Source organism: Oncorhynchus kisutch, linkage group LG15 (assembly GCF_002021735.2).
Source record: "Oncorhynchus kisutch isolate 150728-3 linkage group LG15, Okis_V2, whole genome shotgun sequence".
Taxonomy (NCBI): Eukaryota; Metazoa; Chordata; class Actinopteri; order Salmoniformes; family Salmonidae; genus Oncorhynchus; species Oncorhynchus kisutch.
This window is the reverse complement of record NC_034188.2, coordinates 30100562-30633061: the sequence shown is the minus strand read 5'-3', so window position 1 is coordinate 30633061 and position 532500 is coordinate 30100562. Positions and strand designations below refer to the sequence as shown.

The 532500-nt window shown below is 44.8% G+C and overlaps 5 protein-coding genes and 1 long non-coding RNA gene across 17 annotated transcripts; 4 read left to right on the top strand and 2 right to left on the bottom strand.

The window, feature by feature from the left end:
* Positions 1-19525: 19525 nt before the first annotated feature.
* On the top strand, positions 19526-21251 carry LOC109905142 (transcription factor Sox-3-like). Its single transcript, XM_020502351.2, has one exon. It carries the CDS (start codon positions 19735-19737, stop codon positions 20626-20628), a length of 894 nt encoding a protein of 297 aa, XP_020357940.1. The 5' UTR covers positions 19526-19734; the 3' UTR covers positions 20629-21251.
* A 119166-nt stretch (positions 21252-140417) lies between these two features.
* On the top strand, positions 140418-211706 carry LOC109905141 (phospholipid-transporting ATPase IG). 6 transcript variants are annotated; one of them, XR_004203021.1, is made up of 30 exons: positions 140419-140964; positions 154182-154301; positions 156151-156240; positions 179771-179851; positions 180969-181076; positions 183373-183501; positions 184526-184614; positions 185582-185632; positions 186028-186092; positions 186242-186323; positions 186552-186702; positions 189260-189457; positions 190396-190566; positions 190965-191176; positions 191306-191377; positions 191485-191558; positions 191650-191753; positions 191997-192178; positions 194020-194286; positions 194533-194710; positions 194977-195079; positions 195186-195331; positions 197383-197442; positions 198168-198295; positions 198454-198655; positions 198740-198843; positions 201651-201807; positions 204368-205535; positions 207039-207070; positions 207415-207650. XR_004203021.1 is itself a non-coding variant. In XM_020502348.2 (30 exons), the coding sequence occupies exons 1-28, from the start codon at positions 140938-140940 to the stop codon at positions 205529-205531; spliced, it is 3459 nt and encodes a 1152-aa protein (XP_020357937.1). In that variant the 5' UTR covers positions 140419-140937; the 3' UTR covers positions 205532-205535; positions 207039-207070; positions 207415-211706. The 6 variants fall into 6 exon arrangements, 5 of the variants coding, with proteins under 5 accessions (XP_031645940.1, XP_020357937.1, XP_031645941.1 ...); XM_020502348.2 differs by having other exon boundaries at positions 205424-205535; positions 207415-211706; XM_031790080.1 differs by lacking the exon at positions 204368-205535 and having other exon boundaries at positions 140418-140964; positions 207223-207650.
* Positions 211707-212640: 934 nt separating this feature from the next.
* Positions 212641-242978, top strand: mcf2a (MCF.2 cell line derived transforming sequence a). The gene is made up of 30 exons (XM_031790076.1): positions 212641-213383; positions 225533-225601; positions 225860-225974; positions 226434-226524; positions 228020-228139; positions 228240-228356; positions 228561-228710; positions 228861-228976; positions 229068-229182; positions 229357-229476; positions 229734-229925; positions 230208-230399; positions 230674-230845; positions 231996-232075; positions 232336-232421; positions 232523-232589; positions 232674-232789; positions 234331-234400; positions 234531-234623; positions 234794-234886; positions 235352-235480; positions 235667-235888; positions 236233-236325; positions 236675-236753; positions 236848-236911; positions 238120-238220; positions 239386-239498; positions 239733-239845; positions 240626-240729; positions 240858-242978. Exons 1-30 carry the CDS (start codon positions 213275-213277, stop codon positions 240896-240898), a joined length of 3342 nt encoding a protein of 1113 aa, XP_031645936.1. The 5' UTR covers positions 212641-213274; the 3' UTR covers positions 240899-242978.
* On the bottom strand, positions 239998-247926 carry f9a (coagulation factor IXa). The gene is made up of 8 exons (XM_020502347.2): positions 247797-247926; positions 247509-247678; positions 247372-247396; positions 246911-247024; positions 246282-246416; positions 245900-246111; positions 244077-244203; positions 239998-243885 (listed from the first exon to the last, which is right to left on the bottom strand). Exons 1-8 carry the CDS (start codon positions 247861-247863, stop codon positions 243305-243307), a joined length of 1431 nt encoding a protein of 476 aa, XP_020357936.1. The 5' UTR covers positions 247864-247926; the 3' UTR covers positions 239998-243304.
* Positions 247927-260145: 12219 nt separating this feature from the next.
* LOC109905137 (fibroblast growth factor 13) lies at positions 260146-441686 on the top strand. Of its 7 annotated transcripts, none has more exons than XM_020502342.2 (7): positions 260146-260621; positions 263011-263179; positions 370556-370726; positions 408151-408261; positions 417179-417282; positions 435014-435212; positions 439848-441686. In XM_020502342.2, exons 2-7 carry the CDS (start codon positions 263131-263133, stop codon positions 439982-439984), a joined length of 771 nt encoding a protein of 256 aa, XP_020357931.1. In that variant the 5' UTR covers positions 260146-260621; positions 263011-263130; the 3' UTR covers positions 439985-441686. The 7 variants fall into 7 exon arrangements, with proteins under 7 accessions (XP_020357931.1, XP_031645932.1, XP_031645934.1 ...); XM_031790072.1 differs by lacking the exon at positions 260146-260621 and adding an exon at positions 261411-261652; XM_020502344.2 differs by lacking the exon at positions 260146-260621 and adding an exon at positions 262169-262716.
* Positions 441687-474257: 32571 nt separating this feature from the next.
* On the bottom strand, positions 474258-475113 carry LOC116353686 (uncharacterized). The gene is made up of 2 exons (XR_004203229.1): positions 474958-475113; positions 474258-474857 (listed from the first exon to the last, which is right to left on the bottom strand). It is a non-coding gene; the product is annotated as an uncharacterized LOC116353686 (long non-coding RNA).
* Between the last annotated feature and the right edge of the window lie 57387 nt (positions 475114-532500).

Here is a 532500-nt window from a genome sequence, read left to right as displayed (position 1 = left end):
CAAGACATCAGTCAGGAAGTTAAATCTTGGTCGCAAATGGGTCTTCCAAATGGACTATGACCCCAAGCATACTTACAAAGTTGTGGCAAAATGGCTTAATGACAAAAAAGTCAAGGTTTTGGGTGGCCATCACAAAGCCCTGACCTCAATCCTATAGAACATTTGTGGGCAGAACTGAAAAAGCGTGTGTAAGCAAGGAGGCCTACAAACCTGACTCCAGCTCTGTGGGAACTTTGTGGAAGGCAACCTGAAATGTTTGACCCAAGTTAAACAATTTAAAGGCAATGCTACCAAATACTAATTGAGTGTATGTAAACTTCTGACCCACTGGGAATGTGATGAAAGAAATAAAAGCTGAAATAAATCATTCTCTCTGCTATTATTCATAAAATAAAGTGGTGATCCCAACTGACCTAAGACAGGGAATTCTTACTAGGATTAAATGTCAGGAATTGTCACACAATCACACAAACATACATCATTACCGAGTGTAACATTGACTGCCTTATCGATTGCTGCCTCCCTTCATAGCACGTTAGCATAGCTCCTTCTCAGAGCTTCATTGGGCCCTCATGCTCTGACAGATGGGAGGTTAAAGGCTTCTTAAATGTCTATATCAATCTGCAGGGTTGTCACGGTGACAGAACACCATTAGCTGTCAGGATGCGTCAAGGGGGATCATCAGAACAACATCCCAGAAGTGGATGGATGGCCCTCACTGTCATTATCTCTATGGACATTAGGGCTAGATCAGCCTCTAATGGCATTGCTGTAAATACCGAAAATGGTTTTGTAGTTTTAACTCCAATAATCACTAATATGCTTGTATTAAGTTAACCTGCTCAGATGACTTCTGAGGATATTATGAAGTCTAGAATTGCAACATCCTGTATTACAGTGAATCTGATAACACAGACTGCATTGTTATATTTGTATTAATACGATCTGTTGAATACTAATATGGTTCTGACCCGGTAAGGTTATTGTCCTTTCAACGCCACACAACAAGCATTGTAGTCCATTCCCCTGGGATAGGAGACGTTTTGTTTGTGTCCTCTTTTCACACCAGCACTCCTTTTTGACACAGAGACTCCTCTCTCTTCTCTCCCGCTGCACTGTAGCCCTTTTCAAAATGAGAAGCTCCAGGTCAGTTTCCCTTTCCAAGTTTTATGGCCTGCCATGTTGTCTATTCTGCTCAGCTATTTAAAAAATGTTGAATATCAACAATGGCTTTCACTGGTGCATTGTCAACTTTTGTATGAAGCAATCTTGGCTGAATGAGATGGGTCCCAGAGCAGGGAGGGCTCGGCTGTAGCGTGCACAGAGACACCACAGACGCCTGCTTGGTTCTCCCTCTCTTGCTCTGCTGCAGGTGGGATTGAGGAGGCAGGAGCAGCCGCCCCTCTCGTCCCTGTCTTAGCCCAGACGGTTGCGTCTGCATGGGGCTGGGCATTCCACCCACTCGTCAGTCCTCGCCGCGAGCCCTTCCTCATCCCAAGGCCCCATCCCACTGGACCTGTCGTCTGGAGCCACTGAACGTGTGACACCTCACCCAGGGATCGGAGAGCCGGAGCCCGGGAGGCCAGTCAGAGCTGGGTGAGTGTCTGAGTGTGAGATGGTGGTGGTTGGGAGTTGTGAGGGAGGAAAGTGGGAGGGTGGTGTAGAGAGAGATGGCATGTTCTCTGTAGCTCTATGCAGCTCCAAGACAGCAGAAAATCTAACGGCAAAAAGTTTGCGGTCCATCTGAGTCATAGGGTTTTAATTTACAAAGTTGTTGGGTAGGAATGCATTCACTGTAAGATAAATCATGGAAACATTTTCATGTCCAGTCTGGCAAAAATATCAAATGACTACAAATGATACAGATACAGACATTTTCTGTAAATGCCATGATTGTATATTGTGTGTGTGTTGAGGGGCAAGTTAGTAAAAATTATCAGGCAAAATGTCAAGACACAAGGTGGACAGGGCCACCAGAAGAGATCATGTGATTAAAGTTACTTTCAAAGCAGGTATGTCACTTTAGATCAGAGCTCAAACTCAAACTAATGGCAATTTGGTGGTTTTCAAAATAAATGTGATGGTTTGACAGACCCAATACAGCGTTTTGACTGTAATGTATTGACATGTTAACCTAGTGCACAGGGATGTAATACATCTAAAGCAAACTTCAAAGACAAAGCTGGTAACAGTTTATGTAATGCATGGCACGATTCACTACTCCCTTCATACGCTTGAATGCTTCCATGTGTTTACGCGGCTGATCGTGTGTTTGTACAAGCACATGCATCCGCGTTTGCGCAAGTGAGTGAGTGAGTGAGTGAGTGAGTGAGTGAGTGAGTGAGGGAGGGAGGGAGGGAGGGAGGGAGGGAGGGAGGGAGGGAGGGAGGGAGGGAGGGAGGGAGGGAGGGAGGGAGGGAGGGAGGGAGGGAGGGAAAGACAAGAGGGAAAGATCAATGAGAGTGAGAGAGCTCCAGCTGGAGGTAGCTTAGTGTCACTGTGTTACTGTCAGTGAGGAGTGCAGTGAGTCTGTGAGACATCTCATCTCCTTTCCTCTCAGCAGCAGCTTGTATCTTCCATTGACACGTCAGTCTCCGGGGCATTGAGCTGTCCTCTTCAGCTGCACTGATCTCACCCCTGTTGTGGTACTGTGTTTGTCTGTGGGCATTACGATTCAACTCAGTACCGTCATATGCACAAAATAAACTATATATACAAAATATATAAAGTACCAGTCAAAAGTTTGGACAAACCTACTCATTCAAAGGTTTTTCTTTGTTTGACTATTTTCTACTTCGGAGAATAAGACATCAAAACTATGAAATAACACATATGGGATCATGTAGGAACCAAAAAGTATTAAACAACGTCAAATCAAATGAAATCAAAATGTATTTGTCACATACACATGGTTAGCAGATGTTAATGGTCACATACACATGGTTAGCAGATGTTAATGGTCACATACACATGTTTAGCAGATGTTAATGGTCACATACACATGGTTAGCAGATGTTAATGGTCACATACACATGGTTAGCAGATGTTAATGGTCACATACACATGGTTAGCAGATGTTATTGGTCACATACACATGGTTAGCAGATGTTAATGGTCACATACACATGGTTAGCAGATGTTAATGGTCACATACACATGGTTAGCAGATGTTAATGGTCACATACACATGGTTAGCAGATGTTAATGGTCACATACACATGGTTAGCAGATGTTAATGGTCACATACACATGGTTAGCAGATGTTATTGGTCACATACACATGGTTAGCAGATGTTAATGGTCACATACACATGGTTAGCAGATGTTATTGGTCACATACACATGGTTAGCAAATGTTAATGGTCACATACACATGGTTAGCAGATGTTAATGGTCACATACACATGGTTAGCAGATGTTAATGGTCACATACACATGGTTAGCAGATGTTAATGCGAGTGTAGCGAAATGCTTGTGCTTCTAGTTCCGACAATGCAGTAACAACCAACGAGTAATCTAACCTAACAATTCCACAACTACTACCTTATACACACAAGTGTAAAGGGATAAAGAATATGTACATAAAGATATATGAATGAGTGATGGTACAGAACGGCATAGGCAAGATGCAGTAGATGGTATAGAGTACAGTATATACATATGAGATGAGTAATGTAGGGTATATAAACATAAAGTGGCATAGTTTAAAGTGGCTAGTGATACATATATTACATAAAGATGGCAAGATGCAGTAGATGATATAGAGTACAGTATATACATATGAGATGAGTAATGTAGAGTATGTAAACATTATAAATCAAATCAAATCAAATTTTATTTGTCACATACACATGGTTAGCAGATGTTAATGCGAGTGTAGCGAAATGCTTGTGCTTCTAGTTCCGACAATGCAGTAATAACGAACAAGTAATCTAACTAACAATTCCAAAAAACTACTGTCTTATACACAGTGTAAGGGGATAAAGAATATGTACATAAGGATATATGAATGAGTGATGGTACAGAGCAGCATAGGCAAGATACAGTAGATGATATCGAGTATAGTATAACATATGAGATGAGTATGTAAACAAAGTGGCATAGTTAAAGTGGCTAGTGATACATGTATTACATAAGGATGCAGTCGATGATATAGAGTACAGTATATACGTATGCATATGAGATGAATAATGTAGGGTAAGTAACATTATATAAGGTAGCATTGTTTAAAGTGGCTAGTGATATATTTACATCATTTCCCATCAATTCCCATTATTAAAGTGGCTGGAGTTGAGTCAGTGTCATTGACAGTGTGTTGGCAGCAGCCACTCAATGTTAGTGGTGGCTGTTTAACAGTCTGATGGCCTTGAGATAGAAGCTGTTTTTCAGTCTCTCGGTCCCAGCTTTGATGCACCTGTACTGACCTCGCCTTCTGGATGACAGTGGGGTGAACAGGCAGTGGCTCGGGTGGTTGATGTCCTTGATGATCTTTATGGCCTTCCTGTAGCATCGGGTGGTGTAGGTGTCCTGGAGGGCAGGTAGTTTGCCCCCGGTGATGCGTTGTGCAGACCTCACTACCCTCTGGAGAGCCTTACGGTTGAGGGCGGTGCAGTTGCCATACCAGGCGGTGATACAGCCCGCCAGGATGCTCTCGATTGTGCATCTGTAGAAGTTTGTGAGTGCTTTTGGTGACAAGCCGAATTTCTTCAGCCTCCTGAGGTTGAAGAGGCGCTGCTGCGCCTTCTTCACGATGCTGTCTGTGTGGGTGGACCAATTCAGTTTGTCTGTGATGTGTACGCTGAGGAACTTAAAACTTACTACCCTCTCCACTACTGTTCCATCGATGTGGATAGGGGGGTGTTCCCTCTGCTGTTTCCTGAAGTCCACAATCATCTCCTTAGTTTTGTTGACGTTGAGTGTGAGGTTATTTTCCTGACACCACACTCCGAGGGCCCTCACCTCCTCCCTGTAGGCCGTCTCGTCGTTGTTGGTCATCAAGCCTACCACTGTTGTGTCGTCCGCAAACTTGATGATTGAGTTGGAGGCGTGCGTGGCCACGCAGTCGTGGGTGAACAGGGAGTACAGGAGAGGGCTCAGAATGCACCCTTGTGGGGCCCCAGTGTTGAGGATCAGCGGGGTGGAGATGTTGTTGCCTACCCTCACCACCTGGGGGCGGCCCGTCAGGAAGTCCAGTACCCAGTTGCACAGGGCGGGGTCGAGACCCAGGGTCTCGAGCTTGATGACGAGCTTGGAGGGTACTATGGTGTTGAATGCCGAGCTGTAGTCGATGAACAGCATTCTCACATAGGTATTCCTCTTGTCCAGATGGGTTAGGGCAGTGTGCAGTGTGGTTGAGATTGCATCGTCTGTGGACCTATTTGGGCGGTAAGCAAATTGGAGTGGGTCTAGGGTGTCAGGTAGGGTGGAGGTGATATGGTCCTTGACTAGTCTCTCAAAGCACTTCATGATGACGGATGTGAGTGCTACGGGGCGGTAGTCGTTTAGCTCAGTTACCTTAGCTTTCTTGGGAACAGGAACAATGGTGGCCCTCTTGAAGCATGTGGGAACAGCAGACTGGTATAGGGATTGATTGAATATGTCCGTAAACACACCGGCCAGCTGGTCTGCGCATGCTCTGAGGGCGCGGCTGGGGATGCCGTCTGGGCCTGCAGCCTTGCGAGGGTTAACACGTTTAAATGTCTTACTCACCTCGGCTGCAGTGAAGGAGAGACCGCATGTTTTCGTTGCAGGCCGTGTCAGTGGCACAGTATTGTCCTCAAAGCGGGCAAAAAAGTTATTTAGTCTGCCTGGGAGCAAGACATCCTGGTCCGTGACTGGGCTGGATTTCTTCCTGTAGTCCGTGATTGACTGTAGACCCTGCCACATACCTCTTGTGTCTGAGCCGTTGAATTGAGATTCTACTTTGTCTCTGTACTGGCGCTTAGCTTGTTTGATAGCCTTGCGGAGGGAATAGCTGCACTGTTTGTATTCGGTCATGTTACCAGACACCTTGCCCTGATTAAAAGCAGTGGTTCGCGCTTTCAGTTTCACACGAATGCTGCCATCAATCCACGGTTTCTGGTTAGGGAATGTTTTAATCATTGCTATGGGAACGACATCTTCAACGCACGTTCTAATGAACTCGCACACCGAATCAGCGTATTCGTCAATGTTGTTATCTGACGCAATACGAAACATCTCCTAGTCCACGTGATGGAAGCAGTCTTGGAGTGTGGAGTCAGCTTGGTCGGACCAGCGTTGGACAGACCTCAGCGTGGGAGCCTCTTGTTTTAGTTTCTGTCTGCAGGCAGGGATCAACAAAATGGAGTCGTGGTCAGCTTTTCCGAAAGGGGGGCGGGGCAGGGCCTTATATGCGTCGCGGAAGTTAGAGTAACAATGATCCAAGGTCTTTCCACCCCTGGTTGCGCAATCGATATGCTGATAAAATTTAGGGAGTCTTGTTTTCATATTAGCCTTGTTAAAATCCCCAGCTACAATGAATGCAGCCTCCGGATAAATCGTTTCCAGTTTGCAGAGAGTTAAATAAAGTTCGTTCAGAGCCATCGATGTGTCTGCTTGGGGGGGGATATATACGGCTGTGATTATAATCGAAGAGAATTCTCTTGGTAGATAATGCGGTCTACATTTGATTGTGAGGAATTCTAAATCAGGTGAACAGAAGGATTTGAGTTCCTGTATGTTTCTTTCATCACACCATGTCACGTTGGCCATAAGGCATACGCCCCCGCCCCTCTTCTTACCAGAAAGATGTTTGTTTCTGTCGGCGCGATGCGTGGAGAAACCCGTTGGCTGCACCACTTCGGATAGCGTCTCTCCGGTTAGCCATGTTTCCGTGAAGCAAAGAACGTTACAGTCTCTGATGTCCCTCTGGAATGCTACCCTTGCTCGGATTTCATCAACCTTCTGTCAAGAGACTGGACAGTGGCAAGAAGAATGCTAGGGAGTGGTGCACGGTGAAGTGGCTAGTGATACATTTTTTACATCAATTTCCATTATTAAAGTGGCTGGAGTTGAGTCAGTATGTTGGCAGCAGCCACTCAAAGTTAGTGGCGGCTGTTTAACAGTCTGATGGCCTTGTGATAGAAGCTGTTTTTCAGTCTCTCGGCCCCTGCTTTGATGCACCTGTACTGACCTCGCCTTCTGGATAATAGCGGGGTGAACTGGCAGTGGCTCGGGTGGTTGTTGTCCTTGATGATCTTTATCGCCTTCCTGTGACATCGGGTGGTGTAGGTGTCCTGGAGGGCAGGTAGTTTGCCCCCGGTGATGCGTTGTGCAGACCTCACTACCCTCTGGAGAGCCTTATGGTTGTGGGCAGAGCAGTTGCCGTACCAGGCGGTGATACAGCCCGACAGGATGCTCTCGATTGTGCATCTGTAGAAGTTTGTGAGTGCTTTTGGTGACATGACAAATTTCTTCAGCCTCCTGAGGTTGCTGTGCCTTCTTCACAACGCTGTCTGTGTGGGTGGGCCAATTCACTTTGTCCGTGATGTGTAAGCCGAGGAACTTGAAACTTACTACCCTCTCCACTACTGTCCCGTCGATGTGGATAGGGGGGTGCTCCCTCTGCTGTTTCCTGAAGACCACAATCATCTCCTTTGTTTTGTTGACGTTGAGTGTGAGGTTATTTTCCTGACACCACACTCCGAGGGCACTCACCTCCTCACTGTAGGCTGTCTCATCATTGTTGGTAATCAGGCGTAATACTGTTGTGTCGTCTGCAAACTTGATGATTGAGTTGGAGGCGTGCGTGGCCATGCAGTCATGGTGAACAATGACTACAGGAGGGGGCTGAGCACACACCCTTGTGGGGCCCCTGTGTTGAGGATCAGTGTAGTGGAGGTGTTGTTTCCTACCTTCGGGAAAGTCCAGGACCCAGTAGCACAGGGTGGGGTTCAGTCCCACGGCCCCAAGCTTAATGATGAGCTTGGAGGGTACTATGGTGTTGAAGGCTGAGATATAGTCAATGCACATCATTCTTACATAGGTATTCCTCTTGTCCAGATGGGATAGGGCAGTGTGCAGTGCGATGGTGATTGCATCATCTGTGGATCGATTGGGGCGGTATGCAAATCGAAGTGAGTCTAGGTTGTAAGGTAAGGTGGAGGTGATATGATCCTTAACTAGCCTCTCAAAGCACTTCATGATGACAGAAGTGAGTGCTACGGGGCGATAGTCATTTAGTTCAGTTATCTTTGCCTTCTTGGGTATAGGAACAATGGTGGACATCTTGAAGGAAGTGGGGACAGTGGACTGGGATAGGGAGAGTTTGAATATGTCCGTAAACACTCCAGCCAACTGGTCTGCGCATGCTCTGAGGACGCGGCTAGGGATGCCATCTGGGCCGGCAGCCTTGCTGGTGTTAACACGCTTAAATGTCCTACTCACGTCGGGCACGGAGAACAAGATCCAACAGTCCTTGGGAGTGGGTTGCGTCGGTTTTCCTCAAAGCGGGTGAAGAAGGTGTTTAGCTTGTCGAGGAGCAATACGTCAGTGTCTGCAACGTGGCTGGTTTTCCTTTTGTACCCCGTGATTGTCTGCAGACCCTGCCACATACATCTCATGTCTGAGCCATTTTTGCCTGTTTGATTGCCTTACGGTGGGAATAACTACACTGTTTGAATTCAACCATATTAACAATTACCTTGCTGTGGGTAAATGCGGTGGTTCGCACTTTCAGTTTTTAGCTAATGCTGCCATATATCCAAGTTTTTTTGGTTTGGGTATACACTTCCTGATGAACTGATGTCTGTGTATATGTCAATGTTATTCTCAGAGGCAACCCCGTAACATATCCCAGTCCGTGTGATCAAAACAATCTTGAAGCATGGATCTGGCAGTCCGACTGACATATTTGGGTTTGCCAGATGGTAGGAGAACACTACCTGCCCCAATGCATAGCGCCAACTGTAAGGTTTGATGGAGGAGGACTAATGGTCTGGGGCTCTTTTTCATGGTTTGGGCTAGGCCCCTTAGTTCCAGTGAAGGGCAATCTTAACACTACAGCATACAATGACATTCTAGACTTTTCTGTGCTTCCAACTTTGTGGTATCCGTTTGGGGAAGGCCCTTTCCTGTTTACGCATGACAATGCCCCCATGCACAAAGCGAGGTCCATACAGAAATAGTTTGTTGAGATCGGTCTGGAAGAACTTGACTGGCTTGCACAGAGCCCTGACCTCAACCACATCGAACACCTTTGGGATTAATTGGAATGCCGACTGCGAGCCAGGCCTAATTGCCCAACATCAGTTCCCAACCTCACTAATGCTCTTGTGGCTGAAGTCCCCGCAGCAATGTTCCAACCTCTAGTGGAAAGCCTTCCCAGAAGAGTGGAGGCTGTTATAGCTGCAAAGGGGGGGGACGAACTCCATATTAATGCCCATGATTTTGGAATGAGATGTTCGATGAGCAGGTCTACCTTTGGTCATATAGTGTATGTGCCCTTCTGACTGAGATCCTCTTCATTCAATCCCCTGTACAAGTGAAAGACACTGGCTCTGAACGTAGTGTCACAAAGCACACCAGGGCAAACCATCAGGATTATAGCACCCAGTACTGGACCATAGATACATTAGTAAGTCTATTCCTAGACATTGATAGTACTCCTAAAAGCCTGTTTCCTCCATTCAATGTTCTCTGTCAGTAATATACAGAACCTAATGTCCCGTAAGTGTGATTTGATCCTGTCTGTTTCAGTGGAGGATGCTGAGGGGAGGACGGCTCATAATAATATCTGGAACGGAGCAAATGGAATGGGACCAAACCCATAGAAACCATGTGTTTGATATATTTTGTGCCATTCCAACGATTCCACTCCAGCCATTACCACGATCCTGTCCTCCCCAAATGAAGGTGCCACCAGCCTCCTGTGGTCTGTTTATTTTCCAGAATGGTGTCAGTCCTGATGTAATGGGCATGTGGTGGGAAGTGTGTTTTTGAGGGGGTAGCTGTATTTTCTAATGTTCCGTGTTAAAACTCCCCAAAAAGATTTCTCCCCATTCGAGACGTTCCTTACTGCTTATGTAGACTTTGCCCATGTTCAATTGCTTTTCACACATTTGGTTACGTTACAGGCTTGTTCTAAAATGGATCAAATTCATTGTTTTCCTAATAAATCTACACACAATACCCTATAATGACAAAGCAAAAACAGGTTTTTAGACATTTTTGGCAAAGGTTCTGAATAGTTATGTAAATGTGTTTTTTTCTGTTTTTCATACATTTGCCCAAATTTCAAAAAACCTGTTTTTGCTTGTCATTATGGGGAATTGTGTGTAGATTGATGAAAAACTATTTAATACATTTTAGAATAAGGATGTAATGTAACAACATTTTGAAAAAGTAAAGGGGTCTGAATACTTTCCAATGCGCTGCATGTTTATAGACCCTGGTAAGGCAGTGAGTGAGTTGATGTCTTGCTACCTCTGGAGATCCAGCTGGCAGCACAGTCCTCTGTCTCACCTCTCAAAGTGAGCTCAGCTCACTCCTCGTTACCTCAGGAAAGGTGCCACCAGCAGCACACTCCTTTCAGACTCAGGCCAGGCCATCCATTATCCTGTCAACACTCCTACTTCCCCACCTTAGTTTGGGCTCAATTTAGAACACTGTCTGTAATGAAACCACCAGTAATCACCCAAACGCATCTCGTCACGCTCAAGGTAATTAATATATTTGGAGGGCGATGGCTAACTCTTAATTAAATTATGCCTCTTTTAATGAGACCGTGACTGAGACTAAATGTATGGCCACTATCTCCATTATCAAGTGCTTGGTGCGCAACAGAGATTTGTCATTTTCCTCCAAATCACTCGCAGATTAGGTTTAATGACGCTCGTGATTAATCTATCAATTTATACTTGTTTGTTTCTCTCTTAAACATATAATAAATTACATTTTGTAATTACCTCAACCAGCTTTGGCTACTGTAAAAGCCTCCGTTTCTGCAATTAATGCACAAAGTATTCCTATTATATACAGATAACTTCATGGTATTAATCATATTACAAAATTGGATGTTTTTAATTAATTCAAGATACACTCTGAAAATTAATTGCGCATTCTCACAATACTATCTTAAACTAATGAAGGCTCGACAAAGAGACTGCTTAATTTTTTTTAAAGGGGCCAGATTAGTGGGATCTCAATTATGTCTAAAACAAAAGCCAGCCGCTTGCTAGGGCAGGGCGCAAAGAAAGAAAATGATGCTTCAGCACTTTCTCCCAAACAAAAAAAGGAGAACGTTTCTATTGTTTTTGGGGAACTGTAGAACATGGCAATGATTCAAAAGATACACGAGAAATAATGAGTGCTGTAATTAGCCATGCAGTAGGCAATAACAGTCTTTAAAATGATAATGTAGCATAGACAGAGGTGGTTCATAAAAGGTGATTTACAAGCGTCAACGTCACTAAACAGGATGGCATCATCAGCCTGCAGACAGACAGGGTATTGTGTTATGAACTCAGCAGCCTGGGGTTGAACAATGACATTAAGCATACTTTACACTCTTAGAAGTTAAGGTGTCTTGAAGAACCTTTTGGGTTGCCACAACCTCTCTGAAAATGGTCTTTCAAGATCCCTTTCTGAAAGCGTATTCGACGAACCCCTGTGTAAAGGTTCTAACCAGAATTGAAGCTACAAAACTGTCAGCGTTCAACATGAACATATACAGCCGAACAGATTAACAGAAATAACATTTATGTTAATATCTATCTTAAAGCCACGCCCCTACTAAGCCTTGCCTCCACTCCAGGATTTCTCCAAGGAACCCTTTGCTCCATTGAACCATTAAAAATGTCCTCCAAGAACCTCTCAAAAAAACAAAGGTGCAAATATGATTGACTGGCAATCCAAGAAGTTACAGACCACCACATATACAGGGCTACAGGTAATACAGAAAGGAGATGGATGGAGGTGATTGGCCCATTGGGTCAATTGAGATGATAGAGATTACAACACATTTTAATACGAGGGCCTTTTCAGTTGAGGAAGTTCTCAGCAACCGAATCTCCTCTCATGCAAACATAGAAGTAGTCATGTTACATCCTCATTTCAAAACAATGAATTGTTATAACAGCCAGCTTGACTCAGTGGCTCAGTAGAAAAAAACATATGACATTTTCTGCTTAATTAAAACTGAATCCAAATTTGCTTTGAATGGGCATGATCTAATAATTCTGGGTATTTCACTATTCTTTTAATTTTTAATTTAACGCACCATATACCAAATGTGCTGTTATGGATGTTTTTTTAATTGTCCATACTAAAAGTAAGGGATTATTGTTTTAAAATGTGCCCCAGGGAGCAAATTGAAAGCGTATATTCATTTAAAATGCTTCTTTTCTAATGCCCTTTTTATGTGACATACGTTCATTAAAGCTTTGAGGTACATTGGCCAATAACCCTTATATAAAATGCACATTTTACTGAAGGAGTCCGTCAGGCATCACAAAATGATTGCCTATCATTGCCTTGACTAAGTCTATTCAACATATTCACACATTAAGTGTGTGTTATCTATTCTAAAAAGACAAGTAAACAACCCATTATGTTTTAGTGTTCACCATAGTCATTTAAAATAACCTCTTCTAGCGAGGAAGCAGCTATTGCTGCAGCCTGACTAAATTTAGGCCTGTGCCCAGGAGGTTGGTGGCATCTTAATTGGGGAGGACGGGCTCGTGGTAATGGCTGGAGCAGAATCAGTGGAATGGAATCAAATACATCAAACACATGTTTTGATGCCCTTCCCTTACGCCGTTCCAGACATTATTATGAACCGTCCTCCCCTAGGCAGCCTCCACTGGGCCTGAGAGTTGTAGCTCAAAAGTGACTGCATCTTGTGTCTGTAAGGTGAGCTGCTGTCTTCTCAGTGAGTGTGTGGATGTGTATCGGTGAGTAGGCGAGTCGGTGGGTGTGCTTGAGAAAAAGTGTTTATGGATGCGACCACGAGTACGACACCAAGCAAGAGCTATAAATCCCAAGGTGGCGAGCCTCAGGACACTCTCTTTGGCTAAGTGAGATGGAGCAGAGAGAGTGCTGGGTGGTCACGCCTTGTCTGCTGATGACAGTGACGGGTTAAAGAGATTACACCGGGGTCTCTGTGTGTCAGCAGCCGTGGCCCGGCCCTCCTCACACTGGAACACAATGAGCAACGACATGCTTGGGCTGCTGGGGGTGGGGGTGGGGGGGGGGCTCCGTTTCAGGCATTCCTCACAAACAGCTACAGGGGGGAAATAACATGTGGCATGTTGTCTTTGCTTCTCAGCTCAATTGAGACGCTTACATTCCAGCGGGCTCAACAAGGTGGCCAGTTGGCTGGTGGTGGTGAGTGCGGACGTAATATAACGTCTCAGAGCTGAGCTGAGCCTCATCGGTGCAATGACAACACACCAAATGACTCATCTGAAGCAGTGGCAAGACCTTTTCATTAGCCCTGGTGGACAGACGACACAACACTAAAGCTCGTTGGCTGCCTGTGAAAAAGGGAAATGAGTTCTGTTCTGAATGCTTGTTTTACTTCTCTTTGAAGGTATGAAGGACAGGCCCTCTGTCTTAATGACTGACTGACTCACGGACATGGCTTTCAACAACATGGTCGGTCCTAGAGGAAGAAATTATGCTCTAACAGTCACACAACCCAACACACAGTGAGTTGAATAGACCCCCCTTCTCCATTCCCCATCTCTCTCGATTCATTAGGCCAGACTACATGGCAATAGGTTTGCTATGAAGGAACCATGAGTTTAAGTGTGGGTGCAGAGACAGTTAGCGGTGAAGGACACATCCTCTGCCATTGCAGCATTCTCTGGTTCACACTCACTCAGCTTGTCATGAAAACCACTTCCCCCAGCCCTCCTTTACACCCACTATGAGGATGCACTGAGAGCAGTGATGCTATACACACAAGCCCCTCTTCCACCATTAGCGTGGAATTACCTAATGTTTAGGAGTTGTTACATAGTCTGTTCTCTGCCATGTGTTCATAGAGAGAGAGAGGGGGGGGGGGGGGGGGTAGGCAATCTCTTGTGTTTTATTTTGAAATCAAATTATTTCGTTTTTCTTTTATGGAGCTAACATATTCCTAAATATGTATTTATAGCTGGCTTACACTCCTTGTCATAGACTGTTTTTCGAAATGGTGCTAACGTAATGGATAAATGTTAAATTAACCGTGAACAAATGAATCACTGCTAATAGTGCACTGTCCAACTACTTGATGTGCTACAGGGATGTATGTACAAGTTGCTGCATGATGTGAACTAGTGTGATATATATCGTTAGGATTACTAAACAGTCAATAATTCGCAAGTGATGATGTTGTTCATCGTTAGCAATAAACCGCAACATATTAGTATCTTGTAGTCTGTCACTGACACTTAACCTTTGGTGTTCCATAGGCTAGTACGCAAGGCACGTTATTGTCTTAATAACAGTCTATAAACAGCCGATTGAAAATATACTGTACAAAAATATGAATAAGAATAATAAATATAAATTAACAATATTTGATCAATGAATGAACAACAATGTATGCCCTTTAGTTTTATTCATAGACATAGAACATGTGTTTTTATTATATATTCATGATTATTTAACTTTGCAAAATCATTAATTTGGGTGATTCAAAGCTATGGTCATTTTGTCAATGTAATTAGCACATTATGTAATCTCTGGTGAAATGTGATTAGAAGCTAAAATGATTCCACAGTCAGTAATGACCTTCCATTACATACAGACATTAAACACATTAAAATATATATGCAGCAAGGCATGCGGTTAATAACATTAAATATCTACAGGAGCATGAGTTCGTTCAAATGTTACGACTTTTATAACAAATGAGGGTAGTAACCCCGCTCTACTGCCCTTCCTTGAAGTGACCCGTGCATATTATTTTACCTGTGGTAAAACGAGGGAAGACGCAACCATTTACACTGACACAATGGGAACAGCAGACCGTGTATAAATTGCATCTTCATTTGCATTCCTGGTCCAAAAATCATGCAAATCTTAATGAGACAGTCTCTATTGTGGCTGTAATTGAAAACCCATTCTTTGTTAATTACTGTTTCGCAAAGGCCTTGTCCGCAGTCACTGAGCTGAAACAAAAAAGTTATTGATTCCAGAGGCCGTGGGGTTTAAATGGACATCTAACGCAATGGTTTATAGTCTGTTTGAGGGGATATCCATATTTTCCCAGGCCAAAATGATAGTTTTCCCCCTTGGATTAAATAAAGAACGGTGGGGATCCGTTTCGCATTTCTAACCGCACGTGTTGTCTTTAAATGTATGTCAACAAAGCCTATAGCCAGCAACCAAACCACTGTTATTTAGGAATCAGTCTATTGATAAGGCTAGTTAAATACCACAGATAACTCTCTCTATTCATATTGGGGGATTTAAATCAGTATATAGTCTTTATTCAAATTATAAAACAAATACACTGCCATGTCTAATAGATTTCTTTCAGTGGGGATATTATAGAATATTAAGTTTACCATGCGCCTTCCAACACATTGTCCGTTCTGAATTAAATTTCTCTGACCAAAAGCCCTATTCAGTAAGCTTGCATAGGGACATTGTGCAGACTAACTGCATGCCCTTTCAATGGGGGAATTAATGCATCTTTTGTGTCAATTAGACCGAATTAGAATTCATTTTAATTCGCCTGAAGCCCTGCGCAAATAACGTTGTTCATTATATACTTTTTAGTAGGCTATATCCTCTTATCATATTGTGCGGATATGCGATAGCGGGCCTTTCTGTAATTTCCATATTGTTTATTTACTGCTCATTAATACGATTCAGATCAGGAGTGAAATAGAGATTATTCAACATGATGGGTCATAAATGTATTAGTCTTTCATTTGAGGAATACGTTTTTATTCAATAATTTTTATTTAAAAAAATTGTATACTTTGGACTATAAAATAAAAATTACTTGATGGGTTGCCCAAGCTTGTTCCTGTCAATGAATGGGAGCTCTTGGCCAATTGTTGCTGAGAGGCCTTCTGTGGGGGCTGATGCAGTTAATCGAAAGAGGCTTTAGTGTGTCTTGGTGTATACTTTATAAGACTTGATTAAAAATATAGTATTTTCATTTGTCACTCAATTGCTGCATCCCTTGGTGTTGCATGACAACTTAATCAAATTAAAATAAAGGGCTTGTTCAGAAATACGCTAATATCAGATATGGTAACTCAACTGGCATTGTTTGCATGCTGGTTGCACATTACTCTGCATACATGAACATACACACATTTCCTCCAAACACTTTCAACAGTGTGTTTCTGCAAGCCGTGACGCTGCAGGCCATGGGGCCCGAGGGGCATGGAGCTCGCTGAGGCCGAACACTGGCAGGCTTTGCTGGTGGTCCTCCTCGCCCTCCGCTTTCGTTAATTAGGAAATGAGGTGCACAGAGGCCCTCATTACCGTACCCCGGGTAACTTCGAGTTTTCCCTTTCCCGCTGTCTGGTCGATTTCCATAAGAAGATTACAAGCGGATAAGTTTGTGAATCTTGACAGATAAACAAATAACTGCTTTCTGAATTAAATGGGTTAACCCAAGCACTAATTAGAGGTTAACGACAAGTCCTGTGCTCTGTTGATGGCGGATCAATCAACAAAGCTTTTCAATTGATTAACGTCTAGGTAAATCAATATGTTGTTATATGAGCTGGATAGCAAGTGTTGAACTGTTTCTATGGTATTGATTTACATTAATACTGTGTCTTCAACTTCAATGTAGGCTACTCTTTCTCTGACAGACATGTTTTGAAAGTGAATTCCATTCGTTAAATGCATTAAAGGTCCAATGCAGCCGTTTGTATCTCAATATGAAATCATTTCTGGGTAACAATTTAGTACTTTACACTGTGATTGTTTTTAATGAAAATTGTGAAAAATAAACTACAATTGCTTCTTAGCAAACAGCAATTTCTCAGTCATTTTGCTAGGACTGTCTGGGAGTGGCCTGAGTGGGGAGGGGAAAACTGAAAACTAGCTGTTATTGACAGAGGCTTGGAACTCTCTTTCTTATTGGTCTATTAACTAATCTACCACCCAGGGAAGTCACCAAGCAGGCCAAAACTCCATCCCACCAAAACAGGCTGAAATTTCAGGTGGTCTTTGCAAACAGCTCTTACACTAAAAGGGTATTATCATACTTTTGACAATTTCCCAGTATTATTCCAACCTCATAGTGTGGAAACATATATAAAACATGGGGAAATCACGTTTTTGACTGCACTTGGCTTTTAAATAAAATGCAATATCCCCCTATATTTCAACATCATCAGCTTGGGTGTGGCGGCAGGTAGCCTAGTGGTTAGAGCGTTGGACTAGTAACCGAATGTTTGTTAGATTGAATCCCTGAGCTGACAAAGTACAAATATGTTGTTCTGCCCCTGAACAAGGCAGTTAACCCACTGTTCCTAGGCCGTAATTGAACATAAGTATTTGGCAAGTTAAATAAAGGGAGAAAATAAATGTAGGCTTGTTTATTACATCATATTGTTATGGGTACATGGACTATAGATTATATTATTTAATGTCAAGCCTGTGTATTTTCAAGCCTTGATAATTATTTTGTTGTAAATCGTATGCTATTCTGTTGAAAAGAGGTGACAATAGGCTATTTAACGTTTTGATATCAAATAATCTCCCCTTTCGATTTTGAAATCCAATTCACATGCAAAAATATTCTTACCCATGATTTCAATAAATTAGATGGGTTCCTGAAATAAGATTTAATAGTGAAGTCATTAGTGTGCAGAATTCCTTTTCGTTAATATTTAAAATCCTCAATCGCTCCCAGATCTGTGGTGCTCAAAATTGAGTGGCGGAGGTGTTCATTTAGGACGTTTTTGATGGACGAAGCGCGTGTAGTCATTAGCAGGTGTCAAGTTTTCCCGAGGGCTGGGAAAAAATCTCACTTCTGTTTCAACTGCTAAACAGGAACCGTGTGTTTTGGGTCTTTGCGGTGGCCATATTAATAACCATTAGCACTGCAGAGTGAAAACGTTTTACGCACAAGAGCTGTCGAATTTCACGACGAAGTAGCGTAAATATATATGAACTTTCTCAGAGCACCAATCAACCCTTACTTCAAAACAAAGTCTTGAGAGGTAGGCTGTAAGCAGTTTTCTCCACAAGAGGTCGTTGATGTATCACGTTTTTATCTTTCGCCGCTGTACCATTCCCAATGTTGGCTGTTTTGAGAATTGGCAACTGAGATGAACAAACATTTGTCGAGAAATAGAAAGTGAATCCGCATTTGCAAACATCGATGAACATGGTAAACAAAACATTTAATCCAATATTGAACCAATTACGCACACTTGCTGTAACCCACATTTAAATTTAAAACATCTTCTGTGTCATGCTGTTTTGATTAATCAGACTTTTTGTCAATATGTTAATTTAATACATACATTCTAACTCAATTCATGATAAATTCCCATTTGAAAATGACAAGCACACACATTTTCAATATATTAACAAATTGTTTGTTGTCTGACATTGGCTGCAATTTAAATGGTATTTACAAAAACCCTTCATACAGGAACCTCAAGTTATATATAGATGCCCATCTACAATTCTAAGATATCATCTTGATATTTAAAGAGGGACTTTTCTGCCTCTATATTTGCCTTGCACTCATAGGTCTATCTATACAGGCATTGGGACCCCGCCTCCAGTCACCACTTGAATGGGATTATTTGATTTCCACCGTTTTCTTTACCAAGACCGTTTACAAATGATGAAGTTACGTCTGTAATGACATGATTTGCTAGAGTTTTCTAAATGGTTTATTTATGATCAGTCATGTCTACAGCACCTACAAACTCAAACCTATATATTTAACTATTAGGATAATATATTTGATGTTCAAGGTGACTTGAATTGTCGACTTGATCCGTTCCATCAAACTTATTCGTTTCATTTTAAAACCCTATATAGGCTATGATTCCGTTTGTTCAGTAAGATTTCAGCCATTTTCTAAAATGTTTCCTGCATGTGATGTAACTTACATTTTAACATCTCAATATACATATATATATGTATAGTTTGTTTGAATTACTTCAGATGAACTATAATTAAGCAATAAGGCCAGAGGAGGTGTGGTATATGGCCAATATACCACGGCTACGGGCTGTTCTTATGCATGACGCAACAAACCCAGAGGTGCCTTATTGATATTATTAACTGGTTACCAACATAATTAGACAATAAAATAAATGTTTTGTCATACGCATGCTATACGGTATGATATACGACGGCTGTCAGCCAATCAGCATTCCGGGATCGAACCACCTAGTTTTTTATAATATGTTCTTTATGTATAAAGTTGAATCTATCCCTTTCCTTCTACAACTCCAACCAGAGCACTGTCCAACTCAATTCGGTAGACGAAGACGTGCTGTGATTGGTCGGGAGCAACGCATTGTTTCGCTGTCAATCCAAATCACATGACCCGGGAACTAATAACAGCTGAGGTTGGCGGACAAGTTTGCAGAGTTCTGTTTCAGAGCGAACTGATGAGCACTGAGAAATTGGAAGCACCTGACAAACTAACATTGCCTGAGCTTCTTTTGACAACTTTTTTTTCCCTCACATGAGACTGGTCAGTACTATTTCTATCTCTCTTGTCTTTGATGGTATTTTTGTTGAACTTTATCCACGCCTGAGAGTGAACATTTCAAAGCCGTTCGAATGTATAACATGATGGAAACCGAGATCAAGAGCCCACTCCCGCAGTCCAATTCGGGTTCAGCGGCGGGCAACAAGAACAACAGTGCCAACGACCAGGACCGGGTGAAGCGGCCTATGAATGCTTTCATGGTATGGTCCCGTGGACAGCGGAGAAAGATGGCACAAGAGAACCCTAAAATGCACAACTCTGAGATTAGCAAGCGGCTCGGTGCAGACTGGAAACTTTTGACCGACGCGGAGAAGAGACCCTTCATCGACGAGGCCAAGCGTCTGCGCGCCATGCACATGAAGGAGCATCCGGATTACAAATACCGTCCCCGCAGGAAGACCAAGACCCTGCTCAAGAAAGACAAGTATTCTTTGCCTGGAGGACTTCTGGCGCCAGGTGCCAACGCTGTCAACAACGGCGTCTCGGTGGGACAGCGGATGGACAGTTATGCTCACATGAATGGCTGGACCAACAGTGCGTACTCCCTCATGCAGGACCAGTTGGCCTACCCTCAGCATCACAGCCCACAGATTCAGCAGATGCACCGGTATGAGATGGCAGGGCTCCAGTACCCCATGATGTCCTCGGCGCAGACCTACATGAACGCAGCATCCACGTACAGCATGTCCCCCGCATACACGCAGCAAACCTCCAGTGCCATGGGCTTGGGTTCCATGGCCTCCGTGTGCAAGACCGAGCCGAGTTCACCACCTCCGGCGATTACTTCTCACTCCCAGAGAGCGTGTTTGGGGGACCTGAGGGATATGATCAGCATGTACCTGCCTCCCGGTGGCGACAGCGCGGATCACCCGTCCCTGCAGACCAGTCGGTTACACAGTGTACATCCGCACTATCAGACCGCGGGGACTGGCGTGAACGGAACGCTACCCCTAACCCACATTTGAAAAAATGACTATAAACTTAAGTACTTCGTATACTTGAACATTTTGATTGCTAAAATAATCGCCGTTCAGTAGTTAAAAAAACAATAATGCATTTGATTTTTTTATTTCATTGAGTTGTCCATTTTTAAAGCATTTTAAAACTACATATCCTGGACTGAAACTGAATGTTCAGTCCACCAGAGTAAATTGCATTGCAAATAGGCTTTTATCATGATTTATAAGCAATCAACTTCTGTAGAAGAATTGGACTTCTATTTTAATAATGCCATCATATTTTCTCTGAAAAAGGCATCTGGCCTCGTGAAGAGGCGTTGTATTTCAGAAAAGCTGGATTGAGAGTTGGTTCATACGTGTTTACACTTAATTTGTAGAATGTCAGTGTCGGCTGTGTCCAAATCTTTGTAGTCTTTTTCTTCATGACCTAGGTTTTAATGAAATGTAAGACTGTGGGGTGCAAGTTTTTATTTATAGTACTTTTTTTTTATGTTCCATTTTTGTTTGACTTTTTTTTTAGTCAGGTTAACTCATCATGGGCCAGGAGGTTTTATTTAAAACTGACGTTTCTACTTATTTTAAGACCATCCTCTATTCTTAAATGATGAATAAATTTGTACGAAACAAGATTACTGAGTCCGTGTGTTTTGGTGATTGTGTGGGGTATGAGCCACCTGATGAGTACTTGTCCATAGTGGATGTGACGTGAGTTTGATGAGTGAAATCTGTCAGGTATCATGGGAGATGCCGCTTCACAGAATGAAATGAGTGGAACATTGAAAAGCAAAGTGATTTATCTTAGGCGATGGGTCTAACGAAGTGTGACTAATGAGAACTCAAACATGACGGATGAACACGGTCTTGTATAACTCAAGTTTTCACAATCTCTTCCATTTAAAATAGGCCTACTGCAAACACTAATTTTAGTAAATAAAATGTACGTTCATTTAGATTTTGTATAGTGTTGCATAGCCCAATTATTGTTTTGTATAATTCTGTTAACTGGAAGATATTATGCTGATCATTAAAGTTATCGAAATACAGGATTTTTCTTCCCTCCTAACTTTGGTTGTGGTGAATTTATTCATTTTTTCCCATGACTATTTAGGCTTAACTAAATACACCGGTATCTGACTAGTTACTCACTTATGCAATTTTGTTGAATAGCTGGGACATGGAGAAATACGGCAGCACCTAAAATATGTAAAAGCCAATGGGCCTATAAAGTGTAGGTCTAACGTTTCCTTTTATTGCTGACTTGAAGATTTTAATTCTGAAAAGCGAAATTGTTTTAATTTACTCATCTGAATTTAACGTACTGATTTGCTTGTAAGGCCCATTGGGCTTAACCAAACCACCAAACCATGACATACAATTTAGGCTACTCAATATAGTGTATTTCGAAATGGAATGTTTGTCGATTTGGGTATATTTACTGTAGTCTGGTTGATTCTATGGAATGTGTTCACTGAATGGTTCAGCCATAAATGATGAACTATGAAGGCTGCGTTGACTCAATCTAATCGTTAACAACGCTCCTTTTCACAGTGTGGAGTTCAGCAAAGTCTTTACAATATTGACTTTGGATCCTTTATACATCGTCATATCAGATGGCATCTAGGTAGGCCTACCTGTAAATCCACTCCTTTATTGTGCACAGTTTAACGCCAACATGTTCAACGGGGTGACAGTGTGACGATTCATATTTGATTTTTTTTTGTTGTGTTTATTTTATTAGGATCCTCAATAGCGACGGCTAGTCTTCCAGGTGTCCAGTCTTACTAGGGTCAGACACAAGCAAAAAGACATCACAGGTAAAATACTTTACAATTTACATACATTAAAACAGTGTATACATCTCTGTTATATTTGCACACAAAAAGTAGGTCACATTGGGGAGAAGCGTTTCGCAGTGAGATGTTTATTTGTTTTTGGAACCAGGTTTTCTGTCCACTTGCGCTATATGAAATGGGAGTTTCACACAATCCTGGCTCTGTATACTTTAATTCCTTGAATTTGTTCTGGATTTGGGGACTGTGAAAAGACCCCTTGTAGCGTGTGTGTAAGTTGACTGCAAACAATTAGGAATTTTGAACAATGTTTCTAATAAAAACAAGAATCTCTTGGCCAAGCGAGACTGGCATGCATTATTGTCGTGTCTATTATAGCCCTTGGTTGAAGCTCGGTGTTACATTCAAATGTCCCTGCCAATATGACGCCAATATTTATGACAATTCGCAAATCAATTTGATTGTAGGTTATGAACACTCCCTGCCTCGCATCATGAGCCATTCGTCCGTTACCGAGAACCACAGAGCAGATTTTTAACAAGGTCGTTAGCATTAGGGCGCAAGGTATCCTAGTGGCTAGAGCGTTAGGCCAGTAACCCGAAAGGTTGCGAGATCGATCCCCAAGCTGACGAGGTAAAAATATTTTCTTAACTGACTTGCCTAGATAAATAAAATTAGGGCTGTCAGACAATTGTTTTGGATGACATGGGTCCCATTATGCCTGGCGAAAACCAAACATTGCATTACACAGTAAGAACCTTATACCAATGGTCAAGCATGATGGTGGTAGTGTGATGGTTTCCTTTCAAGGGAGTTTTTCCTAGCCACCATGCTTCTACGCATGCATTGTTTGGGGTTTTAGGCTGGGTTTCTGTGCAGCACTTTGAGATATGATATGGGGAGGTAGGGTAGCCTAGTGGTTAGAGCGTTGGACTAGTAACCGGAAGGTTGCAAGTTCAAACCCCTGAGCTGACAAGGTACAAATCTGTCGTTCTGCCCCTGAACAGGCGGTTAACCCACTGTTCCTAGGCTGTCATTGATAATAAGAAATTGTTCTTAACTGACTTGCCTAGTTAAATAAAGGTAAACATTTATTTTATTTTAAATCAGCTGATGTAAGAAGGGCTAATTTAAATCAATTTGATTTGATGGTTTGGGGATGCTTTTCTGTCTCAAGACCTGGAAGACTTGCCTTAATAGAAGGAACCATGAATTCTGCATCAGAATTCTACAGGAGAATGTCAGGCCATCTGTCTGTGCAGCAAGACAATGACCCAAAACATCAAGTCTACATGGAAATGGTTAAGGAACAAATTTGAAGTTTTGGAATGACCTAGTCAAAGTTCAGACCTAATCCCAATTGAGATGTTGTGGCAGGACTTGCTTGAAAATTCACATGTCACTGAGTTAAAGCAGTTCTGCATGCAAGAGTGGGCCAACATTCCTCCACAGCGATATGAGCGACTGATCAACAACTACAGGAAGCGTTTGATTGCAGCTAAAGGTGGCACTACCAGTTGAGTGTAAGAGGGCAATTACTTTTTCACACAGGGGAATTGGGTGTTGCATAACTTTGTTAATAAAAAGTATTTGAACTCCGGTTCCATTTGATCTAATATTAGATTGTTGAAGACCTGATCACATTCAGTATAAAAAATAGAGAATCAAAGAGGGCAAATACTTTTTCACAGCTCTGTATATGCGGTTCATAACTAGCTTACTGTTTATTCAAAGCCATTTGTTTTCTCAGCTGTGGTTTGTGGTCTGGATTGTTCTTAGTTGAGGAAATGTAGTGTAGATAACTCGTGTTTTTCTTGTCTAAAATCGGGCTACCTTGTCTTACTGTCGCTTGGTCTGTGCAATGCAAATTAACATGAACAGCGTGGCAGTTTCCCAAAGTTTGGTGGTTGTAAACTTAACATTAACTAGCTATGTCTTGTGTAAGAAAGTATGATATATTGTGGCGAATGAACTTGCCATACACGTTATCTAACATTAGTTTTAAGTTGGCTAAAGTTACCTAGCTAGTTAACGTTAACTGGCTATCATAGCAGCCAAGGATGTTCTCAATCATGTTTGTGCTACGATTACACTCAAGTGTCTAGATGAGCATTTTACACATGATGACTTTAGCCTTATATGAAAAACCTTAGCTAGATGACTCTACTGGTCATCTATGAACGTTTGAACATCTTGAACGATCTAGCCTTCATTTCCATGTACTTAGTCTTCACATGGCACAGCCCGAAGAGGACGGGCCACCCCTCTGAGCCTGGTTTCTTCCTAGGTTCCTGCCTTTCTAGGGAGTTTTTCCTAGCCACCTTGCTTCTATATCTGCATTGCTTTCTGTTTGGGGTTTTAGGCTGGGTTTCTGTATAAGCACTTTGGGACATCTGCTGATGTAAAAAAGGGCTTTATAAATTTCATACTTGTCAAAATATAGCCATCTAGCATTCCTTGTTTGCTGGTTAGCTACTTAGCCAACATTAGCTCATCTGATTGGTATAACATTACGTTAGATAACTAGTTAGCTAGCTAATCAAAATAAAAACACTTATTGGCTAGCTACCTTCTCATTTGCCTGTTTGTTATCTAGCTAGCTTTCAGCTGACTGGTGTTAGCTAGCTAGAGAGGCTAGCTGCTGGACTTTGCAAGCTAACGTTAGCTAGGTAGCATTAACTAGTTAGCTACCTAGCTAATCAAAATAACTGCTTGCATTTTATTGATTAACCTCATTGAATACCATCATATAGTTAGCTATATACAGAAGCCTAAGTTTGTTCGCATACACTTCTAATGACTGGTAGCATGGTGCAAGCAGCTGTGTTGCAGAGCAAATAACCACCGGGCATTAGAACTCAGATTAGCCTGAAAACCTATTAGCATTGTCAGAAATGCTGCAAAAAGGTAGCACATTGTTTGTTCTTAACGGACAAAAATGAGCGCGTGAGAGCGATTAGAAATTAATCAAAACTGTTGCCCCTGGGGCACATAGCTACAGTGCTATGGAAGTATTTTCCCCTTTTCTAATTTTCTCTACTTTTGCATATTTTGTTTTACACGGAACGGTATCAGATTTTCAACCAAAACTTAACATAGGAAAAAGGGAACCTGAGTGAACCAATAACACAACCATTACATACTTATTTCATAAACAAAATTACACCCAATGCCCCTGTGTGAACAAGTAATTGCCCCCTTACACTCAATAGGTGGTTGTGCCAGCTCAATATCTAGGCATCGTATAAGAACTAGACAACGGAGTACATAAAGTGACAATTAGACTTGCCACCTTTTCAGACTGAATAAGTTTGTAGGGCCTAGATTTAAAAAAATGTAGCCCCAATTCCGCTCTTGTCTCTAACTCCCCAACAGGCTTGGGAGGCGAAGGTCGAGTCATACGCCCCCAGAAACATGACACGCCTAACCACACACCTTAACGCCCGCCCGCTTAACCCGGAAGCCAGCCACACCAATGTGTCAGAGGAAACACGTTCAACTGACGACCAAGGTCAGCCTGAAGGCGCCTGGCCCGCCACAAGGAGTCACTAGAGCGCAAAGGGCCAAGTAAAGCTACCTGGCCAAATGATGCTTGAACCCCAAAACGCACATGTGAACATGAGCCTGTGTTGCGCTGCCAGTGTCCAGAATAGCTGTTTCAAACATGGAGAATACAGTCCAGCTCCCTTTCCTGCCTAGTCATTATAATCCACATTTGTGCTGACTGATTAAGTGTTGTGTTACTTTTCAGTGTGTTCCCAGAAAATCTGAAGTTGCCATCAACAAGTTAAAAAAGTAGTCGGAGGGTGTGGGTCCTGCACATGGTGCATCCAGGTAAAACAACATCAGAATCATTGAGGGGGTTTGATCAATCGATTTGGAACCGGGGCCAACCTCCTGGACTTGAGCCAGGTGCCCACTCAGTCCGAAGTCAGCTCAGCAAAAGTGTCGTAATTAAGCACGGGTACTGACCAAGACGAGATTGAGAACACACATTAGACTTATTGTAAAAATAATTTGTTCTTAACGGATTTGCCTAGGTTAAATAAAGATTAAATATAAATAGAATAAGTTATGTAGCCAGTAGGTCCTCTGACACTAGCCTTTTAATTGTCCCAAAGCCTAGGACTAAGAGGCATGGAGAGGCAGCCTTCTGTTATTATTCCCCCAGCCTCTGGAATAGACTGCTGGGGGGAAATATTGTGAACATGTTTCCCCCAGCCTCTGGAATAGACTGCTGGGGGGAAATATTGTGAACATGTTTCCCCCAGCCTCTGGAATAGACTGCTGGGGGGAAATATTGTGAACATGTTTCCCCCAGCCTCTGGAATAGACTGCTGGGGGGAAATATTGTGAACATGTTTCCCCCAGCCTCTGGAATAGACTGCTGGGGGGAAATATTGTGAACATGTTTCCCCCAGCCTCTGGAATAGACTGCTGGGGGGAAATATTGTGAACATGTTTCCCCCAGCCTCTGGAATAGACTGCTGGGGGGAAATATTGTGAACATGTTTCCCCCAGCCTCTGGAATAGACTGCTGGGGGGAAATATTGTGAACATGTTTCCCCCAGCCTCTGGAATAGACTGCTGGGGGGAAATATTGTGAACATGTTTCCCCCAGCCTCTGGAATAGACTGCTGGGGGGAAATATTGTGAACATGTTTCCCCCAGCCTCTGGAATAGACTGCTGGGGGGAAATATTGTGAACATGTTTCCCCCAGCCTCTGGAATAGACTGCTGGGGGGAAATATTGTTTTAATATATGTTTCTAAATATCTCTTTAGCTTTGCTTTTCCTTAGGGTGCTTTTTAATTGATCAGTTTGTCTTTGTTTTATCTTATGTTTGTGTAGTAAATATTTCAGATTTTATTTATTTATTTTCATGTCTGAAATGTGCTGTATAAAGCTTGATTTGACTTAACACATGTAGGATTCTGTATTTTGACATGCAAAAGTGATTGCCTTTGATAAAGCGTTTTAATCTGCCTTCCCTCCCCGATGATGTGATGGGCCATAGTCCAGTGTAGCCAAGGACAGATGAATCAAACCCCCTCTGCTTGCTTAAATTGTGTGCCATGCTGTGCGCAGTCAAAATAATGACATGCTTGCTTACTTGGCAAGCTACGTGATTAATGAGTCTGTTTTCCACAAATCAACTTTTTTTAGCATGATGTTTTGACCAAGCAAGCAAAATTAACAAACAAAATTGTTTTTGAAGTAACGCTTCAAGACTGTCCATATATAAATGGTCTGTCAAATCAAAGTTTTTAGAACGGGGTTCGTAGTGTAATGACTAGAGGTCCTGTATATTTTAAGATTGTGGGTTTTCCTCCCAGAGGATACATTTTGACAATTGAGTTTATAGTTTTGACAGCTCCTTACCGACACACATTTTCATTTATTAGGTGGCTTTTAAAAGAGCCTTTGGTTTAGTGGAGTGGCAGTGAATGTGGTGGTGTATACAATTGTGTTCGTCCTGCTAGAACGGCGAAGAGACCAGCTTTGAGACTCACCAGGAGTCTGAAAGCTACGCCTTATCGATTTGTGGTTATTATGGATGACTGTTCACACATCTAAATGTATATTTGAACCAAATGGTTGAGTTCAAGAAGTGTAAGCTGCTTATCAATACTTCAAGTTCTCCCACATGTTTTCATATTTATACTTCCATTTATGACATGTGCTCTTACTGGAGTTGGACAGTCAAATGTTTGGACACGTACTCATTCACGGGTCTTTCTCTTTACTATTTTCTGCATTGTATAGTAGTGAAGACATCAAAACTATGAAATAACACATGGAATCATGTCGCAACCAAAAAAGTGTTAAACAAATCATTGTTTTATATTTGAGACTCATGAAAGTAGCCACCCTTTGCCTTGAATTCTAAATAAATCACTGACTGTGACACCACCAAAGCACCATCACACCTCCTCCTCCATGCTTCATGGTGGGAACCACACATGCAGATATAATCCGATCACCTACTCTGCGTCTCACAAAGACACGATGGTTGGAAGCAAAAATCTCAAATTTGGACTCATCAGACCAAAGGACAGATTTCCACCGGTCTAATGTCCATTGTTCATGTTTCTTGGCCCAAGTACGTCTTAATCTTATTTAGTAGTGGTTTCTTTTGCAGCAATTGGACCATGAAGGCCTGATTCACGCAGTCTCCTCTGAACAGTTGGTGTTGATGTGTCTGTTACTTGAACTCTGTGAAGCAATTATTTGGGCTGCAATTTCTGAGGCTGGTAACTCTGATGAACTTATCCTCTGCAGCAGAGGTAACTCTGGGTCTTCCTTTCCTGTGGCGGTCCTCCTGAGTGGCAGTTTTTCATCATAGCGCTTGATGGTTTTTACGACTGCACATGAAGAAACTATCAAAGGTATTAATGTTCAGTATAGACTGACCTTTGTCTTTAAAGTAATGGACTGTTGTTTCTCTTTGCTTATTTGAGCTGTTTTTGCCATGATATGAACTTAGCCCTATTTGGTAAAATACCATCTTCTGTATGCCACCGCTACCTTGTCACAGCACAACTGATTGATTGGCTCAAATGCATTAAGAAGGAAAGATTATCCACAAATGAACTTTTAACAAGGCACACCTGTTATTGAAATGCATTCCAAAGGAATACCTCATGAAGCAGTTTGAGAGAGTGCCAAGAGTGTGCAAAGCTGTCATCAAGGCAAAGGGTGGCTACTTTGAAGAGTCTCAAATATAGCATATATTTTGATTTGTTTAACACTTTTTTTGCTCACTACATGATTCCATAGGTGTTATTTCATAGTTTTGATGTCTTCACTATTATTCTACAATGTAGAAAATAGTAAAAATAAAGAAAAAGCCTTGAATGAGTAGGTGTGTCAACTTTTTGATTGGTACTGTATGTTTCTTCAGTTTTGCACTTGTCTAATTACTTTTGTATCTGACAAGTGTTTCCCATTCCTTAGTGTCTATAGCAGGAAATATCAAAATTGCTCTTGATTAGCCACAGAGTTATGCAGGTTTTTTAAAATTCAAGCCCAGTGCTACCACACCTGATTCTACTACTCAGCTGTTTATCGAGACGTCAGATGTTTATCGAGACCATGAATAAAAAGCCTGCATAAACATGTGGCTTGTCAAGAGCAGTTGTGGCCATCCCTGAATTGTATTTATAAAGTTGACTATATCTGATGAGTGTACATTTGGTTGTAAATGTTATTTAGTGAAAAACAAGGTGAATTTTGGGTAATGTAGTACTAGGCCTTCAGTGAACTTGAAGGTATATTTTCATGTAAATAGTTCATGGGTACTTGTTGATTTATTTGTGTGTTTTCCAGAAGCTTGCTCAATTGTCTTAAGAGAGATCAGGGATTTTTTTCTACAGTTTTCTCCGTATTGGCATAAGTGGGTTTCTGTTTTTTTCCTTCCATCTGGAAAATCAGCTGTTAATATTAAATAAATATGAACCACATTGTCTGTCATTGTTTACTTTACTTTTATTGCTGTGTTACGCTGTATTATAAACTGGGTTGTTGTTCCCTGAACGACGATGATGATTGGCTGAAAGCCATGGTATATCAGACCGTATACCACAATATTTATTTTTACTTCTATATACATGTAATTACGTTGGTAATCTGTTTTATAATAGCAATAAGGCACTTCAGGGTTTCGTGGTATATGGCCAATAGCGCTGTATCCAGGTATTAGGCGTGCATTGGGCATATACCAAACCCCCTCGTACCTTATTGCTTAATTATAATGTTGCATAATCACCTTCCGGTGTAAAAACCATGGAAATGAAAAACAAACTGTTTTAACTGAGAATAAGCGTTGGTCTGAAGCGGAAAAAGAAAGGAAATTCACAAGACCACCACAATTCCTATTCCACCCATGCTCTACCAAGGTTTGACATACTACAATAGCTTTGTTGGTGTTGTACTTCAAACTGTGTGTAGACAGGTGGCTTACACGGAACCCAAACCGGCTGTGCGCGTGCGCCATCGTGCATACATTTATTTTGTCCCCCCACACCAAACGCAATCACGACACGCAGGTTAAAATATCATTGAGTTATTTTACCTGAAATGCTCAAGGTCCTCTACTCTGCCAATTAATCCACACACAAAATCTTTGAAATTGTTGCATGCTGCGTTTTATATTTTTGTAGAGTGTATTTTTAGATATAATCCTATTGTAAATGTGCATTATTGTGGCATTACCATCTTTATTGCAACAATTAATTCAAGGAGCTACAACTGTAAGTTGACAGAAGCAATGAGCTACCCACTGATCAGCACAGCAATTTGATAAAACAGGACCAAATCAAATTTATTTATATAGCCCTTCGTACATCAGCTGATATCTCAAAGTGCTGTACAGAAACCCAGCCTAAAACCCCAAACAGCAAGCAATGCAGGTGTAGAAGCACGTTCGAAACAAGGGGTTCTGAGTCAATATTACACAGGTAAGCTATAACAGCTACAGAAATCAGGAATGCAGACGGGCTCCATCTGAGATACTATGTCCAACACACCACTACCTGTTATGTTGGACACCTACTGACCAATAAAGAATCTGATTATGGAGCTTTCTTTATGACCTGTTTTGTTCAAATAAAGGATTAGGGAATACATGCATGTACCACATTATTACAAGACAAAACAGCTCAATTAAGCCTGATGGTCTTGTAAGTATAAAAGCAAAGCTTTCTTTCATTTAATAAAATAGAAAAACGTAAAGGTAGTGGAATGGGATAATGTCTTAGTGTGGTGTGGGAATAGTTCAATACCTTGTATGTGGTACAAATCCCATTATTGTGGAAGCACCTCTAAAAGTATGAATTAGGCTGTTTTGAGAAGGTTTGAATCCAAAGCAACGTACGTACATATAGTTCCAAGTACAATACCAACATAGCTACTGCAGTAGGTCAAAGCTGTGTGCTGGAAAACCTTGGTAGAGCATTGTAGAATAGGCATTGTGGTGCTCGTGAATTTCCTCTCGGCTTCAGACCAATGCTTATTCTCACTTAAAACTTAGTTTTTAGATTTTAATAGTATTGATATTATCCCTCTGATTACAATGAAGAGCAAAACATGCCGCTCTGTTCTGGGCCAGCTGTAGTTCTTCAAGCTCCTTCTTTATAGCACTTGACCATATGACTGGACAATGATCAAGATGAGATAAAACTAGAGACTGCAGGACTTGACCATATGACTGGACAATGATCAAGATGAGATAAAACTAGAGACTGCAGGACTTGACCATATGACTGGACAATAATCAAGATGAGATAAAACTAGAGACTGCAGGACTTGACCATATGACTGGACAATAATCAAGATGAGATAAAACTAGAGACTGCAGGACTTGACCATATGACTGGACAATAATCAAGATAAGATAAAACTAGAGACTGCAGGACTTGACATATCATATAGACTTAGTCTATACTTTGACTAAATTAATGAACAAGAAAGAATTCCAATTTATTTGGGAATTCATAGGCCTATAGTAACTAGATTCATTCAGTTTTTTGAAATCTTTAATTTCCAGACAATTATTTTACGAGGCATGTTTTGTCAGAATATTAAAAAGCAGAATATTATTAGATTAAATAATTGAATCATTGTTGTCTGAATGTGGCTCTTAATATACTTGCATTAGTCATATCCTTGTTTTGAATGTGACTTGACAAACAGAATAAAACGCTTGAATTTGAAACCGTTTCCTAAAGGTTTCCTTCAGGTTTCTGCTAAGTTCTGCTGCTATTAGGAAGAAAGAGAGACTCAATTCCTTCTATTTGGATGTGCAGTGCCTTCGCCAAGTATTTGGACTCCTCGACTTTTCCCACATTTTATATTACAGCCTTAATCTAAAATGGATTAAATAAGTAAAATCCTCAGCAATCTACACACAATACCGCATAATGACAAAGTGCAAACAGGTTTTTAAATATTGTTTGCAAATGTATTAAAAATAAACATACCTTATTAACATAGGTATTCAGACCCTTTGTTATGAGACTCGTAATTGAGCTCAGGTGCATCCTGTTTACATTGATCATCCTTGAGATGTTTCTACAACTTGATTGGAGTCCAACTGTGGTAAATTCAATTGATTGGACATGATTTGGAAAGGCACACACCTGTCTATACGGTACCACAGTTGACAGTGCATATAAGATCAAAAACCAAGCCGTGAGGTCAAAGGAATTGTCTTTAGAGCTCCGTGACAGGATTGTGTCGAGGCACAGATTGGAGGAAGGATACCAAAACATTTCTGCAGCATTGAAGGTCCCCAAGAACACAGTGGCCTCCATCATCCTTAAATGGAAGTTTGGTACCACCAACACTCTTCCTAGAGCTGGCCGCCCCGGCCAAACTGATGGGCCTTGGTCAGGGAGGTGACCAAGAACCCGATGGTCACTCTGACAGAGCTCCAGAGTTTCTCTGTGGTGATGGGAGAATCTTCCACCAATCACTCCACCAATCAGACTTTCATGGTAAAGTGGCCAGACAGAAGCCACTCCTCAGTAAATGACACATGACAGCCTGCTTGGAGTTTGCCGAAAGGCACCTAAAGACTCTGATGAAACCAAGATTTGTCTTTGCCCTGAATGCCAAGCGTTATGTCTGGAGGAAACCTGGCACAATCCCCACGGTGAAGCATGGTGGTGGCAGCATCATGCTGTGGGGATGTTCATCAGGAGCAGGGACTGGGAGACTAGTCAGGATTGAGGGAAAGATGAACGGAGCAAAGTAAAGGGATCCTTGATGAAAACCTGCTCCAGAGCTCAGACTGGGGCAACGGTTCACATTCCAACAGGACAACAACCCAAAGCATATAGCCAAAACAACACAGGAGTGGCTTATGGACAAGTCTCTGAATGCCCTTGAGTGGCCCAGCCAGATCCCGGACTTGAACCCAATCGAAAATATATGGAGAGACCTGAAAAAAGCTGTGCAGCAACACTCCCCATCCAAACCGACAAAGCTCGAGAGGATCTGTTGAGAAGAATGGGAGAAACTCCCCAAATACCAGTGTGTCAAGCTTGTTTTTCATACCCAAGAAAACAGTAATTGCTGTAATTGTAATTGCTGTAATTGTAATTGCTGTAATTGCTGCCAAAGATACTTCAAAGTACTGAGTCACTTATTTTTGTATGTTATTTTTTTAAACCTTTTTTTACAAGGCAAGTCAGTTAAGAACAAATTATTATTTACAATGACGGCCTACCACGGCTAAACACCAACCCGGATGATGCTGGGTCAATTGTGCTCCGCCCTATGGGACTCCCAATCATGGCCGGTTGTGATACAGCCTGGAATCGAACCAGGGTCTGTAGTGACGCCTCTAGCACTGCAATGCAGTATCTTAGACCGCTGCGTCACTCGAGAATAAAATGTCTGAATACTTATGTAAATGTGATATTTCCATTCGATTTTTAAAAATATATTAGCAAAAATGTCAACTGTTTTTGCTTTGTCACAAGGGTTTATTGTGTGTAGATTGATGGGAGAAAAACCAATTTCATACATTTTAGTAAAAGGCTGTAACCTAACAAATTGTGGAAAAAAGTCAAGGGGTCTGAATACTTTACGAAGGCACTGTAATTCATAAATCCCTTTGAAACACACACATACTCACACACAAACGCTAACTTTCTTCTTGTCTTTGATGCCTAGATAAGCAGCGGTGGGACACAGTTCTTTACTATGACTGCTGGGTCTCTGCTGGGTCTACATGATGAGTTCACTATTAAATCACTAACCCAGAAACCTATATTGCTTATCGTTGGCTTCATTGCAGTCTGTTACGCAAAACCATTCCAGTCAGTTTCATGAGTTTTTCTGAGACCCTGCTTCTTGGCATCCCAGCTCACTCCCTCTATCCAACGTCCTTACAGTAGAGCTATGGAGCAAGCAGACACAATAAGGTCTGACTGCGACCCGCGTCCAGGGAAACTCCAGGGAAGATCTGCCTAAGGAAGAACCGCCCAAGGTTCTTGTTGACATAGCATGTTAGGAGAACTAACGCAGCACGTGAGGAAAGCTAACGCAGCAGGTGAGGATAACTAACGCAGCACGTGAGGAAAGCTAACGCAGCAGGTGAGGATAACTAACGCAGCACGTGAGGAAAGCTAACGCAGCACATGAGGAAAGCTAACGCAGCACGCGAGGAAAGCTAACGCAGCACGCGGGGAGAACTAACGCAGCACGCGGGGAGAACTAACGCAGCAGTTGAGGAGAACTAACGTAGCAGGTTGAGAATGAGGTTAAGGTTAGGAAAAGGGTTAGGCTTAGATACAATGCTATAGTCTACCCATAGAACGAGGAAGTAGCCAGGAGCCAATAGAATGAGAAGCAAGAGGGGGCTTGTTTAACCTGGGCGGTTCTTCCCTGAGCGGTTCTTCCCTGGGGTTTCCCTGGATGCGGGTTGCAGTCAGACCCTTCTCAGCAGGTATGCCTATACTGCTGCAAAGCACCCTGGGATAGGCTACCCCGGCCACGAAGAGGGCCAGAGCATTGGCAGTCCCCGCTGGCCTTCCCACACTCCCTGTGTAGGATTTGATCCAGAGCTCAGCACAGCGGCCTGGATTAGCCCCATGCACCTTTGTGGAGGGAAAGATTATCCGGACCTCCCTGCATTCACTGACAGGGTCTTATGTCAATCTAGTACGATAGCGGCTGTCTATCAGCTAATCACCCTCTCCAAGTCATTTTTTTGCAATTAAGCAGCTTTTCCCTTCCCGGTTGGCCATGTCAGAGGTGTTTGCACTGGGTCAGAGTCAGAGAGAGAGTCACGGTTCTGTGCCATCTGTCAAAATGTGCTAGATCAGTCAATTGGTATGTGATGCCCGAGCAGAGCGGCCTCCAGGCTCAGCCCTCATAGTTTGTAGGGTTCAGTTCTGTGGTACTTTTCCATTAGGATAGCAAGGCCCTACAGGAAATATGATGCAACAGTTATCAAAGTCTTACTGCTGCACTAAGTCTTAAGCTTTGTTTTCCAATGTATGTAACTTCCTAGATCCCACTTCCTATGATCTGTATTGCTTCTTCTGAGGACACTTAAAACATGGCTAAAACCGTGTAACTCAGTAGCTAAACCCTCAGTAGCTAACCCCCCCCCCCCCACACAACCTTCCTCTCCGCCCTCTCGCTGAGCAGCACCCAGAGGGCCTCTCTCAGGGCCTGTCATGTGGAGCACTGTGCCCACTGAGCGAGTGCGGGCATATCCCCACTTCCATCTGCCTATGACCTCACTGGGCCTGTTTGTTTAACCTTCTCCAAAAATGAACTTAATTACAACCCTGTAGAACACGAATTCAGTGGATTCCCAGAGGCTTCTATCTGCTTCTGTGTGGTGCTTGTGATTGTGGGTTTAAATGCTCAGTTTGAGTTCAATTACATTTCACTTCCAGTCAATTAAGAAAGTACAGTGAAATTCCAATTCTCTTCCAATGCTATTCAATTTGGAAAATTTGGAATTGTGTGTACTTTATGACTTGACTGGAATTTAAATGTAATTGACCCCAACCCTGGTAAATGATTGTTTCCCTATGTGTGTGTGTATTCACAGAGCTTCTGTCTCATACTTTTTTTCCCGGAGCATTTTTTTAATGCTCTTCCACTTACATACAGTGGGAGAACAAGTATTTGATACACTGCCGATTTTGCAGGTTTTCCTACTTACAAAGCATGTAGAGGTCTGTAATTTTTATCATAGGTACACTTCAACTGTGAGAGATGGAATCTAAAATCACATTGTATGATTAAGTAATTCATTTGCATTTTATTGCACGACATAAGTATTTGATACATCAGAAAAGCAGAACGACCCATCTTCAATGCTCTTACTGAGGGAAGGAGGTTGTTGGCCAAGATCTCACGATACATGGCCCCATCCATCCTCCCCTCAATACGGTGCAGTCGTCCTGTCGCCTTTGCAGAAAAGCATCCCAAAAGAATGACGTTTCCATCTCCATGCTTCACGGTTGGGATGGTGTTCTTGAGGTTGTACTCATCCTTCTTCTTCCTCCAAACACGGCGAGTGGAGTTTAGACCAAAAAGCTCTATTTTTGTCTCATCAGACCACATGACCTTCTCCCATTCCTCCTCTGGATCATCCAGATAGTCATTGGCAAACTTCAGACGGGCCTGGACATGCGCTGGCTTGAGCAGGGGGACCTTGCGTGCGCTGCAGTATTTTAATCCATGACGGCGTAGTGTGTTACTAATGGTTTTATTTGAGACTGTGGTCCCAGGCCTCTTCAGGTCATTGACCAGGTCCTGCCGTGTAGTTCTTTGCTGATCCCTCACCTTCCTCATGATCATTGATGCCCTACGAGGTGAGATCTTGCATGGAGCCCCAGACCGAGGGTGATTGACCGTCATCTTGAACTTCTTCCATTTTCTAACAATTGCGCCAACAGTTGTTGCCTTCTCACCAAGCTGCTTGCCTATTGTCCTGTATCCCATCCCAGCCTTGTGCAGGTCTACAATTTTATCCCTGATGTCCTTACACAGCTCTCTGGTCTTGGCCATTGTGGAGCGGTTGGAGTCTGTTTGATTGAGTGTGTGGACAGGTGTCTTTTATACAGGTAACGAGTTCAAACAGGTGCAGTTAATACAGGTAATGAGTGGAGAACAAGAGGGCTTCTTAAAGAAAAACGAACAGGTCTGTGAGAGCCGGAATTCTTACTGGTTGGTCGGTGATCAAATACTTATGCCATGCAATAAAATGCAAATTAAGTTACTTAAAAATATACAATGTGATTTTCTGGATTTTTGTTTTAGATTCCGTCTCTCACAGTTGAAGTGTACCTATGATAAAAATTACAGACCTCTACATGCTTTGTAAGTATCAAATACTTGTTCTCTGTGTGTGTTACAGCGCTTCAGTGTCATACTTACATTGATATACTGTGTGTTTTTTCTCTCGTTATAACAAGTTACATGGGTGTCCCAGTATGTGAACTAGGTGGTGTGATGGAATATGAGTGGGTGTTTTAGAAGGTTCTGTCCACGTCATTGTGATGTGTGGAAAAGTCGTTGTCAAAATCTGTGCCAGACAGACTGACTGATGTTGAGACATCTCACGCCTTCTCGGTCTCTGTGGACACCTATCAGGACACACCTCTTTCCAAAAATGAACCCACATAGTTAGAAGTAAATCTGGTTAGTTTTGTGCCGTATACAGTAGGTGACTGTTGCAGTGAGACTGAAACTCCGATGAGATGTTCAATTCAGTCTGTCTGTCAGGCTGCAATCCAGACCAGAAGCAGGCACAGGCTGTATTGGTATTGATCTGCTGTGGCTGGGCTCTCCAGGAGGCCCTCCCCTCTGAGCTCAGTTGGCTTGACCTGGAGCACCCTGTATGTCCAGCTTGAGGCAGGCCTGTCCGAAGTGGTGACACTCGTGCGGGACCGTCAAGACTCACAGCCAGCAGAGAGGGGTGTGTGTCAAGTCAGTCAGTGTGTGTATGTGTGGAGGTGTGGTGGTTGGGGCGGTGTGGTGGGGGTTAATCTCCCTGAACTGGGGCAGATGTTGTTAACAAGCTACTCTCAGGTCGGCTCCCTGCGTGGGAAAATGGCATCAAATCCTCCTGGGGTCAGGGCTTTGGTGTTGACCCACTGAGAGCCCTCCATCCCGCCCTCTCTCTCTTTTCCTCTTCAGCCAGGCCTCATCCACTCACACTGACCCTAACTGACTGATAGAGAGGACTCAGTCAATACACTGACCCTAACTGACTGATAGAGAGGCCTCAGTCAATACACTGACCCTAACTGACTGATAGAGAGGCCTCAGTCAATACACTGACCCTAACTGACTGATAGAGAGTCCTCAGTCAATACACTGACCCTAACTGACTGATAGAGATGCCTCAGTCAATACACTGACCCTAACTGACTGATAGAGAGGCCTCAGTCAATACACTGACCCTAACTGACTGATAGAGAGACCTCAGTCAATACACTGACCCTAACTGATTGATAGAGAGACCTCAGTCAATACACTGACCCTAACTGACTGATAGAGAGACCTCAGTCAATACACTGACCCTAACTGACTGATAGAGAGGCCTCAGTCAATACACTGACCCTAACTGACTGATAGAGAGGCCTCAGTCAATACACTGACCCTAACTGACTGATAGAGAGACCTCAGTCAATACACTGACCCTAACTGATTGATAGAGAGACCTCAGTCAATACACTGACCCTAACTGACTGATAGAGAGACCTCAGTCAATACACTGACCCTAACTGACTGATAGAGAGGCCTCAGTCAATACACTGACCCTAACTGACTGATAGAGAGGCCTCAGTCAATACACTGACCCTAACTGACTGATAGAGAGACCTCAGTCAATACACTGACCCTAACTGACTGATAGAGAGGCCTCAGTCAATACACTGACCCTAACTGACTGATAGAGAGGCCTCAGTCAATACACTGACCCTAACTGAATGATAGAGAGGCCTCAGTCAATACACTGACCCTAACTGACTGATAGAGAGACCTCAGTCAATACAGTGACCCTAACTGATTGATAGAGAGACCTCAGTCAATACACTGACTCTAACTGACTGATAGAGGCTCAGCCAATACACTGCTATTTTCCCTCTCTTTTCTCATCCAATTTGTTTTTTTCACCAACTCAATACTCCTCTGCCTGAGAGGAAATCAGCACCGATCCGCCAAACAGACATGCTCCATTAAAGTCTCTTGTTAATTACAGCTTATGGTTGTATCACCATGCGTTGCACAACCACAAAGAATGCAGAGTGGGAGACGCTTCAAAGCCACCGCCACTTCCAAATCAGAGCAGGGCCTTAGGACCAAATGACTTCCATTGATGTCAGTAGGAAGGTACATTATTAGAATGAAAGGTTTATAGACGTTGGACAGGTTTTTAGGTATAAATGTGAAGACGTGTGTTAGGAAAGGGTTCCTTCTAAGAATTCAAGTTAAAAATAAATAATTGTACTTGTTTTTCAATTAAACATACACACTGTGTTATCTGTCCAGGCCTGCACCACTTTCTATCTGTGGCATTCTCTTTCATTAACAGGGAGAAACCATTGGCAGTCTTGTAGAATGGCAATCTTGTGTAATCGAGGATTGTTGTCCAACAACGTTTGATTGAGACGCTGATATTGTTAGTCTTCACCTGATAAGGCGTGTGGAATCCATATCCACTCACTCAGGGTTGGGGTGAATGTCAATTCTATTCAGGAAGTAGATGAAAGAAAACAGAAATGGAAATCGGCTAACTTTATTTATGAATTTAATATAGATTTATAACTTCAATTGACATGCTATACTCAACATACCCTTTTAAACCTGCCCACTCAGAAATAGTATGAAAGCAGGCCTGACCAGAGTATCTCCTCTCCATATTACCCACTGTCATTGTGTGTTTTTACATGCCTCACCTATGACTCAGCAGTGTGGGGGCGTGCCAGGCTGCCAGCCAGGTGACCTTAGGTGCCACACTAGAGTTACCTTTCCTCGACAACACCCAGCACCTAGCCTGTTCCCATCCCCGTCCCTATCCCCTGAGTCTAGCGTACGTACGTCAACAGAACCCAAGCACCCACGGCCTGGTTTACCCAGACTTAGTCCCTAATGGTCGGCTCATCCATTAAGGTGTCTGAATCCCCAGCACTGTTTGTTTTAGCACAGCAGGTGCGTGTGAATAGGAGACAGGTTTTACAGTTCCTTTGTCCCCAAAGAAAACACACAGATCCCACGCAGGGCTAGAAATGTAGTATTCGCTGGTGCTGGTGGTTGTTGTTCTAGCGAAGGGATGTTTGTAAAGGCTTCTCCCTACAGGGATTCTTTTGGGTCTCGTGTTCCATGAAGCCCTGTTGTTGAGGTTCACTTGAACTTTTGGGAATATGACTGCATGTGATTGGTGGATGACACATACATACAGCCGAGAGGGATACCTGTATGGAGAAATGACATAGCATACCGACGGTTAATACCTGTATGGAGAAATGACATAGCATACCGACGGTTAATACCTGTATGGAGAAATGACATAGCATACCGACGGTTAATACCTGTATGGAGAAATGACATAGCATACCGACGGTTAATACCTGTATGGAGAAATGACATAGCATACCGACGGTTAATACCTGTATGCAGAAATGACATAGCATACCGACGGTTTATACCTGTATGGAGAAATGACATAGCATACCGACGGTTAATACCTGTATGCAGAAATGACATAGCATACCGACGGTTAATACCTGTATGGAGAAATGACATAGCATACCGACGGTTAATACCTGTATGCAGAAATGACATAGCATACCGACGGTTAATACCTGTATGAAGAAATGACATAGCACACCGACGGTTAATACCTGTATGGAGAAATGACATAGCATGCCGACGGTTAATACCTGTATGGAGAAATGACATAGCATGCCGACGGTTAATACCTGTATGGAGAAATGACATAGCATACCGACGGTTAATACCTGTATGGAGAAATGACATAGCATACCGACGGTTAATACCTGTATGCAGAAATGACATAGCATACCGACGGTTAATACCTGTATGGAGAAATGACATAGCATACCGACGGTTAATACCTGTATGCAGAAATGACATAGCATACCGACGGTTAATACCTGTATGGAGAAATGACATAGCATACCGACGGTTAATACCTGTATGGAGAAATGACATAGCATACCGACGGTTAATACCTGTATGCAGAAATGACATAGCATACCGACGGTTAATACCTGTATGCAGAAATGACATAGCATACCGACGGTTAATACCTGTATGGAGAAATGACATAGCATACCGACGGTTATGTGTCATGTACGTCAGTGATAATAACAGAGGTGTTGAGGGCAACCTCTCCAGTGTGAAATCCGACCCTGAAGATGGTCCAAGTTCTATAAGCCATATTCATTTGTTGTCATATTTCACATTGTCTACCAACACTAAAGCGTGTAGTGGGCTTTCACCTTACTCACCAAGAGCAGGAAGTAATCCTTTGACCCTACTTGACCCGTCTTGAGAGCCTAGAAAACGGGTCCACACTTGAGGTACATATGTCATATGTCCAGTGACAACTATCTGAGAATGGTACTGTATAGGGACAATGCAGTGATTGGGGCGCAGGGGTTAATGGAGGTAGGAGGGAGGCGATGCGGGGGGCAGACTCTCCTCTAGGCTACAGATATTGATTAGTGTTGGTTGGGGGACAGTGAGAAGGAACACAGATTGACAGACACACAATGGCCGCGTGGCGACTTAGCCCCATAAGATGGCTCCTGATCATATTCTTATTGTCAGGATCAGTGTTCATTAAGCTGCTGGCTGTAACCTGTCTCAAACTCAATACCCATGCCGCCCCTCCATTCAACAACCTCCCACAAACACGTGTGCGAAACATACATACAAAGCCCCCCTTCAAAACCCATAAACACACAAAGCCCCCCCCCCTGCCCCACCTCACACACATATCACACATACACCCTCCTCCACAGACACCTGACCCCCACACTAAGTCCTGTGCAGCGGGGTTCAGAGGGGGATAAAGTTCCCTCCCTGATCTGATCTGCGAGGTGTTTATGGGAGACACCGCCTGCCTTGTCCTGCCGGGTGGGGAGCGTTGGTTACCCTGGGAACGTAGGGGAGGTGGGACACGTTCAGTTCTGACTGACTCTGTCACTTATTGATTAATTGTCATGGTGAGTTAGTCAGTGCTCTCTCCCTCCCTCCCGACCAGCTGGAGGTGTGTCCTGGAGGCCAGGCAGGGCTGCCCAGATTAGCCTGCCCACAATTTGTCTGGAGAGGGCTGTGACCTATCTCACTCTCTCCATCTTCTCCTTTTGGTCTTGTCTCAGTTGTTTCTAGGACCGCGTCATTAAGCAAGTGGCTTTCCCAAAGCTGAATCAGCCACAGTTAATCTGCTCCGGAGCCCTATCTCCTCCATCTTGGTGACAATATGCATACAGCCAGTCTCATGGGGTCATGACATGGATTGTACATAAATGGTCTCTAGTTATTGAGCTGTGAAGTCCTGCGGCTCCGCTGGGTTGATATCTTGTATGATCCAGCTTCAATTATCTCTGTACTGTTCTTGTTATGGTCATAAGTGGGGTCGTACGTTTTTCATGACTATGCCAACTAACCAGGAACACTCTGGGCCACAGGTTTAGGCGATGACTATGATCCAGATCATTTTTTTGCTGGCCAGGTAATTTGAGGTCAGAGAAAATTCTTGTTCCTGGTCATGAGGTCAGAGACAAAAGGTATTGTAGACTCATTTTGAATGAGAGGGACCCTGCAGTGCCACGATTTCACCTGCAGTAGCAAACAGCCCTGTTGGAGCCCAGAGGCCACAGTCCACCAAGTGAAGGGAGGCTTGTTATGGACCTCAGCCAGGGCCTCATGTGGATAGCAGGAGACATGGGACATGAAGGAAGACGGAGAGCAGAAGATAGAAAATGAGGAAAGTCAAAGCACAGCTCAGTTGCTATGGAGGGTTAGAGTGCGTTAGATCTTCCCAAAACCTTTCATGGCTCCTCTTTTTTCAAGGCTGTCATGCGTTTGTTAATGTGGGCTTGGCCTGGAGTTCTCACCTGTCAAAGCAGTGAGGTGTAGTCTGCTTTATTTCCATTTTAGGAAAAAGTGAGGGGGGTTTAAGTCTTGGGCAGTTCTTCAAGAAATGCAAACTTTTCTCTATGTAGTAGCTGTGCACACTTCGGCTCTTCAAATTTGATGACAGGTCCTTCCCCGCCCCCTGTCCTCCCCAATATCACACCTCGGATGCATAAATATGCCCCACATCACCCCACCCAGGGGGCCTGCATGACTTTAGTGCCTGAGATGTGACACCAATCAGGGGAGAGGGTGGGTTCTTTTGTCATGCTAACACAAATCGTCTCTTGTCTCATATTCAAATAACCCCTCTCTTTCTCCACTCCCTCACTCCCCCCCTTCCTCCCCTCTCTTTCTCCTATCCCTCACTCTCACCCCCTTTCCTCCCCTCTCTTTCTCCTCTCCCTCACTCCCCCCCTCTTTCTCCTATCCCTCACTCTCGCACCCCTTTCCTCCCCTCTTTCTCCTATCCCTCACTCTCGCACCCCTTTCCTCCCCTCTTTCTCCTATCCCTCACTCTCGACCCCCTTTCCTCCACTCTCTTTCCCCTATCACTCACTCTCGCCCCCCTTTCTTCCCCTCTTTCTCCAATCCCTCCCTCCCCTCTCTTTCTCCTATCCCTCGCTCTCACCCCCTTTCCTCCCCTCTCTTTCTCCTATCCCTCACTCTCACCCCCCTTTCCTCCCCTCTTTCTCCTATCCCTCACTCTCACCCCCCTTTCCTCCCCTCTTTCTCCTATCCCTCACTCTCACACCTCTTTCCTCCCCTCTTTCTCCTATCCCTCACTCTCGCCCCACTTTCCCCCCTATCTTTCTCCTCTCCCTCACTCCCCCCTTCCTCCCCTCTCTTTCTCCTATTCCTCACTCTCGCCCCCCTTTCCTCCCCTCTCTTTCCCCTATCCCTCACTCTCGCCCCCCTTTCTTCCCCTCTCTTTCTCTACTCCCTCACTCCCCCCTTCCATAACAAAGCCATCACCTACAGAGAGATGAACCTGGAGAAGAGTCCCCTAAGCAATCTGGTCCTGGGGCTCTGTTCACAAACACAAGCAGACCACACAGAGCCCCAGAACAGCAACACAATTAGACCCAACCAAATCATGAGAATAGTCAAATATAATTACTTAACACATTGGAAAGAATTAATTAACCAAGAAACTGATCAAACTAGAATACTACTTGGCCCTAAACAGAGAGTACACAGTGGCCAAATACCTGACCACTGTGACTGACCCAAAATTAAGGAAAGCTTTGACTATGTGCAGACTCAGTGAGCATGTATCCTTGCTGTTGAGAAAGGCCACCGTAGGCAGACCTGGCTCTCAAGAGAAGACAGGCTATGTGCTCACTGTCCACAAAATGAGGTGGAAACTGAGCTGCACTTCCAAACCTCCTGCCAAATGTATGACCATATTAGAGAGACATATTTCCCTCAGATTACACAGACCCACAAAGAATTTGAAAACAAATCCAACTTTGATAAACTCCCATATCTACTGGGTGAAATACCATAGTGTGTCATCACAGCAGCAAGATGTGTGACCTGTTGGCACAAGAAAAGGGAAACCAATGAAGAACAAACACCATTGTAAATACAACCTATATTTATGTTTATCTTCCCTTTTTTTTCACTATTTGAACTTTGTTACAACACCGTAACTTGTTAGATATTGGTGCACTGTCGGAGCTAGAACCACAAGCATTTTGCTACACTCACATTAACACCTGCTAAACAAGTGTATGTGACCAATACAATTTGATTTGATTTGTAATATGACATTTGAAATGTCTTTATTCTTTTGGAATGTAATGTTTTTTATTTTTTATTATTTATTTATCTTTTGTTTACTATCTATTTCACTTGCTTTGGCAATGTAAGCATATGTTTCCCATGCCAATAAAGCCCCTTGAATTGAATTAAATTGAGATAGAGAGTTGCTGTGCCCGGGGCTGCTGAGCTGATCTGAACGGCGGGAGCCCCTCTTTCCTGGGGGTCAGCCTATGTCTCAGGAGTCTCAGAGCAGGGGGCTGTTTCCATGCCTGACGGATGGAGGCCATTTCATATTCAAATGCTACAATCAGGCCTGTGACCCGTGAGGGGCTCTTTATGGCCCAGGCCCCAGGTCAGGGGTCAAGAAGGGGATTTAATAGCACAGGCTAAAGAAGGGAAAGAGCAGGGAAGCAGAGTGATTTAGGGGCTGAATGAGTAATAAAAAAACAGTTTTACTAAGTTGTCATGTAAATTGGAATCTCTCTCTCATTGTTTTCCTACTCCTCTCTTGTATAACTCTTCTGTGCTCAGCACAGGACTTTTCTTTGAAAGAGACTACTTTCGCCAGTCAAGCTGGCATTCCCCCTGACTTGTCCGACCTGTAAACAGTAGCTGTGGAGCAGGAGAAGGTGCTGGTGAGATGGCAGGGGATTAGAGATGGAGATAAGGAGATGTTGGTTAGTCAGGCCCTTTTGACACACCTTTGCTCTTGTGTGGTGCCACTGTGTCCGGCGAGCTGCTGCTGCTGGAGTGGCCTGTTATTCCTGTCCCTTGGGTGTGTTCTCTTCTCCTCTGCACTTGGGGAAGCTCTAGTGACACAGGACAGTGTGTGTGTGTGTGTCGTAATGGTTAAAACAGGTGACTAATACAGTTTTTCTGGCCGAGTTCAAGAGTTGCAGTAACTAAGCCACTTCAGTTGTCCTTCCACTATGCAGCTAAATATATATTTTTTACCCTCTGTGTTACTGTTACCTCTTCTGTGGCACTATGCTACTGTCTAAGCGAGTGTGTGTGACTCACACCCCAGCTAGCACATTTGGTTCCTTGGAAGTTGTGAGAACGTATGTTTTTGGTTTCACCAGAAGTGAACATTTAGCCTTTTCTGTGAGCGTTTATTTTGAGGTTGCAGGGAGGTTTACTCTGGTTCCGTGAAAGTTTCCCTGGGAGGTTTTATTAACGCTCTGAGAACAGAAATGATATGTCGTTTGGAGGTTTTTGAATAACTTCCTTAACTTTCACTTAATGTTTCAATATGACTTTTAATAACACAAATGAATTTCCTTAGACATCAATCATACAAAAACATATATTTTTTATTGTTACACAGCATCAGTGAGATTTGAACCAATAATCTTCTGTTCCATATCTATGGAATAAGTCCACTGAGCCACCAGTATGGCACTAGCATGTCATGTTTTTTTCTGCATACAAAGCTGTTCATTTTAGTCTATTCAATCAAATCAAGTTATATTGGTCACATACACATGGTTAGCAGATGTTAATGAGAGTGGAGCAAAATAATTGTGCTTCTAGTTCCGACAGTGCAGTAACATCTAACAAGTAATCTAACAATTCCCCAACAACTACCTAATACACACAAACCTTAAGGGGTGAATGAGAATATGTGCATATAAGTATATGGATGAGCGATGGCCGAGCAGCATAGGCAAGGTGCAATAGATTATTTAAAATACAGTATATACATGTGATATGAGTAATGTAAGATATGTAAACATAATTAAAGTGCAATTGTTTAAAGTGACCAGTGATCCATTTATTAAAGTGTCCAGTGATTGGGTCTCAATGTAGGCAGCAGCCTCTCTGAGTTAGTGATTGCTGTTTAGCAGTCTGATGTCCTTAAGATTGAAAAACAGCTTCTATCTCTCTGTCCCAGCTTTGATGCACCTGTACTGACCTCGCCTTCTGGATGATAGCGGTGTGAACAGGCAGTGGCTCAGGTGGTTGTTGTTCTTGATGATATTTTTGGCCTTCCTGTGATATCGGGTGCTGTAGGTGTCATAGAGGGCAGGTAGTTTGCCCCCGGTGATGCGCTGTGATACAGACTGACAGAATGCTCTCGATTGTTCCGTTTTAGGACCACTATTGTTTTCACTATATATTTTACTTCTTGGGGATGTCATTCGAAAACATAATGTTAACTTTCACTGCTATGTGGATGACACACAGCTGTACATTTCAATGAAACATGGTGGAGCCCCAAAATTTCCCTCGCTAGAAGCCTGTGTTTCAGACATAAGGAAGTGGATGCCTGCAAACTTTCTACTTGTAAACTCAGACAAAACAGAGATGCTTGTTCTAGGTCCCAAGAAACAAAGAAATATTCTGTTGAATCTGACAATTAATCTTAATGGTTGTACAGTCGTCTCAAATAAAACTGTGAAGGACCTCGGCGTTACTCTGGACCCTGATCTCTCTTTTGAAGAACATATCAAGACTGTTTCAAGGACAGCTTTTTTCCATCTAAGTAACATTGCAAAAATCAGAAACTTTCTGTCCAAAAATGATGCAGAAAAATTAATCCATGCTTTTGTTACTTCTAGGTTAGACTACTGCAATGCTCTACTTTCCGGCTACCCGGATAAAGCACTAAATAAACTTCAGTTAGTGCTAAATACGGCTGCTAGAATCCTGACTAGAACGAAAACATTTGATCATATTACTCCAGTGCTAGCCTCCCTACACTGGCTTGCTGTCAAGGCAAGGGCTGATTTCAAGGTTTTAATGCTAACCTACAAAGGATTACATGGGCTTGCTCCTACCTATCTCTCTGATTTGGTCCTGCCGTACATACCTACACGTACGCTACGGTCACAAGACGCAGGCCTCCTTATTGTCCCTAGAATTTCTAAGCAAACAGCTGGAGGCAGGGCTTTCTCCTATAGAGTTCCATTTTTATGGAATGGTCTGCCTACCCATGTGAGAGACGCACACTTGGTCTCAACCTTTAAGTCTTTACTGAAGACTCATCTCTTCAGTGGGTCATATGATTGAGTGTAGTCTGGCCCATGAGTGTGAAGGTGAACGGAAAGGCTCTGGAGCAACGAACCGCCCTTGCTGTCTCTGCCTGGCCGTTTCCCCTCTTTCCACTGGGATTCTCTGCCTCAAACCCTATCTTTCATGCCGTCCCTAGGAGGGGTGCGTCACTTGAGTGGGTTGAGTCACTGATGTGATCTTCCTGTCTGGGTTGGCGCCCCCCCTTGAGTTGTGCCGTGGCAGAGATCTTTGTGGGCTATACTCGGCCTTGTCTCAGGATGGTAAGTTGGTGGTTGAATATATCAAATCAAATCAAATTTGATTTGTCACATACACATGGTTAGCAGATGTTAGTGCGAGTGTAGCGAAATGCTTGTGCTTCTAGTTCCGACAATGCAGTAATAACCAACAAGTAATCTAGCTAACAATTCCATTGGATGGGGGTATCATTGGATGGGGCCACAGTGTCTCGTGACCCCTCCTGTCTCAGCCTCCAGTATTTATGCTACAGTAGTTTGTGTCGGGGGGCTAGGGTCAGTTTGTTATATCTGGAGTACTTCTCCTGTCTTATCTGGTGTCCTGTGTGAATTTAAGTATGCTCCTTCTAATTCTCTCTTTCTCTCTTTCTTTCTCTCTCTCGGAGGACCTGAGCCCTAGGACCATGCCTCAGGACTATCTTGCATGATGACTCCTTGCTGTCCCCAGTCCACCTGGCTGTGCTGCTGCTCCAGTTTCAACTGTTCTGCCTGCGGGTATGGAATCCTGACCTGTTCACCGGATGTGCTACCTGTCCCAGACCTGCTCTCTAGAGACAGCAGGAGTGGTAGAGATACTGTTAATGATCAGCTATGAAAAGCCAACTGACATTTACTCCTGAGGTTCTGACTTGCTGCACCCTCGACAACTACTGTGATTATTATTATTTGACCATGCTGGTCATTTATGAACATTTGAACATCTTGGCCATGTTCTGTTATAATCTCCACCCGGCACAGCCAGAAGAGGACTGGCCACCCCTCATAGCCTGGTTCCTCTCTAGGTTTCTTCCTAGGTTTTGGCCTTTCTAGGGAGTTTTTCCTAGCCACCATGCTTCTACACCTGCATTGCTTGCTGTTTGGGGTTTTAAGCTGGGTTTCTGTACAGCACTTTGAGATATCAGCTGATGTACGAAGGGCTATATAAATACATTTGATTTGATTTGATTGTGTATCTGTAAAAGTTTGTCAGAGTTTTGGGTGACAAGCCAAATTTCATCAGCCTCCTGATGTAGAAGAGGCGCTGCTGCTGTTGCGCCTTCTTCACCACACTATGTGATGTGTACGCCAAGGAACTTACCACTTTCCACCTTCTCCACTGCTGTCCCTTTGATGTGGATAGGGGGGTGCTCCCTCTGCTGTTTCCTGAAGTCCACAATCATCTCCTTTGTTTTGTTGACGTTGAGTGAGAGTTCTTTTTTTTGACACCACACTCCGAGTGCCCTCACCTCCTACCTGTAGGCTGTCTCGTCGTTGTTGGTGATCTAGCCCACTACTGTTGTCGTCTGCAAACTTGATGTTTGAGTTGAAGGCGTGCATGGCCACGCCGTTGTGGGTGAACAGAGAGTACAGGAGATGGCTGAGCACGCACCCTTGTGGGGCCAGCAAAGTGGAGATGTTGTTTCCTGGGTGCGACACTTCAGAAAGTCCAGGACCCAACCAGTTCCCATTTCAGAGGAAACAAGCAAGATTAAGATCAGGTGTGGCCAATTAGTGGGCGCTGCCAACATACTTAACAAGATAGAGGACAGAGAGAGTTTTGTTGATGCTGAGAACTGAATGTACATGCTTTTAAATAACATTATTACAACATTCTCTGGACGTTATTCAAGTTTTCGTCACATTCTGAGAATGGGATGTATGTTTTTAAAAATACGTTCTTAGAATGTTCTCTGAACTTTACTAAAGTATTCTTGTGTTTTTTATGGAAATTTTTATTAATGTTCTTGGAACAATTTCCGAACATGACTTTAAATAGAACCATGAGGAAACCTGTAGGAAACGTTTGACTTCTCCCATGTCAAACCAGTTGGAGAATGTTCCTAGAACATTACCAAAATTGAAATTTAATGTAAGCATGTTAGAACTTTTAGGAAACGTTCCGTTAAATGAATGAAATACCAAGAAAATGTTTTTTTTGGTCAAGTTACTTAAACCTCTTAAGTGTAAAGTCCCCACATTTGTGGACCCTATTAGATTTGATTTTATTTTATTCAGTCTGGTATGAGAACGGTAGCCCCTATCTGCAAAAGCACGGTGTTTCCGGAAAGCTGAGAGTCTTGGCTATTGATTGGTGCCTTCAGATCTTTCGTGTGTCTTATATATGGGCATACGTATGTATAAGGGCAGGCCAAGCCGATGACCTCATTTCAAGATGTCTGCTACCTACATTCCAGTTAGTGTTGTGAAGCATAAAGGTAATAAACACATCATACACAATACATTGACACACACCGAAAGCCGGGACGCCACAGATCATGAGGATATCTTATTTGTCTGCCTGTGACCTACCTTTATTGATCACCAGCTCCGAGAGTCAAAATGTTTATTTTACACAATATTTTCATTAAACAGCAAACATCTTACAAGGTAAGCTTCAATTTGGTCTGTGTTTGAGCTCCAGCTACATTTGGGGTATCAAATTAAACCTTAGGTGGGTAGGAACAAATCTAGCACATCGCTTAGTGACTTTTCCCATCAAAAATATATGATGTTGCCTGCTTACACGCTGTAGGCATCCATTTCACAGGGGATTGGCTACTATGCACCTTGACAGTCTTGTAGCCAATGAGATATGCTTTCCAGGGATATGCAGTTGACCTGGGTGGGACAAAGCAAGGCCTAGGACCTTTTATGCATGATGTGAACTTTTGCTTCCTCGCTCAGAGACTTGGAAACGTTTAGTGACCACACCTGACACCACTTACTAAAACATCTGGCCATTTCTAGTTGTTAGGTCTATCAATCCCATTTTTTCAATAATATTGTTCACATGTTGTGGAAGCCATCTGATGTGTTTCCACCCCTAGTCAACAATAATTCACGTATACCTTGTCAATGAAAGATGACTTTCAAAAAACAAAACAAAACCGGTTATTTTGTGAGTGCTTGATCTTGTGTATTCTGAACTATGTAACTCCTATCTTCTGATCATTTCCTCACAATTTCCCAGATGTCGTCTTCCAAATGTACCACGTTTTTGTAATTCCACATGAATAGCAGTTACTTTTGGGTATGTATATTTAGGCAGAAATCTACATATTGCCATTACATTTAAGAGGTTAAATGTACTATGAATGTTCCAAAGCCAAGTAACTAACCCTCACCATTCCCAGAAAGTTGTGGCAAGGTTGTATGCAAAATGACCATAGGACAACCAAGCTCTAAGAAACATATGGTTCTCAGAACATGATGTGCTAGCTGGGTCTTTTGGGTCTGTGGAGAAGGCAATGATGTCTGCCTTTTGGATGATGTATTTTGTGCTTGCAAATATTTTTGGCCTTTTCGTGTCCCTAGTCTGTTCACAGGTAGCCATGTAAACCCCATTGGAGGTGTAGGTTTGAAGAGAAGCAGAGGAAATCCTCCACCCAACCCAGAGAAGCCCTCTCCAGGTCAGCAGCAACATTGGAGTACCCTACTACCTGACAGGTGGGTTTAGAGGCCCACTCAGGCTTTGACAAGGGCTTTGGTCTACTTCCCTTTCTCCCTCCCATACCAAATCTATGGTTGAGTCCATCTAAATTCCTGACAATCCAAAAACAGACTTACTCTCCTATGAAGAAATTCCATGTCCAATGGATTTGACCCCAACTCTATCTGACAGCATGATCCTATCATGGTGGTTAGTGGCTAGGGGAGCGCACGGTGGTTGAGTGGTGTTTGTGAGGCAGGACCAGGAGTAGGGGAGTTAGTTTTGGGAGTGTGGTGAGGTGCAGAGGCCAACACAGGCCTCAGCGAGCACAGCTGCAGTCCCACTGTCATTACTGCTCCTCTGGTGGCTGGGAAGAAAGGGGCTCCTTGCCGCATGGCTGCCCTCCCCCTGCTTGCCTGCCCACCCTGCGCCCAGGAAGGGTTGGTAGCGCCAGGCGGCACCATTCACAGTTCACACTCTCTCTCTCGTGTGGCAGCAGGGAGGTATAGAGCGAGGGGGGTTAAAGGGAGAGAGTAAAGGAGGAGGGAAGGGGTGTAGGGGTGTGTTCCCTCTCATCTCCCCTCTTCCCCTCTGACCATTCAGTTTCACACCCTTCACCCCTCTCTCTCTCCTCAATCCTCTCCACTCTCTTCTTTTTAGCCCATGCACCTGCAGACCTTAAGTCCAGGCCATAGAGCTGAGGGATTGGGGTCTTCTGAGGGTTAGAGGGGGACTCTATTAAACAGCACATTTCTCTAAGTACTGCCTTTTGATATGGGGAGGTGTTATTAAATCAAATGTAATACGTCACATGCGCCGAATACAACAGGTGTAGCCCTTACAGTGAAATGCTTACTTACAAGCCCTTAAACAACAGTGCAGTTTTAAGGGATTTTTTTTTAAAATATAACAGATAATTAAGGAGCAAAAATACAATAATAGTAGCGCAGCTGTATACGGGGGGTTCGGGTACAGAGTCAATGTCAATTTTTCTTCCCCAAGATGGCATAGCAGTCAGACGTCCTTTGTCCTCGTCTTTTCGTGTCCCGTTCATATATATATATTGACATCTTTTCTTCGCATCTTTTTAAATATATTTTTTCTAAAAATCTCAACTTCAAAACACTCTCCTGCAACCCGCCTCACCAATAAAAATAAAAAATATTATTCACCTCAAATCTGAAATCCACAGTAGAAGCTAGCCAGAAGCTAGCCAGAAGCTAGCCAGAAGCTAGCCAGAAGCTAGCCAGAAGCTAGCCAGAAGCTAGCCAGTTTACTGGCTAACGTTAGTATTCAGCTAACCACGGTTGGTGGTCATCAGCTATCCTTTAGCTCGAAAAGCTATTGCCAGTTTTGTACAATGCGACCCAGACCAGAGCATACCGGACCTATTTTCTCTCCATATCCCCGGATTTCTACCGCAAGCTCTGGACATTTACAACTGGATCTTGCAGCTAGCTAGCTGCTATCCGAGTGACTATTGGCTTACGTCGGTCCCGGAGCAAACATCAGCTGAAGAGTTCCATCAGCCACTCCTGGGCTACAATCACCTATCCGGACCAATTTTACGGCTTACGTGGAGGCCCTCTGCCCGGGGGTCTTATCCAACTGGCCCCTCCGTCGCGACATTACCTGAATGCCAATCTGCAGCCCGCTAATCATTAGCTGTCTTATCGGCTGCTATTTGAATAGGTCTATCGGACAATTTTATTGAGCCATTATAACTATATCTATTTTGCCAATTGGATTGGTCCCCTCTACCACACGGAACTCCACTAATCTACCGACGGAAACATACGAGGTGGCTAAAAACAGACCTCCATCCTCTGCCAGCTTGCTACCGATGGCCCGGCTAGCTGTCTGAATCGCCGTGACCCCAACCAACCTCACTACTCACTGGACCCTTATGATCACTCGACTAAGCATGCCTCTCCTTAATGTCAATATGCCTTGTCCACTGCTATTCTGGTTAGAGTTTATTGGCTTATTTCACTGTAGAGCCTCTAGCCCTGCTCATTATACCTTATCCAACCCTTCAGTTCCACCACCCACACATGTGATGACATCACCTGGTTTCAATGATGTTTCTAGAGACAATATCTCTTTCATCATCACTCAATGCCTAGGTTTACCTCCACTGAATTCACATCCTACCATACCTTTGTCTGTACATTACACCTTGAAACTATTTTATCGCCCCCAGAAACCTTCTTTTACTCTCTGTTCCGGACGTCCTAGACAACCAATTCTCATAGCTTTTAGCCGTACCGTTGTCCTACTCCTCCTCTGTTCCTCTGGTGATGTAGAGGTGAATCCAGGCCCTGTAGTGCCTAGCTCCACTCCTATTCCCCAGGCTCTCTCTTTTGATGACTTCTGTAACCGTAATAGCCTTGGTTTCATCCATGTTAACATTAAAAGCCTCCTCCCTAAGTTTGTTTTATTCACTGCTTTAGCACACTCTGCCAACCTGGATGTCCTAGCCGTGTCTGAATCCTGGTTTAGGAAGACCACCAAAAACTCTGAAATTTCCATTCCTAACTACAACATTTTCAGACAAGATAGAACGGCCAAAGGGGGCGGTGTTGCAATCTACTGCAGAGATAGCCTGCAGAGATCTGTCCTATTATCCAGGTCTGTACCCAAACAATTTGAACTTCTACTTTTAAAAATCCAACTCTCTAAAAACAAGTCTCTGACCGTTGCCGCCTGCTATAGACCACCGTCTGCACCCAGCTGTGCTCTGGACACCATATGGGAACTGATTGCCCCCCCAACTATCTTCAGAGCTCGTGCTGCTAGGTGACCTAAACTGGAACATGCTTAACACCCCAGCCACCCTACAATCTAAGCTTGTTGCCCTAAATCTCACACAAATTATCAATGAACCTACCAGGTACCACCCCAAAGCAGTAAACACAGGCACCCTCATAGATATCATCCTAACCAACTTGCCCTCCAAATACACCTCTGCTGTTTTCAACCAAGATCTCAGCGATCACTGCCTTATTGCCTGCATCCGTAATGGGTCAGCGGTCAAGCGACCTCCACTCATCACTGTCAAACGCTCCCTGAAACACTTCGGCGAGCAGGCCTTTCTAATCGACCTGGCCCGGGTATGCGGGAAGGATATTGACCTCATCCCGTCAGTTGATGATGCCTGGTTTTTAAAAATGCCAACCTCACCATCTTAAATAAGCATTAAATAAGCATCAAGAAATTTTGAACCGGGAACAGATATAGCCCTTGGTTCTCTCCAGACCTGACTTCCCTTAACCAACACAAAAACATCCTATAGCGTTCTGCATTAGCATCGAACAGCCCCCGGGATATGCAACTTTTCAGGGAAGTTAGAAACCAAATACACAGGCAGTTAGAAAAGCCAAGGCTTCAAGCAGAAATTTGTTCCTGCAACACAAACTCAAAAAAGTTCTGGGACACTGTAAAGTCCATGGAGAATAAGAACACCTCCTCCCAGCTGCCCACTTCACTGAGGATAGGAACTCTGTCACCACCGATAAATCCACTATAATTGAGAATTTCAATAAGCGTTTTTCTACGGCTGGCCATGCTTTCCACCTGGCTACCCCTACCCCGGTCAACAGCACTGCACCCCCCACAGCAACTCGCCCAAGCCTTCCCCATTTATCCTTCTCCCAAATCCAGTCATCTGATGTTCTGAATGAGCTGCATAATCTGGACTCATACAAATCAGTCGGGCTAGAAAATCTGGACACTTTCTTTCTAAAATTATCTGCTGAAATTGTTGCAACCCCTATTACTAGCCCGTTCAACCTCTCTTTCGTGTCGTCTGAGATTCCCAAAGATTGGAAAGCAGCTGCGGTCATCCCCCTCTTCAAAGGGGGGGACACTCTTGACCCAAACTGCTACAGATGTATATCTATCCTACCGTGCCTTTCTAAAGTCTTCGAAAGCCAAGTCAACAAACAGATTACCGAACATTTCGAATCCCACCGCACCTTCTCCGCTATGCAATCTGGTTTCAGAGCTGGTCATGGGTGCACCTCAGCCACGCTCAAGGTCCTAAACAATATCTTAACCGCCATCGATAAGAAACAATACTGTGCAGCCGTATTCATTGACCTGGCCAAGGCTTTCGACTCTGTCAATCACCAGAACCTCATCGGCAGACTCGATAGCCTTGGTTTCTCAAATGATTACCTCGCCTGGTTCTCCAACTACTTCTCTGATTGAGTTCAGTGTGTCAAATCGGAGGGCCTGTTGTCCGGGCCTCTGGCAGTCTCTATGGGAGTGCCACGGGGTTCAACTCTTGGGCCGACTCTCTTCTCTGTATACATCAATGATGTCGCTCTCGCTGCTGGTGAGTCTCTGATCCACCTCTATGCAGAAGACACCATTCTGTATACTTCTGGCCCTTCTTTGGACACTGTGTTAACAACCCTCCAGATGAGCTTCAATGCCATACAACTCTCCTTCCGTGGCCAACTGCTCTTAAATACAAGTAAAACTAAATGCATGCTTTTCAACCGATCGCTGCCTGCACCAGTCCGCCCATCCAGCATCACTGCTCTGGACGGTTCTGACTTAGAATATGTGGACAACTACAAATACCTTGGTGTCTGGTTAGACTATGAACTCTTCTTCCAGACACACATCAAACATCTCCAATCCAAAGTTAAATCTAGAATTGGCTTCCTATTTTGCAACAAAGCATCCTTCACCCATCCTACCGATCCTCGACTTCGGCGATGTCATTTACAAAATAGCCTCCAATACCCTACTCAATAAATTGGATGCAGTCTATCACAGTGCCATCTGTTTTGTCACCAAAGCCCCATATACTACCCACCACTGCGACCTGTATGTTCTCGTTGACTGGCCCTCGCTTCATACTCGTCGCCAAACCCACTGGCTCCAGGTAATCAAATCAAATCAAATGTATTTATATAGCCCTTCATACATCAGCTGATATCTCAAAGTGCTGTACAGAAACCCAGCCTAAAACCCCAAACAGCAAGCAATGCAGGTGTAGAAGCACGGTGGCTAGGAAAAACTCCCTAGAAAGGCCAAAACCTAGGAAGAAACCTAGAGAGGAACCAGGCTATGTGGGGTGGCCAGTCCTCTTCTGGCTGTGCCGGGTGGAGATTATAACAGAACATGGCTAAGATGTTCAAATGTTCATAAATGATCAGCATGTTCGAATAATAAGAAGGCAGAACAGTTGAAACTGGAGCAGCAGCACGGCCAGGTGGACTGGGGACAGCAAGGAGTCATTGTGTCAGGTAATCCTGGGGAATGGTCCTAGGGCTCAGGTCCTCCGAGAGAGAGAAGGAGAGAATTAGAGAACGCACACTTAGATTCACACAGGACACCGAATAGGACAGGAGAAGTACTCCAGATAAAACAAACTGACCCCAGCCCCCGACACATAAACTACTGCAGCATAAATACTGGAGGCTGAGACAGGAGGGGTCAGGAGACACTGTGGACCCATCCGAGGACACCCCCGGACAGGGCCAAACAGGAAGGATATAACCCCACCCACTTTGCCAAAGCACAGCCCCCACACCACTAGAGGGATATCTTCAACCACCAACTTACCATCCTGAGACAGGGCCGAGTATAGCCCACAAAGATCTCCGCCATGGCACAACCCAAGGGGGGGGGCGCCAAACCCAGACAGAATGACCACATCAGTGAATCAACCCACTCAGGTGACGCACCCCTTCCAGGGACGGCATGAGAGAGCCCCAGTAAGCCAGTGACTCAGCCCCTGTAATAGGGTTAGAGGCAGAGAATCCCAGTGGAAAGAGGGGAACCGGCCAGGCAGAGACAGCAAGGGCGGTTCGTTGCTCCAGAGCCTTTCCGTTCACCTTCCCACTCCTGGGCCAGACTACACTCAATCATATGACCCACTGAAGAGATGAGTCTTCAGTAAAGACTTAAAGGTTGAGACCGAGTTTGCGTCTCTGACATGGGTAGGCAGACCGTTCCATAAAAATGGAGCTCTATAGGAGAAAGTAAAGTAAAGTCCCCCCTTATCTCAGCTCGCTGGTCACCATAGCAGCACCCATCTGTAGCACGCGCTCCAGCAGGTATTTCTCTCTGGTCACCCCCAAAACCAATTCTTCCTTTGGTCGCCTTTCCTTCCAGTTCTCTGCTGCCAATGACTGGAACGAACTACAAAAATCTCTGATACTGGAAACACTTATCTCCCTCACTAGCTTTAAGCACCTGCTGTCACAGCAGCTCACAGATTACTGCACCTGTACATTGCCCATCTATAATTTAGTCCAAACAACTACCTCTTCCCCTACTGAATTTATTTATTTATTTAGCTCCTTTGCACCCCATTATTTCTATTTCTACTTTGCACATTCTTCCACTGCAAATCTACCATTCCAGTGTTTTACTTGCCATATTGTATTTACTTCGCCACCATCGCCTTTTCTTCTCTTTACCTCCCTTATCTCACCTCATTGGCTCACATCGTATATAGACTTGTTTCTACTGTATTATTGACTGTATGTTTGTTTTACTCCATGTGTAACTCTGTGTTGTTGTACAGTGGGGCAAAAAAGTATTTAGTCAGCCACCAATTGTGCAAGTTCTCCCACTTAAAAATATGAGAGAGGCCTGTAATTTTCATCATAGGTACACTTCAACTATGACAGACAAATTTAGAAAAAAAATCCTGAAAATCACATTATAGGATTTTTAATGAATTTATTTGCAAATTATGGTGGAAAATAAGTATTGTATTTGACTTAGACTTGGCACTCTGGTACTGCTTGCTTTGCGGTAGCAGAGAGAACAGTCTATGACTAGTGTGGCTGGAGTCCTTGGCAATTTTTTGGGCCTTCCTCTGACACCGCCTGGTATGGAGGTCATGGATGGCCGGAAGCTTAGCCCCATTGATGTACTGGGCCTTACGCACTGCGGTGATGCAACCAATCAGGATGCTCTCGATGGTGCAGCTGTAGAGGACCCATGCCAAATCTTTTCAGTCTTTTGAGGGGGAATAGGTTTTGTCGTGCCCTCTTGACGACTGTCTTGGTGTGTTTGGACCATGATAGTTTGTTGGTGATGTGGACACCAAGGAACTTGAAGCTCTCAACCTGCTCCACTGGGCATGCTCGATCCTCCTTTTTCTGTAGTCCACAATCATCTCCTTTGTCTTGATCACGTTGATGGTGAGGTTGTTATCCTGTCACCACACTGCCAGGTCTCTGACTTCTTCACTATAGGCTTTCTCATTGTTCAGGCCTACCAGTGATCAGGCCTACCACTCTTGTGTCGTCGGAAATCGTAATGATGGTGTTGGAGTTGTGCCTAGCCATGCAGTCATGGGTGAACAAGGAATACAGGAAGGGCAGATATGTTGTTACTAGAGGTCGACCGATTTTGATTTTTCAACTCCGATACCGATTATTGGAGCACAAGATTTCATATACCTTTGACTATTGGATGTTCTTATAGGCACTTTAGTATTGCCAGTGTAACAGTATAGCTTCCGCCAACCTCCTCGCTCCTCCCTGGGCTCGAACCAGCAACACAACGACAACAGCCACCCTCGAAGCAGCGTTACCCATGCAGAGCAAGGGAAACAACTACTCCAAGTCTCAGAGCGAGTGACGTTTGAAACGCTATTAGCGCGCACCCCGTTAACTAGCCAGCCATTTCACATCACATCGTTACACCAGCCTAATCTCGGGAGTTGATAGGCTTGAAGTGAAACAGCAGAGCTGCTGGCAAAACACACAAAAGTGCCGTTTAAATGAATGCTTATGAGCCTGCTGGTGCCTACCATCGCTCAGTCAGACTGCTCTATCAAATCATAGACTTAATTCTAACATGATAACACGCAGAAATGTGAGCCTTAGGTCATTAATATGGTTGGATCCAGAAACTATAATCTCGAAAACAAGATGTTTATTCTTTCCGTGAAATACAGAACCGTTCTGTATTTTAACTAACGGGTGGCATCCTTCAGTCTAAATATTCCTGTTACATTGCACAACCTTCAATGTTATGTCACAATTACGTAAAATTCTGGCAAATTAGTTTGCAATGAGCCCGGCGGCCCAAACTGTTGCATATACCCTGACTCTGCGTGCAATGAACGCAAGAGAAGTGACACAATTTAACCTGGTTAATATTGCCTGCTAACCTGGAATTCTTTTCATTAAATATGCAGGTTTAAAAAGATATACTTCTGTCTTGATTTTAAGAAATGCATTGGTGTTTATGGTTAGGTACACATTGGAGCAACGACAGTCCTTTTTCGTGAATGTGCACTGCATCGATTATATACAACGCAGGACACGCTAGATAAACTAGCAATATCATCAACCATGTGTAGTTATGATTGATTAAGTTTAATGCTAGCTAACAACTTACCTTGGCTTCTTACTGCATTCGAGTAACAGACGTGCTCCTCGTGAGGCAGGTGGTTAGAGCGTTGGACTAGTTAACCGTACGGTTGCAAGATTGAATCCCTGAGCTGACAAGGTAAAAATCTGTCGTTCTGCCCCTGAACAAGGAAGTTAACCCAGCGTTCCTAGGCCGTCATTGAAAATAAGAATGTGTTCTTAACTAACTTGCCTAGTTAAATAAAGATTAAATAAAGGTGTAAATATATATATGTAAATATATATATATATGGTTGGAGTCTGTTTGAGTGTGTGGACAGGTGTCTTTTATACAGGTAACGAGTTCAAACAGGTGCAGTTAATACAGGTAATGAGTGGAGAACAGGAGGGCTTCTTAATAAAGAAAAACTAACAGGTCTGTGAGAGCCGGAATTCTTACTGGTTGTCATGCAATAAAATGCTAATGAATTACTTAAAAATCATACAATGTGATTTTCTGGATTTTTGTTTTAGATTCCGTCTCTCACAGTTGAAGTGTACCAATGATAAAAAAATTACAGACCTCTACATGCTTTGTAAGTAGCAATTCCTGCAAAATCGGCAGTGTAACAAATACTTGTTCTCCCCACTGTAGGTGTTTGTTTTGTCCATGTGGGAAAGGACAGTGTGGAGTGCAATAGATATTGCATCATCTGTGGATCTGTTGGGGCGGTTTGCAAATTGGAGTGGGTCTAGGGTTTCTGGGATAATGGTTTTGATGTGAGCCAAGACCAGCCTTTCAAAGCACTTCATGGCTACAGACATGAGCGCTATGAGTCGGTAGTCATTTAGGCAGGTTATCTTAGTGTTCTTGGGCACAGGGATTATGGTGGTCTGCTTGAAACATGTTGCTATTACAGACTCAGTCAGGGATAGGTTGAAAATGTCAGTGTAGACACTTGCCAGTTGGTCACTGCGTGCTCTGAGTATACATACTAGTAATCCATCTGGCCCTGCTTAAAGGTCTTACTCACATTGGCTACGGAGTATGTGTGATCCCACAGTCGTCCAGAACAGCTGATGCTCTCATGCATGCTTCAGTGTTGCTTTCCTCAACGCAAGCATAGAAGTTATTTAGCTCGTCTGGTGGACTCGTGTCACTGGGCAGCGGCTGTGCTTCACTTTAGTCCATAGTAGTTTGCAAGCCCTGCCACATCTGACGAGCGTCGGAGCTGGTGTAGTATGACTCGATCTTAGTCCTGTATTGACGCTTTGCCTGTTGGATGGTTCGTTGGAGGACCTAGCGGGATTTCTTGTCTGGGTTAGAGTCCCACTCCTTGAAGGCGGCAGCTCTACCCTTTAGCTCAGTGCGGATGTTGCCTGTAATCCATGGCTTCTGGTTGGGGTATGTACGTACGGTCACTGTGGGGACGACATCATCATTGCGCTTATTGATGAAGCCAGTGACTGATGTGGTGTACTCCTTAATGCCATCAAAAGAATCCCGGAACATATTCCAGTCTGTATTAGAAAAACAATCCTGTAGTTTAGCATCTGCGTTCTCTGACCACTTCCTTATTGAGTGAGTCACTGGTACTACCTGCTTTAGTTTTTGCTTGTAAGCAGGAATCAGGAGGATAGAGTTATGGTCAGATTTGCCAAATGGAGGGCTTCCTTAATAATAGATTTCATGCACCAGCTGTTATTTACAAATATACATAGACCGCCACCCCTTGTCTTACCGGAGGCAGCTGTTCTATTTTGCCGATGGACCGAAAACCCCCGCTAACTGTATGTAATCCATGTCATAGTTCAGCCACGACTCGGGTGAAACACAAGATATTACCGTTTTTAATGTCCCATTGGTACATTAAAAACAGCGGCCTGTGGTTATATCACATTATGTAGACGGGATGTAATGTCCTTTGACAGAGAGGGAAGGAGTTTAGAGGATTTATACGGCAGGTCTTTAAAGCTGTCCCATAACGTAACCTTTCTAGGTTTGTGTCAATACTAATCTATATGAAGGGACAGCTAACAACCGATTAACCTTAAACATGCCTGTCCTCTAAACAATCTGGTCTTTCAGCTCAGCTTAGTGAATGTAACCTACAGTAACATCATCAGATATGTAGGTAGAACAGGTATGTAGAACAGAGGATAGTACTGAAACACTCCGTATTGTTGAGCAAACAGCCACAGGGTAATCTAATCTACGTGGATCATATACGTTGTGTTTTGTTTCCTTAAGAAACCTTTTGTTTTGGAGGTCAGCCTCACAACTTCAACACATGTAGATCGTATCAAGCCATGATGTTCCCTAAAATCGTTGTAGCGGCGTCACTCTACGTCTATTCCCCACCTGTTGTAACGTTATGTTCAGTCTTGTAGAACTGCTCGCTCACTCCCCATGCACGCCAGACCCCCCACACTACAATACAGCTATTTGGAAGAAGGAGAAAAAAAAGATTCTCTTTGAAAGAAAAAAACACAAAGGCTGATGAAATCACTCTGTACGGCCTTAATTCTACCATTAGGCGATCGGCAATGAGCGACAGCGAGAGGCAGTGCTAAGGCAATTGGCTGGGCCTCTGCTCTATATTCACAGGCCCAGGTTGAGGCTGGGGGACCTGCTGAGAAAATAGTGTCGTAATCAGGAGCCACATGTTCTGCCTGATCAGGTACGCTGGCCCCCACTCCTCTCTCTCCCTCTCTCCCCTCCTCCTCCCTTCCTCTCCTCCCCGCCCGTGACTCCCTTCCCTCTCCCTGGCCAGTAAGGAGATCCTAATGAGAGTTTGGATGTACTGAGCTCCTCATATGTGAGGAACTTGGCAGGAGGGAGGAGAGACGAGGCCTGAGGTGGGGGTGGGAACGAGAGGTAGAGAGTTGGGGAGGGGCTGTTTTTTTTTGTTCAGACATTTCATTATTCAGGTTGGCTGAACTAAATTCTAAACCCATAAAATTCTTATCCCCTCTGGTGACCATTTGCATATATTTTGCCACCCCCCCCTGGCCTCCCAATTCCCCTTTTTTCCTCAGAAAGTGAAAGAGAGGGCGAAGCAACCAGGCCCGTCTAGGCTTTAAGATGTCACCATGGTGTGAAATATGGATGAACAAGCAGGGGCTTTGAAACTCCAACTGACCCCCCTTTTTACACACTCACACTCACACCTCTATACCCCTGTCCTACCTATACCAGAGAAGCCACTCTTTGTAATGCTAATTTTGCAACTTTTTCTCAAACTTACAAATGCTCATTTACAACGTTCAACAGTTATATGGTTTGTAGTTTTTCCACAATGACATATGCTGAAGAATATTTGTTTAAATCACAATTGAACAAGTGTTTGTGATAGGGAAACAGTAACTGACTTGACATAACATCGAGTTAAACCTACACTAACAATATTCCAGGGAAATATTTGATAAAAATGTCTAAAGTCCATTTTAATTGTCCCAATTTTAGACTCACATTGGTGAAAGTTGGGGATTAATTTTCAGACAGAAATGTTTGAAGCCAGGTTCTAATATTCAATTTGGGATGTGTGTCCAATAGCTTATATATGATGAAGAGAACACACAGGTAGATGGGGGGTGGGCACATGTTTTGTCTGAGAAGCTAGTTGGTTATAACAACTACAACTACAACAACATACACCCATGCAGATAGCCAGCCATAGGAGACACCTGTTTGTTTGACCAGCTGAGTTGAGCTTTTTGTTTTGAACTGTGCCGTGCTCTGGTTCAATGGCACTTGTTTTATGGCCCATATGTGTGGAACTGTGGATGGGGCATGGGGGCTGAAGTTGGATGGTGATGGTGAGGAGGGGGCATTTAGTCACATGGGATTTGCTTCTGCTGTCACCCCCCGCCTCCCCTGCAGGAGCCCCTCTGCCTCCCACACGCCTCCCTTGGCCCGCTCCCCGGTGCTCAGGCAGAATGCAGCGTCAGGAGGCTGAGCACTGAGCGGCCATTGTGTGTGCTAACCAAAGCGGAATGGCCGGGTGACAAAAGGGGGAGGAGTGGACTCAGGGCGCACAAAGCCAGGGGGAGGAGAGGAGAGGGGTGGTAGAGGAATAGGAGGAGGGGTGGAGAGATGGGGTGCGTATGGCTGGGGGCTAAATAGATCCAGTTAGCCCTAAATACTCCATGCACCCCTAAAACTCCCTACAACCCCTCTCCCCCTCTGTACCCCTCTCTTCCCACTCTGTCCTCCTGGGATGTATGTGGGCTGGGGGGAAATACAACAACTGAAACGGCAAACTCATTGTTGTTTTTACTTTCATGCATCTGTCTTCAAACTGGCCAAAATACGTAGATAGTATGTATCAGTAGTCACCATTGACCTAAATTCCTATCAAACTGGCCTGTGAGCATTCTGTCTCTCTGTCTAACTAACAGGTGTTGCTGACATCCTAAAATAGACACAAAATACTTGCGGCTCAGTTCACAAACTTTCAACATATACTGTACGTTTGGAATGAAACGGTGGGACAGATAATCTCATTCATATTTGAGATCCAATTTGACATCTGACATTGACATTTTATTTGAGGAACTTGTTCTATATCCTCCTTTTTCAACTTCCCCAATACAGTCATGTCAGTGATTGATTGCTGAGGGCCCTGTGGTGTTTGAGAGAGAGAGGGAGAAAGAGAGAGAGAGAAATAGAATTTGTATAGCATTACCACTCTAAACCAACCACTAACCCTTCATAGAGAAGACCTGAGTGAAGAGACCACTCTAAACCAACCACTAAACCTTCATAACCCTTCATTATCACAGTGCCATCCGTTTTGTTAGTAAAGCACCTTATACCACCCACCACTGCGACCTGTATGCTCTAGTCGCCTGGCCCTCGCTACATGTTCGTCGCCAGACCCACTGGCTCCAGGTCATCTACAAGTCTATGCTAGGTAAAGCTCCGCCTTATCTCAGTTCACTGGTCACGATGGCAACACCCACCCGTAGCACGAGCTCCAGCAGGTGTATCTCACTGATCATCCTTAAAGCCAAAACCTAATTTGGCCGCCTTTCCATCCAGTTCTCTGCTGCCTGCGACTGGAACCAATTGCAAAAATCTCTGAAGTTGGAGACTTTTATCTCCCTCACCAATTTCAAACATCTGCTATCTGAGCAGCTAACCGATCGCTGCAGCTGTACATAGTCCATCGGTATATAGCCCACCCAATTTACCTACCTCAGCCCCATACTGTTTTTATTTGATTTACTTTTCTGCTCTTTTGCACACCAGTATCTCTACCTGCACATGTTCATCTGATCATTTATCACTGCTAAATTGTAATTATTCACTCCTATGGCCTATTTATTGCCTACCTCCTCATGCCTTTAGCACACAATGTATATAGATTCTTTTTTTTCCTACTATGTTATTGACTTGTTTATTGTTTACTCCATGTGTAACTCTGTGTTGTTGTCTGTTCACACTGCTATGCTTTATCTTGGCCAGGTCGCAGTTGCAAATGAGAACTTGTTCTCAACTAGCCTACCTGGTTAAATAAAGGTGAAATAAAATAAAAAAATAAATAGAGATGACCTGAGTGAAGAGACCACTCTAAACCAACCACTAACTCTTCATAGAGAAGACCTGAGTGAAGAGACCACTCTAAACCAACCACTAACTCTTCATAGAGAAGACCTGAGTGAAGAGACCACTCTAAACCAACCACTAACTCTTCATAGAGAAGACCTGAGTGAAGAGACCACTCTAAACCAACCACTAACTCTTCATAGAGAAGACCTGAGTGAAGAGACCACTCTAAACCAACCACTAACCCTTCATAGAGAAGACCTGAGTGAAGAGACCACTCTAAACCAACTACTAACGCTTCATAGAGAAGACCTGATGAAGAGACCACTCTAAACCAACCACTAACCCTTCATAGAGAAGACCTGAGTGAAGAGACCACTCTAAACCATCCACTAACCCTTCATAGAGAAGACCTGAGTGAAGAGACCACTCTAAACCATCCACTAACCCTTCATAGAGAAGACCTGAGTGAAGAGACCACTCTAAACCATCCACTAATCAGTGACTTGGTATCAATACATCAAACACATGGCTTCCATTTGCTCCGTTCCAGCCATTATTATGAGCTGTCCTCCCCTCAGCAGCCTCCTGTAAACAACAGCCGGTGCACGATATCTAAGGAAGTCTCGAGCTACTGCTCGCCTGAGGTCGAGTTCTCATAATAAGCTGCAGACCACATTACCTACCGAGAGAGTTTTCATCTATATTCTTTGTAGCTGTTTACATACCAACACAGTCAGAGGCTGGCACTAAGACAGCATTGAATGAGCTGTATACCGCCATAAGCAAACAAGAAAACACTCACCCAGAGGCGATGCTCCTAGTAGCCGGGGACTTTAATGCAGGGAAACTTAAATCAGTTTTACCTACTTTCTATTTTTTTTCTTTTTTTTCACCTTTATTTAACCAGGTAGGCTAGTTGAGAACAAGTTCTCATTTGCAACTGCGACCTGGCCAAGATAAAGCGTAGCAATTCGACACATACAACAACACAGAGTTACACATGAAATAAACAAAACATACAGTCAATAATACAGTAGAACAAAAGAAAACCAAAAGTCTATATACAGTGAGTGCAAATGAGGTAAGTTACGGAAATAAATAGGCCATGGTGGCGAAGTAATTACAATATAGCAATTAAACACTGGAATGGTAGATTGGCAGAAGATGAATGTGCAGGTAGAGATACTGGGGTGCAAAGGAGCAAAATAAATAAATACCAGTATGGGGATGAGGTAGGTAGATAGATGGGCTGTTTACAGATGGGCTATGTACAGGTGCAGTGATCTGTAAGCTGCTCTGACAGCTGGTGCTTAAAGCTAGTGAGGGAGATGTGAGTCTCCAGCTTCAGAGATTTTTGCAATTTGTTCCAGTCATGGGCAGCAGAGAACTGGAAGGAAAGACGACCAAAGGAGGAATTGGCTATCAACATGTTAAATGTGCAACCAGAGGGAAAAGAACTCTGGATCACCTATACTCCACACACAGAGATGCATACAAAGCTCATCCTCCATTTGGCAAATCTGACCATAATTATATCCTCCTGATTCCTGCTTACAAGCAAAAATTAAAGCAGGAAGCACCCGTGACTAGATCAATAAAAAAGTGGTCAGATGAAGCAGATGCTAAACTACAGGACTGCTTTGCTAGTACAGACTGGAACATGTTCTGGGATTCTTCCGATGGGATTGAGGAGTACACCACATATGTCATTGGCTTCATCAATAAGTGCATCAATGACGTCGTCCCCACAGTGACCGTATGTGCATACCCCAACCAGAAACCATGGATTACAGGCAGCATCCGCACTGAGCTAAATGCTAGAGCTGCCGCGTTCAAGGAGTGGGACTCTAACCCGGAAGCTTATAAGAAATCCTGCTATGCCCTCCGACGAACCATCAAACAGGCAAAGCATCAATACAGGACTAAGATCGAGTCGTACTACACGGCTATGATGCTCGTCGGATGTGGCAGGGCCAGTAAACCATTACAGTCTACAAAGGGAAGCATAGCCGAGAGCTGCCCAGTGACACGAGCCTACCAGATGAGCTAAACTACCTCTATGCTCGCTTCGAGGCAAATAACACTGAAACATGCATGAGAGCACCAGCTGTACCAGAGACTGTGTGATCACGCTCTCCGCAGCCAATGTGAGTAATACCTTTAGACAGTTCAACATTCACAATTCCGCAGGGCCAGACGGATTACCAGGACGTGTACTGCGAGCATGTGCTGACCAACTGGCAAGTGTCTTCACTGACATTTTCAACCTCTCCCTGTCCAAGTCTGTAATACCAACATGTTTCAAGCAGACCACCATGTGCCGGTGCCCAAGAACACTAAGGTAACATGCCTAAGTGACTACTGACCTGTAGCACTCACGTCTGTAGCCATGAAGTGCTTTGAAAGGCTGGTAATGGCACACATCAACACCATCATCCCAGAAACCCTAGGCCCACTCCAATTTGCATGCCGCCCCAACAGATCCACAGATGATGCAGCCTCTATTGCACTCCACACTGCCCTTTCCCACCTGGACAAAAGGAACACCTATGTGAGAATGCTATTTATTGACTACAGCTCAGCACCATAACCATAGTGTCCTCAAAGCTCATCAATAAGCTAAGGACCCTGGGACTAAACACCTCCCTCTGCAACTGGATCCTGGACTTCCTGACGGGCCGCCCCCAGGTGGTAAGGGTAGGTAACAACACATCTGCCACGCTGATCCTCAACACGGTGGCCCCTCAGTGGTGCGTGCTCAGCCCCCCTCCTGCACTCCCTGTTCACTCATGACTGCACGCCAGGCACGACTCCAACACCATCATTAATTTTGCCGATGACACAACTTTGGTAGGCCTGATCACTGACAACAACAAGACAGCCTATAGGGAGGAGGTCAGAGACCTGGCCGTGTGGTGCCAGGACAACAACCTCTCCCTCAACGTGATCAAGACAAAGGAGATGATCGTGGACTACAGGAAAAAGAGGACCGAGCACGCCCCCATTCTCATCGACGGGGCTGTAGTGGAGCAGGTTGAGAGCTTCAAGTTCCTTGGTGTCCACACCAACAAACTAACATGGTCCAAGAACATGACAGTCGTGAAGAGTGCACGACAACACCTATTCCCCCTCAGGAGACTGAAAAGATTTGGCATGGGTCCTCAGATCCTCAAAAGGTTCAACATCGGCCTCCCGGGTGGCGCAGTGGTTAAGGGCGCTGTACTGCAGCGCTAGCTGTGCCATCAGAGACAGTGGGGCGACGCACAATTGGCCTAGCGTCGTCCGGGTTAGGGAGGGTTTGGCCGGTAGGGATATCCTTCTCTCATCGCGCACCAGCAACTCCTGTGGCGGGCCGGGCGCAGTGCACGCTGACCAAGTGTTTCCTCCAACATATTGGTGCGGCTGGCTTCCGGGTTGGATGCGCGCTGTGTTAAGAAGCAGTGTGGCTTGTGTATCGGAGGACGCATGACTTTCAACCTTTGTCTCAACGGGAGTTGTAGCGAGGAGACAAGATAGTAGCTACTAAAAACAATTGGATACCACGAAATTGGGGAGAAAAAGAGGTGAAAAAAAGAAGAATACATTTTTAAAAAAAAGGTTCAACATCTGCACCATCGAAAGCATCCTGACTGGTTGCATCACTGCCTGGCATAGCAACTGCTCGGCCTCTGACCGCAGAGGGTATTGCGAACGGCCCAGTACATCACTGGGGCCAATCTTCCTGCCATCCAGGACCTCTATACCAGGCAGAGAAAGGCCCTCCACGATCTCTATACGTGTCAGAGAAAAGCACTAAAATTGTCAAAGACTCTTGCCACCCTATCCATAGACTGTTCTTTCTGCTACCGCACGGCAAGAGGTACCGGAGCGCCAAGTCTAGGTCCAAGAGGCTTCTAAACAGCTTCTACCCCCAACCCAGACTATTCACATTGCCCCCCCCCCCAACACACCACTTCCACTCTCTGTTATTATCTATGCATAGTCACTTTAATTAACTCTACCTACATGTACATACTACCTCAACTAACCGGGGCCCCCGCACATTGACTCTGTACCGGCACCCCCCTGTATTTTTTACTGCTCCTCTTTAATTACTTGTTACTTTTTAATATCTTATTCTTATCCATATTCTTTGAAACTGCATTGTTGGTTAAGGGCTCGTAAGTAAGCATTTCACTGTAAGATCTACACCTGTTGTATTCGGCACATGTGACAAATACAATTTCATTTGATTTGTGGAGCACATCCACTCCAAACAGAATTCTAGTAGTAGTATCACTCTGGTCTATGCCAATGGGACTTGGGTTCAACTAGATACTGGATCTCTCCTTCTGTCCCAAACTGACTGTGGGGACAGCCAGCCAGTGAGATGTCTGCATTAGATACATGTCTCAGTGTTTCCATGGAGATAACCTCCAGATGGCCTCCAGTCATGGATGTCCCCTGGCCCACCCCTTGGCTGGTCACCAAAACCACAAAGGGCCACAGGGCCATTTTGAAGAGGCCTCTCTTGCTCGTCGGGCCCTTCCTCACCCCCTCTAATGCAAGGTGGACTCAGGAACATCAAAGGGATGCTCTATAGAAACTCCCCTCTCGATCCTGACCCCCCCTCCCCTCCCCCCTCCTCCCTCTCACCTCCCCTCATATACACACTTACCATTTGAAAACCCTCTTCATTCCTGCGGACCTCACCCTTTTCACATCTATTTACAAACCCCACTGTAGGGCCCAATGGCAGTGTCCCTTTTGTCTGGTTGTTAGCAACCGGGTTAGGAAGTAGCTTGCTGGGTTGTTTTACGTTATCTTTTGTGATGTTGAACTAGAGGGTCAAACTCATCGAAAGCCCTCAGGGCCACGCATAGGTCATATAACAGTAGTGAACTGTTAGGGTCAACCCAGGAAATCCACATCACACTTTCTTTACCATCACTCCTACAAGGTGTGTTTTGCCCAGAGCTCGTACATTTGTGTCTCTGGACAGTACAGGTTGTCTTGGCTCTACCTCACCTCCAGTAGTGCAGTCAGAGCCCTCTCCATCAGAACCATGTCCCTGCCAGCCATTATCCATGCAGCCTGTAAATCGGCCCGCAATCAGGGCCCCATGGCTCCTGGAGCCCTCACCTCACCACTCCAGATGATTCCCCTGGCTGATTGGGCTAACTGGACTCCTGTCTGTGGAGGCATTAGCATGGATTGTTTTCTGGATGGCACACTGATGGAGCTGTATTAGCATTCACACCTCACCTCACCTCTGCTGAGACCCTGGGCTTCAGGAGGGGAGTCCTCACAAGTGTCTCCAGACTAGCGGGTTGGTCTACTGGAGACTGGTCCGTCTGGGTTTAGATTTCTTTAGATAAGAGACATTTCTGTTGTTTACAATTGTGTCTTGTGGGTTGTGACTGAACACAGTATGAAGCTCACTCCCCAACTCTGTGTCTCACCCATGAGGGCTCCATAGGTACTCTGCAGCAATCAGAGACTGACCCATGGCTGGTGTCTTACCGTGATGCCTACGGAGAAGGTCTGATGTGCTCTGTGTCTGTGGTTTTAGATAGGTAGGGATGAGAAAATGGGTTTGTGAGTGGCGATATCATCAAGCTTTCATATGAGTGAGTGAATTGAGGTGGTTTCCATTTGTGAGACTGTGAATCTGTGAGACAGAGAAAGAATTAGAGAGTGGGCGGTTGAGTGAGTATGTTTGGCTTGTAATTAGCAGCCCCCCCCCCCCCCTACATACACACCCAAACGCTCGCACATACACACACAACCATACACACACATCTCAACCTCTCTCTCTCTGGCTGAGTTATGCCCGGAGACAGCCATTGTCTAGAGCCTTGTGGAATCCTGGTGACATCACAGTTGCCCAGGCTCTAGTGCGCTTAGTGACCACTCAGCTCTGGACAGGCCTCATGTCTGGCTCCACACAGAGAGAGAGAAGAGAGAGAGAGAGAGAGAGCGAGATGAAAGAGTTGGGTCAGTGGAGAGAGAGGGGGTACGAGGGGGAGGACAGAGAGGGGGTTGAGTGAGAGCTGTTGGGGAGGGGGGAGAGAGAGGGATAGGGAGAGATTTGGGGTATTGGGGGGAGAGAGGGGAGAGTCAGGGGGAGGGGGGGGGGGTCATGTGGAGTGTTTTGGGTTCTTATAGTTAGCCAAATCAACCCACAATGTACAAACATCCAGCAGACCCGTCTCCCACTTGGGAAACACCAAAAGCTGTACATAGGGCAGAACGAAAAAAGTGCCAAACTTCCTATATTTAGAACAACATTATCTCATTCAGACTAGGGGGTAGATTCAATCTGTAGCGCTGAAGATCTGCCCTATAACCCATTATAAATGCATAGGTCATTTCCGATTGAGCTGACATATGCAGCCTTTACTGTGAATGCTGTAAAGGCTGCATTAAATTGCGCTTGAATAATTGAATAAACCAAATTTTATACTATGTAGAAATATCTAATGCTATAAGACATATCTGGTTCATCAGTGATGGGAAACCAGAAAGGAAGCTGGTCGCATTGGCAACCTGACCCTAGAAACAGAGGAGATACTCAATGAATATAATTTACTGTCAGATATAGGAATCAGACACAGGTCCTCTCTAGGAATTACTGTGTGTGTGTGTGTGTGAGAGAGAGACGGAGAGAGAGGCGGAGTGAGAGTGAGAGAATGAGAGACAGAGACAGAAAGAGATGGAGCGAGAGAGAGCAGAAATGGGCCTCCGGTGGAATCTTGCGCTATGTGTCTGAGCTGGTCTTTCTTTCCGCTTCTTAGGACTGTCTCTGTTAGTAATCATGATCAAGTTTACTGTCTGTCTCTACGTGTCACAGAGTTGTAGAGAGGGTCAGAATGTTCAGCAAAAGAGTGGAACATGTTAATCATTTTGTGGTTATCATTTATAGTGAGGTTATGTGGCAGCTGCTGTATTTGTATGTGCGAGTGAGCAGTGTGTGGGTATCTGTGTGTGTGCATGTGTGTATGTGTGTGTAGGCGTGTGTTTATTTCAATGTGTGTGTATGCTTTTTGCTGTATGTGTGTTTATTTTGCTGTGTGTATGTGTTTTGCTGTGTGCGTCAGATTGTGTGTGTGTATTGTGGGCCAGGGGGCGGTGGTGGTGGGATGCCAGCTCCCAGGAAGCTCAGGGCTATAGAAACCTGAGCCAGCAACTCCTGAGACAATGAGAGAAACACGTGAGGTTCTGGCACATGGTGGCTTGGATTACCTACCTGTCCTGCCTCACTGGGCCCCACTCTGCCTGCCTGCCTGCCTGCCCTCCTCGCTCACTGAACTGTTGGCCCTGGGAGCATAGTTGCCCCCCTCCCTGTTAACTCCCTGAACCGCTCTCTCTCCCTCCCTCTTTCCTTCTCTCCCTCTCTCATTTACTCCCTCTATTTTCATACTTTCCTTCATTACATCCCTCTATTATCTCCCCAACTCTTCCTCTACCCTGTCATTTCCCTTTTTTAAATTTTTTTATATCTGCCCATCTTGTTTCCTCTCATTCTCTCACTCGTTTTCCATCTTCCACTCTCTTACACCAGCCCATCTCTCTGTCTGTCTCTCTCTCTCTGTTTTTCTCTCTGTCCTCCCCTCTCTCGCTCTCTGTCTCTCTCTGTCTCTCTCAATCCTGCTCCTCAGGCTGACTGATGCTCCAGACAAAGGGTGTCCCCTACCATCCATCCACAGGTGAGCTCTCTTATACTGGGCAAACCAGACTTTCAAGTCTCCCATACTAACATACACATATGTATTGGGCCGGGCTCCTCTTACCTGTGCAAATAGAATTGACTAGGGTAAGAGAGAGCGAGAAGGTGAGAAAAAAAAGAGAGGTGGGTGACAGACAGAGAGAGGGACAAGAGAGAGAGAAGGAAAGAAAAAGATAGTCAAATGAAGAAGTCTACCTGCCATGTTACTCAGAATAGCACATAGCTGAGCAAACACCCAGCACCACAACACCTCACCTGGGTTCTCCTCCACCTTTCACTCCTTTGTTTTCGCTCTTAACCAACTATCCCTCTCTTTCTAATGCTGGCCGTACAGCCATGGGGGTATAGGTTCCACAGTTGAAATGAAGAATATCAACTAGAAAAGGACAAAAGGAAGGCAGAAATAGTGAAAACGTCACATCTGCCTTTGTCTCTCTCTAGTGCTCTCGCTCTCTCTCTCTTGTGCTCTCGCTCTCTCTCTCGTGCTCTCGCTCTCTCTCTCGTGCTCTCGCTCTCTCTCTGGTGCTCTCGCTCTCTCTCTAGTGCTCTCTCTCTCTCGTGCTCTCTCTCATGCTCTCTCTCTCTCTCGTGCTCTCGCTTTCTCTCTCGTGCTCTCGCTTTCTCTCTCGTGCTCTCGCTCTCTCTCGTGCTCTCTCGCTCTCTCTCTTCCTCTGCCTGTCTGCCTGTCTGCCTGTCTGTCTGTCTGTGTTTCTGTCTGTCTCTGTCTTTCTCTCTGTCTCTGTCTTTCCCTCTCTGTCTGTCTTTCTCTCTCTGTCTGTCTGTCTCTCTCTCTCTCTCTCTCTGTCTGCAGGTTGAGACCTGAAAGACGTGCCAGACCCTCTGCCAAACGTCGTCCTCCACCTCGCCCTGCAGACATTGGTATACACACACGCAAAACACACACACGCACATGAAACACACACACAACATGAAACATACTAAACTTACTCATAAACATGTATAGTTTCACAATTACACCCATCTATGCATGCATGCAAACACACACATACACACACTATTTCGACATCATTCCCTCATTCACATCCACACACATGTAAACACCTTCACTCCTTCACAGTCAATCTCCCTCACACACACAAACAAACAGTTTTTCATGGTTTGGGATAGACCCCTTAGTTCCAGTAAGGGGAAATCTTAACACTACAGCACACAATGACATTCTAGACTATTCTGTGCTTCCAAATTTGTTGCAACAGTTTGGGAAGGCTCTTTCCTGTTTCAGCATGACAATGCCTCCGTGAACAAAGCGAGGTCCATAGAGAAATGGTTTGTAGAGATCTGTGTGGAAGAACTTGACTGGCCGGCACAGAGCCCTGACCTCAACCCTATCGAACACCTTTGGGATGAATTTGAATGCCGACCAGGCCTAATTGCCCAAGGCCTAATTGCCCAAAATCAGTGCCCTACCTCACTAATGCTCTTGTAGCTGAATGGAAGCAAGTCCCTGCAGCAATGTTCCAACGTCTAGTGGAAAACCTTCCCAGAAGAGTGGAGGCTGTTATAGCAGAAAAGCAGGGACCAACTCCATATTAATGCCATGATTTTAGAATGAGATGTTCGACAAGCAGGTGTCAGCATATCTTTGGTCATGTAGTGTGTATAAAAATCATTAGGCTGTATGTATTTTTAGAAATTGGCCAATTGTAATGGTATTTTATTGTAATCAAATCAAATATTGTTGATCACATACACATGGTTAGAAGATGTTAATGAGAGTGTAGCAAAATGCTTGTGCTTCTAGTTCCGACAGTGCAGTAATATCTAAAAAGTAATCAAACAATTCCCCAACAATTACCGAATACACACAAACCTAAAGGGGTGAATGAGAATATGTACATACAAGTGTATGGATGAATGATGGCTGAGCGGCATAGGCAAGATAGATGGTGCAGTAGATGGTATAAATTACAGTGTATATACATGTGATATGAGTAATGTAAGTTTAATTAAAGTGCCATTATTTAAAGTGCCAGTGTTTTAAAGTGACTAGTGATCAATGTATTAAAGTTGCCAGTGATTGGGTCTCAATGTAGGCAGCAGTTAGTGATTGCTGTTTAGCAGTCTGGTGACCTTGAGAAAGAAGCTGTTTTTCAGTCTCTCAGTCCCAGCTTTGATGCACCTGTACTCACCTTCTGGATGGTAACGGTCTGGACAGGCAGTGGCTTGGGTGGTTGTTGTCCTTGATTATATTTTTGGCCTTCCTGTGACATCAGGTGCTGTAGGTGTCATGGATGGCAAGTAGTTTGCCCCCGGTGATGCGTTGTGCAGACCACACCACCCTCTGGAGAGCCTTACGGTTGAGGGTGGAGCAGTTGTCGTACCAGGCTGTGATACAGCCCCACAGGTTGCTCTCGATTGTGCATCTATAAAAGTTTATCAGGGTTTTGGGTGACAAGCCAAATTTCTTCAGCCTCCTGAGGTTGAAGAGTCGCTTCTTCACCACAGTATCTGTGTGGGTGGACCATTTCAGTTTGTCTGGGATGTGTACGCTGAGGAACTTACCACTTTCCACCTTCTCCACTGCTGTCCCTTCGATGTGGATAGGGGGTGCTACCTCTGCTGTTTCCTGAAGTCCACGATCATCTCCTTTGTTTTAATGAAGTTGAGTGAGAGGTTGACTTCCTGACACCACACACCGAGTGCCCTCATCTCCTCCCTGTAGGCTGTCTCGTTGTTGTTGGTAATCAAGCCTACTACTGTTGTGTCGTCTGCAAACTTGATGATTGAGTTGGAGGCGTGCATGGCCATGCAATCATGGGTGAACAAGGAGTACAGGAGGGGGCTGTGCACGCACTCTTGTGGGGCCCCAGTGTTGAGGATCAGCGAAGTGGAGATGTTGTTTCCTACCTGGGGGCGGCCCATCAGAAAGTCCAGGACCCAATTGCACATGGCAGGGTTGAGACCCAGGGCCTCCAGCTTGATGATGAGCTTGGAGGGTACTAGGGTGTTGAATACTGAGCTGTAGTCATAGGTTCTTACATAGGTTTTCCTCTTGTCCCGATGGGATAGGGCAGTGTGCAATGTGATGGCAATTGTGGCATCTATGGACCTATTGGGGCGGTAAGCAAACTGAAGTGGGTCTAGGGTGTCAGGTAGGGTGGAGGTGATATGAGTCTTGACTAGTCTCTCAAAGCACTTCATGATGACCGAAGTGAGTGCTACGGGGCAGTAATCGTTTAGTTCAGTTATCTTTGCCTTCTTGGGTACAGGAACAATGGTAGCCACCTTTAAGCATGTGGGGACAACAGACTGGGATAGGGAGCCATTGAATATGTCTGTTAACACACCAGCCAGCTGGTTTACGCATGCTCTGAGGACAAGGCTAGGTGATGCCGTTTGGGCCAGCGGCTTTGCGAGGGTTAACACGTTTAAATGTTTTATCGACATTGGCCACAGAGAAGGAGAGTGGGGGGGCGGGGTTCTTGTTAGTGGGCCGCGATGGTGGCACTGTATTATCCTCAAAGCGGGCAAAGAATGTGTTTTAATTTGTCTGGAAGCGTGACGTCGGTGTGCGTGATGTGGCTGGTTTTCTTTTTGTAGTCCGTGACTTCCTGTAGACCATGCCACATACAGTGGCTTGCGAAAGTATTCACCCACTTGGCATTTTTCCTATTTTGTTGCCTTACAACCTGAAATTAAAATGGATTTTGCGGGGGGGATGGTCTTTTGATTTACACAACATGCCTACCACTTTCGAAGATAGAAGATATATTTTATTGTGAAACAGACAAGAAATACGACAAAAAAACAGAAAACCCCCAAATTCAATACTTTGTAGAGCCACGTTTTGCAGCAGCAATCTTCAAGTCATACTACATATTCTCAATTGGATTGAGGACTGGGCTTTGACTAGGCCATTCCAAGACATTTAAATGTTCCCCTTAAACCACTCTAGTGTTGCTTTAGCAGTATGCTTAGGGTCACGACCGTAGCATACTCCTGAGCTACAATACCCGGGCCCACGACCGGTCTATCGATGTCACCGCATGAAGAGGAATAAACAGGCTCACCCCATCGCGACGTCCCCCAAAGGCTAACTCTCTAGCCCTCGCTATCTCCCTGCTTGCTAATTCGGCCTGCTAACTGCTAGCTTGTCCAGCTCCGGTCCGCTAACTGCTACCTTGTCTAGCCCGGGCCTACAAACTGTTAGCTTGTTAGCACAGGCCTGCTAACCGCCTGAATCGCCGCGTCCCAAACGCTCACCGGACCCATATTTACTTTCTATCTCTTTTGACTTTTAATTTGTTTATACCTTCCGGAAACCTGCCTCACCCAATGTGATACGGAATCGCTATTACTTTTTTTATTTTTTAGAACACACTCAAGAACATCCAGAAGCTAACCAGCTAACTAGCTACAAGCTATTTAGTCATTGTTAGTTTTTTTTAACCTGGATAACACTCGCCAGTCCAGCTTCCCTGCCCCATCCACCGCTGCCCCCTGGACACTGATCTCTTGGCTACATAGCTGATGCACGCTGGACTGTCCATTAATGACGGTACTCCATTTTGCTTGTTTGTTTTATCTGTTGGCCCCGTTGCCTAGTCTACGCCATTTTACCTGCTGTTGTTGTGCTAGCTGATTAGCTGTTGTCTCACCTACTGTTTTAGCTAGCTTTCCCAATTCAACACCTGTGATTACTGTATGCCTCGCTGTATGTCTCTCTCAAATGTCAATATGCCTTGTATACTGTTGTTCAGGTTAGTTATCATTGTTTTAGTTCACAATGGAGCCCCTAGTTCCACTCTTCATACCCCTGATAACTCCTTTGTCCCACCTCCCACACATGCGGTGACCTCACCCATTACTACCAGCATGTCCAGAGATACAACCTCTCTCATCATCACCCAGTGCCTGGGCTTACCTCCGCTGTACCCGCACCCCACCATACCCCTGTCTGCGCATTATGCCCTGAATATATTCTACCATGCCCAGAAACCTGCTCCTCTTATTCTCTGTCCCCAACGCTCTAGGCGACCAGTTTTGATAGCCTTTAGCCGCACCCTCATACTACCCCTTCTCTGTTCCGCGGGTGATGTGGAGGTAAACCCAGGCCCTGCATGTCCCCAGGCACCCTCATTTGTTGACTTCTGTGATCGAAAAAGCCTTGGTTTCATGCATGTCAACATCAGAAGCCTCCTCCCTAAGTTTGTTTTACTCACTGCTTTAGCACACTCTGCTAACCCTGATGTCCTTGCTGTGTCTGAATCCTGGCTCAGGAAGGCCACCAAAAATTCAGAGATTTCCATACCCAACTATAACATCTTCCGTCAAGATAGAACTGCCAAAGGGGGAGGAGTTGCAGTTTACTGCAGAGATAGCCTGCAAAGTAATGTCATACTTTCCAGGTCCATACCCAAACAGTTCGAACTACTAATTTTGAAAATTACTCTCTCCAGAAATAAGTCTCTCACGGTTGCCGCCTGCTACCGACCCCCCCCAGCTCCCAGCTGTGCCCTGGACACCATTTGTGAATTGATCGCCCCCCATCTAGCTTCAGAGTTTGTTCTGTTAGGTGACCTAAACTGGGATATGCTTAACACCCCGCCAGTCCTACAATCTAAGCTAGATGCCCTCAATCTCACACAAATCATCAAGGAACCCACCAGTTACAACCCTAACTCTGTAAACAAGGGCACCCTCATAGACGTCATCCTGACCAACTGGCCCTCCAAATACACCTCCGCTGTCTTCAACCAGGATCTCAGCGATCACTGCCTCATTGCCTGTATCCGCTACGGAGCCGCAGTCAAACGACCACCCCTCATCACTGTCAAACGCTCCCTAAAACACTTCTGTGAGCAGGCCTTTCTAATCGACCTGGCCCGGGTATCCTGGAAGGACATTGACCTCATCCCGTCAGTTGAGGATGCCTGGTCATTCTTTAAAAGTAACTTCCTCACCATTTTAGATAAACATGCTCCGTTCAAAAAATGCAGAACTAAGAACAGATACAGCCCTTGGTTCACCCCAGACCTGACTGACCTCGACCAGCACAAAAACATCCTGTGGCGGACTGCAATAGCATCGAATAGTCCCCGTGATATGCAACTGTTCAGGGAAGTCCGGAACCAATACACGCAGTCAGTCAGGAAAGCTGAGGCCAGCTTCTTCAGGCAGAAGTTTGCATCCTGTAGCTCCAACTCCAAAAAGTTCTGGGACACTGTGAAGTCCATGGAGAACAAGAGCACCTCCTCCCAGCTGCCCACTGCACTGAGGCTAGGTAACACGGTCACCACTGATAAATCCATGATTATCGAAAACTTCAATAAGCATTTCTCAACGGCTGGCCATGCCTTCCGCCTGGCTACTTCAACCTCGGCCAACAGCTCCGCCCCCCCGCAGCTCCTCGCCCAAGCCTCTCCAGGTTCTCCTTCACCCAAATCCAGATAGCAGATGTTCTGAAAGAGCTGCAAAACCTGGACCCGTACAAATCAGCTGGGCTTGACAATCTGGACCCTCTATTTCTGAAACTATCTGCCACCATTGTCGCAACCCCTATTACCAGCCTGTTCAACCTCTCTTTCATATCGTCTAAGATCCCCAAGGATTGGAAAGCTGCCGCAGTCATCCCCCTCTTCAAAGGGGGAGACACCCTGGACCCAAACTGTTACAGACCTATATCCATCCTGCCCTGCCTATCTAAGGTCTTCGAAAGCCAAGTCAACAAACATCTCGAATCCCACCGTACCTTCTCCGCTGTGCAATCTGGTTTCCGAGCCGGTCATGGGTGCACCTCAGCCACACTCAAGGTACTAAACGATATCATAACTGCCATCGATAAAAGACAGTACTGTGCAGCCGTCTTCATCGACCTTGCCAAGGCTTTCGACTCTGTCAATCACCATATTCTTATCGGCAGACTCAGGAGCCTCGGTTTTTCGGATGACTGCCTTGCCTGGTTCACCAATTACTTTGCAGACAGAGTTCAGTGTGTCAAATCGGTGGGCATGCTGTCCGGTCCTCTGGCAGTCTCTATGGGGGTGCCACAGGGTTCAATTCTCGGGCCGACTCTTTTCTCTTTGTATATCAATGATGTTGCTCTTGCTGCGGGGGATTCCCTGATCCACCTCTACGCAGACGACACCATTCTATATACTTTCGGCCCGTCTTTGGACACTGTGCTATCTAACCTCCAAACAAGCTTCAATGCCATACAACACTCCTTCCGTGGCCTCCAACTGCTCTTAAACGCTAGTAAAACCAAATGCATGCTTTTCAACCGGTCGCTGCCTGCACCCGCATGCCCGACTAGCATCACCACCCTGGATGGTTCCGACCTAGAATATGTGGACGTCTATAAGTACCTAGGTGTCTGGCTAGACTGCAAACTCTCCTTCCAGACTCATATCAAACATCTCCAATCGAAAATCAAATCAAGAGTCGGCTTTCTATTCTGCAACAAAGCCTTCTTCACTCACGCCGCCAAGCTTACCCTAGTAAAACTGACTATCCTACCGATCCTCGACTTCGGCGATGTCATCTACAAAATGGCTTCCAACACTCTACTCAGCAAACTGGATGCAGTCTATCACAGTGCCATCCGTTTTGTCACTAAAGCACCTTATACCACCCACCACTGCGACTTGTATGCTCTAGTCGGCTGGCCCTCGCTACATATTCGTCGCCAGACCCACTGGCTCCAGGTCATCTACAAGTCCATGCTAGGTAAAGCTCCGCCTTATCTCAGCTCACTGGTCACGATGGCAACACCCATCCGTAGCACGCGCTCCAGCAGGTGTATCTCACTGATCATCCCTAAAGCCAACACCTCATTTGGCCGCCTTTCGTTCCAGTACTCTGCTGCCTGTGACTGGAACGAATTGCAAAAATCGCTGAAGTTGGAGACTTTTATCTCCCTCACCAACTTCGAACATCAGCTATCTGGGCAGCTAACCGATCACTGCAGCTGTACATAGTCTATTGGTAAATAGCCCACCCTTTTTAACCTACCTCATCCCCATACTGTTTTTATTTATTTACTTTTCTGCTCTTTTGCACACCAATATCTCTACCTGTACATGACCATCTGATCATTCATCACTCCAGTGTTAATCTGCAAAATTGTAATTATTTGCCTACCTCCTCATGCCTTTTGCACACATTGTATATAGACTCCCCCTTTGTTTTCTACTGTGTTATTGACTTGTTAATTGTTTACTCCATGTGTAACTCTTTGTTGTCTGCTCACACTGCTATGCTTTATCTTGGCCAGGTCGCAGTTGCAAATGAGAACTTGTTCTCAACTAGCCTACCTGGTTAAATAAAGGTGAAATAAAATTTAAAAAAAATTAAAAAAATTGTCCTGCTGGAAGGTGAACCTCCGTCGCAGTCTCAAATCTCTGGAAGACTGAAACAGGTTTCCCTCAAGAATTTCCCTGTATTTAGCGCCATCCATCATTACTTCAATTCTGACCAGTTGCCCAGTCCCTGCCGATGAAAAAAAATGTTGCTACCACCACCATGCTTCATGGGACGAAATTCTTGGGGTGATGAGAGGTGTTGTGTTTGCGCCAAACATAGCATTTTCTTGATGGCCTTATAGCTCAATTTTAGTCTCATCTGACAAGAGTACCTTATTCCATATGTTTGGGGAGTCTCCCACATGCTTTTTGGCGAACACCAAATGTGTTTGCTTATTTTCTTCTTGAAACAATGTTTTTTTTTCTTGCCAGCTCTGTGGAGTGTACGGCTTAAAGTGGTCCTATGGACAGATACTCCAATCTCCGCTGTGGAGCTTTGCAGCTCCTTCAGGGTTATCTTTGGTCTCTTTATTTCTTTGACTAATGCCCTCCTTGCCTGGTCTGTAAGTTTCGGTGGGCGGCCCTCTCTTGGCAGGTTTGTTGTGGTGCCATTTTCTTTTCATTTTTAATCATGGATTTAATGGTGGGATGTTCAAAGTTTCAGATATTTTTTTATCACCCTACCCTGATCTGTACTTCTCCACAACTTTGTCCCTGACCTGTTTGGAGAGCTCCTTGGTCTTCATGGTGCTGCTTGCTTGGTGGTGCCACATTCTTAGTGGTGTTGCAGACTCTGGGGCCTTTCAGAACAGGTATTGACAGGTATAAATTGAGATCATGTGACACTTAGATTGCACACAGGTGGACTTTATTTAACTAATTATGTGACTTCTGAAGGTAATTGGTTGCACAAGATCTTATTTAGGGGCTTCATAGCAAAGGGGGTGAATACATATGGGGGGGTGAATACATATGGGGGGGTGAATACATATGGGGGGGTGAATACATATGCACGCACCACTTTTCCTTTAAAAAAAAAGAATTTCATAAATTTTTTCATTTGACTTCACCAATTTGGACTATTTTATGTATGTCCATTACATGAAATCCAAATAAAAATCAATTTAAATTACAGGTTGTAATGAAACAAAATAGGAAAAACGCCTAGGGGGGTGAATACTTTTGCAAGGCACTGTACGTCTCGTGTCTGAGCCGTTGAATTGCGACTCCACCTTGTCCTTGTACCGGCACTTCACTTGTTTGATTGCCTTGCGGAGGGAATAATATTACACTGTTTATATTGTCATATTCCCAGACCTCTTTCCATGGTTAAATGTGGTGGTTCACACTTTCAGTTTTGTGCGAATGCCGCCATCCATCCACGGTTTCTGGTTAGGGTAGGTTTTAATAGTCGCAGTGGGTACAACATCTCCAATGCACTTATTTTTAAACTCACTCACCGAGTCAGCGTATAGGTCGATGTTGTTCTCTGAGGCTGACCGGAACATATTCCAGTCCACGGGATCAAAACAATCTTGATGCGTGGCTTGCGATTGTTCAGACCAGCGTTGAATGGTTCTCGTCACTTGTACATCCTGTTTGAGTTTCTGCCTATAAGACGGTAGGAGCAAGATGGCGTCGTGGTCGGATTTGCCACAGGGAGGGCGGGGGAGGGCTTTGTATGCATTGCAGAAGTTAGAGTAGCTGTGATCAAGTGTATTACCCCTGCACATAGTGCAATCAATATGCTGATAGAATTTAGGTAGCCTTGTTAAAATCCCCAGCTACAATAAATGCAGCCTCAGGTTATATGGTTTCCAGTTTACATAGAGTCCAGTGAAGTTCCTTGAGGGCCATCTTGGTGTCTGCTTGAGGGGAAATGTACACAGCTGTGACTATAAATGATGAGAATTCTCTTGGTAGGTCAATTCTAGGTCGGTGAGCAAAAGGACATGAGTTCCTGAATGTTGTTTTGATTACACCATGAGTCGTTAATCACGAAGCATCCACCCCATCCCTTCCTCTTCTCAGAGAGGTGTTTATCTCTGTCGGCGCGATCCATTGAGAAGCCTGGTGGCTGGACCGATTCCAACAACATATCCTGAGAGAGCCATGTTTCTGTGAAACAGAATGTTACAATCTCTGATGTCTCTCTGGAAGGCAACACTTGCTCGAATTTTGTCTACCTTGTTGTCAAGAGACTGGACATTGGCGAGTAGTATACTCGGGAGCGGTGGGTGAAGTGCACGTCTATGGAGCCTGACCAGGAGGCCGCTCCATCTGCCCGTTCTTCGGCGCAGTTGTTTTGGCTCAGCTACCGGGATTAGATCCATTGTCCAGGGTGGTGGTCCGAACAGAGGATCCGCTTCGGGAAAGTCGTATTACTGGTCGTAATGTTGGTAAATTGACATTGCTCTTAGCAAAAAACTAAACATCCCTTTTTCAGGACCCTGTCTTTCAAAGATAATTAGTAAAAATCCAAATAACTTCACAGATCACAGATTCATTGTAAAGGGTTTAAACTCTGTTTCCCATGCCTATTCAATGAACCATGAACAATTAATGAACATTCACCTGTGGAACGGTCGTTAAGACACTAACAGCTTACAGATGGTAGACAATTAAGGTCACAGTTATGAAAACTTAGGACACTAAAGAGGCCTTTCTACCGACTCCAAAGGAAAGATGCCCATGGTCCCTGCTCATCTGCGTGAACGTGCCTTAGGAATGCTGCAAGGAGGCATGAGGACTGCAGATGTGACCAAGGCAATAAATTGCAATGTCCGTACTGTGCGACACCTAAGACAGTGCTACAGGTAGACAGGACGGACAGCTGATCATCCTCGCAGTGGCAGACCACGTGTAACAACACCTGCACCGTGCTTCTACACCTGCATTGCTTGCTGTTTGGGGTTTTAGGCTGGGTTTCTGTACAGCACTTTGAGATATCAGCTGATGTACGAAGGGCTATATAAATACATTTGATTTGATTTGATTTTGATTTGCACAGAATTGGTACATCCGAACATCACATCTGCGGGACAGGTACAGGATGGCAACAACAACTGCCCGAGTTACACCAGGAATGTACAATCCCTCCATCAGTGCTCAGACTGTCCACAATAGGCTGAGAGTGGCTGGATTGAGGGCTTGTAGGCCTGTTGTAAGGCAGGTCCTCACCAGACATCACCGGCAACAACGTTGCCTATGGGCACAAACCCACCGACGCTGAACCAGACAGAACTGGCAAAAAGTGCTCTTCGCTGACTAGTCGCGGTTTTGTCTCACCAGGGGGTGATGGTCTGATTTGCGTTTATTGACGAAGGAATGAGCGTTACACCAAGGCCTGTACTCTGGAGCGGGATGATTTGGAGGTGGAGGGTCCGTCATGGTCTGGGGCGGTGTCTCACAGCATCATCGGACTGAGCTTGTTGTCATTACAGGCAATCTCAATGCTGTGCGTTACAGGGAAGACATCCTCCTCCCTCATGTGGTACTCTTCCTGCAGGCTCATACTGACATGACCCTCCAGCATGACAATGCCACCAGCCATACTGCTCGTTCTGTGAGTGATTTCCTGCAAGACGGGAATGTCAGTGTTCTGCCATGGCCAGCAAAGATCCCGGATCTCAATACCATTGAGCACGTCTGGGACCTGTTGGATCGGAGGGTGAGGGTTAGGGCAATTCCCCCCAAAACTGTCCGGGAACTTACAGATGCCTTGGTGGAAGTGTAGGGTAACATCTCACAGCAAGAACTGGCAAATCTGGTGCGGTCCATGAGGAGGAGATGCACTGCAGTACTTAATGCAGCTGGTGGCCACACCAGATACTGACTGTTACTTTTGTTCAGGGACACATTATTCCATTTCTGTTAGTCACATGTCTGTGGAACTTGTTCAGTTTATGTCTCAGTTGTTATGTTCATACAAATATTTACACATGTTAAGTTTGCTGAAAATAAACGCAGTTGACAGTGAGAGGACCTTTTCTTTTTTTGCTGAGTTTATATCCAATAGTTCTTCCCGGCTGTATGTAATAAGACTTAAGATTTCCTAGGGTAACACTGTAAGAAATCATATTAAAAAATAAATAAATACTGCATCGTTTCCTAAGAACTCGAAGCGAGTCGACCATCTCTGTCGGCACCATCTTGTGACACCATGTTTATTACAAAAAGAAATACAAAAACACACAACTTAATATACATATCCATTTGACAGAGGTAATGAACTACCCTTTGATCAGCACAGAAATGGATTAAACAGGACCATGTTTGCCAAACAAGTAGATCTGAGTTGAAGGCAATATTACACAGGTAAGCTAACAGTTACAGAAATCAGGAATACAAACTAGCTCATTATACAGGTATGCTTGACTGTGTCCAGCATACCACCTGTTGTTATGTTGGGCACCTACTGACCCCAAAAATTATGTTTTTTTCTCAATGATATGTATTGCCATGATGTAGATGAAGGAAACACAAGCAGGCACCACATTACTACAAGACATAACAACTCACTCCTTCAGGCCTGATGGTCTCATAAATATGAAAGCAGAGCTTGGTTTCAAAACGTGAAAAGGTAGTGGAATGGGATAATGTCTTAGTGTGGTGCGTGAAGAATCCAATACTTTACCTTGTATGTGGCACCTTCCCGAAAAGTATGAATTAGGCTGTTTGAGAAGGTTTGAGTACTTAGCAACTTGCCCTACACATTGTTTGAAGTACAATAGACCACCATACTGTAGCTACTGTAGTAGGTGTGTCCTGGAAAACCTTGGTAGAGTATGGGTGGAATAGGCATGTGAATTTCCTTTCCTTTTTGGCTTCAGACCAATGCCTACTTCTCACTTAAAACTTAGTTTTTAATAGAGTTGTGTTTTAGATTGTTACAAAAGTACTGATATAAGTCGACGCACGTGGCATTCGGCAACTTGAAAAACAACTTACTTCACACGTGTATCTATCTGCCTTCTCATTGGCTACAATGGTCCCACCTGATCTCGTCTCGTCCCGCCTGCCTTCCATCTTTTGAGGACATGTGTTTTCATTGTTAGAGCGGTTACTTGAACATCCTGATCATCTTTGCTATCACTAGCTAACAAAAGGGAACAAATCCAGGGTAGAGACAGTAGAGAAAGCGAGACACCCCATTTTTTTCAGATCAGCGCAGGCCCACTCTGGTCTGCTTTTTGTTCACACCCTGTGGAGGGGGTGCCCCAAAGCGAAACATCTACCTTTGGTTCCAGGTAGAACTCTTTTGGAAAGGGTTCTACGTGGAACCCAAAAGGGTTCTACCTGGAAACAAAAATGGTTAATCAAAGGGTTCTCCTATGGGGACAGCAAAAAGAAATGTTTAGGTTCTAGATAACCTATCTCTTTTTCTAAAATTGTAGGCTACTTTCTGTCCCTAACGCTCAAACTAATACTCTAACTAAATAATATAAAGACCAAATATACAGTGCCTTGCGAAAGTATTCGGCCCCCTTGAACTTTGCGACCTTTTGCCACATTTCAGGCTTCAAACATAAAGATATAAAACTGTATTTTTTTGTGAAGAATCAACAACAAGTGGGACACAATCATGAAGTGGTACGACATTTATAGGATATTTCAAACTTTTTTAACAAAGCAAAAACTGAAAAATTGGGCGTGCAAAATTATTCAGCCCCCTTAAGTTAATACTTTGTAGCGCCACCTTTTGCTGCGATTACAGCTGTAAGTCGCTTGGGGTATGTCTCTATCAGTTTTGCACATCGAGAGACTGCCTTTTTTTCCCATTCCTCCTTGCAAAACAGCTCGAGCTCAGTGAGGTTGGATGGAGAGCATTTGTGAACAGCAGTTTTCAGTTCTTTCCACAGATTCTCGATTGGATTCAGGTCTGGACTTTGACTTGGCCATTCTAACACCTGGATATGTTTATTTTTTAACCATTCCATTGTAGATTTTGCTTTATGTTTTGGATCATTGTCTTGTTGGAAGACAAATCTCCGTCCCAGTCTCAGGTCTTTTGCAGACTCCATCAGGTTTTCTTCCAGAATGGTCCTGTATTTTGCTCCATCCATCTTCCCATCAATTTTAACCATCTTCCCTGTCCCTGCTGAAGAAAAGCAGGCCCAAACCATGATGCTGCCACCACCATGTTTGACAGTGGGGATGGTGTGTTCAGGGTGATGAGCTGTGTTGCTTTTACGCCAAACATAACGTTTTGCATTGTTGCCAAAAAGTTCAATTTTGGTTTCATCTGACCAGAGCACCTTCTTCCACATGTTTGGTGTGTCTCCCAGGTGGCTTGTGGCAAACTTTAAACTACACTTTTTATGGATATCTTTAAGAAATGTCTTTCTTCTTGCCACTCTTCCATAAAGGCCAGATTTGTGAAATATACGACTGATTGTTGTCCTATGGACAGAGTCTCCCACCTCAGCTGTAGATCTCTGCAGTTCATCCAGAGGGATCATGGGCCTCTTGGCTGCATCTCTGATCAGTCTTCTCCTTGTATGAGCTGAAAGTTTAGAGGGACGGCCAGGTCTTGGTAGATTTGCAGTGGTCTGATACTCCTTCCATTTCAATAGTATCGCTTGCACAGTGCTCCTTGGGTTGTTAAAAGCTTGGGAAATCTTTTTGTATCCAAATCCGGCTTTAAACTTCTTCACAACAGTATCTCGGACCTGCCTGGTGTGTTCCTTGTTCTTCATGATGCTCTCTGCGCTTTTAACGGACCTCTGAGACTATCACAGTGCAGGTGCATTTATACGGAGACTTGATTACACACAGGTGGATTGTATTTATCATCATTAGTCATTTAGGTCAACATTGGATCATTCAGAGATCCGCACTGAACTTCTGGAGAGAGTTTGCTGCACTGAAAGTAAAGGGGCTGAATAATTTTGCACGCCCAATTTTTCAGTTTTTGATTTGTGATTGTGTTCCACTTGTTGTTGATTCTTCACAAAAAAATACAGTTTTATATCTTTATGTTTGAAGCCTGAAATGTGGCAAAAGGTCGCAAAGTTCAAGGGGGCCGAATACTTTCGCAAGGCACGGTACATATTTTTGTACCAAATTGTAACTAAATAAAAACTAGTAAATCAAATCTGAAAACTAACTGAAACAAATAAAGAGATAAAGCTCTAAAAATGAGTAGAAATAAAAACAAATCGTAAATTACAAAGGTTTAAGAACCTTGCGCAGCAGCCCGTTTCTTAGTCCTAGTCTCTCCTAGCCTACACTCACCATGCGTTCTCTCACACCTAGAAAAACACCCAACTCAGAATGAGTCAGCTGATGCTAGTGGTCTCTCCTAGCCTACACTCACCATGCGTTCTCTCACACCTAGAAAAACACCCAACTCAGAATGAGTCAGCTGATGCTAGTGGTCTCTCTTTAAAGCGGTTGGTGCTGCCACCCCCACAGTTAAATAGCAGACAACGCCATCATTAGTACATGCTCCGAGCTAGCGTGGTACAAGTACTTACATGGTACATACCTGTACTGGGTGTAAGCCCATCCACAGAGCATAAAATAACCTTGCTGGAAGAGATCCTCATTATCAGTGTATATTAATGTACACTTCTACCCCTACCCACTGTGTTACCTCAACTACCACGTACCCCTGCACATGAACTCGTTACCGTTACTCCTTGTATATAGCCTTGTTGTTGTTTTTTAGTATGTTACTATTTACTTTTTCTTATTTACCTAATATTTCTTGTACTTTTTAACTCTGCAGTGTTGGGAATGGGCTCGCAAGTAAGCAAGTCTACACCTGTTCAATTCGGGTACAGCTGAGTGTCGTTACTGGAGGAGAGGGTGGCCCCTAATCTGTCCGTCATTATCATTGTATATCAATGTTCATCTCAACATATACCTCCCCCAGGTCCTCTATAGAGAATGGTCATGTCATACACATGCCCATAGGGATCTTACTGATAGGCTGTTAAGATAACTAATGGATCCTGTCTAATGAATGTAAGTGAAAATGATTAGAGTGGCATGTTGCTGTGAGACGTAAAGTGTCAAGCCCTCTGAAGCATGCCTAGTGTGTCTGTTTGTGTTGGTATAGCAGACTTGGTGTAGTGATGCCGCTTGTTTTGACAGTACTCAAGCGTGTTGAGGATAGAAGTTGAATGAATGGGTCTCTCTGAGTGTGGTTATGGGTGCAGGACCGGAGGTAAATGGTATCAGCCGCGGTTGTGTAGTGGTTATGAGATGGCAATAAAGTGGCTGTGAGGTGGTGGTTGTGTTTCCACGGCCTCTGGGTCTTCCTGTGTGACAGTAACGTGAGGTAAACCCCAGTAAATCTCTCCTCGTCCTCCTTCCTCGTCTCTAATTCCTCATTACCTCACAGTAGGCTGTGTCTCAGCAGAGATTTAGAACGCCTCCGGGGCTCCCTCTTTGTGTGTGCGGGCGACTGTGTTGTTGTAAGTGTGTATTAAGCCATGCGGTGAGCGTGTTGGACCACAGGGGCTCACTGCAGGAGGGAGTTAGCCAGCAGCCAGGTGTATGACCATTGACCACAAGGGTCATGCAGGTGACCCACACTCTGGGTTCTTCTGAATGTGTGTGTGTCTCTGTCCTGACTACTCTATATAGAAAGAGACTCTCTGAAGAACCTCAGCCAGACTTTAGCATGCTCACCAATCAAGCCTTATGATAAGGTCAGATGCAGATAAGTTAGTCTTAGGTCTTATCCACACTGATAATCTTTGTTAAATGTTTAGAGAGGAACAATAGAGGTGTGAGCGGAGACACACTTGTATGCTCTGTTGATTGTTGATTTGATATTGGTGCATTTGTCTGGGGACTCGTGGGTTTGCTCATCCTTTCAGCTTTTATCAGTGTAACTGAACACCCAGCCTCGTCAATCTACCCTCTCTACTTGTCTACCTGACTGTCTGTGTCTTAACCTTTGTCAACCTTTTGTCTTTGAACAAACCCATAAAATCACTATTGGTTCCCAACACTGTTCAAACAAGGCTAGGAAAAGCCAGTGGGGACGACAGAAGAATCTTGTATCCTCTCACCTGTTTACTAGCCCCCACCAGTGGAAGGTAGAAGTACTGCAAGCTGGCTGTTTTGATATTTTAATGGATATATAACACCTTAAAGTGTTTATACTTTTTAAAATCTTTGATCTTTTTATGATGAAACATTATTTGTGACTACATATTCAAGCATTTCCCCATTTGAAGGTGCTGAAATACATTCTGAGTCTTATATTTCAAAATGTATTCGAACAGCCAGTACTATCAAAAAGATGGTTCCCGTTCTCTTATGAAAAGTCTGCTCTGTAATGTCTTTTCAATGATTTCCCTGTAGTCTTGACAGAGCCAACCACGCTGTGCAGGCAACCAGGAATGAACTAGCGCTGTTGAATTGAAGCCGTTTGTGATATGTGTGATTTCTCCTCTGGCATTGTGTCTGCTACGACAGTGTTTAATGATAATTGAGTAATTAGGTGTAAAATATAGCACTCCCATGGTTCAGTACAGCTAATCTTACCTGCCCGGTTCCACTGCAGATCAGGTTTTATCACAGCAGGGGCTAAACACTACAGTTTAGCAGCAGCACCACTAGCTTTCTCAAGTGTGTGTGTGTGTGTGTGTGTGTGTGTGTGTGTGTGTGTGTGTGTGTGTGTGTGTGTTAGCAGCTTTAAAAATGCTTAACTATCCTATGCGCTAAACTGGCCTAAACTGGCAATCAACAAGAAAAGGTTTAGAACTAATTTTACCCTGAGAAGAGCTGATCGTCAGCTTCACAATTGCACCAAAAAGGAAGATGACAATTTTACAGTCCTTTGGGGGTTTCACATTCGCACCGCTAGCAGCCTCAGCCTCGTTGGAAAGACAAACAGCAATGTGTGCTCTTGGCCACAGTCATGCACACACACACACACACACACACACACACACACACACACACACACACACACACACAAAAAGTGGTCTTTCTGTTTGAGTTATAGCGGCCATTGAGGTAGTGAAAGTAGTTCCACATAATGTATCATTAGAGTGTAAGAGAAGAAGTCACCCTATTCCCCCACTTGCTTTCCTTAGGCTCTCAGTCGAAGGTCTAACACACACACACACACACCCCTTTACCAAACAGATGTCCATCAGTCTCTCTCACACCTTATGTTGCAGCTTCACTGCACTCAACCAGCCTACTTTCTCTTCCTCTTTACCAAATACCAAACTCCAAACTGGGCCTCCAACCAGAAACGAGCAGTGGCAGCCAGAATATTTGGTTACGGATGTATTTCCATTCGATTGTCCTTAAAGGGGCCAAGAAGAAGTAAGCGATATGACTACGGGGATCATATTAATGTAACGCACAAACACAATAATCCCACAGGACTTCCTTCCCATTCCCATTAGAAGCCACACCCAGGGGGAGAAGTAACAGGAGAACACCTTTCACAGAGTCAGATTGGAAGAGGTGGGAAAGCAGTGAGGTGCTCAAAGAATAGTTTCACCTCTCCATACCTGCTATCCTCTCTCGCTCTCTGTCTCTGTCTCTCTCTCTATCTCTCACCTTAGGGCTGCTGCAACACATCTGATCCATTTTAATATTTGTATCTGCTGCTAATTTGAAGCGTCTCATGCATGCCCAAAGCCCATTGGCCACTCTGTAGTGGTCACCCCTAGTGTTTGCCTAAGAGTTGGCTCCTCTCAAAGGGGACAGTAATATCCACTGATGTAATGTGTGAGATAGGAATCTTTTGTGCACGGCGTTATAAATTGTCACTGTAATGTGAGTGAGTGGAGAGAGAGAGAGAGAGAGAGAGAGGGGAGGATGAAGCAGTACGGCTGGAATCCACAGTGTTGTGAGAGCCCATACCTTTCAGCTTCATTAAACCAATTTCACGCCGAGGTGAGCTAAGAGAGGAAGCTCTGAGTCTCAGCGGCAGCAACAATGGCGCATTGAAGGGACGAGGCAAAAGTAAATTAGGTACCACTTCAGAGTCGGCAAATTAAAATCTGAAAGTTGGAAAGGAAAAGTTGAGGGGAGATGATTATGTCTTTATTGTAGCCACCCCCCCAACCTGGAGAAAAAAATCTGATCTATTTCTTGTCTGGTAATTGGTTTTGAAGATGCCCCCACTCAAAGCCTTAGCAAACCTTAAATAGCAAGCTGCTTGTGGACCTCCTTTCAGCCACTTAATTTGCTTGAGCGTATCAGTAACGTTTCATATCCAGGAAAATCATATAAATTGAACTTTAATGTGCTGCTTATTTCTGTGCAATCATTAACCTAATGTAGCAGGTGTAAAAGAAACGCCTGAGCGGGGTCGGAAGAAACCGGAAGCATTTTCAGGCTTCGCCTCTTCTCTGCTTTTCCCCCTTGAAAAAAACGGATTCTTCCAGATGCTTCCGTTTTCTCCGAACCCGCTGAAGATGTGTAATCCTTGACTTCCCGCTGCCATTGGCCTGCTGTATTGAGTCAGGGGGCTGGCTGTTTGTCAGTCAAATGGGTGCAGGTTTCATCAAGACCACCTCTGCTTAAGGAGTTAGTATTACTATCTACCAAGGCATTAAATGTCAGATGTGGATTTCATACTTTTATGCCACAGATGTTGATGTGCAGCTTATATCCCATTGACTGAAATCTCATCTGTGATGTTAGGGGAAACACTAGGGGGATCACTGTTTTTCACCGAGGTGTGGAGGCAGGATTTTATTCTTATTTCATTTAATTGTTGGACATAAAGACTGTGAAAACACCAGCAAATCAGCTCCATGTGATTTGTTTACAGTATTCCCACGAATATCATCAAGTCATCACATTTCTATTGGTCATGTGCACATATTTCCCAGATGTTATTGCGGTGTAGCGAAATGTTCCTAGCTCCAACAGTGTAGTAGTGTGCAGTAGTGCAGCATATCTGAGAGATCTATGTAAACATATACAAATGTTTGAAGGTTTGAAATGATTATGTTTTAGTCAAATGTCTGTTTGGGTTTCTTGCGGTCAATTTGCAGTCTACAAATGACTAGTAATTAAGTTCCGGCCCCCTGACCATCTGCTCAAAAGAAATTGGCCTGTGGCTGAATCTAGTTGATCCCAGGTAGTTTGTGTGTGTGTGTGTGTGTGTGTGTGTGTGTGTGTGTGTGTGTGTGTGTGTGTGTGTGTGTGTGTGTGTGTGTGTGTGTGTGTGTGTGTGTGTGTGAACGAGTGAACATGTTTGTGCGTGTACATGTTTTTGTGTATGTATGGGGAGGCGGGTGCTGAGAGGGTCTCTCTCTCTCTGGCTGACTGGGTCACCACAATGCCCTGGCAGCAGTGTGGGCTTTACTGGGCTTCTACAGCGCTCTGCTGGGCCGCCGGCTTTACGAGAGACAGAGAGGCAGACGGATAGATCCCCTCGTCTTGTGCCATAAAGCCATCAGTGGGGAACAAAGAGGCCAGGTGCGAGGGGAGGCATTGGGAGCTCACCTGCACCCAGCAGGGAACAGCTTCTATCCATCCAAGCCAAGAGGCCCTCCACATCCACATTCAGCCTCCACTCACTAACAGCACTAATGGGGAGCAGGGACACTGTCAAAGAAGAGAATCCCTCCCTGTTTGGGATGGCCTGGGATCGTTATTAGCTGTTAGTGCTAGAACACAGCTTTAATGGTGAAGAGTTCAGTCAACACAGACGCTGACAGTGTAGTACAGAGCAGGCTGCAACAGGTTGCTGCCAACAGCTGTAATTATGATCAGGAGACTCTAGTTTCTGTGAGAGTGGTGGGATGTTTGTGAACATTTGAATGTATTTTTAAGAGGCACTTGCTGGAGGGAGAACATGGTTAGGTAACAGGTTGTATCAGTTATCTGACTGGGAACGGGGTGGATAGAGTGACGGAGTCATGAAGGGAGGCTAACAGAATGACAGGCAGAGAGGCAGGCTGAGCGACAGACCGACACAGAGACAGGTAGGCATGGAGTCATGGAGCCAGGCTGTCGGCGGGGGCAGACCCACCATGGGTAGCTGCTTCCCTCCCTGTTGGAGTGGCAGATGTGTGGTGAATCTTTAACACTCCTAACAGCTCCTCACTCCCACTGTCACCGCATCTGTCCCCGGCAATGTCCCCTCCTCAGTCCCCCTTGGCTCAGCCCCCTCCTGTGTGAATGCAGGACAACCAAAAGGAGCTATCAGTGGACTTATTGATTAGTCCAGCCTGCCCTGGCTAGCTTCATTTAATGACCTCTGGGACTCATTATTGACAAGGCTTTGTCTTTGTGATTAGTTCATTCTTTCACTGGGCATATGGTAATCCTGTGTCTCACTCAGTGGGAAAATTGAATCAGAACGTCTGTAGCCTAATGGATCAATGCAAAAAAAATGTACTTGTTGATCTATGTAGAATTATGAACATATTTGAGTATGTTGACATGGATCAAGCGGAAACAGACATTTGAACAATGATAAGTGGGTCATGTTAGCGGGACAACAACAACAGAATCTAAGAGGCCAATACGCTCTCAACCGAACAGCATCCCGTCTCATTGTCTGCCTTAAACCCCACTGCAAGAAAACATATCCCTGCCACAGCCGTAATACATGATAAGCAGCATTTTATCCTCCTCCGTATGATCAGCCTAATCTTCTCAGACGCCCCAGCATTAGACTCGCCGTCCCCTGTCTCTCTCTCGCACTCAGCTCAGCTCGGCTCAGCCTGGCCCGGGCCCTGGCGAGAGCTGGTTTATTTTAATTGAAAATTAGCAAAACAAAACAAGGGCAAGAGGATCCCTGAATGGGGCCCCTTTCTCTGGGAGCTCCTGTGCCGTTGAATAATGCATATGGGAGAAAGTAAACAGCAGCCGCGGGCCCAGCCCAGGGAACAATGAGCCGCACACAGCCCAACCACGGAGCCTGATTTTATTACGGCCCTGTCAGTCCCCCACCTCCCTCCATCCATCCCTCCACTACCTCCTCTAGCCTGGGAATCGTGGGACCCAGGCCAGGCAGCAGCTGCTGACCGCTCCACACTGACCCAACACACTCTGCGACCTGCAGGATAACTCCGCACACACACCCACCCAGCACACACCACCGCCGAATACCTCCACTGTCACAGACTGCCTGCTTTCCTGCCTGCCTACCACCACTGCAGTGTATACATATACACAGTCACACAAGGCAGCAACTGGTTGGTTACATCCGCATTCCGCAGATGCTGTGCGTGCTGAATGTTAGAAAAGATTACATTTATGTTGAAGTTTTTCTCTTGACCAACTCCAACCCCCATTTCTGAGATCTTGGCTTGGACAGTGAAGGGTCACTGTGGCCACTTGTGAACTTTTCTCTCCACAAGAACATTCTGTGTGTTCTCTGTCCCCGACCAGGCAGGCATTAAGATTCCAGTCTTGCCTCTGGCTTCAGCTTGGGCCGGTTGCCATGCCGACAGGCAAATTGGCTAGCAGGATGAGTAATGATGTGATGTGGCTCTAAAGTCCCAACGAAGACCTTATTACAGACCAAGCTTTTCATAACACGCTATTGTTGTCAAGTGCTCCTGATATTAACCTACATTCACTGGCACTTCCTCCTCCTGCTGCTCTAGACGTGTGTGTGTGTGTGTGTGGAAAAGGGTTGTGTGTGTATGTGCATCCACACTTGTGGTTGGACACCAGAAGTCATACTAAAGCTTATCTACAGTCACAACGACAGTAGATTAATACTGAATAGAATACGGAAGGATTTTCCTATTCTTTTAGATAGGTAATGTTTTAGCAGGTTTGTTTACATGATGTTGCTCTCTCTCTCTCTCTTTCTGTCTCCTTCTCTCTCTTGTCTCTCATCTCTCTCTCATACTGTTGTAGTCCAGGTCTATGTGTTTAGTCTGGCTTGACCATGAAACCTCCACACTCCCCACCTCACCTCAGCAAACATCCCTGGGCCCTAGGCCTGAGAAGAGTCCACAGCAGCCTGGCCTTATAGACTGAGTGTGAAGGGCAATAAAAGAGAGGTGGGGGGGAGGGAGGGGGGGCGTGTCCCTGTAGCCGGAGCACGTGACACCAGGTGGCTGCAGGATGTTTGAGTTGGTTTATCTACATCCTCTGACAGAGATGAGACACCATGGAGATGAGGGAACAGATAGGACTCAGGCATGGGGAGGCAGGGTAGCCTAGTGGTTAGAGCGTTGGACTAGTAACCGGAAGGTTGCAAGTTCAAACCCCTGAGATGAATTTGTTCTTAACTGACTTAATTAAGACAGTAAGACATTACTAGTTAAATAAAGGTAAAATAAAAAAATACAAATGATACTGGTCTTCACCTCTAAGCCATTGTTCCCCAATCCCCGCTACTACTTTGTCTATCTGAGGAGGGGTAGAGGGAGGAGAAGAGGGAAGATAGGGGCATGCCATACTAATAATGAAGAAACACCAATTAAGATTACTGCTTGATTAGTGTGGACACACGCGGACACTCACATTTCAATGCACAGTTGCATCTCTCAATTAAATTTCAATTTATTAAGGGATTTATTGGCATGGGAAACATATGTTTCTAAAGTAAGTGAAGTAGATAATTAATAAAAGTGAAATAAACAATAACATCACTCACTCACATTTCAATGCACTGTTGTCTCTCTCAATTCAATTTAGGGGGCTTTAGCTTTATTGGCAAAGCAAGTGAAATAGATAATAAACAAAACAAATATTGTAAACATTACACTTCCAAAAGAATAAAGACATTTCAAATGTCACGTTGTGTCTATATATGGTGTTGTAATGATGTGCAAATAGTTAAAGTACAAAAGAGAAAATAAAAAGAGAAAATAAATAAACATAAATATAGGCTGTGGTGCTTCTCTCCCTCTGTCTCTGTCTGTCTGTCTGTCTGCGTCTCTCTCTCGCTCTCTCTCTCTCAATTCAATTTCAATGTAAGGGCTTTATTGGCATGGGAAACATATGTTAGCATTGCCAAAGTAAATTAACTAGATAATAAACAAATGTGAAATAAACAATCAAAATTAAACTGTAAACATTACACTCACAAAAGTTCCAAATTAATTAAGACATTCCAAATGTCATATTATGTGCAAATAGTTAAAGTACAAAAGGTAAAAATTAAGAGATATATGGGTTGTATTTACAATGGTGTTCTTCACTGGTTTCCCATTTCTTGTGGCCACAGGTCACAAATATCTCTCACTCACACACATTTCAATGCACAGTTGCCTCTCTCTCTCACACACGCACGTGCACGTACGCGCACGCACTGCTGCAGCAGCCAGTAGTCGACACGGTGGTATGGGTCAGTGGTCAGCTAAGCTAGGACGGTGTTGAGTCAGCCAGTCGTTGGATGTTCCACTCCTTTACACATCAAAACAACATGGAGACATCACTTGGCAAATACCCCAGCCTTGGCAGAGAAAACCTCAGATTTAAATGAAACACAGGATTTATCCATCTGAAAACCCAAGGAAATACGATCGCTGACATCTATGTCAAGCAGTAAGCGTGTGTTATTTGCTGTGTGCAGGAGCTCTTAATTGGATTGTAGGGACGGAGCGCCCTTTGTCTCAGGCTGATGAGGCGTACACACAGGTGTGTGACACGGCCAGGATGTTTTGTCTTGTGTTTCTCTCACCCCGTCCTGGCGGTCAGGAGAGAGGTGCTCCATGGGGGTTATCAGCCCGCAATCGCCAACACACTCCAGAATCTGACGCGGGGGTTGTCGTGGGAAACCTCATCCATCAAATAAAGTTAGGCATTTACCTGTGTGGCTCAGGTGACAGTGGGGATGGGGGGTAAATGGGGTGGAGGCCCAGGGGTGAGAACCAGAGAGGTTAGCCAGCCCAGCGGAGGGAGGGGGAGGGTGGCCTCGGCCCCATGGCCTGGCCCCTCTGTCCTGCAGGCAGACTGAGACTGTGGGAATGTTCCCTCTCTAACGGGGCCAGCTGGTCCCAGGAGAGCTCTCCCCCTTCCGGAAGTGGGAGCAGCAGCTCTCCCACCCTCCTCACCTCACTACAACAGCACAGGGCTGGAAGTGCCAGTTCAATCACTATCCAGATCATGCAGTGGCATTTGTTCATGGCATTTTGAAAAACATTTACTTAAAAGGATTTGGGTAAATCTTCTCATTCTAAATGAAGTAATATGGTAGCTTTAAAATACTTCAATTACTTTTATATTTGTTTTACCATTACAATAACATTGTGCCACCAGTAGGTGCAGCAACACCAATGAACAAATGGAGGCCACAGATGCTCAAATATCAGATCATTAACTCTTTAAAAATAATTAGATTGATTGTTCATTGTGCTCACAATTAACTGTCCCTTCATTTAAGTTGATTAACATTATTTACACTTTTCATTTAGACACCAAAATATCAATGGAATCGTCAAATGTATGACATACTACAAGGGTGTGATAAGCGAATCATTTTCTTCAATATAGACCCTTTCTCCGATCACAGTTTGCCACCGGAGGTCCTTGTATATCTTTGTGATGAATGATTGTCAATGCGGCAAAGTTAATGACATAAAACGTATGGATGCATATTTGATTTGTAATTAAATTTTTTAAAAGTATTTGAATAGCCGTCTTTGTTTTTAATGACTATACAATACCTTAAATAATTTTGTTTACTTTCTAGCATTCAAAATAATAGATGCAGTTGAAGTCAGAAGTTTACATACACCGTAGCCAAATATATTTAACTTAGTTTTTCACAATTCCTGACATTTAATCCCAGTAAAAGTTCCCGCTCTTAGGTCAGTTAGGATCACCACTTTATATTAAAGATGTGAAATGTTAGAATAGTAGTAGAGAGAATTATTTATTTCAGCTTTCATTTCTTTCATCACATTCCCAGTGGGTCAGAAATTTACATACACTCAATTAGTATTTGGTAGCATTGCCTTTAAATGGTTTAACTTGGGTCAAACATTTCGGGTAGCTTTCAACAAGCTTCCCACAATAAGTTGGGTGAATGTTGGCCCATTCCTCCTGACAGAGCTGGTGTAACTGAGTCAGGTTTATATGCCTCCTTCCTGGCATGCGCTTTTTCAGTTCTGCCCTCACATTTTCTATAGAATTGAGGTCGGGGCTATATGATGGCCACTCCAATACCTTGACTTTGTTGTCCTTAAGCCATTTTGCCACAACTTTGGAAGTATGCTTAGGGGTCATTGTCCATTTGAGACCAAGCTTTAACTTCCTGACTGATGTCTTGAGATGTTGCTTCAATATATCCACATTGTTTTTCTCCCTCATGATGCCATCTATTTTGTGAAGTGTACCAGCCCCTCCTGTAGCAAAGCACACCCACAACAGGATGCTGCCACCCCTATGCTTCACAGTTGGGATGGTGTTCTTCGACTTGCAAACATCCCCCTTTTTCCTTCAAAAATAATGATGGTCGTTATGGGCAAACAGTTCTATTTGTGTTTCATCAGACCAGAGGACATTTCTCCAAAAAGTACGATCTTTGTCCCCATGTGCAGTTGCAAACCGTAGTCTGGCTTTTTAGGGCGGTTTTGGAGCAGTGGCTTCTTCCTCGCTGAGCGGCCTTTCAGGTTATGTCGATATAAGACTTTTTTTACTGTGGAAATAGATACTTTTGTACCTGTTTCCTCCAGCATCTTCACAAGGTCCTTTGCTGTTGTTCTCGGACTTGTTTTACTGTGGAAATAGATACTTTTGTACCTGTTTCCTCCAGCATCTTCACAAGGTCCTTTGCTGTTGTTCTCGGATTGATTTGCACTTTTCGCACCAAGGTTCATTGATCTCTAGGACAGAACGTGTCTCCTTTCTGAGCGGTATGCCTGCTCCGTGGTCCCATGGTGTTTATACTTGCGTACTATTGTTTGTACAGATGAATGTTGTACCTTCAGGCATTTGGAAATTGCTCCCAAGGATGTACCAGACTTGTGGAGGTCTACAATTGTCTTTCTGAGGTCTTGGCTGATTTATTCAGATTTTCCCATGATGACAAGCAAAGAGGCACTGAGTTTGAAGGTAGGCCTTAAAATACATCCACAGGTACACCTCCAATTGACACAAATTATGTCAATTAGCCTATCAGAAGATTCTAAAGCCATGACATCACTTTTGGGAATTTTCCAAGCTGTTTAAAGGCACAACCAACTTACTGTATGTAAACTTCTGACCCACCGGAATTGTGATACAGTGAATTATAAGTGGAAAACTCTGTCTGTAAACAATTGTTGGAAAAATTACTTGTGTCATGCACAAAGTAGATGTCTTAACTGACTTGCCAAAACTATAGTTTGTTAACAAGAAATTTGTGGAGTGGTTGAAAAATGAGATTTAATGACTCCAACCTAAGTGTATGTAAACTTCCGACTTCAACTGTATCTACACACAATACCTAAGCAAAAACAGGTTTTAAAAAATGTTTGCAAATCTATTAAAAATAAATAACTGAAAATGATATTTTATTAAGTATTCAGACCCTTTACTCAGTACCTTGTTGAAGCACCTTTGGCAGCAATTACAGCCTCGATCGAGTCTTGTTGGGTATGACGCTACAAGCTTGGTATACCTGTATTTGAGGAGTTTCTCCCACTCTTCTCTGCAGATCTTCTCAAGCTCTGTCAGGTTGGATGGGGAGTGTCGCTGACATCTATTTTCAGGTCTCTGCACAGATGTTCAATCGGGTTCAAGTCCAGGCTTTGGCTGGGCCACTCAACGACATTCAGAGATTTGTCCCGAAGCCACTCCTGCATTGTCTTGGCTGTGTGATTAGGGTTGTTGTCCTGTTGGAAGGTGAACCTTCACCCCAGTCTGAGGTCCTGAGCGCTCTGGAGCAGGTTTTCATCAAGGATCTCTCCGTACTTTGCTCCGTTGATCTTTCCCTCCACCCTGACTAGTCTCCCAGTCCCTGTCGCTGAAAAAAATCCCCACAGCATGATGCTGTCACCACCATGCTTCACCATAGGGATTGTGCCAGGTTTCCTCCAGACGTGACGTTTGGCATTCAGGCCAAAGAGTTTAATCTTGGTTTCATCAGTCCAGAGAATCTTGTTTTTCATGGTCTGAGAGTCCTTTAGATGCTTTTTGGCAAACTCCAAGCTGGCTGTCATATGCCTTTTACTGAGGAGTGGCTTCCGTCTGGCCACTCTACCATAAAGGACTGATTGGTGAAGTGCTGCAGAGATGGTTGTCCTTTTGGAAGGTTCTCCCATGTCCACAGAGGGGCTCTGGAGCTCTGTCAGAGTGACCATCGGGTTTTTGATCACTTCCCTGACCAAAGGCCCTTCTCCCCCGATTGCTCAGTTTGGCTAGGCGGCCAGCTCTAGGAATAGTCTTGGTGGTTCCAAACTCCTTCCATTTAATTCCAGTTTTTCTACAAATTAAAAAGGGATATTTTGCATTCACGCCTCCATTTCAACCAAAAATCTAGTTAAAGAATAGCACTAAGTCAAACTTTATTTAGTCATATTCTTCAACTTAGATTTTGGTTTGAGATGGAGACAACCAAACATAATTCAATTTCACGTTTGAAATGCAGGAAATAGCCTTAACTTTAGGCGATCTTACCAACTAATGTAACATTCAACCATAAAATGAGTAACACATCCATGGCCATATTTTGAGGTTACTGTAAATATACATGTCTTTTATGTAATCATATAAAGTGTGCATGTTCAAGATAGCATGCAGAGGTTGTCGCAGGTCTGTGGAGATCTTCACAATTGCTGTAATAGTCTGTGCAGAATCTCGAATGGCATTGATCAGTTGCACCATGTACTTTTAATGTAATCTCAACTGCAGTCCAGGTCATTTGGTTCTGCTATTAGATGAAGCACAGTGATAACACATTCATCTGTTGTTAAGTAAACAAAATATCTGTATTACCGTTTCAACTTTTTTGCGCTTTTAAATGGTTGAAAGCGCAGTGATGGACACCAAAAATCCAACATTGTTTTTCCATTGGAAGCATAGTGATAACACATTGAAAATTCAAGTAACTTTTGCCTGTATTTTTGAGTGGGTGAATATTGGTTGCAAACTCATTGATCACCATCTCAACCAAATATTACCCAATTATCCATGTTGAAATGACGTAGTGTTCCTTGAGAGTGGTCACTGAAGGTTTGATGAGCATGAAAACAATGTAAGCCATAAGCCATGTCTCAGTCACCAGATCTCAACCAAATAGAACACTTGTGGGAGATTATGGAGCGTCGCCTGAGACAGCGATGTCCATCACCAACAACAAAACACCAAATTATGGAATTTCTCACGGAGAAATGTACATTTAGAGAAGCCATGCAATATGTAAGGTTCGCTATCACCGTCCTTTACACCAACATACTAATACCTGTGCCCCTATCTGAGTCCTGTTGTAACGATCGTTGTCCTCCTCGGATGAGGAATAGGAAGGATCAGACCAAAACGCAGCATGGTAAGTGTCCATGTTAATTTTAATAAATAAACGGAACACTGCAATAACCAAAAACCAACAAAGAGAGCGAGTGAATGAAACGAAACAGTTCTGTAAGGTGAAGACACACAAAACAGAAAACAACTACCCACAAACACAGGTGGGAACAGGCTACCTAAGTATGGTTCTCAATCAGAGACAACGATAGACAGCTGCCTCTGATTGGGAACCATACCAGGCCAAACACAGAAATACAAAACATAGAACTAAAACATAGAATGTCCTTTATACTGTAAAATACTGCAAAACATTTTTTTTTTCATTGTTTCAACTTTAAAGTACTTGATAGTAAAGTAGAATTGTAGTGATATGTTTGGGGGATTGAGCCTTCGGCATTTTGTTACGTTACAGCCTTATTCTAAAATGAATTAAATAAATACAAATCCTCAGCAATCTACACACAATACCCCATAATGACGAAGCGAAAACAGGTTTATATTTATAGCACATTTTTAGCACATTTATAAAATTAAAAAAAATGAAATATCTTATTTACCTAAGTATTCAGACCCTTTGCTATGAGACTTGAAATTGAGCTCAGGTGCATCCTGTTTCCATTGATCATCTTTGAGATGTTTCTACAACTTGATTGGAGTCGACTTGTCGTAAATTAAATTGATTGTACGTGATTGGAAAGTCACACATCTGTCTATATAAGGTCCCACAGTTGACAGTGCACGTCAGAGCAAAAACCAAGCCATGAGGTCGAAGGAAATGTCCGTAGAGCTCTGAGACAGGATTGTGTCGAGGCACAGACCTGGGGAAGGCTACCAAAAATGTACACAGCATTGAAGGTCCCCAAGAACAGAGTGGCCTCCATCATTCTTTTAAATCCAGACTACGTCAGTGACACAGATGGAACTATCCAAGCAGAAGATACATCTTGGTTGTGTTGACAACCAAACACAATTGAATATAACTAAATATCATTCCATTTGAAATCAACCAGAGCTTTAAACCCTAGGCCTATTCTATTGTCTATTCTTAGTTGAATTCTGGTTTGAATTTAAATAATTGCTGTTGATGACTTTACACATTTCATTTGCTCTGTTAAAACCTACCCTTTGGAATGACTTCGATAGCAACAGTGAATCTATTTTGTTTTTAAGTGGAGATCTTTCAACAATCATTATCATGATAGCACGTTGGTATTAGTCAGTGACATGTCATAGCTAAGCAGGGCTTGGTTAAAACCTTGAATGGGAGACCAAGGGATAGCTGTAGATAAATCAACTATCCAGTAGAAGGTGCTGCCCAGACTGTTTTGTACATTTTTCTGATCGTGGATATAACGTTGAAAATCGAATGCTGTTTTAAAAGTAGAAATTCAACATATTTTATACAAGGTTTGTTTATGTCGAAATGTGTTTGCCGTGATGACACAATCCCGTGATAGACATGTCATCCTTAAAACAACAATTGATTACTTTTTTCAAATCCGATGTATTTTCTACGTAGATTCCATGTCACAATACGTTGACAAATTACAGTTTGTCATCCACTTCCATCAGGATAAAAATGATTCATAATAGGTTGAAGCTGATTACTCAGAATGGCTGTCTATTTACTGGTGTTAACCCTGTCCTCGAAAGGCCAGAGGGGACAGAAACCATGTCAGGAAAAAGCTCCACACACCATAACAGGGCCGACAGAACCCTCATTTACACAAGTGTTTCCATTATTTTAGCTGTTACCTGTATGTGCAGGTGTACTGTTGTGGCTGATCACAATGAACTCATCAGGAGTGTGTTTGTGGTTGTTTCTGTTGAAATATCTCTGGGTTGATTCCCAATCTCCCCTCCACCTCTAAAGGGGAAGTCTCACTCTCGTGTCACTGGTGTGTATCTCCCCTCATGAGATGAGAGACGGACATGGCATCACTCAGTTCCCCCTCTGACTGGACAACAGGTTGTCATATGTAGAGGAGCAGAGTGGTAGTGTGTGTGTGTGTGTGTGTGTGTGTGTGTGTGTGTGTGTGTGTGTGTGTGTGTGTGTGTGTGTGTGTGTGTGTGTGTGTGTGTGTGTGTGTGTGTGTGTGTGTGTGTGTGAGTGTGTGTGTGTGTGCGAGTGTGCGAGTGTGCGAGTGTACATGGTGGGGGTAGGAGGTTTGTAAACTGATCAGGCTGTGTGATGTTGTTTTGGGATTATCAACTGTGTCTTATTTGAGAGAGAGCGAGAACTCCTGTATTACTAATCTGTAGGAAATAATTCATATAATGTATGAATCACCACCCCCACATTTATTATCCACATCAGGATAGATTATGAAGAATGAATTACATTCTAAAGCCATTAAACGTAGGACTGAACAGTTCTGTATTTTAATAATCATCATCATCATCCTTGAAAAAAAATCAAATTTGAATTGATTTAGTTTTCATTACATTAGTGCAGGACTACTTTTCTATAAAAAAAATACTTCCAATTTTGTATTATTTCTGTCAGACAAGACTCCCATATATCATTGCGGTGACAATGTAAAACAGAGCTGAAGACACTGCGGCTTGATTAGCAGGATATACGGTTACACCTGCTGATACGTAGATACGATTACATTTGAGACCGAGAGATGAGGGGTGGAGGTGTAGGAGGAGGGTAAGGAATGGTGGGTGGGGCTCCTCAGTGATGCATAAAGAACAACATCCAGGGTAGGGTTGGGGCCGGGCGGATGGCCGAGGGGTCGTGTTTACCTGTGTCAGGTATTTCCTCTGGGACCTGATAAGACCAATGGAGGGGAAGTGCTGTGTTCCAGGTGAGTGCAGAGAGACCTGCAAAATGACACCAAACACAACCAACCAACCTCCAACCTATACCTACCCCTCAGACTCCACCTCAAACACACACACATTACGCACACAAAATCACATTAAAATTGAAATCACAAGTAAAATGACTGATTATAAGGACATTCAAAAAGTTGTGTTGATAAATTTGCATAGGTATGGGTGACGTTTTACTGTATATCTCTCAGTCCTGTGGAAAAGAGAGAAGGTGGGTACTTTGGGTGGATCGGCCTGACACTAACCCTTGACAGGCGGGTAACCAGCCTCCGGGGGAGGGGCAGAGTTTCTCTCTTCGCTCAGTGAAGTCAGAGCATCCTTGTATCCAGGATACCATTAATGATATCTTATAACAAAGGTATGATAGCTTAAAACTGCACTGAAAAAATCTGCACAATTCACAGTCTAATTCTCTTAATTGAATAAAACAAGTAGAACTAAATGCTGAATTCTTCCACACTGCAGGAGTGTCATAGGATCAGGAAGCTGTGACATTGAGTTCCTCTTAGTTGGTTATGATTCTGTCTTCCCCTTCCTCACCTGGCCCAGCTCTGAGGCCCTCCCCCCCCCCAGGGTGCTGAGAGGAGTCAATGAGCTAGAACATGTTAACAAGGGAAGCCTAAACCACTGTACTGACAGACATACGCATATGGCAGGGAGGGGGGAAAGGTCCACCATGAGAAAGCATAACGCAAGAAATGACAGGATTGCTGCTGCTCTTTTTTGTGTACTAGATGGAAACAACAAAGCAGTGTTGTAGTACTCAAGTCTCAAGACCACATATTGAGTGTCTTGGTCTTGTCTCTGTGTCGGATACATTTGTATTTGGTCTTGACTCGGTTTAGGGCAGTGAGGACTTTTAATTTCTTCCTGAAACCAGCCGAGACCAGCGAAGTAAAAAACGAACAATTATCAGCTTCCAATGAAACATGAATATCTAAACAGCCTATATCTATTGTATACATGTTAATGCAGTGGTGAACCTCTAGGCCTTCAGTGTGACCGGTTAGTACAGTGGGGAACCTCTAGGGCTTCAGTGTGACAGGTTAGTACAGTGGTGAACCTCTAGGCCTTCAGTGTGACAGGTTAGTACAGTGGTGAACCTCTAGGCCTTCAGTGTGACAGGTTAGTACAGTGGTGAACCTCTAGGCCTTCAATGTGACAGGTTAGTACAGTGGGGAACCTCTAGGCCTTCAGTGTGACAGGTTAGTACAGTGGTGAACCTCTAGGCCTTCAGTGTGACATGTTAGTACAGTGGTGAACCTCTAGGCCTTCAGTGTGACAGGTTAGTACAGTGGTGAACCTCTAGGCCTTCAGTGTGACAGGTTAGTACAGTGGTGAACCTCTAGGCCTTCAGTGTGACAGGTTAGTACAGTGGTGAACCTCTAGGCCTTCAGTTTGACAGGTTAGTACAGTGGTGAACCTCTAGGCCTTCAGTGTGACAGGTTAGTACAGTGGTGAACCTCTAGGCCTTCAGTGTGACAGGTTAGTACAGTGGGGAACCTCTAGGCCTTCAGTGTGACAGGTTAGTACAGTGGTGAACCTCTAGGCCTTCAGTGTGACAGGTTAGTACAGTGGTGAACCTATAGGCCTTCAGTGTGACAGGTTAGTACAGTGGTGAACCTCTAGGCCTTCAGTGTGACAGGTTAGTACAGTGGTGAATCTCTAGGCCTTCAGTGTGACAGGTTAGTACAGTGGTGAATCTCTAGGCCTTCAGTGTGACAGGTTAGTACAGTAGGGAACCTCTAGGCCTTCAGTGTGACAGGTTTGTGAATCTGAAAGGACACTAATCGTAATACCACTTTTTGTAAAACACAAAGGGTCAGTAGTGTATAGTGTATAGTGGAGGGTATAGAGTATAGTGTATAGTGGAGGGTATAGTGTATAGTGGAGGGTATAGTGTATAGTGCATAGTGGAGGGTATAGTGTATACTGTATTGTGGAGGGTATAGTGTATAGTGGAGGGTATAGTGTATAGTGTATAGTGGAGGGTATAGTGGAGGGTATAGTGTATAGTGCATAGTGGAGGGTATAGCGTATTGTGTATAGTGGAGTGTATAGTGTATAGTGGAGGGTATAGTGCATAGTGGAGGGTATAGTGTATTGTGTATAGTGGAGTGTATAGTGTATAGTGGAGGGTATAGTGTATAGTGGAGTGTATAGTGTATAGTGGAGGGTATAGTGTATAGTGGAGGGTATAGTGTATAGTGTATAGTGGAGGGTATAGTGTATAGTGCATAGTGGAGGGTATAGTGTATTGTGTATAGTGGAGTGTATAGTGTATAGTGGAGGGTATAGTGTATAGTGGAGGGTATAGTGTATAGTGGAGGGTATAGTGTATAGTGCATAGTGGAGGGTATAGTGTATTGTGTATAGTGGTGTCACGCCTTGGTCATAGTGTTTTGTGTTTTCGTTATATATTTTGGTCAGGCCAGGGTGTGACATGGGTTTATGTTATTGTATTTCGTATTGGGGTTTGTAGTATTTGGGATCGCGGCTGATTAGGGGTGTTGTATAGGCTTGGCTGCCTGAGGCGGTTCTCAATCAGCAGTCAGGTGATTCTCGTTACCTCTGATTGGGAACCGTATTTAGGTAGCCTGAGTTTCGCTTTGTCTTTCGTGGGTGATTGTTCCTGTCTCTGTGTAGTTTCACCAGATAGGCTGTAATTAGGTTTCATGTTCCGTTTGTTGTTTTTGTATTTATAAGTTATTTCATGTATCGCCGTTTTCTTCATTAAAGATCATGTTTAACCACCACGCTGCATTTCGGTCCGACTCTCTTTCGACAAACGAAGAACGCCGTTACAGAATCACCCACCACACACGGACCGAGCGGCGTGGTTACAGGCAGCGACCGCAGGAAAAGCGAAAGGAGGAATGGACATGGGAAGACGTATTGGATGGCAAAGGTTGTTACACTTGGGAGGAGATACTGGCTGGAAGAGATCGCCTCCCATGGGAACAGGTGGAGGCACTGAGGAGAGCAGAGGCAGCCGGAGATAAAAGCCGACGATACGAGGGAACACGGTTGGCAAGGAAACCCGAAAAGCAGACCCAACAATTTATTGGGGGGGGGGGGGGGGCTCAGGGAGAGAGTGGCAGAGTCAGGAGTCAGACCTGAGCTAACTCTCCCTGTTAATCGTGAGGAGCAGCGATATAAGGACTTCTGGTCTTGGGAGATGATATTAGACGGAAGAGGACCCTGGGCTCAGCCTGGTGAATATCGCCGCCCCAAGGAGGAAGCAGAGGCAGCAGGAGATAGGAGCCGACGATACGAGGGAACACGGTTGGCAAGGAAGCCCGAGAAGCAACCCCAAAAAATTATTGGGGGGGGGCTTACTGGGAGTATGGCTATGCCAGGTAGGAGACCTGCGCAAACTCCCTGTGCTTTCCGGTGGGCTAAAGAGACCGGGCAGGCACCGTGTTATGCTAGTGAGCGCACGGTGTCTCCAGTGCGGGTGCATAGCCCGGTACGGTTCATACCAGCCCTTCGTATTGGCCGTGCTAGAGTGGGCATCGAGCCAGGTAAGCTTGGGCAGGCTCGGTGCTCCAGAGCTCCAGTGCGCCTGCACGGTCCGGTCTATCCAGAGCCACCTCCACACACCAGTCCTCCGGTAGCAGCTCCCCGCACCAGGCTTCCTGTGCGCGTCCTCGCTCCAGTATCACCAGTGCCCGCACCACGCATCAGGCCTACAGTGCGCCTCGCCTCTCCTGCGCTGTCGGAGTCTCCCGCCTGTTCAGCACAGCCAGAGCCTTCCTTCCCTCCTGCGCTGTCTCGGAGTCTCCCGCCTGTTCAGCGCAGCCAGCGTTTTCCTCCTCTCCTGCGCTGTCGGAGTCTCCCGCCTGTTCAGCGCTATCAGAGCCTTCTTTCTCTACAGCGCTGCCGGAGCCTCCTGCCTGTTTGAAGCAGCCTGAGCTGCCAGTCTGCAGGGTGCTGTCAGTCTGCAAGGAGCTGCCAGTCTGCAGGGAGCTGTCAGTCTGCAAGGAGCTGCCAGTCTGCAGGGTGCTGTCAGCCTGCATGGAGCAGTCAGAGCTGTCAGTCTGCATGAAGCAGCCAGAGATGCCAGTCTGCAAAGAGCTGCCAGTCTGCAGGGAGCTGTCAGTCTGCATGGAGCTGTCAGTCTGCATGGAGCTGTCAATCTGCAAGGAGCTGCCAGTCTGCAAGGAGCTGCCAGTCTGCAAGGAGCTGTCAGCCTGCATGGAGCAGTCAGAGCTGTCAGTCTGCAAGGAGCTGCCAGTCTGCAGGGAGCTGTCAGTCTGCAAGGAGCTGTCAGTCTGCAAGGAGCTGCCAGTCTGCAGGGAGCTGCCAGTCTGCAGGGAGCTGTCAGTCTGCAAAGAGCTGCCAGTCTGCAAGGAGCTGTCAGTCTGCAAGGAGCTGTCAGCCTGCATGGAGCAGTCAGAGCTGTCAGTCTGCAAGGAGCTGCCAGTCTGCAAGGAGCTGTCAGTCTGTAAGGAGCTGCCAGTCTGCAGGGTGCTGTCAGCCTGCATGGAGCAGTCAGAGCTGTCAGTCTGCATGAAACAGCCAGAGCTGCCAGTCTGCAAGGAGCTGTCAGCCTGCATGGAGCAGTCAGAGCTGTCAGTTTGCATAGAGCAGCTAGATCTGCCAGTCAGCCATGATCTTCTAGATCTGCCAGTCAACCAGATTCTTCCAGATCAGCCTGTCAACCAGATTCTTCCAGATCAGCCTGTCAACCAGATTCTTCCAGATCAGCCTGTCAACCAGAATCTTCCAGATCTGCTAGTCAACCAGAATCTTCCAGATCTGCTAGTCAACCAGAATCTTCCAGATCTGATAGTCAACTTGAATCTTCCAGATCCGCCAGCCAGCCAGGATCTACCGGAGCCTACTACCTACCTGAGCTTCATCTCAGTACTGGGCTTCCTCTCAGTACTGGGCTTCCTCTCAGTACTGGGCTGCCCCTCAGTTCCGGGCTGCCCCTCAGTCCCGAGCTGCCTCAGTCCCGAGTTGCCCCTCAGTCCCGAGCTGCCCCTCAGTCCCGAGCTGCCCCTCAGTCCCGAGCTGTCCCTCAGTCCCGAGATGCCCCTCAGTCACGAGCTGCTCCTCAGTTCTGTGGGGTTCTGGGTGAGGACTATTAGGCCATGGTCGGCGGCGAGGGTGGATTATCCCAGGACGCGAAGGGGAGGAACTAGGACATTAATGAAGTGGGGTCCACTTCCCGAGCCGGAGCCGCCACCAAGGACAGACGCCCACCCGGACCCTCCCTATGGTTTTGAGGTGCGTCCGGGAGTCCGCACCTTGGGGGGGGGGGGGTTCTGTCACGCCTTGGTCATAGTGTTTTGTGTTTTCGTTATATATTTTGGTCAGGCCAGGGTGTGACATGGGTTTATGTTATTGTATTTCGTATTGGGGTTTGTAGTATTTGGGATCGCGGCTGATTAGGGGTGTTGTATAGGCTTGGCTGCCTGAGGCGGTTCTCAATCAGCAGTCAGGTGATTCTCGTTACCTCTGATTGGGAACCGTATTTAGGTAGCCTGAGTTTCGCTTTGTCTTTCGTGGGTGATTGTTCCTGTCTCTGTGTAGTTTCACCAGATAGGCTGTAATTAGGTTTCACATTCCGTTTGTTGTTTTTGTATTTATAAGTTATTTCATGTATCGCCGTTTTCTTCATTAAAGATCATGATTAACCACAACGCTGCATTTCGGTCCGACTCTCTTTCGACAAACGAAGAACGCCGTTACAAGTGGAGGGTATAGTGTATAGTGTATAGTGGAGGGTATAGTGTATCGTGTATAGTGGAGGGTATAGTGTATAGTGGAGGGTATAGTGTATAGTGGAGGGTATAGTGTATAGTGTATAGTGGAGGGTATAGTGTATAGTGCATAGTGTATAGTGTATAGTGGAGGGTATAGTGTATAGTGTATAGTGGAGGGTATAGTGTATAGTGTATAGTCGAGGGTATAGTGTATAGAGTATAGTGGAGGGTATAGTGTATCGTGTATAGTGGAGGGTATAGTGTATAGTGGAGGGTATAGTGTATAGTGGAGGGTATAGTGTATAGTGGAGGGTATAGTGTATAGTGTATAGTGGAGGGTATAGTGTATCGTGTATAGTGGAGGGTATAGTGTATAGTGGAGGGTATAGTGTATAGTGGATGGTATAGTGTATAGTAGAGGGTATAGTGTATAGTGCATAGTGGAGGGTATAGTGTATTGTGTATAGTGTATAGTGGAGGGTATAGTGTATAGTGCATAGTGGAGGGTATAGTGTATAGTGTATAGTGGAGGGTATAGTGTATAGTGTATAGTGGAGGGTATAGTGTATAGTGTATAGTGTATAGTGGAGGGTATAGTGTATAGTGTATAGTGGAGGGTATAGTGTATAGTGGAGGGTATAGTGTATAGTGCATAGTGGAGGGTATAGTGTATCGTGTATAGTGGAGGGTATAGAGTATGCAAGTACTCTATACCCTCCAGGGTATAAAGTATGCGTATCAAATTAGTATAGTGGAGGTATACGATTTTTAAATTTTTTAGTACAATAGAGAAACCATGAACAAAGTAGCCTACACAATCGCAAAGCAAGCAATGAGCAACTCACAGAAGAATGACATCGGTAGCTGGTAGGGTAGGAAAGACGTTTCAACTTATGATCTATACCAGTGAATGCTAACTAAGGCAACAATGGGTATGCGAATCAGGTATTTAAAAAGTTTAGTACAAAGTGTTGATTAGTCGGCTATTTGTGATGGGCAATTGTCATCCTGCTCTGTTTGCATCAGGGGAGAAGACATGGATGGGGTGGACAGAGGCCCACCCATTGGGGGAGCCAGGCCCTGATAGGGCCACCCAATCAGATTGGTGTGTTTTAAGCATCGTTGTGGACTTAGACAATCCATTTTTCATTTATTTTGCCTGTAAAAAAAGAGTGAATGTTTAGCACACAAAGTACATTAAGCAGTGACTCAAAGTTTAAAGTGGAACTGAAAGCGTTTGAACTACTTTGCAGATATGAAACAAACAGACAATCGTAGTAACCTAAAAAATATCAAATTCCCAGTTCATGCTACAAAACCAACTTTATAAGAGGTTTTAAAAATAAGTTATATTTGACTCAACGTTCAATGACGTACTATAAGGCATTGTTGGCAAAATATATGGTTGAAGCACAATGCATGATTAATATAATTCACCAATACATTTCTTGGTAGTCCCAAACATATTGCTATCAGGTTGTAAATCACAACCTGGTACAATGTTTGCTGCCTCCATTCGGGATGCACTGTTTCAGTTTCAATGACTCAATATTCTGGACAAAAACTGACAAATGGAACTAAGGCTGGGAATGTCAATACAATCAAACTAGCAAGGGCAATGAGCACAAGTCAGTCATAATGTGGCTAATAGCGTATCTATTAGTATCTATCTATTATTTCAGTAGCCAGCTAAAAACACGGAGCCTAATGTTAGCTAGATAGCTAGCTAGCTGTTAGGAGGATGTCATGCCATTGGAGGAGTGGGTGAGGGACTGACTTTTTCCCCTCATATCATTTTTTGGTGGCTATACACAGCTAGAGATGCAGGTGTCATTTGGTTAGCTAGCAAGAACTTGAAACTGTTATACAGTTAGCATGTCTCTTGCTTGATTTCTCAAATTCACTCTGGCTATCTACTCCGATTTCAGAGCACCCTCGTCTGAGTGTGCTAGAGCACGCAACACCTGCTGAATATGACCGGTGTCAGTAAACGTAAGCAAACAAAGTTATAGTTAGTCAAGAATGCTCTAGATAACACCCTAGCCAGCTCTGCTATGGCGAGTAAAATGGTCAGAGTGAGCTTTTCTCTCATTTGTGTCTGGAAGTAGCTAGCTAGCAAGCTAGGCAACTTTAGCCAGTTAGCTTGGGTGCTTGGTTGGGACAAGCATGCATTGGCAGGCAAGCTGCAGAAGGACGAAGAGGCTACAATTACCCATTGTTTATCAGCGCAATTTTGATGGCCAACTAATGATCGTTCTAATGATCTAAAATTGCATTGTTGCAACTGCCTCTAAACACACAGTCTAGTTCAAAGCAAATGATGACAGGCCCATGTGGCAATTGGCTTGTTTGTATAAAGGTCTACTGTAGCTCTGGTCTGCGTAGACTCTGGTCTACTGTAGCTCTGGTCTGCGTAGACTCTGGTCCTGGACAAGACACATGTTTTTATTCGGTTTTATTTACTGCAGTGTCTATTAATTGTCCAAATGCACGGTCACTTTCCAACTCTATATTGCTATAGAATTTTCACAAATGCATTACTATACGTAATTCCCAAACATTCTAAGAATTATGAAAACGTGAAAATTACCATATCTACGTGGTTGCTTGTCAGATTTTTAAAAATAAGTGTCATATTGCTCCTGGGTGTAACGACTTCCTCCGAAGTCGGTTCCTCTCCTTGTTCTGGTGGCGTTCGGCGATCGACGTCACAGGCTTTCTAGCCTTTGCCGCTCCATTTTTCATATCCATTTGTCCTGTTTTCGTACACACCTGGTTTTCATTTCATTAAACATTGTATAGTGTTTAATACTGGTGTTATCTTGTACTAAATACCTTGTCCACACATCTCAGCTCTCCTGTGCCTGACTCCTTTCACCAGTTACCCACAGCCTTTACACCTAGCCAATGGCTGACCTAGCAACCTGTCACGCCTTGGTCTTAGTATTTTGTGTTTTCTTTAATTATTTGGTCAGGCCAGGGTGTGACATGGGTTATTGTGGTGTGTTTTTGTCTTAGGGGTTTTGTGGAGTGTCTACGTAGTCTATGGCTGCCTGAGGCGGTTCTCAATCAGAGTCAGGTGATTATCGTTGTCTCTGATTGGGAACCATATTTAGGCAGCCATATTCTGTGAGTGTTTTTGTGGGTGATTGTTCCTGTCTTTGTGTTTGCACCAGATAGGGCTGTTTCGGTTTTCATTATTTCATTTCGTTAGTTTTGTAGTTTCTGTATGTATAGGTTTTCCTTCATTAAAATATATCATGAATCATCATCACGCTGCATTTTGGTCCGATCCTTGTTCTACCTCTTCGTCAGAGGAGGAGATAGAAGAGAGCCGTTACAGAATCACCCACCACACCCGGACCGAGTGGGGTGGTAACAGGCAACAGCGACAGCAGAAGCAGCGAAAGGAGGAACGGACATGGGAGGATGAATTGTTCGGAGAAGGACCCTGGGATCACCCTGGAGAATATCGCCGCCCCAAAGAAGAACTGGAGGCGGTGAGAGCTGAGGGGCGCTGGTATGAGGAGAAGCAACAGCGGCAGCAGGAGCAACAATATCGGGACTACACTACTTGGGAGGAAATAGACAGGTGGGCGGTCGACCCAGAGAGAGTGCCGGAGCCCGCCTGGGATTCGCTGGAGCAGTGCGAAGCAGGTTATAGGAGAATGGAGTTGGAGAGACAAGCACGGCGGCGCAGAAGGAAACCCGAGAGTCAGCCCCAAAAATGTATTGGGGGGGGGGCTCAGGGAGAGAGTGGCAGAGTCAGGAGTCAGACCTGAGCCAACTCTCCCTGTTTATCGTGAGGAGCCAAGGAAGAGACCAGAACCAGAGCCGGTGTTAGAGGTGAGCGAAGCAGAAACTGTGAAGGAGTTAATGGGGAAAGTGGAGGAGAGAGTAATGAGGGAGTTGCTAGTTTGGTGCTTAGGTATGATATTCGTCCGACGGAGCGTGTCGGGGATTTGATGGCACCTGGGTCAGCGCTCCATACTCGTCCTGAGGTGCGTGTTAGTCAGCTGGTGAAAATTGTGCCAGCCTCACGCACTAGGCCTCCTGTGTACCTACCTAGCCTTGCACGTCCTGTGCCAGTCCTGCTCTCAGGCTCTCCAGTACACCTTCACGGTCCGGTCCATCCTGTGCCACCTTTACACACCAGTCCTCAGGTGGCAGCTCCCCGCACCAGGCTTCCTGTGCGTGTCCTCGGTCCAGTACCACCAGTTCCAGCACCACGCAGCAGGCCTTCAGTGCGCCTCGCCTGTGCAGCGCAGCCAGAGCCTTTCTCCTCTCCAGTGCTGTCGGAGTCTCCCACCTGTTTAGCGCTGCTGGAGCCTCCCGCCTGTTCAGCGCAGCCAGCGCTTTCCTCCTCTCCTGCGCTGCTGGAGTCTCCCGCCTGTTTAGCGCAGCCAGAGCCTTCCTCCTCTCCTGCGCTGCCGGAGTCTCCCGCCTGTTCAGCGCAGCCGGAGCCTCTCTCCTCTCCTGCGCTGCCGGAGTCTCCTGCCTGTTCAGCGCAGCCAGAGCTGCCAGTCTGCATGGAGCTGTCAGACTGCATGGAGCAGCCAGAGCTGTCAGACTGCATGGAGCAGCCAGAGCTGTCAGACTGCATGGAGCAGCCAGAGCTGCCAGTCTGCATGGAGCAGCCAGAGCTGCCAGTCTGCATGGAGCAGCCAGAGCTGTCAGTCTGCATGGAGCAGCCAGAGCTGCCAGGTTGCATGGAGCAGCCAGAGCTGCCAGTCTGCATAGAGCTGCCTGTCTGCATAGAGCAGCCAGAGCTGCCAGTCTGCATGGAGCTGCCAGTCTGCATAGTGCAGCCAGAGCTGCCAGTCTGCATGGAGCTGCCAGTCTGCATAGAGCAGCCAGAGCTGTCAGTCTGCATGGAGCAGCCAGAGCTGCCAGTCTGCATGGAACAGCCAGAGCTGCCAGTCTGCATGGAGCAGCCAGAGCTGCCGGTCTGCATGGAGCAGCCAGAGCAGCTAGATCCGCCAGTCAACCAGACTCTTCCAGATCTGCCAGTCAACCAGACTCTTCCAGATCTGCCAGTCAACCAGACTCTTCCAGATCCGCCAGCCAGCCAGGATCTGCCAAAGCCAACTACCTGCCTGAGCTTCCTCTCAGTGCTGAGCTTCCTCTCAGTGCTGAGCTTCCCCTCAGTGCTGGGCTTCCCCTCAGTGCTGGGCTTCCCCTCAGTGCTGAGCTGCCCCTCAGTCCCGAGCTTCCCCTCAGTCCCGTGCTTCCCTTCAGTCCCGAGCTACCCCTCAGTCCCGAGCTGCCCCTCAGTCCCGAGCTGCCCCTCAGTCACGAGCTGCCCCTCAGTCCAGTGGGGTTCTGGGTGAGGACTATTAGGCCATGGTCGGCGGCGAGGGTGGATTATCCCAGGATGCGAGGGGGAGGAACTATGACATTTATGGAGTGGGGTCCACGTCCCGAGCCGGAGCCGCCACCATGGACAGACGCCCACCCGGACCCTCCCTATGGTTTTGAGGTGCGTCCGGGAGTCCGCACCTTAGGGGGGGGGGGGGGGTTCTGTCACGCCTTGGTCTTAGTATTTTGTGTTTTCTTTAATTATTTGGTCAGGCCAGGGTGTGACATGGGTTATTGTGGTGTGTTTTTGTCTTAGGGGTTTTGTGGGGTGTCTACGTAGTCTATGGCTGCCTGAGGCGGTTCTCAATCAGAGTCAGGTGATTATCGGTGTCTCTGATTGGGAACCATATTTAGGCAGCCATATTCTGTGAGTGTTTTCGTGGGTGATTGTTCCTGTCTTTGTGTTTGCACCAGATAGGGCTGTTTCGGTTTTCATTATTTCATTTAGTTCGTTTTGTAGTTTCTGTATGTATAGGTTTTCCTTCATTAAAATATATCATGAATCATCATCACGCTGCATTTTGGTCCGATCCTTGTTCTACCTCTTCGTCAGAGGAGGAGATAGAAGAGAGCCGTTACACAACCTAGATTTATCTCCCCAAAGACCAGCAAAAAAACAAAAAAACAAAAACATTTTCTCTTCAGTGTTAACCATTTCCTTTCCAACAAAAACTAAAGAGATGAAATCCGAACAATGTTGAAAAAAGTTATAACATTATCATTATCATTATTATAATCATTATTTTATAAATCCTGAGCCCTTCTCTGAAGGCGTAGAAGGCCCATTGTTGCCCATTGTGTTTGGGCTAGTAATCATTTGTAGAGTGGCTCTATTTTACCTCAGCATGGATTTTTCACTATTCTGAAGAATCCATATGTTGTTCTGAAATATGAACACAGAAATACTGGACATTTCAAACTCTTATTATGGGGGTCATTTTACAAAATTACAATCAAGGTCTTCATTTGGACTCACATTATTCTGGTTATGGTCTTGACTCGGTCTCAGAACCCTTGTCCCCATTCTGGTCTCGATCTTGCACCCCCCCCCCCCTTCGCTTTTTGTGGTCTCAAACAGTAATGGCGGCCTGCTGTTTGTTTGTTCAGAGCTTGTTGACAGGGTTAAAAGCTCAGGTTCCCACAAGCAGCCGTCCTGCCCGGGTAGGACTAAACTTGACTACATTTAATATCCTTGTACTACTTCATCTACTAACTACACTATTCATTATGATACATAGTCCTGAGAAATATGTTTTAAACTCTGATTACAGCTGCTACCATATCGAGATTTTTGTACACCCATGTGTTTTGTAATTAATTTATTTTCTAAATGGATTTGTGGAGGTGTTGTGTGAGCTTATACGCGAGTGTGCATGTTATTGTGTGTGTCAGAGTAGCGTGGCTCTTGTCTGCTAAGGAGGTGAGAGCAGTGTGTGAGGTAGGTGTGTAGTGGCACCCCCACTCCTCTCCTCTCCTCCTCTCCTCATCCTGCTCTGCAGAAAGCCTCATTACTGTTAAGGAGCTGCTGAGGTAGCACACGGCTGCCATTGTAGCCAATCCAAACACAGGGCCCTATCCATCCCTCTCCATCCTCCAGGCCCCCCACTTCAGATCAGCCCCCCGGACCAAATCCCATTTTCAGGCTCCGCAGCTGCCCCTGCTCCGCCAGAGCACTTAGCCATGTCATTCAATCTGGCCCTCCAGGCCTGGGCGGGGAGGAAACAGGCTTGTTTTGTTGCTTCACTGTCTCTGATATGACTCCAGAAATGGAAATGAAGCAATGGATCTTCATTAGGAGAGGCAGGTGTCCACATGAAGCCGGCCCAGGTGAAGAAAGAGCAGAGATGGCGAGGAGGAGGGAGGCATGTGTGTGTGTGGATGGGGGGTCCTTAGACCAACAGGCGACCCCCCCCATACCCGGCCTCCGTAATGTACCCCCGCCCCCACTGCACTAATGTACCGCCCCACCACTACCGCACCTCTACCACCCTACCACCCCAAGCCAGCACTTAATTGCCCATGTAATGAGCTGGAGTGAATGGGATTACTTGTGTGGAGGCACTTGAGGAGCCTGTGCATTGGGGCACCTCCTGCAGGCCCTTCATCTCCAGGGAATACATTGAGGAGGTGGATGCTGTGTGTGTGTGTGTGTGTGTGTGTGTGTGTGTGTGTGTGTGTGTGTGTGTGTGTGTGTGTGTGTGTGTGTGTGTGTGTGTGGATGGATGGACCACAGGGCTAAAAGCTTACCTCCTCCTCTGCATCTGGCCTGTTAGCCTTGGCTTGCCTCTCCTCTCCTTTCCTCCCCCATGAGCCTTTGTTTCCTAATTATTCATCCAAGAGAGATGGCCTTCGTTTGAAACCTGTGGAGGCGGATGATGAGGCTTGTTGCTGACCCACGAATCACACAGGAGCATCCTAGAGCCTGAGAAGCCCCTTTGTGACAGGACACCTGTTCTTTCACCATCTCGGCCCTCTTGTCTTTCTCCAGACCTTGCCAAATCTTATTACCAACAGGACATATAGCACATTACCAAAAGTATGTGGACACCTGCTCGTCGACCATCTCATTCCAAAATCATGGGCATCACAGGAGGTTGGTGGAACCTTAATTGGGGAGAACAGGCTCATGGTAATGGCTGGAGCAGAATAAGTGGAATGGTATCAAATACATCAACATGTTTTCCATGTGTTTGGTGCCATTCCATTCGCTCTGTTCCAGCCATTATTATTTGCCGTTCTGCCCTCAGCAGCCTCCACTGATGGGCATTAATATGGAGTTGATCCCCCCTTTGCTGCTATAACAGCCTCCACTCTTCTGGGAAGGCTTTCCACTAGATGCTGGAATATTGCTGCAGCGACATGCTTCCATTCAGTCACAAGAGCATTAGTGAGGTCAGTCACTGATGTTGGGAGATTAGGCCTGGCTCGCAGTCAGTGTTCCAATTCATCCCAAAGGTGGTCGATGGGGTTGAGGTGAGGGCTCAGTGCAGACCAGTCAAGTTCTTCCACACCGATCTCGACAAACCATTTCTATATGGACATCGCTTTGTGCATTGTCATGCTGAAACAGGAATGGACCTTCCCCAAACTGCTGCCACACAGTTGGAAGCACAGAATCATCTAGAATGTCATTGTATGCTGTGGTGTTAAGATGTCCCTTCACTGGAACTAAGGGGCTTAGCCCGAACTATGAAAAAAAGCCCCGACCATTATTCCTCCTCCCCCAAACTTTACAGTTGGCACTGTACATTTGGACAGGTAGCCTTCTCCTGGCATCCACCAACCCCAGATTCGTCTGTTGATCTATCAGATGGTGAAGCATGATTCATCATTCCAGAAAATGCATTTCCACTGCTCCAGAGTCCAACTGCGGCGAGCTTTACACCACTCCAGATGATGCTTGTTATTGTGCATGGTGATCTTATGCTTGTGTGCGGCTGCTCGGCCATGGAAATCAATTTAATGAAGCTCCCGACAAACAGGACTTGTTTGTCGGACATTGCTTCCAGAGGCAATTTGGAACTCAGTGGTGAGTGTTGCAATGGAGGACAGATGATTTTAGGCGCCAAGTGTGAGCTTGTGTGGTCTACCAATTACATCAGCGGCTGAGCCGTTGTTGCTCCTAGACGTTTACACTTCACAATAACAGCACTTACAGTTGACCGGGATAGCTCTAGCACGGCAGAAATTTGATGAACTGACTTGTTGGAAAGGTGGCATCCTATGACGTTGCCACATTTAAAGTCACTGAGCTCTTCAATATGGGCCATTCTACTGCCAATGTTTGTCTATGGAGATTTTATGGCTGTGCACTTGATTTTATACACCTGTCAGCAACGGATGTGGCTGAACTAGCCGAATCCACTAATATGAAGGGGTGTCCACATACTTTTGGCCATGTAGTGTGTCAGGGTTCCGAGTTTCATTTACCCCCTTGTGTCCATAGTTATATAAAATATGAACTGAGTATTTTTAAAATTTCTTATAGAACTTGACTTGAATTAATGCTTGCTAGCAGTTGAATAGAGACAACTTAATTGCCGTTTTTCAAGATGGAGGTCTTTTGTGGAGGTGTGGGGGTGTTTATGTGTAGGTCCCATAAATTATGATGCCATTCCGCTAATGATGTGAGTAAACTATGGTAAACCTCTCCTCCCTCCATCATACTCTCCTCTCTCCATCATCCCTCTCTCGTTTGCATGGCGCCCCTGCCAGCTCCTCTTCTCACGCTGTTTGGTGGTAAAACATTAGCCCCCGGAGCAGGGCGGCTGACAAATAGAGGGCCGTTGTCCCCCTTCTCTCTCAAGGTTTGGGGTTAATGATTGTTGTTCTGGGGGGTTAGAGCCTGGTGATAGGCCCTTTCTCCTGCACCCCAACAGATGTTGCTGGGACTTTAATGTGGTTATCAAATCGGAGTGCCCTCTGATCCCTAAGAACCCATTGTGTGCTGGTCGCATTCCGGGGCCTTGCCGTAGCAACAGGGCATCCTGGGGGCCAAGCGGGACTCCCGCTGAGTCTTCCAGCAGCCTTCAGCTCTGACAGGCAGGGCAGCCCATCTACCCTTCTGTGTAAAGCCCCACTCATCTACCCTCTCCCACACTAGCCCCTCTCTGTCATGGTAGTGATGAGTTCTTCTCACAAACGGGCCCACTCACTGACACTCACAGCCCCCTCACACACATACACCCCATTCCTCAAATCGTTCACACCCAAACACATTTCTACAATTCTACAGCACATTTACCAAATTCACACTTTTTTACACTACCTAAACATGTTCAGATACTCTCACAGCTTCACACTCCCCCATTTTCATAGTATGCTGCCAAACAAATAATCAATAAACCCTTTGTTAGTACCCAACCCATATATAATATGACCTCACATCTACCAAGATTACTACTGTACTAACAACCACTTGACTACCAGCCCTACTTCAGATAACAAAGACATTTTTATGAAAGGAAAATTATTTGACAATCTACCCCTAAAAATGTAGAAAGTGTGAATACAATATGCTATAATCTTGGGGGAACAAAACTTCAGGCCTCTCCGGTTATAGGACCTCTCCTCTACCTGATGCTGCTGTTGTTAATGTGACATTTCCATCTCCAAGGCCTATCACCTCTTAAGGAAGTGTCCGTTACAACCGCAAATAGCAGATTTGGGGCAGGTGGGAGTTTACATTGTCGCTAAGGCTGACAAGGGCTGTATACCCTCGGCACTTAGCCGTCCTATAAAGTCTCCAGGGATTTTTGCATAATGAAATAAACATTTATCCAACACTCTATGTCAACAATGAGCACACTCTGTTGCCAGTGTGTGACAGTTAGTTTGAAATTGTAAACAGGTTCAATGCTCTGAGGTGTCACAGATACCTCACTGTGATGAATAGAGGCATGGCACCCATCTCACAGGCGATACTGGGGCCCTGGAGGGCGACCTGAGCTTTCACGCTCCTGCTCTGCATCTACAGTATCAATGCCAGCAGCTGTGGGAGTGTTTGTACACAGATGTGGGAGTGCTTGATGATAATTGCCTCGCAGCTGCACTCCGGGCCTGGAGTTCGCTGGTTTTTTTCACCCAGGCTCAGGCTCGTATTGTGTTTGGAGGCATCCTCGCTCCGGAGCAGGAATGTGGGAACCTGCCGTAATTAAAGTATTCTCTAACCCAATTAAGGGTGCTGCCCTCCAGCACCACAGTCTCAGCCCTAGTCACAGCCCTACCTAGCTAGCCCCGGCGATAGTGACTCGATCCTGGGAGAGCATGGCGACTTAACCCTCTTTATGGTCTCCCGACCACTCTCTTAGCCCAGGGCCTAAAGTGTTTAACTGGACTGGTTACTCTGAGAAGGGGGGGATTTGGGGGAGAGTGTAAAGGTATAAGGGTTTTGAGGTGGAGAGAAAGGAGGACAGTGACATGGAATACATGGGAATAGTTGCTCTGTGGTGCAGGGCTGTCCACCAGGCTCCCAGTCTGAGGTGACACTCATTAGACCTAATGATTTCTTTGTCACACAGTTTTATCGCGTCACAGTGCACAGAAGATGGATGGCTGACTATTACTTAGATGAAAAACTCACATGCCCTCGTCATTGGAAGGAAAAGAGTAGTTTCACAGTGTAAAATTGCATCAACAATTTCAAACACCCAAATTTAGATTTGAGTTTCTGAATTTGCTATTTTGGAGGAAAAATCTTTTGGAGTTAGATTTTGAAATGTGGCTACATGTATTTGTTGTTTAACAATATAAATGTTTGTTTTGGCTGTTTAACAATATAAATGTTTATTTTGGCTGTTTAAAAATATAAATGTTTGTTTTGGCTGTTTAACAATATAGATGTTTGTTTTGGTCGTTTATTTCAGAGAATGAGAACAGGAAACAAAACTTGTATCTTTTGTCCAAACTCACCCAAAGACTTGGGCCAGTTGCTGGGTAGTGTATCTGAGCACCGTTAACAATGACAGGCTAAAATAGAGGTGCTCAATTAACTGTAGATCACTGCCATCAATTAAGACCTCAATTACTAAATTGATTGATGAGGCTAAATGATCCGATTCATTTTCTCCATCCAGTGTAACAATTGGAAGCACCAATATGGGGAAATTAGTTGATGAATGTATTTAAGAAGCCGATATGAACAGCTTTTGAACCCAGGGGACGGTAATATACACTGAATGTTTCTCTCTATTTTCTCAGCTCACAGTTCTGTTGGAAACGTGTTCTTGATAAAACACAATTTACAGATAATTTCAGTATATTTGTCCTGCTATATGTGTTCTATTTCTCACAATACGTTGTTTGTTTCACAGTCAGTGTTGTGTTTTTGTTTCGATGTTTTGGCATAATATTTGCTGAAGTACACCAGGATTTTGTCTTTTAAATTAACTTTAAAATATATATATTATACAAAAATCGTTGAACACAAATCAAACACAATGACAAAGGATCTACAAGCAAGTGTGTGTGACTAACTGAAAAAGTAAGCACCTCAAATTCTCCTCTGCATTCATGTTGCTCAGTTCTGTAACAATGCTGCTCAGTTCTGTAACAATGTTGCTCAGTTCTGTAACAATGTTGCTCTGTTCTGTAACAATGTTGCTCTGTTCTGTAACAATGTTGCTCTGTTCTGTAACAATGTTGCTCTGTTCTGTAACAATGTTGCTCTGTTCTGTAACAATGTTGCTCAGGTCTGTAACAATGTTGCTCAGGTCTGTAACATTGTTGCTTAGGTCTGTAACAATGTTGCTCAGGTCTGTAACAATGTTGCTCTGTTCTGTAACAATGTTGCTCTGTTCTGTAACAATGTTGCTCTGTTCTGTAACAATGTTGCTCTGTTCTGTAACAATGTTGCTCTGTTCTGTAACAATGTTGCTCTGTTCTGTAACAATGTTGCTCAGGTCTGTAACAATGTTGCTCAGGTCTGTAACATTGTTGCTTAGGTCTGTAACAATGTTGCTCAGGTCTGTAACAATGTTGCTCAGGTCTGTAACAATGTTGCTCAGTTCTGTAACAATGTTTCTCAGTTCTGTAACAATGTTGCTCAGGTCTGTAACAATGTTGCTCAGGTCTGTAACAATGGTTGTTATAACAAAGAAGAGAGGTCTTGGGAGCAGCTTGGACTGTGGCTTGTGTTTTATTCTCTCCATGTTGTCGGTGTTTAGAGGGATAATTGAACCGGGCTGCCACTATAGGATCTTTTTATCGCCAGCATAATTCTGTCTGTATTCAGGCATTATCATGGTGTCAGGGACGGGACAATAGCACAATAAGGTCAATATAATGAAACCCCAAAATAATATGGTGTCATTCCTTTAATTAAAAAAGTTTGACACTCCCAATTCTTCTGTCTTATTACAGACAGTGATATACGGAGTGTCTTTCAAAAAATAATCACAAATAGTTACCGTCTGTTGTTAATAGTCTCCGTATATGCTGTGAGCTCTTTATTCATTAGGAATATTTCCTAAAACATCTACATTTTGGTTAGAACCGATTAAATGGAATCTCATCAAGTTTGATTTAAAAAGTAAATCCTTGTGTTGAATGTGTATAGTACATTTTACATTCTCAAAACAGGTATCCTGCAGTTTTCAAATGAATGTTTGCAGACTTGTAATGAATCATGTGACTTAAAACAAATATAGCTAATGACATCAACATAACATCACAATAACCTAAAATGTTTATGAAATCAGTTTATCTTGGTAAGGCTCCCGAGTGGCGCAGTGGTCTAAGGCACTGCGTCTCCGCGCAAGAGGCATCAATACAGACCCTGGCGGCGCACAATTGGCCCAGCGTTGTCCGGGTTAGCGGCGGGTTTGGCCAGGGTTGGTTGTCATTGTAAAATAAGAATTTGTTCTTAACTGACTTGCCGAGTTAAATTGGAAAAAATAGCCATAATTGTATTTCTTTTCAGTAGTATTTGGTTATTCCATCCCAGACATAATCATTCAATTTGCTGGGATGATTGATGCGTTATTTTCAATTTGCTGTTATTCTCACTACCAAACTGTACCCAAATGACATCAGTTATTTTATTTTTTCCCCGTTAGCAATTTGACAAATACTCTCTTTGTAACACCTCCATATCATTCCGTTTGACTTTCCCCAGGGCCTGAATTCAGTTATTGATTGCCTGTTCAGTTTCACTTGGAAAAGGTGGATAAAAGGAGGTTTTCACTTTCTCTATTGGATCTGACAGCTCCCTAACAGGAACAATGGAAAGCTCCCATTCACAGGCAAATCAAGCTAATTCAGCGTGCCCCTTCATTCTCAATGGAGAAGTCACAGTCCTTCCCAGGCCCATTCCATCACAAGCCTTCTCTCTTCACAAACCTTCAAAGTTCGAGCTACTCATCCAACAGACAACATTGCTCTTTCTTAGCCTCTCTACCCCCACCATCAAATGGATAAATAGGTCGATTAATATATACAAAGTCAAAAAGGAAACAAAATAGCAGCATAAAATCGGTTCGTTTTTATGTGTAATCTACTCCCACCGATCCAGCCTGCTCTTTCTGTTCGTTTTTATGTGTAATCTACTCCCACCGATCCAGCCTGCTCTTTCTGTTCGTTTTTATGTGTAATCTACTCCCACCGATCCAGCCTGCTCTTTCTGTTCGTTTTTATGTGTAATCTACTCCCACCGATCCAGCCTGCTCTTTCTGTTCGTTTTTATGTGTAATCTACTCCCACCGATCCAGCCTGCTCTTTCTGTTCGTTTTTATGTGTAATCTACTCCCACCGATCCAGCCTGCTCTTTCTGTTCGTTTTTATGTGTAATCTACTCCCACCGATCCAGCCTGCTCTTTCTGTTCGTTTTTATGTGTAATCTACTCCCACCGATCCAGCCTGCTCTTTCTGTTCGTTTTTATGTGTAATCTACTCCCACCGATCCAGCCTGCTCTTTCTGTTCGTTTTTATGTGTAATCTACTCCCACCGATCCAGCCTGCTCTTTCTGTTCGTTTTTATGTGTAATCTACTCCCACCGATCCAGCCTGCTCTTTCTGTTCGTTTTTATGTGTAATCTACTCCCACCGATCCAGCCTGCTCTTTCTGTTCGTTTTTATGTGTAATCTACTCCCACCGATCCAGCCTGCTCTTTCTGTTCGTTTTTATGTGTAATCTACTCCCACCGATCCAGCCTGCTCTTTCTGTTCGTTTTTATGTGTAATCTACTCCCACCGATCCAGCCTGCTCTTTCTGTTCGTTTTTATGTGTAATCTACTCCCACCGATCCAGCCTGCTCTTTCTGTTCGTTTTTATGTGTAATCTACTCCCACTGATCCAGCCTGCTCTTTCTGTTCGTTTTTATGTGTAATCTACTCCCACCGATCCAGCCTGCTCTTTCTGTTCGTTTTTAACGTTTAATGTCATTTTCACTCTTAGTGTGAACATTTTATTTCGCAAAAATACAAAAACTGTGATTATATTGAGGTAAACTAAAAGCAATGCAATTGCATCAAATGAGGTTCACTTTATAAAACACAATTTTACCAGAAAATATGATGTCTCATTTGAGCTGCATGATAGACAGACATCTACATCTACTGATGTGAGATGGAGGTTAATCTAGGCCCATTGCTCTTCTTCAGTGTAATAAGCAGAGGCTTCCCCACTAATCTCTCTGTATGGTTTCCAGGTGACAGGTGTGTACGGAAGCACGTGAGTGTCTTTGTATACACATGAGCGTATTTGTGTGAGTATGTCTGTGTGTGTGTGTGTCTGTGTGTCTGTGTCTGTGTGTGAGTTTATATGCTCGCGTGTGGTGCCTAAAGCAACAAGGAAAGGTGAATCCTAACCCCAGACAGACCCTGACATAGTCCATATTGGGAGAAGCTGAACGGTATCACATGGTACCATGGTTAAACTCTAAGGTCATAGGTTACCTCTGAGCTCCACACAGCGGCAGCTCTGGGTGGTACCCTGCAGCATCCGCCTGCCAGGAGGACAGGGTCAGGAACAAGAAATGGAAAAGCCAGAAACTGAAATGATGTTGAACTGTACATTTAAATCAATTTAAATTATTTATTGAATCATCTACTGATTGATGTTTATTTCAATACATTTTCAGAGGGATAGTGGTCAGTGCCAACATGGCGACTTGACAAGGACACCCAAATCATTCAAGACAGAAAAGTGGACATAAGATTACCCAATGACTTTGTGAAACCTCAATGAAGAAGAGGACAGGAAGTGGATCAGGTTCACACCCATTCTACCTTAAATGAGCGAAAGAGGAGATTAACATGATTTAACTTTGTCCAACACATACAGACTGTGATTTATCTGCCAGAATCCATCAAAAAACAACCCGAAAGCTTCCACGTCCAGCTCTGAATGCGCACTTGTCCCTGCTCTCAATTCGCCTTTCAGCCCCCACTAAAGAGACAAGTCCCAATCACAATATTGTCAAGGCTCTGTTGGTTTTCTGGTTCAAATCCTTGTTCACGCTGTTTGCTGAGTACTCATCTGCTGTGACAGCCTTCAGACAAACAGAGAGTCCTGAAAGAGGTCTTCCACAACCAGATCTATCCTGCTGGGCAGTGGCTGAAACAGCCCTTTTCTTTCTCCATCAAGTGGAACCCGGCCTTTTGAGTTGGCCCCTGGGATCCCTCCATTGAGGCGGGATATGGGCCAGTGGTTCGCCCCTCCATCCCCCGGGCCACCCTCACTCTCCCAGGACACCTGTACCCCTCAACCCCCTCGTGGGAACCTCCATCTCAGCCGGTTCCACCTGAGCTTGGACTGGAAGACAGTGCCGGTTAAATGTGGCAATGATAACTGTTAATTAAGTTTATCACAGAGAGTTTAGAGATGGGCAGTGTGATATTTGAAGTTGAGGTTGTTTTTTTTTATTTCAAAGAAGTAGTACTTACAGTACTTTGCAGGAAAATGACTTCTGAAACTCAGAAGTAGGGTAGTCCTACTTAGACAGTGAGCATCCAAGACAACAACAACCTAACACCCTGAACAGCCAACACTCTCCCCCTCCCACACACCCTCCCCAGTCCCCATCCCTCTAAATCTCCATGGCACACTGCAGAAAAATGGCATCAATTAATCAGCATTCATGAACCGTTTACTTGAGCTCTCCTTTGTGTGCTGCACCCAGGCAGGGTCTAATCCAGACAGAGACAGGGCTGTTCTGCAGCTCTGTAGACAGCACCACTCCACTCTTTGTGGGACAGAGAGACCCATCAACTGGTGTTCAGGGAAATGTCTCCCCCCACCGAGAGTGTAAACTTCCCCTTCTTCTCTTCCCTTCTTTCCTCCTCTCCTCTTTCACCCTCTCCTTCCTGTGCCCTCTCATCACTCAGGAAGCACCATCTCCTGGAGGAGAGCTCCATCCTTCCGTCTTGGTCTCACCCCCGCCGTAACCCCCCGCATCACATGTACTGTATGAAGACATCTGTCCATATTTAAAGCAGATTTTCCATTTTGGTGCAAATGATCCCATCCGTCACCCCTTAACTCTGAAGGAGGCAGCTTTTAAAACGTGGCAATACTTTTCGTCATAGTTCCCTGCCAATTCTTTGCCTGGCAGAAGAAGCACGTTTAATTGGGAGATGCATTTAGACAGCTATTCTACAATTACACAACTAGAGCCGAGATGCTTTTCTGCATGTTGCTCTGTTTGTCCCAATTTTCTGCACTGTTCAGTTTACCTCTACTTTCCTATTCTTAAGGTGCGTTGCCTCACTCAGCTCCAAATGCAGCTTAATTGCTCATAGCGAAGCGTACACCTTTCAAAGAGAGGTTCCTGCCAGTTAGCGCACATTAAATCATAGGAGAACAAAAATCTAAAATTCTCACGTGGCAGCTGTGCCATTTGGTGGTAAGAGCAAGGAAATGGGTGATGAAATGGATGCTGAACATTCTTACCGTATAACAACCACTCGAGCCTGGGTTAGTCACTGTATTTTGGAGTTACTTGGAGGCCAAACACATACTCTTACTCTATGCCTATAGCTTTACAGATACTAAGACTTCATGCTTTTAAAAGTCATTTCTTAATACATAGTTTGAACGTACATTAATAAATATTTCAAAGATGAATATAAACAAATCTTCTATTTTTGACATTTTAATTTTGTGGACCTTTAGTGTTGTTAAACCTTGACAAAGTGTTCAATTAAATGCAGGCTAATTAGTTTAAATATGGCCCCATTATCTTTGTTTGTAAAACAAAACGAAGTGGTGTGTCTCCCTGACATCTGATCATGGTCAAAGTGTTTCCCACTCCTTCCCTTCTTTTATACCCTTTACCCTGGAAAGTTCTAGAACAACTCATTATCTACCAGCCCCTCAGTGTCTGAAGTGGAGGCCTGTACCCACAACAAACAATGGCTTACAAGATACTGTTTTAATTCATATCCGTTCTCCCTTTCTTAAAGGGGGACACACAACAAACCGCTGACCCACTGTTACACATTAGAAGTGATGCGGCAGTTAAGGCTACAAGCAGCTCTGTTGAACAGTCTGTCTTTGACCCTTCACCACTGAATAAATATAATGCTCCGAATGAGAGTAAGACACTGAGAGAGCAGAGAAAGCCAGGGGGAGATTTCAAGCCACAGATAAGAAGTTAAAGACCTTTATAGACTATAACACCATTATTCCTGCTGAATAAAAATAGGATTTAGTGTTTTTTCCACTTAATTTCAATCAAAAGAGTCTCCACCTTACATATTGCACTGGTAATGTAATGGAGAGAGAGCCACAAAAAAGGCTTTGTGGCTCTGACACCTCCTATAGTGGGACTGTGTTGTCCTGGAACCAAAAGAGAGAGAAAGGGTTTTCTTCTGCGCCTTGCTATCTGCTGCTAACACATTCTAATTGATGCTGCTGCATTCCTGCACTGGATGCATTCAGTGAATAACGAGGCCTGGACTGCCTATGAATTGGTACCCTCTAAGCAAAGCAGTAATCCCCCCCCATCCATTAATCCCTCCCCACCACAACCACCACCACGACCAACCACCACCTCCCCTCAATCGTTCCCCAAAGCTCTACTCTAGCTTTACCGCCCATTAAAGCACCACCATTGTGTGGAGACGCAGCCCACAAAAGCTGTCAATCTCGCAGGGTCCTCTAAAGCTTGGACTCACACAGACTGGAGTGACAGACCACCAACCCCCCCCCCCGCACCCCTAACCCTCTCCCCCAAAACTTCTCAGCTAGCTAAGTACACTACCTCCCAATACCCTTCACACACACACACACACACACACACACACTCTCTTGCCTCAACGCACAAAGCATCAATCTGTCTTCAGGCCCAGCACCCTTGGCCCTTTGTCCCATCTGCAGGTGCCTGTGAAAGCACCCATGGTCGCCCCAGCCTCCGCGTACACCACGCCTAGTCCAGGGACAGGAGCTGCTGACAAAGGCCCAGTGTGGGAATGAGGGATGCGTGGAGGGAGGGGGGCATCACTAGGACAGATGGCTGGGGAAGTTTCCCAACTCCACCAAGCCAAGGCTCCTCCATGGGGACTGTCAGTTTGGATTCACAAGACTGATACACACAGGGGAAGAGGCAGTGGAGGAATGCCTTCTAAACTGTGGAGGGAAGGGGGGCGCTATAGTCACCACTGTACTTCCCACTGGGCACAGACATTATTTCAACATCTACAGTGCCTTGCGAAAGTATTCGGCCCCCTTGAACTTTGCGACCTTTTGCCACATTTCAGGCTTCAAACATAAAGATATAAAACTGTATTTTTTTGTGAAGAATCAACAACAAGTGGGACACAATCACAAATCAAAAACTGAAAAATTGGGTGTGCAAAATTATTCAGCCCCTTTACTTTCAGTGCAGCAAACTCTCTCCAGAAGTTCAATGAGGATCTCTGAATGATCCAATGACTGAGACTATCACAGTGCAGGTGCATTTATATGGAGACTTGATTACACACAGGTGGATTGTATTTATCATCATTAGTCATTTAGGTCAACATTGGATCATTCAGAGATCCTCACTGAACTCCTGGAAAGAGTTTGCTGCACTGAAAGTAAAGGGGCTGAATAATTTTGCACGCCCAATTTTTCTGTTTTTGATTTGTTAAAAAAGTTTGAAATATCCAATAAATGTCGTTCCACTTCATGATTGTGTCCCACTTGTTGCTGATTCTTCACAAAAAAATACAGTTTTATATCGTTATGTTTGAAGCCTGAAATGTGGCAAAAGGTCAGAAAAGTTCAAGGGGGCCGAATAATTTCGCAAGGCACTGTAGTTGTCATTTTGTCAGCTAACATCAATTCAACTTAAAATTCACCATGTCATTGGATTTAGTTTAAAAGTTAGATGAAAAAAATACAAAATTCCCACTTTTTGCAAGTCCGATCAGTTTTCAACGTTGATACAACGTCATCACATATACAGTACCAGTCAAAAGTTTGGACACACCTACTCATTCAAGGGTTTTTATTTATTTACTATTTTCTACATTGTAGAACAATAGTGAAGACATCGAAACTATGAAATAACACATATGGAATCATGTAGTAACCAAAAAAGTGTTAAACAAATCTAAATATATTTAAGTAGCCACCCTTTGCCTTGATGACAGCTTTACACACTCTTGGCATTCTCTCAACCAGCTTTATGAGTAATGCTTTTCCAACAGTCTTGAAGGAATTATATATTCTGAGCACTTGTTGGCTGCTTTTCCTTCACTCTGCGGTCCAACTCCTGCCAAACCATCTTAATTGGGTTGAGGTCGGGTGATTGTGGAGGCCAGGTCATCTGATGCAGCACTCCATCATGCTCCTTCTTGGTCAAATAGCCCTTACACAGCCTGGAGGTGTGTTGGGTCATTGTCCTGTTGAAAAACAAATGATAGTCCCACTAAGCAAAACCAGATGGGATGGCATATTGCTGCAGAATGCTCTTGTAGCCATGCTGGTTAAGTGTGCCTTGAATTCTAAATGAATCACTGACAGTGTCGCCAGTAAAGCACCCCCACACCAACACACCTCCTCCTCCATGCTTCACGGTGGGAACCACACATGTGGAGATCATCCGTTCACCTAATCTGCGTCTCCAAGACATCAGTTGGAACCAAAAATCTGTAAATTTGGACTCATCAGTCCAAAGGACAGATTTCCACCGGTCTAATGTCCATTGCTCGTGTTTCCTGGCCCAATCAAGTCTCTTCTCATTATTGGTGTCCTTTAGAAGTGGTTTCTTTGTATCAATTTTACCATGAAGGCCTGATTCACACAGTCTCCTCTGAACAGTTGATGTTGAGATGTGTCGGTTACTTGAACTCTGTGAAGCATTTATTTTGGCTGCAATTTCTGAGGCTGGTAACTCCAATGAACTTATCCTCTGCAGAAGAGGTAACTCTGGGTCTTCCTTTCCTATGGCAGTCCTCATGAGAAGCAGTTTCATCATAGCGCTTGATGGTTTTTGCGACTGCACTTGAAGAAACTGTCAAGAAAGTTCTTGAAATTTTCCAGATTTGGTTTTTCTTTGCTTATTTGAGATGTTTTTGCCATAATATGGACTTCAGACCCTATTTACCCTAATGTGGACCCTATTTTACCAAATAGGGCTATCTTCTGTATACCACCCCTACCTTGTCACAACACAACTGATTGGCTCAAATACATTAAGAAGGAAAGAAATTCCACACATTAACTTTTAACAATTAACAACCTGTTAATTGGAATGCATTCCAGGTGACTACCTCATGAAGTTGGTTGAGAGATTGCCAAGAGTGTGCAAAGCTGTCAGCAAGGCAAAGGGTGGCTATTTAAAGAATCTCAAATATAAAATATATTTTCATTTGTTTAACACTTTTTTGGTTACTACATGATGTTATTTCATAGTTCTGACGTCTTCACTATTATCCTAGAATGTGGAAAGTAGTAAAAAATCAAGAAAAACCCTTGAATGAGTAGGTGTGTCCAAACTTCTGACTGGTACTGTATGTCTTTTTTCAACGTGGAAACAACGTTGATTCAATCAGTTATTGCCAAGTGGGTTCCCTTTAGGGATTACATATGAGGAGTAGGGCAGTGCTTTAAATGTCACAGCCATTCCTCTTTTATAACTCGTTTCATTACAATACTACATTTCTCAACATTACAAAAGTGTTATTTGGATCCATACCATGTATCACAAGTAGCCTACAGGTCATGTTAAAATGGTAGCAGAGGAACAGACATTGCTGTAGCCCTTTCCTGCATTCAAATGACCTAATGGCCTCATGCGTGGAATGTTATTCATATTTTTCATAATTTCATCATCAATAAACAAAAGCAAAAATTAAACTGCAAAATATCTGGTGTTTCTATGTCAAACCGTTTTGTTATATTTCAGTCTTCTGTGATGTATATAAAGTGTAATATTGGGATGCAAACTCAAAATGTAATACATTTCAACTCTATATCTGACATGGTACAGGTGTCTTCTTTTTTTAAAGCCCATAACCATGTGTGTGAGGTGTATACTGTTGTTTCAAAGTAGATTTGTTTAAGACTAGTAAGAAACACTCTGTGTGACCCTGATTTAGCCTATTTCAGTAAAAGGTTAAATGCTATAAAAAAATCTACAAGCACTACTACATCCCAAAGACTAAGCCTGGTCACACTAATATTTCATATGTACACATACACTACATGACCAAAAGTATGTGGACACCTGCTCGTTGAACATCTCATTCCAATATCATGGGCATTAATGTTGAGTTGGTTCCTCCTTTGCTGCTATAACAACCTCCCATCTTCTGGGAAGGCTTTCCACTAGATGCTGGAACATTGCAGCAGGGACTTGCTTCCATTCAGCCACAAGAGTGTTAGTGAGGTCGGGAACTGATGTTGGGAGATTAGGCCTGGCTTGCAGTCGGTGTTCCAATTCATCCCAAAGGTGTTTGTTGGAGTTGAAGCCGGGGCTCTGTGCAGGCAAGTCAAGGTGCTCCACACCTATCTCAACAAACAATTTCTGTACGGACCTTGCTTTGATCACGGGGGCATTGTTATGCTGAAACAGGAAAGTGCCTTCCCCAAACTGTTACTGCTTCCAGAGGCAGTTTGGAACTCGGTAGTGTTGCAATCGCGGACAGATGATTTTTACGCGATACCAGTTCAGCACTCGGGTGGACCGTTCTGTGAGCTTGTGTGGCGTCGTTGTTGCCGGGGCAGCTCTAGCAGGGCAGAACTTTGACGAACTGACTTGTAAAAGTGGCATCCTATGACGGTGCCACATTAAAAGTCACTGAGCTCTTCAATAAGGCCATTCTACTGCCAATGTTAAACTATGGAGATTGCATGGCTGTGTGCTCAATTTTATACATCTGTCAGCAACTGGTGTGGCTGAAATAGCCAATTCCACTAATTTGAAGGACATGCTTTTGTATATATATAGTGTGTGTTGGAGAAATTGCAACATAAATTAGCACCCCCTCTTTATTGTTAGAGCATTATGAAAGTAAAATATTCAAAAGTAATGTTTAAGTAACAGATTAAACAATACCCGGGTAAGTAACATTTGTAGAATAAGAAACCAATTTAGGCTTCTGGGTTGTTTTAATGTGCAACCTGATACACTACACACAACAATCAACTGCTGTTCAACCTGATACACTACACACAACAATCAACTGCTGTTCAACCTGATACACTACACACAACAATCAACTGTTGTGCAACCTGATACACTACACACAACAATCAACTGCTGTTCAACCTGATACACTACACACAACAATCAACTGCTGTTCAACCTGATACACTACACACAACAATCAACTGTTGTGCAACCTGATACACTACACACAACAATCAACTGCTGTGCAACCTGATACACTACACACAACAATCAACTGCTGTGCAACCTGATAACACACATAATCTAGGTTACAGCCATACACCACATGGAACACAGTGTGAAGAGACAAAACATTATTTGCTACTTTTTCTCAAGCTCTTCTAGTTTGATAGCTAGTTTGACAGCAGAGTACATTATTAGTTAGGCTACTTATTCAGTTCCATGGAGACAATAATGTGAGGCCACGGAAATATAGCCGTGCCTGCCGCCTGCAAGTAGCCGTTTCATTGGCTTTACTGCGCTGCCGTCGTGTGGAGATATTCGGAATGACCGAAACTCCATTTGATATTTTAGGCCCCAAAATGATGTTGACACCTACATACAACTTGTTGATTTGTGTGCTCTAAAACCATTGCGGTTGTGATTCTATTAGATTGACCTAATGGTGTAGTGTTTGATCTAGGAAATATGAGATTGAACCCTTTGGAATAATTTGACCACTATTGAATAAATGTATCTCACGAAAATATACATTGTTGAATAAATGTGTTGATGCATAATGGAATATTTGGCAAAGAGGTAAGTTGAATAGCCTAGAAGTTGAATACATTCATCCATATGCCTATTATTTTTGTTATACAGAAATATTATTCAATGATTTAAAGTTTTAAAATTGCAATTGATTTAAAGTTGCAGCACAAAAATGAACTCACTACTGCAGCGTTTCCCAAACTCGGTCCTCAAGTCCCAAAGGGGTGCACATTTTGTTTTTCGTCCTAGCACTACACAGCTGATTCAAATAACCAACTAATCATCAAGCGTTGATCATTTGAATCAGCTCTGTAGTGTTAGGGCAAAAATCTAAATGTGCACCTTTCGGGGTCCTGGGGACCGAGTTTGGGAAACGCTGCACTACTGTAAATTGCTCTGGATAAGAGTGTCTGCTAAATGAATAAAATGTATGTGTGAAATGTTTGCTTTTGGCTGGGCTCCCTGCTTGTGCCATCAAACCCCTGCAACTTATCCAGAATGCTGCATCCTGCCTGGTGTTCAACCGTCTCAAGTTCTCCCATGTCACCCTGCTCCTCCCCTCTCTACCATCAGGCTACGCTCAAACCCTACAGCCCAAACCGTGTACTCTGTTCTGCATCTTCTGGTCTCTTGGCCCTCACACCACTAAGGGAGAGCAGCTCCTGCTCTGCTCAGCCCAGTCAAAGGTCTTCTCTGTCCTGGCACCCCAGTGGTGGAACCAGCTTCCCCATGAAGCAAGGACAGCAGAGTCCTTGCCCATCTTCTGAAAACATCTGAAACCCTGTCTTTTCAACAAATATCTCACCCCCATGTAAAAATAAAAGCCTTTCGTGAACTGACACTTCCAGTTGACTTTTTCCCCCTTATTTTTTAAATGCCTGTTTGAGATACAAGTTTGATGTGTTTGTACAAATACGAGATTCGGATGAGTCAACAACATTATTTGTCTTTATTAAGAGAATATTAACTTTGAAAAGTGAGGTTCACTGGACTGTTACTTTAATTGACAAGAAACTTTATTAATTAACATGTTAAAAGAATCTTCCTTTGTACACACATGGATGAATTTGATGCTTACTCAACTTCCACTAACTCTATAGGCCTAGATCAGACGATGAGAAGCAAACATTAGACAGTACATGAATTGCAGTTCCACACAGGGAGATAAAGTCAAGCACACAGAACTCACCATGATGATCAGCCCACAGTTAGGGAGGTGGGACCAGAATTCGAATTCTAGTTCTATGGGTGTGACAAAGTATGATTTATGTATATAATGTGGAAATATCCACAAATTGACATGTGTGCCTCAGAAGAACAGAAGTTGTCTGTCATTTAATCAAGTATCTACATGGGTAGCAGTAGCCTAGAACTACTGCCATAGCAGGCTGTTCTGTGATAATCACCTCCTGGGTTAGATGACAGAACATACTCATGAGATCATAACAGCCATGGTGAATGTAAGTTACTGTAAATATATATATATATATATATATTCAGACTTTTCAACCCTTGATGCCACTTCAGTGAACTTCATCATGTGGTGCTGTTGGCATGGTAACAGTGGAAACTCAACACTCTAAACACAGACAGACACTGTCAGAATCTTCTACACCTGGAGGAAATTACTTCAGATGAACTTCTAGACTAACTGTGGATGACTTGGAAATGTAACATGAATGGAGTATGTTACCTGACCCTACTCACCAAGTCGATCAAGCAAGTCTTGCTTTTGTTAGTGTACAAAATGTTAGTGTACAAAATGATAAGAGGAGGAATTAAAAAGGGATTTGTAAATTGAGATATTAGAGAAGAGTACCAATTATGTAAATACACTCAAGCTAACAATACGATTACTAATTTGTTTAAATCTCAAGTCAGTTCAAGAGATCAGGGAGAGAGGACAGGCAGAGAGGTCGGGGAGAGTTGTCGGGGAGAGAGGTCGGGGTGAGTTGTCGGGGAGAGTGAGTCACTGGCTTACTGGGGCCCTCTCATGCCGTCCCTGGAAGGGGTGCGTCACCTGAGTGGGTTGATTCACTGATGTGGTCATCCTGTCTGGGTTGGCGCCCCCCCTTGGGTTGTGCCATGGCGGAGATCTTTGTGGGCTATACTCGGCCCTGTCTCAGGATGGTAAGTTGGTGGTTGAAGATATCCCTCTAGTGGTGTGGGGGCTGTGCTTTGGCAAAGTGGGTGGGGTTATATCCTTCCTGTTTGGCCCTGTCCGGGGGTGTCCTCGGATGGGTCCACAGTGTCTCCTGACCCCTCCTGTCTCAGCCTCCAGTATTTATGCTGCAGTAGTTTATGTGTCAGGGGGCTAGGGTCAGTTTGTTATATCTGGAGTACTTCTCCTGTCCTATTCGGTGTCCTATGTGAATCTAAGTGTGCGTTCTCTAATTCTCTCCTTCTCTCTCTCGGAGGACCTGAGCCCTAGGACCATGCCCCAGGATTACCTGACATGATGACTCCTTGCTGTCCCCAGTCCACCTGGCCGTGCTGCTGCTCCAGTTTCAACTGTTCTGCCTTCTTATTATTCGAACATGCTGATCATTTATGAACATTTGAACATCTTGGCCATGTTCTGTTTTAATCTCCACCCGGCACAGCCAGAAGAGGACAGGCCACCCCACATATGCTCTCTCTAATTCTCTCTTTTTTTCTCTCTCTCTCTCTCGGAGGACCTGAGCCCTAGGACCATGCCCCAGGACTACCTGACATGATGACTCCTTGCTGTCCCCAGTCCATCTGACTGTGCTGCTGCTCCAGTTTCAACTGTTATGCCTTATTATTATACGACCATGCTGGTCATTTATGAACATTTGAACAGAGTGGACGTAGAGCTGCAACTTACTGCAACTTACATGGATAAGTTGCAGCTATTTTAACAGAGTGGACGTAGAGCAGTACATGGACTACTTGAGGTATGTAAATGCCATACCTGGAGGACCCACATTAGGCCTACCTGACCTGTGGCCCACCCCTAAAGGGCCAAAGGTGTCCAGGAAGAGGACCAGGGATTCCAGCTCTGTGAGATGCCAGGATAGCTCCCTTTTTTTCAACCTCTAGGCCTGAGAGGATGATGAGATGAGGGAAGAAAACTGATCAATGGATCCTATACTTAGGCCTATGTGTTAAATAGAAAATAAACATCACATTTATGGAAGCTACCTACTTTATTATCCTTATGTTTCATTGTGATCACTTGCGATTAAATTTAAATACATTTCTCTTCCATTGTAGATGTACTATGTTGATATTGAAGATAGGAAATAAGCTTTTTCTGTTTTCAATTGTTTCAATAAACACTTTCAAGTTTTTGAGAAAAACTGTTTGCAGTTCACTATAAAGCCACATGGAGGAGATAGAGTCAAGCATATGGATCTCAACATCAGTGGTGGAAAAAGTACCCAATTTTCATACTTCAGTAAAAGTATAGATACCGTAATAGAAAGTTACTCAAGTAAAAGTGAGTCAGTCAGTAAAATACAACTTGAGTAAAAGACTAAAAGTATTTGGTTTAAAATATACTTAAGTATCAAGTAAATGTAATTGCTCAAATATACTAAAGCATGAAAAGTAAAACTATAAATAATTGAAAATTCCTGATATTAAGCAAAGCAGAAGGCACAATTTTCTTATTTTTAAAAAATGTATGTATAGCCAGGGGCAAACTCCAACACTCAGACATTAAAAGATGCATTTGTTTTTAGTGAGTCTGCCAGGCCAGAGTCAAAATATGACAATTCTCCTGTCCTGCTAAGCTTTCAAAATGTAAAGAGTACTTTTGGTTGTCAGGGAAAATGTATGGAGTAAAATACACAGTATTTTCTTTAGGAATATAGTGAAGTAAAAGTAAAAGTTGTCAAAAATATAAATAGTAAAGTAAAGTACAGATACTCCAAAAATCTACTTAAGTAGTACTTCAAAAGTATTTTTACTTAAGTACTTTACACCACTGCTCACCATCATGATCTGCTCATCAACAGCAGCCCACAAGTACATTAGGTATAGCAGTCTACACAAATGGCCAGCGGTGGACAAAGTACTCAATTGTCATATTTGAGTAAAAGTAAAGATACCTTAATAGAAAATGACTGAAGTAAACGTTAGTCACACAGTAAAATACTACTTGAGTAAAAGTCTAAAAGTATCTGGTATTAAATATACTTAAGTATCAAAAGTAAATGTAATTGCTAAAATAAAAAAACGTAAAAGTATAAATAATTTCTTATTCATTCAAGCAAACCAGAAGTCACCATTTCTTATTTATTTATGGATAGCCAGGGGCCCACTCCAATACTCAGACATGAATTACAAATAAAGCATTTGTGTTTAATGAGTCCGCCAGATCAGAGGCAGTGGAGATGACCAGGGATGATCTTTTGATAACTGAGTGAATTGGACCATTTCCCTGTGCTGCTTAGCATTCAAAATATAATGAGTACTTTCAGGTGTCAGGGGAAATGTATGAGTTAAAAGTACATTATTTTCTTTAGGAATGTAGTGAAGTAAAATTATACGTTGTCTAAAATATAAACAGTAAAGTAAAGTACAGATACTAAAAAAACCGACGGATTTTTTTTCACAGTCTACAATACTTTGCGGGGTAAGCATCATAGCTCATATTCTGTATATAACGTCTTGAACTCAACTTTTTGCTTTGTGCTGGGACTACTGAACTGATTATTGGATATTATATTTGGGTAATCTTTACTGTTGACACTGATACAGGATAGATAAGACTTTATGAAAAGGAAATAGCTAAAGTTGTTCACCAATAGACTTATGACTACAAATCCCAGCACACCCCCTCACCGTCGTACCTTCAATGGGCAGGGCTTATGGCTGCGTTCATATACTAGTAGGAACTAGGAAACTCTGATATTTCCGACTTGCTTATTCGTTGAACGCGGCACGTGTATAACTACAACCAGTTTGGAAGTCGGACATTTCCAAGTTTCCTATTTCAGACTAGCACTTGAACCCGGCCTTAAAACGTGGGATGGTTGTGGGGGTTGTAAAAAAAAGAATGTTTGACAGGGTTTGGCTAAAAGAAGACAAGGGGGCGGTAGTAAGCGAGTCCGACGTGTGTACGAATCAACATTGAACTTACTTTTTGTATGTCGGCCACACCGCGCGGCGAGTTGATTTGTATGCGACGATTCATTTGGGGAAGACAGCAACAGCGCATAGTACTACAGGATGTCGCGGATCATTTCAACGTTTTGCACCGGGAAGCACGACTAGCACAGTAACACCGCAACGCGATTCATATTTAAAAGGTATAATGCGAATGGTTAGAAGAGCTCGAATTCAAACAAAATGGAAACAATTTAGAATCGCTGCGGCATTCCATGTAGCCAGAAGGACTACTAGGGTAGAACATAGCTGGATAGAGAGCTAGTTATTAACTAATATACATGCGAAGTTACATATCAGAAAAGCTCAAACAGAGCCTATAGTAAGTTGGTTGAAACTATTAGTTCGTTGGTGTCCCCAGTCACCAAAGAAGACTGAAGAAAATACTGAAATATGCTACGGAGAAGACTGAACCGTTTGGTATGTATGGCAGCAATACACATGGCTAGGCAGCCACCCGGCACTCAAGTTTATGCGGCATGTTTGGTAGGTAGCTATAGCCAGCTAACGTTAGCCGAATATAGCTAATCGAGAATATAGCTAGCCAACCGCCTCTTGCTATTCTGTCAAGCAATTATCAGGATAATATACTCTGTCAGCAGAGTGATGCTTCTTGCTACCAATGAAAGTATGCTGGCTAGTTTTACCAAAGGTTAACGGTAGCTTATTGGCTACCATATTACTACGAAGTTTCCTCATTTACATGGATCTTTTTGACAGAGAGTAGACAGTAATTCAACCCTAGGGGAGAACGTTACAAGCTATCAACTTTGATAACGCCGTCTCCTCAGATGGTCATGTTTAAACAACTGGTCTCAGAGCAGGTTGTCATTACCTTTCCACTTGAATGTGATGTTAAATGATAATTTTCAGTGGTGAAATGACTGTTACCCTGTTTCATATGGTCCTGTATTTTAAAGAAGCCTCGTAAAATCATAATTGGTTTCTGTTGAACTAAAAGTTACTCAGTATCAGTCTGGGTTGAATTTCACTGTTGTCAGCAAATTTAAACCATACGTTTAATTCTGCTCAATACAAGTTTTATAGTCTTTAAATCATTGGTGGTTGATGGTCATCAAAGAAGGGAGCATGGATCAAGCCCTTTATTCACGTGCAGTCACAAGTCCCTGTTAAAGAACGCTCTACTTCCTTTTTATAGTCCTCCAATAACCTGTTGTCACTATTAGATTTTATCCCCAGAGTCAATGTGAGCTGCTTAGAGACTGGTGGTGGAGGAGGAAAAGCAATATAATAATTATGCAGCCTGACCCTTTTCCAGCTTCCCTTTAAGTGTTGCCAGGTCAGCGTATAATTCTGCCTCCTGAGCTGTTTGCTCCTGTAATTTATTTTTTGTGTGAGCTGTAAATAACATTTTGTGTGTAGCAGCCAGCCACACTTTCATTGATGCGCAATTGTGCTCTAATCTCGAGCTCTGGCTTTCTGCCTTGTAATTCACACCACCCTCGCATTTGCTCAGAGGGGGAGGGAGGTGGGTCGTGGTACTTTACAGGAGGGAGGGAGATACGGAGGGAGACTCAATCTGAGCAGGAATCGGGAGCTTCACTTGACTTGCCTCTATGATGCGCTAAAGCCCAGAGTGTCTTCACAAATTAATTAAAGATGGCTGTGGGAACAGAACGAGTGGTGCTGTGCTTTACGTCAGGCAGAAGCTCCAGAGGTTGTAATGCTCTGACAGGAATGCAGAATCCCAGAGCTGCCTTTCATGTTCTCTCAAGCCATTGAAGGTAGCAGCTAGATCTGTGAAGAGGTGAAGCCTGGCGGAAATGTGATAGTATTCAATTTGGAAACCCCTTTCTTGCCTCAAAGGGAAGAGCACGGACACATCAAGGCATTCCATCGCCCAGTCTCTGTTCCCTAGTACTATAGCTACCTTTCCTGTTCCTTGGTAGCCAGTCCTCCTAACCTCCTCCTGGGTAACTGGAGTGGACAATGCTAATGTTTCTTTCTGCATTCTGTCCATGCAGTCCGGTCACTCAGTTCAAGTACATGGCTTACATGAGGACATTTGTTTTGCTGTTTATCTGTACAAGCACTTCAAAGGACAGCACATGAGAAGTGAGTTCAGGATAATGTGCAGGTTTAAGATCCAGCTGTTTTGTCTCAATGGTGCATTCTAAAGCCATTATCCTTCCTGCGTTCTGTCTCATTTCAGTTTATACTCATTAAACACACATTTCTAGCAATTAGCCTATGAAATTAAGTGCCTTTTTTATTCTGGAGAGAATCTGCATTATTTGAACTTGTAATACTTTCTGCCCTAGATACAGTATGATGATTTTCAATATTTTGTCAAAATAGAAAATGGCGACAACTTTGGCTTTGACACACCAGTAGAGTTTGCTGGCTGAGAGTACTTGGCACCTCTGAACATAATTTGCGAACTGAGTTTGTACCAATTTTACATGTAGGATCGCATATCAGACGTCTTCAACCGGTGGCCCTTGAAACACAGCATGCTGAACGATCAGCAGACGAACACTACATCTGCGTTCAGTGCAATGTGTGCATGCCTTAAGGGATCATGATGGTGACGCAGTCAGTCGTTTGAAGTCCATCCCCGGACAGATCTAAAGGTGGACACTGTGGGGCTCACTGTGGGGCTCACTGTGGGGCTCACTGTGGGGCTCACTGTGGGGCTCACTGTGGGGCTCACTGTGGGGCTCACTGTGGGGCTCACTGTGGGGCTCACTGTGGGGCTCACTGTGGGGCTCACTGTGGGGCTCACTGTGGGGCTCACTGTGGGGCTCACTGTGGGGCTCACTGTGGGGCTCACTGTGGGGCTCACTGTGGGGCTCACTGTGGGGCTCACTGTGGGGCTCACTGTGGGGCTCACTGTGGGGCTCACTGTGGGGCTCACTGTGGGGCTCACTGTGGGGCTCACTGTGGGGCTCACTGTGGGGCTCACTGTGGGGCTCACTGTGGGGCTCACTGTGGGGCTCACTGTGGGGCTCACTGTGGGGCTCACTGTGGGGCTCACTGTGGGGCTCACTGTGGGGCTCACTGTGGGGCTCACTGTGGGGTGGGGCTCACTGTGGGGCTCACTGTGGGGCTCACTGTGGGGCTCACTGTGGGGCTCACTGTGGGGCTCACTGTGGGGCTCACTGTGGGGCTCACTGTGGGGCTCACTGTGGGGCTCACTGTGGGGCTCACTGTGGGGCTCACTGTGGGGCTCACTGTGGGGCTCACTGTGGGGCTCACTGTGGGGCTCACTGTGGGGCTCACTGTGGGGCTCACTGTGGGGCTCACTGTGGGGCTCACTGTGGGGCTCACTGTGGGGCTCACTGTGGGGCTCACTGTGGGGCTCACTGTGGGGCTCACTGTGGGGCTCACTGTGGGGCTCACTGTGGGGCTCACTGTGGGGCTCACTGTGGGGCTCACTGTGGGGCTCACTGTGGGGCTGTGTTAACTAACAGTGGCTCTGATCAAAAAAGGACCGCAAATGTTTGAGGGGCTGAGCATTTCAGGATTGTTGTTCTCCCTGCCTCTCCTCTCTCTATTTCTCTGTTGTGATGTGAGGTCCATCTAATTGAATAAGCTGCTGCAGTCTTGGGTGTTTTCAGCAGGGTCGGCTGCACCCTCTGAGGGCGTTCAAGTTGTAATGTCACATGCACAAGTACAGTGAAATGTCTTTCTTGCAAGATCTAACCAAACTAAAGTAATCGATAACAATGTAATACTGAAAATAACAAGCAGGCCCTTGCCTGGCAGGGGATGTTGTCTCGTATCAGGGCTTTGCAGGCTTCAAAAAAGACAACATGTGGACTAAGGTAAATAATTTTTTTAATTCACTGAAACATTTTGTATTAATTCAATATATCGCCTAGCCTCTACTCTGCTGTGACCTCAGCGCTAATAAGCAGGCCCTTGCCTGGCGGGGGATGTTGTCTCGTATCAGGGCTTTGCAGGTGTGCATGTTAAACAGTTCTGGATTCTCGAGACGCTGTGAACCTGATTCTCAGGTCGATCTAGAGAGAAGAGCCTCGCGCCGCGGCAGTCCACAGTCAGCACACACAAGGATTCTCTCCTGATCCATAGCGATGGTGTTTTGTTTCAGCTGGACCATAGCTTCTCAGTTCTGCTTCTTCTGATAGCGATGGTGTTTTGTTTCAGCTGGTGCGTTCATTGGTTGTTTTGAAGTATCACATTCTACACTGTGACTAACCATAGAGAGGCCCAGGATCCTTACTTATGATCCTAAACACCTATTGGGGAAGAGATGGGGGTAGTTTGTCAAGTGATGAGTGAGACCTGGCTGTACAGACTGGGGGGCTCCTTGTAGGTTTTTTGGGTTGAGTTCTCTGAGAGGGTAAGCGTGCATAGAGGCCACAGTCCTTACAAGGTCTGGGTGGCCATTTTCAATCAGGAGAGCTGCGTATTGATTAGAGCTGTGCTCCGTTTTGCCGCCATCAGTCTTGCGCCTGGCTGGCGGACAGAAATGCTTACTCTGGACTTTTCTCTTTTCTCCACGCTCCCCTCTCCACCCAATAATGGGAACTCAGCCGCTGGAGCTCATCTGCACCACACAGCAGGACAATAAATACATTTAGCATGGGGAGGCGGGGGATAAACGGTAGCAGGGTTTTGGACAGGCTGATGGAGCACAGAGCCTGGCCCTGCGTGACTGAACCTGAGGATATAGAGGGGCATACAGTAGGTTTACCTGTTGTAACCCCTGCACTCCTCCTCTCACTGCACCTAATGGACAGGCTTTCAGGGGCTGAGGGCGAAGGGGAGAGGTGATCTGGTGTTAAATAAGGGTGCACCGTTGCTTTTTGTGGCGGTGTTCCATCTCCCGTCTTAAAGCGAGGTTGAATTCTCAGTTTGTACTTCTAAATAATTCAATCCACTTGATTTATTTTAAATTCTCACAACGCTCCTCCTCTTCTGGCCTGCGTATCGTTGCTTCGGTAGCAGCACTTAAAATGCGTTCTCGTCATCCATATATTTATCAAGAACAACCAGAGAATCCCTGTTGCGCTCCATCGCCGGCATTACCCAAAGAGCCTTCGCAGTGAGCTTTGAAGAGAATGTTGAAGTGTGGTTATGTTTTTGTCTGAGTCAGAGAGATGGAGGGTGAGCGGGGAGGGTAATCAAAGAACCAATGTTTTGCCATCCCAGTTTTGAACCATAGTCACTGACACGAGAGAAACGGCAACCTCTTCACATGGGTTTGAGTGTCGGTTGACACACATTGTTGGAAATGCGCGCTCGCTTCTACCCGGCAACGGGTAGAAAAACGAGACTCTTAACCCGGGTCACGAATGACTGGGAGGGAAGGAAGGAGCGGCCCCATTCACACCAATCATTGCCTGCAGCCTCATAGATGTTTTAATGGCAGTTAGTCAGTATCTTGAATTATGAAAGAGGACATCAGAAGTGCTGCAGCGGAGATGCAGATTATTAGATTAAAAATATATAAAAAAAATTGAAGCTCCTCCCGCCATATCGGATGGCTCCCTGCGCCTGACGTGGCGACGGGATGAAAGCCAGTGTGTAGCATGCTAAGTCCAGATTAGTTTAGTCACAGCCATACAGTACACGTATGCAAACAAGAAGGGATCTACGTACAGCAGCAGTAATACAGGCACCTGAACCAGTCGTTGTTTTGGTGCTGCTCGAACCACCCCCCCGCCACTCTGTGTCTATTGTTCTGAATGTTTGGTATACTTAATTTAAAAAAAACAGACACAGGGCTGCCTGCAGGTTGAGACTTGAGGCTTGTACATGTTCTTGAGATGCACACCTTTCCATAGAGGGGGTCATATTAGTGTGTAGCTCAAACTGTTCGGATGCTACAGTCAGAAGTTGGCAGATCGGCGGTACCGACATCAGACGTGTCCTGTGACACTTGTGGGGATCGTAGATCAAAACCACCCACATGTTCGTGAGACTCTAAAATAAAATAAGGCATTGCTTCTTATGCTGGGTATCGTTCACAAGTGGTTATATATAAGTGATAGGCTAATCTTGTCTTTACATACACAAAATAATCGAATTCCCCTTTATCAGGGCAGCAGGAACAATATACATCTATGCACTTAAATAGCAAATGGAGGACGCTTTTTTCCGTGGTTCATTTTCATGCCAGGTTATACTCTTGTTGTAAAGATAAGCAATGTGCTTAATATTAGGAAAGTTGAGAAATAAATATAGTAGGCCTAGCCTATAGAATGCTGATGTTATGCTCTTTTTAGTAGAGGCCATCACTCTGTTTTATCCCGCAATTGCATAGCCTATAGAAATGGGCTCTCATGAAGTGTTTGATTAGATTTTCGACGGCATTTTCATTGCGTGATTAGAGGAACAATAGAGTGCTGAGTACCAGGCAGTTAGCAGCTTTGGTAGGCTACTAATGACCACCAGCAGCAGCATCAGAGCTTGGAGAAGCTTAATTAGTGACTAAACGGTCACATGGAATTTGACTGCCATCATGACTCGTGACCGGCGGTGATACGGTCCCCGCAACAGCCCTAGGTGAGTCACCTTTCCATAGGGTGGTCATATTAGTGTTGTAGGCCAAACCATTCGGATGCTACAGACATCTTTGTGAGAAGCCTGGTCTGACAAACACCGTTGTGGTCTCTGCCACCTTTCACCACAGATGCGGAAGGCTGCCATTTGGCGGATGAGGTGGATTGAGACGCAGCCCATGCAACAACAAAAAAACATCCATCTTAAACAGACAGATTTAGTTTTTTTGTTTATTATGCAAATTCGATTTCCATGGAGCCCTAGATATTGACTCAAGGATTGACTCAATGCATTCACTGTGCTAAAATGCAAAACCAAGACTTGGTGTATTGTAAGCTTTCCCACTTTCACCAACAGTGTGTTTGTCTTTGGTAAGTGGCTATATGTTCCTTGTTCTACGTGCTGTGACACTCTTGGACATGTTTTTGAGGAACAATAAGTCCCATTGCAGACTGGACGACCACAGGCTTTGGTCAGCATTGTTAAAAAAACACTTATGTATTTCCTGTTTTTTTTAAAACATTTGAACATCTTACCACAGTTTTTCTGCAAGTTGTAAACATTTTCACAACCCTCAGCGTGCAGTTTTATCATGACGTGCTCATCTTAGGCGATGCCCGAGGCAGGAGACTGCATTGCTTTTACACAGTGGCACTTGAATTACGCAGCGTCTCATTTGTATTCATACCCTGTATGGACAGTGAATGATGAATAAATCAAGAAAAAGCATTTCTTTAGTATGGACACCTGTTAGGGCCTTCACCTCACAACGCGGACACCTGTTAGGGCCTTCACCTCTCAACGCGGACACCTGTAAGGGCCTTCACCTCTCAACGCGGACACCTGTTAGGGCCTTCACCTCTCAACGCGGACACCTGTTAGGGCCTTCACCTCTCAACGCGGACACCTGTTAGGGCCTTCACCTCTCAACGCGGACACCTGTTAGGGCCTTCACCTCTCAACGCGGACACCTGTTAGGGCCTTCACCTCTCAACGCGGACACCTGTTAGGGCCTTCACCTCTCAACGCGGACACCTGTTAGGGCCTTCACCTCTCAACGCGGACACCTGTTAGGGCCTTCACCTCTCAACGCGGACACCTGTTAGGGCCTTCACCTCTCAACGCGGACACCTGTTAGGGCCTTCACCTCTCAACGCGGACGTCTCTGTTCTTGGAAAAACATTCCCAAAATCGTCACTTAGCACTTCTGTCAATAGCTTGCTTTACTAGCCTACTGTATTCAGCTCCAGATGGATCCCAAAGTAACAAGCTGTCTCCGCCTCCCAAGTGTAATGCAGGCCAGTCCACAGTACACGAATGGTACGGACCACTGTCTGCTACTGGAACAATGGGCCTTTCCCATTCAACAGTAGCTCCTTAGAACTAACCAGTCCTCAATTCAAGTTGCTGTTGTCCTATTAATAAACTATGGTGCTACTCGGCACGGTCTGTGAATGGCAGTCAGGAGCGCTTTGAGAACTACAATGGGTCTTTGTGTGTGAACCAGTGATAGAGGTGCCACCATACTGTCATGATGGTACGATGTCTCTTAAAGTCACGACAGTCTGAACTGTTGGCTAATTTTAGATGTGAAGTTTGAAGTTGACTGCAGTCACTGGTGGGAACCATTGACTACAGCTGGTAGGTTCTGTGACTAGGTGAATGTGAGATTGTAACTGTGTTAATAAGAGCGCAAGAGGCAAGCAGACAAGATGGAGGGAGAGAGGAGAGTGCCAGCACTGCAGTGACTAACAGCATTGGTGTTTTGTATGTGGTCTGTTTTGCGCTCACTGTTAACTAGCAGATTAGCAGTTTTCGCTGTTGGTCATCCTGATTTTCTTGATGAATGTCTGTTGGCATCACATCTGGAGCATTGAAATCGATAAGCTACTTGTGTTCCCAAAATCTATTGTTGACGAACACAGTTCAGTCCGTTTGTGTGCTCTTGGCTGTTTTTGGTTGGTCCCTTGATGTGTGCTCATTGCATCGTTTCCATCTGGTTCCAACTGGGGTTTCCCTGTGTGCTCCTGTGGCTGAGGCCAAGTAAGTATCGTGATAATATCGTATCATGAGGTCCCTGACAATTCACAGCCGCCCCCCCCACCCCCACACAAACAGGCCTACGTGTTTGTTGATATTGCCTGTTGTGTTATCAGTGGAGCTACTGTACTGGAGCTTACGGCTGTCCTCCAGTTCCCCTTTATGGGGAAGTTGGCCCTTTAATCTACTTAATTTTCCTTTCTGCCTGGAGAACTATTTGAAACGGATTCTCTGATTTGAAATAATAACATGGCCCTGCGTTGCTACATTTGCCCTCAGAGTAGTCAAAATCAGGTGTCGTTGACTCTTTGGGGCACGTGCAGGGCGGTCAAAAGCGGGTGTCGTTGGGGCACGTGCAGGGCATGAAGAGGTACTGTAGTCTCCAGTGTCCCCTCTCTCCATGCCCTGCACTTCACACCTCATGAAACCAGTAAGTAGGAGATTTCCTTATGAGGCTCATACAGCAACAAGCTTAGGACTTCATTTTACAAGGGAGGACCAGCTGTAATATGTCTCCTTTTGAATTTCTTCCAACAGACCCACAACTCGCATCCACACTGCTTTGCTCATTTGACTGCAAAATCAGATTCGCCGTGTCCAGGCATGTGGTATGCAAACACAAATTCAGAGATGCCCTCTGTTCCCACAGAATATGCTTTGACCGAGCTGACCTCGACAGCACCTGCAGTCACAGGCATTTATTTTGTTAGCGTACATCATGATATCAGGGCCCACTCTGCCCCGAGCTCCACAAGCCACTTGTCGTGTTCACTCACTCACAGATACCAAGTGACAACAGCCAGTATCCCCTTTGAGATTATGTTCAGGTGCTCATTGCTTCTGCTTCCTCTATTCAGTTGAGCAACCCAGCACCCACCAACCAGCCTTGTCTGTCAATTTCACTTGGAGATTCAGGCCTCGAAAGCAGCAAGCCCCTTTTTTTCTCTGGCCAGTTGATGTATAATTTAAAGTATCTCCTCCAGTGCTAATTATTTTTTTGTGTGAGGGTAACTATGCCTGTATTGTTTTTGTGTATCCGGGTAACTGTGTGCCTGTGTATATTTTTGTGCGAGGGTAACTGTGTGCCTGTGTATTGTTTTTGTGTGTGTTGTCAGTTTGGCTCGAAGAGGGCTTGCCTGCCCCTTCACCTGGACACCCAGGTTGCTGTTGGCTTTGTGGATTGCAGTATGGCTGTGATATGCACCATGCCACTGTTGTCTGCTGGTTCTCCAGGAGTAGCTCATCCCTGTGTGTTTTGCATTGTGCTGGTGGCCGGCTGCCAAGCAGAGATGGGTTTTCAGGAAGGGAGGGGGGAGGGTGTTGCTGCAGATGATGGGGAGGTGTCTTTAGAGAATGTACTGTATTGTACACCTATATTGTAATCGGCATTATAAAGGTGAACAAAATTCCAACCAGACATGATGGGAGCTATTCTAATTTAATTTTGTAATGGTTGCACCATCCTGATGGCACCATCCTGTTGCCAGTTCATGATTTGAGAGAAACCAGAACTCTGTACTCGTCAGTTCCTAGATGTCAGTTCCTAGATGTTTTGCCCGTTCTAGGTCTCGGAAAAGAGACAGGACATGGTGTCGTCAGACTGTGATGTCTTCGTCCTTGGTTTAGCAATGGCTGAATGCAGCATTGTGTTGCCTCCACCTTGAATACCATGCGTTTTCCCTCTCCGTACCAGCCTCTTCCTGTTTAACAATGTGTGCCTAATTTCCTTTAAAGCATAATCTAATAATGTAAAGTTGGGAGCTCTAGTCAATCCTCTAATGCACTGTTTATTTCCCAGCAGTTGGGTCTCGGCTCAATTGAGTGTTCCATGTTTGTTTTATTGATCCGCATCTCTCTGTTGTAGCTAATGCATTTTCATCGAGCAGGAATCCACTGTCAAACTTTGACGTCCTGGCACTTTCTCTATAATTTTGCTTTTGCGGCCTTCCATTATTGGCTTTGAGCTGCCTAGTTTGTCCTTTGACTAAGAGGCAAAGATAATTCCATCAATTTGACTTTTCCCTTACATTAGCCTTTCCTTATATTGCTTGGCCTCGGCTGCACTGTTTTTGGAGATGATTATTGCGGTCACGTAACGGTGCAAAAATGAATTTGGCCCTATGGTCTGACCCTCATTATTTTACACTAACATTCCCTCCTAAATCGATGACCATTCAACACAGCTGTTCTTATCTATTGGACCCCAGGGAGTTTTCATTGGACCTCTTCCTCTTTTTAATATGCAGTTTAATTTAAGGCATGATTTGTATCCTCTGAAGTGTCTTGTGTTTCTGTTGAAAACGGTCCCAAATGTCCGCTTCCATGAAATCTAGTTTGTGGCTGGTTGTTCAATAACTTCTTCATTTGTTTAAAATCCCCAGTAAGTGTTTGCTTACTGTGGCTCTAACCTTGAGGCAGCATTGCAATGTCGTCGCTCTCGCGGTTAATGACTCCCATAGAGAGAGACTGTCTCAGATGAAAAGTAGGGTAGCAATGGGTAATAACTAACCCACAGTGGTCTGAATGGGGAAACGGGTCTACAGTCGAAGCCAAAGGCACTGAGAATATTTGTATTCTCTGCTTCAAGGCTCATTTTTGTAAATTGTTCCTTTATTTGCAGTGTGAAATTTGCATTGTCCAGGGAGGGTAGTTGTGTGTGTGTGTGTGATCACTTAGTTTCTGTGCTGCCTGCTTTTACCTAACGTTCTGTCATTAGGGATGCATTATGTGTTGTCTTGTTCACAGCTTTCTCAATCTCTAATGGTCTTATTATGACGGAAGCAGGCATTTTTGAAGTGTACTTCACTGAGTACCTGGGGAGAAAATGATCCGAGTGGAGGGTCCCTCAGAGGGAGAACGGTTGAGAATAAATAAGATGCACTTCTTTTGGCGGTCCCACTCCGTAGTGTGGGCTACATAAGGTTACGAGACCTATTTTCTGTTTTGAAATAGAAAAACCTGTGTTTTTGTCCTTGGAACTGGTTGTGCTTCCTCTCCCTCACTCTCTCCCTTCATCGCCCTGGCACGCCGCCCTCACTCTCTCCCCTCATCTCCCTGCCACGCCGGTCCATCCGGTCTGTCCGGTTGGAGGAGCGCTATGCTGTGCCTGGTGGGCTGTGCATTAGGTTTGACAGCTACACTGAGGTGTGAACAACGCTTCCTCTCTCTCATGCCTGACGGAGCATTATGCAATCACTTGGCTCTTCCCAGACTGGGAGACAACAGGACTGTCTGCATCTCAATTTCTGCACAGGGAGACATTTTGCCTTTTGAAATCTCACTCCGCCTTTAACGAGAAGCATGTTGTTCCTCATGCATAGCTAATGAGGCACCCTAGACTCAAGTCTGTGCTTTGATCTAAGCTGTCCCCAGTACAGTCGGTGGACACCTCAGTGTCTAGCTTGCTTTTGTTCACACTTCACAGGCACTGTGGCGTTTGGTCCAGATCAGATCAGCTGTCTGTCGGTGGCGTCTCTGACCGACGACTGTCAACGCCACACATGGCCCCAGTGCATTAGGTTTACAGATAATTTAGCTGGAGAACCTTGATAATTCACTTCCTCCGTAATGGCTGTGGTGCTTGTGCTTTTAACCAGGCAGAAGCACCTCATATAGGCTCTGTGGCTTGGGGGGGGGCTGGTGTTGAGTGAAGGTGCATAAGAGAGAGTAGTTCTGAAATCATGGGTTTCCTTTCCAGTTAAGGGATGGGGGGGGGGGGGGGTGTATTAGTGCGTCTTCACTCCCTGTCTCATCTGTTCTCTTGAGGAGAAGGTGGTGCCCAAGACCACTGGAGAGCGAGAGAGGGAGAAAATGGCCTTGATACATTTGATACTCCCACTTGTCAGGATACAGGAAAGATATTGACTCAGTCTATCAGTGTTCTTCTGGAACCTAGAGATGGGCCTCAGCTGTGGGGGAGAAAGTCATCCTTACACTCAAGCTCTTACCCTGTGTGTCACCCAGATTGCCATTTTAAGGAAGATGAAAGAATTGTGCTTTGAGTACAGGCGACCTTGTGCTGGGGGAAACCGGGAGTCTGGTTCTGCCTGCTGACCCTGTCTACCAAGGTCTCCCATCCTTGCTCTGTCTTCTCTCTGGTCATGTGAGAGTTCATAGGGCCTTGGTCAGCTGAGCACAGTGCATTGAAGTGACTTGGCCTTGCCTGCGCTGCCTCCTCAGTCTACATCTGAACAAGCGATAACTGAGCTCATAAATCTGGTGTTAGCAGCCTCTTCTCCCCAGAGGCAGCGCTTTATAACTGACTAATCATCGACTGTCCACCTTGGAGGGAAGAAATGAAACTCATTACTGAACTGGTCCACCCTCCATTTTGGTCCATTGACCCATGTAATACTTTCCTTTGTCCCCCGTGAAACCTTAGCTTGCGTTCAACAGATTTTTTTGGTGCGCCGTTGCTTTTGAAGTTTGCAAAGAGCTTTTTGTAATTATTTTCTGCACCTCCAACTGGATGGTATTATATTATGGTTCATGGCCTTGATTTGAATTTATATTATGGACCTGAAAGACTTAGGACTTCGAAGTTAAAGAAAGGAAAATGGTTTTCCACGACCTGATTTGCGCTGTCGTAGAGGTGAGAGCAGTATCGTTGTTTCACTGATTTTTGCACTGTGGTAGAGGTGAACGGTATCGTTGATTTGTTTCGCTCCCCATGCGTTAATGTGGACTACATCTTCATTTACTGACCTTGGGAGTTATGCACAAGCCATCTTTGCAGTGGACATGAATAACATTTCCCCCCTAGCCGACTAAACTCTGCGTCTATTATGGGCGGACTGGAGCGCCATCGCATAGGTATTTAAAAAATACAGATTTTAGCAACCAAAGAGTAGCCCAAAGTAATACAGAACAATGTCTTAATTTTATGTGACGTCAGAGCTCCAGTCCTCCCACACTAGTCGCCGCTCGTATCGTATAATTTCCCCCAGGGTTTAGTCTGCTGGTTTACGGCATTAGGCTACTGTTTACATTTCTAGTGTCCTGAGGTGTTCCGGTGTTGTCTAAATGTCAGCTAAAGCCATATATTTACACCTTGTATACATGGCTCTGAATGTCTTCTAATTCTGTCTGTTCATCTCTCTCTACAGTTTGGTAGGGACGAGAGGAAGGTAGACAGCAGGACCATCTACGTAGGCCACCGGCCCTGTCCCGCCACCGAAGCTTTAATCCCCCCCAAGTTCTGTGACAACAGGATTGTCTCTTCCAAGGTAAGATATACTGCCATGTTTTACACCGTCGACCTGTGGTCTGCTCAACACCGTAAAACGAGTGGATGTTTGGTACCATGCCTGTATATTTTCATGCTCCTCCCCAATGGAAGGCCACGTTTGCTTGTGGGGCCCATCCTCTGCGCTCTCCACCACTCTGCGCTCTCCACCACTCTGCGCTCTCCACCACTCTGCGCTCTCCACCACTCTGCGCTCTCCACCACTCTGCGCTCTCCACCACTCTGCGCTCTCCACCACTCTGCGCTCTCCACCACTCTGCGCTCTCCACCACTCTGCGCTCTCCACCACTCTGCGCTCTCTACCACTCTGCGCTCTCCACCACTCTGCGCTCTCCACCACTCTGCGCTCTCCACCACTCTGCGCTCTCCACCACTCTGCGCTCTCCCCCACTCTGCGCTTACACAGTGAGTCATCTTGGTGGACGACCCTCTCTCCCTCCACCTCTTGAATTCTAACTGTCCTCTTCTCTAGCACGTTCTCTTTTCCCCTCCCACTGCCTCCCCGCATGCTCGTCTTCCTCCCACTGCCTCCCCGCATGCTCGTCTGCCTCCCCGCATGCTCGTCTGCCTCCCCGCATGCTCGTCTGCCTCCCCGCATGCTCGTCTGCCTCCCCGCATGCTCGTCTGCCTCCCCGCATGCTCGTCTGCCTCCCCAATGGAAGGCCATTATTTGTCTGTCAGGAGAGCTCCGTCTGTGGTGGTAAAATACACTGCTACTATTGATGTACCAGCAGGCAGGGGTGGCGATTCAAGCTGCCCCTTTGGTTCTCTGAGCCCCCCTAAATCTCTCCCCCTGTCAGGGCTAAGGGTGTGGGTCTGAGAAGGAGGGCTGGCTGGGGGTTTAGATTCATGTATATGAGGATGAAGGGGATTTTTATAGTGGTGCAGAGGGTCCCACTGGGAATGGGCCAATCAATGTCTCTCGTCCTCCAGTGTGACCATGTAAACAGTCGTTAATTACCCTGGCTGTGGTGTTTACACTTCTACCATGCACCTGCACCTGCTTCCCATTATCCTGTTCCTTACAACTCCCTCGCAGTTCCTTCTCTCCCTGAAATATCTTCCCTCACTCTCTCCTCCCTCATTCCCCTTCCTCATTCTCTCCTCACTCTCTCCTCCCTCATTCCCCTTCCTCATTCTCTCCTCACTCTCTCCTCCCTCATTCCCCTTCCTCATTCTCTCCTCACTCTCTCCTGCCCTCCCCCCTCACGCTCCTCTTATTACTACTCTCTTCTCTCTGGCAAAATGAAATGGTCCCTTTCTGCTACTGTTTGCATTTCAGCACTCTCTCTCTCTGTCTCCATGCAAATACGTTCCTCTCCACTCCTCTCTCAACAGTGGTGTGTGTCACTGTTTTCCTCCACCTGTATTAGCCTGTTGTGTGGTTTAAGTTCAGTTGTTGGGCTGTCTCGTTCAGCTACTGTGTGGCGTATCCGCAGTCATGCCCACTTAAAAGAAAGAGCGAAAAAAGTAGGATCTGCCTCCAACTTAAGGTAATCGGCTCTCCTTTCAGGGCTGGGCAAATTTTAAGGAGAGACGTCGCTAATTCGAATCATTGGAATATTTGCCCCCCAGGGACTGAGAGGGAAGACTGGCTCCCTGGGTCTCAGGTGGTTCAGAGGGCAGCACCAACTCACTGGGAAAACACACGCACAGAGGATGGAAATGATTTAATATGTCCTCCTAGTCCTCTACTGTAAAGACGTTGAGAAACAGGGATGTCAGAGAACTGTAAAATAGTGGTTTACAGAGACCCAGGATCCAGTGGGTAGGCTTAGATTTTTTTTCTCATAGGATTTCATTGGTGCCTTCTCTCTTTGTCTTTCCAGTACACGGTGTGGAACTTTCTGCCAAAGAATCTGTTTGAGCAGTTCAGAAGAATCGCCAATTTCTACTTCCTCATTATCTTTTTGGTGCAGGTGAGTTGTGTTTATGCGTCTGACTCGTTTGTATGTTGAATATGCGTTAATGTTAAAATAGCTTGTTTGGGTTTTGTAAAGAGAAACAGAAGACCCATACGTGTTCCTGGGAGTCTAATCTTTCAGTGATGGGGTCATAGTATGAAGCTTAGACCGTTCAAAAGATGCAATATTTGTAGGAAGAAAACAGAAACCACTTAGTTTATTGCAACCACATCTAGCGGCTAGCAGAGGTTACTGGCAACCCTGGTTCTGTGAACCAACTCTTCTTTTTTTTCTTTCAGTATCTGTCCCCTAGTTTAAACGCTGCTATAGCTTGTTCTCCATCTTTTGTAATAGTGAGCCAACATGTTTTCAGCACTTTTTTATTTCCCTGATTGATTTTAAAATGACATTTCTCATACTCTTTCGTCTCTCTGCAGCAGGCATGTAGTAAGTAATATGTTTGGAACGTCTCAAATCTCAATCATATCACAGTATTGAATCGCAATACATATAGAATTGTGAGCATCATCATGCATAGCATATCGGCACCGAAGTATGGTGCTATTTCGTTTTGTGAGGTCCCTGGCAATTCCAAGCCCTGTTATGTTAGCCAAACCCAGCCCTGATATGTATTTAATATTTTTATACCAAAAAGTATTTCACACACAGTTGAAGTCGGAAGTTTACCAAGTACATTTAGCCAAGTACATTTAAACTCAGTTTTTCACAGTTCTTGACATTTAATCCTAGTAAAAATTCCCTCTCTTAGGTCAGTTAGGAACACCACTTTATTTTAAGAATGTGAAATGTCAGAATAATAGTAGTGATTTATTTCAGCTTTTATTTCTTTCATCACATTCCCAGTTGGTCAGAAGGTTACATACACTCAATTAGTATTTGGTATTATTGCCTTTTAAATAGTTTAACTTGGGTCAAATGTTTCAGGTAGCCTTCCACAAGCTTCCCACAATAAGTTGGGTGAATGTTGGCCCATTCCTCCTGACAGAGCTGGTGTAACTGAGTCAGGTTTGAAGGCCTCCTTGCTCGCACACAGTTTTTCAGTTCTGCCCACACATTTTCTATAGGATTGAGTTCAGTACTTTAACTTCGTTGTCTTTAGGCCATTTTGCCACAACTTTGGAAGTATGCTTGGGGTCATTGTCCATTTGGAAGACCCATTTGCGACCAAGCTTTAACTTCCTGACTGATGTCTTGAGATGTTGCTTCAATATATCCACATTGTTTTTCTGCCTCATGATGCCATCTATTTTGTGAAGTGCACTAGCCCCTCCTGCAGCAAAGCACCCCCACAACATGATTCTGCCACCCCAGTGCTTCACGGCTGGGATGGTGTTCTTTGGCTTGCAAGCCTCCCCCTTTTTCCTCCAAACATAAAAATTTTCATTATGGCCAAAGTTTTCTATTTTTGTTTCATCAGACCATAGGACATTTCTCCAAAAAGTACGATCTTTGTCCCGGTGTGCAGTTGTAAACCGTAGTCTGGCTTTTTTATGGTGGTTTTGGAGCAATGGCTTCTTCCGTGCTGAGCGGCCTTTCAGGTTATGTTGATATAGGACTGGTTTTACCGTGGATATAGATACTTTTGTACCTGTTTCCTCCAGCATCTCCACAAGGTCCTTTGCTGTTTTTCTGGGATTGATTTGCACTTTTCGCACCAAGTACATTCATCTCTAAGAGACAGAACGCTTCTCCTTCCTGAGCGGTATGACGGCTGCGTGGTCCCATGGTGTTTATACTTGCGTGCTATTGTTTGTACAGATGAATGTGGTACCTTCAGGTGTTTGGAAATTGCTCTCAAGGATGAACCATACTTGTGGAGGTCTACCATTTTTTTCTAAAGTCTTTGCTGATATCTTCTGATTTTCCCATGATTTCAAGCAAAGAGGCACTGAGTTTGAAGGTAGGCCTTGAAATACATCTACACCTCCAATGATTTTAATTAGCCCATAAGAAGCTTCTAAAGCCATGACATAATTTTCCGGAATTTTCCTAGCTGTTTAAAGGCACAAAGTATTCAGACCCCTTGACTTTTTCCACATTTTGTTACGTTACAGCCTTATTTTAAAATGTGTGTGTTACAGCCTTATTTTAAAATGTTTGTGTAATTTTTGTGGGGTATAGCTATGTATTTGTCACTGAATGTGTGTTTGTAGCACGTGTGAAACAGTCAATTTGACTTGCTGTGGTCAGGCCTGTGTGTATTTGCATGTCATTTTTATTTTTTATTTATTTCACCTTTATTTAACCAGGTAGGCTAGTTGAGAACAAGTTCTCATTTGCAACTGCGACCTGGCCAAGATAAAGCATAGCAGTGTGAGCATACAACAAAGAGTTACACATGGAGTAAACAATTAACAAGTCAATAACACAGTAGAAAACGAAGGGGGGGGGTCTATATACAATGTGTGCAAAAGGCATGAGGAGGTAGGCAAATAATTACAATTTTGCAGATTAACACTGGAGTGATAAAAGATCAGATGGTCATGTACAGGTAGAGATATTGGTGTGCAGAAGAGCAGAAAAGTAAATAAATAAAAACAGTACGGGGATGAGGTAGGTGAAAAGGGTGGGCTATTTACCAATAGACTATGTACAGCTGCAGCGATCGGTTAGCTGCTCAGATAGCTGATGTTTGAAGTTGGTGAGGGAGATGAAAGTCTCCAACTTCAGCGATTTTTGCAATTCGTTCCAGTCACAGGCAGCAGAGTACTGGAACGAAAGGCGGCCAAATGAGGTGTTGGCTTTAGGGATGATCAGTGAGATACACCTGCTGGAGCGCGTGCTACGGATGGGTGTTGCCATCGTGACCAGTGTGCTGAGATAAGGCGGAGCTTTACCTAGCATAGACTTGTAGATGACCTGGAGCCAGTGGGTCTGGCGACGAATATGTAGCGAGGGCCAGCCGACTAGAGCATACAAGTCGCAGTGGTGGGTAGTATAAGGTGCTTTAGTGACAAAACGGATGGCACTGTGATAGACTGCATCCAGTTTGCTGAGTAGAGTGTTGGAAGCCATTTTGTAGATGACATCGCCGAAGTCGAGGATCGGTAGGATAGTCAGTTTTACTAGGGTAAGCTTGGCGGCTTGAGTGAAGGAGGCTTTGTTGCGGAATAGAAAGCCGACTCTTGATTTGATTTTCGATTGGAGATGTTTGATATGAGTCTGGAAGGAGAGTTTGCAGTCTAGCCAGACACCTAGGTACTTATAGACGTCCACATATTCTAGGTCGGAACCATCCAGGGTGGTGATGCTAGTCGGGCATGCAGGTGCAGGCAGCGACCGGTTGAAAAGCATGCATTTGGTTTTACTAGCGTTTAAGAGCAGTTGGAGGCCACGGAAGGAGTGTTGTATGGCATTGAAGCTTGTTTGGAGGTTAGATAGCACAGTGTCCAAAGACGGGCCGAAAGTATATAGAATGGTGTCGTCTGCGTAGAGGTGGATCAGGGAATCGCCCGCAGCAAGAGCAACATCATTGATATACACAGAGAAAAGAGTCGGCCCGAGAATTGAACCCTGTGGCACCCCCATAGAGACTGCCAGAGGACCGGACAGCATGCCCTCCGATTTGACACACTGAACTCTGTCTGCAAAGTAATTGGTGAACCAGGCAAGGCAGTCATCCGAAAAACCGAGGCTACTGAGTCTGCCGATAAGAATATGGTGATTGACAGAGTCGAAAGCCTTGGCGAGGTCGATGAAGACGGCTGCACAGTACTGTCTTTTATCGATGGCGGTTATGATGTCGTTTAGTACCTTGAGTGTGGCTGAGGTGCACCCATGACCGGCTCGGAAACCAGATTGCACAGCGGAGAAGGTACGGTGGGATTCGAGATGGTCAGTGACCTGTTTGTTGACTTGGCTTAGATAGGCAGGGCAGGGCAGGATGGATATAGGTCTGTAACAGTTTGGGTCCAGGGTGTCTCCCCCTTTGAAGAGGGGGATGACTGCGGCAGCTTTCCAATCCTTGTGGATCTCAGACGAGATGAAAGAGAGGTTGAACAGGCTGGTAATAGGGGTTGCGACAATGGTGGCAGATAGTTTCAGAAATAGAGGGTCCAGATTGTCAAGCCCAGCTGATTTGTACGGGTCCAGGTTTTGCAGCTCTTTCAGAACATCTGCTATCTGGATTTGGGTAAAGGAGAACCTGGAGAGGCTTGGGCGAGGAGCTGCGGGGGGGGCGGAGCTGTTGGCCGAGGTTGAAGTAGCCAGGCGGAAGGCATGGCCAGCCGTTGAGAAATGCTTATTGAAGTTTTCGATAATCATGGATTTATCAGTGGTGACCGTGTTACCTAGCCTCAGTGCAGTGGGCAGCTGGGAGGAGGTGCTCTTGTTCTCCATGGACTTCACAGTGTCCCAGAACTTTTTGGAGTTGGAGCTACAGGATGCAAACTTCTGCCTGAAGAAGCTGGCCTTAGCTTTCCTGACTGACTGCGTGTATTGGTTCCGGACTTCCCTGAACAGTTGCATATCACGGGGACTATTCGATGCTATTGCAGTCCGCCACAGGATGTTTTTGTGCTGGTCGAGGGCAGTCAGGTCTGGGGTGAACCAAGGGCTGTATCTGTTCTTAGTTCTGCATTTTTTGAACGGAGCATGCTTATCTAAAATGGTGAGGAAGTTACTTTTAAAGAATGACCAGGCATCCTCAACTGACGGGATGAGGTCAATGTCCTTCCAGGATACCCGGGCCAGGTCGATTAGAAAGGCCTGCTCACAGAAGTGTTTTAGGGAGCGTTTGACAGTGATGAGGGGTGGTCGTTTGACTGCGGCTCCGTAGCGGATACAGGCAATGAGGCAGTGATCGCTGAGATCCTGGTTGAAGACAGCGGAGGTGTATTTGGAGGGCCAGTTGGTCAGGATGACGTCTATGAGGGTGCCCTTGTTTAGAGTTAGGGTTGTACCTGGTGGGTTCCTTGATGATTTGTGTGAGATTGAGGGCATCTAGCTTAGATTGTAGGACTGGCGGGGTGTTAAGCATATCCCAGTTTAGGTCACCTAACAGAACAAACTCTGAAGCTAGATGGGGGGCGATCAATTCACAAATGGTGTCCAGGGCACAGCTGGGAGCTGAGGGGGGTCGGTAGCAGGCGGCAACCGTGAGATACTTATTTCTGGAGAGAGTAATTTTCAAAATTAGTAGTTCGAACTGTTTGGGTATGGACCTGGAAAGTATGACATTACTTTGCAGGCCATCTCTGCAGTAAACTGCAACTCCTCCCCCTTTGGCAGTTCTATCTTGACGGAAGATGTTATAGTTGGGTATTGAAATCTCTGAATTTTTGGTGGCCTTCCTGAGCCAGGATTCAGACACAGCAAGGACATCAGGGTTAGCAGAGTGTGCTAAAGCAGTGAGTAAGACAAACTTAGGGAGGAGGCTTCTGATGTTGACATGCATGAAACCAAGGCTTTTTCGAACACAGAAGTCAACAAATGAGGGTGCCTGGGGACATGCAGGGCCTGGGTTTACCTCCACATCACCCGCGGAACAGAGAAGGAGTAGTATGAGGGTGCGGCTAAAGGCTATCAAAACTGGTCGCCTAGAGCATTGGGGACAGAGAATAAGAGGAGCAGGTTTCTGGGCATGGTAGAATATATTCAGGGCATAATGCGCAGACAGGGGTATGGTGGGGTGCGGGTACAGCGGAGGTAAGCCCAGGCACTGGGTGATGATGAGAGAGGTTGTATCTCTGGACATGCTGGTAGTAATGGGTGAGGTCACCGCATGTGTGGGAGGTGGGACAAAGGAGTTATCAGGGGTATGAAGAGTGGAACTAGGGGCTCCATTGTGAACTAAAACAATGATAACTAACCTGAACAACAGTATACAAGGCATATTGACATTTGAGAGAGACATACAGTGAGGCATACAGTAATCACAGGTGTTGAATTGGGAAAGCTAGCTAAAACAGTAGGTGAGACAACAGCTAATCAGCTAGCACAACAACAGCAGGTAAAATGGCGTAGACTATGCAACGGGGCCAACAGATAAAACAAACAAGCAGAATGGAGTACCGTGATTTATGGACAGTCCAGCGTGCATCAGCTATGTAGCCAAGAGATCAGTGTCCAGGGGGCAGCGGTGGATGGGGAAGGGAAGCTGGACTGGCGAGTGTTATCCAGGTTAAAAAAACGAACAATGACTAAATAGCTTGTAGCTAGTTAGCTGGTTAGCTTCTGGAGGTTCTTGAGTGTGTTCTAAAAATAAATAAAAAATAATAGAGATTCCGTATCACATTGGGTGAGGCAGGTTTCCGGAAGGTATAAACAAATTAAAAGTCAAAAGAGATAGAAAGTAAATATGGGTCCGGTGGGCGTTTGGGACGCGGCGATTCAGGCGGTTAGCAGGCCTGTGCTAACAAGCTAACAGTTTGTAGGCCCGGGCTAGACAAGGTAGCAGTTAGCGGACCGGAGCTGGACAAGCTAGCAGTTAGCAGGCCGAATTAGCAAGCAGGGAGATAGCGAGGGCTAGAGAGTTAGCCTTTGGGGGACGTCGCGATGGGGTGAGTCTGTTTATTCCTCTTCATGCGGTGACATCGATAGACCGGTCGTGGGCCCGGGTATTGTAGCTCAGGAGTATGCTACGGTGGTAGCGCAGGCCGGGCTAGCTTCAAGCTAAGTGGGTGGAAACGCTAGCCAGGGGTAATCATCCAGGGTTGCAGTTTAGCTAGATAGCTAGTTGTGAAGATCCAGCGTATTTGGAAGCTTAGGTTTAGCAAAATGTTTTTAAAGGGATAGCTATGTAAAAAACGAAAAATAAACAAAATATAAACAAAATATACAGGGACACGACAGGGGACACGACACGACAGGACGACTTACTGCTACGCCATCTTGGATAATCCCAAGATGTATGTATGCGTTTTGCGAGTTTAACCTATTTATGGCAGTTGTGAAACTGGGTGTGTGTGTGGGTAAGCCTCTCCTCCACTGCTCAGTGGAAAGTGTGAGTGGGCTGAGAGAGTGAGGGCTGAGCCAGAGTCAAAGCACATGTTTATCCGTCGGGTCAGTGCTCACAGCTGAACCACACCATTCCCACCCTGTATGGGGCATCAAACGGATGCATCCGGTTTTCAGGGGAAATGGAAAGAGCCTGAGCAACTTCCGATTTTGTCAGAAGTGAACCTTAACAGAAAGAAAAAGGCAGCTCAGAAGTTTCACCTCTGCTGCGTTAGGTCCCTTTCTCTACCTCTCTTCCACATCTCTTCTATAAGGCCAAAAGATCTGCCCAGCGATGATTTAACAAAAATCTACAATTTCTCTGTCTCCCTCGTCGCTCTCCCTCTAACCCAAGGAGATGGAAACTAACCACCTCTCTCTATAACAACTGTAACCTAAACTAAAGGTCTAAACAGCCTGTCCCCAGTGTAATCTGGCCCAGTGTATTGAGCGTCAGGGAGATTCTTCTGGGAGATGAATAGCTGGATGGATAACATTCTGAGAGGATAAGATCATGGAGTGGCTGGCTGGTATAAATAGAGTAGCCTACCAGTAGTCATCATGCTCGCGTCAGAGAACTAGTCTAGAAACCTCATGGTAGGGCTGTGCGATATCGATTTTATTTCAATGTTATGTTTTTGCACTTTCAAATGCCTGTATCGCAAGAATCAAGGATTTTTTTCCCCCCCTGCCTTTATGAGTGTTTGTCTGCTTGTTCTCATGGTTTTTTAAAATATCTTCAGTGCCTTGTTTACCTTCCCATTTTAAACTAGAGATCAGTATATAATGATGAAGTGCTAATTTCTCCCCCCTAACATTGGGACTCCTTGTACCAAAGGCGGGAAAGCAAGCGACAAGCTTAGGTCCAAAATAAGTCCATAGAAAGGCTTTGTCAAAAGAGTGAAACCTCTCGCTTCGCCGCCTCCTCTCTGTTTACACACACACACACACACCAAACCCTCCCCGTACACAACAACGATAGATCACTTCTTCCTCTCTGACAAGTGGTTTCAACTCGCTATTTGCATTTGAGGTTTTGTCCAACAGAATTGGTCACAGGGACACCGAAACACATTGACAGGATTTTTACTGGAATTGAGAACTTTCTAACAATGTTTCTCAACTTCTCAAGTTACGGCTCCTGAGTGGCACAGCACTTTAAGGCACTGCTTCACAGTGCTTGAGGTGTCCCTTCAGCCCCGGGTTCTCTCACAACCGGCCGTGGCCGTTGAGCGAGACAATTGGCCCAATGTCGTCCGGTTTAGGTGAGGGTTTGGCTGGTCGGGATGTCCTTGTCCCATCACGCTCTGGCGACTCCTTGTGGCGGGCCGGTTGTACGCTGTTTCCTCTGACACATTGGTGCGGTTGGCTTCCGGGTTAAGCGATCAGTGTGTCAAGAAGCAGTGCGGCTTGGCAGGGTCGTGTTTCGGAGGACGTATGGCTCTCGACCTTTGTCTCTTCCGAGTCCGTACGGGAGTTGCAGTGATGGGACACGACTAACTACCAATTGGATATCACGAAAAAGGGGTAAAAGTACCAACAAAAAATGGTACCATCAATGAACATTAATTCTTGTAAATTAAAGGGAAACTTCACCACTACACTCTTTGGGTGTTTTTCCGGTCTCTCTGCTTAATATTGAGTGATGAGGTGTTTCAGACATTATAGACTATAGCTGTAGTTTTTTTTTTTTTTTTCATACCGGGAGACCTCAACCACTGACGTCATTGGTTGATTAAGCCTGTTGTGATTTAAAAATTAACGGAGACGTTTGTAGCTATTATTGTGGCCTTTTGTGTTTCGCCAATTGCACGATCACATGAGTAAATATGGTTGTGTTAGTAAAATAGAGCCGTTGGACTTGTCTCAACGATATTCCTATCTTCCGGGATGTTGCAGGATCTCAAGGCTGACTCATTTTCCCTGGCTTTGTAAGACTACAGCCAGACAGGAGCCATCATTTCTTTCTTCGTCTCACCCTTGAAGGCAGTCTTTTCAAAACAGTGGCGGTACTAGTTTACAGGTTTCACTGGAGCTATGTTAACCCTGCACTGTATCTGAGACTGCTAAATAATTAGCTACAATGGCTGCTTCCGCTTTCCAAGAAGAGCTGGATGGCGAAACCATTGTTTGATGTTCTTTTACGTATAGACCTATGTATTTGAGCCGGAATACACTGAAGACGTGTTGACTGTGAGAGAAATGATTTCCAGACCAGCTGGACCAGGACTCAGGAGGGTAAATAACAAACAACTAAGTTTTTCTGTCGGGAGCTAGCTAACTATAACCTCTCTTTTAACTGAGACAGTGTTGTTCAGCACAGTACAATATGGTGATAGTTTCGGACATAACATGGCATGGTGATGAAAAACCCCCACACGTATTCCCAAACAAATGAAAGAAAAAACAAATGTATATGAATAGCTAGGCTTATGCTATCTAGCTGTGTTTGTTACACTAAAGAAGTACATTTTAGGTATAACGTTATAGCTCTCTAACTAGCTTAGCTAGCCTCAGTGCCTCTCATTATGAGCAAAACTGGCTAAATGTTTTGACTCATATTAGTCTTGGCGCAACTATACCTGTGTTGTAGCTAGCTAGCTAACGTGTGTCTGCGATGTCTCATATTCTACACTATGCTGCTACAGTAGGAATACAGACAGTACACAATGATTGCCCATGAATGTGTAATGTCGTTTGCCTTTTTCTCTCAGACAAAACTGCTTGGATACAAAGAGGTTGAATCTCAAGAGTTATGGGACCTTTCACATATCTCCCCTTGCATCAAAGTGACTCCGAACACTTCACTGCATCATACCCAAGTATTCCCTTTGTAGAACTCTAGTATTTATTATAAGCGTTATTGGCATATTTTTATTCTACTGTATATGTCCATACATTGCCATAACTGTTCCTCCGTACTGCTGTGTAAACTCACCTCGGTCTTCAAAGCAATTAAACGTTGTCTTGAATACAAGCCATGTCTATTTATTTGCTATATTGACAGACTAACCTACTGTTTTATTGAAACATGTTTACTTGGCAACCAATTAGTTTAAATGATACACAAACTCCCTGCATCATTTGTTTTAGCACTAAGATTGAAGCGAGTTTATCCAAATACATTTAATGAATATCACAATGAATTGATCAATAAGTTGAAATCAACACTTTATAGGTTTCTGATAAAGCTGGAATCATTTAGCCACTTGTCAGTACTAGTAAAAAAAAAGTTATTTAAAACACTTGTATACATATGTACGACAGCTAGCAATATCTGGACCACAATGCAGTTGTGAGCATACTTGGCATTCAATATTATACTACAACATCAGTCTAACTGAATATGGATGTTGGTTGAATGTTCTTCATCTGGTGAACTTCTTGTGTTGGGGAATGGCAGCTGGTTTAGCAGGCTTTGGTGATGTTGGGTTTAGGGAACTGTGGCTCTGGCTCCTTGTAGACCACCGTCTGGCCCTTTCTGAACTCCACAGCCAGCTGGACAAGCCTCTTGTCCACTTTCTTCACCACCCACTGTTTCAACCTCTTGGAGAAGATTTCATGGAATGACATGTTGACTGGTCATGAAGATGTGTAACCATACAATGAATTAAAAAGGGTACTGTGGAATGGTGTTTTGTTACACTCTGAGTCAATGGGGCTTTTAGCAAATAGTGTAAAAGTTTGAGCAGCACTTGTCTTGTGGACAGTTTAGTGTTATTGGTGATTTTAGTTTTCTCAACCGGGTAGTCTGTTTTCATTAATACATTTGGCTGTCCTGGCTTGTTTAAAGTCCAATGTTGAGCTTGAGCTTTTTCCAGGCTGAAACCTTTCATCCAATGGGTTTACAGGCTCTGTACTACTGAAGCATATGTCAAGGTCAGCAGCAGCAGCATGGTTAGTCTGTAGGACACGTAGTCAGTGCTTTAGCCAACATTTTACACTTTGCCCCCATCAATACACACTCGAACAACAACTTTGTCCACCCAGCGCCCTCATGGCAATGGATCATGCATACTAACCTTCACACAGAATACTTTTTCCCAACAGACACTAACAATCAACTTGCATCCTAATAACTACAGTAGGTGTAGCCTACTTATAAACACACCAACCATGACCACAAGACAGTGAAAAGGGATAACTAGTCAGTTACACAACCAAAATGTGTCTTCTGCATTTAACCCAACCTTTCTGAATAAGAGAGGTGCAGGTTGCTGCCTTAATTGATGCCCAGGGAGGAGGAGTTGTTGAGGGTTAACTGCTTTGCTCAAGGGCAGATTGACAGATTTTTCCACCGTGCCGGCTCCGGGATTCGAACCAACAACTTTCGACCCTCAGCTCTTAACTGGTAGGCTACCTGCCGCGGACCGTGTGCATGCCTAGCTCCAGTATATATTTTTGCCCGTCATGGAAAGTTTGAATAGATTTCAGGTGACTTACGCTAGTTCCTGGTGCTGAGCTTGATGTTCGTGCCTCTGCAGTTATTGATTAGACTCTAAATAGAACAGTCACGTTGGCATCTGCGGTAACTAGCTAGCCTAACTTTTAGCTAAACGTAACCTAATGAAAACATTAGCTTGAGAAGTTACAAATCACATCGTCAGACAGCAGCTGCCTAATTATAATGAACAATAATATAACACAACCGGCAACAATGTCAAAGATTTAAGTTAAGGCCGTCCCCGACTAAAATAAATCTTGTTTGACCGAAAGTGGTCTGTTCTGTCGACCAATTGATTGGTAGAAATTTGAAACGTGAGTTTTTCAATATACTCACCCATGTATTTTAATAAAATCAACTATATGCTTGGTTGATGCTGTTTGATTTAAATAAGACCATTGACTCAAGAGGGAGCCAAAGATCAAGATAACCAGAAGAGGAGAACCTGCCCTGACCATCCTCCTCCTGGCTTTACCAGATTCTGCTATTACTCTCCTGAAGTTGTCGGCAATTGGCTACACGAGGAGTCTGCGACCTTTCATGTGGAATGCCAATTTATCTGACTATTTCGTGCCAGTTATGGTTTTAAAATGGACATTTTGTGTAACAGTTTCATTTAATTTATGTAAAAGTAGCCTACATAAAGCCAACAAATAAAACATTGCAGCCTGCAGGTAGAACATACCCTGAAAAATAAATATCCTATAAATCACATTGGTTACGCATGGCTTGTCTGCAAATTAACTTCAAACGTATAAAATATTCTGGGCCCCTCAGTTTCCCGGTGCCAGTGAGCGAGCCAGACACGCTGTAGGCTATTTGTCCAAGGGTTAAGAGATCATCAGCCAGACTTATTTTATGTTTCCACTGGATCAGGGCATGACATTTTTCCCATTCACACGGAGTGGTTATCAAAAGGGAGAGAGCTGGAAAGATTTTAAAAATACATTGAACTACTGTCCTCAATGGATGTAAAAATATACTTTGTTTGAGGGGAAGAACATGTTACTTTGAGAAGCTCCAGAACATTATGGTGGTGCGTTAAGCCAATCTGAAATACTATCATATTCTCAAATGGACACATTTTTATATGCCCACATTTGCACACAGACCAAGTAGCCTATAGGCCTACTTCGATCTGTTATCCGGTGCGCATCCTTACTCCACAATGACTGTAGCGCTCCAAACAAAAGACAATGACCTAAATTGACAGTTCATTAATAGAATGAAATAAACTAACTTGTTTATCACAAGTGTAGCATAGATTGTGCGCACTGCAAACTACGTGTCTACTTTGACAATGGTAAATGACTGGAATAATATATTGAATGCATAACCAAACATTGTAGATTAGGAATTAAAGGTAAATGTAGGGTACTGCTGGTGATGTATGTAATGGGGAATTGATATATGCAAACAATTCACACAATGAATGTGCACAAATTGGCCAGAGAGCACATTCTGAAGAGAGATGTGCATTTTGGCCACCCTCCCCTTCTTGGACTGTGCCATCCACGTGACCTCCACAATGGATTACTCTCATCGTCTGCAATGGATTAGTTCACTGAGATGGGCGCAAATCAGACAGGTGTCTCGTGTGCCATAAAGAAATAAATATATATTTGCTGTTGCTCAACCTAAAGAAAATTTTGGGTGACCAACCGTTTATGGCCCAAACAATCAACCAGTCGACTAATTGGGGTCAGCCTTAGTTACAGTTCAAATGAGAATCGGTCCAACTGAAATAAATTAATTAGCACCTAATCTATGGATTTAAAAAAATGCCTTAAAAAATTTGCCTCAATAGTCCCCAGGATCTAGTCACGATATTTCCGTGCATTCAAATTGCATTGATAAAATGCTTGTTGTCCGTAGCTTGTTCCTGCCCATACCATAACCCAACCACCACCATGGGGCACTCCACACAACGCCATTCACGTGTTCTGCATTTGAGGCGAATTGGACGTACTGCCAAATTCTCTAAAATAATGCTTGGCGGGGCTTATGGTAGAGAAAATAATATTAAATTGTCTGGCAACAGCTCTGGGGGACTTTACAGTCAGCATGCCAATTGCACCCTCCCTCAACTTACGACATCTGTGGTATTGTGTTGTGACAAAACAGCACATTTTAGAACGGCCATTTACTGTCCCCATCACAAGGGGCACCTGTGTCCCTGTTGTTTAATCAGCTTCTTGATATGCTACACCTGTCAGGTGGATTGATTTATCTTGGCAAAGGAGAAATGCTCACTAACTGGGATGTAAGCAAATGTATTTTATTTTTTGTGTGGAACATTTCGGGGATTTTTTTTAATTTCAGCTTTTTTTTTAAATTTCAGCTCATGAAACATGGGAACACTTTACATGTTCCATTTATATGTTTGATGTGCTTCGGAATTTCTAGCGAGCATATTCTGAAAACCAGCTAGATTTTGGTTTAGGATAAACAAATGTAGTTTGCTTGCTAGGTAACTTTAGCTACGTTATCTCGGCTTGACTTTTCTGCTGCTTTTCTTCCTCTTTGAAGTGAAGGGGAACATTTTTTGATAGCATCCCTTAACGTTCAACGACATGGCAACCCTATCAGTTGAGACTTCAGTTCCGTTTCTAAATCCTCTGGCTGAAACTACTGGCTAGACTTTTTAATATTTTTCACCTCCACAGGGCGCTCCATGTGCTGAAATCGTTATGCATTTGTGGTTTGCTGATAGGCATGGCAATGTAGCTGCCCATTTCTACCGGTGAGATGCATAAATGCTCGTATTTGCATATAGTGAGGAAATCTCACTATGAACTATATGTTCATAGCTTATTAATGCAAATACAGTGCATTCGTAAATTATTCAGACCCCTTCCCTTTTTCTTCCATTTTGTTACTTTACAGCCTTATTCCAAAATTGATTAAATAAAATTCTACACACAATACCCCATATTGGCAAAGTGAAAATAGGTATTTTAGAATTTTTTGCAAATGTATAAAACAGATATACCTTATTTGCATAAGTATTCAGACCCTTTGCTATGACACTGAAAATTGAGCTCAGGTGCATCCTGTTTCCATGAATCATCCTTGACGCTTCTACAACTTTATTGGAGTCCACCTGTGGTAAATTCCCTTGATTGGACATGATTTGAAAAGCTACACACCTGTCTATTTTAAGGTCCCACAGAAAAAATAAACAAACCACGAGGTTGAAGGAATTGTTCGTAAAGCTCAGAGACAGGATTATGTTCAGGCACAGAGCTGGGAAAGGGTGGCAAAAAAAAGCTGCACCATTTGAAGGTCCCCAAGAACACAGTGGCCTCCATTCTTAAGTGGAAGAAGTTTAGAACCACCAAGCCTCTGGCCGGGCAGCTAACTCAAGGAAAACTGATCGGGGAGAAGGGCCTTGGTCAGGGAGGGGACCAAGAACCCGATGGTCACTCTGACATAGATCCAGAGTTTCTGTTTGGAGATGGTTGTCCTTCTGGAAGATTCTCCCATCTCTGCAGCACTCCACCAATCAGGCCTTTATGCTAGTGGCCAGATGGATGCCACTCCTCAGTACAAGGCACATGAAAGCCTGCTTGGAGTTTGGCAAAAGGAACCTAAATACACTCAGACCATGAGAAACCAGATTCTCTGGTCTGATGAAACTAAGATTAAACTCTTTGGCCTGAATGCCAAACTTCTGGAGGAAAACTGACACCATCCTTACGGTGAAACGTGGTGGCAGCATCATGCTGCAGGGACCGGGGGACTAGTCAGGGTCAAGGGAAATATGAATGGAGCAAACTACAGAGATCCTTGTTGAAAACTTGCTCAGGACCTGACTGGTTCACCTTCCAACAGGACAGCAACCCTAAACACACAGCCAAGATAACAGAGAGGCTTTGGGACAAGTCTCTGAATGTCCTTGTGGCCCAGCCAGAGCCCAGACTTGAACCCAATCAAACATCTCTGCAGAGACCTGAAAATAGCTGTGCAGCTACGCTTCCCATCCAGCCTGACAGAGCTTGAAAGGATCTGCAGAGAAGAATGGGAGGAGTTCCCCAAATTCAAGTGTGCCAAGCTTGTAGCGTACCCAAGAAGTCATACCCAAGAAGACTCGAGGCTGTAATTGCTATCAAATGTGCTTCAAAGTACTGAGTACTTGTGATTATTTTTAAATGTGCAATTACTAAAAACCTGTTTTTGCTTTGTCGTTATGGGGTATTGTGTGTAGATTGAGGGGGGGGGGGGGGGACTAATAAATTTTAGAATAAGGCTATAATGTGAAAAAAGTAAAGGTCTGAATACTTTCCGAATTGACTATATGCGGTGAAATTTCCTTTTAATGCTCAGTCTATTGTTCGGCGTTGCGGTATGACTTGTGTGTCAAATTTTCTCACTCATTATTCATTCAGGATGTGTAATCATGGTAACATTCCCATTAATGTAGAAGTGTTTAGAAGTATTCTATTATTTCCAATAAAAGTTACTCAAATGACACCCTAGATTATTTAGTGTTAACTTCTATTGGGCACACAATCTGAAACAGCAAATGTATCCAACATTTGTAGTCACAAGCTTGATAGTCATTGCGTGCTATGAATATAGGACCAAATACTTAACTTTTTATGACTTTACTATATACATAATTGCATTTGTCACAGTACTTTAGGTCCACTAAAATAAGGGGGAGTTGGGGCTGGGCAATGTGCCCAACATATTAGATCACTTTTTATTTTTTTTATTGATATTTTGTTTTTTAATAATAAAAGTTGTACATTTTCTTTGAGTCATGCGTGACCCCAGGGTGGCAACACATACATTCTAAGTGATTTCAATGGGTCTTTCTCCTTTCTGATTTTGTTTTATATTGTTCAATTCAACTTCAACCCCCAAAAAGTCCATTTTCAGCCATTTCTGCATTTGAGATCGTTTCTACCCTGCCATGTAGGGCTGCACGATATGGGCAAGTAATCTGGGCCTTATTTTTAACAATGTTGCAATTTGACTTGTGATTTAGAGCAAAACACTTGGAATCATGGGACTATAATGTATATTCTAATTATGTAGTTAGAATATAATAGTGGGCATTTTTTAATAGTGTTTGACATGACAACTGTATTAAAAAAGTTATTGTTATTGCGACAGGGTAGGAACTAATGTGTTGATATGCGTTTCCTATAATCTTTGGCTACGTTGAATGTATTCTCTTAGCTACTTCATGTAGCTAACATTATTCATGCTTTGCGTTTACAACTTTAATTTAGAAGAAACTGTTGCACAAACATGATGATTTAGGTCGACACAATCACTGGTATTATCAGGCTAATTACGCTTGCCCTTACTCAGTACGTGTATTAGCTAGCTAGCTAGTGATTAGCAGCTAACAAGATTTAGGCCCAACTTGCTAAGAAAAGACAAACTAGCTGTTTGCAGATGTAAGAAACACAAGCTAATAGTGTCATTATAGAATGCTAGTATTTATATTAAGATGCAAAGTGACAACTACAGTGTTGCATATGCTGCATTGACCATGATGCAAGTGTCTCGTGGTTGAGGAACATCAAATGCGCTCCATTAGTGACGGGGCTTAGCTAGGTCTGTGTGGAAAGCGGCATAGAGGGAGTGGAGAGGGATGACTCAAGTAGCGAAGTAAACTATAAAGATGGACGCTACACACTGCGTATCACATTTAACAAACCAAACATTCAAATACCGGTATAGAAGATAAAAACCAAAACCGGTCCGTTCATCAATACCGGTATATCGCAAAACACGTATACTGCCCAGCAGTAGGGGGAGTATGCACAAAAAGTGTGTATGGAATGGATGGAAATACCCTCAAATTAAAGCTGACAATCTGCCATTTAACCTCAGTCATTGCATAATTTCACATTCAAAGTGCTGGATTACAGAGCCAAAACATGTCACTGTTGGAGCTCGTGAATCGCCCATTTGTTTTAATTTTTTGCCATTTCGTCCAGCCCTACCCCAACAAGGTTGAAGAGATGCGTTGGTCTTGAACTCTGTTCATTGGTTATTTGATGTCCCCAGCCAACAGCACAGCCTCCTCCATCAGTGTTCTTTACCTGTTTTGATTGTCTATCAGTGGGTTCATCTTAGTGTATTGTGTGTGCAGTACATGTACTGGAGTGTGCAGTTAACGAAATGTGCATCGTGTGTTTGATTTAAGATGAAAGGTTTAAGTGCAGTGTAAACGTGAGTCATGATTTTGTAATCGTGTGTGTCTTGTGTGTGGGTGTGTTTTGGGGTGGTATGGGCTGTGCTCACATGTTTACCCAGCCTGGCGTGTGGCATGCCATTTCTCCACTAATCCAACCTCTCTGGAAGAGAGCCTAACTGTCCAGTTCCCCCCACGCAGCCTACCATTATATCACACGGTGTAGCACACACAACCTGCATTCACATCACAGCCAAAAATAAACCCTTTCAATTACCAAAACTCACACAACCCCCCCCCCCCTCCTTCCCCCTCTTTCTCAGTTAGTGAGTCTCCGTTCAATGTCTTGCTCTCTTAGTCTCTTGTTGAGCTTTTCTTTTTCTCTCCATCTCTCTGTTAACAAGTCTCCCTCTCTCTCCCTTTCCCTCTCCATTAGCAGGTATCTCTCCATTCATCCATCCCAGTTAGTGATGGTCTCCATCAGGTTTCTCTCTCCCCGTTTAGTGATGGTCTCTTTCTCTCAGCAGGTCTCTCCCCGTTTAGTGATGGTCTCTATCTCTCTGTTGGTGAGTCTCGCTCTCTGCAGCGAAAGCTGCACCGCTGACGTCAGCAGCCAGGGAGCCCGCTGTACTTCTGAGAGCCTCAAATAGACTCTGGCTGCCTTTTTTATAAGAAAAGCACCACTCGCCTATAAATAGCCCTGCATGCCTTTTGCTGCCTGACTCCTGATCGAATGGGAGCAGATCAGGGGCAGGAGATGGAGGGAGAGAGGGAGGTTGAGAGGGCCATTTCCTCCCCTGCCCTGGGATGTGAGTCACTCACTCTGACACACTTCTTCCCTGTTTTTCAGTGTCAGATCTCACATCAGTTCTGTGGAGTTGTCTTCTTGACTGACTAGGTCTGAGTGTTTTTGGTGCAGTGTGGAGGAGGCGAGTTTGAGGAATGGGCCTGGTGTTTTGTGGATATTCGGGTGGGATACGGTCTAGTTGTGATTCATGTGACATTACCTCTCCTTCCCTCGTACATTTTCTAGACTCCACCAAACTAATGAGGCTGAGGGAAAATGGCCTGCCCCACCTAGGTAATGCTAAGGAGAACATTGGAGTTGTGCTCACTTAATGTATTGTACTAAGTGCATGGGTGTGGAATGTTTGTGTGATATAGTGCCCTCTGTAGTGGCCACTCTCTCTGCAGTATTGTGTTCCAAAACTAAATCAGGCCTGGCGGTCGGGTGGGACTGACCGTGTACCGGTCGGGGACAATACTGTCCTCAGCACTTTCAGATGCAGCTAGCCTGGACTGGCTGCATCTAGCCCCTCTCCCTACTGGCTTTTATCAATTTATTAGATCGAAAAACAATGTGCTCCTCCGCCCGCTCCCACCCAACATCCATCACCTATGGGGCCGGGAGGCAGCATTAGTTACAGCTGCTTTCTGCTGAATAGACCTGAATAGACTTTTACTGAGTGTGGTGAGGGTCAGGGCATGGCCGGGATAGGAGAGTGGATCGGTGGGAGATATTCAATAAAACTTCATCAGATGGAACTGGCGGGTCCACTGAGGAGTCTTTAACACCTGGTTCCACACAGCTCCACATATTCTATTGAAGTGTTTTCTCTTTCTGTCTGGAAACACCTGGAGCTGTAGAAGAGGCAAGGGTGGTTTCACTGTTTCTCTCTTCTTTTGAGTCCCAGGGAGAGAAACAATGCAGAGTCTGTTCCCTGTTTTTCCTGATTCTGCATTCTGGCTGAAGGTTCAATGTGCCCCAGTCCATCTCTGCCTTTTTATAATAGATTTCTTAACTGTAATCACAGCAGTCTCAGATGCTTTAGCGCTTAGCCTGGTGGTGTGTGTACGTTAATCTCAATAAATAGACCCATTTTGCTCTAACGATAAATGAATAAAAATGTTATGCACAGTTGCATTACATTAGCGGCAGGGCTCTAGACTGACTCTCCAGTGCCAAGTAAGACATTTAAATAAGTTAGCTATTTCATCAAGCATATTCAGGGAATGCATGATAAATATTTTGATGTGCAACATATCAGTCAAAATAGGATCATGTATGATCAGATTTATTTAGAAATTAATTTGCCTGCATGTTTTGTGTGGATATTAATTAGCCTAGCCTATATGCTACATAATTTATAACCTGAGGAAGTGGGAACTCAAAACACGTTAGCTAGATTGTCAACTGTAATATGATATTGTTGCTAGATGACTACAGTGCATTCGGAAAGTATGCAGGCCCCTTTTCCACATTCTGTTACGTTACAGCCTTATTCAAAAAAAAATATATATATTTTTATGATTCAATCTACACACAATACCCCATAATAAGAACGTGAAGAATGTCTATAAACAGTGTTGTAGTGATGTGCACATAAATATGGGTTGTATTTACAATAGTGTTTGTTCTTCACTGGTTGCCCGTGTGATCATCCTTGATGTTTCTACAACGTGATTGGAGTCCACCTGTGGTAAAATTGATTGGACATGATTTGGAAAGGCTGAGCAAACTGAGCAATCGGGGAGACATAGATCCATAGAACCTTCCAGAAGGACAACCATCTCTGCAGCACTCCACCTATCTGCCCTTTTATAGTAGAGTGGCCAGATGGAAGCCACACCTCAGTAAAAGGCACATGTAGTCTATTCACTGAAACTACCTACCTAAGCAAACTTGCTTCGTAAGAGGGCAATATCGGTGTCAGTCTTTCGGTTTATTGTCCCAGCTCTGTTGTACGTACAGTATCAGTCAAAGGTTTGAACACACCTAGTCATTGAAGGGTTTTTCTTTTTTACTATTTTCTACATTGTATAATAATAGTGAAGACTAACTCCTAACCCCTAGCCTAGCTAATGTTAGCGTGCTAGCTAGAATTGGTAAAATGTCATGTCTAGCAAATTGGTAAAATATTGTACTTTTTGCAAATTCGTAACAGGTAATATGAATTGTAAGATATCATACGAAATGGGTGATGGACATTCCCAGATGAATACAGATCATATGAAACGTGAAATATGCTACTAAATGGAGTGTCTTGGATTTACGTGCATAAGGTGTCATCGTATCCCCACAGATCAAATTAATTTCAACAGTACAGTCCACTAGCATGCTGCACTAGTGTAAAATGTCACTATTGTATATGATTTGTATATTAACATATCTGGGCCATTTATACTTTAATTTTTATTTTATTTTTTACATTTATTTATTGAATATTCGAAATATGCAATATACTAGCAGTGAAGCCGCTCAATAACTACATCATACCAGTCATCCAACAGATTCCCATTCAGAGCTACACACAATCATCCAGGGTCAATGCCCTGCTCAAGGGCATGTTGACCGATCTACCACCAGGCCAAAAAACGTGAACCCGAACCCTCCAGGAGGGCCCTATTACATGTGTGTTCTTGCATGTGTTTATTTGAATGAGAGTGTGTGTATATGCATGTGTACAAACACCTGCACGGCATCAGCCTCAGGCAAACTGGCATTAGTTGTAAAAACACTGCCACTTAGTGTCATTCAAATATACTTATTATGATTTATTTAGACATACATTTTTTTTTATGTTAGCACGATGGTCGCACAGCAACTCCACTCCCACTTGTCTCCAATTCTACATATCAACCCTCAGCTTCCCTCAGCCCATCGCGTCTATGTCTGCTGGCCACCCATATCGGGTTTCTACGCAACACATCTTTCAACTATACTGTGTGATGTTTAACATATACAATTTCAATCTATCTAATCGAATAGAATCCACAAATTGCGAGTTGAAGATAAATACTTTTACTAAGAGTATTAGTAATTGACTGACCCGGTCTCTCCAGATCTCCTAACAGTACTATTTCTAGGGTCAATTTTAGATCAATGCTATGCATTTTCAGCCATTCCTGAACCTGTGACCGGAAACAGGCTACCTGAGGGCAATACCAACATAAATGGTCTTAATTCTGTATCCTCACAACAAAATCTGCAGAGCTTTGATGATTTTATGCCCCAAATATTCAACATTGTGTTGGTGGCAAGAATTCGATAATATATTGCATATCATATTTTTGGCATTTAACTCTGATTTATCTTATGGCATGCATCTAATCTGGTTTCGGCATTAGAAAATTAGTGAAGTCCCAAATTCCTGTGAGATACTGCGAGAATTTGAGAATTCAATGTACTTCGGGGGAAGCTTAGGTTATGGACACGCCGCCTATCTCTGTAGTGCATTTGATGGAGTTTTCAAAACAAATGGCCACTGGATTTATGCAAATAATCATGATTCTGCCAGGTAGGCATAGGCTACTTTGTAGTTACCTTTTAATTGCCTTTCCATCTACCTGAAGACAGTTAGGCTATCATTAGCATCTCTAACGGCTATACAAAGTGGTACTGTAGACATATATATTCCCTGCGCGCACACACACACACAGGGGCATTCACAGTAATGTGAATTAATCACCATAATAAAAAAGCTAATTGTGAACCAATAACGAACATGCCCCGGTCAAAAAAATGGCACTGTTACCCTTGCATCAATGTTAGTTAATGTTACCAACACCGGATAGGTTCAGTGAAAGGTGTGGTTTTACACGGTAGACCATAGTAGTACATGGCCCCTGGAGCAAACTGGAGTTAAGTGCCTTGCTCAAGGGCACACTGACAGATTTTCCACTTTGTCGCCTCAGGTATTCGAAGCCGCGACCTTTCGGTTACTGGCCCAACGCTTTAACCTCTAGACTAACTGCTGCCCTGCGTATGTGAGCGGAAGAGCGAGGCTGTGTTAGTGGGGAAGCAGCATGTTCCTCATTGTCAGTCCTCTCACAGGAAAGCAGGAGAACACCAGACCGAGAGGGCTCACAACATGTCTCCTGCTCCTGCCTCAGAGGATGCCTATCTGACAGCGTGTACAGCTCATGCTCCGAATGACAAATAAGAGCCACTCTGTGCGCACTGTTGTGTTCGTGTATGTGTACGTGTGTGTGTTCCGTAACACAGGCCACTTGCTCAGTGGAAGCCCCGGTGGTGAGAGCCTTTTGCGTGCTGCAGGATCAGGGGAGAGGGGGTAAAATCTGTCTTGTGACAGCATTAAGAGGCTACACAGCACATTCTCTCTCACACACACAATTACACAATCGTTGCATGTTGTTGGGGGCTGTTTTTGCTGGTAAGCTTTTGGCTCGTAGCTTCAGTCAGGCGCTGTTCCTGAGCCACTGGTTGTTTGGGATTACCTGATTGGCCCTGTGCAGGCATGCTCTTTAGGATCATTAGTGGTTCAGGTTCCTGTATGTACACACACACACCAGATTCCTGTACAGCCCCCGGCCTGCGGTGGAGGACTGCTCTCAGCAGCCCAGCAGGAGAGGAGAGCTTGCTCAGTGGTCTGCGACGTTGGCACCAGGCAGGCGGCAGGCACCAGCCCCTGTGTGTGCAGATTAAATACCACAGTGGCCCTGGCCCTCTTGATTAGATGTCCTGCAGGTCCAAGCTGCTTGGGCTCTCCTCCCACTCTGTCTCGGTATGAAATGTCTCATGCCCCTCTGTTGGACCGGAGAGATTAGGCGGGTGCACACACACACACACACACACACACACACACACACACACACACACACACACAATACAACCTGTATTGATGTGGGAGTGCTTGCTGAACCTTAACCACATTGCATCATGTAATTGAGGAATCTGTCATAACTTGTCCAACTTTATTTTCCCATTCAGTGTATTTTTATTTTAGAAATGGTCTTGGAAATTACTCCTCTACTGAACAACTCCCGAGACGGAGTTGTCTGCATTCCCTACGTTGTAGTCGAGATAGGACTTATGACCTAGTCACAGTGTTAATGACTATCTACATTTTAGTGTATAGGCTACCATTACAATTAGTCGACTAGTTATTAGAGCTAGTAGTACATTTTATCATACGACTTCATGAACGGGATTGTATAGTCCGTAAAGTTTCTGGTGTTCTCTCCTACAGGTGATCGTAGACACCCCCACCAGCCCAGTCACTAGTGGCCTACCTCTGTTCTTTGTCATCACTGTCACAGCCATCAAACAGGTAAGAAACGGCAGCACTGTCCCCTTTGACATAGAATTACTAGAACCAGCATCCCCATTCTGAGGGGCCTTTCACATTCTAGTGACTCTATTTCTGTGGCTCTCCATGCGTCTCCACCACCTCTTCCATGTTAAACATTTGTTTTCCCTTTCTGTAAAAGTTTATTTTTGGGTGTGTAAAGTATGGAATCCTTGTCTATGGTTTTGTCATAGCCAAAGTAATGCTGGCTATGCGATGGTGATTTTTTTTTAAAGAGTAGGGGAACGTTGTCTTGGAACATGACCAAACGGTACTATAGTCGCTAGTATAGAAAAAATTATCAGAGGAGTCTCTTTTCTGTTGAAGCGTGTCCAAGCTTTTAGATGTATTGTTTTAGGAATTGGCTTTTCTGGTGGCCTGCTGTTAGGGCTTTTTGAAATGCACAATGGAGGGTGGACTTCCTTCCAAAAATATATATGGGACACACTGATAGCGGCTAGCGATGCTGCTGCTGCATTTAGCCAGGCTTTGAAGTGGGACACAAGGGGCGGCTCTGTAGACTGGGTTAGGTGAACCCTGCAGTCAGTCCCTTATTAAAAGGACTTTATAGCTCCCTCTCTCTGTCCATCCACCTACCACCCACTCTTTCCTCCTCCTGTTTCATCCCTGCATCATCCCGAGCTCCCGAGTGGCGCAGCGGTCTAAGGCACTCCATCTCAGTTCTCGGGGTGTAACTACAGACCCTGGTTTGTTTCCAGGCTGTATCACAACTGGCCGTGATTGGGGAGTCCCATAGCGCGGCGCACAATTGGCCCAGTGTCGTTAGGGTTTGGCCGGGGTAGGCCGTCATTGTAAATAAGAATTTGTTCTTAACTGACTTGATAAAATCCCTCCCTCCCTCTGGCATCTTTCTTCCTCTATCCCTCTTATCCCTGTTACCCTGACCTCTGACACTGACTATCTATTGGCCCTCTCTTCATGTCCCGTTTCACTCTCGCTTACCCTCTTCCCTCCCTCTCCATCTACTGCTCTCTCTTCTCCCCATCTTTCTTTCTCCCTCCTTACTTCCCTCTCTCTCTCTCCCACCCTCTCTCCTCCCCTCCTCTCACCTCCCCTCTTCTCCCGCCATCGCTCTCAGGGCTATGAGGACTGGCTGCGGCACAAGGCAGATAATGAGGTGAATAAGTACCTGGTGACAGTGCTGGAGGACGGCCGGAGAGCATGCAAGGAGAGCGAGAAGATCAAGGTACCTTTTAGCAAGCTGCACCTCGGTCAAGTTCCCCGGAAATAAATATCCCCTTAGGGACATGGGGGTCGGGAGGGAGAGGTAATTGGCATCTTGGCATGTTCTTGTATGGCTCTATGGTATGGTAATCCCAAGTAGGTGATGCAGAATGGAGGAAGATGATACATTTCAGTCAAAACATTGAGGACACCTGCTCTTTCCGTGACAGAGGTGAATCCCGGTGAAAGCTATGATCCCTTATTGAGGTCACTTGTTAAATCCACTTCAATCAGTCTAGATGAAGTGGAGGAGACTGATTTTAAAGAAGGCTTTTTAAGCCTTGAGACATGGATTGTGTGTATGCCATTCAGTGGGTGAATGGGCAAGATACAGTTGAAGTTGGAAGTTTACGTTCACTTAGGTTGGAGTCATTTAAAACTAGTTTTTCAGCCACTCCACAAATTTCTTGTAAACAAGCTATAGTTTTGGCAAGTCATTTAGGACATCTACTTCGTGCATGACACAAGTTAGTTTTCCAACAATTGTTTACAGACAGATTATTTCACTTATAATTCACTGTATCACAATTCCAGTGGGTCAGAAGTTTACATACACTGTGCCAGTTGACTGTGTCTTTAAACAGCTTGAAATCTGCCAGGACCTCAGATAAAACATTGTAGACCTCCACAAGTCTGGTTCATCCTTGGGAGCAATTTCCAAATTCCTGAAGGTACCACGTCCATCTGTACAAACAATAGTACGCAAGTATAAACACCAAAGGGACCACGCAGTCGTCATACCGCTCAGGAAGTAGACGTGTTCTGTCTCCTAGAGATGAATGTACTTTGGTGCGAAAAGTGCAAATCAATACCAGAACAACAGCAAAGGACCTTGTGAAGATGCTGGAGGAAACGGGTACAAAAGTATCTATATCCACAGTAAAATTAGTCCTATATCGACATAACCTGAACGGCCGCTCAGAAAGGAAGAAGCCACTGCTCCAAAACCGCCATAAAAAAGCCAGACTACGGTTTGCAACTGCACATGGGGACAAAGATCATACTTTTTGGAGAAATGTTCTCTGGTCTGATGAAACAAAAATAGAACTGTTTGGCCATAATGACCATTGTTATGTTTGGAGGAAAAAGGGGAAGGTTTGCAAGCCCAAGAACACCATCCCAACCGTGAAGCACGGGGGTGGCAGCCTCATGTTGTGGGGGTGCTTTGCTGCGGGAGGGACTGGTGCACTTCACAAAATAGATGGCATCATGAGGTTGGAAAATTGTGGATATATTGAAGCAACATCTCAAGACATCTGTCAGGAAAGCTTGGTTGCAATGACCCCAAGCATACTTTCAAAGTTGTGCCAAAATGGCTTTAGAACAGCAAGGTCTAGGTATTAGTGGCCATCACAAAGCCCTGACCTCAATTCTATAGAAGATTTGTGTACAGAACTGAAAAACATGTGCGAGCAAGGAGGCCTTCAAACCTGACTCAGTTATACCAGCTCTGTAAGGAGGAATGGGCCAAAATTCACCCAACTTATTGTGGGAAGCTTGTGAGAGGCTACCTGAAATGTTTGACCCAACAATTTAAAGGCAATGCTACCAAATACTAATTTAGTGTATGTAAACTTCTGACCCACTGGGAATGTGATGAAAGAAATAAAAGCTGAAATAAATCATTCTCTCTACTATTATTCTGACATTTCACATTCTTAAAATAAAGTGGTGATCCTAACTGAACCAAGACAGGGAATTTGAACCAAGACAGGTGTATGTGAGCTTCCGGCTTCAACTGTAAAAATTAAAGGGGGTGCAACCCAATATTACGAAGGTGTTCTTAATGTTTTGTACACTGAGTGTAGCTTCACAGACCCAAATCAACCCCTAAAGCTGAAATAAATCATTCTCTCTACTATTATTCTGACATTTCACATTCTTAAAATAAAGTGGTGATCCTAACTGAACCAAGACAGGGAATTTGAACCAAGACAGGTGTATGTGAGCTTCCGGCTTCAACTGTAAAAATTAAAGGGGGTGCAACCCAATATTACGAAGGTGTTCTTAATGTTTTGTACACTGAGTGTAGCTTCACAGACCCAAATCAACCCCTAGACCTCCCTAGGCACTTTTGTAGATCTGAGAAGATATGACAGGTTTAAGCAACTTGGTTACAGCTCCAACGTGCCCTCTGATAGGCTAGGATGGTGGAAGTGTCACCATTTGTTTATACCAAACAAATCCACAAGGGCCTAGGGATTATGGGTGGAAGGGCATGGTCCTCTGTATGGACCTGATGTATTCTGTTCCTCTAGGTTGGGGATGTGGTGGAGGTGGTTGAGGATGAGACCTTTCCCTGTGACCTCATCCTGCTACAGTCCAGCCGGGAGGACGAGACCTGCTTTGTCACCACGGCCAGTCTGGACGGGGAGTCCAACCATAAGGTGGAGTGCTGCTACAGTAACGCTAGAATCACTGTGTCATTGAGACGTATCATCATGGCAGACGTGGGGGGGCTTTGCCATCACTCCCTTCCTCTCCATCACCCTTCGCTCAAATCCATCGACGGTGTGTGTGCCTGCTCGTGTGTGTGCCTGCTCGTGTGTGTGCCTGCTCGTGTGTGTGCCTGCTCGTGTGTGTGCCTGCTCGTGTGTGTGCCTGCTCGTGTGTGTGCCTGCTCGTGTGTGTGCCTGCTCGTGTGTGTGCCTGCTCGTGTGTGTGCCTGCTCGTGTGTGTGCCTGCTCGTGTGTGTGCCTGCTCGTGTGTGTGCCTGCTCGTGTGTGTGCCTGCTCGTGTGTGTGCCTGCTCGTGTGTGTGCCTGCTCGTGTGTGTGCCTGCTCGTGTGTGTGCCTGCTCGTGTGTGTGCCTGCTCGTGTGTGCTCGTGTGTGCTCGTGTGTGCTCGTGTGTGCTCGTGTGTGTGCCTGCTCGTGTGTGTGCCTGCTCGTGTGTGTGCCTGCTCGTGTGTGTGCCTGCTCGTGTGTGTGCCTGCTCGTGTGTGTGCCTGCTCGTGTGTGTGCCTGCTCGTGTGTGTGCCTGCTCGTGTGTGTGCCTGCTCGTGTGTGTGCCTGCTCGTGTGTGTGCCTGCTCGTGTGTGTGCCTGCTCGTGTGTGTGCCTGCTCGTGTGTGTGCGCCTGCTCGTGCGTGTGCGCCTGCTCGTGCGTGTGCGCCTGCTCGTGCGTGTGCGCCTGCTCGTGCGTGTGCGCCTGCTCGTGCGTGTGCGCCTGCTCGTGCGTGTGCGCCTGCTCGTGCGTGTGCGCCTGCTCGTGCGTGTGCGCCTGCTCGTGCGTGTGCGCCTGCTCGTGCGTGTGCGCCTGCTCGTGCGTGTGCGCCTGCTCGTGCGTGTGCGCCTGCTCGCGTGCGTGTGTGCCTGCTCGTGTGTGTGTCTGCCATTATGGGGGGGTGTTTTTAGAGAGCTGCAGTGATGACCTGAAATATTTGGCACTCACTCTCTCCTGGATCTTTCTCAGACACACTACACAGTGCCAGACACGGAGAGGAACCTGGAGTCTCTCAGCGCCACCATCGAGTGCGAGCAGCCGCAGCCTGACCTCTACAAGTAGGCTATGAATCCTTGTTGCACGTTCCCCCCCGTCCATACAAAAAAAAGCTACAACTGATCGTTGACCGATCGTTTGTGAATCTGCTCCCTGGACCGTAAAAGCACACTGGTTTTACTTTAGGGGTTTGCAGTTTAATCAACTGTCAATTAGGATGCCATTTTGATAGCTGCAGTGTCATTACGTTGAGTGTTGGCAGGCTATACGCTAGATCTATCTCTCTGACATATTGTTATGAAAGATGTTAGACTGTTAGTAAACCTGATTTGTGGATGAGACTGGCCAGGAATTGAAGGGAAAGTTCAGTTAGATTTGGCCCAAGCTGAGGAACAGACCCAGTTGTTTGCACAGCTGTATCCTATCCATAAACCTAGTGGTTTGGCGCCACCTATGGCCAAGGAGCTGCCATTACAGGACAGTTGGGCGCCAGACATCAATGACGTTTCAGACGTCCTAAGGAGCTGAAGATGCCAGATGCTGCTCCTTTTCACAATCAATAAAACAGAGTGGTGGTGCCAGCGTGCGTTCGGACAAACCACCAGTCATTAGCTCTTCATTGGTACAGTCCCTGCAAAGTCCTGGTGGTCAGCATATGGGGTTGTGATTAGTTTGACGTCTAACTAGTTCCTGTGCTTCCTGGTGGTATTAGTCATCACTGTGTGTTTTTAATATCAGAAAGTATTTTTCTAGCCCATTCCACAGTTAATTCAATTCATGTCCACTGTGAGATGTACATCACAGGAGGTTGGTGGCACCTTAATTGGGGAGGATAGGCTCATGGTAATGACTGGAGCGGAATAGGGGGAATGGTATCAAATACATCAACATGGTTTCCAGGTATTTGGTGCCATGTCATTCGCTCTGTTCCAGACATTATGAGCCGCCTCCTCTCAGCAGCCTCCTGTGATGTACATGTATGTTACTGCTATTTGGTGGGGCAGTGCACTCATGAGTGTCTGTGTCTAGATTTGTGGGGCGTATGCACATCTACAGGAACAACCAGGAACCCGCTGTGAGGTAAGTACTCACCACTCCCCCTATTGGTTCCTCTCAGCCCTACCTCCCCCTCCTCCCGTACATCAGTGTAAAAAAACAACTCAAAACAGTCTCTTAAGCACTCTGTCTTTTCCCTTTGCATTACCATCAAATCATTATTTCATTGATCCATAACGCCAAATGGGCATTAAAGTAAAGCCGAACCTGGCACAGACTCCGGGCAGTGCTTCGAAAGCGCTCTCGGAAGCATTTGTCACCGGGCCGGTTTGTAATGGTCTTTATAAAAAATGTTTTGTGTCCTGTCCGATAAGGGTAGTAGTCATTTTAGAGAGTGCTAGTGTGCCACTAAAAGAACGGAACGGTCTTGGTGTTTTTAGTTTTGTGACCGTATTTTCTCAATGTGTGGTGTTCTTTAGGTCTTTGGGTCCAGAGAATCTCCTCCTGAAAGGTGCTACCTTGAAGAACACTCAGAAGATATATGGTGAGTTACAGGACATTGTTTAATGCAATTAAGGGTTTGAATGACCCTCAGTGCTGGTGTCAGACTATCCTGACCGCTCTGTCTCTCTCTCTCTGCTGTCTCTCTCTCTCTCTGCTGTCTGTCTCTCTCTCTGCTGTCTGTTTCTCTAGGTGTGGCAGTTTACTCAGGCATGGAGACCAAGATGGCTCTGAACTACCAGGGGAAGTCCCAGAAGCGCTCTGCGGTGGAGAAGTAAGGAGAGTCAAAGAGAATTACACAAAAGGAGAAGCAGATCATTGAAGGAGGGGCTATATTTTCAGTTTAGCCACAGGGGAACAATGATCAATTGTATGATGCTGGGGTAGTTAAAGTCCATTCACATTGATATCAGGGGGATATTGAGATGGATATATAGTAACTGTTTCTGTGGATGTATATTCTGTGTTGCTCATGGAAGATTGGTTATGACTCCTGTTTCAGGTCTATCAATGCCTTCCTGCTGGTGTACCTGTGCATCCTGGTGAGCAAGGCCCTGGTGTGCACCACGCTCAAGTATGTGTGGCAGAACCGACCAGGCCAGGACGAGCCCTGGTACAACCAGAAGACGCAAAAGGAGAAAGATACCAACCTGGTGAGGCCTTCTCTCTGCTAGTCAGACTTTACGCAGACACTCAAATATAGTTTAGCAGCTTGTAACGCACACTCAAATACAATGCATGAGGGCACCAGCTGTTCCATACTTCTGTGTGATCACGCTTTCCGTAGCCGATGTGAGCGAGACCTTTAAACTGGTCAATATTCACAAGGCCGCGGGGCCAGACGGATTACCAGGATGTGTACGCCGAGCATGCGCTGACCAACTGGCAAGTGTCTTCACTGACATTTTTGACATCTCTGTCCGAGTCTGTAATACTAACATATTTCAGGCAGACCGCCATAGTCCCTGTGCCCAAGAACACGAAGGTAACCTGCCTAAATGACTACCGACCGATAGCACTCACGTCTGTAACCATGAAGTGCTTTAAATGGCTCACATCAACACCATTATCCCAGAAACGCTAGACCCACTCCAATTCACATTCCGCCCCAACAGATCCACAGATGATGCAATCACACTCCACACTGCCCTTTCCCACCTGGACAAGAGGAACACCTATGTGAGAATGCTGTTCATTGACAACAGCTCAGTGTTCAACATCATAGTACCCACAAAGCTCATCACTAAGCGAAGGACACTGGGACTAAACACCTCCCTCTGCAACTGGATCCTGGACTTCCTGACGGCCCGCCCCCAGGTGGTAAGGGTAGGTAACAACACATCTGCCACGCTGATCCTCAACACTGTGGCCCCTCGGGTGCATGCTTAGTCCCTTTTTGTACTCCCTGTTCACCCACGACTGCGTGGCCAAACACGACTCCAACACCATCATTAAGTTTGCTGACGACACAACATTGGTAGGCCTGATCAGAGACGGGGCAGTGTGGTGCCTGGACAACATCCTCTACCTCAGTGTGAGCAAGACAAAGGAGCTGATTGTGGACTACAGGAAAAGGAGGGCCAAACAGGCCCCCATCAACATCGACGGGGCTGCAGTGAAGCGGGTCGAGAGTTTCAAGTTCCTTGATGTCCACATCACCATCAAACTGTCATGGTCCAAACACACCAAGACAGTTGAGCAGGGGGCACGACAACACCTTTTCCCCTTCAGGAGACTGAAAAGATTTGGCATGGGTCCTCAGATCCTCAAAAGGTTCTACAGCTGCACCATCGAGAGCTTCCTGACCGGTTGCATCAACGCCTGGTATGGCAACTGCTCGGCATCTGACCGTAAGGCGCTTCACAGGGTAGTGCGAACAGCCCAGTACATCACTGGGACCAAGCTCCCTGCCAACCAGGACCTCAAAAATAAGAGGTTTCAGAGGAAGACCGAAATAATTGTCAAAGACTCCAGTCACCCAAGTCATAGACTGTTCTCTCTGCTACCGCACGGCAAGCGGTACTGGAGTGCCACGTCTAGGTCCAAAAGGCTCCTTAACAGCTTATACCCCCAAGCCATAAGACTGCTGAACAATTAATCAAATGGCCACCCAGACAATTTATTGTCCTCCAAAAGCTCAACTCGTCGTGTTTGGAGGACAAAGAATGCTGAGTTGCATCCTAAGAACACCATACCTACTGTGAAGCATGGGGGTGGAAACATCATGCTTTGGGGCTGTTTTTCTGCAAAGGGACCAGGACGACTGATCTGTGTAAAGGAAAGAATGAATGGGGCCATGTGTCGTGAGATTTTGAGTGAAAACCTCCTTCCATCAGCAAGGGCATTGAAGATGAAACGTGGCTGGGTCTTTCAGCATGACAATGATCCCAAACACACCGCCCGGGCAACGAAGGAGTGGCTTCGTAAGAAGCATTTCAAGGTCCTGGAGTGGCCTAGCCAGTCTCCAGATCTCAACCCCGTAGAAAATCTTTGGAGGGAGTTGAAAGTCCGTGTTGCCCAGCAACAGCCCCAAAACATCACTGCTCTAGAGGAGATCTGCATGGAGGAATGGGCCAAAATACCAGCAACAGTGTGTGAAAGCCTTGTGAAGACTTACAGAAAACATTTGACCTCTGTCATTGCCAACAAAGGGTATATAACAAAGTATTGATAAACTTTTGTTATTGACCAAATACTTATTTTCCACCATAATTTGCAAATAAATTCAATAAAAATGCTACAATGTGATTTTCAGATTTTTTTTTCAGATTTTGTCTGTCATAGTTGAAGTGTACCTATGATGAAAATTACAGGCCTCTCTTATCTTTTTAAGTGGGAGAACTTGCACAATTGGTGGCTGACTAAGTACTTTCTTGCCCCACTGTATGCTCGTTATTGTCATTTTGTGTTACTTTATTATTTTTTACTTTGTTTATTTAAATATTTTCTTAACTCTAGTTATTGAACCGTGTTGTTGGTTAAGTGCTTGTTAGCAAGCATTTCACGGTAAAGTCTACAACTGTTGTATTTGGCACATGTGACAAATATCAATTGTTTTAAACCTAACACCTTATGAGCCTAGTTCATTGACCAAGAGTCATAATACACCAATGGCATTCAGCACAGCATTAAGTGTGAGCCTGTTTTTTTCTCAAAGGTCTGTGGAAGTGTTTTAACCCAAGGTTCCATGTGTTCCCTCTCTCCCCCCAGTACCTGAAGATGTTTACTGACTTCCTGTCGTTCATGGTTCTGTTCAACTTCATCATCCCCGTGTCCATGTACGTGACGGTGGAGATGCAGAAGTTCCTGGGCTCCTTCTTCATCTCCTGGGACAAGGACTTCTTTGACCCCGAGATCCAGGAAGGGGCTCTGGTCAACACATCCGACCTCAATGAGGAGCTGGGACAGGTCAGGGGTTAAGCATGTGTTGATAAGACCATAACCACATCCCCGAAGGAGCGGTCTTTGGTCATGGTTACCCTAGTTTACATGCCAGACTCCCACTTAAGTGTTACATACATTTGGCCAGATATCCACCCTGTATGAATACTTTGAAAAGGCATCCTATGTAATGTACTGTAATGTATCAGTTACCCAGTCATGTTAGATCAGTGATTACCTCAAGGGGAAGAGGTACAAACAAGGCCGTAGGTGTTGATGGGCTACGTTTACACAGGCAGCACAATTCTGATCTTTTGCCCAATTATTGGCAAGAAAATATAATCAGATTGGTTAAAAGACCAATTAGTCAGGGGGGGGGAAATCTGGTCTTTTAACCAATCTGATTTCATTTTCTTGCCAATAATTGAGCAAAAGATCAGAATTGTTGCCGGTGTAAATGCTGCTATAGTGGTCCAGGGCTTCTTTGCTCTTAGCCTCTGTCTTTGGTGGCATGAGATGACCCTAAACCCAAATGAGCAACACCTCAAATTTCACAATATGAAATGGTCTAACTGTGCCTGATAGGACTTGACTGACTGCCTTCCCGACGTCTTTTTACTGAACCGCCAAACAGTGGCGTCGTAGATCAGTCACGTTCGGCTTGCCAGATGATTACTTCAATTAAAGGTGGTGATTCGTTAAACTAGATTTACGCGGTGTAACTGTCAGGGATTAATTGCCCATTGTTATTGTTCGCAGCCATTAATTGCAGCAAGTGTTTGTTTTTTTACGACCCTGGAAGAGAGTCTCATGCTTGATTCTCACTACAGGGCCAGACCCGTACTGTAGTGAGTCGTACTGTGCTGGCTAAGATGTCTTCTATTCCAGCATGGTTCCACCGTCATGGCTCAGTAGTGTGAGCCAGGTATTAGTCTGACCCTGCAGTTTCACCTTGTCTCCCCTAGGTGGAGTACGTGTTCACGGACAAGACGGGCACGCTGACTCAGAACAACATGGAGTTCATCGAGTGCTGCATCGACGGCTTCCAGTACAAGTACGCCGACTCAGGCACCGAGCTGGACGGCTTCTGTGTCACAGATGGACCCGGGAACATTCTGCAGCAGAAGGCTGGCAGGGTGGGTGACTGTCACGAACTGGTTGTCTGCACCCTCAGTTATTCCAGTCAGGCAGGCCAACATGTACGCGTATCAGATGGCCCAGAGTGCTGGTGGAACCACGGAGAACACGCCGTGTTGACATGATAACAAGCGCCACACGTGTGTACTCTGGCCTGATAACACGTTGTGGATGCTACCCAACCTGTTCCAGAACCAGTGTGATTTAATGGGTCCGGCAGTTTGTACTGTCTGCTACCGGTGTTATTATTGTAATTACCAGTGGTGTACTATTTATTATATTCATTGAAAAACGTTTTGCAACTGCGAAAAGTTAAGGGAGGTCCATCCCTGTTTCAGCCTGTTTGCAATTGGTTCTTAATGAACACACCCCTGGTAAGTATGTCTGTGTTTTTCAGGAGAAGGAGGAGCTGTTCCTGCGGGCTCTGTGTCTGTGCCACACGGTGCAGGTGAAGGAGGCTACGGGTCAGGGGGATGGAGTAGCAGACTGTGTAGAGGACCAGGTGGATGGCGTCATGGGGCTGGATGGAGAGACGGTCGGGCCTGCTGACCTCGGCGGCTTCATTGCCTCCTCACCCGACGAGGTGGCACTGGTCAAGGGAGCCATGAAGTAAGGGGCAGGGCCTGAGCAATCAAATCAACTTTTATGAATTAGTCAATCCATCAAATAAGGCAATCAACTTTTATAAGGTGACTTGGTTTGTTGAATCAGAACGTCTCACTTTGTCGCCATCTACAGGTACGGTTTCAAATTCCTTGGTATGGAGAGTAAGAACATGAGAGTGATGAACAGAAACAACGATGTTGAAACGTAAGTCATCGTATGACAAGTTGTTAAATACGTGAGTTTTACTAGTCTTTTTTTGTCATATAGAAAGTTCTCATTTGTTGGCTTCACATTGGCCTCTGAACTTGCAGGTACGAACTGCTTCACGTGTTGAACTTTGACCCGGTGCGAAGGCGTATGAGTGTGATAGTCCGAACCAAATCAGGTAAGGCTGCAATTACCTCCCACGTCGCTTCCTTGTCTCTGCCCTGTGTTGACTCCTGCCCCTAACCTGCCTGGCTGTGTTGGTTGCTCAGGGGACACCATGCTGTTCTGTAAGGGGGCCGACTCTTCTATCTTCCCCCGTGTCAGGCAGGAGGAGGTGGACAAGATACGCATGCACGTGGAACGCAACGCTACGGTGGGTCACAGCCACCCCATCTGTTTCACTAACTTGTGTTCATACAATGTCAATAGTCTGTGTATGTCCGCACGCTTATGTCTCACAGTACCCAGGGAGGCTGCCGTTTTGTGTTCATATCAGGTTCATGTTCCCGTTTATTTGCAATAGGCACATTGAAAATGTATTCTCACGTTCAGAAATCACTTTATCAATGGCGAGTGTGTGTGTTAACGTACTATGTGTGTTTGTGCTACGCGTCAGGAGGGCTACCGGACGCTGTGTGTGGCCTACAAGCTGCTGAGCAGGGAGGAGTATGACCAGGCAGACACGGGGCTGAGGGAAGCCAAGCTGGCCCTGCAGGACCGAGAGGAGAAACTCATGGCTGTGTACAACCAGGTGGAGACCGGGATGAGCCTGATCGGAGCTACCGCTGTGGAGGACAGGTGGGCGGACACGGTCACGTCAGGGTTAACTCATTCTGCTTCCAAATGGCACCCTATTACTCATAGTGCACTAACCCCAAGGGCTCTGGTCTAAAGTAGTGGACTGAATAGGAGGCCAATTGGGGGCACAGCCTTTAGAAGTGAAGCCATAATGTGTTGAGGTGAAAACCCTGCGTGTGCGGTATATTTTTTCTACAATATGAGCTGTCATACAGGCGCATGCGCCCACCCGACTGTCATGGAGCGCATGACACTGAAACAAATGATTGGTTGAAGAAAGACTCTCAATTGTATTTCTTCAATGTAAAGTCAAGAGTCCTGAAACCAAAGAGAATGTAGGAAATGTAGGATTGAGTAGCGCATTCCGTTTTGACATAAGTTGAGTGTTTTATTGCGCACGCCAGTTACATTGTTTTAGTAACTTGTTACCAACTTTTCTACCATGTATAAAGCTGCCCATTTAAAAGTACATGCTCTAGCAATGTGAAATATATTATGAGACAACGATCAAAGTATTGGTAGAGTATAATCATATCATGTAACCTACCTCTGTCTGAAGTGCCGCGCTGTTTCCTTGTTGAAGTGCCTGTGTGCATTACGCAGGAGGCAAATTAGTCTACATCTCATCGAGGAATTGATTGGATGAGTGGAATAACCAGAGTCATTAATCATCGCAGGGGTGAATTATTTCATGAATGTGTATTGTGACTTAAAGTAGAAGTTATGGCACAAGTTATTGAAGTGTGTGTGTTTATGTAAAACTGTTTGGGATAAACAGTACTGTTCAAAAGTTTGGGGTTAATTAGAATGTCCTTTATTTTTGAAAGAAAAGCACTTTTTTTTTTTGGTCCATTTTAAAATAACATCAAATTGATCCGAAATAAAGTGTAGACATTGTTAATGTTGTAAATTACTAATGTAGCTTGAAACGGCAGATTTTTGATGGAATATCTACATAGGCGTACAGAGGCCCATTATCAGCAACCATCACTCCTGTATTCCAATGCCACGTTGTGTTAGCTAATCCAAGTTTATCATTTTAAAAGGCTAATTGATCATTAGAAAACACTTTTGAAATTATGTTAACACAGCTGAAACTGTTGTCCTGATTTAAAGAAGCAATGAAACTGACCTTCTTTAGACTAGTTGAGTATCTGGAGCGTCAGCATTTGTGGGTTTGATTTATTCAAGTCTTTGTCAACGTCCTGTTTTCTGTACAAAGTTTATTGGCCAATTAGTCCTGTACCTGTTAATATTGTAAATGAAAGCCTCTCTTAGAGGTGAGCACCAGAACATCCTGTCTCCTCACTGTCTGATCCACCACTTCGGTTACTGCTTCACCGACTGTCTCACACACACACACACACCGACTGTCTCACACACACACACACACACACCGACTGTCTCACACACACACACACACACACACACACACCGACTGTCTCACACACACACACACACACACACACCGACTGTCTCACACACACACACACACACACACACCGACTGTCTCACACACACACACACACCGACTGTCACACACACACACACACACACACCGACTGTCTCACACACACACACACACACCGACTGTCTCACACACACACACACACACCGACTGTCTCACACACACACACACACACACACCGACTGTCTCACACACACACACACACACACACCGACTGTCTCACACACACACACACACACACACACCGACTGTCTCACACACACACACACACACACACACCGACTGTCTCACACACACACACACACACACACCGACTGTCTCACACACACACACACACACGGTTTGTCTTACTTCCTCATCACTCTTACGCCAGGTTGCAGGAGGAGGCAGCCGAGACCATGGAGGCCCTGCAGGGAGCAGGCATGAAGGTGTGGGTGCTGACGGGGGACAAGATGGAGACGGCCAAGTCCACGTGCTACGCCTGCCGGCTGTTCCAGAGGAGCACAGAGCTGCTGGAGCTGACGGTGCGAACCCTGGTGGACCTGGGGAGGAAGAGAGAGGAGCGCCTGCACGAGCTGCTGCTAGACTACCACAAGAGGGCAGTACAGGACGCCCCGCCGATCAAGGCTGGGGTCACCAGGTCAGTACTGAGTCCAGGGTTGGAGGTTGAAAGGAGTTTGTTGCCACTCCTGCTAGTTGTCAATTGATAACAATTGGTAGTAAATGATGTTTTGAATGCGAAGGTCAGACCTACTCCTCTCCCAGAATTCTAATTGATGACGTGAACACAGCTGTGTACCTGGACTGGATTTGCGGTCTGGTTTTGCTCTAGTTCGTGTTCTTGGGTCAAATCTAAACCCGTCTCTGCATTCTCTGTCCCTCCCAGGAGCTGGTCTTCAGCGAACCAGGACTACGGCTTCATCATAGACGGAGCCACTCTGTCCTTGGTGCTTAACTCTTCTCCTGACTCCAACTCCAGCTGCTACAAGAGTCTCTTCCTCCAAATCTGTCAGAACTGTACCACTGTGCTGTGCTGCCGCATGGCTCCCCTACAGAAGGCCCAGGTGAGTGACGTCATAGGCGCTTGCTGTTAGATCAAGTAGATTAACTGCATATGGCTATTGTAGTTAAAGGCTAACCAGTGTGACAGTTAAGGTCTCACGCAAAGGTTATCACGTCCTCAAAAACCACTCTGTAATTCAACACATTACACCTGGTAATAATATGACAAATATCTGCATCTGTGAACTGTGCATTTTAGTTTTGAATGCAGAACCGAGTGGGATTTAATTCAAACTCTGTCATTCCTTTTCCGCTCTCTCTCCTATAGATAGTAAAGATGGTGAAGAACTGTAAAGGCAGCCCCATCACCCTCTCCATCGGAGATGGGGCCAACGATGTCAGTATGATCCTGGAGGCACACGTTGGCATCGGTAAGACTCAGGACCTCGGTAGACCACCAAAGGCATTAGGCAGTGCCTTTTCTATGTAACATCCCATATTACATTGTAATATTTTCCCTCGTCCTCCCTGTCTAAGGTATAAAGGGTAGGGAGGGTCGCCAGGCAGTGAGGAACAGTGACTATGCCATCCCTAAGCTCAAGCACCTGAAAAAACTGTTACTGGGACACGGGCACCTCTACTACGTTCGTATTGCCCACCTGGTGCAATACTTCTTCTACAAGGTAGGGGGCAGCACCGATATTTGAGCGCCATAACAGTACTCTGCTGATTACTGAGGATCATGATGAGGGCATGGTTTGGAGCTGTAACACGGAAGCCTGTGTTGCTGCCAACCAAAGAGCAGTAGATATGCGGGAGTGAGGTGTACAATACATTTTACTCCGTTTTTCACAATTCCTGACATTTAATCCTAGTATAAATTCCCTGTCTTAGGTCAGATAGGATCACCACTTTATTTAAAGAATGTGAAATGTCAGAATAATAGTAGAGTGATTTTATTTCAGCTTTTATTTCTTTCATCGCATTCCCAGTGGGTCAGAAGTTTACATACACTCAATTAGTATTTGGTAGCATTGCCTTTTAAATTGTTTAACTTGGGTCAAATATTTCAGGTAGCCTTCCACAAGCTTCCCACAATAAGTTGGGTGAATTTTGGCCCATTCCTCCTGACAGAGCTGTTGTAACTGAGTCAGGTTTGTAGGCCTCCTTGCTCGCACGCACTTTTTCAGTTCTGCCCTCACATGTTCTATAGAATGGATTTCAGGGCTTTGTGATGGCCACTCCAATACCTTGACTTTGTTGTCCTTAAGCCATTTTGCCACAACTTTGGAAGTATGCTTGGGGTCATTGTCCATTTGGAAGACCCATTTGCGACCAAGCTTTACCTTCCTGACTGATTTCTTGAGATGTTGCTTCAATATATCCACATAATTTTCCATCCTCATGATGCCATCTATTTTGTGAAGTGTACCAGTCCCTCCTGCAGCAAAGCACCCCCACAACATGAAGCTGCCACCTCTGTGCTTCACAGTTGGGATGGTGTTCTTTGGCTTGCAAACCTTCCCCTTTTTCCTCCAAACATAACAATGGTCATTATGGCCAAACAGTTATATTTTTGTTTCATCAGACCAGAGGACATATCTACAAAAAGTACAATCTTTGTCCCCATGTGCAGTTGCAAACTGTAGTCTGGCTTTTTTATGGAGGTTTTGGAGCAGTGGCTTCTTCCTTGCTGAGCGGCCTTTCAGGTTATGTCGATATAGGACTCGTTTTACTGTGGATATAGATACTTTTGTACCTGTTTTCTCCAGCACCTTCAAGGTCCTTTTCTGTTCTGGGATTGATTTGCACTTTTCGCACCAAGTACGTTCATCTCTAAGAGACAGAACGCGTCTCCTTCCTGAGCGGTATGACGGCTGCGTGGTCCCACGGTGTTTATACTTGCGTACTATTGTTTGTACAGATGAACCTTCAGGAATTTGGAAATTGCTCCCAAGGATGAACCAGACTTGTTGAGGTCTACAATGTTTTATCTGAGGTCTTGGCTGATTTCTTCTGATTTTCCCATAATGTTAAGCAAAGAGGCAGTGAGTTTGAAGGTAGGCCTTGAAATACATCCACAGGTACACCTCCAATTGACTAAAATGATGTCAATTAGTCTATCAGAAGCTTCTAAAGCCATGATATCATTTTCTGGAATTTTCCAAGCTTTGGCGCAGTCAGCTTAGTATATGTAAACCTCTGACCCACTGGAATTGTGATACAGTGAAATAATCTGTCTATAAACAATTGTTGGAAAACTAACTTGTGTCAGGCACAAAGTAGATGTCCTAACCGACTTGCCATAACTTTAGTTTGTTAACAAGAAATTTGTGGAGTGGTTGAAAAACAAGTTTTAATGACTCCAACCTAAGTGTATGTAAATTTCCGACTACATCTGTACACAGCCAAGTCTTCTGATGTTGATAAAGGACTGTGATCAAGCTCATGTGATTTAGCTGACACCTGGACACCAAAGCTCTTCACCAAAGGTCAAATCTGTCAGTGGAGGCTGCTGAGGAGAGGACGGCTCATAAAAATGACCAGAATGGAGTCAAGGGAATAGTATCAAACACACGGTTTTCATGTGTTTGATATCATTCCATCCGCTCCGTTACACTCCATTCCAGCCACTTATGAGCCGTCCTCCATTCAGCTCCCTCCATTGATGTCAGTTGCCTTTTGATGTCCATTGCCTAACCTCGGGCTCTTTCTCCCACACTCTTGTTTACAGAACCTCTGCTTCATCTTACCTCAGTTCTTGTACCAGTTTTTCTGTGGATACTCCCAGCAAGTGAGTATTGGTCTGGGCCCTGCTGGGGCTCCCCCTCTCTGAAGTTCAAAGATGCTCTAAACATGAAACGGCAGAGTATCCCATTGAACCGCAGCACCTTCTCCAGTCTACGCCCATACTCTTCCCCTCTGGTTGGAATGACCCCCACCCCCCCCTCTCCTCGATCTCCTGGAGTGGCTGCAGTATGATATATATATAAATATATAGTACATATCAAATTGTATTGGTCACATACACATATTTAGCCGATCTTATTACAGGTGTAGCGAAATGCTTGTGTTCCTAGCTCCAACAGTGCAGTAGTATCTAACAATTCACAATAATACTCACACATCTAAAAGTAAAAGAATGGAATTAAGAAATGTTTAAATATTAAGACGCGCATTGACTAAAATAGTATATACATATGAAATTCACATTATATACAGTGTAACTAGTACATTGCCTTGGATACACCAAGTAATTCTTGGCCGTATTAGCCAATGTGCCAAATGATTTATTAATTTGGCACATGTTTAACTCTAGCAGGAGGTGATCCACATTTTCACTATATATATATATATATATAAAGGATGGGTTGTTGCATGTGGCCACACGGCAACGGGCTTGAGGCTATAGAGCCCTCTTGCTGTGTAGCTAGTGTGTGTGCGCTCTCCTCTCCGTGTAATTAACCCCTTGGTTCCCAATCCCCCCACTCCCTTCCCCCTCCCTCCCGTCCTCCCCAGCCTCTCTACGACGCAGCCTATCTGACGATGTACAACATCTGTTTCACCTCAATGCCTATCCTGGCCAACAGCCTCTTGGAGCAGCACATCTGTATGGAGGTCCTGATGGACAACGCCGCCCTCTACAGGTAGGACCGGGAACTAAACTATTCATTCTGCATCTACGTAGAGAATGCACAGGCTTCTCGTGTGATTATGACTAGCCAGGTAAGTGGTTTAAAAGTCTTTGTATTCTTACGGTCTCCCCATCCTCCCTTCCTTCCCTCTTTTCTCCCTCTCTCCTTAGGGACGTAGCAAAGAATGCCATGTTGGGTTGGGGGCCCTTCCTGTACTGGACACTACTGGGGGTCTACCAGGGCCTCTTATTCTTCTTCGGGGTCCGCTTTCTCTTTAGTAACCCCGCCCTGCAGGATAATGGCCAGGTGTTTGGGAATTGGTCGTACGGAACGATTGTTTTTACTGTCCTCGTTTTCACTGTGACGCTGAAGGTAAAGCATGTTATAACTCAATTGTGTTATTTGAAGTACATTTTTAGACCAATGATAACACTTGTCTTCTCTTTGTGGTTCTAGCTGGCTATGGACACTCGCCATTGGACGTGGATCAATCACTTTGTCATCTGGGGCTCGCTGGCCTTCTACATGTTCTTCAGCTTCTTCTGGGGTGGGATCATATGGTGAGTACTGGATTTTCTGGTGCGTACTTCAATTAGGGCTGACCCCATTTAGTCGACTGGTCGATAGGCTGTTGGTCGTCTGAGATTTCTTTAGTCGAGCAGTCGCAAAAAATAAAAATGATCAGCATGGTGTACAAGACAGCTGTCTGATTCGCGCCGAGTGGACTGATCCATTGCGGGGATGGCACAGTCCATTCTAAGACGTGCTACTGAAATTGTATGTGGTTATATTTAAAAACAATGGTGTAACACAGATGTTGGTGTTGAGAACAATGTGGCGGAAGCAGCAGTGGCGTTAGGAGATGAGGAAACAGCATTCACCTTAATTGTCTAAAAAGTGAGGAGAGCAGAAACCACAACTTAATTAGGTCTATAATCAATAGCCTAACTGTTAAATGTGCCTGGCTTTATACATCACCCACATACACTACCGGTTAAAAGTTTTAGAACACCTACTCATTTTGCTTTATTTTTACAATTTTCTACATTGTAGAATAATAGTGAGGACATAAACTATGAAATAACACACGTGGAATAATTTAGTAACCAAAAAAGTGTTTAAAAAATCCAAAATATTTATTTCATCGTTGAGGTTCTTCAAATGGCCACCCTTTGCCTTGATGACAGCTTTGCGTTTAACTGTTCCAAATTGTCCGAATTTGTATATTGAAAATAATAATAGTAACCTTCCTTGATCTCGTCGTTATTGTTGTTATTATCATTGTTATATTAAGTAATGTCATTGTCATTAGTGGTCTTAGTATAGCAGCCTTGCATAAACACCACCCAGCTGTAGGCCTAAGAGCGAATCCTATTTAGTCAATACCGTAACTTACTTAGGCCTATATTTCAATACTTAGTGCCTTCTGAAAGTTTTCAGACCCCTTGACATTTTCCACATTTTACGTTACAGCTTTAATCTAAACTTGACTTTTTTCAAGTATATTTCCTCAGCAATCTACACACAATAACCCATAATGACAAAGCAAAAACATGTTTTTAGAGAGATTTGCAAAAAAAGAGATGCCTTACTTACATAAGTATTTAGACCATTTGCTTTGAGACTCGAAATTGAGCTCAGGTGCATCCTGTTTCTATTGATCATCCTTGATGTTTCTACAACTTGATTGGAGTCCATTTGAGGTCAATTCAATTGATTAGACATGATTTGGAAAGGCCCACACCTGTCTATATAAGGTACCACAGTTGACAGTGCATGTCAGAGCAAAAACCAAGCCATGAGGTTTAAGGAATTGTCCGTAGAGCTCCGAGACAGGATTGTGTCCTCAGACTGGTGCGAAGCTTCACCTTCCAACAGGAGAAAGACCCTAAGCACACAGCCAAGACAATGCAGGAGTGGCTTCGGGACAAGTCTCAATGTTCTTGAATGTCCCAGCCAGAGCCCGTAGAACCCAAGAAGACTCGAGGCTGTAATCGCTGCCAAAGGTGTTTCAACAAAGTACTGAGTAAAGGGTCTGGATACTTAAGTAAATGTGATATTTCATAAAAATAAATGTGTATATATATTCATATTTATTTTATATATATTAGTAAACATTTCTAAACACTTGTTTTTGCTTCGTCATTATGGGTTGTTGTGTGTAGATTGATGAGGGGGAAAAACGATTTAATCAATTTTAGAATAAGGCTGTAACCTAACAATGTGGAGAAAGTCAAGGGGTCAGAATACTTTCCGAATGCACTGTATATAGGCTACTGTATCAATCGTTTATTCGTTGTCATCACAGCATTCAAGTCATTCATGATTTGAAATGCAATCAATCATTTTAGTTTTAAAATAAAGTGACATGCATAATCAACGTAAACAATAAATCGGCCTAAATGAATGTATCTGTTTTTAGTCTTTGCTGTAATAAAGGCTTTACGAATTTGTTTTTCAACCGACTCGTTTATAATTTGTTGTTTACATTGTTCCAAACTGTCAGAAAAAGTTATTGTAATGTAGCACCATCTGTTTGGCACACATAATATGCATGCAGCATTTGCTCCTTACCTTATTTTTCTTGATCTTCAGTATTTTGTAGACAAATTTATTCTACTAATCTGACTTCCCCTTTACCTCCTGAGCAACCAGTAAACATTCCCCCTGTTTCGAATTTGTCACTTTTTTTGCTGTGACTTTGTTCAGAGTTTCTAACCAATTTATTGACGTGATTATGATATGTTGTAGGTCAGGCCCTATTGGTCATGTGCATGTGGTGCATACGTGTGACGTAACAAGAGCAAGGGTTGAGGCAAAGCGAATAGGGAATGTTTTTCCTAAACAAATTAAGGACTTCGATAACAACTTTTCAGTCAGAAATGGCTTTAATTGTTGCAGCTTCAGCAACACAGACAGCACCATAAACATCTTTTGATGTTCTGTGGTGGTCGCTGTAGCAGGGAGGAGAGTGAGACAATGGGTGCTAGTCAGTCACTCTTTATTTGTTTGGTGACAGCGCAGCGAGTGAGGCAGGCGCAGCACAATCAAATCAATCAGTCGGACTCCCTCTAGTCGTTTCTTAATTATTTCATCAGTGCTCTTAAAGCTTCAGACAAGCTCAGTGCATATAGTTGATTTGATTAAAACACATAGGATGTGTCTATATATGGAAACATACACGTTTTGAAATTGAGACCAATCGATTGGTCGAAAGAACAGATGGCTCTTGGTCGGCCAATATATTTTTGGAGGTTAGTGATGGGCTGGAGCAAAAGCCAGCACGCCATGTAGCACCATGTGACTGAATTTGGACTGACCTTGGGCTAACCTATGTGAATGTTGTAAACCCTCTCCCTCCCGTCAGGCCTTTCCTTCGGCAGCAGCGTCTCTACTTTGTGTTTGCTAATATGCTGAGCTCTGTGTCAGCCTGGCTGATCATCATCCTGCTCATCCTGCTCAGCCTGTTGCCTGAGATCCTGCTGCTGGTCCTCCGAAAGCCCCGCGGGCCCCACTCACGACAGGTACTGTCCACATACAGTGATACCATATCGTTTAAATATTTAAAAGGGGTAACAACTCTTCAAAACACTTCATAGTAGTTTTCCTGTATTCGTATCTTTCATCATTTCTATGGGCTATGACTTGTCCTTTATGCGTCAGTGGAATGAGGAGACGTTCAGACGTCCCTGTATTTCTGTTTATACATAATTCTAAATTTAAACAAAGATGGTTAACATTTTGTCCTTGAAAGTATCCATTCGTGTCTCCAAGAAGACTTGGTCATGCTTGATGGAGCCCATCGCTCTAAACACTGCCCATTTTTTTCAAATTTTCATCTAAAATGACATGCACACATCTAACTGCCTGTAGCTCAGGACCTGAAGCAAGGATATGCATATTATTGATACCATTTGAAAGGGAACACTTTGAAGTTTGTGGAAATGTGAAATAAATGTAGGAGAATATAATACATTAGATCTAGTATAAGATGATACAAAGAAAAAAACATTTTTTTCAGCTGTCATCTTTGAAATGCAAGAGGCCATTCTGAATTATTCTAGCCCAGGCACATACACAAGCAGTGTATGTGCAAAGTTTTAGACTGATCCAATGAACTATTGCATATCTATTCAAAATGTTGTATCAAGACTGCCCAAATGTGCCTTTTGTTTATTTATACATTTTCAAGTTCATAATTCTGTACTCTCCTCAAACAATAGCATGGTATTCTTTCACTCTAATAGCTACTGTAAAATGGACAGTGCAGTTAGCTTAAATTCTTGTTAATCTTTCTGCCCATATCATTTATCATTTGTTTTTTTTCTTTCAACCTCATGCTAATCACATTAGCCTGCGTTAGCTCAACCGTCCTGAGGTCGGGACATGGATCCTGTAGAGGTTAAAGAGCTCCTCCATAGCGGTCTGATTTGTGTCGTTGATATGGATGGAGATCACAGGAATAATCAAATTTGCCCCAGTCTCCCTTCTGAGGCCAGTATCCCCTGGTATTGTCTGTCACTCAATTAATTCCCCATGAGTCAAATTAGTTTTCCTTCAAAGTATTAGGTATGGTTATTCATTTCAAGTTATTAGATTTTTTTTGTGTGGGTGTGTATGGCTGATAAATGTAAATGTTTAACAACCTCATATTGATTTTCAGAATTTTCATGAGATCAGATTAAAAGGTGTCGGGGACACTGGGTGGGCAGCTATTTGTGCACCATAGAACTCATTGTCAATCAGTTCTGTGGTACCAAATACATTTAATTAAATGTAATTTATATTTAGGTTGTTTTTGCTCTCAGGTAACCTCAAAAAAGGGTTTGATATAACATTAATTGAGAACTGATTTATTTTGATTTCCCTTGATGTTAAGCAAAGAGGCACTGAGTTTGAAGGTAGGCCTTGAAATACATCCACAGGTACACCTCCAATTGACTCAAATGATGTCAATTAGCCTATCAGAAGCTTCTAAAGCCATTATATTATTTTGGAATTTTCCAAGCTCTTCAAAGGCACAGTCAACTTAGTGCATGTAAACTTCTGACCCACTGGAATTGTGATACAGTGAATTATAAGTTAAATAATGTCTGTAAACAATTGTTGGAAAAATTACTTGTCATGCACAAAGTAGATGTCCTAACCGACTTGCCAGAACTTTAGTTTGTTAACAAGAAATTTGTGGAGTGGTTGAAAAACGTGTTTTAATGACTCCAACCTAAGTGTATGTAAACGTCCGACTTCAACTGTACGTGCATGCATACAAAAGTATCTGCCCACCCCTTCAAATTAGTGTATTTGGCTATTTCAGCCTCACCGGTCGCTGAGAGGTGTATGAAATCAAGCACACAGCCATGCAATCTCCATAGACAAACATTGGCACTAGAATGGCCTTACTGAAGAGATCAGTGACTTTCAATGTGGCACCGTCATTGGATGCCACCTTTCCGCCCTGCTAGATCTGTCCTCTCTTGCAACACTCACTACCGAGTTCCAAACTGCCTCTGGAAGCAACGTCAGCAACAAGAACTGTTTGTCGGGAGCTTCAAGAAATGGGTTTCTGAGGCCTAGCAGCCGCACACAAGCCTAAGATCACCATGTGTTCTCTGGAGTGATGAATCACGCTTCACCATCTGGCATTCCGACGGATGAATCTGGAGTGTTAATGTATTCATAGTTTGGGGAATGCTTATATTTGTCCTGTTACACACTTGTGCGTTTCTTGTGTATCCCACCTCCTCTTGAGACACCCGCTGGGAGTGGGGTCACTGCCAGGGTTACCATTGCACGGCGCCCCTGGAGAAATTAGGGTTTAAGTGCCTTGTTCAAGTGCACAGGGAGTTTTCACCTTACCGGCTCCGGTATTCAAACCAGCGACCTTTCGGTTACTGGCCGAACGCTCTAACCTTGAGGCTATCTTGCCGCACCCTATATAAGACTCTGCCCCATCCTAACTAAATGCTATCTCTCTAACTCTGCTGCTTTGTGTTAATACATTCTCTACAGTCTCTCTCCCCTTCTCTCACTTCCCCTTATTGCCTCTTCTGTTTCTTCCTTTCTGTCCTGCCTGCTTTGCTGCAGATCAAGCAACGGCTTCCTTCGTCGGGGACGTCCACTATCTTCATGCTGTCACAGACCGCCAGTACTCACAGCTTCTCCTGGAGTGACTGAGGTCTCTCTCTTTCCCTTTACTGCCTCTCCTTTTCTCTCCTCCTTGTTCCCCCACCCACTCTCCTCCTTGTTCCCCCACCCACTCTCCTCCTTGTTCCCCCATCCACTCTACTCCTTGTTCCCCCACCCACTCTCCTCCTCGCTCCCCCGCTCTCCTCCCATCTGTCCTGTCCTGCTTGTCAGATTCGTCCCCTCCTTCCTTTAACATCCAGTTGGCCTTGATTGACCATTCTAGAGGTTCCCTGTTCAGGTCATGGTGAGGTTAAAGAGAAGCTACCTTTCTAACCACTGTCTAGACTGGGTGGTAAATTTTTTTGTTATTTCAGGATCATTTGAGAATGCTTATGTAAATGCTGGGTTGCCCAATGCCCAGCCATCTCACTTCCCCAGCAATTGTGGTTTTTCGTTTGTTGCTGCAGCGTTGGTCCTATGTCTAATTCAGTATGTCTGAGTGCATCAGTCAGTGTGTCTTTCCTGCCCGTGCTGCCACTGTGCCTGCTGTCTCTGCATGCCTGTCCAGGTGAATGCAGCACGCAAACAAATGAGATTGACCTGCATGCCAGCGTGCTCCAGACTCCAGCCAACCCTGGACCCCACCACAACCGCAGTGGGCCACTACAGACATTTCTGGGTGGTTGTGTGTTGCTATGAATGTGTCTTTTTAATCATAACTTTCTAGTTAAAGTCACTCAAATGCCCCAAAGGATATTTGAAGTATTGTGAAAGCTGTACCAATAATGTGTATTAGTCTATTAAGATGGCTTTGTGTTGACCTTAAATAATGCGACATTAAGAACGACGCAAGCTTTCTAAAACATTGACCCTCCTGGGTAGAGGAGAGAGAATTCACCAAGGAGAGTGTGTGTGTTTTAAACTACATTACATTATCCAACTTCTGTCTCAAGTGTGTAAGTGTCTGTCTGTCAGCACGAGGTGCCATTAGTGTCTCTTGCTTCACCCTTCCAGAAGAAGCCGGTGGTTCAGTCTGGCGAGGGGGAAACCCAGTCTCCCCGGTCTTCAGCCAGGCCCCTGCTCATGAAAACCTTTTCAGACGAGTCCAATACTATCCTATGAACAGGTACCGACCCCCAACTCTGCCCCTTAGTTAAAACAATCAAATACCCCCCAAAAGAAACCCTTTAGCTGTCTAGATCTGCCGAGACCCAGTGCTCTTTAACTGTAACCAGAATCCTGCTTCCCGTGCCTTCAACATCTTCTTTTAAGAAGTTGGTTCAGTCCTCTCATGGCTACTGTAACCCATACTTCCTGTGTGTTGAGCCCTGACTGGTTGGCTGAAAAGTGTATTGTTCATAATGGCTGCGTCATATTTTTGCTTGTGAAATATGTACATTCATTCTTATGGACAAAGATTTGGATAAACATTTAACTGTGTCCGAATGTATAAATTGATGTCAGAAGGGGAGCCTTTTCCAATATGATCCACTAAGCCAGGACAGTCTATGCTCTTTTCAGCCTCCCAGTAGACGACCGGCTCATTGTGGCCTTGCATGTGGTCTTTAAGGATTTCCAGTTACCTTTTTGACTAAGTATGGACTCCGTTGAGGATCGGGGATTCATCTGTCTCATCAGTGTGTGAATGTGTCTGTTTTTCTTTTTCCTCTTTATTCCTAATGAAATATTGCGGACCTCGTAATCTGCCTTTTTCATTTCTCCCCTTATGGAGTTGTCATTTATATGGTGGTTGTGGTGTCCCTCCTGGTTGCATGTGCAATGTACTACTTGTGTGTTACTGGCGTCTTGTATTTTCCATTTGCAAGTACTACATTCTGTTACCCCTTTCCTTTGCCTGATTGTATGTTGCTCTTCCTACATCAAAATGAACTGACCGTTGCCTGGAGTGAATGTGTCAAATAAAATAAAATTGTATTGGTCCAATATTTTTGCTGTGTGACCTGACGTTTTAATTTGGGAGCACCAGTGCGACTACAAACATATCTGCCAGATTATAATTGTTTTAATGATTAAGGGAGGGGCTGCCTTAATCGACGTCCACGTCATTGGCGCCGGGGAGCAGTTCTTGTGGGGGGGGGGTTAACTGCCTTTCTCAAGGGCAGAACGATTTTACACCTCAAACGGAGAGACGACCTGCCGCCCCTTCGCTGTTTCCGAGTACCCTAGATAAGAAAGTGAGTGCAGATTCCTGACCGTGGTGGTTGCACCATTACTACAGAGAGAACCGCCCGTCTGTAGCCAGAACCGTTGGACAGTTGTGACCATGTTACCGGCGCTACGGTTTTGCTGGATGCATCTCCATTGGTGGAGATAATAAACAAATGTCTTAACAGTGTTAGATATTACTTTCTAGGATACAAAATGTGCTTCAAAAGTACATACAATTCATATAGTCTGTATATCTCAATCGATTTTAAAATGACATTTCCTGGTGCTCCTAAATGTTATGTGGTGCTCCTAACTTTAAAATAATTTGGGTGCAACAGTGCTACCAATGTAAAATGCTAATTGGGAGCCCTGGTTCTGTTTATTGGCAAGTCTGGGTTAACACCAGGCTTTACGCTCCCATCTATCGCCTGTATTTAACCTGCTTCTCTATTCTTCCCAGCCTTCAGAGGACTCCCTCCTAAAAACATCCAGGTAAAACGAGGGCTAATCTCACATGTCTTAATCCTCGGCTATCGCCTCATGGTCTTCTTGGGTTCCATACACTTCTAGAATCATCAGGGATGATCACATGATATCAGAGCAGTAGATATTCTATGATTTGATTTGAGTTTATCTGTTTTCAGGGGAGGTGTGTCCAATCAATTTTATTTGGGGTTATGTGGTCAATTCTATTTGATTTTTGTGGTCAACATTTAATGGTGTCTGTCATGGTGTTGCTCTTTGTTGCCACCTTCCAGTGGTTGGCATTTGGCAGGAGCAGGATTCTGTCTATGGTGGTGGACTGACTTCTGTCTCTGTGTGTTTGTCCTCTCCAGATCGCTGCTGTCACGCCCTTGTCCTACAAGCACCTGATCGGGCAGGAGTGAAGGTCAGAAAGGAGGGTTAACTATACTGCGGCCAGTGTCTTTCAGGCCCCCATGGCAGTCAAGCTGGCTGCCAGCACTTTTGCCTGATCTAAAAAGAAAATGGAAATTGACAAAAAGAAAATAGAAAAGATGCTAGAAGAGCCAGGGATGGACTCCTGTCACCCTCTTCCTGTTTCCCTCTGCATGTCTGCAGAGTACTGCACCACTGGCCCACGCAGCACAGGCTGTTTTTTACAACGGCTTTACTGCACTATTCAGACAGGAGGCATGAGTTTCGGCAGTTTCTTTTTCTTTCTTAAAAAATCGAAATGAATGCGTACACGGCTACCTTGTCAGTAGTACTACTATGATCTGCTGTGTTCTAACATGCAGCCACACCTCCACGGACCCAGAATGATTCATCTGCATGAAACGAAGGAGGCTCCATGAATGCCACATTCCACTTGTTATTACTTGTGTGTTTAGGTCAAGGTTTGTTCAAACAAAAATATTACTTAACTTTCTGAAACAGATTCCACAGTTCCAGGCCCAAATAGTTTGTACAGTACCAGTCAAGTTTTAGAACACCTTCTCATTCAAGGGTTTTTCTTTTCTTTTTATTATTTTCTACGTTGTACAATAATTGTGAAGATGTCAAAATTACGAAATAACACGTATGGAATCATGTAGTAACCAAAAAACTGTTAAGAAATCAAGATGTATTTGAGATTCTTCAAAGTAGCCACCCTTTGCCTTGATGACAGCTTTGTACACTCTTGGCATTCTCTCAACCAGCTTTGTAAGGAATGCTTTTCCCAAAATCTTGAATGAGTTCCTACATATGCTGAGCACTTGTTGGTTGCTTTTCCTTCACTCTGCGTGTGGTCCAATACGTCCCAAACTGCCTCAATTGGTTTGAGGTTGAGTGATTGTGGAGGCCAGGTCATCTGATGCAGCACTCCATCACTGTCCTTGGTCAAATAGCCCTTACACAGTCTGGAGGTTGAAAAACCAATGATAGTCCCAATATACGCAAACCAGGTGGGATGGTGTATCGCTGCATAATTCTGTGGTAGCCATGCTGGTTAAGTGTGCCTTGAATTCTAAATAAATCACAGAAAATTTCACCAGCAAAGCACCATCACACCTCTTCCAAGCTTCATGGTGGCAACCACACATGTGGAGATCATCCATTCACCTAGGTTGGAACCAAAAATCTCAAATTTGGACTCATCAGACCAAAGGACAGATTTCTGCTGTCTAATGTCCATTGCTCGTGTTTCTTGGCCCAAGCAGGTCTCTTCTTATTGGTGTCCTTTAGTAGTGGTTTCTTTGCAGCAATTCGACCATGAAGGCCTGATTCACGCAATCTCCTCTGAACAGTTGATGTTGATCTGTCTTACTTGAACCCTGAAGCATTTATTTGGGCTCATTTGAGGTGCAGTTAACTCTAGTGAACGTATCCTCTGCAGCAGAAGTGAATCTGGGTCTTCTTTCCTGTGGTGGTCCTCATGACAGCCACTTTCATCATAGCTCTTGATGGTTCTTGCGACTGCACTTGAAGAAACGTTCCAAGTTCTTGACATTTTCTGGATTGACTTACCTTCATGTCTTAAAGTGATGATGGACTGTTGTTTCTCTTTGCTTATTTGAGCTGTTCTTGCCATAATATAGACTTGGTCTTTTACCAAATAGGGTTATCTTCTGTTTCCAACACCTACCTTGTCACGACACAACTGATTGGCTCAAACACATTAAGAAGGAAAGGAAATAAATTAACTTTTAACAAGGCACAGATTGTTAATTGAAATGCATTCCAGGTGACTACTGATGATGGCAAAGGGTGGCTACTTTGAAGAATATAAAATATATCAAATTCATTTTGATGTAACTTTTTTTGGTTACTACGTTATTTCATGTCTTATTTCATAGTTTTGATGTCTTCACTATTATTCTAGAAAATAGTAAGAAATAAACACCCTTGAATGAGTAGGTGTCTAAACTTTTGACTGGTACTGTAAGTTACATGATTCCAGTCCAGGGATCAAGAAAGCATGTTCGCTCAATACAGACGACACTGCACACGAGTTACTGAATATCTTTAGAGGCACAGCCCCCTACTGGGTTAAGGGAGGGTTTAGAGGCACAGCCCCCTACTGGGTTAAGGGAGGGTTTAGAGGCACAGCCCCCTACTGGGTTAAGGGAGGGTTTAGAGGCACAGCCCCCTACTGGGTTACGGGAGGGTTTAGAGGCACATCCCCAGTACTGGTTTAATTCTCCATTTTCCCATCTTCCCAAAAAGTGTATGTGAGTTAATCAAAATGACCGGTAATGACTTGTGCTTGCCAACGTTTCTACCTGGTTCCGTGTCTGGAGCGTGACATGTATCTTCCAAGCAGAAGGCCGGTGATAATATAAGAAAATCCCAATTGGATTGTGTAAATTATTACATGTGCTGTAGCTATAGATCTGAACCTGTTTGAATGCCTAGTGCTTGAAGCCAAAAATGTATCTGACCTGGGGAGATGCATGTCATGCCCAGCACCGTCCAAATATTGCAAAATATGTTGCAGTGTGAGCAAGTTGTTTGTGTGAATGTGTTTCTCATACATCGGTTACCCAGCTGTACTGGATGGGATCGATGGCCTAAAAAGCAACCTGTGTGTTTCATTGAGACACGTACAGTGTTTTCATAGGAATACCTGTAGCTTCCCTGTAGATTAGCACGTGGTTGTCATGACCTGTCCTCTAAAGGACATCAGGAGTTCTGAGGATTTTCCTTTGGGCATGCGGTCAGAAAGGCACATTTTGTCATATTCCGAAACACACGCATAATGCGCACACACCTACGCATTCACTAATACGCACATGCACTAAAGGCCTAAAATGAGGTATCTATGTCCCATTACCACTTAGTGTTTGTCAAAGGTAACGATCCCAACTCCAGACTTGCTCATCAGGTAATGTGACCACCTGCTGACCTTACATCAACATCCATATCTATTTAGGATATCTGAGAAGGGTTTCTTACTGACCTCTGGTGTTAGTGCTTCATACATTCCGTTTCTACATACCATGATTTGAATCACTTTTAGATACTACGGGGGGATTTTTCTTTTGGAACGTGTAAGAATCTATTTGACATATTTATTGTTCTGTGTAATTTTACCCACAAATGTTATATTTTTATTACGTATTTGTTTTATTGTGTAATTTCAGTATGCCTGCGTTACTTCAGACGAGATGTGTGCCCCTGTGCCAACCCATATGTCCTACCTTACACCATATCCTGTTCCCTCCACCGTTCTGGTCGCAGGTCAGATTACAGAGCACTGGTTAGAGGTCAGTCAAGCCATATCTAGGCTTTGAATGGAGCTTCTGGTATTTCTGGCACAGAGGGGTATGTCTTGTCCTTAAAAAAAAATGCCATAACTATCAAATATTTTATAATGATGGCTGTAGTTCCTAAGTTCAGTAGCTTTAGTTCAGATGGACTTCATTCCAGATCCTTAGTGGTTGGAGATACTGTAACATCTACATGCTGGCTGTACATGATACTGAGCATATGCAACCTGGTGTCCCCTCCATGCCAAATGTGATTTTCCATCCTTTCATATGGGTGAAATGTATATATTTTTCTTGATTTCAAGGGTGTGGAGTGCCCAGAGGGTTGTGTACACCAGATGGAGATATTACAGAGGACTCTATGTAACGTTTCCTTTTGAAACACTAAAGCTATCAGGGGGCTGAGTATGGGCTGTGCTCAGACTAGCGTGGAGATACCACTGGACTCTGACCTGCCTGGGCTGCGTGCTAGGTCGGGGTAGGAGTAGGACTTACTATATGAGGGGGGGGGGTGCATTACAGATGCTGTTTTCAAAAGCTTACAAAATGTATTGGTTTCTCGTGTTTTGCCTGACCAAAAAAAAAAAAAAGTGATTGTATTTTTAATGCAACCCTTTTTCCAGCCATTTTTGTAAGAATAACCGAAACGTCCCAAAAAAAAAAGCACGAGCGGCTGGATGAATGTGGAGAATGGCCCTGTCCCACGGGTGACCGCTGGGGTGGGGTGCCGTGGGGTGACGGGCACAAAATGGGCACCTCACCCTGGCCCCAGGACCACCACACGTCTGGCCCCAGGACCACCCCACATCTGGCCCCTCGGGCTCCAGCCTCGGCACTCTGAACCTCCGACCTGAATGTAGCACTTTAAGACCAGTTTGTTCAACACAGTTTTCTGTAATAAATCACAATATTATGAATGTCTTGTTTTTATTTATGAACTTGTGGTATGCTTGAGTGAACTTGTGTATCAGCAAGCATACTTGTCTTGTGCTTAGCATGATCTGTTAGTGTGGGCTTTGCAGGACTGCACGTGTGTGTACCACAGGAGGCTGCTGATAGGAGGATGGTTCATTAAAATTGCTGGGGTGGAGTGAATGAAATGGTATCAGACTCAGGGAAACTGTGTTTTGATGTATTTGGTACCATTTATTATGTTGCAGCAATTACAATGAGCCCATCCTCCCCAATTAAGGCACCACCAGCCGCCTGTGGACTGTGCGTGTACGCCTGGCCACACCAAGCAGATGCGCTACGGTAATGAGGTGGCTGAGAGGCTTATCTGGATCAACGGGGCTGCTGAAGGCTAGAGCTCCACAGCAGAGTTCAGACGTACCGCTGGCCGAGTGGCCCTGTAGCACGCCACTCAACCTGCCACCACAGCACCACCCGACACTGTGTGTGTATTAATGTATGTTCATATCCTTCTGTTACTCTACTCCTTCTGTGGATTCACGTGTGTCTGAGTCCTGGTCGGTTGAGGGGAGACGTAGGCAGAGTAACTGGGGGAGTGGAGATGAGTGAAGCTGTGTCTATTTTGTACAATGACACCCGTTCATGTTCCTGTGCCTTCGTTTGAATGTGTCCGTTGTGTATTAATGTGTGTGCACTTGCATGGGCAGAACAATTTGTTGGCTTAGACAAGAACGGCAGAATAATGTACCGTTTACAATGGCTCTATTGACACTTAAATGTGTAGCACACGGTTCTCTGTGTGTGTCCCAGAATATTGAGTAGGAGGAAGCAGTAACACTCGTGTCAGATAGCCCAGCAGTGCTGTATGCGGTAGGTCAGCCAGGCAGCGCTGTGTGGAATCAGCCCACAATCTGCTACAGGAATAGAGTGACCACTAAGACGGAGGAAAGCGGAGAGAAGGAGGAGTCTTAAAAGTTGGGAGGGAGTTGGCAGTGTGTCAGGATGGGAGCCACTGTGCCTCAGCAGCGGCAGAGCTGACGCACTAAAATCCAGACTGAGGGCAAGAGGGGGATAAAGGGAGGGCACAGAGGAAAAAGAGTGTGGCCAGATGGAGGGTGCAGTGTTTGTTTTGAAGTGGCAGACTGGTGTTCATTAAGGGTTAGTGGCTGTAGCTGAGAACAAGATAGTCCCTCACTGGACTGAATATTAGTGAGTGTGTGAGGGAGAAGTGCATCGTTGATTCTGGACTGTCTTGGCCACAGCAGCCGGAAAACCTACCATTGATTTTCTGTGTGGACTGCACACTTCCTCCTCTGCTGTACTGGGTTCTTCTGTGCATGCGGCTCAAGGTGACTCAGGATCCGATCCATCCCCTGGGAGCCTCCTGACTGGGTCCCTGGATCTACAGGGAAAAGTGGGTTGAAGCTTCCTCTCTACCCCCCTGGAAGTGGAGTCCGACTGGGGATAGGACCGTAGGATAATAAGGATGTGAGGCCTTGACACCAGCCATTACCCACTACCGGGCCTGCTTGTGTTCTGTCCAGCCCTGTGGAGGTGGATAAGGGGGAAGGGAATGGGCCCAGCTTCACTGCAGGAGGAGACCGAGCAGGAGCCAGGGGGAGAAATGGAGTGCTATCACAGCCTTCTGCAGGCTGGCTCTCAGCTAGAGAACACACTGCAGCGTAAGTACCTCTCCTGTACTGCCCCATCACTGGCATATGGGGACATAACTGTCTTAAATATCATGGTAGCCTACAATGGGAAATATTGTGCAATGTTAAATATTCTGTATGGAGACGTAACACCGTCATAATACATGGACAATATTAAAACTCACAGGGTAGCTTTAGGTCTATTGATGGGATGGTTGCTGCTGTACTCCAACAGTGGTCATGACGTAGCCATGCAGGGATTAATGTGCTATTTCTAAACCCTGTGGGGATGGTTTTTATCCATAGCGATCATGTGTAGAGGAGATATTTGTAAGTACACGCCACATCTGGGTGTGTTTGGAGAAAGGCCGAACAAAGCATTCCGTCAGTGAAATTAATGAACTATAGATTTATTATACATTTTGTGACACTGAATTGATTAGAACTTTCCCGGGGAAACTATCCAGGTCCAGTTCTGAATGGTTGCTCGCAGCGTTTTCAAGTTGAATGATAAAAAAAAAAAATGATCCTCTATTGGGGGAGGATTAGGAATCTGGTAAGAGCATCCAGTTGGGCAGATCTGACAATTAAATGATGAAGAGGAGTAGTGCTGCATCCCTGCCATGGTCCAGATGCTACAGATGACATGATACAGTGCCCAAGAAACCATATCCCCTACACATTCTCCTCTGTCCTTTAATATCTATTGGATTCAAATACAAATCCAATGAAGAGGAACTGGCCCATTCTTCATCAGTGTTTTTTCATTTACAAATCCAATGAAGAAGAAAGGGCTAGTTTCTCATCAGTGTTTCATTTACAAATCCAATGAAGAAGAAAGGGCTAGTTTCTCATCAGTGTTGATTCATTTCCAACTGTGATGACAGTTTGTTGGACTTCAGTTACAGTACAGCTCCTGGTGGTTTGTACCTCTAGTACAGTGGTTCCCAAATGTTTTATTGTCCCGTACTCCTTCAAACATTCAACCTCCAGCTGCGTACCCCCTCTAGCACCAGGGTCAGCGCACTCTCAAATGTTATTTTTTGCCATCATTGTAAGCCTGCCACACACATACGATACATTTTATTAAACATAAGAATGAGTGAGTTTTTGTCACAACCTGAATCGTGGGAAGTGACAGAGCACAAATAATAAATAATTTAGCTCTTTATTTAACCATCTTACATGACTGGTGAATAACTCACCACAGGTTAATGAGAAGGGTGTGCTGAAAGGATGCACATAAATCTGCAATGTTGGGTTGTTATGGAGAAAGTCTGTCTTAAATCCTTTTCCACACAGTCTGTGACTGTATTTAGTTTTCATGCTAGTGAGGGCCGAGAATCCACTCTCACATAGGTACGTGGTTGCAAAGGGCATCAGTGTCTTAACAGTGCGATTTGACAAGGCAGAATACTCTGAGTGCAGGCCAATCCAGAAATCTGTCAGTGGCTTCTGATTAAATTCAATTTTCACAGAACCGCTTGTTGCAATTTCGATGAGGCTCTCTTGTTCACATATCGGCAAGTGGACTGGAGGCAGGGCATGAAAGGGATAACGAATCCAGTTTGTCATCCGTTTCGGAAAAGTACCTGCATAATTGAGCACCCAACTCACTCAGGTGCTTCGCTATATCACATTTGACATTGTCCGTAAGCTTGAGTTCATTTGCGCACAAAAAAAATCATACAATGATGGAAAGACCTGTGTTGTCCTTGTTAATGCAGACATAGAAGAGCTCTAACTTCTTGATCATAGCCTCAATTTTGTCCCGCACATTGAATATAATTGCGGAGAGTCACTGTAATTCTAGATTCCAATCGTTTAGACGAGAAAAAATGTCACCCAGATAGGCCAGTCGTGTGAGAAACTCGTCATCATGCAAGCTGTCAGATAAGAGAAAATTATGGTCAGTAAAGAACTTTAAACTTGTCTCTCAATTAAAAAAAACATGTCAATACTTTGCACCTTGATAACCAGCACACTTCTGTATGTTGTAAAAGCGTTACATGGTCGCTGCCCATATCATTGCATAGTGCAGAAAATACACGAGTTCAGGGGCCTTGCTTTAACTAAGTTAACCATTTTCACTGTAGTGTCCAAAACGTCTTTCAAGCTGTCAGACATTCCTTTGGCAGCAAGAGCCTCTTGGTGGATGCTGCAGTGTACCCAAGTGGCGTCGGAAGCAACTGCTTGCAGGCGTGTTATCACTCCACTATGTCTCCCTGTCATGGCTTTTGCACCATCAGTACAGATACCAACACATCTTGACCAACAAAGTCCATTTGATGTCACAAAGCTGTCACGTACTTTAAAAATATAATATCCTGTTGTCCTGGTTTCTAGTGGTTTACAGAAGAGGATGTCTTCAAAACATCTCCTTCCATGTCATTGATGCATCGTTAAACAGTGTTGTTTGATGAAGATGTTGTCTGTATAGTTTTTTTTTGGCCTCTTCCCCCTGCATTGTCCCATCCATATCCGCAGCAGCAGGGAGAATTAAGTCCTCCACAATAGTATGGGGCTTGGCTGTCCTAGCCACTCGGTAGCTCACCATATAAGACGCTTCTAGCCCCTTCTTATTAATGGTATCCGTTGCTTTTATACATGTCTTAATACTCGAAAGTCGTCTTAATTCTCGCTCAAAACTCCCCTGGCTTATTTTTCAAATTGTTAAGTTTTGTTTCTAAATATCTGCGTAAGAGTGAAGGTTTCAGAGTTGTGAGACTACTTTTGCACATATAACACACTGACTGAGGAACGGCACTACTCCCAATATAAGTGAACCCCAAATCAATGTAGTTCTCATCATATTTGCGCCTCTTCGATCGTCCAACATCCCCGTCTGTTGTTCGGTGCTTTCCCGGGTAAGGGGGCAGTAGCTCTTTGGCTGCATCAGATTCACAGCTGTCAGTGTTCATGCTAGCTGGGCTAACAACAAATGTAGAATTACTGATGCTAGCATTGGATGTGCTTTTGGAAGCAGAACTACTTGTTGTCAACAGGTGCAGGTGTAGTACTGCTGGTAGTAGCAGTACTACCAGTAGAGCTGGTATGTGTCTCTATGGACACGAGCCTTACTTTTTTGAACCATTTATCCATTTTTGAGCAAACGGAATGAGCAGCAGCTACATACGGACCGTTGGTGGAATTCCCGCGAGAGAGTAACTGTTAATGTGAGTGCATGTTAATTATTTGACTAGGCTGCCTGTTTATGACATTGTGTTCTTATTTCGCTATTTTTGGCAGTGAAAAGAGGCTACTCAGGCGAGAAAAAAACCTCATCCAAATCTACAGCTCCGTTGGAAAAATCGCACGAACTGTTAGTAAATGTGAAGGAAAAAAATGTTTTATTTTAAAAAATGTGATCACATATTTATTTGGCGTACTCCCGACGGCATTGATACCCCAGTTTGGGAATACCTGCTCTAGTATAGTTCATTCTCTTCTCTATAGAGGACTAACATGATTGTGTTGGTGACCTTTGGCACTGCTTTGTTGTTGTTGTTCCGTTGTCACCTTGGTTACTGACCTGTGCCCCTGTACTTCCCCTCTGTGTGGGTGTTGTCCCTGTCCACAGGCTGGCCTGTGTGTGAAGGTAATGGGGACATTGGGGAAAAGGCCCTGCCCCAGACTTTCTATTTTTACCAGGCGGAGTTGGTTCAGTGTAATAATGTGTGTGTAATGTGAGCTACGTTCCGTGGGTTGGGCTGAATCTGCCAAGAGAACAAGTAGACACTGCAGTATATGGAAAAACCTTCATACACACACACACACACACACACACACACACACACACACACACACACACACACACACACTACAGATCAGTTACCTGTAAGTCTTCACCTGCCTCCACCTGGTTGTATTTTGACCTGTCAATATCATTTACCTCTGTGTGTGAAGAAACATGGCAGACAGGGTTTAACAAACTGCTATCCTATGAGTTGTGTGAAGAATGGGTCATTTTGAAGCCCCATCACGCTTCCTGCAGTTAATCCTGAACTTACACACAGCCTACACCACTGGCGGTCGGTGCCGTTTTAACATGAGTGAGGATAATATATAATATATGGCCTTGTTTCTATTACAGAATATTGGGTGACTGTCATTCATATTCCATTCACCCAGTTCAATGTAACAGTGATAGTTTTAGGCTACTACATTATACTCTAATTTCCTTATACCCATCATGAGGTTGCTGCAACCTAGCCTATGAATGAAAATTTACAACGTAGGTGCACAGTTTGAGAGAATTTTGAGTAATACCGCCTTGTACGCTCTTGTCTGCATCTAGCTGATATAGGCTGTAATCATTAGTCCAACAGTTGCAAATGAGAGTTTCTATTGGATGAATTCAGGTATGTTTATCCTTGTTTCATTCCATTTGCTTCTGTTTAAGAAACCTTTTCATACCTTCATATCATAACCGCTAACCGCTACACAGCCTACATTATCACATCCTAGTCAACATAGCTACTAAAACTAACGTGTTAGTAAACCCTCTGCAATCATGCAGTACAGTCAGCAAGCAGTTTAGCAGTTACACCGGCGGGCCCCGATGGCAATAAATTAATCAATCCAAAAGCCTTGACTTGAAAGAGTTCCAGTGTTGGTTCACCATAGCCAGCTAGCTAACGTAGCATTCCTCTCTGTTTGAGGCAGGTGTTTGAGTAGGCTGAACTAGCTAGCTGCATTCACTAGCTAAGTTTATTTTATATCTTTTTTTAAATACAATTAAGTATAGCTCTCTCTATTGCTTCTCCTTATTTTGGAATAAATATTTTTTTCAAAACTGTTCAACTATTATCTTTCTCTTTCTTGGAGTCAATTACTCACCAAATGTAATTTCACTGCAGTGCTAGCTAGCTGTAGCTTATGCTTTAATTATGTACTGGATATATTTAATTGATTGGGTGGACAACATGTCAATTTATGCTGCAAGAGCTCTGATAGGTTAGAGAACTTCCCCTGGAAGTTGTCATAATTACTGGGTAAGTATATGGAAGGGGTGTTCTATTGAAGTCGATGTACTCAGAGGAGGACAGAAGCTAGCTGTCCTCCAGCTACACCATGGTGCTACTCTAGAGTGCTACTGAGGCTACTGTATTGCAAAACAGTGTGTTTTAATAAATGATTTACATGTGAATATATTTAACATAGTTTTAGCTAAAAAGGATAACTTTAATATTTCACTTTTTATGAAATTCACTGAGGATGGTCCTCCCCTGGCCTACACAGTAAATGATTTGGCCCGGCCCACCCAATGAGTTGCTAGAGCGTGATGAGCCAAGGAAGAGCCCCCCTGCCAAACCCTACCCTAATCCGGACCGACGCTGGGCCAATTGTAAGCCTCCCTATGGGACACCCTATCCCTGCTGGCTGTGATACAGCCTGGGATCAAACCCCAGTCTGTAGTGACGCTACAACACTGGGATACACTGCCTTAGACCTCTGCGCCACACAATAGGCAGGCAGCTGAATTCTGATATTCATTCCACTAATTCGTCTTTCCACCAATCACATCAGGTCTTTTCATATCAGATATTTTTCAGAGCTAATCTGATTGGTCAAAAGACCAATGAGTGAAAAAACAAATTGAATTGGGCTTTCTGTCTAAACGTAGCCTAAAGACCCCATAACAAACCTCTTCAGTTAAACCTGTCAACCCCTGACAAACAGACTCCAATTACTAAGAGGTGTTTTTCATAGAAATAGTTGTCTGTGCAGATGTTGCGGTATACACATTCATTATCTGTCCCACTTCACAACAGAATATCACAAAAAAATGTATTCGCTTTGCTGCACATTGATGCTACTCAAAAGAAGCAGCTTGAAACATCCCAAATTCTAAATCAGGTAAACAAGTCACGGCACATGAGCCTAGATGTGTGACATTTCCTCCAACACTTTGCCTCTACCAAGCCCACCACTATAATCTCCTTAGCACTGAAATCCCTGTTTGGTAAAAATATCTGCTGACCTCAAAACAGTCTAAGCCATGGCTCTTTGTGTAATGTGTGTAGGTAAACTTGAGGGACTGCATGTGTGTGATTATTGCATGTCTGTGCTGGTCTCTTTCTGTCTCAAGAGGTTTGTCCATGTGCAGTATATTACTCTCCCTCTTCACACAATGTAACTTCTATGAGACATCACAGTGACTGTTGGCTGAAGAAGTTTCTACCCTCCTCAGCCCGCCCAGTAGGCCCACAGCCTGCCATCATGGCAGTGCCAGTCATGTGTGATATCACTGAAGTTGAGTGGCACCCTTCTTGGTATGGTCTTATCTAGTAAAATGTGTGCTGTTCGCCCCCAAATGACACAATCCCGTTGCTGAAGGAGTGCCCTGGGCACAGCTGCACTCTGGGAAGTAGGAGCGCTGCAGCACCCCCTGACAAATCACAATTAAAGAATAATAAATATACACATATACATTTTTTTACCAATTTAGAGCACCTGGCCTTTATTACTCCTGTATGAGCGCATCAAAAGAACTTGTCAGCAGAGCAGAGAGAAATCCCCCATCAGTTTAGTCTCCTCAACTTACTCAATCACCACATTATTCAGTAATAGATCTAGATATGGTTTAGGATTGAGTGAGCGATTTGTCCCAAAAACAATGCTGTTAATTTTGGAGATAATTAGCACCAGCCTATTTTTTTTATTTATTTTTTATTTATTTAAGCCAAGCCAGTTATGAACAAATTCATATTTACAATGACTGACTGCCGACCCCGGACAAACCCTAACCCGGACAACGCTGGGCCAATTGTGCTCCGCCCTATGGGACTTCCAATCATGGCCAGTTGTGATATAGCCTGGAATCAAACCACACTCAACCAAATTTGCATTAGAGAGGCTTCCATTAAAGACAACCCTCTGTGTTCTATTAGATGGAGAACTCCTAATCCATTATAAAACAGAGGATGTATACACACAACACTTTTATTCCAGCAATAAGGTAAGATCTGTGAGGCTTCTGAAGCCATGTAGTAAAATAACCAGAGTCTTGTTGGAAGACTATTGCATGCATTTGAGCCAGTTTCAACCGGTTGGCTAATGATGATATTGAGCAAAAAACACATGGCTGCCTCACTTCGGCTTTAATCCACCAGGACTCCTATCACCCTGCCCAGTAAACAGACGCTATCACAGATCACCTGCTAAAGCCAGCCCTGCTTTACCCTGGGCCTTTAATCTGTCTGGCTGCCTGGGAGTCTATCTCAGGACCCAGCCATGCTTAGCAAACACTACTCAGTGAAGTCACCTGACTAGGCTTTGGTGCTTGGATGCTTTGACGAATTGAGTCAGCGGGAATAATTGTTTCCTAGCTGTAGGGCTGCCAAGTAGAAAGCATGATTTGGAGGTCCAGTGTGTTGTGCATCTTGTTTAGCAGGCCAGGCAGAGACGGAGTGATTTACGTCATGTGATGAGTGGTACAGAATGCAGATTCTAATCGGAGAGGAGCCTTGGTGGAGACTTCCTGGGATCACAGACTGGCACGCATTTCCAAAACACTTCAGCCTGCCTGCAGCACAAGCATTCTCCCTCTGATCTAACACTATACTGTCTGAAGTTATGCAGGACAGGCAACTGTAGTGTGTTTGCTGTTATGTTTATCTGTATTGTTTCGATTGCTTGTCATCATATCTAGATGACGGATATTGCCCCTTTTCTCATTAAATTAAATCAAATCAAATGTATTTATAAAACCCTTTTTTTTTTACATCAGCAGAGGTCACAAAGTACTTATATAGAAACCCAGCCTAAAACCCCAAACAGCAGATGTAGAAGCACAGTTGCTAGGAAACACTCCCTAGAAAGGCAGGAACCGAGGAAGAAACCTAGAGAGGAATCAGGCTCTTAGGGGTGGCCAGTCCTCTTCTGGCTGTGCCGGGTGGAGATAGTTCTTCAAGATGTTAAAACATTCATAGATGACCAGCAGGGTCAAATAATCACAGTGGTTGTAGAGGGTGCCGCAGGTCAGTACCTCAGGAGTAAATGTCAGTTGAATTTTCATAGCCGATCATTCAGAGGACGAGACAGCAGGTGCGGTAGAGAGGAAGAGGGAGGATAGAAACTAGAGTCTGGGGAGTGACTCTGTGGCCCTGTCCGACGATACCCCTGGACAGGGCCAACAAGCCAGGATATAATCCCACCCACTTTACCAAAGCACAGCCCCCACACCACTAGAGGGATGTCAACAGACCACCAACTTACTGCCCTGAGACAAGGCTGAGTATAGCTCACAAAGATGTCCTCCACCGCACAAGCCCGAGGGGGTCGCAAAACAGGACAAGATCACATCGGTACTCAACACACTCAAGTCAGGTAAGGTGAAAAATCTTGGTACGATGTGATGCACCCCTCCTAGGGACAGCATGGAAGAGCACCAGTAAGCCAGTGACTCAGCCGCCGTAATATGGTCAGAGGCAGAGAATCCCAGGGGAAAGAGGGGAGCTGGCCAGGCAGAGACGTCAAGGACGGTTCGTTGCTCCAGTGCCCTGCCATTCACCTTCATACTCCTGTGCCAGACTACACTCAATTATAGTTCCTACTGAAGAGATGAGTCTTCAATAAATACTTAAAGGTCTCAGAGTCTGCGTCTCTCACATGGGTAGGCAGACCATTCCATAAAAATCGAGCTCTATAGGAGAAAGCCCTGCTTACTTAGAAATTCTAGGAACAATAAGGAGGCCTGCGTCTTGTGACCGTAGCATACATGTAGGTATGTATGGTAGGACCAAATAGGAGAGATATGTAGGAGCAAGTCCATGTAATGCTTTGTAGGTTAGCAGAAAAACCTTAATCATCCCTAGTCTTAACAGGAAGCCAGGCTAGCGCTGGAGTAATATTGTCAAGTGTTTTGGTGCTAGTCAGTTTTCTAGTAGCCGTGTTTAGCACTAACTGAAGTGTATTTATTGCATTTTCCGGGAAGCCAGAGACGAGAGCATTGCAGTAGTCTAATCTAGAAGTGACAAAATTATGGATTATCTTTTCTGCATCATTTTTGGACAAAAGGTTTCAGAGTTTTGCAACGTTCTGAAAAAAAGCTACCCTTTTCAAAATTAGATTGTCTCTTCATTACAGTTCCAATTTGATATGAATAAATTGTATCTTGTGTCAACATGAATAGTTGAGAGATGACAATGTGAATGATTATAAAGGCTGTATCGCATCCGGCCGTGATTGGCAGTCCCATAGGGCGGCACATAATTGGCCCAGAGTCGTCCAGGTAGGCAGTAATTGTAAATAAGAATTTGTTCTTAACTGACTTGCCTAGTTAAACAAAGGTAAAAGTACATAGCCTAGTAGTTGTTGTTGATGTAGGCTGTACAGGAGCTACAATTTATACAGAAGTACACACTATGAACCCCTTATCAATAATTTATAAACTGCTTATACATACCACATGTGGCCTTTCCAAGCTCTCCATAACATTCAAGCCATGGAAACATTAATTATTACACAGCCAGTCCAGGATATCCATTTTGAACCTGACACTAACCAGTACCTGACTGTAACCCTACTCGATGGCTGTGTGTGAATGGCCCAGCCTGGCTTGGCCCAGCCCATGTCTCTGTGTGTGAATGGCCCAGCCTGGCTTGGCCCAGCCCATGTCTCTGTGTGTGAATGGCCCAGCCCAGCCTGGTTTAGCCTAGCCTGGCTTGGCCCATCCCATGTCTCTGTGTGTGGGAATGGCCTATCCCAGCCTGGCTTGGCCCAGCCCATGTCTCTGTGTGTGGGAATGGCCCAGCCCAGCCTGGCTTGGCCCAGCCCATGTCTCTGTGTGTGGGAATGGCCCAGCCCAGCCTGGCTTAGCCCAGCCTGGCTTGGCCCAGCCCATGTCTCTGTGTGTGGGAATGGCCCAGCCCAGCCTGGCTTGGCCCAGCCCATGTCTCTGTGTGTGGGAATGGCCCAGCCCAGCCTGGCTTGGCCCAGCCCATGTCTCTGTGTGTGGGAATGGCCCAGCCCAGCCTGGCTTAGCCCAGCCTGGCTTGGCCCAGCCCATGTCTCTGTGTGTGGGAATGGCCCAGCCCAGCCTGGCTTGGCCCAGCCCATGTCTCTGTGTGTGTGTGAATGGCCCAGCCAGCTTTGCTTGGTCCAGCCAATGTCTCTGTGTGTGTCAGTAACACTCATGAAATATTGACAAGAGATCAGCGGAACTCATTACTGCTACCCACGCCGACTCCCTGCCTGACACGGTTACCCCCGACGACAACGTGGAAAAGGACACTGTAGCCTGTCTTCTCTTGAGAGGTCTGTCTACGGTGGCCTTTCTCAATAGCAAGGATATGCTCATTGAGTCTGTACATAGTCAAATCTTTCCTTAAGTTGGGTCAGTCACAGGGATCAGGTATTCTGCCACTGTGTACTCTCTGTTTAGGGCCAAATAGCATTCTAGTTTGCTTTGTTTTTTGTTAATACTTTCCAATCTGTCAAGTAATTATCTTTTTGTTTTCTCAGGATTTTGTTGGGTCTAATTGTGCTGTTTGAACAGAGCCCCAGGACCAGCTTGTTTAGGGGACTCTTCTCCAGGTTCATCTCTCTGTAGGTGATGGCTTTGTTATGGAATGTTTGGGAATCGCTTCATTTCAGGTGGTTGTAGAATTTAATGGCTTTTTTCTGGATCTTGATAATTAGCGGGTATCGGCCTAATTCTGCTGTTCGTGCATTATTTGGTGTTTTACGTTGTACACAGAGGATATTGTTACAGAATTCTGCATGCAGAGTCTCAATTTGGTGTTTGTCCCATTTTGTGATTTCCTGGTTGGTGAACGGACCCCCAGACATCACAACCATGAAGAGCAATGGGTTATATAACTGATTCAAGTATATTTAGCCAGATTCTAATGGGTATATTGAATTTCATGTTCCTTTTGATGGCATAGAAGGCCCTTCTTGGCTTGTCTCTCAAATCATTCACAGCTTTGTGGAAGTTACCTGTGGTCAGAGGTATGTATATTTTTTTGTGTGCTCTAGGGAAAAGGTGTCTAGATGGAGTTTGTATTTGTGATCCTGCCAACTGGTCATTTTTTTTAACACCATTATTTTTGTCTTACTGATATTTACTCTCAGGAACCAGGTCTGACAGAATCTGTGCAGAAGATCTAGGTGCTGCTGTAGGCCCTCCTTGGTTGGGGAACTAAGCACCAGATCATCATCAGCAGACATTTGACTTCAGATTCCAGTAGGGTGAGGCCGGGTTCTGCAGACTGTTCTAGTGTCCTCGCCAATTTACCAACTACCGTTCAGAATTTTGGGGTCACTTAGAAATGTCCTTGTTTTTGAAAGAAAAGCACGTTTTGATCGGTTGCATGAACTTGTCAACAGCAGAGAATTATATATGACTATAAATGACTTTTAACATGTCTACTTTAGGGCTATGTAATGCTCGTTACTCGAGGTTGTCACGGATCCCTCTGGAACTTTCATTACGCACACCTGTCCGTGCCACTTGTATTGCGCAGATAATTACAGGTCTCGTCCCATGTGCTATCATTGTGCGTGTGTGTTATTTATTCAAGGTAGTTCTCAATCTTTTGTTTAGGTTTCAACCCTGTGTTTTGTATAGTGTTCGTCCCTGTGCCTTTACACTGCACGCCATAATTTGTGTACAATAAAAAAAACTATTATGCATTCCTGTGTCTGTCTCTCGATCCTTCATGCCAACGTGACAGAGGTGAACTCAGTCTTCACTGTGGCTTCACTCATACCACTATTTGATTGTATATGTACAGTATATTACGGGCAGTGTTTTAGTCCTGTCAACTGTGTTGAATGTGTAATGTTATGAGAGGAGAGAGTAATGCTGCCTGCCACCACAGCGGGCTGGACACAGTATATGACTCCATGCTGCCTCTCCCCTGGTGACAGGAGAAGGGAGTGGAGAGGTATAATGACGGCCTCCTGCTGTGCTAGCCTGGATGTCACAGTGGAAAGATGTGGTCCAGACCCGCCTCCGAATGATTGACTGACTTGAACCAGACAGCTGAGAGTCTGATACCTTCCTTATCACTAATGTTGATGTTGTTTTACATACGACCACTGGGTGGCAGTAAATCCCTCTGTTAAATCATAATGTTATGTAAGATCACCATGGGTTGACACTTTCAAAGAGGCCTCTGACCCCATTGTTCTAATATCTCCCTCTTTCTATCGCTCTCTCCTTCCCACAGAGGTGTCAGTCCCTATGAGTATGAAGGAGGTGGACGGCTACATTGAAAAGCAGGTGGCCTACCTGTCAGGTGGGAGGTCTTTACTCAGGAATATCTATTTTGGGTTCATAACCTCTGACCTGTGTTAACATTGGCTGTGTAGATTCAGTCAGTGTCTACGACCTGTAAAAGTAGGAGTGACATGTAGAAACTAACACTGACAAAGCTGTTCTCAGTTCATCCAACATTTTATAGACTACTTAAATGAGGGGTCAGCAAAGAACATAATATAATCGTTTAGTACACTGTTGAGTGGGATAGTTCATATGAAACTGTTTTTCTTTCCAGGTGGGCGTGGTGAGGACTCCAGCGTGATTATCACCCTCCCAGAATACTCTGCTTTCAGCGACATACCAGAGGAGTCTTTAGCTAAAGTCTTAACATACCTCACCCTCATACCTCGGTGGGTGAACCAACATAATACACGACCTCCTACTACTCATCTCTCTAGCCCTCCCTCTCTCACCTCATAACTTTCTCTGCAATGCAGTGTGTGCCTGCTTTAGTCCAGAGTTAGTATTCTTTGCAGATATGGCACTAGATGCTCTCTGTCCCTCATCTATTTTGATGTCCTCTGTGCCAGCTCAGAGCAGGTATATCCTAGGGAGGAGGGATCGTATCATTGGACGTGGACCAAAAGGGGAGTTTGAGTTCAGGTCAACAGAGTCGATGAACATCCCTGTAAACAGATCTAATGTATTCACTGCAGGCTTTCTTTCTGCACCAAAAAATACAATTTGTCTTTGGCTGCAGTTAGCTGTCAAATCAACTTAGCATATTATATTTGACTAGTAAAAGTAAAACATTTGTTAAGTGAAAAGTACATGTGTTCAAATAATCCTTTTATTGCTTGTGTTTGCAGAGCACGACAACCAGGTGTAAAATTCATCATCATTTTAGACAGACGACTGGATACTTGGACCTCAATCAAAACAGCACTTGCCAGAATTGCGGTGAGCGAGTTATAGTCTTGAACATATGATTTGCTGCTATGCAAAAAACAAAAATCCAGTTCAGAATTTCAGCACTAGACAGACTGGACGTCAGAGTGGGGAGCTGTCCATGGTGCTGAATTGCCCAGCGCTCAGTTCCTGCTGTTTTGTGATGGTCTCGTCTCTCGGTCTTAAGTTCATTAAAATACTTCGTCGTGACTATATCTGTCAAATACTGCAGTTGCTTTGTCACTGTTTATTATTGCTCATGCATAGTTTTCAAATAAAATGTTCTGTACTCACGGTATGAAACTTGAGTACCGTGGCAAGGGAATGAAGATGCATTAGCCAGCACTCAATTACGTGGATATTAGCTGATGACGCTATATTTCGGCGCACGATGAGAGGAAGAGATTGCAGACAGCGCTGCCACCCTCATCGTCGCAGCAGCGTTGATGCTGCGGCTGTGGCCCCGCAGCCAAGTAAAGGGAACCAGTAGCCGGCATTGGCACCGATTTATAAGCTTCGGGACGGCGACATTTAGAATGATAGCATGATCGTATAAATGGCTGTAAACACAATGGCTGTGAGTTACCAGCGCCGAGGATTGCCCAGGATACGGAGGAGCCCGGTAACACGCTTTTTAAATAGTTTGATTTATTGATTAAAGAGTTGTGGTCAAGTTTGGGTGGGCAGGGTGAATGCGGCATCGCTCACTGGCTGCAGCTTAAGCATAAGCACTGCGGTGCAGAGCCTGATTTTAGCCTCGTCATGCAATTGATGCAGCAAGACAGAGAACGATGGCTTGCTTATGTGAATACAAACCCGACTGCAATATTTAGCATGTTGAGCTTGAAGGGCAGTGTGCATGTTTGAAGTAACCTAAAGCTAGATTTAGATGGCGACGTCAAATTAATATCCAAGCTCTTTGTGGAATAATCAACATTTCCCACTGTTTTATGTCGATGTCCTATCCATATTTAAGTTTTAACGGCTGGCATCTTGAATTATACCAAACCCATATGTTAGTAAGGCTAGACCTGCATCACCACAGTCATGTGATAAAAATGGGTGTGAATTATTTTTCCAATTGAGCTAATAAGATTGTCATCCTAAATGCTCTACTTGTGATGTCTGCTGCTGAAAATCGCTCTGAAGTTAAATCAAAGCCTCATCCCTAAATAGAATTCAGCCTACCTACTGTCTCCTCTTGGTTAGTGAAGCCATTTTCTATTGAAGACAACTTCAATACACCTGTGATAGGCAGGATAGGTCCAGCTTTCCTCCTTTAATTGACAGTGGGTCAGACTGAGAGGCTTTGTCTGCCTGAGCCTGATTGCTTGTTAGTGCTGTCAATATGTCCATTCAGGGTGAACAGATGATGGCTATGCATCCAGAAGTCCCTTCCTTTCATAGTGAACAGATTGGCCTGGTTTTGGGTAAAAGGCATGGTCCAGGGTTTGTCAGGGCTCACTGTCCATCAGTGATGGTGTCCCTCTTCCCCCCCTGTTTCCAGGCCTCCTTCCCTGGGAACCTCCACCTGGTGCTGGTGCTGAGACCCACCAGCTTCTTCCAGCGCACCGTCACAGACCTGGGCTTCCGCTTCAGCCAGGAGGACTTCATGCTCAAGATGCCAGTAAGGCAGATCATTTACCAGATCCAACACTTCACCACACATGTACATATTACTAAACACAGTCAATAATGTGTCCATTATTATATCTCTCCTCTATTAGGTGGTGATGCTGAGCTCTGTGACAGACCTACTGAGATACATTGATGAGAATCAATTGACCTCAGAGTTTGGTGGAACACTGGATTACTGCCACAGTGACTGGATCGTCCTGAGAACAGTACATACATACTTTAAACTTACATACCATCAATCATGCAGCGACTCAGAACCCCAGCACAAATTTTACAACATGTCTGATGTGGCGAGACACATTCAAACTTGGCCTGTATGTCTGCACCGTTCTGAGTGATGACGTCAGAGTATAAATGTAGAAACACTGTGATGACGTCCCTGTGTTGTGTGCTCTCTGGCTCCCCTCCAGGCCATAGAGAGCTTTGCGGTGACAGTTAAGGACATAGCTCAGATGCTGCAGGCGTTTGGCACAAAGCTGGCAGAGACAGAGCTGCCAGATGAGGGCACCGCCATCGTACACCTCCTCTCAACCCACACTGACAAATACAGGAAACTCAAGGTATAACTGCAGCACTCCGTTTCACACACCTTTTACGCTAGGCTCTATGATAATGTGTGACAGTCTCGTATCAGCGGCAGACTAACTGAAATCTAGTCTACATTGACCCACTGATGTTTTATAGCCATTTTTCTTGTCTGTCTTGTACAGGAGGCGATATGGTCTGTATCAAAGGAGGGTCGCCACCTGCTGGCTAGCCTGGAGGCCTCTGGGAGAGAGGAGGATTCACTATGGGATATCAGGCTGGACTGGGAGACTGTGCAGAGGTAGATAACCTCAGAGGGATAATCATACTACCGTCTGCCTAAATGTTATAGGTTGTAATATATGGCCACTCTATCTCTCGCTGGTCTTCAGGCTACTAGCCCAGCTGAGGGACATGGAGTCAGCCTTTGACGGCTTCTTTGAGAAGCATCATCTGAAGCTCCAACAGTACCTCCAGCTGCTCAGATACGAACACAGCTTCCAGGAGGTGAGACCGACCGTTTACGTCATGGATGGATTGTTGATTAATTGGCCTATGCCGAGAGGCAACTCTTGACGATACCCATGGGGTGTACAGCTCGATTGGATATTGGATGAGGTGTTTTGAAGTTGGGAGGTGCATATCTATGGAACTAATGTCTCTCTCTCCTCTTGTGGTCAGATGGAGTTGTCTCTGGAGCGTCTGGCGACCCAGGAGAGGGAGGTGTCGTTGTCAGGGGAGACGCTGACTCAGACAGAACAGACACTCAGGGACCTGGACAGCCTGGAGGCTCACGCACAGGTCAGTATTTACCTTTTACACACTCCCTCATCAGATCAAGGACACCAAGACTACACTTAGTGTATACTTAAGCCTCAAAACCTGACCTACAAATGGTGGTTGGCAAAGATCGTCTTCTCTGGGTCTCACGTGCTTTTGGTAACAGCATTGGCTGTGGAGCTAGGATTGAATTGTATTTGCTATGGTGATACTGTATGTGTGTAGACCTCCTGCATGTTATTGTATGTAATTGACAGTGGTGTCCTGGGTGTTGCTAGGAGGAGATGGCCCGTGCCCAGACCATCATCCTCCATGGTCATCAGCTGGCAGCCTGTCACCACTACGCCATGGCCCTGATCGTGCAGCGCTGCAACGAGCTACGTCACCGCTGTGACACGCTCAGTAAGGCTCTGAGGGCCAAACACACACACCTCTCCCAGGCCTACCAGCTGATGCTACGCTTGGATCAGGTAGAGGACACACACATACACACATTTATTTACACTAATACACACAGGTGAGCACAAACACAAACAAGCATTTCGCTACACCCGCAATAACATCTGCTAAACACGTGAATGTGACCAAATACCATTTGATTTGAGTATTTAGCTGTTGATCTGCGTAGATGAAGTGCTGGCACAAAACCATGCACTGAAATATATATGGTTACCTTTATTCTCTGTCAAGTTCTAACGTATATCCGATTGTGATTGGTCAGTGTGCATGACATTGTCTCGTCCCCACCATAGGCCCAGAGTTGGTGTGACGACGGGGCCTACTTGTTGGCCCAGCAGCTGGTGGAAAAGTTCCAGTCTAAGGAGGGGGCCCAGGCTGCTCTGAAGGACATAGACAGATTCCTGGAGGGGGCTCCGTCTCTCCTCAGCTCAGGACATGACCTCCTGGCCGTGGAGTTTGAGTCTGTCCTCACCGCAGAGATACAGGTTAAACACCAACCAGTGTCTCTCATTCACAAACAGCTCTATGGTTTAAAGAGAAAAGCCCTCTGTAATGCTTCTCATGAACCATCAGTGTATAATCCATCACAAGGCTTTCTATATACATAATACATTACATAACTATAAAAGCCTATTTAGCGAAAACTGTTCCACTAACACTGTTTTGCTGACACACTGCAGGTTCTGGCTCCATATAACTCCTCTAAGCCCCCCCCCCCCCCCTCCCCCCCTCCTCCCCTTCTTTCTTCGTCCTCCACAGGTCCAGATAGGGAAGACATTTGAGAAGCACACAGCGGTGCAGGAGATGATCCACAACAGACAGGTCTGTCTGAGGAAGCTGGCTGATAAACACGTCCGTCCCATCCAACTGGTGGCCCCCCGGCCGGAGAACCCACCCCGTTCCAAGTCCCCACTATTCTCCCCCAAACATGGTAAGAGGAGGTAGGGGACACACACGCACTTGATGATTCAGGACATTTGTCACAGTAGATTAAACAGCATCAGACTGTATAGCTGACTGCTTCGGGCTAGAGAGGTTTACAGTACATGTTTCATCATCCAGCTGTCTACAGCCCAGGGCTTCACACACGTCCCTCCAGCCCTGCAGTGAAGTAGTCAAAGCAGCCAACTACAGGATCCAGTAATGAGGAAGCCCACAGTGTTTGTGCTCGACCTGAGTTAAAGATCTACCTGTTTTGGCCCAGCAGTATAATCAGTCCTTAGGGGATACTGGGGCGGCAGGTAGCCTCGTGGTTAGAGCGTTGGGCCAGTAACCGAAAGGTTGCTAGATTGAATCCCCGAGCTGACAAGGTAAAAAAATCTGTTGTTCTGCCCTGAACAAGGCAGTGCACCCACTGTTCATAGGCCGTCATTGTAAATAAGAATTTGTTCTTAACTGACTTAACTGACTTGCCTAGTTAAGTAAAGGTTAAATAAAAAAATTAAAAGTGTGGATAGGACATCCAGGTCCCACAGGACCTATCAAACCACTACATTGTACAACTGCTCTTTGTAGTGATGGCGCTATTGGGTAATGTAGTGTTAGGTAGTGTCAACCGCTGTATCGTCATGGCTTCATCAAAGCACATATATACATATACTATACTCATTATTAACATGTTATCCAGACAGGTCTTGTGTTTTATCACCATTATTAACATGTTATCCAGACAGGTCTTGTGTTTTATCACCATTATTAACATGTTATCCAGACAGGTCTTGTGTTTTATCACCATTATTAACATGTTATCCAGACAGGTCTTGTGTTTTATCACCATTATTAACATGTTATCCAGACAGGTCTTGTGTTTTATCACCATTATTAACATGTTATCCAGACAGGTCTTGTGTTTTATCACCATTATTAACATGTTATCCAGACAGGTCTTGTGTTTTATCACCATTATTAACATGTTATCCAGACAGGTCTTGTGTTTTATCACCATTATTAACATGTTATCCAGACAGGTCTTGTGTTTTATCACCATTATTAACATGTTATCCAGACAGGTCTTGTGTTTTATCAAAACACATAGAAACGTACATCATTATCAACTTCAGCTGAGAGGTCATCTTTTGCAGGGGTCGACGGTTTGAAGTTCTCCTTCGATCTATCACTTCCTGGGAAGAGGACGTCACGGAAAAGCCCCGGCTCCAGAAAGGTGAGATGGAGGAAAGGATGACGTAAACGTGGAGAAATTAAAGAAAGTGAATAACCACAGTGGAGAAAGGACTTTAAACACTGCCGCAGTTCACACACCTCACTATGAATGTCACCGTGGCAACAGTACAGCTGTGATGTTTACATTACAGTTGGTAATCTTTCGGTAGTCATAAAGGCTTGAGGTGGATTTCCTTCTTTATTCTGTGTTATCTGAGGATGTTAATCCTGGTTGTCTCTGTTTTGACCCGTCTGTCTCAGATTGAGGTCATGCATGACTACCAGGAGAATAGGAGCTCCCTGCTCTCCAGCTTGGAGGGAGAGGACAGCCCAGACCTTCTCAAACGGTCTGTCTACTCATCCTCTTTATTATCCCTCTGCAGTCTTCCTGATTCCTTATGTTCAGACATAATACTAATGAGGCCCTCTGGCCCTGTCACCTCCACAGTCACGTGATGAGGGAGCTAATCGAGACAGAGAGAGTCTATGTGGAGGAGCTGCTGTCAGTGCTGCTGGTGAGAAGATACCCAGCAGCGTTTCACCATTTCTGGATTACTCCAGAGTTCTCTATGCTGATGTGTGTGTATATATGTGTGTAGGGATACAGGGGAGAGATGGAGAATCCAGGCCTTTCAGGGCTCCTGCCCCCCATCCTGCAAAGTAAGAAAGACATCCTGTTTGGAAACATGCCTGAGATCTACAACTTCCACAGCAGGCAAGGACACGCACGCACACATGTATCCTGTGGTTTAGAGGAAGAATCCTCACTGTCATTAATGTTGTTTGATTCAATCTCACAGTTCATTGAGACTCCAATCATTACATCCACATAGCCTCTATGAACTAATGCTTCATCTTAAAATCAACCATGTCTCCTGTACACTAGCTACACTGAGCAAAAATATCAACGCAACATGTAAGTGTTGGTCCCATGTTTCATGAGCTGAAATTAAAAACAATCCCAGAAACGTTCCATTCACACAAGAAAAGCGTATTTCTCTCAAATGTTGTGCACAAATTGGTTTACATCCCTGTTAGTGAGCATTTCTCCTTTGCCAAAATAATCCATCCACTTAACAGGTGTGGCATATCAAGAAGCTGATTAAACAGCATGATCATTACACAAGTGCAGTTTTGTCACACAACACAATGCCACAGATTTCTAACATCTTGAGGGAGGTTGCAATTGGCATGCTGACTGCAGGAATGTCCACCAGAGGTGCTGCCAGAGACTTTTATGTTAATTTCTCTACCATAAGCCGCCACCAACTTCGTTTTAGAGAATTTGGCAGTCCGTACAACCGGCCTCTCAACCGCGGACCATGTGCATGACGTCGTGTGGGCGAGCGGTTTGTTGATGTGAACAGAGTGGTGGCTGTAGGGTTATGATATGGGCAGGCATAAACTACAGACAACGAACACAATTGCATTTTATCAATGGCAATTGAAATGCACAGAAATACCGTGATGGAATTGTGAGGCCCATTGTGAGGCCCATTTCTCTTAAAGTATCTGTGACCAACAGATGCAAACTGTATGTGTTTTCCCAGTCATGTGAAATCCATAGATTAGAGCCTAATTTATTTATTTAACTTGACTGATTTCCTTATATGAACTGTAACTCAGTAAAATCTTTGAAATTGTTGCATGGTGTGTTTATATTTGTTCAGTATACAAGCCAGTTTTCTCTATCCAGCTGTGTGAGTTAGTTCAAGTGTTTATTGGTGGCTCTGTCTGTATCACAGGAGGTTGGTGGCACCTTAATTGGGGAGGATGGGCTAGTGGTAATAACGGGAGTAGAATTAGTGGAATGGTATCAGACATCAGACATATGGTTTCCATGTGTTTGATGCCATTCCATTCGCTCCGTTACGGACATTATTATTATGAGCCGCCTCCTGTGATCTGCATTCTCTATATCCTGCCTGCTGGGCCTGCTCCCCTGCTGGGCTGAATGGCTTAATTGAATGACTGCACGAGGCCCTAAGCCAATTAGAGCCTCTCTAACTGGTGTTAAATATGAGTTGCTCAAACAAGCATTTGATTATGCAAACGAGAGAGGAAACTTGCAGACACAGGGGGCTCAGTGGCACAGCTGTGTGGGTGACCCCAGTCATTAACTATGGATGAGGGCAGGACATGGGGCCTACTGTGAGGCTGACTGTGTGGTGATGGTTGCTGCTGTGTGTGGTTAGGGTATGACCTATTGACTCAACATGTCTGTGACCTCTGACTCATGATCTCTTCCTTCGACAGGGTGTTCCTGCAGGACCTGGAGGGCTGCCTGGAGACCCCAGAGGGAGTAGGGGCCTGCTTTCTGGAGCGGGTGAGGAAAGTCTATAGTGTGTGTGTGTACATGTCTGTGGTTGTTTCTGAGCAATGTCTTTACCTACAGTATATGTGTGTTTGTCTTGCATGGATGGTGGGTCATTGGAAATGCTTGTGTGTATTTCCAGAAGGAGAATTTCCAGGTGTATGAGTGTTACTGTCAGAATAAGTCTCGCTCAGAGTCCTTGTGGAGGCAATTCTCCGACTGTGCCTTTTTCCAGGTGAAGCCTGTTTCTGTCTGTCAGCCCACTACTGTTCCCTATTGATACTTAGCCATAATATTCATTTTTTTAATGGCACAAAATGACATATTACTTTAAATAGATTCACGGTTGTGGTAAAGCAGTATTAAAGCCTTCCCAATCGTGTCCCTCCTCGACATATTCCACAGGAGTGTCAGAAGAAGCTGGAGCACAAACTGGGCCTGGATTCTTACCTGCTGAAACCAGTACAACGCCTTACCAAGTACCAGCTACTACTGAAGGTATGACACACACACCTCTACCCAGCACACCATGCCACTATTGCAGTGTCTCTATAGTAGATAAAACCATGTGGAACCTTTATCATAATTCAATGTCCCAAAATCCTGTAAATGGTAACAGCACTCTTACATAACCTAGCTCTACAGAGGGACATTCGTTTCAATGAATTGAATGCATGACATTAGGGATTACAGATTAAATTGCAGAGAAATCCCATCTGGTTAATGGGGACTGCTACCAATTTTCTTTCCTGTGTTAGTCCCTGTTAAATGACAAAATAAGGAAAATCTTACATGCAACTATTATTTTATAGTACAGCTGGAGAATTTGGGATTTCAACTTTTATCTGTTATTGATGTGTACCAGACATTGATTTGTGTGTGTGTGTGTGTTTGTTTGGTGTGTGTGTGTTTGGTGTGTGTGTGTTTGGTCTGTGTGGGTGTGTGTGTGCGTGCGTGCGCTAGGAGCTACTGAAGTACAGTCCAGGAGGCTGTGAGGGGACCTCGGAGCTACAGGGGGCGCTTGCAGCCATGCTGGACCTCCTCAAGTCAGTCAATGACTCCATGCATCAGATCGCCATCACGGGCTACCAGGTGGGGCCTCCTGGTGCTGCTGACACTGTAAAGAAAAGTGGTTGAATCTGATCATAGCATACAGTATATTGGCAATTTATACAATTCTGTCAGTATGTGTAGCATTAGATTAACTAACTAAACCAGTCCCTGTGTTGAATTGTGTATGAGCCAGTCTCTGACCCTGTCTGTGTATTGTTCACCCAGGGAGAGTTGTCTGACCTGGGCCGGGTGCTGATGCAGGGCTCCTTCAGTGTGTGGATCAGCCATAAAAAAGGCCCCACCCGTATGAAGGAGCTGGCCCGCTTCAAGCCCATGCAGAGACACCTGTTCCTGTATGAGAGAGCCCTGCTCTTCTGCAAGCGCAGGGAGGAGCATGGAGAGGGTGCAGACAAGACCCCCTCCTACAGCTTCAAGCACTGTCTCAAGGTGTGTGTGTATGTGAAGGCGGTACTTTCTGACACGTGCTGCCTTTCGGAACTGTCTCCAGTGGGATGTTTGTTTTGGTTTGTGTGTCAAGGTGAGTGTGTGTGTTAATATGCACAGGGCATGGCGGATGGTGTCACACCACCTGATGTTCTCCTCTTGATTTATTATTGAGCCCCTGAGCTTCCTGCGATCACACAGAGGTGTTTGGGCCAGCGGGCCAGCCGTGTAGCGTGTAGCTGACGTGTGGGTGATGTGTGACGCATGACGTGTGCTTGTAGGCCCCAGGCTCAATCAGTATGTGTGTGTGTAACAGTCAGTGTGTGTGTGTGTGTGTGTCCTGACAGATGAGTGCGGTGGGGATTACAGAGAACGTCAAGGGAGATGTGAAAAAGTTTGAGATCTGGTACAGTGGCAGGGAGGAGGTGTACTTAGTTCAGGTAAGGACTACCTCTACTCTGTGAAGTGACTGTTGAAGTTATTCATGCCACCCAGAAGCAGCGTATGTTCACCACACAAGCACTCTAGACAATAACCACCACCCACTGACTTGTTTGTCATCTGCGTGTTGTTCTGTTCTTTGTTGTGCCTTCTTTGTCAACTTCATGCCATGTTATGATTTGTTATGTATTGTTACAGTGAAACATGTGTTATGTTACTGTGGTGCCATTTTGAAATCATGCCTGTAAGATGCAAATAAAATGTCTTCACAAAAAAATAAGTATTCTGTCCATCTTGTCATTGTGTTTTGTTACCATACATTGATTGTATTCTATTCTTATCTCCCAGGCCCCCACAGTGGAGGTTAAGATGGCTTGGCTCAATGATCTGCGAAGGATCCTCACCAACCAGCAGAAACTCCTTAAAGGTTTTGGATGTCACTCACATCACTCTCCAAAGCACACCCGACAAAGAGTTGGTTTAATTCACCTCAGACATCTCTGGTTGTCTTTTTCTCTCAGATGAGCATTGTGTCAACAACCAGATGCCAGAACACATTCCACTGTCTCCGCCCTTGTCTGAGAGGTATGTTGGGTGTAAAAGACACAGCAGCTTCCCACTGATGGTGTGAGTGTGGCAGGCAGTTATGTGACCTGTTGAGACGGTTATGATATGTGGTGTTGGGGAGCATATCAACAAGCAGGTATAAAGCTGGGAAATAGAAACCGAGGGGAAGAAGGTTAAGGAGCTGATGTTTGACGAGAAGATGTGTGTGAATGCTCCCCTCTCTCCTTTGCTGTCTGGTTGCTGTCCCCCCCCCCCCCCCCCCTGCAGGGGTGTGCGGCCGTCCGGAGGGGCTCCTAAGGGCTGTCTGCCGGGGCTGGACTTTGTCTCGCTGTCCGCCAATGTCTTTCAGTGTCTGCGCTCCCGGAGTCCACACCCTCGAAGCCCCCGGCAACGCCCCCGGCCCCGCCCCCCTAACCGACCCCGCCCCCAGCGCCACTGACCCGCCCTGACGCTTAGTGGTAAACTCAGCCCAGCTCTGCATGCCTCGGCCAGGCTCGGCATGGCCCAGATTGGGGACCTAAACCACCCACAGGGCTGCTGTGTTTGCATACTGACCGTCATCTGCAACCCATTTAATAGCAGACTCCATTCGGCTCATAAATCGCCAGATGTGGTTTTCATGTCTTGAGAGACCAATGTCCCAACAGGCCTTCCATCTCAGACATCTTACCCCAAATGACTGCACCCATCTTTGCATGGGATTTTCAATTTAGCATGGAATGCAAATAAACAAAAAAAGTATTGATTTCCTCATGTTTCCTGCACCAGAACTGCTTCTAAGATGGGGTTTGCTTTTTGAGATTGAATATAATTGAAATGTCGCTAAATTATAGTAGTTATTTCAAACCCAAGAAAAATAGACCTCCTAATACACTGATGAACTAGGATCTTGTTAAATGGAGACCAGATCTTTCCATGCGCCTGCATGTGTCTCAGTGTGAACTTGGTTGCACTTGGTCACATGGTTGCTATATGCTGTACTCTGTTTTGCTGCTCTGTGGGCTGTTTGGCTGGCGGCTGAAAGGTCATCATGGTGGTGTGAGATAAGAAGTTGTCCTTAACCACAGATCAAGGATCAGATGTTCCTCTGAAATGAGTAAAGGTTAGATCTGTGGCTAAGGGCAGCTTCTACCTGGACCATGAGTTCGCTCATTGATTAAGTCTAGTTAAATAAAGGTTCAATAAAATGTATACAAATTGATTGTGTCGTGTTGTCTCTCCCACAGCAAACAGCAGAGGGCGTCGATCAGCTCCGAGGACACTGAGTCAGGGAGGAGCAGTCCAGACCCCCAGTCCCACTCCCCTCAACACCGGCGCAACCGACGCAGTGAGTACACCACTACCCCATGTACAGTAGACTGGTTGCCAGACAACTTCACCAAAATGATGTACTCGCATCAATGGGGCACAAGGCCTCGTGGTGTTATGATTTTTAAACGGTCTGATAGCTAGCAACAAGAGGCTGCCATCAGCTAGTTGTATCTTGTTATTGATACCATGTCTTGTTTTGAGGTGTTTTGACTTATGTCACCTGTATGCTAATATGGCAAAAATTATAATGATGTATTTGAGAGACAACTAGTGGTTATTGTGGAAATGTATGTTTTCAATAAACATTTGGAGATGAAATACAGTTCATATGTTGTTAATAATCCTTTTTGAGTTGACAGTTGTTTTGCCCCTAAATTGCGCACGCATCGGGTTTGTTTCTAAGCAACCCACCTGTCTATACCCATAATATAACGGAAATAGTTGGTAACTATTTGTAATTATGGTGATTGGGTCAACAATGGTTATTGGGTCATGACAGATGGTACATGAAACTCCTCTGAATTTACATTGGATTTATGTGGGTATTAATACAATTGCAATCCCGGTTCCCTAAAGATGCAGGTATTTCACATGAAGGAGCTGTGGGTGCATGGAGGAACTCTGGGGGGGGGGGGTACAATATTAAAATGATACTTAGGTGCCGATACTATATGTATTGCAGTTCTATATGGGGGGGGGGGGTACAATATTAAAAAGATACTTAGGTGTCGATACTATATGTATTGCAGTTCTATATGTATCAAGATGATATATATTTTTTGCGATTCGATGTTCCAAGAGAAAGCCATGCGAAAATGTGTTTTGGAGGTAAAAGTTCCAAAACCATTTAAACATTTTAGAAAGAAGATGCAGAACAAGCTATAGGATGATAAATCCTATGGTTTTATCGCTGGTACAGTGCACTAGCGCTAGCTAACATTGCAAGTCAATACTTGGGAGTCAGTATTGATATAAAATCTGCAAAAATAATAACGCAATACTCTACAGTATAGATTCTTCCCCCCTATCCCTTGAAAAAATATAATTTGATTGTCAATTACTCCGTTTTTAATTGTAATTTATCGCTATAGTTACCACGTATTTACTTCGGGTATTTCTGGTACTTCATTAAGGCACTATATAAGGAGAGACAACTCAAAACTAAAATGTGTAATTTCCAGGCTGGCCCGGTGCACCTCACTCAGTAGACATCTGTGAGGGTCTGGAGGAGTGGGGTGGAGGTGAGGACCCCTCTCAGCCTTCAGACACCGAGGAGGAGGATGCTGCTCAGCTGGTGAGATGGGTTCTCTACAACATCAATACAACCACTCATTTGTATTTAAACACTAACACACTGTGTGGCCTCGTTCCTTACCCAGGACCTTAAATATGCTCAGAAAGGTTAAAGGAACCTCTTCAAACTCCCTACGTTTAAAGTGGACACTACACGTTTAAAAGGCATACTCTAGTAGGCTACAGTTCTACATATCCTTCTCCTAGTCTAACAGAATTGTGTCTGTCCTCCCAGGCTCCAGGCAGATATAAGGCCTTGGCTGAATGTTCACGATACGGCCCAGATGACCTCACCATCAAGAGCGGTGATGTCATCCAGCTGCAGCACGAGGACAGCGAAGGCCACTGGTGAGTGTCGACAGTGTCAGTTGTCTGGTGGTTGGTTGCCAATGGCAGAACCTTATTTGACACGGGTTTGACATGGGCTCTGGGCTGACTGGAGCCTAATATAGCAGGTGTAAAGACTTAACCACAAAACAGACAGCGTAGGAGAATGGTTAAAAGCAGCGTGTGGCAGTCCTATCGGCTACCATTTTATTGTCATTTCACAACAATTCTACATGTTGAATGGCCACCATTCGTCAACACCCAGCAGGTTATCTTCTGCACACTGCGGCGCTCCGCCAATTTCATTATCGTGTGTCCTGCCCTTCACCTTAAAGGTCCAATGCAGCTAAAGTTTGTATCTCAATATTAAATCAGTAAGTACTGTGATTTTTTTCAATTAAGATGGTCAAAGAAATACATATGTTTCTTAACAGTGAGCAATTTCTCAAGCAAGAATGTTGCTAGGACTGTCTGAGAGTGCTCTGAGTGGGGAGGGGAAATCTGAAAGGCTTGGAACTCTATTTCTTATTGGTCTATTAACTAATTGTCACCAGGCAGACCAAAACTCCCATTCCACCAAAACAGGTTGAAATGTCATGTTTTTTTCAAATGGCTCTAACATTAAAATGGCCTTATCATAATTTTCACAATTTCTCAGTAATATTCAAACCTCAGTGTGATTAAAAAATATATATTTATATAAACAAATGTTTGTTTTAAATGAGAAACAGTAATATCATGTTTTTGACTGTACTGGGCCTTTAACTCCTCTAAAGCCTCCCTCCCTCACTCCATCTCCAGGCTGGTGAAGAACCTGAGTCGCAGACAGGAGGGTATCATCCCAGTCCCCAACCTGCACATGATTCTGGGAAACGGCAGTAGAGGACAGTCCACCAGACTAAGAGGTAAGGTTAGTGTTACAGTACAGAGGAAGAAGTTTCTAAAGCCATTTGTACTCTCAATCCTCCTCTCTGACATGTAGCTCATTAGATGGGTTTCTTTGAATCATTTGTGTCTCCTATCTTTTATGCAGATCCAGGGAATCTGAAGGCCAGAAAGCTCAGCTCCCCTTAGAGGGAAAATGCTGTCTTCAAGTGCTCGCGGGACCTGGGAAAGTGGTTAGTCGGAACCTTGTATTTCCCACTTCGGAGGAGCTTTGGAAGGCAGCAACACCTTTTGTTGGACCTTTACAAAGATTGACAGACTGAAAAGACAGACTGTTTTCCATTAGACATTTTGAGGTCATGACTGATGGAATATCTTAAACTCTGCTTCCTCAAAGTGCTCTGATTGGCCACGATTAGAGACAACTAGCCAATTTAAGAAGGACGTAGGAGTTTTAGGTCTGGGTTTTTGATTGACATTTTTCTGGGCCAGTAACATGAGGACCAGTTTTTTTTTTTTGCCCACCATGATGGACAGTGGACACACTTTATGAATGTTACCCTCCAAACACTTTAGACAGCACAGGGTTCTACCAGCACAAAGGCACACGGTTTGGTGAAGGACAAGGGACATGTAAAAAGGTTTGGGACTTAAAATTCAATCCCCCACTTCCTCTTAGACCCAACCAATGGGCTTTTCTGTTGGGCTGCTGTAGCTGGATTACATCCATGGACTCTCGCTCTCTGAGGGATTCTTAACCGTCATTGCTAATCAGTGAGAATGCAGTTGTTGTTTGTATGTTTATGCGTTTATTCTTATGCGTCATAATAATCCGGGTTTTCGCCTGAAACATTTCTTAAAAAGATACTTTTGTACATAGCTATGTCATTCATTTTGGATGTGTATACTTGAATGTTGGTCTATTGTTTGTTGATGTTCATTTATTATACATGATCATGTTGTTTAGGTATCCATCCTGTCTTATTCCTTAAGGCACCCTTCTCTTAGCTCTCCAAGCTTGAAATGCCAAAACGTGCCGTGCCAATAATGCCTTTTTATTCCTGCAATGTTGGAATCGAGCTCCTCTTTGATAAATGTACTGTCCGCAATATCAACCGCAGTCTTGCTTCTACCTCACATCAGACCTATACTCCACTGGCACTTTATTAATGCTTATAAGCTAAATGCAAGCTGAAAGGAAACAAGAGGAAAGCTTTACTATCTTTCCAAAGGCTCTAGAGAAATTGAGCTCTCCATGAACACAATACCTCCTTCATGTTTTCCTGATTCATACCTATTCTTTTTCAACTTCTTTTCCGAAGCTCAGTGTGTGTCAATGGCGAGGAGACACACCGCCCCAATATACATAAAGTTAAGATGTCACGGATGGTCAATTCCGACATCTTGTGAGGTGATGGTGACTGATAGAAGGGTACTCCTCAGGTCTATAGTGATATGGGGAAGAGCTACTACCCGCGTGGCGCCAGCAAAGACTGATGTCATTCTCCCCAGGATTTCACTCTGTCTCCCCGGTGTGACAGCACAAAATGGAGCAAGAGAGAGAGAGCTGGATCAAGAGAGAGGGAGAAATGTGCCACTCTCTCTTCCTCTACTCGTCTCCTTCACGGCCTTGCAATTAATCTTAGGCTTCCCATTAAACAGGATCATACAGCAAACATGAAATATACACGCTATGTTGAACGCTTAATTAAATATTGATTGCGGACTTATATGAATTTACTACATCAAATCAAGGCCCCAGTCGGAGGCCTGCCTTTCATATGCTGCGTTTGATGTGGAAATGAGCCAGGAAAACAGCGGGAGCACAGCGCCACACTACTAATGTCTTCTTATTAATTCATTAATTAATTTTGCTATCAAGTTGTTCCTTCGCGGCGGTAAGCAGCTGTGCAGCCCAGTAAAATTGTCTATCTACCCTTAACGGAGACCTGCTTGACTGCTGCGCGTCGCATCAATGGGTTTCTCTCCTCATATGGCAGAATTAGCTGGGTTTTCTTTCTTTTGCTGCACATTTTGCACTGAACTGTGATGTTCAAAAATAGAGACAGAAATATGCTTGAAAATGCTGTGCGTCTTTGACAAGCGCTGTAAGCTCGTTGCTAAGTGTTTCTCATAAGAGAACATAGCATGGCTGACTGAATATTGACCGGACGTGGCAGGTTTCAGGTTTTTATTATTGTTCTTCAGTCATCGTTGTTGATTGGCTGCATTTTTATACAGCTTCAGTATTGTATATAGACCAAATAAAGTATTTATTGAAATAATACAGGTTTCTTCTGCGCCTTAGAGTTTAATGTTTTTTCTTCTATATTAGAATACAATAAAGAAGTGTTAGTTGCTTGCATACAGCCATTTGCCAGTAAATTATAGTTTTTGTTTTCTGAATAAGCATAATAAATGTTCAGTAGGCATAAGCATCTGTTCGCCATACAGGTCTCTATCATGTAATGCTTATCTTCACCAGCTACAAGAAGACGCTCTCTATTTGAATACAAAACAGACACATCTCCTGAACCCCCAAAAGACCTGGAACAAAAAAAGCCAGCGTGGACCCTGAGGGTCAAAGGTCAGGGGTTAGTCATCCAGGACGTCATGCAGCATGCGCTTGGTCACTGACATAACGTGACGTATCCATCTATAGTAATGCGACACTCTGGTGTATACCCCATACTTCCCATCCTTGGCACACTCCTCTCCCCAGCTCACTATCCCTGTCAGGAACCAGGTGTCATGGTAACGGTTGGTATGGGGACCCCCGCTGTCCCCCTGGCACGAGTCTTTGGCCACGTGAGCATAGCCGGCACAGAACATATACTTGGTGATACGGGCACTACTGCTATCCTTACACGACGTCCTCTCTGTAAATGGCACCTCTACCTTCTGTAGTAAGTGAGACGTGGCCCCCTGGAAGCGTGTGCGACCCCAGCCACTGACCGTAGCCGGGGATTGATCCTTCACCAGGTCCTCGGTGAAGACCTTGGGCCCCAGGCAGATGGGTCTGGCGTGGGAGGAGAATGTGATGGGGTTGTGCAGGCGCAGCAGGGCGATATCGTGGTTGTACAGACTCTGCTGGGAGTCGTAGAGTGGATGTTTGTACTGCTTCGACACCTCGTGGTCCTGTTCCGTGCCCTCTTTGTCATTGATGTTATGCTCCCCTGGAGAGGTACAATAACTCAATTAAGTAATCCATCTGTAATCAATATGAATCGTCCTAGTAGAGAATTTAGTTTTAGTCATAGATGCAATGAAATAGATACAAATCATACACCTATGAACACGCTCCTGTGTAAAGTAGTGAGAATGTACCGTAGCTGAGCTAAAAAAACTAACCGGAATTGTGCCTTACCCACTCTGACGAAAAAATATCCCTGCTGTCCCTCCACCAGACAGTGGGCAGCAGTGATGACCCACAACTGACTGAGGATAGAGCCCCCACAGAAAACCTGACCACTGGGCCTCTGCACCAGAGCAGCCTGGGGGAGTAGAGAGCAGGGAGAGCCCGTTACATACAGTACCAGTCTAAAGTTTGGACACACCTACTCAAGAGTTTTTCTTAATTTGAACTATTTTCGACATTGTAGAATAATAGTGAATAAATACATCACAACTATGAAATAACACCAAAGAAATCATGTAGTAACCAAAAAGTGTTAAACAAATCAAAATATATTTTAGATTCTTCAAAGTAGCCATCCTTTGCCTTGATGACAGCTTTGCACACTCTTGGCATTCTCTCAACCAGCTTCACCTTGAATGCTTTTCCTACAGTCTTGGAGTTCCCACATATGCTGAGCACTTGTTGGCTGCTTTTCCTTCACTCTGCGGTCCAACTAATCCCAAACCACCTAAATTGGGTTGAAGTTGGGTGATTTTGGAGGCCAGGGCATCTGATGCAGCTCTCCATCATTTGCCGCCATGGTCAAATAGCCTGGAGGTGTGTTTTGGGTCATTGTCCTGTTAAAAAACAAATGATAGTCCTGCATATGGAGGACAAGCGCAAATGGGATGGTGTGGTAGCCATGCTGGTTAAGTGTGCCTTGAATTCTAAATAAATCACAGACAGTGTCACCAGCAAAGCACCAAAACACCTCTTCTTGCATGCTTTACGGTGGGAACCACACATGCGGATATCATCAGTTCACCTACTCTGGGTCTCACAAAGACATAGCGGTTGGAACCATAAATCTCAAATTTGGACTCATCAGACCAAAGGACAGATTTCCACTGGTCTAATGTCCATTGCTCGTGTTTCTTGCTCGTGTTTCTTGTTTCTTGGCCCAATCAAGTCTCTTCTTATTATTGGTGTCCTTTAGTAGTGGTTTCTTTGCAGCAATTTGACCAACAGTTGATGTTGAGATGTGTCTGTTACTTGAACTCTGAAGAATTTATTTGGGATGTAATTTCTGAGGCTGGTAACTCTAATGAACTTATCCTCTGGAGCAGAGGTAACTCTGGGTCTTCCTTTCCTGTGGCGGTCCTCATGAGAGCCAGTTTCATCATAGCACTTGATGGCTTTTGCGACTGCACTTGAAGAAACTTTCAAAGTTCTTGAAATGTTCTGAATTGACTGACCTTCATGTCTTAAAGTGATGATGGACTGTTGTTTCTCTTTGCTTATTTGAGCTGTTCTTGCCATAATATGGACTTGGTCTTTTACCAAATAGGGCTATCTTCTGTAAACCACCCCTACCTTGGCACAACACAACTGATTGGCTCAAACACATTAAGGAAAGAAATTCCACAAATGAACTTTTAACAAGGCACACCTATTAATTGAAATGCAATTCAGGTGACTACCTCTGAAGCTGGTTGAGAGAATGCCAAGAGTGTGCAAAGCTGTCATCAAGGCAAAGGGTGGCTACTTAGAAGAGTCTCAAATTTCAAATATATTTAGATTTGTTTATCCCTTTTTTTGGTTACCACAGGATTCCATATGTTTTATTTTATGGTTTTGATGTCGTCACTATTATTCTACAATGTAGAAAATAGTAAAAATAAAAACCTTTTAATGTATAGGTGTGTCCAAACCTTTGACTGGTACTGTATATCGGCCCTTACATGGTAATAATAATATATATGGGTTGTATGTAGCTCTTTTCAAGGACCCAGAGATGCTTAGACACACATTCACCAGTGCATAGTGCATCTTGGTATTTTCCCCTCTCTTACCTGCCATGGGATATCTCCAGGGGTGACTGTGACGCCACCTACAATACGTATTCTGACGTTGAGGTCTCCGACAGGGGGCTTGGTGGTATTGGCTGGGGTGAGGGAGGGGGTTGTAGTGACGTTGGCATCTGATCTTGTGTTCTTAAGGGGGAGTAATGATCTAGACATGCCCGTGATCACAGTCCGCCTGTCTCTGCCACAAGGAAACTCCACTGGTGGTATACAAATCCAAATTAAGGAGGGCTGGGTGGTAACTCTACATCAAGTTACTCTACACCACTGACGTAACGTTGTAATCACACTACTGTATTGACATGTTGCTACACAGTACTTTAGCAAGATTATGGTAAATGTATAAAAGACCTGTGAATGTTGTGGCTACCTTCAGGATTGCAGTTGACTCGATCCTGCGCCAGCTTGTAGCCCTCTGCACAGCTACACTCTGCCCCATAGGTGTCCAGGTTCTCACAGAAATGCATACATTCTCCATTATTCACAGCACACTGTCTAACTGTTACTGTGGGGAGAAACCTACATCAATTACCCACATCTAAAGAGATGAGGTATGTTAAATAATATAGCAAATAGAAGTAAGTATGGTTGCGATTGTTATTGATTTATTTTACCTTTATTTAACTAGGCAAGTCAGTTAAGAACAAATTCTTATTTTCAATGACGGCCTAGGAACAGTGGGTTAACTGCCTGTTCAGGGGCAGAACGACAGATTTGTACCATGTCAGCTCAGGGATATGAACTTGCAACCTTTCTGTTACTAGTACAACTCTCTAACCACTAGGCTGCCCTGCCGCCCCAACGTGGTTTTACAACCGTGTTATCGCAATGTTATAGGAGTGACGTCCAGGCAGAGTTTACATAGAGCGTCCTCAACTGGTTTAAGCTGGACCAACCTGCCCCGAACTGACTGAAATGGAGGACATTTGTCAAGGCCTATGCTCCTTATAGGAGCCAATGGCTTAAGTCAAGTAAGCCATTACGATGTTATTACTGTACCTATCTCACAGTTCGTCCCAGTGAAGCCTCGTAGACAGATGCAGGAGTAGGATCCTTTCTGGTCTTTACATGAGCCCTGGTTTAGACAGGGGGACGACTTACACTGGTCCCCATCTGATACATAACAGAGCATTATTGATGCAATTTACGTTACACCAAGTTTCATAAACACACACACACACGATAACATACACATACCCACTATACGCACTATACATACACATGGATTTATTACTGTAGATATGTGGTAGTGGTGGAGTAGGGGCCTGAGGGCACACAGTGTGTTGTGAATATATTGTAATGTTTTTAAAATGGTATAAACTGCCTTCATTTTGCTGAACCCCAGGAAGAAATAAATCAATAGAAACACAGCTAAACCCACACACCACACACAGCTCTGAGTCACAGCTTAATCCCCTCTGTTTGTGCCAACACAACAGTTAATCATTAAGCAAAGTCACCTTCATAAGCGGCCCAAAACGCCATCTGAAAAATAAATACAGAATCTTCAGAATATCACAAGTTAACCCATTCATTACACAGTACCGGATTCATGGTGGAGTCTAACCCCACCATACATACACACACACACACTCACCGTCTTCTCTTCATTCTCAAATGCTTCCCTGGCCTCCTCCAGGTCACACCTCTCCTCCAGACACTCTCTCTCCAGGTTCCCCCATAACAGCTCCTCGAACACCCCTGTGTTGTGGCGCCTCTGTCTCCTCAGCACACTGTCTGCTGCCTGGCCTGACAGGAACACTGGGGCTGGAGGGCCAGAGGGAGATGGTAAGGCTGTTACAGTCATGGCTGGTGCATAACTGACAGTAATATTGTTACTAGTGAGAAACCTACTGAAACCATCAGCAGTCAGAGCAGGACTTACCTCCCCAGCCCAGCCGGCAGTCTAGCAGCATCACACACAGGAGGAGGATTAGGTAAACTGTTGCCATCCCTGTCTGATCTGATACTCTGGTATCACAATGCCCAATGCAGAGAAACACACACACACCATGGACACACTCTCACCCACTCCAAAGTACAGCTGTCTGTTTACTCTTGAACCACAGTGGCAGGGTATGTTTGCTGTTAGTTTGTTTTGCCTCTAAACATTGACATACTGTGGTGGATTTATAATTTTCTATTTGTACTTTTTGACCAGCCAGGTCAATTAAGAACAACAGCTTCTTATTTATAATGATGGGTTGGCTGGCTGGTGTAAGTATCCGTGTACATCCTTTTGTGAACGGATTGTTTTTACATGGTTTTTTTTCTCTCTGATGACCGATTTTTTTCCGTCGTTCTCTGATGTGTTCCTCTAGGTTTGTACTGCAATCAGAAACGGAGAGAACCCCCGTCTTCAACAAAACATGCATTTCAGGTAATATACCACTAGATGGCGCACATGTCTATTAAACAATGTCTACCAATGCTTTGATTGAACATCACTTCATACTGTACGCACACACCCACTGAGATGAAAGGGCTAGGGGTTAGCAGTTTCCCTGACCAGCTCACATTACCAGTACAAACCCCAGGGACCTAATTTATCAACCGTGCGTAAATGTCTCACTAAATTCTGGCGTACGTGGAAATTCTAGGATTTGTGTGCGCCTAAAATGATTGGGATTTGTCAAACTGTCGCACGCAACATATGCATGTTTTCATTGATAAATCAGATCCATAATATATTATATGTGTGTGCTGGTGAACGAGCGCTACAACCCCGCCTGAAAACGCCCTCCATTCATTCACATTTTATGGAAACAAAAACACCCACATTTGCTATATGATTTGGAAATGTTGGAAAGTGCAATGGCACATTTTATCACATTTCTGTAGAGTTGTGGGCAGAATGTTTCGATCTTTTGCAGGGACTTTTTCAAACTAAAATGCAAACTAATCGCCTACACCGAGTGCCAAACACTGGCTGTGCATTATGCACAATTGATTGCCTTTTCAAACAATTTAAAAGTAAATGCTACAGCTCACACTATGCAAAAATAATAATGGTTGTTCAATATTTTGTTTGTCAATAGATGATTGTGTTTCTATCTCCTGTCTTGGTATAGGCTCGGAGATTAAAGAGGCTATAATGTCGCGCTCCTATCTCAGTCACAGCAATATTGCCGCTTCTATAGGTTACCGGTCTATTTGGCTATCGATTGAGTGGTGGATAAATAGTAGCCTAATATTTGTTGTGTAACGGGAGTAAAAATGTTGTCAGAAAATATTATTATGATTTGGGTCCATAAAATAAAAGTCAAAGAAACACTTTACTCTACATGCTCTTATGAGATCACCTTACCAACGGCAAACGCGTTTGTTTTATCAGTAGCTTACGTTGTAATGCTTTTATTAGCCTACAATTATTGTAATTCCTGTTCGTCAAACACTTCAATTTCCCTCAATATTACACCGTTTGCTTGTAATACAGTTCTTCAACCACTAGAAATGGTCTGAGATATTATTGGAGAAATGCACACTTTCCTGTCAAGTTTAAGATTAGGTAAATGCCAACCTTTGCGGGAAAAGTCCCGCATGCAAGGATCATATTTTTTTGTGCTTATGCACTGTTGATAAATGAGGCCCCTGGTCCTAAGGTTAACCATACACCAGTGAATGGCTAGGCTAATGCAGCTCTCCTGGGTGCTGTGAGAATAGCGCTGATGCAGCATACTGCTGAGGGTCAGTGTCTGTGGTCCAACCCCAGTGTCACTATGTGGGACTATGTGGTCTGGCCTGGAGAATAGGAGCCCTTCCCTGGTCATATCCCCCTCCCTGTGGGGAGTCCCCGGGGTGCTCTGATGGAGCGCCCTATTGATCCAGACCATTTATATTTCATTGAGTCGTTAAACGGCTGAATAATTCATACTTCAGTAATTAGCACCGGGTTTTTATGAGAGAGAGATTAGGGCGAGTGTAGTCGAAACATGCTGACTGTTTTGATAGCCATCCACAGCTACACCTTCTTTCCTTTCTTTTCACAACCTTATTCATGCACTGTGGTTGCACTCCTGTATTTCTCCATGTGATCAACTCAGCCCTGAGATAAAGCAGGCAACCCATTACTACGAAAACATGGAAACGTATACCGTGCATAATGTCATTTCTCAACAGTGGATAGACCTACTCCATCTGTCCTATAGCCCTCTGACTCACAGCCCTGTTCAGCATGCTTAGTTGACATCTAAACAAGGCTGTGTTAGATGGACTGCGGGAATCTAGGATGGGAGGAGACAAAAGCAGTAGGATGTATAAAGCCAAGGCCATTGAGATCCTTGGTGTGTATCTCACTCCTGGCTGCCACACGTCCAGAGCACAGCAGGGAATTGGTTGCCGGCTTCAATTAGATGATCTGCTACAATAGTGGATCAGGGCCGGGCCCAGCATGTAATAAACACCCTGATGCCTGCTCAGTGTCATCGATTGTACAGTAGCTCTTGGGGAAGGCAATGCTGGCTTGGGAGGAGTGATGTGGCACTCTGAGGTTATATCTTTATAGATTCCACACACAACCCACGCCCATGTTGTTGCCTTTTCATCGGCTGCAGGGAAGGATTCTAATTTGTAGAGGGGTTATTTTTGAAGTGTTAAAACATCCCTCTGGCTGGCTGTGAATCGAAGTGCCTCCACAGACCATTCCAGTAGAGCCTGTTATATCTACACTAGGAGTAGTATGTCTCGATATACTCTGAATGGTTTCCAAGGAATTCAGTTGTATACAAACATAGCATTAGCTAATGCTTTCAGAATGTTGACACACTCATCTAGCGCCATTACAACAGTCAAAAGATCTGTAGGGTGCAGTTCTATTACAACAGTCAACAGATCTGTAGGGTGCAGTTCTATTACAACAGTCAACAGATCTGTAGGGTGCAGTTCTATTACAACAGTCAACAGATCTGTAGGGTGCAGTTCTATTACAACAGTCAACAGATCTGTAGGGTGCAGTTCTATTACAACAGTCAACCGATCTGTAGGGTGCAGTTCTATTACAACAGTCAACAGATCTGTAGGGTGCAGTTCTATTACAACAGTCAACAGATCTGTAGGGTGCAGTTCTATTACAGCAGTCAACAGATTTGTAGTGCAGTTATATTACAAGTTATAGAGAGACCAAGGCCAAGCGACTAAACTAAAGTAACACCATCAAAGAGTATTAATTGTTTTAAGTTGCATTTCCAAGATCGAAATCAAGACCCATGCTGTTCTGCTGATGGAGTGGGATCTGATCAGCGACTGAGAACCACCACCAGGAGGGAGTAGTAACGACCGTTCCTGTCGGAGGTAGGCAGTATGTCTAGTGTGTATACCTGCCTATTGAGCCATATCACCCTGGAGAGGGGCGCCAACTTGGGGAAGCCAGGAGTCAGGGGTTGGAGCCTCACTGAAGTAACCCTAGAGCCCTGGCAGCCCTGTACGATCCATCATGGCTGCCCTGTTGGCTATGTCTGTGTCGATTAGGGCAGAGACTGCGGAAAGTGAATTGCTCTTCTCAAGGCTCCTCTACAGACTCTCCTTTCAGCAGAAAGGTCTTAGCAGCAAAGCTGTGCCTAATCTCTCACTTTGTCTGGCTAGGTGTAACTTCTCGTCTCTGAAGCTCCTCGCAGCGCTCTCCTCTCTCTGTATTGGAGTACTAATTTGAGTGGGGATACGCATCTCTGAGGTAATGCCTCCATCTACAATCCCATTGATAGCATAGCTTTATATATGATATCTACACATTACTTCTCTGTCCTCATCTGACTGGTGTAGAAGGAATCCGAGCTTTGCCTTGGTGCCAAAGTTATGGACTTAAGGGCAAGAGGACTGTATTGACATTGGACAAGGGTGGCATTGAATGACATTTAATGGGCTTCTGGTTGCCATTGGGAATTGCATAGGACCGAGATTCCCATGAGGGAAATAGCCAGGATGAACTTTAGGGACAACTCTGGATCATAATGCCTGCCTAACATTACTCTGCCTGGGGCTCTTGAAATATAGTCAATCCCAAGGACACAGCCTTTTTAGGTTAGTTTCCACTGCTGATCACCATCCTCCCTCGTCATCCAGTCAGACAGGCCTTACATAAGCAGCCCAGGAGGACAGTCGAGATGATGAGGTAATGCCTGTCGGTGTGTATTAAGGCAGCTCTCTGAGTGGGGAGAGTAGGAATAGTACTCTACTCTGCTGTACTGCTTGGTGGCGATAGCTTCTGTAGTGTATTTATCACTGGAGCTGTGTTTGGGGGTTTGGAGCGAGACGACAGTACGACACACTCTCACTCCTCAGGTAGAGGCAAATGAGGAAACCCACTGCAAGGTCAGTCAAAGGGCGACTGCAGTCCTCACAGAGCTGGATGAAATGAAGATCAGAGCCGAGCAGGTGTGGAGGGAGAAGTCTACGTCACTCAGCCTGAATAGCAAGTACTGTGAGAACAACCTTCATTTTGTTTCTCAGGTCTTAAGATTGAAAAGTTTTCGATCTTCCACAAAGTCGTTTTTTCCTCCCTTCAATGACAAGGGAAGTAACAGATGCCTTTCAGTGGAGCGATTTAGGGTTCTGTCACCCCAAAAGTATTGAAAACCACATACTTGCCCAGTTTTGGAGTGTAATAGTTTTGTACTTCCCACTTGCTACCATACATGACTGATTCACCAGGGCTGTGGTTGTATATGATTCTTGGGTTTAGAATGTACTGTTCAGCATAGACCAGTAAGTAACCATCAAGGACACACGATATGCCTGTACAACCTTCAAATCTCAGTCCCCTCCCTCTACCCCAGCCCCCTGGATAAGGTCATTGACATTAATGTGATATTTGAGAAAGAATAGCTCTGTTAATTAGCCACAGTCATTCTTGAGACTGAAAGGGTAATGTTTCACACCCACATCCCCTCTCTCCACCCCCCTACCCCTGTCTCTGCCAAACCCAACACTCTGACATTTAAACAAGCTGCTTGATATTTTGCCAAAGACAGAAAAAAGGAACACTCGCTCTAACTGGCTCACAACAGTGATCACAATCCATTTGACTTGAATAGTCCCTGTTGAAATGTTTTCTGAGGGAAGTTCTGCCAGCACAGAGGCTCTCTCTGTATGCGGATACAGTTACAGTCTTCATTAATGCGGAGTTCCTCCGTTAAGAAAATAAAAATGCACTTGTCTTTTCCAACTAGCAGTGACTTTGCTGACAGGTACTTGGTCGAGAGGAAACGTACCTGCTACGATTGTGATGTGGTGCTGTCTCACCTCGCTATCTGAAGATGAATGCTCCAATGGACGTCGCCCTGGATAAGAGCGTCTGCTAAATGACTAAAATGTGAAAATGTCTTCATTAATGCTGAGATCCTCCATTAAGAAAGCTATTAGTATGGTCAGGAGGGGGCACAATGATAAGAGCTGTGTGGGAATTGTATGGTAAAGATCTCCTCAGTCCGATTTTAGGCCTACTGTTAAAACAGGAATTAAACCATTACAGCCTACAATTAAGTGCTCAAAACCCCATTCCTTTCCATACCCCCAAAATCTCAATCAATTCAAAGTTTATTCGCATACACAGATTAGCAGATGTTAATGCAGGTGCAGCGAAATGCTTGTTTCTAGCCCCAGCAGTGCAGTAAGTGTCTAACAGTACACAACTAATATCTAATAATAATACTAATACACAAATAATCCCAAGAAAAATAGATAAGAAGAAACAAGAGAGATGAAATATCAGAACTCTCCCTGCCCCCTCTCCTCCCCATGCGCTGACTCGTGATGTGGATGGACTGACAGAAGCTCTCGGGCAGGGATGTTCAGCCACCGTTAACTAAAACTGGAGCTCTTAGCGCTCCTGGACAGAACTAGCTGAAAAGCCCAATGTTTGCTCACTGAATGTCAGACATGTGTCGGCTAAAAGCTGCAAGAGGCAGGGATGGGAGATGAGGGAGAAATAGAGGGGACTTGCATAGAGAGGACATATAGCATGGACATGGTTGAGGAATGTATAAAGTGCATTCAGAAACTTTTCAGACCCCTTCACTTTTCACACATTTTGTTACGTTCCCAGCCTTATTCTAAAAATGATATCTGAAAAAACATCAATATACACACAATACCCCATAATGACAAAGTAAATGTATTAAAAATAAGAAACAGAAATGCCTTATTTACATAAGTATTTAGACCATTTGCTCTGAGATGCGAAATTGAGCTCGGGTGCATCCTGTTTCTATGGATCATCCTTGAGATGTTTCTACAACTTGATTGGAGTCCATTTGAGGTATATTCAATTGATTGGACATGATTTGGAAAGGCCCACATCTGTCTATATAAGGTCCCACAGTTGTCAGTGCATGTCAGAGCAAAAACCAAGCCATGAGGTTGAAGGAATTGTCCATAGAGCTCCGAGACAGGATTGTGTTTAGGCACAGATCTGGGGAAGGGTACCAAAAGATTTCTGAAGCATTGAAGGTCCCCAAGAACACAGTGGCCTCCATCATTCTTAAATGGAAGAAGTTTGGAACAACCAAGACTCTTCCTAGAGCTGGCCGAACTGAGCAATCGGGGGAGAAGTGCCTTGGTCAGGAAGGTGGTCACTCTGACAGTGCTCCAGAGTTCCTCTGTGGAGATGGGAGAACCTTTCAGAAGGACAAGCATCTCTGCAGCATTCCACCAATCAGGCCTTTATGGTAGAGTGGCCACTCCTCAATAAATTACAGCCTGCTTGGAGTTTGCCAAAAGGAGCCTAAAGGACTCTCAGACCATTAGAAACAATATTCTCTGGTCTGATGAAACCAAGATTGAACTCTTTGGCCTGATGCCAAACATCACATCTGAAAGAAACCTGGCACCATCCCTACTGTGAAGCATGGTGGTGGAAACATCATGGTGTGGGGATGTTTTTCAGCAGGAGGGACTGGGAGACTTGTCAGGATCGAATGAAAGATGAACTGAGAAAAGTAAATAGATCCTAGATGAAAACCTGCTCCAGAGCGCTGGGGCAAAAGTTCACCTTCTAACAGGACAACGACCCTAATCACACAGCCAAGACAATGCAGGTGTGACTTCGGGACAAGTCTCTGAATGTCCTTGAGTGGCCGAGCCAGAGCCTGAACTTGAACAGATCAAACATCTATGGAGAGAGCTGAAAATACCTGTGCAGTGATACTCCCGATCCAACCTGACAGAGCTTGAGAGAATGGGAGAAACTCCCCTAATACAGGTGTGCCAAGCTTGTAGCGTCATACCCAAGAAGACTCCAGGCTTTAATCATTGCCAAAGGTGCTTCAAAAAAGTTATGTAAATGTGATATGATTTTTAAAAATATATTAATTTGCAACAATTTCTAAAAACCAGTTTTTGCTTTTGTCATTATGGGGTATTGTGTGTAGGTTGATGAGGGGGGGGGGGGAGCGATTTAATCAATTTTAGAATAAGGCTGTAACAATGTGACAAGTCAAGGGGACTGAATACTTTCTGAATGCACTGTACTTAGGTAACTCTGTGTAGGTGAGGTAGTGAAAGGGCCCTTTGGGTGAGGTAATAAAATAGCTATTAGGAGCTCAAAGACAGAGAGAGTGTCTGAGAGATGGAGGGAGGTAAAGCGAGAGAAATGAGGTAGAGTGGATCTGAGTCACTGAGTGCCTTCTTTCCCTGGAGACGAAATCCTAGGTTCCCAAATTTGGGTTCAAGACAATTTCATCTTAAAACAATTTGATGTTTGAATCAGATGTATAAAATTGCCATGTTTGTATCATTTTAAACCGTACTATTAGTCTATCTATTGGGCTAGCCACAACATCATCAACAAAGCACAAAACCAATCAAATGGATTGATAACAATCGGATATCGTTAAAATGTTTACTTACGTGTAACAATTTGGCTTGTTAGACACAGTATAAAAGGTCACATTGAGAGGTAGAGACGCTCTACGCTCTAGTCCTCCACAAGACAGGCCCAAATCCTCTAGTAAACCAGTTAAAGAAGGTCTGAAGGGGTCATAACTCACTTCAGTGTGGACAGCCAGGCCTGACAAAGACTTCATCACCAGAGTTAAATGGGAGCCTGTCATCCTCTGTGATTTCTGTACACCAAATGCCTATAGATCCCATTCCCTGGGGCCAGAATATCTAGTTCCCTGACACAGGAGGCTTGAAAATTTAATCCGGAGCGGCTGTGGAGTCATTTGATGTGATGGTGGTGATGTGACAGAAATGCAGTGTCATTTCACGCACTTTGACCCCAACCTCTAGTGGCAGAAACAACTGGTGACCCGGCGGTGACCTATAAGAGGGGGGTCAGTTGCCCTGCTCATGTGATGCGCTGCATGGGGTCAGATATATACTAACAGGTGGAATAACGTTACATGTATGGGGTGTTCAGAAAGTAGAGCGGTACATTCCAGAAGATTACCTGAGCTCCATTTCTAGAGCACAGTAAACTGACTGAGCCTATGTCTTCTGGCCACAAGGAAATACTCCATGAACTTTATTGCAACGGCTGCAAAAAAAAAAAAAGTATTTTACTTGTGCCTTAGCCTAGCTCTAGCCTACCGTACAGTACAACATAACGCAGTATACTGTAGTACACAGTTTGCTCTGGAACAAAAGCCCACCCAAAGTATATGCACAGATTAAACACAGTCCTAGACATGTGTTGACATCATCAGTGTCAGCGTAATAGAAGCGCGGTTGTACTTTTCTTATCAGCCTTCCCCAGAGCACAGCTCAAATCAACAGCGGCAAACAAAGGCATCTGACGAAAAAACCCCAGTGCAGTGCAATGCCGGGGCATAAATCTCCCTCCATCTCCCCTCTCTCCCTCCTCTCTCTCTCTTCTCTCCCTGACTGTTCCAGAAATATATTTTAAGAAGGATCCCTGACAGCTCTAATATTGTCTCCCCCAACATCACCATGAGTGGGTTTCAGTGCGTAGGAGTATCAAATCAACCCAATCCCTCTCCTCTGCCCTCCTCAGCCCCTTCTCTCCCTCTCCTCAGACCCTTCTCTCCCTCTCCTCTGCCCTCCTCAGACGCTTCTCTCCCTCTCCTCAGACCCTTCTCTCCCTCTCCTCAGACGCTTCTCTCCCTCTCCTCAGACCTCCTCAGCCCCTTCTCTCCCTCTCCTCAGCCCCTTCTCTCCCTCTCCTCAGCCCCTTCTCTCCCTCTCCTCAGACCCTTCTCTCCCTCTCCTCTGCCCTCCTCAGACGCTTCTCTCCCTCTCCTCAGACCCTTCTCTCCCTCTCCTCAGACGCTTCTCTCCCTCTCCTCAGCCCTCCTCAGCCCCTTCTCTCCCTCTCCTCAGACGCTTCTCTCCCTCTCCTCAGCCCTCCTCAGACCCTTCTCTCCCTCTCCTCAGACGCTTCTCTCCCTCTCCTTAGCCCCTCTCCCTGGCCGCCCTCAGCCAAGCTTTGCTCCATGTTATTCTGTCCATCAGATGTACTGTATATCTGTGCTCTGTGTGCAGATGAGCTGTTGTCCTGGGGATGGGAAATAGATTTTGAATTGACTGCTGTGGTGTATAAGCACTGTGAGGTGGAGGGGGTTAACACTGACCACTCCAAGGGCAATAGGAACACACACGCACACATGCATGTAAGCGTGCACGCACACACACACACACACACTAGGAGTTTTATTTCTTCATGGAAACCAGATAAGACCATGACACTTTAAGATGTTAACGGCGGCGGCGCTTTCATTTGAACTTGTGAATCCCTTAACTGGCATGTCATGGAATACTATGATGGTTAGAGGGTGGAGGTCAGGGAAGGGCTTTACATCAACACATGAATAACTGTCGCTCTCTGGAACACCATCTGCCCATCCCTTCAGCAAGGACAGGCGGCGCTCCAAGGGCATTCACTCCTGGACACACCTTAATAAACTGACCAATCTAATAACAGTGTTATACTGTAATCTTCACTCACTCCAATTGGGCTCTAACCGGAAGGTCCCCGTGTAGGACGGGTTAGTGACAGACGACAAGGGCTGGCTGTGTGTGTGTGTGTGTGTGTAGGGGTGGGTGTTTTGGCTCATGGTTGACAGTGCATTTTCCGGACACAAGCTGACACGATGGAACAAAAACCTAGCATGACGCTTGAGTATGGGTGAACAAACACTATGGCTTGGAAGGGACACGTGACAGTGACATGAGTGAACACATGAGCGACTGTATATAATGTAGTGTTTAATGGTTCTGACGGAGTCTCCCCTCTACACAGGGACAGAGGGGGGAGAAGGAGAGAGGCGTCGCTCTGAAAGGTCAGAGGGCGTGCAGCCAGGCAGCACAGCTCGTGGACACAGCACGAACACCACCCAGTGACATTTACAAGCACAGGAACAAAGGCTGTAGGCTGCTGAGTAAGCACTCCATGTCACCAACTACTTATTGACTCCTACTAAAAGGCTCACTATAGTTTCTCCGGGGTCATTAACTGGTTATACAGATGGGATAGTGTAGCAGAGTAGCGTGAATAGACAGAAGTATGTTATAAATGATGTATAATTGACTTTAAAACGTTTACCACTGACATTAAATCGTTCCCCCCCCTCAGTTCACCATCTGTATTTGGGTTATTAGAAATAACCTCTTTGGTGGTGGCTGGCCAGAGTCCAACCAAAAATAGGCCTAAATCCAGACATAGAAGTTAGTGGCTTTCTGGATAACATCATCCACAGTCCCTCGAACACGGCTCTGGGTTATCATCAGCATCACAGTATTGTCATGCGCCTGAGTTCTGGGACCTCTGTCTTTGTTGGTTAAATGGGAGCAGCTGTGTGCTAGTCCTGTGGGTAGGGAATGTGTGAAAGCCTATGTTTGGACTTGAGGAAGAAGTGATACAGTAGGAACTTGCAGAGCCAAAGACGCACTTGAGAGATTTCACTAACCTGCAGACACATTATTATATGTTCTCTCTCATTCTTCAATTGCGCCACCATTTTGTATCACCAAACAGACTGTGAAAGGGTAACGTTGGAGATGCATGTGACTATCGACAAAGATGACAGGTTGAAGGTTCATCATTTTCAACTAGTTAGGGGTGTTGTATTGTACCAGGTAACCAATGGTCCTGTAGAGACATGTATTTGTCCAGGGCCCTAGGCTGTGGGTTAACTGAGTAGTAGTGGTTTCCTGTATTGACACATCCAGTCATTGACCTCATGGCATTATTCAAGACCACGGTAACCTCTCTTACCCCTGGCTAACGGAGTGTAGGCAGATCCTGCTGATCCCGAGTCTCCACATCTCTGTGTCTCTGCTCAGACAGTCAGGATGGGTGAATAATCACCCTAGGTATGACCTCTCTCTCTGCTTCAGTGAATACTAATAAGGAACCAGGTGTATCAAACCTCCGAGGGGCCATATTCTGATGGGCAGGACAACAGGAATCTCATCACCACTGCTACCTTCAAGTACTAAGCTAATAACACTCCCACTATGCTCATCTGGTCCACACTGTTGGCCTGGGATGTTAGGCTTTTCCCTGGTCTCCCCTGAAGAGAGTCCTATTATGGATCAATGTGAAATAGGTTAGTTTCTGGAAACCGTGACCCAGCATGCTGAGGATTCATTTGGGGAATTGTGACACACCGGGGGAAGGCTCATGTATCACAAACAAACATTGATATTGGGTATCAAGACAGAGCTAAACAAGTGTACACTGCACTTCCTCTCCAACAGAACTATTAGTATTACTTCATCTGACAGGTGTGCTACTGTATGGAACTTCTCATGGCCTTTGAGTCAGGGAGCAGAGAGCAGTTACTCAGTGGATTTAACCTCATCACAACCTGTGCTGTGCGTCATGCAACTGAGCTGGTGGCCTGCTTTTCAGCTTCCTGATGGGGAGAAGCCTGTGACAAAAAAAAAACACTTATGGCAGCAAGTTATATCTTGGCTGGGGTTTTGCAAGAAGTAAAAGGATAGAGAAAAATGGCCCAAACCCAATCACAAACCATCCTCAAACAGAAGGCCATGTCTATAAACAACAAGAGCTGGCTAAAATAATGTGTTTTTTTAAAGCCATTTCCACACAGTATTTTCTGATCTTATTTGCCTTTTGTCTAGACGGCTCTTTATTGTTTAGAGTACTCTCCAGGTTGATTTTCAGCTTTAATGTTTTTTATTTGAGTTATTTTAGATGTCAACTAAAAACAATGTAATGATGAAAGAATGATGTGTGGGAAAATACGTATATTCCATTATTGAAATTTCGCAGGGTCTATACTGGCCAGTTAGTGCTATTCCTCCCTCCTAGAGGCAGAAGGGAAGCTCAGGTCGACATCGGCATTTACAGTTGGTAGTACTTTAAATAACTTGACAGACTTGAGAATGAGAAAAGAAAGCTGAAAATGTGTCCAGTTTCCACACACTTAAAAAAATACTGTATAGATCCTGTAACCGTCAACCGCAGCCTTTTTTTCTGCCAGGCCAGGTGATGTGACACAACGCATGCAGGGGTCGACCTAGGACCGTACTTCGTAGTTCTACGTCTTGACACAAGCTAGAGCGGGACAAGTTAGTGTTACGAGCCAATGTTGCTCGGTTTGTTTATCGAACAGTTCGGGATTTTGCGTCTGGAGCTTTCGATTTGATTAACACACATTGGTCGTCTGTCTAGGAGGACTGAATGCACATTTTACACGTGTTAAATTAGGTGTGAACGCTGACGGTAACTGTTTCTATGTTGATTTTCTCATCTTCCACCGCAAAGGCTACAATTCACTCTCAGCTTAAGGTAAGGGCGCAGTTTCTGCATGATGACTGTTCTCATCTAATTCAAGACAAAACTCTCCCACTTTATAACAAAATGTAACTTTTAAATTACGAAGGCCTAATTACAGCCTAAATATTTTGGCAGGTAGACTGTATCGTGATTACAGCTACAGGTAGTAAGGCTACATTTTTGCAAAAGGTTTTATAAACCCCAATGAGATAATCATAAATGAGGTGTTGTTGAGTTTTTTGCTAATCTTAAACATTAAAAACAAGGAACAGTCTAATAAACTCAATTTATACAGTATCAGTACATGTAATCTTTGTTATGAAATCAAACAGCCACATTACCATGGCTTTTGGCTTTGTGTTGAAGTTTTTGCGCTGCGTAATTGGCCCAGTGACAGGAATGTGAGGGTTGACGACTGTGTACATACACCAACCATAACAAACATGTATTTCCATAATTCCGTTAGTTAGTCCACTGTCTTGAGAATATATATATATATCGTTCCGTTGCCTGGGGTCTTTGTACCAACTTTTGTGTTGCGTAAAATATGTGCTTCCGGAAGTTGTTTGTGTAGGCTTATTTGTCTACTATTTATTTGTATTGATTATGATTGTAAAAACAAATTCGTTGCACCTGCTGCTATATGATTGATCAAATTAATCAACGACCAACGAGACAACTAAAGGTAATTAGAACTTCACAGGACTCAAGCATGTTTATGCGAATCTATGTGCAACCAATTATAATTATGCGTGCATTGGCATCTCTCCTAAAACTATTTCTCTCAGATATCGTCATGTACACTAGGCCTATTGGCTAATGTTCGCCTTCCCCTGTGTTTCTGTCAGCGCAGCAAAACGTAAAGGTTTTTAAAGGCAACAATTTTGAAATGGAATAACCTATTGAAGCAATATCTGTAACTTTGGGTGAATGTTTACGCATTCACTTCATTTACGCATTCACTTCAGACATATTGTGTGGGCAAGTGCTCTGACATTCGTTGTCGATTCAACAGTTTCTGCTTCGCCATCTCGCGTATCAAGGTGAGTTATTTATTTTAGTGGCTTTGAGACTTGCTCCACTTTCCGTGGACTCCTACTTATGGGCAATATGCTTGCTTGGACTACTTTTGACTAGACATCTAATACTGTAAGTTATCAGCTTAATTGGCTGGTCTGTGACAATGTATGTCAACGACATTTTACATGAAGAGCGTCTGTTGCGGGCTGTTGTTTCGGTAATTGGCACTTGTGCATAAAATTCTAGCCTAAATAACATAATGTTTCGCCAAAGCTTATTTACTTTCTTCGTCGCTGAATTGTTTCTAATGTTATACATGATTCCAATAGCATGTGGCTAACCATAATATCATGTAATGTATTTAAATCGTGAAAGTTGGTTAGGCTCTGTGTAGGCTAAAAAACAACGCGCTTATTTTGGCTACTGGTTTCCTTCAGACAATTTTATAAGTAAACACTAGCATACAACAAGCAAACAATTTAATAGATGGTTATTGTCAATGCTGTTTAATCTGCCGCCCGGCCGCTCTTCTTGAAACTACAGTAGGCTACTTGACGCCTCCAACGCGCGCGTTTAGTGCAACCGTGGATCGAAAGCGGACTTTAAACAATTGATGTCCATGCCCTAAATGCATTGCTTTTATAAAACGCATAGAGCTAAAGTTAACATAATCGACGGTGCATGTGTGTTAGGGATGGAATACAGCGCTACTTTGTGGATCCTGTTGATCTGTGTGCTATTTGCCCGCGTGTTAGATGCCTTAGAAGAGCTCGTGTTGAATAGAATAGTCACTACAGGCTTCTAGAAAGCCAGGTTTCGTCGGTTGTAGTGGATGAAATTTGCGGATACTCGATGTGTAGACGATTGCTCATTAGAGGTAATCTTAATTTGATGCCCTTTCCGTTTGTCTCTGACGTCGACTGACACGCGCTTTGAAGCCTTGCATTTATTTTCGTAGTTTTTTGGTCAGTTCCTTTGTCACAGCCGACGAGGTGGTTATTTTCGCATGCAGCATAGCGGTATTCGGTTGGAAGCGTTTTTCTTTATCAATGTGCATTGATGTAGCAGAAAACGTGGAGGAGATAAGGTAAGAAAATATAGTATTCAAATGATTGAAACGCTTTTACGATGGTAATGGTCCAGGGATACAACGGCGTTTCTTTTCCAATTTTCCAGATGCGCTTTTGTTAACTCAATTGTGTAGGCTATGTGATTTAGAATGAATCAATAACTGGATACATCCATTGATAGCCTGCGCCAAACATGGAATCATAATAGCATCACAGGTTTGCTTTGTTTGTAGTCCTCTCTTGATAAAATATGTTTCATCAAAATGGAATCTTAAAAATACTAATTGCCCTGTTTTCTAATTGTCTAACAGAACCCTTATCTCAGCACCTGGTACCTTTGGAAAGGATTTAATTGAAGAAACGGTCTGCAAGCGATTGAAAGTATTTCCATTCTTGTCTAAATCGGGAATTACACGTCCAAACTGGGATCTATGAGCGGAAAAGTGGCGAAGCCAAAAGAAGATAAGGATGCTTCCAAAGGTAAGAGGCAAGCCTTGCAATGCACAGATTGCTGCCCCTAAATCACTGGTTTAAAGCGACCGTGCGCTCATTCATCTCCCACACATCCTCTGCTCGCCCTTTGAGATTTCGGAAAACAATAGTTAGGCCAGCTACTGAATGGCGCGTCATAACACCATAGATGTGTCTAGCTGGTCTCGTTTTAGACCCGACCTGTAGCCATCTACAATTAGCACATGTTATAACCTAATTATTACGCACATACTGTATACTATTTCTTGGTTTCATTATTTAAACCATTTCTGCAAATAATAATAAATTCATATAAAACCAAAAACCACAACAAAAATAAAACAGTGTAGGTCATTACAATAAGCATTGGTCAACCTACATGAAGAATGGTCGTTCTGTCGCTTTAACGTGATGGCAGTGAACAACAATGTCACTGGCATCCAGTTGAAATGTCCCCCTGTTTTTTCTTGCACCTTTTACGCGGGTTTGCATTTGCCAAGATTTCAACATCACATCCTAATCATACACAGGGGTGTTCCATGCCAAGTGATGACGTGAGCAGACCATTTGTTTTGGAAGCTCGTGCGCTAATGACTTATGCAGAGGCCATTTGTCACGCAATGTCTCTAGAAAAGCATCGGTTCGTCGGGATGTAAACTGGCGAACCATTGCCATGGAGACAAAGGGGAGGCAGGGTTGCCAGAGAAACCTCTGGGAGATAAATCTGTGCGCGCTCTACATCGAGGTTGTGTGCGACATTTCTCCCTATGGCACGCACAGGCTTTTATCCCTTTGTTTTGATTGATTGCGTATTTTGTCAATTGAGGCAATCAATGGCAAGGCAACCTATCAAAACAGAATCTATGTAACAGCTGGAAACTGACAAAGAGGCAGTCAATGTGGAGTCATATCCAATTACAAAATAATTTATTCAGGATTAGTCTGCTTTATATTAGTAGGCTATTTTGAATCTATCAATACATAGCCTTTGCTTCCATTGAAATGAATATTTGTTTTGATTATCTGCATATTAAAATTGTATTATGATTAAAGCAAATATTATATTTGAATTATAACAACGACCTTCCCTGGTTGTCATGTTTCCTTCTTTATTTGGTAAATACTGGGCTATTCAACCGAAACAGATATACATTTCAATCTGTTGACATCACATATTGTTGGTTTCAATGCATGTATAATAGACTATATTCCAAACATGTTATTCTGTGACATTTCTCCAGCTCCAGAGCATGGATCTTTTTTCTTTGTCCTCAAATTATTTTGTTCCTTTTTTTGTTCCAAGCATTGCTTTATTACTTGCCGGGGTAAATTGGACTTGCAGGCTAATGCAGTTGACTTGTGCATGCTGTCACTCATTGAGATGTTTTCACCTCAAGTTACCACTTCAGACGCCTAGGTCTGTGTTGAATCCCATTATACATCAGAGGTGGTTAGATTAATTCAGGTTTTAATTAAATTAATTTTAGTTTAGCCTCAGACACTAACCAGCACTTAGAGGATGAGTGAACGATCTACTAGGCATACGGCACTAGGTTTTAGAGATGTCAATAGTTGCCCATATGGTAGAGGTGTCAATAGTTGCCCATATGGTAGAGGTGTCAATAGTTGCCCATGTGGTAGAGGTGTCAATAGTTGCCCATGTGGTAGAGGTGTCAATAGTTGCCCATGTGGTAGAGGTGTCAATAGTTGCCCATGTGGTAGAATATCAATAGTTGCCCATGTGGTAGAGGTGTCAATAGTTGCCCATGTGGTAGAGGTGTCAATAGTTGCCCACGTGGTTGAGATGTCAATAGTTGCCCATATGGTTGAGATGTCAATAGTTGCCCATATGGTTGAGATGTTAATAGTTGCCCATGTGGTTGAGATGTCAATAGTTGCCCACGTGGTTGAGGTGTCAATAGTTGCCCGCGTGGTTGAGGTGTCAATAGTTGCCCGCGTGGTTGAGGTGTCAATAGTTGCCCGCGTGGTTGAGGTGTCAATAGTTGCCCGCGTGGTAGAGGTGTCAATAGTTGCCCACGTGGTAGAGGTGTCAATAGTTGCCCACGTGGTAGAGGTGTCAATAGTTGCCCACGTGGTAGAGGTGTCAATAGTTGCCCACGTGGTAGAGGTGTCAATAGTTGCCCACGTGGTAGAGGTGTCAATAGTTGCCCACGTGGTAGAGGTGTCAATAGTTGCCCACGTGGTAGAGGTGTCAATAGTTTCCCACGTGGTAGAGGTGTCAATAGTTGCCCACGTGGTAGAGGTGTCAATAGTTGCCCACGTGGTAGAGGTGTCAATAGTTGCCCACGTGGTAGAGGTGTCAATAGTTGCCCACGTGGTAGAGGTGTCAATAGTTGCCCACGTGGTAGAGGTGTCAATAGTTGCCCACGTGGTAGAGGTGTCAATAGTTGCCCACGTGGTAGAGGTGTCAATAGTTGCCCACGTGGTAGAGGTGTCAATAGTTGCCCACGTGGTAGAGGTGTCAATAGTTGCTCATATGACCATCGCATTTTATTAACTGTCTTTGGAGTTAAGCTTTGGATCAATTCCACTGCTCTTTTTAAGAACAATATGGGATTGAAGGAAGGGATTTAAACCCTGGAAATAATGAAATGAAGTTCCAGCCTTAGATTAATCCCTATGCTTGCGTAACAGTGGGACAACATGTTAGCACATGTCCCCAAAAGCTTTGACTCTTGGTGTTTCTTAAGGGCTCGATTCAATCCGCAGCGTTTAAGAACTGTGTTATTGTGTGACTGAAATGTAAAAGTCATTCACGATTCAGCCCACATATGCAATGTTTACCGTGAATGCGGTGTCTGAGAATGCGGGAACATTGCATTTCAATCGCGCAGATCTTCAACACTACGGATTAAATCGAGCCCCCATGAAAGAAATGATATCCATTCTCTGTGCGTTGGCTCACTCAGTGAAAGGCCATCCTTCACCTCTTCATATGATTGGAGCACATCCTGTTCTAGCACATGTGATTACAGAACGGCAGTGAGCGAACAGTCTCAGGCAGGGAGACCGGGATACAGACGCCTTCCAGTATCAAGGCAGGCAAATGATTTTGTGTTAGCCTCCACACGCCCTGGTGAGCCTGAATTGGTGCGTCATGACATAGCCGCTATATCCCGGCCTTAAACATAGCATCCCAGAGCCTGGGAAATCAACTACCTTTGACCCTCTTTTCTGGTCTTCTGACAGTCTCCTGGGATTGAATGTGTTGTGGGTTTGGGAATAGCCTAATACAGCAAAAAGCCCAAGTTCCAATTCATAATGGACAATGAAAGTTGTATTCTTCTCCATAAAACACTCATAAAAGTGTAACAGTACTTTCTCTCTCCCAGACTTCTTTGGGGCCTGCATTTTTATAGACAGACCTCTTGGGTTGTGTTTTTCAGAGTCAGACAGTGGATTCATGCCTGCCTCTGGAACGGCCTATCCATGCCGCCATATTAATTCAGCCGAACAGCCCCATTGGCCAATCAATAAATATCCAGAGGAATGGGAGTTTGGAGTCACTGCTTTATGAATCACAAAGGAGCCAGCTCTTCCCTGCACTACTGTGACACCTGCGCTAAACTCTGGCTAAACAACACACTGCCTACAGTATCATTACCGTCTTTTGATCTAGTAGCTGGCTGGCTCTCTCGGAAGCCCACTTTAAATAGGATGGCGTCGATTCCAGGAAAAGACAATGGAGGAGATTAGAATAGTGCCTAAAGGGTCTTGTCGTCTTTTACACCAAATCACCATGATGGGGTTATGTTATTAACTCAACACTGCGTTTGGGGAATGTCATGGAGCTAAATCATCAACCAGGCACTGAGAAGTGATCCTTTAGTACAGTATACAGTGGGGCAAAAAAGTATTTAGTCAGCCACCAATTGTGCAAGTTCTCCCACTTAAAAAGATGAGAGAGGCCTGTAATTTTCATCATAGGTACACTTCAACTATGACAGACAAAATGAAGAAAGAAAATCCAGAAAATGACATTGTAGGATTTTTAATGAATGGTGGAAAATAAGTATTTGGTCACCTACAAACAAGCAAGATTTCTGGCTCTCACAGACCTGTAACTTCTTCTTTAAGAGGCTCCTCTGTCCTCCACTTGTTACCTGTATTAATGGCACCTGTTTGAACTTGTTATCAGTACAAAAGACACCTGTCCACAACCTCAAACAGTCACACTCCAAACTCCACTATGGCCAAGTCCAAAGAGCTGTCAAAGGACACCAGAAACAAAATTGTAGACCTGCACCAGGCTGGGAAGACTGAATCTGCAATAGGTAAGCAGCTTGGTTTGAAGAAATCTACTGTGGGAGCAATTATTAGGAAATGGAAGACATACAAGACCAATGATAATCTCCCTCGATCTGGGGCTCCACGCAAGATCTCACTCCGTAGGGTCAAAATGATCACAAGAACGGTGAGCAAAAATCCCAGAACCACACGGGGGACCTAGTGAATGACCTGCAGAGAGCTGGGACCAAAGTAACAAAGCCTACCATTAGTAACACACTACGCCGCCAGGGACTCAAATCCTGCAGTGCCAGACGTGTCCCCCTGCTTAAGCCAGTACATGTCCAGGCCCGTCTGAAGTTTGCTAGAGAGCATTTGGATGATCCAGAAGAAGATTGGGAGAATGTCATATGGTCAGATTAAACCAAAATATAACTTTTTGGTAAAAACTCAACTCGTCGTGTTTGGAGGACAAAGAATGCTGAGTTGCATCCAAAGAACACCATACCTACTGTGAAGCATGGGGGTGAAAACATCATGCTTTGGGGCTGTTTTTCTGCAAAGGGACCAGGACGACTGATCCGTGTAAAGGAAAGAATGAATGGGGCCATGTGTCGTGAGATTTTGAGTGAAAACCTCCTTCCATCAGCAAGGGCATTGAAGATGAAATGTGGCTGGGTCTTTCAGCATGACAATGATCCCAAACACACCGCCCGGGCAACGAAGGAGTGGCTTTGTAAGAAGCTTTTCAAGGCCCTGGAGTGGCCTAGCCAGTCTCCAGATCTCAACCCCATAGAACATCTTTGGAGGGAGTTGAAAGTCTGTGTTGCCCAGCAACAGCCCCAAATCATCCCTGCTCTAGAGGAGATCTGCATGGAGGAATGGGCCAAAATACCAGCAACAGTGTGTGAAAACCTTGTGAAGATTTACAGAAAACGTTTGACCTCTGTCATTGCCAACAAAGGGTATATAACAAAGTATTGAGACATTTTTGTTATTGACCAAATACTTATTTTCCACCATAATTTGCAAATAAATTCATTTAAAAATGGGAGAACTTGCACAATTGGTGGCTGACTAAATACTTTTTTTGCCCCACTGTATGTACAGTATAGCATTTTATCAAAATACTAAAATAGCCTTGATCTTACAGTCACCTAAGTTATTGGCACTGTTGATAAAGATGAGCAAAAATAATAATACAAATGCTGAGCTGTATGCTTAGAGAAGTGCTCTGAGACAGAGATTTTGTTTAAGAAGTAATAAACATTTTTTTAAACGACTTGCATCAAAGTCAAACACATTTCATTAAACATTTCATAAAAAATAAAATAAATTAAATGCATCAAATGAGGATGATTTCTGTATTTAAAAAGTTGCATATCTTGAAAACTTGATTGATGACAAGCAAAACCTTTTAGCACTATGTCAGCAATGGACTAATGAAACAAATACCAAAAGATTGTTTTTGGGTGGAATTTTCCTTTGAATGAACTGTATTGTGGCCCTGCATGGCTTCTTGGTTCACTTGGGTATAAAAACCAGGTAACACACATGTTAAAACCACACAATAGGGAAAGGCAAAAAACGAAAAGAGACAAATGGATGTTGACCTTCATAAATCCAACAATGGGCACAGACAAATTTGCCCAAAATATAATGTACCATTTACTGCTATTAGGGGAATAATGGAGTTTAAAACCATGGGAGAAGTGATAAACTTGCTTGAAAAGGATGCATCCAAAGGCCACAGTTGGAGAATTACAGAACTTGCTCGCATCTTGGGATCCCCAAGTCTCCAAATATACAATTGGACGCAACCTCTATGCCAATAGGCTCCTCGGAAGGGTTGGCAGAAACAAATACTTTATTTAGAGCAACCAACAAATGTAAACACACTTGGATTGAAAACGGGTGTTATTGTCTAATGAGTCAAAATAGATCTCTTTGGCCCTGCAAATCAGTGGTGAGTTTGGGGTAGAAAGAAGGATGCATGTGCAGAAAATAACCTGGCTGTTTTGCTTCCACTGGTCCTGGGGGCCTTGTTAAGGTCAACATCATCATGAACTTGACCAAGTGCCAGGACATTTTAGAGAAAAAACTGGTTGCCAGGATGTTGAAACTTGGCTGCAAGTGAATCTTCCAACAATACAATGACCCCAAGCACACATCAAAATCCACAAAGAAATGGTTATTTGACCACAAAATCAATATTTTGCAATGGCCATCTGTCTTCGGATTCGAACCCCATTGAAAACCTGTGGTTTGAATTGAAGAGGGCAGTCCATAAGAGCAGATCTAAGGATATTGAGGAACTTGAAATGTTCTGTATGGAGGAAGGGTCTAGGATTCCTCCCAATGTGTTCTCCCATCTCATAAAAAATGTAAGGCAAAAAGTTGAAGTCGGAAGTTTACATACACTTTAGCCAAATACATTCAACCTCAGTTTTTCACAATTCCTGACATTTAATCCTAGTAAAAAGTCTTAGGTCAGCTAGGATCACCACTTTATTTTAAGAATGTGAAATGTCAGTATAATAGTAGAGAGTGATTTATTTCAGCTTTTATTTCTTTCATCACATTCCCAGTGGGTCAGAAGTTACATACACTCAATTAGTATTTGGTAGCATTGCCTTTAAATGGTTTAACTTGGGTCAAATGTTTCAGGTATCCTTCCACAAGCTTCCCACAATAAGTTGGGTGAATTTTGGCCCATTCCTCCTGACAGAGCTGGTGTAACTGAGTCAGGTTTATAGGCCTCCTTGCTCGCACACACTTTTTCAGTTCTGCCCAAAAATGTTCTATGGGATTTAGGTCAGGGCTTTATGATGGCCACTCCAATACCTTGACTTTGTTGTCCTTAAGCCAACTATTTTGTGAAGTGCACCAAAGGACCTGCAGCAAAGGACCCCCACAACATGATGCTGCCAACCCTGTGCTTCTTCCTTGCTGAATGTCCTTTCAGGTTATGTCTATCGAACTCGTTTTACTGTGGATATAGATACTTTTGTACTTTTTTCCTCCAGGATCTTCACAAGGTCCTTTACTATTGTTCTGGGATTGATTTGCACTTTTCGCCCCAAAGTACGTTCATCTCTAGCAGACAGAACGCATCTCTTTCCTGAGCGGTATGGCGGCTGCGTGGTCCCATGGTGTTTATACTTGCGTACTATTGTTTGTACAGATGAACGTGGTACCTTCAGGCGTTTGGAAATTGCTCCCAAGGATGAACCAGACTTGTGGAGGCCTACATTTGTTTTCTGAGGTCTTGGCTGATTTCTTTAGATTTTCCCATGATGTCAAGCAAAGAGGCACTGAGTTTGAAGCTAGGCCTTGCAATACATCCACAGGTACACCTCCAATTGACTCAAATTAGCCTATCAGAAGCTTCTATAGCCATGACATAATTTCTGGAATTTTCCAAGCTGTTTAAAGGCACAGTCAGCTTAGTGTATGTAAAGTTCTGACCCACTGCAATTGTGATACAGAGAAATAATCTGTCTGGAAACAATTGCTGGAGAAATGACTTGTCATGCACAAAGTAGATGTCCTAACCGACTTACCAAATCTATATTTTGTTCACCTGAAATTTGTGGCGTGGTTGAAAAACAAGTTTTAATGTGTATGTAAACTTCCGACTTCAACTGTATATTACTTGTTAAACAAAGTCTCTTTCCCTGAGGAATTGTATTAGTATAAACTCATTTTATTTGTAAGAAAATGTAGCATACTATATAGCTCGGTATTTGTATTATTTGTTTTATACCGTCTTTTTCCCGCATCCCCTTTATCAAGGGTGCCCATCATTTTGGAGATGACTGTTTATCACTCACTCCTAAAGTACTGTACTTCTTTACCGTGCAACCGTTAAAGAAAAGTAGAGATTGTAAAGTTGCACACCTACTAATTCAAGGGTTTTCATTCATTTTTTTACAATTTTCTACATTGTAGAATAATAGTGAAGACATAACAACTATGAAATAACACATGGAATCATGTAGTAACCAAAAAAGTGTTAAAGAACATTTTAGGTTCTTCATAGTAGCCACCCTTTGCCTAGATTGCACACTCTTGATTTTCTCTCAACCAGTTTCATGAGGAATGCTTTTCCTACAATCTTGAAGGAGTTCCCACATATGCTGAGCACTTGTTGGCTGCTTTTCCTTCACTCAGTGGTCCAACTCATCCCAAACCATCTCAATCAGGTTGAGACCAGGTCATCTGATGCAACACAATCACTCTCCTTTTTGGTCAAATAGCCCTTACACAGCTTGGAGGTGTGTTTTGGGTCATTGTCCTGTTGAAAAACAAATGATATTCCCACTAATTGCAAACCAGATGGGATGGTGTATCGCTGCAGAATTCTGTGGTAGCCATGCTGGCTAAGTCTGCCTTAAATTCTAAATAAATCACTGACAGCGTCACCAGCAAAGCACCATCACACCTCCTCTTCCACCTCCATGCTTCACAGTGAGAACCACACATGCAGAGATAATCCGTTCACCTACTCTGCGTCTCACAAAGACACAGCGGTTGGAAACAAAAATCTCACATTTGGACACATCAGACCAAGGGACAGATTTCCACTGGTCTAATGTCCATTGCTCGTGTTTTGTGTCCAAGCAAGTCTCTTCTTATTATTGGTGTCCTTTAGTAGAGGTTTCTTTGCAGCAATTCGACCATGAAGACCTGATTCACGCAGTCTCCTCTGAGCAGTTGATGTTGAGATGTGTCTATTACTTGAACTCTGTGAAGCATTTATTTTGGCTGCAATCTGAGATGCAGTTAACTCTAATGAACTCTGCAGCAGAGGTAACTCTGGGTCTTCCCTTCCTGTGGTGGTCCTTATGAGAGCCAGTTTCATCATAGCCCTTGCTGATTTTTGTGACTGCACTTGAAGAAAAGTTCTTGACATTTTCCATAATGATGGACTGACATTTTGAGCTACTCTTGCCAAAGTATGGACTTGGTCTTTTATCAAATAGGACTGTCTTCTGTATACTACCCCTACCATGTCACAACACAACTGATTGTCTCAAAGCTAAGCTAAGGATCCTGGGACTAAACACCTCCCTCTGCAACTGGATCCTGGACTTCCTGACGGGCAGCCCCCAGGTGGTGAGGGTAGGTAGCAACACATCTGCCACGCTGATCCTCAACACTGGAGCTCCACAGGGATGTGTGCTCAGTCCCCTCCTGTACTCCATGTTCACCCACGAATGCACGGTCAGGCACGACTCCAACACCATCATTAAGTTTGCAGACGACACAACAGTGTTAGGCCTGATCAGACAACAATGAGACAGCCTATAGGGAGGACGTCAGCGACCTGGCCGTGTGGTGCCAGAATAACAACCTATCCCTCAATGTAGCCAAGACTAACGAGATGATTGTGAACTACAGGAAAAGGAGTGCCGAGCACGCCCCCATTCTCATCGATGGGGCTGTAGTGGAGCAGGTTGAGAGCTTCAAGTTCCTCGGTGTCCACATCAATAACAAACAAGAATGATCCAAACACACCAAAACAGTCGTGAAGAGGGCACGACAAAGCCTATTCCCCCTCAGGAAACTAAAAAGATTTGGCATGGGTCCTGAGATTCTCAGAAGGTTCTACAGCTGCAACATACCAGGCAGTGGTTGCATCACTGCCTGGTATGGTAATTGCTCGGCCTCTGACCGCAAGGCACTACAGAGGGTAGTGCGTACGGCCCAGTACATCACTGGGGCTAAAAGCTGCCTGCCATCCAGGACCTCTACACCAGACGGTGTCAGAGGAAGGCCCTAAAAATTGTCAAAGACCCCAACCACCCCGTTCATAGACTGTTCTCTCTACTACCGCATAGCAGGCGGTACCGGAGTGCCAAGTCCAGGACAAAAAGGCTTCTCAACCGTTTTTACCCCCAAGCCATAAGACTCCTGAACAGGTAATCAAATGGCTAACCTGGCTATCTGCATTGTGTCCCGCCACCCACCACCTGCCAATCCCTCTTTTACACTGCTGCTACTTTCTGTTCATCATATATGCATAGTCACTTTAACCATATCTACATGTACATACTAGCTCAATCAGCCTGACAAACCGGTGTCTGTATGTAGCCTCGCTACTTTTATAGCCTCGCTACTGTATATAGCCTATCTTTTTACTGTTGTTTTATTTCTTTACTTATCTATTGTTTACATAACACCCTTTTTGCATTATTGGTTAGACCCTGTAAGTAAGCATTTCACTGTATTCACCTGTTGTATTCGGCGCACGTGACAAACTGATTTGATTTGAAATGAAAAAATTTACTTTTGACAAGGCACACCTGTGAATTGAAATGCATTCCAGGTGACTACCTCATGAAGCTGGTTGAGAGAATGGCAAAGATGGGTTCAAAGCTATCATCAAGGCAAAGGGTGGCTACTATGAAGAATCTCAAATCTCAAATATATTTTGATTTGTTTAACACTTTTTTGGTTACTACATGATTCCATATGTGTTATTTCATAGTTTTGATGTCTTCACTATTATTCTGCAATGTAGAAAATAGTCAAAAATAAAGAAAAACCCTTGATTGAATAGGTGTGTCCAAACTTTTGACTGGTAGTGTCTAGGACTAGGATCAGCTGAAGACCTGAGGGAACGTGTGTGCTGTGGAAAACCTCAGACGTAAGTGGGAAGGTCTTCACTGGAGCTGTTGGATTTTCAATGATGGGTAAGAGGGTATAGTTTGTCTCTGATTGAACCAGGCAGGATCTCCATACAACGTCTCATGTCTTTACTTCCCAACTATTTGGTCCTGCACATCACATTTGACAAAGAGTATGTAACCCAATGAAATGCATTGAAAAATATAGTAGTTGTAGTATTGTATATTGTAGTTTGTACAGTAGTAGCACCTGCATTTAGTATATTTACGAGTTCATGATTTAATTATCATTTCGTGTTAACACTGAGAACATTTTCCAGAGTATAGACAAAGGAGATGTTGTGTCGGCAGCACCGGGCGGTGTGCCCTGTCAGTTTTCACGGTGCTGACTCAGATCCGGCTGCACTGCCCTAAGAAGGCTGGCTCGCCGCTGCTCATCAGAGACTTGCCACTCTGCATTGCGCCGCACCGCCCTGAGATGTTTGGGGATGTTCGGGGCTCTGTCTCTCCAGGTCCTCCATGACCGGGCAGTGTGAGCACTGACGGACAGCCTCTTTGACTGGCGAGGCACAGCTATTGGTGCTTTCTTGTTGGCCCTGTGTGTGTGTCTGTGTGTCTGGCTGGCTGGCTGGCGTCCTCAGAGGCCTGCAATACCATTCAGCACCCAAATATATCCCCAAGGCATGTAAACTTGTGTGTTTTTGTCTCACGTGGTTAATCAAATCAAAGTTCATTTGTCACGTGCACCGAATACAACCGGTGTAGACCTTGTGAAATGTTTACTTACAGGCTCTAACCAACAGTGCATAAAAGGTATTAGGTGAACAATAGGTAGGTAAAGAAATAAAACAACAGTAAAAAGACAGGCTATATACAGTAGCGAGGCTATAAAAGTAGCGAGGCTACATACAGACACCGGTTAGTCAGGCTGATTGAGCTAGTATGTACATGTAGATATGGTTAAAGTGACTATGCATATATGATGAACAGAGAGTAGCAGTAGTGTAAAAGAGGGGTTGGTGGGTGGGACATAATGCAGATAGCCCGGTTAGCCAATGTGTGGGAGCACTGGTTGGTCGGGCCAATTGAGGTAGTATGTACATGAATGTATAGTTAAAGTGACTATGCATACATCACAAACAGAGAGTAGCAGCAGCGTAAAAGAGGGGTTTAGGGGGCACACTATGCAAAATGGCATGATCCTTTGGTGAAGTGATTTGCCAACATACCATTTCCTGGAGTTTTTGTTCGTACTGTAAAGCTGCTGTGACTGAACTGGTTGGTTTCAGTCAATTCATTTCAGTAACCATCCAAGGGTACAAGGCCTTACCACAAAAACAGTACTAAATCTAGTTCCTCTGGCATTTCATCATTGCGTGGCCGGGATCAGTGACCTGCCTTTAAAATCCCTTAAATACCTGGCTGTTATGATGCGTCAGCCAGGCTAATCCTGAAAGCTGTGGTTTTATGAGGTGAATGGGTTTGTATAATGCTGGGTTTCTGGGCCAGCACTGGACTGAATCATGCCTGGGCTCTGATTGCCATTTGCTGTACCACAGCAGTAATTATAGAGGGTGTCCGAATCCTCTCCTAATCCCATTGTCCACTTCTCCCCCTCTCTTTAACCTCACTCTCTTCCTCATTCCCTCTCTTTCTCCTTCTCTCCATTCATCCGTACCCCTGACCTCTGACATCATGGTCTGCCATTGCTCCTTTGGTACACATCTAAATTGGCCACATCAACTGCCTCTGCTTTCATTTGCGTTCAAAGGGATTGGCACATTTTAATCCTCATTTAAAGAATGGACCAAGAGTGAAAACTCCTCATTGCTTGTCCTCATTACTCATTCCCAGATATTGACATGCTCTCACAGTGCCAATGAGATTTGAGAGTATGTAAGTGTGGATTTGACTCAAATTAGATGTAGTGATTAACTGCAGGGTGATTGTATCAAGCCAGGCTTGAAAGGGTACTTAAGTGATTATCTGTAAAGATTTAATTTGGCTGCAAGTCGTTTGTTCATGCCATGACTGATGTTAACGACCCAGTCATTGTTTATACAACAGTTCTCTCTCTCTCATCAAAGTAATGGCTGAAAGGATCACATGACCTCTTTCATGTAGGTGTGGGATTATGTATCGATTCAGGATGTTTGGATTACAGATTACAGCAGCGATTGGATTGTTTTAGATCCAGAAATGCACTACCATGCCCTGTAAAAACCATTTCTGTCCAAAGGTAATCCTCCATAATTGTGGTTATGTGTGTCAAACTGTGCTGATGACAATGACCTCTTCATACAGAGACAGGAAATTCAAATATTTCAGAGTAAGTGCCTTTACATGTGTTAATGCATTTTGGGTGGGGGTCAAATTGAGATTTAGTTAAAATAGTGGCCATACTGACGGGAAAAGGGGATACCTAGTCAGTTTTACAACTGAATGCATTCAACTGAAATGTCTTCCGCATTTAACCCAATCCCTCTGAATCAGAGGGGGTGGGGGCGGCGGCTTATCTTAATCAACATCCACGTCATCAGTGCCTGGAGAACATTGGGTTAACTGCCTTGCTTGGGCAGAACGACAGATTTTTACCTTGTCAGCTCAGGGATTTGATCCAGCAACCTTTCATTTACTGAACAAGCGCTCCTTCCCGCCAGGTTACCTGCCCATATATAAGCTACATATAGACAATATAGGCTACTGCCCCTTGTCATGAAGCTCTCTATTCCATGCAGGCTACTCCATAGTGGGACTGTGATGGGGGCAGGCAAGACTTGGCCTGGTCTACCATTAGAAAAAACAGATGGTTTTCCTGACTGGCCTATTATGACTAAATTTAGCACACTGACCACATCAGCAAGAAAATGGCCCGTCACTGCTAGCTTTATTTATTATTGTCCCACAGGAGCTACCAATGATGAAGGAGAAACTTCTATGGTTTCTCTTCTTTCCACAAGGTAGAACTCACAACCTCTTGGTTGACGGCGTTCTGATCGTCCTGCTACGCCACAACGTCTGTCAGTTAATGTGACTATTCTCTCATCAGTGATGGACTTTTTTTCAGTCATTTGAGGGTTTTCTGTATAGTTGTCTAATGTTGGTGGAGCGTATTATTCTGTTTTAATGCTTCTCCTGAATCACTATGATAAATCCAATAGTTTCTTGAGTGTACTTTCAACAGAGCTGAGATTTAAGTGCAAAGTGCAGCAATACAGGTAAAGCCAGTCATTGACACAGACATGTTGGTGTAGCAGGAAGATCCAAATATAAATATTCATGCACATAGTAATCATGTGTGTCAAATATGAAAGTTCAAAATGCTGTACATTGAAAGCACTGTTTGTGTGTGTGTGTGGGGGGGGGAGGGGGTGTCCCTAACCTTGCCAACAGACAAAAAGAACTGTGAATGGATCAGTGGTTCACCAATCAGGGCCTTGATGAGCTCGGCAACAGTAACAAGGAGTGATGTGGAAACCATCAGGTGATGTTCTAGAAACGTCTTTAGGGATGTCCCCGGAACAAACCAGGAGCTAGACAAAAACCTCCAGGGGACCATGGCAGAATGTCCTATGTTTTAAACATCCTTGGACAGAGGAATGTTCTTGCAACGTTCCAATGGAATGCGTCTAGAACAATATCTTACATTCTAGAACATAGTAACCATGTTCTCGGGAAGCTCTGTTTTCCTAACTTTAATGCCAAAACATGCTAAATAGGTTATCTAGAAGTTTTTTCAACATACATAGAATGTTCCCCTGATTATCGAAAAACTGGACACTCAAACATCAGGGCAACACTACAAAAACATCTCTCTTGCTAGAATTGTTAGCTGGGTAGCTGTATCAATCTAACTGAAAAGAGCTGACCCAGTGACAACTTGACACACATGGTGACACATATGGTCTCCAGGGTGGCTGCTGATGTCTTCACCGTAATCGACAGAGGACAGGACAGAAGGACCAAGGGGACAGCTGGATCACAGGTGGAGCAAAGCTTTAGATGGAAAATAAAAATAAATGTCATAATTTGTACAGTAGATGCAGAGTTGTCCTATCCTACACTATCAAGCTTCTGAAATATATCAGCTCTATGAGAGATGATTGTCTCTGAAAGGCATCAGTCCCCTTAGCTAGACCTTTTCAAAATCTTTCCCTCTGGCGGGCTTTAGTTCCTGATCAATATGTAGGGTGACGAGCTGGTCCAATCAGGGACTGCAGGGGACTGTCAGGGCACACCTCTCAAGGCAGTGATTTGTTGTCAGATCAGGGGTAAAGTGAGTTCACAGAAGCAATTACCAGAAGGTCAAAGGTCACTCTAGCAGCCTCCGGCATCAAAGAGAACAACTGGGGGCGAGCCTAGCCTGTTGGAGCTGAATCACAAACCCACTGCATCACTAGTAATTTCAGATGTACACCAGAGGACCGTTTCAGTCTCTCATTTCAACAGCTATTTCGGTCTCATTTCAGTGATCATTTCAGTCTCTAAACATCATCAGCGCCAGTGTCCTGTCCATGTGACATCAAGGTCTAGAAGACGTAGTGTAAAAGGCTTTGCTGGCCCCGGTGGATGGATGCTCCATTTTAAACCAGCAAGGCGGAGGATTAATAGTTTGTCCAGACACAAACTAATTAAAGTTGGTGAAAATTCTAAAGGGGATTAAGGCGAGGTAAGAAAGGGAGATGATAAGACCGGGCCAGTGTTAATAAACAGAACAGTGGGCTGGAACAGAGCAGGGCATGATGGGAGAGCAGAGCAGTGTAGTGGGGGCCATAGTACTATACTATAGTTGAGTGTGGTTGCTTCTGGCTTCACCGTTGCTGGGGTTAGCATTAGCGCAGTTAGTGTTTAAAGAAGCATTAGCGTAGCTGCGGCTATAAAGCCTGAGCTGGCCAAAGGCTCTCTGGTACTGATTAGCCTGTTGTGTGCTAACCAGAATGACAGGCAGCCATCTTCTTGCCCGCCGCCCAGGCTGGTGATGTTATAACGGGATTATATTCCTCCCGCTTCCCTAGTCCAACAGCTCATTTAACCAGAGCATTAAAACCAGCGCTTCCTCGCATCAGCTCCCAGCCCTCGCCAAGCACCGGGGCAGAAAACAAGACAACCTACATTTATACCATTAGCACCTGGCATGGCATCACACATTTTCAAGACAAGGCGAATTAGGCTCCTCTGTAGTGCTGAACATGTACGATTGTCAGCTGGTTGAGTGAGTGTGGACCTCTGAAAGAGCAGGTAGCAAACTATGGCATGAATCGGTGCTTTGCCTGTGGTGGGGACATAAGTGGAGTAAGCAGTTTGAGATCTGCATTAATTAAAGGTGTGACTCCCGCCTGCCCAGGCTGCTCTGTGCATTGTATGGAGGTTAATGCAATTGGCTACATTGATCTGCAGGTCATTTGACTTAAAATAGCAGTTTCATTAGGATTCAGACATTCACAGTCCCACAAGAGACCTATGAAGTGTGTGTGTCTCTTGGCACAGGCGTGTGGCAGGCAGGAGCAGATCACTGTGACAGACCACTGCAGAGCAAGCAAGGGGTTTTGCTTAAGCCAATAATTAGAACGGCTATGTCCAATGACAGGAGTGGAAATGAGAAGTCCCCTCTCTCTCCCTCTCTCTATCCTACAGCGGCCTGTGATTGTGTGTTAGAGTGGAAGTGTGTAATCCTATGGAACAGATGGATTCTAGCCTATATAAGGCACCGCTATCAGGCAGAGGAGAGGGATCTGTCATTTAACAGGATCAGATTATGATAGGACACCTTTGGTGGGTGATTCAAAATAAATATTAAATGTTTAAAGCATCTCTCGGCTAAGGTTTGGCCTCCCTGGAGCTGGAGCTACATACATTATATAGATTGCTATTACGTCCTACTCCTCAGTCAAACATTTAATTTATCTCCTTAGATGAGAAAGGGGACGAGGACTGCATTCAGAGGGGAGCACAAAATTAAATTAAATGGTCACAGAAAGGATAGAATGGGGAAGATATTAAGGATGAATTCATCCCTTAATAGAAGATTATCAACTGCTCAATCGAAAGTGTGTGTGTGTGACCACATGTTCTGGTGTAAACACGATGTGCACTGCAGAGTCTTAACTGGGGTAGAACGCCTTCTGTTTTGGGTTTTGGTTAAAAAAAAGACAGACATTGTGAGGATGATTTCTAAATATAGCCTGATCCTTCGCTGGTCCCTGAAGCCAATTTTACGCAGTCTGGATTGGTGAACATCACATCTACACCACATGCCTCTCTCTCTCTCTGTCTGTCTCTCTCTCTCTCTCTACCTCTCTTTCTCTCTACCTCTCTTTCTCTCTACCTCTCTTCACTCTCTCTCTTTCTCTCTCTCTCTCTCTCTTCCTCTCTCTCTCTTCCTCTCTACCTCTACCTCTCTCTCTTCCTCTCTCTCTTCCTCTCTACCTCTCTCTACCTCTTTCTCTCTCACTTTTTGTCTCTCTCTCGCTCTTTGTCTTTCTCTCTACCTCTCTCGCTCTTTTTCTCTCTCCCTCGCTTTCTCTCACGTGCGGCCTCTCTTTCTCGCGCTCGGTTTCTATCTCGCTCTCTTTCTCTCACTCTCTCACACCCTCACTTGGTCTCACTCTCTCTCTCCCTCTCTGTATCTCTCACAATCTCTTGCTCTCTCTCGCTATATCTCAAGAGATATCGCACTCGCTCGCTCTCTTTCTATCTCTCGCTCACTCTCTCTCTCTCGCTCTCTCTCTCACACACACTCTCTCACTTGCCCTCTTTTTCTCTCTCTCTGTCTCTCACACATTCTCTCTCTCTCTCTCTCACTCACTCTTTCACTCTATCACAGCTCAGGATGAGACTCAATTGCAGACACAGGAGGCGGAAAGTTAGAATCTCAGATATTTATTATAACACAAGGGACAGGCAAAGGGCAGGTTGAGGGCAGGCAGAGGTTCATAATCCAGGTCAAATTCAGACGAAAGCCAGGGTCCGACAGGAGCCAGGATGGCAGGTAGGTCTAGAGGAATGTGCCCATTCCAGGACGGGGAACGGGCAGAGTCTGGGACTAACATCCCCCGGGGTCTGTCTGGGAACGCTGTGCCTTACGAACCAGGCTCTCTATACCCCAGATGACTGCAGGGAGGCAGGGAGGCTGGTCTCGGGTCAGACGGTGTCGGAGCGAGGCTATACAGGCATGAGAGTGTATCAGGCTTCACATTCTTGTGCCTAGGGCTGTAGGAGATAGTAAAACGAGTGAATAATAAGGGCCCTTCGAGCTTGCCTTGAGTTGAGGCTCTTGGCAGTGCGGAGATATTCCAGGTTCTTATAGTCAGTCCACACATTGAATGGATGTTCCGCCCCCTCTAACCAGTGCTTCCACTCTTCCAATGCCATCTTAACCGTGAGTAGTTCTCGATTTCCCACATCATAACCCCGCTGAGAGGAACTAAGACGATAGGAAAGGAAAGCACAGGGATGCATTTTTTGGTCCTGGGTAGAACGCTGGGACAGGATGGCCCCCACTTCAAAGTCTGAGGTGTCGACCTCCAGCACGAACTGACGGGACGGGTCCTGATGGATTAAGATGGGAGCTGTAGTGAATCGATGCTAGAGGTCCGAGAACGCCCAGTTATCTGCTGGAGACCACGTGAACGGAACCTTGGGAGTACTAAGAGGGGGGAAGCCAGGGTGCCGTCGAGGTAGACCAACACGAACCGGTTCAACATGTCACTGAGCACATCGTTGACCAGGGCCTGGAACACTGCAGGAGCGTTGGTCAGTCCGAATGACATCACAAGGTACTCGTAGTGCTCGCTAGCCATGTTAAAGTTTGTCTTCCATTCGTCTCCTTCCCGTACCAGATGCTAGGTGTTCCGAAGGTCCAACTTCGAGAAGATAGTCGCCCCCTGGATAGGCTCGAAAGCCAAGGAGATGAGTGAATTGCAGGTAACGTTTTTTAACCATAATGTCATTAAGACCCCAGTAGTCGATACACGGGCACAGGATTTTGTCCTTCATCTCCACAAAGAAGAACCCTGTGCCGGCGGGGGAGGCAGATGGACGATTACTCTCTGCAACAAGAGATTCCTCAATGTACCCTTCTGTCGTCTTCGTCTCCAGATCCGACGGGAAATAAAGCCACCCCCAAGGTGGTGTTGTGCCCAGGAGAAGGTCAATAGCACAATCGTAGGGTCGATGAGGAGGAAGAGATGGGGCGCAGGCTTTGTTAAAAACTTCCAGGAAGTCCTGGTACTCTGCAGGAACGGCGGAAAGATCTGAGGATTTCCCCAAGCCTGCAGGAAGATGTTCCGGGGCAGGCTGCGCCAACTTCAGACAATGCATGTGGTATAACTGGCTCCAACCCATGATAGATCCAGTAGCCCAGTCGATCAGGTGTTTGCGCGTCTGGAGCCATGAAAACCCCAAAACCACGGTTATATGAAGAGATTTGATGAGCAGGAACTGCATAGACTGTGATTACCTGACACTTGCAGGTTGATAGGAACTGTATTGTGGGTGACTGCCAAATGAGCACCCATCCAGCACTCTGGCATCCATGGAAATGGAGAGCTCTGACACCAGGGTAGAGGCCGTAAAGGTCTTGTCGGCCCCAGTCAATGAGCACCCGGAGAGATTTGGACTGGTCACTCCACAGCCGGATGGCATGGAGAGGGGTACAGGTAATGGGAGATTGGAAACTCCATGTACAGTTCACCAGTGTACTCATACCTACTGATGAGCCTGGTCTTTTGTTGGACAAGTAGATATGTAATGTCCTGTTGTTCCACAATGCAGACAGCTCTTGGTGCTGTCTGTATCAGCAGGAGACAATCTAGCCCTGCTCAATTGCATGGGCTCCAGAGTAGGCAAGTCAACAGCCCTCCAGAGGGAACTCCAGAGGGAACTCAGGTGACGGATTCTGATTGGATTCTCCCGGTAAAGTAGACACCAGGGACTTCCGGGATTCCTAGGCGGCGAGGTGGGAACCGTGGACGAGCGAGTGTGACAGGGAACAGACATCTCCCTCCTACATTCCCGTAGCCACCCATCGATCCATATAGTCAAGGCTATGAGAGAGTCGAGGTCAGGGATTCCGGGTACCAGGCACTCTTGGCGGCCAAAGTGCGAAATTCTCATTTGTAGTCTGCCATACTGTGGGAGTCTTGGCGCAGTTGAAGTAGCTTCCTAGCAGCCTCTCTCCCGGACAATGGAGAATCGAACACCTTTTTTACCTCTGCCACGAGCTCATCCAGACTGAGGCAAATGGTGGATTGCCGTAGCCCAGGTGAGGGTCCTCCCTGAGGGTCCTCCCTCAGCATTATCAGGTACAATGTATTTGAGCGATCTGAGGGAAATGAAGAGGGTTGCAGCTTGAAAATGAGGGAGCACTGGGAGAGAAACTCCCGGAAGGTTCCTGGCTCTCCAGCGTAGCGCTCTGGAGGAGGTAACCGGGGTTCCTGGGAAGCTGGGATAGGCTGGGGAGAAGCGCCGCCGGTAGCGGGGTTACTGAGAGTCTTGGACGTTACCATTGTGGCTTGCTGCCTAGTAGATAATCTGCAGAATTTCTCCAGCACTGCATTGAAAGCGTGGTCATGGTATTCCGCCAAGGTCTCGAGTCCTTTCCATAAGGTTTTTGAAGTAACTCCTTGTGTCTTCCAATGGCAGCCACTTGAAAGGAGACAGTGTTGCGGGGCTGGACCAAGTCTACTGGGTCAGTCATGGCCAGTTTTGTACTATCATGGCTCAGGATAAGAGCCAGATGCAGACATAGGAGGCGGATAGGTTAGAATCTCAGATATTTATTATAACCAGGGCAAGGCGGGCAGACTCGGGGTCAGCACAGGTACGGACTACAGGGTCAGGACAGGCACACTCAGACCTGCGGGGGTCAGGAACAGGGCAGACTCGGGGGTCAAAACAGGCAGACTCAAGGGTCAAGACATGGCAGATTTCGGGATCAAGACAGCAGACTGGGCTCAAGGACAGGACAGACTCTGGGTCAGGACAGCAGACTTCTAGGTTCAGGACAAAAGCAGTACTCTGGTCAGGACAGGCTCCAGGCTCAGGACAGGCCTCAGGGTCAGGACAGGCTCAGTCGGGGTAAGGACCGGACAGACTCCGGGTCACGTGACACTCCATAGGGTCAGGACAAGGATACTCTGGTCATGGAACTGGCAGGGTCAGGACAGGGTCAGGGTCAGGACAGGCTCAGGGTCGGGGTCAGGACAGGCAGACTCTGGGTCGGGACAGACTCTGGGTCAGGACAAGCAGACTCTGGGTCAGGACAAGCATACTCTGGGTCAGGACTCGCAGGTACAGGACAGGCTCAGGGTCAGGACAGGCAGACTCGGGGTCAGAACAGGACAGAATCTGGGTCAGGACAGGACAGACTCTGGGTCAGGACAAGCAGACTCTGGGTCAGGACAGGCTCAGGCTCAGGTCAGGGTCAGGACAGGCTCAGGGTCGGGGTCAGGACAGGCAGATTCGGGGTCAAGACAGGCAGACTGGGTCAGGACAGGACAGACTCTGGGTCAGGACAAGCAGACTCAGGGTCAGGACAGGCTCAGGACAGGCTCAGGGTCAGGACAGGCTCAGGGTCGGGGTCAGGACAGGCAGACTCGGGGTCGGGACAGACTCTGGGTCAGGACAAGCAGACTCTGGGTCAGGACAAGCAGACTCTGGGTCAGGACAAGCAGACTCTGGGTCAGGACTGGCAGGGTCAGGACAGGCTCAGGGTCAGGACAGGCAGACTTTGGGTCAGGACAGGCAGACTTGGGGTCAGGACAGGACAGAATCTGGGTCAGGACAGGACAGACTCTGGGTCAGGACAGGCAGACTCGGGGTCAAAACAGGCAGACTCAGGGTCAAGACAGGCAGATTCGGGGTCAAGACAGCCAGACTGGGTCAGGACAGGACAGACTCTGGGTAAGGACAAGCAGACTCTAGGTCAGGACAAGCATACTCTGGGTCAGGATATATATATATATATACAGACTCACTAAACACACGTTTAGTTTGTAAATGATGTCTGTGTGTGCCCCTGGCTATCTGTACATTTAAAAAGAAAAGGTGCCATCTGGTTTGCTTAATGTAACGGATTTGAAATTATTTATACTTTTACTTTTGATACTTAAGTATATTTGATCAATTACGTTTACTTTTAATACTTAAGTATATTTAAAACTAAATACTTTTAGACTTTTACTCAAGTAGAATTTTTCTGGGTGACTTTCACTTTTACATATGTCATTTTCTATTCAGGTTACTGAATACTCAAGTATGACCATTGGGTACTTTTTTCACCACTGCCATCTTGGATAATTCCCTTTAACAGATAGCTCAAGCTATTTGTTACCATTTAGTTAGAAGAAAGTGCTATGTTTTAATAGCCAGGCGTAGATACTCAAAACTGTCATGGCCGCCACTCTCTAAACCAGAGCTGTGTTCTTGTGATTGGTGCGCATCTCGTTGTTCACTCTCCATCCCTTAACACAGGCCAACAACACACTGCAGCCATGCCACCACGTCTGTCACCTCTGTTGTATTATTCTGAGAAAAACACATATCTCAGCAATCTGATGAAATCCCTGCGCTGTACTTTGTGCACTCTGAGTGTGTGTGCTGTGACCTCTACCCAAAACCTCCTTAGAGATGATTCTCATGTTCACACCGTGGCCTGTGAGTGTACGGTGTATGTCTCTCCCTCTCTGCCATGGTAATGTGGTTCCAGGCGTCTGCGCAGACTTCTATGTCTATTGTTATCAATTATCTCCCAGTGTTCTGCTCTGTTCCTTGACCAGAATGGAAGGTACAGTTGAAGTCGGAGGTTTACATACACTTAGGTTGGAGTCATTAAAACTCATTTTTCAACCACTCCACAAATTTCTTGTTCACAAACTATAGTTTTGGCAAGTCGGTTAGGACATCTACAGTGTGCATGACACAAGTCATTTTTCCAACAATTGTTTACAGACAGATTATACAAACACTAAGCTGACTGGGCCTTCAAACAGCTTGGGAAATTCCAGAAAATGATGTCATGGCTTTAGAAGCCTCTGATAGGCTAATTGACATATTTTGAGTCAATTGGTGGTGTACCTGTGGATATATTTCAAGGCCTACCTTCAAACTCACTGCCTCTTTGCTTGACATCATGGGAAAATCAAAATAAATTGTAGACCTCCACAAGTCTGGTTCATCCAATTTCCAAATGCCTGAAGGTACCACTTTCATCTATACAAGCAATAGTACGCAAGTATAAACACCATGGGACCATGCAGCCGTCATACCGTTCAGGAAGGAGACACGTTCTGTCTCCTAGAGATGAATGTACTTTGGTGCGAAAATTGCAAATCAGTCAAAGAACAACAGCAAAGGACCTTGTGAAGATTCTGGAGGAAAAAAGTAAATAAATATCTATATCCACAGTAATATGAGTCCTATATCGACATAGCCACTGCTCCAAAACTACCATAAAAAAGGCAGACTACGGTTTGCAACTGCACATGGGGACAGATCGTACTTTTTGGAGAAATGTCCTCTGGTCTGATGAAACAAAAATATACCTGTTTGGCCATAATGACCATCATTATGTTTGGAGGAAAAAGGGGGAGGCTTGCAAGCCGAAAACACCATCCCAACCGTGAAGCACGGGGAGGCAGCATCATGTTGTGAGGTAGCTTTGCTGCAGGAGGGACTGGTGAATTCACAAAATAGATGGCATCATGAGGCGGGAAAATTATGTGGATATATTGATGCAACATCTCAAGACATCAGTCAGGAAGTTAAAGCTTGGTCACAAATGGGTTTTCTAAATGGACAATGACCCAAGCATACTTCCAAAGTTGTGGCAAAATGGCTTAAGGACAACAAAGTCAAGGTATGGAGTGGTATGGAGTGGTATGGAGTCAAGGTATGGAGTGGCCATCACAAAGCCCTGACCTCAACCCTATAGAAAATATGTGGGCAGAACTGAAAAAGTTTGTGCGAGCAAGGAGGCCTACAATCCTGACTCAGTTACACCAGCTCTGTCAGGAGGAATGGGCCAAAATTCACCCAATTTATTGTGGGAAGCTTGTGGAAGGCTACCTGAAACGTTTAACCCAAGTTAAACAATTTAAAGGCAATGCTACCAAATACTAATTGAGTGTATGTAACTTCTGACCCACTGGGTCCTTTCTAGGCCAGGCGTTCCGCTAGCGGAACCCCTTGACAACATTCCACTGAAAAGGCAGCATGCGAAATTCAAAAATATATATTTTTAAATATGTAACTTTCACACATTAACAAGTCCAATACAGCAAATGAAAGATAATCATCTTGTTAATCTACCCATCGTGTCCGATTTAAAAAATGCTTTACAGCGAATGCACAACATATGATTATGTTAGGTCATAGCCAAGTCAAAAAAACACACAGCCATTTTTCCAGCCAAAGATAGGAGTCAGAAAAAGTAGAAATATAGATACAATTAATCACTAACCTTTGATGATCTTCATCAATGACACTCATAGGACATCATCTTACACAATACATGTATGTTTTGTTCAATAATGTACATATTTATATCCAAAAATCTCAGTTTACATTGGAGCTTTACATGCAGTAATGTGTTGATTCCAAAACATCAGGTGATTTTGCAGAGATGCTCATAATAAACATTGATAAAAGATACAACTGTTATTCACAGAATTAAAGATAGACTTCTCCTTAATGCAACCGCTGTGTCAGATTTCAAAAAAACTATACGGAAAAAGCATAATCTGAGAACGGCGCTCAGAGTCCAATCCAGCCAGAGAAATATCCGCCATTTTGAAGTCGACAGAAGTTAGAAATAGCACCATAAATATTCACTTACCTTTGATGATCTTCATCAGAAGGCACTCCCAGGAATCCCAGTCCGACAATAAATGACTGATTCGTTCTATAAAGTCCATAATTTATGTCCAAATAGCCACTTGTTGTTAGCGTGTTCAGCCCAGTAATCCATCTTCATGAGGCGCAGGCACTTCGTCCAGACAAAAACTCGAAAAGTTCCGTTACATCGTTTGACATGTTTCTAAAGGACTGTATGGTATCAATCTTTAGGAGGTTTTTAACATAAAACATCAATAACGTTTCAACCGGAGAATTCCTATGTCTGAAGAAAAGTACTGGAACCAGAGGTAACTGCGTGTCATGAGACCAAGGCACTATGCCAGACCACTGACTCAAACAGGTCTCATGAGCTCCTCCTTTATAGTAGAATCCTCATTCAAGTTTCTAAAGACAGTTGACATCTAGAGGAAGTCCAACTTTATCCATATCCCACTGTGTATTCGGAAGCCAAGCTTTGAAAAACTACAAACCTCAGATGTCCCACTTCCTGGTTGGATTTTTCTGCCATATGAGTTCTGTTATACACAGACAGTTTTAGAAACTTCAGAGTGTTTTCTATCCACATTTAATAATAATATGCATATATTAGCATCTGGGACAGAGTAGGAGGCAGGTCACTCTGGGCACGAAAGTGAAAATGCTGCTCCCTTTAAATTAAAGGCAACGCTACCAAATACTAATTGAGTGTATGTAAACTTCTGACCCACTGGGAATGTGATGAAATAAATAAAAGCTGAAACAAGTCATTCTCTCTACTATTATTCTGACATTTCACATTCTTAAAATGACTGAGTTTAAATGTATTTGGCTAAGGTGTATGTAAACTTCCCACTTCAGCCAAATACATTTAGATTTGACCACAAAGACCAGGGAGGATTTCCCATGCCTTGCAAAGAAGGGCACCTATTGGTAGATGGGTTTAAAAAAGTAGATATTGAATATCCCTTTGAGCTAGATATTGAATATCCCTTTGAGCTAGATATTGAATATCCCTTTGAGCATTGGGCAAAATGATTCATTACATTTTGGATGGTATATCAATATACCCAGTTACTGCAAATTTATAGTCCTTCCTAACTCCGTTCCCTGATAGGAAGGCAACCGCTCAGGAATTTCACCATGAGGCCAATGGTGACTTTAAAATAGTTACAGAGTTTAACGGCTGTGATGGGAGAAAACTGGGGAACGACAACATTGTAGTTACTCCACAATTCCAGCCTAAATGACAGAGTGAAAAGAAGGAAGCCTGTACAGAATAAAAAAAAGATTCCAAAACATGCATCCTGTTTGCAACAAGGCACACAAGTGAAATGGCAACAAATGTGGCAAAGAAACAAACTTCTTCAGTGTCCCTTCCACGGGACGGTTGAGCTAACGTAGGCGAATGCGATTAGCATGAGGTTGTAAGTAACAAGAAGATTTCCCAGGACATAGAAATATCTGATATTGGCAGAAAGCTTACATTCTTGTTAATCTAACTCTACTGTCCGATGTACAGTAGCTATTACAGTAAAATAATACCATGCTATTGTTTGAGGAGAGTGCGCCATCTTTTGAACATGAAAATATAAGAGGCTTTTAAAATCCAATATTGGAATATAATGTTGGATGTATTAATATGCTTGGTACTAGTCCATATTGTAATTCCATGTAATTCCATGTTTGCTGCCTGTCTTCGCCCCTGGCTCACTAAAAAGAGATTCACATCTCAATGCTACTTTGTATTATATGCTGACCTCCAGATCATCCTGCCACTTAACCATTTGGACAGGGTTCATTTAGGTGTAAGTGCAAAGCCAACTTGTAAGTAATATTGATTGCTGCTTTACAATGGGTCTAAAGTTTAGTATTTGTTCTCTTGAAGTGAAGCACAGTGTGTGTGTGTGAACTGTGAATATGTGCCATGTTCCATAAAAGCCGGGGGTTTATGTGTGTGTTTGTAAATGTGTGCAGGCATGTATCTCCGTATGTATTAGATGAGCATTGAGCCAAGTATAGTGATGCCCCATGCGTGTATGATCTAAGTGTGTGTGTGTCCTGCATTCATGTGGCAGAGCACTGAGGGACAGATGGTTGCTCTGCTCCTGTGTTCCCTCCTGTCGGTGCCTACTCTGTTTTGCATCCCAGTCTCCATCCTGCCTTGGCTGAGGGATATCTCTCTCTCTCTCTCTCACTCACTCACTCACTCACTCACTCACTCTGCCTTTGGACTCCCATTTATTTACTGTATGAGCCCATTTATTTTGTTTGGGCTTGTTGTACCCCGTGGGTGAGCCGTACCTTACTAGTTGTACCCCGTGGGTGAGCCGTACCTTACTAGTTTTACCCAGTGGGTGAGCCGTACCTTACTAGTTGTACCCCGTGGGTGAGCCGTACCTTACTAGTTTTACCCCGTGGGTGAGCCGTACCTTACTAGTTTTACCCCGTGGGTGAGCCGTACCTTACTAGTTTTACCCCGTGGGTGAGCCGTACCTTACTAGTTTTACACTGTGGGTGAGCCGTACCTTACTAGTTTTACACAGTGGGTGAGCCGTACCTTACTAGTTGTACCCCGTGGGTGAGCCGTACCTTACTAGTTTTACCCCGTGGGTGAGCCGTACCTTACTAGTTTTACCCCGTGGGTGAGCCGTACCTTACTAGTTTTACCCCGTGGGTGAGCCGTACCTTACTAGTTTTACACAGTGGGTGAGCCGTACCTTACTAGTTGTACCCCTGTGGGTGAGCCGTACCTTACTAGTTTTACCCCGTGGGTGAGCCGTACCTTACTAGTTTTACCCCGTGGGTGAGCCGTACCTTACTAGTTTTACCCCGTGGGTGAGCCGTACCTTACTAGTTTTACACAGTGGGTGAGCCGTGCCTTACTAGTTTTACCCCGTGGGTGAGCCGTACCTTACTAGTTTTACCCCGTGGGTGAGCCGTACCTTACTAGTTTTACCCCGTGGGTGAGCCGTACCTTACTAGTTTTACACAGTGGGTGAGCAGTACCTTACTAGTTTTACACCGTGGGTGAGCCGTACCTTACTAGTTTTACACAGTGGGTGAGCAGTACCTTACTAGTTTTATCCCGTGGGTGAGCCGTACCTTACTAGTTTTACCCCGTGGGTGAGCCGTACCTTACTAGTTTTACCCCGTGGGTGAGCCGTACCTTACTAGTTTTACACAGTGGGTGAGCCGTACCTTACTAGTTTTACACAGTGGGTGAGCAGTACCTTATTTTTTATTTTATTTTTATTTATTTCACCTTTATTTAACCAGGTAGGCTAGTTGAGAACAAGTTCTCATTTGCAACTGCGACCTGGCCAAGATAAAGCATAGCAGTGTGAGCATACAACAAAGAGTTACACATGGAGTAAACAATTAACAAGTCAATAACACAGTAGAAAACGAAGGGGGGGTCTATATACAATGTGTGCAAAAGGCATGAGGAGGTAGGCAAATAATTACAATTTTGCAGATTAACACTGGAGTGATAAAAGATCAGATGGTCATGTACAGGTAGAGATATTGGTGTGCAGAAGAGCAGAAAAGTAGATAAATAGAAACAGTACGGGGATGAGGTAGGTGAAAAGGGTGGGCTATTTACCAATAGACTATGTACAGCTGCAGCGATCGGTTAGCTGCTCAGATAGCTGATGTTTGAAGTTGGTGAGGGAGATAAAAGTCTCCAACTTCAGCGATTTTTGCAATTCGTTCCAGTCACAGGCAGCAGAGTACTGGAACGAAAGGCGGCCAAATGAGGTGTTGGCTTTAGGGATGATCAGTGAGATACACCTGCTGGAGCGCGTGCTACGGATGGGTGTTGCCATCGTGACCAGTGAGCTGAGATAAGGCGGAGCTTTACCTAGCATAGACTTGTAGATGACCTGGAGCCAGTGGGTCTGGCGACGAATATGTAGCGAGGGCCAGCCGACTAGAGCATACAAGTCGCAGTGGTGGGTAGTATAAGGTGCTTTAGTGACAAAACGGATGGCACTGTGATAGACTGCATCCAGTTTGCTGAGTAGAGTGTTGGAAGCCATTTTGTAGATGACATCGCCGAAGTCGAGGATCGGTAGGATAGTCAGTTTTACTAGGGTAAGCTTGGCGGCTTGAGTGAAGGAGGCTTTGTTGCGGAATAGAAAGCCGACTCTTGATTTGATTTTCGATTGGAGATGTTTGATATGAGTCTGGAAGGAGAGTTTGCGGTCTAGCCAGACACCTAGGTACTTATAGACGTCCACATATTCTAGGTCGGAACCATCCAGGGTGGTGATGCTAGTCGGGCATGCAGGTGCAGGCAGCGACCGGTTGAAAAGCATGCATTTGGTCTTACTAGCCTACTAGTTTTACACAGTGGGTGAGCCGTACCTTACTAGTTTTACCCCGTGGGTGAGCCGTATCTTACTAGTTTTACACAGTGGGTGAGCCGTACCTTACTAGTTTTACACAGTGGGTGAGCCGTACCTTACTAGTTTTACACAGTGGGTGAGCCGTACCTTACTAGTTTTACACAGAGGGTGAGCCGTACCTTACTAGTTTTACACAGCGGGTGAGCCGTACCTTACTAGTTTTACACAGTGGGTGAGCCGTACCTTACTAGTTTTACACAGTGGGTGAGCCGTACCTTACTAGTTTTACACAGCGGGTGAGCCGTACCTTACTAGTTTTACACAGTGGGTGAGCAGTACCTTACTAGTTTTACACAGTGGGTGAGCCGTACCTTACTAGTTTTACACAGTGGGTGAGCCGTACCTTACTAGTTTTACACAGTGGGTGAGCCGTACCTTACTAGTTTTACACAGTGGGTGAGCCGTACCTTACTAGTTTTACACAGTGGGTGAGCCGTACCTTACTAGTTTTACACAGTGGGGTGAGCCGTACCTTACTAGTTTTACACCGTGGGTGAGCCGTACCTTACTAGTTTTACACCGTGGGTGAGCCGTACCTTACTAGTTTTACACCGTGGGTGAACCGTACCTTACTAGTTTTACACCGTGGGTGAGCCGTACCTTACTAGTTTTACACCGTGGGTGAGCCGTACCTTACTAGTTTTACACAGTGGGTGAGCCGTACCTTACTAGTTTTACACTGTGGGTGAGCCGTACCTTACTAGTTTTACACCGTGGGTGAGCCGTACCTTACTAGTTTTACACAGTGGGTGAGCGGTACTAGATAATAATCAGCAAGTAGCGGGTTTTATAGCTAATCCTGTGTGTGTGTGTGTGTGTGTGTGTGTGTGTGTGTGTTGTGTTTTGTTGTGTGTGTGCTGGCTGCAGTGTGAAGAGCCAGTATGTGTGTCTGACATGTAGAAGGCAATAAGAAATCACTTACGTGGAGACTGGAGCCTTATGATTTATTCAGAGGGAGTGGATTGAGGAGAAAAGGTTATATTCCCAGCCAGCACTGGAATTGATGACTGCTGCCCCAGCTCCATGCACACCACACTGAATTAAACCCTGCAGGCCCCAGCGTGTATGTATGTGTGTGTGTTTTTGTCAGAGTGTGTATGTCAGAGTGTGATAGAGAGAGGGGGTATGTGGAACAAACTCTCACAGTCTCACTGCAGAATTACACGTTCATCCATGTTCTCCAAACATAAAATTTCGAAGTTAAGGGTTTGTTTAGGTACTCATTCCGAATGGTTAACCCTTGGCCTACAATTTCCGCATCCCGCGGAAATCTAATTGACATAATATAAAAATGTTGCATGGGCTGAGTCTCAATCCACCACATTCGCCGATATCACCCTTCCGCATCCGCCGCGAAACGTAGCAGAGCTAGAGTGATCTTTGTCAGACCAGACCATTCTCACAAAAACATCTTTAGTGTCCAAACAAGCCTCACAAGACTCATCTTAAGGTCCAGTTTAAAAAATGAATGGAAGTACATATAGAGATAGTTTAGTTCCTAAAATAAGGTGATAAATACATGTAAAAACATAAAATAAATAGTTTCCTGATCTTTATAATATCTTCAGATAAAGGACAGACACATTTTTGGGGGGGACTATCTTTTGTTCCACATGGTGAATCTGCTATTCTTTGCGTTTCTATTGACTAATAGCAGTAATGGCAAATTCAATGTTTCATCCAATACATTTTTATATACAGTATATTTTTGATACATTAGGGGTCTTCAAAATTAAATAGTTAAATAATCCTTGGTATGACCGTCTTAAAACAATTCCATAGGTTACCCACGGCTTAGACAGGACACATACTAAGCTTTAGACCCCCGGCTTAGACAGGACACATACTAAGCTTTAGACCCCCGGCTTAGACAGGACACATACTAAGCTTTAGACCCCCGGCTTAGACAGGACACATACTAAGCTTTAGACCCCCGGCTTAGACAGGACACATACTAAGCTTTAGACCCCCGGCTTAGACAGGACACATACTAAGCTTTAGACCCCCGGCTTAGACAGGACACATACTAAGCTTTAGATCCCCGGCTTAGACAGGACACATACTAAGCTTTAGACCCCCGGCTTAGACAGGACACATACTAAGCTTTAGACCCCCGGCTTAGACAGGACACATACTAAGATTTAGACCCCCGGCTTAGACAGGACACATACTAAGCTTTAGACCCCCTGCTTAGACAGGACACATACTAAGCTTTAGACCCCCGGCTTAGACAGGGCTTAGATTCTAGAGGATTAAGGTAAGGGTTCAGGTTTGGGATAGGGTTAAAACCAAAAATGTAAAAACTATGTCCACAACTAGAATCGAGCAAGCAATGTTCTGATCCAGAGTCATGGGACTACGGCTATCAACAACCCTGTCCACAATGCCCTAGCAAAACTCAAACCTACTGGGTGGTAATAGTACTCACTGTTACCCCTAGTTGGCAGTTTTGAAGGCACATCCTGACATCCTCGGGACATGGACTCAACGTTGAATTTCAATGTCAATCTTGAACAACCTGGCTGGTACGCGTGTAGGCCTCATCTTTTTGACTCTCTCTCTCTCTCTGTGTTTACTGTGTTTTGTAGCAGACTTGGTGGCAGATCAAATGCTGGGAGTGTGAGAGCAGGTTAGCAGAGAGCAGGTTAGCAGAGAGCAGGTTAGCAGAGAGCAGGTTAGCAGAGAGCAGGTTAGCAGAGAGCAGGTTAGCAGGTTAGCAGAGAGCAGGTTAGCGGGTTAGCAGAAAGCAGGTTAGCAGAAAGCAGGTTAGCAGAGTGCAGGTTAGCCGAGAGCAGGTTAGCAGGTTAGCAGAGAGCAGGTTAGCGGGTTAGCAGAGAGCAGGTTAGCAGAGAGCAGGTTAGCAGAGAGCAGGTTAGCAGGTTAGCAGAGAGCAGGTTAGCGGGTTAGCAGGTTAGCAGAAAGCAGGTGAGCAGGTTAGCAGGTTAGCGGGTTAGCAGAGAGCGGGTTAGCAGAGAGCGGGTTAGCAGAGAGCGGGTTAGCAGAGAGCAGGTTAGCAGAGAGCAGGTTAGCAGAGAGCAGGTTAGCAGAGAGCAGGTTAGCAGAGAGCAGGGCGCTTTGCTTTGTTTGCTCCGGTTTTTAACTGCCTGTCTGACTGTGTGTGAATAGGCTTTTAACACACAAGAACAGAACCATAGTACCTTACTGGTAGTGACTGGTCCTGTGAAGATCACATTCACAATAAACCCCGTCACCCTTATTGGGCATCTGAGACAGAGGTTCCTCTGGTGGTTAGAGGTGCAATAGTCATGCACTGCTTTTCAGAAGGCATCTTTAGGGAAATACATTTTGTTACTTTTCTGTACCGAGTTATTTGTGCTTTCTAGAAAATTCTGAATTCCACCATAACTAGCCCCAGACAGTGACATCACTTGTCTTCCTCACAGTGAGAGCCGAAGAGAAAGCCAGAGGAGTGTGTTCCTCGGTTCCTGCTATCTCTGTCCCTAGTGAACCTCAGCCATTCTGATAATTATATCTTCCCCCTAAAACAAAAAGAGTCTAAATATAACCGGGTCCTAATTACAGGAGTGCTGATGTGATGTTATGTTGCTCGCTGCTTTCCTAAACGACATGGAGCTGAACTTCTTAAAGACACGCTGGAGCTAATGAACTTGTTTGTCTTCGCAAAGCGTCTTTCCGCCCGGCCGCGCCCCGCTAATGAGTTGTTGCATCTTCACAGCGCCCTGCCTGCCCTCTGATCACGGCGGAGGTGAAAGCGCAAGAAAGGGTCAATGGGGTCCTACGGACGGTCACTTTTCCAACAGGCAGTGGGTAGGACACCCCACACAGGCTTGTTAACAGGCAGTGCCCGGTGTGAGTGTCTGGGGTCAGAGTTCCCGAGGCCCACTCTGAATGTGTGAAGCTGTCGGAGACGAGAGAGAAAGAGACAGAGGGCATGGTGGGTGTAATAATGAAGGGTGATTTTTTTTATTTTTTTTTATTTTTTATTTCACCTTTATTTAACCAGGTAGGCTAGTTGAGAACAAGTTCTCATTTGCAACTGCGACCTGGCCAAGATAAAGCATAGCAGTGTGAGCATACAACAAAGAGTTACACATGGAGTAAACAATTAACAAGTCAATAACACAGTAGAAAACAAAGGGGGGGTCTATATACAATGTGTGCAAAAGGCATGAGGAGGTAGGCAAATAATTACAATTTTGCAGATTAACACTGGAGTGATAAAAGATCAGATGGTCATGTACAGGTAGAGATATTGGTGTGCAGAAGAGCAGAAAAGTAAATAAATAAAAACAGTATGGGGATGAGGTAGGTGAAAAGGGTGGGCTATTTACCAATAGACTATGTACAGCTGCAGCGATCGGTTAGCTGCTCAGATAGCTGATGTTTGAAGTTGGTGAGGGAGATGAAAGTCTCCAACTTCAGCGATTTTTGCAATTCGTTCCAGTCACAGGCAGCAGAGTACTGGAACGAAAGGCGGCCAAATGAGGTGTTGGCTTTAGGGATGATCAGTGAGATACACCTGCTGGAGCGCGTGCTACGGATGGGTGTTGCCATCGTGACCAGTGAGCTGAGATAAGGCGGAGCTTTACCTAGCATAGACTTGTAGATGACCTGGAGCCAGTGGGTCTGGCGACGAATATGTAGCGAGGGCCAGCCGACTAGAGCATACAAGTCGCAGTGGTGGGTGGTATAAGGTGCTTTAGTGACAAAACGGATGGCACTGTGATAGACTGCATCCAGTTTGCTGAGTAGAGTGTTGGAAGCCATTTTGTAGATGACATCGCCGAAGTCGAGGATCGGTAGGATAGTCAGTTTTACTAGGGTAAGCTTGGCGGCTTGAGTGAAGGAGGCTTTGTTGCGGAATAGAAAGCCGACTCTTGATTTGATTTTCGATTGGAGATGTTTGATATGAGTCTGGAAGGAGAGTTTGCAGTCTAGCCAGACACCTAGGTACTTATAGACGTCCACATATTCTAGGTCGGAACCATCCAGGGTGGTGATGCTAGTCAGGCATGCAGGTGCAGGCAGCGACCGGTTGAAAAGCATGCATTTGGTTTTACTAGCGTTTAAGAGCAGTTGGAGGCCACGGAAGGAGTGTTGTATGGCATTGAAGCTTGTTTGGAGGTTAGATAGCACAGTGTCCAAAGACGGGCCGAAAGTATATAGAATGGTGTCGTCTGCGTAGAGGTGGATCAGGGAATCGCTCGCAGCAAGAGCAACATCATTGATATACACAGAGAAAAGAGTCGGCCCGAGAATTGAACCCTGTGGCACCCCCATAGAGACTGCCAGAGGACCGGACAGCATGCCCTCCGATTTGACACACTGAACTCTGTCTGCAAAGTAATTGGTGAACCAGGCAAGGCAGTCATCCGAAAAACCGAGGCTACTGAGTCTGCCGATAAGAATATGGTGATTGACAGAGTCGAAAGCCTTGGCAAGGTCGATGAAGACGGCTGCACAGTACTGTCTTTTATCGATGGCGGTTATGATGTCGTTTAGTACCTTGAGTGTGGCTGAGGTGCACCCATGACCGGCTCGGAAACCAGATTGCACAGCGGAGAAGGTACGGTGGGATTCGAGATGGTCAGTGACCTGTTTGTTGACTTGGCTTTCGAAGACCTTAGATAGGCAGGGCAGGATGGATATAGGTCTGTAACAGTTTGGGTCCAGGGTGTCTCCCCCTTTGAAGAGGGGGATGACTGCGGCAGCTTTCCAATCCTTGGGGATCTCAGACGATATGAAAGAGAGGTTGAACAGGCTGGTAATAGGGGTTGCGACAATGGTGGCAGATAGTTTCAGAAATAGAGGGTCCAGTTTGTCAAGCCCAGCTGATTTGTACGGGTCCAGGTTTTGCAGCTCTTTCAGAACATCTGCTATCTGGATTTGGGTAAAGGAGAACCTGGAGAGGCTTGGGCGAGGAGCTGCGGGGGGGGCGGAGCTGTTGGCCGAGGTTGAAGTAGCCAGGCGGAAGGCATGGCCAGCCGTTGAGAAATGCTTATTGAAGTTTTCGATAATCATGGATTTATCAGTGGTGACCGTGTTACCTAGCCTCAGTGCAGTGGGCAGCTGGGAGGAGGTGCTCTTGTTCTCCATGGACTTCACAGTGTCCCAGAACTTTTTGGAGTTGGAGCTACAGGATGCAAACTTCTGCCTGAAGAAGCTGGCCTTAGCTTTCCTGACTGACTGCGTGTATTGGTTCCGGACTTCCCTGAACAGTTGCATATCACGGGGACTATTCGATGCTATTGCAGTCCGCCACAGGATGTTTTTGTGCTGGTCGAGGGCAGTCAGGTCTGGGGTGAACCAAGGGCTGTATCTGTTCTTAGTTCTGCATTTTTTGAACGGAGCATGCTTATCTAAAATGGTGAGGAAGTTACTTTTAAAGAATGACCAGGCATCCTCAACTGACGGGATGAGGTCAATGTCCTTCCAGGATACCCGGGCCAGGTCGATTAGAAAGGCCTGCTCACAGAAGCGTTTTAGGGAGCGTTTGACAGTGATGAGGGGTGGTCGTTTGACTGCGGCTCCGTAGCGGATACAGGCAATGAGGCAGTGATCGCTGAGATCCTGGTTGAAGACAGCGGAGGTGTATTTGGAGGGCCAGTTGGTCAGGATGACGTCTATGAGGGTGCCCTTGTTTACAGAGTTAGGGTTGTACCTGGTGGGTTCCTTGATGATTTGTGTGAGATTGAGGGCATCTAGCTTAGATTGTAGGACTGGCGGGGTGTTAAGCATATCCCAGTTTAGGTCACCTAACAGAACAAACTCTGAAGCTAGATGGGGGGCGATCAATTCACAAATGGTGTCCAGGGCACAGCTGGGAGCTGAGGGGGGTCGGTAGCAGGCGGCAACCGTGAGAGACTTATTTCTGGAGAGAGTAATTTTCAAAATTAGTAGTTCGAACTGTTTGGGTATGGACCTTGAAAGTATGACATTACTTTGCAGGCTATCTCTGCAGTAAACTGCAACTCCTCCCCCTTTGGCAGTTCTATCTTGACGGAAGATGTTATAGTTGGGTATGGAAATCTCTGAATTTTTGGTGGCCTTCCTGAGCCAGGATTCAGACACAGCAAGGACATCAGGGTTAGCAGAGTGTGCTAAAGCAGTGAGTAAGTCAAACTTAGGGAGGAGGCTTCTGATGTTGACATGCATGAAACCAAGGCTTTTTCGATCACAGAAGTCAACAAATGAGGGTGCCTGGGGACATGCAGGGCCTGGGTTTACCTCCACATCACCCGCGGAACAGAGAAGGAGTAGTATGAGGGTGCGGCTAAAGGCTATCAAAACTGGTCGCCTAGAGCGTTGGGGACAGAGAATAAGAGGAGCAGGTTTCTGGGCATGTAGAATATATTCAGGGCATAATGCGCAGACAGGGGTATGGTGGGGTGCGGGTACAGCGGAGGTAAGCCCAGGCACTGGGTGATGATGAGAGAGGTTGTATCTCTGGACATGCTGGTAGTAATGGGTGAGGTCACCGCATGTGTGGGAGGTGGGACAAAGGAGTTATCAGGGGTATGAAGAGTGGAACTAGGGGCTCCATTGTGAACTAAAACAATGATAACTAACCTGAACAACAGTATACAAGGCATATTGACATTTGAGAGAGACATACAGGGAGGCATACAGTAATCACAGGTGTTGAATTGGGAAAGCTAGCTAAAACAGTAGGTGAGACAACAGCTAATCAGCTAGCACAACAACAGCAGGTAAAATGGCGTAGACTAGGCAACGGGGCCAACAGATAAAACAAACAAGCAGAATGGAGTACCGTGATTTATGGACAGTCCAGCGTGCATCAGCTATGTAGCCAAGAGATCAGTGTCCAGGGGGCAGCGGTGGATGGGGAAGGGAAGCTGGACTGGCGAGTGTTATCCAGGTTTAAAAAAACGAACAATGACTAAATAGCTTGTAGCTAGTTAGCTGGTTAGCTTCTGGAGGTTCTTGAGTGTGTTCTAAAAATAAATAAAAAATAATAGCGATTCCGTATCACATTGGGTGAGGCAGGTTTCCGGAAGGTATAAACAAATTAAAAGTCAAAAGAGATAGAAAGTAAATATGGGTCCGGTGGGCGTTTGGGACGCGGCGATTCAGGCGGTTAGCAGGCCTGTGCTAACAAGCTAACAGTTTGTAGGCCCGGGCTAGACAAGGTAGCAGTTAGCGGACCGGAGCTGGACAAGCTAGCAGTTAGCAGGCCGAATTAGCAAGCAGGGAGATAGCGAGGGCTAGAGAGTTAGCCTTTGGGGGACGTCGCGATGGGGTGAGTCTGTTTATTCCTCTTCATGCGGTGACATCGATAGACCGGTCGTGGGCCCGGGTATTGTAGCTCAGGAGTATGCTACGGTGGTAGCGCAGGCCGGGCTAGCTTCAAGCTAAGTGGGTGGAAACGCTAGCCAGGGGTAATCATCCGGGGTTGCGGTTTAGCTAGATAGCTAGTTGTGAAGATCCAGCGTATTTGGAAGCTTAGGTTTAGCAAAATGTTTTTAAAGGGATAGCTATGTAAAAAACGAAAAATATGTAAAAAAACGAAAAATATGTAAAAAAACGAAAAATAAACAAAATATAAACAAAATATACAGGGACACGACACGACAGGACGACTTACTGCTACGCCATCTTGGACCTAATACATACATGGACAGTGGACAGGGAGAAGGGTCTACTACATGACATACAGCTGTGTTAAAAGGGGAATTTATTTGTACAATATACTGAAAGCGATGTGATGGCTGTAAGTGCCAATGAAATGGGCAATGTAGCGGAATGTTACGTCAATGTTATGTCAATGTTATAACCATGTTATGTCAATGTTATGACCATGTTATGTCAATGTTATGTCATGTCAATGTTATGTCAATGTTATGTCAATGTTATGTCATGTCAATGTTATGTCAATGTTATGTCAATGTTATGTCAATGTTATGTCATGTCAATGTTATGTCAATGTTATGTCAATGTTATAACCATGTTATGTCAATGTTATAAGCTTGTTATGTCAATGTTATAAGCTTGTTATAACCATGTTATGTCAATGTTATAAGCTTGTTATAACCACATTATAGCAGTGGTAAAGCCACGTCAGTCTTCTGTTTTTTGAAGATGAGAAGAGATTTTCCCCACCTCCACTCCTCTTACAGTCAGGTATGAGAGTAAGACATTGTTAACATTGTTACAACTGTGTTAGAACAAAACAGGAGGTGTCTGGGCATGGGGACCTTTCCATGTGGTGTGTCAGTCAGTCAGGGTGTCATACTGCATAGGTTGGCTGTTTGGTGCTCCTGGTGGTCACATAATACCCACTGTGGGGGTAAGCCTGGAGCAACCAGGCATTTTTAGCCCAGGTTTGGCCACAGTTCCGGCATGAGACACCAGAGATGTGTGTTGGTGAGTCTAATTTTAGGGATGTGTGGCGGGGGTGTACATTTTTAGGTGTGTGTTGGGTCACAGCATGACAGAGAGCCACTCCCCTCCTTGAGTCGCTGGAAACACATTATTCCATGAGAAAGCGCTCTTCCCGATCACTCCAAATAAATAATGCTGTTGTTAACATTGGAAAGATTAGAAGAATGTAATACAGAGAGAACACAGCATTAAGAGATGTATCTCTCCCCTTGACCCTGGTACTGAGGAAGAGAGAATCTGAGAACTGGGCACAGAAAACAGTACTGGCAGATTGCCACTATACCTCCCTTTTACACCGACTGACTGTCCAACTTTGACCAATAGCCAATTCCCAACAAATCCACCTAAGACAAGATAATGAATGTTTCCAAGGGGAAGCCGATTTGCAGTCTTTGTGGGGACAGTGAACGTTTCTGCCATGCATGTTTCGCTGATCGTGTGTCTGGCCATGTGAGAGGGACCCATGAGTGTCTGTCTGGCTTTACCCGTCTGTCCGTGACTTTTCTGGCTGCAAGGTATTTCACTCGCCCTCTCGGTCTCTCTCTCTCTCTACAGATTGAGTGTGCCTGGGATGGGGCTCAGTCTGAGCCAGCACCAGCCTGTGTGCTGACGAGTGTCTACACAGATAACCTGTGACTGGATTTACTGTCTGTCTGAACCCTCCTCCTCTGGCCTCTGACTCTCTCCTCCCTTCTCACGACGGAAGGATCCATAGTCGTTCCGACCAAATGCATCTCTCTGTTAATCTCTTATTCTCTTTCTGCACCTCTCTTTACTTTCGTCCCCTCTCTTGCGCTTTCCTTTTTTGCTGAGACCACTGAGGGGCCCAGAGTCTGCATGAGAGGGCTCTTAAACTCTTCCTCCTTCTCCTCCCCTTCCCCTTCCCGTCTCAGACAGTCTCATGTTGTAAATTGAATGGTGTTCCTTTACCCAACGAGGCCAGGAGGTTTATGGTGCCCTGTCGGTGGTATTTGCATGGGGCTTGATGGGGAGCAGTAATGATTTCAGAGGACAGCAGAGGACAGGTCATTTTATGGAGCAGCACAGTGCAGTGGTGACCCTCTCTCTTCATTCCCCTCTCTCTTCATTCCCCTCTCTCTTCCTCCCCCTCTCTCTTCCTCCCCCTCTCTTTTCATCCCCCTCTCTCTTCCTCCCCCTCTCTCCGTGTACACTAGAACTAAGAGGCGGCTTGCCTCTTAGTTCTAGTGTACCTTTCTATAGAGGTGTCTTTTCTAAGAGAAATATTTTGTGGGAGACAGACAGACAGAGACACAGAGAGAGAGACAGACAGAGAGAGAGACAGACAGAGAGACAGACAGACAGACAGAGAGAGAGAGAGAGAAGTCAAGACACATTGAATGCCTGCGCACACACACACACACACTCACACAGTCCCTCTCCGCCCTTAAGTGCCTCTGTCGATGTGCTGCAGAGTGGGCTTCACTCATCTGACACCCAAGAGTCTGTTACCTGTCATTCTCCATCCCTCCCTCTCTCCTCTCCTCTGGGTCCTATCATCTTCAAGCCTCAGTGGCTTCTCCTGTCATTGCCCTCTAGTTGACTTCCAAGCATTCAGAAGGTAGGGCACATGGGACACTGACATCCCACCAGAGGTATGTGATCATGGGTAATTCAGGAGGAGAAGAGGTGGCGGGGGTGGCTGTTGTGAAAGGAGGAGCGGAGGGGGTGTTTCATGGTATATTGTGAGCGCTTGAGGAAATGCTAGTAGCTTATAATCAGGGATATTCGTCATGGCGTCCCTGCTCTCTCAGCAGTGTGTTGCCAAAGTATGTCCCCTGTGGGTACGGATGGCTGCACCAAGCTGGGGCGTGATGACAGCAGCCCAGACCGGTCAACCCAGGTTAGAACAGTAGACTAAATACCAGCACATTAAAGTCCAGCTCAAAAGCCCAGTACAGCCCCATCTAAAGTACAACCTAAGCCCTCGACCAACCCACCCTAAACTAAGCCTTTGAACTGCCTGTCAGTGGGAATCATTAGGCCACATCACCCACAGTGCTTTGCCAATTCAGCGGCTTGTGTGTTGGGCAAATGAAGTTGATGAGTGCGATGGCTGAGCCCTGTGTGGCTGACTGGGTAGCAGGGTGGGCCGCTGGGGAGGCCGGATTAACGCTGTGACACTACCTCTGAATGGGCCTCGTTAAGTGTGTCGGAAAAGGAGGGCCTGAGACCTCCACAGAGACAGAGGTGTTTAAAAATCCAACACGTACACACAACCCTGTTTCTACCATGCAGGTCAAAGTAGGCTGTTTACTGTGTGTGTGTAGAAAAGGGGGGTTTGACTGGTTCAGAGTGACATCGTGGTGCATCAATAATAATGTAGATGGAATTACATGGGGCAGGAATCCAAATAGCAGGGTTTTATTGCACACAGACACAGCAGCACACGGGGAAAGGTTACAGGATAAAGTCATGGCGTGTAAGGCCGGTGAGGTTGTGTGAGTTGTGATAGGAGGTTTGGGTTCTGGGGGATACTACACATTACGCTATACACACAAAGAAAGTGCCGTAGCTAATAGAATGTAAAAAGTATAGCTGACATGCTGACCACAACAAAGGACATTGTCCTATCCTGAGTTCTGTAGACATTGGGAAAGGAAGTGATCTAAGGAAGGTGTAGAATCATAAACCGTCTGATTAGAAAGTTAGCATTATACAATTCTCCATACACAAAAGGCACTTCCTTTAGCGTCAGGTATGCGCAACAAAGGCCCATGAATAAGGACTTCAGCCACCCCATGCCACCACAAATACTTAGGTCAAACAAGCTGCTTATATAGGTGAGGAAGGGAGAGGAATGGTGATTACCAGAGTGAGTTCAGGTGTGGTGAGGAGCCATGTCCGGATGGTAATTAGGGAATTGGTGAGATGACATGATCCTTCCGAACAGTGTGTTTTGTATATTTGTATGTGCGATGTGCGTGTTCACCTGTGTATGTTCGTGCATTTTTGTGTGCTAGCGTGTGTGTGTGTGTGTGTGTGTGTGTGTGCTAGCGTGTGTGTGTGTGTGTGTGTGTGTGTGTGCCTGACTGATCCGATGCCCCTTGAGGAAGTGCTAGGATGGCGATGTGGATAAGCTCATGTTAAATCTCACCTGTAAATTCCCACTGCATTATTAATGTGTTACATCTAAATCCGAGATGTATGGACAAAATAGACTATTTCCAGAAACTCATTAAAATAGTGTTCAAGAATCTCTGATGTTGCCAACATCAAACCTGAACAGCCTTTATATGTGTGATGTCACACTATGTTTTGGGGGATGGGAATTAGACAGATGTACTCTGGCTCTGACTTTAGTTCACTCTGAGGGTTGTTCATTGATTTAGAAGAGTGTTCCTATTGAGAAAGCTGGGCTTCTTTAAAAGTCCATCCACCTCCGTGATCAGACACCTTGTTTTCCTCTCCGCTCTGCAACGACAGACAGTGAGTTATGTGTGCTGTGTGTATGATCACTGATACGCACAGGGATTGGAAGTTTGAACCGGTCTCTCTCTCCCCCCCCTCTCCCCCTCTCTCTCTCCCTATCTCTCTCTCTCGCCCTCTCCCCCTTTCTCTCTTCTCTCACTCTCTCTATCCCTCCCTCCCTATCTCACTCTCCCTCTCTGTCTCTCTACCTCTCTCCCTCCCTTTCTGTCTCTGATGGTTTCCCATGTTAACAGTAGTAATGGTGGTGGTGTTTGGGAACTGAGACGAGGTTATTCCTGCAGAATTCCTTCTCATCAGGCTGACTATGGCTGAGGACTGATCCGGCCTGACAGGTGTTATGGCGAAGCGTCATATGCTGTGATTGCTCTCTGAGTCACGCTCCTAATGGGCATGACTTCGCCAAAGCATTTTACCACTCTGGGCCCCTGCTACAGTCACATAGTGTGTGTCCCAAATGGCACCCTATTCCCTCTATAGTGCACTACTACCAGAGCCCATAGTCTGGTCAAAAGTAGTGTGCTATGTAGGGAATATGGTTTCATTTGGGGACACACACACAAATACTACAGCTAGAATCACACTAACACTCTATTCAAGGTCTCATGGTCTCTCCTGGTCTGTAGCGTCTTGTAAAACTGACCTGGCCTTGGGTTCAGGGCTGTATTTTCGGAGACCTCCTCCTGTCTCATTCGAAGGCTGCTGTCTCTACTACTCATAGCTGGCAGCCATTTTGGTCATCAGTATCAAGGTCAGAGTTTGGGTGTTCACTTAGTTGTTAGTTCAAAGGTTTATTTAAGTCAGTGTAGTCACATATCGTTCACTAAACTTTCATCATGGCCTCAGCCTTGAAGTGGGTGGGGGATAGCCCCCGAAGTGTTGGTGGGTGACATGTTCAGGAATGATGGGGCAGGATGAGTTCACTGGGGCTGCTGTGGCATATGCTCTTAGACTGTGCGTATGGCCATTTAATCTGTGTTGTTTTCCTCGTTGACAGACTAGGCTGACTGCAGTGTGTTTATTTACATAGATTGAGAAACCATCCAAGAAAGATTACTCAATGATGTTACCCAATTACAGATTTCCCTTTAGACAGAAGCAGTCTCTCTCTCCCTCGTTCCCTCTTGTCCCTCTTTCCCGTCTCTTCAAAATGAATGTATTACCTGAATGACAGCTCCTCTGCTCTTCATCCTTCCATCCCTGCTCTCTTGCTGCTTTACCTCCAATCCCCTGTGGATGATGTCGCCACAGGCAACAAAGGTCATGGAAAACCACTGTTCGTCGTCATCGAGTTGGCTGTTTTCTTAACCTTTATAGATTTCACTGCCCTCTGCACGGAAGGCCAGGCTGTTTTATATAATTACACAATAGAATAGAACCTTTTTCTCTCTTAGCTCCTCTTTTGATTTATATAATATTTCTGTAGATTAGAGGTTGACACGGGAGTGAAAATTCATTCCTGTCTTTACCTGTCAATTATTTTCCTGCACCGTCCTGATCCCCGTAACAATTCTATAACCCCGGAACTTTCCTGTCCCTTCCCGATAATAATCACTCCCGCCCCGTGCCCATTTTTGGGTGCAGAAATGTGTAGGCTATTGTGTTTGTTTAGAAAGTATTGAAAATGATTATATGTGACTGTGAAATGTGGTTGTGTTACCTACCTTAGTTAAATGCTCTGACTCCAGGCCTAAGTACGTAGCTCTGGATAAGAGTATTTTCTAAATGACATGAATGTAGATGGGATTTAGCTGGAGGATGAGGACAGAGACGCCGGCAGGATGGTCTGTCTCAGCACAGCATCTGTATAAAACTGTAGCCTATAACTGAGCACATATTCACATTTACAACACGTTAACATTTACAACATGAACATAACATGTTTTTTCAAAACTGAACTGCAGTAGGCTACTGCATAAGTTGATCTATTTTTATTCCACTTTTCACCTCAGATGGCACTGGTCAAACAATTGCGTTTGATGGTAAAGTTGTTGTCCCACTCTCTGGTTGGTAGCCTATTTGATTAAACTGCAGTATGTTTTACAAACTGTGTACTGGTTCCTTCATTGTCAAAGACAACTCCATGAAACATTTCTAAAACATTCCTTGGTTCTAATGTTAATGATGGGTCCTTGGTTCTAATGTTAATGTTAGTGATGGGTCCTTGGTTCTAATATTGATGTTAGTGATGGGTTCTTGGTTCTAATGTTAGTGATGGGTCCTTGGTTCCAATGTTAATGTTAGTGATGGGTTCTTGGTTCTAATGTTAATGTTAGTGATGGGTTCTTGGTTCTAATGTTAATGTTAGTGATGGGTTCTTGGTTCTAATGTTAATGTTAGTGATGGGTCCTTGGTTCTAATGTTAGTGATGGGTCCTTGGTTCTAATGTTAATGATTGGTCCTTGGTTCTAATGTTAGTGGTGGGTCCTTGGTTCTAATGTTAGTGATGGGTCCTTGGTTCTAATGTTAATGATTGGTCCTTGGTTCTAATGTTAATGTTAGTGATGGGTCCTTGGTTCTAATGTTAATGTTAGTGATGGGTTCTTGGTTCTAATGTTGATGCTAGTGATGGGTCACTGGTTCTAATGTTAGTGATGCATCCTTTGTTCTAATGTTAATGTTAGTGATGTGTCTTTGGTTCTAATGTTAATGATGGGTGCTTGGTTCTAATGTTAGTGACGGGTCCTTGGTTCTAATGTTAATGATGGGTCATTGGTTCTAATGTTGATGTTCGTGATGGGTCCTTGGTTCTAATGTGAATGATTGGTCCTTGGTTCTAATGTTGATGTTATTGATGTGTCCTTGGTTCTAATGTTAATGTTAGTGATGGGTCCTTGGTTCTAATGCTAATGTTAGGGATGTCCTTGGTTCTAATGCTAATGTTAGTGATGGGTCCTTGGTTCTAATGTTGATGTTTGTCCTTGGATATAATGTTAATGATGGGTCCTTGGTTCTAATGTTAATGATGGGTCATTGGTTCTAATGTTGATGTCAGTGATGGGTCCTTGGTTCTAATGTTGATGTTAGTGATGGGTCCTTGGTTCTAATGTTAGTGATGGGTCCTTGGTTCTAATGTTAATGATGGGTCATTGGTTCTAATGTTGATGTCAGTGATGGGTCCTTGGTTCTAATGTTGATGTTAGTGATGGGTCCTTGGTTCTAATGTTAGTGATGGGTCCTTGGTTCTAATGTTAATGATGGATCATTGGTTCTAATGTTGATGTCAGTGATGGGTCCTTGGTTCTAATGTTGATGTTAGTGATGGGTCCTTGGTTCTAATGTTAATGATTGGTCCTTGGACCTAATGTTAATGTTAGTGATGGGTCATTGGTTCTAATGTTGATGTTAGTGATGGGTCCTTGGTTGTAATGTTAATGATTGGTCCTTGGTTCCAATGTTAATGTTAGTGATGGGTCCTTGGATCTAATGTTAATGTTAGTGATGGGTCCTTGGTTCTAATGTGAATGATTGGTCCTTGGTTCTAATGTAAATGATTGGTCCTTGGATCTAATGTAATGTTAGTGATGGTTCTTGGTTCTAATGTTAATGTTAGTGATGGGTCCTTGGTTCTAATGTTAATGATGGGTCCTTGGTTCTAATATTGATGTTAGTGATGGGTCCTTGGTTCTAATGTTAATGATGGGTCCTTGGTTCTAATATTGATGTTAGTGATGGGTCCTTGGTTCTAATGTTAATGATTGGTCCTTGGTTGTAATGTTGATGTTAGTGATGGGTCCTTGGTTGTAATGTTGATGTTTGTGATGGGTCCTTGGTTGTAATGTTGATGTTAGTGATGGGTCCTTGGTTCTAATGTTAGTGATGGGTCCTTGGTTCTGATGTTAGTGATGTGTCCTTGGTTGTAATGTTGATGTTAGTGATGCATTCTTGGTTCTAATGTTAGTGATGGGTCCTTGGTTCTAATGTTGATGTTAGTGATGGGTCCTTGGTTCTAATGTTAGTGATGGGTCATTGGTTCTGATGTTAATGTTAGTGATGGGTCCTTTGTTCTAATGCTAATGTTAGTGATGGGTCCTTGGTTGTAATGTTGATGTTAGTGATGGGTCCTTGGTTGTAATGTTGATGTTAGTGATGGGTCCTTGGTTCTGATGTTAGTGATGTGTCCTTGGTTCTAATGTTGATGTTAGTGATGCGTTCTTGGTTCTAATGTTAGTGATGGGTCCTTGGTTCTAATGTTGATGTTAGTGATGGGTCCTTGGTTCTAATGTTAGTGATGGGTCATTGGTTCTGATGTTAATGTTAGTGATGGGTCCTTTGTTCTAATGCTAATGTTAGTGATGGGTCCTTGGTTCTAATGTTAGTGATGCGTTCTTGGTTCTAATGTTAGTGATGGGTCCTTGGTTCTGATGTTAGTGATCAAATCAAATCAAATCAAATTTATTTATATAGCCCTTCGTACATCAGCTGATATCTCAAAGTGCTGTACAGAAACCCAGCCTAAAACCCCAAACAGCAAGCAATGCAGGTGTAGAAGCACGGTGGCTAGGAAAAACTCCCTAGAAAGACCAATACCTTGGAAGAAACCTAGAGAGGAACCAGGCTATGTGGGGTGGCCAGTCCTCTTCTGGCTGTGCCGGGTGGAGATTATAACAGAACATGGCCAAGATGTTCAAATGTTCATAAATGACCAGCATGGTCGAATAATAATAAGGCAGAACAGTTGAAACTGGAGCAGCAGCACAGTCAGGTGGAAGTTGAAACTGGAGCAGCAGCATGGCCAGGTGGACTGGGGACAGCAAGGAGTCATCATGTCAGGTAGTCCTTGGGCATGGTCCTAGGGCTCAGGTCCTCCGAGAGAGAGAGAGAAAGAAAGAGAGAAGGAGAGAATTAGAGAACGCACACTTAGATTCACACAGGACACCGAATAGGACAGGAGAAGTACTCCAGATATAACAAACTGACCCCAGCCCCCCGACACATAAACTACTGCAGCATAAATACTGGAGGCTGAGACAGTGATGTGTCCTTGGATCTAATGTTGATGTTAGTGATGCGTTCTTGGTTCTAATGTTAGTGATGGGTCCTTGGTTCTAATGTTGATGTTAGTGATGGGTCCTTGGTTCTAATGTTAGTGATGGGTCCTTTGTTCTAATGCTAATGTTAGTGATCGGTCCTTGGTTCTAATGTTAATGTTAGTGATGGGTCCTTGGTTCTGATGTTAGTGATGGGTCCTTGGTTGTAATGTTAATGTTTGTGATGGGTCCTTGGTTGTAATGTTAATCGTAGTGATGGGTCCTTGGTTCTAATGTTAGTGATGGGTCCTTGGTTCTAATGTTGATGTTTGTGATGGGTCCTTGGTTGTAATGTTGATGTTAGTGATGGGTCCTTGGCTCTAATGTTAGTGATGGGTCCTTGGTTCTGATGTTAGTGATGTGTCCTTGGTTCTAATGTTGATGTTAGTGATGCGTTCTTGGTTCTAATGTTAGTGATGGGTCCTTGGTTCTTATGTTGATGTTAGTGATGGGTCCTTGGTTCTAATGTTAGTGATGGGTCATTGGTTCTGATGTTAATGTTAGTGATGGGTCCTTTGTTCTAATGCTAATGTTAGTGATGGGTCATTGGTTGTAATGTTGATGTTAGTGATGGGTCCTTGGTTGTAATGTTGATGTTTGTGATGGGTCCTTGGTTGTAATGTTGATGTTAGTGATGGGTCCTTGGTTCTAATGTTAGTGATGGGTCCTTGGTTCTGATGTTAGTGATGTGTCCTTGGTTCTAATGTTGATGTTAGTGATGCGTTCTTGGTTCTAATGTTAGTGATGGGTCCTTGGTTCTAATGTTGATGTTAGTGATGGGTCCTTGGTTCTAATGTTAGTGATGGGTCATTGGTTCTGATGTTAATGTTAGTGATGGGTCCTTTGTTCTAATGCTAATGTTAGTGATGGGTCCTTGGTTCTGATGTTAGTGATGTGTCCTTGGTTCTAATGTTGATGTTAGTGATGCGTTCTTGGTTCTAATGTTAGTGATGGGTCCTTTGTTCTAATGCTAATGTTAGTGATGGGTCCTTGGTTCTAATGTTAATGTTAGTGATGGGTCCTTGGTTCTGATGTTAGTAATGGGTCATTGGTTCTAATGTTGATGTTAGTGATGGGTCCTTGGTTCTAATGTTGATGTTTGTGATGGGTCCTTGGTTCTAATGTTAATGTTAGTGATGGGTCCTTGGTTCTAATGTTAGTAATGGGTCATTGGTTCTAATGTTGATGTTAGTGATGGGTCCTTGGTTGTAATGTTGATGTTTGTGATGTGTCCTTGGTTCTAATGTTGATGTTAGTGATGCGTTCTTGGTTCTAATGTTAGTGATGGGTCCTTGGTTCTAATGTTGATGTTAGTGATGGGTCCTTGGTTCTAATGTTAGTGATGGGTCATTGGTTCTGATGTTAATGTTAGTGATGGGTCCTTTGTTCTAATGCTAATGTTAGTGATGGGTCCTTGGTTCTGATGTTAGTAATGGGTCATTGGTTCTAATGTTGATGTTAGTGATGGGTCCTTGGTTCTAATGTTGATGTTTGTGATGGGTCCTTGGTTGTAATGTTAATGTTAGTGATGGGTCCTTGGTTCTAATGTTAGTGATGGGTCCTTGGTTCTAATGTTGATGTTTGTGATGGGTCCTTGGTTGTAATGTTAATGTTCGTGATGGGTCCTTGGTTCTAATGTTAGTGATGGGTCCTTGGTTCTAATGTTGATGTTAGTGATGGGTCCTTGGTTGTAATGTTAATGTTAGTGATGGGTCCTTGGTTCTAATGTTAGTAATGGGTCATTGGTTCTAATGTTGATGTTAGTGATGGGTCCTTGGTTGTAATGTTGATGTTTGTGATGTGTCCTTGGTTGTAATGTTGATGTTTGTGATGGGTCCTTGGTTGTAATGTTAATGTTAGTGATGGGTCCTTGGTTCTAATGTTGATGTTTGTGATGGGTCCTTGGTTGTAATGTTAATGTTAGTGATGGGTCCTTGGTTCTAATGTTAGTAATGGGTCATTGGTTCTAATGTTGATGTTAGTGATGGGTCCTTGGTTGTAATGTTGATGTTTGTGATGTGTCCTTGGTTGTAATGTTGATGTTTGTGATGGGTCCTTGGTTGTAATGTTAATGTTAGTGATGGGTCCTTGGTTCTAATGTTGATGTTTGTGATGGGTCCTTGGTTGTAATGTTAATGTTCGTGATGGGTCCTTGGTTCTAATGTTAGTGATGGGTCCTTGGTTCTAATGTTGATGTTAGTGATGGGTCCTTGGTTGTAATGTTAATGTTAGTGATGGGTCCTTGGTTCTAATGTTAGTAATGGGTCATTGGTTCTAATGTTGATGTTAGTGATGGGTCCTTGGTTGTAATGTTGATGTTTGTGATGTGTCCTTGGTTGTAATGTTGATGTTTGTGATGGGTCCTTGGTTGTAATGTTAGTAATGGGTCATTGGTTCTAATGTTGATGTTAGTGATGGGTCCTTGGTTGTAATGTTGATGTTTGTGATGTGTCCTTGGTTGTAATGTTGATGTTTGTGATGGGTCCTTGGTTGTAATGTTAATGTTAGTGATGGGTCCTTGGTTCTAATGTTGATGTTTGTGATGGGTCCTTGGTTGTAATGTTAATGTTAGTGATGGGTCCTTGGTTCTAATGTTAATGATGGGTCCTTGGTTCTAATGATAGTGATGGGTCCTTGGTTCTAATGTTAATGTTAGTGATGGGTCCTTGGTTTACTATATTAGACCTACCCAATAAAGTTGTTGTTTTAATGAAATGCTCCACACATGACATATTTCTGTCCCAAATACTCTGTTTGTAACTATTCCTGTACTGGTTGTTCCTGTGGACTGAAGATCCTGTCCTCAACTTCACTTCCATTAGAATCCATTGGGAGTCCTGTTCCCGTGTCAACCTCCAATTCAGATAGACATGACAACTGGACAGATGGTACAGAGAATCTTAGATCATTTTTACGTTTACAGTTTTTTGTTTGTGTACTGTAGGTTGGTGATCAAGTGCTACCCTGATACTGTAGAAGATACTTGGATGTTCATCTTTAAAGGTTCTATACATTAAGAAGTATGGCACTAGGATTTATGGCAGGGAGTCTAATGATGCATGTCTCTTTGTCAGGCTTTTTATTTATTTACCCGAGTCAGTTAAGAACAAATTCTTATTTACAATGATGGCCTACCAGGGAACAGTGGGTTAACTGCCTTTTTCAGGGGCAAAACAACACATTTTACCTTGTCAGCTCTGGGATTTGATCCAGCAACCGTTTAGTTACTGGCCCAATGCTCTAACCACTAGGCTAGGGGCCACCCCTGCCTAAAATGAAGGACAAGGACACTATCCTGCTCCTAACTAACTTCTACCATGCTCATAGGACCGACCAATGATACTCAAATCAAATTTTATTTGTCACATACACATGGTTAGCAGATGTTAATGCGAGTGTAGCGAAATGCTTGTGCTTCTAGTTCCGACAATGCAGTAATAACGAACAAGTAATCTAACTAACAATTCCAAAAAACTACTGTCTTATACACAGTGTAAGGGGATAAAGAATATGTACATAAGGATATATGAATGAGTGATGGTACAGAGCAGCATAGGCAAGATACAGTAGATGATATCGAGTACAGTATAACATATGAGATGAGTATGTAAACAAAGTGGCATAGTTAAAGTGGCTAGTGATACATGTATTACATAAGGATGCATTTGATGATATAGAGTACAGTATATACGCATGCATATGAGATGAATAATGTAGGGTAAGTAACATTATATAAGGTAGCATTGTTTAAAGTGGCTAGTGATATATTTACATAATTTCCCATCAATTCCCATTATTAAAGTGGCTGGAGTTGAGTCAGTGTCATTGACAGTGTGTTGGCAGCAGCCACTCAATGTTAGTGGTGGCTGTTTAACAGTCTGATGGCCTTGAGATAGAAGCTGTTTTTCAGTCTCTCGGTCCCAGCTTTGATGCACCTGTACTGACCTCGCCTTCTGGATGACAGCGGGGTGAACAGGCAGTGGCTCGGGTGGTTGATGTCCTTGATGATCTTTATGGCCTTCCTGTAGCATCGGGTGGTGTAGGTGTCCTGGAGGGCAGGTAGTTTGCCCCCGGTGATGCGTTGTGCAGACCTCACTACCCTCTGGAGAGCCTTACGGTTGAGGGCGGTGCAGTTGCCATACCAGGCGGTGATACAGCCCGCCAGGATGCTCTCGATTGTGCATCTGTAGAAGTTTGTGAGTGCTTTTGGTGACAAGCCAAATTTCTTCAGCCTCCTGAGGTTGAAGAGGCGCTGCTGCGCCTTCTTCACGATACTGTCTGTGTGAGTGGACCAATTCAGTTTGTCTGTGATGTGTATGCCGAGGAACTTAAAACTTGCTACCCTCTCCACTACTGTTCCATCGATGTGGATATGGGGGTGTTCCCTCTGCTGTTTCCTGAAGTCCACAATCATCTCCTTAGTTTTGTTGACGTTGAGTGTGAGGTTATTTTCCTGACACCACACTCCGAGGGCCCTCACCTCCTCCCTGTAGGCCGTTTCGTCGTTGTTGGTAATCAAGCCTACCACTGTTGTGTCGTCCGCAAACTTGATGATTGAGTTGGAGGCGTGCGTGGCCACGCAGTCGTGGGTGAACAGGGAGTACAGGAGAGGGCTCAGAACGCACCCTTGTGGGGCCCCAGTGTTGAGGATCAGTGGGGAGGAGATGTTGTTGCCTACCCTCACCACCTGGGGGCGGCCCGTCAGGAAGTCCAGTACCCAGTTGCACAGGGCGGGGTCGAGACCCAGGGTCTCGTGCTTGATGACGAGCTTGGAGGGTACTATGGTGTTGAATGCCGAGCTGTAGTCGATGAACAGCATTCTCACATAGGTATTCCTCTTGTCCAGATGGGTTAGGGCAGTGTGCAGTGTGGTTGAGATTGCATCGTCTGTGGACCTATTTGGGCGGTAAGCAAATTGGAGTGGGTCTAGGGTGTCAGGTAGGGTGGAGGTGATATGGTCCTTGACTAGTCTCTCAAAGCACTTCATGATGACGGATGTGAGTGCTCAGTTACCTTAGCTTTCTTGGGAACAGGAACAATGGTGGCCCTCTTGAAGCATGTGGGAACAGCAGACTGGTATAGGGATTGATTGAATATGTCCGTAAACACACCGGCCAGCTGGTCTGCGCATGCTCTGAGGGCGCGGCTGGGGATGCCGTCTGGGCCTGCAGCCTTGCGAGGGTTAACACGTTTAAATGTCTTACTCACCTCGGCTGCAGTGAAGGAGAGACCGCATGTTTTCGTTGCAGGCCGTGTCAGTGGCACAGTATTGTCCTCAAAGCGGGCAAAAAAGTTATTTAGTCTGCCTGGGAGCAAGACATCCTGGTCCGTGACTGGGCTGGATTTCTTCCTGTAGTCCATGATTGACTGTAGACCCTGCCACATGCCTCGTGTCTGAGCCGTTGAATTGAGATTCTACTTTGTCTCTGTACTGGCGCTTAGCTTGTTTGATAACCTTGCGGAGGGAATAGCTGCACTGTTTGTATTCGGTCATGTTACCAGACACCTTGCCCTGATTAAAAGCAGTGGTTCGCGCTTTCAGTTTCACACGAATGCTGCCATCAATCCACGGTTTCTGGTTAGGGAATGTTGTAATCGTTGCTATGGGAACAACATCTTCAACGCACGTTCTAATGAACTCGCACACCGAATCAGCGTATTCGTCAATGTTGTTATCTGACGCAATACGAAACATCTCCCAGTCCACGTGATGGAAGCAGTCTTGGAGTGTGGAGTCAGCTTGGTCGGACCAGCGTTGGACAGACCTCAGCGTGGGAGCCTCTTGTTTTAGTTTCTGTCTGTAGGCAGAGATCAACAAAATGGAGTCGTGGTCAGCTTTTCCGAAAGGGGGGCGGGGCAGGGCCTTATATGCGTCGCGGAAGTTAGAGTAACAATGATCCAAGGTCTTTCCACCCCTGGTTGCGCAATCGATATGCTGATAAAATTTAGGGAGTCTTGTTTTCAGATTAGCCTTGTTAAAATCCCCAGCTACAATGAATGCAGCCTCCGGATAAATCGTTTCCAGTTTGCAGAGAGTTAAATAAAGTTCGTTCAGAGCCATCGATGTGTCTGCTTGGGGGGGGATATATACGGCTGTGATTATAATCGAAGATAATTCTCTTGGTAAATAATGCGGTCTACATTTGATTGTGAGGAATTCTAAATCAGGTGAACAGAAGGATTTGAGTTCCTGTATGTTTCTTTCATCACACCATGTCACGTTGGCCATAAGACATACGCCCCCGCCCCTCTTCTTACCAGAAAGATGTTTGTTTCTGTCGGCGCGATGCGTGGAGAAACCCGTTGGCTGCACCGCTTCGGATAGCGTCTCTCCGGTGAGCCACGTTTCCGTGAAGCAAAGAACGTTAGTCTCTGATGTCCCTCTGGAATGCTACCCTTGCTCGGATTTCATCAACCTTGTTGTCAAGAGACTGGACATTGGCAAGAAGAATGCTAGGGAGTGGTGCATGGTGTGCCCGTCTCCGGAGTCTGACCAGAAGACCGCCTCGTTTCCCTCTCTTTCGGAGTCGTTTTTTTGGTTCGCTGCATAGGATCCACTCCGTTGTACTGTTTGTAAGGCAGAACACAGGATCCGCGTCGCGAAAAACATATTCTTGGTCGTACTGATGGTGAGTTGATGCCGATCTTATATTCAGTAGTTCTTCTCGACTGTATGTAATGAAACCTAAGATGACCTGGGGTACTAATGTAAGAAATAACACGTAAAAAAACTAAAAACTGCATAGTTTCCTAGGAACGCGAAGCGAGGCGGCCATCTCTGTCGGCGCCGGAAGTCACTATGTTTGCATATGTGTGAACGTGGTGTGTAAAATGTAATGGCTAATCTGTATCAACCCCATGTCTCCAGGCTTGCAGGCTAGCTGGGGGCTGCTGGTAGCTTTACTACTTTGACTTAACACCTTCTAGGGCACGGCGTCCCGCTTCCGGTGAAACTGGAGGGAGGGCGCGCAATTCAAATAAATAATCATAACAATTATGGATTTTAAATATTTAGGTACACATAATTGTCTTGTATCTGTTGAAAGCTTAAATTCTTGTTAATCTAACTGCACTGTCATGCGATTGTTTGAGGATAGCGCCCCACATCAAAATATTTTTCTACCACCATAGGTCTCATAAATTCACAAATGGTAATTAAACATTCACTTACTTTTTGAAAATCTATCCATGTAGTCGTTTTGTTTGATAAAACCCTTCCTTATATCCCAAAATGTCAGTTTAGTTGGCGCCATCGATTTGAGTAATCGACTCTTTCAACATGCAGAGAAAGGAATCAGAAAATCTACCCCTAAACTTTGTTTCAACAAGTCAAAATCCATTTCTATTTACTCTTCAGATACTCATTGAATTATGGAAAGAAGTATGTTCAATAGGAAACCAATGTTAGCAGTTGCGTTCCTGTCTTCATGGTGAGCGCAAACACAAATTTCCAAGACTGTGTCCCTGTACTAAAACTTATAGTTCTTATTTATTTTTGAAGTTACAAGCCTTGAACATAGACTGCTGACACCCTGTGGAAGCCATAGGAATTGCATACTGGAAGCATATTTTCAATATGACCTTATACCTGCCATTCTAAAAAAAACGTCTGGTTGGTTTTTCTTTGGATTTTCTCCTACCATATCTATTGTGTTATATTCTCCTTCATTATTTTAACATTTCTACAAACTTCAAAGTGTATTCTTTTCAATGGTATCAGTTATGTGCATATCCTGGCATCAGGGACTGAGCAACAGGCAGTTTATTTTGGGCACGTCATTCAGGCGGAAATTGAGAGAAAAGGGCCTAGCCCTAAGAAATATTATTAAGGCCTGACAGTTTTGCTCCCCCCCCCCCACAACAAGAGGTTGTGGGTTGATTTTCAGGTGGCTTTACCAGTCCAGACCATTGCATATTGAGCAGACTGGACAGCTGGACTGTGTGGTTAGGAGGCTCTGCTACAGCACTCCTCATATCATCCCATTGTTTTATGATCTCTGTCTCCCCACATGCCAATAACCAAGCAATTAACTGTGAGCCATCAAATATCTTCTGGTGTAAAAATCTCTCAGTTAAGCTCTAAGTCTGTCTGCATAGTACTACGTTTGTCATGTATATTAACCGAATAACCGGTGATGATATTTAGGGTTATTCTTAGAATGTGCCTTCGTCTTAAAGAGGAGAACATGGACGATGTTCTGTCGAGATGCTGTATCTCTCCCTCTGTGACATTTGCATCAATGGGCAGCAACGTGGGCAGCAACGTGGCATTTGTGTCCAAAGTGCTCCCTGATTGTGTTTAAAACTTCTTGTGACTCCCCATCCCGGGTCCGGGAGCGTAATCATCGCCTGACACTAATTAGCATAACGCAACGGACATAAATATCCCTAGAAAATATTCCTAATCACAAATGAAATAAATTGAGACACAGCGTAGCCTTTTGTTTATCACCCTGTCATCTCAGATTTTCAAAATATGCTTTACAGCCAAAGCTAGACAAGCATTTGTGTAAGTTTATCGATAGCCTAGCATAGCATTATGACTTGCTAGCAGCAGGCAACCTTGTCACAAATCAGAAAAGCAATCAAATTAAATAATTTACCTTTGATGACCTTCGGATGTTTTCACTCACGAGACTCCCAGGTAGATAGCCAAAGATAATTTTTGTAGGCGAAATAGCTCCGTTTGTTCTTCACGTTTGGCTGCGAAATCGCCCGGAAATTGCAGTCACGAAAACGGCGAAAATTATTCCAAATTAGCTCCATAATATCGACAGAAACATGGCAAACATTATTTATAATCAATCCTCAAGGTGTTTTTCAAATATCTATTTGATAATATATCCGTCGGGACAATTCGTTTTTCAGTAGGACCGATTGGAGTAATGGCTACCTCTGTATTTTATGCGAGAGTCACCCTGGGAGCCATCAGGTGACCACTTACACAATGTTGCCGCCTACGGCTATTCTTCAACATAAATGCCTAAAACTACGTCACAATGCTGTAGACACCTTGGGGAATACGTAGAAAGCGTAAGCTGGTTGATAGCACATTCACAGCTCAATAGGGACTCATTGGAACGCAGCGCTTTCAAAATATGGGGCACTTCCGGATTGGATTTTTCTCAGGCTTTCGCCTGCAACATCAGTTCTGTTATACTCACAGACAATATCTTTACAGTTTTGGAAACGTTAGTGTTTTCTATCCAAAGCTGTCAATTATATGCATATTCTAGCATCTTGTCCTGACAAAACATCCCGTTTAAAACGGGAACGTTAAAAAAAAAAATGAAAATACTGCCCCTAGAGTCGCAACAGGTTTTAAATTCCAAATGGAAAATGGGATGTTGTAGCAGAACTGAGTGATGAAACTGGCTAGTTCATTAGCCTCATAAAATGGCCGCCCAGACCAGACAGAACGGTGATATGTTTCTGTGGTGGTTGAGTGCTTGTAGATCAGTCTGCTCTCAAGTTCTAAAGCTGCCTTGTTTCCTAGATACCATCTGAACCTATATAGGACTCTGTAGTGAAGCTGAGATGGAGACACACAGTATTGCACCAACACAGAACGTCATGGATCCTGTCACTTTCTATAGACTTAAGGAGCCCGATTCAGACTTAGGAATTGATGCCTTTCCTACACACTTCTCGGTAGTTGGTATTCATACTTATCTTATGAAGGTGTGTAACAGTCTTTGCGGGCATGGTTCCCTTGGACACGTTGAATAAATGTAATTCAACCACTGAAGACCCTCTCACTTGCTGGCTTTATGGAATTTTCTTAATATCTTAAGTCATCCCTTTAAATACAGTGTATATTTAATTGTTGACAGACAACAATACATTAAGAGAACGGATTCATAAAATAGTGATTCATGAAACAAAGCCATCTAAATATATGCATATTTGTCTCCGTTTCAACACCAACTAGTATATTTAAAAATGCCCTGATCTTGTAGATTATTTAGGCACATTTTATGGTTAGGAAAGTATATATGAATCATAAAAAATAGGGTTGGAAAGTGTGTGTGTGTGTGTGATATATATATACATATATATATATGTGTGTGTGTGTGTGTGTGTGTATATATATATATATATATATATATATATATATACACACATACATACAGTGGGGAGAACAAGTATTTGATACACTGCCGATTTTGCAGGTTTTCCTACTTACAAAGCATGTAGAGGTATGTAATTTTTATCATAGATACACTTTAACTGTGAGAGACTGTGTTGTTTGTGTCACACTGCTTTATCTTGGCCAGGTCGCAGTTGTAAATGAGAACGTGTTCTCAACTGGCCTACCTGGTTAAATAAAGGTGAAATAAAACATGTAAATAAATAAATAACACAGCCAAGTATTGCACCATGCGTTGGGTTCAAACTGTTACGGCTTGGTCTGCGCTCCGCTCCATAATCATTTAATTAGTCAACTGTTACTAATGATCCTCAGCAACAACCACATGTCCGTGATGGCATTTACAGAGGAAGCAAATGAAGGTAAACGAAACAATGTCATTAAATGGAATGACAATGTAAACTATAGGGAACTGAAGGGAATTAACAGTACATTGACAGTTAAATATGTGTTGTTATTAGGCCTACTGAATATCCATACTTATAGTGACTAATATTTAACATGATAGAAAGAAGAAACAGAAGGCCGGGGAAACCTATAATTAAGACCTTTGAGAGTTCCCATCCTGCAAGTTAAGAGGCCGTACAATTTAAATTCTGCATAATGGCATAGCATTTTTTACTTTGGGAAAGTTGATATGCTTCAGTTTTCTGCTATATGACTAGTTTCAAAAATGTTTCTAGCGATCATAAGGTAAAATAGATGTGAAAAAGGTGTCATTTATATTTACAATTCCCTTATACAAACAGATTACTCATTTATCTAGCTCTTAAATTACAGTGAATGGTGAATGGTGTTATTCCAATACAAAAAAATAAAACAGATGGTTTTTCCACTTGGAAGCCTCTATCTTCCGATTCTATCTTCCGTTGTTCGTTGGTCTTTGCGACAGACGGACATGACAATGCAGATGCTACAGTGACTGAGTTAGTGCCCATCTTTGTCTGGACACACTACTACAAATAGCTACGTGGTGCATATTCATGATCATCAAATATTCAACATGACATATGCAAATCTAAGACTTTAGAGCATATTCAGAGTGCATTACACTAACAAAATGGTTTCGTCAAGAGACCAGGAGCATCTTACATATACACTACATGACCAAAAGTATGTGGACACCTGCTCATCGAACCCATGGGCATTAATATGGAGTCGGTAGCCCTTTTGCTGCTATAACAGCCTCCACTCTTCTGAGAAGGCTTTCCACTAGATGTTGGAACATTGCTGTAGGGCCTTGCTTCCATTCAGCCACGAGAGCATTAGTGAAGTTGAGCATTGATGTTGGGCAATTAGGCCTGGCTTGCAGTTGGAAACCCATTTCATGAAGCTCCCGACAAACAGTTCAAACAGGCAGATATTTGACGAACTGATTTGTTGGAAAGGTGGCATCCTATGAAGGTGCGATGTTGAAAGTCACTGAGCTCTTCGGAAAGGCCATTCTACTGCCGATGTTTGTCTATGGAGATTCCATGACTGTGTGCTCGATTTTATGCACTTGTCAGCAACTGGTGTGGCTGAAATGGCCGAATCCACTCATTTGAAGGGGTGTCCACATACTTTTGTATATATAGTGTATTTTGCTTCTAAAGCAGACCTGGGGTAAACAGTAGGAAGATTTGTATCTTACTGACATGGTGTTCTGTACTAGACAGTGCTCCATGTAGACATGGCTATAGCCACACAAGTAATCTGTTAATGCATCTGTTAATGCATGTTTTTAATGATGAGCCCGCTGGACAACCAGCCATTTGAAGAGACCAGGATGGGCTTCGGCTTTAACGTTCACCCTGTCAGTAGTCATTGATAATTTAATTTGCAGGCCCAGTCCGCTATACCTAATCAACAAAGAGGCACTCGAGCAGATAACTGTGATGTAGCAATTACTTTTTAATTGATAAGATTGTTCCCCATTAAATAGGTATCAACTGTCGTAGACAGCCAAAGACTCCATGGGGAACTACCGTTGGGTTCCTCAATACTCTGACATTATCACATTTCATCACCATCCATGCACCAATGACAGCACCAGCGATCCTCGCCCCTCACCCCTTAGCCCAGTGGCTGTTGTCATGGTGATTATCTGCAACAACTTGCAGATGCTTGGTCACGGTTGTTCTGGCACTTGTTCGTCCTCGTGCCAGCCTTGTTTAAACGTACACTTAGTCCCACATCTGCGGTGAAAACACTGGTGCTGGGAACATGACGCTATGGAAAGGACTGGTTATTGGCAGGGCCGTATAATTGTAGCGTCAAGACACTCCTTAGAGAGAACCAAGGCAGGGATCCTGTCATAGTAACACTAAGGCTGGCACTATCACTGTATAACTGGCGGTTATGGATGACTGTCATAAAAATAAAATAACCATTGTGTGTGTAACGTTGGGGGTGGAGCTGACAGCTGACTGAGCAGTTTCCTTCCTCTCCGGCAACTGAGTTAGGAAGGACGCCTGTATCTTTGTAGTGACTGGGTGTATTGATACACCATCCAAAGTGTAATTGATAACTTCACCATGCTTAAAGGGATATTCAATGTCTTCTTATTCATTTTCACCCATCTACCAATAGGTGCCCTTCTTTGCGAGTCATTGGAAAACCTCCCTGGTCTTTATGATTAAATCAACTGGTAAGAGCTGATTGTGATATGATTAAGAGAGAAAAAAAATCCCTATTAGGGTGCCTGGCCTTAACAGGAAACAGGTATAATAAAAGCCTGTAGTTCATCCTGCCCCCGGCTTAGGAGCACTTAGAGAGTGTTAGAGAGTGTTACCTACAGCACTCCTGAGAGGCTGGGCAGCAGGTACACGTGTGGTGTTCAATTACCACATTCACACGGAGGTCACAAACCCTCGAGAACCTTCTTCTGCCAGAACTGTCCACCACTGCCAGCGAAGGCTGTCTGGCACACATATTAACCCCTGACTTCTCACCCTTTCTTTCTCATTCCCTCTCCTTCTCTCTCTGTCTCTCTCCTTCTCTCTCTTTCCCTCTCCTTCTCTCCCCTTCTCGCTCCTTCTCTCCCCTTCTCTCTTCTTCCCTCTCTCTCTCTTTCTCTTCATATCTCTCCACCAGCTGGCCCTATTTGTAATATGTCTGACTCCACAACGAGAACAAAACTATTTGCTGTGAATCTTTCGGCAGCTATTTTCTGTTTTCAGGTGAAAGACAATGCAATCAGTTGCTGAACTTGCTGTAAACATGGGACCTGTATCTGTCAGCGGTGCATCAAACCTCTAATGTAGATTCAGTCTACGAGTCCGTGAGACACAGCCCCTCTGACATCACTGGATTGGCTCCTCAGCTGGTCAGTTACAGGGATCAGGGGGAAGCAAATGTCCTTCTGCTTCTGCCAATTAAATTACACTGACTGACAGTTGCCACGGTAACACGTTTCTATTTCAAGGCTATGTTGTAAAGGAGGCTGTAGAAATGCTATTGTTTTCCTAGAGCTCGGGTAACATGGTGGTCATCAGGAATGGGGGTTTAACACTGCTGTTGTGATATCGCCTCAGGACGTTAAAGGGAGGAAAGGGATTGGCTTCCTGCTGTGTTGATGTTAGTTGGTCTTTTTCTTGTTGTGGTGTTGCGTAACAGGTTGGGTGTGGGTGTGACAATAACATGAAGTGTTTGTGTGTGTGGCAAGGACACACGTTAGTGGCAAGGACACACACACTGCTGCTGTCTTGGGCCAGTTATCTCTTTTTATCTCAATGAGACTAACCTAGATAAATAAAGGTTTTTAAACACACACACTACCCCACCACTACCCCACCACCCCCCGCTGGCCCCTCTGTTGTGCTCTGATGTGTGGGTTGTCCTTTAGAAGCACCTCTCTTAAATCACAGGGCAGGACCCTGGAGAGATGAGATGAGGCGTGCTAATTTTAGCCTCAATGTTTTGGACCGGTCAGTGGGGTCCTGGGGGGGGGGGGGGGGGGGGGGGCATTTATCTAACAGATGGTGACCTCTGCCCTATTTTGACTCCTGACCCACAGAAATCCCCTATAAAACTTGTAGTGTCCCAGGGATAAGAGAGAGATGCAGCATCAGAAATCACACCCTATTCCCTATACAGTGCACTAGTTTTGATCAGGGCCCATAGGGCTCTGGTGAAAAGTAGGGCACTATGTAAGGTATATGGTTCCATTTCGGATGTAACCAGATAGAGACTGCAGTAGTTACTGTATATCCAGACTATTATTACATTCTCAAAGCCAATCTCAGAGAAGTAGGAATTAAAGATATTCCCTTCCCTGGTTGCTCTCGGATGTCAGTTTATCATGTGTGTTAACGGGGAACTCTGTTGAGATTCTCTCCTTCTCTCTCTCCCTTCCCCGTTCTCTGTCAGTGAGTGGCAGGAGAGCTTAGCTTAGCTCGTCGTGCTGTGTAGGGTATTCATAAAAGACACACAACTACACGTCTGCATGGCCTGGCTGAATTATTCATGTTTAGGTGTAGAGCAAAATCCTACCCTGTTCTCTCTATCTCTCCCTCTCTCCTACTCTTTCTCTCTCCCTCGCTCCTACTCTCCCTCTCCCCTACTCTCTTTCTCTCTCTCTCTTTCTCTCTTTCTCTCTCTCTCTCTCTCTCTCTCTCTCTCTCTCTTCTCTTTTTTTTTCTCTCTCTCTCTCCTCTTTTTTTCTCTCTCTCTCTCTCTCTCTCTCTCTCTCTCTCTCTCTCTTCTCTTTTTTTCTCTCTCTCTCTCTCTCTCTCTCTCTTTCACTCTCACTCTCTTTCTCTCTCCTCTCTCTCTCTCTCTCTCTCTCTCTCTGGGTGCGCTATGCTCTCAGGTTGTGTAATGGAGTCCATGTACCAATTCTCTGGCCGACTCTTTTCTCTGTATATATCAGTGATGTCGCTCTTGCTGCGAGTGATTCTTTGATCCACCTCTATGCAGACGACACCATTCTGTATACATCTGGCCCTTCTTTGGACACTGTGTTAACAAACCTCCAAACCAGCTTCAACGCCATACAACACTCATTCTGTGGCCTCCAACGGCTCGTAAATGCTAGTAAAACGAAATGCATGCTCTTCAACTGATCGCTGCCCGCACCTGTCCGCCCGACTAGCATCACTATTCTGGACGGTTCTGACTTAAAATATGTGGACAACTATAAATACCTAGGTGTCTGGTTAAGACTGTAAACTCTCCTTCCAGACTCACATTAAGCATCTCCAATCCAAAGTTAAATCTAGAATCGGCTTCCTATTTCGCAACAAAGCCTCCTTCACTCATGCTGCCAAACATACCCTCGTAAAACTGACTATTCTACCGATCCTTGACTTCAGCTATGTCATTTACAAAATAGCCTCCAAGACTCTACTCAACAAATTGGATGCAGTCTATAACAGTGCCATCCGTTTCGTCACCAAAGCACCATATACTACCCACCACTGCGACCTGTATGCTCTCATTGGCTGGTCCTCGCTACATATTCATCGCCGAACCCACTGGCTCCAGGTCATCTATAAGTCTTTGCTAGGTAAAGTCCCGTCTTATCTCAGCTCACTGGTCACCATAGCAGCACCCACCCGTAGCACGCACTCCAGCAGGTATATTTCACTGGTCATCCCCAAAGCCAATTCCTACTTTGGCCACCTTTCCTTCCAGTTCTCTGCTGCCAATGACTGGAACAAATTGCAAAAATCACTGAAGTTGGAGACTTCTCTCCCTCACTAACTTTAAGCGTCAGCTATCAGAGCAGCTTACTGATCGCTGCAGCTGTACACAGCCCATCTGTAAATAGCCGATCCAACCAACTACCTACCTCATCCCCATATTTGTTTTAGTTTTTCTAATCTTTTGCACACCACATATTTCTGCTTGCACATCCTCATCTGCACATATATCACTCCAGTGTAAATTGCTAAATTGTCATTACTTCGCCACTATTGGTCTATTTATTGCCTTACCTCCTTACTTCATTTGCACACACTGTATATAGATTTTTCTATTGTGTTATTGACTGTACGCTTGTTTATTCCATGTGTAACTCTGTGTACCTCTGTCACACTGCTTTGATTTATCTTGGCCAGGTCGCAGTTGTAAATGTGAACTTGTTCTCAACTGGCCTACCTGGTTAAATAAAGGTGAAAAAATAGAAATTTAATAATGAATTGAAAGTGTTCCATAGCAGTGGCATCTAATGTCCCACTCCTGCACACACTGACACACTCACCTGCACACACTGACACACTCACCTGCACACACTGACACACTCACCTGCACACACTGACACACTCACCTGCACACACTGACACACTCACCTGCACACACTGACACACTCAGCTGCACACACTGATACACTCAGCTGCACACACTGACACACTCAGCTGCACACACTGACACACTCACCTGCACACACTGACACACTCACCTGCACACACTGACACACTCACCTGCACACACTGACACACACGGCTGCACACACTGACACACTCGGCTGCACACACTGACACACTCGGCTGCACACACTGACACACTCGGCTGCACACACTGACACACTCGGCTGCACACACTGACACACTCACATGCACACACTGACACACTCACCTGCACACACTGACACACTCACCTGCACACACTCACCTGCACACACAGACTCACTGACACACTCACCTGCACACACTGACACACTGACCTGCACACACTGACACACACTGACACACTCACACACACTGACACACTCACACACTGACACACTGACACACTCACCTGCACACACTGACACACTCACCTGCACACACTGACACACTCACCTGCACACACTGACACACTCACCTGCACACACTGACACACTCACCTGCACACACTGACACACTCACCTGCACACACTGACACACTCACCTGCACACACTGACACACTCACCTGCACACACTGACACACTCACCTGCACACACTGACACACTCACCTGCACACACTGACACACTCAGCTGCACACACTGACACACTCACATGCACACACTGACACTAACACACTGACACACTCACCTGCACACACTGACACTCACCTGCACACACTGACACACTGATACACTCACCTGCACACACAGACACACTGACACACTCACCTGCACACACTGACACACTCACCTGCACACACTGACACACTGACACACTCACCTGCACACACTGACACACTGACACACTGATACACTCACCTGCACACACTGACACACTTACACACTCACCTGCACACACTGACACACTCACCTGCACACACTGACACACTCACCTGCACACACTGACGGACACACTGACACACTCACCTGCACACACTGACACACAAACACACTGACACACACACTGACACACTCACCTGCACACACTGACACACTCACCTGCACACACTGACACACTCACCTGCACACACTGCCACACTCACCTGCACACACTGACACACTGACACACTCACCTGCACACACTGACACACACACTGACACACTGACACACTCACCTGCACACACTGACACAGACACACTCACCTGCACACACTGACACACTCACCTGCACACACTGACACACTGACACACTCACACACTAACACACTGACACACACACTGACACACTCACCTGCACACACTGACACACTCACATGCACACACTGACACACTCGCTGACACACTGACACACTCACCTGCACACACTGCCACACTCACCTGCACACACTGACACACTCACCTGCACACACTGACATACACACTGACACACTGACACACTCACCTGCACACACTGACACACTGACACACTCACCTGCACACACTGACACACTCACACACTAACACACTGACACACACACTGACACACTCACCTGCACACACTGCCACACTCACCTGCACACACTGACACACACACTGACACACTGACACACTCACCTGCACACACTGACACACACACGGACACACTGACACACTCACCTGCACACACTGACACACTTACCTGCACACACTGACACACTGACACACTCACCTGCACACACTGACACACACACTGACACCCTCATCTGCACACACACTGACACACTGACACACACACTGACACACTGACTGACACACTGACACACACACTGACACACTCACCTGCACACACTGACACACAGGCTCTCCAGAGGGTAGTGAGGTCTGCACAACGCATCACCGGGGGCAAACTACCTGCCCTCCAGGACACCTACACCACCCGATGTTACAGGAAGGCCATAAAGATCATCAAGGACATCAACCACCCGAGCCACTTCCTGTTCACCCCGCTATCATCCAGAAGGTGAGGTCAGTACAGGTGCATCAAAGCTGGGACCGAGAGACTGAAAAACAGCTTCTATCTCAAGGCCATCAGACTGTTAAACAGCCACCACTAACATTGAGTGGCTGCTGCCAACACACTGACACTGACTCAACTCCAGCCACTTTAATAATGGGAATTGATGAGAAATGATGTAAATATATCACTAGCCACTTTAAACAATGCTACCTTATATAATGTTACTTACCCTACATTATTCATCTCATATGCATACGTATATACTGTACTCTATATCATTGACTGCATCCTTATGTAATACATGTATCACTAGCCACTTTAACTATGCCACTTTGTTTACATACTCATCTCATATGTATATACTGTACTCGATACCATCTACTGTATCTTGCCTATGCTGCTCTGTACCATCACTCATTCATATATCCTTATGTACATATTCTTTATCCCCTTACACTGTGTATAAGACAGTAGTTTTGGAATTGTTAGTTAGATTACTTGTTGGTTATTACTGCATTGTCGGAACTAGAAGCACAAGCATTTCGCTACACTCGCATTAACATCTGCTAACCATGTGTATGTGACAAATAGCATTTGATTTGACACACTGACACACTGACACACACACTGACACACTGACACACTCACCTGCACACACTGACACACACTGACACACACACACACATACTGACACACACACTGGCACACACTGACACACTGACACACTCACCTGCACACACTGACACACTCACACACTGACACAATCACACATGCACACACTGACACACTCACACATACACACACTGACACACTCACCTGCACACACTGACACACTCACCTGCACACACTGACACACGGACACACACACTGACACACTGACACACTGACACACTGACACACTGACACACTGACACACACACACTGACACACACACACTGACACACACACACTGACACACACACACTGACACACACACACTGACACACACACACACACACACACACACACACACACACACACACACACACACACACACACACACACACACACTGACACACACACACACACACACACACTGACACACACACACACTGACACACTCACCTGCACACACTGACACACTCACCTGCACACACTGACGCACACACCGGCACACACTGGCACACACTGACACACTCACACATACACACACTGACACACTCACACTGACACACTCACACATACACACACTGACACACTCACACTGACACACTCACACATAAACACACTGACACACACTGACACACTCACACATACACACACTGACACAATCACACATACACACACTGACACATACACACACTGACAGACACACTGACACACTCACACATGCACACACTGACACACACACACACACACACACATTCCACGGAGAGCCTAAACCTGGGCTGCACTTTTCCTAAACGTTCTTCTATGTAACCATGCTTTATTTATCAGGCCTTTGTCCTCCACTTCCTTCATTGCTAATTCAATGATAAGCTAGAGATAAAGGACGTCATAATAACTTAACATAAGCAACAAACAGTTTCTAACTGTATAATGTGGTAGGACAGGCTTATTGACTGTGGTGGTGTATCCTATGGTATAATGTGATAGGACAGGCTATATGACTGTGGTGGTGTATCCTATGGTATAATGTGATAGGACAGGCTATATGACTGTGGTGGTGTATCCTATGGTATAATGTGATAGGACAGGCTTATTGACTGTGGTGGTGTATCCTATGGTATAATGTGATAGGACAGGCTATATGACTGTGGTGGTGTATCCTATGGTATAATGTGATAGGACAGGCTATATGACTGTGGTGGTGTATCCTATGGTATAATGTGATAGGACAGGCTTATTGACTGTGGTGGTGTATCCTATGGTATAATGTGATAGGACAGGCTATATGACTGTGGTGGTCTATCCTACGGTATAATGTGATAGGACAGGCTATATGACTGTGGTGGTGTATCCTACAGTATAATGTGATAGGACAGGCTATATGACTGTGGTGGTCTTTCCTACGGTATAATGTGATAGAACAGGCTATATGACTGTGGTGGTGTATCCTACAGTATAATGTGATAGGACAGGCTATATGACTGTGGTGGTGTATCCTACAGTATAATGTGATAGGACAGGCTATATGACTGTGGTGGTGTATCCTACAGTATAATGTGATAGGACAGGCTATATGACTGTGGTGGTGTATCCTACAGTATAATGTGACAGGACAGGCTATATGACTGTGGTGGTCTTTCCTATGGTATAATGTGATAGGACAGGCTATATGACTGTGGTGGTCTTTCCTATGGTATAATGTGATAGGACAGGCTTTATGACTGTGGTGGTCTTTCCTATGGTATAATGTGATAGGACAGGCTATATGACTGTGGTGGTGTATCCTACTGTGGTGGTCTTTCCTACTGTGGTGGTCTTTCCTAGAGATTTTGAGAGAATGGTCAGGCGGCTGGAACATAATTTAAAATAATTTGTAGACTGCAAATTGACCGCAGGAAACCCAAACAGATGTAATATTTCAAACCTTGCTTACATTTGTGTACCGTCTCTCTATTATGCATGGGAATACTTTGGAACAATTTCCCCAAATTAAAATCGCTTTGAGCTGATTTCCTGGTGTCTTTACAGACTTTTTTGTCCAATAATGAAAATTATAGATTGTTTTTTTTGTTGTTTTTTTCTCAGAAAACTTGGGGGGGCAAATAAAACCAGTTGGGGAACCCTGGCTGCATGTCTCTGGTGCCTTCTCTTAACGTATAATGTGATGGGATAAGAGGGTAGCCTATAGGGAGGACGTCAGAGACCTGGCCATGTGGTGCCAGAATAACAACCTGTCCCTCAACGTAGCCAAGACTACGGAGATGATTGTGGACTACAGGAAAAGGAGGACCGAGCACGCCCCCATTCTCATCGATCGACGGGGCTGTAAAGGAGCAGGTTGAGAGCTTCAACTTCCTTGGTGTCCACAACAACAACAAACTAACATGGTCCAAGCACACCAAGACAGTCGTGAAGAGGGCACGACAAAGCCTATTCCCCCTCAGAAAACAAAAAAGATTTGGCATGGGTCCTGAGATCCTCAAAAGGTTCTACAGCTGCAACATCAAGAGGATCCTGACTGGTTGCATCACTGCCTGGTACGGCAATTGCTCAGCCTCTGACCGCAAGGCACTACAGAGGGTAGTGTGTACGGCCCAGTACATCACTGGGGCTAAGCTGCCTGCCATCCAGGACCTCTACACCAGGCGGTGTCAGAGGAAGGCCCAGTGATGGGCATAGTCACTTTAACCATATCAACATGTACATACTACCTCAAATCAGCCTGACTAACCGGTGTCTGTATGTAGCCTCGCTACTTTTATAGCCTCGCTACTGTATATAGCCTGACTTTTTACTGTTGTTTTATTTCTTTACCTACCTATTGTTCACCTAACACCTTTTATGCACTGTTGGTTAGAGCCTGTAAGTAAACATTTCACTGTAAGGTCTACACCTGTTGTATTCGGCGCACGTGACAAATAAACTTTGATTTGATTTAGTGCCCCTTCTCTTCTTATCGTCAAGCATTTCACTGCACTCGCATTAACATTAGCTAACCATGTGTATGTGACCAGTAACATCTGATTTGATTGGATCAGCACAGTACGGTTTATCTCTCAGTATGTAGCAACAAGAACAAAATTCCATAAAAGCCACATCTTTTTTAAATGCAGCCATGAACGTTTCTTTAAGACCAGTAATCCTATAATGGTTCATTTTGGTGTGTTGCTAAAAGGAAATCCGTTCCTAATTGCTATTGTTTGTTTCCGGGCAGCCCTGGGCTGTGAGGCTGCTGACGACATCATTACAGACTAACTGAATGTACGTGCTCCAGTTGAGAACTAAACCCGCCTCTTTGACTCAGCTCCTATTAACACTTGTCCCTTCCCTGACTGAATGAGGTTGCGTTGAAGAATACCGACTAGCTCAATTATTACTATAGATGGCTTCCCTTTTCTAAACCATTTTTAGAGGTGACATGACAAATAGGGGTAATTTCATCCTGTCAGACGTTTAGGAATATCGGTTGCATTTCTTATTTTGTCGGCTCTATTTAGCAGGGAGAGTTTCCTTCAGGCCCTAGCTATAGTCTATTTCTAGGGCCCAGAGTTGTTCTTGCAATTGTCACATGGTATATTTCTACACTCTACTAGCTACAGTATTAATGAGCATTTCTGTCTTTATTGTAAAAGTCACAACTCTGCTGTTTCTTTATGTGACAGTGTTTGTTCCAGGGTCTTGTACAACATTGTTGTGTGACAGTGTTTGTTCCAGGGTCTTGTACAACATTGTTGTGTGACAGTGTTTGTTCCAGGGTCTTGTACAACATTGTTGTGTGACAGTGTTTGTTCCAGGGTCTTGTACAACACTGTTGTGTGACAGTGTTTGTTCCAGGGTCTTGTACAACACTGTTGTGTGACAGTGTTTGTTCCAGTGTCTTGTACAACACTGTTGTGTGACAGTGTTTGTTCCAGGGTCTTGTACAACACTGTTGTGTGACAGTGTTTGTTCCAGGGTCTTGTACAACACTGTTGTGTGACAGTGTTTGTTCCAGGGTCGTGTACAACACTGTTGTGTGACAGTGTTTGTTCCAGGGTCTTGTACAACACTATTGTGTGACAGTGTTTGTTCCAGGGTCTTGTACAACACTATTGTGTGACAGTGTTTGTTCCAGGGTCTTGTACAACACTGTTGTGTGACAGTGTTTGTTCCAGGGTCATGTACAACACTGTTGTGTGACAGTGTTTGTTCCAGGGTATTGTACAACACTGTTGTGTGACAGTGTTTGTTCCAGGGTCTTGTACAACACTGTTGTGTGACAGTGTTTGTTCCAGGTGTCTTGTACAACACTGTTGTTTGACAGTGTTTGTTCCAGGGTCGTGTACAACACTGTTGTGTGACAGTGTTTGTTCCAGGGTCTTGTACAACACTGTTGTGTGACAGTGTTTGTTCCAGGGTCTTGTACAACACTGTTGTGTGACAGTGTTTGTTCCAGGGTCGTGTACAACACTGTTGTGTGACAGTGTTTGTTCCAGGGTCTTGTACAACACTGTTGTGTGACAGTGTTTGTTCCAGGGTCGTGTACAACACTGTTGTGTGACAGTGTTTGTTCCAGGGTCTTGTACAACACTGTTGTGTGACAGTGTTTGTTCCAGGGTCGTGTACAACACTGTTGTGTGACAGTGTTTGTTCCAGGGTCTTGTACAACACTGTTGTGTGACAGTGTTTGTTCCAGGGTCGTGTACAACACTGTTGTGTGACAGTGTTTGTTCCAGGGTCGTGTACAACACTGTTGTGTGACAGTGTTTGTTCCAGGGTCATGTACAACACTGTTGTGTGACAGTGTTTGTTCCAGGGTCTTGTACAACACTGTTGTGTGACAGTGTTTGTTCCAGGTGTCTTGTACAACACTGTTGTGTGACAGTGTTTGTTCCAGGGTCTTGTACAACACTGTTGTGTGACAGTGTTTGTTCCAGGGTCTTGTACAACACTGTTGTGTGACAGTGTTTGTTCCAGGTGTCTTGTACAACACTGTTGTGTGACAGTGTTTGTTCCAGGTGTCTTGTACAACACTGTTGTGTGACAGTGTTTGTTCCAGGGTCTTGTACAACACTGTTGTGTGACAGTGTTTGTTCCAGGGTCTTGTACAACACTGTTGTGTGACAGTGTTTGTTCCAGGTGTCTTGTACAACACTGTTGTGTGACAGTGTTTGTTCCAGGGTCTTGTACAACACTGTTGTGTGACAGTGTTTGTTCCAGGGTCTTGTACAACACTGTTGTGTGACAGTGTTTGTTCCAGGTGTCTTGTACAACACTGTTGTGTGACAGTGTTTGTTCCAGGTGTCTTGTACAACACTGTTGTGTGACAGTGTTTGTTCCAGGGTCTTGTACAACACTGTTGTGTGACAGTGTTTGTTCCAGGGTCTTGTACAACACTGTTGTGTGACAGTGTTTGTTCCAGGTGTCTTGTACAACACTGTTGTGTGACAGTGTTTGTTCCCGGTGTCTTGTACAACACTGTTGTGTGACAGTGTTTGTTCCAGGGTCTTGTACAACACTGTTGTGTGACAGTGTTTGTTCCAGGGTCTTGTACAACACTGTTGTGTGACAGTGTTTGTTCCAGGGTCTTGTACAACACATGTTCTTAATGTTTCATTTATTTGCCTGCTGTCCCAGATTAATGCCACTCAGACAGCTAATCAAAATCTGCTAACAAGCCCATTACCAAACACAGGAATGGGAAGGAAATAAGGTATTTTTAAGATTTGGGGCCCATTTGAACACGACGTGCTGCTGTACATCATTGTTGAGGTGGACAAGGTGCCCCAGGTTGAGATCAGAGGAGTCTGTCTGGTAGGGAAGCTGGGGAAAAGCTGGACTGAGATGGACACACACATGACCACAAACATAAATACGCACGGATGCATGCACACACACAAACACATACACTATGCCTGTGGAAACACTATGCCAGCAGCCGCAGTCCGTTGGTTGGCAGTCAGGTTATACCAGAAGACCCTGACACTATACAACCCACAGAGAAGGAGTATGGCTGGCCTGTTCTCCTGACACTATACAATCCACAGAGAAGGAGTATGGCTGGCCTGTTCTCCTGACACTATACAATCCACAGAGAAGGAGTATGGCTGGCCTGTTCTCCTGACACTATACAACCCACAGAGAAGGAATATGGCTGGCCTGTTCCCCTGACACCATTCAATCCACAGAGAGCATGGATGGCCTTTTCCCCTGACACCATCCAATCCACAGAGAGCATGGATGGCCTGTTCCCTTGACACCATTCAATCCACAGAGAGCATGGATGGCCTGTTCCCCTGACACCATCCAATCCACAGAGATCATGGATGGCCTGATCTGGACACCATTCAATCCACAGAGAGCATGGATGGCCTGTTCCCCTGACACCATTCAATCCACAGAGAGCATGGATGGCCTGTTCCCCTGACACCATTCAATCCACAGAGAGCATGGATGGCCTGTTCTCCTGACACCATTCAAACCACAGAGAGCATGGATGGCCTGATCCTGACACCATTCAGTCCACAGAGAGCATGGATGGCCTGGTTTCTTACTAATATCACGCTCAGATAGCAAAAGTCTGGAGAGGAGAGGAGAGGAGAGGAGAGGAGAGGAGAGGAGAGGAGAGGAGAGGAGAGGAGAGGAGAGGAGAGGAGAGGAGAGGAGAGGAGAGGAGAGGAGAGGAGAGGAGAGGAGAGGAGAGGAGAGGAGAGGAGAGGAGAGGAGAGGAGAGGAGAGGAGAGGAGAGGAGAGGAGAGGAGAGGAGAGGAGAGGAGAGGAGAGGAGAGGAGAGGAGAGGAGAGGAGAGGAGAGGAGAGGAGAGGAGAGGAGAGGAGAGGAGAGGAGAGGAGAGGAGAGGAGAGGAGAGGAGAGGAGAGGAGAGGAGAGGAGAGGAGAGGAGAGGAGAGGAGAGGAGAGGAGAGTCTGCCCTCTAGCTGCAGCTCTGTGTATCATTATGGCCAATGGCTCCACCAGCTGGCCTGTCAACATGCCTGACACACTGTCCACTTGTCCCTTTCTCCTCACTGCAGGTAAAGGGTTATAAGGCTCACAGTTAGAGCTGGGATTACAGTTCAGTGGGAATCAAACAAGAAGCCCTCTCTCCTCTTTGAAGCATTGCAACAGCAGTGGCAATAGAGTCAGCTGTGTTAGTGTGTTGGGTCTGTGTGTCATGGTGTATCAGTGTACCATGGTGTCTGAATTGGAGCAGTCTTGAATAGAGACATATGAGCCCAAGCTCTTCTCTCCTCCTCAGGCCAGTTCACAGCTCACACGCTGAGCCATGGTCTCTCCACGGGGCCTTTCTCTTCCCAAAGCCCCTGCACAAAGGACACATCAGAGACCCTCTGAGTGCTGTTATGGAGAGCTAACCAGGCAGGATGGACTGCGTTGTGAGAGACACACACACTGACAGTCACACAAAAAAAACACTCTCAGCCATAAACGCACACACACACACACACACACACACACACACACACACACACACACACGTCTCCAGATGCCCCGAGGCCCCATGGGCAGATGGACTCCCCAGTCCTCCTAGGCCGCCTGCGCACGCTGCAGCTCGCCATGCCCTGCTCCTCCGTTATGTAAGCACATTAAACACGCAGCACGCAGCACACACGTGTGTGTGTGTGTGTGATGAGAGTGGCCCCTGGAAATGTGGCCGTGACATACAAGAAAGAGAGGAAGAACGGCGTCGCTGTAAAGGCATGACTGAGAAGCTAAGGGTTGTTGTTGTTTCAAGGAGGCTCTTTGTTTCTGTAATGCCTCATGCTTGACCGTGTTTGTTCAGGGAAGGGTTTTGATATCTCTGAGATGTGATAGAGAAACTACGGTGGCCATAATTGTCCTTGACCTGCTCTCTCTCCTTACTTGCGGTCTTTTCTCTCAGTGTGTGTGTTTTCCCTCTCTGTGTATCTGTGTGTGTCAGAGTAGGGCTGAAGGCATTGGGTGGATGTTACACTGATGAGGATGGAATGGTGAGGTGATGATGTGATCTCTCACTCTCATGAGGCTAGGCTGATCTGAGGTCAGTTCCCGTGCTTTCCTGCTATTGGTTAAGGCTAGGATGGTGGAAGGGTAAGATCGTTGCCTTAGCACAACGTCTACATGGAGCACTGGGCTTGCTCTCTGAAGGAGAGTGTCCCAAGTTCTTTCCCTGCCAGCCAGCAAGGGGCCATTTTGTTATCCTTTGAGGCCAGTATACACACACATACATATGTTGGGGCTCTCATCTCTTTCCAGTGAGGGAAAATGACACAAGTGTAGGTCGAAAAACACGTACAGACATAGACATCAAGGTCAATACAGTCCCCATTCTTTCTCATCAGTATCTGTTGGTGACCTGCTTCCTCTCCACAGCGTTGCATGGCATTGATTGGGACCTGGACTGTTTCAGCCGTTTGTCCAGTCCAGGAATTGATGGCTCACATTGAGAGCCAACCCCAGCCTCCATCCCACCTCCCCTTAAACACAATCCCCAACCAGCGGCCCTTAGTAGTGCTGCCAGCCTGGTTCCAAGATGTCCGCAGGACTGGAGAGTCAATAGAAACAATGCATTCTGCTGCCAGGTGGGAGTGAGCAGAGCAGCGCCCGGTGATGCCTGGCGTGCAACACACACACACACATGCTTCCTTTTCCATTTTCATCATTTAGCAGACTCAGACTTACAAGAGCAATTAGGGTTAAGTGCTTTGCGCAAGGGCACATCAACAGATTTTTCACCTTGTCGGCTCTGGGGAATCGAATCAGCAACCTTTAGGTTACTGGCCCAACTCCCGCAGCCACTAGGCCCCAGTACTGAACTGTACTGATCAACTCCACCTGGATTAGTACGGTATCCCCGCAGACCTGCCTGCTGTGTAATCTGAGGAGAATGGCCCTGACTGATCATTCTTAATGATGTGTGTGTGTTTTATGTGAGTGTGTTTCTAACCCTCTAGTGGGTGAATACATGGGAGAGACGTTTGAACAGCTGGAGGGAAACTTACTGATAGGGGAGACTGGGGAGCAGCTGCCTAGGAGGCTCCTGTCTGTTTAGGGAGCATTGACAATGCATTAGACTTGGTGTGAGACGGACGGACGGACGGACGGAGAGTACATATTTGAGCTCAAGTCACTCTCCTCGGGTAACTAGGAGAGATTTATATGGATTGCTATGACAGAGGGATTGTCCATTCGTCATACTCCAGAGAGGAACGGCATTTTTAGCTGATGTTTCTCTGCACCGCTTGATGTTTTTAGGTCAAAGTCAGAGGTGTCATGCCCATAAGGAGCACAAGGGGACATGCCCCCTCAGATTCTTTTTCAGATGTTAAATAATTGACTAAATGTCATTTTTAACCCACATTTTTTACCATAATTACGTATAAAAAGATCTGTCAGTGGTATTATACTGGGCCAGGTGAAGAGTACCTCCCCCTCCCCCTTTTCTCCCTAGTAAGTGGTTTCTTCCAAGATGCACAACGGAGTGGAGATGCCCCTGGCAGGACGGAGGAGGAGAGAGAGTGTAGAGTGACACATGCAGCTTTTGATTTGATTTGAGGTGCCAGTGATGGACAGGAATTGCAGGAGGTATGTTTGTCAATACATTTGATTAACCTACGTAGCCTATTGATTCCTATTTGATGAATAAATAGTCCAAACATGTTTTGTTGTTTCTCTGTAGTGCTAGCCACCTACCAATTATATCAAGTTGGCTTTAGGTTCCCAATCTCTCAAAAATCGAATTAAAGTACACAGATTTGCAGATGTCGCAGGTGCAGCGAAATGCTTGTGTTTCTAGCTATCAGCCAATCAAGTTCGAGTAGCTTGTCTAACTATCTTAGCTGGCATGCCTGCTGGCTGGACTTCAGAAAAGCAAGCAATGTATTGAATAAGACTCACATTCCGTTCAATCTTTTACCCAGATTTTAGCAGAGATGCAGGGAAGCATATATCGTTTCTTTAATGAAAGAACCACCAGTCAGGAGGTCACAGACAGTTCAAGAGGTATGCTTAGATATGCTGAAAAATACTTATGATAATGTCATGATACTTGTGTACTGTGATATTTGTGTATGAATTATCCCATGTACTGTGTTGTAATTTGGATGTAATATCCTAGGCATTATAGTGCTATCAAGGCTCAGGCCTAATCGGTAGGTCCAGGCAGGAAAAGAGTCGTGATCCAAATCAGTATTAGGCTGGTACAGGACTGCAGGCAGGATCAGGACAGGCAGAAAGGTCAGAACTGGGAAGTCTAGGAAAACCCAACTTTAGCACACGGGAACACGCTGTTAGGACATGACAAGACGAACTGGCAACAGACAAACAGAAAACGCAGGTATAAATACACAGGGGATCATGGCAGAAGATAGGAGACACCTGGTGGGGGGTGGAGACAAGCACAAAGACAGGTGAAACAGATCAGGATGTGACAGGTGCAGTATATTGATTTACAACAATCAGAATGACACCCTCATTAAAATTAGAATTGATCAGGTATGCTTAGATAAGCTTTTCAGAAAAATTGACATATTTTTGACGTAGAACTAGGCATAATAATTATGGCTCTACATTTCAGGTGTTTGAAAAATGCTAAATTCCCAATCCATTCTCTGGTACTTTGTGCCCCCTCTAAAATAATGGCTGCATGACGCCAATGGTCAAAGTAACCCTCATTTCAGAGAGGCATAGTTTCCGACCAAAAATCTGTTTGTTTTTGGTGTCATTGGTAATGTATGCCCGTGCCATGATGTTACTGTAACACTAGGGTTTTGTATTAAAGTAGCTGTTATGTAGAGAATTGTAGCAGGAGAAGAAGAATGCAAAATTAGGGTGTTCATGTCACTTGATTCAGAAGGACAGGGCCTTTCTCCCAGGATGTCTATTGTTGAGTAACACCCACATTAGGGGAGAGAGCGAGCGAGAGAGAAGTACAGAGAAAGAAAGAGAGATGGAGAGAAAGAGGGAATGCAGAGAGAAAGGAAAGAGGAGTAGTTTGGCTGCTTAGCTGAAAAATCTGAAACTTTTTTTGTGATAAAAGCATCAAATTTGGCACAGAGGTAGATGTATGTACCCTGAGAAGATGGAGCTGGGAGTGTAGCGGAGGTAAGTTAGAATGCTATAGTGATGAGGTAGCTTTGCCTGCGACTTAAAACCACCCTCAGCCCATTATCAGGAGAAAATTCAGACAGCTGTACCATGGGAAAATATCTCAGCCATTGAGTTGAAAATTCTCTCTGTGGATAATTATTTCAAGCTGTGCCTCAGTCAAAACTGTGCCTGTAATCTGATCTGAGGCAAGGTTAAGGTGTACTTCCTTCACCCTAAAATGTTAATTCAAAATAATGATTAAAGGGTCAGTTGAGCCAAACAAAGCAACATATATAATATAACCCTCCAAAAGAGAGTGAGTATAGCATCAAAAGCCCTGGAACTAACCAGCTAATTTACTAGTGGCTACTAAGCAAAAGGTTCTCATGACCTTGGATGTGACCTAACACCCGGTATTCAAGTGTATGCTGGATATCAACCAATGGCAGGCATGTTACAAAAACGTCTCTAAACTATAACATCTAGCCAAATTGGGGTCAAAGGCATTTTGTAAGATGATTGCCACAGCCCCCATTAGCCAAAGCTGTGGTGCCTCCATATACAGTACATTCGGAAAGTATTCAGACCCCTTGACCTTTTCCACATGTTGTTACATTACAGCTTTATTCTAAAATGTATTAAATAGTATTTTCCCCCTCATCAATCTACACACAATACCCCATAGTGACAATGCCAAAACTGTTTTGTAATACATTTTTGCTAATTTATATATTTTTTAAAACTGAAATATAACATTTACATGAGTATTCAGACCCTTTACTCAGTACTCTTTACTTGAAGCACCTTTGGCAGCGAATGCAGCATCGAGTCTTATTGGGTATGACACTAAAAGCTTGGCAAACCTGTATTTTGGAAGTTTCTCCCATTCTTCATGTGGATCCTCCCGAACTTTGTCAGGTTAGATGAGGAACATTGCTGCACAGATATTTTCAGCTCTCTCCAGAGATGTTCAATCGGGTTCAAGTCCGGGCTTTGGCTGGGCCACTCAAGGACATTCAGAGACTTGTCCCAAAGCCACTCCTGTGGTGTCTAGGCTGTGTGCTTAGGGTTGTTGTCCTGTTGGAAGGCGAGCCTTCACCCCAGTCTGTGGTCCTGAGTGCTCTGGAGCAGGTTTTCATCAAGGATCTCTCTGTACTTTGCTCCATTCATCTTTCCCTCAATCCTGACTAGTCTCCCAGTCCCTGCCACTGAAAAACATCCCCACAGCATGATGCTGCCACCACTATGCTTCACCATAAGGATGGTGCCAGGTTTCCTCCAGATGTGACACTTGGCCAAAGAGTTCAATCTTGGTTTCATCAGACCAGAGAATCTTGTTTCTCATGGTCTGAGAGTCTTTAGGTGCCTTTTGGCAAACTCCAAGCGTGCTGTCATGTGCCTTTTACTGAGGAGTGGCTTTTGTCTGGTTCTCCCATCTCCACAGATTAAATGTCCCCCTGGGGCCAAATCTGGGGTGGCTCCCAATCAAAATATTTTCAGGGTACATAGAGCTACATCTGTGCCACATTTTGCACTTTCATCACACTTTCATCTTTGGGAACTTTTCCAGGGTACTCCTTCCCCTTTGAATGATGTTAGACATTTGCCCCATATTGACACAAGAAACAGCACCATTATGTACATTTTGTTTGGTCGGCGAAACCTCACCCCAAATGCACTACCACTAAAGTAAACACACATGCACCCACGTGCACACACAAACATACACAATGCTGATGAATGATATAGTGTGGGTGTCCGGGTGTCGTTTTACTGCTCCTAATCAGTGGTGGGGAAAAAATACCCAATTGTCATACTTGAGTAAAAGTAAGGATACCTTAATAGAAAACGACTCAAGTAAAACTGCCAGTAAAATACAACTTGAGTTAAAGTTGGGGCGGCAGGGTAGCCTAGTGGTTAGAGCGTTGGACTAGTAACCGGAAGGTTGCAAGTTCAAATCCCCAAGCTGACAAGGTATAAATCTGTCGTTCTGCCCCTGAACAGGCAGTTAACCCACTGTTCCTAGGCCGTCATTGAAAATAAGAATTTGTTCTTAACTGACTTGCCTGGTTAAATAAAGGTAAAATAAATAAAAAGTTGAACATTATTTGGTAAAAGTATAAATCATTTCAAATTCCTTATATTAAGCAAACTAGGCGGCCCCATTTAGTTTTTCTTTTAAAATGTATGGATAGCCGGGGCACACTCCAACACTCCAACACAACATTTGTGTTTATTGAGTCCGCCAGATCAGAGTCAATAGGGATGACCAGGGATGTTCTCTTGATAAGTTCCTGAATCGGACCATTTTCCGGTCAAGATGTAAGAAGTACTTTTGGCTATCAGGGAAAATGTATGGAGTAAAAAGTATATTATTTTATGTAGTGAAGTAAAAGTCAAAGCTGAAAAAATATAAACAGTAAAGTACAGTACACATACCACAAAAAAATGACTTAAGTAGTACTTTAAAGTATTTTTACTTAAGTACTTTACACCACTGCTCCTAATTCCCATCTTTCTAGAGGTTGTTGTTTTGGTCCCTTTGTGTAACCTTGTTGGGACTCTTAGGTTGGTTAGCAGACAGATGGAGGAGCTTTTGAATGTGTTTCTATTTAGATTTATTGATTTTATTTCACCTTTATTTAACCAGGTAGGCTAGTTGAGAACACCTTTATTTAACCAGGTAGGCTAGTTGAGAACACCTTTATTTAACCAGGTAGGCCAGTTGAGAACACCTTTATTTAACCAGGTAGGCCAGTTGAGAACACCTTTATTTAACCAGGTAGGCCAGTTGAGAACACCTTTATTTAACCAGGTAGGCCAGTTGAGAACACCTTTATTTAACCAGGTAGGCTAGTTGAGAACACCTTTATTTAACCAGGTAGGCCAGTTGAGAACACCTTTATTTAACCAGGTAGGCTAGTTGAGAACACCTTTATTTAACCAGGTAGGCTAGTTGAGAACACCTTTATTTAACCAGGTAGGCCAGTTGAGAACACCTTTATTTAACCAGGTAGGCTAGTTGAGAACACCTTTATTTAACCAGGTAGGCCAGTTGAGAACACCTTTATTTAACCAGGTAGGCCAGTTGAGAACACCTTTATGTAACCAGGTAGGCTAGTTGAGAACACCTTTATTTAACCAGGTAGGCCAGTTGAGAACACCTTTATTTAACCAGGTAGGCTAGTTGAGAACACCTTTATGTAACCAGGTAGGCTAGTTGAGAACACCTTTATTTAACCAGGTAGGCTAGTTGAGAACACCTTTATTTAACCAGGTAGGCTAGTTGAGAACACCTTTATTTAACCAGGTAGGCCAGTTGAGAACACCTTTATTTAACCAGGTAGGCTAGTTGAGAACACCTTTATTTAACCAGGTAGGCCAGTTGAGAACACCTTTATTTAACCAGGTAGGCCAGTTGAGAACACCTTTATTTAACCAGGTAGGCTAGTTGAGAACACCTTTATGTAACCAGGTAGGCTAGTTGAGAACACCTTTATTTAACCAGGTAGGCTAGTTGAGAACACCTTTATTTAACCAGGTAGGCTAGTTGAGAACACCTTTATTTAACCAGGTAGGCTAGTTGAGAACACCTTTATGTAACCAGGTAGGCTAGTTGAGAACACCTTTATTTAACCAGGTAGGCTAGTTGAGAACACCTTTATGTAACCAGGTAGGCTAGTTGAGAACACCTTTATTTAACCAGGTAGGCTAGTTGAGAACACCTTTATTTAACCAGGTAGGCTAGTTGAGAACACCTTTATGTAACCAGGTAGGCTAGTTGAGAACACCTTTATTTAACCAGGTAGGCCAGTTGAGAACACCTTTATGTAACCAGGTAGGCTAGTTGAGAACACCTTTATTTAACCAGGTAGGCCAGTTGAGAACACCTTTATTTAACCAGGTAGGCTAGTTGAGAACACCTTTATGTAACCAGGTAGGCTAGTTGAGAACACCTTTATTTAACCAGGTAGGCCAGTTGAGAACACCTTTATTTAACCAGGTAGGCTAGTTGAGAACACCTTTATTTAACCAGGTAGGCCAGTTGAGAACACCTTTATTTAACCAGGTAGGCTAGTTGAGAACACCTTTATTTAACCAGGTAGGCTAGTTGAGAACACCTTTATTTAACCAGGTAGGCCAGTTGAGAACACCTTTATTTAACCAGGTAGGCCAGTTGAGAACACCTTTATTTAACCAGGTAGGCCAGTTGAGAACACCTTTATTTAACCAGGTAGGCCAGTTGAGAACACCTTTATTTAACCAGGTAGGCCAGTTGAGAACACCTTTATTTAACCAGGTAGGCTAGTTGAGAACACCTTTATTTAACCAGGTAGGCCAGTTGAGAACACCTTTATTTAACCAGGTAGGCCAGTTGAGAACACCTTTATTTAACCAGGTAGGCCAGTTGAGAGCAAGTTCTGATTTACAACTGCGACCTGGCCAAGATAAAGCAAGGCAGTGAGACCAAAAACAACACAGAGTTACACACAAACAAACGTACAGTCAATAACACAAAATAAATGAAAAATAGAAAAATCTATGTACAGTGAGTGCAAATGTAGAAGAGTAGGGAGGTAAAGGCAATAAATAGGCCCTAGAGGTGAAAATAATTACAATTTAGCTTTAATACTGGAGTGATAGATGTGCAGATGATGATGTGCACGTAGAGATACTGGGGTGTAAAAGAGCAAGAGGGTAAGTAATAATATGGGGATGAGGTAGTTGGGTGGGCTATTTACAGACTGGCTGTGTACAGGTACAGTGATCGGGAAGCTGCTCTGACAGCTGATGCTTAAAGTTAGAGAGGGAGATATAAGTCTCCAGCTTCAGAGATTTTTGCAATCAGTTCCAGTCATTGGCAGCAGAGAACTGGAAGGAAAGGCGGAAAAAGTAAGTGTTGGCTTTGGTGATGACCAGTGAAATATACCTGCTGGAGCGCATGCTACGGGTGGGTATTGCTATGGTGACCAGTGAGCTGACATAAGGCGGGGCTTTACCTATCAAAGACTTATAGATGACCTGGAGCCAGTGGGTTTGGCGACAAATATGTAGCGAGGACAAGCCAACGAGAGCGTACAGGTCGCAGCGGTGGGTAGTATATGGGGCTTTGGTGATAAAACGGATGGCACTGTGATAGACTGCACCCAATTTGCTGAGTAGAGTTTTGGGGGCTATTTTGTAAATGACATCGCTGAAGTCAAGGATGGGTAGGATAGTCAGTTGTACGAGAGTATGTTTGGCAGCATGAGTGAAGGAGGCTTTGTTGCAAAATAAGAAGCCAATTCTAGATTTAACTTTGGATTGGAGATGCTTAGTGTGAGTCTGGAAGGAGAGTTTACAGTCTAACCAGATACCTAGGTATTTGTAGTTGTCCACATATTCTAGGTCAGAACTGTGCAGAGTAGTGATGCTAGTCAGGCGGGAGGGTGCGGGCAACAATCGGTTGAAGAGCATACACTTAGTTTTATTTGCATTTAAAAGCAGTTGGAGACCACAAAAGGAGAGTTGTATGGTATTGAATCTCGTTTGGAGGTTTGTTAACACGGTGTCCAAAGAAGGGCCAGAGGTATACAGAATGGTGTCGTCTGCGTAGAGATGGATTAGAGAATCACCAGCAGCAAGCGTGACATCATTGATATATACAGAGAAAAGAGTCGGCCCAAGAATTGAACCCTGTGGCACCCCCATAGAGACTGCCAGAGTTCCGGACAACAGCCCCTCCAATTTGACACACTGAACTCTGTCTGAGAAGTAGTTGGTGAACCTGGCGAGGCAGTCATTTGAGAAGCCAAGGCTATTGAGTCTGCCGATAAGAATGCGATGATTGACAGAGTCGAAAGCCTTGGCCAGGTCGATGAAGATGGCGGGCACAGTACTGTCTACGTGTGTTTGTTGACTGTATATTAAAAAGTGACGGGGTTAGCTTTGATAATCGTGTTCTTTTTTAGCTATCCTTTAGTTGGCTTCTGTGAAAAAGGCCATTATTTTAGTCCTGCTCTCTCTCGCTCCCTCTCACTCTTTCCCTCGATCTCCTTCTTTTTCCCTCGGGCTCTCTCTTGCTTTCACTGTTGAAAGCTGTCCGTGTAGCTCCCGTCTGTTAGTCTTCACTTCCACCTCGTACATATTTACAATTTGCTCGTCTTCACTCATTCTCCTCTTTCGCCTCTCTCCTCCCTTTCTTTGCTCTGTTCTTAATGAGGTATCAGGGCAGTAAACTAAGTTTATTAAAGAGTCAGAGTGTCAGACTTTGATGTCCCATCTGGGGACGTGATCTGCTTGGCTCAGGGCTGAGGTGGACTGGACATTTGCCTGCATTGAGTTTCTGCCAAAAACACTCTGAGTGGGTTAGTGCAGACAGGGAGGAGCAGGAGGAAATGACCAGTGATTTGAAGAGTGAATTGCTAAATTAGGGACTGAGATGGCAGTGTCTAGGAGTGACTATGTAGTAATCGTGTGAGATCATTGGACATAGGCTCTACTGTACATCCCTTCCTGTCTCTGAAAGGAATATAATTTCATATTTCCTTAATCGTGCAATTTCCCTTATTTACTCCCTCTCCTCATTGTTACTAATTCATAAAGACACTGGTTAGACTTTCCATTTATTGTCCTGTCAGATCAGTGGTGGTGAAGGGTGGAGGAGAGGTGATGGAGTTGAGGGAGAGGGGTGGGCTGTTGAGGCCTATCAGACCCCTGCGGATGATAAAAGCCCCTGTGGTTGGACAGGGGGCTGAGGTATTGCCAAGCAGCAGGGCAGGGCTTTACAGCTCCTCATTAACCTCTTAACTTATGGAGATGGCTGTGAAATGGGCCATCCGTGGGCCCAGAGATCAGTAAGTGTACTGATGCCCGGTGACAGGATAGGACAGGACGGGACAGGACAGGACAGGATAGAACAGGACGGGACAGGATAGAACAGGATGGGACAGGATAGAACAGGATGGGACAGGATAGGACAGGACAGGAGAGGATAGAACAGGACGGGACAGGATAGAACAGGATGGGACAGGATAGAACAGGATGGGACAGGATAGAACAGGATGGGACAGGATAGAACAGGATGGGACAGGATAGAACAGGATGGGACAGGATAGAACAGGATGGGACAGGATAGGACAGGATGGGACAGGATAGGACGGGACAGGCTGAAGACCAGCCACCACTGCAAACAGCACATCAAGGACAGTGGAGAGAAGGCACTCCCAACTTTTCATCCACTACACCATTTTGTTCTCAGGAAGAAAATAGATTTTGTTATTAGTCTGCGGGAAAGAATTGCAGAGACAGTAACAGTCCTTTTGTAATATACACTGCTCAAAAAAATAAAGGGAACACTAAAATAACACATCCTAGATCTAAATGAATGAAATATTCTTCATGAATATTTTTTTCATTACATAGTTGAATGTGCTGACAACAAAATCACACAAAAATGATCAATGGAAATCAAATGTATCAACCCATGGAGGTCTGGATTTAGAGTCACACTCAAAATTAAAGTGGAAAACCACACTACAGGCTGATCCAACTTTGATGTAATGTCCTTAAAACAAGTAAAATTGAGGCTCAGTAGTGTGTGTGGCCTCCACGTGCCTGTATGACCTCCCTACAACGCCTGGGCATGCTCCTGTTGAGGTGGTGGATGGTCTCCTGAGGGATCCGCGTTGGTGGATGGAGCGAGACATGATGTCCCAGATGTGCTCAATTGGATTCAGGTCTGGGGAACGGGCGGGCCAGTCCATAGCATCAATGCCTTCCTCTTGCAGGAACTGCTGACAAACTCCAGCCACATGAGGTCTAGCATTGTCTTGCATTAGGAGGAACCCAACCACACCAGCATATGGTCTCTCACATTTTGAGCAGTGTATATGTGCAATATTTGAATAATTGTATCATAAGTGATTAGTCTACATTTTTTTTCTGCAGTAGTATTGTTTCATTAGTGCCTCTCACCTACATTTTCTGTTCCACATTCATGTAATACGCCCATACAGTAAGTAGATCCAACATTTGATTTATACACAACTAGGCACTCACCAATGACTGATTGTCTGTTCTGTTGTGACTGGTTACCATTAATACTCCATCTGCGCTAGCTGTTAGCAGAGGCTGTTAGTGGTAGCTGTTAACACTAGTTGTTAGTGGAGGCTGTTAGTGGTAGCTGTTAACACTAGTTGTTAGTGGAGGCTGTTAGTGTTAACAGCTAGCACTAACAGTTAACACTATGTTAGTGGTAGCTGTAAATGGTAGGCTGTTAGTGCTATCTGTTAGCAATTGTTGTTAGAGGAGGCTGCTAGCGGTAGCTGTTAACGGTATGTTTTTAGAGCAGGTTGTTAGCGCTAGCTGTTAACGAGGCTGTTAGTGGTAGCTGTTAACGATAGGCTGTTAGTGCTAGCTGTTAGCGCTAGCTGTTAGCGAAGGTTGTCAATGGTAGCTGTTTATACTTGGCTGCTAGCGGTTAGCGGAGGCTGTTAGCACTAGCTGTTAGCTGAGCCAGAATATTAGTCTTAATGACCCAGTTTTCTCTCTCTGTAATATGAGACTCCGTTGTCAGTCAAGATCCGACTGAGAGACAGACAAGATGTTGATATGTAGCCTAGGATGATATACACTCCATGTTGTGTTGGCATCAGCAGAGGACAGGGCTGTCTGGTATGGACAGAGGTTGAGGGCAGTGTGTATGCTAGGTGCTAGTGTCAGATTTATACCAGGTGTGGGCATGCATGCAGTATATGTGGGAAACAGTGTGTGTATGTGTGTGTGTGTGTGGACTACACGGTGTCATCCATGTATAGTTGACTGACTGAGTGTTCCAGTTCCGTAACTGAGCAGAGCTAATGAGGAATATGGCAGAGCCAGTCAGCGCTGTGCTGTTGGGTTCACTCAGAGAGACAGCTCAATCTCTGGGTAATAGAAACGCTTGATTACAGATCTGCTACGGTTACTAAGAAATCACACACTTACCCTCCACCTGCCTCTTAGTGTGGAGGTGTCAGAGAGGGAGAGCGGTCATGCACGTGTGGGTGTGTGTGTGTCAGAGAGAGAGCGAGGAAACCTGGCTCCCTCAGAGAGAGTGTCAGAGAGCGAGAGACACAGAGAGAGAGAGAGAAGGGTAGACAGGAAAACCTGGGTCCCTGTAGAGGAAAGGCTGTGCAACCACTGCACAACAGCAGAACCTGAGACAGAGCTGCATTTCCTGACAAAATGTAAAAAATATAAAACAATTAGAGATGGTCATTTCCCCAAATTTGAAACCCTTATTCAATGTTTCAAAGACCCCTCTGATGAGAATAGGCTACCCGTCCTGTTGGGGGAGGATGCAGGGAGCTGTAGGTTGGCACTACATTGCTGCCTGCCATAAGATGAGGGACAATGTCTGACAGACCAATCAACCTGCACATGTCCTCTACTGTATGCTTATTGTTATTGTTGAATGTATGGTTATTTTGACCGTTGGTTATTGTTGTTACTGTTGTCCTGTTGACAGTTTTGATTCTCATTATTTTCATATTGTAAAGAACCAAAGTAAGCTTTGTCATATGTATATTGTTACGTCATGCAAAAGAAAAGAGAGACTGAGAGAGAGACAGCGAGAGAATAAGAGAGACAGAAAGAGAGACAGAGAGATAGAGAATAAGAGAGACAGAGAGATAGAGAATAAGAGAGACAGAAAGAGAATAAGAGAGACAGAAAGAGAATAAGAGAGACAGAAAGAGAATAAGAGAGACAGAAAGAGAATAAGAGAGACAGAAAGAGAGACAGAGATAGAGAATAAGAGACAGAAAGAGAGACAGAGAGAGTCAGAGAGAGAATAAGAGAGACAGAAAGAGAGAGATAGAGAATAAGAGAGACAGAGAGAGAATAAGAGAGTCAGAAAGAGAGACAGAGAGATAGAGAATAAGAGAGACAGAAAGAGAGAGATAGAGAATAAGAGACAGAAAGAGAGACAGAGAGTCAGAGAGAGAATAAGAGAGGCAGAAAGAGAGAGATAGAGAATAAAAGAGACAGAGAGAGAATAAGAGAGACAGAGAGAGACAGAGAGAGAGACAGAGAGATAGACAGAGACAAAGTGAGAGACAGAGAGAGAGACAGAGACACAAACACAGAGAGAGAGAGAGAGAGACGGACGGACGGACGGACGGACACAGGCCGAGACAGACAGACACAGACTGAGAAGACAGGCTATGTGCACACTGCCCACAAAATGAGATGGAAACTGAGCTGTACTTCTTAACCTTTTGCCAAATGTATGACCCTATTAGAAATGCATATTTCCTTCAGATTACACAGACCGACAAAGAATTTAAAAATATATCCAATATTAAAATAAACTCCCATATCTACTGGGTGAAATACCACAGTGTGCCATCACAAGCAGCAAGATCTGTGACGTGTTGGCATAAGAAAAGGGCAACTAATGAAGAACAAACACCATTGTAAATACAACCTATATTTATGTTTATTTATCTTCCCTTTTGTACTTTAACTATTTACAAATAATATGACATTTGAAATGTCTTTATTCTTTTGGAACTTTTGTGAGTGTAATGTTTACTGTTCATTTGTATTGTTTATTTCACTTTTGTTTATCTACTTCACTTGCTTTAGCAATGTTAACATATGTTTCCCATGCCAATAAAGCCCTTCAATTGAAATTGAATTGAGAGAGAGACACACACAGCGGGAGACACACACAGCGGGAGACACACACAGCGGGAGACACACACAGCGGGAGACACACATAGCGGGAGACACACACAGCGGGAGACACACACAGCGGGGGACACACACAGTGGGAGACACACACAGTGGGAGACACACACAGTGGGAGACACACACAGCGGGAGACACACACAGCGGGGGACACACACAGCGGGGGACACACACAGCGGGGGACACACACAGCGGGAGACACACACAGCGGGAGACACACACAGCGGGGGACACACACAGCGGGAGACACACACAGCGGGAGACACAGAGAGAGAGAGAGAGTAAGACAGAGAGAAAGGGAGTAAGACAGAGAGTGAGACAGAGAGAGTAAGACAGAGAGAGAGAGAGAGACAGAGAAAGGGAGTAAGAGAGAGAGAGAGAGAGAGAGAGAGAGAGAAAGGGAGTAAGACAGAGAGCGAGAGAGACAAAGGGAGTAAGACAGAGAGAGAGAGAGAAAGGGAGTAAGAGAGACAGAGAAAGGGAGTAAGACAGAGAGAGAGACAAAGGGAGTAAGACAGAGAGCCTATTCAACATAGATCACATTATATTTCAACATCCTCCACTGTCTCATCCAGTATGGCTGTGTTAGAGACCTAATGATTGGTTAAGCAGTTAGCGCCCTTTTGGAGTAATATTGCATGCTCTCAAATGCTATTTGCGGCTGGCTGTTAATTGAGCTGAATGTGATCCTTAACATTAATCCGTCTTAGCGGTGATGTGTGTTTGATCCCGGTCTGCTCTGGATCCTGCTAGCTACGGCGCCTTTAAACCTACGCAATGAGCTGTGGGCGAGCGCTAGCTAGCGCTAATGCCTGTATCAAGCCTTTATCTGTGTGTTCATGTGTGAATCATTTGTGTTGTGTGTGTGTGTGTGTGTTCATGTGTGAATCATTTGTGTGTGTGTGTGTGTGTGTGTTCATGTGTGAATTTCTGTTGTATATGTTAAAAGAAATGATGTGTTGTGTTTGGCGCCAAGCTCTGTTTTCACCCATGCTGCACTGCACGTGATCAGAACCAATCCAGTTCGACCTTTGAACTCAGCTTCAAAGTGTAGTGGCCCACCTACCTGTATATCATACAACAAACAATAAGCTACAATACAACATGTACAATATCAACTACACCACAGTTCCCTAGCCATGTTGGAGACACGGGTGTCTGCCAGGCGCCATTGGATCACCCAGTCAACGAGATGAATCACCCAGCACATCAGACCATTGGCCACAGAGAGAATACGGCTGAAGGCACTATTCCCAGTTGCTCACACCTCGCTCCACTTTGTAACCGTCACCTTTTAGCCAAGCAGGCGTCAGGAGAGTTGGCTCCTAGAAGTTCTATTGAGCTGGAAAGATGATGCAATGTGTGATTTGAGTAAATCAACTCTCCCCATCCATACTACTGTTCATACAGGCAAAGGCTAGTAACGTGCTGCATATCCCAAATGCTATACTAGGGGTTAGGTTAACCCTCCATAGTACCAGCTACAGCTAGCACAAAGATGTTGATTCCTATCTGTTCTCTCCTACTAGAACGGCAGTCAGATTTGTTGATATAGTGTTACCTCAGGGATCCTGACACTCTCCAGTAGAGAGGTATTTTAAAGAGGAGACAACAACCTCTAGATATTTACTGCTTAAGTAGCTCTCCTCCCACACCGCCCGGATGACACTTTCATACTTGTGTATAATCATTTGTGTTCCAGTAGCACCTCTTTAGTATTCTAGAAGTGTGTCATAGTAGTAGCGGTGTCTCATAGTAGTAGTAGTGTGTCGTAGTAGTAGCAGTGTGTCGTAGTAGTAGCAGTGTGTCGTAGTAGTAGCAGTGTGTCGTAGCAGTGTGTCGTAGTAGTAGCAGTGTGTCCTAGTAGTAGCAGTGTGTCGTAGTCGTAGCAGTGTGTCGTAGTCATAGCAGTGTGTAGTAGTAGCAGTGTGTCGTAGTAGTAGCAGCGTGTCGTAGTAGTAGCAGTGTGTCGTAGTCGTGGCAGTGTGTCGTAGTCGTAGCAGTGTGTCGTAGTAGTAGCAGTGTGTCGTAGTCGTAGCAGTGTGTCGTAGTCGTAGCAGTGTGTCGTAGTAGTAGCAGTGTGTCGTAGTAGTAGCAGTGTGTCCTAGTAGTAGCAGTGTGTCGTAGTCGTGGCAGTGTGTCATAGTCGTAGCAGTGTGTCGTAGTCGTAGCAGTGTGTCGTAGTCGTAGCAGTGTGTCGTAGTCGTAGCAGTGTGTCGTAGCAGTGTGTCGTAGTCGTAGCAGTGTGTCGTAGTAGTAGCAGTGTGTCCTAGTAGTAGCAGTGTGTCCTAGTAGTAGCAGTGTGTCATAGTAGCAGTGTGTCATAGTAGTAGCAGTGTGTCATAGTAGTAGCAGTGTGTCATAGAACTAGCAGTGTGTCGTAGTAGTAGCAGTGTGTCGTAGTAGTAGCAGTGTGTCGTAGTAGCAGCGTGTCGTAGTAGTAGCGTGTCGTAGTAGCAGCGTGTCGTAGTAGTAGCAGCGTGTCGTAGCAGTGTGTCGTAGTCCTAGCAGTGTGTCGTAGACCTAGCAGTGTGTCGTAGACCTAGCAGTGTGTCGTAGACCTAGCAGTGTGTCGTAGTCCTAGCAGTGTGTCGTAGTCGTAGCAGTGTCATAGTCGTAGCAGTGTGTCGTAGTCGTAGCAGTGTGTCGTAGTCGTAGCAGTGTGTCATAGTCGTAGCAGTGTGTCATAGTCGTAGCAGTGTGTCATAGTCCTAGCAGTGTGTCGTAGTAGTAGCAGTGTGTCGTAGTAGCAGCGTGTCCTAGTCGTAGCAGCGTGTCCTAGTCGTAGCAGTGTGTCGTAGTCGCAGCAGTGTGTCGTAGTCGCAGCAGTGTGTCGTAGTCGTAGCAGTGTGTCATAGTCGTAGCAGTGTGTCATAGTCGTAGCAGTGTGTCATAGTCCTAGCAGTGTGTCGTAGTAGTAGCAGCGTGTCGTAGTAGCAGTGTGTCATAGTAGTGGGACAGCAGGTAGCCTAGTGGTGAGAGCGTTGGGTCAGTAACCAGTTGCTGGATCGAATCCCTGCACTGACGAGATTAAAACCTGTCGTTCTGCTCCTGAAAAAGGCAGTTACCCCACTGTTCCCCAGTAGTCTATCATTGTAAATAAGCATTTGTTCTTAACTGACCTGCCTAGTTAAATAAAGTTGTCGTAGTCGTAGTAGTTGGTCTATTGCTGTGCACTATCTTTTGTATTGGTATTTCACTTGTGCATTTCGTTTGATTTAGTTCCTGGGTGTATTGTAAAGCGTGAACAATGTTACATGAGTACTTTTTTCTGAATGGCTGGCTGTGTGTGTGCGTTTACATGTGTGTATCAGATTGCACTTAGCACTGATATTCAGTGCCATACACTCTCCTCACACTCAGCGTCCCATCGCCCGTGAAGGGGCAGGAGCACAGTGAACGAGAGGATGAGGAGAGGGGCAGTCGACACGCCAATGAGAGACGCGACCAGTGGCGAGATCCTCCAGATGATCGTCATTAATGTGTTCACCACTCCTGGCCCGGTCCAGTCCTCAGGTCGGGCACAGAAACACATCCATCCAGCTACTGAGAGGTGGATTCATCAACACATTTGTTTGGCCCCAAGTGGAGTTTCTACATTGATTTTCTATCTGTCTATTTTCTCCTGGCATATTTTCAAGGTGTCTTCCAGCCTCTGCATTACAAGGATTTTGACTTTCATTCGAAACCAATTTTTTTGTGACATTGTTGTCACTTAAACCACTTTCAGTCACCCACTAAAAACCGATTGAGAAACTCCATTGTGACTCCATTTCATAATATCAGCAGCATATGATATCTGAATATGTAGATTTGAAGCTGTTACCCTTTGCCTGATTGTGTGCTGAAACGTAACCTCTGTAGGCTGGTTTCTCGGACACAGATTAAGCCTGGTCCTTGGATTTAAAAGCTGTTTCAATGGAGATGTTCTGCTTTATAGTTCAAGAGTAGGCTTAATCTGGCTCCAGGAAACTGTCTCTTTGTGGAATAAAACACGTAACGCAATAAATTACTATGTGGTCCTATTGTGTGGTGTTGAGTCTCTCCACCCTCCCAGTCCCTCGTCAGGAGCAAAGGAATGACAGAGGCCTCCCAGAGTGGCTCCTAGGACCCCAGTCCTCTTATGGCTTCCTGGAAACAGAGATTAAACCAATCCAATTCAGCTAGCCTTTATGTCATGTTTTCACTACGAGGTTGCTCTGGGACACAGAAAGGCAAATGTTGCCAGAAAAATTTAGGGATGTTGAACTGTTCAAGTGTGTGTTTTACGTAACCAATTGCTGCTGACGCACTGAACTAAATATGTTGTTGCTTCATCAGGGTGAGCTTTTCTGTACTGGTTCCATCAAATTTGACTTACACTTTTATGTTCTCACACACAGAAACACACATGTGACTCAAGTGGGAGTGTGTGTGTGTGCATGCGTTCATGCGTGCGTGCCTTTGGGGTGCATACATGCGTGGGAACAGGTGTGTGTGTGTGTGTGTGTGTGTGTGTGTGTGTGTGAGAGACAGTCATTCAGTATATACTGAGTGCACAAAACATTAAGATATTTGCATGACATGGACTGACCAGGTGAATCCAGGTGAAAGCTATGATCCCTCATTGATGTCACTTGTTAAATCCATTTCAATCAGTGTAGATGAAGGGGAGGAGACGGATTAAAGAAGGATTTTGACAGGTTAAAGAATGATTCAGCGTTCCATCCCCAGCCCTCTCCTCCATCCAGCCCTCTCCTCCATCCCAGCCCTCTCCTCCTCCCCAGCTCTCTCCTCCTCCCCAGCTCTCTCCTCCATCCCAGCCCTCTCCTCCTCCCCAGCCCTCTCCTCCTCCCCAGCCCTCTCCTCCTCCCCAGCCCTCTCCTCCTCCCCAGCCCTCTCCTCTTTCCCAGCCATGATGTCATGATGGAGCTCACATGTGATTTAACCTATCAGTACAACGGTGGAAGAGGAGCGAGAGAGAAATAGAGAGCAACAGAAAGAGAGACTGCTCATTAGTCAGACCTAGTGTTTTGACTAAGCGATTTCTCTCAGATTTCCACTGATATATTGACAAAAACCTTTGATCTGATTGTCAGTTTACAGGATAGTTCTGGAGCCAAATGTCCAGTCCAGGCACTCTCTGTTCTGCTCTTTCATTGCTCTCTCACAGCCCTCTCTAATACCAGCCCACACAGCTGTGCACCGCCACACGCGCCCTCTGCCTATGGTCTCTCCCCTCGTGTGTGTGTGTGTGTGTACTCTTGACGTTAGCTGAGACGGGCGTTCCAGGAAGCTTGCTCGCTCGGAGGAGCAGGCGCGGCCGTAAACAGCAACAGCAAGGCCTCTTTGATGGGCAGTGACTCACAGAGGTGTGAGTGTGTGTGGATGCAGGCATGAGTGTGTGTGGATCCTTATTACAGAGGGTAGGGGGCGCTCTATAGGCTCAGCCTGTGGTGTTCATGGTTTCAGTGCCAGCAGCAGAGCAGGAGGCTGGGCGTGTGGGCCATGGCAGTAATCAGAGCACATCACCCAGCCTCTCTCTAGATGATTAAATAGAACAAGATGGCTGAACCCCTCTGACTGCAAGAGTTCCTGCAGATTCATCGTCCCCTTTATAAAGTTTGACCTAAATGAATAACTTTCCGTTGGGAAATGGTGAGTGCGTTCCGTGACCATTTTGTGCCATTTTAATTGTAAGGAATCGGCAGCATTAGTGGGAATGGTTTATTCTGTCCACTACATCTTACGACCTCTGTGGTAATGGAATGAGACTGGGCGTGTTTCAGTACAAAATGTCCCTAGCCAGAGGAAAACGTGAGCAAGCGTTCCTTTTTTAAAGACGTTTGTTTCTGTGTTTGTGAGAGACGGTTTAGTTGTGTACAATAATGACTATTACTTTGCTCTGACTCACGCAAACTTGATTTTCATTGACATTCAAACAGTGATTGATATTCACATTAGAGCAACAAAGAGCTGTCTGAGACTAAGCTGTGAATATCCATAAAGTACGTCGATGTGATAGTTGGCTTGTGCTGCTAATTCACTGAGATAAATACTGACAGCATTGACAACTCAGCGGAGGAAGATTATGTTTTTCTAAGCACGTTTGAGGGTTATTTTAAGTCTTTTCTACATAAATCTGTTGACTAGAGTTGGGGCGGATTGGTTCAGGACGATCATGTGACTCCAGGGAGCTACTGTACTCCTACTGGAGAGAGAGAGAGATAGTGAGAGAAAGAGAAGATGAAAGAAACAGAATAGAATCTGCAAGCTCATTCTCGCTCTGCTTCAAAGAAAACCTCAAGTTCACCTCGGCTCACTGTCGCCACGGCGCCTGCAGGGTGACACGACACGACAAAAATACAAAATCACGAGGCAGAGCCACACTAAAAATATTGGCATAGATTCAACCGCTTGTATTTCGACAATGAGGACAGGCTATTTTAGTAATGCATACCTGCGGCTATAGACCTATCGGTACATTTCTGAGTACCGATTTCTAGCCAGATCATGGAAAATGTATGACTCCCGTCTTGTTTGATGAATAGAACACTTAACTTCAATACATTGAGTGGGATTGCGAGCCACAACTTGTAAATCCTTCATGCCACTTAAACCCTGTGACCCCAATCTGGCCTCAGTGCTGCTGTCGTGGATACATGTCCTGGCTCGTCAATGAACCTTCCCTGGTTGGTGCTGAGGTCAGTATTGACAGCTGGACAACTTGGGGTGGTACACACGGACAACTACTGTCTATCTGTCCATCATGAGAGAGAGAATCCTAAGCATGAAGCATGTGGTGGCAGCGGTGGGACCCAGCAGGCCAGTGAAGCCATGTGCTTGTTATTCCACTTTGGCTGGCGCTATAATCTCTCTAGGTACCATGCAGCTGGTAGTGTTACCCAAACATCTATTCTCATTGGACGGGATCTTGAGGAGATGAGCAGACAACCTCTCTGGATGCCTCACTGTACATCATCCAAACTCCTCCCCCCTCTTTTAGCGTTCCTCATTTCCCCGGCCCGCGATTGGCTTTCAGCACCACGGACGAGGACATCCATCGCCATGCCGACCGTGCTCTGTTGGCAGCCGGGACACCCGTATATCTTGTCCCATCATACAGCGGGGGGTGACAGCTCATTCTCCGTGGCTTGGCTGATAGGGAGCGCTTTCCCAGGCTGGGCCCGACATCCATCATCCCCCGCCCCTTAGCCCCCCTCTGCCCCAGTGTACGCTCTCCATCACATGGCCGAGCACGGGTGAGGACGGGGACAGGCTGTAAAGAATGGGTCCCTGCGCCCCAAGTCTCCCTCTGGCCCCCGCTGTCGCTCATTTTTATTTCTGAAAATGAGATGCCAGTTAGCAGGGTCATTAATAACCAAGGGGAAGGAATTAGGCATCCTGGAAATTTTCCGGAAGAGTCTTGGCACTCTCTCTCTCTCTCACTCTCTCTCTCTCTGAGTTCTATCTCTACTACAGTCTCATCAGTACTATCTCTGCTGCAGTCACATCAGTACTCTCTCTACTAGTCTCATCAGTACTATCTCTGCTGCAGTCACATCAGTACTCTCTCTACTAGTCTCATCAGTACTATCTCTGCTGCAATCACATCAGTACTCTCTCTACTAGTCTCATCAGTACTCTCTCTGCTGCAGTCTCATCAGTACTCTCTCTGCTGGAGTCATTGCTCCAGAGCCTTTCCGTTCACCTTCACACTCCTGGGCCAGACTACACTCAATCATATGACCTACTGCCTATAGATCCAGACCCCTAGACCCAGGCCTCTAGACCCAGAACTCTAGATCCAGACCCCTAGACCCAGGGTTCTAGCCCCAGGCCTCTAGACCCAGGCCCATAGACCCAGGGTTCTAGCCCCAGGCCTCTAGACCCAGGCCTCTTGATCCAGGCCTCTTGATCCAGGCCTCTAGACACAGGCCTCTAGATGTAGACCCAGAGCCCTAGACCCAGAACCCCTACACCCAGACCTCTAGCTCCAGACCCCTAGATCCAGGACTCTAAAACCAGGCTTCTAGACCCAGTTCTCTAGACCCAAGGCCCTCTAGACCCAGGCCTCTAGACCCAGGCCTCTAGACCCAGGCCTCTGTACCCAGGCCTCTAGACCCAGGCCTCTAGATCCAGGCCTCTAGATCCAGGCCTCTAGACCCAGGCCTCTAGATCTAGACCCAGGCCTCTAGATCCAGGCCTCTAGATCCAGGCCTCTAGATCCAGGCCTCCAAATCCAGGCCTCCAGATCCAGGTCCTCTAGACCCAGCCCTCTAGATCCAGACCCCTAGACCCAGGCCTCTAGATCCAGGCCTCTAGATCCAGGCCTCTAGACCCAGGCCTCTAGATCCAGACCCCTAGACCCAGGCCTCCAGGCCCAGGCCTCTAGATCCAGGCCTCTAGACCCAGACTCCTAGACCCAGGCCTCTAGATCCAGACCCCTAGACCCAGGCCTCTTGATCCAGGCCTCCAGATCCAGGCCTCTAGATCCAGACCTTTAGACCCAGGACTCTTGATCCAGGCCTCTAGACCCAGGGTTCTAGCCCCAGGCCTCTAGACCCAGGCCCCTAGACCCAGGCCCCTAGACCCAGGCCCCTAGACCCAGGCCCCTAGACCCAGGCCCCTAGACCCAGGCCTCTTGATCCAGGCCTCTTGATCCAGGCCTCTAGACCCAGGCCTCTAGATGTAGACCCAGGCCTCTAGATGTAGACCCAGGCCTCTAGACCCAGGCCCCTAGACCCAGGCCTCTAGACCCAGGCCCCTAGACCCAGGCCCCTAGACCCAGGCCCCTAGACCCAGGCCCCTAGACCCAGGCCTCTAGATGTAGAACCAGGCCTCTAGTTCCAGACCTCTAGATCCAGGCCTCTAGACCCAGGCCCCTAGACCCAGGCCCCTAGACCCAGGCCCCTAGACCCAGGTCTCTTGATCCAGGCCTCTAGACCCAGGCCCCTAGACCCAGGCCCCTAGACCCAGGCCCCTAGACCCAGGTCTCTTGATCCAGGCCTCTTGATCCAGGCCTCTAGACCCAGGCCTCTAGATGTAGACCCAGGCCTGTAGACCCAGGCCTGTAGACCCAGGCCTGTAGACCCAGGCCTCTAGACCCAGGCCTCTAGACCCAGGCCTCTAGACCCAGGCCCCTAGACCCAGGCCTCTAGACCCAGGCCTCTAGACCCAGGCCTCTAGACCCAGGCCCCTAGACCCAGGCCCCTAGACCCAGGCCCCTAGACCCAGGTCTCTAGACCCAGACCCCTAGACCCATACCCCTAGACCCAGGCCTCTAGACCCAAGGCCTCTAGACCCAGGCCCCTAGATCCAGGCCTCTAGAACCAGGCTTCTAGAACCAGGCCTCTAGAACCAGGCTTCTAGAACCAGGCCTCTAGACCCAGGCCTCTAGACCCAGGCCTCGAGGTCCTGACCCTTAGACCCAGGTCTCCAGATCCAGGCCTCTAGACCCAGACCCCTACACCCAGACCCCTACACCCAGACCTCTAGCTCCAGACCCCTAGATCCAGGTCTCTAAAACCAGGCTTCTAGACCCAGGACTCTAGACCCAAGGCCTCTAGACCCAGGCCTCTAGATCCAGGCCACTAGACCCAGGCCTCTAGATCCAGACCCCTAGACCCAGGGCTCCAAACCCAGGCCTCCAAACCCAGGCCTCCAGACCCAGGCCTCTAGATCCAGGCCTCTAGATCCAGGTCTCTAGATCCAGGCCTCTAGACCCAGGCCTCTAGATCCAGGCTTCTAGACCCAGGCCTCTAGATCCAGGCCTCTAGACCCAGGCCTCTAGACCCAGGCCTCCAGATCCAGGCCTCCAGATCCAGGCCTCTTGACCCAGGCCTCTAGATCCAGGCCTCTAGACCCAGGCCTCTAGATCCAGACCCCTAGACCCATGCCTCTAGACCCAGACCCCTAGACCCAGGTACTCCAAACCCAGGCCTCCAAACCCAGGCCTCCAGATCCAGGCCTTTAGACCCAGGCCTCCAGACCCAGGCCTCTAGATCCAGGCCTCTAGATCCAGGCCTCTAGATCCAGGCCTCTAGCTTCAGACCTCTAGACCCAGGCCACTAGATCCAGGCCTCTAGACCCAGGGTTCTAGCCGCAGGCCTCTAGACCCAGGCCTCTTGATCTAGGCCTCTTGACCCAGGCCTCTTGACCCAGGCCTCTAGATCCAGGCCTCTAGACCCAGGCCTCTAGACCCAGGCCTCTAGATCCAGACCCCTAGACCCAGGCCTCTAGACCCAGACCCCTAGACCCAGGCCTCCAAACCCAGGCCTCCAAACCCAGGCCTCCAGATTCAGGCCTCTAGAACCAGGCCTCCAGACCCAGGCCTCTAGATCCAGGCCTCTAGACCCAGGCCTCTAGATCCAGGACCCTAGACCCAGACCCCTAGACCCAGGTCTCTAGACCCAGGCCTCTAGACCCAGGTCTCTAGATGTAGACCCAGGCCTCTAGACCCAGGCCTCTAGATGTAGACCCAGGCCTCTAGTTCCAGACCTCTAGATCCAGGCCTCTAGACCCAGGCCCCTAGACCCAGGCCCCTAGACCCAGGACCCTAGACCCAGACCCCTAGACCCAGGTCTCTAGACCCAGGCCTCTAGACCCAGGCCTCTAGATGTAGACCCAGGCCTCTAGTTCCAGACCTCTAGATCCAGGCCCCTAGACCCAGACCCCTAAACCCAGACCCCTAGACCCAGGCCTCTAGACCCAAGGCCTCTAGACCCAGGCCCCTAGATCCAGGCCTCTAGAACCAGGCCTCTAGAACCAGGCTTCTAGATCCAGGCCTCCAGACCCAGGACTCTAGACCCAGACCCCTACACCCAGACCCCTACACCCAGACCTCTAGCTCCAGACCCCTAGATCCAGGCCTCTAAAACCAGGCTTCTAGACCCAGGACTCTAGACCCAAGGCCTCTAGACCCAAGGCCTCTAGACCCAAGGCCTCTAGACCCAAGGCCTCTAGACCCAGGCCTCTAGATCCAGACCCCTAGACCCAGGCCTCTTGATCCAGGCCTCTTGATCCAGGCCTCCAGATCCAGGCCTCTAGATCCAGGACTCTAAAACCAGGCTTCTAGACCCAGTTCTCTAGACCCAAGGCCCTCTAGACCCAGGCCTCTAGACCCAGGCCTCTAGACCCAGGCCTCTGTACCCAGGCCTCTAGACCCAGGCCTCTAGATCCAGGCCTCTAGATCCAGGCCTCTAGACCCAGGCCTCTAGATCTAGACCCAGGCCTCTAGATCCAGGCCTCTAGATCCAGGCCTCTAGATCCAGGCCTCTAGACCCAGGCCTCTAGACCCAGGCCTCTAGATCTAGACCCAGGCCTCTAGATCCAGGCCTCCAAATCCAGGCCTCCAGATCCAGGTCCTCTAGACCCAGCCCTCTAGATCCAGACCCCTAGACCCAGGCCTCTAGATCCAGGCCTCTAGATCCAGGCCTCTAGACCCAGGCCTCTAGATCCAGACCCCTAGACCCAGGCCTCCAGGCCCAGGCCTCTAGATCCAGGCCTCTAGACCCAGACTCCTAGACCCAGGCCTCTAGATCCAGACCCCTAGACCCAGGCCTCTTGATCCAGGCCTCCAGATCCAGGCCTCTAGATCCAGACCTTTAGACCCAGGACTCTTGATCCAGGCCTCTAGACCCAGGGTTCTAGCCCCAGGCCTCTAGACCCAGGCCCCTAGACCCAGGCCCCTAGACCCAGGCCCCTAGACCCAGGCCCCTAGACCCAGGCCTCTTGATCCAGGCCTCTTGATCCAGGCCTCTTGATCCAGGCCTCTAGACCCAGGCCTCTAGATGTAGACCCAGGCCTCTAGATGTAGACCCAGGCCTCTAGACCCAGGCCCCTAGACCCAGGCCTCTAGACCCAGGCCCCTAGACCCAGGCCCCTAGACCCAGGCCCCTAGACCCAGGCCCCTAGACCCAGGCCTCTAGATGTAGAACCAGGCCTCTAGTTCCAGACCTCTAGATCCAGGCCTCTAGACCCAGGCCCCTAGACCCAGGCCCCTAGACCCAGGCCCCTAGACCCAGGTCTCTTGATCCAGGCCTCTAGACCCAGGCCCCTAGACCCAGGCCCCTAGACCCAGGCCCCTAGACCCAGGTCTCTTGATCCAGGCCTCTTGATCCAGGCCTCTAGACCCAGGCCTCTAGATGTAGACCCAGGCCTGTAGACCCAGGCCTGTAGACCCAGGCCTGTAGACCCAGGCCTCTAGACCCAGGCCTCTAGACCCAGGCCTCTAGACCCAGGCCCCTAGACCCAGGCCTCTAGACCCAGGCCTCTAGACCCAGGCCTCTAGACCCAGGCCCCTAGACCCAGGCCCCTAGACCCAGGCCCCTAGACCCAGGTCTCTAGACCCAGACCCCTAGACCCAGACCCCTAGACCCAGGCCTCTAGACCCAAGGCCTCTAGACCCAGGCCCCTAGATCCAGGCCTCTAGAACCAGGCTTCTAGAACCAGGCCTCTAGAACCAGGCTTCTAGAACCAGGCCTCTAGACCCAGGCCTCTAGACCCAGGCCTCGAGGTCCTGACCCTTAGACCCAGGTCTCCAGATCCAGGCCTCTAGACCCAGACCCCTACACCCAGACCCCTACACCCAGACCTCTAGCTCCAGACCCCTAGATCCAGGTCTCTAAAACCAGGCTTCTAGACCCAGGACTCTAGACCCAAGGCCTCTAGACCCAGGCCTCTAGATCCAGGCCACTAGACCCAGGCCTCTAGATCCAGACCCCTAGACCCAGGGCTCCAAACCCAGGCCTCCAAACCCAGGCCTCCAGACCCAGGCCTCTAGATCCAGGCCTCTAGATCCAGGCCTCTAGATCCAGGCCTCTAGACCCAGGCCTCTAGATCCAGGCTTCTAGACCCAGGCCTCTAGATCCAGGCCTCTAGATCCAGGCCTCTAGACCCAGGCCTCCAGATCCAGGCCTCCAGATCCAGGCCTCTTGACCCAGGCCTCTAGATCCAGGCCTCTAGACCCAGGCCTCTAGATCCAGACCCCTAGACCCATGCCTCTAGACCCAGACCCCTAGACCCAGGTACTCCAAACCCAGGCCTCCAAACCCAGGCCTCCAGATCCAGGCCTTTAGACCCAGGCCTCCAGACCCAGGCCTCTAGATCCAGGCCTCTAGATCCAGGCCTCTAGATCCAGGCCTCTAGCTTCAGACCTCTAGACCCAGGCCACTAGATCCAGGCCTCTAGACCCAGGGTTCTAGCCCCAGGCCTCTAGACCCAGGCCTCTTGATCTAGGCCTCTTGACCCAGGCCTCTTGACCCAGGCCTCTAGATCCAGGCCTCTAGACCCAGGCCTCTAGACCCAGGCCTCTAGATCCAGACCCCTAGACCCAGGCCTCTAGACCCAGACCCCTAGACCCAGGCCTCCAAACCCAGGCCTCCAAACCCAGGCCTCCAGATTCAGGCCTCTAGAACCAGGCCTCCAGACCCAGGCCTCTAGATCCAGGCCTCTAGACCCAGGCCTCTAGATCCAGGACCCTAGACCCAGACCCCTAGACCCAGGTCTCTAGACCCAGGCCTCTAGACCCAGGTCTCTAGATGTAGACCCAGGCCTCTAGACCCAGGCCTCTAGATGTAGACCCAGGCCTCTAGTTCCAGACCTCTAGATCCAGGCCTCTAGACCCAGGCCCCTAGACCCAGGCCCCTAGACCCAGGACCCTAGACCCAGACCCCTAGACCCAGGTCTCTAGACCCAGGCCTCTAGACCCAGGCCTCTAGATGTAGACCCAGGCCTCTAGTTCCAGACCTCTAGATCCAGGCCCCTAGACCCAGACCCCTAAACCCAGACCCCTAGACCCAGGCCTCTAGACCCAAGGCCTCTAGACCCAGGCCCCTAGATCCAGGCCTCTAGAACCAGGCCTCTAGAACCAGGCTTCTAGATCCAGGCCTCCAGACCCAGGACTCTAGACCCAGACCCCTACACCCAGACCCCTACACCCAGACCTCTAGCTCCAGACCCCTAGATCCAGGCCTCTAAAACCAGGCTTCTAGACCCAGGACTCTAGACCCAAGGCCTCTAGACCCAAGGCCTCTAGACCCAAGGCCTCTAGACCCAAGGCCTCTAGACCCAGGCCTCTAGATCCAGACCCCTAGACCCAGGCCTCTTGATCCAGGCCTCTTGATCCAGGCCTCCAGATCCAGGCCTCTAGATCCAGACCCCTAGACCCAGGCCTCTTGATCCAGGCCTCTTGATCCAGGCCTCCAGATCCAGGTGAGTCTCGAGATCCAGGCCTCTAGCTTCAGACCTCTAGACCCAGGCCTTTAGACCCAGGCCCCTAGATCCAGGCCTCTAGATCCAGACCGCTAGACCCAGGCCTCTTGACCCAGGCCTCCAGACCCACGCCTCTAGATCCAGACCCCTAGACCCAGGCCTCTAGACCCAGGCCTCTTGATCCAGGCCTCCAGATCCAGGCCTCAGGCCTCTAGCTCCAGGCCCCTAGATCCAGGACTCTAGATCCAGGCCTCTAGTTCCAGACCTCTAGATCCAGGCCTCTAGACCCAGGCCCCTAGACCCAGGCCCCTAGACCCAGGACCCTAGACCCAGACCCCTAGACCCAGGTCTCTAGACCCAGGCCTCTAGACCCAGGCCTCTAGATGTAGACCCAGGCCTCTAGTTCCAGACCTCTAGATCCAGGCCCCTAGACCCAGACCCCTAAACCCAGACCCCTAGACCCAGGCCTCTAGACCCAAGGCCTCTAGACCCAGGCCCCTAGATCCAGGCCTCTAGAACCAGGCCTCTAGAACCAGGCTTCTAGACCCAGGCCTCCAGACCCAGGACTCTAGACCCAGACCCCTACACCCAGACCCCTACACCCAGACCTCTAGCTCCAGACCCCTAGATCCAGGCCTCTAAAACCAGGCTTCTAGACCCAGGACTCTAGACCCAAGGCCTCTAGACCCAAGGCCTCTAGACCCAAGGCCTCTAGACCCAGGCCTCTAGATCCAGACCCCTAGACCCAGGCCTCTTGATCCAGGCCTCTTGATCCAGGCCTCCAGATCCAGGCCTCTAGATCCAGACCCCTAGACCCAGGCCTCTTGATCCAGGCCTCTTGATCCAGGCCTCCAGATCCAGGTGAGTCTCGAGATCCAGGCCTCTAGCTTCAGACCTCTAGACCCAGGCCTTTAGACCCAGGCCCCTAGATCCAGGCCTCTAGATCCAGACCGCTAGACCCAGGCCTCTTGACCCAGGCCTCCAGACCCACGCCTCTAGATCCAGACCCCTAGACCCAGGCCTCTAGACCCAGGCCTCTTGATCCAGGCCTCCAGATCCAGGCCTCAGGCCTCTAGCTCCAGGCCCCTAGATCCAGGACTCTAGATCCAGGACTCTAGATCCAGGCCTCTAGATCCAGGACTCTAGATCCAGGCCTCTAGACCCAGGCCTCTAGATCCAGATCCAAACTGTCAAACTGTCTGACAGTCTCCTGTCTCCTTTATTTTCATAATTTTTTTTCCTACTTCTTTTTCTTCTCTCATACCTGGGCCAGTAGTCTGACAGAGAGCTCGGAGAAGATGAGAGAGGGAGATATAAAGCAGAGTTCATTAGTACATGTACTAGTGAGCAGTTTGAAGTTAGACCCTGGCCTGCAGCCTGAAGTGACTGGCACTCAGCAGTGGCTGCTAGCTGTCTGTGAAGAGGGTGAGTGTTCTTCTAGAGGGCCACTTCACACCACTGTCACTCCTCACAGATACAGTTGGGAGGAGGAAGGGAGGGGAGTCCACTGTGCATTGAGAGATTGCTTATCAGGGCCTCATAACGGGCAGTAAGATCTTCAAGATACAATAAGCCACATTTTTCAACAACTCAAAAAGCGAAGTCTCCATTTATAAAGACGGGTGATTTCATCAGAGGACATCTTTTTCAGATGTTGCAGAATTATTTGAGCAAGATGGACATTTCCCTCAAATGCTTTCGGTGCATGGAAAGAGGTCCAGTTTCAGAATGGGGACATTAGAAGTCCTAAGTTTTTTCTGTCTACCCAAAACCCCAAGTTTAACTCGTTGCTTTCTTCACTTTTCTCATCTGCAGTTTTAGTGCAGCGTTTTGGGATGAGGTGTCAGTAGTTGATGTTGGTCTCCACTAAGACAATGGGAAATAGCTCCTGGAGAAAAAAAGGCTAGTGATGAACTGTTCTGCTGATGGACCCCCGAGTCACTGTGTGTGTGTGTGTGTGATAAGAGTGGGGTGTCTGTTAACTATTAAGTCTGCCTCAGCTACTCTCTTTCTGGCTGATTGTGAATAGGCCTACATCACAGGGTGCTGGGGGCACCTTAATTGGGGAGGACAGGCTCATGGTAATGGCTGGGGTGGAATGGTATCAAATACTGATGTTTGATGCATTTCCATTTACTCCGTTCCAGCCATTGTTATGAGCCTTCCTCCCCTCAGCAGCCTCCTCTGACCTACATGTACTGTATACATGTCATTACAGTTATAAGGAATATGCTTAGTAACAGAGTTGCTCATTAGCTGTTGCCATGGACTTAATGTCAGCTTTTATGTTGCCTTCAGTTTAATATGTGACCGATCGGCTCGATTCATAACTGGTGTATTTTAATACCAATAAACTCACAACAAGATCATTGTTTGTCGTTCACCAAGATGGCGCCGACAGAGATGGCTGCCTTTTTTGAATGTATTGTTTCTTACATTGTTAGCCCAGACAATCTCAAGTGTTATTACATTACAACCAGGAATACGACTTTCCCGAAGCGGATCCTTTGTTTGGACCTCCACCCTGGACATGGGATCTAATCCCAGAGGCCGACCCAAAACAACGCGGTCACCGCAGGAGAGGCAGAAGGAGCGGCCTACTGGTCAGACTCAGAAGGCGAGCACTCCATCCACCGCTTCCCAGCATATTACTCACCAATGTCCAGTCTCTAGACAACAAGGTGGACGCAATTAGGGCACAAGTTGCCTTCCAGAGAGACATCGGAGATTGTAACATTCTCTGTTTCACGGAAAGATGGCTCACTCGGGATATGTTGTCAGAGTCGGTTCAGCCACCCGGTTTCTTCATGCATCGCACCAGCAGATACAAACATCTCTCTGGTAAGAAGAAGGGCGGGGGTGTATGCCTTATGATTATGCCTTATGATTGCTCTCAGCCTATAGACAGAAACAAACAGGAAACGCCCGTGCTCAGGTCTATCCAACGCTGGTCTGACCAATCAGATTCCACGCTTCAAGGTTGCCGAATACTTTCGCAAGGCACTGTACATGGATGAACGCTTCTCACTCTCTTTCATGGATCCATGGTTTCCCTTAGTTTGAAGATGTAATCCAGAGACAGGTGTTTTATACAACAGCCTTCTATGTTCTCTTTTCGACTCCCTCCGTATTTGCAAACAAATGCCTGAATTTTCTACATCTCCTTAGCTATAATACTCTGCTTCCACCAGGCATTCCACTGATTTTCTTTGTGATATATATATTTTTTAAATGCTTTAGAAAGGGTTGCCTATATATACTAAGAAGCTCATGTTATAGAAATAAATGTGCTACATGGCAGACCAATCTGAACTCTTCTCTCCGAATGTCCAGCCCATCCATTATCTCAACCAACCGTGACTAGTGGGAATGTTCCTTTCTTTTTTCGTGGCTAAACCAACTAGGCTCGTAATTTAACAATTGTATTCGTATTTACAGATGGCATATAAGTTTGTTATTAATTAAGGCACATGAAAGTTCACGTTCCATAAGGCATTTCTGCCCAAAACTGCATTTTGATAAAATGTTTGTGTTTGTACCCTTTTTCAGAGTCAAGGTAAACACTGAAGTAATTAAAATAAAATGTATGCACAGAGAATGTAAGTCGCTTTGGATAAATGTAATTATTGCTCACCTTTGAATTGTACTTGTGACCCTGTCCCTATTTTTGTATGGGGTGGCAGGTAGCCTGGTGAGTTTTGGGCCAGTAACCGAGAGGTCGCTGGTTACAATCCCAGATCCGTCAAGGTAGAAAGAAAATCTGCCTTCTGCACTTGAGCAAGGCAGTTAATCTCAACAACAACTGCTCACCGTGCATGGATGTTGATTAAGGCAGCCCCCTGCACCTCTCTGATTCAGAAGACGGTTGAATGCATTCAGTTTTGCAACCCACTAGGTATCCTCTTACAGTACCTCCTGATTTATTCTCTTTGTTATTTTAAAAGGATAGAAAAGTCTGCCTCCCTATTCCTCACTGAAATTAATTGGGCACAAAACTTGTGCCTATTCATGCCTTTGTGGTGTGTGTGCTTGTGTGTTTGTGCATGCGTGCGTGCGTGCTTGCGTGTGTCTATATGTGTACCTCGTGCGGTATATTGTTGTTACGCACACGTGTGTACATACCTGTGTGTGTGTGTGTGTGTTCCCGCAGTGTGTGCACCTACAGTGTGTGCGTGTGAATCAGCGTTCCTGCGTCTCGAGCCCCATGCTCTGTGAACGGAGGGTCAACTGATGGGAGGAGGGAGCGAGTGTTCTCATTGACAACAGAACAAGGAGCAGGTTGACAGCTCTATATATATACTCCGTTCATCTTTTACTTTGAATAACTAAGCAGAGAGAGGAGAGAGGATGAGACTTCATCCCTGAGCCAGTACACCACTGAGTACTTCTGGATATCAGACGAAATACTACCACAGAATGAAACTAGATAGTAGTGACGTAGCCCAGACTTAATTTAGACTCAGTTATTCTGTCCTGTGAGGCTGTCTGTGTAGAGCACGTGGATCGGCAGACCCCTCCTGTCCGTATGTGGATATACATTCAGTTAACAGATGGATGGCGGATGGTTAATAATGCATTCGTGTGGAGGAGAAGAGAAATGTGAGGTAGTCGTTTCGAGGTCACTTACAATGTGTCTGACCCTTTAGACAGGTTCCCATGAACATTAGACAGGCCTAGGGCAGTACACTGGACAAAATAATGCAGCTGATGCTATCATTTCTTCAGAGAATTCATAATAACCACTGTAATAATATCCACAATATCATCTCTGCATGTGTCGTGTCATTCCATGAAAACATTCCCGACCACCACGCCTCTGGTTGACTGGTCTGGGATCAGCGCATGCTTTTACATTTGCATGCCTTCCCTCAAAAAGGGTACTGTCTGGTTGGGGTTAGTAGCACCCCGATCTGACCTTAGATCTGCTGGTATTGACCTTGCAGGTTCTTGCCTTGCTCTACTTTCACACCTCTGTGCGATCCTTAGAATGATTTTAGAATGACCTTGGGACCCACAGTACTACTTGATAACGATTAGGTCCTATTTGTCTCTGTATCAGTTTGCCGCGTACTCCTCCTCCCTCTTTTTTTCTCTCCCTCCCTCTCTTGATGTTACTTTAGTTGTATTTATTTAAGTTGTTAATGTTCTCTTTCTCTCTCTGCCCTCTTCCTCCCCCTTCCTTCTAACTCTCTCTCTCTCTCTCTCCTTCTGTTGTAGTAGGCTGTGTTGAGTTACAATAATGCTTTAGTGGTTGCTGATGTAATGTCTGTATTTTATTTAGCCTTTGTTTCGTCTCTGCGTTGTTCTTCTGTCTGTGTTGTGGTGAGCGCTCCCCTAACCTCAGTTCATTGTGTTGTGGCACCACGGCAGTCCAGGATGACGCTGCTCCAGGTACCCAGGAGTACATTATGTTGCGGCAGGATTCCATCCACTCATCGGCGGATTTAAGGAGTAAGGGGTCCCCATTTCGTGCTAAGTGTCACGAAATCTTCTGCTGCCCGCTGAAGCAAGTCGTCAACAAAGAGAGCTCAGAGCCCGAAGGTTTGTCCGCACCCCCTCCTTGTTTTTTAAGTGATGCTTATTATTTGGCTTTTCCTCCTCTCTTTCTCTCTCTCATATTCTGTCTGAACTGATAGTTCTCCTCCCCTCAAAGTTTCCGTTCATTTACATCCCATTTTTGGAAAGCATCTGGCCTGTGCGGCCTCTCACTCATAGTGTGTGTGTATGATTGTGAGTGTCTTATGCTTGCCTGTGGCGCACAGCCCTCCAAACATCCTCCAACCAACCATAGGCCCCTGCTACAGCCAACATAAAGGAATATTAAAACCACTGAAAGGGGTCATGGAATGATGCAGCTGCTGTTCACTGTACTGGAGCCTCTTGGCTTCATGGAATAAGAATCTTGCAGCTCGTCATGCTACAACCTCATGACTCTGCACCTCTACTGTATAGGACATCCATATTAGGTTGATATTAAGATGATGCCAGTATATTATTGGCTTGCTGCCCACCCATTAAGCAACTGTCCGTCTCCCCCCATGCTCCCCTGGCTTTTAGTCTTGCTGGCTTTAGCCCTGTCCCTCTCCATCTCCTTCTCCCCCATCGCTCCTCCCGCCTCCTCCTTTCTCTACCTGCCTTTTCTGCTCTTCCGCCCCCCCCCCCCCTCTCTCTCTACCGTTCTCTCCCCTTCCCCTCTCTCCCCTCCCCCACTCTCCTCTCTCTATCTACCGTTCTCTCCCCTCCCCCTCTCTCCCCTCCCCCACTCTCCTCTCTCTCTACCCCGCTCCCTGGCGCTTGCAGACGCATGATGCTTTGGTTAGTCTGTGTATGGTCATGCTCATTGGGGAGAGGGGAAGACACCGCACGGTAACGTTAGGTCTAAGCACCTGCATGCTGATACATTGCACATGTATGTTAGGTACCAGGGGTTGATTGTTCCATCTATTGCCTGAGGCTTGTGCATTTTCATCAGTAGAATACTAAGATTGCAAAGATGAAGGTACCTTCCTTTTCAGACTTCCAGGCAACTCGGTAAGACATGTGATTCGCTGTGGGTTATAGTACATTTGCAGTGTAAGCTGGTTTGTCGTGTGGTCTCAGCTACATGATCTATGTAATCTATAATCTATGATTATCAGGTAACAATCACCTGTGGAATCAGATGTGTGGGCTATTCTTGAACGTAGTGTACGTAGTGTACATTCTCTCAACCAGCTTTTCCAACAGTCTTGAAGGAGTTCCCACATATGCTGAACACTTGTTGGCTGCTTTTCCTTCAATCTGCAGTCCAACTCATCCCAAACTATCTCCATTGGTTTGAGGTCGAATGATTGTGGAGGCCAGGTCATCTGATATAGAAGACACAGTGGCAAGAAAAAAGTATGTGAACCCTTTGGAATGACCTGGATTTCTCTATGAATTGGTCCTAATATGTGATCTGATCTTCTAAGTCACAACAATAGACAATAGACCATCATGCTGCGGTTAAACTAATAACACACAAACTATTGTATTTTTCTTGTCTATATTGAATACATCATTTAAACAGTAGGTTGGAAAAAGTAAAAAGTATGAAAAAAAGTATGTGAACCCCTAATGACATCTCCAGAAGCTAATTGGAGTCAGGAGTCAGCTAACCTGGAATACAATCATTGAGATGAGATTGGAGATGTTGGTTAAAGTTGCCCTGCCTTATAAAAAACACTCACAAAATGTGAGTTTTCTATTCAGAAGAAGCAGTGCCTGATGTGAACCATACCTCGAACAAAATAGATATCAGAAGACCTAAGATTAAGAATTGTTGACATGCATAAAGCTGGAAAGGGTTACAAAAGTATCTCTAAAAGCCTTGAAGTTCATCAGTCCACATAAATGGAGAAAGCTCAGCATTGTTGCTACTCTCCCTAGGAGTGGCCATCCTAGGGAGCACAGTGCAGAATGCTCAATGAGGTTAAGAAGAATCCTAGAGTGTCAGCTAAAGACTTACAGAAATCTCTGGAACATGTTAACATCTCTGTTGACGAGTCTACGATACGTAAAACACTAAACAAGAATGGTGTTCATGGAGGACACCACGGAAGAAGACACTGCTGTCCAAAAAAACATTGCTGCACTTCTGAAGTTCGCAAAAGAGAAACTAAAGTTGTGCTGTTTGGTTGAGGTTATTTCTGCTAAAGGAGGGGTCAACCAGTTATTAAATCCAAATGGTTCCCACCCTAAAATGTCAATGTTTACACGGTGTTCAATAAAGACATGAAAACACATAATTGTTTGTGTTATTAGTTTAAGCAGACTGTGTATGTCTGTTGTTGTGACTAAGATGAAGATCAGATCAAATTTCATGAACAATTTATGCAGAAATCCAGGTAATTCTAAATGGTTCACGTACTTTTCTCGCCACTGTATCTGGTACTACAGAATAACTATTTAAGAGCTAAGGGGTCTTTGAGTGATTATTTTTCCAAATAGAACCATCACCCTTATCAAAGCACCCTTGAAGAACGCTCTGTTGTAACTCAGTGTGTAGTGTTGCCAGTGTTACAAGAACAGGGTCTGTCCTTCAGAGAGATGAGAAAATCAATATAAAGTAGGATCACTGTTTGCTGCCTGTGAAGACTGAACTTGTATAAAGGCTTAGTGACAAAGACCATGTTTCATAATCAAGCTTTAGTCAAATAGAATGTTTTGTAGCCGGTGGTGGAAAAGAATGACTCAATTGTCATACTTCAGTAAAAGTCAAGATACCCTTAATAGAAAATGACGTAAGTGAAAGTCACCCAGTAAAATAGTACTTGAGTAAATATACTTAAGTATCAAAGTAAATTTAGTTGTTAAAATATACAGTGGGGCCAAAAAGTATTTAGTCAGCCACCAATTGTGCAAGTTCTCCCACTTAAAAAGATAGAGCAGTGATGTTTTGGGGCTGTTGCTGGGCAACGCGGACCTTCAACTCCCTCCAAAGATTTTCTATGGGGTTGAGATCTGGAGACTGGCTAGGCCACTCCAGGACCTTGAAATGCTTCTTACGAAAACACTCCTTCATTGCCCGGGCGGTGTGTTTGGGATCATTGTCATGCTGAAAGACCCAGCCACGTTTCATCTTCAATGCCCTTGCTGATGGAAGGAGGTTTTCACTCAAAATCTCACGATACATGGCCCCATTCATTCTTTCCTTTACACGGATCAGTCATCCTGGTCCCTTTGCAGAAAAACAGCCCCAAAGCATGATGTTTCCACCCCCATGCTTCACAGTAGGTATGGTGTTCTTTGGATGCAACTCAGCATTCTTTGTCCTCCAAACATGACGAGTTGAGTTTTTACCAAAAAGTTATATTTTGGTTTCATCTGACCATATGACATTCTCCCAATCTTCTTCTGGATCATCCAAATGCTGTCTAGCAAACTTCAGATGGGCCTGGACATGTACTGGCTGAAGCAGGGGGACACATCTGGCACTGCAGGATTTTAGTCCCTGGCGGTGTAGTGTGTTACTGATGGTAGGCTTTGTTACTTTGGTCCCAGCTCTCTGCAGGTCATTCACTAGGTCCCCCCGTGTGGTTCTGGGATTTTTGCTCACCGTTCTTGTGATCATTTTGACCCCACGGGGTGAGTTCTTGCGTGGAGCCCCATGCCGAGGAAGATTATCAGTGGTCTTGTATGTCTTCCATTTCCTAACTATTGCTCCCACAGTTGATTTCTTCAAACCAAGCTGCTTACCTATTGCAGATTCAGTCTTCCCAGCCTGGTGCAGGTCTACCATTTTGTTTCTGGTGTCCTTCGACAGCTCTTTGGTCTTGGTTATAGTGGAGTTTGGAGTGTGACTGTTTGAGGTTCTGGACAGGTGTCTTTTATACTGATAACAAGTTCAAACAGGTTCCATTGATACAGGTAACGAGTGGAGGACAGAGGAGCCTCTTAAAGAAGAAGTTACAGGTCTGTGAGAGCCAGAAATCTTGCTTGTTTGTAGGTGACCAAATACTTATTTTCCACCATAATTTGCAAATAAATTCATAATAAATCCTACAATGTGATTTTATGGATTTTTTTCTCATTTTGTCTGTCATAGTTGAAGTGTACCTATGATGAACATTACAGGCCTCTCTCATCTTTTTAAGTGCAAGAACTTGCACAACTTGCACAATTTTCCAGTCAAAATGTAAAGAGTAATTTTTGGTGTCAGGGAAAATGGAGTGAAAAGTACATTATTTTCTTAAGGAATGTAGTGGAGTAAAAGTTCACAAAAAATATACCGCAAAAAACGACTTAAATAGTATTTTTAAGTACTTTACACCACTGTTTGTAGCAGACAACAATGAGCGGGCTGACATATACCATCTTGTCTTTCCCAGCTCCTGTTGTACATAGGATGGTGAAATGTGTAATATACTGTAGATGTGTGGTTACAGTACAGTATAGGCAACACTTTTGTTTTTTAATCTCTGCTGCATTCACATCAGTACTCTCTCTGCTGCAGTCACATCAGTACTCTCTCTGCTGCAGTCACATCAGTACTATCTCTGCTGCAGTCACATCAGTACTCTCTCTGCTGCAGTCACATCAGTACTCTCTCTGCTGCAGTCACATCAGCACTCTCTCTGCTGCAGTCACATCAGTACTATCTCTGCTGCAGTCACATCAGTACTCTCTCCAGCTGCAGTAACATCATTGATATCTCTGCTGCAGACATTTTAGGGCTATCTCTGCTGCACTCACATCAGTACTCTCTCTACTAGTCCCCTAATCCCACTGTCATCACAACACTGCATTACACAGGTAGAAGATATGACCCCCATGTCATTAGAAGACTTGGTTCACCGAACAACACATCAGTAGCATGTATCACATCTTCTGCAGACTCTATCCGACTCTGTCTCCTTTCTTCTTTCTTTTCATTAATTGTTCCTACCTCTCTCTCTCGCTCTCGCTCTCTCTCTCTCGCTCTCTCTCGCTCTCTCTCTCTCTCTCGCTCTCTCTCGCTCTCTCTCGCTCTCGCTCTCGCTCTCTCTCGCTCTCTCTCGCTCTCTCGCTCTCGCTCTCTCTCTCGCTCTCTCTCATATTTCCTCCCTTCTGTTTCTCCACTACAGATGAAAAGTTGTGCCCAGTACACATACCATCCATAATTCAGTGGCTTTGTGATGATCCTCCCCAACTCCACACTAAAGACTCTAAGGTCACACACACACACACACACACACACACACACACACACACACACACACACACACACACACACACACACACACACCAATACAAACACCACAGCCCAAAACCAGGCTCCTCTCGTCTCCCGTTATTTACCGGCTATACTATAGAATTTGCGGAGCACTCGGCAGGGTGCTCAGAGAAGCCTGAAAACATAACTGTGCATCCCACCATGCCCTTCCCAGAGTCCCGTTTGTTCACCAGATTCAATGTTGACAAGAGCCAAACATACAGCCCCTGGAAGCGCGAGCACACACACACACACACACACACTCCGATAACACTGCATTTGAACACTCTTTCTCTCCCTTTGCAAATGCAGCTATTTTTGTGTGTAGCAGCATAATAGATATAGTATGAATAAATGAAGTTTATAATAATGTGTGTTTAGGCCTTGAAGGGGAGGCAGGTTGTGCTGTGGTGGCAATGTCACATCAACGCTGACTTAGTAAGGGGGCTTGGGATATTATATCAGTTACAAGAGGATGGGGAGGTAATGTGAGGGTAAGGGTGAGCACGCAGTGTGTACAATGTGTCCCCTGATCGTTTGTGTGTATCACCCTTGTGATGTAATCAACACCTTTCACAGTGTTCACACCGATTCCCAGCACTATGTTACAGTAGCAGTCAGGCGTGTGTTGTAGTTTGCACGCCTGACTGCTACCTTCTAAGAGCCTGCTTACTCTCTGTGGCAGTAACACACAAACACACACATTATCTCAAATTGTAGATGCAACATTCATTTCCTGCACCTCTGGGCAGCAATCTCCAAGCTAGAAAGGATGTATGACAACTGTAACAACAGCAATAACAACAACAACAATATCAACAGCATCATCAACAACAAGCACTGAGCACCACTGCAGGGCCCTGGAGGAAGTAAAGTAGTCCCCTCTACTCTCCTCTCCCCTCCTCCCATCCCCTTTCCCCCTTTCCCCTCCTCTCCCTTCATTCTTTCCACCCATCATCTCCCCTCCTCTCCTCTCTTCCTCTCTCCTCCCCTCTCCTCTCTTCTTCCCCTCTCCCTTCCTCCGCCAGACAGACTTCTGATGAGTGAAGGAGCAAACTACTGAAACTCTTCACTGAGAGAACCTTCCTTTGAGTGACTGACGCTTCCTGGGTTTGTCATTGGGATGGAACAAGTTTACTTTATTGTGGGGCCTGTTCCTGCTTTCTCTCTACCTGTCCCACTCCTCTGAGCAGACTTCATGTTCCCTTCCTAACACCTGATTATTTCAATTGGGTATGGCAAAGCTGGGCTGGAACAAAAACCTGCACACAACTATAAATGAGTTGTAGTTGCCCACCCCTGCCCTAGAGAGACCACTGAGTGTTTACTTACTTCCACACGCCAGCATTGGTCACATCTCGTTCTCGTTCACTCAGCTCACAGAATTCCCTGTGGCCCCCTCAGCTCAGCCACCCCTCCACTGATGCAGAACAAGCTTCCATGATCCTCTCTGATGTCTGACCCAGATCTGTGCCCAAACCTCAGCCTCCCTCCACTAAACCCTGAGGAGATGTCTTAGAGCCATAACAAGGTACAGCTAGCCTGCTAGTTCCCTTTGGCTAGGAACACTGTTCATAATCCTGTATCTCCGTATCAGGTCTGGGGTGTTATGTAAAAAAGTGTTTCCCTACACAAAGGTGCCATTGTTCCCTATGGTGGAGTCACAGTCAGGAACGTGTGCAAGCTTTAAACACTGACCAGTGTTGAATCTCTGTGCCATGATGGTGACAGAACGAGTCCACCTGGCCGAGTGCGTTCTATCCAGCTGTCGCTAGGGATGGAGCGAGCGAGGGACAGGCACTGAGTGGTCGGCTCTTTTCCAGCTCTGCACCACGAACATCCAGTCCTCTAAACCACTATCTATTGTGTTCTCTTAGGACACTATACACTGTCTTCATCCCCTGTGTACACGCCCACTAGAGACAGTTCAAAAATGTGTGTACCTACCAAACTGTGAGAGAACTTTTTTTCTCTCCAAAGTACCACTTGTCATTTCACCAGAGCATAGGTCTCCAGTACAGTGCTGTGTCAGGCTGCAATTTGAGTCATCTGATAAGCCAGTCCCACTCCAACGAATGGAAAAGCCATTTCACTCTGTCTGCCCTGACACTGATCAATAACCAGGCTCTCAATAGATCCATTTAAAAGTAATTTGTGGTTTTGGCTCGCCTCTGTCACTTTTTTCCTAGTTCGCTCAGAATTATGCTCTCATTTCCTGTCAAACGTTTACGAGAAAACAGTCCTGAGAACTTGAGACAAATCATCGCTTTTTACGTGTCTCAATCTCTTGCTTTTCCGGATTCATTTTCCAGCTTTTAATGCATCTGCTGCTGTGTGGAAGTTCTCATAAGAATGGGCATCCAACATTTCTATATGCAGAACATTTCCATATTTTCATATTTACGAGAGCCTTTTCACATTTTCATATTTCCAGTCTTCTGAATGAAGATTAAAGCCTGAATCCTTAGTTGAAACAATAACAAAACCAAAACTCTGTTTTGGTAAAAAGCTGGAGAAATGTAACCACTCTCAATTTCTAGCTATGGATGCAAAGACTGGCCATCTATGATAACTATATATTTTTTTAACCATGTTTTGAGTCTTACATTTACATTGTTTGCAAGGACTGGAGTAAAACAATCTTATATTATGGGTTATGTTGGGGTACAACAGTTGAACTAAGTTTGAGGCATTTATAGGTTACATTCTGCTAGAATCAATTTGTATATATAATTATATAAAGTATATATATATATATATATAAAGTCCAAAAATCGATGTAGCAAATTAGGGTTCTAGCTTTAAGTGATTGTGATGAACCGTGTGCACCCTTCCTCTCCTGTGCCATGTACCCCTGCCCCCTTGTCCTCTCTGTAGGCTGGGTAGACCCTCCACAGAACCTCAGTCGTGCCCTTCCACTAGCAAAGAGAGAGAGAGACAAACAGAAAGGCATGCCTGGCTGGCTTTGGCCGGGCTGGGGTGGGGTGGAGGTTAACACCTAGAGACAGTTGGAGCGAGATGAAGGTGAGATGGGGGTTATGTTAGGCCTTCTGTGACTGGGCTGGGGTGGAGGTTAACACCTAGAGACAGTTGGAGCGAGATGAAGGTGAGATGGGGGTTATGTTAGGCCTTCTGTGACTGGGCTGGGGTGGAGGTTAACACCTAGAGACAGTTGGAGCGAGATGAAGGTGAGATGGGGGTTATGTTAGGCCTTCTGTGACTGGGCTGGGGTGGAGGTTAACACCTAGAGACAGTTGGAGCGAGATGAAGGTGAGATGGGGGTTATGTTAGGCCTTCTGTGACTGGGCTGGGGTGGAGGTTAACACCTAGAGACAGTTGGAGCGAGACGAAGGTGAGATGGGGGTTATGTTAGGCCTTCTTTGACTGGGCTGGGGTGGAGGTTAACACCTAGAGACAGTTGGAGCGAGATGAAGGTGAGATGGGGGTTATGTTAGGCCTTCTGTGACTGGGCTGGGGTGGAGGTTAACACCTAGAGACAGTTGGAGCGAGATGAAGGTGAGATGGGGGTTATGTTAGGCCTTCTTTGACTGGGCTGGGGTGGAGGTTAACACCTAGAGACAGTTAGAGCGAGATGAAGGTGAGATGGGGGTTATGTTAGGCCTTCTGTGACCGGGCTGGGGTGGAGGTTAACACCTAGAGACAGTTGGAGCGAGATGAAGGTGAGATGGGGGTTATGTTAGGCCTTCTGTGACCGGGCTGGGGTGGAGGTTAACACCTAGAGACAGTTGGAGCGAGATGAAGGTGAGATGGGGGTTATGTTAGGCCTTCTGTGGCCCTGCCTGTCGTGTGTCTCATACATTCTCCCATACAGTGTTTCCACTATAGGCTTATTGCTAAACTGGGCAGCAATATACACAGCCACACAGCTGTTGTTTCCTTATCTATCTTGTCTAACGTTCATATCCTATGCATAGCCAACTCTTTCCAACATCACACAGGTCTAGGGAATGTGCATCTACCTTTCCCTCAACCTCAATGTTTGTCTGTTATTTTCTCTGCCAGACATCCATTCTACTGATTCTCTCTCTTGTCTTTCTGTCTGCCAGCCATGCTGGGGCAGGGTTGCTTGTGTACTTGCTTGTCAACAGTGGTTAAATGTCTGGAAAAAGTCAGGGCTCCTCCGCCATTGCCGTAGACCATTTACTTGATCGGTGTCCCTTCGAAGGGACGGTTGAGCTAACGTAGGCTAATGCGATTAGCATGAGGTTGTAAGTAAAAAGAACATTTCCCAGGACATAGACATATCTGATATTGGCAGAAAGCTTAAATTCTTGTTAATCTAACTGCACTGTCCAATTTACAGTAGATATTAAATTGAAATAATACCATGCTATTGTTTGAGGAGAGTGCACAATTTGGAACATGAACAGTTATTAATAAACAAATTAGGCACATTTGGGCAGTCTTGATACCACATTTTGAACAGAAATGCAATGGTTCATTGGATCTGTATAAACTTTGCTCATACACTGCTGCTATCTATTGGCCAAAATCTAAATTGCACCTGGGCTGGAATAATACATTGTGGCCTTTCTCTTGCATTTCAAAGATGATGGTAAAAAATAATACAAAAGAACATTTATTTTATTTTTTTATTATCTTTTACCAGATCTATTGTGTTATATTCTCCTACATTCCTTTCACATTTCCATAAACTTCAAAGTGTTTCCTTTCAAATGGTACCAATAATATGCATATCCTTAGTTCAGGGTGTGAGCTACAGGCAGTTATATTTTGGTATGTCATTTTAGTCAAAGATTGAAAAAAGGGTCAACAAATATATTTCACATCATCCAATATTTTAGGCCCAGCTTTTGTAACTTTGACTTTCCTGGATATAGCCACTAAATTGTGATCATTGCATGCAATGGGTACGGATACAGCTTTAGAAAAAAAGGTGATCAATACATGTGGATGTGTTTGTAAACACCCTGGTAGGTTGAACCTGAACCAGATTACAGGCACTGGTGACAGTGAGAAGCTTCCTCTTAAGCGGACAGCTTGATGAAAAACAGTCAATATTCAGGTCCCCAAGAAAGTAGACCTCTCTTACATCACATACACTATCCAGCATTTCACACACATTATTTAGAATCTGACTGTTAGCACTTGGTGGCCTATATCAACACCCCAAAAGAAAAGGCTTTAGATGTGCCAAGTGAACCTGCGACCGCAACACTTCAATAACACTCGACATAAGATCTTCTCTAAGCATTACAGGGCTATGGCTCTGAATATATACAGCAACACCTCCCCACATACACATTTCTCTCTCTTCTATAGAAGTTATATCCTTGTATTGCTACTGCTGTATCATCAAATGAATTATCTAAGTGAGTCTCAGAAATGGCTAACATATGAATGTTTCTAACACTACTTAAGATGGGCTATTTTCAGCCCTTTCCTGGGTAGCTTATCAGAGATAGACATAATATTCAAAACAGCAAACAAGCAAGAGAAAAAAATATACATTCAACATTAATTTGTTGGTGTGTGTAAGTGTGTGTGTGCTGCGGTGTTGACGCTACGAACCCATAGGCTAGGTTCATCCCTTCCAGGCTTTTGGAAGGGAAGGTGGACAATGAGCCTGTCATAGTGGATGTAAGCAATGTCCCCACGTGTTCTGGCTGCTTTCATGGCTTGGATAAGTTCTTTCCTCTTCTGGCGCAAAGCTTCAGGATAGTCCTCGTTGAGGAATATACAGTGGTCATACAGTAGTCATCCACCAATTGTGCAAGTTCTCCCACTTAAAAAGATGAGGCCTGTAATTTTCATCATAGGTACACTTCAACTATGACAGACAAAGTGAGGGAAAAAAATCCAGAAAATCACATTGTAGGATTTTTAATGAATTTATTTGCAAATTATGGTGGAAAATAAGTATTTGGTCAATAACAAAAGTTTATCTCAATACTTTGTTATATACCCTTTGTTGGCAATGACAGAGGTCAAACGTTTTCTGTAAGTCTTCACAAGGTTTTCATACACTGTTGCTGGTATTTTGGCCCATTCCTCCATGCAGATCTCCTCTAGAGCAGTGATGTTTTGGGGCTGTTGCTGGTCAACACGGACTTTCAACACCCTCCAAAGATTTTCTATGGGGTTGAGATCTGGAGACTGGCTAGGCCACTCCAGGACCTTGAAATGCTTCTTATGAAGCCACTCCTTCATTGCCCAGGCGCTGTGTTTGGGATCATTGTCATGCTGAAAGACCCAGCCACGTTTCATCTTCAATGCCCTTGCTGATGGAAGGAGGTTTTCACTCAAAATCTCACGACACATGGCCCCATTCATTCTTTCCTTTACACGGATCAGTCGTCCTGGTCCCAGCCCCAAAGCATGATGTTTCCACCCCCATGCTTCACAGTAGGTATGGTGTTCTTTGGATGCAACTCAGCATTCTTTGTCCTCCAAACACGACGAGTTGAGTTTTTACCAAAAAGTTTTATTTTGGTTTCATCTGACCACATGACATTCTCCCAATCTTCTTCTGGATCATCCAAATGCTCTCTAGCAAACTTCAGACGGGCCTAGACATGTACTGGCTGAAGCAGGGGGACACGTCTGGCACTGCAGGATTTGAGGCGTAGTGTGTTACTGATGGTAGGCTTTGTTACTTTGGTCCCAGCTCTCTGCAGGTCATTCACTAGGTCCCCCCGTGTGGTTCTGGGATTTTTGCTCACCGTTCTTGTGATCATTTTGACCCCACGGGGTGAGATCTTGCGTGGAGCCCCAGATCGAGGGAGATTATCAGTGGTCTTGTATGTCTTCCATTTCCTAATAATTGCTCCCACAGTTGATTTCTTCAAACCAAGCTGCTTACATATTGCAGATTCAGTCTTCCCAGCCTGGTGCAGGTCTACAATTTTGTTTCTGGTGTCCTTTGACAGCTCTTTGGTCTTGGCCATAGTGGAGTTTGGAGTGTGACTGTTTGAGGTTGTGGACAGGTGTATTTTATACTGATAACAAGTTCAAACAGGTGCCATTAATACAGGTAACGAGTGGAGGACAGAGGAGCCTCTTAAAGAATAAGTTACAGGTCTGTGAGAGCCAGAAATCTTGCTTGTTTGTAGGTGACCAAATACTTACTTTCCACCATAATTTGCAAATAAATTCATAAAAAATCTTACAATGTGATTTTCTGGATTTTTTTTCTCATTTTGTCTGTCATAGTTGAAGTGTAACTATGATGAAAATTACAGGCCTCTCTCATCTTTTTAAGTGGGAGAACTTTTGGTGGCTGACTAAATACTTTTTTGCCCCACTGTATATGTTCCTCTCAAGTTTTTGGCTCATTCCAGAACAGCTAACTTGTCCTTGAGCGTCAGGAACTTGACGACTATCGGCCCGGGTCTGTCACCTGGGCCGGTGGTGGGTTTTCCAGTTCTGTAGGTGCTCTCCACTTCAGTCTTCCTGTGGTCCATCTTCAGAAATTCCCTCACCTTGCCCTCAGACTCCGTTCAGGTCACAGGTGGAGACTCTGAAATTTCTCTCTCGATGACTTGCAGATTACTGTCATCGTGCCGTTCTCATGTTTGAACTCATCAAACTGACTCCTGGAGAACTGCAAACTTCAGGTCCTTGACCCATCTGGTCAGGTCATCTATTATTTTATTAGCTGACTTCACCAGTATTTGGACACAACACTTTAAGCTATTTTCTTGATGTTTTAACAACTTATTGTAGAACACTTTTGTTTGTTTAAAAGTTCCATCACCTGTGATAGAGAGAAACTACTGTCCTCAACTGTACTCGCCGGCTTTGGTCTTTGTCATGGTAACAACGTAGGTTAAGCTGTCACTCCTCACAGTTCCAGACAGGGCAGGTCACAGGGAAGATTGGAAACAACAACAACAACAAACAGTAGGGGACTAGACAGTCACAAGCCTGGGGCAATCCACTGTCCCAACCACAATGACTAACCGCGTCGCAAGCTGCTTTTCAAGCCCTCAAGAAAACCCTGCTAGCTTGAAAGGCAGCTAGCTAGCTAGTATCTAGGCTAGCTGCTACACTAAGCAGCTCCTAAGACCCAGCCTTGGTTGGCATGATCACTGGACAGACAGTAGCAGTCACGGCAACTGATGCCAACCACTTCGCCGGATCAAAACTCAAAAGATAGCTAGCTATTAACCAAACTTTTTTGATAGTCTTTCAAAACTCTCTAAAACAACTCATTTGTCAACAAACTTTACAAAACAACAAACAGAGCTCTCCCTCGTTCTACGTTGAACAGGAAGTCCCAGCTATGGAAGGAGAGTTCAGATGGGGAGCTTGTAGCTTGACAAGACTCGATTTAATTAGCTTTTCCAAGTAAAAAAAAAAGACTATAGTGTATACTATGGTATGAATACTGTAGTATTTACTGTCATGTGTTTGTGGAGTTTCCTGTTGTATTCCCTGTAGTGTTTTTGTGGACTGAAGGAAATCAACTGTAGAAATACTAAAATAGCACATGTTCCATAACCTGTAGGTAGGTTGGGCTGGGTTCTGAACAGAGAGTTTAGAGCTTCTGCTCTTTTCTATAACCTGTGGGGAAAACAATATATGGTCTATGCTTGGCATGTAAGTTTCTCACTTATTGGTGGCAGAAATTGGGATATGGTAGAGGGAATGGGCAGAGTAAATGCAAATTAAATACTGTGGTATTTACTATAGTTTAAAAAGTGTAGTGTTTTTGCAGACTGCAGTATTTACTATAGTATTTTACTGTATACTAGAGTTTATTACAGAATTATATAGTAAGTACTGTAGTATTCTATAGTAAACTGTAGTATTATTTTTTTCTGTCGGAAGGCTCCAAGAGGCAGAGGGGGAGTTCAGATGGGGAGCTTGTAGCGTGACAAGGCTGGAGTTAGTTAGTCGGCTATGGTGTCTTACTGATTTGAATGTTCTCTGTCTATTTAGCGGAGACCCCAAAAGACTTGCTGAGAAGACGTTGTTTGTGGATTCGTAGGATTGGTATATAGTTGTTGATATTATCTGACCTCGAGCTGGAAAAAGACCTTGAGAGGTCAGTGTCGTTGTTGTTGTCCTCCCGGCGAACTCATAAAGAGAGTGTTATCATGATCAAATGCACAGAGCAGAGAGAGGCAGATGGAGATAGACCATGGGCTAACCAAACACATCATAAATGACCATGGCAGGGGACAGGGAGGGAGGGCAAACTCCACGGACATATAAGGACATACTGTATAGAAGGGAAACAAACAAATCCAAATTGTATTGCTTTATGTCAGCATCGCTAAACAGTCACTTAAGGTACTAATGAGGAGCATCCAGATGCTGCACTTGATGAATTTATGAAAATGCTTCTTCCAGTTATTGATAAACATGCACCTGTTAAGAAACTGACTGTTAGAACTGTTAAGGCTTCATGGATTGATGAGGAATTGAATAACTTTATGGCTGAAAGAGATGGAGCAAAAGGAGTGGCTGATAAGTCTGGCTGCACATCTGACTGGCTTACTTACAGCAAAAGGAGTGGCTGATAAGTCTGGCTGCACATCTGACTGGCTGACTTACAGCAAAAGGAGTGGCTGATAAGTCTGTCTGCACATCTGACTGGCTGACTTACAGCAAAAGGAGTGGCTGATAAGTCTGGCTGCACATCTGACTGGCTGACTTACAGCAAAATGAGAAATTATGGGACTAAACTCAACAAAATTAAGAAGAAACTGTATTATGAAAGCAAGATCAATGACATAAAGAATGATGGGGAAACACTGGAGTACTTTAAAATAAATTATGGGCAGGAACACAAATTCATATCCATCTTTCATCGAATCAGGTGGCTTATTCATCACATAATCATTTGATGTTGCCAATTATTTTAATAATTACTTGATTGGCAAAGTGGGCAAACTTAGGCAGGAAATGCCAACAACAAACAGTGAGCCATCGTACTCATGCATAAAAAACAAATAATGAAAGAAAAGCATTGTAATTTTGTAAAGTTAGTGTGGGAGAGGTGAAAAAATTATTGTTATCGTTCAATAATGACAAACCTCCTGGCATTGACAGCTTAGATGGAAAGCTACTGAGGATGGTAGATGACTCTTTAGCCACTATCAGTCATATCTTTAATCTGAGCCTAGAGGAAAATGTTTGTCTACAGGCCTGGAGGGAAGCCAAAGTCATTCCGCTACGCAAGAGTGGGAAAGCGACCTTTACTGGTTCTGTCAGTTTCAATGGTTGTAAAGATGGGGAGAAGTCTGTCCGTAATAAAGAGATGCTCTGCTTTTTTGACACCACACTCCACAAAGCAAGTCCTGCAGGCTCTAGTTTTATCTTATCTTGATTATTGTCCAGTCATATTGTCACGTGCTGCAAAGAAAGACCTAGTTAAGCTGCAGCTGAACCAGAACAGAGCCTCACGTCTTGCTCTTCATTGTAATCAGAGGGCTAATATTAATACTATGCTGCCAGTCAATCTTAGCTGAGAGTTGACTAAAGTTTGACTGCTTCACTTCTTGTTTTATAAGGAAATTCCAAATGGTTTGTATAATCAACTTACACAGAACACTGACACACACTTACCCCACCAGACATGCCACCAGGGGTCTTGTCACAGTCCCCAGGTCCAGAACAAATTCAAGGTCATGTAAAGTATTATACAGAGCCATGAGTGTAAGGAACTCCCTTCCATCTTTTATAGAGCAAGTAAACAGCAAACCTGTTTTCAAAAAACAAATAAAGCAACACCTCACGGCACAACGCCTCTCCCCCATACGACCTACTTGTTGTGTGTACTACATGTACATGTAACTGGTAGATGCAAACACACACTACATATTCATGTTTTTAAATGTATGTAAATTATAATGTATATTTTGGGTCCGTAATGTATTTTTCGTTATGTGTCCGAACACAGTAAGACTAGCTGTTGCCATGGGGATCCTAATAAATCTCTAGGAGCCTTAGCTTATGTTCCTGGGGCTGAAGGTTGGCAGCAGTGGCAGGGACTCGGCAGCAATATAGACGAGCCTGACATAAATAATGCACAGTGTTAACTAAGACACCATCCTTCACCTGTCAAACCTTTGCTACCTCAACCCTCCTCTAGAGCCAGCAGGAGTCCCTCGTCCCCCGCGGTCCTGCCAAGGTGTGCCCTGTTACTCCATTAAGTGCTGCAGGTGTTTGTCAAATGATGTAAAGTAACTCGATTGGCCCGGTTGGGACGTGCTCTGTTTTCCTCAGTAACCTCCAGCAGACTGCTCGCTGTTCTGTTCTGTTTCACAGCCTTGTTCCGCTCCACACGCGCACACACACCTCCACACTCCCCCATCAGCATGCAGGGCACAAGAGGGCCCTGTGAGTCTTCATCTGAGAAGCAAATAAAATCTGGTGCCGAGGCAACCCGGTCCGACGAGGGGCGGCGTGATGAATAAGCAGTGTGGGGGAGGTGTGATGCGTTGCAGCTACCCACAGCCTATACCCTTCCACCCACACACCCAGCAACCCACAGCCTATCCCCCTCCACCCACACACCCAGCAACCCACAGCCTATCCCCCTCCACCCACACACCCAGCAACCCACAGCCTATCCCCTCCACCCACACACCCAGTAACCCACAGCCTATCCCCCTCTACCCACACACACAGCAACCCACAGCCTATCCCCCTCCACCCACACACCTAGCAACCCACAGCCTATCCCCCTCCACCCACACACCCAGCAACCCACAGCCTATCCCCCTCCACCCACACACCCAGCAACCCACAGCCTATCCCCCTCCACCCACACACCCAGCAACCCACAGCCTATCCCCTCCACCCACACACCCAGTAACCCACAGCCTATCCCCTTCCACCCACACATCCAGCAACCCACAGCCTATCCCCCTCTACCCACACACCCAGCAACCCACAGCCTATCCCCCTCCACCCACACACCCAGCAACCCACAGCCTATCCCCCTCCACCCACACACCCAGCAACCCACAGCCTATCCCCCTTCACCCACACACCCAGCAACCCACAGCCTATCCCCCTCCACCCACACATCCAGCAACACACAGTCTATCCCCTCCACCCACACACCCAGCAACCCACAGCCTATCCCCTCCACCCACACACACCAGCTACCCACAGCCTAGCCCCTCCACCCACACACACCAGATACCCACAGCCTAGCCCCCTCTACCCACACACACCAGCTACCCACAGCCTAGCCCCTCCACCCACACACACCAGATACCCACAGCCTAGCCCCCTCCACCCACACACACCAGATACCCACAGCCTAGCCCCCTCTACCCACACACACCAGATACCCACAGCCTAGCCCCCTCTACCCACACATCCCAGCTACCCACAGCCTAGCCCCCTCTACCCACACATCCCAGCTACCCACAGCCTATCCCCTTCCACCCACACATCCCAGCTACCCACAGCCTAGCCCCCTCCACCCACACATCCCAGCTACCCACAGCCTAGCCCCCTCCACCCACACATCCCAGATACCCACAGCCTAGCCCCCTCCACCCACACATCCCAGATACCCACAGCCTAGCCCCCTCCACCCACACATCCCAGATACCCACAGCCTAGCCCCCTCCACTCACACACCCCAGTAACCACAGCTCTGGGACAGTGCTGGTCAGAAAGAAAACTAGCAGTTTGTTCTGATATTTCTTTATTTCTTTATTTTTCTGGATTATGCGTGTATAGTTTTTTATAGTTATTTTCGCCAGCTATTACTGCACTGTTGGATCTAGAAACACAAGCATTTGGTATTACTGCACTGTTGGATCTAGAAACACAAGCATTTGGTATTACTGCACTGTTGGATCTAGAAACACAAGCATTTGGTATTACTGCACTGTTGGATCTAGAAACACAAGCATTTGGTATTACTGCACTGTTGGATCTAGAAACACAAGCATTTGGTATTACTGCACTGTTGGATCTAGAAACACAAGCATTTGGTATTACTGCACTGTTGGATCTAGAAACACAAGCATTTGGTATTACTGCACTGTTGGATCTAGAAACACAAGCATTTGGTATTACTGCACTGTTGGATCTAGAAACACAAGCATTTGGTATTACTGCACTGTTGGATCTAGAAACACAAGCATTTGGTATTACTGCACTGTTGGATCTAGAAACACAAGCATTTGGTATTACTGCACTGTTGGATCTAGAAACACAAGCATTTGGTATTACTGCACTGTTGGATCTAGAAACACAAGCATTTGGTATTACTGCACTGTTGGATCTAGAAACACAAGCATTTCGCCGCACCTGCGATAACATCTGGAATTCTGTGTACGCGACCATGTTCACCCCTTCAGACCCAGATCCCTATGGCAACCATTCATGTCAGCCCCCTAATCCAGTGGCTGGACACATAATGAGACATCACACATTACATCACATCAGGCTGCTCTGACACTACACTCTAGCAGCTGTCCTTCAGTACATAGTACACACACATACATACATACACACACACAGCAACACCCTCCCACAACAACACCCTCCCACCCAAATCAGACAGAAGAAACAGATTTAGACCCACAGGGGCAGATTCCATCACCTCCATGGCTTTCTCTTTTCTCCCTCCCGGTGTTGACGTGATAGCATAGCGCGTACTGTAGCAGAGCTATGTATGGCGCGGTGGTGGAAACACAGGGCATGTGTTCTCGCCTCTGCTCTGTGGGCGTTCCTTATGGGCTGCTTCAGATGCATGTTGTGGGTGATGTAATGAGCAGGCAATCCGCAAGGCAAGCAGGGAGGCAGGCAGTCAGTAGCACTGATCACTGATCACCCGCAAATCAGAGCTGGTTGTTCTCATCCATGGTTAGTCTGTCTCTAGGTCTGCCAGAACATTGGTCTAATATCCTCCCAGCATGTTATTGCCTCACCAGGGTAAACATCACTGATCCTGGATCAGGTTTGGAGAGTAGAGGTCATTCCTAGAGATCCAGCCAGGGCTTCTCTCCCATTTTTTGTCTGATCTAAATTCTATATTTGATCTCGTGTTATTTACGTTATCCCTACACATAACCTAGCTCATGAGAGCTAGCGCTTGTTATGGCAGCTGCTTTTTACATGGGATCGAATGGCACCACTTCCAATCCAAAACGACACCCAATCCCGACCTGAGGTTGGCGATTTAAGTTGTGGTAATATGATGCTCGTGGACAGGGGTCCATAATCACATGAACTGATTCCTCATCATCCTGGGGCGCTCAGAGAGATCTCCCAATACGATTATGGCGTAACCCCCTGACTCAGTACATACCACTGGGACTAGGAGGCTCTAGGGGTGCTAACAAGGGGAGCTCTGCTAACCCCGGGGGCTGTAGGTGTTAATGTGCCCTGAGGCCCCTAGGCTCTGTGAAACTCCACTCTAACTCCCTTTCTGTCTCTCAGGCTGTGGGGATCTTTCTCAGTTTCGACTGTGCTGATTTGACTGTTATGGAGAGTGCTGATTTGATCTCTCTTAGTGACTTTATTAATGCCTAAGGATGCTTTGAAAAACTAGACCTTAATGCTTTTATTGTATCCAAACATCACGCCACCTGAAGCTAATAGACTGCCAATTTTTTAAAACATTTTGAGACAGAGAGGGAGGGGGGCATTCGAAAAGGAAGAATGAAAGGAATTTCTATTTGCTATTTACCCTTGAACCTCCCATTCAGAGAGCCATGGTAGTGTCTCGCTGCCCGATCGTCTGCCAAGTCAAGCCGCGGCTGGGCCAGCTCTCTGCGCAAACCCTCCGTCACATCATTCAAATGAAAGGCACCCAGAGCAAGATGACAAACAGTTGAAACGGAATACTGCGTACCCCCTCCCAAATGTTACATAATCAAACAGTAGCCATCTCTAATGAGACTGTGACTCTGAAACGTCTGTAATTCCTAGTTTGTTGGCTCTGTGAGTTGAGACCAGAGACAGACAGGATGAGATTCACTGATCTCAAGGCCAGAGTGTGATGTGAACAACTCTCCTTAATACACATCTCTACGTCCCTCCCTGACTCACTCTGAAAGAGATAGATAGAGAGGATCAGACAGACAGACAGACAGACAGGGAGGGAGGGAGGGGCATCAATGTATTCCTCCACTGCAGCAAAGGTGTGTCAGGTTGCTGAGCCCCCCTCTCCCCACCTCAAAAGTTCTGATAGGACTGTAAACAGGAGGCTGGGAGGAGTCTGGGAGGCCCAGGCAGAAACGAATCACAGCAGAGATGAAGGCTGAGCTGCCCTGAATCACCTTAATCCATTCCCCCACATTTAGCCTACTCCACAGGCATTGACGTTGTACTCTGTTCGCGTCACAACAGGATGAGGAAGGAGGGAGGTAACGACACCCTACTTTTTGAGTTTTTAGGATCGTACTCCCAAATTAGTGGTAAAAAAGTCCCATGAATAATTGATCTACACAAGCAGCACAGAGTAGCAATCAAAATCTGCTGTCCTGCTTGTTAGAAGAGTCTGCTTGCCCTTTTGGAGAGAATATCTACAGAGTGCAACAGATTTGGGCCTTGGTAAAACCTAACATTACAACTGACTGAGGCTTGATTTGACAAATTCTACACCTTGCACTCCATGCAAAGTAATACAATCTTTGCTGCTTACTGTAGGTCACAGCTACCTAGCACTGCTGAGATTTGCCCCATATACATACTGTGTCACAACTACTCACCACATGTTATGCACTGCAGTGCTAGCTAGCTGTAGCTTATGGTTTCAGTACTAGATTCATTTGACTGGGTGGGCAACATGTCAGTTCATGCTGCAAGAGGTTGGAGGATGTGTAAGTCTATGGAACGGGGTGAGAACCATGAGCCTCCTAGGTTTTGTATAGAAGTCAATGTACCCAGAGGAGGACGGAAGCTAGCTTCCTCCGGCCACATCATGGTGATACCCAACAGAGTGCTTTTGAGGCTACTGTAGACCTTCAATGCAAAACAGTGCATTTTAATAACATATTTGGTGACGTGAATATATTAAGTACAGTTTTACCTAAAAATTATAACTATTTTTGTTTCACTATTTTTATTTTCATGAAACTCACTGAGGAGGATGGTCCTCCCCTTCCTCCTCCAATGAGCCTCTACTGCCACACACACACAGTATGTCCAGTGATCACACTTCCTCACAAACTGCACAGAGAGCAGCAGGCTCAGTTCCGTCCATCCCCCGGTGCTCTCATCCTCTGATCTAGAGTCAGTCGTCATGGCAGAGTTATGCCAGCACTCCGTGCCATGCTGCCAAGACAGGCAGAAAGATACCCGACACCTCCCGACACCTACTCCAGGAAACATATTAGGAGCGTGGGAATTTAGAATTCCAAACTGCATGCCCAAGCAAAATGTATTTATTCCTCTTACCTAGTCACACCAGCGTGCCAGCAAAAACTTCCCCAGCTATTTAAAACCAGAGGAAGTAGAGGTGAGCAGGGTTCTTTTGGACCAGTGTGGCCTGGTGGGGGCTAAGATTAGCATGTAGCAGCTGGTAGCATGATCAGTAGCAAGGGGATTGACAGATGGGCTAACACTGTGACTTCCTTCTAACAGAACAGATCTCTCATCATGGCTAGATTTCATTCCTATCCTTCTGGCCTCATTCACTTCCCTTTAAAAATCTGAGCTGACTGAATAGGTGTAACTTCAGCTATGAAGCCTTCATCAAGTCAGTCCCGTAAGATCTGTGAGAGGGTGAGCCAGGACAGTGGAGGATGCAATTTTCGGGAATGAAACCCAGCCCTGACCTGTAGTCCTCTAGTGGTGGGTCTATATCCGCTATGCTGTGTCTCCTTCACCCAGTAGACTTGTCAGTCTGACCCGGCCAGAGCATGAATATCAAAGCCCTATCTACATCCCATTACCAGCTTTATGGGTCTGGCTGGCTGGATGGTTGGCTGGCTGGTTGGCTCGCTGGTTGGCTAGCTGGCAGGTCGGCTGATTGGCTGGCAGGTCGGCTGATTGGCTGGATGGTTCGCTGGTTGGTTGGCTGACTGGTTGGCTGGCAGGCAGGAGAATGTAGGCCAGCATCACTTCACACTTCCTGGCCTGCTTAACCATGCTCCTACCTGTCAGGACTGAACTGCATTATTCATAAAGACTGTCTGCCCATGCAGAAGGCCAGACCTTCATTATTTTTGCAGTAACTACTTCCACTCAACTCCTTTGTGTGTGTGCATGTGTGTGTGCATGTGTGTGTGTGCTGTACAATCGTCCATTTTGGCAGTTCAGTGGCACAGGGATTTGATGTTCTCCTCCTGCCTCCTGTTTGTTTTCTCTGCTGGCTGTAATTGAGGCATTTGTTGTCGTGACGATTGTCAGTTAGAACCTCATTATCAGATTTATCAGGGCTGGCTGCCTCCGTGTGTGTGTGTGTGTGTGTGTGTGTGTGTGTGTGTGTGTGTGTGTGTGTGTGTGTGTGTGTGTGTGTGTGTGTGTGTGTGTGTGTTATCAGGGCTGGCTGTCTCCCTGTGTGTGTGTTATCACGGCTGGCTGTCTCCCTGTATGTGCGTGTGTGCAACAGTCACTGTGTGCGTGTGTGTATTGCGTGTTATGTGGTCCAATTCTCCTTTCTCTCCTCCTCAGTCAAATGATATAAGTAGGTTAGAATGTGACAGTGTGCAGTGGCTAACCCAGAAACAGACATCAACAGCGCCATGGCAACCTGATTGTGTAGAGTCTGAATGGCCTCATTGTGGGCTGTGGGAGTAGCTATGACCCTATGGCTACTGTATCTGTAATTATATACGAAGACCTATAGAATTATAGTCAATAGGTCTTACCGCAATCCTTCTAATTCTAGGGACCTCTCAGCCTCAGTACTATCTGTCTGTAGTATGACCCGCTCCCTGCTGTAATGTCGCCATACAGGCGGTCATGTTGACACGTTGCCCTTCAGAGGTGTCCTCTGCTTTTAAATGTGTTATTTATGCTCCTCGTGACCCTTCACTGAGCTGTCGATCATCGGGGCTTTTACACGCCCTCTGCTCACCACATCCCTCACCTTTATTATAGTTTATCCATTTACCCACAACCCACTGGGGTAATACAGCCAGGGACCGGACGGGCAGAGTTGAGTCACACACCACACCGCAGGTTTCATTTTCAATTTCCGTCAACAGAGGAAAAAAGGAAATAGACTTGACTCATTTTGGACATCAACATGATAATCCCTCGTCCATTGACATCATCTCATGAATGTTTCATCACTGATATTGAACGTTAAATAGACTCTTTTCCCATTCGCACATCATAGTGAGACAGAGGGGCAATGTCAGACATTGTCAATCAGGCTTTATTGGTGGTGGGTTGTAGAGAATGAGCTCATTGTCTTCCAGGGCTCTTGGACTGTAGCTTTTAAGATGAACATCCCTCGTCTGGCCCTGCTGGTGAAATAGGGAGATGTCGTTAGAGGAAGGAGAGTAAAGCTGCCGTGGCCTGTGGTTCTCCGTTCCACTCGGTGTGTGTCATACAAATGAGCAAGTGTGTGTGTGTGTGTGTGTGTGTGTGCGTGCGACTCCTATTAGTCATTCAGGTCAGACCCGTCTTGGAGCTTTGCTATTTCACACACCGTTTGGTTCCTCTGATTGAGATTTATCCACGTCATTACAAGGCACCCATCTCAAACACTGTGTGTATTACTAAGACTGTGTGCATAACTGTGTGTGTGTATTACTACGGCTGTGTGTGTATTGCTAAGAGACTGGAACCTGGCGGCATGTGTCACTGCTTTAGGCAGCTTAGGCTGGAAGGCAAATGCCGTTCAGTGACGTGAATGCAGGTATATGAATTCATGATTGACATGAATGGAATCAAGGATTGCCATTTCGGAATACTTTAACATTTTGTTCTATGCAGTTATTTCGAATGACGTTTCTCTTCATTCTTTGTGGATGTGACGATTTGATAGGGATGATGGAGACACCAAGGCTGTGGAACTAAATATCCTCTGTCTGTCTGATCAGCGTCACATCAAACCTTTTGAGGCGTGTGAATGAATATTAATAGTGGCTGAAGAGAATTCAAAGTCTCTGATCAATAGCCGTTTTTTCTCAGTCGAGTAGTCAGTCAGACAGAAAGTTTGGCAGAACAACTCTGCTTTTAGTCTTTGGATAGCACCATCTTATAATTAGTCTCCATTGACGTCTAAGACTGTTGACGTCTGTTCCCCCACTCCTCTGAGGCAGAACACCCCATAATTACTCTGCCAGACTCTCCAAGTCTGCTAGGCAAAAGGTGAGGGGGCATATGGTAATAGCCAGGTATTAGATCTAGTCTGCTACTCTGCTTATTTCCTGTGTGCTTTAAGTGAGATGTAAGGCCTAGCTGCTACTGCACAGTGGTTTAATGAGGAAAGAGACTGGTATACAGTTTAGACAGTACTGAACTCATGTTGGATGTTGGATGGACTTCACAGCCCTTTGTTCCCATGTTTGCTATTTTTAGGTTTGATTCTTTTTTATTTCTGAAATACCAGAAATGCCACTGTGGACAAATACAAACAAGTTCATATATATAGACAAGGAGCTGCTCCTTTTGTTGGTAGTTGTGTAGTTCCCACGGTGGAGCTCAGAGCTGCTTTTCTGCTTTGTTGTTAGTCCCCACAGTGGAGCTCAGAACTGCTCTTCTGCTTTGTCATTAGTCCCCACGGTAGAGCTAAGAACTGCTCTTCTGCTTTGTCATTAGTCCTCACAGTAGAGCTAAGAACTGCTCTTCTGCTTTGTCATTAGTCCCCACAGTAGAGCTAAGAACTGCTCTTCTGCTTTGTCATTAGTCCCCACAGTAGAGCTAAGAACTGCTCTTCTGCTTTGTCATTAGTCCCCACGGTAGAGCTAAGAACTGCTCTTCTGCTTTGTCATTAGTCCTCACGGTGGAGCTCAGAGCTGCTCTTCTGCTTTGTCATTAGTCCCCACGGTAGCGCTAAGAACTGCTCTTCTGCTTTGTCATTAGTCCCCACAGTAGAGCTAAGAACTGCTCTTCTGCTTTGTCATTAGTCCCCACGGTAGAGCTAAGAACTGCTCTTCTGCTTTGTCATTAGTCCCCACAGTAGAGCTAAGAACTGCTCTTCTGCTTTGTCATTAGTCATGTGGAGCTTGGAGCTGCTCCCCAACATCATAGTCAATACCCTGGGGGTACCAGGCACGATAGTCCATGTCATTATATGCTGCTACAGTCAGTCCTCCAGGCCCTGGAGGGCAGCAGAGAGCTCTGAGGCTGTCACCCCAGCCCCGTGGCCCAGCCTTTCAGCCACAACTAGGATCCAGCTCCTCACAGAGCCTTGAGGAAGGGTCTTGTCTCTTGTAATACCCCTTCCCCCATCCCCATAACAATCACACATGCTCAGGTTGACAGTCTCCATAGCAACGCTGGTTGTCGTCATGGCAGTGGTGGCCTAGTCTACTGTGCTGCAACATGGATGATGTAGCTGTTGTTTACCAGCAGAACCAATTAACTGTAAGCACGCACAGGCCTGCAGCAATGCAGCGTAGAACTGCCTCATTTGTTACCATATAACGTTATTAATTAGAGATTATGCCATATTGTTCTCCATCCATGGGAGGTCCTTTCTTTGAGCCAGAACTATACCAAGGAAGCTCTTGCACTGAGCTCAGTGTTTTGAAATGCAATGATTTAGATAACATTCCAAAATGTACTTTTAAGGAATTTCAATGTACTTTCAGGATGCTACCAATTATATTTTTGATGCTTTGACCTCTATCAGGTTTAAGCCTCTCACTATAATCAATGCCTGTCCCCCAAGTTCTGCCTAACCTCTCAATCCCAAATTAGAAATTCATTAACAATGATTTAACTTGATAGACTGGTGCCATTAATAGGAGACAGTAGTCATTTTTTGGGCTCTATCTACAGAGGTCATTATGGCTGTGTTTACACAGGCAGCCCAATTCTGATATTTTTTTCATTAATTGGGCATTTTGACCAATCACATCAGATCTGATGTAAAAAGATCTGATGTGATTAGATCTTTTTCAGAGCTGATCTGGTTAAAGACCAATTTGTGAAGAAAAAAAAGATCCGAATTGGGCTGCCTGTGTAAACGCAGCCCAAGGTTCACACTCTTCGGAGCACATCCCATATCTCGTGGCACTCCGTAACACAGTACCCCTAGCGGGTAGAAGATGTAACAGCACCCGCTCTCTGAGGAATCAATGATATCATTGTTTACTGGCAGAGTGACGGAGGCAGGCTGTGTGGTGCTGTCTGAAATATCCGTGTTCACAGCGTGAGCAGCACAACGCGCTGGGAACGTCGCGCTCCATCTGTGTGCCTTTGTATGGCAGCAGGCGGCACAATAGTACCCTGGCCTACGCAGTCACTGTCAACCTGGCACACACTTCACACCCATCCTGTATACAAAACATACACAACACCAACGGTTCGGCAATCCAATACATCTAGCTTCAGCATTCCTGTCTCTCTCCATTGATCTATATTGCTGATTGTGCTCACAGCTTGGAGTTAGTACTGGTTTGCCTTTTATGGCACTGATAGTATTGACGCAATGCTGACTGTGTATGCTGCTCTAATAGCTACTGTAATCGCCTGTGTGTTGTACTGGACTTTAGGTTGTCCATGGAGGCTCTCCTCCCCCTCTTGTGAGGCTGTGGCTAGGATAGAAGTAAGAAGAACAGCAATGGTAACAGTAATGAATGGAACCCTGGCAGGCTGGCACACTGCAGGTCACACAGACTTGGTTTGCAAACACATACAGGCAAACACACACGCCTCAGGCCTGAGAAGCAGGGCGACCATCTCTCTTTCACCCCACTCACATCCCAAGTTGAAAACCTATGCCATGAGCACGTTATTACCGGAGAGCAAGGTATCTGTAGTCCATCTCATCACAGCAGCAGCCAGCTTACCAGTTGAGTTAGACACATGCTTATGCCACACTCAGACAAAGACAGGCATGGTTGAAGGTACACACAGATAGACACTTTCCCAGCATCTCTTGTGATGTTCTATTTGTACTGCTTGTGTACTGCAGCCCTCCTCTCCTCAGTTGCCATGTGGTCACTGATACAGCTAGCCTGTCCCTTTGACTGATGGTCTCAGCTTATCCACAGTGGATCTGAGACACACACTGTTTGTAGTAGAGCATGGGGGTCTGCCTCTAGTCCTTGTTGGGGGCCACTTCTCCTATGTCAGGATTATTGATGGGCAGTGCATGGGACAGATGGCATGGTTTTATAGAGATCAATGCATACAGCACATACATACCTACCTACCTACCTACAGATGTAGGATCTTAATTTGATCTCACTGCTGCAGGAGAACTTTCCTGCAATGCAGAACGTTTCAAACTTGTAGTGTGTTTCAGATGTATTAATAAAGCTTCTGACGTTTGTCATTTTCACTTTGAAATGTCAGACATACATATAGTTCCTTCAAGAAGCATTCACACCCCTTGACTTGATCCACATTTTGATGTATTACAGCCTGAATTTAAAATGGATTACATTTCAATGTTGTGTCACTGGCCTACACACAATACCCCATAATGTCAAAGTGGAATTATGTTTTAGACATTTTTACAAATTAAGACAAAAATGTAACGCTTAAATGTCTTGAGTCAATAAGTATTCAACCCCTTTCTTAGGGCAAGCCGTAAATAAGTTCAGGAGTAAACCTGTGCTGAACAAGTCACATAATACGTGGCATGGACTCACTCTGTGTGCAATAATAGTATTTAACATGATTTTTGAATGACTACCTCATCTCTGTACCCCACACATAGAATTATCTGTAAGGTCCCTCAGTCTAGCTGTGAACTTCAAACACAGATTCAACCACAAAGACCAGAGAGGTTATACAATGCCTCACCAAGAAGAACATTGGGAGATGGGTAAAAATAAAAAATCGGACATTGAATATATTTTAGAGCCTAATGGTTATTAATTACACTTTAGATGGTGTATCAACATACCCAGTCACTACAAAGATACAGGCGTCCTTTCTAACTCAGTTGCCTGAGAGGAAAGAAACCACTCAGGGATTTCACCATGAGGCCAATGTTGACTTTAAAACAGTTACAGAGTTTAATGGATGTGATAGGAGAAAACTGAGGATGGCTCAACAACAATGTAGTTACTCCACAATACGAACCTAAATGACATAGCGAAAAGAAGGACATCTGTACACAATACAAATATTCCAAAACATGCATCCTGTTTGCAAAAAATAACTAAAGTAAAACTGAAAAAATGTGGCAATGAAGTGAACTTTAAGTACTGAATATGAAGCGTTTTGTTTGGGGCAAATCCAAATCAACACATCACTGAGTACCACTCTTTATATTTTCAAGCATGGCGGTGGCTGCATCATGTTATTGGTATACTTGTCATCAGCAAGGACTAGGAGTTGTTTAGGATAAAAAAAATAAAGAGAGAGCTAAGCGTAGGCAAAATCCTAGAGGAAAACATGTTTCAGTCTGCTTTCCAAAAGACACTGGGAGACAAATTCACATTTCAGCAGGACAATAACCTTATACACAGGGCCATATATACACTGGAGTGGCCTACCAAGACAACATTGAATGTTCTTCAGTGACCAAGTTTCAGTTTTGACTTAAATTTGCTGGAAAATATATGGCAAGAATTAAAAATGTCTGTCTAGCAATTGTCAACAACTATCTTGACAGAGCTTTAAAAATATTGAAAAGAATGAAGTGCAAATATTGCACAATCCAGGTGTGCAAAGCTCTTAGAAATTTACTCAGAAAGACTTACAGCTTTAATCCCTGCCAAAGGTGATTCCAACAAGTATTGACTCAGGGGTGTGAATAATGATGTAAATTAGATATTTCTGTATTTCACTTTAAATACATTTGCAAAAATGTCAAAAACATGTTTTTACTTTGTCAATATTATATTGTGTGTAGATGGTAATATTATTTTGTATTTAATCCATTTTGAATTCAAGCTGTAACAACAAAATGTGGAATAAGTCAAGGGGTATGAATACTTTCTGAAGGCTCTGTACATACATATTTATGAGGTGAATTTAGTGTCAGTATATGTCCCATCATACTGTACCATAGAGAGGGTCCTGATCACTCCCACCTATTTAAGGAACGTAGTCCCTTGAGTCCATCATCAGCTTGATGCATTCTGGCTCACGACAGTAGAGTAGAAAACTAATGCATCCACTTCCGTTGTGGATCAATATCGTGACATATCAACCCTTTTATGTACAAATATCCATATCTAATGTTTCTGACCTTCAAAACAACCTATATAATACATGTAGAATTGCTAAGGGCAAATAGTGGTCCCCTTCAACAAATCATATTGTTAACTTTTAGTAAATGTGTATGCCCACTAATGTTTCTTCTCTCATGATCTGTAGTTACTAGTGTATATCAAGGTAAAAATCTGTCGTTCTGCCCCTGAGCAAGGCAGTTAATCCAATGTTCCCCCGGCGCCGAAGCTATGCCGAAACCGTGGAAATTGACTATGGCAGCCCCCCCCCCCCCCCCCCCCCACACACAGATTTCAACTGAAATAAAGAAGACACATTTCAGTTGAAGTCAATTCAGTTGTACAATTGACTAGGTTTCCCCCCAGCCCCATTACTTTGAGGGGTCATAATTTGCAAGGCCTCAACAAAGTCCGTTTTTTGAAGTGCAGTCTTGTTGGCATCCGCAATGGCTAGTCCTCTAGCAATCGAAGTCTAGTCACTTGCGCCATCTAGTGTTCAATGCTGGCTAGGATCTGCCTCTAAGGACTACAGTACAATATCACCACATTCACCACACTTCAGGCCTTCATATGTAGACCATTATAATGACTGATGCTTGTCTTGGAGAGTAATTTTCTTCTATGCTTAATGTACTCTATTCAATCTGAAACGCTTTAGCGTTACAGATTCCGCAATAGAAATGTAAAGGTAATTTCCGATTGATCCGACAGCGTTTACGGTGAATGCAGTCTCCGCTAAAGCGGAGCAATGCCTTTAATATTCAATCACGCTGTAAATCTGACCTTACGTGATGCGGATTGAATAGAGCCCTAAGTAAAGTTCAGTAAACTATATTTCATATTTTATATCTGATTAGACATGGAAGATGGTTGTTTGCTATAAGAACGCTTGAATCGTGTCTTTAAGTTGGCGTGATTAAACGATATTTTATGTTTGATTTCCCTTTGGCTTTGACAGTTTGTGATAAAGCCATGTACAATGTGGAAGGACACTGTTAATACTGTACCCGTTTTTAAATCCTGCTTATGTGTCCAGAAAAACAGAGCTCCCATGTAAAAACCATCTGCTAATGCCTATTGTCATCTCCCGTTGATGTACGTCAATGCATTTCAGTCGAAAGTGGACAGGGCCTGCCTAACCGGTTTACCCGGCACATTAAAGGATCGTTTTCCATCCATTTTTTTTTTGTAATATGAGAGGAAACTATTCTCTGCCCTCGGCAGGAAGTATCTCAGCGAGCATTCTCGATCACTTTTCTTAATTTCTGACCCAGAGAGCACAGCAGTTTAGTGACTACACTTCGGATCAACAAGACCTCCAAATGCATCTTTAATGAGCATTTTAGAAAGTCATAATGGCATCTCACTAATGCTTGTCGGTTAATGATCTTCTGCAGGCCCCGCCTCTATGCTTCTAACGTCTACGCCGATGACAGTTCTTTGAATTATCTGGTTTAAACTTTTGTAGCATCTTCTTGCTTTCATTCCAAGATCCGACGACTGTTTGCTCATATTGAGGACACTTTTCTTGGCTTCAGATATGCATCGAAGCAAGACTTTTCCCTTGAGAAAATCTGCGTCAGGTAGGCGGCTCTTCTCCTTTCCAAGTGTTTCTGCACATTTTATTTCAGTTTGTTTGGCTTCTAGAGATCTAGCCTACTTTCTGATCCACATTGGATATTCTTATATTCCAATTTACTTTGTGTTTTGCTGCATGGTCTGTGGCGGAAGATGGTTGTTTTTGACTGTTGAGCACTGTGAAGATGTGAAGAGGCAGAGGCGCACGCCCTCTTGCCGGAGCTATCCATGGTGCTGAAGTAAAGATGACCTCTGCGATAGAAGTGCGGTAGATGTCTACCAAATAAAACTAGTCGGAAGTTTACCGTTTATTATACGTAGGCTATGTATAAAACTTTATGAAGTTGATGGATAGAATTCGACATTTTACATATGGGTGCATATCAATTGTAACAAACATATCGGTAATATGTTAAACGGTATGTATGTTGAAAGATGATATATTCACAACAGATCACTCAGGTTGATATTATTGGATGATCAAGTTTGAAAAAGCATACCCTACCTAACTTTCTAGTAAAATATGTAGGCTGTTATACTCTCGAGTCTTGAGTCTTTTCAGAAATCTGCTTTTAATATTGTCTATTCGCTATGACTGTAATCGATGGATTAATGATTGGGAAATAGTTGATTTCTATTTAATTGATCGTAACAGCTTTGTCATTATTTTTATGAACAAATCATTTTAAAAATGCAGGTCTTTGGCTTCTGCGTGTGGCAGTGTATGCAATGGCCTACTAATGTACAGCACTATTGATCTATGGATCATGTAAAGTTTGTGTACGGCAGCTTCAAATCTGGACTGTAGGTGGCACCCTTGTGGAGGCTTTGATTAGGATACGATGCACAGAGAGGAAACAGAGACGGTTTTAAAGGGAGGAATGGGAAGTATAGCTTCTGCTGCTTCTTCGGGGAGTTATTGAAAGTAGCCTTGTCAGTGAGGGAGGTTCTGTCTCCTTACGTATGTTTGATCAAGCAGTTGGTGCAATAGCAGGATATGACTCCTGTCTTGTTGTGAGGGAGTTTGTTCGATGACTATCCGTTTCACTGAGTTGCGTGCCATCGATTTGAGTTTTTTACTCCCACGTGTAAAATGTAGATAGATTGAATCAGGGGCGTGCGCTGTTATGTGTTGCTCTCATGTACTACCAGCTCTCAGTCTCACGTCAGAAGTAGACGTTCCTCCATGTTTCTCAAACGTTACATGTCGTACTTGTTCCAAACGTATGTGTATCATCATTATCATCAACATCCTCATATTGTTTTGTTGTAAATAACTGATAAAAATATGTGTAGGTGGCCCTTAGTCTAGGACTAGGTTGAAGATAACAATATCTATGAAGTATATATTTTTGACCCAGCCGTCAGTGTAAGGCAAAGGCCAGACTACCATGGCAACACGCTGGTCAAAAATGTGGACACGAGCTTCCTGTTGTCGCCACATGCCCATCTCCTCAACCTTCTCTAGGGACAGACAGGATGTGAAATATTGATGATGGCTCAGTTTCAACCCGAGACTCATTTACTCCATCGCCCTGTCTTGTTTTATGCCAGTGGCTGCTTTCAGAGTTTTTCTTCACATGAGTGTATAGGTGGCAGAGGTAGCCCAATCCATCTTCGACTGTGTCAGGGCTTTCCCACATTCTGAGTCATTGGTCACCGTACCTCTCACTTGAGCACCACGGTCACGTTTGTTTGGGTGTCTGCAGTGAAGCAGGTGGGAGTGGGCAACATCTCAAGGCAGTGTCGTTGTCCAAGGTACTGCAGTGGAGTTTGGGGATGCAGGTCGCCTTGCTTATCTCACACAATCATAATTAAAAGTGCTAAAATGATTGCAGGGACCATGGCTAATTGTATATTGACAATGCATGATAAGGAAAATGTGTTGTCTATTAATTAGTGTTGGCTACGGGATCTACTGCGAGTGATACGCTTTATGAGCAATTTCATCCCCAACTTTTTTGATAAATCTTTCGCATGCGTAATGGTTATGCCTAAAAGACATACTCATTTAATCGGTATTGAATAATTGAAGGGACAGAGAGAGAGGGTACCAGAATATTCTCATGCTCCCCTCCACCCCCACTCCCCCTCCCGGTTCCCCCCGCGCTAGTTCTGCGCCTGGTTAGGATGCTCCCTCGGAGCGCAGCAGTATAGCTTAGACTGTGCAATATGCACTGGGGTCTGATATTGTGTTTGTAGCGGTTTATTTCATATGTCGTCTTGTTTGAACAAGAGAGGGAAAACAAATTTAATCTCGATAATAATTAGTCTCTCTATCCTCTCCCGTCGCTCTATCTACTAAACCGGTTTAGTCCGTGCACTGTACTAGCAGCGCTTTGCCCGTGACGAGGGAGATTAACGACCTAAAAGATAAGAGGAAAACATCATCATTGGAAACGTTTTCTCTGCGTTTTCTAACAGGTGTTTTTCTGGCTGCGCATTAGCGCGGTCCACAACCACCTGCGTCTGCGCCACTCTTCATGTGCATGATCCCTGCTTTTGTGGGATGGTGCAAAACGGCTTTTAGGGAAACAGCTGCGCGTTAGTTATGATGCTGGAGAAATGCCACTATTTGTGCTGTACGAGAGTGGAACATGTGTCTCGTCATTTTTTGTTGAGGACTGTTTTTTCTTTCCGGAGATAAGATGCACCGTTACCGAGCTACGCCCAACAAAACCAACAGAAAAAATATCAACTTACAGAACATTTAATAGGCATCATTTTGAAGAAGAGTGGAGGTACTTTTTTATGCACTGACTATATTTTGAATTTATTATATTTATTTCACAATTAACGAGCAATGACTGCGCTTTGCATTTGAGGAATCTTTGGATGACCACTGCTGCTTGAAAGCTTTCCAATAAAAAATTGAAAGGGGTAGAGGAGAGCATTTTTCATAGTCTGGAAGTTTTCTCCGGAAAACCGTCAAACTGGCCATGGCTGCAGCGTTAGCCAGCTCCCTTATTCGGCAGAAAAGGCAGGCGAGGGAGCGGGAGAAATCTAATGCCTGCCGCTGCGTTAGCAGCCCGAACAAAACGAAGCCATGCGAGAAACCGAGCCGGCTGTCTATGTTCTCTCGGGTCAAACTCTTTGGCTCCAAGAAGAGGAGACGGAGGCGACCAGGTCTGTTTTGGGTATCGCTAATTCCGTTAGACCATCACAATTCATACGTTTGATTTCTGTTGCCATTTCTTCAGTTTCATCATCACTTTCCCCAACTCTGCTCTGTGCACCAAATGTCAGGGGGGCTGGACAACCAAAGTGGCTATATAGGTATAGGAACAACATCAACATTTATAAATGATTCGAATTGATACATATATATATATATATTTAAATATCCATAGAATGTTAATCAAAATCTATAAATGCAGATTTATATCAAAGGAAAGACAACTAGAAGGTCTCCCTATGGATGTGTATTTTAGTTCATGCACAAAAGTGTGACCTATGACATTTCAGACTGTTAATAACTACCTAAGTGATGTATTATATTGGTGCTTCATCCCTCAATGTCTGCTCATGTAATCCCATGTGGACCATTACAATAGAGCCAGCTAAACAGGATTAGAGCATAACACAAGCCCACTGTGGTCTTTAAATATCATTGCCATGCTTATGTCTGTTGTCTGAATCCACAATGAGCAAGCTTAAAAAACGACTCTATGCAGATATATTGCTTTGGTGTACTACCATGGGACACAGGATGTACAGCAGGCACCCAAGCATTTGAATAGTTTTGTGTAATTTCACCAAGTTTAGAAAATGATGAAGGATATGTATACCTTTCTGAAGAATATGTCAAACACACTTTGAAATTTAACACATCCTGTACACATGTATTAAACTTTATATTTGCGGATTTCAAAACCAACCGCAAAAACCTCCAGGGACATTTCCTGTACAGACAGACGGTCTGTATTTCAGAGGAGTGCTCTAACAAAAAACTGATAAGGCATCCCAACAGACTTCTCAGTCCCTGAATGGCCCGTGCAGTATAGTCTGCCAAGGTGCGATTCATGTAGTTAGTGAAGGCTTAGCCTCCACTGCAGCTTACAGGGCCCAGACAGAACCTCATCCACAACCAGAACCAGACATCCACAACCAGAACCAAACATCCACAACCAGAGTATACAGTGAAACAGACCAGCTTGCTTTTGACCGTTAGCTATGCTACATACCAGCACTACCTTACGGCTGGTTCTCTGTGATGTTTACAAAGCTACATGAGCCGTGGCCCTTGGTTAATGAGCACCGCTGAGGTTTGCTGAGCGTGACTCAGCCCTGTGCTTTCAGACCGAAATGAGCTCCAGTTAATTCCTCTCCCATCAAGTTCACAGTCTGGTTCAGGCTGTTTTGTAAGTGCATTATGCAGGTGGGGGTGGAGTGGAGGAGATTGGGGGTGTGTTGCTCGGGGGGCTGGGGCTAAGCTACCCTGCAGTGTTCCCTCAGAACTGGACCCATACCATGATACCAGTCAGTACCCTCTTTCATCCCACCTCATCCCCCTCTTCCACCTCCCTGAGGCAGGACTGTGGAGTCGGGGGGGGGGGGGGGGGATAGGGAGTGTGTGGTTTACGTAACACATATGTGGAGCCTCGGCAGAAGCAAGATACTTTTCTGCTGCGGCTATGCGAGTGTGTTTGTGTATGGATGTGTTTGGGTGTGTCAGTGAGTTTGTGAGTAGAGATCCCCGAGTCTCCTGGTAGAAAAAGCCGCCCACTGATTTCACCTTATGACGCCATTCTCTGTCTCCGATACATTGTTTCCTTGTGATGTAACACCTTGTGAATGTGTGTTTTGAAGGTAGCACGGGAATTTACAAATCAAGAAGTCTCCAATGCAATTTCCTCCTCCAATCCACATATTTTCATTCAATGCATTTTAAGCAACTTTGAAGAAATGCTCTTTATGGCTTGTTACAGGAACCCAGATGGCTACCCAGCATCACACCCAGTTTACTTATGATTAGTGGACTGGCATTTTGGCGAAAATCTCTGCCTTTGAAAAGACGTCAGCCTCCTGATGTATCAGTCTTAAAAGGTTCCTATAGTAGGGAGCCGCTGGTGCAAAAAAAATAGCCAAAGCATGAGTACTGGCCAGGCGGTAACCTTTGTGAGGGTAGTAATGGCAGTATTGAAAGGTAAAGCAGATGAAAGAGAGGATGAAAGGTGTGGTAAATGACGATAAAGGACAGTCCTCTAGGACAGTCCTCTAGGGAAGGGAGCATGTGGAAGGGATAGCTCTTAGCGGAACATGACACACCAAAATGTCAAGCTTGTGTCATCATAGGCACTTCCAGGTTTTATTTTTTTATATAAGATATAGGCCACCGCCTTCCCAACTAAAATCTCTTTAGATGGAGTTTGAACTACTGACTTTGTTAATTCATTGGCTAGCAGAATTTGTACTTTGTAATGTAGTTGTCCCAGAACATTTCTTTGGATGGCATAGATGGATGGAATTTTCCCCCCACAATACATGGCCATCCATTACACCATAGAAGGAAGTTGTATACCCCATATTTAAAACACAGCATTTTCACTAGGGAACAAACAAACATAATATGGACAGTTAGCATTTAAAAAAATCAATCAGTGCTTATCCTGGATAAATATTGACTCTTACTGTCAAGCACCTGCTCTCCATGTAATCCTCTCAGGTGCGGCCACAGGCCCCTTTGGAATAAACCCAGACTTCCTTTCTAGTCTCCCTAGTCCTTCCCTGTTCCTGTGTGTGGTAGAGATAGGAACTGTTTGCTCATATGCCGGTATCCATGGCTTGATCTTCTAGACGTAGGCAGAGATGTGTTTGCGCTGGTCCCTTGAGCCTTTGGAGAGCTGAGAATGTGGCTACGCTGGGCCTATTGGGAGCAGGACTGGGGGGACTGGTTAGTTACTTAAGCAATAAGGCCCGAGGGGGTGTGGTATATGGCCAATATACCACGCCTAAGGGCTATTCTTATGTACGACGCAAAGCAGAGTGCCTGGCTATAGCCCTTAGCCGTGGTATATTGGCCATATTCCACAAACCCCTGAGGTGCCTTATTGCTATTATATACTGGTTACCAACATAATAAGAGCAGTAAAAATAAATGTTTTGTCATACCCGTGCTATACGGTCTGACATACCTCAGCAGTTTATAATGTAGTTTATAACCTAGCGTGCCAGGTTTATAGGATTACAGAATATCTTGTTATAAGATACATGGCTGGTGGATGGGTGAACAAGGTTCCTGTGTGGGCACAACTCTCATCACACCCTACCCCAGTCCGTTTTGGAGAGGGTGCACAAAACTGAACTGAAACCAGCATCTTGATTATACAACAACATCAGCATCTTGATGCAACTTCATCTTTCTCTAGGAATGAGACAAGCCTTGATGCAGGATCAGAGCCTGTCTCCAATCTCACACTCCCCCTCTTCTCCCTCCTCCCTCTCTCCCCTATTCTCCTCAGAACCCCAGTTGAAGGGGATTGTGACGAAGCTGTACAGTCGACAGGGCTTCCACCTGCAGCTGCAAGCCGATGGCACCATCGACGGGACAAAGGAGGAGGACAATGGCTACAGTAAGTCTCCTCTGCTCGGCTGGCACCAGGGACATATTCATTAAGGCAGTGGTTCCCAAACGGGGCTTAAAATGAATCATTATAATAAATCAAATAGAATGGTTTTATATAAATAATTCTAGCAACAACAGATGAAACGACTTTGGCCGAGGGGTCGGTGGAACAAGTTAAGAAGGTACAATACAATACTATTAATCTACAATATAGGCTTCCCTTAGATGTACAGCAGGGTCTGGGAGGCACACAGGGATCCACAGTACTTCATCAATGATCCATTTTTTAACTCAGTACTTCTTGTATCCCCCCCAAAATGGGTTCGAACATAAATGCACTGTAATCTAAGCTTTCAAACTGAAAAACGGCCCCATTGGAAAATGTGTAGAATTGCAGGAAATGATCTTGAAACCTGCACATTTTCTCTCCAATATGAAGAGGGAGGGCTTTAAAATGTTATTTCCCAGGGCCTGAGACTTGGCAAGTCTTGCCATGTGCTGCAGCAGTCATAATTAAACTCCTTGTATGCTATTTTTATAGCACTCTAAAGTCAGAATTGTGTACTGATTTTGAGGGGGTCCCTGATGAATTTGCAATCACAAAAGTGGTCTCCGGCACCAAAAAGTTTGGGAACCCTTGCTTTTTGCAACGGAAGACAAAAACAAGCATTTCTTTATTGGACAAGTTCCTTTTTAAGACAGTTTTCTTCCGTGGGTGTCTAATGAATACTACGTTGTCCATCAACCTAACCCATCTACTCCATCTGCTGATTCCAGACCATCATATTTCCCATGTAAATAAACCCGGTCATCAGTTAACTGTGCGTCAACACAGTAAACAGTCTGTTGGCACAGTAATGAACACCAAATGAACACTTCTTGGCTGATTCCGTTTCAAAGAGGAAGCACAGCTTTGATCTGTACATTCTGCATACTGTTCTAAGTTGTGGCTGAATTTCTTTCTCGCTCGGATCACATTTGAGATCTCTCCACTGCTACACATTTACTGCGTATCTCATACAGATCGACTTACACTGACTATACAAAACATTAAGAACACCTGCTCTTTCCATGTCATAGACCGACCAGGTGAAAACTATGATCCCTTATTGATGTCACGTGTTAAATCCACTTCACTCAGTGTAGATGAAGAGCAGGAGACAGGTTAAAGAAGGATTTTTGTGTATGTGTGCGGGGTAAATGGGCAAGACAAAAGATGTATGTGCCTTTGAACGGGATATGGTAGTAGGTGCCAGACTCACCGGTTTGTGTCAAGAACTGCAACATAGCTGGGTTTTTCACGCTCAACAGTTTCCTGTGTGTATCAAGAATGGTCCTGGTCCACCACCCAAAGGACATCCAGCCAACTTGACACAACTGTGGGAAGTATTGGAGTCAACATGGGCCAGCATCCCTGTGGAACGCATTCAACACCAAGTAGAGTCCATGCCCTGACGAATTGAGGCTGTTCTGAAGGCAAAAAGGGGGGGGGGGGGTTCCTAATGTTTTGTAAACTTAGTGTATTTGGTTCAGTCTATTTGTATCCCTCATCAGAATGAAAATCCCATATTATCCAAAGCCTTTGAGATGTGTAAAACAAACACTAGAATAGAAAGTGTCTTACAGCAGTGATATGGAGCATTATATTGTGTTTAGGGAGATCAGTCCAGTGGCTGATTGGCTTTTTTCATCTGTTACAGACCTTACAGATCATTCAGTACCAGTACTCCCACTGCTCAGGGTGCTAAGTTCTACAATGGGCCGATTAAAGTAGAGATAGGTAGCAAAACGAGAGCATACATCCACCAGGCACAAACACAATACAACACATGTGGATAGATAGATATTAGTTAGATGTACAGACTGATGGAGAGTCCCAGGGTTTTCTGTGCAGCCTGTTAAGAGATGCTCTCATCCTGATCACCGCATAGTAACTATTGACGGACAGCTGCTTCTTGCTTTGTAATTGCTGGCAAGGGTATTGGATGTCATATACTGCTGTGACGTTATGACGCTCGTCAGTAAAAACATTGCATTAAGAGGTAATTGACTGATGTCGTTATAGGAACACTGTAGTATTCTGATAATACCTATACTAGAGTTGCCTTGGCAGAGTGATATGTAGACTATTAACAGCCCCAGAGCGCCATTCCCTATGCGTTGGCGCGACTCGGAATTGCCCGCCCTGTGCCTCATGGTGCCGCGTGGTTCGTCGTCAGGGCACTAATGTAATACCTGCGGCTGCCCGGATCACCATCACCCTGAAACTAATCGAATGTGGCATTCTGTGAGAGTGTAAATTAGCCCCGACTGTATTCAATTAGTCACTTAAGCCAGATGACACTTCTATCACACAAATGAACACCCGTTCTGTGCAGTCTGCGTGTCAGTCGGAGCAATAACAGACTCGGTAATCGTCTGGTTTTATTATGTTGCCGTCGCGGGGAGGAGAGGGGGAGGGATTAGGGAGGAGGGAGATATGAATAACATAGAATGGAGGGAGCCTACTTAGAGAAGAGAGAATGAACACAACACACACCAACCACTCCCCACTCCCACGTCTCCTAGAGCTAGTTAGATAGAGCTGTTAACAGTTACAGTCCTATTGAGATACGTTATGTAACACTTGGAAGAGAAAAATGATAGAGCTGGCTGAATAAGAACGGGAGAAAAGTGAAGCCGTTTGCACCGGTCCAAAAATAGCGTTGTTAGGCGCTGGGTGCTCTTGTCTCCATGGTGACGGGAGCGCAGTCCTCTCTGAGCTATGGTGTCTTGTGATGGTGGGAGAGGAGCTACTCAAATGCTAGTGCGCACACACACACACACAAGCATTCTAACATTGCTGAGGTAGCACTCATGAATATACAGCAGTGTTCGTTGATGTTCTTTTAAACTTTTGTTTACCAAATCCGGAGCAGCCCAACTTTTGCTCTAGCTGGGCAGGTCATTTTTTGGGCATGGAATTATTTGAGATATCTGGAGGATATTTTTTACTTTTGAAGTATTATTTTAAAATCAGACAGACTTCATTAGATAGGCAACATTCTGAAACATTATGCAAAATATCGTCCAGCGCATACCAAATAGTTTCCAAAGAAGGAGCACCGATTCAAGACATTCTCAAAGGCGATTCATCCACCTCCTTCTTGCTGTCATAATGCTGCTTAAGTCCGGTTATACCCTTAAACTAAGATTCACACACATTGATCTAATTGGCTAATCAAGGCGTGGGGTTGGGAAGCCTTTGTCACCGGGTACATTTGAATCTGTGTTAGTTTGTCCCTCCTCTCTCTGTATGTTGAGCAGTAATATTTATGCTGATGATCTGAGCTCTGCTTTGTTCCTTCATAATCATCTCCTATATGAATGGTTCTCAGACTACAGTACAGAGGGTTTGAAGTGGAACAATACCATAATATGTAGTCACGTGTAGAACCTAGTTAGTCTCTTACCAGGACTGGGCATGTGTTTTACTGTTATGTTCGTGTTGAACCTCAGGTGTTCTGTGAGATACAAGTAATTGAGTTTCCCCTCTCGAAAATCCCAGGCGGCCGATTGGCTGGTAATCCCCCTGAAATGAAGTTTACCGCAGCTGTGTCTGTGTGTGGGTCTCAGCACGCAGCCAACAGACAAAGAGAGGGAAAAGGGGAGAGAGAAAAATATTAAGCAGATAGGTCCATGTAGTCAGATGAGCTGCAGCAGAAATAGATGGAGAGAGAGAGAGATGGGAAGGGGTAGAGCGAGCATTATTAAGTGGAGAGAACTCGTCGTCCTGCAGGGGAATGAGCTGTAGCAGGAATGTGGTCGCCTATACCATGAATGTAATGGAATCCTGTCTATTTCCATACTGATACTTTCAACAACAAAAAGACTTTAGCTACATCAACAACAGCAAAAAACATACAGACATGACCCACAAAGTACTTCCACCTACATGAAACCCAGTTATCCACATAGATCCTCTGAAAATAGCAAGACACCTGCTTGTTGAACACCTCATTCCAAAATCATGGGCATTAATATGGAGTTGAACCCCCCTTTGCTGCTATAACAACCCCCACTCTTCTGGGAAGGCTTTCCACTAGATGCTGGAATATTGCTGCTGAGACTTACTTCTATTCAGCAACAAGACCATTAGTGAGGTCGGGCACTGATGTTGGGCGATTAGGCCTGGCTCGCAGTCGGCTTTCCAATTCATTCAAGGTGTTCGATGGGGTTGAGGTCAGGGCTCTGTGCAGGCCAGTCAATTTCTATCAAACCGATCTCGACAAACCATTCCTGTATGGACCTCGCTTTCTGCAAGGGGGCATTGTCATACTGAAACAGGAAAGGGCCTTCCCCAAACTGTTGCTAGAGTTGGAAAGAGGGAATCATCTAGAATGTCATTGTATGCTGTAGTGTTAAGATTTCCCTTCACTGGAACTAAGGGGCTTAGTCCGAACCATGAAAAACAGCCCCAGACCATTATTCCTCCTCCACCAAACGTTACAGTTGGCACTATGGTAGTGTTCTGCTGGCACCCAACAAACTCAGATATGTCGGATACCGAGATATACCTGGATATACAGCCCAAAACCACTCCCTTTTCCCGGGATAAATAACTGTGAGAAACCAGTAAATTAAAATAAATGATTTCTATGAACTGGAACAGAAATGGAACTGTTAAATGATATGGGATGTCTAAATGTGGCGTCTCTACGGCCTCTGCATGATGAATCATCAACCCTCAGGGTGGGGGCAGACAGCCCATCTCAGTATGGAGTGCAGTTCACAATGCATGGAGACCTACAGTATCATCTCATCACGGTAACTTTGTTTCTTGTGACAGGTAGGCCTGCATTTGCTGCAGCATAGGCAGTGCTACAGTAATATACAGTTTGAATGTGTGTCTAATTTACCCATCTCCACCTGACTTTCGGGGTCACCTTATTTCTTAATTGTAAAGATATCTATATTTTTTGATTACAGCTGCAGTGTTTTAAAACAGCCTGCCACTCGAATATCGTTGCTTTAAATCAGTGCACATGGGAGAGCACTCTCTCGCAGTCTTTCTCTCTCTCCATCAACTCCATTCAAATTGAATTCAAAACAGATAATCCTGTTCTAGATTGATAGATTGCCTTATATATAGATGTCCTACCTCTTTCAGGTAATAAATTCAATGCAGTATTAGCCTTATATTTAGCTAATTAATGATGAGTTATGCATAATAAGCTTTAACTTATAGACTCTGTCTCTTATGCAGTACGCAAGCAACTGTGCTCCACTGGCCTCTCTCCTTAAAAAAACGCTCCTTAGCTCTTGGAAACCCATGCAAGAATATAAATATATATTTTTTTAAATAATTTATTCTACCAATAGACTATTCGAAGAGGGACGCAAGCTCTTGTTTGCGAAATGTTAAATACAGCAGGCCAATACAACTCATGGGTAGTTTGAAAGAAGAGTGAATGCGTGATGGCGGTAGGCTAAATCAGTTATTTATTCTGGCCCATAACCATTCAATCTTCGTGAAGAGAAGTGAAAGCCTTCTGCATCTAAGTCTAGTCCCATATCATTCAAGGAAGTCATTGTATTGAGGAAGATATGGACAATGACACTTATTTCGTTTAACTGTTGAAAGTGAGAAGGAATGAAGCAACAATAGAGAGAGAAGGAAGTAGGCTAATAACATTAGGGGGAAATATTATGAAATGTATATATGTGTCAGTCGACACATATAATTATACAAATAAGCCCTATTATATGTCCAAAGTAAAATCAAATTCGCTAGTCTGTACTTGTAACTTTGTAGGCCGCATGTGCTGCACCTGAGTCACATATTCTCTCCCTGCTTTATCATGGTAAGAACAATGTTCATAATTAGAGTCCGTGTAATGCAGCATAATACAATACAGTATTGTAAAACAGTTCGCATAAAATATTAGCCTACTGGAGCTAGTTTCATTTATTTACCCAAGAGAGCATATAGCTAGCTATATCTATGGGATTTTATTTTTCTGTAATCTGCATTAGCCTATATCATGTATGTATTGGATAACGGCACAATCATTTGTTTTTTTTGTCTTTAAGGCTCATTAAATGTCTTGAAGGCTCATAAACTTTTGTTATTGACCAAATACTTATTTTCCACCAAAATATGCAAATAAATTCATAAAAAATCCTACAATGTGATTTTCTGGATTTTTTTTACTCATTTTGTCTGTCATAGTTGAAGTGTACTACCTATGATGAAAATCACAGGCCTCTCTCATCATTTTAAGTGGGAGAACTTGCACAATTGGAGGCTGACTAAATACTTTTTTGCCCCACTGTATATAGTGTAGCTAGCTGATCCCAGATCAGTTATCTCTGTTTACAAGGCAGCAGATGTTGCTCAGGGTGGAAGGCTCCAGTGGGACTGGGATCAGCCAAGATCTGCAGGGGAAGAGAGGATGGAGGAGAAGAGAGATGGAAGGAGAAGACGAGAGATGGAGAGCAGAGGGTGAATTTACGGAATCATTCTGCAGTACTACCTCTACAGTGGGTTGGAGTAGCTTTTTACTTGATGAAATCCCTACTCCTCTTCTATTGTTCACCATGGAAGACTGGGGAAACACAGAAGCTGTCTTAGTGTTAAAGTCAGGGGAGAGAGTCCATCACAGCTGGACTGCTTACATGGGCTTCCTCTCTGGAGGGAGGAAGTAGTTATTTAGAGAGGATCTGTGGTGAGACCCCTGTGTGGTTGTTCCTAGCACCTAAGTCCTTGAACCTGTCAGTAAACTAAGAGTGAAAGGGAGAAGCAGAGGACCAGTGCTGATGACAAACACATATCAATGCTGATGTTGAAAAGAGAGAACTTTGTCTCTTCACCTTAAATATCCTCTCCCATTGTTCTTATGTCGCTGGCATCCTATCTGCTCCATATAGACAGGTGTGTGTGTGTGTGTGTGTGTGTGTGTGTGTGTGTGTGTGTGTGTGTGTGTGTGTGTGTGTGTCCTTATATTTCTGTGTGATTATGTAAATCCCCACACACAGAGATGTGCCTGTCTTTATTCCATAGCCCAGAGTGACCCTGTCCTCTGTTACCAGAGGGCATGCATGTGGCAGCACTGTGTGCAATTAGTGCCAGCCAGGATAGAAGAGGAGGGGGCAGGACACAGCAGCAAAGCCACTGTTTGGCTCTGATGTTAGGGTAACTCTAAGAATGCAGTTACAAATCATAACGGCAGTAGTTACAATAACATCTTTACAGTTACAATAGGACATAACAGCAGTAGTTACAATAACATCTTTACAGTTACAATAGGACATAACGGCAGTAGCTACAATAACATCTTTACAGTCACAATAGGACATAACGGCAGTAGTTACAATAACATCTTTACAGTTACAATAGGACATAACGGCAGTAGCTACAATAACATCTTTACAGTTACAATAGGACATAATGGCAGTAGCTACAATAACATCTTTACAGTTACAATAGGACATAATGGCAGTAGCTACAATAACATCTTTACAGTTACAATAGGACATAACGGCAGTAGCTACAATAACATCTTTAGAGTTACAATAGGACATAACGGCAGTAGTTACAATAACATCTTTACAGTTACAATAGGACATAATGGCAGTAGCTACAATAACATCTTTAGAGTTACAATAGGACATAACGGCAGTAGCTACAATAACATCTTTACAGTTACAATAGGACATAACGGCAGTAGCTACAATAACATCTTTACAGTTACAATAGGACATAACGGCAGTAGTTACAATAACATCTTTAGAGTTACAATAGGACATAACGGCAGTAGTTACAATAACAGCTTTACAGTTACAATAGGACATAACAGCAGTAGCTACAATAACAGCTTAACTTTGAGAGAAAGAGCACAAATCACTGTCTCTGTTTGCCTTTTTCTCAGTGAGTGTGAGCGATGATTATTTATTCATTTTTAGCATTATTTAACCTCTTTAAGGCTACATCATTTGCCTCTCTCGACCGCTGCTCACACTATGAAAACCCCCTCTCTGTTCCGGAGTTCAGGAGCAGACCTCTGTGGTGGCGGGCTGCCTCTCTCTCCCTTAGCGTATGAATGCAGGGGAGATTGTGGCCAGGGGAGATTGTCAGCTTTTGGGCTAGCACAGTGACAGTAGGACAAAGGTGTGAGCGGTTTGGCATATGAGGGTAGAGCCGGGTGGAAAGAGGTCTCTGTTCAGCCTGCTAAGCTAAGCTGTCCTGTAGCTAACTCCGTAGAGGAGACTGGGGTAGAGTGAAAAGATGTGGTTGGCAGGAATAGAGCGGGCAGAAGTCTTAGCTTAATGTATCATTCTCTACTTAGATTAGCTCTGCTCCTGGGGGCCTCCCGAGTGGCGCATCGGTCTAATGCACTGCACCGCAATGCTAGCTGCATTACTACAGATCCTGGTTCGGCTGTTTTACAGCCGGCCACGGACGGTAGACCCATGGGCGACGCACAATTGGCCCAGCATCATCCGGGTTAAGGGAGGGCTTGGTCGGCTGGGATGTCCTCGTCCCATCGCGCTCTAGTGACTCCTGTGGTGGGCCGGGCACAGTGCACGCTGACACGATCGCCAGGTGTACAGTGTTTCCTCCGACAGAGTGGTGTGGCTGGCTCCCGGGCTAAGTGGACATTGTGTCAAGAAGCAGTGAGGCTTGGCGTGGTTGTGTTTCGGAGGATGTACGGCTCTCGACCTTCGCCTCTCCCGAGTCAGTACGGGAGTTGCTACCTGCTGGTGTTTAGTCACCCTAGATGCCCCCTCAAGCAGGAAAACTCAGACCGAGGCATGGCTTCACTAAATTCTATTTACTGGTGGATAAACAGTGTGCTTACTCTCTTCTTCACAAGATATTAGACGTGTTTTTCCCTTCCATTTGTTGACAGGATTGTGAGTAACTTTCTCTTTCTCCTCCCCAGCCATATTCAACCTCATTCCAGTGGGGCTTCGAGTGGTGGCCATCCAGGGAGTTCAGACCAAGCTCTACCTGGCCATGAACAGCGAGGGCTTCCTGTACACATCAGTAAGTCTCCCCAACCTTCTTCTGTGTGTGTGTTCTCAATGTGTGTGTTCACACACAGGGCTAACCTCTCCTGCTCTCCCTGGTAGAACACAGTGGCTCCATATAGCCAGCTTGCAGCAGATGTCTCACATCTTTCCTAACCTCACAATCATTAAGAGCTACCTACAAGAAATATTGCTTCCTTCCATCCTCCCTGCTACTTTCTGGCACAGCCACATACCCATTAGCGGTGCAAAGTCAATGCTACATCATGATCACAGTGCATGTGGAATACTGAGCTCTCACCATAATGACATGTTTCCTAACAGGTGTCCCCAGTTGTTTACCATCTGTGCCCAGCCCTGCCTCTCTCACCAGGTGGCTAGAGTGGGTGTGTTAGCATGGGGCCTGGCTGGCAGCATGATTTGTGGTGGCGGGGGTGATGAGTGTGTATGCCTGCTAATGTGTGCGTGAGTATGTGAGTGTGTGTGCGCACTGGTATTGATGAGGGTGGTGGTGGAGAAGAGTGTGTTTGTTTCTTTGTTTATGTGTGTGTGTTGGGGTGGTTCGGCCCTGTGCCCTTGTCCCTGCCCCCACACCCCTCCCTGTGCCCTTGTCCCTGCCCCCACACCCCATGCCTGCGTCTGACCTTCTGGGCTGTACGGAGCTGAAATGCCGCTGCTCTGGCAGCAGTCCGCATTACTATGGTGACATGAACAGCTGGAAGAAACAGATGCAGTATGTGGGCTGCATGGAGCCATGAAACACTAGAGAGAGAGAGAGAGATCTATAATAAGTATAATTCAAACATCCTTGTCTCTACTCTCTTCCATTCTATTTAGGTATAATACCTGCCAAACTGTTTCTTCACTTTCTAGTTGACTATATCTACCTATCTAACCTAATTATATCAGGCATATCTGATATAATTCAGTGCCATTAAAAAGCTGAAGGATTTATAAACAGGAGGCCATTGAAATATATGGCTCTGGCAGCAAGGCTCCACATCTTTGATTAAATGTGCAAAGTTATGAATAATTCAGTTCCCATGCAGCCCAAAAAATATCCCTTTCCCTCTGCCTCCTCACAAAATGTCACCATCACCATCGTAGCACAGGGTGGCGGACTGGCCGTGACTGGGGAGAATGACAAGGATGCCCATGAACCCTGAGAGGAGGGGAGCGTGCACGAGCAGTCACGAACACACGCAGACACATGCGCGCAAACACACACACACACTGAGTGACAGATAGCCCACATGGTCACACCAGGAGGGATGTGTGATGTACAATGCATTATGGGGCATTGTGTGTAGATTGATGATGAAAAAAACAATTTAATCCTTAGAATAAGGCTGTAACGTAACAAAATGTGAAAACAGTCAAGGAGTGTGAATACTTTCTGATTGCAGTGTATATATGATAATAGTCTAGGCGCTGACCATCCTGCATGATGGAGATGAAGACATGCTCACATAACTGCAAGTCAAATACTTAAAGCCCCAAAAGAGCAATCATGGCCAAGTTAAGAGGCTTAGAGTCAAAAAGAAAGGACTCTTTTGGTGAGCCAGCTGGCTAGAAGTCAGACGACATGCTTGGAAAAAAGCTAACAACATGTTCCCTGAAAAGTTAAACCTCATATAATCCAATGAAAACTCTTCAAAAGTCTCCAGTTGTCAGTTATCAACTACAAGTTTAGTATCTGTTCTCCATGGTCCAGGGCTTCTTGGCCATAAACAGCCCTTGGCCGGGATTCAATCCGATTGCAGCTTGTTGGCAATGCACCATTTAAATGTGGTCTTCAGGAACATTGTCTTTAAAAGCCGCATTGTCAACCAAAAAATCGAAATGAATTCCATCCCTTGTCTCAATAAGTCTGATCAGACTGTCGTTATGGGCCATAGTAGAGCAGAAGGAACCTTAAAGCCTGTGTGTAATTACTATACATTATAAAGACCATTATCACAGGGTTGAAACATATCTGCCGGGATCGAGAAAGCGGAGAAAGCCTGAGGGGAAAACAGAGACATAATACAAATAACCCCCCCCCCCCCCCCCCCCCCCGCCCCCAATTGTTAACAACAGTCCTCTACCCGTGCTCTGTTCCCTCTGGGTGACTTTAATGATATGAACACCACTGCCTCTAATTAAAACGTATGCGCTGAGCTGCTGCTTTAATAGAATTGAATAGAATAAAGATGGATCCTGCCTGGATGTGTGTGTGCCCGTGTGCCTACCCACGCATGCGCGAGTGTGTGTGTAGTGTAGGGTTCCCAGGTTATTATACTAGCAGCCTTCGTAGTAGATATAAAAGAGCTCTCAGAAATACTCTATTTACTAGATGCTATATTTAACTCACCTGTGGTGGTGATTCATAGAATAAGCTAAAGTGCTCCCCTCAGGTGTCTGTGTCTTCGTGTGTTTGTTTTATGGTTATTTTACAGTATACACAGTAACAGAGAGAGAGAGAGAGAGAGATACAACCCATATTTATGTTTATTTATTTTCCCTTTTGTACTTTAACTATTTGCACATCGTTACAGCAATGTATATAGACATTGTTTGACCATTTTTTGAGGTTGTATTTATATGTTTTCGTTGATCCTAACCTGTAGTCATGTTAAATGCAGTAATTACTTACCATTACAACAGTGTATAACCTGCTGTATTTTATAGAATCTTGGTTTAGCACACTGCTGGTGCTTATAGTCTTGAATTTCCCCGACACACTTATACAGCCACCTCCAGACTAAGATTGTGCAACCCTCCGGCAGCAACATAGCATTCAGCTTTGTAAATGGGATGATAGTTGTGGTTCATGGAGGAGGCAAGATTTTCCATTTGAGCTGAATTAGTGAGTGGATTGAATTGATTCGTTATTCAGCAGGGTGTCTGATAACCACTTCCCGGGCTGTCTGTGTGGCTGACTGCTCCGTGCTGCTATGGTAAACTGCTGCCTCTTCACAGGAGGGGGGTTTCGCCAATTTCTGGCCAGCGTTTCAGGGAGATTCCCAATCAATGGTGGAGACGCAGGTGACGACGTAGGCTAGCCAGGGAGGCAGGGGGCTGCTGCTGTGGTGTTCCTTCGTCTGAGTACCATTGTGTAGGTGGTGGTTGTGGTGGTTGTGAGTGTGTTCAAGTGTTTGGACGTGTGTTAGAAAACCTTCTAAAGTGTATTCAGACCCCTTGACTTTTTTCACTTTGTTACGTTACAGCCTTATCTTAAAATGGATTAAATTGTTCCCCCCCCCCACGCAATACTCCATAATGAAAAATAAAACATAGTTTTGTGAATATTTTGCTAATTTCTTAAAAATAAATCACTGAAATATCACATTTACATAAGTATTCAGACCCTTTACTCAGTACTTTGTTGAAACACCTATGCCATTTTTTATTTATATTACATATACAGTCCCAGTCAGAAGTTTTAGAACACCTACTCATTCAAGGGTTGTTCTTTATTTTTACTATTTTCTCATTGTAGAATAATACTGAAGACATCAAGACTATGAAATAACACATGGAATTATGTTGTAACCAAAACCAAAAACTACTTCTTCAAAGTAGACACCCTTTTCCTTAATGACAGCTTTGTACACGCTTGGCATTCTCTCAACCAGCTTCATGAGATAGTCACCTGGAATGCATTTCAATTAACTGGTGTGCCTTGTTAAAAGTTAATTTGTGGAATTTCTTTCCTTCTTAATGCGTTTGTGGCAATCACTTGTGTTGTGACAAGGTAGGTGTGGTATACAGAAGATAGCCCTATTTGGTAAAAGACCAAGTCCATATTATGGCAAGAAAAACTCAAATAAGCAAAGAGAAACAACAGTCAATACGGAACATTTCAAGAACTTTTAACGTTTCTTCAAGTGCAGTCGCAAAAACCATCAAGCGCTATGATGAAACTCTCAAGAGGACCATCACAGGAAAGGAAGACCCAGAGTTACCTCTTCTGCAGAGAATAAGTACATTAGAGTTACCAGCCTTAGAAATTGCAACCCAAACAAATCCTTCACAGTTCAAGTAACAGACACATCTCAACATCAACTGTTCAGAGGAGACTGCGTGAATCAGGCCTTCATGGGCGAATTGTTGCAAAGAAACCACTACTAAAGGACACCAATATGAAGAAGAGACTTGCTTGGGCCAAGAAACACGAGCAAAGGACATTAGACCGGTGGAAATATGTCCTTTGGTCTGATGAGTCCAAATTTGAGATTTTTGGTTCCAACCGCCATGTCTTTGTGAGAGGCAGAGTAGGTGAACGGATGATCTATACATGTGTGGTTCACATCGTGAAGCACGAAGGAGGAGGTGTTATGGTGTGGGGGTGCTTTGCTGGTGACACTGTCAGTGATTTATTTAGAACTCAATGCACACTTAACCATCATGGCTACCACAGCATTCTGCAGCGAGACACCATCCCATCTGGTTTGAGCTTAGTGGGACTATCATTTGTTTTTCAACAGGACAATGACCCAACACACCTCCAGGCTGTTTAAGGGCTATTTGACCAAGAAGGAGAGTGATGGTGTGCTGCATCAGATGACCTGGCCTCCACAATCACCCGACCTCAACCCAATTGAGATGGTTTGGGAACAGTTGAACCGCAGGGTGAAGCAGCCAACTAGTGCTCAGCGTATGTGGGAACTCCTTGAAGACTGTTGGAAAAGCATTCCAGGTGAAGCTGGTTGAGAGAATGCCAAGAGTGTGCAAAGCTGTCATCAAGGAAAAGGTGGCTACTTTGAAGAATCTAAAATATATTTTAAAATACACTTTTTTGGTTACTACATGATTCTGTATGTGTTATTTCATAGTTTTTGATGTCATCACTATTATTCTACAATGAAGAAACAGGTTAAAATAAAGAAAAACCCTTGAATAAGTAGGTGTGTCCAAACTTTTGACTGGTACTGTAGGTGTAATACATGTACATATCATTGCAGACTCATTATGATATTTGACATTTCATCTACTGGGGTTGTGGGTGTTTGTGTGTCCATGTTCTTTTGTCCACGTGAGAGAGAGAATGTGTGAAAGGAAGGAGCAGGAGGAAGAGTGTTCAGTACATGTGTGGGTGACGCAGAATGCACCAGTGAAAATGTATGAATCCAGAGGAGTCACAATGTGTGGGAAGAGAGGGAATCAATTAAACATGTATTTTCCTTTATCCTGTCTACTCTCCTCTCTGCCCTATTCTAGCTGTTTTTCATCCGGCCTCGTATGTAATATTCAGCTCCTCACAGTTTGTCACAGCCGTCTTGACTCACCGTTGCTGAAAAATACAGCTAGATGGTAAAACAGGCTTTTCATTTTGTCGCAGGGAAACGATCCTCGTACACACCATTGTCACCGAGATGTGGTAAATGGTTTTACAGTGTCTGTCGATGTTCTGTATGGTATGTTTTCTAATCAGGTAGGCTAGCAAAAATTTGCCCTGTTACTGTGCATTTCCTTAAATTCCTTAACCGTGTTTCTGTGTGACAAATGATGACCATTGGAGTGTTAATGTTGACATCAATGTTCTCTTTAAAATGACTAGCTAGTGTCACGACTTCCGAGGTCGTAGAAGGTCGACATCTCCGACCTTCTAGCCATCACTGGTCCATTTTTCATTTTCCATTGGTTTTGTCTTGTCTTCCTTCACACCTGGTTCCAATCCCATCAATTACATGTTGTGTATTTAACCCTCTGTTTTCCCTCATGTCCTTGTCGGAGAAGTGGAAGTGCTATTTAGTGTTGGTGGGGCGATGGGTTTTGTACCCACTTTGTTATTTTGTACATTTTGAAGTTTTGTCAGCATTTATTAAACAACTCTGTTTATACCAAGTTCGTTCTCCTGCGCCTGACTTCCCTACCACCAACACGCACCCTCCTTACAAGCTAGTCTAAATTCTGTCTATGGTATTTCTCCAAAGGTGCCTTTGAAGTTTGGCCATTTATTTATCTGTGGGTCACTGGGAGTAGAGTATGTCACTAGGGTTCCAGTCTGAGTCTAGGAGGGGGGGGGGGCTAGTGGGCATGGAGACAATAACATATAAAAGGAATGGAAACATTGTAGTTTGGGTTTCCGAATGATCATATGTTCGACTTTGTGCAGATCTTACATAATGTACAGAGGTTGTGTAACAGTGTATGAAAATCATTTGGTTAAAAGGTTCAGCGGTATTTGAAAATAATTTGGTTACTCTGACAAAAGGTGAAATAATGGAGGTGTGAAGTTGTACTGCTTTTAATGCTGTTCTTCTTCTGTCCCTGCGAGTATGTTTGAGTATGTGTGTGTTTGCATGGTGGAAAAAGGTTATGAGATATGCACCCCTGTTTTTCCACCCAGAAGCACAATACCTCTGCAAAATAGCTGTCCCTATCGCAGGGATCCTCTCGAGGGTCATTAACCAGCCATAGTGTGTGTTTTGTGCCTGTATGAGTGTGTGTTTGTATTTTGTATTTGCAAGAGCCTTTCCACCAGCTTAGAGCCTCCAAATCTATTGCGAACAAATTAACACATTGTAAATGTTATTTTTATCTAGGGATAAAAAACAGTGTTTTTTATTCCACTGCCACTCAGTGACTAAATAGTCAAATAGTGAGGCCATTGAAAAAGGAAGGCATTTAGACAGACTTGTTTGGGAGAGAGGATAGTGAGCGGTGGCGGCGCCATAATCTGTGTGAGTCTCCCAGGCTTTGACACTGCTGTAAAGACACCAGCACACGGCTCGGCCTTGATTCTATCGGTGCCATTTCAGTTAGTAGAATATGGGCACTGGGCGCAGACACAGGACTGGCAGCATGGATTTGTGCTCGGGCGCGAAGAGTGGCGCCAATACTCTTCCAGAGAAGATCAGATCCATTATGCCTTCATTTCTTGTTCCACTGCCGCGCCTCGGGGGAACATTATTGGGTTTTAATTACAACTGTGCATTCATTTGATTGCTATTTCAAAGTAAATGGTAATTGATTGTGTTTTCTTTCTTGGCACGTCTACAGCCAGGCATTGAATATGCATTACCCTCTATAAAAGTCACAGGGCTGTAGTATTGTGTTGTAGTGCTTGTATTGTTTTATGCCTGTGTGTGTGTTGATATCACAGATGGGCTGGGGAAACCTCACGCCACACGTCACACTCAGTGCTTGTGTCAGCCTGTAAACGTCGCCCCCCCTGCTGAAGCTATTGGGTCGTAAAGTGTTAAGGCACTATCGCTAAACTGCACTGGGATATCCCTCCACTGCTGTAAATCTGAACCCCCACCCGCCCCAGGTTCTAGAAAACTGTCTGTGATGCCTGATGAAGAGGAGTATGCGTGTACAGTATGTGTGGCAGGTAGCCTAGTGGTTAAGAGCGTTGGGCCAGTAACCGATAGGTCGCTGGTTCGAATCCCCGAGCCAAGGCACTTAACCCTAATCGCTCTTGGTAAGAGCGTCTGCTAAATGACTCAAATGTAAAAGTCTGTATGTATGTATGTATGTAAGCAGGGTTTATGGTGAAAGACACTGCGGGTGCTGTATACATGTCTGTGGAGAGAGGGTTGACGTGAATCAGTGAGCATAAAGGACACCTCTTAAAGGAATGGGATATGTCCTTTAAAATAGATGGATGTATGAACGGAGAGAGTGATAGATATGATTAAAGGAGGCTGAGAGAGTGCCTGACAAAATGATGAGGTTGAGAGATATATGGGGACAGAGGGGAAGATAGGAGAACAGTGAAGAAGAGCGAGGGGGTGAGCTACCCATTTATCTCCCTCTCTCACACACATAAACAAACACATTACAACAACCATCTCTTGCATGTGTTCCTCTATACATACTCCCTTACCTCCCTTGTTCACTCTCTGTCTAACACCTTTACACACACACTCAGTTACCGCCGAGGCAGGGGATACCCTGTGTGGGAGGGGAGGTACAGTGAGGCAGGGATGGTGACAGGGAGGAGAGGAGAGGGGTGAGACCGTGGGGTTTCCCTATGTTGTAGTCACAATAAAACCAAATAAGATATGGATCATAAAGCTCCCACCAACATGACTCATTGACTGCAGTACACAACACGAGCCCCCCATAGCTACGGTGATAGGGGGCGGTGAGGGGGTGAGAGGGGTACACAGTAAGGGTGTGTGTGTGTACTCTCTCTCACACCCCCTTTTAATCACAGCTTTGACATGTAGCTAAGATTGATTTCCAGCCATGGCAACATGACACACTCCAAAAAAATGACTCTTATCTTTAATCTCATTGGTCACATTTAGCCTCATTGATTTTCCATGTGATATGGGCTTTAATACTGTAGGTCGTTACAGAATGATATTGTTACTGTGGGCACAGTACACTTTAATAATAGCTGCCTATACTAGAAGCATATCTCTCTGCTCTCAGCCCTTTGATGTGTGTGAAGGCTTCCAGCTGTGCAGCATTTCAACAGGGGGACTCATCAGCTCACTGCTGTCCCTCTCTGCATTGTCCTGTGCTCCAAGTAAAGCCATGTATTCTAATGGGATAATTTTAAGTCCGTGTACCCAAACCACCAGTCATAGACAGCCAGGCTTGGGGAGGAGAGGAGGAGGAGGAGGAGGAGGAGAGGAGGGCAGATCATTTCCATGCAGATAGCTTTTTCTCTCCTCTCTCGTTTTTTTCTTTCTATTTAAAATAATGTTCCCTTGCATCAATTTGCCGCGATGTGTTTTGCTCCGTCTAGCTCTGGATAGTCGTGATTAAAATGGTGTTGGCCTTTTTTCACCGCACCGTGGGTTTTACTGAACACTAGCCATTACTATTGACTGAGGAAGAAACTGATGCAGCCACTGGAGTCATGTGGATCCAGCCTCCTCTGTCAAAGAGACTCTAATAGAATAGGACTCGGGTTTCCCTCCATCTTGGCTCCTCCTTGTGTCAGATTCTTCTGTCTTCCTTAGAATAGAACAGGGGTTTCTGGAAATCCCTTCCATCTTGGCTCTAAAAGTGTCTGTGTCTATCTGAATGTCTCTGTCCTCCATAGACCCAATCTAGTTCAATAAGGCGAGGCTGGCAATCGCTTCCATTTGGCTCTCAATGTGTCTGTGTCTATCTGCATGCGCCTGTCATCCATAGCCATTCACTCCACTCCAGGGTGACTGCAGCGAGCCAAATCCACATAAGCTCATTAATGGAGGTAGAACAGGACTCCTGGCTCAAAAGCTGAGCAGCCCATCGTTTTCCCACCAAGCTGTTAGAGCACGGCACAGGAATGAATACTGCCTCGCCTCTCCATGCTCGATACGCTGTTTGCTCGCCATGGTGATCACAGAGAGAGGGAGATGTGGGAGGAAGGGCAGGAGAGTGGGAAGAGAGATTGGGGGAGTGAGTAATGGAGAATGGGGGGACTCGAGAGAAAGGATTGAAGAGCAATGATGGAGAGAGGAAAACATACAGAAAAATAGAGAACAAGAGCAGATGTATTGCTCTAACTTACTACCTTTAAACTAACTGCTTTCTGCCTCCACACGGCTAGACAAATGCCTGGGCTTGGCGGTCAGAGAGAGGCAGGTTGATGCATGGCCAAAGCACAGGGAAATAAAGCGCACAGCATTAGGAGAAAGATCACCATTACTGGCTCTTTAGGCTGTTGACTCTTGTTTTCAGGATGTTGTTGTCCCAGGTTTTAAATGTGTTACATTTAAACATTCAACCCAGTTGAGTATTTTGGGAAAATAACAGTCCATTTCAGCATCCTCTTCGTTTGCCGCCTCCCCTGCACTGTTTTTGTTGATTTCATTAATGCAATTATAATGAATTACCTTTCACCAGATAGAACTCAAACGAGTTTAATCCGATCCCTCTCTCCTAAAGCAGATTTGCATTTCAGTACGAGGGTTTAATTGGTTTTATCTGACCTTCAAACCAAAGCATTAGCCATGGTCGCGCGCTAACGGAACAGTTATATAAGTGGAAAACCCCATCTCCTGAATCTTTTTAAACTGTGAAGAGCATTTTCTGGGAGAATGGTGGAGAACTGTACTCCTTACAGAGGGAAGGAGTCTCAGTTACCCTGCTTCTCAGAAGTCAGAACAGTCAAAGACTTCATCTGTCATTTGGTTCAGACACAGACATAGAGAGACAGTACACCCTGGGGGCTAGCTTGGGCTCGGTCTGTCATCAAAGGCAGAACTGACTGCAGCAGACATGACCCCTCCCCTAACGGTCCTTCATTTCCTTGGCGTCTTGTTAGAGTAGACTGTTGATGACCAGGTTAACGACAACATATATTTAGCAGCCTGAATGCATATACATATACAACTTGGACACTTTTTAAAAAAGCACCAGCAAGGGGGGTTATTTTGAGGCCAAACGTCACGATTTCCAAAACTATTTTTTTTATCCTTCTGAAATTTTAGGACTTTGTCAAGCAACTAGTTACCGACATACACTGAGTATGCCAAACCATAGGAACACCTTCCTAATATTGCGTTGCAAATGACAGTATAGCCACAAACCTAGATGACTGAGTTAGCCGTTTGCATAAGGGGATTGTAAATGACAATTGTTTTAGATTTATTTGACCTTATGATCGCTGGAGACAAATGTGAAACCGGTAATATGACAGTAAACTGCAGCACATCACCTTTTCTACTGTGACGTTTAGGAAATGCTGGCCTTACCGATCAATCAAATGTATTTATAAAGCCCTTTTTACATCGGCCGATGTCACAAAGTGCTGTACAGAAACCCAGCCTAAAACCCCAAACAGCAAGCAATGCAGATGTAGAAGCACGGTGGCTAGGAAAAACTCCATAGAAAGGCCAAAACCTAGGAAGAAACCTAGAGAGGAAGCAGGCTATGAGGGGTTGCCAGTCCTCTTCTGGCTGTGCCGGGTGGAGATTATAACAGTACACGGCCAAGATGTTCAAACGTTCAAAGATGACCAGCAGGGTCAAATAATAATAATCACAGTGGTTGTAGTGGGTGTAACAGGTCAGCACCTCAGGAGTAAATGTCAGTTGGAGAGAGTCGAAAACAGCAGGTCCGGGACAATGAACAGGTCAGGGTTCCTAAGCCGCAGGCAGAACAGTTGAAACTGGAGCAGCAGCACGACCAGGAGAACTGGGGACAGCAAGGAGTTATCAGGCCAGGCAGTCCTGAGGCAAGGTCCTATGGTTCAGGTTGTCAGAGAGAAGAGAGAAAGAGAGAGACAGAGAGAGAGAATTAGAGGGAGCATACTTAAATTCACACAGGACACCGGTGTAAGACAGGAGAAATGCTGCAGAGGGGTCAGGAGACACTGTGACCCCGTCCGACCAGGCAGGATATAACCCCACCCACTTTGCCAAAGTCCAGCCCCCACACCACTAGATGGATATCTTCAACCACCAACCTACTACCCTGAGACAAGGCCGAGTATAGCCCACCAACATCTCATCCACGACACGAACACGAGGGGGGTGAAACCTGCAGGGGTGTAATTTGGAGACTCAAGCTTCTGTAGACATGCGCAAATCACAGTATAGCGCCAAACCTACCGAGTTGATTCATGATTTCTATAAAGTTGAAATGATAGGCCCAGCCTTCACTGTATAGCCACCGTTAGTAATACCTGCATGCATTCAGAACTGTCACTTTAGCGTTAGTTTCCTTACATTTTGTGTCATTCCATTACATCGTTAGTTTAACTTCCTTACCTCTGTCACATTCTTGTTGTTGTTCTGGAGGATCGCTAGCAATAGTGCATCATATTAGGCCAACGTATTACAAGTTGTGCAGTCATTTGTGGCATGTAGCCTTTTTGTATCATTATGGAACGCAGGCCATATGCACAGCCGCAGTTTAAACCCGGAGCCTGGAGCACGGTTCACAACGACTGGTCCGTTGTCATTACAGTTCCATGATTAGTGAGGATTATTAGGACAGATTTATAGGAATACTGTTCAACCACTATTGTAAACTACTCTCACCTTCCAATTTTTCTAGTTTTTAAAATTATTATTCATGAGTACTTTGATAACCCTAAATAGTATTTTTAAATCTACCAAATTGGTGCAAAGCTTTTTTAGGAATATGCGTGTATTAACATGGCTTTCTTTAATTGATCCCTATTATTCTGAACCGTTCTTTTATTGTCTGTCGAGAACATTCCCATTGAAATGAAAAGGTACACCGACTCTAAAGGGATGGCTTTAGATACCTTTAAACCCTACGAGAAAATCTGTCAGCCAGCAAGTGGGAGGGTTTTCAGTGGTTGAATGACATTTATTCATGCGCAAGGGAACCACGCTTGCAAAGCCCGTTACGCACCTGCAGGTAAGTCTTAACAGTAGTGGTGCATGGGTAAAATCACTGGGGAAGCCAAGCCAGGGGGAAAAGACATATTACAACCTATGTGTTGTGATAATTACGTTGTTTGCTCATATGCCTTGTGACTGTGATATATAGGCCTGAAGGCCGAGTCAATAAGAAGGCACAGTGGCAGAATAAATTCAACCACACCTTTGTTTCATCACAAAACCGGAGAGCAACTTCTGTCCGAAGTCCACAAAGCATATTACATGTAACAAACAGTTACATGGCCTACAGCATGGTCAACCAAGTTAATGTTTCCAACATTTTCAGACTATTAAACAACTATTGGACCACGGAGAGTTGGACTACTAAACAACTATTGGACCACGGAGAGTTGGACTACTAAACAACTATTGGACCACGGAGAGTTGGACTACTAAACAACTATTGGACCACGGAGAGTTGGACTACTAAACAACTATTGGACCACGGAGAGTTGGACTACTAAACAACTATTGGACCACGGAGAGTTGGACTACTAAACAACTATTGAACCACGGAGAGTTGGACTACTAAACAACTATTGGACCACGGAGAGTTGGACTACTAAACAACTATTGGACCACGGAGAGTTGGACTACTAAACAACTATTGAACCACGGAGAGTTGGACTACTAAACAACTATTGGACCACGGAGAGTTGGACTACTAAACAACTATTGGACCACGGAGAGTTGGACTACTAAACAACTATTGGACCACGGAGAGTTGGACTACTAAACAACTATTGAACCACGGAGAGTTGGACTACTAAACAACTATTGGACCACGGAGAGTTGGACTACTAAACAACTATTGAACCACGGAGAGTTACCACAAATCGCAAAGAAAACAGGAGCTGCCTCCACTATTCCAGCACCATTTCAACATCATCCAAATTTGGCCTCCCTTGATAAAATGCTATGGGCGGCAACAATGTCATACAAAGGGGCGCTGTTTAACTCGCTCAGATGCTTTCTCTGGTGAGATACATTCAGCCTCTTGCGAGTTGAAGGAAAATGATGAAACACAGAGAGACGAAATAAACATATTATATGTATTCGTTTATTAATTTAGTCAATTTTGGGGGGACGCCTGGCTGAATACCAACTACTGAGAAGTAGGTAGGAAACATTTCCTAAGTATGAATAGGGTCCTTCCAGTGTTCTCCTTCGGTGTCATGGTAGCTTAGCGGTGTGCCAGGGTTGAGCTGACAGGAAGTCTCCATGGAGCTGCCATGTCACCGGCGCTGTCTGACAACAGCAGTGTTCCTGTCACCACGGTCTGGGCCAGGACTGGCTCTGGGAGTGACAGGGACAAGGGAGGATGAGAGATGAGATGAGAATATTTATCTACACTGAAGGTGTTCTCACACTTGGTCCATTTCAGACAATTTGTGAACTCAGTGTGGTTCCCTTAATATTTTGGGTGGAGTGTGAACACTCCAAAGAGCCCTGGAAGTGAACTGAACTGAGACCATTTTGAGAGGTAGTCTCAAAAGGGCAATGTGAACACAAAGCTCTCCACGTTCGCTTGTCATTATTCCCACACCACACAGTAGACTACTGCAACACCATTTCCCCTGCCATAACCCCTCACATTGGTGAGAGAAGATGATGTGCAGGTTCGTGGGAAAAGAACGTGTGCTGTTTATGGATATTGATTAGAGATTGTCAAGGATGCACAGAAATTCAAATATACAGTTTTGTACTGACACAATGTTCAGATTATTTGTTTGCAATATGTTGATCTATAAGCTAAGATAGCTTCATAAACTGTTTATTGATTGTGGGGTTTGAATGGTGTGAGAAGACAACATATTTGGTGAGAATCACAACAGGGTACAAAATCAAGGTCATTGCTATCTGGGACGGGATCCTTGTGATGTCCCAACTCTGACATTACACATTGAAGTTGACATTTAAAATGGTAAAGGTAAGGGTTAAGTTTAGGTTAGGGTAAGGGTTAAGGTTAGGAGTCAGGGTAGGGACGTCCCAAGAATTTCAGATAACACTAACCACAAAAATCAATGCTAGCACAACGCTACATCAATGCTGAATGTTGGAAAAAGATCTTGGTTCCTTTCTAAACATAGCAATGTGAACGCAAAGAGGACTCTGACCACAAAATAGGCGAAGTGGCAAAAGAGTTGAGTCCTCATTCAAAGTTAGGTGAATACAAAGAGAACGGAGTTGTTCTGTGACGGTAGGTGGACTGTGTAGAGACTCCAGCCCAGAGTGAATGTATGACTACACAAACACGCAGATGTGCATTTCATCTAGTGTTGCACTCCCTCTTGTTTCTTTTTGAGGAATAATGATGTTGAATGGGAACTCTCCAGAGAGTAGTATTGTGTTGGGAAAGCCTGGTGGCTTTATTGATGACTGGGTGACTGATAGTCAGTGTGGTGTAAAATACTTTAAAGTTCCACTTAAGTCATTTTTGTTTGAGCATCTGTACTTTACTATGTATATTTGACAACTTTTACTTCACTCCATTCCTAAAGAAAATAATGTACTTTTTTACCTGCTAAGCATTCAAAATGTAACAAGCGTCGTTTTCCCTGACACCCAAAACTACTTGTTACATTTTGAATGCTTAGCAGGACAGGACAATTGTCTAATTCACACCTTTATCTAGAGAACATCCCTGGTCATCCCTATTGCCTCTGATCTGGCCGACTCACTGAACAGAGAACATCCCTGGTCATCCCTATTGCCTCTGATCTGGCGGACTCACTAAACAGAGAACATCCCTGGTCATCCCTATTGCCTCTGATCTGGCGGACTCACTAAACAGAGAACATCCCTGGTCATCCCTATTGCCTCTGATCTGGCGGACTCACTAAACAGAGAACATCCCTGGTCATCCCTATTGCCTCTGATCTGGCGGACTCACTAAACAGAGAACATCCCTGGTCATCCCTATTGCCTCTGATCTGGCGGACTCACTAAACAGAGAACATCCCTGGTCATCTCTACTGCCTCTGATCTGGCAGACTCACTAAACAGAGAACATCCCTGGTCATCCCTACTGCCTCTGATCTGGCGGACTCACTAAACAGAGAACATCCCTGGTCATCCCTACTGCCTCTGATCTGGCGGACTCACTAAACAGAGAACATCCCTGGTCATCCCTACTGCCTCTGATCTGGCGGACTCACTAAACAGAGAACATCCCTGGTCATCCCTATTGCCTCTGATCTGGCGGACTCACTAAACACAAATGCTTCGTTTGTAACTGATATCTGACTATTGGAAGTGTTCCCCTGGCTATCCGTAAATAAATTAAACAAGAAGATTGTGCCATCTGGGTTGCTTAATATACGGGTTATATCTGGGTTGCTCTAAGACTACTCAAGTAGTATTTTACTGGGTGACTTTCACTTGAGTCATTTTCTTTGAAGGTTTCTTTCATTTGACTCCACTGATGATAGTTTGTCATGATCACAACATATGTGGTCCAGGACTCATCATCCATCTTACGACCGACATCCACTGTGGTACAACTGAGCAATACTAGCTTGTCCCAGTCTGAAAAACATGTCAATTCTCTCCTCTCTAAAGCGTTTGCCAAGTTGCTATAGGACTGCCATTATAGTTTAACCCAGTGTAGTAAAATCCTTTTTCCACGTTTTCCTTCCTCCCTGGTGATTACTTAATTGATCACTGTCATTGATTTACCAGAGTCCACATTCCTGTTGTGCGAGGTGGGAGAGAAACTAGAGTCTCTAGTCAATCTGTGAAGATTAGAATCCGCGATAGAACAGCGAAGGTTACTTCCCATTGAGCCGACATATGCATATACCGTGAGCGCAGTCTCCGCTAAAACGGGAACATGGCCTTTAAATTTCAATCACGCTGCAAAGCTGAACTTCAGTGATGCGGATTAAGTAGATCCCTAAGGGTAGCCGATCCTACAACACCCAAGATTTGCCGAACATACAGGTTACTTTCTTTTTTTTAATCCTTTTTTTGTGACTTCTAATTGGTAGTTACAGTCTTGTCCCATCGCGACAACTCCCCTACGGACTTGGGCGAGGCGAAGGTTGAGAGCCACACGTCCTCTGAAACACGTAATGACGCCTCAAGCCCTGCCTTAGACCGCTGCTCCACTCAGGAGGCAAAACATACAGGTTCTTAAAGTGACAAAATAAAGTCAACCGGTTGCAAGTTATTTTCTCCTTACCCATTAATCAAAACCTCAAGACTTCGGTATTAAGCCGGACCAATGAGCACACAGGAGAGACCAACAATAAATATACTAACAAAAACAGGTTCTGGTGCAGGGTCAAGGGAAGCACTACCTAAACATTAATTCAACTTCAAATGAAGAAAAATCTAATGTTTTCTCTCAACTTAGTCAGCCAGTTACACACTAACAACCAGCCTCATAGAAACGTCTCTCTTACCTGCACCTTCCCCCTCAAACAACAAAGAGATCTTATTTAAAGAAACAGTCAGCCAATGAAATGACAGGCTCAATCAATCAATTAGGCAGAAGCGTGCATGATAAGCAATGTCGGCTCAAGAAGAGTGAGAAACCAGCATAACTTCCAACCAAGTCTCAGATTTGAATACCCCAGGTTTAGTTTATTGGTGGTTCTGCCACTGTAGACTGAATGCATAGATGGTTCCCAGGCAGAAAGCAGTTGCAAGGTAATTAGGAGACGACAGAGAAAGCAGGAAGAACTATGCATTAGTACGGTAGTATAACAGCGGTTGTCTCAACAGATAATTCCATCTCCCTATATTATAGAATACTACAATAGAGACGAGTTTGCAAAATGGAGTGCAATACACACAGGCAGGCGTGCTTGTGAGGACGCACAAACACACATACATATATATATATATATATATATGTATATATATATATATATACACAGAGACACACAGACCATCTGAACCTGTTGATTCCCACTGCTAGGAGAGGGCAATAGTTTGGTGAAGGATTGACTAATACATAGTAATCATGTCTTCTATTACAAAGCCTCTGCAGAGGGAACATCCTCCAACAAATGTAATTATTAATTGTACAATATATTATTAAAACTGCAGAGTAAAATTATAATTAACGTTTAATCTTATGTTTAATTAATGGTAATTTGTATCTATGGCTTAAAGCTATTCATTATTTGCAATGATGAACATAGAAGCTTTTGAAAATACTGTGGTAATTTGGTAAGCATTGAGAGCTCTATGTCTTGAATCAAATGCTGTATAAGGATCGTTCAACCCTTGAGTGTGTGTATGTGTGTGTACTCTCTGAGCAAGGGTGTGTGTTTGAGTCTTGCCTTCACCTCCTGTTCTTAAGTAATGATGCTTCATATCACAGTGCCTCTCATTTACTAAAAATCAAGATATGAGAAGGACTCTTAAAACCTCCTTCATCAGTGTCCCGCCCCTCTCCAAGGCTCATCATGTCTTCTCTCCCCCCCCCCCCCCCCCTCTCTCTCTCCTCAGGAACACTTCACCCCGGAGTGTAAGTTCAAAGAGTCGGTGTTTGAGAACTACTACGTGACCTACTCCTCCATGATCTACAGACAGCAGCAGTCTGGTAGGGGCTGGTACCTTGGTCTGAATAAAGAGGGGGAGATAATGAAAGGAAACCATGTGAAGAAGAACAAGCCAGCAGGCCACTTCCTTCCCAAGCCTTTGAAAGGTGAGTCTGTCCATCTTTTTAACTATACGGTGCTTGGCTCTATTTTGAAGACAATGGAGAAAAATAGGTTTCTTAGGAACTTTACTTAAAAAAATATGTTTCTTGATTATTCTCCCAAGGCCATTACATTGCAAATTAACATTTATTGGTGATTCACTATAGCCTGGAGCACTGAGCTTTGGCAGCGGTTATTATGAATGGGAGACTTCCCCCCCAAAAAACACAAGGCTTCTCTTTGATTAAATGTCCCTGTTCCCTTTACCTATTCTCCCTCTCTTCCCCTCCCTCAATGTGGGTAGTATCTCCCTACTGCCTAGAGAAAGGCTGCTCTCAGCTACCCTGCCGCTGGGTGTTCTGCTCGGAGGCAATGGTGTGCAGGCGGGGCTATTGAGCGCTTCCCAAAAGCGATTCATACTTCACTGGAGCCAGACAGTGGAAAAGGCATTGGCAATGTCCATGGCAAAAAGCTGCAGGAATGATACAGTTCTGCCTGTTTTGAACAGTGACAGCTAGGCTTTTTAACGCTAATGTCTTGGCCAACCAGGCCAGGTGCCTCATGGGAGGAGAGGGAAAGAGGGGGTATGATTGGGTGCTGGATAGATGGATCTGTTCATGTTAAAAAGGCCAAACCTCTTTCATCTAGATCAACACACAGGCTTACCTGAACGAGAAAACAGAGCGCGAGAAAGCATCAGTACTCCACTTCCACAAGATGAAAGGATGAACTTTCAGATGAAAATTCCTCCTCAAAGTAAAAGAACCACTAGCGACCCAAATTACTCAACCGACGAGAAATGTGCACCGAGCGGCTAGCAATTTCTGTAAAAAATCTAATCAGACGATCAATCATTCGGATCTGTCAGTTCCAAGCTCCTTTTATGGTTACAATTTACAGACTAAAGAGACTGTATCACAAATACATTGTCATCCCGTTCATGTACGTTCTGAAAATCATGGTTAAAAAAGTCAAATAAGTTGTAGTGCCTAAATGAGGGCAGGAGGGCATTGGAGAGTGATGCACTGGGCATTGAATCCCTTTCAACCCCTTTTTCACAAGGGCAGAAAGGCACAGCAAACAGGCATCTGTAATGACGATGATGCTTTCTCTCCCAGGTTGGCTGGTCTGCTCTCATCCACCGACCAATCGACCAGTAGCTCATTAAAAATCCACATCTCTGCTCACTGAGATCACTGTGTTGCATTTAACAGCCCGACCAGTGTGCCGAGAGAGATGGATGGGTATAAAGAGAGAGAGGTATGAAGAGTGAGGTAAAGAGGTATGAAGGGTGAGGGAAAGAGGTATGAAGGGTGAGGTAAAGAGGTATGAAGGGTGAGGTAAAGAGGTATGAAGGGTGAGGGAAAGAGGTATGAAGGGTGAGGGAAAGAGGTATGAAGGGTGAGGGAAAGAGGTATGAAGGGTGAGGGAAAGAGGTATGAAGGGTGAGGGAAAGAGGTATGAAGGGTGAGGGAAAGAGGTATGAAGGGTGAGGGAAAGAGGTATGAAGGGTGAGGGAAAGAGGTATGAAGGGTGAGGGAAAGAGGTATGAAGGGTGAGGGAAAGAGGTATGAAGGGTGAGGGAAAGAGGTATGAAGGGTGAGGGAAAGAGGTATGAAGGGTGAGGGAAAGAGGTATGAAGGGTGAGGGAAAGAGGTATGAAGGGTGAGGGAAAGAGGTATGAAGGTGAGGGAAAGAGGTATGAAGGGTGAGAGAGGGAGAGGTATGAAGGGTGAGAGCAAGAGAGAGGTATGAAGTGTGAGAGAGAGCGCGAGAGAGAGAGAGATATGAAGGGTGAGAGTGTGTGAGAGAGGTATGAAGGGTGAGAGAGAGGTATGAAGGGTGAGAGAGAGGTATGAAGGGTGAGAGAAAGACATATGAGGGGTGAGAGAGAGCGAGAGATAGAGATGAAGGGTGAGAGTGTGTGAGAGAGAGGTATGAAGGGTGAGAGAGAGAGAGGTATGAAGGGTGAGAGAGGGAGAGGTATGAAGGGTGAGAGCAAGAGAGAGGTATGAAGTGCGAGAGAGAGCGAGATATGAAGGTTGAGAGTGTGAGAGAGGTATGAAGGGTGAGAGAGAGAGAGAGAGAGGTATGAAGGGTGAGAGAGAGGTATGAAGTGTGAGAGAAAGACGTATGAGGGGTGAGAGAGAGCGAGAGATAGAGATATGAAGGGTGAGAGTGTGTGAGAGAGGTATGAAGGGTGAGAGAGAGAGAGAGAGGTATGAAGGGTGAGGGAAAGAGGTATGAAGGGTGAGGGAAAGAGGTATGAGGGTGAGAGAGAGCGAGAGCGAGAGATAGAGATATGAAGGGTGAGAGTGTGTGAGAGAGAGGTATGAAGGGTGAGAGAGAGAGGTATGAAGGGTGAGAGAGGGAGAGATATGAAGGGTGAGAGCAAGAGAGAGGTATGAAGTGTGAGCGAGAGAGAGAGAGATATGAAGGGTGAGAGTGTGTGAGAGGTATGACGGGTGAGAAAGAGAGAGAGAGGTATGAAGGGTGAGAGAGAGGTATGAAGTGTGAGAGAAAGACGTATGAGGGGTGAGAGAGAGTGAGAGATAGAGATATGAAGGGTGAGAGTGTGTGTGAGAGAGAGGTATGAATGGTGAGAGAGAGAGAGAGAGAGAGAGGTATGAAGGGTGAGGGAAAGAGGTATGAAGGGTGAGGGAAAGAGGTATGAAGGGTGAGGGAAAGAGGTATGAAGGGTGAGGGAAAGAGGTATGAAGGGTGAGAGAGGGAGAGGTATGAAGGGTGAGCGCAAGAGAGAGGTATGAAGTGTGAGAGAGAGCGAGAGAGACAGAGATATGAAGGGTGAGAGTGTGTGAGAGAGGTATGAAGGGTGTGAGAGAGAGAGGTATGAAGGGTGAGAGAGAGAGGTATGAAGGGTGAGAGAGAGAGGTATGAAGGGTGAGAGAAAGATGTATGAGGGGTGAGGGAAAGAGGTATGAAGGGTGAGGGAAAGAGGTATGAAGGGTGAGGGAAAGAGGTATGAAGGGTGAGGGAAAGAGGTATGAAGGGTGAGAGAGGGAGAGGTATGAAGGGTGAGAGCAAGAGAGAGGTATGAAGTGTGAGAGAGAGCGAGAGAGAGAGAGATATGAAGGGTGAGAGTGTGTGAGAGAGGTATGAAGGGTGAGAGAGAGAGAGGTATGAAGGGTGAGAGAGAGGTATGAAGTGTGAGAGAAAGATGTATGAGGGGTGAGAGAGAGCGAGAGATAGAAATATGAAGGGTGAGAGTGTGTGAGAGAGAGGTATGAAGGGTGAGAGAGAGAGAGAGAGAGAGGTATGAAGGGTGAAGGGAGAATGACAATGAATAGGAGTTGTTGTGCATGGTTGTTTTAAAAGATCGTTTTATGTCAATAAACCGCAAATGGCTAAATAATGTCATCATAATAAAGGAAATAGGGGAGCTCGCTTTCATCCCCAGAAAATGTTAAACATACAATACATTGCTTTCATTCCGAAACTACAAATCAGGCCAAAAAGGCACATTTCTCTCAGAACCCAAATGCCAGATCTAGTTCTTCAATAGGGGATGCTGAGAGAGAATAAAGAGAGAGAGAGAATAAAGGGAGACAGGATAGAGAGAGACAGGATAGAGAGAGACAGAATAGAGGGAGAGAGAATAGAGGGAGAGAGAATAGAGGGAGAGAGAATAAAGAGAGAGAGAATAGAGAGAGAGAGAATAAAGAGGGGGAGAGAGAATAAAGAGAGAGAAAGAAAAAAGCATTTGTTCCAGCAGCCCATAAAGATCCAGAGGCAGCAGCAATACCAGCCGACCAATTAAGGAGCCGTCTCTGCATTTCAACCATCTCCACCAGCCGCTCCTCGCTCCCCCTCTCCTCTTCGCTCTGGTTCCAGTCCACGAATCTCAGCCCACGGCCTTTAATTTTACCCATCTGTGTGTGTGTGTGTGTTAAGGTGCTAGGTCAAAGAGGGAGAGATACAGTAGAGTGAGAGATGGAGGGATAATTGGAGGAAAGTAAAAGCGTATATGAACTAAGGAAGGATGACCTAGAGGTCAGGGTCCATCTCACCGCTGGGCCGGTCATCCTTCCTGATTATAGTTCCTTAATGCCGTGGATAATAAGCCTAGCATCGATTTCACACAGCTTCCCACTTAAGTCCACTTGATTGATTGACTTGTTGCTTTGTGTGTAGCCTGCTGTTAAAACCAAAAAAGCAAGGCAATGTCAAGCCCCAGGAGGGCCGTGCATTAAAACACTGGCTGTTTTCGGAGTGGCTCCTAAAGACCAAAGAGATCAGAACCTCTAAGGTGACTGGTGTTTCTTCTGAAAGGCTTCCGCGGTGCAGACAACACTGCTTTAACTTTTACAAGCTCCTGAATAACTCATGTAATGCAGTGTCTATAAGTACTTTCTGCCCTCTAAAAATAACTTGTCCTAATATTTCTTCGGTGCTTATGGCAGGGGTGTACATTCTGTTATGAGCGTCAGTGACAGGATCCGAGGGAGTTGAGCAATAGAAGAGAATATACAACTTGGTCCGACCAAAGAGGAGAACGTGAATCTCCAGATGGACAATACAATTATATTCCAGTGTATTCTTTTATATTCTATTCTACTGCTCACCTCCATCTATACTAGCAGCCATGTGTCTTACCATTCTCCTGTCTGTCTGTCCCACAGTGGCCATGTACAGGGAACCCTCCCTCCATGACCTGACAGAGTTCTCGCGCTCCGGCAGCGGCACGCCCACCAAGTCCCGGAGCGCCTCGGCCGTGCTCAACGGAGGCAAGACGGTGAGCCAGAACGAATCCACGTAGCCGGGTGGTGGCGTGGCAGGCCGGGGCGGACACCTTACCTCCAGAAGAGCGTGACTTCCAAGCAGACTTCTCTCTCCAAAACCGTTGGTGGTTCAGGACAACTTTACGACTACTAAACACCACCACCAATCAATCGCCACACTCAATTAGGTTCCATTCAAACTATCCTTCTTTATCTTTCAACAGCCAACCAAATTACACCATGGACTTTGTTTGCAAAACGCTAGGCTATTTTGAAACGCATTTGAGAACACCATTTTCTGTTGGCGACTCTCTGGTGGTAATGCTAATCTTTTAACGTTTCTTACTTCCTGCAGATAACGACTTCTTTTACTTATAGGTCCTGATCATATAGACACCTACCCGGTCATATCCTACCCGGCAGGCAGGTAGGTAGAGAGGCAGGCAGGCGGTCAGGGCAACCGGTGAGGGGCTGCAGTGGGTATAGAAGTGCCCTGTTTCTGTGTGTCATCCATGATGCTTCTGTGAATACGAAGCCGTTCCCCCATGAGGGAGTGCAGCCCTAGCGAAGCTGCAACCGCAGCCAGATATAACAGTAGCTCTCCTGCACACGCTCAGAAGAGATTTGAGCTCTCTAGCATAAAACAAAAATAAAGGGAAAAGCGTGTGGCACTCTGAGCGACGACACCATAGCTTTGCAACTTTGCTTTGCTAATTTTCCAAATTTAGCGGAGAGCGTTTTATTTTTGATTGTTCTCTCGCCCTCCTCAAGTATTTGTGGTTTTGCAGCCGTCTCCACAGTTAAAGGGGTTCCAGCACACCAAAGACAGAGCTGAAAGACTGTCCCTTTAAGCAGTCAAGCCAAGCCAGTATACAGGCGCAGCTGGAGGTGTTGAGTTATTTTTAAAATTGTACATTTTTGATGAGAGAAAGAAAAGTGAACAAAGAGAATGAGGAAGTAGGAAGTAGGAAGGCGTGTCAATGTTCTCGAAAGTGTTTTTTGCTGAAGGGAAAGAGACTATATATTGTTGGTGAGCTCTAGGATTGAGTTGAGGTATGAATCGACTGTATAATGTCCTTTTGTTTCTGTTGTGTTACATTGTATTCTGTCTTCAGTCCCCATGTTCTGTTCTCCAGTCCAGTGCTTGTGTCATGCCTTGCCCCCTCCCCTTTTGTTGGCTCTTATTGGCTGATTCAGTTCACCATATAAGGATATGGTGATGGCCCCCACCCAGGACTTGTTTCGTGTTTGAGTAACTTATCGTAGTGACAATTTTCTAAATACATTTAAAAAATACTGTGGAATTTTAGGTGGCTTAAACATTTTATAGGATATGTCATGTTTGTAAAAGTAAAAAAACAAACAAATAAACATCCCTTTCTTGCACAAAAACACGGTTGTGTTCAAAGACGACCCTTTTTGTGGGCTAATTACTCTAAGTTTCCCTTCGGCTACATACCTTGTTCATATGGAACATGCTACTGGGAAGCGTGTTTTTTTTTTCTTTTTCGTTTCCTTCGTTTTTTTTAGGTGAACCTCTGTTGCATGGGAGACAGTGGGGAACTCTGGACTACAGAGCTATAGTGCATGATGTAGGCTATGTGTATTAACCCCGTGTTGGATCATGTGTTCCGAACTACCAGGATACAACTGAAAAACAACCAGTTCAGCCTGCTACCTTCCAAGTTGTTTATTATTTGTTGTCTGCACAAAATGCACTGAATAAAATGTTTATATTAAGATATAGTTTTAAAACGTGTCTTTTCCTTTCTTTTCGCACTGACATCCTCCACACACTTCTCTCTATTCTGTTCACAGCAGATCCAATGCATCATTTCCACTAAACATTTTTGTAAAGTTGAAGTGCATCCCACATTGTACAAAGTATCATACCAGTACATTGAATGTGATACTATACCAGTGAATAAGAAGATGAAAAATTGGCACAGTTCAATGTAGATCAATGATGCAGGCGTTGTAATGTTGTATGGCTGATATGTAGCTAGGCAGGGCTGGAGTACGGTAACCTAACCCTGCTGGCCCCGAGGAGTTAATGATCTGAGCAGAAGAAAGCCAGGCCATGTCCTCCTCCTATCCTCTTATCCTATTGGCCTCTGGACACAGATGAATCACCCGGAGCCACACACACACAACCAGGATTGGGCTTTAATTGCCTGCAGAGTCAAGGCTCCAGTACAGGCTTATATAGCACTAGCCTCACCAGCCTACAGCCAGGGCCCATTCTATGTAATGAATCAATATCTCCAATGGACATCTGGAGCTGAGGATATTTCCTGGAATAGCCCATGTGATAGAGACACTGATCCAAGGTCAGTTTACAATTTTAGACCCCAATGGGTAAAGGTACACTATGCAGAAATCCATCCGCCATTTCCTGGTTGCTAAAATTCTATTCGTTTGCCTAATTTCAGTTTGTGACAAAACAAGCAAGTATAGTGCATAGCTGTGGGGTTAAATGCTGGGTTTTTTCTTCACAAAAGTAGTGCACTGGGTCTTTATTAGTCCTGTATTAGCTGACTGATATAGCAGTCTGTAGCGCGGCTGTTTGAAGCTTGTGTACAAAACGGAAACTAAAAGAAGCAAAAACTAAACTTAAGAATGGGAAGCAGAGAAATAGCGCACATAGAACAGATTTAACGCGTCTTAGACTTGCTTTCAATGAGAATATCAGATCTAGAATAGATAGATCCATTTTCTATGTGAATTTGGTCAGGTTGCCCAAAAGGTTACATATTGCGGCTTCAAGGTTAGGATATGAGAGGCAATGTCTACTCAGAACTCATAGCACAAGACAGCAGAATCCTGAGCCATCAGTATGTTTTCTGCTCTAAACGAGGAGCCTTACACGCAGGGCACACAGAAGCCTTGATGTAATTAGCCCCGGCAGAGGGTCCACTCCCATTGGATGGGGAAATATCTGGCCTGCCTGGTGGAACACTCCAGTTAGGCAATATGTTTTGCATCCATGCTTGTCTGTGGAACGTAATGCGGCGCTAATGCTAATTGAGAGGCTAAAGCTTACCGTGTGCTTCCCAGCTGAAACAGTTTTTATGACGAAATGTTATGATGTTTTTGTTCGGTTTGGTCTTCGGCAGGTTTACCGTCGTCAGTGATTGGTCAACAGTACTACTCCTAGTGTTTGTTTTCATTCAAGGAGAGATGACTCGTTTTCATGCACATTTGTCCACTTGAGAAATCGAGACGTTGGGACTATACGCTTTAATCTGCTCAAAGCATACTTCTGAGACATTTAGCATCAAGGTTTTCCCATCCCAGATCTCAGAACTGTTTTGTAGTGATTGTAGTGATTTTTAGGGGGGTGCAATCACAGATAGAACCTTATGGTTCTGAAATGTCAATCTGCGTTCAGCCATGGGATTCTATCTGGCACAGAATGTTACAATTATTTCAATAGATAAGTACATACATGTCATGTCTAATCACATCCTCAAATATATTAATTCATGTTCATCACACATTTGTTCAAGCGATAGTTCCATAAAATGGCAAATACACTATTATCCTATGGATAACTAGCAACATTGCTAATGCTTAGCACTAGATGAGCAAACTGATGTATTTTCTTCTGGTCTCTGACAAACAAAGTCAGGAAACTACTTGTTATTAATCGATGAAATGTGGTAAGTTTAAATTTTTGTAAAATACTCTTTCCATGGAGGGTTTCGTATTGCTATAGAACAGGACAGAAACAGCAATGCCTGTCTGAAGGACATTTAAAGACCATTTCTCCATTTGTCAACTTCATATTCGTCATTTCCAGCGCCATCCCAAAATCAACATATGTGAAAATGGCATGTTTCTATGTTTTGTAGTAAAAAAAGATAGAGGGAGATCAGCGTTTCCAAAGGTATCCTCGGTGTGCATCACGTGATTTTAACCAATTATGAGAGGGCATTGCCTACTAATTCTTTTTTAGTTCAAAACATATGCTAGAGATGATGAATATGAAGTTGAAAAATGTAGAAATGTCTCTTTAAACATTATGGTTTCTACCATATAGAGCTTACGTTATGGCCATTCTTCTGAAAAAGTGGTAAAATAAACAAATAAATCAAAGTAATTTAAGGATTTGGGACAATAAGGTTCTATCTGCAAGATGTATCATTTTGAGATGAGTATTTTTCAAGTCTCAGATCTCAGTACTGTTTTGTGATGTCTTCCTCTTTCATGGCTCAATAAGAATATCACTTTACATAGTTATTTTTGATTGACAACCCAGCATTGTGGGATTGGATTGCAGATAGAACCTTATAGCAACAAGTTAATGGTGTTTGCACAAAGAGAACTTTCAGATCGTAAATGAACTTTTTCAAAAATCGGGCAACATACAGTATCTCTTCACATAGAGCAACATGAAGAACTACAACCTTACAGTCCCAACGTTACGAAATACTGCACCAAACATCCTAGATCTAAAGTAGCTCGAATAAGACCTACTTGGCGAAAACGTCAAAATGAACTACAGATTTCTTGATTTATCTCAGATTAAGTCGGTCTATTTTGAGGAAGTGGATACTGGATATGTTGCTGCGGCGTCTCGAGGGACAAATAGTAATATTGCCGCTTTCTTTCAAGTGAAGGGAGTATACGTGGCAGACGTTCTGCTAGGAGAAAACCAAACCTTGTCTGCGGCGCAGTTACCCTCAGCGAGGACAGACAGAGCAGGAGGTTGACTTGAATCGTGAGACGATGACACAGAACATGACAGGACTAATGAGGCCCACATCTCCTTGACCTCTCCCTCCCCTCTTGTCCCTCCCTCCCTCAAACAAGAGGTCTTGTAGATGATCAATAGCCTCTGTTTGGGTATCACTGTTACTCTCCCCAGCAAGAAAACCAAAAATTGTCACTTCAACAGGAGGAACTAACAAAGAGTCACTGACAACTTAAACAAAACAGGTGGGGTTTTAGGAGTGGTTCTGAAAGACACTCATGTGCATGTCCACTGAAAGTTGACTGGCAACAAGAACTGGGACTGAGAAGACACCCACCATGAGCACCCACTAAATTTGCCCAAGAACAGGCTAACAAAAACAGGGAAGATCGGATAAATTATTGTTTTTCTAGAAATTAAATATAGAGCGCCAACTTAAGGTGATGACCCTCCACATCTCTCAAGACAACTGGAGGCCTGGGCCAGCCGCTCTTAAATATCACCTGGGCCAGCACAGGTGAAACACCTTCTGACTAATGAGATGGACAAAGCTAGTACAGGTGTAACACATACTGACTAATGAGGTGACACCAATTGATGCGCCCCATGTACTAATGCGCTAACAACGAAATATAAATGGAATAACCAAAGCCTGTAACAATCACCAACTGAGCATGTCAGGAATTATAGGGGGAAAATACATAAAACCATAGCTAGGATTACTAGGAAACGTAAGGATTTCACCTAACATTTGATTTCTGAAGAATTAGGACAGATTTCCCTTGTAAAATAGATTTTAATCTCAATAGGATCACATTTATGAATAAAGGATAAATACAAATACATGCGTGATCATATCAGCTCGTTGCATTGGGACAACTTGATTGCCCAGATGTCAGCATGCCATGCAGTGGACTAATCTGCATTTGCAGGAGTGTTTACAAGTGTCTGCTGGCTTGGCTAGCTAACCTCTACTACTGTTATGTCCCCCTGTCCTTGGCTCATTAGAAACAGGTCCAATTATTCATCGCCTCTCATTCATCATACACCATGACCAAACTTTTACAAGAGCACTACATCACACACTTACAGTCTCACTGCTATGACATGCACTCTTGGGCATTAGGGCTGTTTGCCAACAGTACAAGATGGTCACACCAGGTGGCTTTTAATCCAGACGTACACAAACACACGCCGGGGTTCAACGTGTCTTCTCATGCTGGTCTGTCACCTTACAGCATATCCTCAAGCCTCATACAACAGTGGCATTATAGAGGCATTAGAGGGGTGTTATAGGGGAATTATGGGTTCATTTGGGGGGGAAAGGAACAGTGGAGGACTCCATCTCCAACAGCTGAAAGGCTCTCCAGTCTCCACCTATCATTTTAGTGAACTCTAATCTGCAGGCATGTGAGTTACAGGAAAGCACATGCACCAATTGCGCACACACACACACGCACACGCACGCACACACTCACACACACACACACACACACACGTGCACACACACTGCACCTGAGTCTCTCATTAGTGTTGTGGCCAGTGGAGACAGGTGAGGTAATAGGGTCCTGTAATATAGCCCCTAATATGAGCTACTTCATCCTTCATGTCTTTCGACACCTCCCCACTTCTCCTCCCCACTTCCTTAATTTCCTCTCCTCCACTCCATGCCCCATTTATTAGCAGAGGACAGTCCAATTCATTAAGGAGGACGAGTTGCCTTGTTCAGCCATGGAACGTGTTGTGAGGAACGAGAGAATGAGTCTCGTTTTCTCTCGCTCTCTCTTCCCTTGCTCGCTTGCACTATCTGTGGCCAGTCAGTCTGCAGCCGAGGGGCTGTGCCAAGCTAATGAGGCTAGCCACTCCTCACTGGGCTCTGAGCAAAGAGCAGATGCCATTCCTGCAGGCATATCAGACACACACACGCACACACACATTGTGGAATTAAAAGACCTCATGATCAGAATGAATCTCCAGCAACCAGCTGTCACCTATGAGAGAGGCGAGAGGAGAGCTGTGAAGCCTGTGTACCTGTGAAAGCTATAACTCATCACTTATCTTCCCCAGCACCGGTCAGAACAGCTCCATTCCTCACTAAAACAACCCTCTTCTCTTGCTTCTTAACATCAATGATCATAATGACTTTTTCACTGCAATATATATACAGTACCTAAATCATAAGAGACTGGTGGGACAAGGTATAGAAGTACTGGCTCATTGTAATGGCTGGAATGGAATTAGTGGGATGGTATCAAAAACAGCAAACATATGGAAATCATGTTTGACTCTGTTCCCTTAATTCCATTGCAGCCATTACAATGAGCCTGTCCTCCTATAGCTCCTCCCACCAGCCTCCTCTGACGTACATATGCAGTAAACATAATAATTACATCAAATATTATTTCATACCGCAACATGTGGGTTTTCAGTAAGCTCATGTTAGAGAGGGAGATACAGCTGCATGTGAGCTCTCACATTTTTCAACATGTTTTTTTTACAAAAAGATTGATTTGGAGTTAGATAAAATTGGATTTTTCGGCCTGGACATATACAGATGTTACCCTCCACAGCATAACCTTCACTCCAGATCAAACCTCCAAACCAACAACCTAATAATGGGGCCTCCCGGGTGGCGCAGTGGTCACTAGGGATTCTGAGTTCAAGCCCAGGCTCTGTCGCAGCCGGCCGTGACCGGGAGGTCCATGGGGCGACTCACAATTGGCCCAGCGTCGTCCGGGTTAGGGAGGGTTTGGCCGACAGGGACATCCTTGTCTCATCGCGCACTCGCGACTCCTGTGGCGGGCAGGGCGCAGTGCACGCTGACCAGGTTTGCCAGGTGTACGGTGTTTCCTCTGACACATTGGTGCGGCTGGCTTCCGGGTTGGATGTGCATTGTGTCAAGAAGCAGTGCGGCTAGGTTGGGTTGTGTTTCGGAGGACGCATGGCTCTCGACCTTCACCTCTCCCGAGTCCGTACGGGAGTTGCAGCGATGAGATTGGGACGAAATTGGGGCGGAAAAAAGGGGTTAAAAATGTAAAAATTAAATTAAAGATTTAAAACCTAATAACAAAATTACCTGGAAGGATTAATACTAGCAAACACACCATCCAACCTGGAACTGAGACAGACCAGACACACCAGATACAACTTCAATTAGCACTGAGGTGTGAAGTGAGAGGTGTTGAAGCCTTTGAGCCCATCAAATGGCAGGCTACCCCACCCAAATCCAGAGGCCTTGAAGCCCCCTCCCGCTGTTCAGAGACCATCCACTGGCATTTGGGGTGGCAGCATAGCCTAGTGGTTAGAGCGTTGGACTAGTAACTGAAAGGTTGCAAGATCAAATCCCCGAGCTGACAAGGTACAAATCTGTCGTTCTGCCCCTGAACAGGCAGTTAACCCACTGTCATTGAAAATAAGAATTTGTTCTTAACTGACTTGCCTAGTTAAATAAAGATAAAATGTTCTACAAGAAATCTGCCTCCAGAAATGAATGCTTCTCCCAAGTGGGAGTGCCTGCTGCACTGCTGCTTGGATTCCACCTGGTGATCTGTTCACCGTCTACCCCAACACTCCCCCCCCCCCCCTCTCTCTCTCTCTCTCTCTCTCTCGACCGAGCTTTCGCTCGCCTCCAGGACACAGGCACTGTTGGGGGAAGAGACTCTGAACTTAAAATGGCTAGCCCCAAGTCGTTATATATTTTTTTCTTGTGCATTTTGCCATTTTTCTATTTGCCTCATGACTCCTGCATGATTTGTTGACAATTAACTTTCTTGTTTACCCAACCATGGGACAGACTATGTTTGTTCCCACACCCGGGCCTCTGACTCTCTATTGGTTACACAGACTCTTGGCCTCCCATCCTATTCTAACCACCTCGCGCCGGCTTTGTATTCATGTTACCAGATGAAATTGCTGTATAATGTGATCTTGTTGCCATCTAATGCACATTCAAATGTAAAAAAATCAACACTGCAGAGATCTCCCTGTCCTCTGCCGTGCACTGATTGTATTACTGTTGATGATATCTGGAAATGTGCATGTACACCCTGGCCCATCTACTGTTGCTAGGCTCAATTCTGACTTCAGCTCTAATATCTGTTTCACTGATTTCTGCTCTCGTAAAAGCCTGGGTTTTCTGCACGTTAACACTAGACGCTTTTACCTAAAATAGATCAATTGAAAGTGTGGGTTCACAGCTCAAATCCAGATGTGTTGGTCATTACTGAGACGTGGTTCAGAAAGAGTGTTTCGAATACTGATGTTAACCTTTCTGGTTATAACATTTGTTGGTAAGACAGATCTTCCAAAGCTGGGGCAATCTTTACCAAGGATCACCTTCAGTGCTCGGTTGTCTCCATCAAGTCAGTCCCCAAACAATTTGATTTTCTCGTTTTAAACTTTCAAATAGCTCTTCGTTGACTGTTGCTGGGTGTTATCGTCCTCCATCAGCACCGATGGAGTGCTAAGCTCTCTCCTGACCCCTTACACTAAGTCTGAATTTGTCCTGCTAGCTGACCTAAACTGGGACATGCTTAAACCACCTGACGAAGTCCTAAAGCAATGGGACTCTCTAAATCTTTCTCAGATTATTACCAATCCCACAAGGTATGACTCCAAACACCTAGAAAAGGCTTCTCTCCTCGATGTTGTCCTTTTCTTTCTTTCTTTCTTTTTTATTTCACCTTTATTTAACCAGGTAGGCTAGTTGAGAACAAGTTCTCATTTACAACTGCGACCTGGCCGAGATAAAGCATAGCAGTGTGACACAAACAACAACACAGAGTTACACATGGAATTAACAAACATAAGGTCAATAACACAATAGAGAAAAAAAAGTCTATATACAGTGTGTGCAAATGAGGTAAGATAAGGGAGGTAAGGCAATAAATAGGGCATAGTGGCGAAATAATTACAATTTAGCAATTAAACACTGGAGTGATAGATGTGCAGAAGATGAATGTGCAAGTAGAGATACTGGGGTGCAAAGGAGAAAAAATATATATAACCATATGGGGATGAGGTAGTTGGATAGGCTATTTACAGATGGGCTATGTACAGGTTCAGTGATCTGTGAGCTGCTCTGACAGCTGGTGCTTAAAGTTAGTGAGGGAGCTATGGGTCTCCAGCTTCCTCACAAATTGTCCTGATAGGTATCAGTCTGGTGTTTTCTGTAATGACCTTAGTGATCACTATTTTATAGCCTGTGTTCGTAATGGCTGCTCAGTGAAACGAAATGTCCTGATTTGTCATAGAAGCTTGCTAAAAAACTAGCGTCCCACATGGCCAAAAGCCAGTGAAAATGCAGAGCGCCAAATTCAAATAAATTACTGTAAAAATCTAACTTTCATGAAATCACACATGCAAGATAGCAAATTAAACACTTGTTGTGAATCCAGCCATCATGTCAGATTTCAAAAAGGTTTTTCAGTGAAAGCAAACGATGCTATTATCTGAGGATAGCACCATAGTAAACAAAGAGAGAGAAGCATATTTCAACCCTGCAGGTGCGACACAAAACGCAGAAATAAAAATATAATTCATGCCTTACCTTTGACGAGCTTCTTTTGTTGGCACTCCAATATGTCCCGTAAATATCACAAATGGTCCTTTTGTTTCGATTAATTCCGTCAATTTTTATCCAAAATGTAAATTTATTTGGCGCGTTTGATCCAGAAAAATACCGGTTCCAACTTGCGCAATGTGACTACAAGATATCTCAAAAGTTACCTGTAAACTTTGCCAAAACATTTTAAACTACTTTTATAATACAACTTTACGTATTTTTTTACGTAAATAATCGATAAAATTGAAGACGGGATGATCTGTTTTCAATACAGGAGGAAAACAAACTGTAGCTAGCTTTCTGGTCATGCGCCTCTATCTAAAAGTACACTTCAAGTTACCCTCGTTCAAGATGACTGTACTTCTTCATTACACAAAGGAAAAACCTCAACCAATTTCTAAAGACTGTTGACATCCAGTGGAAGCGATAGGAACTGGAAGAAGGTCCCTTAGAAATCTGGATTCCCAATGAAACCCCATTGAAAAGAGAGTAACCCCAAAAAGAAAAAATCTGAAAGGTTTGTCCTCGGTGTTTCACCTGCTAAATAAGTTATGTTATACTCACAGACATGATTCAAACAGTTTTAGAAACAGTTTTCCAAATCTACTAATAATATGCAAATCTTATCTTCTGGGGATGAATAGCAGGCAGTTGAATTTGGCCATGCATTTCATCCGGACGTGAAAATACTGTCCCTTGTCACCAAGAAGTTAATGAGCAAGCCTTCCTTCATGACCTGGCCTCAGTAAATTGGTATTGAATCAGCTTAATCCCCTCTATCGAAGACACTTGGACCGTATTTAAAAATATATATTTTCAGTGATATTGTTAACAAACACACCCCCATAAAGAAAATGAGAATTAAAAACAGGTTCAGCCCCTGGTTCTACCGTGATCTTGCAGAGTTTCTCCACTTCAAGAATTGCATTTGGTGAAAGGCTCTGCACATGCATACTCAGGCTGACTGGCTCTCATTCAGGAAAATGAGAAATAAGTGCACTAAGGCTATATAGGAGGCCAAAGTGAGTTACTTTAAAGGAGCAGTTCTCTCTCTGTGGGTCTAACCCCAAGAAGTTCTGGAAAACAGTTAAAGACCTGGAGAATAAACCCTCCTCCTCACAGCTGCCCATGTCCCTTAAAGTTGATGACGTGGTTGTTATTGACAAGAAGCACATGGCCTAGCTTTTTAATCACCACTTCATTAAGTCAGAATTCCTATTTGACTCAGCCATGCCTCCTTGACCGTCCAACATTTCCTCATCTCCCATCCCTTCTAATGTGACTAGCCCCGAAACTCCTCCCTCTTTTCCCCCTGCCCCGCTACAAAGTTTTTCCCTGCAGGCAGTCATTGAGTCCGAGGTGCTAAAGGAGCTCCTTAAACTTGACCTCAAAAAACCATCTGGGTCAGTTGTTAAGGTTGCTGCCCCTATAATCGCCAAGCCTATCTCAGATTTTTTTTTACCTGTCTCTCCTCTCTGGGGAGGTTCCCATTGCTTGGAAGGCAGCCACGGTTCATCCTTTATTTAAAGGGGGAGATCAAGCTGATCCAAACTGCTATAGGCCTATTTCTATTTTGCCCTGTTTATCAATAGTGTTGGAAAAACTTGTCAATAATCAACTGACTTGCTTTCTTGATGTCTATAGTATTCTCTCTGGTATGCAATCTGGTTTCCGCTCAGGTTATGGATGTGTCACTGCAACTTTAAAGGTCCTCAATGAAGTTACCATTGCCCTTGATTCCAAGCAAATGTTGTGCTGCTATTTTTTTTGACGTGGCCAAAGCTTTTGACACGATAGACCATTCCATTCTTGTGGGCCGGCTAAGGAGTATTGGTGTCTCTGAGGGGTCTTTGGCCTGGTTTGCTATCTACCTCTCTCAAAGTGTGAAGTGTATAAAGTCAGAACATCTGCTGTCGCAGCCACTGCCTGTCACCAAGGGTGTACCCCAAGGCACGATCCTAGGCCCCAAGCTCTTCTCAATTTACATCAACAACATAGCTCAGGCAGTAGGATTACTACCTCTGAGGGTTTAGAGCTTGAGGTAGTCACCTCATACTAGTACTTGGGAGTATGGCTAGACAGTACATACAGTATCAGCATATATCAAAGCTGCAGGCTAAAGATAAATCTAAATTTGGTTTCCTCTATTGTAATTGCTCCTGTTTCACGCCAGCTGCCAAACTAACCCTGATTCAGATGACCATCCTACCCATGCAAGATTACGGAGACGTAATTTATAGATCGGCAGGTAAGGGTGCTCTAACACGACTAGATGTTCTTTACCATTCGGCCATCAGATTTGCCACCAATGCTCCTTATAGGACACACCACTGCACTCTATACTCTTCTGTAAACTGGTCATCTCTGAATACCCGTTGCAAGACCCACTGGTTAATGCTTATTTTTAAAACCCTCTTAGGCCTCACTCCCCCATATCTGAGATATCTACTGCAGCCCTCATCCTCCACATACAACACTCATTCTGTCAGTCACATTCTGTAAAAGATCCCAAAGCACACACATTCCTGGGTCGTTCGTCTTTTCAGTTCGCTGCAACTAGCGACTGGAACGAGCTGCAACAAACACTCAAACTGGACAGTTTTATCTCAATCTCTTCATTCAAAGACTCAATCATGGACACGCTTACTGACCGTTGTGGCTGCTTTGCGTGATGTATTGTTGTCTCTACATTCTTGCCCTTTGTGCTGTTATCTGTGCCCAATCATTTTGTACCCTGTTTTGTGCTGCTACCATGTTGTGCAGCAGCCATGTTGTGTTGCTCCCTTGTTGTTGTCAAGTTGTGTTGCTACCATGCTGTGTTGTCATGTGTTGCTGCCTTGCTATGTTGTTGTCTTTGGTATCTCTTTATGTAGTGTTGTGTTGTCTCTCTTTATGTAGTGTTGTGTTGGCTCTCTTGTTTCGATGTGTGTTTTGTCCTATATTGTTAATTAATTTTAATCCCAGCCCCGTCCCCACAGGAGGCCTTTTGCTTTTTTGTAGGCCGTCACTGTAAATAAGAATTTGTTCTTAACTGACTTGCCTAGTTAAATTCAATTCAATATTTAAAAAATCTAAGTAGTAGTGTGATGTATTACTTTAACCACAGTGATGCAGCCGATGCAGTCATCTCACTTCATATCCTACTTATCCATTTTTGATGGGGATTAATATTTCATGGAGCTGTCAAGTTTTCCCCTCACTTAGTTCAGCAAAGAGGTGATATAACCATTATGAGACATTGTTACCAATGTTGCTTCCAGTTTTCCAAGGTTTCACTCAAATTGTGTGTTTTACAGAGAAAGAAATCCATCAAGAAGTCAGTGCATGAAATTGTTGTAATATGAACAACTTCTTGTTGTTTTTCCACCTTTGCATTGTTCAGTAAATTTGAAGTACTGAGAATTCAGAGCAGAATAGTTTCCAAGAAATATCAATAGAAACTTCCGATGAACAAGATGATTGAACCCCATCGACTGCAGTGCTGACAGTCTACATGCCCCTCTATTGCATACAATGCCATTGGCTGCACAGAGTAGCATTATTAGAAATGTTCAAACTTACACCTTGATTAGGCTTATAGAAATACTCCTTCATTTGTTTCATGATGTTCAATTTGAGCGTCATTATTTCTACATAGCCTCCACTTTCTCTTTCTGAACGTCTAACATGAGTGGGACTGGTGTGGCTTCGCGACAATGACCACCCCAGCAGCCTCTCACCGATTTGACAGCTCAAATGTAGTTACCCCTCTGACATATCGTGTAATTAAAAACAATGATTGGCTATGCAGGTGTCGGTTATTGTAGGTTAACTCTGAACTGATTGAATCTCACCCTCTCTTTTGTTTTCTCTCTTCTTCTCTTTCTTCTCTCTTTCATCTCGCTTTCTTCTCTCTTCTTCTCTCTTTCTTCTCTCTTTCATCTCTCTTTCTTCTCTCTTCTTCTCTCTTTCTTCTCTCTTTCATCTCTCTTTCTTCTCTCTTCTTCTCTCTTTCATCTCTCTTTCTTCTCTCTTCTCTCTTTCTTCTCTCTTCTCTCTCATCTCTTATTCTCTCTTTCTTCTCTCTTCTCTCTTTCATCTCTCTTTCTTCTCTCTTCTTCTCTCTTTCTTCTCTCTTCTTCTCTCTTTCTTCTGTCTTCTTCTCTCGTTCTTCTCTCTTCTTCTCTCTTTCTTTTCTCTTCTTCTCTCTTTCTTTTCTCTTCTCTCTTCTCAACATATGTGTCCGCTAGGGGGCAGTCAACCAAATGTTTTATTTATTTTTGTATTGACTTTATTTAAGAACTCAGTCGGGGCCTCAACTTAGTATTGGGAGTTAGAATACTAGAATACACAAGGTGCTATTTATACATGTGGTTGTGCATCAGCAGTTTTGTTGTTGTGTCAGTCATTGACAGTCACTCACTTAGCCCATGTCAGAATTTTTTATTTATTGGTAATTTAGTCCAGCCCAGCTATCTAAACTTGTATTAATTCTGGCCAAATTGCCAACCAGGAATGAAGGGCACAAACCCAAGGGCCTTCACCTACAGGGGGCCCCCATTGATTTATAGCCACTTACTCAGATATGATATTAACATGGCATAAATCATGGATTTCTTTTTTGAATTGCATGAAATTAGCTGTAAATAATTGTAATATTTTATCTCCGGCCCATGCGTACATGTGTAGACTTGCAGAAAACTTGTTTTTAAATGGCAACGTTTTCTCCCTGCCCAATGAAATGATGTGTAGAATTGCATGAAAAAACTCAAAACATTTGTCTCCACCGTCAAGAGGGGGCCACTCAAATATTTTGCGCACAAGGTGGGAGGCTAGGCCTACTTGCACTCTCTCTCTCTGGTCACCCAGTCAATCAGTCTGCAGCCAAGGGGCCGGGCTAAGCTAATGAGGCTAGCCACTCCTCACTGGACTCTGAGCAAAGAGCAGATGTCATTCCTGCAAGCATGTCAGGCATGTCACACATACAGTACACAAACATACAGTACAGTACACACACACATACACACACATTGTGGAATTAAAAGACCTCATGATCAGAATGAATCTCCAGCAACCAGCTGTCACCTATGAGAGAGGCGAGAGGAGAGCTGTGAAGCCTGTGTACCTGTGAAAGCTATAACTCATCACTTATCCTCCCCAGCACCGGTCAGAACAGCTCCATTCCTCACTAAAACAACCCTCTTCTCTTGCTTCTTAACATCAATGATCATAATGACTTTTTCACTGCAATATATATACAGTACCTAAATCATAAGAGACTGGTGGGACAAGCTATAGGAGGACGGCATCATTGTAATGGCTGGAATGGAATCAATGGAACGGTATCAAACACCGACTACATTTGACTCCAATCCATCAATTCCATTCCAGCCATTACAATGAGCCTGTCACCAGCCTCCTCTGATGCACATATGTAGTAAACATAATAATTGCATCAAATATTATTTCACACTACAACATATGTGTGTTTTCAGTAAGCTCATGTTATGTACAGTAGTAGTGTGATGGACTAGTTTAACATTGTGTTGTCATAAGGGTCAAACATGACCCGTCACTGTGTTTAACAGCAGAGAAAACCCCCTAAATGATATTTTGTCAACTTGAAATTTGATGACTTTTCCTAGATTTCCAACATTAGAAAAAGCCTTTGTTCGTACTTCCATGAAAGCTGCACACCACCAGGGTACAAAGATTGTTTTAAGATCATTTTTGACCCGGCAGTTATAAAATCATTTACACACCACAAAAACCACAAAGACACGCACACACACACGCACACACACACACACACACACACACACACACACACACACACACACACACACACACACACACACACACACACACACACACACACACACACACACACACACACACACAATGATAAATTGAGATTATGTGTGCTACTGATTGAACTCAGACAAAACGAAAACTCCCCTCCACGACCCCACACATGACTCAAGTTCACAGACAAAATAAAAACACATGACAGCCCCCCAAGTTCTCTCTTTGCTGAAGCCATGAGTGCACATTTCAGTGCCCAACAGGTCATGGATCAGATTTATTCAGATGTCCAGGATCAACAAGAGAACAATGATTTAGAAGAGGAGGAGGTATCTGATGAAGAAGATGGGGAAGAATACAACCCAGAGCACGATGCATCATCTTCAGATGAAGGAGAAGATGAAGAAGAATACAACCCAGAGCACGATGCATCATCTTCAGATGAAGAAGAATACAACCCAGAGCACGATGCATCATCTTCAGATGAAGAAGAAGATGAAGAAGAATACAACCCAGAGCACGATGCATCATCTTCAGATGAAGAAGAAGATGGGGAAGAATACAACCCAGAGCACGATGCATCATCTTCAGATGAAGAAGAAGATAAAGAAGAATACAACCCAGAGCACGATGCATCATCTTCAGATGAAGAAATAATCCCCCGAGCTGAAAGAGAGACATTTTTGTCAAAGAACAGCAAAATAACATGGCCATTGTCACCATATGACAACCAGGGCAGGATGGCAGCACAAAATGCCATAAGGATGACCCCAGGGCCCACAAGACATGCAGTTGCCCAGGACATCGCCTCAACATTCTACATGTTCTTCACACCAGCTATAGAAAAAAATCATCCTGGAGATGACAAATTTGGAGGGTTTCCGTAAATATGGAGACAACTGGAAAATGATAGATGAGATTGACCTGCGTGCCTACATAGGGCTGCTAATTTTAGCGGGTGTGTATAGGTTCCGAGGCGAGGCTACATGTAGTCTCTGTGATGCAGAGTGGAAGGGTGATTTTCCGTGCCACGATGCCACTGGAAGTCTTTCACGATATCTCTAGAATGCTACGATTTCAGAACCGTGAGACAAGACCTGCAAGACGTGTGAGAGACAAACTGGCGGCCATAAGAGAGGTCTGGGAGAAGTGGGTGGAGCCATAAGAGAGGTCTGGGAGAAGTGGGTGGAGCCATAAGAGAGGTCTGGGAGAAGTGAGTGGAGCCATAAGAGAGGTCTGGGAGAAGTGAGTGGAGCCATAAGAGAGGTCTGGAAGAAGTGGGTGGAGCCATAAGAGAGGTCTGGGAGAAGTGGGTGGAGCCATAAGAGAGGTCTGGGAGAAGTGGGTGGAGCCATAAGAGAGGTCTGGGAGAAGTGGGTGGAGCCATAAGAGAGGTCTGGGAGAAGTGGGTGGAGCCATACGAGAGGTCTGGGAGAAGTGGGTGGAGCGTCGGCCATTCCTCTACAACCCTGGGCCTGAAGTAACAGTGGATGAGCAACTGGTTCCATTGTGATTTTCACTGTTCATTTTATTATGTATTGCTGTAATATCATTGATGTATGTGATTGTTTTCTGTGACACTGATACTAATTACTGATAGTAATCTCTTTTGTCAAAAGGTCTCTGTCCTTTCCGGAAGTATATGCCCAGCAAGCCAGCAAAGTATGGCATCAAGATATGGGTGGTCTATGATGCACAATCTAGCTACGCTTGGAAGATGCAAGTCTACACAGGGAATCTGACCAGTGGAGGCCCGGAGAAGAACCAGGGGATGCGGGTTGTGTTTGATGTGACAGAAGGGGACACAATGTCACGTGGTTTAGTGATGGTTTAGTGAAAGCGGGTCATTTTTGACCCTTAGGACAAGGGGAGTATACAGACTAAACAAGGGTTAACCCGAGTGATGCCAGAGATGCAGTCATCTCACTTCATATCCTACTTATCCATTTTTGATGGTGATTCATATTTAATGGAGCTGTCAAGTTTTCCCCTCACTTAGTTCAGCAAAGAAGTGATATAACCAATACAAGACACTAGATTATTGCAAATGTTGCTTCCTGTTTTCCTTTCCCAGGGTAGACTCACGTTGTGTTTCACAGGAAAAAATGTCCACCTGCCAGTCAAGTCAGTGCACAAAATTGATGTAATTATGAACAACCTTCTGTTGTTTTTCCACCTTTGTATTTTTTATAGAATTTGAGGTACTGAGAATTCATGCTTCCAAGAAATATCGATACAAACCTAAAAAGACGATTTTACTCCATCGACTGCAGTGTTTACCTCCTATGTGGATAGCTCTCTCTCTCTCTCTCTCTCTCTCTCTCTCTCTCGCTCTCTCTCTCTCTCTCTCTCTCTCTCTCTCTCTCTCTCTCTCTCGCTCTCTCTCTCTCTCTCTCTCTCTCTCTCTCTCTCTCGCTCGCTCTCTCGCTCTCTCTCTCTCTCTCTCTCTCGCTCTCTCACTCTCTCGCTCTCTCTCTCGCTCTCTCGCTCTCTCTCTCGCTCTCTCTCTCTCTCTCGCTCTCTCTCTCTCTCTCTCTCTCTCTCTCTCTCTCTCTCTCTCTCTCTCTCTCTCTCTCTCTCTCTCTCTCTCTCTCTCTCTCTCTCGCTCGCTCTCTCGCTCTCTCTCTCTCTCTCTCTCTCTCTCTCTCTCTCGCTCTCTCTCTCTCTCTCGCTCGCTCTCTCTCTCTCTCTCTCTCTCTCTCGCTCTCTCGCTCTCTCTCTCGCTCTCTCTCTCTCTCTCTCTCGCTCTCTCTCTCTCAGCTGCCTGCTTGATTGGCATGGCCTTTCTTTTAGCCATGACTCTGAAGGCAATTACTCACAGTTGCACAGTTTACATTGTGGGACCATAGGGCTATTGCGGCCCACATGCATGTACACACACACTGTATTGTGAATGGGATTATATTCCTAACATTGATTGTTGTGTTCATAGTGATTGAGATGAACATTGGTGCTGGTGCTTTAGAGGTTGTTGTAGAGGTCTTCCTGCCTGGTGTTTTAGGGGTTGTTGTAGAGGTCCTCCTGCCTAGTGTTTTAGGGGTTGTTGTAGAGGTCCTCCTGCCTGGTGCTTTAGAGGTTGTTGTAGAGATCCTCCTGCCTAGTGTTTTAGAGGTTGTTGTAGAGGTTTTCCTGCCTCGTGTTTTAGAGGTTGTTGTAGAGGTCCTCCTGCTTGGTGCTTTCGGGGTTGTTGTAGAGGTCCTCCTGCCTAGTGTTTTAGAGGTTTTTGTAGAGGTCTTCCTGCCTGGTGCTTTAGAGGTTGTTGTAGAGGTTTTCCTGCCTAGTGCTTTAGAGGTTGTTGTAGAGGTCCTCCTGCTTGGTGCTTTCGGGGTTGTTGTAGAGGTCCTCCTGCCTAGTGTTTTAGAGGTTTTTGTAGAGGTCTTCCTGCCTGGTGCTTTAGAGGTTGTTGTAGAGGTTTTCCTGCCTAGTGCTTTAGAGGTTGTTGTAGAGGTCCTCCTGCCTGGTGCTTTAGGGGTTGTTGTAGAGGTCCTCCTGCCTGGTGCTTTAGGGGTTGTTGTAGAGGTCCCCCTGCCTGGTGCTTTAGGGGTTGTTGTAGAGGTCCTCCTGCCTGGTGCTTTAGGAGTTGTTGTAGAAGTCCTCCTGCCTGGTGCTTTAGAGGTTGTTGTAGAGGTCCTCCTGCCTGGTGCTTTAGGGGTTGTTGTAGAGGTCCCCCTGCCTGGTGCTTTAGGGGTTGTTGTAGAGGTCCTCCTGCCTGGTGCTTTAGGAGTTGTTGTAGAAGTCCTCCTGCCTGGTGCTTTAGAGGTTGTTGTAGAGGTCCTCCTGCCTGGTGCTTTAGGGGTTGTTGTAGAGGTCCTCCTGCTTGGTGCTTTAGGGGTTGTTGTAGAGGTCCTCCTGCCTGGTGCTTTAGGGGTTGTTGTAGTTTACCTCCTGCCTGGTGCTTTAGGGGTTGTTGTAGAGGTCCTCCTGCCTGGTGCTTTAGGGGTAGTTGTAGAGGTCCTCCTGCCTGGTGCTTTAGGGGTTGTTGTAGAGGTCCTCCTGCCTGGTGCTTTAGAGGTTGTTCTAGAGGTCCTCCTGCCTGGTTCTTTTAGAGGTTGCTGTAGAGGTCCTCCTGCCTGGTGCTTTAGAGGTTGGTTCCTCCAGAGAGTAGACCCTGAAGTCTCAGCACCTTAAAAACAAATACATTGGAACAGGCTGAGAACAAAATGACAGCTAATGTTATATTGCCAACGTGTTCTGTGGCTCAAAACACTGGAGACAAACTCCTGAATGGGGGTGAGAAAGAGAGGGGAGGCCAGGGAGAGAGAAAGAGAGGGGAGGCCAGGGAGAGAGAAAGAGAGGGGAGGCCAGGGAGAGAGAAAGAGAGGGAGACCAGGGAGAGAGAAAGAGAGGGGAGGCCAGGGAGAGAGAAAGAGAGGGGAGGCCAGGGAGAGAGAAAGAGAGGGGAGGCCAGGGAGAGAGAAAGAGAGGGGAGGCCAGGGAGAGAGAAAGAGAGGGAAGGCCAGGGAGAGAGAAAGAGAGGGGAGGCCAGGGAGAGAGAAAGAGAGGGGAGGCCAGGGAGAGAGAAAGAGAGGGGAGGCCAGGGAGAGAGAAAGGTTGAATGAGGAAAAAGAAAGACAAACACTGTGCAACTTCACAACTAAATGGAAAGATGAGTGGCATGTGACTTTGGTTATTGTGTAAAACCAGCCATGAAGTAGAGTGCTAAGTCCTGTTCGCAGTATTAACAAAAAGACAGACAGTCAACAAGATGGAAGTAGTCAATCCCTGTGGTGCGGTTTTGCTCTGATGTTTATACATAAAACACAAGTCTTCCGTGCAGAACTGGTGAACTGATAAAACGCACCACTGTAAAAACTTGATTATATTTAAAGGACCAGCCATTCCATTCTGCCTGATGTACACAACTTTAAAGTGAGGTAATAGCCTGGGTCTAGCCTGGGCATCCCCCCTCCATCTCACTGCCTCTCCCAATCTCTTTATCTCCTCATCCTTCTCTCTCTCTCTCCCCTTGCATCCTCCTCTCCTCGGTGAGCCCCATCATGGCACTTGGGTGAAACAGTCTCATCAGAGAAGATGACAAAGAGAAAGAGAGTCTCACACTCCTGTTACTACCATATCACAGTAGCCTGATAAGACGCACCGCACATCCAACCTCAGCGATAACACACACCACCAATGTTAAAACACATCACTGCAGCTCTTCCCTCCCTCTCAGGACCACGGCACACTGCAGCTGGATGTCACTGCAGGGACACCTTTCTTTGCACTCTGAATAGAAACTAGGTGAGTTAACAAAATGTCTTCTCAAGACGGGCTCTTGATCAATGTGATCACAAGGGAAGGAATTTGGTGGGGAAAGAAGTGGAACGCACTGGAGATCTTTCTCCTTCAGGTGGTAAGAACCAGTTTGAGAATAAGATTGTCCGAAAAATCATTATTTCAGTGAGCAAGCCCATTATAAGTCAGGTCTGGCACCCTCTTTCATGCTATATGGTCTTCAGTCAAAAGATATGCTGTAAAAGATATGTTTGCTCACTCATCACTTAATTATGGATGAAATTACATGGATAGGTTCATGTTGGGAGGGAAGTGCTAAGAGTTACGCAAGTGCTTGTGTATTCAGAGAGATTGTGTATTCAGAGAGATTGTGCATTCAGAGAGATTGTGTATTCAGAGAGATTGTGTATTCAGAGAGATTGTGTATTCAGAGAGATTGTGCATTCAGAGAGATTGTGCATTCAGAGAGATTGTGTATTCAGAGAGATTGTGCATTCAGAGAGCTTGTGTATTCAGAGAGATTGTGCATTCAGAGAGGTTGTGCATTCAGAGAGGTTGTTTATTCAGAGAGATTGTGCATTCAGAGAGATTGTGTATTCAGAGAGATTGTGTATTCAGAGAGATTGTGTATTCAGAGAGATTGTGCATTCAGAGAGGTTGTGTATTCAGAGAGATTGTGCATTCAGAGAGGTTGTGCATTCAGAGAGGTTGTTTATTCAGAGAGATTGTGCATTCAGAGAGGTTGTGTCTTCAGAGAGGTTGTGTCTTCAGAGAGGTTGTGTCTTCAGAGAGGTTGTGTTTTCAGAGAGGTTGTGTCTTCAGAGAGGTTGTGTTTTCAGAGAGGTTGTGTATTCAGACAGCAGTGCTGTGAGTGAGTTCACTAGAGGACAGCTTTTACAACAGCCCACAAGAGTACTGTAGCTCTGCCTCACTGCTTCGGATGAAACACCCATCACTTACACAGAGTGCAGAGAGGAAGGACTAGCTGCTTGCTGCTAGCAATTACGTCTAATACACAGCCCTGGCTAAAATCTCATTTTCCTATCAAAGATGCTGAATAATAGCATTCAATTCTAACACCACTTTAGTTTCCTTCCCTACTCAACTCTCGGGAGAATTAGGCCACGTTGAATTAATGAATTGCGTAATGTCCCAATGAAAATGAAAATTCCTCAAAGCCAGCCCCATTTTGGTAAATCAGGTGACCCTTGGTCTGTTGCTTAGTGGATATTGAGCAGCAACAAAAGCAACTTGACCTTTCAGCGACAATGTCCAGGCGGGCACTCTAATCTCCCCTTCTAAAGTCATAGTGTACAAGTTCCCGTGACGCTGCCCTTTGCACGGTCCATCACTAAGCCAACAATGACATCATTATCATCCTCTTCCTCCTTGGCAAGGGGTTGTATAATCAGGGTAAAGTCATTGGACATTATGGCTAGTGGAATTTAATTGGTTGACTCACTGGGCGGAAATCCTAAAAGGCTTCCAGCAGCCAAAGAATGAGCGCACAGCGAGCGCAGGCCAGGAGAGTAGGATTAAACATCCTCATAATCCAGACTAAGAGGACAATCCACTCTATAAATGGATAATCCCTGGCTAATAATCCAGGAGAATGGCTCTGACTGGCCTAATTCTCTCTGGGCATCGTACATTATGAACAACTGTATAATGAGTGTGGTTGTGTGCGCAGTATCTTCATTTTGGACATATTGGGAGGCTCACGTGTCCCAGGCCCAAAAGCATGTGAGGAAACATTCTTAACCATCCACTATTAAATAAATGAATACAGATTGAGTCCTCCAAAGGCTGCTGAGACCACGACTACCTTGACAACGTGGGATACTTTCTAGCGTTTCACTGAAATATCTGTACCCTACAGCAAACAAACTGCATTGAACTGTAGAGATGGTCGAGGGCAAGACCCTAAAACATCAAACCCACTCATGAACTTGTTTCCGGGAAAAAGGTTGATGAAATCAAACCAAGATATTAAGAACTTTGGTTCAGTTAGAAGAAACGTCTTCGTCGTTCATACTGTCATTCTTCAAAAGCACTGAATTAAGACTGGCTGTAAGAACCTCTATCATATTGCTAACCAAAGCAATATCACATTTTCACTGGCATCTATTTGACTGCCACATCAATTTAACTTCAACTTGGTTTTGTAGGGCTAGCCTTTACCACTCTCTCTACCCCTCCTTCTACCAAACCAGCCATAATTCCAAGAGGAAGACAAAACACTTACTGAATTCCCTCCCTCTCCTCAATTGATCTATACATTTTATTTCATCACCGCAACGATGAATCATCCTTCTTTATTTACCATACTGACAAAGCCTATCCACCACTTGTTCCAGAGGATCCCTTCCCCCATCGATTGAAGAGGACCAGTTGTATTTCTCTCTCATTCATTTGCTGGTACGCAATGGGTGTTTGCATTTATTTACTTCATATACTGGTCAAATGAGGGTTTGCTGTAGCTCAAATTCTCCCCTTTTTCTCACCCTCTCTGTCGTCCTCCTCTACTCATTCTCCTTCCCTTTGTCCCTTCCTCGCCCTCTCCTCCCTCCCTCTCCTCTCTCTCCTCCCTCCCCACTCCTTCGTTCTGGGTACAAGAGGGAATCCCGACTGTTGCCTCACTGCAGTGGAGGAGGGCTGTCATTACGTAACAGCCACTGAGGCAGACATAGAGAGAGACGCACTCACTCTGCTGCAATCAACCAGGCAGTAACAGGAAACCAGGTAGATGGTGGGGGGGGACATCCAATATTCACGAGGTCTCTGCAGCATCAAAAAATGCACTCTTCTCTGTTCCCCCTGTTTGGACAGCTGTGCCCGGCCCATCCACTCAGCAGTCAGACGCAGAGGAGAAACAGTTAACCGCCCATCCCCACCACCCCCTAGCCCCAAACACACCTCCCACCAGCATCTCATTCCAGGAGCGTTATACACAGAAACACAGGCCCTGTGGAGACAGAACTGAGAAACGGAATACCTGTCTCACTGTTTGGTCTGCCAGATATCAGGTCTAGCTGTACGGTAATGGACATGGATAAGGAGTAAGACAGGATCCCCGTACGACTCCCCGTAGCCCATGGTATTGCCTTGTACAATTACCATACATTAACAATGGAGGTTAAAAAAAAGGAAGCTAAATGGAGGGAATGACAAGGTGGCTCTTTGGAAGCAAACTGAGCTGTAAAAATAGCAGCTGAAAGATTGACCGCTCAAATTCAACGGCTGCTCTAAGAACGACATGAAAGGTGGAAAGAGAGAAAGATAGTAAATAAAAAGACTAGCACAAAAGAAAACCGAGAAGGAATCAAATCCCCCTGAAGAGGAATTCTCCACTTGATCGATGGCTGGCTGTTTGCAATAATTGAACTATTCTTTAAGGGAACATGGGGTGATTGGTTGTGTCTGCAGGGTAAGCTGATGGAGGTGTCCTTGGTATGGGGACTGCTTTACGCCTGCTGGGCCTGACTGCAGCAGAGATATCACTCCATTCATCACATCCCATTCACAAGACCCTCCCTTATACACCCAGCTGGCAACTCCCTCAGGCAGCTACAGTCTCTGTCTGTCTGTCTCTCTTCTCTGTCTTTATCTTCCTCTATCGGTCTATCCATCTCTGTGACGCTCTGCCTTTCTCGGTTTATCTTTCACTTCTCTGTTATCTCTTTGTCTACTTCACTCTATAGTCATTTTTTTCTCTAGCTTTAGCGTTCTCTTTATCTCTCTCTTTTCTCTCTCTTTTCTCTCTAGCTGTATCTCTTTATCTCTCTCTAGCTTTCTCTCTTTTCTCTCTAGCTTTATCTCCTTATCTCTCTCTAGCTTTCTCTCTTTTCTCTCTAGCTTTATCTCCTTATCTCTCTCTAGCTTTCTCTCTCTCTTTTCTCTCTAGCTTTATCTCTCTTTTTATCCTTTTCTCTCTAGCTTTATCTCTCTCTTTATCCATTTCTTCCTAGCTTTATCTCTCTATTTTCCCTCTGGTTTTATCTCTCACTTTCTTTGTCCTCTTCCATACTGTATATTAGATCTCTCTGTCTAATTGCTCTCCTGGATGCGTACACAGAGCGCTTTGGTCTAGTGATAATAGCTTCAGCACCATTAACCCCTACCCACCCTCTCTGGTCCTTTGGTGTTGATCCACCTTGTAAATGGACTGGTGGTTAGGCTCAATAATGCACATGTATGCTTGAGTATTCCTTGGTCAAATCCCCATTAAAAGCCTTAGCCTCAGAGGACAAATGAAACGGCTGTCAATATCTATCAGCAGTCTAAGTGGTGGTCACTGAGGACCCGAGGAATGCTTTTCTCCTCCATACCTGCTCGAGGCAACACATTAGTGCTCCCCAATGCCCCCTACATGTTATTGGAAATGTAATTGTCAGTGTTGTCATCAGGATTATCATCATGATCATGCCCAGTGTCATCACAACCATTGTCATCAGCACCACTCATGTTGTCCTTCTCCTCCTCTCTTAGTTTCTGTCTTTTTCCACCACCAAATCCACCTCGTTTTACCACAACATGATTAGAGAGTCAGATAAGATATTTTATTGTCCTTGTTGAGGAAATAGCAGAGGATGAAAGACAGTATGCTATAACAACATAGGAGTCTGTGATACACACTGACCTATAAGAGAGATAGTCAGAATAACAGAGAGATAAGTCAGAATAACAGAGGGGTAAGTCATAATAACAGAGGGATAAGTCATAATAACAGATAGGGAAGTCATAATAACAGAGAGAAAAGACATAATAACAGAGAGATAAGTCATAATATCAGTGAGATAAGTCATAATAGCAGAGATAAGTCATAATATCAGTGAGCTAAGTCATAATATCAGTGAGATAAGTCATAATAGCAGAGATAAGTCATAATAGCAGAGAGGTAAGGCATAATAGCAGAGAGATAAGTCCTAATAACAGAGAGATAAGTCATAATAACAGTATAATAGACAGAGATAATAAATCCAGTTACAGCAGGCTGGTGGTAGCAGTGGGAGTTGTGCATGTGAATGGTCTGATCTAGCATTAGCATAATAAAGATCTATGTTTACATTGGAGGCAGAGAGTTTATACAGGTTTCACTAAGAGGCATTAGTGCCTGCCAACCGTCTCTGAGCGAGCTGGCAACAATAGCAGCTTATAAGGCAAACACTGCAATCCACCTCCTCCGAGGGAATACACAAACACACAGACACAATAGCCCTTCAATCTAACAAATACCAACAAAGGCAGTACCTTCATAGCGCATACCCATATCGGAGAGATGACATAACCAATTTCTTCTCAGAGTAGACATCATTATTTTTTTACAGCAGTGCCCTACTTTCCCAAAACTTCTGATTTTCCCAAAAGTGTTTTGCAAGAGACTTAATGAAGGCTTTACAAGCAAGCGAGGAGCTGTCAATGTTAGGCAGGGAGAAGAGTTAGGCAGGGAGAAGAGTTAGGCAGAGAGCAGAGTTAGGCAGAGAGCAGAGTTAGGCAGAGAGCAGAGTTAGGCAGAGAGCAGAGTTAGGCAGGGAGCAGAATTAGGCAGGGAGAAGAGTTAGGCAGAGAGCAGAGTTAGGCAGGGAGAAGAGTTAGGCAGGGAGCAGAGTTAGGCAGAGAGCAGAATTAGGCAGGGAGAAGAGTTAGGCAGAGAGCAGAGTTAGGCAGGGAGAAGAGTTAGGCAGAGAGCAGAGTTAGGCAGGGAGAAGAGTTAGGCAGGGAGAAGAGTTAGGCAGAGAGCAAAGTTAGGCAGAGAGCAGAGTTAGGCAGAGAGCAGAGTTAGGCAGAGAGCAGAGTTAGGCAGAGAGCAGAGTTAGGCAGAGAGCAGAGTTAGGCAGAGAGCAGAGTTAGGCAGGGAGCAGAGTTAGGCAGAGAACAGAGTTAGGCAGAGAGCAGAGTTAGGCAGAGAGCAGAGTTAGGCAGGGAGCAGAGTTAGGCAGAGAGCAGAGTTAGGCAGAGAGCAGAGTTAGGCAGGGAGCAGAGTTAGGCAGAGAGCAGAGTTAGGCAGAGAGCAGAGTTAGGCAGAGAGCAGAGTTAGGCAGGGAGCAGAGTTAGGCAGAGAGCAGAGTTAGGCAGAGAGCAGAGTTAGGCAGAGAGCAGAGTTAGGCAGGGAGCAGAGTTAGGCAGAGAGCAGAGTTAGGTAGAGAGCAGAGTTAGGCAGAGTTAGGCAGAGAGCAGAATTAGGCAGAGAGCAGAGTTAGGCAGGGAGAAGAGTTAGGCAGAGAGCAGAGTTAGGCAGGGAGAAGAGTTAGGCAGGGAGAAGAGTTAGGCAGAGAGCAGAGTTAGGCAGAGAGCAGAGTTAGGCAGGGAGCAGAGTTAGGCAGAGAGCAGAGTTAGGCAGGGAGCAGAGTTAGGCAGAGAGCAGAGTTAGGCAGAGAGCAGAGTTAGGCAGAGAGCAGAGTTAGGCAGAGAGCAGAGTTAGGCAGAGAGCAGAGTTAGGCAGAGAGCAGAGTTAGGCAGGGAGCAGAGTTAGGCAGAGAGCAGAGTTAGGTAGAGAGCAGAGTTAAGCAGAGAGCAGAGTTAGGCAGGGAGCAGAGTTAGGCAGGGAGCAGAGTTAGGCAGGGAGCAGAATTAGGCAGAGAGCAGAGTTAGGCAGGGAGCAGAGTTAGGCAGGGAGCAGAGTTAGGCAGGGAGCAGAATTAGGCAGGGATCAGAATTAGGCAGGGAGCAGAGTTAGGCAGAGAGCAGAGTTAGGCAGGGAGCAGAGTTAGGCAGGGAGCAGAGTTAGGCAGGGAGCAGAATTAGGCAGGGATCAGAATTAGGCAGGGAGCAGAGTTAGGCAGAGAGCAGAGTTAGGCAGGGAGCAGAGTTAGGCAGGGAGCAGAGTTAGGCAGGGAGCAGAGTTAGGCAGGGAGCAGAATTAGGCAGGGAGCAGAGTTAGGCAGGGAGCAGAGTTAGGCAGGGAGCAGAGTTAGGCAGGGAGCAGAGTTAGGCAGAGAGCAGAATTAGGCAGGGAGCAGAGTTAGGCAGGGAGCAGAGTTAGGCAGGGAGCAGAGTTAGGCAGAGAGTAGAAGCAAAATGATTTGTTGTTTGTTTGCTGCAGCTCACACAAACTCACACAACGTAAGGTAGCAAGGGGCCAAACGGAGTAAGACGGTTGTAAATAATAATTCATTTCAAAACACATTTTCTCTGGGAGCTGGAAATGGAAGCACGGCAGTGGGAGTGATGGATCAGGCAGTACTCCGGTGTGGTCGAAGGGTGTTAACTGAGGGCTAGTTTGAGTAGCCAAGTCCTCCTGTAGGTGTCATGGCTTGACTGGTCCATCATCTATTATGGAGCCTGCTGTGTCTTGGCTGGGAGAGAGTGGTGTGTGTGCGCGGGTGTAGCATGCACGTGTTTACATTTAGCATGTGTGTGTGTGTGTGTGTGTGTGTGTGTGTGTGTGTGTGTGTGTGTGTGTGTGTGTGTGTGTGTGTGTGTGTGTGTGTGTGTGTGTGTGTGTGTGTGTGTGTGTGTGTGTGTGTGTGTGTGTGTGTGTGTGTGTGTGTGTGTGTGTGTGTGTGTATGTGTATGTGTGTGTATGTGTATGTATGTATGTGTGTGTGTGTGTGTGTGTGTATGTGTGTATGTGTGTGCGTGTGTGTGTGTGTGTGGCAGGGAGTGCATCTCCGTGGGTTACCAGACTGGGCTGGGGTGAAGTAGGAATCCCTGGGGCAACTCTCTCTGCAGCTGAGGCTCTAATAATCCATTTCACCACAGGAGATGAGGAAGAGAGAGAAGGCCTGGGGGCACTTAGTGGACAGATGGACTCATCTCCACCGTGACCTCAGGGAGATGGTATTGTAAATGAGGGCGTGTGTATGCGGTTGGCTGTGTGGGTGGGAGTGACTGGGAGCTGGGTGGGTATGTGGGTATACAATATGGTTTAAGGGTATGTGGCCTTTGTGCTACATGAGTGAAAGTCCGTTGAGTAACGTCTCTCTATCGAGAGCGAGAGCGCGGGTCGAGATCTCCTAGACCAGGAGCACTAACGAAGGCAAGGAAGACGATCAGGAAGGAAAGAGAGGGGGAGGAGGAGGAGAGGAGGATGTGGCCGTCATGGGGTTTCTGGTTGCCATGGTTGCGTGGTGAGAGCATCGGTTGTGTGGCTGGAGTTGCTGGACCCGTGGGAGGGAGGCAGCTGGCTGTTAGACACACCACCAGATGGAGCGGTGTTGGCTACGGTTTCCAGGAACACACGCAGGCCTTCTCCCCAGTCTGTACATGTGTCATATCAACCCTGTCAACACACACATCACACTAGAATGAATGGTCTGTAGGGATCTGCGGCTGGCAGCAGGCACACACACACACACAGTTAATTTCCTGTTCTCACACGCACGCGTGCGCACACACACACACACACACTCTCTCTCTCTCTAGAGGGGATGGGTTTCCTAACAGCATGCAGACCTCAGAGGCCCAAACTGTAATCAGTACTGGAAGTTAAAGCTGTCTGGGGGATCAGTAGGGCTGAGGAGGGTAACGGGTTGGTAACCTTCCTGGTCCGTGAACCTCCATGTAGTGTAGGTGCAGAGAGATTCTAAGTATGTCAATGTGTCAAAGTTTTCTGCTTGTTTAAAATCACAACCAGGTCTACTTTCACAGTTTCACGGCTTCACACAACCATTTGTTTCATCCCTTGAGCCAAAAACCTTAGACAGCCGGCAAACAGCTCAGCATGAACAGCTATTGAAAATCCTTAACGCTATTCTTGAGTGTTACTATATATAACTGTGCCATAATCTTTGTAGATATGTGGATCAAACACACAAAAAAATTGCACACAATTAATCTGGGAGATGCTCGAGTTGGGCTTTGATGTCTGACGGTAATAACAGCAGAGTTGCTGCGGTTGTCTTAGTGGTCTCTGAGATGGTGTTTAGAGTTAAGAGAAGAAGAAGCAGAGACAGGCAGACAGCCAGCTACAAAGCAATAACCCAGGATCACACAGTGACCTGTGATCTCAGTCTTCCCCAGATAAGTCTAAACATCGCTGAGCCGCATGAGACAGGAGACAGATTCCTACAGTATTTCTTTGTAAACCTGAAGCAGTAATTGATTAGTTATAGTTATATCCTTAATTAGATTAGTTATATCCTGTCTGTCGAGATAGAGCATGAAGAGAGGCAATGGGGAATAATAATTTAGTCTAGTTATTGTTTAAACGAATGGAAACCCTTTCATTTTAGTCACATCATTATCCTTTAGTAAACAGAAATGGGTTACTTCCATGTACACAAATGTACAAGCATGTGAACCCTTTGGAATTGTCAGGTTTAGAAGAGTGATGGGTGTGGAGTCAGGCGCAGAGAGCAGAGGATTCGGAAAACCATTTATTCCGGACCAACAACAGCGAACAAAAAGAGGGTAAGGCCGAACACAGGCGTAAAACACTCCTAAAGGTACAACACCGGTACACACACACTGTAAGCTGACATAAATGAAAAGGACACTCCTGAACCAAAAACAGCAAACACAGGACAGAAAATAACCACCCACAGGCTACCTAAGTCTGATTCTCAATCAGAGACAACGAACGACACCTGCCTCTGATTGAGAACCATACCAGGCCAAACACAAAACCACAACATAGAAAAAAGAACATAGACTTCCCACCCAACTCATGCCCTGACCATACTAAAACAAAGACATAACAAAAGAACTAAGGTCAGAACGTGACAGGAAGTACCTGGATTTCTGCATAAATTGGTCATAAAATTTGGTCTGATCTTCATCTCAGTCACAACAATAGACAAATACAGTTCCTCAAACCAATAACGGACAAACAATTTTACGTTTTCATGTCTTTCTTGAACACACCGTGTAAACATTCACAGTGCAGGGTGGGTAAGTATGTGAACCTTTGGATTAATAACTGGTTGACCCTCCTTTGGCAGCAATGTCCTCAACCAAATGTTTTCTGTAGTTGTGGACCAGACCTGCAGTCAGTCAGGAGGAATGTTGGACCATTCCTCTCTACAAAACTGTTTCAGTTCAGAAATATTATTGGGATGTCTGGTGTGAACTGCACTCTTGAGGTCATGCCACAGCATCTCAATCAGGTTGAGGTCAGGACTCTGACTAGGCCACTCCAGAAGGACTATTTTCTTCTGTTGAAACCATTCTGTTGTTGATTTACTTCTGTGTTTTGGGTCGTTGTCCTGCTGCATCACCCAACTTCTGTTGAGCTTCCATTGGTGGACAGATAGCCTAACATTCTCCTGTAAAATGTCTTGATAAACGTGGGAATTCATTTTTCCCTTAAAGATAGCAAGCTGTCCAGGCCCTGAGGCAGCAAAGCAGCCCCAAACCATGATGCTCCCTCCACCATACTTTACAGTTGGGATGAGGTGTTGGTGTGCTGTCACTTTCATTTTTCTTCTCCACACAGTGTTGTGTGTTCCTTCCAAACAACTCATCTGTAGTTTCATCTATCCAAATAATATTTTACCAGAAGCGCTGTGGAACATCCTGGTATCACACCCTGACCTTACAGAGCTTTTATATTTCTCTATTTGGTTAGGTCAGGGTGTGATTAGGGTGGGCATTCTATGTTTTCTATTTCTTTGTTTTTGGCCGAGTGTGGTTCCTAATCAGAGGCAGCTGTCTGTCGTTGTCTCTGATTGGGAATCATACTTAGGCAGCCTTTTTCCCACCTGTGTTTTGTGGGTAGTTATTTTCTGTTGACAGAACTGTTCACGGTCGTTTTGTTTGAGTGTTTTTTTTTATTTTTTATAATAAAAGAAATCATGAACACTTTTCACGCTGCGCTTTGGTCCACTCCTTCTGACGACAGGCGTTACACCTGGTGCACTTTTGCAAACTTCAGATGTGCAGCAATGTTTTTTTTGGACAGCAGTGTCTTCCGTGGTGTCCTCCCATGAACACCATTCTTGTTTAGTGTTTTACGTATCGTAGACTCGTCATCAGAGATGTTAGCATGTTCCAGACATTTCTGTAAGTCTTTAGCTGACACTAGGATTCTTCTTAACATTGAGCATTCTGCGCTGTGCTCTTGCAGTCATCTTTGCAGGACGGCCACTCCTAGAGAGAGTAGCAACAGTGCTGAACTTTCTCCATTTATAGACAATTTGTCTTACCGTGGACTGATGAACATCAAGGCTTTTAGAGATACTTTTGTAACCATTTCCAGCTTTATGCAAGTCAACAATTCTTAATCTTAGGTCTTCTGAGATCTCTTTTGTTTGAGGCATGGTTTACATCAAGCAATGCTTCTTGTGAATAGCAAAATCACATTTTGTGAGTTTTTTTTTTACAGGGCAAGTCAGCGCCAACCAACGTCTCCAATCTCATTGATTGGACTCCAGGTTAGCTGACTCCTGACTCGAATTAGCTTTTGGAGAAGTCATTAGCCAAGGGGTTCACATACTTTTCCCAACCTACACTGTGAATGTTTAAATGATGTATTCAAAATAGACAAGAAATAGACAACACAAATACCATTTGTGTTATTAGTTTAAGCACACTGTGTTTGCCTATTGTCGTGAATTACATGAAGATCAGTTCAAATTTTATGACCAATTTATGCAGAAATCCAGGTAATTCCAACATTTTTATGCATGACATTGTATTCTCTTCCCAACAGCAGAAATATGACAAACATATAAGAATATAATCTATATATATATATATATCTGGCCAGATAAATTCCTAATTCGGCCTACATAGACATTACACATTACATACAAAACAAACAGAGACACACAAGTGTAGAGAGAGAGATTTGTGAAATTTGTGAGTGTAATGTTTAGTATTCATTTAGATTTTTTATTTCACTTTTGTTGATTATTTAGTTCACTTGCTTTGGCAATGTCAACATATGTTTCCCATGCAAATAAAGCCCTTAAATTTAAATTGAATTGAGAGAGAGCGCGAGAGAGGGGAAGTGAGACAGAGCAAGAGAGACAGAGCGAGAGAGAGTGAGCGCCAGAGAGAGAGAAAGCCACAGAGAGAAAGAGCGACAGAGAGGGAGAGAGAGTGAGCGACAGAGAGGAAGAGAGAGTGAGCGACAGAGAGGGAGAAAGCCACAGAGAGAAAGAGCGACAGAGAGGGAGAGAGAGTGAGCGACAGACAGAGAGAGAGAGAGAGCGCAACAGAGAGAAAGAGAAAACGAGAGAGCGACAGAGAGAGACAAAGCGAGAGAGAGCGACAGACAGAGAGAGAGAGAAAGAGCGACAGAGAGGGAGAGAGAGTGAGCGACAGACAGAGAGAGAGAGAGAGCGCAACAGAGAGAAAGAGAAAACGAGAGAGCGACAGAGAGAGACAAAGCGAGAGAGAGCGACAGACAGAGAGAGAGCGACAGACAGAGAGAGAGAGACAGAGAGGGAGTAGCGCAATCATTAGATTGTGCAGCAAAATAGTATGTGTTGAACCTCCATCACCCAGTTGCCATTGTTACAAACATTCCACTGGTGGCCGCAGCCACACTGATATCCAAAAGTACAACTGGGTTTACAGTTTTTTCGATTGCTAAACGACAGTGGGCACAACTGGAGTCACATGTGCAAAACTCTAACTACAGTCTGCACTACCAACAGTCACCTGAGCTAAACAGTTCACATTACCTGCAAAACTCATTCCAAGCAACGCAACTCTTAACACATGGCTCAAAACACGCTCAGTGCAGCCAAACACTATGCACAACCCTCACTGAGATAACACACACTGTCACTCAGAACACACTGAGAGTAAAAACACTAGCATCAAACACCAATAGAGAAAATACTAACTTTTCATCTTTACAGTTTGAACAATTTCAGTGACTTCATACAAAGTCATATTTTCTTCAAAGAAAAGAGTGACATTCTTTCACATGATTTATAAAGATTTTTAGAACATAACAATTCTTTAAGGTAAATGAAAATTAGCAGATTGCTTCAATAGTCTGTAGTAATTTACGGAATTACAGTAATGAGAAAAAAAAGGTAGAAACTAAAAGTACATACTGTAATTCGAACAAATAGTGGAGGGGCTAATCCTGCCTTTCTCTAGCATCAGGCCACAGGTTTTCTTCAACATCACATCTAATGTTTTCTCTTGCCATGCACCTGGGGAAGAACCTTCTGGAGTGCCTTATCCATCCCTGGCAGTCCTCTGGACTCGTGTCCTCACATCCGGCACGCATGGCTTCCAAAAGAGACATTTGGTCATGTGGGTGGTGACCAAACACTTTCCACCTCCAGGCAGAGAAAAACTCCTCTATTGGGTTGAGGAAGGGTGAATATGCAGGCAGGTACAAAACCATAAATCTGTGATGTGCTGCAAACCAATCTGTGACAGCTGCAGAGTGGTGAAAAGCAACGTTATCGCAAACTATGACAAAAACTTGTGGGTTTCTTACTGGCTCCCCCTATTCTGCTGGCACTAGCTGAGCATAGAGCTGTTCTAGGAAAGCTATAAGCCTTTCTGTGTTGTATGGGCCAATGAGTGGTGTGTTGAGAAGCAAACCATCATTGGCCATTGCAGCACACATGGTGATATTTCCCCCCCTTTGGCCTGGAACCTCCACAGTGGCCCTTTGACCTATAACATTCCTTCCTCTGCGCCGTGTTTTGGCAAGGGTAAATCCAGCTTCATCGATAAATACAAATGAATGTGGTCTTTCCAGTGCTTCCACCTCCATTACTCTCTGAAAAACAGTAATTGCACAGTTTTACTGTAGAAATGCTAGTGTTTTTTTTTACTGTAAATATTTTGTATAGCTGTGTACGTAACCTCAGACGTCTTACCTGGACATATTGGTATCTTTGCTCCTTTACCCGTTCACTGTTTCTCTCGAACGGTACAGTGTATAACTGTTTCATTGTAACTTGGTGTTTCTTTAGGACTCGAGCAATAGTTGTTGTGCTGACAGAATTAACATTTTCAAATATATAATTATCAGCCAGCACTCTATCTTGAATCTCCCGCAGTTTTATTGCATTGTTGACAACAACCATGTCAACAATAGCATTTTCCTGCGCATCTGAAAATATTTTTCCTCTTCCCCCTGTTGGGGGCAGCCTTTGGGTCCTGTTGTAAAAATATATTTTACAGTCAAACTTACTGTAATATATATCTGTGTAAATATTCTATAATTGCAATACAAAATAGATTCCTGTAATGTTTTCATTTACTGTAAGGATGTAACTCTCACCTGTTTGCATGATGGAAAATTCGCATTACAGATGCCACTGTGGATCTTTGCAGATTGGGTTGCACCCTCAACCCTGCCTCTCAATGAGAGACCATGGTTCACGACATGGTCTATAAGTGTAGCCCTTATTTCATCTGAAATAACAGCTCTTTGTCTTCTTTGTCTTCCTCCACGCATCCGCCCTCTCCCTGCCACCCTTCTCCCTCCACGAACCCATCTTCCTTGTTCCATTTCCAAAATGAGTCTTTCTGAGCTCTACCTATATATACTGTAATATGTGTGTGTGTTCACTAACAAGTCTAAAACAAGACACCTGCTTAGCCTTTCAGCTGCAATTGCAATCAGCAGTGTTTGAAAGGCACAGGGCTGAAATCTATTCCGTTTTGAATGTGTGGTTCACAGTTTTGACAGCAGTGTGTTAGCATTTGAACAAAGTGCTGTAAATCCACAGTGTTGTGCAGGTTGTGGTTAAAGTCATGGGATACGTGTGTAGAGTTTCAATCAATGAAAAACGAACTAGAGTTTGGTCCACATGAACTGCTGCTGTGCAGACTGTAGTTAGAGTTTTACACATGTGACTCCAGTTGTGTCCACTGTCGTTTAGCAATCGAAAAAAACTGTAATGACTTTGAATGGGAGCAAATGACTGTTACACCCAGTGATGTAGTCGCATCAAGTCCCAAGTCCGCTCTGCAGGAGTTCGAGTCCAAGTGCTCCAGTCTGAGTCACTGGGTCCACAGTAACTCAAAAATAAAGGTATCTAACCAGTCAGATACACTGTAGTGGCAATAGGGATTTTGTCAATGAATTGTTTGCTTTCATTTTTTCTTTCTTTCTGTGCCACCAAATGATTGCATGTAGGCTACTGGTAATGTTACCAGGGCCAAGTTCAGTTGCAAAATGTTCTTGAACATTGCAGATAGAAATGACATAAAGAGCTGATGTTATTCCTTATTCAACATGTCAGAGAGGCATGTTTGTTCTACATAGCATATTTCTATCTGAACGTTCCAAAACCTTGCGTCCTGCTGAACGCCCTGCAGGTTGTTAGCTATAGCTAACTAATGAGGTAACGTGACTGAGCAAGGTGTAGCCTAAACAAATGGCTAACGGTCCAGTCCGCAAGTAGCCGAGGTTTAGTGCAGCCCGGGCTGTGCTTTATGAATGTAAAATGCACAATAGAATCAAATATAAAATCGTTGCCCAGTATTAGGCTTTTGAACGGTAAATCACTCAAGCCGTTTTCTCGGAAAAGAGGGTGTCTTGGCTATGGAATCTGGCTATGAAATGCAGTGGGGAAAGTGGGAGGGTTGAGTGAGACTACAAATTCAACGCCAGTCTACTTTGCTATACTGCAAGGAGAGAAAAACAAAAGCTGGACTGCTGTTTTACTGTGAAACTCAATTCTGCTATTGTTTATAATTTTGTGAAGTGGCTTGTGTTTCTTAATCTGGCAAAGAGTAGCTCATTAGGAGGCTGGTGATGGGGAAGCAAGAGAGTCGCCTGCACAATGAGTCGGAGCGAGTTGTCTGCCCACACTCATCTCTTGCTCCCCTGCAGCTCACCAGCTGATGTAGGCCGGGTGTGGTGAGTCCCTCCCACTGCTGAGCAGAACAGCGAGGCGCATCTGTGCTGCTAATATTAATTGTGCGTATCACTGAGAAGCTCTCAATCTCTTAAAAAACTATTGTCCAGTCCACCCAGTCAGATTTTAGTCACAGAGATAATTTTGTCTCGTTTTAGTCAACTGAAATGATTTCCCCCCATTTTCCCCCCATTTGGTTACATTCTTTCTCAGTCTACTTAGTCAGTTATCAATCGTCACTGAAAAATAGGTGTTTGACGAATATTTGAGTCACTGTATTTGTTGATGAAATTAACAGGGACACACACAGACACGCAGACACACAGACAAACACACGCAGACACACAGACACGCAGACACACAGACAAACACACACAGACACACACACACACACACACACACAGACACACACACACACAGACACACACACACACACACACACACACACACACACACACACACACACACACACACACACACACACACACACACACACACACACACACACACACACACACAGACACACACACACACACACACAGACACACACACACACACACACACACAGTTCATGCCCTGTTTACTGGAAAGCGGTTGCTGTGCAGTGACACGTGCATAAGGAACTGGAATGTTGTATTAATGATGCAGGAACACCAGCCCTTGTACAAGTCACGGCCGCATTTGACCATGGTTCAAGGACAAGGCCAGGCCAATGCACTCCACCAAACAGAAAGCAATTGCCACAGTCGGTCTCTAGTTTCTCAAATGGTTCCAAGCGCCAGCGGTGTCACCATACAGGGACACTGAGCTCTAAGTGGAGAGAAGGCAAAGCAAATTGCTACAAGATAAAGGAAAGCACAGTAGAGACGTCGCACTGACGAAAGACCAGGCCAATTCTAAACGCCTGGCAGTTGGCAGACAGTACCCAATACACATCTATTGCCCATCGGCATGACAACGGTAGAGATAAAAAGACGTGACACAACCCAGCCACTCATTACAAGATAACACTCCAGAGGGCCAATAAACGGCGTTACATTTTGGAACGTTCTATCCAGGACGGAACCGTAACAGCAGGCGCCCGCCAAATGGCTCGCCCTGCTTTAAATGGACAGAATCCAGACCATACATAAGGAATCAGGTGAACATTCTTGTTAACGCCAACAACCTTGCTTTCTGGGATAAACCATTACATAAGGATCTAGGCTGGGAGGCAAGAAGTGTACTGATGCATGCTATGGTCATTGTGTGCTGTAGAAATGCTACATGATATTGTGAGTTCTCCCTAACTTATCTCTATTTCAAGGAGAACATGTTTTGTATCATTGTGTAGGGAACATTATGCCCTGAAAAATGACCCATCTTTCCCGGTTGTACGAAGGATTTATCTATCAATAATGGAAGAATATTCCATTCCCTAAGGAAAGGGACTCTCCTCCCTGGGGTTGGGTGTACCCCCTGCTGTGCCAGCCCCGCCCTCATTGTCCATTTGCACTGAACACCCCCATGACTTCCTTGCTTTTTGAAAGGATGTTTGGGAACCCGACCAGAGATTGAGCTACTACTGAATTCCACGTGAGAGCATTCAATGCAGCCTTTCCTCACTCGTTTAATCCGTATTGGTGTGAGTGTGTAAAACTGTGTACCTCCATACTGCTTAGGCCATTTCCCTCATAAAATGACCTGCTTTGTCTCGTTTAGAATTATTGTGAAATAATTGCTTTTCCTACCCCGTCCTCTCCCTTCCCCTTGCTAACTACTCATCGTTGCTTATCATTTCTGACATAATCATTACCTAAGTATCAAATAAATATTTGTTTTATAAAATAATATCATTGTCTCTGAGATTTTGAATCTGACTTGTCATTAAAAGAACCCTACAGAACATTGAGATTGTAATTGTGACAACTAGGCCTGTGGTTTATGCTACATGCTAAGAGCATTTTCCATCGACTTAAATGATGGTTGGTGCCCTGTTTACCGTAGAATATAGATAAATCCATATTTTACATTCCATGATTAATTACCTAATTAATTAGACGTTATCATGACGTTAGGCCACTCTGCGACAGCACACATACAAAAAAAAGATGCCGACTTTTTCAAGTCGGCATCGTTTCTCAGCATTTTCACTGATTTCCACATAAAGTAGCCCTTCGCACTATTTGTCAGAGACAGCGCTCAGATGGGCTATTGATTGTGGTGGACTTGCAGACACCGCACCGCAGATGCATGCCTAATCACCTGCAGTAAAATGAAACAATTCCTATAGCAACAGCTCAGGATGACATTGGCCAATGAGAGGCCAACGAGTTTGTCGTCTATCGCTCTTACATTCCAGGTTCATTTGGGTACAGAGAGAACCAACCTCTGCACTACTGGCGCAGACAGAAACCCTATCTGGTACAGAGAGAACCAACCTCTGCACTACTGGCGCAGATAGAAACCCTATCTGGTACAGAGAGAACCAACCTCTGCACTACTGGCGCAGACAGAAACCCTATCTGGTACAGAGAGAACCAACCTCTGCACTACTGGCGCAGATAGAAACCCTATCTGGTACAGAGAGAACCAACCTCTGCACTACTGGCGCAGATAGAAACCCTATCTGGTACAGAGAGAACCAACCTCTGCACTACTGGCGCAGACAGAAACCCTATCTGGTACAGAGAGAACCAACCTCTGCACTACTGGCGCAGATAGAAACCCTATCTGGTACAGAGAGAACCAACCTCTGCACTACTGGCGCAGATAGAAACCCTATCTGGTACAGAGAGAACCAACCTCTGCACTACTGGCGCAGACAGAAACCCTATCTGGTACAGAGAGAACCAACCTCTGCACTACTGGCGCAGATAGAAACCCTATCTGGTACAGAGAGAACCAACCTCTGCACTACTGGCGCAGACAGAAACCCTATCTGGTACAGAGAGAACCAACCTCTGCACTACTGGCGCAGACAGAAACCCTATCTGGTACAGAGAGAACCAACCTCTGCACTACTGGCGCAGACAGAAACCCTATCTGGTACAGAGAGAACCAACCTCTGCACTACTGGCGCAGACAGAAACCCTATCTGGTACAGAGAGAACCAACCTCTGCACTACTGGCGCAGACAGAAACCCTATCTGGTACAGAGAGAACCAACCTCTGCACTACTGGCGCAGACAGAAACCCTATCTGGTACAGAGAGAACCAACCTCTGCACTACTGGCGCAGATAGAAACCCTATCTGGTACAGAGAGAACCAACCTCTGCACTACTGGCGCAGACAGAAACCCTATCTGGTACAGAGAGAACCAACCTCTGCACTACTGGCGCAGATAGAAACCCTATCTGGTACAGAGAGAACCAACCTCTGCACTACTGGCGCAGATAGAAACCCTATCTGGTACAGAGAGAACCAACCTCTGCACTACTGGCGCAGACAGAAACCCTATCTGGTACAGAGAGAACCAACCTCTGCACTACTGGCGCAGATAGAAACCCTATCTGGTACAGAGAGAACCAACCTCTGCACTACTGGCGCAGACAGAAACCCTATCTGGTACAGAGAGAACCAACCTCTGCACTACTGGCGCAGACAGAAACCCTATCTGGTACAGAGAGAACCAACCTCTGCACTACTGGCGCAGACAGAAACCCTATCTGGTACAGAGAGAACCAACCTCTGCACTACTGGCGCAGACAGAAACCCTATCTGGTACAGAGAGAACCAACCTCTGCACTACTGGCGCAGACAGAAACCCTATCTGGTACAGAGAGAACCAACCTCTGCACTACTGGCGCAGATAGAAACCCTATCTGGTACAAAGAGAACCAACCTCTGCACTACTGGCGCAGACAGAAACCCTATCTGGTACAGAGAGAACCAACCTCTGCACTACTGGCGCAGATAGAAAGCCTATCTGGTACAGAGAGAACCAACCTCTGCACTACTGGCGCAGACAGAAACCCTATCTGGTACAGAGAGAACCAACCTCTGCACTACTAGCGCAGACAGAAACCCTACCTGGTACAGAGAGAACCAACCTCTGCACTACTGGCGCAGACAGAAACCCTATCTGGTACAGAGAGAACCAACCTCTGCACTACTGGCGCAGACAGAAACCCTACCTGGTACAGAGAGAACCAACCTCTGCACTACTGGCGCAGATAGAAACCCTATCTGGTACAGAGAGAACCAACCTCTGCACTACTGGCGCAGACAGAAACCCTACCTGGTACAGAGAGAACCAACCTCTGCACTACTAGCGCAGACAGAAACCCTACCTGGTACAGAGAGAACCAACCTCTGCACTACTAGCGCAGACAGAACCCCTATCTGATGAAGAGCCACCTCAGACATCATCACTATTAAAGATAGTAAAGGAATAGTGTAGTCTGCCGTAATTCTTTATTCGTAGAGAGAGGGAGTCAACTGCAGTTTCTATTCCAGAAGCATAGTGTACATACAGTACATGGTGGGTGTTGAACCCTTCACCAGGGGCCGTCCTCTGGGGGCCTGGCCTGCAGCATGACCCTGATCGATGGAAACACGGGCCTACAACCCTCCTCCGCTGTGTCTGGTCTTGGGTAAAGCCTCTTCAAACACCAGCTTCAGAGACGAACTCGACACAGGTTTATCGTATAAAGTGTACATCATAGAAAGTAAGTTTTTAGTGCTCTGTGTTCAGTGTTCTGTGTTCAGTGCTCTTGTTCAGTGCTCTGTGTTCAGTGCTCTTGTTCAGTGCTCTGTGTTCAGTGCTCTGTGTTCAGTGCTCTTGTTCAGTGCTCTGTGTTCAGTGCTCTGTGTTCAGTGCTCTTGTTCAGTGCTCTGTGTTCAGTGCTCTTGTTTCAGTTCTCTGTGTTCAGTGCTCTGTGTTCAGTGCTCTGTGTTCAGTGCTCTGTGTTCAGTGCTCTTGTTCAGTGCTCTGTGTTCAGTGCTCTTGTTTCAGTGCTCTGTGTTCATTGTTCTTGTTCAGTGCTTTGTGTTCAGTGCTCTGTGTTCAGTGTTCTGAATGTCTGTTATGTGTTATACATTATGTATTATGTCTTGAGTTTCTGCTGGTGGGTGTGTGGTGGGTGTCTGCACATGTGCGAGTGCATATATTTGAACAAAAGTGTTTTTAGTCATTGGTATGTAGGTTAGTGCAGAGCAGCAGATTGGATGGAAGTGTGTGTGTTTATGTCTTCATGTTTACTGTCAGCCAGGCATGTCCACAGATCGGAGTCTACCTCTGCTGAGCACCTGCTCCTTTGTCCTCTATTACTTGCCAAGTGGCCTTTTGTGTGGTGTTATAATATCTATATTATTTGTATACAGTTTGTCATTGTTGTACGGAACCCACTGTCCGCAAGTCAGCATGACATCTTCATGTTCACCACCCCCAACCCCCCCCTCGTCCGTTGGTTGCTCCTGTTGGTCTGCCCTGTATGGAGCCTGCGCAAGCCTGGGTTGCTCCTGTTGGTCTGCCCTGTATGGAGCCTGCGCAAGCCTGGGTTGCTCCTGTTGGTCTGCCCTGTATGGAGCCTGCGCAAACCTGGGTTGCTCCTGTTGGTCTGCCCTGTATGGAGCCTGCGCAAGCCTGGGTTGCTCCTGTTGGTCTGCCCTGTACGTGTGCCCCCGGTGTCCAAACATGCATGGCTTGAGATGTGGTCAATGGTCGAGTGTGTAGCTACCTACACTGACCAAAAATATAAACATGTAATGTGTTCCAGAAATGGTCAATTCCCACACGCACAGTTTGCACAGAGCAGTTTGATGATGTCAACGTTGTGAACAGAGTGCCAGATGGTGGTAGTGGGGTTATGGTATGGGCAGGAATAAACTACGGACAACGAAACCCTTGTAATTTATCTATGGCAGTTTGAACGCACAGAGATACCGTGACGAAATCCTAAAGCCCGTTGTCGTGCCATTCATCCGCCGTCATCACCTCATGTTTCAGCATGATAACGCACAGCCCCATGTCGCAAGGATCTGTACACAATTCTTGTCATCTGGAAATGTCCCAGTTCTTCCATGGCCTGCATTCTCACCAGACATGTCACCCATTGAGCAAGTTTGGGATGCTCTGGATCGATGTGTATGACAGCTTGTTCCAGTTCCCGCCAATATCCAGCAACTTCACACAGCCATTGAAGAGGAGTGGGACAACATTCCACAGGCCACAATCAACAACCTGATCAACTCTCTGTGAAGGAGATGTGTCAAGCTGCATGAGGAAAACGGTGGTCACACCAGATACTGACTGGTTTTCTCATCCACGGACACAATTTTTCTTTTAAAGGTATCTGTGACTTACAGAAGCATATCTGCATTCCCAGTCATGTGAAATGCATAGATTAGGGCCTAATGAATGTATTTAAATTGACTGATTTCCTCACATGAATTGTAACTCAGTCAAATCTCTGAAATTGTTGCATGATGTGTTTCTATATTTGTTCAGTGTAGTTTAAATATGAACAGCAGCACAACGTGAGTAACACTTGATTCACGTCATCATAATATTGGGTCTGGTTGGAAGTGTTGCGCTGCAGAGAGAGACAGAGAGACAGAGAGGAGTGGCTGCATCTATGACCCGTCGACCCAACATTCCTTCCTCAGTCGGGAGTTGCACATGTGTGTCAGAGCAGCAGCAACACCGGTAGTCTAGACCTTAAATTACCACCATATCCTCAAATATCCACACAAGCCACCAGCCAGCCAGCCGTATAATATGAGTCAAAAGATGATGAATATTATATTAAAAGAAGTTATTCAAGAGCTTTGAAGATCAATCACAATCAGAAAAGCAAATAGAGCTAGACAACTAGCAGATCAGTTGATATATAGCCCACTCTCCTTTCCCCATGTCAGTGCTGTTCATTGACTACAGCTCAGCGTTCAACACCATAGTGCCCTCAAAGCTTATCAATAAGCCAAGGACCCTGGGGACTAAACACCCCCCTCTGCAACTGGATCCTGGACTTCCTGATGAGCCGCCCCCAGGTGGTAATAGACTGTTCTCTCTGCCACCGCATGGCAAGTGGTACCGGAGGGCCAAGTCTAGGTCCAAGAGGCTTCTAAACAGCTTCTACCCCCAAGCCATAAGACTCCTGAACATCTAGTCAAATGGCCACCCAGACTATTTGCATTGCCCCCCCCCCCTCTTTACACCACTGCTACCCTCTGTTGTCATCTATGCATAGCCACTTTAATAACTCTACCTACATGATACTACCTCAACTAACCGGTGCCCCCGCACATTGACTCTGTACCGGTACACCCCTGTATATAGTCTCGCTATTGTTATTTTACTGCTGCTCTTTAATTACTTGTTACTTTTATCTCTTATTCTCATACGTATTTTTTTTAAACTGCACTGTTGGTTAGGGGCTCGTAGGTAAGCATTTCACTGAAAGGTCTACCCCAGTTGTATTTGGCGCATGGGACTAATAAAATGTAACTTGATTTGATCTTTAGCAATTACTTTAACTAGCTTGCTTACAATTTGTTATGAGTTCAGGTGTTGTTGCAGAAATAAATAGGCCTATGCTCAAAAGTGTAAAATGTTTTGCTACAGAGGCTGTTGATATGTCATGAATTTCAATATATTATTTATTAAACAGGCTTTTTTCCCCATGTTGAGCACCTGAAAGGTCAGGATCCTGCTGTCTCTCTAATGTTTAAGTACTTTCAATATCCTTATGAGTGTCGGTATGTCTGTATCTGTATCTGTATCTGTAGATGTTTGTGTCTCAGTGTGCCTGTTCGTATATGTCTCTTCCCCTATCTCAATGTCTCTGTTCATGTGTTTGCTCTCCCTGATCAACAGGGTGGAAATGATAGTATGAAGCCCACTCAACAAGCTGACGGGGTGAAGTCGTGGTCTGGTTTGACTGACTGGCGGCAGTGGCGGTGGAGCGTGGCAGAGCCCTGCTGGGGCACTGCAGGAGGGCTTGTAAAGGTGAGGCTCCGGCACTTGGGCCCCACAATAAGGGGTGCCTCTGGGGAGGGTAATCACCATGAGGCCAACAGCAGTCAGCAGAGCCAGTGGCCCCCCGTCACAAAGAGACCCCTCTCAGAGAGACACAGGCCAGGCTTTGTATTCCCACACACTTCGAGTGTGCCTCGCTCCAGGGGGCCTGAGAGCCACCGCAGGAGGCCTAATAAACCATTAAGAGTGAAGGGGGGGGTCTGACGGGAGGGAGTCTGGCAGGGGTGATACACACACACACATACATACACACATACATAAACGCGCTGGTGCGGCGAAGAGCGGGGAATCACTCCAACACTTGGACTCGGATACGCCCCGTAGCACTCACATCCGTCATCATGAAGTGCTTTGAGAGACTAGTCAAGGACCATATCACCTCCACCCTACCTGACACCCTAGACCCACTCCAATTTGCTTACCGCCCAAATAGGTCCACAGACGATGCAATCTCAACCACACTGCACACTGCCCTAACCCATCTGGACAAGAGGAATACCTATGTGAGAATGCTGTTCATCGACTACAGCTCGGCATTCAACACCATAGTACCCTCCAAGCTCGTCATCAAACTGGGTTTGACCCTGGGTCTCGACCCCGCCCTGTGCAACTGGGTACTGGACTTCCTGACGGGCCGCCCCCAGGTGGTGAGGGTAGGCAACAACATCTCCTCCCCGCTGATCCTCAACACTGGGGCCCCACAAGGGTGCGTTCTGAGCCCTCTCCTGTACTCCCTGTTCACCCACGACTGCGTGGCCACGCACGCCTCCAAATCAATCATCAAGTTTGCGGACGACACAACAGTGGTAGGCTTGATTACCAACAACAACGAGACGGCCTACAGGGAGGAGGTGAGGGCCCTCGGAGTGTGGTGTCAGGAAAATAACCTCACACTCAACGTCAACAAAACTAAGGAGATGATTGTGTACTTCAGGAAACAGCAGAGGGAACACCCCCCCATCCACATCGATGGAACAGTAGCGGAGAGGGTAGCAAGTTTTAAGTTCCTCGGCATACACATCACAGACAAACTGAATTGGTCCACTCACACAGACAGCATCGTGAGGAAGGCGCAGCAGCGCCTCTTCAACCTCAGGAGGCTGAAGAAATTCGGCTTGTCACCAAAAGCACTCACAAACTTCTACAGATGCACAATCGAGAGCATCCTGGCGGGCTGTATCACCGCCTGGTATGGCAACTGCACCGCCCTCAACCGTAAGGCTCTCCAGAGGGTAGTGAGGTCTGCACAACGCATCACCGGGGGCAAACTACCTGCCCTCCAGGACACCTACACCACCCGATGCTACAGGAAGGCCATAAAGATCATCAAGGACATCAACCACCCGAGCCACTGCCTGTTCACCCCGCTGTCATCCAGAAGGTGAGGTCAGTACAGGTGCATCAAAGCTGGGACCGAGAGACTGAAAAACAGCTTCTATCTCAAGGCCATCAGACTGTTAAACAGCCACCACTAACATTGAGTGGCTACTGCCAACACACTGTCAATGACACTGACTCTACTGCAGCCACTTTAATAATGGGAATTGATGGGAAATTATGTAAATATATCACTAGCCACTTTAAACAATGCTACCTTATATAATGTTACTTACCCTACATTATTCATCTCATATGCATACATAGATACTGTACTCTATATCATCGACTGCATCCTTATGTAATACATGTATCACTAGCCACTTTGTTTACATACTCATCTCATATGTATATACTGTACTCGATACCATCTACTGTATCTTGCCTATGCTGCTCTGTACCATCACTCATTCATATACCCTTATGTACATATTCTTTATCCCCTTACACTGTGTATAAGACAGTAGTTTTTTTTGGAATTGTTAGTTAGATTACTTGTTGGTTATTACTGCATTGTCGGAACTAGAAGCACAAGCATTTCGCTACACTCGCATTAACATCTGCTAACCATGTGTATGTGACAAATAAAATTTGATTTGATTTGATTTGACTCACGCACGGTTGCTCACTCATATACTATCACTCATTCGGTGGCATGCTAGATCACTCACTCACTCCCTCACCCTTTTCCTTCCTCTTTCACTACCTCCCTCCTGCCCTCTTCCATCACTCCCTTTCAGCACACTGTAGCCCACTGAATCCACAACCACTCAAAGACAGTCTCAGCATACCAGTTGTGTCAACGCCGTAAAGCAACAACATGCTGAGCTATAATGAATAAATACATGCATTGTTGTTCGCACACAAAGGGCTTTTCATGCAAAAGAACAAGCAGAAACGAAACAAAAGCAACGACGTCAAAACAAGCCAAATCCACTGTCGTGTTTAAAGTACACTAATGTGATGGCACTCTGTTCACTGGTGGGTACATTGTTGGAGAGATTACATCATTCCTTATATCTGCTTTTATATTCAGGTTATTGGGACTCAACACCAGGTCATGGAAATGCTCTTTGTTGTGAAACCATATGGTTATACATCACAGGAGGTTGCTGAGGGGAGGACAGCTCATAACAATGTCTGTAATGGAGTACATGGAATGGCATTGGATACCTTTCCACAGATACCGCTCCAGCCATTACCAAGAGCCCGTCCTCTCCAATTATGTATCGCCAACCTCCTGTGTTATACAATATAAGCGCTTTACATAGGAAAATAACAAGCAATACTGAGAACTAGAACACACTCTTGAGACTACTATATATTGTGGTTGAAAGGATTGTTCAAGACACAAGTAGGCCACTATAAAATGCCTCTGTATACAGTACAGTGGCTCAAAGCGCCAACCCCGCTCTTTTAAGTTCCTTGGGACGCAATCCATTTACCCACTTCAAATTATTCATTGGATAAAACATCCATGGCTTTATCAACAGTTCTCTGCTTGGTTTTGAATTAGAGCATGGCCATGCTTGTGAAAGGAGGAAGATTACATCAGAGTAGCACTGGCGTCATCACCCTGGTCATGTGACCTTCCTGTTTGGACAGGAAGTTTGATGAGAGGAAAGATTGTGGCTGTGGTAACTAGTGACATGCAAAATTGTATTTATCGTAACAAAATAAACTTTGTTTAAGGTTTGGGTTAGTCATAAGGTTAGCAGTGTGGTTAAGGTTAGGTTCAAAATCAGATTTTCTATTGACTTTGTAGTTTTGTTAACTAGTGACGAGTAAAGAGAACAGGAAAACATCCCTGAAAGGAAAGGAGCGAGAAGAAAAGCAGGGAGTGTTTAATTACAATTTTATGGATTTAAAATAAAGAGGCCTTCGACTGCATTTTTCATCAGTAGCACTCATTCAGTTGGTAAGCCTTGTTCTCATCCTCATTCACATCTCAGGCCAGGGGAGAACGAAGAGGGAAGGAAGGCTGATTACAATGCGGTCCTGAGCCCAGGCTCATGGGGATGCAGACTAATGATATTCAAATAGACTTGAAGGGCTTCCAGGGGAACTTAGAAATGTTTCCAAAACGCTCCTCCAACGTTTCTATATGCATGGAATGTACTTTAAGGAACGGCGCTGCCCGCCCCAACTCAGCCGGCTCCAACATCAAGTGACATAACAGTGCATGTTTTGGTTAGACAAAAGCAGGGAAGGAAGGAAGAGAGAGAGAGAGGGAAAGAAGAGGGGGAGGGAAGGAAGAGAGGGAGAGAGGGAAAGAAGAGGGGGAGGGAAGGAAAAAAGGGAGAGAGGGAAAGAAGAGGGGGAGGGAAGGAAGAGAGGGAGAGAGGGAAAGAAGAGGGGGAGGGAAGGAAAAGAGGGAGGGAGGGAAAGAAGAGGGGGAGGGAAGGAAAAGAGGGAGGGAGGGAAAGAAGAGGGGGAGGGAAGGAAAAGAGGGAGGGAGGGTTCGAATAACCGAGCCAACTAGGTGAAAAACCTGTCGACATGCTCTCAAGCAAGGCACTGAACCCTAATTGCTCCTGTAAGTCGCTCCGGATCAGAGCATCTGCTAAATGACTCAAATGTAAATGTAGCCATGTGGCGCCACTCCTGTCATAAATAATATCTGCTGTGGTTAAGTGAGAGGAAGAGACTCAGCCCAAATGGTTTGCTGGTGGAAGGACACCACTCAGCTCTTCTCAGACATACACACACCTGCTCAGCACTCTCCTGCCCCCCCCTACTGATTCTGAGGACAGAAGAGGACTCGTCGTTAAATCAACCTACCTACAAGACCTGAGGGCAAGAGTAAGACACTTAGCAGATGGAGAGCAAAGAGACACAGGTGGAAAAGGGAATAAAGGCAATGGTCCACATTTCTATCTCCCTCTGCCCTGGGCTAGAGCCAAGCCAGATCCATCTGCCCGGGGCTAGAGCCAAGCCAGATCCCTCTGCCATGGGCTAGAGCCAAGCCAGATCTATCTGCCCTGGGCTAGAGCCAAGCCAGATCCATCTGTCCTGGGCTAGAGCCAAGCCAGATCCATCTGCCCGGGGCTAGAGCCAAGCCAGATCCATCTGCCCGGGGCTAGAGCCAAGCCAGATCCATCTGCCCTGGGCTAGAGCCAAGCCAGATCCATCTACCCTGGGCTAGAGCCAAGCCAGATCTCTCTGCCCTGGGCTAGAGCCAAGCTAGATCCATCTGCCCGGGGCTAGAGCCAAGCCAGATCCATCTGCCCTGGGCTAGAGCCAAGTCAGATTCCTCTGCCCGGGGCTAGAGCCAAGCCAAATCCATCTGCCCTGGGTTAGAGCCAAGCCAGATTCCTCTGCCCGGGGCTAGAGCCAAGCCAGATCCATCTGCCCTGGGCTAGAGCCAAGCCAGATTCCTCTGCCCTGGGCTAGAGCCAAGCCAGATTCCTCTGCCCGGGACTAGAGCCAAGCCAGATCCATCTGCCCTGGGCTAGAGCCAAGCCAGATCCATCTGCCCGGGGCTAGAGCCAAGCCAGATCCATCTGCCCTGGGCTAGAGCCAAGCCAGATTCCTCTGCCCTGGGCTAGAGCCAAGCCAGATTCCTCTGCCCGGGACTAGAGCCAAGCCAGATCCATCTGCCCTGGGCTAGAGCCAAGCCAGATCCATCTGCCCTGAGCTAGAGCCAAGCCAGATCCTTCTGCCCGGGGCTAGAGCCAAGCCAGATCCCTCTGCCTGGGGCTAGAGCCAAGCCAGATCCCTCTGCCCGGGGCTAGAGCCAAGCCAGATCCCTCTGCCCGGGGCTAGAGCCAAGCCAGATCCCTCTGCCCGGGGCTAGAGCAAAGCCAGATCCCTCTGTCCCTTTAGATCACAGTAATAATAACACAGACACATCCTCTTCCCATCTCTCCCAAATTCATGCTACAAGTCCCTGTGAAGACAGAGCCAGTAACGGGAACTATAGAGTAATAACCTAACAACCTCCCTTGGCTAGGGGACTGCTCTGATATCACATAGGCTAAAACTATGTGATCGTAGAACAATGTGACAGTAGAACAACGCATCTTTCTAAGGAGAACAAGTCCTCATCATCAGATATGGCCATTCCGTAAAGGATGTGCACAAAGAATGACCTTGGTCAGCCCATGAACTGTATATACCTCTTCCTGTCCATGTCTGTGTGTTAATGTGAGTGGATGGTGATTGGCTAAGCAGAAGGGAGTACTGTGTGGAAGGGCACACAGTGAGGATATTGCATCACCATGGCATCTTCAGCATGCCCTGTGGTGCTGTCACGGCAACAGGAGCCAAGAACAAGGAGACACACCTGGCTGTTGTGTGGCTAAAACCACAACCCTTCTGATGCATCTGTGTGATATTGCTGGTCTACAACTCTCACCAATATGGGCATTGAGATAGAGAAGCCTTACAGTGTGAGTGTAAGGGATTACGTCCTCCTCTTCTGAGGAGGAGTAGCGAGAAGGATCGGAGGACCAATGCGCAGCGTGTTAAGTGTCCATAATGTTTAATCAAAAATGAACACTGAAATACAAAACAATAAACGTGACTAAACGACACAAACGAAACAGTCCCGTGTGGCACAAACACTGACACGGAAAATAAACACCCACAACTCAAAAGGCTACCTAAGTATGGTTCTCAATCAGGAACAACGATTGACAGCTGCCTCTGATTGAGAACCATATTAGGCCGAACACAGAAATCCCAAATTATAGAAAAACGAACATAGACAACCCACCCAACTCACGCCCTGACCATACTAAAACAAAGATAAAATAAGTGATTAAATCATTTACATGTTTAAAGATAATGATTAAATAATTCCACTCTGAAACCATTTAATTGAATGAAATTTATTTGAATCATAAAACTATAATCTGATGATGTGTGTAGTTTTAGTCAGAATTAGAACAAGGACTTTTTGTTTCTTTTTAGTATGTATGCAGGGTGCAAGTGGGAAACAAATAATAAGAGGAGCTATCGACAGACAAGTTGTAATACTGTGTTCCTTGCAGGACATCCTGTCTCCACCCGTGGACGGGAGAAACTGCTAGGCTGGCAGAAAATGATGAAACATGTTGCAGATTAAACAATGTATCTGTGTAGTGGAAAAACACCGACTGTCTGAGCAAGGCGTAGCTTACGATTTGAACTTGTTTGTGTGTGTTATAAAGACTGGGTTTGTATAATGGACTTCAGAGTACTCTTGTGAATAAACATTTTGACTATTGTAAGCTAGGACTCTTGTCTGTTTCATTCGTTGCAGCCTGAGTAGATAAATTGAGGTTTATAAACAGGTTTATTGAAGGTTAATTGAAAACATTATCATAACACTGAGCCAAGTCACATCCTACAGTAAATCCTTATCTTGTACTGTAACAGTGGATAAATAATCCACTGGGTCAGGGGTGAGCAATACCAGTCCCCGGGGGCCTGATTTGGAGTTACAGTTTTTCCCCAGCCCCAGCTAACACACCTGACTCTAATAATCAACTAATTATGATCTTCGGCTTAAAATGCTATCAGTTTAATCAGCTGTTTGCTAGGGATGGGGAAGAAGTGTGACATCCCTACTACCCGCGAGGACTGGAGTTGCCAATCCCTGCCCTCGGTCTATACAACAGAAAAACACACGCGGATCAAATTATATTTTTCTGTCAGCCTGTAAGACAGCAAACCCCTTACACAATACATCAGAATGAATCAACAGTATTGAGTATGTGCATATGTTTGACACAACTCATGTTGAGATATCTGGTGGCCAATTACAGCTTATTATTTCTGGCTGGGGAGAAAGTGTATACTGAACTGTACAAGAGATGAATAGCCTGCTGATTCCTAGTGGAGGGAGTCAATGCATTGAGTACATATTGGTGTCAGAGGGCACTGCGTGAATTTATTAAATAGGTGTGTGTGTGTGTGTGTGTGTGTGTGTGTGTGTGTGTGTGTGTGTGTGTGTGTGTGTGTGTGTGTGTGTGTGTGTGTGTGTGTGTGTGTGTGTGTGTGTGTGTGTGTGTGTGTGTGTGTGGTATGTTTGTGAATCAGCGGGGGCTGCTGAGGGGAGGACGGCTCATTATAATTCTGGTAATGGAGTCAATGGAATGGCATCAAACACATCAAACACATCAAGCACGTGGTTGATACCATTCCATTGACTCCATTACCGGAATTATAATGAGTCCTCCCTCCCCTCAGCAGCCCCCACTGATGTGAATGTATGGGTATTCACGTCTTGCCTACTACTTACTAAAACTACATGCGGTCTACTAATCGTAGAACATACTAATTAGAATGTATTCAGACATGGCACTTGTAGGTGTAGAATGTGGTGTAGAATATGACATTTTTTCCATCAGCAGTAATGTTCCAACAGCACGGCCTGTGGATAGTCTCTAAGCTAAAGGCTGACTCCTCACCTACTCCCATCCATCTCTGTCATTGGGAGGCTGTTTTTGGATCCCTCTGTCACATTATTAATAACGGATATATTCCCATTTGTGCTGCCCTGGGGAAATGAATGATTCGAAATGGGAATAATTCCATTGCCTGTCCCGTCGCCCCTCCTTCCTGGGCTGGGGAAGATGAATGAGGCGGGTGATTAGGAGGAGCAGTGACATGGATGTAGCCATCGAAGCCTGTTAGCAAGCAGTATGAGGGTGAGGGCTGTGCTGTGCATACTGAAGGTCTACACAAACTACAACAGGAGTTACATATTTGTTTAAAACATTGGGGAGGAAGGGAGGAAGGGAGGAAGGGAGGAAGGGAGGAAGGGAAGAGTGAGGGGTTATTAAATGTATATTTTTGGGATGCAACAGACATCAGGTTCAACTCTAGTACATTCAGCAGTGTGAGTGTATCAAGCCTGTATTGTTCAGTGTGCAACAGGCAGACCGAGAGAGAGAGAGAGAGAGAGAGAGAGAGAGAGAAAGTTTCTCTGTGGTTTAGGATGACTCAGACAGTGACGGCCCACTCACTGCCACTCTCATTTGGCCCAGGATCAACCTGTTCTATAGCAACCCTGCAGAACCCAATGCTAGGGCGCGCTGCGCCCCAGACAGCTCTATAATACAAGCAGTGATGAAACCAGTCAACGAGCAGTGTCATCATGGGGCTTAGTGCAAAGCTATGCTCTGATCTGAATAAAGGTCTGCATCGTCGGCATCAAATTACTGTTCCCATGGTAACCTCAATAAAATGGCACTTCTTGGATGATGGTTTTCTCTGAGATTTTAGAAATAAGGATTTGGGGTGTTGATTACAGTTCAGTCACGTATGCAATAGCAGTGTGTGTAGGTGTAATCATTTTCCTCAGACATTAGTCATTCCATTCATGGACAACACAGCCTTCCCTGCACGCCTTCTAGCCTTTAAGCACAACTAAACTCAGCAAAAAAGAAACGAATAAACGAGCAAACTTAACGTGTAAGTATTTGTATGAACATAACAAGATTCAACAACTGAGACATAAACTGAACAAGTTCCACAGACATGTGACTGAATGAAATTGAATAAATGTGTTCCTGAACAAAGGGGGTCAAAATCAAAAGTAACAGTTGGTATCTGGTGTGGCCACCAGCTGCATTAAGTACTGCAGTGCATCCCCTCCTCATGGACTCCACCAGATTTGCCAGTTCTTGCTATGAGATGTTACCCCACTCTTCCACCAAGACACCTGCAAGTTCCAGGACATTTCTGGAGGGAATGGCCCTGGCCCTCACCCTCTGATCCAACAGGTCCCAGACGTGCTCAATGGGATTGAGATCCAGGATCTTCGCTGGCCATGGCAGAACACGGACATTCCAGTCTTGCAGGAAATCATGCACAGAACAAGCAGTATTTCTGGTGGCATTGTCATGCTGGAGGGTCATGTCAGGATGAGCCTGCAGGAAGGGTACCACATGAGGGAGGAGGGTGTCTTCCCTGTAATGCACTGGGTTGAGATTGCCTGCAATGACAACAAGCTCAGTCCGATGATGCTGTGACACACCGCCCCAGACCATGACAGACCCTCAAGCTCCAAATCGATCCCGCTCCAGAATACAGGCCTCGGTGTAACGCTCATTCCTTCGACGATAAACGCGAATCCAACCATCACCCCTGGTGAGACAAAACCGCGACTCATCAGTGAAGAGCACTTTTTGCCAGTCCTGTCTGGTCCAGCGACGGTGGGTTTGTGCCCATACGTGACGTTGTTGCCTGTGATGTCTGGTGAGGACCTGCCTTATAACAGGCCTACAAGCCCTCAGTCCAGCCTCTCTCAGCCTATTGTGGACAGTCTGAGCACTGATGGAGGGATTGTGCGTTCCTGATGTAACTCGGGAAGTTGTTATTATCATCCTGTACCAGTCCCGCAGGTGATATGTTCGGATGTACCAATCCTGTCTCCCTGTAGCGCTGTCTTAGGCGTCTCACAGTACGGACATTGCAATTTATTGCCCTGGCCACATCTGCAGTCCTCATGCCTCCTTACATGTTCACGCAGATGAGCAGGGACCCTGGCCATCTTTCTTTTGGTGTTTTTCAGAGTCAGTAAAAAGGCCTCTTTAGTGTCCTAAGTTTTCATAACTGTGACCTTAAATGCCTACCTTCTGTAAGCTGTTAGTGTCTTAAACAGGTGCATGTTCATTAATTGTTTATGGTTCATTGAACAAGCATAAGAAACAGTGTTTAACCCCTTTACAATGAAGATCTGTGAAGTTATTTGGATTTTTACAAATGATCTTTGAAAGACAGGGGCCTGAAAAAGGGACGTTTCTTTATATGCTGAGTTTATGTATTGAGCTCAGAGGCTGTTGCCCAACGCCCAATGTCCAATGCTACACAGCCCACCACAAAATGGCCGCCACAATTGATTCAGATGTATCTCTTCCCCTCCCACCCTCATCTACAGGGAGCCTCCCCTGTCAATCCATCCTCAGTGGTGTCAACAACAAGGGGAAAGGCACTGAGTCGTGACTGAAGCGATGTAGTCCATTTCTCAACAACACACACCTTTTCAATTAACTTCTGTCACGCTCAGCTGCGACTCGACTCCACAATAAGTGCATAGGCAAACATTCAAAGGCAGCCCCCCCCCCTCCACATGTGATGTCTAAATAAGGCTGTGTTTAATAGGGAACATTTGGATGGGGGATTTTGGGGGTGCGTGTTGACTGGCTTTGAGCCGGGTTGTGTGTGTTCAGCTCTTATGCGAGCTACCCACTAATTGAAGTTGTTGTCTGCTCGCTTTATCGACTAAACCGTGTGTTCTCTTCAACTTAGTTGGAGACAGGATTTACAGGGAAGTAGGTGCAACAACAGAGGTTCACTTTGAGATGTCTTTTGTAAGTTAGGATTCACTTCAGAACATCAATGAAGTAAGAAACACTGTGTTTCAAAAGTTGGTGATCTGCAAGTTAGAAGAGCTGCCTTCAATTTCCACGCACACACACAGCACACACACAGTACACACACAGCACACACACAGCACACACACATAGCACACACACAGCACACACACAGCACACACACGTTTGTTTTACTATCCTTGTGGGGACCAAACAATTGATTCCCATTCCTTTTTCCTTTTGGGGATCGGCGAAATGTGCCCACAATTTTCTTTGTTTTACTACTCTTGTGAGGACTTCTGGTTTCCGCAAGGATAGTAACCCCCCATACAGACAATGTATCAGGAAACACATTGGACTTCAAGAAACATTAGAGGGAGTACGCCCCTGCCCACATTGATGGGACCATAGTGGAGCAGGTGGAAAGCTTCAAGTTCCTCGGCGTACAAATCTCTGACGATCTGAAATAATCCACCCACACAGACAGCATGGTGAAGAAGTCACAACAGTGCCTCTTCAACCTCAGGAGGCTGAAGAAATTTGGCTTGGAACCTAAAACCCTCACAAACATTTACAGATGCCCAATTAAGAGCATCCTGTTGGGCTGTATCGCCGCCTGGTACGACAACTGCACCACCCGCAACCGCTGGGCTCTCCAAAGGGTGGTGCGGTCTGCCCAACGCATCACCAGGGGCAAACTACCTGCCCTCCAGGACACCTACAGCACCTGATGTCACACGACTGCTAAAAAAATCATCAAGGACAACAACCACCCAAGCCACTGCCTGTATCATCCAGAGGGTGAGGTCAGTCCAGGTGCATCAAAGCTGGGACCGAGAGAGTGAAAAACAGCTTCTATCGCAAGGCCATCAGACTATTAAATAGCCATCACTAGGTGGCTTCCACCCAGTTACATAACCCTGCACCTTAGAGGCTGCTGCCAAATATACATAAACTTGAAATTACTGGCCACTTTAATAATGTAACACTAGTCACTTTAATAATGTAACACTAGTCACTTTAATAATGTTTACATTTTTACTCATCTCATATGTACATACTGTATTCTATTCTAGTGTATTTTAGTCAATGCCACTCATTGCTCATCCTAATATTTATATATTCCTTAATTCCATTCTTTAACTTTTAGGATTGTGTGTATTATGTGTATTGTTGAGAATTGTAAGATATTACTGTACTATTACTGTACTGAAACACAAGCATTTCGCTGCACCCTCAATAACATCTGCTAAACATGTGTATGTGACAAATAATATTGCATTTGATGTCTGTCCCTTGGCCTGAGTGACCAGACGGAGTCGAAGGCAACACCACTTCCATCCCCCCAGCCTAGAGTGTGTGACTCAATGTAATTTGAGTGCCACTTTGGAGTGCTTGTACTTAATCACACAAGCCACATACTCTGCATAACGTAATGCTTGAACAATTCCCCCTCTCTGTTCTATAGCCTGTGCCTAGCACTCAGTGTTCAGGTATGCTGCTGCCAGTCTTCACCAGAAACACATATTAACTATTCATCCCACTTCCATTATGGCCGCAACACTACTTCCCATTTCTCCATTTTTTTAAAGGTCGTAAGTCATTAATGTCAACTTATAACCTGGTTGCGTTTGTTTGTGTGTGTCCCCGTGGGTGCATGCATTTGGAGTGCGTATGTGTGCATATTTGTGTGTGTGTGTGTGCGCTTTTGAGCATGCCTGCGTGTGTGTATTTTGGAAGTTGAATAAAACCCTCCCACTGCAATTGTCCAATTAAAATCAACAATATGTCATTTCAAAACTAGGCATGAGGTGCCAGACAGGACAGGGTGCTATCCTTCTGGCTGGCCAGAACAGACCCATGGCTGCAGCCCAGGTCAGAGCGGACAGACTGGAGACATGAGGCAGACAGAGAGAGGCAGACAGAGAGAGGCAGACAGAGAGAGGCAGACAGAGAGAGGCAGACAGAGAGAGGCAGACATAGAGAGGCAGACAGAGAGAGAGAGAGAGAGAGAGTCTCGCTGTCCCCAGGACTACAACTCAACTGGCTGACACCACACCTGGCCCCTGGATTCTGCCCTGGTTGCAGGTTTTGTATACACTACTGTCAGGGCTGGAAATACCTACTTTCTGTCTGCGCTGGTGGCACGAGTGTCAGATTATGTCTAGGCTGGGTGGAGGGCACTGGGTAGAGTGTCAGATTGTGTCTGGGCTGGATGGAGGGCACTGGATAGAGAGTCAGACTGTCTGGGCTGGATGGAGGGCACTGGGTAGAGAGTCAGACTGTCTGGGCTGGATTGAGGGCACTGGATAGAGAGTCAGACTGTCTGGGCTGGATGGAGGGCACTGGATAGAGAGTCAGACTGTCTGGGCTGGATGGAGGGCACTGGATAGAGAGTCAGACTGTCTGGGCTGGATGGAGGGCACTGGGTAGAGAGTCAGACTGTCTGGGCTGGATGGAGGGCACTGGGTAGAGAGTCAGACTGTCTGGGCTGGATGGAGGGCACTGGATGGAGAGTCAGACTGTCTGGGCTGGATGGAGGGCACTGGATGGAGAGTCAGACTGTCTGGACTGGATGGAGGGCACTGGATAGAGAGTCAGACTGTCTGGACTGGATGGAGGGCAATGGGTAGAGAGTCAGACTGTCTGGGCTGGATGGAGGGCAATGGGTAGAGAGTCAGACTGTCTGGGCTGGATGGAGGGCAATGGGTAGAGAGTCAGACTGTCTGGGCTGGATGGAGGGCACTGGATAGAGAGTCAGACTGTCTGGGCTGGATGGAGGGCAATGGGTAGAGAGTCAGACTGTCTGGGCTGGATGGAGGGCAATGGGTAGAGAGTCAGACTGTCTGGGCTGGATGGAGGGCAATGGGTAGAGAGTCAGACTGTCTGGGCTGGATGGAGGGCACTGGGTAGAGAGTCAGACTGTCTGGGCTGGATGGAAGGCACTGGGTAGAGAGTCAGACTGTCTGGGCTGGATGGAGGGCACTGGATGGAGAGTCAGACTGTCTGGGCTGGATGGAGGGCACTGGATGGAGAGTCAGACTGTCTGGGCTGGATGGAGGGCACTGGATGGAGAGTCAGACTGTCTGGGCTGGATGGAGGGCAATGGGTAGAGAGGAGGAGATGATTCCGTTATGGGGAAAACCATAAATAGTCGCTGTGTAGCATGTGACAGTGCCAGGATAATCATCAGAGGAGTTTCAGGCCTCTGGCTGTATGATGGCTACCGATGGGAGGAAATATAATTTTGTCTAATCCATAGTTAATGGCCTCTTGTCACTCTTAATTACAACTTCATTTAAACGTATGACAAAACATGATGAGGGGAAAGAGTAAAGGGAGGGACTCGAAAGAAAAAGAGAGAGAAAAATGTAAGAAATAGTCAGAGATCTTACAGTATCTGGGACAAGGGTTCTTTGAATATATCAACCCCGGTAGCTTCCAGTCCAGAGGTCTGACTCCTACAGTTGGACAATTAAGCCATATGGCACAATATACAGCACAGCCTCAAGTGCCTTAATGATTTTTTATTTTGTTTTAATTCATGGTTACCAACATATTAAAATAACAATGAATTACATATTTTCATTAAAATGTTATAGTCTTGACAAATCTGCTTCCTAGTTCTTTTAATGTAGTTGCTATGCAAAAGGACTGGTTGTCTGTTCTAAACAAAATAGTTGCTATGCAGGCTGTATAACATTCTTGCTACTGTAGCTAGCTAGCCAACCTAAGCTAACTCAGTCACGTCAAACATTGCACCTGGAATGACAGTACGTACACTACAGTAGTTTGTCTATATTGAGCAGTACTACAGAACCATGAACTAGTTCAGAGAAGTGGAGGCTACAGAGGGCATGGAGGGGTCTGTTCCCCATCTCTGTAGTGGGGGCCTGTGAGCACCGAGCCAAGAGCACCGAGACAGGCAGGTTTAAACAGTGGGTGATGTCTATGGGCTACGGCAGAGAAGAAAGAGGGATGGCTGAGGTGAGAAGAGGAAAAGAGAAAAGAGAGAGAGAGAGAGAGAGAGAGAGAGAGAGAGAGAGAGAGAGAGAGAGAGAGAGAGAGAGAGAGAGAGAGAGAGAGAGAGAGAGAGAGAGAGAGAGAGAGAGAGAGAGAGAGAGAGAGCAAGATTCACTCATCTCATATCCGCAACACATTGACGTTTGTCCAATGAGGGAACTTTATTGTCTTTGCAGGCTGAAAACATACACCCACCTACACACACATACTCACACTTGCACACACACGCAGAGAGTTGACTTCACTGTGCTCATTCCCATATGCGCATGCCTTTGGACCAGAGCACAACAAGAGGACCAGTCGTTGCATTTAGGCCTGTTGTTCTGACACTAAGCACTCCATATTGCATTAGGCTGTCGTGCAGCATATTCAGGCAAAACGTATACGCTGCAAAATGGGGGAAAACCCCAAGAATGCTTTACTTAACCCAAAGTAAAGTTAAACTGTTAGGCATTACATCACATCATCATTACATCACAGTTAGGCATTACAAACTTAGGCATTACATCACATCATTACATCACAGTTAGACATTATAAACTTAGGCATTACATCACAGTTAGGCATTACAAACTTAGGCATTACATCACATCATCATTACATCACAGTTAGACATTATAAACTTAGGCATTACATCACAGTTAGGCATTACAAACTTAGGCATTACATCACATCATCATTACATCACTATTAGGCATTACAAACTTAGGCATTACATCACATCATCATTACATCACAGTTAGGCATTATAAACTTAGGCATGACATCACTGTTAGGCATTACAAGCTTAGGCATTACATCACATCATCATTACATCACAGTTAGGCATTACAAACTTAGGCATTACAGCACTGTTAGGCATTGCATCACTGTAAGCATTACATCACCCTTAGGCATTACATCACTGTTAGGCATTACAAACTTAGGCATTACATCACTGTTAGGCATTACAAGCTTAGGCATTACATCACATCATCATTACATCACAGTTAGGCATTACAAACTTAGGCATTACAGCACTGTTAGGCATTGCATCACTGTAAAGCATTACATCACCGTTAGGCATTACATCACTGTTAGGCATTACATCACATCATCATTACATCACTGTTAGGCATTGCAAACTTAGAAATTACATCACATCATCATAACATCACTGTTAGGCATTACAAACTTAGAAATTACATCACATCATCATAACATCACTGTTAGGCATTACATCACTGTTAGGCATTACATCACTGTTAGGCATTACATCACTGTTAGGCTTTACATCACTGTTAAGCATTACATCACTGTTAGGCATTACATCACATCATCATTACATCACTGTTAGGCATTACATCACATCATCATTACATCACTGTTAAGCATTACATCACTGTTAGGCATTACATCACATCATCATTACATCACTGTTAGGCATTACATCACATCATCATTACATCACTGTTAGGCATTACATCACATCATCATTACATCACTGTTAAGCATTACATCACTGTTAGGCATTACATCACTGTTAGACATTACATCACATCATCGTTACATTACTGTTAGGCCTTACATCACGGCTAGGCATTACATCACTGTTAAGCATTACATTACTGTTAGGCATTACATCACTGTTAAGCATTACATTACTGTTAGGCATTACAAACATAGACATTACATCACTGTTAGGCATTACAAACATAGACATTACATCACTGTTAGGCATTGCATCACTGTAAGCATTACATCACCCTTAGGCATTACATCACTGTTAGGCATTACAAACATAGACATTACATCACTGTTAGGCATTACATCACTTACTTTGTTAAGTTTCGATTCTCCACTAGCAGAGGCCTTCTGAAGCAGACGTAGGTATCGGATGCTACTATAGCAATCTAAAGGACAAGGCCTCTTTTCAATACAGTCTTTAATCCCTTGGAGGTCTTTTGTGCATTCTCTGTCTGAATGAGTGGTGTACAGTAACAAATAAGCATCTGATTGGTTACCTTTCAACAATAGACCTAGAATAGCTCTAGAATGATAAGGTGGGACAGTATCAAGACGCTCTCTGATTTCTCAGCTCTCAATTGCAATTCTGCCGACTGGCACCCATGTTTGATCCATACAGAAGGTCCAGCCAATGTCGAGTGGAGGGAATGTGTCCAGGAGGGCAGGGTGGGCGTGGAGACCTAGGCCCGGTTTCCCAAAAGCATCTTATGGTTCTAAGATGAACGTAGCCTTAAGATGCTTTTGGGGAACTGGGCCCAGGTCGGGTTGTGGTTTTAAAAAGTCTGGGCAATGTTAGTGATCACTGACTGGCTCACACACACACACACACACACACACACACACACACACACACACACACACACACACACACACACACACACACACACACACACACACACACACACACACACACACACACACACACACACACACACTACAGCAGCCTTCTGCTGCCTAATGACGCAGAACCCTCTGGTGCAGAAGAGATTTTCAGATTGTAATTTCTCTAATTGCTCTCCTCTGCAGGAGCTGGTACGACACAGACGAAGCTGAGCGGTCTGCTACAGAGAAACACTCTCCCATGGGTCCCTAACTAGCGGGGCTTGTCTATGTTTTTGGACACTTCAAATAGTGATAGTGAATCGGCTAGTCTTTTCCGATACTGTGCTGTATTCGCGCTCACTTTCTACACTCCCTTTCCACTGCTTTCTATTGTACCTAAACCCTTCTGATATTCAGCATATGCTTGTTCCTGTACTTCCTCTACACCATATGTTGAGCAGCAGTGGTAGTGGAGAGAGGGGTCAGTGCTAGATGGTAGACAGGTACAGAGAGTGTAAGGTATTAAGGGAAGGGTTGCAGACCTGCTTATGCAACAGTGGAACGTAGCAGAGCATTAATGCATATCACCCGGGATAACATCCAGGGAAGCCAGAGAGGGACGGCAGTAGTCGTTGAGAAAGAGGGGGGGGGGGGGTAGAAGGATGAGGTAGGAGGAGGTGTAGTCAGTGGCGTCCTTAGGCCAGGACTTCCGGGGGCCTCAGCCCAGGATGTTTTTGATCCAGCCCTGAACCTTTGATCGTAAAACTTTTTTCTTTTACATTTCAGTCTATGGGTTTCCATAACCACACAGGACTTGTGCTATGCATTATTAAAAACAATGTTCTACTGACAAATATCTATGAGAAATATGAACAGTCCAATATACTGCACTAGGCAGTAACAGGCACTGCAAGAAGCCCCTGGAGTGACGCGGGGCCTGCTGTGATTGGTTGAGATTGGCAGTGGACCACCCATGTCCCTTGACCCCTCCCCACCACTACAGCACTGGTTAGATGTCAATGTCTTCACTCAGCAAAACGCCTGTCACTCTATCAGGGTCTGCATCATAGCACTGAGCAAATATAGATATTCAGAACGGGGATTTGAACTTGCAACCTTTCGGTTACTAGTCCAACACTCTAACCACTAGAGTGATGGAGAGAGACACACCAGACAAGTCACAGAGACAGCAACAGAAGAATAGGATATGATGGAGAGAGACACACCAGACAAGACAGAGACAGCATCGGAAGAATAGGATATGATGGAGAGAGACACACCAGACAAGACACAAAGACATCAACAGAAGAATAGGATATGATGGAGAGAGACACACCAGACAAGACACAAAGACATCAACAGAAGAATAGTATATGATGGAGAGAGACACACCAGACAAGACAGAGACAGCAACAGAAGAATAGGATATGATGGAGAGAGATACACCAGACAAGACAGAGACAGCAACAGAAGAATAGGATATGATGGAGAGAGACACACCAGACAAGACACAGAGACAGCAACAGAAGAATAGGATATGACGGAGAGAGACACACCAGACAGGGCAGAGACAGCAACAGAAGAATAGGATATGATGGAGAGAGACACACCAGACAAGACACAGAGACAGCAACAGAAGAATAGGATATGACGGAGAGAGACACACCAGACAAGACAGAGACAGCATCGGAAGAATAGGATATGATGGAGAGAGACACACCAGACAAGACACAAAGACATCAACAGAAGAATAGGATATGATGGAGAGAGACACACCAGACAAGACACAAAGACATCAACAGAAGAATAGTATATGATGGAGAGAAACACACCAGACAAGACAGAGACAGCAACAGAAGAATAGGATATGATGGAGAGAGATACACCAGACAAGACAGAGACAGCAACAGAAGAATAGGATATGATGGAGAGAGACACACCAGACAAGACACAGAGACAGCAACAGAAGAATAGGATATGACGGAGAGAGACACACCAGACAAGACAGAGACAGCAACAGAAGAATAGGATATGATGGAGAAAGACACCAGACGAGACACAGAGACAGCAACAGAAGAATAGGATATGATGGAGAAAGACACCAGACGAGACACAGAGACAGCAACAGAAGAATAGGATATGATGGAGAAAGACACCAGACGAGACACAGAGACAGCAACGGAAGAATAGGATTTGATGGAGAGACACACCAGAAGAACAGAACAGGCCATAACATAAGAGGATAGGCAAAGGAGACAGTAACAAACAGAGAGAACAGAGGTGGATTGAACACATAGTAGACTGTATCTCTTCTAGCTGCTCTATAGATTTTAATTGTCTGTATTTATTTGCAGAAATTCTAAGAAGCAGACAGTGAAAAAGACAGTGAAACATGGTTTACAGTGAATTTATAGGTGAGGTGAAAATGCCTGTGAAATTACTATTAAAACAATGAATTTACTTGTACACTTTTTACAACCAGGACAGGAATAGAGATGAAGGTAGACGAGAGACAGCAACATAGAATACTAAGAAACAGCTTCATCAGAAACAGCTTCATCAGAAAATGCATCGGCAACGTTGTACCCACGGTGAGGGGTTGATTCTTCTCCAATCAAAAGCCCTGGATTAACACAGAGGTTGGCGCTAAACTAAAGAGCAGGGCTACCGCACACAGAGGACATGAATAAGTACCAGATGGCCACTATGACCTCCGCAGTCATCAAACAAGCAAAAGTCCAATATAGGAACAATGTGGAATCATATTACACAGGCTCCACCACCCGCGGGTATGTGACAGGGGTTACAGTCCATTACGGATTTCAAAGGAAGACCCAACCGTGATCTGCCCAACGATGCTTCTCTACCAGACCAACTCAACGCATTCTATGCTTGGTTTGACAACAAGATCAAGCCGGGTGTGAGTGCCGACTGTGTGATCTTACTCTCCGATGCCAACGTGAGAAGGGTCTTTAATCAGGTCGACACTTAAGGCCGCGGGCCCCGACGGTATTCCAGGACGCGTTCTAAGAGCGTGTGCAGAACAGCTGGCAGGCATATTCACAGTCATTTTCAACCTCTCCTTGTCCCAGTCTGTAATCCTCACATGTTTTAAGATGACTACCATCATCCCTGTTCCTAAGAACTCTTAAGGCTTCATGCCACAATGACTACCACCCTGTATCATTCACTTCTGTAATCATGAAGTGCTTTGAGAGGCTGGTTATGGCACACATTAACTCCACCATCCCAGCCCCCCTAGACCCACTCCAATTTGCATACCGCCCCAACAGGTCCATCGATGACGCAATCTCAATTGCTCTCCACACTGCCCTCACCCACTTAGAGAAGAGGAATACCTCTGTGAGAACACTGTTCATTGACTATAGCTCAGCCAGCGTTCAACACCCTTATCCCCTCCAAGCTCGTCACCAAATCAAATCAAATTGTATTGGTCACACACAAATATTTAGCAGATGTTACTGCGGGTGTCGCGAAATGCTTGTGTTCCCTAGCTACAACAGTGCAGTAGTATCTCACAATTCACAACAATACACACAATACACACAATCTTGAAAGTAAAATAATGGAATTAAGAAATATATAAATATTAGGACAAGCAATGTCGGAGTGGCATTGACCAAAATACAGTAGAATACAGTATAAACATACAACATTAGTAAAACAGTATGTAAACATTATTAAAGCGACTATTGTTCCATTATTAAAGTGACCAGTGATTCCATGTCTATATATATAGGGCAGCAGCCTCTGAGGTGCAGGGTTGTGTAACCAGGTGGTAGCCGGCTAGTGATGGCTATTAAACAGTCTGATGGCCTTGAGATAGAAGCTGTTTTTCAGTCTCTCGGTCCCAGCTTTGATGCACCTGTACTGACCTCACCTTCTGGATGGTAGTGGTGAGAACAGACAGTGGCTCGGGTGGTTGTTGTCCTTGATGATCCTCTTGGCCTTCCTGTGACATCGGGTCGTGTAAGTTCCTCGAGTCCAAATCCCTGAAGACTTAAAATGGTCCAAACACACACGCACAGTCGGGCCTTCACATCCTGAAAAAGTTGTACAGCTGTACCCTCCCTCCCGTCCAGGACCTCTATATCATGCGGTCTGAAAAGAAGGCCCAGAAAATCATTAAAGACCCCAACCACCCAAGTCACAGACTATTATCTCTGCTGCCACACGACAAGAGGTACCGGTGCATCAAGTCTGACACTAAGGAATACGACTGATAAATTAGCTAACGAAATAGCTACACGGACAGAGTTTACCTTGCATCTTTTATTTCAGTCTCTATGCACACTCACACACACTGACACACCAACATACACACACACTCGCGCCATCATTTGTTCACACATAATATGCACATACAGTACATTTATACTGACTCTACACACCCGCACACTCACATACAATCATCATATAAGCTGCTACTCTGTTTATCTTATATCCTGATGCCTAGTCACCTTACCCTATACATATCTACCTTTATTGATACAGTATCCCTGGATTGATGGAGGTAGACTTTTCAAATATGTTCTGTATATAGTATGCTTACTTTGTGTATTTCATATTTATTACTCTTATCTCTCATGTTATTTCTTTTTTTCTAGTAATACATTGTTAATGATTATTGCATTGTTAGGTTTTGAATTTGCATGAAAGGCATTTCACTGTACTTGTGCATGTGACATTAAAACTTAAACTTAAACTAAGAGACAGCTACAGAAGAGGGCAGACGAGAGAGACAGCAACAGACGACACAGAGAAAGTGATGTAGAGAAGCAGAGGAGGGGTGATCACACAGACTTAAAGCTGCTCTATGGATTCTAAATACTGCACAGTGTGTGTGAGAGAGTGAGAGTGAGAAGGTGTTTGGGTACTGTGGGATTCTTTAATCAGCCTGGCTCATTGGACAGGTCAGAGTCTGTTTGACGTTGGTGAGTGGTTTTTGGCAATACACTGTAGATGTATGTGCTCCAGAGTAGAGAGTGTTCCAGAGTAGAGAGTGTTCCAGAGTAGAGAGTGTTCCAGAGTTGAGAGTGCTCCAGAGTAGAGAGTGTTCCAGAGTAGAGAGTGCTCCAGAGTAGAGTGTGCTCCAGAGTAGAGACTGCTCCAGAGTAGAGAGTGTTCCAGAGTAAAGAGTGCTCCAGAGTAGAGAGTGCTCCAGAGTAGAGAGTGTTCCAGAGTAGAGAGTGCTCCAGAGTAGAGAGTGCTCCAGAGTAGAGAGTGTTCCAGAGTAGAGAGTGTTCCAGAGTAGAGAGTGCTCCAGAATAGAGAGTGTTCCAGAGTAGAGAGTGTTCCAGAGTAGAGAGTGCTCCAGAGTAGAGAGTGCTCCAGAGTAGAGAGTGCTCCAGAGTAGAGAGTGCTCCAGAGTAGAAAGTGTTCCAGAGTAGAGAGTGTTTCGGTGTAGAGAGTGTTCCAGAGTAGAGAATGTTCCAGAGTAGAGGATATTCCAGAGTAGAGAGTGTTCCAGAGTAGAGAGTGTTCCAGAGTAGAGGATGTTCCAGAGTAGAGAGTGTTCCAGAGTAGAGGATGTTCCAGAGTAGAGAGTGTTCCAGAGTAGAGAGTGTTCCAGAGTAGAGGATGTTCCAGAGTAGAGACCTGTTTTAGAGTAGAGAGTGTTCCAGAGTAGACAGTGTTCCAGAGTATAGAGTGCTCCAGAGTAGAGAGTGTTCCAGAGTAGGGAGTGTTTCAGAGTAGAGAGTGTTCCAGAGTAGAGACTGTTCCAGAGTAGAGAGTGTTTCAGAGGAGAGAGTGTTCCAGAGTAGAGAGTGCTCCAGAGTAGAGAGTGCTCCAGAGTAGAAAGTGTTCCAGAGTAGAGAGTGTTTCGGTGTAGAGAGTGTTCCAGAGTAGAGAATGTTCCAGAGTAGAGGATATTCCAGAGTAGAGAGTGTTCCAGAGTAGAGAGTGTTCCAGAGTAGAGGATGTTCCAGAGTAGAGAGTGTTCCAGAGTAGAGGATGTTCCAGAGTAGAGAGTGTTCCAGAGTAGAGAGTGTTCCAGAGTAGAGAGTGTTCCAGAGTAGAGGATGTTCCAGAGTAGAGACCTGTTTCAGAGTAGAGAGTGTTCCAGAGTAGACAGTGTTCCAGAGTATAGAGTGCTCCAGAGTAGAGAGTGTTCCAGAGTATGGAGTGTTTCAGAGTAGAGAGTGTTCCAGAGTAGAGACTGTTCCAGAGTAGAGAGTGTTTCAGAGGAGAGAGTGTTCCAGAGTAGAGATGCTCCAGAGTAGAGTGTGCTCCAGAGTAGAGACTGCTCCAGAGTAGAGAGTGTTCCAGAGTAAAGAGTGCTCCAGAGTAGAGAGTGCTCCAGAGTAGAGAGTGTTCCAGAGTAGAGAGTGCTCCAGAGTAGAGAGTGCTCCAGAGTAGAGAGTGTTCCAGAGTAGAGAGTGTTCCAGAGTAGAGAGTGCTCCAGAATAGAGAGTGTTCCAGAGTAGAGAGTGTTCCAGAGTAGAGAGTGCTCCAGAGTAGAGAGTGCTCCAGAGTAGAGAGTGCTCCAGAGTAGAGAGTGCTCCAGAGTAGAAAGTGTTCCAGAGTAGAGAGTGTTTCGGTGTAGAGAGTGTTCCAGAGTAGAGAATGTTCCAGAGTAGAGGATATTCCAGAGTAGAGAGTGTTCCAGAGTAGAGAGTGTTCCAGAGTAGAGGATGTTCCAGAGTAGAGAGTGTTCCAGAGTAGAGGATGTTCCAGAGTAGAGAGTGTTCCAGAGTAGAGAGTGTTCCAGAGTAGAGGATGTTCCAGAGTAGAGACCTGTTTTAGAGTAGAGAGTGTTCCAGAGTAGACAGTGTTCCAGAGTATAGAGTGCTCCAGAGTAGAGAGTGTTCCAGAGTAGGGAGTGTTTCAGAGTAGAGAGTGTTCCAGAGTAGAGACTGTTCCAGAGTAGAGAGTGTTTCAGAGGAGAGAGTGTTCCAGAGTAGAGAGTGCTCCAGAGTAGAGAGTGCTCCAGAGTAGAAAGTGTTCCAGAGTAGAGAGTGTTTCGGTGTAGAGAGTGTTCCAGAGTAGAGAATGTTCCAGAGTAGAGGATATTCCAGAGTAGAGAGTGTTCCAGAGTAGAGAGTGTTCCAGAGTAGAGGATGTTCCAGAGTAGAGAGTGTTCCAGAGTAGAGGATGTTCCAGAGTAGAGAGTGTTCCAGAGTAGAGAGTGTTCCAGAGTAGAGAGTGTTCCAGAGTAGAGGATGTTCCAGAGTAGAGACCTGTTTCAGAGTAGAGAGTGTTCCAGAGTAGACAGTGTTCCAGAGTATAGAGTGCTCCAGAGTAGAGAGTGTTCCAGAGTATGGAGTGTTTCAGAGTAGAGAGTGTTCCAGAGTAGAGACTGTTCCAGAGTAGAGAGTGTTTCAGAGGAGAGAGTGTTCCAGAGTAGAGAGTGTTCCAGAGTAGAGAGTGTTCCAGAGGAGAGAGTGTTCCAGAGTAGAGAGTGTTCCAGAGTAGAGAATGTTCCAGAGCAGAGAGTGTTCCAGAGTAGAGAGTGTTCCAGAGTAGAGGATGTTCCAGAGTAGAGAGTGTTCCAGAGTAGAGAGTGTTCCAGTGTAGAGAGTGTTCCAGAGTAGAGAGTGTTCCAGAGTAGAGAGTGTTCCAGTGTACAGACTGTTCCAGAGAAGAGAGACCCACAGTAGCAATTGTAATTGAGTACTGACAGTGTCTGCTTTGGCAAGTGGGGAGGTGCAAGTTACATGAAAAATATATAATCTCTCAATGTTCTAATCTCTCGATGTTCATTTCAAAGTGCATCAAATTCATGCATCTAGCTTTTAAAAAACATCTTCCTTCCCCGGACCCCCCTCCTGGCTTTGGGCTAAGCCCCAAATGTCTTCACATCCTAGAAACACCCCTGGGTGTAATATGGGCTGAAATAGGTTCAGGATATCAGGAGACCAGGACTGGGTCCTCTGCTTATCAGACATGCTTATTCATCATCACAATGACTAGTGTTGTTTTTCCAATGATAAACAGGAAAGCTTGACTTTGGCTGATAGGCTAAATTGAAGAAAACCATCTCTTATGAATTAGTCACTAGATTTAAATACTGTAGATGTTTTACTTAATGGAATTACGTCACTAAAGGCTGACCTTAATACGGTCTGTTCTTTCAGTGCTTAAGGATAAATATGACTGACTTACATCTTGTTCTTCTGTAACTGCATTGACTTCCCTGAATCCACCTGGTGACATGAAGGGGAACTCTTTAGTAGTGTGCCGCGGCGGTTTGACGGTTTTGAAGCCCAGTGGTGTGGTGCCAAGAATATACCATGGACACACCAACACGCACACAGCTATTTTACATAGCCTAGCGATGGGCGCTGTCCCAATACCTTTGTACTTGAATCGTCTGTTTCTCCACTGCCCTCTTCAGACATTACACTAATTAACACTAATGAGGGGTCAACTGAGTTCGTTTCATGACAGTCTGAAAAGTAGATAAGAAAGTCAAAGAAAACTAGACACAAAGTCCAAAACAGCAGCAGGGAGGACCGTCTGCATGTCCAGTGAGCCAGCCTGCATTCACCCACAGTCAATGGGCTTCTCTGTGTGCTTCGACACTTCTAACAGAGTTAGGGCAAGGCCTCTAACTGACGGACTGGCACACAAAACGACCTCCACTCTCAGGTGTCAAGGATCTTAGGGCAAGGCCTCTAACTGACGGACTGGCACACAAAACGACCCCCACTCTCAGGAGTCAAGGATCTTAGGGCAAGGCCTCTAACTGACGGACTGGCACACAAAACAACCCCCACTCTCAGGCGTCAAGGATCTTAGGGCAAGGCCTCTAACTGACGGACTGGCACACAAAACGACCCCCACTCTCAGGCGTCAAGGATCTTAGGGCAAGGCCTCTAACTGACGGACTGGCACACAAAACGACCCCCACTCTCAGGCGTCAAGGATCTTAGGGCAAGGCCTCTAACTGACGGACTGGCACACAAAACGACCCCCACTCTCAGGCGTCAAGGATCTTAGGGCAAGGCCTCTAACTGACGGACTGGCACACAAAACGACCCCCACTCTCAGGTGTCAAGGATCTTAGGGCAAGGCCTCTAACTGACGGACTGGCACACAAAACGACCCCCACTCTCAGGCGTCAAGGATCTTAGGGCGGCAAGGCCTCTAACTGACGGACTGGCACACAAAACGACCCCCACTCTCAGGTGTCAAGGATCTTAGGGCAAGGCCTCTAACTGACAGACTGGCACACAAAACGACCCCCACTCTCAGGCGTCAAGGATCTTAGGGCAAGGCCTCTAACTGACGGACTGGCACACAAAACGACCCCCACTCTCAGGCGTCAAGTATCTTAGGGCAAGGCCTCTAACTGACGGACTGGCACACAAAACGACCCCCACTCTCAGGTGTCAAGGATCTTAGGGCAAGGCCTCTAACTGACAGACTGGCACACAAAACGACCCCCACTCTCAGGCGTTAAGGATCTTAGGGCAAGGCCTCTAACTGACGGACTGGCACACAAAATGACCCCCACTCTCAGGCGTCAAGGATCTTAGGGCAAGATGACGACTTCCAGAGGTTAACCACAGCAACACAGCAGGCAAGCTGACGATGTGCCTCCTGACTGCTGGGTGGGCTTAAACTGTGTTCCATTGTCCTATCGCACAACCTGCGTGAGATTATTGAAGAGGAGGAAAGGGTTTGGATCACGTTGTTATCTTGTCATGTATGAGTCTCTGACTGAATGTGTGTGACCTGTTGACTGTACCCTATTCATGTACCTTACTTTGGTTTTTGATCCTGCAGTTTGCACAGTGATGGTGTTGCATGGACAGTAAAGCTTGTTTGTACAGTGGTCTTGCTATTTGTAATGTGATTTTTCAGGTAGCCCTGTCATCCTGTGATTCACACCATACCCATGTAGTTTGCACTGTGATCCTGCATATTGACTTCACACAGTTGGTAATGACTGCGCCGCAAGACATTTGTGGCCCTGTGGTTTTACACTGAGGCCCATTGGTCGCAGAGGGGAGGTACTGAGGGGCCCTGGTGTCCGAGTCCTGCCTGTCCAGCAGTGTCAAGATCACAGATACACCCTCCCCCAGGCACTCTGAACCGGTGTGTACCCCTGATAAGCCTTTGGTCAAAGCGTTTTACACTCGGCAGAGGGGCGTAAAATGCTTCAGCTCTACTCATACTACCGGCAGACACGGGCTGCAGTCCAAACACGTTATTTTTACCCCTTTAGCCCTTGCACTAGCCACTTTCCCTCAGGGGAATCCCCATAGAAACCAGATGCAGTTTGATTTCCATCTTAAGTGGAGGTCCAATTCACTAACGTTGCCCCAACGACCCTCGATTTAGCTCGAGGGAGCGAGTGAACAACTTGGTCACTTGCGGGGTTGATATGACCCACAATTCAATGCAAACTGTAGTCACATGTCAAACTCTTGTGGCCGCAAAGTGTCAAATTGTTGGAATAAATCACCAAACTCTAAGACTAGCTAGCCAGCTATGGGTAACTGTAGCTAGCTACCTGACAGGAGTGCTAGCTAGATATGTTAGCTTACTATGTACATCAAAAGCTTTAGGTAGGTTTTTTAAAACTCAACTTCAAGATTTCCACCAAGGAGGTTACCTCTCCGATCATCACTCTCACTCGCTTGGGCAAGGGACATTTAAGGTACACTTGAATGTGACGATGTAAAACGTCATTCAAGGGCTGAGGGTTTAGGGCCGAGGGGCTGTCTACTTTGAGTTTGAAACACAGTCACTCTTCTCTCTCGGCTGCTTCCTCCCAGTGATTTACCGGCAACAATCATGTGGCCTGTGACCTTAGCCCGGCCTTTGGCATCCCTTAACCCTTTCCCCACTTCTCCCAGGAGGTCCCAACATTATAATGAGCCACAGACCAACCGTCCCATAAACATGACTCCTGCTGCACACGTTAAAGTCTGAAGATTGGCCAGGAATATGTCTTCTTGGGTATGGGCTGAGAAGAGAGTAAAGACATGATAGCTGAGTCTAAGTAGCTCCTATCCACACTTGTTCAGAGTGAGTAAATATTTGACATTCTCACAAACAGGAAATCGAAGTTGCGTTATAACAGTGGAGGAAACTCATATTTCCTTCAGTGAGATGACAGTTGGCTCAGCTCAATGGGAAAGTTATTGCCATCAATCAATAAGAGAGTAAACAAAAAAAATCCACCATCGCGTTCCTAAAGAAATGAAAAAAACGAAAATCTTAAAATCAATATCGGGCCCTTTTTTGGAGGTCTACAGGAGGCAGAGACAGTTGGTGTGCAGTAAGAAAACCATAATGTAGATCTTACCGGAGGTAGAGTACGGATTCACATTATTCCTTCACATCACTAAAATACAGTATAAGCCTCCTACTAAATGATTCCGAAACTCATGGAAATATATAAAGTCTGTATTTCCATCTACTCTAAAAGCAGCCATATCCCTCCCAATTCCACCGCTGAATTTGGAGGAAATGGAGCTGTATTGTAGTTAATGAGGATATTTTTCTCTTTAATATTGAGACTGAGTAATGTCATGTTTACTCGTCTTGTTTTCTGGTCTATTAGGAGCTGACAGTGCTGGTTCTCAGACAGGCTGTAGATATGGATCTCTTGTATGAGCCTGAAAATCTCTGTTGGTCCTCCAGACGAGACTGAACCTATTAAGTGTGTTGCTTTGTTCTACCAGCGCTCCAGGACTAGACTGGTACAGTGTATAGCAGTGATATGCCTCTGTTCTGTTCAGGGGCCAGGACCGAAAACCAGAAAATAACTAAATGTTTCAAAGAACCAAAACGGAACCTTGAATGAAAGTGATCCATACTGTTCCGGAACAGAATTGTTATTTTAAAAGCATGGGAACCGGTTAATAACATTCCAGGCATTCTTTTTATAGTCCCACTCAACAAAGCGTCTATGCAAAGCCCTCATTCCAGTGTCTGTGTCACGCCCTGACCTATTTTGGTTTGGTCAGGGCGTGAGTTGGGGTGGGCATTCTATGTTTTGTGTTTCTATGATTTTCTATTTCTATGTTTTGGCTGGGTATGGTTCTCAATCAGGGACAGCTGTCTATCGTTGTCTCTCATTGGGAACCATACTTAGGTACCCTTTTTCCCACCTGTGTTTGTTGGAAGTTAACTTTGTTTGATGGCACATAGCCTTAAGCTTCAAGGTTTGTTTTGTATTGTTTATTGTTTTGTCGGCGTCATTTCTTAAATAAAATAAAATGTACGCTCACCACGCTGCACCTTGGTCACTGAGTCTAAGTAGCTCCTCCTTTTTATGTCTCTATTTTGGTTCGGTCAGGGCGTGAGTTGGGATGGGCCTCATCCTTCAACAGCCGTGACAGTCTGCTGGCAAGCTGAAAATCTTTACCTGTGCATGTTTAGGCTAGATGCCCCTCCCCCTTCAGAAGCACAGGCTACTGTACTGATGTTACAAGCGTGATTCAGAAGATAGGGAGAGTGATTTTTAATTAGCTAGAGAAGAATGGATTCACTTTTTCAATGCTAGTTAAGGATACTATACGTCTAGTTATCACGTTTGAAGTTGGACATATTCACTACAAAAAGTTAAGACTTGTTTTTAGCTAACATGCACAACAAGCTTGTTAGCTAGAAACTACATTCAAAGTTCCTCCACCGAAGCTACTCCTCCTAGGTATAATTCTGTGGACCTAATTCATATAATGCATGTCATAACAAACAATCCTCCTCCTCCTGTCAGTCGCATCTTGCTCCATAAACTACACTCGTCTGTCCATCACGCATGTAAACAACTAGCTTGCCTGCTCTATCCACACTGAGTCATTTAATGAGCTAAACGTAAAACAAATGTTTTCACAGGTTAAAAAAGGAACAGGAAGGAGTGATATAAGATGTTACTTTTTTTGGTTCGAATTGGGTTCCGAACTTTATTTTGCTGGTAGGAACAGTGAAAAAAATTAAAAGTAGTTCTGTTCAGAACGAAACAATTGGAAAATAATTTTGGTTCCAGACCCTGGTTCTGTTACATCATACATACAACACTGCACCCCAAAAACAAGAATGACAGCTAGGAGAGAAATCAATTTTTAAAAAATGGTGGAAAAAGAACGACTTTGACAGGAAACAAGAAAGGCAATAAGGCAGAATGGAAAATGGCGGATGAAAGCACGTTTTATGAGGGCACAAGGCGAGACCCAGACGCAGACACAGGAGGCAGATGGTTAGAGTCCAAGACATTTACTAACAATCCAAAATTAGGTGACAAGACGAACTGTCACAGACAGACAGAAAACACAGGTATAAATACCCAGAGGATAAGTGGGGAAGATGTGCAACACCTGGAGGGTGTGAAGACAAGCACAAGGACACGGTGAAACAGATCAGGGCGTGACACTGTCATCTCTTATAATGCAATATAAACTATTTTTTAGAAGCTTAGGAGTTCAGACATTTTGGAAGATTTTGTATGTTACTATCTATCTATCTATCTATCTATCTATCTATCTATCTATCTATCTATCTATCTATCTTAAATAACTGCAGTACTATTCCCTGACTGTCCAACAATGGAAGGATAGTGGGGGTGTTATATGCTTAACGCCTCTACATCTCACCCAATAGTCTAAATGAATAGAGACGCAGGAGAAATGAAGACAGTCCTCTAGCAGGTGATGCTGGAGGGCCTTGTCCATTGCAGTTAACCTCCACCTGGCAGACAGACAAGCACAATCCATACTCTTCTAGCTGCTGTTCTTACTGCCAGGACCAAACAACCAATACGCTGTTTACACATACACTCGCAAACACGAAGGCGAATGCACACACACACACTCACAAAAATACACACACGCCTGCGCACATATATACACACGCACACACTCTCGCAAACATATGCTTGCAAGCTAGATTGGGATACAAAAAGCACAAAACAAATCAATTCTTTTTTGAGTTTGAAAGGTACTTGTGTCGAAAAAACAACCAACTGAGAATGAAAGCTCTCAGACCCACATATAAAAATATTATAGTATTACATGTAGTATTAACTGTAGTACACTGTAATATTGACTTTAATATTGAAGGTATAAATACTGTAGTAAAATAAAACTGTGGTATATACTACAGTAATTAATTGATTGTTGATGTGGATTGTAGTATTCTGTAGTATTTACTGTAGTGTTTTTGCAGACATTACTGTATTATTGTCACGTCCTGACCATAGAAAACCTGTATTTTCTATGGTAGAGTAGGTCAGGGCGTGACTAGGGTTTCTTGCTCTAGTTTATAATTTCTATGTGTGGTTCTAGGTTTGATTTTCTATGTTGGTGTTTTGTATGATTCCCAATTAGACGCAGCTGATTAGCGTTGTCTCTAATTGGGGATCATACTTACAGTGAGGGAAACAAGTATTTGATCCCCTGCTGATTTTGTATGTTTGCCCACTGACAAAGAAATGATCCGTCTATCATTTTAATGGTAGGTTTATTTGAACAGTGAGAGACAGAATAACAACTAAAACAATCCAGAAAAACGCAGGTCAAAAATGTTATAAATTGATTTGCATTTTAATGAGGGAAATAAGTATTTGACCCCCCTGCAAAACATGACTTAGTACTTGGTGGCAAAGCCCTTGTTGGCAATCAGAGGTCAGACGTTTCTTGTAGTTGGCCACCAGGTTTGCACACATCTCAGGAGGGATTTTGTCCCACTCCTCTTTGCAGATCTTCTCCAAGTCATTAAAGTTTCGAGGCTGACTTTTGGCAACTCGAACCTTCAGCTCCCTCCACAGATTTTCTATGGGATTAAGGTGTGGAGACTGGCTAGGCCACTCCAGGACCTTCATGTGCTTCTTCTTGAGCCACTCCTGTGTTGCCTTGGCCATGTGTTTTGGGTCATTGTCATGCTGGAATAACCATCAACGAACCATTTTCAATGCCCTGGCTGAGGGAAGGAGGTTCTCACCCAAGATTTGATGGTACATGGCTCCGTCCATCGTCCCTTTGATGCGGTGAAGTTGTCCTGTACCCTCAGCAGAAAAACACCCCCAAAGCATAATGTTTCCACCTCCATGTTTGACGGTGGGGATGGTGTTCTTGGGGTCAAAGGCAGCATTCCTCATCCTCCTAACACAGCGAGTTAAGTTTATGCCAAAGAGCTCCATTTTGGTCTCATCTGACCACAACACTTTCACCCAGTTGTCCTCTGAATCATTCAGATGTTCATTGGCAAACCAGACGGGCATGTATATGTGCTTTCTTGAGCAGGGGGACCTTGCAGGCGCTGTAGAATTTCAGTCCTTCACGGCGTAGTGCGTTACCAATTGTTTTCTTGGTGACTATGGTCCTAGTTGCCTTGAGATCATTGACAACATCCTCCCGTGTAGTTCTGGGCTGATTCCTCACCGTTCTCATGATCATTGCAACTCCACAAGGTGAGATCTTGCATGGAGCCCCAGGCCAAGGGAGATTGACAGTTCTTTTGTGTTTCTTCCATTTGCGAATAATCGCACCAACTGTTGTCACCTTCTCACGAAGCTGCTTGGCGATGGTCTTGTAGCCCATTCCAGCCTTGTGTAGGTCTACAATCTTGTCCCTGACATCCTTGGAGAGCTCTTTGGTCTTGGCCATGATGGAGAGTTTGGAATCTGATTGATTGATTGCTTCTGTGGACAGGTGTCTTTTATACAGGTAACAAACTGAGATTAGGAGCACTCCCTTTAAGAGTGTGCTCCTAATCTCAGCTCGTTACCTGTATAAAAGACACCTGGGAGCCAGAAATCTTTCTGATTGAGAGGGGGTCAAATACTTATTTCCCTCATTGAAATGCAAATCAATTTATAACATTTTTGACATGCGTTTTTCTGGATTTTTCTGTTATTATTCTGTCTCTCACTGTTCAAATAAACCTACCATTAAAATTATAGACTGATAATTTCTTTGTCAGTGGGAAAACGTACAAAATCAGCAGGGGATCAAATACTTTCCCCCCTCACTATAGGTTTCCCAATTATGCGTGACACAAATTGCGATTTGGGTGAGGGGAATGGGCAGGGTATATGCAAATTAAATACTATAGTATTTACTATAGTTAAAAACATGTTTTTGCAGACTGTAGTGTTTTTAGGTACGTTACTGTAATATCTACTATAGTGTTTTTTTGCAGATAATACTGTAGTATTTACTATAGTATTCTACAGTAAACTACAACATTCTATAGTACTATACATGATCGAGGGATACTAGTGTGTTGCATAGTATTCTACAGTATAGTACAGTTTATTGCAAAGTTCTATAGTATGTACTCTAGTATACTATTGTAAACTGTATTATTATTTCATGTGGGGAGACATCATCCTCAATGACAAATAGTTTTCTAAATATACGGACCCAAGAGTCAGTGCTGTCGTTGCGTCGCTGATGGATTCATGCAAATGTCAGCTAGGCTTTGAGCAGTGTGCTTTAGCCTTTAGAAGGCAACGTCTGCAGGGAGGAGGGAAGGGACTCTGCACTGGTTTCATCTTCAAAGACTCTCCCACCTGCTGCCTTTACATTTCTTCATGTTTGGGATAAAGCCGCTTGGCTATATAGAGTGCCGGGGGTGATAACCTATGGGCATACAAGATGTGGTATTCTCAGAGTCTGTACTCTGTACCCTGAAGCAGTGGTTCATTAGAAACACCCACCTTGAGTGCACAACTGTGGAGCATTTAGCACATTTGAAACAGTTAACTTAATAGTTGTGTGATATCTAGCAGGAAAACATATAGTAGTGAATTCCATACTGTAACTAGATCACCTGGCACATGCTGCACAACAGTGAGTGACAAGGCTGTGTGCTGTTGTGTGTTGTTGTGTGCTTGTAAACAAACACCATGTGACTGGGAACTACAGGTAAGCTTCATAATGAAAAATTATGTGACTGGTGAAATGAACAACACAACCTTCTTTATCACTTAAAGTATTGCAAAGTTGACTGTAGGTATTTACTTAAAGAGTAGCTACCAAATATTCCAATTGATAAAACTAAAAACAAAGTCAAAGAAATAGTTTAAACTGCATCGACGTTATTGAAAAACCATTACGTGGCTATCCTGTGGCTCCAGAGGTTAGTGGTTTCTCGTGGACATGGTCACTCAGTAGTGAGGGGCTGCCAGGCAGATCTATCCCACAAGGTGGGGTCAACACAGACTCAGTAGATAAGACACTAGACTCTAGAGCCAGTAGAGGCCCTCTCTACAGACTGCAGCACTGTAGCATAAAATGTCCTTAAATGTGCCTGGCATACACTGCACCAACAGTCAGTGTTTCTCTCCAATCAAATCGGATTTGAATTGGTCGCATACACATGTTTAGCAAATGTTATTGCAGGTGTAGAGAAAAGCTTGTGTTCCTAGCTCCAACAATGCAGTAATATCTAACAATACACACAAGTCTAAAAGTAAAATTGAATTAAGAAATATATACATATTTGTATATCGGCGTTCCAATTCATTCTAAAGATGTTTGATGGGGTTGAGGTCAGGGCTCTGTGCAGGCCAGTCAAGTTCTTCCACACCGATCTCGACAAACCATTTCTCTATGGACCTCGCTATGTGCACAGGGGACATTGTCAAGCTGAAACAGGAAAGGGCCTTCCCCAAACTGTTGCCACAAAGCTGAAAGCACAGAATCGTCTAGAATGTCATTGTATGATGTAGGGTTAAGATTTCCCTTCACTGGAAGTAAGGGGCTTAGCCCAAACCATTAAAAACAGTATTCCTCCTCCACCAAACTTTAAAGTTGGAAATATGTATTCGGGCAGGTAACGTTCTCCTGGCATCCGCCAAACCAAGATTCGTCTGTCGGACTACCAGATGGTGAAGCGTGATTCCTCACTCCAGAGAACATGTTTCCACTACTCCAAAGTCTAATGGCCAGGAGCTTTACACCACTCCAGCCAAAACTTGGCATTGCGCATGATGATCTTAGGCTTGTGTGTGGCTGCTCAACCATGGAAATCCATTTCATGAAGCTCCCGACAAACAGTTCTTGTCCAGACGTTGCTTCCAGAGGCAGTTTGGAACTCGGCAGTGAATGTTGCAACCGAGGACAAACTATTTTTTACGAGCAACACTTCACAACAACAGCACTTACAGTTGACCGGGCAGCTCTAGCAGGGCAGAAATGTAATGAACTGAATTGTTGGAAAGGTGGCATCCTATGACTGTGCCATGTTGAAAGTCACTAGGGCTCTTCAGAAAGGCTAGTCTACTGCCAATGTTTGTCTATGGAGATTGTATGGCTGTGTGCTTGATTTATACACCTGTCAGCAGCGGGTGTGGCTGAAATAGCCAAATCCACTAAATTGAAAGGGTGTCCACATACTTTTGTAACTATATATATAGTGTATGTATTTATGTATCAATACTGTGTGTATGTGTGTGTATGTATATATGTATGTGTATATATATATATATATATATATATATATATATATATATATATATATAGTGCCAGTCAGAAGTTTGTACACACCTACTATTTCAAGGGTTTTTCTTTATTTTTTACTATTTTCTAAATTGTAGAATAATAGTGAAGACATCAAAACTATGAAATAACACATATAGAATCATGTAGTAACCAAAAAAGTGTTAAACAAATCAAAATATATTTTATATGCGATTCTTTAAAGTAGAAACCCTTTGCCTTGATGACAGCTTTCACACTCTTTCAACCAGATTCATGAGGAATGCTTTTCCAACAGTCTTGAAGAAGTTCCCACACATGCTGAGTACTTGTTAGCTGCTTTTCCATCGCTCTGCGGTCCAACTCATCCCAAACCATCTCAATTAGGTTGAGGTTGGGAGATTGTGGAGGCCAGGTCATCTGATACAGCACACCATCACTCTCCTTCTTGGTCAAATAACCCTTACACTGCCTGAAGGTGTGTTTTAGGTCATGGTCCTGTTGAAAAACAAATGATAGTCCTACTAAGAGCAAAGCAGATGGGATAGCGTATTGCTGCAGAATGCTGTGGTATCCATGCTGGTTAAGTGTGCCTTGAATTCTAAATAAATCACTGACAGAGTCACCAGTAAAGCACCCCCCACATCAAATCAAATGGTATTAGTCACATGTGCAGTTAAATGCTTACTTACAAGTCCCTAACCAACAATGCAGTTTAAAAAATACAAATAAGAATAAGAAATAAAAGTAACAACTAGTTAAAGAGCAGCAGTAAAATAACAATAGCGGGACTATATACACATCATCACACCTCCTCCTCCATGCTTCACGGTGGGAACCACACAGAGTTCTTGAAATGAATGTTGAAATGTTCGATACTGAATGACCACATCTTAAAGTAATGATTGACTGTCATTTCTCTTTGCTTATTTGAGCTGTTGCTATGATATGGACTTGGTCTTTTACCAAATAGGGATATCTTCTGTATACCACCCCTACCTTGTCACAACACAACTGATTGGCTCAAATGCATTAAGAAGGAAAGAAATTCCACAAATGAACTTTTAACAAGGCACACCTGTTAACTGAAATATATTCCAAAGGAATACCTCTTGAAGCTGGTTGAGAGAATGCCAAGAGTGGAGCACAGCTGACATCAAAGCAGAGGGTGTCTACTTTGAAGAATCTCAAATATAAAATATATTTTGATTTGTTTAACACTTTTTTGGTTACTACATGATTTCATATGGGTTATTTCATAGATATGTCTTCATTATTATTCTAGTGTCGAAAATAGTCAAAATAAAGAAAAACCCTGGAATGAGTAGATGTGTCCAAACTTTTGACTACTACGGTATATGTGATGGGATGTATAGACATTATGGACAGTATGTGGATATAATATATAGTATATCTGTAGAATACATGGATAGAGTAGTATATGAACCGCAATAGTTGAATAGGATGGCCTTGACTAGAATACAGTATATACTGTGCATTTAAAGTGGGTAAAACAGTATGTAAACATTATTAAAGTGGCCAGTGTTCCAATGTCTATGTTAATTTTTTATTTCACCTTTATTTAACCAGGTAAGCCAGTTGAGAACAAGTTCTCATTTACAACTGCGACCTGGCCAAGATAAAGGAAAGCAGTGCGACAAAAACAACACAGAGTTACACAAACAATCGTACAGTCAATAACACAATATAAAAATCTATGTCCAGTATGTACATAGGGCAGCAGCCTCTAAGGTGCAGGGATGAGTAATCGGGTGGTAGCCGGATGGTGACAGTGATTAAAGTTCAGGGCAGGGTACTGGGTGGAGGCCGGCTATTGAAGGCTATTTAAGAGTTTGATGGCCTTGAGATAGAAGCAGTTTTTCAGTCTTTTGGTCCCAGTTTTGATGCACTTGTACTGACCTCGCCTTCTGGATGATAGCGGGTTGAACCGGCTGTGGCTCGGGTGGCTGAGGTCCTTGATGATCTTGGCTTTCAGGGTCTTAGGGGCCAATACTACTTTCTTCTTCACAACACTGTCTGTGTATGTGGACCATTTCGGAATGTCACTGATGTGTATGCCGAGGAACTTGAAGCTTTTCACCTTTTCCACTGCGGCCCTGTCGATGTGGATAGGGGATTGCTCCCTCTGATGTCTCCTGAAGTCCACGATCAGCTCCTTTGTTGTGTTGACGTGGAGGGAGAGGCTATTTTCCTGGCATCAGACCCAGGGCCCCGAGCTTAATGATGAGCTTGGAGGGTACTATGGTGTTGAAGGCTGAGCTGTAGTCAATAAACAGCATTCTTACATAGCTATTCCTCTTGTCCAGATGGGATAGGGAAGTATGCAGTGTGATGGTGATTGCATCAGAGATGAGTATGTCCGTAAACACTCCAGCCAGCTGGTCTGCGCATGCTTTGAGGATGCGGTTAGGGATGCCGTCTGGGCAGGCAGCCTTGCGAGGGTTAACACGCTTAAACGTCTTACTCACGTCGGCCACAAAGAACGAGAGCTCAGACCGGGCGAGCGGCCTGTGTCGATTCCACTGTGTTATCATCAAAACGGGCAAAGAAAGTGTTTAGCTTGTCTTGGAGCAAGAAGCCAGATAGCTCATAATAATGTCTGGAAAGGAGTGAATGGAATGGCATCAAACACATGGAATCCACTAATTCTGCTCCAGCCATTACCAAGAGCCTGTCCTCCCCAATTAAGGTGCCACCACACTCCTGTGCACTGTAAGCACTACAAGTTTGAGACTCATTTTTCTAAACCCATGGCAATTACATCCATCCTCACGTGTTTGAGAATGTCTGGGATGTCAGCCTGTACTGTCTCATTGCTGAGTCTTATAAAGACCTATACTAGGATGACAATGGGACAAATTCATCACATAACAATACCATGAGACCAGTCAAAACATGTTCTCTTCAGCTGAACATTGTTATGTGAGCTAAAAGGACAGTTTGGCTGCCACAAAAATACAATATCCAATCTGTCTCCTGTAGACACACAGAGAAATGTGCTGGATATAAATACATCAAGTAGATAGATGGATTTAATTATGGCCGTTCTGACACAATATGGATTTTTGTATCTCTTATCAGCTCTCAGGGCTCTGGCTTGGGAGGCACATCTTTAATGCAACACTGCCACCTGTTGATTATATAGTGTACAAACTCACTTCTAACAGGATGTTCTTATGTTCAAGATTGAGTTGTGCTTGTTCAGGAAATGTGGTAAAGTAAAGGGTACTAAGGTTATGCTGGTCATGTTTAATCAACCTTTATCACACTGTGGCCTTTTCCAATTTGGGCAAAAGTATGTCCTTCATCCTCTCTCCTCCATCCTCCGTGACCTGGAAACCAAGTGGTCGAGGAGTGTCAATTCGTTAGTAGGCAAATGGAAGACGATCCTCCTCGATAGCCTCCTTTGGCGAGGAACTACAAGCTTATCCTACCGGAGTCCTTCGCAGAAGCGCTTTGAAATCAGCCACACCCCCTTTGAATATTGTTTTCTAGAAGGACAAAAGCATCCAAACATTTAAAAATGATACCCTACTTATTCTGTCATCTATAAAATATATTGCATACATCCTTTCATGTATAAAATGCATTGAAGGAGAGTCTCACGAAGGAGAGTCTCATTTCATACAAGCGCATTTTCATACACTTTACTTTCCGCCTCTCCTCGATTACTTTTGACCTTTATCAAAAGGAGGCAAGAGAGAATGGAGAGAGGATGCAGGAGTTGAGCAAATCCAATTGAGAAAAGGCCACAGATTACGTCTGCTTCCCAGTTTTTTCTATTTGCCTACAGTGTGAGTCGATATGACAACACATGGATGGACATACCGGTCTGGGCTGTGGAATATGGAACATGTGTGCTGGAGAGTCATTTTATTGATGGGGACTGGCCCAGACTCACTCAGACCATAGCGTTTCACCTGTCACTGGTGCAATGGAAAGACATAAAGGGGACACGTCTCAGAGGAAGAAGAGAGAGAGCGATTTGGCAGCAGTCAAACTGCCTTCTGCCAAAAACGATCAGGTCATTCTTACATTAGGCAGGCCTCTGAGGAGAGGTGAGGAACCTGTTTGGGAAACAGCTGTCATATTGTTATGGCAGTGTTTATTTTAGGAGTATTTTAGGAGTTGGTTGAGTTAAGGAGGTCAGCCTTTGATTATTTGATTTATTACTTTTTGTAATAGTGCATAGAAGTCTGATATGAAAATAGTAGACTCCTCTCCCCTCTCCACTAAGAACTAAAGTGCACTACACTAACCTCATTTTCCCATGATCCCCAGTGAAAACTAAACTACACACTGGAATGTCTTTCCCTGGGAAAGACAAGAGAAGAGAGCAGACAAACTCTTTGATGTAATAAATGGAATACACTGCAGGGCAGCGAGACACGCCCTGTTCCGACCCCGCCGAGGGCCAGGATATCTTCTTGCAACACTCCAACCTCTCGACTCCATGCAGTCGTAAAGAGCTGCAGTTTCTCACTGAAGGCCTAACATTACTGTAGCAGAAAGCCACTAAGCCAAAATGGCTTGGCATTGGCTTCCATTTTGGCTCCTAAGGATCACAAAAAAGCAGACAACACCAAAACAAACAACATGACTAAGTCTTCAGACATCTGAGGGTGTGAGAAGGTGTGTCTCGACAAAGCATGGCTTTTAGCATCCTCTTCTCTCTGGTCTGGTTTAGTCTGGTCTGGGTTAGGCTAGTCTGGTCTGGGTTAGGCTAGTCTGGTCTGGGTTAGGCTGGTCTGTTCTGGGTTAGGCTAGTCTGGTCTGGGTTAGGCTGGTCTGGTCTGGGTTAGGCTAGTCTGGTCTGGGTTAGGCTAGTCTGGTCTGGGTTAGGCTGGTCTGGATTAGGCTGGTCTGGTCTGGGTGAGTCTGGTCTGGGTTAGGCCGGTCAGGGTTAGGCTAGTCTGGTCTGGGTTAGGTTGGTCGGATATGGATTAGGCTGGTCTGGTCTAGGTTAAGATGGTCTGAATTAGGTTAGGCTGGTCTGGTTTGGGTTAGGCTGGTCTGGGTTAGGTAGGTCTGATTTGGGTTAGGTGGGTCTGATCTGGGTTAGGCTGATCTGGGTTAGTCTGGTCTGGGTTAGGCTGGTCTGGTTAGGCTGGTCTGATCTGGGTTAGTCTGGTCTGGGTTAGGCTGTTCTGGTTAGGCTGGTCTGATCTGGTTTAGGCTGGTCTGATCTGGGTTAGGCTGGTCTGATCTGGGTTAGGCTGGTCTGGTCTGGGTATAGAGTGGGGCGTCAGTGGGAAGAGGGGAGACAGGGATCAGCTTAACTATCCAGTCTCTGATTCCATCCCATTAACCTATATTCAATTCAATGAGTGCGGTGCTGGTCCTTAGTTCTGGGGTAATTAGTAGGAGTGCAGCAGATTACCGTACTGCATGTCTGTATCTGTGTGGTTCAGTTACCACTCCCTCCCTTCCTCATGGAGTCCTCTAGCCGGACAGTACTGGGTATAACTCCCATGAGGCACAATTGCCATGTCTATAGAGGACTGCACCAGGCCAAGAGGGATTCCAGAAGAAGAAGAAGTCTCTGAATGAATAGCTCCTAATTGAAACAAGTTGAACTCCTCTACATTAGCCTTGACAGTAAATAAATCACACACACACGACATGTCACACACATAGATATGCAAGAAGAATATAGGGGATCACAAATGCACAAATACCACAAAAACCACATACACGCACACACTAACACACCATCTCTAATGTCATACAAGATGCCACCGCCTCCCAGGCAGTGACCAGTTATTGCTCTCCGTCTCCAGACGTAAATCAGAGAACACACCCTCGGGCAGGAAACACACAGCCAATCTAAAACCCTTTTCATCTCATCAGTGGCTCTCTACTGATTCCTCATCAGCAATGGCCTCCAAACACAGAGTTATCACTGGGTTCGTACACCTCAATTCAGACTGATATCACCACGGAGTCACTGTGTAGAACAGCGTCATAGCCTCTCAGTCAGACACACAGAATTTCCTGCCGTGTCATTAGAGCTCCCTCTAGTGAAATGACAGGAGAGGCAGCCTAGAGAGAATAATACGACTCCATACAACGATGCAGTGTGACAAATTCTCTCAGTTTAGTTGTATCATCTATTCTTAGACCTCAATACAAAAAGGCAAACTTTCTGTTACCTACATTTCTATTTATATGAACGTGCAGTCCGAGTCTGTTGTCTGACTGGATATTTCTTTCATACATAAACCAGACAGCTGTCAAAAAAAGGTTCCCTGTGGTGGTCAACAGAGCAGACCGGTCCTGGGTGTTAGATGTTGCTCTGCCCTGTGTTTGTCAACAGAGCAGACCGGTCCTGGGTGTTAGATGTTGCTCTGCCCTGTGTTTGTCAACAGAGCAGACCGGTCCTGGGTGTTAGATGTTGCTCTGCCCTGTGTTTGTCAACAGAGCAGACCGGTCCTGGGTGTTAGATGTTGCTCTGCCCTGTGTTTGTCAACAGAGCAGACCGGTCCTGGGTGTTAGATGTTGCTCTGCCCTGTGTTTGTCAACAGAGCAGACCGGTCCTGGGTGTTAGATGTTGCTCTGCCCTGTGTTGTCAACAGAACAGATTGGTCCTGGGTGTTAGATGTTGCTCTGCCCTGTGTTTGTCAACAGAGCAGACCGGTCCTGGGTGTTAGATGTTGCTCTGCCCTGTGTTGTCAACAGAACAGATTGGTCCTGGGTGTTAGATGTTGCTCTGCCCTGTGTTTGTCAACAGAGCAGACCGGTCCTGGGTGTTAGATGTTGCTCTGCCCTGTGTTTGTCAACAGAGCAGACCGGTCCTGGGTGTTAGATGTTGCTCTGCCCTGTGTTTGTCAACAGAGCAGACCGGTCCTGGGTGTTAGATGTTGCTCTGCCCTGTGTTTGTCAACAGAACAGATTGGTCCTGGGTGTTAGATGTTGCTCTGCCCTGTGTTTGTCAACAGAGCAGACCGGTCCTGGGTGTTAGATGTTGCTCTTCCCTGTGTTTGTCAACAGAGCAGACCGGTCCTGGGTGTTAGATGTTGCTCTGCCCTGTGTTTGTCAACAGAGCAGACCGGTCCTGGGTGTTAGATGTTGCTCTGCCCTGTGTTTGTCAACAGAGCAGACCGGTCCTGGTCCTGGGTGTTAGATGTTGCTCTGCCCTGTGTTTGTCAACAGAGCAGACCGGTCCTGGGTGTTAGATGTTGCTCTGCCCTGTGTTTGTCAACAGAGCAGACCGGTCCTGGGTGTTAGTTGTTGCTCTGCCCTGTGTTTGTCAACAGAGCAGACTGGTCCTAGGTGTTAGATGTTGCTCTGCCCTGTGGTGGTCAACAGAGCAGACGGGTCCTGAGTGTTAGATGTTGCTCTGCCCTGTGTTTGTCAACAGAGCAGACCGGTCCTGGGTGTTAGATGTTGCTCTGCCCTGTGGTGGTCAACAGAGCAGACCGGTCCTGGCTGTTAGATGTTGCTCTGCCCTGTGTTTGTCAACAGAGCAGACCGGTCCTGGGTGTTAGATGTTGCTCTGCCCTGTGTTTGTCAACAGAGCAGACCGGTCCTGGGTGTTAGATGTTGTTCTGCCCTGTGTTTGTCAACAGAGCAGACCGGTCCTGGGTGTTAGATGTTGCTCTGCCCTGTGTTTGTCAACAGAGCAGACCGGTCCTGGGTGTTAGATGTTGCTCTGCCCTGTGTTTGTCAACAGAGCAGACCGGTCCTGGGTGTTAGATGTTGCTCTGCCCTGTGTTTGTCAACAGAGCAGACCGGTCCTGGGTGTTAGATGTTGCTCTGCCCTGTGTTTGTCAACAGAGCAGACCGGTCCTGGGTGTTAGATGTTGTTCTGCCCTGTGTTTGTCAACAGAGCAGACCGGTCCTGGGTGTTAGATGTTGTTCTGCCCTGTGTTTGTCAACAGAGCAGACCGGTCCTGGGTGTTAGATGTTGCTCTGCCCTGTGTTTGTCAACAGCGCAGACCGGTCCTGGGTGTTAGATGTTGCTCTGCCCTGTGTTTGTCAACAGAGCAGACTGGTCCTGGGTGTTAGATGTTGCTCTACCCTGTGTTTGTCAACAGAGCAGACCGGTCCTGGGTGTTAGATGTTGCTCTGCCCTGTGGTGGTCAACAGAGCAGACCGGTCCTGGGTGTTAGATGTTGCTCTGCCCTGTGTTTGTCAACAGAGCAGACCGGTCCTGGGTGTTAGATGTTGCTCTGCCCTGTGTTTGTCAACAGAGCAGACCGGTCCTGGGTGTTAGATGTTGCTCTGCCCTGTGTTTGTCAACAGAGCAGACCGGTCCTGGGTGTTAGATGTTGCTCTGCCCTGTGTTTGTCAACAGAGCAGACCGGTCCTGGGTGTTAGATGTTGTTCTGCCCTGTGTTTGTCAACAGAGCAGACCGGTCCTGGGTGTTAGATGTTGTTCTGCCCTGTGTTTGTCAACAGAGCAGACCGGTCCTGGGTGTTAGATGTTGCTCTGCCCTGTGTTTGTCAACAGAGCAGACCGGTCCTGGGTGTTAGATGTTGTTCTGCCCTGTGTTTGTCAACAGAGCAGACCGGTCCTGGGTGTTAGATGTTGTTCTGCCCTGTGTTTGTCAACAGAGCAGACCGGTCCTAGGTGTTAGATGTTGCTCTGCCCTGTGTTTGTCAACAGAGCAGACCGGTCCTGGGTGTTAGATGTTGCTCTGCCCTGTGTTTGTCAACAGAGCAGACTGGTCCTGGGTGTTAGATGTTGCTCTACCCTGTGTTTGTCAACAGAGCAGACCGGTCCTGGGTGTTAGATGTTGCTCTGCCCTGTGGTGGTCAACAGAGCAGACCGGTCCTGGGTGTTAGATGTTCCTCTGCCCTGTCTGCTCTGTCTGGGGATAGTCGATCAGATCTGTTTCTCAGAGGGAGACCGTCTCACTCCGCCCCTTCCCCCTCACTGGACTCCACTCTTAACTACATAATGGGATTCATTCATTGACTATATTAATCCAGCTGACCATCTGTTCCTCAGCCACTGACCAGACATACAGATTCTTATAATACTGGTAGCAGTAGAGTCCTTGTCTAGCCTTGTGCGCCAGACTCTACTATAAGACTCATGTCTGGTTGAAAGGGAGACTTAGAAGAATTTGTCTAGAATTCTTTTAATTATGAAGTAATCCAGTTGATCTTCTGACGTTTTGTTTACTTACGGTAATGTTGATTTAGAGGAATCCAAGAAAAAACAGAACATATGATATCAATGGCTCTCTGGTACATGTTCAGATGTCAGAACTTAATTTAGCCTTTTATGAATGTGTTATTCTAAGGGCTATAGTAGTAAAGTCCAAATTCAATATTTAATTTGTAAAAAATTATGATTTTTTAAATTCATTAAATTCCTAAAAGGGGTCCTAAAATTCTAAATCAAATAGCTAAATTATCCATGGTATAGCCTTCTTAAAACAATTCCATGTCAGCGTAGAACCCCCCCCCCCAACGGCTTTTAAGAATGAACTTCTTCACTTTAGTCGAGCTTCGTGATTTACGTGATTTACATTCATTAATTGAAAACCCATATTAACACATGGTAATATTAGCACTATTGTACTTTTCATGAAGCCTACTTTTGCCTAAACACCAACCAAGAAACATTATGGACTAAACGTTTGAATCCCGTTGCTGAAGGATTATTTTGCTGTGACAATACAGGTCAAATTAAGATCCTACATGTGTATTACATACTCCCACTACATCACCCTCTCTTCCTGCCTCAGCTGTCATGTCACAGATGTAAGAGGCGAGGAACAGGGTGCCAAGTGGTTGTTGTGCTAGTTTTGAATAAACAGAGCAGTGACTTGACTTCTCATCTCTCCTTCTCTCTCTCCCTCACTCCATCTCTTCCACTACCTCTCTCCCTTTCTCACCTCCTCTACTCATGGGCACCATGCTGCTCTGAGCTTTAAAACATTGCATATTTAAATAGGTGCAGCTTAGAGAGGCTTCGCACGCATTGACGAAGCCTGGAACAAAGGCCAACCTCTACAGCCCTTTCAAGTTAGAATCATCCCTCTTATAGTCTCCCAAAAAAAGGGCATTGAATTTGATTATTTTTTTGTCTTTAAAAATATATTTAAATAGAGAAATTATTTGCACTACCAGAGATTACATTGTTTCTAAATTCTGTACAAGCATTTTGGGGATCTGTGTTGAAACGTTTCTTTAGCAAAACAACAATTATCAAACGCTCAAATACTAATTTACAGAACTTCTGATCATTTTCTTGCCTTTGTACCTAAGTTGCATATCTTAAACATCCTTTTGGAAATCTTTAAATACAAATGTCATCAGTGAATACAAAATTCACTGTTAAGTGTTTTGTTTACAGAATATCAACACATCCTTTTCATCCGAAGAGAAATGTGTGGAATTGTGTTCACTGTTTCCGGCTATCGGTAAATACTAGTGCAGAAAAGTCTAAATCACCCCATCAGTGTTAAACCTTGTACAATATAGGGAAAGATCTCCTGTAAGCAATGGGAACTGTCAAATGTTTGTGATTTTCTACAATATTGCAGACATGCAACAAATATGAAGTTGGGTTACTCCTAAATTGTCATCTCCAACACTGTGACCTTCCATTGTAGAGATTTGCTTTGGAACAATTGAGGCCTTTACATTCATATCAGTTGTGTTCCTCCATTTTATGTATTATTATACTAGGCAAGTCAGTTAAGAAGAAATACTTATTTACATTGGCAGCCTACCCCGGTCAAACCCTACCCCGGTCAAACCCTACCCCGGTCAAACCCTACCCCGGCCAAACCCTACCCCGGCCAAACCCTACCCCGGCCAAACCCTACCCCGGTCAAACCCTACCCCGGTCTAACTCTCTGTTTTGTCTGCTTGGTCTCAAGAGTTAAGTATGGTAGGGTTAATTGTTTTTCGTCATCTTTTGATGAATGATTTAGCAATGTTGACGGTATCATATAGTTTTGATCATCTATTTATGTTTTGAGATGGGAACTACATTTCGGAAAGGCATTTCCAGTTTTGCACAGGCCACACAGCTCTGTTTCTTGTGTACACTCTTTGAAAAAAAATCTGCAACATTGTTCAAAAGAAATGCTTATATGCAATTGAGAACTGTAAACTGCACACTAAGAAAAGACAAAAGAGAAAATGTCTAATGCCAATGTTGTTTTGAGTTAACAAGTAGAAGAAGCCAGACAATAGCTATTAGAGGCAGTTAGTCTGGGATTGCAAAAGGCAACTGGCCAAGAACACTCATCACCTTGATGTCAATTCCCCCTGACACAAGTCCACTAATGAAGTGTGAGTGGGTTTTGCAGCAATTTTTTTAAACAAATATTTCACATTAAAATCATGTGAACTAACACTAACACACACCCTCTACATATCCCTGTAGTGTTCCTGTAGCATTGCCTGGCATGAACAAACGTTTGTGTGGGTCAGGAGGGGGATGTTTGAGGGGGGTGTTATTCTATGTTGTGTCCAACTGATTCTATGTATTTATGTGGATTCAGCAGCACTTTTTAGTTGTCCAAGTTCCAGGACAATCAAGTATATGGTGTCACACTGCCCCTATGTGTTTGAGTATGGCTTTATCCAGTCTGTCTAGAATCATTATTTTGATATAGAAAATTAAGCTGCTCATTTCTAATCTATAAAAACGTTTTCCTTTTTGGCACATTCATATATTTTTTTAATTAATACAAATACAAGAGTTTTGATCAATGGTGCCATTTTCAGATAAGGGTTACTTATTATTCATTGAAAATATAAAAATCTGACTATGGAGAATGATTTGATGTTTTTTTCTCGGACAGTAGGGGGCATCACTAGCCTCCTAGTGAAGAATTAGTGATCAACCAAAGCCAACAGTGTTTGGGAAGGATAGGCTGGCTATCCGGGGTAACCACATACAAGGGCGTACATTGGACCTAGAATTTAGTATCTTATTTTAACAGGAACAGGTTGTTATACAAGACCCCCAACACCCATACTCAGAGATGATGTATGCATTACCCTCTACCTCTGTTACATTGAGACTGTCATATCTCTGGAATAAGGTATTACTCCAACTACAGGGATATTTTCAGGCAAAGGTACTGGCATAAGAAGAACAGCTAAAACTTGAGTAATTCCGACATGGGTTGTTACCTCTATGTCATCACTGGTGGGCCTCGGGAGAGG

Bases quoted from the DNA above. Each gene is read 5' to 3' on its own strand.
- mcf2a (XM_031790076.1), top strand. From the start codon at position 213,275: ATGGGCCCAGCTTCACTGCAGGAGGAGACCGAGCAGGAGCCAGGGGGA. The intron at 228,140-228,239 runs GTAAGGCAGATC...CTCCTCTATTAG, and splicing joins ACTTCATGCTCAAGATGCCA to GTGGTGATGCTGAGCTCTGT. The intron at 235,889-236,232 runs GTGTGTGTGTAT...GTGTCCTGACAG, and splicing joins GCTTCAAGCACTGTCTCAAG to ATGAGTGCGGTGGGGATTAC.
- LOC109905137 (XM_020502342.2), top strand. From the start codon at position 263,131: ATGAGCGGAAAAGTGGCGAAGCCAAAAGAAGATAAGGATGCTTCCAAA. The intron at 370,727-408,150 runs GTTTGTCCGCAC...TATTCTCCTCAG, and splicing joins AGAGAGCTCAGAGCCCGAAG to AACCCCAGTTGAAGGGGATT. The intron at 435,213-439,847 runs GTGAGTCTGTCC...TCTGTCCCACAG, and splicing joins CCTTCCCAAGCCTTTGAAAG to TGGCCATGTACAGGGAACCC.
- f9a (XM_020502347.2), bottom strand. From the start codon at position 247,863: ATGGCAACAGTTTACCTAATCCTCCTCCTGTGTGTGATGCTGCTAGAC. The intron at 246,417-246,910 runs GTACAGTAATAA...TTCTCCCCACAG, and splicing joins TGGGACGAACTGTGAGATAG to TAACAGTTAGACAGTGTGCT. The intron at 246,112-246,281 runs GTAGCCACAACA...GTATACCACCAG, and splicing joins AGTCAACTGCAATCCTGAAG to TGGAGTTTCCTTGTGGCAGA.
- LOC109905142 (XM_020502351.2), top strand. From the start codon at position 19,735: ATGTATAACATGATGGAAACCGAGATCAAGAGCCCACTCCCGCAGTCC.
- LOC109905141 (XM_020502348.2), top strand. From the start codon at position 140,938: ATGCTACGGAGAAGACTGAACCGTTTG. The intron at 190,567-190,964 runs GTGGGTGACTGT...TGTGTTTTTCAG, and splicing joins TGCAGCAGAAGGCTGGCAGG to GAGAAGGAGGAGCTGTTCCT. The intron at 191,177-191,305 runs GTAAGGGGCAGG...CGCCATCTACAG, and splicing joins CTGGTCAAGGGAGCCATGAA to GTACGGTTTCAAATTCCTTG.